General features: G+C 38.7%; 24 protein-coding genes and 2 long non-coding RNA genes across 30 annotated transcripts; 9 read left to right on the top strand and 17 right to left on the bottom strand.

Moving 5' to 3' along the window:
• Positions 1-35,219: 35,219 nt before the first annotated feature.
• LOC121941774 lies at positions 35,220-47,442 on the bottom strand. The gene is made up of 3 exons (XR_006105778.1): positions 47,423-47,442; positions 45,717-45,769; positions 35,220-35,299 (listed from the first exon to the last, which is right to left on the bottom strand). It is a non-coding gene; the product is annotated as an uncharacterized LOC121941774 (long non-coding RNA).
• A 66,161-nt stretch (positions 47,443-113,603) lies between these two features.
• Positions 113,604-131,267, bottom strand: micall2b (mical-like 2b). Its single transcript, XM_042485146.1, is given in 17 exon segments — positions 113,604-115,994; positions 117,962-118,008; positions 118,539-118,653; positions 118,738-118,811; positions 120,664-120,766; positions 120,965-121,088; positions 122,438-122,499; positions 122,662-122,804; positions 123,350-123,404; positions 124,060-124,262; positions 124,357-124,953; positions 124,955-125,074; positions 125,799-125,926; positions 126,129-126,316; positions 126,409-126,550; positions 129,124-129,172; positions 130,907-131,267. Coding segments are annotated over 17 exon segments (2,373 nt in total). The 5' UTR covers positions 131,050-131,267; the 3' UTR covers positions 113,604-115,914.
• A 6,131-nt stretch (positions 131,268-137,398) lies between these two features.
• Positions 137,399-153,399, bottom strand: gaa2 (alpha glucosidase 2). Its single transcript, XM_042485152.1, has 21 exons — positions 153,253-153,399; positions 151,664-151,787; positions 150,385-150,960; positions 150,039-150,184; positions 149,143-149,308; positions 148,755-148,851; positions 148,016-148,135; positions 146,645-146,763; positions 146,421-146,552; positions 145,842-145,952; positions 145,596-145,709; positions 145,419-145,503; positions 145,198-145,315; positions 144,925-145,058; positions 143,671-143,822; positions 143,403-143,551; positions 143,183-143,324; positions 142,404-142,502; positions 141,357-141,521; positions 140,207-140,353; positions 137,399-139,278 (listed from the first exon to the last, which is right to left on the bottom strand). The coding sequence occupies exons 2-21, from the start codon at positions 151,754-151,756 to the stop codon at positions 139,213-139,215; spliced, it is 2,931 nt and encodes a 976-aa protein (XP_042341086.1). The 5' UTR covers positions 151,757-151,787; positions 153,253-153,399; the 3' UTR covers positions 137,399-139,212.
• A 1,342-nt stretch (positions 153,400-154,741) lies between these two features.
• On the bottom strand, positions 154,742-194,213 carry LOC121941653 (zinc finger protein 850-like). The gene is made up of 20 exons (XM_042484481.1): positions 194,110-194,213; positions 191,012-191,186; positions 190,442-190,902; positions 189,316-189,508; positions 188,843-188,895; positions 187,080-187,245; positions 186,898-186,990; positions 186,671-186,745; positions 186,474-186,575; positions 185,673-185,750; positions 184,666-184,908; positions 182,618-183,389; positions 170,226-170,307; positions 166,336-166,543; positions 165,286-165,546; positions 160,669-160,788; positions 158,661-159,613; positions 158,332-158,497; positions 158,090-158,221; positions 154,742-156,304 (listed from the first exon to the last, which is right to left on the bottom strand). The coding sequence occupies exons 1-20, from the start codon at positions 194,116-194,118 to the stop codon at positions 155,607-155,609; spliced, it is 5,040 nt and encodes a 1,679-aa protein (XP_042340415.1). The 5' UTR covers positions 194,119-194,213; the 3' UTR covers positions 154,742-155,606.
• Positions 163,887-169,098, bottom strand: LOC121941752 (zinc finger protein 239-like). The gene is made up of 4 exons (XM_042484618.1): positions 168,650-169,098; positions 166,336-166,543; positions 165,286-165,546; positions 163,887-164,673 (listed from the first exon to the last, which is right to left on the bottom strand). The coding sequence occupies exons 2-4, from the start codon at positions 166,424-166,426 to the stop codon at positions 164,060-164,062; spliced, it is 966 nt and encodes a 321-aa protein (XP_042340552.1). The 5' UTR covers positions 166,427-166,543; positions 168,650-169,098; the 3' UTR covers positions 163,887-164,059.
• Positions 171,293-174,170, top strand: LOC121941751 (E3 ubiquitin-protein ligase TRIM39-like). Its single transcript, XM_042484617.1, has 2 exons — positions 171,293-171,424; positions 172,491-174,170. Exon 2 carries the CDS (start codon positions 172,493-172,495, stop codon positions 174,128-174,130), a length of 1,638 nt encoding a protein of 545 aa, XP_042340551.1. The 5' UTR covers positions 171,293-171,424; positions 172,491-172,492; the 3' UTR covers positions 174,131-174,170.
• LOC121941750 lies at positions 176,677-181,193 on the top strand. 2 transcript variants are annotated; one of them, XM_042484616.1, is made up of 11 exons: positions 176,677-177,314; positions 178,207-178,372; positions 178,543-178,693; positions 178,791-179,064; positions 179,151-179,322; positions 179,411-179,487; positions 179,606-179,786; positions 179,914-180,162; positions 180,274-180,445; positions 180,763-180,869; positions 180,999-181,193. In XM_042484616.1, exons 1-11 carry the CDS (start codon positions 177,039-177,041, stop codon positions 181,124-181,126), a joined length of 1,953 nt encoding a protein of 650 aa, XP_042340550.1. In that variant the 5' UTR covers positions 176,677-177,038; the 3' UTR covers positions 181,127-181,193. The 2 variants fall into 2 exon arrangements, with proteins under 2 accessions (XP_042340550.1, XP_042340549.1); XM_042484615.1 differs by having other exon boundaries at positions 178,204-178,372.
• A 2,879-nt stretch (positions 194,214-197,092) lies between the features above and the next one.
• Positions 197,093-205,534, top strand: LOC121942604 (bifunctional apoptosis regulator-like). Its single transcript, XM_042485858.1, is given in 9 exon segments — positions 197,093-197,339; positions 197,342-197,384; positions 198,645-198,743; positions 199,107-199,200; positions 200,834-201,006; positions 201,355-201,499; positions 202,364-202,543; positions 202,988-203,184; positions 204,116-205,534. Coding segments are annotated over 9 exon segments (1,371 nt in total). The 3' UTR covers positions 204,309-205,534.
• A 1,542-nt stretch (positions 205,535-207,076) lies between these two features.
• On the top strand, positions 207,077-219,309 carry txndc11 (thioredoxin domain containing 11). Its single transcript, XM_042485363.1, has 13 exons — positions 207,077-207,364; positions 208,723-208,819; positions 209,123-209,242; positions 209,780-209,877; positions 210,872-211,001; positions 211,238-211,331; positions 211,537-211,649; positions 211,764-211,967; positions 212,897-213,593; positions 215,160-215,347; positions 215,525-215,637; positions 215,798-215,878; positions 216,854-219,309. Exons 1-13 carry the CDS (start codon positions 207,237-207,239, stop codon positions 217,377-217,379), a joined length of 2,589 nt encoding a protein of 862 aa, XP_042341297.1. The 5' UTR covers positions 207,077-207,236; the 3' UTR covers positions 217,380-219,309.
• A 2,150-nt stretch (positions 219,310-221,459) lies between these two features.
• Positions 221,460-223,326, top strand: LOC121941651 (lipopolysaccharide-induced tumor necrosis factor-alpha factor homolog). The gene is made up of 3 exons (XM_042484478.1): positions 221,460-221,484; positions 221,651-221,783; positions 223,218-223,326. The coding sequence occupies exons 1-3, from the start codon at positions 221,460-221,462 to the stop codon at positions 223,324-223,326; spliced, it is 267 nt and encodes an 88-aa protein (XP_042340412.1).
• Positions 223,327-223,992: 666 nt separating this feature from the next.
• Positions 223,993-231,592, bottom strand: LOC121942304 (mesothelin-like protein). Its single transcript, XM_042485477.1, has 12 exons — positions 231,488-231,592; positions 231,276-231,405; positions 230,934-231,124; positions 230,607-230,697; positions 230,351-230,474; positions 230,084-230,274; positions 227,906-228,067; positions 227,672-227,808; positions 226,565-226,704; positions 226,367-226,461; positions 225,743-226,151; positions 223,993-224,547 (listed from the first exon to the last, which is right to left on the bottom strand). The coding sequence occupies exons 1-12, from the start codon at positions 231,562-231,564 to the stop codon at positions 224,468-224,470; spliced, it is 1,827 nt and encodes a 608-aa protein (XP_042341411.1). The 5' UTR covers positions 231,565-231,592; the 3' UTR covers positions 223,993-224,467.
• Positions 231,593-231,894: 302 nt separating this feature from the next.
• On the bottom strand, positions 231,895-249,020 carry LOC121941647. Its single transcript, XM_042484474.1, has 41 exons — positions 249,012-249,020; positions 248,763-248,906; positions 248,141-248,343; positions 247,931-248,028; positions 246,904-247,022; positions 246,617-246,793; positions 246,494-246,525; positions 243,761-243,858; positions 243,541-243,563; positions 243,382-243,403; positions 243,264-243,288; positions 243,094-243,172; positions 242,698-242,844; positions 241,501-241,706; positions 241,060-241,160; positions 240,853-240,971; positions 240,575-240,751; positions 240,462-240,493; positions 240,268-240,365; positions 239,642-239,664; positions 239,529-239,550; positions 239,402-239,429; positions 239,195-239,279; positions 238,524-238,670; positions 238,239-238,441; positions 237,996-238,099; positions 237,201-237,319; positions 236,940-237,095; positions 236,531-236,745; positions 236,232-236,317; positions 235,146-235,282; positions 234,942-235,067; positions 234,654-234,844; positions 234,476-234,564; positions 234,113-234,240; positions 233,843-233,970; positions 233,160-233,277; positions 232,832-233,050; positions 232,522-232,692; positions 232,057-232,206; positions 231,895-231,963 (listed from the first exon to the last, which is right to left on the bottom strand). Exons 1-41 carry the CDS (start codon positions 249,018-249,020, stop codon positions 231,895-231,897), a joined length of 4,623 nt encoding a protein of 1,540 aa, XP_042340408.1.
• ears2 (glutamyl-tRNA synthetase 2, mitochondrial) lies at positions 244,914-280,952 on the top strand. 2 transcript variants are annotated; one of them, XM_042484613.1, is made up of 11 exons: positions 244,914-245,006; positions 264,532-264,639; positions 271,966-272,121; positions 272,281-272,470; positions 272,576-272,726; positions 273,787-274,108; positions 274,319-274,427; positions 275,988-276,132; positions 277,363-277,493; positions 277,592-277,727; positions 280,646-280,952. In XM_042484613.1, the coding sequence occupies exons 3-11, from the start codon at positions 272,106-272,108 to the stop codon at positions 280,739-280,741; spliced, it is 1,296 nt and encodes a 431-aa protein (XP_042340547.1). In that variant the 5' UTR covers positions 244,914-245,006; positions 264,532-264,639; positions 271,966-272,105; the 3' UTR covers positions 280,742-280,952. The 2 variants fall into 2 exon arrangements, with proteins under 2 accessions (XP_042340547.1, XP_042340546.1); XM_042484612.1 differs by lacking the exons at positions 244,914-245,006; positions 264,532-264,639 and adding an exon at positions 270,263-270,550.
• On the bottom strand, positions 250,638-262,341 carry LOC121941643. Its single transcript, XM_042484470.1, has 9 exons — positions 262,273-262,341; positions 257,252-257,349; positions 256,737-256,755; positions 256,545-256,587; positions 253,939-254,061; positions 252,829-253,028; positions 252,646-252,749; positions 250,981-251,093; positions 250,638-250,814 (listed from the first exon to the last, which is right to left on the bottom strand). The coding sequence occupies exons 2-9, from the start codon at positions 257,301-257,303 to the stop codon at positions 250,638-250,640; spliced, it is 831 nt and encodes a 276-aa protein (XP_042340404.1). The 5' UTR covers positions 257,304-257,349; positions 262,273-262,341.
• LOC121941747 (piggyBac transposable element-derived protein 4-like) lies at positions 265,429-269,129 on the bottom strand. Its single transcript, XM_042484611.1, has 3 exons — positions 268,811-269,129; positions 266,638-267,753; positions 265,429-266,117 (listed from the first exon to the last, which is right to left on the bottom strand). Exons 1-3 carry the CDS (start codon positions 268,987-268,989, stop codon positions 265,685-265,687), a joined length of 1,728 nt encoding a protein of 575 aa, XP_042340545.1. The 5' UTR covers positions 268,990-269,129; the 3' UTR covers positions 265,429-265,684.
• Positions 280,953-282,156: 1,204 nt separating the features above from the next.
• Positions 282,157-292,516, top strand: LOC121941746 (ADP-ribosylation factor-binding protein GGA3-like). The gene is made up of 16 exons (XM_042484610.1): positions 282,157-282,335; positions 283,507-283,591; positions 284,017-284,092; positions 284,719-284,817; positions 285,637-285,760; positions 286,265-286,365; positions 286,443-286,523; positions 286,617-286,754; positions 287,736-287,949; positions 288,072-288,233; positions 288,327-288,394; positions 288,482-288,594; positions 289,375-289,535; positions 289,666-289,835; positions 290,153-290,263; positions 290,947-292,516. Exons 1-16 carry the CDS (start codon positions 282,191-282,193, stop codon positions 291,055-291,057), a joined length of 1,959 nt encoding a protein of 652 aa, XP_042340544.1. The 5' UTR covers positions 282,157-282,190; the 3' UTR covers positions 291,058-292,516.
• Positions 292,517-295,381: 2,865 nt separating this feature from the next.
• On the bottom strand, positions 295,382-317,925 carry LOC121941642 (cAMP-specific 3',5'-cyclic phosphodiesterase 4C-like). Its single transcript, XM_042484469.1, has 15 exons — positions 317,755-317,925; positions 316,077-316,204; positions 315,801-315,983; positions 315,628-315,667; positions 315,314-315,384; positions 314,747-314,909; positions 313,712-313,805; positions 313,445-313,602; positions 311,639-311,737; positions 311,344-311,508; positions 310,184-310,283; positions 309,888-310,042; positions 308,603-308,725; positions 308,269-308,451; positions 295,382-295,684 (listed from the first exon to the last, which is right to left on the bottom strand). Exons 1-15 carry the CDS (start codon positions 317,923-317,925, stop codon positions 295,382-295,384), a joined length of 2,136 nt encoding a protein of 711 aa, XP_042340403.1.
• A 7,261-nt stretch (positions 317,926-325,186) lies between these two features.
• Positions 325,187-331,974, bottom strand: cdc37 (cell division cycle 37 homolog (S. cerevisiae)). 2 transcript variants are annotated; one of them, XM_042485984.1, is made up of 8 exons: positions 331,654-331,974; positions 329,631-329,927; positions 329,447-329,552; positions 328,191-328,306; positions 327,956-328,078; positions 327,653-327,835; positions 326,013-326,084; positions 325,187-325,883 (listed from the first exon to the last, which is right to left on the bottom strand). In XM_042485984.1, the coding sequence occupies exons 1-8, from the start codon at positions 331,768-331,770 to the stop codon at positions 325,803-325,805; spliced, it is 1,095 nt and encodes a 364-aa protein (XP_042341918.1). In that variant the 5' UTR covers positions 331,771-331,974; the 3' UTR covers positions 325,187-325,802. The 2 variants fall into 2 exon arrangements, with proteins under 2 accessions (XP_042341918.1, XP_042341917.1); XM_042485983.1 differs by lacking the exons at positions 325,187-325,883; positions 326,013-326,084 and having other exon boundaries at positions 327,403-327,835; positions 331,605-331,684.
• An 8,145-nt stretch (positions 331,975-340,119) lies between these two features.
• On the bottom strand, positions 340,120-357,165 carry LOC121941641 (neural cell adhesion molecule L1-like). Its single transcript, XM_042484468.1, has 10 exons — positions 357,003-357,165; positions 355,109-355,381; positions 354,675-355,007; positions 352,810-353,067; positions 351,727-351,905; positions 344,514-344,898; positions 342,974-343,243; positions 342,497-342,829; positions 341,251-341,505; positions 340,120-341,025 (listed from the first exon to the last, which is right to left on the bottom strand). The coding sequence occupies exons 1-10, from the start codon at positions 357,073-357,075 to the stop codon at positions 340,853-340,855; spliced, it is 2,532 nt and encodes an 843-aa protein (XP_042340402.1). The 5' UTR covers positions 357,076-357,165; the 3' UTR covers positions 340,120-340,852.
• Positions 357,166-359,924: 2,759 nt separating this feature from the next.
• LOC121942143 (general transcription factor 3C polypeptide 1) lies at positions 359,925-383,614 on the bottom strand. The gene is made up of 40 exons (XM_042485269.1): positions 383,156-383,614; positions 382,529-382,738; positions 382,175-382,351; positions 381,921-382,064; positions 380,326-380,422; positions 380,128-380,251; positions 379,026-379,205; positions 378,527-378,642; positions 377,598-377,650; positions 377,165-377,505; positions 376,317-376,370; positions 376,030-376,163; positions 375,812-375,936; positions 375,564-375,717; positions 374,354-374,457; positions 374,093-374,217; positions 373,528-373,830; positions 373,148-373,293; positions 372,304-372,401; positions 372,070-372,166; positions 370,928-371,111; positions 370,707-370,803; positions 369,303-369,435; positions 368,538-368,625; positions 368,257-368,318; positions 367,252-367,360; positions 366,773-366,915; positions 366,261-366,403; positions 366,099-366,183; positions 365,877-365,992; positions 365,725-365,784; positions 365,547-365,640; positions 364,593-364,765; positions 363,218-363,874; positions 362,816-362,955; positions 362,457-362,561; positions 362,091-362,371; positions 361,355-361,917; positions 361,073-361,259; positions 359,925-360,472 (listed from the first exon to the last, which is right to left on the bottom strand). The coding sequence occupies exons 1-40, from the start codon at positions 383,374-383,376 to the stop codon at positions 360,260-360,262; spliced, it is 6,636 nt and encodes a 2,211-aa protein (XP_042341203.1). The 5' UTR covers positions 383,377-383,614; the 3' UTR covers positions 359,925-360,259.
• A 1,623-nt stretch (positions 383,615-385,237) lies between these two features.
• Positions 385,238-402,172, bottom strand: LOC121941928 (axin-1-like). The gene is made up of 13 exons (XM_042484940.1): positions 402,012-402,172; positions 399,798-400,488; positions 397,154-397,347; positions 396,839-396,994; positions 395,737-395,871; positions 395,492-395,588; positions 394,823-394,960; positions 392,990-393,380; positions 391,310-391,487; positions 391,016-391,192; positions 389,449-389,748; positions 389,189-389,338; positions 385,238-389,051 (listed from the first exon to the last, which is right to left on the bottom strand). The coding sequence occupies exons 2-13, from the start codon at positions 400,416-400,418 to the stop codon at positions 388,925-388,927; spliced, it is 2,664 nt and encodes an 887-aa protein (XP_042340874.1). The 5' UTR covers positions 400,419-400,488; positions 402,012-402,172; the 3' UTR covers positions 385,238-388,924.
• A 16,144-nt stretch (positions 402,173-418,316) lies between these two features.
• Positions 418,317-421,990, bottom strand: thumpd1 (THUMP domain containing 1). The gene is made up of 5 exons (XM_042485478.1): positions 421,498-421,990; positions 420,569-420,731; positions 420,388-420,473; positions 419,794-419,956; positions 418,317-419,129 (listed from the first exon to the last, which is right to left on the bottom strand). The coding sequence occupies exons 1-5, from the start codon at positions 421,702-421,704 to the stop codon at positions 418,798-418,800; spliced, it is 951 nt and encodes a 316-aa protein (XP_042341412.1). The 5' UTR covers positions 421,705-421,990; the 3' UTR covers positions 418,317-418,797.
• A 663-nt stretch (positions 421,991-422,653) lies between these two features.
• Positions 422,654-427,121, bottom strand: eri2 (ERI1 exoribonuclease family member 2). Its single transcript, XM_042485565.1, has 9 exons — positions 426,966-427,121; positions 426,634-426,692; positions 426,447-426,527; positions 426,222-426,349; positions 425,948-426,110; positions 425,498-425,598; positions 424,977-425,058; positions 424,793-424,881; positions 422,654-424,359 (listed from the first exon to the last, which is right to left on the bottom strand). The coding sequence occupies exons 1-9, from the start codon at positions 426,986-426,988 to the stop codon at positions 422,920-422,922; spliced, it is 2,166 nt and encodes a 721-aa protein (XP_042341499.1). The 5' UTR covers positions 426,989-427,121; the 3' UTR covers positions 422,654-422,919.
• A 344-nt stretch (positions 427,122-427,465) lies between these two features.
• LOC121942497 (RNA exonuclease 5-like) lies at positions 427,466-436,868 on the top strand. Of its 2 annotated transcripts, none has more exons than XM_042485714.1 (19): positions 427,466-427,548; positions 428,703-428,990; positions 429,168-429,294; positions 429,733-429,853; positions 430,265-430,372; positions 430,612-430,700; positions 431,325-431,440; positions 431,746-431,884; positions 432,063-432,157; positions 432,256-432,358; positions 432,442-432,530; positions 432,828-432,936; positions 433,878-433,994; positions 434,073-434,210; positions 434,388-434,480; positions 434,599-434,965; positions 435,050-435,249; positions 436,285-436,394; positions 436,470-436,868. In XM_042485714.1, exons 2-19 carry the CDS (start codon positions 428,722-428,724, stop codon positions 436,522-436,524), a joined length of 2,445 nt encoding a protein of 814 aa, XP_042341648.1. In that variant the 5' UTR covers positions 427,466-427,548; positions 428,703-428,721; the 3' UTR covers positions 436,525-436,868. The 2 variants fall into 2 exon arrangements, with proteins under 2 accessions (XP_042341648.1, XP_042341649.1); XM_042485715.1 differs by having other exon boundaries at positions 427,483-427,548; positions 428,706-428,990.
• A 1,436-nt stretch (positions 436,869-438,304) lies between these two features.
• parn (poly(A)-specific ribonuclease (deadenylation nuclease)) lies at positions 438,305-448,234 on the bottom strand. The gene is made up of 26 exons (XM_042485802.1): positions 448,157-448,234; positions 447,830-447,907; positions 447,652-447,731; positions 447,489-447,556; positions 446,130-446,211; positions 445,614-445,674; positions 444,558-444,726; positions 444,265-444,327; positions 444,125-444,163; positions 444,001-444,043; positions 443,832-443,912; positions 443,658-443,714; positions 443,322-443,399; positions 443,177-443,220; positions 443,041-443,083; positions 442,669-442,744; positions 442,472-442,582; positions 442,305-442,374; positions 442,147-442,202; positions 441,202-441,288; positions 441,038-441,112; positions 440,781-440,952; positions 440,521-440,648; positions 439,977-440,043; positions 439,697-439,887; positions 438,305-439,291 (listed from the first exon to the last, which is right to left on the bottom strand). The coding sequence occupies exons 1-26, from the start codon at positions 448,173-448,175 to the stop codon at positions 439,245-439,247; spliced, it is 2,085 nt and encodes a 694-aa protein (XP_042341736.1). The 5' UTR covers positions 448,176-448,234; the 3' UTR covers positions 438,305-439,244.
• A 35,010-nt stretch (positions 448,235-483,244) lies between these two features.
• On the top strand, positions 483,245-545,668 carry LOC121941632. The gene is made up of 3 exons (XR_006105765.1): positions 483,245-483,328; positions 483,495-483,527; positions 545,574-545,668. It is a non-coding gene; the product is annotated as an uncharacterized LOC121941632 (long non-coding RNA).
• The last annotated feature ends 31,048 nt before the right edge of the window (positions 545,669-576,716 follow it).

The following is a 576,716-nucleotide window of genomic DNA, read 5'->3' as shown; positions in this document are numbered from 1 at the left end:
AATGTTTATTGGACCCTTGATAAAAGGCCTAATGAAGTGCAGCCTAATTGTCTTTAGCAGATAACCCCAAACTGCATTTTTATACCAAATTATAGTCGTATTGTGCAAATTTGATACTTATTCTTCTTTAGGACTAGAAAAGATAAAAAGAATGTCCTTGAGCTGCAGTCTGCATGTCAAAACGAGACAAAAATCTTACTTTTTCTGTAAGTTTTGGGAAGAAAAGGCCCCTGTAACTCTATCCTCATGAAACACTGACTCTGAATGAAAGTGGGTGAGTGTGTGTGTGTGTGTGGGTGAGAGAGAGAGAGAGAGAGAGAGAGAGAGAGAGTTGTTTCACCAGCACAAACGACCAATCGATCAAGCCGAGCCTGGACCGGACAGGCCCTCCCGCTGTGTCCGTGCCGCTCATGCATCACACTTTATGAATTCAATTTCAACCGGGAGAAATTTTCAATTTGAACGCGCGATCATTACGGCGTGGGGGGATAGCGTAAATTGTTTTTGCTCTATTATGCATTCGGACGCCATCATTTTTCTTTCTAATTACCGAGGTGTCAGTGCGGCCTGTCACCCGGGCGCTGATTTTCAATTTAACTGATCATCATACATTCATTTTCCCATTTGATAAATCTGCTATCTAGACGCGCCCGCCATGCCCGGAATATTAAGCGGCGCTGGGGCGCAGTAATAGGGGGATGTGTATGCGGCAATGAGCGCGGATCAGCCAGCTAATTTAGCACCTTCCACATTCCCCGTCTCCATCCCCCATTTCCAATTCTCAAGAGGAGGCAAGAGGAGAAAAAAAGCAGGAGAGGAGAGAGTCCAATGCCTGCCTAACCTCCAGGAGTGAAGAAAAAAAAAAAAACCCTGAGGTTGGAAAGAATCAGAAAAATAATGTCAGAGAAGAAGAGAAAGTCCTCCAATCTTACGCAGTTTAGAAGCAGGATTAATTAACGCTAATTAAGTTCTCCAATACGTGTTATTTTTATTTAATAGAAACAAATTTGCACAATTAATTATCAACGTAATTTCAAGAACCTATTATAACCCCCTCCTGCTCCACCACCACCACCCGGTCTCTGACTCTCCATCACCTCCCTCCCTCCTTTTGACACGGAGTAAATTAGCAGCTTTTGTCATTAGGTTTAGGCGTCTTTGATCCGGACTGGATGGGCCTGCAGCCAACATCAGGCAGCAAGGATCCTCTGTTAGAAAGCCAGTGCTCCACTGATATGCTGGGCCTTAACCCCCATACAGACAGCAATGTTCCCTTTAAAAATAAGTAGCCTATTTGTAATTTATTTTTTATTATGACAGGTCTAGGTGCAAATGATCATAGATCAGATGGTATATTCTTATTTGTTGTTCAGAAATATCTACTGACAAGTCGTTTTTACTTAAAACTATCCAGGAAAACAATTGCCTTAAAAATGTAAGTAAACTTAACCATCAGTCTTTATTCATTATTTTTTCTTTACTTAATTTTGTAAAGTTGCTGCAACTTAAAAATGACAAGTTTATTTTAAATCAGCTTTCTAAGTTTTGACAAACCCTACTGTCCTGTGCTCTGTCAGCTGCAAACAAGTCCATGGTATTTGCATGTTAATAAAACAGAACTCGCAGATCTCCTCATTTCATTATTGGCAAAATACTCTTTGTCATGATCAAATTAAATCAGACTGACCTGCTTCACAGAAGCTGCTGGCACTAAAAGGACAAGGTAATTTTACTTGTCATTTTTAAGTTGCAACAATTTCACAAAATGAAGTAAAGCAGCTACATTTCAAGTAAACGTAACTCGTAGATATAAAGTAATCTTAAATTAAGATTTAAAGTTACATTTACTTAACTTTTTCATGACAATTGGTTTCCAAGATTATATAAAGTAAGATCAATATGTCAGATTTACAGTGCAAGGTAGTGGGAAAAAACACCTGAAGTTCCATTTGCATAGTTTTTTTTTTAAATCACTACTGCAAAGCACCTTTTTGAAAGGTGCTGTATAATTAAAGTCATTATTATTAATCATTGTTTCACTGAGCAGAAGATTGTGAGATGTGGATGAAAGTTTTGCTATAGCTTTATTGTGGGAGTCAAATTTCTTTTTCCAAGGTCTTTAAATGATCTTTCACTTTTATAAGGTGACTCGTTTATCAAAAAAAGTGAGCTTTTTTTCCTTCACAATTAAATCATGCATTTATTTTAAATTAGACCTCAGCCAAATTTATTTCTAAAGCAGCTGCACCTGAACTCTTTCAAATCAAGCTACACTTCATTTAAAATAATCTGAATTCTCTCAAAACTAATGAGTGTTATTCAATTAAAGTTAATTAGAGGTATTAGATAACACAAATTAAATACTTTAATAGCCTGTCAGCCAATCTTCAGAGTTTTTTGATTTTCTTTTTCACATCAAAAGGTTTGTAGCTGGTTTATTTTTAAACCCGATGTTCTGTGGTCTCCTGGAGAATATTGAACAGCTCACAAAAAATATTTAACTTTTTATCACTTTGATACTTTATGACTTTTTAATTCTTTGGGAACTGCTTATAAAAAATTATTTTAATCATCAGCCACCTGAAGAAAATGTCATATTACGTCTGTTTGGCATCTCAGAAACAGTTATAAAATGTGGTTTGAACCAATGGATTTTTTTTTTTTTACGTTTTATGATTGGTGTTTACAGTATATTTAACCCTTGCTTACACTCCCAAATAAGTTTGGATTTCTTTTATTGGAGTTTTGTAAGTTTGACATGGATTTACAACTCAGCTTAATTAACCAACAATTAAGTGAAAACACCAAGCAAGGCTTCACAGTAAATAAAAATAACATGTATTTGTATTATGTATAGCCAAAATAGCATATAAAACATTAAATATTTCCTCATTGGGGGTAACAACAATGCTTTATATAAACATTTTTGAATGTTCTGTAAGGATCAGTCTGTGGGAGAGCAAATGAAGGGTCACCACTTAATACTTGTCTACATATTAGGTTTCAATAAGCTGAGAAGAAAATGTTTGATTTTGCATTTATTATTTTTAGCGTTAATTTAACACATAGGCCCTACAGCTTTGAACCCACGAAGAAGCAAAACTAAAGTCAACAAATAGGAGGGTTATTTTGCACTTAATAGTTTTTTTGTTTTTTTTCAATATCTCAAAGCCCCCTAGGTGTGAGATGCTGACTAAGACACACACATCCCAATAAGCACACCTTGTTTAGATGCCAATAAGTACAGTCAGAAGCGTGCGCGCGAGTGTGAGTGTGTGGGTGTGTGTGTGTGTGTGTGTGTGTGTGTGTGTGTGTGTGTGTGTGTGTGTGTGTGTGTTGTAGTGTAATGAACGTTTATGGGCACAAAGCAGCTTTGGTTTTGTCGTGTTCTTTGTTTCATTAGCCCAGTGGTTGTAATAAATGCCAACGAGCCAACGGGATAGATTTTAATTAAGTCAGTGAGAGATGAGTGGAGTGACACAGAAAGCGGAGCAGGGCGGGGAGATGGAAGTGGAGGGGGACAGCTTTTCAATAAATCGGTTCGCTCAGGGGTTAGTCGGTGATTTCCTCGGCAAAGTGTTGGGGCCGAGCAGGACTCGCAGTAATTTGGTTGATAAATCAGCGGCGTTAGGGGCATGAAGCTTGCCGCTCGACCGGTTGGTTCTGCGTGTGATTTATGTGTTACCCGGGGGTCGTACACAAGCCCATGACAGTCCAGGATGAATTAACCAGGAGCCCGCGCGCTCCTAATGAGCGAGTATTATTTCGCTCACACCCCTTCCTTTAAAAAAAGTGTGAAGAACGAGCCTGGCATACGACCCTCCCCTCCTCTTCCTCACCCCCCTCCACTGTGCCATCCCTGAGGTGTCGCATTGATTCAGCATCAGAGTTAAACACACATACACACATACACAAATATATATGTATGGAGAAAGTGTTATTTATCTACAGTGTATGAGACAAATTGTTCAATAGAGGTCTGGCAACAACTGATTAGGGTTAAGTGAAGCATAGAGGAGACAGACACAAGTCCTGACAAAAGATTCAACCACAAAGCAATTTCATTAGATATTGATCATCAATACTAACCGTGTATTTTACATGCAGCCTATAAAAATGCTGCACGTCGGACCTACAATACAGCAATCTGACGGGAGAGGTTTTAAATCCTGTACTTGAGCACCACACTGTAGAAACACTAGTAAAAATGTATGTAGAAATGGGGAAAAAAAAGAGATGTAAGTACAAAAAAAAAAGTCATCAACACAAATGTACTCTGTCAAAATACTAGGTGCAGAAAAATGGGCCACACTGTTGTACATTTTCAACCTGGTCCACTCCCAAAAAATCAAACTCACACACTTGGTCAGTAGTCCTTGGCATCACATACTGATGTACCAAGGCACTCCTCCACAGCAGTATGAGGCATTTTGAAAAGACAAGATGCAAATAATTAGCGAAATTTACACGCCATCCCTGAGCGTGCAAAACTAATGCTAGAGGGGTACACAGAGCATCAAAATTTGGCATGAAGGGCCACTGACCAAGCATTGGTATTCAAGTTAGGAGTCAGAATGTGTTGGTATTTTTTAACTGAGCGCTGGAAGAAGCTCTCAGATCCTTTACTTCACTAAAAACAGTAATACCACAGCGTTTATTATGAGTAAAAGTCCTGCATCAGAAATGCTAACTGGTACAAAATTTGCAGTTTCATCTATGACAGTGTAATCAATTTATTACTGAATTTATTTGTAAAATATTAATTTCAAAAGTAAATATAGCGATAAGAAATGTAGGTGGTCAAAATGTACTCGATAGTGTTTTCCTAAATGAAAACTCTTAAGTTGCGTAGAAGGCACTGTACTTGAGTGACTGTGTGCACGGACTCTGAGGTCAACAAGCCAGAATAAATGTTGGCATTGAATGTTTCTACAAACTACAGATATGTTACATTTTCACATTATTATATAGTGGATATGTTGAAATTTTACATTTCAACCACACTATGAATAACGTGAGATTAAATTTAGGCACAAAAACCACTTATGGTATAGTTTGGAAAAGACCATATTTTGGTTTAAAGCACTGTTTTGGGGGGCACAATCCCAGCAGGAAAAGCTGTGATGTATTGGTGAAAAACGATGGCTTTTTTTCGCATCACCGCCGCTGACAGGTCACTACAAAATACCCATGGTTGGAATCTAAAAGTCATTAAAACACGACCGGTTTCATTATTTTTTTGGTCTCAAATGGTGGTCTGCAGTAGTCTGCAGTTTGGCAGCTGTCTCGTCTATATGCCATCCACCGTTCCCTCCTCTTCCAGAGGACAAAATCAGCTCACATATTACTTCACTTTAGAAATGTTGATATGACACAAATGAAACATGCAAATATAACTCTTTCGTAGTTTCTAAAAACACACAAGGCCAACATTTTCTGCTGGCTACTTGGCTGCCGAGGTGAATAAATAAAATTTATGAATAATGCATTTTAAATTACAATACTGACCTACTTCCTTGACCCTAACATGCTGGGCTCAGCATTAGGACAACACAGCGGTCATATTTGACATAAATGGGTGATTTATTGAACCCCAGTAGAAAGTTTTTAAATGCTTTATTGGCAAGTAATGTATCCTCAGTCGCCAAAAAAGAACATCTAGTAAATCAAAACCCAGCAGTCAATCAGTGCTGACTCAGCTGTTTCAGCTCATATGCTTATTAACCTGTAGCTGAAAGGCCTCCTAACCTGGAAATTGGATTAATAGGGATTGGATGACAAGTATTTACACTGTATAATCACCTTGCTTTAGCTGAGCTGAAGCAATGCAGCAGGGATGCAATGGCTTATATTTTTTAGGTTAATGCTATTTATACAGCAGTATTAAGCCTTTTAATGTTAATGACTTTGGGATTTGAACCTCAAACTGCACAGAAAAAAAGCAACTCTTAAAATGTCTCAACTGATCATTTTCAGGGTGTTATGTTCTGGGTGGTGCATATAGGCAACTGCTGTATTCATGAAGACATTTGTCATGGCAGACAGGGTCATTTGCAATGCCACAAATGGTGGGCCTAGACCTTGAGGTGAGAGATTCAATGTCAAAGTAAGAAAGCAAAAAATAAATATTATGTTTTTTTCTGCAACTTGTGACTAAATAATTTTAGCCCTTTCTCACTCCAAACTCATTAAATAATATCACTTTATCAGTGGACCTCAGAATCAGATATAGACACACAGAGGCACCCAAACACCTGAACTCATCAAATGTTGCCACTTTGTCAGTGAACCTCAGCGTCGGTCACAGATGCATAGAGGCACTGTTTGTGGAAGTATGATACACACCAGACAGCAGCTGTTTCTGATGCAGCACGCGACAACCTTAGTATAAAGGGTGAGAAAGTCTATACTTTCACCTGAATTCTGCTGTTTCCTGTGTAAAACCAAAAGCCAATGCTTATTACAATAACATAGTGTGCTAGTATGTGTACTGATGCTTGTCACATGACGTCACATTTCATTAGTAACAACTGTACTTATTTTAAGCCAAACGATGTTTTTCTAAACCTAACTATGTGTTTTTGTTGCCTAAATTGAAGGAAACAAAACTGAGAAAGGGAGTATTTCCCATACATGGTAAGTTTATTTTTAAAAGAGACTGTATGCACTTAACAAGCAGAAACTGTACATTTCCTGTGAAGACGTAAGTGTATTTTGAAAAGACACAATGCCTGTAACAAGCGTCACCAAGCACACCCTCCCTGACAGTCCAAAACCCAAAGGAGGGTTACCGGTGCATCATATTTTGATGTGTAGGGTTGCAGACAAAGCAGTGGTTGGGGGAGCATGTTGATTATTTTAGTTAACTCAAATAAATGTCTCTGAACATAATCCAGGCAGCGATTATGTTGTCACCATTATGTATTTCTGAATGTAATTCAGTAAAATACAAATGTAATTCCTTGGAGATGACTGTCCTTTCACTGTAAGATAGCTGGTAGTTCACAGTTATAACAAGTCTCAAGTACAGTTGCAATGTCAAACTCATGGTTCTCAATGTTCCCGTCTATAAGAATATGAAACGGCCACAAACAAAACAAATAAATGGTATTGTAAGATTAATTCAAGCAGTGAGCTGATCGGCCCTCCTGTGAGAAATTGATCTTATAGCATGTCACACCTTCTGCTCACTGCTCACAAGGAGAGAGTCTCTCCTGTGGAGCATGACATCTCCTCTAGGATAGTGAAACAGCATCATAAAGACTGAGAACATGTGGATTTTTGGGTCTGCACTGTTTATAGGGTCATAGTCAGCCAAACGCATTATACACGGCAGCCGGTCTTTCTTGTGTGTTGCCAGTTGTACTCACAGAATGATGCTTTCATGTGACCTGAGCTGCAGAAGCAGCTCCATAAACTGTTTGTTCTCACGCATTAATGGTAAAAGCTCAGGACTCCTTAAAGTTGCACAGCAGTTTTTTTTTTGTTCTGTGTGGCAACAGAGTCTAACCACGATCAGCACGTAACAGTGTTCCTAACTCCAATCTGAAATGTTCATCTTCACTTCTCTTTTTAATCCTGACTGGGTGCACAAATCTCACTTATGCCTGTGAAATTCGAGTCAGTTTGTTTACTGTCCCTGCCGCAATTTGATAAAAAAACAATTAAATATATGCCTATGGCTATTTGTACCAAGAAAAAAAAAACTATACTCAAAGATATAGAGATGGATCAAGATATAGAGAAAGATGTAGATGATGACAGTTAAAAACACTTTATACTCGTCAGAGACGACTTGCTCCTTAGTGATTAATGGGGTAAAAACGTCAAAACGTTTTGGTCAGAGCAATACCTTATGGCTTCTGACTGTCCATTGTCAGCGTGTTAAGACAAACACAGTAAAAATAGCATAAGACTGCACTGATGATATTCAGTGACTGACCAGTAAAGCACCTCCATGCTTTTCACAAAACTCTGCAGATGAATCACCAGCAACGTGTGTGGAAAAATATGTTTCATCAATGAAACGTTTAAAAAGGTAAAAGAGTGGGTACATAAAACAGCTTTAGGAAGTTACTGCAAGTGTCAATGTGCATTAAATCACAGAACCCAACATTCATGTTGCCCACACCACTAATTGTGGGCTGAGAACTCAATAATTTAACAATTTAATACTCTGTTCACTTGAACCTGATAGACTTTATTGCACTATTGTCTTCAATAAAATGTATAAGCAGGGACGGAGCCAGATATTGTAAACACCTGGGGCTCAGCCCAAGAGGGCATGCTCCTTTGGGGAGATATTTTTTGGGAGTAATCTACCTGTTTTAAATATTTTGTCAGCCAAGACATTCTGGTTGTGTCTGGTTGCTATGATGTGGAATATCTGCTTAAGTAAAAATGTCAGAGCAAGGTAGAGTACTTGCTCTGAATGAAGGGACGGCTGAGTCATGTATGGAGAGAGGACGAACCTGAAGGTCTATATGGGTTCATGGCAGTAAACATTCATATTTATGCACCATATGAACATATTTCTCCTCCATTATTTTTGTTTAGCACAGTAAGATGTGACAGTTGGTCTTTGTTGTATTTATTCTGCTGGTCGTCCATTGTGATTGGATGACTGGGTACAAATTGGCAGTTATTAGTGTAGCATTTCTGAACATTTTTCAACTCTAAGCGATCAAAAATAAAAGCCAAACATGCAGCACTCAGCTCAGAATGGACGCTTGCCGCCTCATCATGCTGCTCGCCTTTTAAGTGTAGTGTGAATATGCAGCACTCCCATTGCAAAGGACTTAAAAAATACTTTGGCCTCAGGGTAAAATGCTTTGTCGGACATGGCCCTTGTGGTATGTAACAGCAAGGCATGTGGGGCCTTTCACATCTTTACTTAACATCCAAAAATATGCTCACTAGGTTGTATTACAGGCTTTAAAGTTTACAATATTCCACCTGAATCTATGATGTCCTGTCATAAAGGTTACAACAGGTTAAATTATAGAGTGATTGACAGTAATAAGGCATAAAGATCTTGCTTTTATACTTGCCAGGGTGACTGAGAGAAATCTAATTTTAAAGTAATCTATTTTACTATCAGCTTTAATGATTTAAAAGCCAGCATGGCACAGATGTATCCATATTTCCTTATAACCACAATACCGCCATATTCATCCGTTTCTCTGAAGCTGCTAAATCAGTTATGAAGAAACGTATAAATGTTTGAGAACTATCTAAATATCTAAGTTGATATGTAATGGTATGCCTGTCAGATCACGCAGATTATAGTCATGTTTATTCTCCTTATGTCAGCAATGGGGTTAGGAAGGATGGTATATATTATCTCCATTTTTGTTTAACCCCGTATATAGATGACTTGTCCAGGCACAGATTCTACATGTTTTCCATTATTTCCTGACTAATAATTTTATGTATGTATGGTGATTTGGTTTCTCACTGCAGTGCTTGTCTTTAGCGGTATAAAGTCAATACAGAGCTGATTTTGACATCAGATTTAATCCAGAAAAAGAATAATATGATGATATAATAGGTGTGAAAGAGTAAGCCTATTCTTAGAGTTCTGCTTAAGTGGAGATGCTCTTAAAGTAAGCAGTGAGGTTATGGATTAGGGATTATGTTATAGAAGATGTTATAAATGATATTATCGGGGCAACACATCATGCACAATTAATGTTAATGTTGTTACATGCTTTTATGGTCAAAAACCACTTTATTTTCCTCATACTGTCTGTGCTGAAACACCTGCATTCACTCTCTGTTTGAGACGCTTCATTTTAGTGCATCTCTCTTCAAGCATTCATGAAAGAGGTTGTCACATATTGCCACTTTGTCAGTGGACTTTTGCATCTACATATTACGCTCCAGATATCCCGCTGCATCTGCTGTTGACATTCCGGGATGCCGCAACCAACAGAGATGACAACTAAAGCACATGGCAAATACCAGAACTATTTTAAAAACACCAGTTCAGTTCCTGTTTACTATTTTCTATTTAGGCTGGCTTAACATCTTCCTCACACACATTAACAAGCCATTAAACAGCACACTGACAAAGCTCTGAGGTGCAGCTGCTTCTATCTGATTCTGTTAGGAGACATGCAGGAAACTTGAAGTATCTCTTTACATTTAGTGGCTGCTGCAGTCGAACCTGCACTCCACAACAGTGGAGGGGCTAATTTCAGCTGAAAGCCATCATCATACAACTATAATTGGCAAGATGACAAGTGGGCTTTCATTCGCCTTGCTCTACAATTCAAAAGAACAACGTGTACATCTACATCCCACCCGTTACAAGCAAACTGCATTTGTAGATATTTTGTTTTATATTTTGTCGACTGGTTCTTTTACAGTACGTAAATGTATAGTTTTTTTTTTTAAACATTAAAGTAGAAGCTAACTATTTTAAGGAAATGCTATACAATATTTAATGTTGAAACCCTTCTGAGCACAATGAAATGATTCTTGGTAAAATATTCTGAAAATCTGAATCATCTCTAAAGCCTCATATTTTTTATTATCTATATATTGCAATTTTAGTCATTTTGCTTATCGTTTGTATAATGGATGAATGCAATAAACTAACCACACCTTTTGCTGGGTGTATATAAGAGTGTAGTGAACTTTGAAAAGCATTTGATCTGCACTCCTTAAATTGAACCCTCACAGAATCGCACACTGTCTGCTCCCACATTTATCAAGAACACAGTACAAACATTTCCACAATAACACAGGGACAGGTGAGCTGAGTACCTGATGACATGTGATTGTAATTTTTTTTGTCCTTTATTCCTTGCATTTATTTACATTTTCCAGGGCATTTACCAACAAACCCACTTAAAGCTACAGGCCGCTTAATTCTCTAAAGACATGAAATGGGCTACACAGCAAAAGGCAAAGCATAATAAAAAAAAGAGAAAAGAAATTAAAAAGAAAAGAGGAGGTTGATATATGAATCTAGGTTGTGACATCAGGTGACCAAAGTTCAATGTCAGGAAAATGTTTAATGATAACATCAATAATGTTAATGTTTTGCTAGTTTGAAATTGTGTTGTAAAGAAGAATCCAATGTCTTCCCAACATCTTAAGTGAACATCATCTTGACGTAGAATAACAATTTAAAATGTTGTTAATCCGGTTTTCACTTCAACCAAAAGGTCTTTCTGATGTTGACATCTGGTGTCAGCTGGGTAGGGACATTACCCATATGCAATAATGTTAGTCCCCACAAATCTCTAATGGAAGCTATTATTTTGGAGCTCTTCATGATAAGATGATACTTAATCCATGTTAAAACATGGAAGGGTGATGATAACACAGCAAAAGCAGGGAAATTATGAGCCAATAAAGAACATACAGTGTTGATTTTAACAGAAAATTATAAGTTTAAAGGCTTGATTTGATTTCAATTTTAAATGGCATCATACATTTGCTCTTTAGCTCAATGTGCCTGATGTGTTTTCTTTGGAAAATGGGAGAATGGGGGATTAAAAGCTGCTGATATGGTGTTAAAATGCTTAAATTTTCTCTTTTTGCATGACATACAAAATAAATTTTGTCGAGCAGTATTATTTCTGTCACTAAGGTGCAGAACCAGTAAGGCACAAGGTATGGATAGTCATGTACCAAATCCCAGAGGGTGGTAATCCTTGAATTTTAAAAGAGTTTGGAACAGGCAGCTAAAGCCACCCTTAAGTAGAGTCTCCAGATGCTACTGTTTGTAAATCTGCCAGTTGGAAAACATTATGGATGTCTATAGAAATTACAGAAGACTCAAAATCTCATCAACAGAGAGAGCAGGACAAACAGAGAGATTTGCTTACACCATGTGGAAAAGTCTGCATGTGTTAGAGGAGCAAGGGCATTTCCATATTTCCAAAGAGGCGAAAAAATCTATTAAACCAAAGAATTAAATACTTCATCTGCCAGATCCCAGTGCGCACATGCCAGGAGTTTGTATTATAAACGCACCGGTAGTTGAAACTTTTGTTTTACTCATGTGCACTAATCTTCACCCTATCCTGCTCCTACTATAATTTTGTTAGACTTTTTCATATTTATTTAATAAATGCCCACAGTGCAAATTGTAACTTTGTGTGTCGCGAATTAATGGGAAAAGCCCCAACTGTTAAATCGTAAAATTTGAATTAGAAAGTTCCCATGTAATGCATATCAAACATTTATTAAAGCCACGCAGAATAATTGAATTGTTCTGCTGGTCTAGGTCTGATTTGTTTAACTAAATTCTTTGGCTGTCGAAGTGTGATACAAGATTTCCTGCAAATTCCATTAAAGACACAGGTATCTTTTCTGTGTGTTTGTGCATCTCCGACACATATCGAAATTTTTTCATCTTTCCTTTTCCTCTCCTCGCCCTATCTAAGCCCCGGCTCTGTCACTGCTTATCCACATCTTCACTGCTTATCTGCATCGAGCCCCTCAGTGAGATTTCAACCACTGTGACATGTAGTGAAAGCAGAGGCTGTCAGTCAGCTGTGCCAAACAGATTGGAATCAGAGGAGGAAAAAGGGAAGAACAAACCAAGAGAAGGGGAGGAAAAAGGCAAAATTAATATAATTTCTTTTTTGACCCTGTGTGACAAAAAGCAGCCTTGATATACAGACAGCGTATAGAAACTGAATGCATCAAATAAGCTCATGTAAATGTCAGCTCATGTATCCCTGCTAAAGAAAAATACAAACACATCTGGGAGAAGGTCTGCTCTAACTTATTGGGCTGATTATTAAGCATAGCTTATAATGTCAGCCTCCCGTACACACACTATGAAAGCGTGTCTCCCAAACACATGTGCACGCACACGCACAGACACACAGACACACAGACACACACACACACACACAGAGTAGCCTGGGAGGAACTTTGTGTTTTAGTAAGCTAAGTTTCACACATTGACTGGAGGTGTCCTTGCTTTCTACTGGTGTAATTATCACTCTGGGAAAAGTGTTTCATTAGGAAAGCTCCTCTTACAGACACATTACTCACAGAGGGCTGGACACAGACACCCCGGACAACACACACACATGCACACACACACAATTCAGTCCCTACTTCATCACCCCTCATTCTTGTCCTCAGTCCGATCTGTTTTTTTGGACATCTTCGCACCTCTTGTTCTTCCTCCATTGTCACTCTGTGACGTTAACTCCTCTAACTCAAAGATCCTTTTTTTATCCTTATTAAAACTGTCAGTGTTTTAAACTGCCAGCAACCAATTAAATAAGATATATTTTACTAGTCTGGTGAATGGATCACATTTTGGTGTCTAAGCGTGTTAAGTTTTCACTTTAGCTGAGCTCAAGTGCTCAATTTTCCTTGCTTTAAAATTATACTTCAACCCCTCCTCCATCATCTCCCTCTCCTTCCTGTATCCAACTCATCATCCCCCTATCTGTCCCTCCTCCTCCTCCACCGCCACCACTCACTTCCCCCGCTGCCCTCTCTCTTGCTTGGGAGGCCTGCAGGTCTGCAGGTTAATGAGTCGTGAAGTGTGAAAACTTCCTGAGACTCAACCAGAGCTAAATGCTGTTTCCAGATGTGAGTCTACAAATGTCTGGATGTCCGCTTGAAATGAGTTAGAGAGGTTTGGGTGGGGCAGTATGAGGGGAGGGGTGGTGAAAAGGAGAAGTGGCACAGAGTGGTGCTGCATCAGATAGAACAGAGAAATTAAAGAGATCTGAAAATGAGAGGGGGGAAAGACAGAAGTAGAGAAAAAGGTAACATGAAAGAAACAACAACTACAGGATTATTAAACTATTTCACAAAAACACTGCGCTAGTGAGGAACATTGTATCATATACTTGTCAATACCTCTGCAAGTGACTAATAAAAGAAGGTGTGTGCACTCAGCACGATGGTGCTCTTGAGGATTTTATTTCTTTAGCAATGATTAAAATGTCATTTTTCCTTTTTCTGATTTACAGCGTATGACACACATCGTAACCTTTCAAAAACTAAGTGTTTTAACCAAAGTGAAGGGAAGTGAAAACACCATAGGAGCTGCCCACATGTGCATTCTGTCCTTGTATTTCTGAGATTATACCAGTGCATTAAAAACGATAACAATAATGAGATTTTATAATATGGTTATGGCTACATAAGACTTAATTTCAGAACAATAAAGTCAGAGCTGCTGACCTACAGCATCTATAGTATGACTGACAACTGGTTCCCTCGAATGTTAGGTTTATTTTAAACCTATTGCTATAAATATTTTTTTTAAAGGGAACATTTGTTATATATTTCACACCTCAGGGCTAATCTGATGTCAACCTGCGTGTTTCTTGGATGAATAAAGAGAACTGATACAGCAATGAAAGCAGGACCCCCTTCATTGCTCTTAGGGATGTCCTGATTGAATCAGAAGGATCAGTATCGGGTCCAATCAATGCATGTTTTAATCAACTTGAATCAGTTGAGCACGCACCCCACCTCATCCTTTGTTTATATCCCCTTGCTAATATGAATGGGGATGGCAATCATTTAATTTTGCAGTTTCCTGGACTTTCAAAATATTACTGACAGAATGGATCGACTGTTGATAGTGCAATGTGATGCTAAAAAAAGCGAAAAGTATCCACCGATGTACAGATGTTTCTTTCCTAATGTAAGTCAAAGGAAAAAAAAGTTTTTCAGGAGCAGTAGCTCACAAAGTTGTAATTCCACAGTTTGGCCACTGCACAAATTCACTTCAAAGCCCAGCACACTTTATGGGGGCCTGGTGTGTTTTCATACAACAAGACTAAGAGTCTACAGTCATGTTACAGCACTGTGAGGCTGCACATCAACACAGCACACTGCTTTGAGCTAAATGCTAACACCAGTATGCAAACATGCACACAATAACAATGCTAACATGCTAATGTCCGAAGGTGTAATGTTTACCATGTTTTTGATCTTAGTGTGGTATGCTTACAGCTGCTAATCAGCACTAAAAAGAGAGTGCTGCTGAGGCTGACATGAATGTCCTCCATTTTGCAGGTGTACGTCTACACAATGGAGTTTTGACCTGATTATGGAGCACTATGGAAAGTCAAGGCGCCAAATGTCATGGCTATCCATACAAAGAACAAAAAATCAACATAATGGTGGCAGTGGCTGAAACGGCAGTCGGATTCTTCCACAGCAAACCTCAAATGTAAAAACTTTCATGGCAATCTATCCAGTGTTTGTTGAGAGATTTTAGTCTGAACAAACAGACAGACCAACATTAGGCTACCCTCCCTTGTGCCATGACACAAATATGGCCAAAAATGAAGGGAAAACTTAATGAACAAATCTTAATCTGTGAAATTCACCAGTGTGTGAAGTGGACTCAGGGCTCTGCAAATCTATATCTGATGCATATAAAAGCACCTGCCAAATCAAAAGCTGATCATCACCCACTGCACATCTGCAAGCACGTCTGTGTGAATATGTATATGCATGCATGTGTGAGTCTATGTGTGCATGTGTCTATAATCTGGCGTAAATAATGACATCTCCGTCCCCTGTCTTCTCTGGTGCCAACTCCACTAATTATTTATTCTTGGACGCTGCAAGGGTGTCAAACCTCACACTCCTGCTTCTAAAAAACAGCATTTCCCCCTGCCTTACTGGCAGTGAGGAGCAGCATTGTTTGTGTGTTTGTATATAGTGTAACTCTATCATATTTTCTTGTAAACTATCATTACTGGTCATGCTTGGTTTTCCTTACCAATTTCTTTTTTTTTTTGAGAATGTTTTGGTTTAATTTGCTGAGATTTTTTAATCTCTGTCCCAGATAATTCTGCCTCAGAACAGTGGAGGTGTTTGTGGTGCTCAGAGTATCATTTTAAACATTATTGTGTCTGTCCAGAAACAGTGTCCCTGTTACTCTGGACAGTTTTCATTGGGGATTATTTCTCTGCTAGACAAACATTCCAATGGAAATTGTACATAACCAGGCCTGTGGAGTATTCACAAAAACACTGCTGATGTAAACACATGCTGTTGGTGCATTTTTTAAATATAACTTTATCCAGTGTTTTGCTTTATCTCACCAGATAAAGCAAAAATAAATAAATAAATAAAGAACATAGATAATATCTTGTTATTTGGGTGAACCGACCCGACACCTTACAATTGAAAGTAATCATCCATCTCTCTCTCTTTCTCTCTCCATCTGTCTCTCTCCTTCTATCCACTTTCCTTTCAGACTTTATGTATCTAACTTAACAAAAAAGTAACAACAAAGAATGATCTGCCAACTCTATTGCTGAGAATATGTTCTGCAAATTCCCATATTATGTCCATTTCTAACATTTTTAAAAATCTTTCTTTCAATTCAATTCAAATCAATTCCACTTCACTTCAAGTCCATTAACACAAATCACAATTTGCCTCAGTGGGTTTTAGAGCATATGACATCCCTCTTTTCTTGAAAACTCACAGCTACTAAGGAAAAACTCCACAAAAAAATCCTTTTAACAGGGAAGGTAGAAACCTCAGGAGGAGTGACTGAGGAGGGATCCCTCTTCCAGGATGTCAGAACGTTCAATAGATGTAGTAATGAACAGTAAAATTACAGTAGATTACAAAATGATGCATAGAAAAGACAGAGAGAGAAAGGGGGTGGGGAGGGTGAATGTGGGCGTTACATCACTGGCGAATACCATATAGTTAAAGTTAACTCAGGTTTATGTCTGGTTACACTTACAAAACACTTGTTTATAGTTACCGAAACAGAACACAAAATCTGGTCTCTTGTGTGAATATGCCACTGTTGCATCTACCACTCCAACCTCTACTCCCTTATTTTTAGGGCTTACTACATAAAGTGCACACTGCTTCCAGCATTGGCACTGAGCGTCAGCATTGGATGTGAATAGTGAGGTGTTAAGTTGATCGATATAAAAGTAATTCCTATGGATACTGGGCTGTGATTGACATACAGTAAATAAATATCCTGCTGAGATTTGTGCACGGTAGAGCCTTTTAACATCAGACATAAATCAGTATATAAAAGCTGAGACCTGGGAAGCAGTGAAATCAAATGGAAGTGAGGCAAGGAATACAAGTGTTCACAGCATCAGATTTCTTGAATTATTTTAGTGAGTAAAAAGTTTCATAACTGCAGCCGAATCTGCAGAAATACGAGCCAGGTTGTTAAAATAGTGACATATCTTTTAATTGCGGCTTGAGCACCAAATGACATAAGAACCCTGTTTAATCACATTTTTCAGGGGCTAGGGGTGCTGAACAACTCATAAAACTTGGCGCACATATCAGACATGACAAAAGTTTACATCTGATATGGGTCTCTGGCTTGGGTTTAGTTAAAAGGCACAATAGCGTCCCCAAAATTGAACGCTGCTTTTAAATTTAATGTGGCTGAATGAAATTTGGGAGGCATATGTAACATTTCCAAACATAAAACAGAAGTCTCTATGAGGTATACCTGAAACCCTGCAGAAAATCAGCCGTTTTACTGTGCATTTTGTTTGCCATTCATAAGTTCTGTGCTTTAACAAACTTCTCCTTGAGAATTAATCAAATCAACTTCAAATTTGGTCAGGACAATATTAAGAGCTTAACAATGAAAAGTTGTTCTGCTATAAGACAGGAAGTAATTGTGCCACCTACTGGCAACAGGAAGAGGGACATTTGAGACAATCCTGCGATTTATGAAATATCAGCCCTTTCTCAATATGAACTCATCAAATATCTACTCTGTCAGTGCTTTTGGCATAAACATGTCACTGCAAAAGGCACCATGCGCGTCCACATGGAACACCGCTAGACAGCATCAGCTGAGAACGCGGCCAGACAGACCTCGTCGCATTGTTATTATATGCCGCCGGATGGCCGGACGGCACCAGGCGGGTCCACATGATAGTCACACAAACGGCGACACTTGAGAACACAGCCAGATGGAACCGGTCACGTGCGCATGAAACGTGGAAGGACAGCGTCAGGCTGAAACGCTGCCAATAACAATGTATCATAAGAAACGCGAGTGCCCCCATAAGGCCGGTGGGAGGGATAGTGTACAGGTCCCACAGACAAGTGACTTTTATGCGGGAGTCAGGGGTTCGCCTCCCATCTGAGAGTGATGCGGGGTTTTTTCTACACCTTAACATGTTCCTCTTATGCCTAATCCTAACCATCAGCGACTTTGTTGCCTAATCCTAACCATCAGTGCCACCATGTGTTTTTGTTGCCGTTGGTTCCCATGTGCTCATGTTGTCTAAACATAACCATGCGCTGTGCCATCCCACCATGTGCATTTGTTGACATCACAGTAGCACCATCCAGGAGCACAAACAGCTAATGCAGAAGGATAACTAAAAAGTCATAAGTCGACTTGGATGACAAAGCGAATGTGTTGGAAATATATCTTGTGGGTGTGTGACTCGCAACTATGAACACCTGACATACAGTAACATAATGTGTGTTTAGCATGTGTTCTCTTGCACTGCATAATGGACACATGATGCGATACAAAATTTGCATTATGTCATCTCCAGCACCATGCAGAAAATAACATCTAACTCGTGCGCAGCGTTACTGATGGTAGAGAAAATACACAGCACACGTTGACTGACGCTCAGCCAGTAGCCTGGACGTGCGGGAAGGTGCTTTGTGCATCGCTGCCTACAGCTTCAATTTCAAATCCTATCTTTTTTAATTACTGGCCAGACTGAAATGTAAAAACTGAAAAGGAGCAAACGCATGATGTACCTTTCAGCTGATACAAATACCACGGTGTTGGGTTAAATTCAAGCATCTCAAACTTAAAACAATTAAATTTGACTGGAAACAAAGACAATACGTCGCCTCAGTGAGAGCAGCTTTAAAAGGAAATGATTCAAGTCATCAGTGGAAATTTTCCATCATCTGTTTTTCGTTTAGGTCAACAAAATGGCATTTACAACAGCACTGTTGTCTCTCTGCTGGTGTGTTTGCACTTATGAATAAATGTTTGTGTTTGCATGTGGGTGTAATTTAAGAGACTCTTCATGCTCGTCAGTGAGTGTGATTGAGCTCTGAGGGGTTATAGGGAAAATAAGTTGAAAACAGGACAGAATCAATAATGTTTACCCAATAGCCTCGTAGCGTGTGTGTGCACGTGCTGTGTGTGTATTTGCGAGCCCGCCTGTGTGAGTTTACCTGAAGTGTGACTGCATTTAACGTGTCAAGTTGAGGAAAAACAACCAATTGCCTCTTCGCACACGCTTTATTGACCAGTGAAACCCACACACACAAACACAAAGAAACACAGACAAACACACACACACACACACTGCAGGTGTATTGACTGGTTGAAAGGAGAAACAGGTTTAAGGCAATTAGAGTAGTGTACTTTCTGCCAGAAACCCACTATGATCCTTTTCACTGCAGTTAGCCAGCTACCCCTTAAGTGTGACTAATATTACATCAATGGAAGAAAGTAAAACAAGCCACATTGTTGAACACAGCTGCTGTAACATTGTCATTATCACAGAATGTAACATACCAGGAAATTTAAGGTTTACAAACTCTTCCTAGAGATTATGTTAATTACAAAACTAAACAAACAAAACACTAATTTCAGCTAAAATTATTTTCCTTCACTGAGTATGTGAGCATACAGTGTGTGTTAAGTGTGTTGTGTACTCCAGCATAAATTGCTCGGTGGTTAGTGGAGGTACAAGGTTGTGCTTTTGGGAAATCATCTACTGTTATTTTCATCAAAGCCGAACATCATTGTTCTTTAAGTGCAAATTCACTGATGAGTTAAGCCAGTTTACTGTAGAGTGGTGAACCCAATTAGTGGTATGCAAACATGATTTCCAGGAGAAATGGTTTCATCACATTACATCAGAACAGTGTTGTCTTTTTATTTAATTGGGCAGGTAAAAGGTGGCTTGTGATAATTCTTGCTGTACCATTTGGACGGTAGTGCAGATTATCTTGATGAAAATTTAGGCTACATTTCAGTGAATGAGCTACCTCTCATCCAACAGCTCAGCTGCCAGAATAAAATTTTGGCGATGTACGTTTCTGCAAACTATGGACACATTATATTTGTACATTTCATATGTATCATATCAGCATCTCTGAAGTGATGCAGTATGACTTTATACTTGATGGTGGATAGGGTGACTCCTGGGCGTAAAGTTTGACAAGCTGCAGACCACTATTCGAGACTGACAAGCAACAAAATGGTTGTTTTTAGGGAGTCATCGCTGCATCTTCCAGTGGCTTTTTAGCCACCAAACATGGGTGTTTTTTAAACAACCCATTACTGTGTTTTTACCAGGGATAGTGCCATGAAAAGTGTTTTTTTTTTTTTAACAAGACGCTGCTACATTTTCTGCCATGATGTTTCCATGAAAAGTGGTAGATTTTATCTAGATATCACTGTTTTTTCCAGGCAAGATAGTGCCCCAAAACCTGGTTTAAGCCTAAACATGATCTTTTCCTAACCACAACCAACATTAACTCTGGCAATTGGGTTGCATCTAAGTAGTATTACTGTGATTGACAGGGCACTTATTTCAGTAGGCCCGGCTTGAAACAACCAATAACTGATGATAAAACAGAGTTTAATAGAATAAGATTGAAAGTTTTTTCCTACTCGAGTTAAATTAATCATCTCTAGCTCTGTAAAAGAAAATACAGTCATGAGTTTTTATGTTTGATGTAATGTCACCTAAAAGTAAAAGGAGATATGTTTTATTATTGTAACCATATGTTTGGGCTTGTCTAATTATAGTAATATATCAGAAAAACAAAACAAAAACATAATACAAATACACTGAAATGTAAAAATAATAACCCAAAACCTGGTATTTTCAGCATAAAGTGCACATTAAGTTTTACTCTACCCGTCAGATAAAATGTGCAGATGCAACAAAAAGATGGTTTGCAGAAACTATAATGCCAACATTTCTGACAACAGGGATGCAGCACAGTGGTTTATTTACAATGAGTGTGTGGTCATTTCAGTTCAGAGTCTTTCATCAGATCTGGAAGCCCCTTTTTTCTTATTCTTCCTTCAGCAATAGCAGTATACAGTAAAAATGTCATTATTTTATCCTTTGTCAAGTCAACAACGAAAACCTTCTCCATTTCGGTCCCTAACCTCATGTTAACACAACACAATCAACAAGTCACTGCCAGTCTATAATTGCCAATTGATCTGAGCGACTGATGCGCGGAAGGTCAGGGGGTTAACAAGCTTGCTTGCTAGGAAAAGTTTGCTGACAAGTTGGCTGAACATTTAGTATTCAGAAACATTTTGGGCATGAACAGCCAATCAGATTTTCATGCTCTTTTTGTTTCTGTTTTTAATTTTATGATACAATAATTCTGCTCATTCAAATCTAGACATTAAAGGTTTTTTTCTAATTTGAAAAAAATAATAATTCAGAAGTTGATAGATGCGTGCAGTTTTATCACATTTTGTCTGATTACAGCCTGCTAAAGAAAGCTGTATCATTGTGTGAGACTGTACTGCTGCTGTAAAAACACTGAACTACACTTGACCGCTACACTGTTAAAAATCAGAGCCTCTCACGCCGGCTGCAACTGGTCAGAACAGAGCAACCCATCAACCAGGTCGCTGACATTATGAATGTGGGGTAAGGACACAAACTTATCAAAAGGGGGTCCGTGATCAAATACAGAACTATTTGGGGTGCTTGACATAAAATGGTCTGGGAGCTCTTCATGTGGAGTGCTGCGAGTGGTACACAATCATTTCTCCTCCTCTTTCATTTTCATCTCTCCATCTGACAGCGCGTTCGAGTTTCGAGTAGCTTTATATTACTCAATGATGTTCACTGCTCAGTTAGAAACACACACACACACACACACACACACACACAAAGACAGGGAGAGAAGAGGGAGACAGAACAGAAAGGCAACCACAGACAGCTACATACAAATACAAGCGCTTACTGCTGTAATCCTATCAGACAGGGCTTGTTGGCTCCATGCGGCCTGTGAGAGGTCAACATAAACCGTGCAAACATGAAACAGCAAGAGGAGAGACACAGAAAGCTGTACGAATCTGAAAATTTCATCGGAAAAATGTGCACGATATTGTACTAAATGAATCTTGGTTTATAGAAACCAACTCTGTCTCCTCTGTATTGACTGTATTTTTTCCTAAATATGTTTTGGTGACGTGTAATTGCTGCCTAAATTATGCTTAAAGGCAATAATGAAATGTGACATGTACTGTAAGTTTCAGGTGGGTTTCAGGTGGGTGGTCGGGGTTGGTGTACAAACAGTGCACAGGACTCTAATACTTGTGTTTGGGTATGTTTTTTCAGTCGTGCCATAAAAGAGTTTAATAATGCTGTAGTCACTACAAGTAGATATTGTACTGCAAGATAGGATATTTTGATGGAAAGCAACTTAAATACGCTGTCAAGGAACATTTACGCTCCGTATGGTTTGTGAGACTTGTCAGATCAATAATTAACAACATTTCCTTATTATGTTAATAGAAAATGTAATCCAGTTAGCATTATGTTTCATGCAAAACATATTTGCTGTTGCAAATTAGTTGTATATAAACATAATTTCTGGGAGAAAACGTTGATGAAAATACAAACTGGGCTGAGCATAATTTGGAAATGCCCAATACAGCCCTTTACAACACTTGTGTTTTGGTATTGATACCGAAACAACATTTTTTTCAATACCTCAGTTTAAACCATATAAAGGCCAAAAGATGTCACATTGTATTTGCCCCCTCAAACCTATTGTTTTCCATATGGACGCATAGCAGGCACGCTCAAATGCCACAGCGATGCTGTCATGCACCGAAGTGTTCCAGACTGCCTACTTTAACACTAACCCATTGCCTGAGTCAACTTCTGGAACGTAGCAGAACACACCACAGGCAACGAGTACAACCAATCTCAGCAGATATCTATCCTTTCGTCCACAAAATACTGTATCAGTCTGTGATAAATATGGAGATCTATGAAGTGCAGGGCTAACCTGAGCTTTACATCTGTCCTATGGACAGACATAATATTTTACGACAAACGCATACCTAAGAAACAACACCTGGAAGAAGATCGGCTCTGCACTCATGATTTCTGTTAAGAGGACTAAAATACAGTGCTGATTATGGTCACTTATGCAACCTGCCTTGGCACTCTTGAAAGTTGGCACAGAGTAAGCACAATGGTAGCACCCAGTGCCCGACCCCACCTCGTCCAGGCGGTTAAAGACGCAACATGTATTCAGGCCCTAAATGTGCTTTTCTCATAGACTGTATAAAAACTGATGGACATCGCCACCATGACATCATCCACTGTTTTGTGGACTACCGTTTTGAAGCCTCAAGTTTGACATTCTGGCATTCATCACCATCGTATTTTATTTTTTGGAGCCAGAAGTGACCGTATTTGGATAAGACTGAGGAGTTGTGGAGGAGCGAGGGATGAATCCGACTCATAGACTCAAAGCCTCCAGACAGTCAAAGCGGCCCCACTCTTAATTGTGCCTGACTTTGAGCCTTAATAAAATGTAAACCGGTGACTTATATCAAATTCAACACTGTACAGTTGTCATTAATGTTGAATTAGCTTTAGAGACCAAAACTGTAAACATGTTTAGTTCTGCTGTAAAGTTGGGCATTTTCACATGCAGGTCTATGGAGATGTACTCTGTTTAGAGCCAGCTTCAAGTGGCCATTAGAGGAACTACAGTTTTTCTTTTTTGGCACTTAAGAATTGGCTTCATTTTTCAGCCTCTGCCTTTGCAGCTTGATTTTAAGCATACTGTTTGGCGTCTGTTCAACCAAGGTTCATTTATTTGTCATTTTACAACACATAGTTGCACAATGAAATTTTAGTTGTAGCCCCAAAACGCTACACACATAGAACATACAGGTACTTATGTATACATTTACGATGCGATACGATACGATACGATGCGATGCGATGCGATGCGATGCGATGCGATGCGATGCGATGCGATACAATTTGTTGTCCCTGTAGGGATATTTGCCTTGGATTCAGTGCTGCACAAATAATGCCTCCACAGTAACGATTTACACACAAAGAAAGTTAAAGTGTAAGTCAGTGGAATATGAGTATTTTAAATTAAAAGCAAAAAGACAGACTTTGGTCTTGTGGAGGTTTTTTTTATAATAAGTAGTGATAATAACATGACTCTGTTTGCATGGAACCATTTGCTCTATAACTATAATTACATTTAAAAAACAAGTCGAACAGCGTCTTTCAGAATGACAGTCATTTCCCTTCACTCCGTCTTTTCTTTCCTCTCTGCTCGTCTCCTTCTGTGTATAACGTGTGTTCCAGTGGGAGTACTTGGTTCAGTTTGTGTTTTATAAACATTTGAGAACGCCCACAGCTCCCATGTGTAGGCGGATCCCCGTGCCCTCAGCGTGACTCTGTAGACATCTCTATATCAACAACTCCTGAGCACACACACGCACACACACACACACACACTCCAGGATGCATGGCTGTCAGCCCCATCGGAAACTGTGCATGCATGCTCGCATAAACACGTTGTTGTCACACATGCACACACTCACACACACTAACCTGTCAGTCGTCAGGAGGAAAGAACAGCCAACTGAGACTTGGAAGTGCAGGCAAACATTTCATCCTTATTACCCTGTTATTCTCTCTCTCACACACACTCTGTATTTCTGTATTTGGGCATTATCATTCTCACCTTTTCTCATATTTCTTTCTCACGAGGGGTTTCTCCCCGCCTCCCTCCCTCCGCAACTTAATCTCTCTTTCGCTCTCTCTCCCTTTTCTCTTCCTCAGTCTTTTCCCCCCTCAAGGTGTCTAAGCTGTGAGACATTTAATCGCAGCGGTAACGGTTTCATATCTGGAACAGAAATCAAATAATGCCAGATGATTTACTCCCCCTAGCAACCAGGGAGCACAGCCCTAGCAACCGACCCAGCCAGCAGGCCAGACCTAATCAGGTTGAAAATATTTCAATTATTGTGTTGATTCTAGGAGGTGTGTGTGTGTGGACAAGTGTGTGTGAGTAAAGATCGGCCTGCTGCATTTTAATGATGTCAGCCACTATTGATCTGAATGACAGAGGAGAACAGGGCAAATATTAGAAAAGAAAAGAAAGCAAGTGGTGTCATAGAAGAAGTGATCAAATGCTATTAGAAGCGCCGCTGTTATGATGGAGACATTCGAAGGATACAACAACACATGGTCATCCTGGCTTGGATAGTGTAACAGTTGGCATGCTCTGTGTGTGTGTGTGTGTGTGTGTGTGTGTGTGTGTGTGTGTGTGTGTGTGTAAGAAAGAGTTGGCAAGGCAGAAATGACAGAGGATAGCCAAAGAGCGGAGACAGGATCCAAACTCCAGGGTGCCAAAGGACCAAACTGAGCTTTACTCCTCACTCTATCAGACACAGTCGCACTACGCTTGTTTGTGGTTGTGTTGGAGTATTACAGAAAGTGTGTGTGTGTGTGCGCGTGCGCGCGCGTGCATGCGTGTGTGTGGAGGTTAGGCAGCTGCAGGGGGTGGGGGGGCCCACTTTATTGAAGGTTTGCCCAATCAATCAATAAATGTGTGTGTCTATATGTATAAGTGTCTATACATAGACTATTTACGCTCAGTCTCTAGTTTATTGGATAGGTACATCAAGCTATAACTAATGCAGTTTAATGCAACTGTCCTGCAAGAAATCATGGAGGTTTTAATGTTTAGTTTTCATTAAAACAGTTTTAGGGAGATGTTGATTCAACTGCATGGTGACTTTGGAGGCTGCAGTTTATGGTGCTGTTGAACTTTATTATATTATATTGAGAGGTGTCTCTGTTATGTAGCCCACCCTGATTGATATAAATGGGGTGGACAAAATCATAGAAACGCTTTTACACTGTTTAAGTGGGTGATTTACCTTACGCCAGTCTCAGTTGAGGTCAGTGTAGCAAAGAGAACAAGAGTCAAACTAAAAACAGTTCTGTGTTTTAAGAGCCATCCATTACACTGTAATGGATTCAGAAGCTCATTTAGTGAGCGACTCAGGATGCCTCAGTGCTCTTCTGAATGACTCAGAAGGTATTTTTTTCCAGCAGAGGTCAGATTCTTTTAAATGAAAATGTTTAGTTATGGTCTTAGCTGTTGATCATCTCTCAGATGGCTTTTTATGGTGTTATTTTTTGGTTATATTGTGAATTTGTATTTATTGTGTTCAGTGAATGTACTGTGTACATTGTTGTCTATAGCCGCATTTACACTGCCTGTTCATCGTGGGAATATCACTCTGTTATACAGCCTCTTTGTTCTGTATATAATGTCCAGTTGTGAAAAGGGGGGGCAGAGTGGTCTTGCCTCTGAGCCAGATGAGGAGTTAGAAGCAGCTGTTAGCATAGCTGCTAAATCGAAGAAGAAACTGGGAAACTGGGAAAACAATGAGATTCAGGAGCTCCTTACTGTGGACGAGATCAGCTTCCATATAACAGACATGGTAAATAATTGTGATCGACAAATTAATGCCATTGTTATTGTTTAGAAAGTGCTACTGATACATATATATTATGTCACGCTAGAGGCAGATGCTCATGTGTCAAACGTCACGCCCATCATGTCTCCTTTGATTGCGGGATGCCACAATGCAGTCTATAATCACACACTGAGGCAGAATGATGCCGTCGGCGTTTGATTCTGTGTAAACATGGAGGGGCGGTATAAAGGGGGGACTTCGTTGCAGCACTATAGCACACCCTCTGTGTAAAAGTGGCTTATGAGTTTTTCCTGGTGAATAATGAGTTTCCCAATTGGGGATTAATAAAGTTTTGTGATCTAATCTAATCTAATATCCTCAAACATCAGTATGTATGATGGCTACCTTTAGAAAAGAATTATGACTGGGCATTGTCATGTTGCTAAGGCTGCTAAACATAATGTGACAAAATGAGGTGGTGCGACAATGTAAGGTTATGTAACTTAAAATAACTCAACGTCGACTTTTGGTTTCACACAGAACACAGAGGGCGGCCTCCTGCGTCTGAGTCCTGTGTTTGTTTGACCCAACTAAAATCCCAACCACCTCCCTACTCAGACTTTGTCTCTTTTAACCTGACTCCCTCCTCTCCTCCTGTCATATGTCAGAGGACCTGCATTATCACCTGATCCTGAGGTGACAGCAAGTCAGTCACACATATGCAAGTTACGTGTAAGTAAAGGCCAAGTTGCTGTGGTAATAATAGGGCAAGTCACAGGTCAAGCCATACGAAATTCTGATGATATGGTGAACGCCAGGGTTAGCTGGTAAGGTTTGACTAGCCAATAAGATAATAAGTTCACTAAAAAGACACATTCAAGTACTTTTCTTTGTGGGTTTTGTAGTGACAGACGATGTTGTGGTGGCTGTGTCACTGATGTTTGTGCTGCAGTTTTTTTACATACTACAGCCACTGACTACACAATCCTTGAATGCAAATTGAACCTTTTTTGGACAAGCTCCCTCCATTATCATTCTTATGGGTTGCCAGGCTTGCAAGTTGCACTAGAAATTACCAAATCATATTACAAAAACAAAACTTTTCAACATTTAAGAAAATGCAAATATGCAATTAAAAAAAGTCAAGTCCTTTCAAGTCATCTGCCCCAAGTCTCAGTCAAGTCTTGAGTCATGAATACCAAGTCGATGCCAAGTTGAGTCTTTTATCAGTCAAGCAAGTCTCAGGTCCTAAAATTTATAACTCAAGTTTGACCCCAACTCTGACATGAGCCCACAAGCTCACAGTTAGTTCGCTTATCTACAAGCATTACTTTTCGTATAAGCACAAACACTGAATGAGAACAGCCTTAACTGGCAGCTTTATCTACCTTTAATGCAAACTAGTGCTGAAATAAGTTGACAGAAAAACTGAAAAGTTATAGTATTGGTAGTTAATGAATCATTTAGGTCATAATCAAGAAAACATTCTCTGTTTCTTGCTTCTCAAATGTGAGGAATTTCTGCTTTTCACTGTTTTCTTATAATATTAAATGAAATATCTATTGGTTTTAAAAAGAAAAAAACACACATTTAAAGACAAATAAATAAAAACAAATTAATCAAATATAGAGGCAATTGTTACCTGCAGCCCTGAAGCAAATCATTATTTTTCTGTTGCAGATTTTTGTCATTTCAACAAAATTTTTCCTGCACTCTTTATTTTTCTCATTGTTATAGAATTAAAGAAGAAAGAAACAGAAAATTAAAGTGTGCAGATGAACAATGCAAAACGAAGAGGAGAGGGGGAAAAAATGAAACACACGCTCTAATCTAATCTGCCTTTTTCAACCTCTAATTCTCTGATGGTAATTATGCCTGACAATTGGCCTTTAGGGACGAGACACGTCCTCCTTCACTGGCGTTTGCTGTTTGGATGGAGGCAGAGGGGAGAGGACAGACACAAATCACGAGACAGATGCAGAAAAAGACGGAAAAGGCTCAACAGAAGGAGAGAATGAAGGCTGTTTGAATGACAGACAGAAATGGATGTAAAAATGGGTATTTGAGAGATTATGAATTTACATATCTTAATAGAGAAATGCATGCTACAGCTCTCCAACAAAAAAAAAGCTGCACAGCTCATCTTCAGAATTACAGAATGTATGTGCCGTGACTGTGTGTGTCTCTTTGTCCGTGTGTGTGTGTGTGTGTGTGTTTGAGAGAGACATTTTGGGTGGTTTGTGTGAATCATAACAGACCTGTATTTTAAGGGTTGCTCTCCTCTCAAGTTGTTATCTATGATCAAAATTGTTTGAGTGATTTCACACTAAATGTCATTTTTTTTAAAAAGGTTTTGAAGAGCTTTTCACTCAAAACTCACAGGGGCCCCAGTGGAGGTGGGAGACCAGTTCAGCACCAACATCAGCTTGTTTTCACAAAACTGAAGAGTTCTGTCCTGAAATATTACCAATTAACATTTTGAAATGTGACGCAGTTTAAAAAAAAAAAAAGTCAAAATACTTCCTTTTGTACCAGCCACTACTGCACTATTGAACAAAGCCAGCACAAGATGATGCACTTGGCACTTCAAGCTAAGGAGTGAGTAGGTGAGTATGTGTGTGTGTGTGTGTGTGTGTGTGTGTGTGTGTGTGTGTATATAAGGGCACTTTGTCATGAAATTCTTCTTAGGAGTTCTTTTTTTATATACTATTTTATTACTAGATGATACTTGTTCTTACGTATTTGTTTTAATGTCTTTTAAATCTGTATTGTTGTGATGTCTTGTTTTGGATTGCTGAATTTCCCGTCTCCATGACAAAGTTATCCTTGGGTACAAATAAGGAAACCTTGAACCTTGAAACTTGAAGAGAATAGGTACCTGATTCCAGACCTCTCAACAGCCCACATCTCAAATTTTGATATCAGTTCAAAACAGATTTAGTTTGCTGTGGAGAATGGTTGCTGCTACAGACATCTTCACAATTTTTCAACAATTCAGACATGGTGTTGTATTTATTAGCAGTTGTTTTTCATGTTGTAACAACCACAATAATTACAACCTTGGATGACTGAGCGGAAATGTACCTCCGCATATCCTGTGCCAGAGACGTAAAATAGTGACACTAAAAGTGGCAACATTACAAACACAAGTGTTTATAAAACTACTCCTAGAAACTACCACTACAGCAACTTTGGTGTCAACATAAAATTACCCAATAGAAACACAAAGTGAAACTGAATAACGGAGTGTAGCTTAATCACTCTTCAGTCGGATTATTTGGAAATTTTAAAATTGATCAAATTTACTGCTTACTACTGAACTGCCACATATTCCTCATATTTAAGCCTAGTATTTTCTATGAGTGGGAAATGTATGTACTGCAAATAGACAATGGCAAAGAAAGCCTAGCTATCAGGAGTGGAGCTGGACGTGGTTAAGATTCGGGGTTTAGCCCAAACATTTGGAGTTTCCAGGGTCATGCTCCCCTGAGGGACATATTTCCCCATTTAGGGCAACTACATGCACTATTTTTCAAGATAATGGAATGCCTACATCACTTAGGAAAAACATAATAGAGAAAAACCCTCCTGTGGACCAGGCATCCTATTTTATATTTAACCTTTCTCCAACAGTCTACATCATTCTGCATCCATAACACAACAAATGTTGAAGATGACTAACATAACAAACTGCCCAGTGTTCTTCATGGAAAAAATATTACCACAAAAAAGCTCCTATGCCATTTTCAAATATGAAAAAACAGATTTTTTCCCTATTTCTTCATGCTATTAATTTGGCAAATAGTTTAATCTTTGGAGAAAAAAAAGTGGGAACAAGAGGTGAAAAGAAATAGATAAAAGGCCATGAAGAGAGTTGTGTGTCAGAGGTTTTCGTTGGATAATGGCAAGGTCAAAAAGAAGAATAAAATGTTGATGAGGAGACAGAAAAGTCGGAGAAAATACTTTACTGCCAATCGGTGCCGTAATCACACTTTTCCAATTTCCTCTTTACGTCACAAAGACTACCACCCAGCTATAGGTGGGACTGCCTCTGTATTTAAGTGCTCGTGTGTGTGTGTGTGTGTGTGTGAGAGAGAGAGAGAGAGGGAGTGTGTGTGTGTCAGTTGGAAGGGCAGCTAGGCGTAAAATTGAGTCCAGATTCATTAGGTTCTGTGAGCTGAGCTGCAGTTGGTTTAAGTGATACATTTCCTCTGGAAGTGGAGGTGTGGAGGTGTGTGGGTGGATGGCTGTTGTGAGGGGGGTCAGTCGTACGTTACGGGTCTTTCTCTCTGTCTCACACCTGTGCACAGACACACAGTTATGCACAGACACGCGCACGCACACACACACACGAGTATTAGACAGTTTAGAGGCCTTTATTCTATTTTCTCCCTCCTCTGTCTCGGTGGTGACACTGTAAATCTGAGCCAATTTCCTCCTCTAATCATCATTAAAAAGCGCAAATTACTCCACTCTCCATTAAACACTCCCACATGCCTGCTGCTATTACTTGCTCTGCAGCCTTTTCCATACACACCAGACTGAGGCCAGCCTTCTGAGTAGCTTTATTCTAAACCTCACTTTGTTCACGAGATAAGACACCAGCATATGTCATCAAACAAAACAACACGCTGTACTTTATTTTACAGAACAGCGGGACTGAACATTTCATTCTCGTGCCTCTCAATTATTTTTGAACGAGGGCTGTTGTGTCTCTTTTAATGTTGAAACAGTCACTCACAGCAGGTGTAGACTTCACATGATAGGATAGATTTCATAGAAAATGTAAACACACATGCATCTAAAGCTTATCAGTAGACTTCACACAGTAAACTTACAGCCAGTGACCTGGCCCCTAGTAGGGTGCCAGGTGGTGCCCCAACCATTTTCTATTTCACAATAAAGTAAAGTGATTCACACAGGGGTCCAAGCTAAGCTATAATGTCCTCAAATCGTATAAATGTCCTACAATTGGGGAAATGTCCTACAATCCAAGAAATGTCCTAAAATCCTAGAAACATCCAAAAATCTTAGAAATCTTACAAAAGTGGACCCAAAGCAAAGCAGGTTGAGCATCCCTGACCTAACGTAACATAAAATGGATCCTAATTCAAGATGCCAGTATTATAAGAGTGAGTATTTGAAGACTGAGTATTGTTGTTTGGGGTAATGGCAAAACGCCTGTAAACTCATGCCCTTTAAAAAAAGGCCCTTCATAATGCCAGCTATGTCTTTTTATATGATACCAAACAACATAGGCATAATGCCTCTATAATATGTGATTTTAGATTGCATGCCAGCGTTCCTGAAGCAAAAGGGGCGTGGTGAGTGTGACGTGTATACAGCGTCAGCCTCCAGTGTGACATATAACGCACACATTGAGCAGCACTTTCGAAACAATGACAAGGGCACAACATGGCAAGAACAATCATTCATCACCCCATTTATATGGCAGCTGATTTCACCCTCTGCTTGAAGAGGAAGTAGATCCCCGACTGCCTTGTCTTCCCAATGTCTGATTTATTTATTTTTTTTATTTTTTTTTGCTGTTCTTCTTTGTAGTGTAAGCTGCTGACTGATATCAGTTACTTTTAAATCTCTTGGCCATTCATGGCACGCAAAACATTTTGTTAATACATATGATATCTATTTATATATGTATATATACCATATATATATATGATATTTTGCTACACAAATCCACTAGTCATGTAAAGGTTCTGCAGCCATTAGCCACATGTGCACAGGTGTAACAAAGAATCAAACCCTTAAGGCTCCAAAAACTCTTCTCCACATTTTTCATCATCCTTTCTCTCTAAACCACTTCAGACGTTGGTAACAATGGAAAAGTTAGTGTGTTTTCAAAGTGACAAAGTGCAAATTAAATCTGAGTGAACTTCTGACCAACCTGCGGGGAAGATTTTTCACCTCTATGTTTTTGAATTAGTATTTGCCACATGATCAGAGAATACAAATATAAAAAAGCAACAACTATTTCAGAGTAATATGACAACCTCACTTTGGACATTTTTCCGCATCCTATTTGTCAGTGCTCCTATTGCTCTGTAATTATTAGTGTTTATATGATTACTTTTCATTTAAAGTTTCAAAGTAAAGTACAGAAATTAATTTAGCCTTTGCATGCTCTCAATGGCAAACAAAACAAATTATTTAAGTGCTGGTTTAAAATGCTAATCTTGCATCAGACTAATAAGAATATGTCTGTCCCATATTTATGTATTAGATTTGGCCAGTTGCTAATTAGATATTTGACCACTCTCTAGCATAATGCCTACAGTATTCATAACATTTTCCATGACTTGTGTTTTGCCTGTGCTCTGTCTGTAATTTTTATGTCTGCATTCTTTGTGTTCCTTAAAACATTTGATCCCTACAAAACTATCTTGTCACGTATATATAGTAGCAACTTCTGTTGTTTTAGTTCACAGTCGCAGTTTTAGAACACAAGTACTGAAAGTATATGTGCTACTTTTGCAGCACACTGTCATAAAGTATAAATAATGCACACTCTGACCTCACCAAATAAGTGCTGGAAGACGTCACCTCTCTGCAAATCATTTCTTCAACTTCAGGAAGTGTCAGTGGCTGACTGGCATAGTTTTAGGGCAGGCCCGCAGCAGAGGATGATGGGATTTTGTTATTGAATATTGTACGTGTGACAGTCTCATTTCTTGCCTCTGGCCTGAGTACAGCGCAGCAATATTCTTACCCACAAAATTCATTTCATACTGACGTTTTAGCCCCAAATATAGCCCTGGCATTTTATTGGTGAACCCAGACTGAAATATTAATGTCCTAAAGGGTGGATTGTTTTTTATCCACTGACGGAGAAAAAAATATCCGAGTGCATCAGCTCTCTGTTTTACAAACCAACACGTTTGTCTTAATCAACCTCTCTCTTCTGGACAGAGCTGAGGGTTCAGTGTGTCGCTGCAAATGGTTTCCTTGGTCATGCTCTTGTATTGCTGGGAATCTGAATATTTACAGTAGTGCAAGTCATTCAGTGCAGAGCTCTTTAGAAATAACTAACTGCACTTTTCTATACGACTTTTAGATTAAAAATAGGATTAGACATTAAACATGGAAAATATAAGAAACACATATAAATTGATAAAATAGATGAATTATATTCTGTTTTGCAAACATTTTAAAATGCACATTTTAAAGTATTCTGCAAGCAGGTGACAACTGTGCATTTTGCTTGGTGTGGTTTTCCTTCGTTTAGTGCAGGTTTAAGTGTGTACAGCTATGGCCTTCTTCAAAACAGATGGGAGAATTGACCCAGACCTGAGACGTATTGAATGCTGAAGTGTCTCTCACTCTCACTCCCTGACACAACTCCTTAAGGGAAAGTCATAAAAAAGCATTCGACTAATTGAGAGAGCCCTGGTGAGTGGAGCGCAGCTGTCCCGTCATTAGCCTGCGTTTGTTTTCACAGTTTGTTTGTTTGTTTATCGGTGTGTTTTTCCACCTGCGGCGCAGACATGTGGGGTCGTGAGAAAGGCTCAGGGAGAGGAGACGTCATATTGAGAAACTCTCAAGGGAACAGAATTTCTCGGGGGCTGTCCATGAGCTGACCCTCATCATGTGAGCAGATGTTTAGCAGGTGTCATTTTTACCGTGCTCACCATTGTTTAGCGGGTTAAAATGCTAACAACGCAAAGACAGCTGAGGCTGGTAAGAGTACAGTTAGTTGTATTTGGTCATAAACCAAAGTACTGGACTAATTTAAAATTTTGACCTGATGGTGGCGCAACACAGCCTGGGAACCAGACTGATATCCAAGCTCATGTTCTGTTTGCTCTTTCATATATGTTGAGTCCCCCTCACATTCAAACAGATTGCCAGTCGGCCTGTCCCATTCGAGGTCAATGACAACCGATTATCTAAACTGCAAAGCCATTACACTCAGCACAAAATATGTAATGTTGTCAGTTTTGGCTTGCACATCCTTGCACAGGCTGAAAACAACCATGATGGTTGCAGCTGATGTTCAACTTTCTGCTGAAGTACTATTTTCACATTCTGATTGCAAAAATGTCAACAGACGTATAGACACTACACCAGCCCCCGATTGGTTGTAGGTCTGCGTCCAGAAGGATTTGGTCTCCAAACACTGATAACGCAAAAAATGGACCGAGGGTTTCAAGACTGATTCACCTTTGTAAATCTGGTCCGAGGCTCAGCGCTAAGTTGTTACAGTTCACCCTGAGGATCACGTCAATGTCTGAACCAAATTTCCTAACAAACAGTTAAAAAATTAGTGAGACATTTCACTCAAAACCACAAACATGAGCCTCATGGTGGCGCCATGGAAGACGTCAGGGGATCACAATCATTAGGATTCATCCTTTGGTGGGGGGGTAATTTAGTCAGTATGCAGAATTATAACACCTCTCGCGTGCCAAACACATAGGAGAACTATGGTGGCAGACATTAAGATCTAAATGGCCCCATCAAGAGTCAGTGCTTGATTTGTCCATTCTGGGCCACTGTAGAAACCACATGGCGAACTCTTTGGAAGAGGACCCACTCTGTATGCACAAATAAACGGCTAATTCTAAAAAACACAACAATTCTTAGCTTCAGGTAATTGTAAACACAAGAAATCATAGTTATGAATATTATATTCTATTTTTGCCAAAAGATGCCCCGAAATCCTACACATCACACCTTTAAGGCCAGTTGTGATTTGAGCATTTTCACTGGTTATCTACAGTGCAAGCCAACAAGCCAGCAAGCCTACCTGAAAAGTCACTCACTGCCACCTCCCGTCGGTCACGTGATGCCGTGAGTTGCAGGTTGTGGCGGTCCCTCGAGAGTCTCCTGTAAGGAAACAGCACAGTGTGTTTGAGTGTGTGTTTGTGCATGTTTGTGCAACACAAGTAGGGACGAGAAAAGATTAAGAAGTTCTAATCTCCTCTGGGTTGGTGGCAAGGCCCTCTGTGTGTGTGTGTGTGTGTGTGTGTGTGTGTGTGTGTGTGTGTGTGTGTGTGTGTGTGTGTGTGTGTGTGTGCGTTCAGTGCTATGATAACAGCTACCACTAGATAAGCAGTAGCTGGTCCCTCTGGTGTGTCTAGATGGGCTGTGTTAAAACACTGTTGTGGCTCACCACAGTGTGTATGTGTGTGTGTGTGTGTGTGTGTGTGTGTGTGTGTGTGTGTGTGTGTGTACTACAGCAAACAGTAGTCACAACAGTCAGAGTTCAACATCTGAAGAACCACGGGCTGATGATGTTACAGAGACGCAACATGACACACACAACAATAAGTGATGGGAGATGAATGACTTGTTTCTCCCCCCTCTCCCCTGCCTCTCTCTCTCTCTCTCTCTCTCTCTCTCTCTCTCTCACCATCTTACTCTTCATATCCCCTCCCTCTTCGTCCTGTAATCACTCCCCTCTGAATCCTCCGTATATAATTCAGCAGCAATTCTCTTCCTCTATTCCCTCTGTCCCCCCCTCCTCACGGGGAGACACAATGAGATATGACATTTCATTTGAGTTTCTCGCCACCTAGCGCCCTCGCTCTGAGAAATAAATAAATATTTCATTAGGAGGCTGAGAGGGAGACGAAATAAAGATGCGCGCGCACACCCACACATACACACACACACACACATACACACACACACACAGAGCATATACACATGGGTTTTGGAACACAGAGGACCAGCACAAACATGTAGAAAGTGATAATGCAATCTCATGCCTCGAAATAGACAAGATAGATAAGTAATGGAGATAATGTATCTCCCTCTGTAACTCCTATCATCCTGCCTCTCTCGTTAGACCACTTTATCATCTCCCTCTCTTCCTCCCTCCCTCTCTCTCTGTTTCTCTCTCAATCTCTCTATGGTCTTACCTAGAGACCCCCGGCTTTATTGTCTTAATTAAAACAGAGCCTGTTTAATTATTTTAATCCACACTACTGCACAACAGGGACTCCTGAGGAGAGGGAGTGCGGCAAGGAGAAAGGAGAAGGCGGGAGGATGATGGGGGGGTAGCCCTGACATTTCAAATTAAGCTCTTCAAGTTCAAAAGCAAGAGTTCTTATCATTTTTCCTCTCATTCATTTTCCCATTTCTGCCCTCCTCTCCCTCCATCTCTCCACGAGTCTGGCCTCCTTCTCACTGATCTCCTCTTCCACCACCGCTCTCCGCTCTCCATCCTCCTCCTCCTCCTCCTCTCTTTCTTCAATTCCTTGCTCGCCTCTACTCATGTCTTTCTTCCTCCTGCCTCTCCTCCTCTTCACTACCTTTGAGAGATTAGCAGTTTGGAGAACAGCCCTGTTGAGAGCCTATTTCAAGTCCAGGACATCAAAAGAATCTGTGATTATTACAATACCACGTGGAGTCATGTGTGTATCTTTAAAAAAGCTTTTCTTATCTTAATACACACCCACGTGCATACAGATACCTTCACATAGCAAACCATAATTCATACTTGAGGGTGCAATCAGGCCAAGCTTGTTTTGATGGTTTATTTAAGCTTTGGAGTGTTTGTGTGTCTAGTTTGGTTGGTTGGCTGGTGAGAACAATTGCTGCTTGAACTCAGGGTCAAAAAGTTACACTGAGGTTGCGTCTATAGTAATGTAGACAGATTTTGAAAGTGCAAATGTCAGTCTGCTCTAAACTGGCATTCTCTTCTACCAAAAAAAATTTAGACCCACGCATACATTAGGCTGAGGACTATTGTTAAGGAACAATTTTATATCGCAAATTGTCATAATATGATTGTGGTTATCTTATTTTTGTTTAAAATGTCAGATTGAATGACAGTTTTCTATCCATGCACTCCTGACAAGAAAAACACCAACCTGTTTCTGATAGAATATCTTCTTTTTAGAATAAAACACATAAAGAATGAATTTGCAAAACCACTAAGACTAAACAGGCCAAACCACACAGCTGTCTAAAAGGCTAATCTTTTCAACCTCATTAACCAGACGCTGATGTGATGCAAAATATATTTTTTTCTACACAAAAATGAGGTGAAAGAAGACATTTAGCTGTTTTTCTTTTTTTTTCACTATGGACAAAAACTTCTGATCTGTTGATTCAACTGTAATATCATTTGCTATAAATGTTAATATCCTTAAAGTTAGGGATAAATGTATTGCATTTATATACAGCTTTTACACCCTGCCTTGAAGGAGCTGCCATGCAATTTGCTAGCCTAGTGGTGTTTGCGCAGGGATACTTTAAAATTTGTACAGGAGGAGTCAGGGATCAAACCACCAACCCCGTGATTACTGGATGGCCACCCCATAAGGCTCAGGATTGAGGATCTCTGGTTAAATGATGGTTGTTATTAGGGGTAGGTGATACAGACCTAAAATAAAATCACAATATTTCAGGTTATTTTTGCAATAATGATATTCCTGATATGACACAATACTGAACTTTTTTTAAAAAAATATGTTGTATTAATATAAAGAACATACAATGCAACAAAATTTGTGCTATAGTTTAACATGTCAGCGTTAATGTAACAGTTTGCTTTAAATATCCAGTAAAAACTAAACAAAAAATGTCTTTTGTTTGCAATCAACAACAGTAACTGGTAGGAATTTCCCTCCCAGCCATGCTTGTTGTTGCCATGTCTGACGTGATTATGTCAGTTAAAATATCACCATGATTATCACAATATGAATTTTTCCTATCATATTACACCCCCCTAGTTGTTGCTTCTGAAATTTCAAGTAATTTGATAACTAATATGTCTATCTGAAGTTGTCACCAAAAGTTTGATGCAATGCCATTCATGTTCTTTCAATTTCCTTCTTCAGTAGTGCAAACTTTAAACCAAGAATCAACCTTAACACACAAACACAACGATGCAATGTTTCCTTAAAGCTCCGACCAAAGAAGACAAGTGTATCTTTATATGCAACAAATTAGGTTTTGCAGAGTTCTGGCCAGTGCTTCGAACAAATTGACAATATAAGCACACAGACTTAGAAACAAGTGTCATTCTACAAAGCAGAGTTTGTCGGTCTCCATCAGCGGAAGTGGGAGACGGCCTGAAGAGTTCTGCTCCCTGTGGACCACAGAGCGAGGGAGGGAAGGATGAGGAGGACCGGAGACGGATAGAAAATGGCAAGGATGGAGGGGCAAGAGCAGCAAAGAGGATACATTACATAATTTGTGCTCCCTCTTCTGTCTTTTTTCCTATACGCTCGTCTGATTAGTCTGACCTTGATGCAGCCGCAGCTCAGCCTGCTCCTGTTGAACTCTGGGTAATGAAGCCAGGGTTTACAAATAGAGAAATAAACACCTGGCTCCCTGGGAATGGTAATAAGCTCCCTCTCTGTATCTTTATCTCTGCTCCATGCCCATTCACGTTTCCTCTGTCCTCCTCCCTTTGTCATCCTCTATCTCGCTCACTCACTTACTTTTCTCCTCTCCTTCCTCTCCCTCCTCTCCCCTCCTCCTCCTCTATCTGTTTCAGCGGGGAGTCTAAACTCCCCAGATTTCCAGTTTACCTTCTGATTAAGGAGTGAGTTGAGCGTTTCTATTCCCTCTGTCTCCCTCCTCCGTTCCATCCCTCATTCATGTGCTGCCACGGTAACTAGCCTATTATCTGACAGTTCCACTCCACTGACCTGCCCAATAACAGCTTTCACATCCCTATAAATGCCCTGGAGAGCGAGAGAGAGAGAGAGGGGGGAAGACACAGGAAGAAAAAATATAAAAAAAAGAAAGTGTGTGTGTATGTCTGGACGTGCACGTGTGCATGTGCATCAACGTATAAAACCCTGGAGATTGCCCCGTGTTATAAACATTTACGCCAGGCTAACAGATCATCTCCGAGATCCGGGATTGGTCTGACTCCCCCTGTCCCCCCGGCGAATTGAAAGCCCAAGATTAGCGAGATGATAGCTTTTCAGATTGGCGAGGAAACACAGAAATGAGTTTCACCGGGTGAGTTTACGGAGGTTAGATTGGAGCAGTTAAGCGGTGGATAAATTGATGGTTCTCTCATTGTCTCTCCACCAGTATAGTGGCTAAATCTATTAACCGTCAACGACCTGCTTCGGCTGCCACAGAAAGGAGAGGCACCGGGTGAGGAGAGCAAGGGACGATGGGAGGAGAGGTTTAAGCAGAGAAAAAATATTAGAGGAGAGCTGAGGAAGGTGAGAAGAGGACAAGAGGCCTCTGTTACTAAAAGATACCGTTTGGCTTTATTATTTACTGTACTATAGACTGTCAGGTCATAATGCAATTTAAAAAGCACTTAAATTAAATGCATTTATGCGTTAAACAGACTAAAAGTCTACAGTCATCCTGGCAGCTGTGTGAGGTTGAACTTTGGCACAGCAGTGCTCTGAGCTAATGCTACCTTTGGCATGCAAACATGCTCACAAAGATGTGCAAACATGATGTTAAGCGGGTATAAAATTTACCATGTTCAATGTGTTAGGATGTTTACATATGCTAGTTGGCTCAGACAGAAAGTACAGCTAAGGCTGATGGGAATGTTGTTACTTTTGCAAGTATTCTGTCATAAAGCAAAGAAGCCTATTGAAGAAATCAAACTTGATGGTGGTGCCTCAGGAATTACCAAAGTTATTACCGTTCATCCTCAGGGGAACATGAATGCCAGTGCCAAAATTCAATCCATAATAGTCAAAAATCTGCTGATTAAAAATGTCAGCCTCGTGGAAAACAAAGGGGTTGTCAAAGTCTCCTATACCTTCAACCTCTTCTCATTTCTAACTCATAAAATACCATCACTTTGACATTGCCTCTGGCATAAGATCACAGCGCCAGAATTCACCTTTCGCGTCCGTATGAAATGCCGCTGGACAGCATCAGGTGAGAAGGTGAGAATGCAGCCAGACACAACCGGTTGCGGTGTTTTTATACAATGGTGGACAACCAGACGGCACCTGCCACGTACGCATGATACACACACAGACGGCGTCAGGTTGAAATGCTGCCTGTAATGATGTAACACATGGAGTACAAGCACGCCTACAGGGCCAGTGGATCCAGCAAACCACGGACTTTCATGCAGTAGTGTGGTGTTAGCTCCCCGTATGAATGTGATTTTTTTTCCCCTACACCTTACCATGTGACTCCTTCCCCTAATTCTAGCCATCTGTGTCAGCATGCACATTTGTTGACATTCTGGCGTTGGTTACCATGTGCTTATATAACAGACGCAGAGGCGCCCTAGTCATCTAGACTAGAGGTCTAGAGCGCCCTAATGGTCATCTGCTTTAGGCACGCTACTGCAAGTGTTAACATTAGATAGCCTACACTGTTACATTAAGCTACCTGCTAATGTCAGGGAAACATGTAAACTTGGTTGCTGGTTTTGTTAATTTCTCTTTGGTTTTAGATCATATTCCAGCTGAAACATTGTGAAAATTTTGGTTTAGAAGCTTTTATTGGTAAGTTCACATGGTAGAAAATGGCTTTATTCTCAGTTACAATGAGCCACTGGCTGCAATGATGGTGCAGAGACCCTGAAGGAGCAATGAGGAACAATGACCATCAAAGCAGACTGGGCTTTTTAGGCAGGGGGACTTAAAGAGATTGGTGCAAAGGATGGCTACAAGCGCTTCAGCACAGACATAAAACATGTTACCATGCTTTAGACAAACCCAAAATACAAGTATGAACCTGAAAATAGGAAAAATCCCATTTAAGGCCTTTACACACCGGGTAATGACAAATAAACAACATCAACTGTTAAATACTCGTCCGCATCAGAACTATTCATACCAACAGTGGTGCAGATTTGGAACAGTTGCAACAAGTACGCCATTGCCATGATGTTGTGAAATGACATCCCTTCTACACAACATGATTGACTGATTCCTAAATTCTAGTCTAAAAGCTCAGAAAATCAACCTCATCCCCAAAATAATTTACATCACTTTTTCATGATGTAATATTGAGTTCTGGCAAAAACATTGTTAAAAAAAGGAAATAGATGTGCAAATTCATTGGATGCAAAAAAAAGTATCAAGGCCTTTATTTTTGGACTTTATTTGATCAATCATTTAAAAAAAAAAGTATAAAAGAAATTTTCATGCAGTCATCCAAAAATAGAACTGTGGCACATACTTGTGCTCTGTGGATTGTAACATTCAATTTATTAAAGGTTCAGGAAAAAAACCCCACATTAAATAAACTTACAGTTGCACACCAAAGGAACAGCCCCTTTTCACTACAGCACATGACACACACACACACACACACACACACACACACACACACACACACACACACACACACAGTACCACCAGAGACATACAACAAATCTTTCTTGGAGAATTAACTTAATTACAAGTCCTGGTCGCATTAAAAAGTTGATAAATTACATTTGATAAGTGTCTTCAATAGACTGGGTCAGCGCAGTGTGTCTGTGAATGTGTGTCTGTGCAGCGCATCAAAGCCATGGAGTTTAAAGAGAAACACTTTAGAGGAGGAATTTAATGAGTCCATTTAGTAATGATTAAATAGAATGACAGTAAAATGATGAGGACTCCGTTTCAATAAGAGCTGTCTTCCTAATCCCTCAATCTGTAAATATCTGCTCCAGCGGCTTCAGAAGTCCACGCGGGGCTGGATTTAAAGTTTCACAATGATTCTGCAGTGACATGAAAAAAAGAAAAGGCCCTCTCCTCACAACTACATCCAATTCTGCTTGGAAAAATCTTTTTCATGCATAATTTTTCTAGCAGCAGCTATAATGTGAGATGGACCAACTAAAACACACCTCAGAGTCTATAATCTGTGATTAAAATAATGTAGGAGAACTTTGTCCATTGCATTACGTTAAATCCAATTTTGCCTTCGGCATTCTGGCAACACAGTGTAAAAACAGACAATTAATGGCCATGTGATTGTGTGTACAGCGCCAAAAAGGTCATTTAGTGCAGACTGTGTTTTTAGTCTATTTGTAGCTGAAGGAATATTTAGGTCAGGTCTTTATTAAATACAATTTAGTCTTGTTTTATTCAAAGAAAACACATATTTTACTTGACTGTTTTAGACCTTAGTTGTCAATACAACTCCATATACATTTGAGGAATTTGACTCTTTTTTCTCTAAATGCAATCTAAAACCCATCTGCATATGAATGCAAACAAAACTAATAAAAACCTAATTCATCATCAGCAGTGGTGGATGAAGTGCCTGAAAGTCATAGATGGGTAAAAGTTCAGGTCTCTTACCAGAGCATGACTTTGCTATAAGCTGAAGTCACCTATTAGCATAATACTTGAGTAAAAGTCTTAAAATATGTGATATTTACTTTACTTAAGTATCAAAAGCAATTGTATTTTATTAAATGTACTTGAGGATTGAAAGTAAAAGTATAAATAAATGCTGGTACTAAAATAACAAGCAGAATGTTGCAAATTTTGATTACATTTCCTTGTAGCATACACTACCTTAAAAACGGAGCCTTTATATTAGTAGAAAAACACTGAATTTTGGTGTGATATTCCCACCTTCAGCAGCCAGTGCAAATGCAGCTCTTGTCTGGTCACCTGTTCTATGTACAGATAGTAACTCTAAAGCCTCATTCTCCACTGTACAAAAAAACGCTAACATCCGCTAACATCTGGCTTTTTAATGCAATGGGAGTGTGTACAATAGGCATTCAGGGTCAAATGACTGCAGTAGACACAGGTTTTTATCTCCTCTGGCTCCAATCAGTAATTTCAGCTCCTTAAATGGCAAGATGCAATGATGTGCCGATATATTTAGCGGGTGTACCCGTGTTAGAAAAACCTGCGTGCACGCGCTAATTTCAGTGGGAAAGGGGTATAAATGCATTTACACAGAAATAGATATAAAGCTAGAAAGTATAGAAAAGCTGAATAAGGGAATCAAACATTTTACTAGAATGGAGGATGGATGGATGGACGGACAGACAGACAACATAACTAAAGTTGTGAACAGTAATACAGTTGTGCAAAGAGTGCTGGAATAAATATGGAATGATTAATGTCACATTGCTTGTATATACAGTGTATGTAGCCTGCTTCCATTCATGTTCGGCACCGATGATATTCAAATGTTAAAAAAATGCCTCAAGTATAAAATATAATCTTTACAGGTACTGTAGATGTTGAACAGGGACTGTTTTTGACACTGTAAGTTTAAGTCTTCAATAAAGACAAAGACAGTGTAAACATGCATGTGCCAAAATCCCTCCCATTACCACGAGCAGCACCGTGACACTTTCCAATGATGTTTCAGAGCTGTGAAAAAAGAAAGGCTTGACTTGGACGTCTGTGAGAGATTGTGTGTGTGAGGACAGAGAGTGAGAAGAGGAAGAGAAGGAGGGCAGAGAGCACGATGTCTGGGATGTTTTTGAGACGCTCTGAGATGAAAAAGGTGAGAAGGGCCACAGGAATGGTTTCCCATGATCCCGCTTGACCTGACCTGGGCCGGGCTCGACTCGGGTGGTGGTGACGGTGGTGTGTGTGTGCGTGTGTGTGTGTTGGATGGTGTTCGCTCAGTGCTGTAAACAGTGCTTCTTGTGGGCAGAGGTTAGAATCCACCTTAAAAAAAAATCTGGTGTTTTGCCTCACATGTGCACACTATTAAAATAAATCATGTTGGTAATGCCTGATCCACAACACCGCAGTATCACGTCCCAAACAAAAAAAAAACACACACCACCAGTTTAAAATTACCAAATCTAATCTGTGTCTGTGTATGTGAGAGTGCATGTGAGTGTATTAAAGAGGCAGCGATAGCTCAGCGAGCATAATAAACCCTGAACCAATCACATATCAGTTTCATCAGGGGAGTTTCCAACATCCTTCACTCTAATTGGCTATCATGTAATCCGGTGTCCCTGCAGACTCTCACTCCACACCATCTCCTCCCTCAACCCTCCTTCTTCACCTCCTCCTATTTCCTTCTCTTTCATCTCATCTTGTTTTATTCATTTATCTGACTCACTTCTCTTTTCCCACATTTTGAAATCGACACATTTTCCTTTGCAAATGAAAAACTTGACACCCTCCACCTTTTCTTCCTATACATCCCACACTTCTCATGCATTGATCTGCTCTAACCGTCTTCACCTTTCTTTCTCCCCATCTCTTCCCCACTTCTTTTTCTCTGCCCCCCCCCTTCTCTCTCTCTCTCTCTTCAGGGGGAGTCATTGAGTGTGTAATCGCTTGGTTACGGTGTGTCAGTCTGCGTCTGAACCCACCATCTGTCCTCTGGGCTTCCGTCTGGGACTGCAGACACAGACACACACACACACACACACACACACACACACACACACACACACACACACACACACACACACACACACACACACGGCAAATACACAGACTCACACAGTCGAGCCAAGCTCATTCACACCACAATATGATGACAGCTGTATCACCCACCTATTGACATGAGCTGTCAGAGGGGCAGTGACTAACATAACACATTATGACATATCACACACACGCAGGTGGTGACTACAGTGTACATTCATTGTTATGGGTTATAATTGTTCTTCCATTATGGACCTCTCTTTGGTGAATGGTAATAACAGGACTTGTTAAACTTGAGGTTCACTGACAGATATTTGGACTAAATACCTGCCTCATAAGGAGTGAATTCATAAAGGAACATGCTTTATGACATTGCTCACCAATTGTTAGACTTGCACTTTTCTTACCAGAAGAAACTGCGTCATGGGTGGTTCCTAAAACCCTTCCATTTTTCAAACAAGCATCCTCTTGCAAAAAAATGTTTCTCTTCTACAAAGGTTAGCTCAACATTTTCTAAGTCTGTGTTTAAAAAAAGTCACGTGTCTATATCAAAATGTATTGTTTTAACTCAGTTATATTTCCTTCTGAATATTAAAGGAGCTCATGTGAAATGAGCGTAGACATGGTTCTAAACATGGACGTGGCTGAGCCGGCGGCTACCAGCTGACAGTGCGAAACAGCGTTAAAGAACAGACTGAGCTAACAGTGTTAACCAGGACTGAACCAGAGCGCAGGAGCTCTACTTTCGCGATGACGACATTCTGATTTCAGCTGTAATCACCATATGAGCAAAGTGCAAAGCAGGAGCGGTGAGCGCGTGTGGTCGGACACGCTAACCACAAGCAAAGCTCTGATTACATCACAAACAGAGGCACCATGACTTCATTCTCTGCTCAGGACGTCATTACTCCATTATATCTTTACATAGCAAACAGTGGTTTGCTGTTGTATCAGTACTCTGAATGTTAAATATGGAACCTTTAAAACATCTCTACCTTGCATATTTCCACTTCTTGTGATGGAGGACAAAATCCACAGGCCTCATTCTCTGTAAAGAACAAAAAAAGGTGCATGAGGCTTCAGCTGATTTTGGCTTGACTTTAGTTGTCTGACTGAGACTCATAAACTTTTGAAAGTGTTTTTGCTCAGAATGACTGTGGGGTTTAGATCACATCACTTACATTTTAAGAAATGATCTCTGAAAGACAGACTACAGCAGGCAAAACCTGTTTAATCTATGGTTACCATCAACCCTTTAAAACCTGAGCAAATTGGCTTTATATCTTTCACAAACATGGGCAGAAGGCAATGACCAACTAAAAAAGAAATGACCCAGAAATTAACAAAAATCAAAACAAAAAAGTAAAATAGAAAATTACAAGAAAATTACCTAAAAAATAGCACAAAAAGTTTTTTGTTTTTTTTAAGGAAATGACCTGAGAAAGTATTTTAATAATTCTGTAAAATAATTTTAAATATAAAATTCTGATCATTATAATGACAGTTCTTCTATATATATTTCCCCTAGCTTTTTCAAAAAACAATTTTGCAAATCTTTTTTTTTTCCCCCAATTTGCAGAACATTTGTTGTAGAGCTGGTCAATGCCTTTTCCCCCATTTTTTCCAAAGCAAAGCATTGTTTTAAAGGTTTCGCCCTTTCAGATCTGAAGCTGCATCACTTCTCCTTGTGATGCTTTCAGATGCATTTCACAAGCATTTAAATCTTTAAACCCTGAAAACCTGAGCAAATTGGTGGGATTTCTTAAAAAAAAAACATTTGAAAAAAGACAATTAGAAACTTTGTAGTAATACTCCACAATCTGCAAGAAAAAGGTAGATTTAGTAGTAACTTTTTAAAAAATGTTTCAGGAAACAAGAAAAACTGGTGGAAAACTATATTTATAATTATCATCATTACATATTTAAAATGTTACAGAATTATTGGAATATTTTTCAAAGTTTGCCTTGTTTGTTTGTTTGTCTTTCTTTTCTTTTCTATTTATTTATTTACTTTTACTAGTTTTCAGGTATTTTTTTGTACTTTTTTCAAATTTCTTGCTCATTTGGGGGTCATTTCCTCCCATGTTTTTGAAAGATGGTTTTTAAAGGGTTAAGACAGATATAAAAAACTGTGAATTTTCCCCACATCTACCTTCATCTGCATGTCCTAGCATGGGTGTTAGTAGAGTTAGTAAAGGGCTAATCGACAAGCTAGCCTTAAGTGACAACTAGCTCATGAGCAACTGACATTTAGCAGGCCAGCTAGCGTGGTCTCTAGCTGCACTGAAAGTTAAATGTTCTTTCATTCAAGTGATGCATTTGTCCTATCGTCTCAAGTCAACACTGCAGCCACCCAAATAAGCAGATAATAAAATACTCGACTAATTTAATTAACATCATTTGGGTCATTTCTGAAAGCAAAGATAAACGACCTATTTTGTTGTTTATGTATGACTTCTGTCTGCAGCTACACGTCGTGTTTCACAAAAAAAAAAAAACCTGAATTACTGTCATGCTGTGTTTGTGGTAATGCTTGTGCAACATGAGAGAATTTGTCAGTTGCAGCACTTTGCAGCCATGATGGTCAGTCCTCCCCAAAGCAAGAGAGAAATGAGAAGTTGGACCAATGCAACAAGGACATAACAGTAGTCCAGTGTTTAATGCTATGATAAATTCTGCTAGTATCTGTGTATTGACTTACCTTTGCTCCACACCTGCATCCTGGTCTGTGGGCCAAAGCTTCTGCAGAAGATCTCCTGTGTATTTACACTTCCTGGTTGTACCATGTCTGAGGAGCAGCGGGGGTGTGTGTGTCTGTTGTGACAAAAAGTGTTTTTCTGAAGCTGATGGTTACATACATTTTTTAATCTTTACTTGCTTATTAATTTATGAACAAACCTGTATAAATACAGATTATTTTGCAGTTGAACTGTGTCTGTATATGTACTGTGTTTATACAGTGAAATCCCCCACTGGTGGTTTAGGCCACTATAAATATTTAGGATACCTGTATGTAGGTGTTCATTGTTTCTGCAGTTCAAGTTGCTGCACATTATACACATCTAAATGTATGATTTTTATTTAATATATTGTATTTGTTTTTGATTTATTCATTAATTCTGGAAAATATAAACAATTTTCCAAAAACTTTTTACTGAACTTACTTTGGTCTGACAAGAGATATCACATTGTCAGTAAAGACCACAACTACAGCCGATCAGTTCTTTAGATGACAGACATTTGCTTTCCTTCCCTCAAAAAAATAAAAATAAAAAAAATATATATATATTCATGGTTTTTTCATTAGACAAAAGTGGACCCACTCGGCAATTCAAATTGGATCAACAGGATCATTGCTCTGGAGGTACTGAAAATGGATGCAAGGTTTCTTCAGAAAATTTGGGTGAGAAAGTGTCCAGAAAGTGGCTGCATCTGAATCTACAGTGCAGAACTGTTTGAAGCGTCTACCCGCCAGGCCAAACCGCCTGCGTTAGCATCTACCTCACTGAACTGCTGCAGCTTGTACGCGTACATTGTTCACACAGACAGCGTCTCTGCTGCACAGCTGCAGAGCTACCTGCTGTGAGTCCTGTATTTCCACAACTAACAGCCAGTACCCCGGTGCAAGCCACTTCATTGTCACCAACATCGCCCTGCAAATATTTCACAATAAAAAGCCCTGTGTTGACAAATGAAGGGATTCTGTCCACAGAAACATTATCAGATGGTGTTCATTTTAAAAGTAAGTAAGTATTTTTTTAAGCATTTATACTTTTTCAATTCTGTGGCAGATGTAGACATTGAAACTGTAGTAATATTATGTCAATATGAGCCTTGAGCCTTGGACTTAAGTCTGCAGCTCTGGTTTAATATGGGCAATTGTTTTGGGTTGTTCAAGAAGTTCTCAACTAGTACTTTACTGATTCTCAGTGGATGTTAACCACACTGATATCTCCACAGAATCAAATTGAGAGATGTTTAGGGTTAAATTTGACATGGTGAGAAAAAACAGCAAAGGAGAAGTTGAAGTGGCAGAGAAGTAAAAGTGGAAACAATGTGGCACTGCAGGGTACAAGTCAACTCCAACTGTTTAGTGAGGCTTCCCTAAGAAACACTCTCACACAGAAACAGACACCAGCTGAGAGGTGTGAGAGGTGCTGAAAAACATTATGCTAGATCATGACCACTATACAAATTACTCTGGATTTTGTTTTATACATATTAAGTTAAAACTAAGAATTTTTCACCCAGTATCTGTCTACATTTACACTGTGAAATTACCTGCTGGCAGATTAATCGATAGAAACCTGAAGACATCATATCACTGCACATGTGCATGTGTTGACTGTGTGTTTAAGATTAGAAGAGACAGCAGTTGTGCTCCAGCGGACAATCATCGGTGATCGCCCCACTGCAACAACTATTAACCTTTGGTGTGTGTGTGTGTGTGTGTGTGTGTCTGCATGTACAAGTGTGTTTGAAGATATAACAAGAAAGAAGTAGGCCAGCTCTGCTGTTTCAACAACAGTGAAAGTACAAAAGAGAAGAAAAGGCAACAAGAGAAAACACAATAAAATTTTGTCCACTGCACGGTGAGGCAGACTGAGAATATGTGCATAACAAACCAATTATACCTCATCACAGCTGCACGGGAGTAGAAAACCATCAGTGCATGAAATAGTCTATTATGATAAGAATTAAAATAGTCTATCAAGATCAGATCTAGTATAGTGTGGAGTGATAAAAGCTAAACAGTCGGTGAATGTGAATGTGCTACACGAATCACATCCTCTGATATGTCCTCCAGGTTTCACAGCGAGGCCCATTTAAAATAGTTAAAACACAGCTTTGATCACATTAATGCAGAAGAAAGGCATAACTTTTACTGTTTAGTTAGTTTGTGCTATTTTCGCCACACCGTGGAGAGAGACGGGAACAGAAAAAAGTCCTCATAACTAAACTAAGAAGGTTTTTCCAAAAATGATCCACATGGGCATTTGGAGGATTACTTTTTTAAATCATAAATCTGCCTTTTTTTAGTACCAAATTTCTCAAAAATTGTAGGCTCAAAAGGTGAAAGGTTTGCTTCATAACCAAACTTAAACTACACCTGCAACACTTCTCAGCTGTTGACCTCTATGTCCAGTAACTTCAAAACTCTCCTGTATTCACCAACAAATCACTCAGTACAAGGGGACCTTAGGTTTATTTTTCTTCAGTTTTGTTGGCACTGGTATATGTTGGTTCTGGTATAGATTTTATACTGTGACACTGCTGTTATTGGTCTTCTGATCTTTTAAAAGAAAATTATAAACACAGGAATGAAAGAGAGTGTAAGATGCTGTCATGTCAAAGTGAAGAAGTGGAAGAAGAAATGGTTAATAATGCACGTTTGTGTGTGTCTCTCCCACCATATGCACCCCCCCCATGCATAAGTCAGTGCCGCACTTGGGCCACAATAGTCAAAAAAGTCTCAACATCAGAGGCATTTTCACATATGAACTCCGCACATTGTCCAGAGTTTCTCTTTCACACATGCAGCACACAACAGGAGAGATTCTGTCAAAGGTGTTGTAGAAATACTGTTTGGTTTAGGCGAGGAGTGGCGCCTGGGTAGAGCTAGCAGAAGGTAGGACATGATGCAGATTGCTCCGTGGTCACCTCGCAGGTTCACAATGTGGTTATGAACCACAGAGTCTCTTTCCAGTCCTTGAATCAGATGATTTCGGCTTCAGCCTTTATCTGTTCCCGAATCTTGTGGCTTGCTTCTTCATAGAAATGACCCTTGTCCCTTACCTTCAGATGTTTGTTTTCTTCTGGTTTTGCATGAGCCACATTACACAAAACATCCAAAACATGCCCGCTCACTCGCTTTTTTACCTGTTTCATTCACACATGAGATTAATGTGACATTACATGGACTTTGTATGAGGGAGCTGGGAGGATAAATCCATTGAATGTAGGATCCCACCGTTTCAGACATTTATGTTCTCACAAACAGCTCCTCCGGGTAATGTCGAGATAATTTCAGGTTTGGTTTTCATGTGTGAAAGTGGCTCAGGACTGAAATTTCATTGGCTGTAGTTGCCCCTCTGTGTAGCCTCGATGCCTTTATGAAAAATTCTTTGCCCATCAGCCACTGTGGTGGTGCCCTGCTCTCTGTTCATTTTCTCTTTCCCGCTCTGTCTCTCTGCTCTCTCCTGTCAAGACTGTCCTGGCAACATAATGTTAGTGCATGTACCTGATCGGTCAACAGTAATGTATCAACACATGTGGTGTGAATAATGAAAATGCATGCGTGAAAGAGCTTTGATTTAGAAGTTTGCGACAGGATTGGGAGAAGTAACAGAATTCCCGAGAACCCCGAATTGAACATCCCGTTCAATTCTGTGCAGGTACAACTCTCAACACAGATGAGAAGGAAGCATAATGGCTCACTCATTAAAAACGGTTTGTTTAATTCAGAATGTTATTAAGTGTAATATGAAGAATTGACTATCAATCCCATGCATAAATCCGATATATGACAAAATATGTTAATTACAAAGTGTGTATATAGGCTACAGTATATGCTTATAGATTTGATGTAAAGATAAGTCATCATATATCATATACGTATGTCAGAGTGCATCCAAAAGATGTTGAAACTTGTTTTAAATTCTTAATCAAAAACATTCTGAAATAAATTATTATTTTGAATACAATTTGTATTATTCTGTTGGGTTTTTGTTGTTGTTGTGGTTTTTTTTTTTAACCTTTTGCCTCTATGTCCTGGCATGTGGCTTTTGTGCCCCTGTACAAGCCAAGGGGCTACGCCCCTAAAATGTAGAATATCCCGACCTGCTTAACACATCACTGTTTTTCTGACCCTGATTAGCTCGGCTTAGAGTAAACGCGACATCATATCCTATTGAAATGCTAAAAAAATCTGAGACATGAATGCCGATTTAGAAGCCTGAAAACTGATTTAGATCCCCGGACAAAATTAGCTGCTTTCTACAATCAAAAATCCACCCCAGCCTCTTCATTTTGCTTTTGTCTGAACGAAAACCAACGACGGCAGTCTCAAAATGAGGAAAAGAGAAAGAGAGAGGAGCTGCCGGATAATTTACGCTGACATCGTATCCCTGTTATACTGAAAATTTGTGTGAGAGACACGTTAGATATGTGTGTGTGATAGATGGCCTCTCTAGCTCTGACAGATGCTGTAGAATCACTCAGCCATGCCAGCCCGGCTGGTTACCGGGGGCAACCCTGTAAATCTGACATTATGGGCTGTTGACAGGAGAAACGGTTGTTATCATAACCCACAGTGAGTTACAGGAAACACACACATCTCTCAAGTTTTCAGCATGATGGGAATATAGCATTACACACAGAGATAGAGTGAAAGTGAGAGTATGAATGGGGTATTTGGAGATAATTTGGATTTACAGCTTGGCAGCATATAAAGATATGAGAAGTGTGTAATGTAACGTTATGTGTGTATGTTATGGGTCAGAGGGAACAGTGTCTATATGTTTTATATCTCAGTAAGAAGGACATGATAGAGTGAAGTGATGAGTGTGGGAAACCTCGCACTGTGCAGGTCACAGGAAACAAGATATGTTACCTGGCCCTCTCTAATCCTCACCATGAAATGATCCACACACACATTCATGCACCATACACACGCTGCTATGCTTCTATGTCATGATTTTGAAACCAAAATATTCCCTCTTTCTCTCTTAATCTTTCTCATTTTCCTTCTTTCCTTCTCCGTCTGCCGCTCTCCGTCTGGGTGTTCCAGTAGTAATGGTGTGTGCTGTGGGAGCAGCAGGAATGGCCATTACCGTCCACGGATCACTGGCAGAGGCCTGCACACAGTGGACTCAGATGAGAGAGGGAGAGGGAGAAGGAAGGAGCGAGGGGGAGGTCAAAAAGGTACCATTGAGAGGGAGAGAGAAAAAACCCAAGTAGGAGGGAAAGGAGCAGGGAACGAAGAGAAAAGATGGCAGAAAGAGCAGTTTATTATTTCACACCGTTATTATAATGAGGTCATTCCACAGCGTTTGTGATGATGGAGGATTTCTAAGTAGTAGCTACGTTAAACCGCGTGATGGATTCGATGCAAATATAATCACACACACGTGTATACTTGCTGCATTTTTCTAACTGTGACAGGATTTGGATGGAAATGTGCCCTAAACCCACAGAATTATGGGTACTAAAATAGGGAAGGATTCCTGGATATGGCTTTACTGCATTTGGGAATTCAACTTGACTTCAAACATATTGTTTCATATTTTATCTGTTCAGCTTCTGACTGATGAGGCGGATGGATGAAGGAAATATTTAAAACAGCAGGCTTGATGTTAAAAAGTCATTGATAAAGGGTCATGGGTTATTCATTTTATAATAAGCCAACAGAGCTGTAGTGCGGGATGAATAATTAATAAAGGGTTACTCCACCACAATATTTCATCAAGTCTACAGGTGCAAATATTGATAAATGGAAATGGTCTTGATGTTCTGTATCTTTTGCAAAAATGGTGCAGCTGTCTATTGGGCAAAAAGAATATCAGTCCAAAAAAACATGTTCATGTGCAAGTAATTTGCATTACCACATTTATATTTAAGTAGCTGCAAACTGCCAATTGTCAACAAATTTATTTTTTTTTTTTTCTCAAAATATATGCTCTTGGCAACTAAAACCTGATTTAGCTTTTAAAGATTTAGTTTGGGAATTGAAAGTACTTGAGTAATGATGAGGAAATATTGTAGCAGTGGATGACGATAAAGGCTTATCAGATGCTAAAAGGATGCACAGCACTACAACACAACGATTTTACAATGCTGCAAACTTATCACAGTGATTTCATATTTCGTTGCAATGATAAACAGTACCAGTACTCATGTTATAAAGTAAACCACCAGAAATCTGAAATTACATGTGTGTGATTGGCTGGAGCAGCAAAACATGCCAGATGGCGTTACGTTCCAATGCAGAAAACCCTGCGTTTTTTTTGTGTGAGCCCCCCTGCACTGGCATCACTACTGTGTTTTGTATTTTTTTTTTTTTTGATACAGAACATAAGTCACCAGCATTGCAGCAATGCATGAAAAAAAATAATTAATTTCAACAAAGCCTCTACAGATCTAGAAAAAAAAGAAAAGAGGCAGGATTGTACAATAAAGAATTTGAATATGACTCAACTTTAAATGCAAATCAATGCCATCCAGCAAGGCACTGTGTTTGCCAATTGTACTTATTCTTACTCCATTTCCACCAAATATGCGTGTGTACACAGGGTTTTTAAACAAAGGTACATCCACTTAAAATAGGCCATAGACTCATTTTCCATTTCCAGTAGAGCAGGGCCATGTACACAGCTCTGCAGCAGATGAGTGTGCCAAATTTTTTTTTGGTGTGTCACGATCAATGTCACTGACGGGCCGGAAAACACGATGGTTACTTCTCTTTATAATTACTGACTTATTCAGTCTCTCTTCAGATTCGGTGCAGAATAATTTGAATCGATGTTTGAGCGCTACTTAGGTACCGATGGCCGTGGTAAAGGGGCTAAAATGAATGCATTCATCCAGTGTTGTGTTTTGGTTTATTGCCATTTGGAGCCAGAGGCGATAAAAAACCCACAACTACTGCAGAGACATTTGATCCAAATGTGGATGCCGATTTTACATGTTCCCATTGTATCAAAAAAGATACAGATGTTAGCGGGTGTTAGCAAACAGACTACTCATGGCACCATCAATGCAGCCCCGTTCATTTAATTTATTATTATCTTTTCTTCTTTCTTTTTTTTACATTGAATTAATGCATCAGGTTTCACAGTGCAATGGTTTGTTCGCTCCACCATTTATTCACCAAATTAGTTTAAAAAATATTCTGAAGATAAGGATGTAATTTTGATGAATTAAAGAATTTGCTAAAAAGACCAATTTAGTTCTGATAGAAAATATGTACCAGCCAAGTATATGCTTTACAATTTAAGTTATTATTGGTTACTACTGTTAATCTATTGCAGTAATTCATTGTTTATTAAGCATAAATAAACTTATTAGTTAAAGCTTATAAACCTTATAAGAAAGTGATACAGAAATGGGAAAACAAATCAATGCACAAACAAAAGAAGTGATTTTAAACATACCTCTTGAGGACACTGCAGTTGCCAGGGTCTTGTATGCGGCGCTGCAGTATGGCAGGTTGTACCAACGCTGACCTTTCTGTTGTAACAACCCCGGTATAAAGGGAAGTGCCACACAAAGAGCTCTATTAACAGAGAAACCAGATATAATGGGGAAACAAGATGGGCCTTTAATGGGGACAGACAGGGCTGTCAGCATGCATAATGTAACAGTCGTGTTAAAACAACACTGGGCTCTATGTGCTCCCCCTTCTCACACACACACACACACACACACACACTCACACACTCAAACACACACACTGAAACAACCTTATATGAGAGACCCAAGTTATTAATTCACACATTGGTCTTCATCTATGAAATATTCTCCATGCACGGCGCACATTTCTCTTGCAAGGATGGGAATCATTGTTGTGTGTAATTATGAAGACAATGTTCGGAGGGATTATCAAAGAAGTAAGGGGGGAGATAAGAAAGCGGCAGATGAAGAGGGTGCGGGGACAAGAAGAAAGGAAAGTAGAGGGGGATAGCGAGAACGGAGAACAGAGGAGGTGGTGAGAATGAAGGGACGAGGACGGAGAGAGGAGGGGAAAGATTACCCCCTTCTCTCTGTTTGTCGAGCTATCGTTCGCTCTCCCTTCTCCCTCCTCCCCTCGCCCTCCTCCCTCGTTCTTCTTTCTCTGTATTAGCATGATAAAGACGTGGTGGAATAGGGCAGCCGGCAGGTCTTTGGACAAGGAGACAATGCTATCGCCAGAACAGGCGTCTACAGCAGGGGAACAGTCACCGAGGGACTATACGCCAACAACACACACACGGCTGCACACACACATGTACCCACTGATACAACCCCATGTAGACAGACAAACATGTAAACACACACACTGAACTGTGGATTATAATGCTCAGGAGGACTCAAACAATAAGAGGTAACATGCAATCAAAGCCAGCAAAATCTCGAAAACTGCACGACACGAGAGATGGGAACATAGTAAACACATACAGTTGCAATATTCCTTTAATAGTGATCTCAGGTAGGGTTGGGTGAAATGGAGAAAATCAAATATTGCAATGTTTTTGACCAAATACCTCAATATGGTGACAAAGTAGAGTTGACTATTGGTGTGTTCACAAAATGAGATTTTTGATAAATAATCATCAGTAATGTGGATATACGTGATGTCAAAGTGGGTGAAAGACAATAACAGAACAGCTAGAACAGTCTGATGAGTTCAGAAAAGCACATGACTTTATTGTAACGCAGCCTTTAAAACAAGGAAAAAAACAGCACTTACGATGCCACGACATCCAAAATCTAAGATGATAACAAGTCTTGTCTCTCAATATCAGTGCAATATCAATAACCACTTTATGAAGCATGTTCGATCCAAAACTCTCCGAAAGATTTTTTTCAAATGGCTTACTCTAGGTAATTAGTGGCAGACTCTCTGCCCCACATGTTTTTGGTGAGTCTTTATGAGCAAATTTGTTGATGTATTTGAGTTTTAGGGTGCTAACTGAGCAGAATGATGTAACTTCAGACCAAAGAAAATGTCTGAAAACTATTTTTTTGTTAAAAACGTGCTCAACCAATCAGTTTTCACCAATATTTTGAAATAGATAAAATTTCTACTATGCTGTTAACATTGCAAATGAAAATTAATATTCCACTAATATACCTGCCCTACCTTCCACTACCTACCTGCCCAAACATGTTTATCACGCCAAAAGGCTGGCGCTTGAGATATTTTTCTTCTTTGCTTGAAAATAGTTCTTTCAGTGTTTTCCTCTGGTGGCTTTACTTCTTCATTATTTCTACTTTATTACATTTCAGAGCTAAACATTTTACATTTTGCTCAGCTTTATTCAGTAGCTACTTGTCATATTAAGATTTTGCAAGTTAAGTTTAAGAGAATCTTGCAAAATAAAGTAGTAAGAATAAGCTCCACCTGAATCTGCATGATCATATTTCTGGGTATTTGTACATGACCTTTTTTTTGGTTAAGCTTAAAAACAAACAAAAAAAAATTAAATGTAAAGTGTTGGATTTACTGGACATTATACATATTTCTTAACAGTATAAAGAGACTTAAAATGGAAACCTTAATATAGACAAATCTATGCAGTGCTGAACTTTTAGCATTCTTTAGTATTATTAGTCTCTTCATATGTACTCACCATCGAAACAGTTTTATGAAGACTGGAGTCAGCTATAGACACAATCATTCTTTGTTGTTGCCCAAGAATCTACAAAAAAAGTCCTTTGCTTTTGCGTGAAAAAAGTAAAGGATTTGAATGTCTGTTTTTCTCTCCATCTATGGTAGATTACTATAGCGATCCCTCCTCCTTTTCCTCATCTGTCTGTCTGTCTGTTGTCATTAATCAGTACATCAATAAGCACCTAGTAAGGCTATTCACTGAGATGGACACACAAATACATACCTATCCCCTGGGGATGATGCATCTTCAAAGATCTGGAAAGTTCTCCAGGTCAGACCAGCAGCAACACGCCCTGCGGGACACCTGCCCACCCCAACAGTGGACCTCCGAACTGGGACACAACTCTCAGTTAACCCCCCATCATTTTCTAGGAAAAAAAAACATTATGGGTCATGGCGAATATACACACACTCATTTACACTAACACACATACTATACCATGTGTAAACTGTACGCACCAGCATGGATCACAGCCAGCTCATGAGCCTGTGACGGTTGTCCAACCATAACACACACACACACAGACACAGACACACACACACACACACACAGGCCACACGCGACACACACTTTCTGTAAAAACATACAGAACTGTGCAAACACTGCGAACACATGAGCAGGAACGAACACACACGAGAAAATTCCATCTTACGGTTTCAAAGGCCCCATTCAGTGACAGTCATCAGTGATTTTCAGTCTGTAGCTTGACTGGTGTAATGTTTGCAGAATCTAAACACAATGGGAAAAAAATGTTACAAAGTATTGTGTTTGTAAAATATCTGAGGCTACAGAAACAGAAGCTCCAAAAAATAAGGAGAGAAAATACAGAAGATTTGAAGCATTTTATGACCACTGATTGTATTGTTACCATTAATGCAGTATAAAGAATTTTAAGATTTTAAAAACAAACTGATAAAAACAGATAAAGAAGGCCACCATGTTGGTGTAGAATATTACTGACATTATATAATAACACATTTATTATCAGCAAAATATAAGGTTTGCATATTGTCTTACCTGTCCAGCAACCTGTGCAGTGTTTATGATCCTGATTAACACTGCATATGCACAGATATCCTATTAATGCAGCTAAACTAACTTGCATAAAAATTAATCCTGCAACCAAACCAAAGCTGTGGAAAAAATTTCAAATTAGGGCAACGGAGCAGGTAATAGTGAATAATACCCTCTCATTTTCCAAATTCAGTGTTGTGAGACAGGAATGACTCTTCTGTGGTTACACTGTGTGTCTGCCTGGTGTTCCACAGGGCGCTCTAATCGATAGAAACAAAAAAAAAAACTGTGAATCAGCATAAATTCAGCTGAACTGTTTTAAAAAATATGTAATTAAAATGATGAAACAATGACCAGCACCTGATGAGTTACACAGAGATGTCTGCTCAGGACCAAAACATGGAGAGAAAACTGCAAGATCAATCAGTTATGAACAAATATTATTATTAAAATATGTGTTTTATTATTAAAAGTGTTTTTTTTTTCTCTCTTATTTATTGGATTTCTGGTTAATTAAACTGTGATAGTTTCTAAGTTTTATTGAAAAGAATTTAAATTAATTAACTTTTGCTAATGCTCATTTTCCAGGAAAAAACAAAGGTGTAAGGTCAGCAATGCATTACCTAATTTAAATAAGTGTTAGAGATGCAAAGAAATTCAGATGGAATTAAATAGCAGATGCCTTTTATTTTATGCTTAAACACATTATGTAGTTCTGAGTGCAATAAGTGAAAATCCTTCTCTCCTTCTGTCCTGTTGCAAACACTGACCCCAAAGTTTCCCCTTATCTAGTTTATGTATGCATTATATTGAAAAAATTTAAGCCAGCTTGGACAAAAGCATCTGCAAAATGAATTAAATAAAATTTAATGTGATAAACAAAACATAGATAGTTAAGGAATCATTGGAAATCAACTTCTCTACAATTGTATAGCCAAAGAAAATCAAAATTACAAACAGTTGGTTGTCTGTTTGTTTGAAATTAAAGAATAACACAGTTTGGGTTCCAAGAAGCAATTATAAGTTTCTTCTTAAATCTGTTTAGGAGGTCGGATCATTTCTATCTGCAGCGGGAGGGGGATATATTCGTATTTGGAATTTCTCCAAATATGAAAATATATATGAAAGACTAGTCAATTTTGTACTTTGGTTCTTTATATTAAATTAGGTCACGCAATGAAAAAGGCCTATTTTAAGATTTTTTTTCCCCTTAATGTTTTACAAGACATAAATAAATAATAAAAAAAACAGATTTACAGCTGATGTAAAATTGCTCTTTAAGGTGAAACAACATTTTACTGAAAAAATAAATAAAATTGCTCCATGTAATTATATAAACCACATCTGGTTCAGCGCTAACAAGAAAATGACATAGTTGGATAGGGGTGATGCAATAAATCTAATCTAAATTTTAAAACTTGCATTTCAGCATTTTAAGATTTTTTTCACATTATGTAGCCTCTACAGACTCATGTAAAGTCACCCTCTCCGTGTGGGTTTGCATACTTTGAAACGTCTGCTCTTGGAAAAAAAATTAAACTAGGAAACATTCATGTCAAACTTTTACAAGAGACACTGTGTAAATCCTCAATGCACCAGGTCAATTTTGACCCTGACTTTGCGTTATTATTATAGGGGTTATAGGTTATATGATTTTAGTTTTATCTATGTTTGGGCAAAACAATAAAAACACCTGATTTTTTGCTCCTTCCTTGTTCATCTGCTCAGACTTGTCCAGTTATCAAATCTAATGGCACCACACTTTACTTTCACTTCAGTAATAATAAACTGATGAATGATGAGTGATGAATCACTCTCGCGTTGCATGGTCGGTAGGTCAGTTTGAATATGCTGAAAGTTAGTGTGAAGATTGCAGCATTAAATGTGTGGGTTACAACTGACTCTGGGTTAAATTAACAATAAATATTTGGTCCGCACAAACACAGAGGAGCAAATAAATCTGTGTGTGATGGCACACGGCGGACAGTGAACGCACACCTGTCCCTCAGTCAGTCACAGCTGAAGATAAACACAGCTTTCCTAGAGGGCGGTGATGATGACTGACGGACAGAGGATAGTGTCAGTCACCCCACACTCTCCTTTAGATGATGTCATTGTGCTGCCTGGCACCTTGCTGATGCAGCAGATACAGAGCGATCAAAGGAAGGAGAGAGAGGGGGAGAGAGGTAGTGAAAGGCAGCTTCATAAAGAGAGAGGGATGGAAGATCACAGGAACACGGGGAGGGAGGCCGAGAAGATGACTGAATGCTGATGATGTCTGTATGATTATAAGAACAGATTCATGTTTTTATCTGTCCAAATGTTTACATGAGAGTGAAAAGAAATATTTTGATGCTTTAATTACGTAAAAATAGCAAGAAAAATACGAAACCCCACTGTAGAAATACTCTTGTGCTACTCTGTAAGTATTTATCTTAATTCACGACTGACTTAGAATTCATACATGTTTACTTAATTGTGTGAAGTTGTTGTAACTTAAAAATTTCAAGTGAAAACTACTCTGTTCTTTTTAAGTCTTAACAACTTCAGTAAACCAGGTTAGTCTGACTTAATTTGATCGAGACAAACAGGATTTTGCCAGTGATGAAGTGAGGAGATCTGCAAGCTCTGTTTTCTTATAATGTTAAAGAATTTACAAATATAATTGACTAGTTTGCTACCAGCAGAATACAGTAAGACCTAGAAAGAAAAACTTAGAAAGATTGATTTGATTAAACTTGACAATTTTAAGTTGCAACTACAAAATCATCAAATATAACTAAATGTTAAGTAAACCTAACAGTTTAATATAAACATTGAGTTTAATAGTTTACTAAAAAGATCACTGAAAAAACAATCATTTATTCACCACCTTGTCCCTTTTAAACTTCTGTCACATGCCTCCACAGTAACAGAGAATCCCAAAAAAGGTGAACCTTCTTGGTTAATTGATGTAAACGGGGGTACATGTTTAAAAACAGCAGTACGATTTCCAAACACCTGTTTACAAAGTCCAGTGGTATGCTCAGTAATTCCCAAACACATGCATTTTTGCTAAAACCTTACTTTTTAGGGGTGCCCGGTGGCTCAGTGGATAGGGTCGGTGTCCTTGCTGCAGAAGACACAGGTTTGATTCTGGCCTCGGCCCTTTGCTGCATGTCGCCCGCTCCCTCTCTTCCCCTTTTCACACTTCAGCTTTCCTATCAATTAAAGGCATAAAATAATAAATAAATAAATATATAATTAAAAAAAAAACACTTCCACCTAGGAGTATGCACATTGAGCATGCCTGAACATGTGAACGTATATGAGTGCCGCTTCTTTAAAAATCTCCAGTTATCTAATTATGTTCTATAAATAAATTTCACTATATTTTGGTAAGAAGTCTCTCAGTTTTCTTTTCTGTTTCTGTCTGCTTGCTGCAAACTCAACACAAACTCAACATCTGTTTTACTTTAAAGGAGAACTCCAATAATTTAGTTTTACAGTTCCATAAAGTTTGTGGCTTTACAAGAGACAAATTTTAAAAGGAATTGGTCAAAATGGAAACCGCAGAAGTGAATATATCTCCACTTTTAGCAGCTCCAAAAATGATCCTATGATGCAACCCAACAGCACAATTCTTTAGACCTCACTGCCTGCAAACCCCACACCTTCTGTTTCTCATGCAGGATTTCTGCCAAAGTATCAAGCCAAAGTCAAAATAACCCTCATGACATTATCAGTTATATAATAACCTAGAAATCTTGAGGAAGTGTTAAGGGGGAACTCTATTTCTTAAAAAAAAAAAAAGAAAAAAAGAGACACCCTGTAAATGTGTAAAGTGCAATAACCAATAATACACTCAAAGGTGTCCTGAAATTAAAAAAATCATGGAGGAGGTGAGGAACGCTACCAAAGCAGAAAAGTGTTTCCGCCTCCTTAACTCGGTCTATTATTTTCACAGCATCAAGTAAAGCCTCTGTTACTATGGTTACCTACATTAATATATGTATATTTTATAAGATTACAGACACTTAAGCCATGCAAGAAACTGTAATATATTTTCCCCACTTTTTCATGTATTTGGGACCAACCTTTATTTTATGTATTTGACAACTATTTGAGGTCTAGAATTTACAAAAGTCCATTTAATGTAGTTCGGCAATGATAAAAAACCCCCAAAACATACAGACTCTCATTCACACACACACACACACACACACACACACACACACACACACACACACACACAAATCGCTTTCTACATTTTCACTTTTTTCTAAATCGCCCCTCCACTTCACTCTGAGGTGTGTTTATGTGTGAACAGGAAAAAAGGTATTAAAGTGTGATAATTGGAGATCTCATCCCAAACACCTGTCATATCACACAGTGTTCCCCCACCTGACACACACACACACACACACACACACACACACACACACACACAAACAAACACACACACACAAACACACACACACATACACACACACACATTACAGATTATCCCTTTCTGATACGTTCCTGTGTTCACACAAAGAGCAGTTAAAGCATGTCTATCCCAAGTGCATGTCTTGGGCCCTTGAACACACACACTCACTCACGCACACACACACACACACACACACACACACACAAACAGATGCAAACATGCAACTGAAGTCCCAGAGCTGAGTAGATATCAGACAGGCATTACAGCTGTCATTATCACATGTAAAGGGGTTTGCACGCACGCATGCACGCACGCACGCACGCACGCACGCACGCACGCACGCACACACACACACACACACACACACACACACACACACACACACACACACACACACACACACACACAGATAAGTATGTTGGGTAAGAAGGCTTTCTCCTTCTGAGACATGGAGAATGGCAGGTTGCAGGAAAAACACTGTAACAAATACAGTCGCACATCTTTCAGCTTACTGTTCGCACTAAACACATACACATTAAATGCACACATGCAGCACATACAAACAGCTCCTGCCAATCTGAAACACAACCTTAATCCATCTTTTATCCTTCCACCCATCTCCCCCTTTTTCTTCCAACCCCCATCACTTTCCCTCTCTCCCTCTCTCTCTGTCTCCCTGTTCGTTTTGTGTTGATGTATCTATTTCACATGGCTTTCAGAAATGGGATTGTCGCCTCAGTTTGATGTAGTTTGTGTGTGAAGGGAGGCCACCTATTTCATCTGCAGCAGAACCTCGTTAATGCAAAAAAAAAAATCTTCAGCAGAGCAGGACGTTCAGGGGGAATGAATCAAACTGGAATGCACCGAGAGAAGCTTATTGGTAATATAAAATAAATGTGTTTTCAGATGCTCTGTAAAGTCTAATTTCCAGTTTAAATGATATTAGACTTACATTCCAATAATGGATGCAGGAATTTATATTGTAAGGCAACACTTTTTTCATTTATTAAACATTTTCCATTTTCAGAAATGTCTGTCCTAATTAAACTACATTTAGCTCAAGCTTTAACAATAGTAGAGCAGATCTACCTTTGAATTCTCAGTCAGTCTCATATAGAAAAAGCAGGAAAAGGAGTGCAAGAGCTGTGCTTTCTTGCTAAGACGCTGATTTCACAACCAGTTTCAAGTTTCTCATCTAATAACAACCCTTCTCTCTCTCTCTCTCTCTCTCTCTCTTATTCGCGCTCTCTCTCTCTCTCCCTCCCTTGGGACGAGGCCCTCCCGACAACTATTTATCTGACCCCTGAACTTTGGGTTCCTGATCATGAGACCACGTACAATGCTCCAGCAGCAGATGTAGGCACACAAACACAGATGGAAATGGGGGGAAAAAACCAACAACGGCAGCCTGTCATGAAAGTTGAAGAAGAAAGAGGTGATAAAAATGATGAGGGACATACAGTAGCTGCAAAAGAAAAGAGAGAAAAACAGAAAAGAGGAGAAAAAGACAGAGTGAGAGAGGGTGAAAGACAGATTGGTTATGGAGAAAGAAGGAAACAGCTGTTCTTTAGTGTCCCTGTGAGGACATAATCAATTGTTTTCACCTGGGGAGCAATAAGTCAATGTCTCTCAGTAAATGACTGCTTAACACATGAATGAAATACAGAACAATGCAATATGATATGAAAACATATGGGCAAAAGTAAAATATAAAACAGTATGTTTGAGCATGATGCCATGCTGAAAATGTAGTACTTTAGAATTTTTATTGTATGAGTATGATTAAATGTGATTTTATGTGACAAAATATGTCCGACATGATATGGTAAAACACAATACCGTATGAAGACACAAAATAAGACAGTAAAACTTGATACAATAAAACAATATGATGTGACATGCTAGAATTCCTTAAAACATGATGCGACACAACAACATATAACAGTATGAAAACGTATGTGAGTGAAAAGTAATGAAAAGGTGTCCAAATATATATCGAAAAAATGGAAAAGGCTGTGCCGAGTCCATTGGTTTCTAAATCAGCATACATCAGTATCGGGCTTCTCGACGTTACAACGACAACTGTGATCAAATTGTTATCCACAAAGTTAATTTGTAGTCAGATTACTGACAGATTTGTCAGTATCTGGTCAACAGGCACAAGCATTGTTGCTATGGTTTCATATACAGTACTTTGCACACTGATTCAGAGAGAATCACAGTCTGTGGCCATTGCATAGTTCTTTACATTTAAAAAACTAATTTGATGAGGAGGACATGAAAGGATATGATGCAGCACATAACGTTAGCTTGCATTGCTTTGCAACATGTTATGGTACTTGGTTTTAGGTAATGATGCAACAGAGTAAGACATGTTATCACATTTTACATTTCATTGCATTATATATCTCCTCTCACGCAGGCACAGAACGTATGTGCATGTTGGCTGTCGGTTTGGTGTCTTTCAGTGCAACTTTTAGGCTGAGAAATGCAGACGGGAGGCTTCACAGCAGGGGGCTTTTGTTGCCGCTAGTTCTCAGATGTCGTCTTGGTGTCTAGGCCTTTACTACTTTACTACTACACCATCAATAGGCGTGTTTCCATTAACCCTCATATTGTGCAAACTGACATTGCAACTACAAAATACGCCTAATGGAGACATGTTAATTTAGAAAAAACATTTATCGCAAAAAAGTTTTTACGCTCACAAAAGGTGGTATTTCAAGTGATTCAAAAAAGAAATATTTCGCAAAACTGCAATGGAAATACTTTTTTAGCTCATATGATGTGTAACACCAGGTTGCGGTAATGCGTAAACAAAGTTACATGACATTCCACAAAACATGACTCAGTATGTGTGGACAGAGGAAGAGGCTGAGATCTCCTTAAGTCTTATATGAGACAAAGAAATATTAGCGATATTAGATTGGCTTTATTGAATGGCTGCATTAGAAATAAGCCTGCCAATGTTTTCGGTATCCATCGCCATGGTTACTGGAATGTGTCATCATGAGAGGAAAGTCGTGTAACATCACGAAAGTTGCGTAATATCACTTTGTGGAAACGCAGTCATCTCGCAATTGTGTTTTATCAATATTTAGAATACAGTGGTCCCTCGCTATAACGCGGTTCACCTTTCGCGGCCTTGCAGTTTCGCAGATTTTTTTTAGTGCAATTTTGCAAGCTTTTTTTTTTTTTTTACAGCGCATTGTGTTCTGCGTCCTGATTGGCTAAGGGACTGTAGACCATTGTCAATCAATCTCCTCCGTGCCGTGTCTCCTGTACAGTACAGAATGCATTCAGCTTGCCAAATTTACAGCTATAAAACATCTATTATTTAAAAAAAATGAGAATTGTATTATTGTAAAAAATAAAGCTGACTACTTCGCGGATTTCACCTATTGCGGGTTATTTTTAGAACGTAACTCCCGCGATAAACGAGGGACCACTGTATATCACTTAGGTTTCATGCAAATCTGTAATGGAAACCCAGCTACTGTGATCCTGACAGAATCAGCTGGCCACATGTGGCTGTGAGGCTGGTCCAGCATCGTTTTGTTTGTTTTGATACAGATGCTTCTATTCTATATTTCATCCCTTTTAAATACGAACTCACGTAATCTTGCTTGTCGCTCACAGAATAAGTTGCAATTCCATTTTGATACAGTTGCACAGTGTGTATATTGCTGGATTCCTCTTACACACTTCAACATACTGTACTACATGGGGCCGAAAGTTTTTCTTTTTTTCACTAAGCTGCCGCAGCCGGGCAGCAGGGTCTTCCTATTGCTTCCCCCCTTCACTCCTCTGCTTCCCCTCGTCTCTCATCCTCCCCACTGAAGGTGAAAGGTCACCAGGTCTTCGGAAGCATCCTGTTTGGTGACGTTAGAGGGCAACGTTACGCTTTCCCAGCGGGACGACACCACACACACACACACACACACACATCTCTAACGTGACTGGTTGGTCAGTCTTCTTGGGGGAACTAATTGTTTTTAGATGAGGCAACTTGAGGAGAGGCTCCGGAAGGGAGGACAGGAGCAAAAGGACTGAGGGAGAAGAGGAGGAAAGCAGGGGGCTATAAATTAACGATGTGCCGGATATTCAGTTTCCACATGGGTTCTGGTGAGAAAACTGCAGACACTTTATCTCTTTTTTTTCTGTCTCTGGGTGCCTCTTAACTGGGCCACACACACACACACTTCAGTCCAAAATGTATTGTGATGCATTTTCTAAAGTGTCCAGTTGTCCATCTAGGGAAATTTCAATGATACCCACCCCTAAGAGCCACTCTGCAAAACAAACCACTCAATAAGCTGGAGGTAATGGAGACTGCAGGTCAGGCTTTACAGCAATATCATTACCATACACACACTCACACACACGCGCACACAATCCCATTGTCTGGGCAGTACTTATTACTGCCCATGCTAACAGAGTTTGTCCATAAGTGACCTTAATTAAGTGGCTAGCACCATTAGCTGCAGAGCTAAGAGGCTAAGAGCTATCCATCTGCATGTGAATGTGTGTGTTTTTATGATAATGGCTTTGTTGAGGTGTGTACCAGAATACTAACGACAGGCTGCACGCAACCCAAAATGGATAAATAGGCAGTTGAAGTTGAGCGCTGAAGAGGGGATGGTTTAGATAAGTTACTCATTGTGAGAAAGACAAAAATAGGGAGCAATGCTGAGGGCTGCTTTAAATGCAGGTTAGCCCCATTTACAAGCAGAAATGCACTCGCACACGCAGCACTCACCGTTTTAAGCTCCATTCAGATTGCCCTATCATTTTTCATTAGTTATGAAAACAAGGAATCTAATCCCATCAGGTTTTCAGGTACCAAATAATTGTGTCATTGAAATATTAATAATGACAAAATTAGACAAGTTACTGGATGTAATCATTGCTACTGATGGAACAAATCACTGTTGTTGTTGGATTTATCCTTTTATTCTATTATTCATAATCATAATGTAATGTAATTAATCATTTTCATTACCTCTCCTTAAATTACGGAGTTAGAACATAAAGATTGTGGCTTAAATGATATCAGCATCTTCTGCTTCTTCATCATCGCTGTTGTTGACGATGTTGCTGTAGCTAATGGATTCTCGCCCTGCTCGATCGTAAAGCTGCTAAACTGGGGTCACAGGGTCAAAGGTCGCTGATTTTTCTTTGATGTGACCCTGACATCCTGGGAGGAAGAGGAAATGGACAAGGAAGAGGATTCTTCATGGATTATTGCTTAAACACCACACACATTCGTATTTGTGAATGGATGTTTAGGCTTAGCTTCTCAACATGTCTAAATAATCAATCACAGCACTTTCCCTCAATATACACACACACACACACACACACACCATGATATTTAATACAGATTCTCCTATGGTGTAAACTAAACTATTTGTTACATCTTTTAACTGTTTTTTAAGATGTAAAATACAATGCTTACAGTTTTTCTTATAATTTCATCAATATTTTTTATTGCATCTGACATACCAACATGTCCAGCTCGCAAGTAATTACTTGACAACACAAATAAAATCTAAAATAATAAAAACCTGATCCGATACTCTATGTAGCACATAGCGCTGGCTCGTAGCCTACATTTTTTAAATGAAAAAAGAAAGAAAAAATAATTCACATAATTGTCATAATCAATATATATATATATATATATATATATATATATATATATAAATTCCAAATTTTTAAGTCAAAACAGTCACAGGAAACAAGCAAGAGAGCGTGAACTTTCTCTCCGCGGTAGATGAGGGGAGAGAGGTTGAAAGGTGTGCAATGTGTTTTTCTCATCGCAGAGCTCCTCTCAGCTAGAGCTTCTAAACATAGAAACACTGTTGCTTCAACTGCTTAAACTGTCTCTGTGCAGCACTTCACACATGTTCTCGGCTCACCTCTCACCTTCTTCTTAAAACTAATTCAACATATTTAAATTCATTAGTGAAGCAACAGAGAAAAAAATGAGTGCTTTACATTACACAGAAACAGATGCACATGGGTTAACACACACACCCCCTAAAACACACGCACGCACGCACGCACACACACACACGCACACAGGCACTAAGTGGGGCAGATTACATTCTCCCCAGGACTTGACTTGCATTAAAGTTTAAATGTGTTCAATTTGGACGGTCCCAATATTAGAGTGGAGTATCATTACCCACCTTATTGGATGAGTCTGAGCAGAATAGATTTCTACTGATGAGATGAAGAGGCCTCGGGCACACACCACACACACACACACACACACACACACACACACACACACACACACACACTTCGGCACACTCCCTTTCTCTTACACACATACAGATACATGGACACATGGAGGGATGAGCTAAACTTTGTTCTTTGTGGGGTTTTTTAAAATTTTTCTGCACATTGGCGCGATTTTCCAAAAATTTCTGTCATGATTTTAACTTTAAAAAATCCTCACATATGCTGTATATCCAACCCTAATTGAACTAACTGTTATCTATTAATATATAAGTGTAATAATTGTATGTTATTGCAGCAACAGCATATACTTATAACACTTATATATCAATAGATACAGTCAATCAAACAGCACCAACTGTCACTTTTTGAATGGTATAATGTTGCATTCCTGGGGCTTTTTAACACATACGGATGCCTTTTCTATGTGTCAGTGCTTTATAAACATTGATTAATTGCAGGTGCATTTCTAGCTGTTTTACAAAACATATCAAAATGTTCTACCTGTAAGTTATCAATGATTCCTAATCAACAATTTAATCAAAACATCACTTACATGTGTTTCAGATGCATCTATCCGTCTGAACCTTGTTGATTCATATTTTTATTACCAACTATCAATCCTGATGTTAATAATTTAGCTGGATATGGATACATTCATGTAACACATCCAGTACAGTCAGTCTGGTAAGTGATTTGGTTGTCTACATCGACAGTTTTCTATTGCTTGTATAATCTGTCAATAGCCACTTTTACACTGCCTGTTCAAGGTGGGAATACCACGCTATTACACCTCCATGCCATTCTGCGTAAAAGATAAACTGAATTGATAAAATTGCAAAATGGGTGGACTGAGGTGTCTCACCTTTAAGCTGGCAACAGAGGTAGTAAAAGTGCCATGTGTAAAAAGGAAAGCCGGCAGGGTGGGATCATGGTCTGGAAAGGTGTGACATTTTGAAGGCGTGTTTTGTAGGCAGCCCATGGTAGGAGATTTAGCAAGTAGCTAGCAGCAGTTAACCCTAACCCTAACCCTCAAAAAAAGAAAAACCAGTGGCGTCCAGTGGCTTAGTGGATTAAGCGGGCGCCCCGCACAGTGGTCGCGGGTTCGAGTCCGGCTCGCGGCCCTTTGCTGCATGTCATCCCCTCTCTCCCCCCCTTTCACAGTGCTGATCTGTCCTATCTAATAAAGGCAAAAATGCCAAAAATAATCTTTTAAAAAAAAAAAAAAAGAAAAGAAAAACCACCACCAAAAAACTAATTGGGAAAAAATGAGATTAGCGAACTCCCTACTCCAGCAGAAGATGAACTCAACCACTGTAGAACAGTGACGCTAAATGACTATTGTTGACGTGTTATGCCATCGTTATTGTTTAGAAAGTGCTGCGGACGCATTTGTTACATGTCACACTAGCAGCCGGCACTGTTTTACATGTCAAGCTCGTCACATCTCATTTGGTTCCACAATGCCAGCTTGCTATCTAAAATTACACACTGGAGCGCCATTAAGCCGCTGTCATATGGTTCTGTGTAAAAATGCAAAGGTGACACAAAGAAGGGCCTTCGTAGCAGCCCAATCTCTGTGTAAAAAAGGACAACTAAACCAAATAATCGTTTTTATCTTTTGCAATCTGTCACTTCCCACCACTATCTCCTCTTGCTTTGACAACTTTATCCCATTAAACAAGATTTCTTTAGGCCCAAACCTCCAGGCTGTCCTGACCTTAACAGGTGCAGACACAAAAACACAAGTGTAGGCTACAGACGCAGAATATCAAACCATTTATTTTGCGAGAACAGAAAGAGTTTCTGTGTCGCTTCTTGTTGCAGGGGCTCATACTTACACCCCATTATAAGTTTTAGCTCTTCACAGCAGTGAACAAGAATCTGCTCCCTCTTTTTTCCCCAAAATATCACTGTGTTGCCTCTCCAGTTCCTGTCCTTTCCCTTTCACAAATGCAGTATTTGTGGGTTTAATGAGGAGAAGTGTTGCACCATAATGTCAGTGTTTCTGTGGTTGGCGTGTTACTTGTTGTTGCTGCCCCACTAATTAAAAGCACAATTTGAGTTTATTAGAATACCAAAAACTTTGGTCTGATAATAAATTCACCAAAGCTTTCGTGCATATGCTGAGAGACTTGAGTTTTAGACCTTACTGGTCTAATTTGCAAAATTAGGAATATTCTGACTGAAAATCCGAAATTTAAGATGAAGTTTAAAGTTATGTTTGCTAATTAGGATTGGGATAATGGTAAGGATCATCAGTGCAGAAATCTATGATAACCAAATTTGTCAAACATTTAAATCCATGAAATGTACTCTTAAATTTATAGTAAGCTTCTGGTCCTTTTATTGTGAAGCTGTTTACAATAGATGCAGGTGCCATTTATCCAACAACAAACAACTCTGATAGGTGTGAAAGTAGTGACAATTTCACAGCTGCTCCAATGGTCATAAAAATAAAAACACAAGCTCTTCCTCAAAGTCATTCACACCAAAAACCATCAGTGGTTGCACAACCACATAAAGCTCTCACATGACAAACACACTGGACCTTGCGATGGTCAGCTGCTCGTCGTTAAAGTAATAAAACAACACTGTAAACCTGAGTGCAAAGTCAATACGGTGTAATATGCATGTCAAATGCACATCTGTGTGTTTACACCATCTCACAATGTCAGTGCTCTCATGGTTTTGTTGTAAAGGAGTAAACTGTTACTGAAAATGGTTGCACAGGAGCGTCAGTGGTTCAGTGGATAGAGCAGGCACCCTACGTACAGAGGCTGAGCCCTCGCTGCAGCAGTCACGGGTTTGACTCTGGCCTTGGCCCTTTGCTGCAGGTTATCCCCTCTCTCTCTCCCCCTTTGACACCTACTCTCTGTCCTATCCAATAAAGGCCATAAAAGCCCCACAAATATCTAAAAAAAAATTAAAATGCTTGCACCGTTAGTTTTGGAGGAGAGGAGAAAGATCTGAGGAGCTGTGAGAACTGATCTCCCAATTAACACACACATGAATATCACATCTTAGTTAAAACATCAGTTCCAAAAGCTCCAAGATATAAAAAGAACAAGCTGTCCCTTGAAAGTCCGACGCTCGAATCGCTGACTGAGACTGCTTCAAGTCGAGCAGTCATTTTTCTCCTGTACAGTGTACTTCTGGGGACATTTTAGTCCCCAGATTTTGCTGCGGAGTGAGTGTTCTTGACTTTCAGACTACTCTTTGCAGCTGTGGACATGCAGGTAGCGGCACAGAGGGAGAAAGAGATCAAACCGTAAGTCGAAGAGGTGGTGAATTTACAGCTCACAGCAAATTAATACGATACAGTCTCTGCCATTTGTTGATATCTAGTGTCAGCCAAAAATGTTTTTTCACATTTGCAATCTGTTGTTAGCGCCATTTGCCTTTTTACTATCTGACTTGGATGCCATTGTCACACTGAACATCCCACAGAGCCCAATCAGACTTTAAACTTTGCATGGAGAAAAAGACAACAAATTGTCAAATATTCATCTTTACTAGCCAAATCTGATTTGACTGGCATAATTCTGAGTCGGGTACAGCCCTGAAAAGGACGTTTGTTAGGCTTATGGAGGAAGCTGCGGCAGCAACACAATGTTAGCATAACGCATCAGCAGAGTATCGTCTAAGCCAGCATCTCCATTTGCTTCTGTATTTCCAGGCAATCTCTCTTTTTTTTCTTGAGAAGCATGTTCCTGGGGTTTACTTTCCATTATCTAGGAAAAGTTGGCATCTACTACAGCCAATTTTCGAAGTTGAAACCTCTGTGATTTCAACAAATTTAAGTTTTTTTTGTTGTTTGTTTTTTTGGCATACAACAGCTCCTGTGAAAAATTAACAAGCACAGCAGAGTGGAAACTTACATCTATGTGACTGGGATTTGGCAACAGGAAGGTGATCTGAACAGTCAAACAAATCCAAGAGGGCACTGTGGGTGAGCAGGTCAGGAAAAGGAAAAAAACCCAACAGGTTACAGGAGACAGAATCAGGTACAGATGGTTGCAAAGCAAAAGTATACGCAATATTGACAGTCTGGCTTGGAATGAGTGGGTCGGTTATATTTACTTCAGGGCTGATGAGTGGAAACGGGTGAGCAGGTGGACAGGGAAGCATTGGCAGGAGAGTTAGTGAAGTGGCAGGCACAACACAGAGCAGACAGCGGGATGGGCACAAGAAGCTGACAGGAGTTGTGACAATCTGGATGTAATTGCAAACACAAATAACACAACTGACCGCCACCCCTTGTTTCGTCCATGGGCTCGCCTCTGTCTTCTAACCTGCAGACGTGTGGGGCTTATGGGAAATTTGGGATTTTAAAAGCAGTAGTGATCAGAAACATATTGCTTTTTCTTAATACTGTCCTTATCTGAACATATGAGTGACCACTGCAATATCATGTTAAAAATGCAATGAGCGTGAGTAAATGAATTTAAGCAAAAAACACTGATATTATTACCCAAACTTTTTTTTTTTCCTTTCCCCCTTTTTTTTTTTTGCTTTTGACTTCATTTTTGTTTCTTTTCTTGTGAGTGGGGGTGGGATGGGTTTTGGCATCATTACGATAGCTGTTTATTTATTTATTAGGTTATTATCTATTTATTTGGATATGGTCCTTGTTTTTCTGTATTTTTGCTTTGGTGTAAAACTGTTCTAAATAAAGTGATTTAAAAAAGGGACTGGATTTTTAGTTATTTGTATGGTTACAAATATCAGTGTGATTTTATATGATATTTTTCTGCTTCTGCGTCTTCAACTCTCGATACACCTTTATAAATGTTGGCATGGTGGCAGTATTTGATGAGTTGCGAGTGAGATCCGGCGGAATATTTTATAGACACATATACGCACATTTTATATTGTAACGTGTTTGATTTTATTGAAACATTTATTTTCTATCTTTAAATATACTATTCTATATTATTTAAACATACTATTTCATGACTATATGTGATATGAATGTTTACAGATTTATTCCAGACTGTAGCGAGAGAGTCAGTGTCACAAGAAGAGATCACAGTAAAAGAAACACACTGTGGGGGTGACCTCTAGCTCACCTATGACCTATGGCTGAGGCCTCTGCAGCAGCCTGAGTTTGACTATGGACCGTGGCCCTTTGCTGCACGTCATTCCCCCTTCTCTCTCCCACCTCTCCTGTCTATCTAAAACTGTCCTGTCAATAAAGGGAAAATGCCCAAAAAAAACCCCAAAAGAAACACACTGTGACAGATCAGTAGGGACGGGATAATACAGGGAGGAAGTCTTTACTAGGACAGAAAAAATGAACTGTTCTCCACCGTCTCTTTTGCTTTTTATCCACTTAGGATGACAGTGAAGCCTCTTCACCCTCCACCGTTGATTTTGTCCTTCCCTCACCTCCATCGTCTCCTCCACTGTCTCACACTCCACCTTTTGAAATAATACCTCCTTCATTCTCTGTTTCTTCCTCCCTACACTCTCTCCTCCTCCCCCTCACTATTATCTTTTGGTCACCTGTCCCCCCTTCCTCCTCCTCCCTCCCCCTTCTCCTCCGTCTGTCTTTCCTCTTTCATTTGTTCTCCACTCTTTCGTTCCCTCTCCTCACTTTGAGCGAAATAGATTTTCAATTACGTGCTGAGTGCCTGGAAGCTTCTATATTTCCCAACCTGACCCCAATACAGCCGAAGTGACACCCCACGCACCAGAAACACACGCACAGACATATATGCTATATCGACGCAACACACACACGCTCTCACACACACACACACACTTCTGATACATTTCCGCCTCCACTTACAGACTAATGGAGTGGAGGAGAGTCTGGAGAATGTCTTCAGTGTCCTGGACAAACCCGGTTAACTACCTGACACACACAACTCTCCGAGACACACACAAAACTGAAACAATGCAAAGGGAAGTCCTCATTGAGAAGATAAGACAAGATCAGACACTGTAAAGATAAAATATGAAACAATAAGATACAAGTTTATTCACCCTTGAGGATTTTTTAAGAGAAAAAAAAGCCACAAAGCATAAGTCTGAAATAAAGAAAAATTAAAAGTCGAGCAATCTATAAGTTGAGGTTTGCTTGAAACAAACTTGCTCTCATTGTCCAACCAGCAAAAATGTCACACACTCTCACTCTTAGCAATACGTGTATCGCAACTGCATTACGTTTGTTTTGTTTTTGCTTATTTTGTCTACTTATTGTTTCTCAATGGACACAAACAGCAGTCTCCTGAGTTAAAGTCCTGCATTTGTTTGACCATCTGCTACCTCTCTCTCCCACCCTGCACAGACATACTCACTCTTTATACTATTTCATTTCCGCAGATGGGTTAACAATAAACCCAATGTGTCTCATAAAAGGGCGCTGTGTGTCGGTATCATACACCAAGCACTACTGACCAAGCTACCGTATTTGACACCTTGGGGATAATAACAGGTACAAGACGTTTATACCTGTTTCACATGGCCAAATCAGCCCCTTAAGGCTCAACAGTGAGCGGAGAGATGCTGTGAATGGTACAAATAGGGAAAAGGAACAACATTTTTGAACTGTTTCTCCTTCAAGACACTGATGGTGTTGCACACGATTGTTCAAGCAAAAAGCGGCGTAAACAGTCGAGTGAAAAATGAAAGAAGAGGTCTGCAGAGAAAAATTCACATCCTGCTTACTTTGACGCTTTGACGCTTACGCACGCTTGGCCAATCAACATGTGAATGTGTCGGTGTCTGTTTTTCAGAAAGTTACAAAAGTGTCAACCACAGCCCAACTTACTGCAAAGTCCAACAAGCACCACAGCTGAGGCACACGGATACCTTGAGTGTCGACATGAAAATTAATATATTTATGTGAAATTCCGACCACAAGGTCATTCAGGTAGGACCTCAACATATTAATATCACATTTGACACATTTCACTCCTATGAATCACCTTAGTCATATAAAAGATTACAATGATTTTACATATAATAGTTTTCATACAGCAATCAAACCACAGAGACAATAGATTAGAGAAAGACACTGAAGCAGAGGATTTTTGATGTTGTACTATAGAAACGTTAGCGTTTTTTTGTCATTGAAAGTGCACAGTTAAGAGGAGACAAGAACTGTAGGGACAGAGAGGTGACTTGCAACAAAGGTCACCTCCAAAATTAGAGATTTACCTCTTCTTTGCACCAGTTTTGAGATAGCAAGACAGTGACCAGTTTCTCAAATTCAACCTGCGAGCAGCACATCCACCCGGATCACTAATGATTGTCTCTTGCTAACTGCAAATAAATGCTCAGATCCTATAATATGGAAATGATCTCATATTATGAATTGTCTTTTTGCATATATCACAAATAACCTTTTGATTCTGTGTGCCAAATATTACAGATCTATCTGCAATGATCGTGTAATGTTTGTACAGAGCCAGTACAGAGTATGTCTGTCTTTACAATCCAAAAAGCCTTAAACACCAATTGAAAAAACAACAAATATTAAATTTTTTTCTGTTAGAGAGTGGTCTTACAACAGAGCCACAGATTTTGTGCAACAATAAATGCTGCAGTGTGCTGAGAGGCTCAACTGCTGTCAAGTGGCAACAAAACACTGACAGCTGACATTTTTTTCTCCCCATTGTTAAAAAACTTGATTTAATCATCGTCAAACACCTCATTTATTAAAGCTAATTCTGAATGCAAGACAACACTTTAAATACAGCTGCTTCATAAAGCTGGCTCAATTACCACACACACACACACACACACACACACACACACACACAAACTGATTTCATTAAGCAGTTTGCACCTCTTAAACATGGCCTCTCCTGGGTGTTAGTGACCAGTTTTCCGTATTAAACAGAGCTAGAGGTCGAAGGTCAACAGCCTAATGCCTTATCTCTGATGCACCATGGCCAACCTTATTACTGAAGGCTTAGAGAACAAATATACACACACGCACACGCACACACACACACACACACACACACACACACACACACACACACACACACACACACACACACACAAAAGCATAAATGCATATATTGTTCATGCACACAGCAAGCGCTCCACATTAAGAGTGCCGTAGGTGAGATGATGGCCTTGGGGCATGTTAAGCGTGTGGAGCGGCACACGCCAGCCATGTACATAACACACACACACACACACACACACACACACACACACACACACACACACACACACACAGAGTTCCCCCTGTGCTTCATTCTACCAGAGTTTCTCTGTAAAAGCAGGCAGGATAGCGCATAGGTTACCACATAAAAAGCTTCTATTACGGGGAGTTAGAGTCTATTAAAACAGCTTGTTCTCTTTACAGATCTCTGACGTGACCTTTACAACCAGAATGAGAAAAAAGTGGAGATCACATGAAAAAGTGTTCTCTATTTTGTTTTGAGGGTTTTTTTCCCCAATGAGCCAAAAACTAAAAAAATGACTGCAACAGTGAATCTTTATCAATATGAAACAGAATGAAAATCTACAGTAGTACTGATAAAATATAAATGCTCTGAAGATTTTTTTCATGTTGGCATCTAAGCAGGATTTAAAGCAGTAGCATTTCTTGTAAATGCAATGGACTTCTATGCTTGTCAATTAAAACATTTATGCATTTGACATATTTGTGTATTGTTAAGAATAAATGAGAAAACAGAACAGTCACAACATGCACCAGAAGAACCACCCAAAGAGTGGATCACATCAAAATGTTTGAAAATGTTGACAATGTTTTTTCAAATGATTCTCATGTAGGAATTAATCTACAAAGTCAGCACTGACTGGGCTGCACAGTTGTTATAAATGTGTGTGTGTGTGTGTTAGCATAAGTGTGTGTGTGTGTGTGTGTGTGTGTGTGTGCGTGTGGGTAGGCGTGGTGCTGCTTTGTTAAGGCCTGAATGAGTTGTTGATGGGTACAGCAGCTTGGGTCTCTCAGGGGATGAAGGGGGGAGAGGAGGAGGGGGGAGGATGGGTAAGTTGATAATTGCAGGGGAACTTGGACTCAGTCTGTCCATGTGCAACCCACCCAGCCCCTACCCCCTGTCTAAACACACACACATACACACACACACACACACACACACACGCACACACACCAGCGCTCCCTTTGAAGGGGTGGTCCCTTGATTAGGCCACTTAAACACAGTGTCCCCCCTCTCTTTGTCTGTCTGGGTCTCTGTGCGTCTGTCACCCACAGCTCTCCCTCTCCACGTCCAGCTCTCTGACTTCCTCTCTGTCCACTTTCATTTTTTATCTTGCTCTCCTTTCCACCTCATATTTCCTCCTTTCCCTTCAGATTTCTCTATGTGTGTGTGTGTGTGTGTGTGTGTGTTGGGAGGTGGGGCTCCTCTCAGGCCTCAGCTGCCATTGTGTGTGAGGGTGAATTACACGCTGTAGCGAAGTGTTGACAGGAGCAGCTGGACATCAGTGGGCCGTAGCGCTGGCTTTGTACATGTGTGCGCGCGTGTGTGTGTGCACGTGTGTAGCTGCGGACCACTACCCAACACAGAGCTGACACCTTCTGGCCAGCAAGGACAAAAACAGGCTGCAAAGTCTTGTGTTGTTATTTTGTTTTGGATATTTGTCGAAATGGCCACAAAATAATAGTCTCGTTTTAAAATTAACAGTGTTGTGACTTTCTCTTAAAGGCACAGTCAGTCATTACTTTTTGTTAGTTTATTTACTTAAATATCATGATTAACATATATAAAATAATTACACATGCTCAAAATAAAAATATATAAATAAATACAATTTTTAAAAAATGTTTTCAATAAATTACAGAATATATATATGTCACAGGTAAATTCACTAATGTCTGTATTTAAAGTTAAAAAGATGTAATCAGAACTAAAAATAGTTGACCTGATCATATAAAAATATTAATACATCTGTGGGTTTTTTGTTGTTGTTAATTTATTTGCTTTAGTGATTTTATCTTTAGACATTTTTTTCATCATTTTGGACTGTAGTTTGTACCTTTTAAGCTTCAACATCAGCGATTTTTTCCCCAGATACCAGATTAATAATATTTGTATGTCAGCGCTAATATTATTTTGTTGTAGTTGTAGTTGTTGTTGTAGTTATTGTTGTTGTTGTTGTCCTCGTTGTCATGAGAAATTAAGTGCTCTTTTGGATTGATTCAAACATAATCAGAGTAAAATGTGCAAAAAAAGTAGAAAGTAATCTGACAAACAACTTATACTTGATATATATTAAAGTAAGAGTCTCAATTAATACATGATAGAATAAAGAAAATACTGTGATGTTTTGTTTTGATTTTGTTTGTTTTGTTTCTGTCTTAAAGAGGAGGGTGTGATATCATTATGGAAAGGAGAAAAGAAGAAACACAGAGAGGACAGAAACAGAAAGAGGATGTGAGCAGGAAAGGTGGAGGTATGAAGTAATGAGTGTGGAGAAGCGTGCTGGTCTCTGGCTGGTCGTGAGGCCATGAGACAGAGTTTTGTCACTGCAATCTCACACTCTGCTTCTGTAATGACTCGCCTGGAGGCACAAATGATTTCCTCCACTGGTGTTCCTATTGCTAGAGTCACCACAGATTCAAGAGAAAGGTTTCAGCAGGTTGTGGTGGTGTGGGGGGATATTACAACTAAAACAAAATAATGACCTGTCTCCTCATGTATCTATTGTATGAATCTCCAAAATGACTTCACCTAAATTTGAATGTTTTCCTTTTCTTACTGAGCAAATATAGTTTTCGATTCACGTTCTGTTTGTCGACTGGTCTTGCCGTAGCTGTGGTCCAACTGCGCTCAATGTGCCACAATTTTCCATCTACAAACCTTAAAAATAACACCTCATTCCACCTCTCTCTCTCTTTTTCCACCCGCCTCTCATTGGCTCCCTCTCCTCCTTCCCTCCTTTTGCCCAGGGACGTGTCATAAAGACATCATCATCACTGTTTGAGGGCAGAGGAAGAAAAGCAGGAGTGACACGATGATCTATCTGCCAGTCACTTCTCTGTGGAGGAGCTGGTTAGAGGTGAATCAACACAACAGACAAAGCTGTGAAGAATGATGACGCAAAAACTAAACGGTTACCCCCATTTGTAACTTCAACCAACAGGAAATGATGATTTGTGCATTTTATTTATATATCTACATCTTCATATAGATATAAAGATAAATAAATGTATATATTATATTATATTATATATATTATGCACACAACAGAGCTCTTTAAACATCTTGTTGCACTGCATGAAGGACAGTACTGTGGATAATTTATGCATGCTGACATATCTGTGTGTGGTGTGAAACAGTAATGTATCAGAGATAGATTATATAAATGTGCCAGGTTGCTATATAGCCCAATATTATCTCATTTCAGATATATCAGTATCATTATATATGTTGCTTGATGAGTAAAAAAGAAATAGAGGTTACAAAAGTGCCAAAAACACACGCCATACATCGTTTGTCTGCCAGAGAGGCCTGAAAGGTTATAAAGTTATTTTTCAGTTCACATCATGGCCACAATTTAAAAACTAAATATATTTAAGTGATCTTAAGTAATTATTTCTGCTTTAGGTTTATGTAAACAATGAACAACTGATTTTAAAAGCTCATATCGATAAAATCGGCCCCGGTACCACTCAGGCTATATAATGTATACAGTATTATGGTCCCAGTCTCACTCCCAGCTCTTCAAATACTGATGCTTGGTCAGTTGTCACTGACACACAAATGCACTCTTCAGCTCAAGGCAACTATCACAGTATAAACAGTGAGAAAGTCTGCATAGGATGTGTGGCAGGTGAGGTGGATGAGTCAAACAAACGCCACACTTTCACGTGGGGTAACCACGGTTTGCTTCCAGTGTGAAACCAAAAGTCAGTCAAATTATTTTAATGACTAATGCTAGAATGTGTACCCTTGTGGTAAATGTCATGTGACACATGAAATGTTTGTCACGTGACATTACATTATGTTAGTAACAAACTCACTTATTTTAAGCCAAAGCATGATATATTGATATATTGTTAGTGTAGCCAAATCCTGATATATCTTATCTCTCTGTACCATCAAGTTACATTGTTGTCAAAAAACTATAAGAAACACACAAATGCATGTCAGTCAGTCGCACACACACTTTTCTGCTGCTACAAATACTCACTAGAGCACCAAATATGCATTAATCCACACCAAAAAAGTAGTCCCTAACAAATGTAGTATTTACTCCTGTTCGAGAACTGTTTGACTAAAGCTAAAGGGCCCAAATTTTTTTTAAGAGATGAAACTATATGTTTGTGAATTTTTTTTCAAGGGATAAATGACCTAGGGGCTGAGAGCCACCAACATGATAAGGAATTCAGAAAGTATTGCCAGCCTTATAATTTAAAATACTCCAATATATCCCACTTGGTTCTGTGAAGAATTTACCCCAAACAAAATCCTCCATATTAAGGACAAGTACCACTCTGCTGAGAGATCACTGAAGCATGTGGTAAACACAATATGTGATGTCCCACATTTATTCTGGATATTTACTGTCTATAGCTCCAGCATATGATTTGGCAGGTGGGCAGGGAGGGAGGGAGACAGCGAGGGAGGAGTAGGAGGAGGAGGAGGAGGGGGAGAGAAACAGAGAGAGAGCATATACATCACTTCATCCTTAATTAGCTGTCATCAGCTTCTCTCCTCAGAGGAACCAGAGACTAATAATTAATGATCAAACTCTAAAGTAGAGCCACTCTCATCCTCTCCCTCTCTCTCACTTCCTCGATCACAGGAAGAAGAATTAACAAAGAAAAAAGATAACGGCTGATTTGGTTAGAGAGTAATGAAATCTGACTGGAGGAAAAGCGGTGTTTGTCTCTGTGAGCCAACAAGGCCATCTTGTAATTTTAATAGATGACTCATCGAAAACCAACAAAAATGAGGTAAGAAGCATTTCTCTGGGTAACCAGTGCTCCCTGCCCTCAAGATTATTATTGCTTGTTTCATGTAAAAAGAAAAAAAATGTAAAAAGAGCCATGACCATCCTTTTTATTATCCAACAGGATTAATGAGCCCTCCTTATCGTGCAATGATGTGAGGAGGATTCAGTTTTACAAGACGAGAACATGCCAGGAAAGGCATAGCGATGTTTTAACAAAGCCTGTGTGCCTGTGTAGACAAGAGCAGCTAATTAGAGAGGGAACACAGTGTAAGTGGGCATATGTGCACTAGGGGACCAGTCAGCCAACACACGACAGGAAAGCGCCACGGGGAGGGACGCAGGCAGGCAGGCGACTGACCAGCTCCAGAGCCAACACGGAGCCGCCATGGAGGCATGTTATGGTCTCAGCGCCCCGAGCCCCTGGCACGCTTTCCTGAAGCCCTGTTTGTAGTGGCAGGGAGGGGTGGAAACTGCAGGCTTTACAGACCCCACCACAACCTGTCCTCTCTCCAAGACTGGACCCTCTCTGAGACGTGTGTGTGTGTGTGTGTGTGTGTGTGTGTGTGTGTGTGTGTGTGTGTGTGTGTGTGTGTGTGTGTGTGTGTGCGCTTCTTCTTAAGCTCCTCTTAAGTGCTTTAATTGGATTATCCTTAATGAGTAAACAAACAACTACAGCAGCAAAAATAATAAGCAAATGAATAAACGTGTCAGCAAGCACTTCCTCGTTCCTCTCGCTGTCCTGCCCCCTTTTTACTCAACTCTTCGCTCATTTAGTTCCTCCTCTCATGTGTAATTATCCCGATTAAGGATGATTCAAAAACACTGTGTGTATGTGTGTGTGTGTGTGTGTGTGTGTGTGTGTGTGTGTGTGTGTGTGTGTGTCACACTCTAATAAGACAGGCGTTCTTAAGTGGCTGCTTTGAAGTCCGTGATGAGCCTGTGATTAGTCCTGTGATTCATGGAAAAGATGACAAGAGAAAGAAAAGGAGGTGAAAACGGCGGAGAAGTGTGTGCAAGCTCCGGGGGAGATGGGGAGCAAAAATAAACAAATGGAGAATTTTGAAGTGACATCTGTGAATATTATTAGAACATTAATCTGCACTGATGACACAGATGCTTAAGCCATCTCCCTCTGTTATTGCAGGGAAAAGAGGCGAGGAGAGGAGAGGAGAGGGGAGGGGAGGGGAGGAGAGGAGAGGAGAGGAGAGGAGAGGAGAGGAGAGGAGAGGAGAGGAGAGGAGAGGAAATGTAGTTAAAGAGGGGAAGGGAGGAGGAAAAGAAAAATGAGGAGAACAGATGAGAGGTAAGGAGGAGTGGAGGAGTGAACAACGAGAGGAGAGAAGATGAGAAAAAGAGAAATAGAGTAAAGGAGGGGAGGACACAAAGAAGGAGAGGAGACAAGAGGAAAAGAGAGGAGAGGTGGAAGTAGAGTTTGGAAGGAAGGAGAGGTGAGAGGAGGTGAAGGGTGAGATAGGAAAAAAAGGAGGAAAGGTGAAAAAGAGACAATATGGAAAGGAGTGCAGGAAGCCCAGCAAAAGAGAAGAGAAACTCAGGATAGAGTGAAGGATGAGAGGATGCAAAGAAGTAGAAAGGAGACGAGATGGATAGAAAAGACGAGGAGTGAGAGAACACAGATGAGAAAAAAGGAGGACAGGGAGGGAAAAAGAGTCAGGACAGCAAAGGAGGAGAAAAGAAAAGAGGACACAAGTGGAAGAAGGAGAAAGTAAATGAGAGGCAGAGTAGAATAGGAAAGACAAAGGAAAGCAAAACGAGGAGAGAGCAAGAGAGGAAATAAGGCAAACAAAAAAAGGAGAGAAGAACAGAGGAGAGGAGAGGAGAGGAGAGGAGAGGAGAGCAGAGGAGAGGAGAGAGAGGAGAGGAGAGAGGAGAGGAGAGGAGAGGAGGGAGGGAGAGGAGAGGAGAGGAGGGGAGGAGAGGAGAGCAGAGGAGAGGAGAGCAGAGGAGGAGAGGAGAGGAGAGGGGAGGAGAGCAGAGGAGAGGGGGGAGGAGAGCAGAGGAGAGGAGAGGAGAGGGGAGGAGAGCAGAGGGAGGGGAGGAGAGCAGAGGAGAGGAGAGGGGAGGAGAGCAGAGGAGGAGAGAGAGGAGAAGGGAGGGGAGTAGAGAGGAGAGGGGAGGAGAGCAGAGGAGAGGAGAGGAGAGGAGAAGAGAGCAGAGGAGAGGAGGAGGAGAGGGGAGGAGAGCAGAGGAGAGGAGAGGAGAGGGGGAGGAGAGCAGGAGAAAAACAACCAGAGGAGGAGAGGAGAGGAGAGCAGCGGAGAGCAGAGGAGAGGGGAGGAGAGCAGAGGAGAGGGGAGGAGAGCAGAGGAGAGGAGAGCAGAGGAGAGGAGAGGAGAAGGGAGGGGAGGAGAGCAGAGGAGAGGAGAGGAGAGGAAAGGAGAGGAGAGGAGAGGGGAGGAGAGCAGAGGAGAGGAGAGCAGAGGAGAGGCTACAGAACTTTTCCCTTTTAATTCCAGTTTATGGTGCTATAAAAAGGGCCATTTCCTAAAAAAATCTATACAGAAAAATCCAAGCCAAATCATTTCATCACTTTCTCTGGTCTAATTGCAGCCATATGCAATTTTAAAGGCTATTCTACCTTCTAATGGTTCCCCAGAGGAACAAGGGGTTAATTGCTGCAGCTGGTGATGTAGCTCCTCGGTGCTAAGGAGGTGAGGTTTTTCTCTGTCGATCACTCTCTCTGTCTCTCTCTCCTCTGGGAGAAACTGTCCAATACAGTGTTAAGGAGACAGGGTCTGACTTTTTACGGATAGTTTCTGGTTTGTTTGAGTAGTTTTGGCCATTTTTTCTATTTTTTATGATAAACGCAAATCAAATTTAACAGCAAAAATGAGCTGAAAACATCCATCACAGTTTACAGACCAACTTCCTGGTTCAGTCTTAATTTATCACACTGCCTGTAGTTGTGTGCACAGTTTTGTCTCATATAAGGGTGTAAATCAGAAGTTTCACCACAGTACAATATTATATCGATTCTTTGGACAACAATATTATATTTGCTGATATCACAAAGTCTGCTACAATATTTTTTTGTTTCGATTCACTTCAGGGGCCTGTGACGGACACGAGACATTAGTTGGGATTCCACTGCAGATTTGTGCAAAACTAAAGCCATATTTTCAAAATGTCGATTAAACACAGTTGCGAGATGACTATGTTTCCACTGAGTGATGCTTTCCTCGCGATGTTACATGACTTCTCCTCTCGTAATAACACTCCAAGAAGAATGGCGATAGATGTTCAAAACTTCGGCAGGTTTATTTCTATTATAGCCACCGCACTAGTCATCAATATTTCCAATCGAAGGCAAACAGGCGTGTTATGTGAGCGATAATGGAAAGGCAAGCCCCTTATACAAGGAGGCAGCCCCGTATGAGGGATTTCTGGGAGGTGATAGTCCACGATTTCACAGAGGAACTGTGGATTCAAAACTTCCAGATGATCCGCTTAACTTTTGAAGAGTTATGCGATGCAATAACACCTCTTGTAGTGCCTGCTGCATCACGCCTGAGGGAGCCAGTTTCTACCGACAAGCGCATAGCCATAGTGTTCATCGATATAAGGCTTTTTATAATCACCTAAATACCACCTAATGCGAGAGTAAAAAGTTTTTGCAATTAATGGGAGTTTTTTCAAAATTGACATGTTTCCATTAGGTGTATTTTATATTCGCAATTTAAATTTGCACAATTTGAGGGTTATTGGGAGCCCATCTGCTATCAGTAAATATCCTCATTTTCTTTTTCTTGACTGATGCCACTTTCTGAGTGGCGCGAGGCCCCAAGCACTTACTGAATGTTTAGGAAAAAGGTTTACTGGATATGGTGACACAGCCTTTTCAAAATAAAGGTATATCTCAAAGATGGCACAGTATAAATATTTTCACTTTGCTTCAATTATATTGAATTGATGTTACTACATCAATGATCATTGAATCAATACACTGATCCAAATCCATGTATCGTTACACCCCTTATCTCATAAAAACACTAAAGACAGACACTTATGCATCCATATCTGACACTGTGAGCCGCTGCCCAAGCAGCGTTTTTTGATGCAGTGGGAATGGGACCAGGCTAGTTAGGCATGTTGGATGTGTTTCCATTGACATAACAGTGGAGCAATGCTGACAAACCAGCCTCAATTTACAGCCAACTCTCTCTTAGTTGCTATAGACCAGGAAACCACAAGCAGACTTTCCCGCTCTGGTGTTGCATTTGTGCCTACCATAGTGTGACCGACTCGCATGCCACCAGCTTGTTGTGCTAACCTCAGCATATAAATATGTATATACGGTGTACCATGCGATGCAATGCGGTACGGCACGATACAATAGGATACGATTGTCCGCGTAGGGAAATTTGTCTTGGAAACAGAAGCTGCAACCATAAATGCCTTTACAGTTCCAATAAATCAAACTACATATGAACAAAACAGGACTAGTTGTACCAAATCACACCAGTAAATTGCATATAATCTAAATTGCACACACAAATATAGCACATACATTGTATATAACACATATTGCACATACCCCAACATCATCAAACTATTACACAATCCCCGCAGTCTTAAGCAGCATTGTTTCAAAGTTTGATAGAGGTAGGAACAAATGAGCTTTTTTAAATGATTGAGTTTGTAGTGGGGAACTCTGTATAATCTGCCAGTGGGCAAGAGATCCTATCCTGCGTGGCTTACAGAACTTGTGCTATTGAACTTTGGTTCCACATTATTTGCAGCAATCTACTCACTACGTAGTCTGCACTGAACAGAGATCCCTGGTCCGTGACGGTTCTGTACAAAAACAACCCTAATGCTTGCAACAATATTGACTCAGTTATTTTTCCTATTGGGAAACCAACAGTTAATAAGCAAAACAGCAGAACTTTTTAAATGAGTGTAGAAATCTGAGATCATGGTGGGGATTCAGAGGTGTGGAACCAACCTAATCACTTTCAGTTTCACTGCAAAGAAAGTGTCATTGAAAACCTGGCTAAACTTTCGGCTTGTTTACAACTAATCTAATCGCTCAAGTTTCTTGCCTTTGCAGACTTTGTTGTATATCAGTGTTGCATTTTTCTAAATCTCAGCAGCTACTTTGGTGAGCTTGAAATTTTTACAATCGACAGAAACATTGTCCGAAATAACCAAAACCTGAGAAGAGCCTGAGAAGTAAAAAAGCTAAATTAACATTAGAACCAATGAGTGATGAGACATATAATGCAGCAGATTTCACATTTTACACCAAATTAAGGCTAATATGCGTGCATGTGCATAATAAATGGGAGTATTTGATGCAGTGGTCTGAGGTTTGGCCGGATTGATCCAGACAGGTGGGTAGTACAGAGGGGGTGGTGGTGAAAACATAGGAAGTAGGGATAAAGTGAACAGGAGGGGGGAGAAGGCTTGTGAAGGTCAGTGAAAGTCAGGCAGCAGAAAAGACAGGCCGAGGATGGAGAAGCGTTTCAAGGTGGAGGTCTGCGTGCTACGAGGCCAGCCATTCCTGCGACTGATTACAAGACAAACAGAGACAGATGAAGCAGAGGGGCAGCGGCGGCAAGGAGAGACAGCGGCGAAAATAGAGAGCGATTACACGGATAGATGGAGGGAGAACAAAGAGCGGGAAGGAGCAGGAAACACAATGTCAGAGAGAAGGAGAGCGAGACCAAGGGTTGAACCCGACTCAGCTGTGAGGGGCACCTGTTCACGGTGGGACCACCTCCTCCCGCCAGCCTTAATCAAATTTACCACAGAGACAGACTGTGACGACGCCCCCCTCTAACAAGAAACCCACTGCGTGTTACATCCAAATAATCCCCACCTCTAGCCAGGCTCACACTGCGTGCCACTTCCAAAGGTGTCCCACCTCTAACTACACACCCACGCCAGGTTGCACCGAAATAATCCTCCAAACTCTAATTAACTGGCCGATGTTCTCAGGTATTCTTGCATGGGGAGATTTGCACTGTGCGACCATGTGATTACATATCAAGACGCAACCCAACTGCCAGAATTAATATCGGCATTGTACTTTTCTGCAACTCATGGATATGTTACATTTGCACATTTGATATGTAGCGAATATGTTGCAACTTTACATTTACGCACTCTTTAATTAGGAACATACATACATATATTTTGGCTTAAAATATCTGACTGTTATCTCCACTCAGGAAATGCTCCAACCTCAGCTTAAATAATACCCAGCTGTCGCCACAAATACCCCTGAAAATGTTACTACATGTAAATAAAAAAACACGACTCACCTCAAACAGTGGTCTGCAGCTTGGCCAGCGACTCACCGGGGTCACACCATCATCTCCTCATCCTGATGAGAAACATTGATATTATACACAAGAAACATACAAATGTAACATATGTGTGGTTTGAATAAATGTAGAATGCACATTAAAGTTTATATACATTATTTGTAAAGACATTGAACAATGCATCTGCCAGAATAAACTCTTGGTATTGTATGTTTCTGCAAATCACACGCACATTTTATATGTGTCATATATGAGTGTTTTGTAGTGACCTATCGCTGTTTTTCCAGCATGTTTTTAGGCACAAAAAACTGTTACTGTATATCGAGACAAAATCTTTTTCTTTTGGCGTTGTGTTCCAAAAAGCAGTTGTTTTTTTTTTTTTTTACCAGGACATCACTACTTTTTCCTCTTGTGATTGCAGCCCAAAATGTGATTGTTTTTTACAAAGACATCACTTTCCAGACAGAATTGTGCCCCCAAAAAGGGTATTTTAAGCCAGAACATGAGCTTTCCCTCACTTTAACAAAGTGGGGTTTTTTTATTGCATAAACATAACTACGTTAACTACAGTCTGAAACATAAAGTTTCAACATGTCTGCTACATAATAACAGGCGTAACGTGGTTTTAGAAACATCCGGTGCAAACATTTTTTCTGCTGATTGGGTTGCATTTGCAGTTCATGTATCCATCGATGAACTTCGCTGGGTTTACAAAGCTTCAATACTTGTGCAAACCTAAAAGTTTGACTTTGTCCTTTGTTTTCTTTCCTCACCTCTGTTTCTCTTCTCATGCACTGAGCTGAACTGCCAATCAGAGCGATTTCAATCAGCGACACCTCCGCCGCCATTTTAACTTACTGAATCGGCAACTAAAGCCATAGGTGCAGGGAACAGCTGACCGTCAGCCAACCAGTAATAAACTATTTAGTGTGTTTTAGTTCTTTTGGAAGTTCAAAAATGTGTTAAAATTCCCACAAATGTCATAGCCTTTGCAATCTTTTAATTTTTTTCCTTTATTAATTCTGTAGTGATTAGTCACAGAAGGCCTCTCGAATGACACCTGAAACACCAGAGAATTAACCTTTTTTTTAATCTTGTTTCTCTTTCTTTAACAGCCATGATCTGCACCTCTGTGTTCGCTCTCACCCTCCATTTCTCATCCTTATTTCCTACATAACAGATTGACTCTACTCACCGCAGCTGACAAAATGTATTAATAGCATTTTTCTTGTAGATATGATTCAATCCATCATCCCTCTCCCCCTCTCCATCTCCTCTTCTATCTCCGTTTCTCATTCAATCTGTCGCTCCCTCTCCTCCCACTCTCTCTTATACGAGAGAGAGGTGTCAGTTTCAGTGAAACAACTTAATTCTGATGTCAATGAATTAATTAGATGTGTTAATGAGCTAGCGACAGCTAACCCAAATTAAATTAATACCGTAATGGCCTCAGACAGCGAGAATTAGCTCCCATTTCAGTAAACGCTTTCTGGAGTGTACACAGCCGCCAAGGATAGACACACACACACACACACACACTCATACGCACTCGCACTCACACACAGCTCAAACAACATCCATCCCCCCGAGCAGATCATCATCCAGATGTAATTAACTGACTAATTACAGGAGCTCTCACTCGCTCCCCCTCCCCTCTCTGTCTCTCTTCTCTTTCTAACACTTTGACTGTCTGCCTCTCTCCGCTGACTTCCTCCTGCTCTGTTTCTCGACCCCTCCGAGACACAACTTTGTCATATTTCCTTACAGCTTAGTTACTTCCTCTTGTGTTTGTTTTGGTTTGCTTATTCATCACCTGCGTATCGCTCTAAAGAAGCATTAAGTGGTTGTTTAACGTGTTCTTCCTTCCTCTCGCTCCTCTTGTCATCACACTTAAAGTCTCATTACACACAACAGGCCTGACTTGCAGGCTGTTTAGTCTGCCATTAGCTCTAATAGTGACTCCTCCACAGTTGCCACGCTCCAGCAGACCTGCTGATGGGAAGCGCTGCCACCAGACTATTAATCTGATCTCAGAGGCACAAAATGGCTGCTGTCTATGTGTCGGCCGGCCGGGAAGGAAAATGGTGTCACAAGTTAGGGGATTTCAGATTTTGGGTGTTAATGTAACTTTCACTTTAAGTCTTTACTTTTTTTTTTTTTATTACCTCTGAGTAACAACTTCTCTGTCTTTAAGGGGTCTTTAACTTGTAACTAATCATTCTAACCTGATTATTGTAGCAGAAGAAGCGGTTTATTACTGCAGGTCTTGTTGTAAGACTTTCTTGATGACTTACACTGCGTTCACACTGAATCGGACGGTATGGCACAGGACAACAAATAGTCCGACCAAATGGCCGGACGGTTAAATGAAAAATCAACCTGTTCTCATTCTGAACTTGTCAAGTAACGCCGCTCTGTCAGGGCTTTCAGCGTACAAGTACGACGCCATCAGCCACTTTCCACATCCAAATGCAACACGCATGGACGCGTCAAATGATAAAGCAGTTGGATAGAATCAGTGGCGTTGTTATATACGCTGGCAGCTGGATAGCAGCAGGCACGTCCACATGCAACATGCGCGGGCGGTGTCTCTTGACAACATGGCTGGCCGAAAACTGGTTGCGTGCACCTGAAGGGCAGCATCAGGTAATAACGCTGCCAGCAGCCACACAATATAAGGAATGCATGCGCGCTCATAGGGCAGGCAGGTGGGGAGGTGAATGGGTCCCACAAACAGAGTTTCACGCGGGACTTGGGTGTTTGATTCCTGTTTGTGTGTGTGTGTGTGTGTTTTTTTTCTACACCTGAGTATGTGCCTCTTTTGCGCAAAACTAACCAGACGTGACTTTGGTGCCTAATCCCAACCATCGTGACGGCCGCGCAGCTGCGTGGACATAGGGACCGTGCTGCTTCATCCCACTTAACATCACTGTAACAGCATCCCAGAGCGTAAACAGCCTACTCAGATGGATACCTACAACGTTGTAGGTTGACAAGTAAGGTCCTGACAGAGCGACGAGTGGCACAATGTGACGAGTGTGGAGTAAGAGTGTGTTGGAAATATGCATGATAATATGTTGTGATGGTGCAGCATGGGAGGAGACGGTAACATATGCATGAAAGTCAGTTTATCAGAGACTGAAACTGCTTTATACTGATTATTAAAGCAGTAATAGATAATATTCCAGTTATTAATAAAGACATTAGTTGAAACTTATAAACATTTAAGGTGGTCTCCTGTCTTTGTATCTTCTTTTCTTTATAATTTGCTGGGACGGCTGTGGTTCAGGAGGCAGAGTGGGTCGATGATCAGTGGTTCGATCCCTGGCTCCTCAGTCCCCATGTCGAAGTATCCTTGGGTAAGATACTGAACCCCAAAATGCTCCCTATGTTTGAAACTTTGAGCTGATGTGCAGGTGTCACACTGTAGCGTAGCCTCAGACACATCCTTGTGTGTCAGTGGATTAGTGTGTCATGTAGTGTGAACGCGCTTTGAGTGGTTATAAGACTAGAAAGCCACCATGGAAACGCAGGTCCATTTATCATTAACTATGATTACTTACTTAGATATATGTACACCTAATTCTTTGACCTTGCAAGTACATAACTTGTATGTGAACGCTTTCTCAGCCGATAAATGTGATTCTGATTACTTTCTTTCTTGTCTTCCTAATACAACGGGCCATGATTTCTGCTCTGTCTCACCTGGTTGTGCTGTGAATCCACTCAGAGACCTTGCGACAGTGTGTTTGTGCTCCATGCATGTACATTTACAGTTTGTGTGTGTGTGTGTGTGTACAATGTGCCTGTCTGCGTTAGAATGAGCATTTTCCTGGGGTGAGACTCTGCAGGGAGTGAGTTTCTCTCACAAACACCATCTGTCAACAACAGGCTCACCTGCTAGCAAACATTTAGCTCAGGAACCATCTCTCTCTTACACACACACACACACACACACAACAATACAATTCAGTAATGTCAAAGCAGAAGATAATGTAATTTCCCACTTAGACGACTTGACAACCTCACCTGCTTTGCAGCTTCTCCGATCTCTAAAGAATACACACGGATGTGTTTGTATGTGTGACAGACAGAGGGATAGAGAAACACTGAAGGGATTAAAACAGAAGAGCACAAAACAGAACATTTGACACCTTGTTTGAACATGAAAATTGTTGGGCTGGAGAGTAAAAAGCAATATGCAGAGTGGGAAACGTTTGAGGGAGAGCGAAGGTGAGAAAGAGGGAGATGAAGACAGGGGAGGGGGGAGACTATTACCTGAGGTGTCTGACTAAATTAACTTCTCATCATCACTAATTAGCCCCTTGTTCCTCTGTTCCCTCCAGGTAAGTGCTACCTATATTATTGTGTTTGTGCAGGAGGAGTGTGCGTGTGTGTGTGTGTGTGTGTGTGTGTGTGTGTGTGTGTGTGTGTGTGTGTGTGTATGTGTGTCATGTTCATTGTTTGAGTCAGGAATGGCAGCAAAATTGCTCCTTTAATTCTCCCCGTCATTTTGTGGGAGTTGCTCCGATAATCAGTGAGAAATCTACATTTATAATTAGTTTCCAATCCAATTTATTTTTTTAGGTATAAACATGAGTAGCCTATATAATAGTATTAAAAACTATTTCATGGTTGTAGTAGTGGCCATTTCACTGTATTTATAGCTACAAAGCCACTCAATCTGCTCAGCTTGCCTTAATTTTTCATTAAATTAAAGTCAACTTTCTGGTGAATTAATGAAGTTTACTCTCAAGGCAAAGAGGCACAGAAAATGTTGAATTAGGTTTTTGGTTTTTTTTTTCGTTGTTTAAAATGTACATGATGTCATGTTCCGTGTTGATAAAACACACTAAAAAGCTTTATTCAATCAATCAATTTAGGGGAAAACAGATCAGAATTTAGTAATATCCAAATAAGAAGCTAAGTTATTTCTGATGAGACAAAGACAAAGTAGACTCTGTTTTGCTCAAAACCACAAATGTCAACCTTGAAGGTGCTGATAAAGGAAAATTAAGGGGATCACCAAACTCAGCAGGGATTCATACTCTGTCACCATGGACACCTGAACGAAATGCCATAACAATCCATCCAATACTTAATGAGATATTTCAATCTGACCCAAAGTGATGGATTCACTAAAAGATCGACATTAGAGCTACACAGAAAGCCCCAGTATAGACTTTTTTTTTTCAGAATTAGTCAAAGAATAATGAAAATATATAGTGATGTGTATTAATAAAGTGGGAATGCATCTGGGAAGACAAGATCAGAAATCAGCCAAGTCCTCACATGAAATTTCTGTGTAGGAAACCCATCCAGCAGTAAACCCCTTAATTAGTTTGCTACATCTTTAGGTAAAAAAAAAAAGAAAAAGGTTTAAGTATTTCTCATATTACCTTTGGTGTATTAGCGTGCAACGACAAAAGACACATTCCTGCTCTATATTCCTCCTTTCTCACCAGCCACATTTTAAGAATGTAGAATAATCTGATTATTCAAATAGATGTTAATTAGAGCTGTTTCCTCAAAAGATGGCATTATTCAGTTGAATAAAAGCGAGTCATCTCTGAAGATTCCTCTAATGCCGCAAAAGAACCTGCGTGGACATAAAAAGAACGGCTCTGTCGTTTTTTTTTGTTTTTGTTACATTTTTATTTGCCCAATTTTCTTTTGTGCTCTCCCAGTGTTTCTCTGGTGGGACATAATTTCAAGTGGAACAATGGCGCCGGATGAATAACCTGATATAATACATATTCATGGCATTTGAGAAGCAGTTGGGTTGATCCACTTGTTTGAGACACAACAAAGGTAGCTTCCGCTCCTCTGTTATCCTCTCTGCTCCCAATCCCTCCTCCGTGCCTCCTTCAATAGTTTGCCTGTTCGTTCCTCCTTAATTATCTTTTGAAATCCCCCCTCTGTTTAAACCTTTGTCCTTTTCCCATGTGGAACCTATAAACAGACAGTAGCAGCTTTCTGGGGGAAGTAAAAGGAGGAGGGAGAAAGACGACAATATTTCTCAGGTTAATCTTCCTGCTGCTAAAATAGAGAAAGCATCTGTAGCTTTACAGCTCTGTGGCGACACTGTTGGCGTTTTTGACTTTTACCAGCAACATGCAAACAACACTGCAAATTTAACTCAACAAGGTCTCCTGGACACGTAAAACGTGATAGCGTGACTAGCAGAACAAACACGCAAACACTAACCATTATATTAGCCACGCAGTGTAAAATAACAACAGACAAGAATAGCTTCAACAGTCTCATTCATAGAACAATTGTAATTACAATAACATTGTGTGGTAATCCTTCTAAATAGCAGCCAGGAACTAAATCGGTTTGATGACGGTGATGCTCAGCTTAGTTGCCTTTCACCAGTTTTTACGGTAATCCTCATTAACAAAACACTAATCCCCCCCTTCCATGTTGCCGTATTCGGGCACCTCCCCCCTCTCTGACATATAAAACTTCACCAAACTTCTCGCCCCACTTTAACAGATAACACTCCAATCAACCAAGTCCAACCAAAATCCTCTAAACTCCCCATGTGGTGTGTTCAGTCTTTGCGCCGACAGTTTGAGAACATTTGCTCTGTTGTTTACAACAGGCTCACAGATGTCAGAATCCTATCAGCGTCTGTAAATGTTTGTACATTCATGGTAAATTATGAATCATGGCTATTGTGTTCCTATACTCAGTCTATGAAACATGAGTATCTGTGTTGAACAAAGGATTGAGAAAGCTCCTTGCTTGTCACTTGGTTTTCAGCAGTTAAGAAACAAGTTGAATTTAAATGTTTTGTACAGTAATTAGTAAACCAAGCACATATTTTTCTTTTGGTTGCAGCTGTTGGTGGAAAATAATCTGATCTGTAACTAGAAAGTCATATATTCATATTTCTCACTTATGTGCAAATATCAATTGTACGAAAACGTATTGCTGCCACGCAAAAAAAAGAAAAACAGTTTCTTGTTATAAAAAGAAACTTTTCTTTTTCTGACAAGAAACAAGATTGTGAAGATAAGATTGTTCTAACAAGAAAGGTTTCTTGTTAGAACATGAAAATATCTTGTTCTTGTACAAAGACACTTTTCTTATTATAACAAAATACTGATTTGCAATATGCTTCCACCCAATTTAACAGTTTCTTTCCGTCTCTCATTTATTTATTTATTTTAAATCATCTCAGCATGGGCAAGACAGATGTGGTGTTTTGACGATGTGTTATGTCATGACCCACCACAGAGGATCAGCTAGTGGCAGTTAGCAGCTACCTCAAAGAAGAAGAACAGCAGCCATATATTTCAACAAATTGGGAAAACAATGACATTCGGGAGCTCCTTATCCTCCGGGCAGAGGACAGGATCATAAAACGGAGAAGGTAAATAACTTATTAAAATGTTTTTGCTTATAAAACGCTGTCGTCACATGAGAGGCTGATGCTGTTGTGTTAAACGTCACACCTCTTTTGGGTTCACAATGCCAACATGCTACCTAAAATCACACACTGGAGCAGCATGATGCTGCCATTGTTTAGTTCTGTGTAAAAATGCAAAGGAGGCACAAAGAAGGGACTTAGTAAAAAGCCCTACGTCGTGATCTCCACGTAAAAAAGGCTGCAGTCACAGGTCTTGTCAAGGGGTACAAGGGTTTATTTGAAAACATAGCTGTTTCTATGTGTTTTGGCCTTTCGTCCACACGCAAAGCATGTTATTGGTCACTGAAAATAGATGTTTTGTAAAAATCCCTCCAGGGTGAAGATTTTCAAAAACTCCATTTTCCATTTTGCACTGCAACTTTCATTTCTGCACAACTGTACAATTCCACCATTGCACTTTTTCCATTTTTCATTTTATATTTTATATTGCTTCTATATTTTTATCTTATATCTTATTCTATTTAAAGTTACTTTTTTTTATTTTTCCTCTATGTTATTTTTTTTTTTCACCAAAAACACCAAGTCAAATTCCTTGTATGTGTAAATGTACTTGGCATTATAAACAGACTCTGATTCTGATTCAGCATTGATGTGCAGACAGGCTCTAATGTTATTAATATTTGTATTATAAAGTATGTCTAATCTTTATACTAAATCATTCAGTGTCTTATTACATCCACAGAATGCAGAATGCAGATATAAAACTGCAGATATATCTAAATTTGTATTTTTTATGTGTCTTCAAACCACAAACACCTCCATAGTGCAGCCATTCATTTGTCTGAAAGAATCTCCTCTAATAAATTTCCAGGCTACACAAACTGCCTCTGACCCACCTTCAGCTGGAGGCTCCAAGCCCACAATCCTTTGCTTTCTAATTATTCAAATAACAGACAGGGCCGAGAGCTGTGATTCGCCAGCCCTCTTCAATTAGTGTTGTGTTAATTAAAGAGCATCATCAGGTTCTCGTTAGTGATTAAACACCCGAGTGTGATTACTTAACTCAGCAGGACTCCTGACGAATCATCTGCCCCCTGATCCCTCCGATGGGTGTACGTGAGTGAGTGAGAGTGTGTGCACGTGTGTGTGTGTTTGAACATGTTTGTGTATGTGTGTTTGAAATTTAGCGATGCTAAGGCGCTAGCAATGGGAACAGATTCTCCCGCTCACGCTGCATATCAATGCTTCAGTGAACACTGCATATGCAAAGCTGCGAGGACGTGTGTGTGTTTGTGTGTCCGATTAAAGGGGGATTTTTGTTCACTTGCTGATGAGGTGTCTGAAGTAAGTTAATTGCCTATCAAGAGAGCAAGCCAGCTCTGGCTCTTGTGTGTATGTGTGTGTGTGTGTGTGTGTGCACTTGTATTTGTGTATTTGTCAGAGGCTCTGTGCGCATGTCTATGTTACTTCAAGAGCTAATTGCCTATCAGAGGACTGCTCAGGTCCCTGTCCTTTGCCTAGATCAAGTCTGTGTTTTCGTGTGTGTGTCAGCATATGCATGAGCCCATGTGCATAAATAAGAATATTTTATTCAGTGGTAGAAAGTATCGAAGTATGCTCAAACACTGTTTCTTCAAACTAACATTGATGTTATAATTTTTTTAATCATATTTAAAAAATGTCCTTCAAGAGACAAAAACTTGTCATGAATTTATTCATTATTATATTTATTTATTTCGGAAATAGCTCATGTCTCTGTATCACAGTACTCCAGAGTTGTCCTGTTAAACTAATAAACTACATAAAGACATTGTCCAATGTAGTTTTAGTTGAGATGTAACTTCATTGCGATAAACACCGTTACTGTCATTCCTCTGACACAACTTCCCGGCTGCTTTTTCAAACTTTTGAGAGGTCAGTGTTGGGAAGACATCATGCTCGGATGTTCATTTACATTCTTTTGCTATCAGTCTTTGTTCAAACTCTCAAAAGCTATTTATGTTTGTGCCTCCCTGACAAGCAACCTCTTGTGTAAGGGACATAGATTACTGTCCTAATGAGTATAAAGGTCAAATAGTGACATCATTATCCTGTCACAAGCTGGACTCGTGCTTTATGACAGTGCATGGAAACATTGTAGAGAAGGATGTTATGGGTAACCTGACACAAGCACCTGCCAAATTCTCAGCTGTGCATTATTGTGGATACAGATTGGTTGATCCAACTAGTTGGTGGTGGTCTGTGCAGTCTGTATAGTATATTATATTTTAATTTAGCAGGAAATATTGTCCGTTTTACTCTCCTATTTCTATTCCGGTTCATATGATATCCAACGTCCCACAGATGGCGACATCATGTTATGTACTTTATGTAAAGTTACATACATAACGTAAAGTTATATAGGTTGGGTTTAGGAAAAAGAGCATGGTTGGACATCATGATGTTATGTATTTAACGTAAAAGTACATAGATTATGTTTAAGCAAGTTACATAGCTATGATTTAGTAAAAAAAAACATAGTTGGCATCATCATGTTATGTTTTCAAGTAATATACTGTGTGTAAAGTTACCTAGGATAGGTTTTGGTAAGTAAAGTTTCTTCAGTTAGGTTTAGAAAAGTAAAGTTACTTTGGTTAGGTTTAGAAAACTAAAGTTATGGAGGTTAGGTTTAGAAAAGTAAAATTATGTTGGTCAGGTTAAGGAAAAGAAACATGGTGACAATGTATCCCAAAACAACTCAGTGTTCACCTGGTTTCACACAGGACAGAAACGCCAGTCTCCTTGAGGAAAGTCCTATGTTTGTTTGACCTGTTCCCTACACGCAAATGCCTCCTCATGTTAAGTTTTGCTTGTTACACACTTCCTTGATCGATCAGTGCATTGGTCAAGTGATTACATGGGCTATATACAAATTGGTTCATTACTTTTCATAGGTATACATACAAACAGTGCATGAGAACAGCCTGATATATTTGACAACTATGTTTTCTTGTGACTTTGTAGTTTTATATTTGTTATACAAAATACATTATAAAACATCTCAGAAAATCTTATACATGTGTATCATATAACTCATATGACTTATTGAATGTAGAATATTAATTTTTATTGAATTTATCAAGGCTTAAGGTTATGCATATTTTAAAAAATAGCCGAAAATCCACGATGGCAGTAACCAAAATGCCAAGCTCAAGGTTTCAAAAAGGAGAGTCCACAAACCAATGGGTGACATCACAGTGGCTACACCCATTATTTATGATGGGTCTATGGTGTTATTCCAATGATACATGATAGAATATGACTAGAAAAGACTGACCATTCTGCATATTTTAATACTTTAGTAAACTGTGTTAATACTGCTCGTGTGTGTGCATGTGTGCTCCCAGTAGTACTGTTTACCTCCAGAGGCCCAAGATGCTAATTAAGATGAATCCACCTCCAGTCCCTCCTGCATGCATGTGTGCGTGCATGCGCATGTGCATGTGCATGTGCAAAATCACATCTCAGGCCACACAGATCATAGCTACCACCATTCCATCTGACTCATAGTAATATATAGCATTTAATAACACTATGTGTGTACACACACACACATACACACACAAAGGGAAAAATCAATATCCATGATTTAATAATGCAATGTACTGATCCAACTTGTTTCGTGGGCCTTATTCATGGCCACAAGAGCATTGCCACGACAACAGGAACCAGAAAAACAGATCCACTACTAACGTGCTAATTGAATGCCTGTACGTGTGTGTATGTGTGCATCTGTGTGTGTGTGTGTGCACATGCAAGGAAGAAACGGGCAGCACATTCTTCATCTTTGGAGTGATGAAGTAGGATTTAATAAACTAGCAAAAACACACTCATAAACTCACACACACGCAGATACCCTCAGCAGGTGAGCGAAGCTGAGTTGACACTTTGTCAGCACAGTGTAATTTGACATAATGAATGCAAGCATCGTTACTGCTGTTAATTGGCCAGACTAATTATACTCCGAGGACGTCATTAGAGAGAACCTGCCGCTCCAACTGTGTGTGTGTTTGTGTGTCAGATTTGGGCAGACAGTGGGAAAAGTGCAGGAGACTGGAGGAGACCGGAGGTGGGTTTGAGCTCACACTGCAAAAACTGCCGATCTAACCAAGTGTAATAATCTTATATTTAGATTAAAAAATCTAGTTAGTCTTGTTTTAAGTATAAATGGATTATCTAGTGCACACAGTTTTACTGGTTTTAAGACATCTTAACAAGCAAAATTTGCTTACTGCACTGGCAGCCAAATTTGCTTCTTTTAAGTGCAAGTATGCTTAAATCTAGGGTGTTTGGCCTTAAATTTGACAGGCCATTTTTGCAGTGAAAGGGAGCAGGGATGAGGAGGAGCGATGCAGGTGGTGAGGGCGGACAGAGGGGGAGGAGACAGGAGTGGAAAGGTGAGGAAGGGTCTAGTTTAGGGTGAGACAGTGGATGGGGTGATTTTACTTTGCCAAAAAGAGGTGAAAATGAAGGCAGGAGGTTTGAGGAGTGAGAGCAGGATGAGGACAAGCTTGAAAGGTTCATGCTGTCAGAAAAAAGTTTGTTGATGTTTTCTGCCAAAGTCAGGGCTGCAAATACCTTACACAGAGATGCTGTGTAAAATTAATTACTTTTTTGTAGTGGAGGTCTAGCAACAAAGGTTGAGTGAACATGAGCACTTTTACTTATGATTACTTTAATCAAGGGATGCAGAGTATTAAAATCTATGCTCACAAATATTTGTGCATGCATTCTGACCCATACAAAGTTTAACATTTATTCAGTGTAATACCTGTCTGTGTCTGCAAGAACATTTGTTCTTGCATTTTGTTTCTACAGCAACCATAAACTTGTAACCAGTAACTTGTTAAAACTTGTTATTGTAACTTGCTATAATTAGTAACTTTTATTAAAAAAAAAAACTTTTTGTGATATTTGTTTAAACTGTCTAGTATATTCACACATTAATACATGACACATACAGTATAGTCTGTGAAAAAAAGACTTTTCTATTCTTTCGTTTTCAGTAAAATTTCTGAAACTTTGGTCTGCCGTCAAGTTCTTGCTCAGTTGAAGCAGAACCACCAATTGAATCCTAACCATCAGCGCCTTTTTCTTCACAGCGTCTGCACAAAGTGGCAAACAGAGCATCTGAAAGTGCTTTGGCAACATTGTGGACCAAAAATTGGGGGCCAGGTTGGTCCCCTTAATGTTTTCTCCTCCACTTATCACGACCCACATGAACAAGAGGCACATTGGCAATGAGGGCCCATACACATGTCGTGTTTTTTGTGCTCTCAAACCCATCGTTGTCAATGCAGACATGCAGAAGGTGAGCTGTGAAGCAAGACAGGCGCGCGAGCGTACCCAAGCACCAGTTTTTCAGGGTACAATGGCTGCCCTTTACATTAAACAAAGGTCAGTTTTTAGAATATGGCAACATGTGTTGCATGTCATGTGATCAAAATCACAGCCGGCAGATATTTTTCCCTTTTCTTCTGTAAATATCAGTCTGTGGAGAAGAAGTTAATCATCTTAGTGTATGGCTGCCCAGAGCTTTACATCTGTCCAGCAGACAATATTTTAGGCCTAATTCATACTAGAAGACAATCAGCAGATTTCTGGTAAGTAGCTATGATACAGTGGTTATGGTTACCCCATACACAACCTCACGTTTTTCAGGCAGTAAAAGAAACTGATGTGTCCTGACCCAAACGTGTTATTCTGAACCATACTTGTTAAAATTTACAAACATTACCAAATAAACTCGAACCTGCTTTGGAACTTTCAAACTGTTAATAACCAGATCAGTCTACAGCAGCCAACCAGTCATTTTATTTTGGATTTTGCACGTACAGCGTGAGCACTCAGGTCATGGCATGATGATGGGAGTGTGAGCACATAACTCATGAGCTTTGGCTTTTACATTGCAGATGATTTATCTGTACAGTAGGAGTTGCAATTTAACAATACTTCTAAAATCATATAGTGCATGCCCAGCTTAGGTTAGGACAGTTCTAAATTAGATAAATTCTTGTCCTAAGAAAAGATTTTTTTTTCTAACTGCATTCATGTTTCTGTAACACAAAAACTTCCTAACTGTTATCCTAAACTGAGATAAAATGGGATTTCAGACTTCGGCAGTTTCTGTAATGAAGCCTAAATGCTTTCTGCACTTCAAAACAATTTACTATATGATATCCATTCAAATAAAACCCTCACTGCTAACAGATTGTGTCCAATACTATTTATAATGACATTTTTACAACAGAGAAAACTCCAATGCCCAAACAATCTCCTGCTGATGGTGAACACACTGATGTCTCTTAACGGAAACAACATCAGTGGAGTATTTACTTAGTCAACCATTACAGCCCAGCAATTTGAGCAAATTCTGAGAAACAATATCGGCTCGCAGTCCGCCGGCAGAGAGGGGGGGGGTGCAACACTGCGATGGGTAAAGCATGTAATTTCCTAATTCTGATCAAGACAATCCCTCCTTATCAGTGTCTGATTCCCACATTGGAGGAAAAGTAGACAGAGAAGCTGCAGGCCATCACACACACACACACACACACACACTCAGAAGACAGAGGCATGAAATTACATAAAGGAAAGGGATACAGATAGAACGACTGAGAGACTAGTGCGAGAACAAACAGGCCTATCAGGACGACCACAGACCCAGATAACAAGATAAGGCCTAATCAATCAATCCTTGCACACTGAGAGAGATTGCGCTAAGTGGCTCATGAGTCCTGCTGAAAATTAAATCTGCACACTCCTTCAAGTAAGACAGAATGTGGGGAGCGAGAGTTGGAGGGAAAAGGAGAAGAGAGAGGGGGGATAATAGAGGGTAATTTCATCAGCGTGGCCCGTGATGAAGCTTTTACACGGTGGTTTGAGAGGCCAAACTAAAAGGCTGGAGGTTTGGTGATATTGAATATGAGTGGTGTGTCATGATTCGATTTGTAAGACGATAGCCAGGAATGAGATTAAAGCGTCTAATGCGGATATCTGAAAGGGTGTCAGATCTTAAGGGTGTGTGTGTGTGTGTGCGTGCATGTGTGTGTGTGTGTGTGTGTGTGTCTTGAAATTTTCTTCCTGTGCAGAGGAAGCCTAACACACTGGGATTCACTTTAATTCACTCTCTCCAGCCTCATCCATCCTCATCACCGCTGTGCGTCTCTAATGTGTGTGTGTGTGTGTGTGTGTGTGTGTGTGTGTGTGTGTGTGTTGTTTTAACTTATTTAGACTAACCATTACCAGGCTGCTAAAACAAAAAATACTTTGGATTTAAAAAAAAAAGCAAAGCAGCAGCAAAGATGGAGGCCAAATAAAAGGAAATGATTTCAAATCTTGCGTTTGGTGAAACAGAAGTGCCAGTGTTCCACCAGATGATAAATCATTTTCTTGGTTTTCTGTTTTGAAGCTGCAGCACCAAAGTTTGTGTTTCATTTGGCTTACCGTAATATTTCAAACGATGGAAAAACTTCTTCATAAGGCAATATTTAAGACTATTCAAATGTTTACTCTGACGACTGCTCTATTTGTGCAAGTGCGTGCATCAGCCAACTCCAGCTCTGTGTTTATCCAGGGAAAATGGCGAGTCAGCGTAACACGGTACCAAACATTAGCGGAGACTGATCGTCCCGATGATGGACACATCGAGCCCAAGTGTGTCTCGTCTTGTCCTACCACATTGTACGCAGTGAAAAAAAAGAGGGCTCTACAGAGATCCTGTTTTGCTTCAGTCTCACTGCTCTCGTTGTTTTCTAGCTGTGGCCGACTCTTCGAGAGTTCAGCAGCAGCAAAAGGACAAAAGGATAACTCAACCGTCATTATACCAGCTAAGGCACGCTAACCACTAGCTGACATTAGTATGTTACAAAAAGTTTACCTTTAACGAAAAGCCAGAAAAAAAGTTTTTTCACCAAATGAATTTGAAATGACTTTTAAAGATAATGTTCCTACACAACTACTGACCCCGTGTCTCTGAAAAACACACCGAATCACTGGACGGATTACTGAACAGGCCTACCACACACAAACCAGGAGCCTAAAGTGTAAGAGGGCACCCTGGCCCTTAAATGCAAAATGTAACATACTGACCAGGAAGAAATTCAAAAAAGCGTCACTGAGATTCAAAGGAACTGCAAAGAGATACAAAATAACTACAAAAAGGGACAAAACAACCACAGAGAGACACAGACTGACCAAAAAATACAAGGAGATGCAATGATGCGATGCAATATGTGTGTCTTGCTCCAGAGTAGGAGAGGTGGGAGGGCTTTTTGCATATATTTTCCCAGGAGCCCATTGTCTCATAATCCGCCCCTGTCCACCTTATGATGACAAAATCTGCTCATACACTACATCACATTTGAAATACTGAAAGGTATTTATGAAACATACAAATGTGACGTGTCGTTGGTTTGTGGGACATTTTCTCCTGACGAGTGAGCTGGAAAACATGACCTCTTTAATGGAATTAATGATCATCTTAATGACCAGAAATTACAGGAACCGGATCGGCGCAGTCAAGTAAAGGCTACAATATTTTGCTTTGAGATCGAGCAGAAATAGAAAGTAGCCTATAGTTCCAAAAACCTTAAAAATTCCCTGTGACGCACAGTACAACATGACCCCATACACACAACATACACAAACACAACCAACAAATCTGAATCATAAAAAAGGGAACAGTGACGCAGAGCAAAGGCATCATAACCAAGATGGATTGGTACACACACACACACACACACACACACACACACACACACACACACACTAATAAAGTTGTCTGAGTGTTGTTTGGCAGGGAGGGCGGGTGAGAGATTCATGAGTTTTAATATGCAGAGCAACTGCAAAGTGGAAAACCAGACACACTCACACACACTAACACACCTAATCTGAGACATCAGTTTCAGAGCTACATATACACACACACACACACACACACACACACACACACACACACACACACACGCTCACACACTTCACATGAACTATGAAGATGTTTTTTCTATGCGTATGGTGACAGACAGCAGCTAACACACAACAGATCGCTCCCAGCAGAAAACACAGAGACCTCACATCATTAACACCTCCTGCTGGTACCGCTGGGCTTCAACTGTCTGGGGACACAAAGCCAAGAGAGGGAAGAAACAAGAGACGAACACTTAGGACACGGACAAAAAGGTGCTATAAATGTGTGTATTTATGTCTGTGTGTGTGTGTGTGTGTGTGTGTGTGTTTGCTCTTTCTATCTCCCAAATGCCTCGACTCATCTGCTAATTAGTCAGGAGCAATTAAGTACGCTTAAACTAACCACACACAGATGCAGCCCAAACACACATCCAGGTAAACAAATAATCACAGAGAATGACTCACTTTAACTGTATCAGTTGGAAAAAAAAACAAAAATCAAAAGGAGTCCTCAAATAGAAACAAAAGACAGGAATAATTGTCTGAGAAGAGGAGTGGAAAGAGAGAGAAAGGCAGATATGGAGGAGGAAAGAAGTAATAAGGAGTGAAGCAAAAAGAGATAATCATAAGTCCCAATGGACAGATTGAAGCAGAGTGGATTCTATCTCATGCTATCTCTCATTTATATGCTAATTCACACTATTAAGAGAGAGAAAAAGAGGGAAGACAGTCTAATAAATAGCGACTGATTGCTGTTTGTTCATTAGTTAGTGGTTTTTTAAAGAAATGTTGTAGTGAGCAACCAGCCAGCTGTTTCCTTTATGAGACGAACTGTGTCTCAGACTGTCTCGAGTAACAACAACGTGGAAAGTGAATGTTTGAAATGAAATGGGGGGGGAAAAAAATTATAATAAATATATATATATATATATATATATTATATATATATATAAAATAAAGCCAGAAAGAAAGATGTTATCAATGTAATTCAATTTGGATTAACGCTGCAAATCATCTCCTTTCATCCCTTCTCCCCTCCTTCACTTTTGTTCCTTTGTGATACTGATAGCCACTTGAGTGCTTCTCTCATTTTCTGCTTTAAGCTTTTTGCTGCCGCTGATCTCAATTCAGCTCAATTAACTATAAATATGAGCTCACATGTGCACACATACACACAGTGCTGGTGTTCTTCACTGACCTTCAGCTGTACAAGAGGTAGGAGATCATGTCAAGGTGCCACAATGAATACACTCAGGTACAGGGAAAGTTGTTTTTTTTATGGTTTATGTAATTATTATAGCCTTTCTATTTTTTAAGATTAAAATAAAAGTCGTTAAACATTTGGGTCATGTTTGGTTGCATAAAATTACATGTTATGTCACAGGTCTTTCAAAACAAAAGCACATTTTAAATTAAAAAAGTCATTTCACATGTTTATCCTAAGTTGAACATCTTTTCAAAAGAGGAAAATTAACACACAGAATTATGTTTTCATAACATTTCACATGTGAAAGATAATTTTTATATCCCAAAGGATGTGCATTAATATGTGCTTCCCTCTTTATTTTTATTACAGTAAGGAGGATACATGGTTTCTCTTGGCTCTTTATTTAATCTTTTTTTCATGTATGTAAAGTTCCAGCATCGGCAATAACACTGCAAAGCACCTATAAACAGAAGATGACCTTAAAAAAAGAGTCTATGGACATACCCCTGATGGATTAAGTAAACATGATACCTTCCTCCTAAAGATCTTGCTGGCAGCAAGTAAAAAAGCCATAAGAAAATACCAGCTGGGAGAAAAACGGAGGGAAAAGGATTTTTCTATTTAGCGAATGAGACAGATGTCTCATAAATACTGTATGTATCAGGTGTAATAATCTACCTAAAATTAGGAAAATTTGCTTTGACTCATCAAACATCCCATGATGTCATATTTATGTTTGATTTTTTTCTGTGTTCTGCTTTATCTGTTTTTGTTTTCCTGCTTGTCTTGTCTTTATAAAGTAAAAAAAAAAAATCTGAAATAAAAATTTTCACAAAAAATGTAAAAGAGAATTTAAAAGAGAGTCTGACAATAAATGAAATAAAAGATGTCAATAGCCTTTCAGAGATGGAGACAAAATGTTGCTAATAGTTTAGTCTTCTGCTAACTGTTGCCGAAGGATTACAGCTGTGGCTAATTCAAGTTTATGCGCGTGTCGCTAGCGATAGAGCCTCGAATCACAGTGTGCCTTCCGCCTCACTCTCCGCTGCTACAGACCGCTTCAGAAGGAAGAGAACAACCCAAATCCAGCAGCAGCGGGGACAGAGCGGATGGGTCTGATCAGTAAACTTTCTGTTGCTGCTGTTACACAGGTTAGCCCAGTGCTGCCACTGGCCACCAGCCTGCCGTGACTCCTGGCACTGGGGTTTGCGCTGGTCGAATTTAGGCAACTACACGACTGACTGAAGGTCCATATCTCCTGAGCTGCTGTCCACCTTCCCTCTGGTGCATCGGTGCACAGTGGTGGGACGTGACAGCTAATTTTATCTTGCCCTCTTTGTGGTCTGATAAACAGAGAGAGAGGAGCAAGGAAGGGCAGATCACAGCTCTACAATCAAATAAGATAAGAAAAAAAAAATCAATGCATGTGAAACACTGTTTTACTGTATGAAGCGTGTGCATATGCAGGTGGGCGTCTGGTGGGAGGGGCTTAGGACAGAGCTGCAGGAAGAACTCTGAGGAATTCAAATTCTGTTCATTTTTTTGTTGCCTTTTACAGAATACTGCCCACCCCATCTATAAAATGAGCAGATAACACTCTTACGATGCTATTAGAAATTACGGAGACAGTTTTTTGGACACTGCAGACTAAACAAGAAAGATGTGACTGTAAGAAATGAAACACCTCCCATGTGAGAACAAAAATCCTCATGTAGGACAGCAAAGCATGTGATAAATTCATGTATTATTGGCACATGTGGTTAGGATATTACGGTACATGTTTTTTTTTTTTAAGCTTTAATTATACTTGTGCTTTAAGGGAGTTCTAGTGTGTTCCTAAACTTGTTTTTGTGTTTTTGCTTTTTGTTTATTTTTTTATACAGCACTGTGGTCAGTTTTTGTTGTTTTCAACATAAATAACATGAAACATAATGAATTCTTCATAAATAAAGTGATTTAACTGGACATTTGTATTTTTAGGTAGAGTTGAAAAGCCAAAAATCTTGTACAAAAATTAAATTCAGCGCTTTTCAACCCTTTTTAGGACCACACTCTTTTCTTTAACCATTTAATCAAACTATATTTGATTTTCTTAAAAGCTAAAAAATGTTAGTGTAAATATTCCCCCTGATAGATGGTGTTTGCAATTCATTGAGCACAGATCCTCTCTGTCTTTTACATTACTCATTCAGACAAACACACGTTTCCATCAGCGGAGGAGCTTAATCTGTGTGCACACAAAGCACACACACACACACACAGACAGACACACAGACACAGACACAGACACACACACACACACACACACACACACTGATCATTACCCTCCTGCCTTGTCACAGACACTTAGAGAAACACAAAGAGGGACCAAAATCCTGAGATGATTTTGCCGCCTGTCACCACCGCTAAGGTGTGTGTGTGTGTGTGCGTGTGTGTGTGTAAGTAGAGACCACATGCCAAGGGTTTTCACGGGCGACATCCAGAGGTTTTTGAGGGGGGTCTCTGGGCTGTGATCGCTTTTCCAGTGCTGTCATCACAAAGACACACTTATAGTCAAATAGCACTCTTTCTCAAAACTCAGTGACCAAGGCTCACACACCAAAATAACAAAAACAACAATTCAATTCCAACCATTTTGTTCCACCCTGGGTGCGCATGCACGCAGCGATGCATCATACCAACACCAAAAATCACTTTGCTATGGATTCTACACACATCAACCTGCTCCTCCTTCATGCAAAAATCTGTCTTCACTGTAAAATCTGTCATCACTTTTACACCTGATTCTCACTGTTCCGCCGAAGCACAAGATATTTCACTGAAATTTATCCAAGCACAGACTAAATATAAAAACACTAGGGTTTTTTAACAAAGCCGCCTACAAAATAAGGTTATAGCACTTTAAATTTCTTTATGGTGTCCAGTTTATGACCTCTTGCTGGTTCATAAGAAACTCAGGAAATCAAAACACACTGAGTGCGAGAAAGTCACTCTGCCTCATAATCACACACACACAAAAATAAAACATTACAGGCCATAAAATTTCACACAAACTGAAATACAGAAACAGATCATTACTTAAGTAAGATCAGTGGTTTCCAACCTTTTGCTGAGGGACCACTTTTCTGTTATTGAGTAAACTGATGACCCCTAATTAACTGACATATTTTATGGAGTTTTCACATTACAGTCAATGCATAACTATAGAAATGCAGAACATTTAATAAACTGTACAATTAACCAAGAGAGTGAACGAAATAACCACTGAAAGTTTGTGCAATCTGGGTGAATTTTGAGCAGATTGTTTCCTGTAAATATTGCCTTATAGATGGATTTTTAGATAGATTTTCCTGATATTTTAGGAACTTTTTATCTTTATATCTGAAATAATATCTAAACTTTAATAATAACAATTCTATTGAGTCATATAAACACAACTAATGAAATGCAGATATTTAGGCCTTGTGTTTTGTTTCTTTAATAAATAAAAGATTTTCTTACAAAAAGGCCCGGTGACCCCCCGTAACATTTTGGTGACCCCTAGTGGAGGTTGGGACCCCCTGGTTGGAAACCCATACATTAAAGTCCCCCAGTGTAGCTTAGTATAATATTTAACTTTGTTCTTATGTATGCAATTCCAGTGAAGTACTTTGCCATATTAATACAACAGCTGAAGAGGTAGTCTACTCAGATCCTTTAACTAGGTCAAAGTAGTTATTTGGTTGAATTTAGGTTGTGACGTTACTTGAACAAAATTCAATGTCATCTATCTCTATCGATCTACGAGGACAGGGGGGAATATCTTAAGTTTTATGTTTTATGTGATTTAAAACAAGGGGTTTTTATGTGTCCTGTTGGAAAATAACTCACCCAAACACAAATTTCTTTATGGTATGCCACATGACTACAGGCTGACACGCAAACATCACACTCATGTGTGTTCAACATTTCACTTAGATGACAGTTAATCTGCTGCGTCAGCATCCTCCACTCTTCTGGTTTTACTCTTTCCACAAAGTGTCGGCCCCCGGCTGCAGGGATTTGCTCCCATTCAGCTACAAGAGCTTTGGTGAGGCCGGACACTGATGTAGGGCAATAAGACTCGGCTCACAGTCGCTGTCACTGTTCATCCAAAAAGTGTTAAGTGGGGCTAGGGGCAGGCCAGTTATGTTGTCCCACACCAAACTGGGAAACGCATTTCAGCCTATAGCCCAATATACAACAAACAACCCCTGCATAAACACACAAAACCTCTGAGGAATGAGGTTACATATGGCTGATAAGTTTACATTTTCTATATTTTAAAACTGCAGTTATCAATGTGCTTAAACTAACCATGTGTTTTAGTTTTGGTTAAGTCTCAGCACTCTCATATACCTTATCTGCAGCCGTTTGTGTCTGGTGAACATGGTGCAGCCTTCAGCAGCTGGAGACCAAAATGGGGCCAAAAGGAGAGGCTTAAGCACTTAAGGCATGCTTTGCATTATAATGTTTAAACACATTTTAAAAGAGTAAAAGAAAGACAGGAAAGGATTGCGTCCTCCTCATAGTCACATCATTATCTTGTGTTAGCTTACCTCAGGTGCGGTGCAAACGCGGTATTTCCCCGGAAATATTTCGTGAATGGCAGCGGGAGGTCGTTGTTTGCGTATTCCTGTATGCATGGATCGATAATAAAAACCATAACAGCAAGAACATTCATTCTTTTTGTTGTATAAAGTCGGGATTTCCGTCTTCCGTTTCATCGCGTTGTACGCTTATAATGACATCATTACGCTGCGGTATCTGCACGTGCAAAAGCGCACGGTGGCGGCGGGTGGCGACAGAGGACACAATTAATGAGTCCATTACAATGCCATTTTACTTGGGCCATAAAAAAGAGCATACCTTAAAAAACTGAAGAATCCAAGTGTTTCAAATAACTTACAGAGTGTTGAGAAATAGTTTGTTTATGTTTCTACATTCAAAAATATTTTGGATCAATACCTTTTTGTTTATTTATTTTGTAAAAATCCAATAACAAAGCATGTCACATTTTTGTATTTCATTTTTAATGACAAAATTCCAATGCTTTTATTAATTATGATGGTTTGTTGACTTACACAACCTTTTAGCTTAGGTTGTAAAGATTTTAGGACATAAAGCATTTGAAAATGCTCCGAGAAATAACATCACAATAAGCAAAAATAACAATGCTGGTCAATGCTCCAGTTTGTTATTTAGGGGGACAAATTGGCAGAAATGGAAGATAATTTATTAAGTATGTTTTATTTAGTTTATCATCACCTGAAAATGACAGTGGTTGTGAGTATGTTACCTTAGAATGAGGCGTTTATATCTAGGCCTACAAAGAGATCACCATGTTGCACCATTTCTACAGTATCCCAGAACGGACAAACCAACACTGGCTTTAGAAAAGGTCATTTTGGCCACCACAGTTAGCAGCTCCTCTGCAAACGGAGCGCTTTAAAAACAAAGGGTTTTTGTTCTTTTTTTAACATGAAACTGCCTTACTCAGTGTTTTACGGGTTTAAATTACCTGGTCTGTTCGGCTCCTGATAAAAACCTCCTCAACAATGAACACTGAATAACTTGCATCCATGGGAAGTTTCAGCTAATTGCAATCTGCAACACTCACCACAAGACGCCACTAAATCTCCCTAAATCTTACACAGTGTTCTTTTAACTGTAACAGATGGACACCAACACAACTCCCAAAAAAATATTTATGGTCCTCCTCATCTGCTGTGTGTGTAAATACTCACTAAAAAATTTACTTTATCAACTTTATATGATGATAATTTTGTGTTTTGAGGAACGAAAGGAGGAGGAAAATTCAATACTTAATGCACGTTTAACATCATAGTAAGAGGATGGAAATGTTAGACAACTAAAGTGATGAATAAAAACAGGAAGTCAACTTGAGTTGACTCCAAGACTCCATAAAATCTGCAAGGTGAGTGTGAAAAGAGCGAGTTGAACACTGGTAAAGGGATAAAGAGAAATGGTGAGGAGTGTGCAGTGTGTCAAATTATGAACACAGCTTCCTTTTAAACCCTAAAGCAGCGAGGAAAAGAACATAAAGGCGCATGAAACAACAATACCAACAGGTTGAGTGTGTACTAATGTCAACTTTATACTATTTTAACATGGATTGAACAGATATGAGCTGTGAATGGTTAAATCACATTATGGCAGAAGAGCAGAGTCAAGCCCAAAAACTCACTCAACTGTTTAAAAGTCTGTGTGAATAAAATGTGAGGGCCCATTGTGTTATGTAAATGAACCACCTCAAAGGTATATTTACAGTCCGCACTGAAACCGTGCTCCCCCACGTTATAAATGTACCTCACAGAGTCGACTTAAAGGCACGCTTTACCCCAAAGATAAACATGTTCCAAAGTTAAGCGGAGACGTGATTGATTCAGACACACAGCGGTGCGGTGATGGAACATTTTATCATGGTTTTAGGAAGGAATCAACAAACACTTTCACACATAACAACAGGAACAGATGTTGCCTTTAGAGAGGAGACGATTACACAGTTTTGTATTTTCACACCAAAAGATATAAAAAACAACAACTTAGAGCTGAAAGTCAATTTCCCTGCTCTTTTATTCTTTTATTGTATTATTCCTCTCTTTTCCTCTTTGCTACTGTGAATAGATATTTTAGAGACAGAAACTGTTGTTCTGTTTGCATGTGTGTATTTTAAATTGGCACTCAGAGCTCTGTGTTTCTGTGGTTTTGTTGCAGATTAGGAGCTGTTTTTACAGAACTGTCTTTTCCTGCATGTGTACCCATTTGTCACCTTTTTACAGGTAATATGATAAAGATAGTGGACTGCTCAGTTTTGGTTAAAAAAAAATGTAAAAAATGTAAAATAACATATATTTTTCACTGCTAAGGACCAATCGGCAATGCCTAGATTTGTATGGTGAAGGTTTGGGGTGATTGTAGGGACCCACGGCTGCAGTGGTAGGTAGTAGTAAGATTGTTATTATAAAACAAGGAGGATCAGTATTTTTTACCTACTGGCTGTTCTTGTCAATCTATACTTTCCTACTTCGGTATACTAACCTCTATATTCTTGTGGGAATATAAAAACTTGTCCTTTGGCCAACAGGTGTTATTGATGTGTTACTTTTGAAAAACAAACAAAATAAAGCCTAAAAGAGAATGGAGGTGTCATCTATGTACAGATTTTAAAGCCCCTTGAGGCAAATTTGTTTGTTGTAATTTCAAGCTATACCAATAAAATTGACCTGGTTTGACTTGAAACTGGCCTACAACTTCTGAAAGCTGTTAACTTGGTCATTAAACTTGCATTTATATCCTCCCTACTCTGTTATTTAAGAGTTTAATGTATTTGTAATGCAGAAAACAAAAATGCTCTGCAGCACCAACTTTGCAGAAGGAAATTGTTACCGACTGTTGATGATAATCTAATTCTGTGTTTTATTTCAGTTTTCACCTTTTACCTGATACGAGCAAAATAAATTTGCATTGCAATGCGTATTATGTAATAGTTTCACTGGATAAGTGATAACTGGGTGGGAGATTGAAGCTGGCGGGACTTTCTGCAGGACTGAGAATAAAAGAGAAATCTATACCTAAAAAATGAATTTCTTTTGCAATATACATAAAAAAAGAGAGATCTTTTTTTTCTATATCCACACTGTTAGTGTATTTGTCAGCTCTACAGACCAAAAGATACAAAGAGATTTACGCTCTGGGAGCCTCAGTGACATGGAAAGTCTCATGCTGCCTCCTGGTGTTTTCACAGAGAAAATGCATCATCACTGCAGCTGTTAAACAGTGTTAAAAGAACAACGATAAGTCCTGCTCAGGCCAAATACGATCAAAACATAACAGCACCTCAATAAAACAACCAAATTAAAATCCCAAATTCAAAGTCTAACAAATTTATGTAAATTATATGAAAGCAAAATAATAGGAAAAAACAACAACCACCACCGCTCAACAGGAGCTACTGACAGGTGAACTACATTAAAATAAGGTGGTATGACATTAATTACATTCACCAATTAAGTCATGTACTACTCTATTTCCAAGTGAGTAAATATCAGAATATCAGAGAACCAAAATCAATTAATGACTTTGAGTTTTTATTAAAATTTTAGTACATTTATTACAGTAATCTGTTTAAAATCCAAGCCAGTTTCACCATTTAATGATCTGACTGCTGTAACTTTGTACAACATATACAGCTGAGTTAAAGGAGAATAAAGAGGAGAAGAACATTAACATATATACAAAGTTGGATTTTGTGTACTACCACGGTTGTTAAAATTAAGCATTTTGGTCACAACACAGAGATTATAAAATGACTTCAGTGTCGCTAGAGTAATAGATTACAACACACACACAAACTGAATAGTTTATCCAGAAACAAAAAATGTACAAATCCAGATCCAATATGGACCAGTTCTTATATTTCTAAGATTCACACACATCCAGTTAACTCTTGCTTGTAGTTTGAGTAATTAATCTGTCTATTTGAATCACATGACACAAGCCCGATTCATCCTTTTCCTTGAGTCAACCGTAAAAATATAAACTGCACATTCAAGTACAATAAAACATGATTAGAGAGGACAATTATACAAAGCATGACATCCAGCCACTTCCTTGCAGCTATGTTTGAGCATCAGATATGCTTTAACTCATTAAAAACATAAACTGAAGAGAAAATCTAAGATCAAAGGTGCACTTACTAATAATTCAGAGCTTTTCACTTCATTCTTGAAGAACTGAGTTAGCTGATTAAAAACCCAAAGCTATAAATTGGTGCGTGAATATTCCCTTTCTAGAACAGTGGATTCCAACTTTTTTTCTGCTTTTAACTGCTTAAAACAAGGCTCTGCCTAAAGGCTCATACAAGATCAAATAAAGAGAGATTAGACAAAGCTAAGAGTTGTTGACTCGAGTCACATAATTGATTACTTTAGATTCGACTAGAGAAATCAAAGACTTGCAACCGGACTTGGATTTGACACCAATGACTCGTATCTTCAGTTGGACTTGTGCCTTTTGACTTCAAAGTACCTGATGCCTTCCTAAATGCCCAAAGATTCAAAAGTATATTGTGTAAAAAGTGTGCCACAAATCAATTCCTCTCCCTTCATTTACTGAATTAACTAACGTAACACTACTTATTCCCAGCAAGTTGACACTTAATGCCAGACATCCACTTTGTTTTAACCAATCCAGCAGCATCTAATCAAGTTAAAGGAGAGAACCATGAAGAAATAACGTTATGGAACTGAGTGTCAGTTGGAAAAGATGATACCAAACATAATTTCATTTATGCACAAAAACTATGTGATGTTAACAAAACTGACTTGCTATGTGCAAAACGTGGTTTAAAAATTAAAGACCGAAACACAACCTCCAACAAACTTTTTTTAACAAAAAAACCCCACATTTTTACAAAAAGCCCTCATGACTTTTATACGTTTAATATATTATTGCTCTGTTTTTTGTAGAATAATTGTAGAACTCAAATTCTAGGGATTTTAGTGCAAAGACTTTACACTTATTTTTGACTTGCAAAATGATTACTTGTTACCACCTCTGCTACGTGAACACATTATTCGCAAGAAAAAAAAACGAATCTGAGGTTGGAAACCACTAGTCTAGAAGATGCAATTCTATAAACAAAGGGTTTAAAACTTCAAAAAAAAAAAAAAAAGCCTGTCCTTATCAAAGGGAAATGAGTAAAAACTTGTTGTCCGGGAAAAAATAGAGAGATAGAGAGAGATCTTTCAAAATTAAATGCAGTTCAACATGTAATCGACGGCAACAGAGACAGACAGACTGAGTCATGAGCAGAGAGCGAGAAGCATCCATCTGACCTCTGTTCCTCAACCCGTATTAGCATCTGTAATATTACTGTATACAACCAACATTTCAATAAGTTGCACATATAAGAAGATGTAAGGGAAAAATGTGTGTGTGTGTGTGTGTGTGTGTGTGTGTGTGTTTGACAGTATTAAGTAGACAGATTAAGACTAGAAGGGTATTAAAACTAACAACTGGAGCACTGAACCCAATCACATCACGGCTGGTGAGTCATTAACCCTGCAACATCAGCCTTCTCTGTGTGTGTGTGTGTGTGTGTGTGTGTGTGTGTGTGTGTGTGTGTGTGTGAGTGTGTGTGTGCGTGCGTGCGCCAGCAGGCAGGAGTAATGTCAGATCTTGAGTGATGCAGTCGACAGAGGGAAGGGCATTTTTCTAAAAGCGCTTAGAATGACAGATCACACACACAAACACACACACACAGACGATCAGTGTTATCCCATGAATCACAGGCTGAGCACACTGACGTTAAGACTACAACAAGAGCGACAAAAAAAAAAAAAAAAACATCAAAGAGAGTAGCAGGCGCTGTGTTTTGCAGAGCATCATCCCTCCTTCTTGTTCCCCCAACCGCCGAACAGTTTGGACATTGGAGACTTTTTCTTTGGTTTGTCTTTCTTTATGTCTGAAGGAGAGAAGCATGAGGGAAGGTTAGTCAAGAGATGAAAGAGGAATAAACAACAGGTGAGATTGGTAATAGTAATTCTATAACATCAAAAACAACAATCTCAAATCAGTTTTACTATTTAAAAAATGGGAAAATCAGATTTTAGGTTCTGTTTGCAACACAAACGAACACTTAATGTTTTGTAATAGTTTGTCAACATCTCAACTTTATAAGCTTATCATTTCCCACAGATGTGTGGATTTATGTTTTGTTGCAAGTTTGAACCAAAGTGGCAAAAAAATGCCTTTAAATATGGGAACCACCCTCACTGCAGTAGTGCTAGACATGCAAGCCAAGTTAGCAATAACATTACAAGATTTCCTTATTTCTTTCTTACTATTATTTTTCATTTTTTTATTGACACTAGTGGTTTATAATCTATATAACATTTAACGTGTGATTGGACATTCAGAGTCTCTTCCTTATCTGTGACGCTGCACCATGCCCGTGGCTGCTTGTAACAGGGAGTAGCATTAAAGTCAAGGATGCTCTCTCTGCAGCAAAATCTGGGGACCAAAACCCCCACAAGCTCACTGCACTACACACTGACAAGCAAAAAAAAAAAAAAAGACTGCTTGACTTGAAGAATCTCAGTCGACTTGGCTGTCTGCAACTGATGATTCAAATCTCTGACATTCAAGGAGCAGCCATATGCAAAACTTTGTTCAATTAGTCATAAAACTTGTCAGTTTTAGCAAACTGTCACCAAACCAACCACCACTTCCTGCATTAATGACCTGGTTTTTGTCGGGGACGCAATAAGATGCATTAACGTTGACACTACAAAAGATGCGCAGTCAAACACATCTTGGACCACCTCACAACTGGCTTGAGTGATCAGACCACAATGTGCCTTGGTGGTTGTTTACACTCAGCGGTATGTCAAATTTTAACTTATGACCCAAGACGCATATAGTGCCAGGTTTAATGAGCTCATTGAGGGTTTAATTCTTTGAAAGTGTGAAAATTGAGATTGAATACAAAAAAGTACATTCTGAAATATGAATATGTAATATTTCATATTATGTTTATACAACAGCAATTTATCACAAGCGAAAAAAGAAAAGCCGTGTCCAAAAGTTGTGTTTAAAAGTTAAGAAACAGCTCAGTCTGTTTCACCAGTGAGGGTTCACATAGCAGAGGCGCCGTTGCCATGGTTACACGCAGTTAAATGTAATTAGCGGACTGATTCAGAACGTCAGTTAACCTTTGTTTGAGGCGTCTAGTTACAAGATTAAAAAAAAACACCTGCCAGAAAATGAAAAAGTGGTATTTTCTGTGGTATAAAGCAGCATTTATCTTGTGTGATATAACATGTGTGTGAACGATCACATGACTGCACTCAGAGTGGGACTGAACTGTGAAACTTTGGCATTAACTTTATGAATACATTAAAATGAAATGGCTAGTCTTTAGCCCACGGTCGGCATTCACTCGCTGCAACATAACGACCTTTCACTGAAGTTCAATAAATCTCCTCAATTTTCAGCCCTGCTTTCCCAGTCATGAATTGCAAATGAAGGCGGCTTTAACTCTATTCTATCAGAGGGTCAAATTAACCAGCTACATTATCCATTTGTCTAATAGGAAACGCCGCTGACAAAAAGAGGGGGAGCATTTTGTTTGATGCTTTTTCCATTAGCAGTCATTAGATCAAATGAGATGAAAACATCGCCCGGTGGCACCCTTAAAAAATGCAGCGCACTCACGCACACACACGGACACACACATACACACACACTTCCATAAACCACAATGAGAATTCTATCTACTTCAATTAGAGGCACCCATGATGGAAATCCTCAATTGGATAATTTATAAGCCAACTAAGTTGCAGTGACATCGAGGTTGTGATAACTAATGAACAGAGAGGGGGGGGGAGGGGGGGGGGGCAGACGGCCTGTGGAGGTGTAGCAGATACTCACTGAAATTCATCATCATCTTGTTTAGCTGCTCGTCCTCCTCTTCCTCCCTAAGAAAACACACAAAAAATGAACAAATTAACAGCAGTTCACACCTGTATGAGCATATACTGTATTTACACACACAATAGAATATGTAAGCACTGTTGACATGTTTTGTTGTTTTGGCTCTGCACTCGAGTACGCTGAATTTAAAATCAAACAATGACCAAGAATTGATCATTTCTTCTTTATCAGTTCATTTGTTTCTTTGGTTTATTATTTGCCATTTGGTGTTTAAAATGTAAAATGGTATCTCCTCTGCAGCAGTTGCTAGCTTCTTTAAAAGAAATATTAACGTCTGCTGACTAAGAGAAAGTGACGACAACAGTGCTTGACAAATAGCCAATCAAATTGCAGCAAGGCAACAGGCAATCAGCTCCACATAGCATCCAGTCTGCTTTCATTGCCAAAGGCTTCGGGCAAGCACATTTCTGTTTTTGCACAATCAAGCCCCTAACCAGAACATCTTCAACTTGATGTTACAAGTGTGGGCTATCTGAAGAATTAAAAACTGTTTCAGAAGATTTTGTTTACACACCTGAGTCTGTCCTCATCCAGACCTTCTACTATAGCGTTTCTGTCATTGACGATCTCCATCAGTTTGGCCATCAGCTGCTCTTCTCTCTTGCGGTCCCATGCTGTTTTCAGATGTTCTGCTCAAACAGAAAACACATTTCAATCTCAGATCTGTTTCAGTTGGTGTTTTGTACTGAGTGTGTTTTTCCCTAAGCCCTCACCTGGTTTCTCCATCAGTCTCCTGAGCTCCTGCTCAACACTGGGCTGCTCTTCTTCCAAGTCCTGAGTTCTTCCACTACACATACAAAAATATACAAACATACATTTAAATTGTTTAACACATTTGCTATGATTGTATAGAATTGTGAGTCTTTAGTCTGGTTGTTTGACAAATTTACTTCTGAATCAGTTCCTCCAATAAGAATCTATGGGCGATGGGCGATATTGTAATGATATATTATACTGCCTGAAAACATTTTCCATAATATTGTCTTGAAAGCTCTAGCTAAATCCAATAGTTAACCTACTTTAAGTACATGAAGGACATAGAATAAAGATAACTTTGCTTAACTGCTATACCAAGGGTCAAAAATGGCCTTTCATGCACAACTTCTCCTGCCATTTTTTTGTCAAAAAAGTACAAATTTTAAAAATTCTCTTTAACCTTCAATTTGGTGCACAACATGATTGAAAAACAGCACATATGCATTTGTTTGTGATGTAGCCATTACATTTTTGTGTAACAGTTGGCCAAATTGTTTTAGGTTTGGCCTATTTGACTGAAATGACAGATTTATATATATTTTTTAAAAACATACAATGCACAAAATGAATTAATTGATACTATTTTACTGAATTCTACCTATAAATGGTAAAAGGACTTCATTTTTAATACTGTGGTGCTTTTCTACATTAACTCACTAAGGTGCATTACAATCTGTCTCTTCTTGACTCGTGCAAGAGCACTTCAGAATGTACTTTCATCTATATTTATTACTCCTGAGCAACATGTACAGGTGGTACAACAGTGCCACGTGTGATTTATTTATGCCTACATTTTGGCCACTTGGGGGCAGCAGAAACAAACCGTAAACTCACCACTGGTGTATTATTACTTTGTAAAACTGATATGATGCACTATGTTCACCATTGCCAGGCTAGAGTTTGGTGCAGGGTAGGTAGTGTACCAAGGGTTAATAAGACTGGATGTAATACTGATGGGAGCAGTGAAAGTGAACCAAAACAAGATTACTTTAGACTCGACCATACAAAATCTAAAAAGACTTGCACACTGACTTGGACTTTAACACCAATGACTAATGGCTTTACTTGGACTTGAACTGTGAAAACTTGAAAATACCTGATACCTTCCCCTAAGCATCAAGACAAGTATGTTATTTTAAAACTACGTCAATCCTTAATTTTTCCTTAATTCTCCAAATCAATCAACATTAACACTACTCATTTCCAGCATCCAACTTGCAGTACCATGCAGAACCATAAAGTACTAACATTACATTACTGAATGAAAGGAAAAAAGTATACCAAAAATAATTGTGTGTGTATGTACCAAAACTACATGAAAGTCCACAAAAAAATGAATTGCATTATACAAAACACATAGGTCACTTGTTTTAGCAAATAAAACTTGTTTTAGCAAATAAATACACGTTCTAAAAAACTTTCATGACTTCTGCAAATCTATACATTATTACTCTGTTGTGAAAATGGGATTACATTTGTTAAAGAGTGCATTATGACTTATTTAGGACAACTCGAAGTTTAGGACTTGGGATTGGTTTCTAACACTGTATTTTAATGCAAATGGAAAATAAAATGCAGAAAATGTTAAAGATTTTAATTATACATAAAAAAAATATGAGATTATGGCCTTGTTAGAGGATTAAGATGAATTCATGAAAAGAATAAACGCGGCGCATGTGTGCTGTTAAGCTGCATCCTGCTTCACACTGCAGCCTGTGGGGCGCTGAGCGGTCGTGTTCCAGGATGCCCTGCTGTGGGACGGAGGAGGGAGGACACTGGGAATTCAAACTGTCAACCTTCTGGCCACAAGTCTGTTTCACTAATCGCTAAATAGTGGCATGCCCCTTTTCTAAGTGTGCTGGTGTGTATGTGTGTGTACTCACATGTAGACCAGCTCAGACTCCCGGCGCATGGCCACCTGCTTGTTCCTGATCAAGTTGAACCACTCGACCATGAGCTCATCCATGAGAGAGTCATCTACGCCCTCTGACACACACACACACACACACACACACACACACACACACACACACACACACACACACACACACACACACACACACACACACACACACACACACACACACCACACACACACACACACACACACACACACACACAGAGTTTAGTGCACTCCTTTCTCTAAATCCTAGGACGCTCATAACGTGTGTGTTTTTATCTTACCTTCCTCACAGCTGCGGAGCCTCACCTCCAGCTCCACTCCCCTCTTCTCCCACTCATTCAAACTGTCGTCAATCTCCTTAAGTTCCTTCAAGATAGCATCTTTGTGGATGTAGTCTGGCTTAGACTAAAGGTGTAAAACACACATACATGAAAAAAATTAAACGGAAGATGTGAAATCAACGTATATCAAGATACAGACGAACATATCTTAGTGATCCCGCTGACATTATTATATGACGTCATTAAGGACACACCAAACTTACATCAAGTAACTAGTGGTGAAGCATTAATCACCAGTTAGCACATTACAGTGTTCCCACACATTTCTCACAAAATTTCCAAACTTTCCCATCACTTTCAAGGACCCATAAAATGGAAATACATTTACATACATCCATGACTGTGGGAAAAAGCAAATTTAATGTGAAGCGGAGAACAACAACACAAAAGATTCTGAACAAATTCTGCTCAAGAGCTCAATGACTGAAAAAATAATACCTAAATAATAATACCTAATATAATAAGTTTGTTTCAATCACAGCTTTTGAGTTTAAGCTCCTTCTTTACTTCCTTCACTTCCATTTCTCTTCCTGTGAACTGACTCCACTGGGTCAGATAATGATTCAACATGCTGAATCGGCTAAAAACCGAAAAAAAAAGGCCGACTAGTTCAAACAATGTGGGACATGTTTGATTTCCTTATTTTTGTGTCTGTGAGGAAACAGTTGCACTGAGTTTAACAGCCAGTCACTGTGATTTTATTCAGCGATGGGCTCCATAGCGTCCAACAGACAAAAATAAATGACAAGGGCCGAGGAGGGTTGACTTGTGCCAATGGTGTGAGACACACCACAAAAAAGCTAATCGATGGCCCGACACACCGATGGCCCGATGATATTAAGTTTTCCTATCCTCAAATCAGCTGGTTAAAAGAGAAAAGTCTTTTTTTTCCTTTAACACAAATCTGTAGATTAAATAAACTAAACTTTATTTATTTTTAGTATATATACCTATATATATCGTTCTCCGGCTCATTTTATTTATCTGCTACTTAGTTTTCCTAATTATTGCTTTTGACAGACATTTAGCCAATTATAAATAGCTACCTCAAAGAGAATACATTTAAAATTATCTGACATTAGATAAAGCAAATGTTTATTTCAGCTAGGAATAAATTAAACTTAATTTACTTTGCTGCTCAATATATCTTTCACTAGCTCATTTTATGTATCAACTGCAGTTATCCTATTATTTTGGTTTTGGTAACATTACACATTTAATCACTTCTAATGAATTTAAATAAATATGTTAGCATTAGCTCGCAGACTAAAATGCTTAAGCAGCTACTGTTACACAAGTTTTTACAGTGGAGCTACGGCTCATTTGACTGAACAAAAAATAACTAAAAGGGATTCGATTTAAAATGACATTTAAGCTGAAGTAAACTCTTTTTTTCCACCTAGGGTTCGGTACCTTGGTGATCTTTGACTCTGGCTTGGTATTAGCAGTTGAGTCTTCCTGACCATTCACAAGTCCTGAAAAACAAATAATAAAATGTTAAAAGTTTATGTAAAGTCATCGAGAACAAAGACAAAAGAGTGAGGAACCCTGAGAAGTCTGATATATATTTAGCCAATATTAAGGAAGTCCACGTATATTGTCCACCATATTTAAACAGACCATAACGCAGGTGTTACCCTTTGATGCAGGTGGAGTGACAGAAATGCTCGGTGTGGAGAGATGAGAGGAGGGAGAAGGCCCGACAGACGGCTCAGAAGTCTGAGTCTTTCCAGCTCCATTAGCCCAGGGTTTTTGAGAGGGCTGTGAAGGAACAGGCGGTCTGTGGATGGATCGGGGACGAGCAGGAAAGAGAAAAAACGAGAGAGACACAGAATTTAATTAATGGCAATTTATCTGCTCCTACAAGGAGCCCCCTTTTCTGCAGTCCTCCGCTTTGATTCATGAGTGTGGAAGGAAAGGTCATCTGGGGGAAAAGAACTGAGCACTGAGCATATGTTGCACCACGGAGGACTCTACTCAGTCTTGACACCATTTGGGGCTCACATGCATGTGGCGGAAGAGGAGAGACTGAAAGCTCCGACTACAAATGATGGCCGAGCCATTTGGAGGAGCAGCAGGTACAGGCTTCCTGTGGGAGGCAAGGTTGGATAGATGGATGAAAGATGGGATCAAAGGGATGGATGGGTGGACAGGACATCAGGAGAGAAAAGAGACTTTGATACGCTGTGAAGCCCACCCACGTACAGATACTCTCTGCTGGAGGTATGACATGAGGAATCGAGCCAAAAAGAGCAAGAAATTAAGCAGAAATATAGAAATAGGAGGCAACACAGAGCAAGTTAACGTCAATAAAATGAGTCTTACTTGGAAACGGGTTTGAGCTTCGACCTCCAGTCCGCAGGTGACTCATTTTCTGATGCTAATGAAAAAAAAAAAGAAATGAAACAAAATATAAGTGTTTTTCACTTTCAGGTTCAGTTCCTGCATCACACTAAAGTCCTCCACTACTCCGTCAGATCCTGATTTTGATGGTTTTGTTATAGAGACACCTGCTGTCTGAATTAAATGACTCAGTGCGAGCTGAAGTATTTATTTAACACATGACGAGTTTCCTGCCATGTAATTCAACACAGCTCACTGCTTTGAAACTCAGTTTCACAGCTTTATATGTAATTTTGCCTACATTTGCCAAATCATACTATCAATATCAACTCATAATTTTGAATGAACTGAAATAGAAAGGAAACTATGTACTGCTATATTTTTTTTTACAATAATTTTCATTTTATTCTCCCAAATTATCAATATTATTGTTGATGTGCCGTTGTTACTTTATTTTTTCTATTATTTATTTGTTAATTATTCTGTTAGGGTTAGGGGTAACGCACACACATTTTGTTAAATCTTAATGTGTATGTTAATGTGTTACAATGTGTTAATGTGTTACATTCATTAAAAAAGAGGGGAAAACACAGATCAGGATTTCCAACGCGCTCTTCAACCACATCCCTCCACAAACATGCATCTAAACAGCTAAACTACTCTGTACAGTTATCAAAGTGTGTGAGTTTAACCTGAGGTGCTCGGTGATGCGCTGCGGGGCTTTGGGACGCCTCTTTCTGGAGTTCTGGATCTGAGTCCAGTCCTGCCAGTCGGACTCGGAGTCCGCCTGTCTGCCGGAATCTGCAGGTCAGCGAGGAGAGATGGGTCTGCTTTCAGCTTCACTCTCCCTCTGACTCCCTCCGTCTCCCTTTTTGGAGTCTCGACATCGGAAGGTCTGATTAGAGGTGAAAATCTATTAAATGCTGCGGTTCACCAATAGAGGTCAAGCTGCAACAAGATTATCGAGTGAGTGTGGTTACGTCACTTACTTGTCAGTTTTCTTCAGTACTACATTTGCCCACGATGGCTTACTGTTGTTATTATTGTTCTCCTCTGCCAGTTTTTTGGAGAGGAAGGCTACTGCCGATGCTTTCGTCTTTGAATCTCCACCTGCTGCTTTAGCTTTCTCCCCACCTGTGTTCAAGCTCACATTTGTGTCCTTTTTGCCAAAATCACCAACATTCACAACCACAGTGACGGCCTGCCCTGCTGTGGCCTCCTGCACCTTACCGGTCACATTTGTCCCTTTGTTTATGTCAATCTTGGTGGTTGTAGTCTTTTTGTCATCATTGTTAGCTGTGTTATCTGACTGGAAGAACTTGAGCTTGGACTGCAGTGTCTTTGCCGCCGTGGTGGAGGTACGAGGAGCAGCGATGGGCCTGGTGGTGATAGATGCGGTTGTTGTGGTGAAGGTAGATTCACAAGTAGTCTGTGGAGCTGTTGGTTTGGAGACAGCAGTTGTCTTAGTGTCTTTAGCAGCAGAGGAGAGACTCGAAGCCGGCCGGGAAGGAGACGGAGTAGAGAAAGTAGTGGAGAAGCTGGGAGGGGCGCTGGGTTTCTCTGTCAGCCATATTGGTCTGGAGGTGTGTGTGAGTGGTAGTGGTTGTGTTTGATTTAGGGGAGTCTTGTAGAGGAGTAAATTTGGAAACAGAGGTGTTTGTGGGTAAATCTCTGAGAGGTGTGGATGTGTTTGGAGGCGACAGTAACCTGAAAGACAAAAAGTACAAGACATACAATTGTAGATGCAAGAGAGTCTATAATTCTTGGGTTTTCATAGTCTGTGAAGGACAAAACAGGCAACTTTCCCTGCAGTTGATCCTGATTTTTTTATTCCTTCATATGTCCCAGATCAGTGCAAACATGATGTTGTCTTGTACTTTGGGGATATAATGTTTTACACAGATTGATCGGGGGGGGGGGTCCTTATCCAAAGTATGTGATATTGGGCTACATGACTAAATTAATAAAACTGAATTGAGTTGACAACACAATCACCATTTTTTTAATTAATTGTATTTCTTTTTAACATCTTTTTGTCTTGTCTACCAGACAGAAAATTGGTTATTGAGATGTCTGTCTTCTATCAAATGTAATGTAACCTGATGAAACTCAGCTTGCAGTGCTCAAAGCACCAAAAAATACATTTGAAAACCTCAACAGAAATATCTCTTTCCAGAAAATAATTTGGTTACTCAAGATAAAAAAAAATACCATTGTGACTCAAAGATTGCTATAGGAGTGAATCCTTGAATGCAAAATTTAAATGCAAATTGTGAATGAATCCTTTTAAAACTGCTTTTTTTTAGATTTATCAACTAACCTTTTTTTAACTTTGATTTTATTTGAGAACCAAAAACGTCTCTAATCGTTGATGTGGCACAGTCTAGACTCTAGAGATTATAAGGATCTGCTGTAATTAAATTCTCCTCACCTTGCACAGTTCCTGTGATAAAGCTTCCCGTCCACTAGATGTCGCTGCACCAGGTGAACATGCTTGTTGCAGGACACACATTTGTTACTCAGGGTGCCTGTTTGATGAGGTTTCTCAACCACAACATCCTAAAAGAGGGGAAGAGAGGGTGAGAATGTGTGGGTGAGTAGTACCATACTTGCTGTAACTGATCTGAGGCAACTTGGGATTTTTGTTTGTTTGGTAACAGCAGTTTGGTCAGACACAACAGAACTTTAGGTATTTGGCTTATCTTAAAATGATTTCACTTTACAAATGTTAGTGTAAAATATTCAGGAGGCCAAAATTTACCTTTGTGGCATTTCTGGTTTGTCTTGGGGAGGGAGAGGGCCTTGTGATGTTGGAGGAGGGGGGAGGGCTGTTCTCTCTGGCAGGTGTGGAAGACGGAAACACTTTTGCCGTCACCGGCTGGTTCTTCTTCCCAGACGGCTCTTCTGTGGGACCATCAGCTGGGCGCTTTATACCTCCCATACCACCAACTGCAGCAAACACAAATATAAACAAAGAGAAACATGAGACAAGACGAAGGGGACAAAGGCGGGCATGGATACTGCAAGACATTAATACTCACTCGGGGAACGTCCATGGAAGTAGTTGTAGTACTGTGAGACGTATGTCAGGATACTGAGGCGGTCAGGAACTTTAAGAGCCACCATGTCTTCTGCATCCAGCAGTGCTGGAATTCCCAACTCCTCCTCCGCAACCTTGAACGCCTGCAAATAAAATCAAACATTATACAACAAAACAGAAGCAGCTCAGGGTGGATTTTTAGCATCTAGACCGAGTGCCAAAGATGGAAATGGAGCAATAAATCACACAAAATTCAGATGTGACTTTCTGAGACCTTAAAGAGACTTTCTGTACCTAAACACACTTTATACAAGACATTTGCTGCTTAATGCTAGTTTTCAGGTGCATGTTTGGGACTCTGATGTGGGTTTACCATCACCTCTTCTGTGTCCCAGTCTACGTTTTCTGTCAAAAAGCAATAGGTAAGCTTTACTTTACAAGGGTATTCTCTCTTTCTATGATGTGTTGGTGAGTTTTAGCCAAAATCAGTGTGTTTTGACAGTTGGGAAACCAAGATTGCAAATACATGTTTGCAAAGGTTCATTAGTATTACATGCGTTTTATGTTTATTGTCTTTTTTAAAAGCCTGGCATTTGATTTTAGATGCCCATCTTTAATGTGTGTGTGTTTACTATCATCCATGTCTTGTTTTTTAGGTGTTACATAAATAAAATTCAGTTTCACTGATTTTTGTGGTAAAATTCTGACCACCAACTGATTCTACAGTTTATGTGTTCAGAGAGAAAGTGAGTCAGGAATTTCCAAACTAGATTCACATTCAACGATTTCATTTAAGCAGAAAAAAAACAACAAGTAGAGGCAGGCCGACGAGCACAAGAGGCAAAACTTCAGTAATCAGATGATCAAGAGAGCCATAAAAGCAGTTTACTTTGCTGCACCCTTTATATCTCTCACTGCTTGATGTTTCAAACCAATCTGTTCTTTCAGCTTTGTTTCAGTTAAGATCCTGAACAGTGTCTAATACTGGTTAATAATTTAAGCTTTTATTGTATTTCACTTTAAAGCGTGAAAGTGATGTTTATCTTTTGTCAGTTCAAGAGCTCAGAGTCCAACAATGAAGAGTCAGGAAGAAAGTGAAAATAAGGAGAGTAGTAAAGCAGCCAAGTGCCCAGACTGAAACACTCTGCATTTGGCAATGACTTTTCCCCTTAGCTATGTTTGAACACTGATGTTTCTGAAATTTCCCAGTTACCTAACATCAAGTGCTCTGATGCAATATCCAGAAAACAACACACACATAGAAACAATTTATGGCTGCAAGGTACATTTACTTTTACTAGCATTCAAGTTATTTTTGGCTTGATTTAAAGGTCTAGTATGTAGGCTTTAGTGGCATTTAGCAGTCAGAACTGAAACTTCTCCAAATGTGCAAAGCGTGTATGACAGCTACAGTGGCCGATGCTAAAACACTTATGGCCCCATCTGTTTATCTGCCAGTGTTTGGTTTGTCCGTTCTGGTCTACTGTAGAAATAACATGGCGGACTCCATGGAAGAGGACCTGCTCTGTTGTAGATAAAAACGGCTCAATCTACGTTAACAAAAACTCAATGATTCTTATTTTTGGGTGTTTAAAAAATAATAAAGACATAGCTATGAATATTATATACCTTTCCTATCAATAGCTACCCCTAGATCTCCCTAAAAGTATTTTATATCTGGCATTGTTTACATCCATGTCTGCTTGCTTGTGGGATTCTTATAACGCCTTTGTTTGCACACTGCAGCATATCTTAACATTTTACTGCAATGTTGATCAGTGGAATAATGTAAAACCAAAGTGCCACCCAAGACAAACAAAATAGGGACTCATTCATAGACAAACAGCTCCATATTTCTACTGGATGTCTGAAACACCACAGGGAACCTTTAAAGGAATACTTCACCCCCAAATTATCATTTTTATATCAGTTACTCACATGTTATGTTGAATTTAGGAGGAAAACTTTGCTTTTCTCACCTGCCTCCACAGTGAACGAAGACTCCAAAAACAGAGAAAACTCTAATGAATTGAAGTCATAGAGGTCCACAACTACATCCTAATATCTGTTTATGAATATGAAATGAAAGCAAAATCTTTATAGTCCACAATGTGGAAATTTTCCTTTGCTTTCAAAATAACACATGCCAAAAGGACATACATAAAAATGTGCATTCACGACAGCAACCCCAATTAAAAATATCCATAAGACAACATAAGAACTACTTAAAACAAACTCAAACTCTTACAAACTCTAAAATATCTCCTGCAGCATAATCCAAGTTTCATTTATCCAGTCTTATGATCAGTACTTGCCAAACACATGCAGCTGGATGAATGAGAATTGGATTACACTACATGAGTTGTGTGAGAGTTTAAAACGGATGTTTTAATGTAGTTTTGCTAATGTTAAACACGGACCCCTATGACTGAAATTCATCAGGACTTCTCTCTTTTTTTGGATTCTTCATTCAGTGTGGTGGAATAAAAGGAAAGTTTTCTTTCCAAATTCATCATAACACAGAGTGAGTAATAAATATACAAATCATCATTTGAGGAGGAAAGTATTACTTTAAGTCAGTAGGATACATCGTCTACGGAACATGAATTTCTGCAGATCTGCTTTACCAAAACCCTGTGTGTATTCAGGAGACATGAGTTTGAAGAAAAAAACAAAACACTCAGGGGTCAAAATGCAGAATGTAAACATGTCCTACCAGTTTGTTGTTCTCATAGACATCTTCCTTCTTCAGTGAATCAAAATTTCTGCAACAGAGGAAGGAAAAAAATTAGTAACAAAATACATGTGATCCAACTTCCCTTCCTCATACATTTGTTTACCAGAAGTCTAGACCAAAACATGTGCTATTTAGTCATACCCAGCCCCTCACATCAACACAAATCATGACACTGACAGTGTGACATATTGATTCATTACACAGCCGCTGTGGCGTCATATGATCTCATGTCAGTTTGTCATACAGCTGAAACTTAAGCTCAGCCTGCTTTCATAAAAGCATTAAAGTGTCTATGTTCAGTAAACCGGAGCAAAGCCTTTAACCAATGTTAAATGCTTCAGCCCATGTAAACATAAAATGTGCCGCCACGCTGGTCTGGCTGCAGGGAAAAGCTGGAATGGGAAGCACTGGAACAGCTGTGTCTCTTCTTAAAATGAAACTACTGTCTGTCTTCCATAATGGCCTCTCTGGAACAAAACCAGGCGTCTCTGTGTGAAATTGGCCAAAACCCAACAAGAGATGGTGAGTCAAGTCTTTGGAATATATCAACCAAAGCCTAATGTGAACAGACCTTATTTGGAACATCTTGTGCCAAAATACTTAACAGCTGTCAAGAACAAAATACTAACCAATATTCTCCAGGTGGAATTTCCCTGGTAGTTATCAGGAAGTGCTGGGAAAGGAGATGTCCATTTTAGTTCTCAGACTGAGGAGGATGTTTAAGAAAATAAAAAACTGCAAGAGATCTAAAGTAACTTTGAATTTCAGCTGTATGTACACCCACTTCCTTCTAAGTAATAAGTAACAGGGGCCACAGAGCCAGGAAGAGCTGAAACGATTAGTCGATTAAAAGATTTGTCAATAGAGATGAAGTTAGTCAACAACATTTTTGAAAATCACTGACACATTTATCTAGCAAAAGCTCAAAACATACACATAGGAATTGCTTTTTTCCAATTCATATTGTTGTTACCAAACTGAATGAGAAACTAGAGAAAGCAGAGGTTTGTGCAACTTTGATTTACACATACAAGAATGCACGCCAAAAAAAAAACAGTTTCGCGTTTCAAAAAACTGGTGTTTTTCCAACATTCTCATTGTATAGGGGCTGCAATCGATGATGGATGACACAAAAACATGAATAGTCCCATCTAAAGCCAGTGATATTAGGTTGTCTGTTCTGGGCTACTGAAGACACATGACAGTGCAACAATTACATGGATGAGAAACAGCTCCCTATGTAAATATAAAGTTCATTCTGAGGAAACAAAAACACAACAAATTTTATTTTCAGATGTCATACATTAAAGAAAACACACTTATATATTATATTCCCTTTCTGCCAATATATCTCCCTAAATCCAAAACACTAGACCTTTAAGTAAAGAGCTATAAACTGTATAACACTAAAAGAAGTGATTTACCAGGTAAGATAATAAAATGAAATCCTAGCATTAAAACAGGCACACTTCATCACCACTACATGGGGGTCCTCTTTGAGGACCTCCTAGGGGCCAGTAGTTGCATTTTGGCCCCCTTTGGTCACTGAGCTCCACAGTTAAGCTCCTGTTCCTGTTTTTCCAGCAGACCCACAAACCTTAAGTTTGCTCCCTTTCATTAAAGAACCGCTTTAACCCACTATAAAGCGTAAAACCAACCTCTTCCCTAAACAGCCAGGATACAAATAGCACTGACTGACTTGAGTTTCACCAAACTGGAAGAGTCCCTGTGTGTTCTCCAGTCCTCTGCTCTCAGTACTCACATGAGATCGGGTCTGTGTTTGTGGATGAGCGCGCAGAAAGCCAGGCCGTCTCTGAAAGACGTGGTCATGTTGGTGATGTTAACATCCCGGTAGCCCTCACACCGGACTTTGCACCACTGCTGCAGCGCCTTGACGGCCGCCATCCCCGGAGCTCAGAGCCCAACTGATCCGTGAGAGAGCAGCAGCGCCGCTGTGGACTCCCGGAGCTCCCCCTCCTGCTCCCTCCAACACCAAACTTCACAAAGTTTCCACGACACTGTGGATCCAGGAAGCGTCAGACAGCAAGACTCTGTGTGAATGTGTGTGTGTGTGTGTGTGTTAGTGTGTGTGTTTGTGGGAAACACCTTCTCTCTCACTGAGAACATGGAATCAAAGTGGATGTGACACCTGTGAAAGGTCGATAGTGACGCGGTATGGGTGGAGTTCAGTCCGCCTTTGTGTTTCTTTTAACCCTTTCAGTGTGTGTGTGTGTGTGTGTGTGTGTGTGTGTGTGTGTGTGTGTGTGTGTGTGTGTAAACAATTGTTTGCTAACACAAAAGTAGTTACAAGGAATATGTAAACAGAATTAAAAACGGAAATGTTTTAGAATAAACTACATATCTATTATTATTATTATTATTATTATTATTATTATTATTTATTATTATTATTATTATTATTATTAAACAGGCTAAAGTTAACATGTCTTAACTCATGGCAGACAATATGATATCTACAATTCTCATCTTTTACACCAGGGTAGTTTATTCTAAAACATTTCCGTTTTTAATTCTGTTTACATATTCCTTGTAACTACTTTTGTGTTAGCAAACAATTGTTTACACACACACACACACACACACACACACACACATATCCTCATTACAACTTTGAACTTACAACTCTGAATAACAGATCTATGATGGCCTAAGATTTTTGCACAGTACTGTATTGTTTCATTCTTGTCTTGTCTTTTTATCTGCCTAAATGATGATCTAACTGCTGCTCCACACTCCATTATATTCTCCAGTCTGCCAGGAATACCCTTAAATCCTGTTGGAAACTCTTCTATTTTCTCTTTCCTTTTCGTACATCCGTGATGCCACAGTCAGCAGCCTTTAAAACCCCCATTATGTGTAATTATGTCATTTAAACTGCTTTTCCAAAACCCACCCAGAAACTAAATTAAAGGTCATGTCCTCCACGCCACTGCTTTATCACCCGCCAACTATAAAACTTACTATAGCAATTTATGCTATAGGATCATGTAATATTTAAGGGTTATAACATGGATCTGTAAATGAAGTTTAAACTGTGAAACCAGTTAACCAGGAGTGGTTGTTGCTTGTGTAAGTCAGCCTGTCCCGTCCTGTCTGCTGGGTGTGTTGAAGGAAGCGGGCGGTATCTGTTCACTTAAGTTACCTGACACCTGCACACATGCTTTGCTCACAAAGCAGCAGGCCGACAGCAGAGCAGCGTTGTTTTGCTGATTCAGACTTGCCAATGCTGAACTTTGCTTCACATTCTTCACTGCAGTCTTGTGTTTGTTTCTGGTCTTATTGCCTGTTTCTAATCAGAATGATCAGCAAATTTCAAACAAACCACGTGGTTTATTTGAAATTTGCTGATCATTTTTGCTGAAGTAAGGTCACAGAAAAAAGAAACAAGTTATTGTTATTGATGCTGATAGCACCACCGTGTGTCTATTTAAAAAAAACAACAAACATGTAGGCCTGTCTGTGTCATGTGCAAAAAAACAACAAACATTTTGATTTATTCAAATGTTGGGTAAATCTGATCAATATTTCAATATCCACTCAGATGTTTTTCATTTATTTTTTATTATCTGTATCTTGTTCCTATAATTGGCTAATTGCCTAATTACTGTAGATTTTGCCTATTTAATTATTCTTAAACAGCAATACTAGTTTGCTACTTCTGCCTATGGATGGGGCTAAAGTAATGCAATACATGTAAATTGTCATGACTCTGTTCACTTTAAAGCTGCACCAATCACAATTTCACATTGATAGTAAATCAAATTACTCTGAGCAGGTGGAAATGGTAACTCATACTTGTAAACTCACAGAAAATCATTACCCAATTTCCCCAAAACTTAACAGAGCTTTTTAGTGTCTTTCAGCTTTGTAGGATACATTTCTAAGGAGTTTATTAAAGCAGAGCTAAAAGGAGAGTGCATGTCAGATTGTCTTGCTAAAGTTGGTTCATGTCTAAATGTCAACAACTGTTTGTCAACACATTCCCCATATCAACTTAAAGGTGATCTTTTACAGCTATGTTTGCTGCTCCCAAGTGGCCAAATAAGTCAACTAACGCTGCTTTAAAAGTATTCACTTAAAAATGCGCATTGAGTGGTTGAAATTGGCACGTCTCTGCAGTAATGTGGAAATGCACTCCTTGTTGTGGTCAGTACACTGTGACATCACTGTTGGGTGCGGCCAAACCTTCCACCAAAGGTCAGTTCAGAATCAGTTTCTCTTTAATACTAAAAGGGCCAGAATTTCATACTTCATACTTTCATACGCCAGATTCCTACTCTATAATTTGTCATGATAAATACCCAATATAGATAGCAATACATTTACAAAAAAATCACCAAAATGCATGTTTTGACAAGTTTAATTAGACTTTTTTTTGTTTGTTTTGGTTTGGGTTTTTTGTATTTGCCATCAAGTCATATTATTTTATGTATAATGTGTTCTATAGCCTTACTTTTGAAAAAATTTGCATTATTTAGGTGGCGGATCCAAATAAGCCCATTGGGTCTCCCTGCACAGCATGTCTTTGTCATTTTTGTGTATTTTTTTTTTTAACTGTGAAAAAAAAGTTGTAAATATTCGTTTTTAATGAAGCCTCAGACAAAGAACTTGGTGTCAGCTCATAAAAACCCTGAAAGGATTCAGGTTGTCTGCTGCCATCAGCTGTTGTGCAACTGTCCATACTGTGTGTGTTTTTTATGCTGAAATTAGATGCAAATTGAAACTTGTATATACTTCATTAAAATAAAACAGAGGACTGTGCAACCTCTGAGAAAACATATGCATTTTTTTTCTAGTTAAAGTTAGCAGAGGTCTTTTAATCACAGTTTCCATGAACTTGCTCCTAAATGTGTTGACAGTGACGTGTTTAAATCACGTTACTCATCATGTTACGGCCTATCGCTTCGCTTTATCTGTCAGGGGTCAAACTAGTTGCTCTATATTTGCCGTCGTCAAATGACCCTCATGTTACATGTCTGCCGGAAACTACATTTTGGCCTTAAACCATTAATAATGTATGAAACCGTCAGACCATCAAAATAATCTGGCAGTAAAGGGAAAGTTACTGGACTGATCATGACAATGATTAAGAGGTTTTGTTTGCAAAGCAGACAGACACACGCATGCACACACTGCTTCAGATGATAGAAAGGGAAGAGAGCAAATAAAAAGGAAAAGTAAGAAAAGCATATCTGATAAGAGGGCAAGTATTTGGCTGGTTGTTTATGTCATGGAGCAAAAGACCTCACCACACCTCTGCTGAGGAGGAGGGTGTGGAGGCCAAATACAGAATAGTGAGTGTAACTGAACAACCTGCAGAATACTTGGAAAGACCTTTTGAGTGTTTTCTGACATGCACCGTTTTGACGATACCCATGTATGACATTTCTTCACTTATTCTTTACCAAAATGTAACCCTAATCACAAATCTCATCCTAAATGATCCTTAAAGTAGTGAGGATTCACCAAAAATAACTTCGCAAAACTGGTGTCCTGTTGGAATCAATACAAGTGAATGATAAGGACCACACACATACACACATCTGTGAGTGTGGATTTCAGGGGGGACACAGGAGACACATCCCCGTCATTATTTCAAACATGTGAATTTGCCCCCCCAATGAAAATATTAATATAGCTGAGGACTTTAAACATAATTAAAGCCATTCACAACATATGTTACCGCAGAAAAGGCACAAATTGGTTGTTAAATATTCAACACAATGCAGGAAATTAAGATTTGATGTTGAAAAAATGTTCTGGTGAGAGAAATCCCCCATTTCTCACGCTTCTGCCTCAACATGGTAACATAACCAAGGCCTTTGTAAATTAAAACAGCTGTAGTTTGTGTTTGAGAATCACTCATGTTAAAAAAAGAAACCCCCTTAGAAAAGAAGTAACAATGAAGCTGCATTTAGCTTTTTTATGACCCCCAAGACTCTCTTGCACAATAAACCTTGCTAAAAACTATTAAAATAAAACGGAATACATTTCTTTTTACAACAATATGTAGCATAATTTGTTTTGGTTTGTTTTTCTGACGCATACTATGAAGCTTTTAGTATGACATTTCATACTGGCAACAATGGAGAGGACACTAAATCACTTTTTGCTTTTTTTATGTTCCCATTCCTCCCACATTATGCATTAGGAACACAGTCACTCAGATCAAACATGCAGAGAATCCCCTAACAGTCCTGTGAAGTCCTGTACTTTGTCCCTCTCTCCACATGCCGACCATACAAACACCCCCCACACACAAATACTTAATCCTCCCAAATCCAGACAGGAAATGCCCTCGTCAGTAGAGCAGAATGCTTTTGACAGACCCCCGTTGCTCTCTCTCTGCTCTCTCCTCCCCCTTCCTCTGAATGATATATGTGCCCTCCACAAACTGCCATCTGGAAACAGTTAGCCTGTGAATGTTTGCACAGAGCCAATAAAAACACGTCTATCTATCGCGAGTCTATCGGCAGTGGAGGATAATTCAACCCTGCTATCAGAGGTGGAATACAGGACATGTTGTTTGCTTTCACTTACTGGAGCTGAAGTGTGTGTGTGTGTGTGTGTGTGTGTGTGTGTGTTTGGGACAATCAAATGCTTGTTTGGTGTCATGACTCATGAGATCCAGTCAAACTCTTGGCCTAGCGTCAGCGCTTTCAAAGTTCACAGCTTGTTTTCTGGTTAGTTTCTATGGAAAGCAGCACATACTGAACATTAATTATGCAATGTTTGAGAGACAACATGATTTAGTTCATTCCTCAGATAGCCTGCATATCTTAAAATGACAAACATCCTGAGACTCCTCTATCTACTTAACCGTTGGGTTTTATGCAGTGGAGAAGGAAAACAGAGAGGCGGCAGAGGGATGGAGAGATGATTAAAGGGAAACACTGAAAGAAGGTAGAGAAAGAAGAAAAAGATGTGGCGGAAGAGAGCAGGCATCACTGATGCTGTTAAGACAACAGGAGGGAGATGTGATGCTTTAAAAATGTATTAAAATTAGGCATGTGTCTGTTCATGTGAGCCAACTCAACAAGAACTTTAACCTTAGTAACTACAGTAAAACAGATAAGGTAAACGCCGACAACATAGCTCACGTTTGTAATTCACTCTAGAACAATAGGTATTAAAAGATAAGACGGCCATATTGTAATATTATAATAAAACTGTCCGTTGTTAAACCCCATGTTCTTGGTTACGGAGTACTTTGGACCTGTTGTGGAATAAATACCTCGTTCAAGAATGCTACGATTTGAGTTGTAGAGACAGAAACAAGAATTTGTTCTGAAAAATCAGCAGCAAAAAAAATCTTCTTATCAGCAATTGAAACTGACAATAATACAAAATATGGCATCACATTTTGCAGCCTTTGGGGAAACAACAGTATCTGTGATTGAGAAATTGTGTCCTCTAGTGGTGCATGCGCACCAGCACCTCAGGTTCAAATCTGAATTCAGGTAAGATAAGAATAAAATGTACTTAAATACAATCTTTTGATTAAAAAAAGGCTCAAAATGACACATTTTAATGGAAAAAACAAAAACTTGAGATCTCCGTGCCTTGAATCTTTGAAGATATGCTATGCAGGATTTCTCTAAAAAACAACGTATAGACTCAAACAGTAATCCCCCCTCAATCATCACTTATGACCCACTAGAAGTGTGTGGTAGTGTATTTTTCTGCAAAGACTGCCTTTATTTTCTTCTTATTTTCTGTGTTCACTTGTGGGCATGTGCCCCCACAGCTCTCAGGTGAGGTCGGGGCTCAGGTTGCTGTAAAATATATATGAAAGTTATCGGTTATCATACCGGATACATTTACTTATCTACGACTTTGAAAAAAAAAAGTAACTGGGCAGAGAATCTTTTCTTAAATTTAGATATTTTCAAAAAGGAGACTTTTTATACATATTCCATAAAACAGTGGGTTTAAGTTTAAATTGCAGTAATCAAATGGTTGTTCAACCAAATCTAACCCTTCTTTTTTTTATTCCTTTAAGGGTCAAAAAACACAAATACTGCACAGCCACCAAACAACACCAAACAAGCGTGAATCTGTGGTTGGCTTTTATCCTCACTTTCAAGCAAACAGTAACTGACAATCCTGCACAGAATACCTTAAAAGTGGAAATACACTGAGGTCAAGACAATTCAATTTCTTTCTTTTTCACCTGTTGTTGCCCCAAAAGTTGTCTGTCATAAAATACAAAAAAGATCCATTAGAACTCCAGTAGTTTTCATATTGTTCATTTAATTAGATTTAAGCAATTACACAAATATTTCAACACAAGGCTTCATGATAAAAATATGCATTTTCTTTAGTCACAATTTTAGTTACTTTAACACAAGTACAGTAAAATATACTCTCTATTGACATGCTGACAAATATTTGGATGGTTTGCTTTGCAGCACACATGCATCGACGATTTGCTTTGAAAAGGTGCCAGCTTTTCACAGTTAACGTTCTGTGAAAAATACGATAACTTCAAATCAAAGTTTTTCACAGCATCAAGGTCAAATTTAAGCAGAGTAAACTTTGCTGATCTTTAAACTTCCCTCAACCAGCTCCAGAAATGTATCAGGCATTAGGTTTTCATAGCATTCCTGCCATCAGAGGTGTGAGAAACTTCACAGTAAAATAATTACAGAACATGTATAGCTGGTCTAGTATGCTGTAGTTATGCATTAAAGTAATCATCGTGCATAGCAGTACTATGGTCATCTGGACTGAAAGCAGGCTTACAATATAAAGCTGAACAAAGGATCACCTGGAACAAACCCAGAGACGCTCACAAACCCACTAACAGGAATCATAAGGCACCTGTATCTACCTTTACGATACTGCAGCACTAATTAGTGCAAAAATAGACTGTAAACAGCATTCAAGCACACACAACCTATTACATCATAAACCACGTTCAGACTCACGTTTAGAAAGGTAGACCATCCCCTCTTTCACTTATTGCACAGAATCTTTCGGATGATGCTAATTTAAAAAATGCAGATTTGATCTATGAGCTAAACTGAAGATGAAACTGCCGAGCTTTTTGTTTGAATCAGATGACAGCGCAGTTATCAGCCATTAAATAATATGTTCCACACAGATATTTAAAGCAGTGTCCAGACTACTGTAGGTCAGTGTTTACGAGGTGTTGTCTAATAAGCCTTCATGGGGATTTTTTGGCCATTTTTTTTAAACACAGAACTAAAAATATGATTAGCACAAACTTGAGCTCACTCACCCCAGAGTACCTGCTTATCTGGTCATCATTTTGGACAGACGGACAGAATGTTTTGACTCTGTACTGCAGCGCATGAGATATGATGTGAAACAGTGACTTTAGTGCTGACTCTAAGCTTTAATTAGATGGTGTTTGTAGCCACATCGGGTGAACTATTTAGAATTGCAGCCTTTCTTTGTGCAAAAGGCAAAAAGGTATAAAAATTGCAACACCAGTGGCAATACCAGTACCCTTAAAATGATACAGATACCCATAGACTATTTCTACTTTTTATGCATTTATTTTTTTTAAATCTGACGCCACAGGTGTGTAGTATAGCCATATTTTTGAACACTTGGGTGGTGTTTCAGCATACTGAACTGCCAACTTGGTCAAATACACTGCACTGGACTTCACCACGCTGCAGACTGTCTGGGTTGGTTACTGTGGTAGCGGCCCAATCACATCTTTCATTAAATCAAAGAAAGCTTTCGGTGATTGTCAGAGAGCAAAATCATACAAATAGTCTTTTTTTTTTCTAGATCTGGGTACAAAGAGGATCGAATGCAGGGTATTGTTTGACTGGAGAAGTTTTGATACTACTTGGAACTGGGTTATTTCAGTCAATATCAAATATGAATACTCAGCTGTACTGTTCACCCCATATTAATGTGAAATTTAGCACTTAAACCTCAGTCATTATTATTCCCATTAACGTTAAATGTTCTGCAGTATGGAGCCAAAACTTAACTGTCCTAAAACTTATAGACTGCACTATGTGCCAGCCAATAGAAAATAAAACCAATGATTGAAGAGCATCTAATTCAATACATCCAGCTGATGGTGAAGTTCTGACTGAGGTTGAGACCGAGATCTGCAACTGTTAACACCTGCAGAGAGAAAACACATCATTATAGCACCCAAAGTTTCCTCATTCTGATAAAACCAAAACATCCTGATCTAACAATTACACAACTCATGTACTGCAGAAGATGCTCTATAACACTAGAGCTGCTTTTAGTTTAAACAATACATTTGCTGAGACCTGCCTACTGTTGCTATAGTGGGATTCAACTCTGTATTGAAACTCCCACCAAGACCATTTCTGTCACACAGTGGTGCAAAGTAATTTAGTACATTTACCAAAGTATTATACTTAAGTATGATTCTGGCATACTTGTACTTCACTTTTTGTAACCCCATTTTATGCTTTTTTATTTTTAACTATATTTCAGAGAGAAATGTTGTACTTTTTACTCCACTACATCTATTTCACACTTTAAATTACTTCTTAAAATAAGATTCTTACAACTAAAAACATGGAGTCATTATACAATATGTTGCACTGTTGCACCAAAAAAGATGTCATAATTACAATGTTTAAGTATTGCTAACATATGTAAACAACAATGTTCCAATAATGTAATGATAAAGTGCAGCACTGACACGGGCCATACTACATAATGAGTACTTTTACATTTCATACTTTAAGTACACTTTGTTGCTACCATCATGCACTTCAACTTCAGTAAAATTTTGAGTGCAGGAGTTTTACAGTTAATGAAGCATTCTTATAGCGTTTGATTGTAACTTTTTTAAGATAATGATGATAATACTTCTTCAAGCACTGCTGATGTATAAATATACACTAAAAACGCTGGCTTTATCTCATGCTGAATCAGTCACAGGACTAGATTATTTTAGAGGCTAAATCCATCTACAGGTTGCCGTCTACATTATGCCGAAGTGACTCATCATGAACATTAAGCACAACAGTCGTTTCCCATTTTCTGTCTGTACGTTCACCTGTGATCTCACCTGGTTGATTCTGTAGGTGAACACTGCATCTTGTGAGTTCACCAGCACTTTGCTTGGCTTCTGCTTCACACCGTAGAAGGAAGCTGTCTCCACGGTGATATAGGTGGCCTCCACGTTGTTATGGAGCACCTGTGATGTCATCACGTTCTACAAAATAAGCAGGTGGATGGGTGTAAGTTACATCACAACACGTTTTAATGATTATTGCCTCAAAACTAGACATTAATGCTTCACCAATCAATATTTGAGTATTGCAAAAATGACGATGTGTAAGGTGAAAGGGGCCACTCATTGATGAAACTACAGAAAATTATTCCCCTTAGCTCTGTTAAGCATTTTAGCGTCTTTCAGGTCATTGTTTTGATTTACATCCGATAATTATACTGTTTTTATTCACTCTTACTACTCTCATCAACCTCATTGCAGCTCTTTTGATTTAAAAAAGTCCTTATAAACCCACTGTACACTACCTGCCCTGCACCAAACAGCAGACAGACAACTTAAGCAACAAAGTTAGCAACTAGCTGATGAACAATTAGTTGTTAAGGGACCTTATATTTCCTTCAGGAGTTAAGTGGAGACCAGATCAGAGCTAAAAAGTAAGTAAAAATTGAATCTGGTTGAAGATGTTAACATCTTCTGGTTGCAGATGATAAGATACAGTACAGGTTTGGTTTGCAGCTTGCTCAACTGTCCCAAAACAAATCAAATTAACATCTTCACTACTACTGTTTTAAAATTCCTGCCCTGCCTTGTGTGTCATTTCTTATACTGCTGTTGACAAAGTATACACAATTAAATTACTCAGTGAAACTATGTACACAAAAATGCTGTTTTAAAGATAAACTTTTTTTCAGTTTTTCTAACATCAAATTAAAGGGGTATTAACGGACCCCACTCTAGAGGATAAGACCTCGGCCTCAGCAGACCAGGGTGCTTCGCTACAACAAAGTTTGTTTTGGCATCTACACACATAATCATACACTTAATCACACAAGTTCAGACACAGTTTGTGGAGGTTTTCAACAGGCACAGAAATGTGGGTAAACACAAACTAAATCAGATAATACAGACTGGACTGAGGCAGTGGAAGTGATACTGCGGGTGGATTTTGTTTTCTTTTAAAGTAAAACTAGTTGAGTATGAGCACCTGAGAAACGTTGAAGATGATGTAGGCGTACAGATTGCTCTCGTAGGTGTCAATGGTCTCTCCGTCATCCCAGAACAGATCTCCACTGGCTGAACCATCGTCAGAGAGAGCGGAGACCAAATGGAGAGGCTGACCGCTGCTCACCCACAGGGTGAGGTTGGGCGCCTGGAGAGACAAATGTAGAGGAAGTAAAAAAAAGTAACATTAGACTGCTGATTGTACAGTGTGCATATGTCAGATCCACCAAACTGTCAGATATGACAAATATTCACTTAACCCCCTGAAAACAGTTTGTATCATCAAGACTGTTTTTTTAAGGCTTAGGTAAAAGGGTGAGTTCACCCACATCAATAAAAGAAATGTCTTTTGTGCTGCAGACAAGAGATAAACATGCTGTTTGAAAAATTTGATGTGTCTTTCCAAAAAAGTGCCCCTGATGATCCACAGACCTCACTGTAAACAATTTTCACTGGAACTACTTTCTACCGAATAAATGGTCCCAATTAAGATGCTGATTAGATACTTATGTGGAGTTCATCTGAAAGTATTTTTGTCAGTGGCATTTTCAGTGTTTGTCAAACTGAAGGAAAAACACTTCACATCAACTATTTTGTGGAGGCAACAGAAGTTTATCACATAACTTTTGCACAAGAAATCAAAACAACAGTGCATGCATCATTACATGCTCCAAGGTAGTAAAGGGACCTAAAATAGATCCTCTGTTTTGCTTGCTGGTGTCACTACTTTTCTCTCTTGTCAAGTTAAGACAACTAGAGACAATCTTAAAACTGTTGGTCCCAATCTGTGTCAGACTGCTAATCAGTATGTTGGATGGAGTGACGAGTGCCTGATGAATCACAATGTCACCATGTAAATAAAGAGAGACAGATGCAAGCAGACACATGGCCATGGTGTCGGCATCTAAACAGATTCTGGACAAAGGGATTAATGCAGAAATCGTACAGTGTAAAAGAGCATGTAGGCGGGGAAATTTAAAATCATTACATAAAAAAAACCAATATAATTTGAGCCAAATATCCGTTTTACCTGAGTGGGTATAACAGAGCCCTCACGCAAATGCAGGTTGATCTTATCCAGAGGAGCCTGGAGTTGAAGGTCTTCACCTTTACTGCGCAGAGAGTCACCCTGAGAAGTAGAGAGCCATATGTGGCCATAAGTTTACTGTTTACGCCACGTTGTTCCCAGCTCATACAGCACTGTGTACTCTGTCAGTCCTTTTCCACCAAACTAGCTCTGGTTCTTGAATCAGTGCCATTCTTGTTGCATATGCATTATGTCTTTTCAAAATACACTCCTGTTTTCACTGGAAATGCACAGTTTCTGCATGTTACATGCGTACAGTCTTTTTCAAAATAAACTTACAATATATGCAAGTTGTTTTCCTTAGGTTTAAGCAACTTAAGTCTGTGGATAGGTTTAGAAAAAACATCATGGTTTGACTTTAAATTCACATGGGAAACAAAAAGCGGGCTCCCAGGTGAGAGTCTGGAGTTTGTTTGAAACCTCCACCTCTCCTCCTGCCCTTCCTACACAGCCTTCCTCACTTTTTATATTGCAGTAGTTGCACGTGTGTGTATCATACCACTGGGAAAAGTTGCCTCTTTGCGCTGGAGTCTGATGCAAAAATCACTGACAAAGTGGCGATATTTGACAAGTTGAGAATGAGTTTGGGCTGTTTATTTTGGTCAAAATACTTCTGTTTTTAAAATAAGGTGTCTGAACTGGAACAGAAGTGGTTCCATGTTGGTGAAAAAGTGGTTTGTGTGTATTGAGCTGAATATCGGTTGTGGGAGTGTGTGTCTTACCGTGTAATAGTCATACCACAGACCCTCTGGAAAGTAACCGTCCACATAGTCGACTCCAGGATCCAGTACTGGTGTCACTAATAAACTCTTCCCCCACATGAACTGTTTGTCGATACCATAGGTTTTTACATCTTTTGGAAACCTTTGAATGACACACAGGATAGAAACAGTAAGGCAAGGATCCTCCTAATCCAGACAAAATAACAAAATGAACACTTACTCAAACATTATCGGCCGTGCGACAGTGTGTCCGTGTACATGTGCATGATGAAAGAGAGTGTAGAGGACGGGGAAAAGAGAATAACGCAGCAGCAGGGCCTGCTTCATCGCCGTACGAGCCAGAGGGCTGAACGCTATTGGGTCTTGAGGCTTGAGAAAAACAATTAAAGACAAAAATGACATTTCTAAAAAGGAGGGAAGAATAGAGTAGCTCCTTAGCATTTCTTTTACTTTTGATTTCTGTTTGGAGCAGTGAATTAGGAGGTTACCTTCATGTCGATGGCATTGTGGTTGCGCATGAAGGGATAGAAAGCTCCCAGCTGCGTCCAGCGGACACAGAGTTCCTCCTGCGGCTCCTCGCTGAAGCCACAGATATCTGCTCCCACCAACGGGATGCCCAGAAGGTTAAAGGTCAACATACCTGAAGGAGACAGGTGGGAAGCATCAGGAGGACATGGAAAGGAGACACTTGAAAAGGTCAACATCAAGAGACATTGAAATGACAGAGAACCAATTTCCAAATATTAAATAAACAATTTTATACACAAGTCTAGGAGATCTAAAAATAGTAATACACTGGTGTGGGCGTTACTCCTCCTCCTCTCTGTACTGCAGTTGACAGAATAAGTACAGAGTAGTGTGTGCAATAAAACATGTTTAACTGCCACCATAATGCAGATGTTTAAAACCTCACAACCTTCAAATTAGCACTTACACAACAACACAAGCAAGTCATAAAATCCTATAAATATATTCCAAATTGCTGACTAGCATTTGTTAAACAACATGGCAATGCCATGGCTATCATATGAAGCTGATTTCTTTTATTTTAGCAACTTTTGCTTACATGTTAGCAAACAATAGTTTGTTTACACAAATACACACACTGTCAAGGAGAAACATTAGCATTTATCTAAAGTCCTGTTTTGGTCCTGTGACTCTTATCAACTTCCCAGAAAATATCTCTCTTTAGCTTCTGCTTTACTCACCAGTTAGTTGCTAACTTTGTCTGTAAGGTGTTTGGTGGTGAGCAGTTTGTAAAAAAGTAGGTTTGCAAGAACATTTTCACTGAAAACAGCTGCATGCTGTTACTGGGAACAAAGCTAGAGAGGTTGAAAGAAGATAGAAAATTTACTTGTGGATTCGTCACTATAAACAACCTTCCACATAACAAACAGTGATTTAATTTGTTAATATACAAAACTTTATAAATAGAGCTGCAGGAAAAAAAAGAAACTTTCTAAGTTGTGGTACTACAGATGAAGGAGCCCTTTTGTTGGTTTCAAACTGATTTTTAAATGCCTGAATAAGCTGAAAAACTAATGTTACTCTCAGTATGAAACAGAAAAAAAAGTGTATGAGTCCATGTGTTTATGCTTTTTTATGCTTTGATAATCATTTTGTCCTATCAACTGACAGAGGCAATATAATATGTTTTTTTTCTGCACCATCAGGCTTCTGTTTAGTCAAGAGATTGATAAAAAGTTGATTTTGCTGAAATAAAAGTAATACATGTGTCTGACCTGCTATAGAAGTGTACAGGTCTTTCCACTGGCTCCTGTTGTCTCCCAGCCAGTGACCAGAATACATCCCCTGACTGGGGAAGGTGGAGCGAGAGATGACAAAAGGTCTTTTGGCCAAGATTCGCTTAAGAGCGCTGGACAAGAGGAAAAAAAATAAGTAAAGAAAGTGGACAGGCAGATTTAAAGAGAGGACACAAATTGTCCTTAGTGGAAAAAGTCTGTCTCTGTGACTGTGTGTGCGTGTGTGTGTGTGTGTGTGTTATAGGTCTTGACCTTGCAGATGCCTTGGCTTCCATAAGTCCATAGAGGCTGTGCATATTATAGTGTATGGACTGTTTTTGCTGTGCAGTGGCACACACAGTTTTGGCTCTCAGCAAACCTCCTAGTACTCCTGAAAAGGAAAAAGACACACATTTACATTTTGACAATCACATGTACTCTGTTATTGTGTATTTGGTATGCTTGTTGTGTGACTTGTGCTTGAGATTTCCCACCGGGTGTGTAAGGAGGATTTTCAAGACTGTTTGATGGACAGCCATTGGTAGACCCATCCAGGAAATTTGACGGCTCGTTCATGTCCTAAAAAAATGAATATGACAAAAGTCAAGGAGAAGATATCATGACCTGTCAAGAGCCAGTTTTACAATGGTATCTTCCATATCTATACTTACAATCCATAATCCATCAAATGGCACCTTCTCATGGAACCTCTGAAGGTTGTCGTACCACCATTCATGGGTCACATCATCAGAGAAATCAGGATATGCAGTCAGACCGGGCCACACCTGGAGGAAGAGATGGACAATTTCATTACTAACGCACCCTCAATGTTTCCTTTTGACAGCAGAGGACAGGGAGGAGAAAGTAATTGTGTCTTGGGATAATCACTTTTGTGAAACATCATTACAGGGTCTCACCTTCCCAATAAGTGTTTTTCCTTCAGCGTCTTTAATAAAAACGTCCCTCCTCAGCCCTTCATCGTATGGCCAGTATGAACCCTCAGGCTGCGTGCTGCTGATACCTGGGTCCTGCAGGTTGAGACACAAACATCATAAAAACAAGCCAAATCAAACACAACACTGACTCCTAAAACTGTCAGTGGCTGCAACTCTCAGGAAACATCATTCCTCAAACCTGTGCTCTTTTAAAGTTTTTGCTCCATCATCTTAGTGTCAGCTAAAGAGTCACCTTAAACTAGACTTTATTATAAGCCTGGGGGATTTTAAAAACAGAATTAAGGACTTTTTGACCACTGAATTCACTTGTCTGGCTACTGAACGCTGCTAATTTGTTTTAAATTAGCTGATTGTTTGCTTCTGTTTATAAAAAACTTTTTGCTGATTGTTTTAAACTTTTTTGCTGTTGTGTTTTTAGGCTGGTGTTCTTTTAAGTGAAATTTTCCATGTTGTCTTGCCCAAGACTCTGGTTAAATAGAGATTGAATACAATTATACAACACACACACGCATTCGAGAGCGAATACAAACTCCTGTATACCACGATCATGACGTAGCGCTGGTCATGAGCGTGCAGGTCCTTGACCATATCGGGCAGTGTGCCGAACTTTGTTGAGTCAAAAGTGAAGTCCATAAACTGGTCCATGTAGTCAATATCATTCCACTGGACGTCCTTTGAACAAATCAACACACAAAACATGTAAGAAAAAAGAACAAAGAAAGAAAAGTACTGGCGGACACACAACCAAATAGGGTCAACTTTACATGGGGTATCCCATAATTCCTCAGGCTTTTGACAACCTCCCAGGCAGAGTCACTGGTGTTGTAACCCCAGCGACAGAGGTGGTACCCTAAAGCCCAGTAGATGGGCATCGCTGGGTAGCCTGTGAAAACATGGAGGGACACAAAGAGAGACGGGAGTGAGGAAATCATCAATAACAGGAGCAGGAGGTGAGGGAGACAGAAACAGGGAGACAGAAACAAACTGAGGTTTCTCACACCGGACAGAACCACAAAGCAACAGAACAAGGAGACAAACCGAAACAGAAAGTCTGTGGAGTGTTTTCACTGCTCTTCTCTGTGGATCAGACTGTCATACTTGATACAGATGCAGGACGTACAGAGATTTTTCACTCGGAACTAAAACATGAAATCACAAATCTTCTGTAAAGTTTGCTGAATCTTTCCTGTTCATGCACTGTCATGAAATGTATCTCATGTTTTTCTTGAGTTATTTACAAAGTGTTATGGTTATAAGTGGTGAGCAACCTCTGCTTAAAAAGAAAGGAGGAAAGTAGCTACTTGATAGGGATGCCATGGTGAGGGAATCATCCCATCAGTCAATAAACTCATGAAAACACCACTTACTATAACACCGAACATTTTAGATGAAAGGCACTGGTAATGCAAAGCTAACATTCCCCACTGCTACAGGTTGACTTTTATTATTAAGTAGTCACAGAAAAAGTGTTATTAGCATTTACATAACGGGACAAAATTTCGACAGAAGATCAGTTTGAAATATTGCAGTAAGAAATAAAACAAGAAGCAGCCACAGTGAGCTGTTAGATGTGGAGCTGCGATGGAAAAATTCCTTTTTCCTCATTACTGTTATCAACTTCTACCCATTAGCATTGTGTTTGAATCCAAAATAATGCCAAATGTTTAACTTTTCGCTTTGACATATAATCCTCCACCACTGTCTTTGATGTAAACTCTCCTTATGTTCATGCTGGTTCATGCTGCTACCATGCGCTGCGACTCTACTGCTGCTGTACAAAGCAGACACTTTCGGTTTATAATAGCAGCATCTGTCATCCAAATAAGTTAAGTAATTGATTAAAAAAGCAAAACAAAGGTGGAGGCAATAGGCAAGAAATGTCATCAGCGTATGCCCAAAAAACATGCAACACCTGTAACAACGACTACCATGGCAAGCCTACAGAGAGGCATTCACACTTTCACAACCTGAAGCTATTAAGTATGTCTGTTAACACTGAAGTATGTCTGTTAATGGCCATTTTTTTTCATCCAGGTATGATATAAAGTCTATAGGTGGATTGTTGCTACAGTCGTAAAGTGTAACTTTACAATCCTTTCACAGTCTGTAAAACAGGGATATGTTAACCTACTGACCTATGACTTCCATATATTGTCCAATCACTGACGCAGGATCAGGACCAAGGAAAACGTAAAAGTCAAGGATTCCACCAATAGTGCGCCAGGTGAGTGCTGGAGCGGGCTGAAGGATCACATCTGAAGAAACAGAAAAACTAAGGATGAAACATTTGGTATTTAAAATAAATTCCTTCTAGGTAAGATACAATTAGGAACCACTGGGAGCAGGTCTATAAAGCTAGAGAGCAGATAAAAAACTAAAGTGCGGGGGATATAATCAGTGGCTAAGAATACATCTAGAGCTAAACAACTATATTTAAAAAGAAGCACTGATTATCTCTGCTCATTAACACATTTTGTTTGTGAAACAAAAAATAAGATCTGAATTATAACATTAAACGCTGATCTTTGATAACCCTTATTATGATGGCAAAGGGAAAACAATGACATTGCAGTCTGACTAAGTTTGAAACTTATTAACCCTTTCAGTCAGAAACACTCCGTATCTGCATTAGAAAATATGACATGAACTCAGAATGACCTCTTTATGCAACACTGAAAAGTTGATATTTACTGACACTGCAGTCACGCTTCTGTGACACTCCACAAAAGTCCATTTAGGGACTTCTGTTTTTTTATAACGTTGCTTAATGGTGTCATATGAACAGCTGTGACACTGTAAGAATCAGCTACTAGTGAGTAAGATTGCACGTAGTGAAACCTGAAGTGGAAGTATCAGGGTGACTAACTGACTGACCCATTGCATTGCTGTTCAGCAGGAAGAATCCGTGTGCGTTCCCACCGTCCTCCATTGCCAGATAAAACGGATGAGCTCCGTATAGGTTTGTCTGTTCCTATATTGCAGAGAGAGAAACAAAATGAATTTCATCTTATTTGTATAAAGGTGAACTGCACATTCAGTCAAGCTGTAATCCCAAAAAGCCATATCCTAAAATTATTTATATTGGCCCTTTTCCACAGAGGACATTTTGACATGCCACAGGAGGGAAAAAAAAGTTTACATAATTTAATTAACTTTTGATTTTCCTGCTAACAGTTAAATATCTGTAATAAGTTTGGACATCTGTGTCTGTGGCTAAAATGTTGTGATTATAAACAGAAGACAAAAGCAGGTGTTTTCATACCATAGGAGGCACATCTCTGGCCCACATGGTGAGTGTGTTCCAGTGGACATCATGCAGGAAGGTGGAGCGGTGCTCGCCCAGCCCGTAAATGAACTGACTTGGCAGGGAGGTGGATAACTGGAGAAACTGATCCGCATAGAAGAGAGGAGCCACGGTGGTGTTCAGACTAACAGGAGAGCGTTGAAAGAAGAAACAGTGTTATATTGTTAATTATTATTTCATAACAAACAGTATTTTTTTCACAACTGAATGTGCCTTAAAGGGATAGTCCAGGTCTTTAAAGTGGTACTTGTCCAAAGTGAGTGCATAACATACAATAGATGTCAGTGACACAGAAGCTACTGTAAGCAATGTACTTCTGTGGAGGGGCTGGCAACAAAATGTATTTTAGCCACCTAAAAAGTCCCACCTAAAAGAATCAATATGAGTTTAACTGTACGCTGTATTCTAAATATTTTCACTACTTTACCTAGACGCAGACAGCTATTTTTGATGGGAAAAACAGTGATTTTACATTGCTGAAAACAGGAGCTGTCTGACGGACAGGTTAAGGGGTGAAAATATTCTAAATACAGCGTACACTTTAACTGTTACAGATTTTTTTGGTTGAGATTAGTTGAGGTGGTTAACACATGTTTTGCCGCTGCCCCATCCACAGCAGTACAATGCTTAGCTTCAGCGTCTGCACCCCTGCTAATTTTCCAAACTGGGGGTGTGCCAACAGACATCTACTGTAGCTTACACACTTACTGTGGATAAGTACAACATACACCCACACTTTAAAAAAATCCAAACAATCTCTTTAAGCGAGTTTATCTAGTATACAGTACAAGTCTGATTGTAACCGTCACCCTTTCTTAACCCAACTCAAAGTGGTCTATTCCAGTCAGACTTACAGCACTGCTCCTGTCGAGCTTCTCTTCACGATGAGACCAAACGGCTCCTTTGAAAGCTCTATGATGTAGTCTGGACTTTCTGCCTTCGTGGTGGCAGCGGGAACAGAGATTGGAACCTCAAACCGTGAACTTGAGGGATCTGTTATCTAGATCGAGAAACACGAGGAAAAACAAACAGTTTGTAATTACCAGAGAATTATCAGAGGTGTGTAATGAAACTTTATCAGCTGACCTATAAGCACTTCATGACTGCTTTACACTGACCTGGTTCAATCAAAGGATTGGCACAGATCTTATTAGCCTATAAATTTGTTGTTTGCTCACTTTAATAATGGAGGTCACTCACCCTAACACGAAGCCGTGTGTCTGTCTCGTGACGAATCTCCACTTCTAGAGAGAGGATGTCTGCTGGGTAGTAGGTCTTCACCTCCCTTACGAGCGTGCCTTTCTGTCCTAGCGCTGTGTCGTTTACAGACACAAGAGAGTAGGAGGGAAAATCCTGAGGGTAGAAACACCAAGGGATTCCATTTCTCCCTGATGGGCGAGTGGCAGAGGAGGAGGGAGAGGACGCGGGGATAAAGCAACAGTTCCGTGCCTCACACATCTCTCTGGTCACAACCATCCCTCTTTCAGGGTAGCAGTCAAACCTCCACGCCTCAGGGATTAAACTGCAAGCCTCACGGCGGAAAGCAGCTGCAGTGTCGTTTACTCCTGTTTCTACTTTAGAGTCTGGTGTTTGTGCAGGGGCCGGTGACGGGGGTCTATGCGGCTGTTGGGTGGACGGACGGTGCAGCCAGAACATGGTGCCTAGTAACCAGCCCCCACAGAGGAGCAGCAGCAGGCAGCCAATCACCAGGAGACCTGTGGTGACGGAGCATGGCGGCCTCCGTGGAAGCAAAGAGGCTTCCTCAGGCTCCGGCACCTTAAATCACAACAAAGACATCAAATAAGAAATACATTATAGGAGTAGTCCTTTTTTCACTGTAATAAAACAGCTGAACCTTTCCAACATTTGTAGCCATCAAAGCGACAAAGATATTTTTTTTAACCAGGAAAGCCTCAATAATATTAAAAATGTCTTGATTAAGAGTATCCAAATCAGGCAGCAATAACAAAGTGTTACAGAATTAAAACAGAAAACAGGTAACACAAACAATTCCTACAACAATCTAAAGTGGCATCTTGAAAACAATCTGCAAAAACAAAAAGGAAATTGACGAGGGCTGCAACTCACTAATGGTTTCATTATCACTGATTATATTGTTAATGAACTGATTCATAGTTTGGTCAAATGTTTTGTTTTGTTCAACCAACAGTCTATATTCAACATTTGGTTCCCTATCACACGAGTCAAAGAAAAGGCAAAAAATCCTCACAACTGAGAAGCGAAGGCTAATAAATTACTGTTCATTTGATCTCCTAAGAAGAACAAACTATTATTATAGATCAATAAAATAATGAGACTAACATATCTAGATTCTAAATCATCCCAAAACATTTACAGTCCGAAGAAAGAGCACTGTTTTTCTGCAGAAATGAGAAGAAACCAACACTTTGCACTTTTAAAACAAGACTGCAGAAAGTTCGAGGCAGCGAAAGCAGTCTACGTTAACATATGAACTCACTGGAACTTCTTCATGGACAGGACGAGGCTCTTCTGACAAAACTGCATTGGAAAACTGGACATCTTCAGGGTTCAGCCGCTTGTATGACACCATCCTGATAGTGTATGTTTGTCAAAGTGAGTGGCTGAACACATGAGAGACAGGAACAGAGACAAAAGAACAAAGTTCAGTGAAATGGAAAATCTCATTTCCTGCTTTTAGGAGTTGATGGGAGAAATTTGTATAACAACTGGTGAAGTGAAAATGATCTGGCAGTTATTTTTGATTATTTAATTTTAATACTATAAAAGAGGAATAATGTAGTCTAACAGAAAGCAGTTGATTTGCATAAAGCAAAAATTATAGGGAGCACACCGCAGTGATGGAATTTTACTAAATACAATGACTAAAATACTGTACTATGAGTGCAATTTTGAGGCACTTGTACTACTTCTGACCATTTCCATTTTCTGCCACTGTATACTTCTACTAGGTACAAGTTATTTTTCGAATTCAGAATAATACAAAATATTATCAACAAAGAAATTATGATTAAATTAAGTTGTTGTGGATTGTAATAAAAACTATAATGGTCCCTTTGTGTAATGTATAATCACCAGTGGTAAATAAATAGTAAAAAAAAAAAAATTAAGTAAAAAATTTTTTTTTTTGCAATCTGCAACATTAAAGTAGTGCATATTTTGGTGCATCAATGATTATTATGCAAAATCATAATCTGTATAATTCTGAAATAGGCCATTCTGCAAAATGAGTGCTTTCACTTTGTTTTGGCTTTTTTTTTTTAAATAAAGTATATTTCGATGTTAATGCTTTTGTACTTTTACTTAAGTAAAATTTTGAATGCAGGACTATTTCATCTAACAGAGTATTTCTACACTGTGGTATTACTATTTTTACTTAAGTAAAAGATCTTAATACTACATCAATAACTGCTATAGTTGTATTAAAAAGTTAGGGATTAAAGACGAGCATTTCTGTAGGTTCATTACAGTTAACACTCACACACACACACACACACACACAGACAGACACACAGCAATGAACATTTAAGGACAAATCAAGTAGAAAAATAGCAAACATTTATGTGCAATTACACCGTCATTATCTACTTGGTATGTATAAGGATCATGAGTAGATGGTAAAGTCATGCTGCGTCTTTAACTGCGGCAAGTTTACCTTCATCTTGAGGTCACACATGGATAAATAGCTGTTGCTATTATTTTTAATAAAAACCGAACAATGCATTGGTGTGTGTCTGAAGGTCGAGGCCCGTGCTGATGTGACATGTTGCTCATTTTGTTGAACGAGCATTATGTTGTTGTTAGCTAACTTTAGCTAGCCCCTTCAAAGAAAATCATTTGAATGTCAAAGTTCACTCAGGCTACATTTGACTCATTGATATGTAGTTTTAACGAGCACGACGTTAACGTGCTAGTAATGAAAAAAAAACATACATAACTCCCCTGAGACCGACCGTCGTTATTGCACCGTTATAACGTTTATTAATGTTAGCTAACTTTAACAGTGTAACTTGTAGCTAACGCGAGCTAACGTTCGCTGACAAGGACGTTAACATCAACATCGCTTACCTAGATATCCTTTGATTCTTGCAGACAGAAAAACACACAGCTTACACAGCAGTTTTTCATTTAAATAAATCTATCGTTAGCTAAATAATCAGTAACGCTGATAACGTTAAACATCTGCATCGTGTGCGTCTGTTTATCTTCGTGTCGCGTTCACTGTACCTCGTTATTTCAAATACTTCCGTTTTAATGCGATCTGTAAACTTAACTCCAGATTATATCTACACATGTTATCGCTTATGTCAGCAGCGGTATGATATATAAAGATTACTCAATTTTAAATTATTATGTTGTCTACTCTTTCTTTAAAAAAAAACAGGGTTCAGGGGGAGTGTTTCCACGGTGCTGCGTTCAGGATCAGCTCAGGGTGTTGTAAAATCTTTAAACAATAAGCCCTGCAGCAATATAGCGTCAACAAAAGAGGGCTAGGATCTCTCAAAAAAGTTTTTCTGAACTGACTCCCAGAAAATATGGTTTAAATGGAAAATAGATCTTCCTTTTCTTTGTGAAAGTAGAATACAAAACCAGAGGTATAAATATTAAAAGAGTATAAAATATAAATGAGCACTTCATTTTTATTTCTGGTAGCATTTAATAGTTACATTGGTGATCAAATGCCTCAGTGATTCAAGATACTGAATTGAGGTTGCTATATTGGTTTAAAATGTCTCCTGTAGACTAGCAGAATGTACTGCACATATTGCTTGCCAGTGTTGGGGAGCAACTAGTTACATGCAATTACAAAATAAATAGAATTGTAATCACCTGGAGATACTGAGAAGAAATATGTAATGCAAATACAGTGACTAATGAAAATAGCGGTGATTACAAAGAGGTTACTGTGGGTTTATATGTAGATTATAACATCTATTCTGTTGCTTTGCATTTTTTCGCCATGCAAGAATACCTTCTTTTGCCATAGCCTATTTCTGTGCATTTTTTAAGCTTTATCGCCCAGTTAAAAACATGTTTAAATAGTTGTCTCAGTGTGTTTTGATTCTTCTTTTCTACACGTTCGAGCAGGTTTTGGGCAATCATACTGTTAGTACAATGGGATCAAACACATGTAGGGTTGCATGCCAACCCAAGATGGGTAAATTATTTTTAGAGATGACTTCTGCTTGCTCCAAAACATCTGGCATGCATGGTAACCCTCAGGCGGGATTGATTTAAAGTGAGAATAATTAGATCTTTTAAACTGACTTAAGTTGAAAACCTACTAAAATACTATTTGGTTTAATATCAGTGCTAATACCATCTTGATTTTCGATATATCAGAACCTTTTTGGTCACGTGTCTAAAGTTGATGCCTTTTAACAGTGTAAAAAAAAGTACAAATACAGTATATAAATACATTAATAAATACATAAATGCATCAATAATTTATATGTTAAATATTCATTACTTTTTGTACATATATTTGTACCCAGACTAACCCTCATAAATTAACTCTACAGTAAGAAACCCCCAAAATACAACCAACATTAGGGTTTTTACTTTTATTGTTCAGTATGACATGTCTCATACAATTAGACAGAGGCAGCACTGGGCAAAATTTACCATCTACATGGCTTCAAATATTTGCCTTTTGTATCACAGCCTTATAGGATGACCTTTATTCACAATGGTTACTTGGCCTTGAAGAGCTGTCTAAACCAGGTGAACGTTATTCATGATTTGGTTTTAATAACATAAACTGAGATAAAGACTGATCACCACTAAGGCAAAATTGTTTTGGCAAAAATAAATCAGTCCCATTTCTTCATTACTGGCCAAAATATTTCGGATAGTCACTTAAACCCAAAAGAATGACTTTCAGTTTCACCTGATTCGACTGCTCACTGGCCATCGTAGCATCTGATACAAAAACATTATTACTCTTCCATCCAATTTCCACATACACGATTAGTTTGAATGACAAATACTGCATGGAAAAGTGTGAAATCACAGACCTTAAATGAGTCATTTGTACTACAATAAATACTCTAAATGTGAGGGCAATACTTTGATGCAACTAACGTAGGTAAGAGTGGTAAAAGAGAGTAAATATGACCTCTAAAATTTACCATCTAAACAGTTTCCAAAATCTTGAAAAAAGAAGTGTTTGGTCATTTTGTGTAAAACCGTGTTGTTAGTTGCTGAACATCACCTAACACTTATCTGTGTGTTAATTTCAGGGAGTTAAATATTTTAGCTTTAATACTTTTTCGTGAACCACCACATAAAATTTGAATGACGGTCTATTCACAGAGGTAGTCCTTTACTTTCTCCTGTCTCAGTTCATGTTTTACTGCCTAAAATCTTTTGTCGTTATACTACTACTGATAGATATCTCAACGGTTTATATAAATACATTATCAGCCATTTTTGTCTGTTATACACATATTAATTGGAGAGTTATCGTCACTCTGTAATAAATCATCGTTCCTCACACTGAATACAGACACCTCCTCAGTGAGAATCTGCTCGTGTTTCCGCTTGTGGAGCCTCAGGCTCTGTGAGCGGCTGAAGCCTCTCCCGCAGATGTCGCAGCCATACGGCCGCTCTCCCGTGTGAAGCCTGAAATGGTTCTTGAGACTTGAAGCTCGTGTAAAACTCTTTTCACACTCGGGACAGTCAAACTTCTCCCCAAAGTGGATTTTCTCATGTTCCCTCAAGCGGCCAGACTGGTTGAAGCTCCTGTCGCACACAGAGCAGTGGTAGGGCCTCTCTCCTGTGTGTGTGAGCCGGTGTCTGTTCATGGCCCCCGAGTGGGCGAAACTCTTCCCGCAGTCCGGGCAGGAGAACGGCTTCTCTCCTGTGTGGACTTTCTGATGACCTTTGAGTTGACCTTTCTGCGTGAACTGCTTCCCACACAGAGTGCACTGGTAAGGTTTCTCTCCCGAGTGAATTCGCATGTGGATCTGAAGAGCTGACATCTTGTGACAGTCTCTCCCACAGAGCCCACAGCAATAAGAGCTCTTTGTCAGATTTTCGTTACACTGTTCCCGCCCTGGTGACGCCGGAGGACTGGTTTTATCACTGTTGGAGACATGATCAGGATCCTCTCCAGACACTGTGGAAACATAAATGAAAAGTTGAAATATGCCTCTTTGTGACACAGAAGACAAAAAAACTTCAACAATTCTGCCATATGCACAAGACATAGACGGGAGTGAAATGCCGTTTCTCCCAGACCCCCGTGTAAACAGACAAGTACACAAAAAAAGAACGGAAAAAGTATAAAAACTAGGTAAGTACTAAATAAAAGTAATACAATTTCAGTTAAAACTTCAAGTATAGAGTAGTAATGTCAAGTATAAATTGGGATTGGCAAGTTATTTCTATTATGCAGTTAATGATTATTGTGCAAATGGGATGAATATTGCAAATATAATTCATGATTAAGATGTAATGAATAGTGTATTAACCTTATTCCATTACTACCGTGCTGTATTAACCCTTCTGATTGTGAAGTCACTGCTCACTGTGGTATCTAACATTATAAAAGACTGAAAGGATATCAAATAAGACAAAAACAAACGATCCGATGATCAGCCTTCATATCGTTTTTGTGCTGTGTGAGCGTCCAGTTCAGGAGTTAAGTGTGTGTGATTATCTTAAGCAAGTACAATAAAATGTCTCACACACAATGTCCCACTAAAGTATGGACATGCACTTGTCCCACCTTAAAAAAAAAAGTCCACAGTAGCAATGTTCATTTTACTGCTACCTCTAAAAGCTCATGTTCAGTGCCTGATGCAAAGCACAAAGGAAGTGACATGTTCATATGTCGGTTTTTATTTTAGGACCATGATCATCTCACTGAAATAGATACATCAAAGTGCATTTACAGAAAATGCAATATGACACAGTTTGCTAATAATTCCCTAAAAGAATCTTTTTTTTGTAACTGTCAAACTAATCATGGATTATTCTATAAACCATGTGACTTATATATATTTCTAAGTAGCTTAAAGAAGAAACACAAAATCACCACAAACCACAAATGCAAGGTTCCCATTTTCAAACCAGTGAACCAGACACACCAAAGAGTCAGAGTGAAATGAAAAAAGACACAGTCCACTTTCTATCATTTAGAATATCAATATAATAGAGAGTGATGGCTGTTTCTCTAAGAAACCACTTTGGGTTGTTAGACAATCACCACACACAAAGGCAGCTTTTAAAGAGCACATTAACCAGACATTAATGAAATCTGCCAATGACAGTTATCATTTTCCACACTACACGCTACACTTTTTCCACTGAATTTTAAATGAGGGAAAACTCGCAAAAAACACTGTCAGCTGACCGACGCTGTGTACACGTCTCTGCAGTAGATGAGTATGCCCTTCTTGTTTCTGTTGTGTCATGTTCAACACCACGAGCGACCCCTAAGACAGGTTATTATACAGTATGAAGCTGATTATTATGATTTCACATGTCTTCTCAGAGAGGAAAACATCTTTCTGTTGCTTCTACCTTTGTGATGGAAAAAAAAATATATAGCCATGTTTCTGTTCAGGGGTTTCAGTGTGGAAAGACATTTATAAAAAAAACAAAAAACTATGTGTTCACACACAAACGCTGTTTTTACAATTGCCCTGCTTAGTGCGGGTATACCAGAAAAAAACAAGGGAGTAAAACAATTAAGGAGTGAACAAAAAGGACGCTGAGCTTTTTTCTTTTGAATTTTACAAGGTAAATAAAGAGAAAAGAGTAGAATGAAATTACTGAGGAAAAACGTGTTAATCAAGTTGTTAAATGAAGCTAGGTCTCAGTTAATAACTGTAGTAAAAGTGAGCGATAGTAACATTATATCTAATGTATTTGCATGCATGTAAAATCATTTCCTTACTGTTCACAAGTTCCTCTTCTTCCTCCTTCACTGTAATCCTAATTTCTGTGTGGCTTTCCTGATGCTGCTCTTTAGTTTCCTCCTGCATGGTGCAATCCTCACTGCCAGACACCCGGTCAGGAGCTTCCTCTACTGGGGGACACACAACAACCTCTAAATGTTAAAATCATCATCAATGGCATTCACACTTCTTTAATTACATTTAAAAAAAAAAGGAAATCTGAAATCTCATGTGTCTGTACCACACAAAGGTTCCTCTTCTTCCTCCTCCTTCACTATTACATTCATATGTGGACTGGACGCGACGTCCTCTAGCCTGTCGTCTGGCTCGTGCGCTGCTTTGTCACAGTTAAGACCGTCTGAGGAATGAGGCTCAAATGGACTGAGCAAACTCTGGCTGTCACACACCTAAAAGAACAGTTTAACAAGAACAAATGGAGGCACCAGTTTTGTTAGAAGGTTGTAAAGAACTTTATCTATACATGTAACAGGAAAAAAAATGAACGTCGCAATATAACTACCACAAAAAAACACTACGACATTCTTTAAAATTGCTGTTTGTTGTTTCTACCTCAGAGCTGATGTTGTTGACCAGGTCTTGCTGGGATGATTCACCCACTGCAGCCTGGACTGGGTCTGAGAGGACACCTGTAACGGATCCATTCTTGCTCTGTGTGCACGACCTTTTGTGGTTTCTGAGAGTTCCTGCCAGGGAGAAATGCCTCCCACAGTCCTTGCAAGTGTACGGCTTTTCTCCTGTGTGAATCCTGGTGTGCCTCCGGAGCTCTCCTGGAGCTACAAAAGACTTATCGCACTGTGTGCAGCTGTAGGGTTTTTCTCCCGTGTGAGTCCGCATGTGTGTTGTCAGAGTCCACTGCTGTGCAAATGTCTTACCACAGTCGGAGCAGTGGTAGGGTGTAATGCCGGTGTGGAGACGCTCATGTCTCACAAGTGTGCCAGACAGGGCAAATCTTTTTTCACAGAAAGAGCACTGATAAGGCCTCTCTCCGGTGTGAGTCCTCTGATGATCTCTCAACTCAGCTGCTGAGTTACAGCTCTTTTCACAGTCCGAACACGGAAACTTCTTCCTTGTAAAGCCTGCAACAACCTCAGAGTGCATCGCCTCTAAGTGAGTTTTCAGATGCCAATGACGGGAAAAGCTCTTCAGGCAGATGGAGCAGTGATACGGCCTCTCGCCAGTGTGTGTTCGCCGGTGCAACCTGAGCTCACCCTGACTGGCAAATCTTTTCTCACAGAAAGTGCATGGGAATGGCTTTTCCCCGGTGTGGACCCTTTCATGGATCATGAGCAGCCCCTTTTCTGGAAATCTCTTCTCACACATGGAGCAGGGGAAGGGCCTCTCTCCTGAGTGAGTACGTAGGTGCCGCTGAAGTTTAGAGGCGTAAGGGAAGTCTTTCCCACATACTGAGCAGCTGTGAAGAGATGGTGGTTTTTCATTCTCGCTTTGATCAAATGTCTTTGAGGGAGCCTCTGCATGTACAAGGCCAGGGATAGCGCCCTCTCCTGTGTGAACAGAAAGATGGGAAAACATTTCAATAAGGGGGGAAAAAAAAGACGAACGGCGATGTTGATGGTGATCAGACATGTAGAACAATACCATACACTGTAGGTCAGTATGACATTGAGACCTTAGCCAATACCCTGATCATGGTATTAGAATCGTAATTGGGAGAGAAAAAGTGAAATCATAGCATCTTTACTCTGTGTGCGAGATGTCAAACCTGGTGCATTCAGGTACCTTCATGCATTCACATCTCAGTCTAACACAGACCTATCATGCTTTGCAGGGCATGCATAAAGGTGCCACTGGTTGTTTATGCTGACTTGGTATAATACATTCATAGAACAAATACTGCACTGCAACAGTAGCTCTGAGTCTTTTTTTTTTACTTTAGACTTAATATACATTTATTAACAATTTAGAGTATCTCCTAAACCATGCAACTAAAACTTTTGGTGAGTAGTCCATCAAGTAATTGCAAATATTCTTTAATCCATGGCAAAAATCAAACCTCCACAGCTGATATTTTTATTATTTCTATTTATAGTTTTCCCACTTGGGTAAGATGAATATACTATCGTTGTATTTATGTCAATTGGTGTTGGTCAGGTATAGAAGTTCTGAACAAAATTATAATTTTTACCAACTTAAGTTCAACATTACCATGTTGGTTTAGATGTGATGTGGCCACAGTTACAGGATGTTGCACTGAGGTCACTGCCAATGCAGTTTTAGGTCTTTAAAGTTAAGTTAAAGTCTGTGTGAACTCCCTGGTTAATGATCATATTTACAGACAATTGCACCCAGGTGTTACAGGGGCTGAAAATAAAAATGGAAAATCCATTTGTTGCAATAAAACAGCCCCACATCACATATCACCTCATTAAAAGTTAAGTTTTAAAACTACTCCTTCAGCTGTTTATACAATGATAACTTCAAGTCAAAATATTCAGTTTTGCAAAATTTCAGGACTATCATATTGAATTGCATTAAAATGTAAAGGGGGCTCTATTTTGCAAATCAATTTTCATTTTAATGTTACAATTTATTTGCTTACTGAGATCTGAAAAATCCACTTCTTCTCCATCTGAATTGATCAGGCCTCCAATTTCCTGCTGATCTTCCTCAGCGAGGATCACAGCTGGCCCAAAGTCCTCTGGGTTTTCAGAGCCCATCTCTCAAATATACAACCTTGAACAGGTGAAAAATAGAGAGTAAGTACACAGACATTCAAATACCAAGTTATAGCAATGGACTGAAGAGTTAAACACGGTCAAACGTTTCACAGCTGTGACAGACATTTGAGCAAACACTTCTGTTGCTGACTCTGTAGACTCTGTATTGGTGTATCATAAGTATAAAACTAATCTAACATTGGATATGCTTGAAATAATGCTAATCAATCTACACAAGTCTATTTATTATATGTTAGCTTTAAAAATAAAGAAAAACACATACCACCCAGCGTTTGACTTAGCTGAGGTGCTGGAGCTATAAAACTATCAAAATGAATTTTTAAAAAAACATCCACACACTCTAATCTGTGTTAAATGATAGACAGTGACTTTAATCAAACCAACTGAGTCAAACCCGAGTGTGAGACTTCCTGCTTATTTCAGCCTTCATTTTCTAGATTGTGTTCTGTAGTTCATTACGGAAATATGAGGCTGGCCTAATTACAAGATGGCAAAATCATTACATAGAAAAATTATTTACAAGACTTCAATATTAAGGTCCTAATCACGACTGTGCAAAAAGTGACCCAACTTTCTAAATTATGTGTCATTATTCATATGCATGCAGGATGTTAAAGAATGATGTACATGTCATTCATCGTCCTAATACTTCTAGGTTGTTATACATAATAATAAACCATTTCAATGTTAGCAGCAAGCCTGCCTTGCTAGACAAATCTGATATTCAAATCAATACAATTTCACTTAATGAATTTGTTAATCTATCCCAGATATCATATTCAGAGTTCTTTTAACACAGACTGTTGCTGATGGTGGTGTGGTTTACATTTTACACAATATTTAGGGGCTGCACTTTATTATCAGAGTAGGGGGTGACTGGGGTGTGACTTCATTTTATATACACACACATTATGTGTGTGTGTATGTACAAAATGACACTCCCTGGAGCTGCATATACTTTTCCTTGAGCCTCCCCAAGTGACAGTAAAAATGCATGACCCTCCCTCCACCATAAATAGAAATATAGTTTCTGGCTATGAGAAATGGTGTGATTTTGAAGATTTTTAAAGAAAACATGCCTTTCAAACCCACTTGTGATTTGGTGGTTCTGAGCTGACTTGAACCTCCCCCATTTCTGCACCACCCCTTCCCTTCTCTGTGACAAACAGTATTTTATTTGATTAACTTTCAACCCAGGTGTGATATGCTGTGATTGCTGTGATCAGTTATGAAAATTATCCCCAAATGATTCATGCAGTGGCTGTTATTTTTATTCCATTCTGGCTTAAGATTTTCAGCCTCTGAATCACTTGGGGGATATTCTTGTCATTTGTCCCCCTTAACAGGAATCAGCTACACAACAGTACCTCCACTCTGAAAGACATCCATTGTCCTGCTCAAGGACACTTCAGCAGGGCGGATGCTTTGTTGTGACAGGGGTTTGAACCTGTCTGGGCCTGATGGACAGTCGAAAAGGAGTTGTCCTGCAAATTTACTATATAACAAACTATGCAGCAACACCACTGCCTATGCACCTGATGTGTGTGTACACTATAAAAACACTTTGTGTTGAAGTGGTTTGAATGTCAGGGGAATACCTCTTTTCGTGCATCTGCACTGAGTAGCCCAGTTAGCCCAGTAGCATTAGCTTGATGGGACTCATTTTTGCTCCATCCCTGTCTCACATTAATTGTGATTTAAGTTAGGCAGCAACCTAACTGACAAACCTGTTGGTATCTATAGTGACATAACCAAACCCATCATGTCAGCAGCACCCTGCAGCACAGACCCCAGTGTTTGACCTCTGAATAAGATGTCTGGGTCGTCGGTGACCAGCGCTTTGGTCAACGACCACCTCTGCCTTAGAGGAAACTGTTATTAGCCAGCTAGCCACTGACATGGCGTTACCTAGCCTCACTGATATTAGCAATTAGCTCGCGATTCCCCCTTTAAGCCACAGACGCTGATCAGCAACATCAAAAAAACGGTCCTGATAGCTTAACAATCAAGTCCAATGTGAAAATAACACCTTACATCTGCTGCAAATTTGACCGCTTGTGTAACACTTGCTAATTCAGCTAGCTAACAACAGACAATAGACATTTTGACCAACCTCAGCATTGATTTTTCCCTCAGGTAAAAAGTAGTCGCTCGACAGAAGTTTATTGAGACGACTTGGCAATATTTCTATTTCTCTGTCATTTTCATGCTCTGTACGCTCAAACAATGTGTCAAATTAATGCCACCTAACGGATAAATTCAGGTAAATATGCGTTTGGATTTGATGATAACCTTTCTAGCTTTAGCTGCTAACCACTTACAGTAGCGTCGGGACTTCCGGTCGACTTTTTTTTATCACCACAATAAAAGCCGCACTAATATAATATAATATATTTTCTGCAGCTTTCTGAAATCATGGGTAAATATCCAGTTCAGTTATACTTTTACGTTTACTCTTACACTTTAATTAAAAATAATAATAATAAAAAACAAACATTCTTAATAATATACAAATAGGAGTAATAAAGTGTATAAGGTGTGGTGTAATAACTACATCAGCTATTATACTTGATACATGTGGTGGAGTGTAACTATGTATATTTACTCAAGTACTGTAATGTCACTTATGCATGCTTTGCCCATGCTTGTACTTCACTTGAGTATTTGCATTTTACACTAGTTATGATTCTACTCCACATCATTTCATAAATATATATTTCTCACTCCACTAAATCTGACACTGTCATAAACCTTTTAACATTAAAAATAAATATATGCTTATGTCACAGTATACAAAGTATACCATTATCCTGTTGAATGGTCATGATGCTTCAATGCATTCATTATCTTATATGTATGTATTAAACAAAAAAGAAGAAACAAGCACATATTTCACAGTTCAACCTTTTGTTTTTGCTTAGTTCTTTTTTGCCAAAAATGCAGTAAAACCTTTTTCCCCGTTTAAACAAACAGCGATATAAACTGTGATCTGTGGAGTTATATTATTGGATAAAAACTCAATGGTCAAGGTCAGGTGAATGACAAATAGAAATGCACATAATGAAATATAATGAACAATGTCATGACTTTATTGAATGCTGTATAGCGCATACATGTACATGTACATGTGATTAGTAATCATCACTTCAATTAGTTGAAAGTTATTTTATTCCACATTGTAATATACATTCATTTTTTCCTTTGTTATCTTCTCAGACTATTTTATTATGAATTCCCGGTCATCATTATTGATTACTTGCCTCCAACGGCTTCTTGTTTTGGTCTCCCCAATGGTTTTGTTTGAGGTTTCGGCTTCTTGTCATGAATCTTCAGATGCGCTCGATAACCTTGCGTGTAATAGAAGCACTTACCACATTTGTCACAAGTATACGGTTTCTCTCCGGTGTGAACTCTCAAGTGAACTTTCAGAACAGACGCTTTGGAGTAACTTTTCCCGCAGATTGAGCAGAGGTGAGGCCGCTCTCCTGTGTGGGTCTTGATGTGTACCTTGAGGTGGGAGGATTGTGAAAAAGCCTTCCCACACTGATCACAGTGGAAATTCTTCTCCCCAGTGTGCGTCACTTGGTGTTTTTTCAGAGAATCCGCTGTGGCACAAAACTTTCCACACTCTGAACATTGGAAAGGTGAATCTCCTGAGTGAACGCGCATATGTATTTTGAAGTAATATTCAGTTTTGAATGTCTTGCTACAGTCGGGACATGCGTAAGGCTTTTTGTGACTCTGGCGGTGTTCCTCCAGCTGTTGCCTCTGAGGGAAGTCCATGCCACACTCTCCACATACATAAACTGTTACATGAGATTGTTTTGGGCGACTCTCTTGGACTAATGTCCAATTTGGTAGCTCTCCTGTAAGAAAAACAAAGAAATTCATATTTATTAATTTTCATACAGTTCTGCATTGGTAAGGCATTGTCACATCAGCATTTATGACGTTCATATTTCACTGCAAAATCAACTTAAATCGATGAAATCACTCCAGTGGATTTTCTGGCACAGACCTTTTATTTTGAAGAGCCGTTTGTGTTTATTTTTGCAGTGTGTTTTACTTCTTTGTGTTCTCAGCCAACATATTGTTTACATTTTGTAAAATTAAACTGAATATGTTGTGATTTATTATGTGGTAGGTGAACTAATTACTAAATCTAGACCCTGTGATTGGACCAGCTGGGAACCACTGCTTTAGAGCATAGCTTACACAAGTTCTCCAACATCAAACGATTATAATTTCGACAAATAAATCCAAAACAACACTTTATAGCATAGCAAGACTTTAGAAGGAAGCACAAGATCAGATGGATGTAAAAAACCCAATTAGGATACAAGTTAAGATAAGTAAATTATGATTTCACTGAAAAACACATGACAAAAGCTTTCCACATGCATCTACTTTTGGAAGAAAAAAAAAAGAAAACAAAAAACGTTGAATTAAAGACAAAGGAGCTTCTTGTTGCCTCTGACCTCTGTGAACTTTCATGTGCGTTTTGAGGTTTCCACTCTGCGTGAATCCTCTCCCACATATGAAGCACTTGTAAGGTCTTTTCCCAGCGTGAATGACGAGGTGTCGTTTCAGAGCGGTGTTGTCGGAGAAAGCTCTCCCGCAGGTCGGACAGTCATACTTCTTGAGTCTGCGACGCTCCTGGCATTGCCCCTCAGACGGCTTTTCCTGAGGCTGTTCATGGGAGCTGCCGTGTTCAGGTTCTGGTGGTATTAAGGTTTCCTCTGAAAGAAAAAAAACATATATAAGACATAACATTTCCTAGAGAAAATGTAGTAAGCTGCTCCAATATTAGCAGGTCTGATTTATCATCTCATGGCAAAAGAAACAAACTGTAAACGCGACGCCTGCAAGTTAATATGGCGAACAAAGTGGTTAGCAAACGGTTGCTTATTTAAAAATCCAGCAGACACAGAGAAACATCAGGATTCATTCAGAGTCGTGTTTCTGCATACCTGCCTGAGAAAGGTAAGTTAAGTAAAACTCACTCTCCGTGTAACTCTGTTTTGGTCTCCATCAACTCTTAAAGGAAATATCTTTTCCCTCAGAAACTAAAGAGCTTTTTTGTTGAAACCAGCAGACAGTAAACTCTCTGCTCTGTGGGTTCATCACAATGAGCAACAATATAACGCACATGAAATTTTATGCAGTGCTAATAAAAAATATTGATTGGTGCAGCTTTATGGAGTGAGTTTGTTTTTATTGCCTTCTCTCAAATAAAACTGCACCACAAAGTTGATCTGTATTGAAATAAAATTACGTTATTTGAGTTTATTTGTTTGTCTCTTCATTATGTCACTAAATGATGAAGACATGTTTTGTTTCAGGCTTACTGCTGGTGAATTTCTTGCTGGACTATAAATACCTTTGAAACTAAGACAATATTTTAGTTCAAAGCTCAAACTGAGTTTCATGTGGAATCTGTACAGCAAGAAAGAATAGATCATTTCAATCAAATCTGTAAAAGTTGACTGTATTTACACACAAAAAAACACCACTCCAGTAATACTCACCTGTGCGTTCTGTTACGTGATCCCGGTCCTGTGTTTCCGGTTTGTCTTCTTCGTGGTGATTTATCTCTGCACCCATCTCGTTCAGGTGCATTTTCTCTGGTGTGATGTGATGTGGGAGGCCGAGCTCAGAGGGTGGCGACACAGACGAAGTCCCAGAAGACCAGGAGGGCTGCTCCACTCGACAGCTCTGTTTAAAGTGCTCCCGACCCTGAGATCACAGGAGGTTATAATCAATCAATCAATCAAGTTCTTTTTTTTAAGACTTGAATGCAGTTGCCATTTCTTTCTTTAACAGAATGATTACAGAGGGACATCACTTAATAAACAATACTTAAATTATTAGACTATTATTTTTCAGGTATTTTCAAAAGGCACTCAACATATAAAGATCACAACGGATATCGTCTTATAAAAACAAATCTGCCTCAAAACATAAGTACTGTATATCAATTATGCAACTGAATCATAACATATCAAATATAAAATTAATCTGCAGTGCTCACAGTGGTGCCCCCAAGGGGGGGCCGTGGGGGACCGTGGTCTCCCTTAAGGCAACATTATTTTGGCTGACTGTGCTGCACTCATTTTCGTAGCTAGCATGAAGGAAGTGGTATCTTGTGAAGCTAAACAGCCTAAGGTCTTCACCATGTCAGCATCGCTTGTTTAGATGGGGGCAAAATAACACTCCAAAGTTAGACTACAAATTGGTGAGGGAATATCTGGCCATTTAAAAAAGGGATCCCTTGAACTCTCACCTTAAGATATTTGAATGAAAATGGGTTCTACGTGTAGCCAAGAGTCTGCCCTAAACTCGAGAAGGCTTGTTTTCACTGAATAAGGTACAATGTACCAGGTAGATTAATTAAAAAAATTAAAATTTGTCCTTGAATCTGCTAGCTCTGAGTTAAAGATGATTTTTCGGTCCTTACAATCAATGTGCTCCTTTAAAGAAAGCTGTATGTTTGTCCTTTTGAGGAAAAGAAAAACCAGTCTATAAGAAAAAGGGATCTCCTAACATGTATACGTACAACACATTAAAACAAGATTGTAGAGGAACTCAAAAAGGTAACTGTATTACTTTATGCACATCAGATAATAAGTAATATTAACTGTAAAATAAGAAACCAAAGTACATCAGTTATGATTCCTTAAATCTCCACACTGACAGTTTTCAACCAGCTTGTATACTTATAGAGCATAGAGGATTTACTAAAATGCAGTTTTGGCTTATGGTTCTGGTGAACCACTGCCTGATTTTCAGTGTCCCATCTGGCCAACCCTGTAAAAAAATTCAGGGGGCGTCCCTGGATTTGTCGCTGCAAAATGTGAGCAAACTGTTCAACATATGTCCATTTTTGAACCTCGATGAAGGCCAAAATGTGGCCTGCAAGAAATTGGCTTAGGTTTGCGTTTAGCTGAGTTAATTGCATGAAGAAATGTGCACCCACTACCAGCCAGATCATCGATCGTAAATGTGCAGAAATATTAGTCTGATTGGCCCAGTAGTTTGACAGATATACACAAGTGTTTCACCTATATGTATTTAGCAGCGTTGCTTTGTCTCTCACTAAAATTTGTATGATCCCGTTTGAATTTTGCCATAAATGCACGTATGATCTTTGTCAAATCAAATGATCATTTTACAAGTCAAGAAAGTCAGTTTGTCGAAGTACCAACCTTTTTTATATGACACTGCAAACAAAACATATGAAAAACAGAAAGACAAAACAAAAAGAATCATGCAGGACAAACTACATACAACTATTTACATATGTACATATATCAACAAAAATCTAAACCAAAAATGTTAAACAAATTACAAATGTCCAGCGCTTTCTCAGCTTTGCTGTCTTTCAGTCTTTCAGTTTGTGTAATATTTGATTGTTGTTTTCTACTGTTACTATGGATTCTTGTATTTTGAGTCAATTTACATTTGTGATTGTAATATTAACCACAAAAAAATAATAAAAAATCTGTCTATCAAGTGCATTTTAATAAAACAAAAATATTACGTCTTTTCTCTAACTGAACCCTTGACTCAGTCAAAGTTTTATAGACTATTTCCATCCAAAATAATTTAACGCAAATACATTCATAAAACAAATGAAATATCATTTTGATGTCGTTATTACAAAAGATAGATTTTTTTTAAAAAAAAATCCAAATCTATGAATTAAGCGATTACCTGATGAAAGGAGAAATTAAATGTATGAAAATACCAATCGTCTCGCACAAAACACGTCACCAACAACAACTAGCTAGCTAGCTGGCTAGCTGGGTAACTGTCCCACACACAAATGTGACATTTACTCACCTGATGTTTTTTATCCAGCGACTAACCCTTATATCGGCTGGGAAGCGAAAAGTACCAGCAAAACACGTTGCAAGTAGGCTATGAGTAACGTTATCGTTACACAGCCGCTAACGCTAACCAACAATAACAAATAACGGCGCCGACAGCTTCACAGTGTAGTCTAACTTCTAAACAATATGATCATCGGCTGCAAATAAAACCTTTACTTGTATAACACCCGTTAACCTTTGCTAACAAAACATTTCGACAAACCTCAGCTCTGTTGCTTTACCATCAGGTAAAAAGTAACGTAAATTAGTCGATCGACTGAAGTATACTGAAACGACATGGCATTATTTAAGCTTCTTTCTCATTTCCATGCTCTTTCTATTCAAACAATATGTTACATTAATGTCACCTAAATGATAAGTTAAGTTAAGTATGCGTTTGGATGTGATGATAACGTCTCTAGCTTTAGCTGTTCACCGCGTAAAGTACTGTCGGAAGTTCCGGTTAGCTTCCTACCACCACAATAAAAGCCCCGCTTTAAATGTAAAAATAGTTATTTGCCTACTTTTATCGAAATTAGACAAAACTTGGCCAGTATGTTCATATAACAGGACCAGATGTGTCCTCGAAGTTTAATCAAGATTGCTAAAGGAACAGTTGAGTTATGGCCCATTTCCTGCTAAGCCCCGCCCATGGCGAGGTAGTTTCATTCATGGCGGCCATGTTTTTTGACCGATCTAGCTCACTGATGATAGAAAGTTTTATATCCACCTAAAGATGCTGTATACTACGTTTTGTGTTGCTCAACTCTAAATTCATCGAGTTCTATTCATTTAAGTATTTTTTAAAACAATTCAAAACGGCAGGAAATCTAACGGGTGAACCTTTGTGGTTCAAGAGGTATTTTTGTCGAGCACACTGAGTTGGACTTTTGTGCCAAATTTAAAATCTTTTGTTGTCAAGTTTTCTTTGAGTTTTTGTGTTTTTTACTCTGCATGTCGAATTCCACTGTTTTGATTCCCATCAAACTTTTTGGTAAATTACACACAGTCTCATTTGCATTCATGCCATGAATGAAATCTTGGTTAAATAGCCAATTTTGGTTGAATTTGCACTTTCGTAGGTCATCCAGGGTATGGTGATAGCTAACTAGCAGACAGTGGATCTTTTTGGGTTCCCTTAGCCTGATCTGTGTCACATTAATGCGAGAGGATAGTCAGTCAGTTATTTAAAAAAATAGATGTTACATTGTTACATTGAGATGTTACATTATTTTGAGATTTTACAGTGGGACATCAGGAAAAAAAGATTCTTACATTTTCTCTTCCCATGTCTTAGCATTTTAAGTATTTTCTGGAAAAAAAAAAAAGTTTGATTAATGTCTTATTTTTAGATTAACGAATTCAATGCCTTTAAAACCTTCCAAGGATCTGTGGGAGCCCTGATTGTTTATGAAACTGATATACAATGTACAGCACAATCAACCCTGAGAATGAAGATGTTTGGTACAAAAGACACAAGTGAAGTGAAGCCGAGAATGACTGTACCTTATTGTCTGCTTTATCTGGGAGGTCAAGGTATCACTTACCGCCGTGATCCTGAGCTGGGCGCTGACATTAATTCTTGCTTCTGCTGGAGCACCAAAAGCTTGGTGGCCCTCTGCTGAGCTCCTGTGAGATACATCTGGGTTTTGGTCCCACAGGTTTAATGGTGAATAATGACTCAAGTTCCACACAGACGTCTGAAAAAATATACAGCAACAATGAAAGTGATGCGAGCTGTGAGGCAGCTAAGATTATTTTAACGTCTCTGCGGGATGAATCTTCTCTCACCTGGCCGTGGTTCTCTGCAGCATGATTTTTTGGTTGCCAAAGTGATGAGACCTATTTCCTGTACAAACAAATTCTATTCATTTTATTATAGCAATTGGTCAAGAGACAATATTTTAGTAATATGTAAAGCTTGTAACTTTTATTTGAAAACTTACAGAGATGATCTCGAGTAAATATTTAAACAGTCAGCATGTGTCTTGAATTATATTGTAGTTTATAATTTAAAAAAAGTATTCAACAAACAGTGTTTACTGAGGACATATGTTTTTATATTCTTATGCTGACAGGTAATTGCACAACTATACAACTACACTGATTTGAATAATTCTCACTTCATCTCTCAACACAGATTATTAAATGTCATACAAAGCCACTTTTCATTTTGGAATAAGTGCTTTAGTTTAACATAATCCACCTGTTCTGACCTGTTAAGACATATAATCGTTAAATTTAGCACAGTCTCAATATTTATGGCACTGAGAAATGGCTGCACCATGAAAATTGGACTGTGGGGACTTTAAGAGGTGTGATCTTCATGTAGAGCAGAAAAATCAATCATAGGATCTGTCTATGGTATGTAATATAAAGTACAGTATAGGGAGGAAACGAAACCTAAAAAACATTCTAGTGTCGAATAGAGTGGAAGTTGGATCAAAATAATATCTGGCAAAGTAGAAAACAAAATAAATCTGCACACTAAGCAACTACTGTTACGGTAGTTGCTTAGTGTGCAGACTTTGCCCAGAAACGAAACCTAACCAACAGAGCTGGATCAAGAGGTGGAGCAGCACTGGAAAAACAGTCTCAGCATCAAACACCAGAACTGAAAGTTAACTTTGTCAGAGTGGCAGAAACACTGCAGTCGAAACAAATCTGTTTCTCCCTGAAAAAAACCTCAACAGCTGAGTTCATCAAGGCTTTTTCAACAACACAGCAGAGTCTCCACCAAACACTGGTGAGTACTGCTGACAATGTTAACAGTTTTAACAACCAGGACTGACACAAAACTGCAGCTCTATTCAGGCAGGAAGTTTCCACTCTTTTCATGTCAATCTGGCGTAATTGGTCACAATATGATTATGGCTTTATGAGAACAGGCCTACTACACAGTAACAAACTCTAATAACTTTAAACTGTCTCTCTGTGTCAGTTCTCGGGACTATCTTGTAAAAAAAATTTCTCCCCTAATTCCCTGCTATTACAACTGTTGAGTAAGCAGTAATGTGTGTAGGAAGCGATCAGTAAACTGTTTACTGATCACTTCCTATTTCCATACAACTTACTTTATTTCCTCAAGCTTTTTCACAACGAAAGCTTTCCAGCAGAGAACGAGAGGGAGGCTTGTAGTGTGAAATCAGCTAGAGGAAATGCAATGTGTTTGTCATTGTGACAGTGCTTTTCTTTAAAAAAAAAAAAGTTTCCATAACATCATGTTGACCTATTCAGTGCTTTTTTTTGCCAGAGTAGCAAGCCCTAGTTTGTCAGAATGATTTGAAGCAACATTATACAACTTTTTCTTTCTTTCTTTTTTTTTTTTTTACCATGAAGTAAAATCTTCAACATCATTGTCAAAGTTCACTGACTTGTTTTGGGAAGAACGGTGCGTCTGTCATTCCTACACCGGGTTCTGTACTTTGTAACTTGAGTACGTGTTCAGGCTTTATGGCACAAGCTAGCTCGGCTGTTTGGCACTGCTTATCAGCTTTTCATTTTGTTTTCTCAATGCTTAATTTGAATGCGACTGATTCTAATGTTTTCTCTCGATGGTGACAGTTTGAAGTAAAGATTATGCTCAAAGGACTGGGACAAAGAGACCAAAATGGACGTTTTTTTGGGGGGGGGGGTTGCCCACAGTTCGGCTTGGTGGAAAACACAGCAGTTATTACTCAAAATTAGCCTTTAACAAATATCGTGTTATACTTAAAAGACCCCAAATCACACTTCTTTCTTTCAAAACAAAAAATTGAAACATTTTTTATAAAACTTAAATTTTTTTCTTTTCTTTGACACTATGTGTGTAGATATGGCTACTGCAAGCTATTTGCCATCTGAAGATCAGTTTCTGTGCTCCATCTGTCTGAAAGTGTTCACTGATCCTGTCAGCACATCATGTGGACACAACTTCTGCAAAAACTGCATCGACGCACACTGGAATTCTGACGACCAGTATCTGTGTCCGATGTGTAAAAAGGTTTTCAACACAAGACCTGAGCTGCACGTCAACACTTTCATCTCTGAGATGGTTGTTCAGTTCAGACAGTCAGCTAAAACAAAAGCCAGCAGCAGCGACAGCTCAGAGCAACAAGTGCCCAAACCAGGAGAAGTTCCCTGTGACGTCTGCACTGGAACCAAACTGAAGGCCCTGAAGTCCTGCCTGGTGTGTCTGGCCTCCTACTGTGAGACTCACTTGGAGCCTCATCTGACAGCGTCACGTCTACAAAGACATCAGCTGATCGACCCTGTGCAGAACCTGGAAGGCAGGATGTGTACGAAGCACGATAAGCCTCTGGAGCTGTTCTGTACGACGGATCAGACAGGTGTCTGCATGCTCTGCACTGTTTTAGACCACAAGGCACATAATGTTCGTCCTCTAAAAGACGAATATGATGAAAAGAAGGCCCAGCTGGAAGCTGAAATTCAGCGGATGATCCAGGAGAGACGACTGAAAATTCAGGGGCTCAAACTCTCAGTTGACCTCAGTGATAAAAATGCAGACAAAGAGACAGCAGAAGGTGTTCAGGTCTTCAATTCTCTGAAGGAGTCTTTTGAGAAACACCTGAGTGAACTCCTCAAAACTATAGAAGAGAAGCAGACAAAGACACAGAAACAGGCTGAAGCTTTCATCAAGGAGCTGGAGCAGGAAATCTCTGAGCTGATGAAGAGAAGCGCTGAGCTGGAGCAGCTCTCACTTTCTGAAGACCACCTCCATCTTCTCCAGAGTGTCCAGTCCCTAAACACCAACCATCCACCACCCACCAAGGACTGGACAGAGGTCAGCATCCGTCCATCATATGAGGGGACTGTGGTGAGAGCTGTGGCTCAGCTGGAGGAGGCACTCAGGGAAAAGATGAAGAAGGTGTTTGAGGCTGAGCTGAAGAGGGTCCAGCAGTACGCAGTGGATGTGACTCTTGATCCAGATACGGCACATGCTCAAGTCATCGTGTCTGATGATGGTAAACAAGTACGGCCCAGCAAGGTTGATAGATATCTCCCAGACAATCCAGAAAGATTTTCTTTCAATCCCTGTGTCATAGCAAAACAGAATTTCTCTTCAGGAAAATTTTACTATGAGGTTCAAGTTAAAAGAAAGACTGAATGGGACTTTGGAGTGGCCAAAGAGTCGATCAACAAGAAGAGCCTCATCAAACTGAGCCCTGAGGAGGGTTTCTGGACTGTATGTTTGAGGGATGGAAATGAGTACAAAGCTCCCGCCGGCCCTTCAGTCTTACTCTCTCTGAAGTCTCGACCTCAGAGGGTTGGGGTGTTTGTGGATTATGATGAGGGTGTGGTCTCCTTTCATGATATAGATGCTGCAGCTCTTATCTACACCTTTACAGGCTGTTCCTTCACTGAGAAACTCTTCCCATACTTCAGTCCTGGTCTGAGTTACGGTAATAGGAACTCTGCACCTCTGATCATCTCTCCTGTCAAAGAAAACTGATCACTTTACTTATCTCATGTATTTATTGATTTATAGTCAAGGAACAAATTTACATATTTACTGAGAAAACCATATAGTTTACTTTTTCCTGCAGAATCCGTTGACTGTGGTAATTGTGAGATTTTATAAAATTATCATAATTAATATTATTATATGCATTTCTGCTGTTGGCATGTTGGTTTTTTGGAGCAAGAAGTGACCATATTTTTGGACAGTAGACTGGAGCTGTGGAGGAACAAGACTGTAGCAACGCCTCACAGACAGCTTGTCATTAAAATGGATCACTTTTCTTATTTCATATATTGATTTATTTGTATGTAAGGGAACAAATCTACATATTTAGTGAGAATACCATACAGTTAAAAGTGTTTTTTTTTCAACAGAATGTATCGACAATGGCAATTTTGAGGTTTTTTTTCATTATATGCATTTCTGCCGTAGTCATGTTGGACTGTAGACGCCTCAGACAAATTGTCACTAAAACAGATCACTTTTATTATTTCTTCAATTGATTTATTTTTATTCAAAGGAACAAATCCACATATTTAGTGAGAATACCATATAGTTTACTCCCCCCCCCCCACAAAATCCATTTACTATGGTAATGTGTGAGATTTTTTTATTTTTATTTTATGCATTTCTACTGGCGCCATGCTGGTTTTTTGGAGCCAGAAGTGACCATGGTTGGACAAAAGACTGGAGCACACATTTTATGTCGAGAATATCTTTTTAAACCCTTTTAAAACCCAAAGACTAGATTTAAAGATTTATTTCCTCTTTTGAAAAAAAAAATCTGGAAATTATCTAGATCAGAAAACATATTACTAAATATTTAATTGTGCCATTGTTATACCAGACATAAAAAGTTAATGAACAAATCCAAAAATCAGGGGCCCCAAAAGAAATGCCAGGGTGCAGATGAAAACAAGAAAATGAAAGGATCAGAGCTGGAGGTGAGGTTTTGGTGCAAAACAGGGGGGGTGCTTCAGATCATTTTTTAAACACTGGGTTGGCAGATCCGTTTTTTGATTTGGCTTAGAGGAGGGACATCAACTTTAAGAGACTGCATTTTATATTCAAAACTTGCAACAGAGTTTTTTAGGCAAGTTTGCTTTAGAAATTTACAAGAATTTATCATGGCCCAAAACTGTGAACTGTGGTAACTGATAATGACGGGAGGGTCATACATTTTGCCCCAGCCATCCCATTATTCTGATAAAGAAAGTACAGCTCCGTACCACAGTGTAGTTACAGTACAGTGTAGTTGTTAATATTTCTGTGGACGGGGGTCCCTATACAGTCTTGGCATTGCGTAAGTGGGTGTGGATGAGGGGCTCGCTTTGGGAAACTTTGTGCCCCTGTCCAAAATCCCCAATGGATGGCCTGTGTGTGAGAGCTCCTGGCTGTCTGTGGTATGGAAGACATTGAATGGCAGATGACCGGTGGGACGGTGGGGGATAACATAGTGGACACAAACATAATGAGGCTGCTGAACAAGAGAGGCATCCACCATACACAGAAACAGATAAACAAAATAAAGGCATGACCAGGGATTAACCTGTGTTGGATGGTTTGGTTTAAATTGATAAAAGAAGAGGTGAACATGGGTAAGATAACTGGGGCGTGACCCTGGTCACTGGTCTTAAAGAGGTATCACTGTGTCTAATAAAATGAAATAAACTCTTCTCTGTAAGTTAAGGCACCTGAAAGTGGCAACTCACGTTTAAGGTCAGATGCCTTCTGTGAATAAGGGGAACAGAAAAATGTAAGAGAGGAATTTGATGAAGAACTGAAAAATAGCTCATCTCGTTTGTGTAAAATAGGGGTGGGTGATATGGCCCTTAAAGAATATCATGATATTTCATTTTTTAAAATTTTATTTTCAATTTTGTGATAATGATACGATATGCAAAATACTGAAAAATATATAGAAAATATGGGTTTTTTTAAAATTCATTTCAAGAGCATAAAACTGCCGCACAGTTTTTCTTTTGTATGTCAGCAATGTAACAGTTTGCCTTAAAATATATAGTGAAAGGTAAGGTATTTCATGTCTTTGTACAAACTGTGATACCACAGTTAGCATGACACGCTAAAAGAGACGGAGGTTAGCTGGGTTCAGAATTGCCAGGTCGGAGGACAGAAATAAGCAATTAAAACTGTCAAAAATAGTCACAGTGACCAAAAACAAAAAAATGTGAAAAATATTCTACTACAACAATAGCCCAACATGAGGTGTGTTTTTTCATGTTTACCTTCTCTTCGCTTCTTATATATATGTATGTATGTATGTATGTATACACACACACACACACACATATGAAATCTGGTTCCCATTCAAAAAAGTTAAAAACAAAAGAAAAATTAAAAAAAACTGAGCATGAACCAAAGTAATTTATCATATGTGTGTATGTATATATGTGCATGTGTTATTTAGGCGTGCATGTACTCTGTATGTATATACACACAAGGATAGTGGCATATATGTGTGTGTGTTTGTCTCTTTTTGTTGTTTGTTTGTTTCTTTGTTTAATTCTTTCTCAGCCTAACTATTGGGTTGCCAATGCTTGAGTGGGAGGTTGGGGAGGATGGTGGAATTGTATTATTCATTGTTAAAATTATACTTTAATTTAATTGTACGCACACTGACAGTTGATTACAAAAAAAAAAAAGATTTGGACACCCCTGCTCTTATCGGTTTGTGATGTGAGGCAGGTTAAATCCAGTAGGTGGCGGTATATAATACATTATAATATGATACCAACCACCAAAGAAGAAGAGGAAGAAGCAGCAGAAGAAAAAGAAGTAGAAACAGAGGAAACAGAAGAAGAAACAGTTGTTATTGTTGTCTTTTATGAACAGAAATCATTGATAAACCTTTGAATTGAAGAAGTAGACGAGTTTCACCATGTCGAGAAGACGCTGTATTCTTCACTGCGACCGCAAATTCCCTCTGAATGGCCTCCCAAAGGAGGAAGAAGTGAGGAATCAGTGGTTAAAATTCATTTTTAACACCATCCCTCAGCAGTATAACCCCAACCTGCTCCTGTGCTCCATCCATTTCACTGAGGACTGCTTCACCAACCTGGAGCAGTTCAACTCCGGATACTCGAAGCGGTTACGCCTGAAGGATGGCGCAGTTCCCACTAAGTTGGACACATCTGGAGAGCCAGGGTCACAACCTGTGAGCAGACTTGATCAGTTTCTCATTTGTAATGTTTTAAAACAGAGTAGCTACTAAAGGCAGTGTAGTATGAAGTTGTTTATTATAGCTAAGTTGTTAGATTGCAAGATAGTTCATCAGCTGCAGACCGATTTTACCCCCCACCCCCATTTCTTTAAAGTTTATTGACACATTCAAAACATATACATACTATGGATGTATTATAGGAAGTGATGTCTTAAGCAAAAATGCAAATCCTCCTTAAGAATGATGGACTTAAGAAAACCATGTTTTTTTTCTGTTTTCACAGTTCCAGGCAATAAGAAATGGTGTGATTTTGCTGATTTTTAAAGAAAAGATGCATTTCAAACCTGCCAGTGGGATTTTGGTTTCAGATATTATTTAAATAAATACAAAATACTACCATGAAAAATTGCATTTTCCTCATTCAAACAAAAATAAAATACTCAAGTCCCTCACTAGTAGTTAAGTTAACCCCCAACCCCCCCCCCCCCCCACAAAACAGACCCCAACCCTAAGCCCTGGGGGTCACAAGTCCTTTTTTCAAATTTGTGTCTTGTGCCTTCCTTAGCACTACAGACAAAAGGTCGGCAAGACTCATCCCAGCAAAAGTTTGCTAACTTAGATGTTCAACGTGCCTTTTTCTTGGAGCTTCGTTACATGGAGGCTGTTCACTATACCCACCAGTGTAGCTGGCCCCGAGTTGGACAGCCGGGGCTGTGTTAGTATGCAATAAAAGGATATTATGTGGGTTTGTGTATACGTGTGTACGTGAGAGTGTGTGGTCAGGTCTGCTGATTTTACAGGGGACAAGACTTTTTAGCATTTTAGATGTTGACTGTTTTCATATGTTGTAAAATTCATCACAATTACTTAATTTGCCTCACAGCAGGATGTCTGTGCCAAACGCCTCGCCGCTTTTAAAATCCATCATGTAGGATGCCAAACGAGCTCTCCACAAGCCGTCTCAGTGGGCACGCAGTTCATGGTATCTCAAAAGATGGTCGGCACACAGTTGTCCTGGGGTACGCTGACAGAGCGTCATGTGAGAAGCAAAGGTATATAACAGGCATGACGTGTGTTTTTTGTATTTGAGATTTGCAGCGCGCTTGAAAGTTTACTAAAAACTTCAGGATTTAATATTTCAGGGTTACATTTTTATATGCCTTTGATGATTTTATGAAGTTAGAGCAAAAAAATATTATTTTTTCCCCCCTTTCATTCAAAGGCACGCAGACAGACTTCCAACCATCTTCTACTTCTGCACGGGTCGAAGGTGTCAGACTAAGCAAGAGACCTCGTCTTGAGTTGGAGGAGCGAGACGGAGACGCAACGTTTAACCCCAGTGGCTCCGTTGTTACAGAAGAATCAAAAACATGGTGGGTTTCAGATTTGTTACTGAGATAACAGCAGAGTTGAAAAAATGTTGGAAAGCTGAACCCAAAATGTATTGTCGTTTATGTTTTGCTATGTCAGGTTTGAGCAGAGGTCCGCGTATGGCGATACAAAATACATTGTTTTTGAAAGCTGCCTCAGTGAGCTCTTTGACACCTGTCCAGTGTGCAAGACAAAGTGTGATGTCCAGCGACGACGAATGGGTACTTTTGTGGCATTCTCTCAGCTGTGCCAAAACTGTGATTACTCCAGACAGTGGCAGAGCCAGCCTGTTGTCGGAAGTACGCCTGTTGGTAACCTTCAGCTGTCAGCAGCAACATATTTCACAGGTGCCTCGTTCTTCCAGCTGGAAAAGGTATTACTATTACCATTCACAGCATGTGAAAGTTGCAATCAGCGGACTTTTTCTACAATATTTCCTTTTTTTTCATGTATTTATAGATATGCAAGGCCATGCAGCTTCAGATTTTCCAGTATGATACCTTCAGGAGGTATGCTACGAGTTTCCTGGAGCCTGCTATTATCCACAAATGGAAGACAGATCAGCAGAGTTTTTTTAAGCAGCTACCCCTAAAGGTCGCAGTTGGTGGAGATATGCAAGTAGACTCGCCAGGTAAGCCAAAACTCTGACACGAAAGATCAAGTTTATACCTTATATTTATGTTGCAAAGTGTGCCTCCTCCTCTGGTATGTTTTCTTAGGACATTTAGCAAAGTATGGCAGCTACAGTCTGATGCACCTCGAGAGCAACACCATAATGGACCTTCAGCTTGTTCAGGTGTGTTATACTTTTTGGGATTTTTTTTTTTTTTTTTGGTTTGCAACATTTTCTAACATGCTTCAGTATATTTATGCCTCTTTTCTATATCTTTGCAATTTTGTCTAACCGCCACCAGAGCAATGAAGTAGGCGGTAGTTTTCACATAGAGAAAGAGGGACTGAAACGAAGCCTAGATCTTCTGGAGTCCAATGATTTGAGCGTGGACTACATTGTTACCGACCGTCGTCCAGAGATTCAGGAGTTTCTGAGTGAACGCAATATCACACAGTTCTATGATATGTGGCGCTTTGAGAAAGGTAAATGTTCATCCCTGTATTGAATTGACATCTTTGGTAAATGTTGTCACCGTAACAGGTCATTGTCAAACTATGTCTTGAATATTGATAATGAATATTGATTTATTGCATATGTACTTTCTGTTAGGTTTATCCAAGAAACTAGACAAACTTGCGCAAAACAAGGACTGTGAGGTGTTGAAGAAGTGGCTGCACAGCATAAAAAACCACTTGTACTGGACTGCGACCTCTTCAACATCAGGGCCTGAGAAAGTAGCCAAGTGGACGTCACTGGTCAACCATATTCAAAATATACATGTGCATGAAGACCCCATCTTCCCCAAGTGTGAACATACCGACAGAGTGTCAAGGGATCCAAAGAAATGGTTCCAACCAGGTATGGAAACAAAATGTGCCTGCAAAACATCTTCAACTTCTTCTCCTGTCATAATAACAAAATCCCCAAATGGGCTGCTATTTGACAAAATGTTTTGTTGTGTTACTCAAGGGTCAGAGGCACTCAACAAAGTGAAAAAAATCCTGAACAATGAGGGAGTTCTCAGAGACGTGGAGAAGCTGAGTCACCACCATCAGAAATCATCACTGGAGGCCTTCCACAGCTTGATCCAGCGTTTCACACCCAAGAATGCAGTTTACTCTTTCACGGAAAGGCTGTGCAGGTAATAGACTTTATAATGGATTTTGTAAGTCTGGGATGATGTACAGCGAGCGGGTCATTATTGCAAAATTAATACCAACAAGGTGATGAATCATCCTGAAGGGCTTCATTTTGCAATAATGACCCATGCGCTGTACATGATTTTGCCTATTACAGAAATCAATCATTTAACACAAAATATTGATTTAAAAATGATTTCATTACCTCAGCTAAGTGTCTTTGATCAGTTTTAATCATAGACAATAATCGGTAACCAAGTTACTGACTGGTGGGAATAAGTCTAAAGACTCATCCGCTTTTGCATTACTATTATTACAGGTTGTACCTTGCCGTCATGCATTACAATGAAAATGTTGAATGCAAGCAGGCATCTGCAGGACATGCTGAATGCACCACAAAGCCTGTAAAAAGAGACCCTGCATACAGTAAGCTGTGAAATATGTTTAAATATAATACAATTATAACAGATTTAAATGATTATAGCCACACTTTAGATATGTTAAAGAAATGTGGATTCAGAAAAGTCCTTACACCTTTAACGCAATATTTTACAGATTATGTGGATGACCTGATGAAGCTCGTCTTTGATGAGGTGCTTGACGATCCAACACCATTTGTTGAGGAGTTAAAGAAAATCCCCATCCCCGAAGACCTGCCATCCCAGTATGTGACATGCCGATGACACCTGTATTTCTTTTTTGTAAATTTGCAAAAAATAGTTCTAAAAAAAATAAATCCTCATTTCTTCATTAGTATTTGTGTGCTTTATGTACCATCGCAGTTAGGTTTGTGCTGGTATTAGTGTTTCCAGGTAGTTAGCTACATAATGTAGTAATAAATTATACTGTTAAGGACCTTCTTTATTTCTTTGCAGTATACATTTTCAACTTTGCTGGGCATTCTGGTGCAGTTTCCACAATTTCACCTAAGAAAATTAAAAAAATACACATATTATTCAGTCAATGGACATACAGTTTTTTCAATGATGTAGAATAATTACACAGGAAAAATAAAAAAATAATAAAAACTTACCACTGTAAAACATCTTGCTCCAGACTTGGTTGTGAAGGTGGTTCAGCTCCATCGGCTTGTTCTTCCAGAGTTTCAGCAAGGAAACAATATATAACTCTTACATATACTGAAGGTTTATTCAAATCAAACTGTCAGTTTCAACCTAAATGTGACCATGATTTACAAAATGAACATCATGTTCTATTGAGGAAGACTTCAAACTAGCGATGGTGACCATAAACTCATTAAGAAAATGTTTACTGGAGTAATATGGTGAGTCAGCAATAGGGCCATAGACTTCTGCACAAACTAACTTTTTTTATGTGACCAGTGGAGCCCCCCCTGCTGGCCATTAGAAAGAATGCAGGTTTATGGCACCTTCATGTTGCCTTTACTGTTCAGATCCAGAGACTGTGTTCACCGCTCTTTTGAATGAGCCATATTTTGACATTAGTATGAGAATTTTACAAACTATACTGTGCATTCTCCAACAAAGAAGCTGATTCTGCTGCAGGACTGGTTCAAGTTAGCCACAGCTGCTGCAACAACTTTTAACAGCCTATCTTTCAAGACTTACGGGGTTAAGGATATGATGCCAACAATATTTTGGTATTGGGCATTAATCTGTTATTGGTGGAGTTTTAATGCAGTATGCTGTACAATTACAATACCAAATTTTAAAGGTGGGTCACTGCTCATTGGGGAGTGTATGTCTTACTACAAATGCAATAATGTGTGGCTAGATTATTTATATATGGAAAAAACCCCAGACACATTTCTGAAAAATTTCTGTATTCCATCGACATGGATTTTAAAATAACAAGGATATTGTGCATATTTTTTAACATTAAGTATTAGTATTTGGCATGCAGGATACAAAGGCACTCAAATTGTACAGATGGGCTACTAGAGAGGAGTAAACAGAAAAACATGGGTACAAAACATGATTACGAGAAAGACAACACAGTAAGCTTCCACATTATTCTTGGCAACCCACACTGACTCTGTAGCATATATTTTCTGAAACGGTAATCGTCTCTGCTGTGGGTGGGAGGAATGGAAGGAAGAAGATCAGGAAAGAAGCGCAATTTACTGTAATATCTTCAAACACCAGGTAACAACAAAAAAAATGCGTCAATAGATCAACTGTTAGATGTCCAGCCTGGCCTGTTGCTTCGGTCTACCGAGCTGTCTGGTTGGCCCGATGCGTCTTCCAGCATGTGTGCGCTGATGCTGCCGCAGACCCTGGCGGTAAATGAAGCTCTTCCCGCACTCTCCACACTGGTAGGGTCTCTCTCCGGTGTGGAGCCTGTGGTGCACCTTCAGTTCCTCAGCTCTGGAGTAGCCTTTCCCACAGACACTACAAATGAAAGGTCTGTCTTTAATGTGGGTCTGGTAATGTGCTGTTAGGTACGAATTTATCCGAAACGTCTTTCCGCAGATGGAGCACGCGAACGGCCTCTCCCCAGAGTGCTGCATCTCATGCAGCTTGAGAGAGGAAGCCGTGTGGAAACCTCTGCCGCACTGAGAGCAGAGAAACGGTTTCTCCCCAGTATGGATGCGTTGATGAACTTGGATGTAGCTCTCATTGATGAACCTCTTGCCACAGTCGGGACAGGAGTAGGGTTTCTCCTTGATGTGGGTTTTCATATGTTCTTCGAGCTTTTCTTTTTCGTTGAACTGAATGCCGCAGCGGCGGCAGAAGAGAAGCTCTGATACGGCGTTTTCCACCACGTCCGGTTGGCCGGCTGTTCCCGTGTGTGTGGTAATGTGGTGTGCTTGTAAAGCTGAGTGACTCTCACACTCTTTTCCACACTCCAGGCAGCGGAGGGACGATCTGATCCTGGACTCCCCTGGCAGAGACTTCAAGTATTCAGACAGCTCTGACGCTATGGGATTCACCTCATCGTCAAAATCCATAGCGCCCTTACGGCCTTCACAAAAGAACAAATGGAGGCAAAAATCATGTTTTACTCTTCAAGAATAACAATTGTCGCATTGTTTAGGACTTCAGTTTTACTTCACTTATGGTTTACATTGAGCTTGGTGTATATTACTGTGCCAAAATCAATTTAGTTTTTCCCAGTTTTGGGCTGATTCTTCAAATAAAATAATTTGCATCGTGTTGCCTCATTTTCAATCATCCTTTGGGCCCTGACACACCAAGCCGACAGTCAGCTGTTTGTCAATGTCGGGCTGTCGGTGAGCATCTTATGCCATAGTTTTTACAGTGTGTCACAAACTGTTGGCACTAGTTGACCCTTGTCTGCTTTTTTCTGGCTGATTCAGCATGTCGAAACAGCGTCGGAGATGTCAAAACACATCCGTGAATGAAATCTCTGGCAGTCCAGTGCATGTGAAGAGAAATGAAAGTGAGGAATGCAAACAAAAGGCTGAAGTCAAGAGCGAGTTAGATCAAAACAAACATGTTACATTTGGTAAGACTGCTTTTGTTTTAGCCATTTAGCAGAAATGGTTTGTAATTGTTTGTGTTATTGTTTGCCAACTAGGGTCATGAAAGACTTTCGGTTGGCCTTTTTGAATGATGAATACAGACGACTGCCGCCTGCTAGTATGGAGAGATATTATCTCTCATATGAGCCAGAATGTAGGTACTAGTTTGCTGTTGGCCGTAGTCTTTGTGGTTTGTTTATGCACAACTTTATCAGCCAAAACAGGCGACGTGAGGCGAAGCAACAGTTGGCTTTCGTCACCACTAGTTTTTGATGTCTGTTTGGTCTGTAAGGGCTGTAACAGTTAGATAATTTGAAGACAAGACTATACTGAAAAGATTTGTAGACTGCTGTTGTGATTTCCCTGTATTTCCTCTGTGTACAATGATTCAGCTGGAAAAATGTCAATATTCAACTGACAACATGAGGTTTGATTTAGGGTCTCAAAGACTGACTGAATCACTGATATTTTTGGGGATCTTTATAGAACATTTTGTCTGTTCTTGTCATAAATGTTTGAATCTAGGCACTCAAAGATACAATACAACACAGGCCATCCATACATCCAAAACTCTAAATAACTTGTTTGCCATTTGTCACAAAATATTTTGTGATGTTGTTAATCAAGTAAAAAAATCAGTTTTTTTGTGTGATAGTTGTATAACACATAGACCTAAACAAAAACACAAGTGCAAATATTCTAGTAGATAATTGTAAATCATTAAGAGTGATTTAGTTTCAGTATAACAGCTCTCACCTAAGTGGACTTTGTAGTGCGTTTTGAGATTCCCCTTCTGGTTGAAACCGCGACCACAGATGGAGCAGCAGTAAGGTTTCTCTCCTGTGTGAATCAGCTCGTGCCTCTCTAGTTTGTAGGCATGAGGGAATTCTTTTCCACAAACCGAGCAGTGGTACTCCATCTTCTCTTTGGGTTTCTTCAGGAGCTCAGGAGGTATGTCTATGGGAACACGAATCATCTTTCTGCCAGGGCGCTTCTTCCCTGTGTGGGAATGTAAAGCTGTTGAATGCTTACAAAATTAACTTGCAGGCATATCAAAATCAAAATGCAGACCAACCAGATTCTTTCTTATTAGTCTTAATTGCTTGTTGCAATTACTTGCAACTTGCTCTGCTCTGTTAGGTGCTGAACACTTCATGAAACTGGCTTGTAATTAAAGTGCAACCTCAGACTTACTCCTCCTGTTGAAATGATACCAGACAGAAGAAAATGTACACAGTGATTTAAAGTCTCTTTAACCATGCAAGTCTATAGGAAAAGGTCTTTTTGGGGCCTTGATGGTTTGGCAATAATGTCAAAAAGGCTTAAAAGCCCTGTTACTGTAAGTTATGATTCGAATTACAATGATTATATGATCTAACCAAGAGGGATATTTCACTTTTCCTGCCTGTAGATGGTACACATCAGCATGTCTCCATGACTGCTGCTGCTGCTGCTTTTAGGTGTAACAAGTTGGACAGGAACTACTGTTGCTCTAGTAGTTTCTGCAAACAGTGTATGTACCGTTCTAAATCACTGCAGCAGCTTTACTTAACTACAGGCTGCAATGGCAGAGGAGGTCCGGTACAGCTGTACTCCTACATAACCAGTTAACAGTGAAACATGGCATAAAACAACTTAGGACATTTCAAACACAGCCACCTTTCTTTCCTTTGGTAATCCAATAATCATGGCAAAGGGTCTGCTGAGCTTTAGCTGCACTACCACACTGGTTATACACTGCTGACCATTTCCGGTGCTCTTACCAGCAGAAACACCTGTGTTTTCTCCTCCTCCTTCAGCAGATTGTTTGGTATCTTTCCTTCTTCTGTAAGATCGCTTTGCTGATAAAAGAAAAAAAGATCGTACTGCTTTAGTCTGACACATAAAACTGATATTATGTGAATATGGGATAGTGATATAGAAAGAGTTCAAAATAGAGATTCAAAATAAGGGTATACTTTTTAATTCTTCTCAATCATCACTTATGACCCACTAGACGTACTATGTGTTGTCATGTTTTTCCGCAGATTTGCCCTCTGTCTGTTTTTTTCCTATTTTCTCCCTTTTCCTCTGTTTGAGATGTTTATGGGCCTGTACCCCTGCAACGTAAATGGCACCTATCAAAGAGACACAGCGTCCAAAAAAAACGGAACTATAACAACGCCAGACAAGAGTGACTCTGCGTTTGGCTTTTACTTCACTTTCCTTAGTGAGCATATTTACAAACAGTAACAGACAATCCTGCTCGGTGTACATTCAAGAATATACATTATATATTAAACATTATATACATTAAGGAACAGATGTTTTTTTAAGAAGACCGGAAAAGCATGGAAAAACTGTCACATGTACGTCCACTCTCATCAGCTGTTTTTTTTTTTTTTTTTTTCCTGACTGCCCAATATTTAGAAGGGATCCATTAATAAAAACCCTAACCCTAACCCCACATATATACACATTTATGTAGATCTGTTTATGTGTTCTTGCTCTAAAAATAATCAATAAACCAAAATATATTATCATAACTGGATTCAGAGTAAACTCAAACTGATACCCAACCGTACTTTTTCTCGTCTCACTGGCAGCACGGCGGACAGTTTTGGAGTTGAATTCCTCTGATTCAGCCATGCTGGGAAAATTTCTCTTCCTTCGGGTGCGCCTTGATACTATAAGATACAAAGACTCATAAGAAAACAATAGCAGGCAAAATGAATATTTCAGAAGCATACACACACAATCAAGAGCTGTTAAAATCACTTACTTCCTGGCTCTGCCTCTAGATCTTCAGCAGACACCAGTGGAACTTCTGAAGTCTTTCTTTTGCTTCTTCTTTTGACTTTGTGACAGAAAAAACAGCAGAACTTATTACCTTATGCTATGAAAGTTATTATAATGATGCTGAATTCTGAATACCAGGTAACAATTAAACCACCCGTCTAACTCTTATTATAACTCCTCTACATTACATTCTTATGAAAATCTTCTCACCGGGCTTTGCAGGAACTTCTTTCTCTGGGTCTGAGACGTCCAGTGACACCACTGTTATCTCTGGGACCTTCTTCTTTCTTCTGTGTCTCTTTCCTGGTAACATTGTGAGCAAAACATTAACTGAGTCATAACTATCATTTACAATCTGTACACTTTTCATCTTTCCTTTGACTTGTGTTTACCGCGATATAAAGGCGGGACGGCTGCCATCTTTACTGCTCTCTCTTTGTCCTCCCCTTCCTCCCTTTCTTCATCTTCCCCCACAGACACAACTTCCATGATGAGCGTTGGACTACTACTGTCTCTCTGGTTTTGGCCTTGCAGCTGAGGCTGGGACAGGACGACACCCTGTGATCACAAGTATTAAAAACCATCAGGAACATAAACCCCAAATCCTCCCTAAGTAACAGTATTTCTCGGGTAACTTTGGTATTTTTCAACCTGCACCCTATTTTCTTGTGTTTTTGTATCAAAGTGACTAATGGGAACAATGTTTTTTTGGAATTGCTCCAGTGTTGAGAGAGAGTGCTGCAGCTTGCAGTGGCAAAAACAGCTGCAATGTAACCACTTGAGCCATGTTTGGGCCATTAATGTCCTTTCACTAAAAGTGCTTGTTTTTGCCACTGACAGACTACAGATTATAAATGTAAGTGCAACATTATGGAAAACGACTTAATCAGAAACAGCCCTGAAATCGCCTCAATTTCAAGTTATTTTATCATTGTAAAACAAACTTCATTTAAAGTCGACAGAAACAAAATAAAAATCAGAAAACCTTTCATCTTTCCACTGTTCCAACAATCACCAACTCTGGTTTGGTTGAAATAAAAACTTACTCACCAAGTCAGATGTGAAAACATGCTGGCTCTATATGCTACATTTCACCACTGCTCCTCTGATGTACAACCTCCCTCTGGCTCCTCTCCTGATATTTTCACATCTATCTGGGTGAATTAAAGGCTGTCAGACAGAATAATAATATGAATCTGTTAGTGGCAAAAACACACTTTTAGCGGATGTACATTGACCGTGTCAACATGCCCTGAGTGGTACATTGCAGCCTGTTTCTCAGCTGCCAGCTGCAGCCCTCTCGCTCAATACTGCACTAATTTAAAAAACATTTGTTCCCATTAGTCACTGAGACACAAAAACAAGGGAAAATAGGGTCCAGGTTAAAGAAAAATACCAAAGCAAACAGAGCAGAGATAAATGTTTCATTATAGTAATAATCCAAACTATTCTGTGGGTTGTTTTTCTTATCTGTGTGGAGTAGGAGGCGGCACAGGATGCTGCAATTAGCAATCCTTCCTATTTGTCTACCCTGCAGTGAGACCGAAAGCTGCGCCTATGGTAACTACGTTTTAGTTCATTGTTGCATTCTGATGTTGAACTTTGAAGGTGGAATTTACCATATAGCATAAGTTAAACTCCAATTCAAATACATTTCACTATTAAAATGTATTAAAACTCTCATTCAAATACATTTGAATAGTGAAATCAGCTTCCTTAGAACTCAGACAGCTATTATGTGTAACGGTTTCGATTCTATTTCAACCTGAAACAAAGCACTAACTTAAAGAGGAACGCTGTGCATGGACGTCAGTCAAAGATACAATTTTGGAGGGCTGTAGGAACATCTATGACAATTCTTTCAACAACTAGATCACAGCTCTGATGTACAATAAAAGCATTGGTTTCAAGACATTTCCATGTAGTCATTTTTTAGCTTTTTACTTTATCCAACTGGAAAGAATAGCTGCCAAATTCCATTTTTGCTGGTTTTGCAGGACATACGTTGATTAAACTATTATTGTCATTCTAGAGGGTCTATATGTGGGGGTGTTGATTTGTATTGCAGTGTAATTCTATGCCATACAAGCAAAAAGACTTGCAGGGGACAGCCTTATCTAAGCCTTTGTATCGCATAACTTAAAAAATATGTTACCTTGCTATGCTGAGGACTGTCTGTGCAATCAGAGCCTCGGTCAGGACTGTCTCCTGTAAAAATCAAGACAGTTGGCTCAGGTTCAAGAGATACCTGACATGCCAACTGACACTCATCATCTTCAACATTAATTTAAAACTGCAGATTATGCAATAAGGTCTCACATAAAAGGCTGCATTCATATACCTGTTTACATACGTGGCAAATAAAGTCAATACTAATTTGAATTACAACCAACAATTAAACTGTGGATATTAAAAACGATAACAGAAAACAAAAGAGGCCTTGTTTCCATGAGTTAAAAAAGGTCGTTTTGGAAATACATGTTTGCCATTTCCCAGGAAATTTCTTCTATTTTTTTTTTTTAAACTGGTGCTTAAATATGCCGTACCAAAAACCTCTTAAAACTCATAATGGAAACTTAAACAAAAAGTCATGGCTGTGCAATAAGGTAGCTATTATGAAGCACTCACTGGCATTCCATTCAACCACTTCTCCATCAGAGTTGATTAAACCACCAATTTCTTCATCTTGTTCCTCTTCTTCTTCCTCCTCCTCCTCCTCTCCAGCCTGCAGTCTGACAGTCAAATGGAGTGTCTGGTCCTCTAAGTTTGCAGATGCCATCTTGAGTCCATGTGACACCAGGGGCTTGTGTTCAGGAGAATCCTAAATATAGAACACATTGCGAAAAGGCATTTTCTGCAGAGAAACAGTGACACCACATTTAGACATTTCCCTCATTTGGCTGAAATGCAAAGTGATAAAACTTCTCTAATCCCACTCTGTTTGATCCTAAACTAAAAATAGCTGTTTTATTACTTCTGAAACAGTCCCTCAGCCCAATCATGTGAAAACATTTCTGTACTCCTTTCCTAAACCTCTCGTACTTTTCACTTTGAGGATTGTAAAAAAAAAAAAAAATCACGCTCTCCTGTTGTTATACGTTAAAAAAAATCATCCTTTTCAGTAATCTACGCACCACCCACCAGCTGGAGCAAATTTTCTGATTTTACAGATAAACAGTACACTAAAATATGTTTCTGAAAACTGAAACTTTGAGGCAAAAAATAAGCAAAGCAGACAGACTCTTGATTCATATTTGATCAGCGCTGCCTGGTTTGACCGCAGTTCACAAGCAGTGACGACATGATTGGCAACTGTGTTAGAGACTGCAGTAGATTCAAGTTACTGTTACTTTAATATTATATTATTATTGTAGTTAATGCATCAGAAGCACTACTAGGAGAAGGGACATGTTTTTTGGGGGAGGGGGGTTACAGAATAGTTGTCTTGTGTAATACTGTGTGAATATAGTGACAGTTTCAGCAAATATGAAAAAAATATCTTCAGAAAGTTAGAAATTGTAGCTTTAAAAAATATGTTCAAACCAGTGATTACTGTATGAGGCTAAGTGACCAATAATTATTCAAATGCATCTACAATAAAATAAGCGAGAATCCTCAGACTACTTAATATTCAGATGTTGACTATATGAAATCACTTCAAAATATCTACTTGCGAGCGATTTGTCTTTTCTTATGACTGATCTGTGCATTATGTTACATAATGAATTTCTACGAAAAAAAGTATTTTACATACTGTTTGGCAAGGTGCTGATCTTTTGGTCTCTTCTGCTTCTGTCGATGTGCTTTGTTTGACGTCCAGGCTCTGCTCTTCAGCGTGACACTCGTCCCCTGCATGTGCTCTCTGATGGGATTTTGTGTTCCTTATCTGACTGGGGGTCGACTCATGTAATGAGCAGGAGAGAGGTTTCTCTCCTGTGTTATTGCACTGTTGCACAGTCACATTTCCCGGCACTTTTCCTCGTATACAGGAAATCTTAGGTTTCTCATCAGAGTCCATAAGCATGTGTCTCTGCTGCTCCTCTCTGGCAGAGGAGCTCTGCCCGTAGAGAGCGGGGCCTCTGGACTCCTCGGAGCATTTCTCCACCAAGTATACTCCCTGCTGGGTCTTTACTTCGTATGAAATGGAGCTCTCCTTTACGTATGCTTTGAGGTCGTGCGTGTCCTCTTTTTCTCCTTCTGACCCGAAGGTCTCATCTGTGTGTAACATTACAAGAAAGAACAAACATTCGAAAAATCACAAGCAAGTCATTTTTGTGTGTGTCATCTATTAAGGTGACGCTAGGATTTAAGAGTTTCTACTCACGATTTTCACTCACAGTCCAGCCTTCCTCCTCCTCTTTGATGATGACTCGAATCTCTGGTGTCTCACAATTATAGTCAGGGCTGGATGGTGCTTTTTTCGAATCATGACGCGGCGAATTCTGGTCATCATAGCTTTCATTTAGACTCAGTGACAACGAATCTTGGAGTTCAGGATCCTATTAAGAAATAAAGATGGAGACACTCATGCTTAGTAATTAAAACTCTGAAGGCCTACAGTGAAAAAAACACCTCAGAGGCCTTTGGTAGTGTGGGCACCACAAGTTTATGGCACTCACAATGAAAAACGCTATATAAAAATACATCTGGCAGAAATAATACTACTTTCCTTTTTTTTTTTTTAAAGATTATTTTTGGGGGGCATTTCCCTTTATTTATAGGACAGTTTGAGAAAGACAGGAAAGGTGGGACAGAAAAGGGGGAATGACACGAAGCAAAGGGCCACAGGCTGGACTCACACACACACACGCTGCTGCAGAAGCTTAAGGCATCGCTCTACCCGGTGAGGAAGAGGTCGCCCCAATAATACTATTTTCTAAATACTTGATATGTAAAAAGAAAAATAGTTCGCAAAAAAATCCCATCATCATAATTTTAATTTTTCTTCACAATTGCAACATCTGTCAAACTAATCCCAATATGATGTTGTTGCATATACAGGCCTAATACGCGGGAGGTCTCCCTTTATAGCTTGATATGTTGACTTTGGCTTAATAAAGTGTCGGGTTACACCTATGAGTTATACAAGCAACAACACATTTATGACGGCGGAAGAAGACAACATCCCATTGTCACAGCTTGGTGCGTTCATACATCATTCCAAAAATGTGACCTGCATTGCCAGCCCGGCAGTCTTAAATTTATTGTCTAGTTAAATATTGTCTAATGCACACCTGGTAGACCGGTGCACAGGGGATTGAAATAATGCAAAAGAAGGTAGTTAATTCCTGCAAAATATCAGCACGGTGTAATCATGAGACTAATGTTGGTTAAAGGACTTTGTGAGAAATTAAATTCAAAACATGAAGCAATTATATTGTACAGATGTTAGTTTTTTTGCACTGAAAGGTGTCAACTATGACAGTGTATTGGTGCCACCATGACAATTAAAAATATTTGCTCACTTTCTTGTTATAATGACAAACTTTTCTTATTACAACATTCCTGTTATTTTCATATTATGACATATTTTCTTGTTATTACTAGATAGCAAACTATTCAATTTTATGGATAAGCTTAACTTATAATAACAACAACTTATCTTTTTATCTTGTATCACAAAACATTTTTGACATTTCACAAAACCCACATATCTCATCTAAACCAACTTTTATTGTTATGGGTGCCATGTGGTTTGTATGTTTGATGTTGCATGCTATGACTAAAAACTGAACTGTTTTACTCTTTTCTGACATTTTATTAACAAATCAATTAATCAATAAAATGAGAGATTTGAAGATGAATTAATAATAGTCAGTTAAATCCCTATTTGAGAACAACTTTTTTAAAAACTCAAAATCAAAAACCAAGACATCATCCTTCTTTGTTGTTAAAATGAAATTAACTTTTAATTACACTGTCTTTCTCAATGTTCCAAACTTAGGACCTACTGGATCACTATTTTTTAAACTAACATCTAAACAATCTTCATTTATTTTTTATTTTCTTTAAACTTTTACCATGTTATTTTGTTTTACTGTGTTTGTACATGTATGCATGTGACTGCTGTGCATTTGTATGTATATATGTTTAATGTATTCTTAGAAGTGTTGCAAATCTCAAGCACTTTAATTAATCAATTATTCATAAAATTAACGATTGAATAATCGATAAATTGGTTTCTGAGAAAAAAATAAAAACTTTGCTTATTTCAAACATTAAACGAAAAAGCATCATATTACATATACTTTGACAGCATTGCACAGCCTACTGATTAATCAATGACATTTCAAGTGTTTGATTAAATTCCCAATGACCAATTAGTTGATCGTCGATTCATATTATCATCCTTATTTCTTAGTTATTACTGTGAAGTATACTTGTGTTCAAAGAGAATGGAAAGGAGCATACTGTGATCCGACTGCATGTATATTATGTATCCATACACAGCACTTGCTCGTTTATTTGGTGATATGTCAACATGCTCAGATAAAACACGTTTGAAATAACATTAAGTTAATGTTCTATAGTGTAGCTGTTACCTTAAAGCCCAGTATTACTACATACCTGTGTAACAACTGTTTCTATTTCCATTTATGCAAACTCAGAAATCCTTGTATATAGTGTATCATGAATGCATATTAGAGTTAGAGGTCTAGCTCAGCTTCTATTCTAATTCATTTTATTTCTATTTAGTGTGCATCATTTAAGATCTACTTTATTAAAACTGTCGTTTTTCTTACCTACCAATTAAGTGTCTACTATCTATCCATCCATTCATCCACCCATTGGACAGAAAATCAACATTTGTTATGCTTGAAAAAGCAAATAAGCAAATGCAATGTCATCATACATAATGCTCAGAAAAAAACAGGTTTTTTTTTTCTGCACCCCTTTAATGAATGCAAAGGCGAGAGAGATTTGGTGACACCCATCTCAAATGTATGACAGCAATAATGTTACTGTAGGCTGCAAGCTTAAAAAAAACAATTATGTTTTGTGACGCTAGCTTGCATTACTCAATCATTACGCTATCTGTCTGACATTTTCTTCACCCACACTTGGACACAAATGAAGCCCTCCTGAGAGTCGGGCAAAGTGAATTAATCATTTCACATTTTCCTGAAAGCAACCCTCATTAGTTTAATAACAAACGTCACTAGCGAACTTGCTAGCAGTTAAGCTATTCTGACAACATTAGAGCTGTTGTTTAATGTAGGGACGAGAGTGGTTAATATTTAAACCACCGTCACCCCAGCTGACCCGACAACTCTCCTCATTAATCTGCATACCACTTTAACCAGCTGCAGCCACACAGCTAGTTAACTATAACAGTTTAGCTTCATCCAAAATCCCAGAAAACGACAGTTAACGCTAGCGGTGCAAAAACAGCCGAGATAGCAGCTAAAATGTTTACGTTACCTCAAACATGTTGAGATGTGGTCGCCGGGTTTGAAGGATGTCATAAGAAAAGCAGGTGAAGAGTGGATGAGGCTAAATTGTGGCGTTATTGTGGATGACAGCAGCCCGTCATGAACTAGCCCCACTGTCTCTGCTAGCTAACTGTTTTCTTTTTTTTTCCTTTTTTTTTTTTTTTTTTTTTTGCAGCGGTTACCATCTGTGATGGCAGGTTAGCATACCGCCACCTGCCGGACAGCACAGGACACGCCATGTAAATACCGAATCCTTATTTTACAGAATCAGAGTCAGAAATATTGTATTGATCCCTGATGACTTCTCTGTAATACATTTATGATTGATCATCCGGGGAAGTTGAGGTAACAATTAGTACAGTATTTAAAAATGTAAATATTTAAAACAAAGCAATATGCTGAGTATGTAAGTGTGTAAAAAAGTAAATGTAAGAAATACAGTAATAGATAATAGCACTAATATGTGAATATTTTAAATTATAATATGGATGATGTGCTTAGTGTGAAAAGTGTGTAAAATATAAACTGTGCCTAATGCTACAAATGCCATGCATAAAACTAGTATGTAAATTAAAACATAAATAAGTATGCAAAGCTACGAAAACGAATTTCAAGATGTGCATAAGTAAGAATAACAAAAAGAATATATGCAATATGTACAATGAATAACATGTTAGAACTGCACAGAGGAATGCTGAAGTTGAAATATTGCACCAAATATTGCAGTTAAGGCAGTGATAAAAATAATTATCGCACCTTAAAAAATGTTATTGCACAAGTAATAAACATATTGTGTAATTTTAAGTACACACACACACACACTCACACACACGCACACACACACACACACACACACACACACACACACACACACACATAAATATATATATATATAAAAATTTCTTTCAATAGAAAAAACAATTGCAAAACAATTAATTTTTCAATACATAATTACATACATATATACTGGTGCATGAGCTGCATCACATTTGTAATTCATCTTGCTTTTCCAAACGTTTTTTGTGAACACTGATAGAAATCAAAAACAATGAGCCTTTAGCAATATGACCGGAAACATGCATGAGAGAGAGATTTTGACTCTTCGCCATGTATATATAATATATATATAATTATCTGGATACACACACACACACACACACACACACACACATATATATATGCATATCCAGATAATTTTAAGTTTGTTGTGTTATAATTGTATTTATATTTATTATCGGAATCTGCACTAAAATTCTAAGTAATGTGTAACAGAGTAAGTACTGATTTCCAAATTGCAGTGGAATAGAAATACTCAATGAATTTGTAACTTCCCATCACTGGAAATAACTCATATAGTATATAGTATAAATCACAGTGCGGTAAATGCATGCCGAGCCAACGTGGACAGTTAATAGGTAACTGTTTTGATATTATCGCGGTCGGGGTGAGAACTACACTGCAGCTTCAGCCGAGAGAATCTGATCTGAACTTTGAACTGAAGCAGCTTTAAAAAGCCACATGGCTGAAATCAGCTGGCATTACGACATCACTGAGGAAGACAACCGACAACGGCGTCCTCTGTCCTCTTCCTGTCCAGCTGCAGGGCAGACACACCTCGGTGGGCTGGAGGACTGCACTGATAGGTGAGCCTGTGATCGATGACGAGTGTTGTCAGCTAGCCGCGTGACACGCCGACGTGCGCGTGAGTGTGCGCGTGGGGCTTTCCAACCAGCAGCACGGAGCCATGGCGACATCTATTCCAGCAGAAATATGTATCTATACCATGGACGGTTGATTCAGGCTTAACTTACGATAAACAACAGTAAGTTATTTTAACCAGGTGGTTATGTCATCCTCCAACTGGTCACCTGTCAAATACCGATCCTGAGGCGAGGTAAAAATGACAGTTTATTGAATAACGTTGAGTAAGTTAGCAGCACTCACACTTAACGTTAGCTATCATTTGCTGGCTAACTAGCATACTAGTCTAAAAGCTAACGATAGTAGGCATTGGTATCTGTATTGACAGTGTTATTTTCTGTTTTACACAGCGGTAACGTTACATGTTTTTGTTTCTGATCTAGTTTGTAGTTTACGATTAGCTAGCTTGTTAAAGAGTACAGCTACCACCCTGATAAGGATGTGATAGCTAAGTTAGCTGCTATCAAAGCAGTTTTGCTATATAAGATGTCTGAAAAAATACTCATCGCTTTCTTCCAGTTCTTCTCTTTTCTGTCAGTTTGTGTAGTGTGTGTGCAGTAGTTCCCTCTTTGACCTCATGCTATCATGACCCGAGTCCCGGTATATGTAACACTTGAGTCAAATGAAAAATTACAGTCATTTGGTAATGAAATTATTCTTGTCCATACACATCATTCATATAAGTGTGTTAACGTCATGACGTTACTTGAATTTCAGAATAATATCCCGTAGCAGTTAACATAACACTGTGATAAAGGACCATACTTGTGTTTTTAAGGTTCTTTCTAGTTCCTTAACCAGAAATTATGTATACTTTCATTTATGCTGACAACTTTTATGGGCTTGCCATGTATTTTTAGATTATCAAATTGCATAAGTGCTGCATTAATGAGCCATTGATTGTTTCATTTTTATTAGAGCTAAAAAAAAAAAAAGAAATTATACAGACTTGATGTTTACTGTGATGGAGTTATACAACAAAAGAGTTTGCTAATATTGTTTTTACTTTTAGGAAATGGTGGAAAGCCAATGCATTTCTGAAAAAATACATGGTTAGTTGTAATGTTAAATACATGTGAACTGTAGTAAAAAGGATTTGCCTGGTAACAACTGGAACCAGACAAAAATAAGGATAAAACAGTCAATAATAATAATAATAATAAAAGGACAGTAGGACTGGTGGTTGTCTTGAGACTTTGAACTGTTATCACTCTCTCTTGCTTTAGTTCTTCTTTTGTAACTTTGTTTCTCCTTTCCACTCAGACTTGGATATGTTTCAGCAGATGGAGTGGGATTCCTCAGATGACGCTTGTGGAGCTTTCATGGACAATCCCTCTCACTTATCTGAATCTCTGCAGCCGAAGACCTCCACCACCAGCCTCTCAGAACATGAATTCTTGTGCCACTGTTGCTACGACATATTAGTAAACCCAACCACCTTGACCTGCGGCCATAACTTTTGCCGCCACTGTCTGGCTCTGTGGTGGGAGTCCTCTCATAAGAATGAGTGCCCAGAGTGCGGGAGAGGTGGGAAGGCTTTCCTAAAATCAACATCCTGCTGAGGTATGCTGTTCACAGCCAGATCATATCAGGGAATGAATGTTTGGTTTTCTGACCAGAAGTATTCACATTTTTCTCTCACGCACAGTAGAGAACAGAAACCTACTGTACTGACAACTTCTAAAGACAAATCCATGTTTGTGTGTGCATGTTTGTGTGTTGTATGTGTGCAAGTGACAGGATGGTTTAAGTACACCTCCATGAACTGAGGGCTGGGTGCCATTTGCTTTATTTAGAAGTCTGTTTGCCTGGTGCGGCATGGTTTCACTTCCACACTATTCCTAAACAAGTAAAACTAGTTTTATAAACAAAGTCACACACTTATGGAATGTCTTTTTTTTCAGTGGTCAGGAATTTAGTGAGTAAAAGCAACAAAAGAAACCTGTGAAAGTTCGTCCATACTGATTTCCATTTCTATGGTAATAAGTAAGAGGAAGGAAGCGGTTGCCATTACACATCAGAAGTTAGACAAGTGATGAACGCAGATATGCAGAAGGCCTCGCTTCATATAGGAACAAAACGCAGACTTTGCTGTGGTTTTGCAATCTCTTTGTAGATTTTAGTGTCTCCTTGAGACAATGTTGTATCTTTTTTGCGCTAATTTTGCATCTGTTTTGGTTGTTTTGTGTCTCTTACTGATCAGTGAGAATAATAATAATAATAATAATAATAATAATAAATAATATTTTAAAAGTCATATACTTTCTTTTGTAAGTTGTCTTGTTTTCTGTTTTTATTTGTTTGCTATATATTTTATATTATTATTATATATATTATTTATTGCCATTGTGTATGATTAGAGCTGTTGCCTTTAAAGATATACATCAGTATGACAGTTATCTTTGTACACACAGTGTTTTAGTCTGGTAAAGAAAAGACTTGATCACTCGCCCCAGTAAGTTCTATCAAAGTGGGCCATTTTTCAGATGTTAAAGAGTTTCATTTAATGCACAAAGCAGACTCCTCTGGCTAATGGTTGACCAACACGATTGGGTCAAGTTCAACACATAAATCATTACAGTGTCTGCACTGAGACCTGACTTGACATTGTGGTGTATTCAACATAAAGACTTGTGTTGACTGTTGACTAGAAATATAAGGGGCAAAATGTTAAGGAGAAGCTTTATCACAATTGCTACAGATTTTCCTGAACATGGCTGTAAAGCATAATCATACCTTCACTACCTCCTTTGTTTTGTTGTCTTGTACATTTCACTTTGACCTACTAATTGCGCTTGTTAATTTTAATGCTCCTCTCTCTAGGGATGCAACTGACAAGCTGTTCACTGAGGTGGTTCAGCGGAGGAGAGCAGAGATCCAGGCTGACTCCAAAGTCTCCCGGAGCTTGCTGGCCTTCCAGAGGTAGTACAGTATAATCTATGATACAAGCCTTTTAGGTGTAAAGCTTTGTGTGAGCTTAGTTTACACTGAAAAAACATGCCACTGATTTAGCAATACACTCTAAAATGGTCAGATTCATGAAGTTTTAAACAAAAAGGATAAAAATGGATGCAGCAGAACCAGAGATATCTTCTTTTTTTTATTCCATGCATACTTCTACCTTGTCAAAACTGGGTTTATACACTACCCACAATACAACTGGAATGGAGATCCTTTTGGTGTTGATGTTATTCCCATGAATTTGCCCTGTGCTTGTCTAATCTGTTCGCTTGTATTTGATACCTTTTGTGGTCTGAAGCCTCCACTAATATTTACATGTTTTAGGTATGGTGACAACTTGGGTAGATCCAGAACAAACCAGCACAAAGGAGCAGGCTTCTTCTTTTCTGGAGTCCTGACTGCGCTCTCATGTGTAGCTGTAAGTACACAACAACATTAAAAAGACCTCACCCTTTATGTTTATCATGTTATAGTGTGCACTCTGAATGATAGTTGGACTAAAACTGATGCTGCGGTACCTAGCTAACTTCTTACCTGCCCATCGGGTATCATTTACACATTTACAGTGTGTCTGTTGCTGTGGCGACAGCGGTTTTTGAGCTTTATGCAGATATATCAGGTTTTGAGGGTGATGTATTGATTTATTGATATGGTACACAATCATCCAATGGATGACATGTTAAAGTAAAAATACTTCAGGACTAACCTAACCTCATTTGAACACAATTTTTTTTGTTATCTTTTTACAGTAAATAGTCAGATTGCAGTTTTCCTTTCTTAATGGAAAACGTATATTATGCTGTAAAGCCTTCTTTAAAAACTATGTCACAGAAGCTTGTTTATCTCTTACAGTCACTGTAAGTTGTTATGGAAACGAATTAGAAATACTCACGATGTTAATGATTAGTTTAATCAGTTTGCACCACTGAATTGATAAATAAGATTCATTTTCTGTAAGACACACCATGCAGTCTGGGGTTTGAACTCATTATCAGTATCCAGTTGGTACATTATCACTTTGCAATGGTGCATTGCCAATCAGTGTTATTTTGTAATGCAGAATGTCTCGCCAAAGAGTCTTTTTTGTTCCCTGTGCCTGCTGTTCTGCTCCATGATATAGTCAAATGTGCCTTTGCAGGAAATTGTTGTAAACCTAAAATGTTATAGATTGGTCAGTGACTATATTTTGAGGTTATTTTTTCTTTTAACCACAGTGGTGGGTGATATTTAAAGGCTATCAGTAGTAGATGAAGAGGTCAGTTTTTCACATTTTTCATGTAGACAGACCATGTTTATTTTGTCCATGTGGCACCGTCACTGTGTGTCTTGCTACGTGGCAGTAAATTTGTGTGTGTGTGTGTGTGCGTGCGTGCGTGCACACACGGTGCTGGGTGCATGTAAATAGAACAGAGCATGGTCCTGTTTTTGACCCCAGTTCATTAATGAATATCACTGTTCAATCAGGCCTTTTTTGGATACGGGGGCCTGTATGTGTAAAGCATCAATTTGTTTTGGATGCTTTTGACTTAATGTGTTTCATGGCTGAAGTGAACAGCACTGGAAAATAATATTCCCTGGAAACTGGGATTTGTATATTTCCATCATTAAGTATTGCATGAATCTTGATTTATTATAATATGTCATGCAAATAGGATAATAATCAGACGCTATATACATATTCCAGTAGCGCTCCAAAAGAACGGTCCAGCTCCAAAGAACTATATGTATATTGTTAGTCATACTTTAATAAATCTTGCAGTCAAACACATATATATTGATCGCTAGTGGTTACAGTTGCTTAGTGCAGGACACAGTGACTTGACGGACTGTGGGCTAAACCAGGGCTGTGTGAGCAGTTGGCACCAGTCTGGCCTATGAGGGATTCCAGCCACCAAGCAAACCTGTTAATCCCCTACTACTCACTTACAGCAGTTTTGTGAACTAAATCTTTTCTTTGTATCTAAATATATGATGTGTCCTGGTGGGGTATAAGTAGGATATAAATGAGTGTTCATATCCATCTTTGTTAATATGTATCTGTGCGTCTCCAGGTGATGGTGCTGGTGTATCATTGGAGCAGTGGTATAGTGGAGCAGCATGATATGTTGATCAGTAAACCTGTGTCTCACTGGACACCAGAGGATGTCGTGTCCTGGCTGGAGCTCTTGGGGCCCTGGGCCCAGCTATACCGGGAACCCTTCCAGCAAGAGAACGTCAATGGGAGGTAAATAAATAACACAGGATTTTATTTTAGTGTTGTTGTTTGCTTTCTTTCCTTCCTTGCTTCCTTTGTTGAGCCGTATTTATTCAACATATTGTCACTTTTTTTTTTTTTAGGTATTAGATAGTTTTAGGGCGGTTTTGCCTTTAATTGATAGGACAGCACATATGTGAAAGGCGGAGAGAGAGGGGGGCGACATGCAGCCAAGGTCCGAGGCCAGAATCAACCTGCGGCCACTGCAGCGAGGACACAGCCTTGCACAGACCACCCTAACGTTGCAGAGCACAATACAGAAGCTCATATTGTGCATCATAGTGTTCATGCTTTGGGGTGTTGTTTTTTTTACCTTAGGCTCCTGTTGATGCTGGGAGACGAAGAATTGTTAAAACCTCCTTACAGCATCGAGAACCAGGCTCACCGACGGGCTGTTCTGGCTGAACTGGACAGAGTTAAAGCCCTGGGGGTCAAACCTCCACAGAACCTCTGGGAATACAAGGTAAAGAGTCTTTTTATTATACCACAAAAAAACTCATCATTAGCTTTTTCAGTGTGCTATATGTTGCATCTCCAGTTAACTTCTAATGCTAGTAGTGTTAAAATGCTTCTTTGCATCTTTAGATTAGTACATATGAAGTTTAAACCGTGTATTGGATGTAACAGTACCTCTTAGTAAAAATAGAAACACAAAAAGACAAAAACACAATATGTAACACACACTTCACTCATCCAGACAGCTCTGTACTGGGTGATAGTGTGTGAGCAGGTGAGGTGTGTGTTTTTGTATCTGCAGGGCTCCATGTTGCCACTATTAAGTTGCATTTTGTGACCAGTGTGAATTGCAAATATTATTCATACATGAACTGGAGCTATTTGTTTACCACTCACATGAATACATTACCCGCCCTTTAACAACGCAGCTGTAACAGATTAACTTTAAGCTAAGTATTACCGGAAGCTTCAAGTTCACAGCAAAGACAGAAACATTTCAACCTGAGACAAGCTGGTTGCTTCAAAATAAAAGCACCAATGGTTCTGCTTTGATTTATTTAATGATAAAGGTACTTTATTTAAATTTATTATAACATAACTGTATTTAAATCTAGGACTCAGGACTTTATTTAATTTATCTGTAGAAGTACAGTTTTTTTTAATATTTAACAATTTTGATAGTCTGAAGTAGTTCAGAGATTTAAAAATACCAAGATATATAATTACATACATGTATCAGGATGTAGCCTAAAAATATTGCAATAATATTTATAGTCCATATTGTATCTCCAAATTCTGTGTTTGCCATATGGCTTACACCAACCACTGTCCTCTTACTGGGTATACTTGTCTTTCTCTCAATTTCTGCCAGGCTACCAATGCAGGGAAGTCACTGTTCTTGCTCTACGCACTGAAACGCTCCCCTCGTCTCACACTCTTCTACTTGTATTTGTTCGACTACTCGGAAACCTTCCTGCCCTTCCTGCACACCTGTTGTCCAGCCATCACACAAATCGGCCAGTCAATGGAGAGCAGCTTCCTTAACGCACAGGTAGCACGTTGCAAACTGCCAGCTAATACAGTATCATGAAAACTGTTATTAAAGGTAAAAAATACAGTAGGTACATTCATATGCATGTGATGTTGTATGTTACAGAGGAATAAGATATACACAGGCAATACTTGTTAGTGGGATCATTTTTTGTTTCTTGTCGTAGGAGCTATCCGCTAATTACACACACACACACACACACACACACACACACACACACACACAGACAGAATTTAATAGCACTGTCTCAGTGTTGCACACACTAACATAAAAGAATAAATTAGAATATATCACAACTAAAACCATTGTAATTACACCTGATTGTTAATGTGCTTGCAGATATACTGTAAGTTTTCTGTCCTACTTTTGTATGTGTTTTTAATTGTTGAAAAGCACTTCTCAACCATCATCTTTTGTTTTCTATGATGTTCCCGTGTCTGTTAGCTGGAGCCCAGTTGGCGACAGTGGGCAGAGTTTCTTGTGAAGTACCTCCTGCTTCCATACCAGCTCATAGCAGAGTTTGCTTGGGACTGGCTGGCCGTCCACTACTGGACATCTCGCTTCATTATTGTAAACGCCATGCTGCTGTCTGTGCTGGAAGGCTGCGCCCTGTGGAGACTCTGGACAAGAGCCAGTATCAGGTATACACACAAGGAAGACCCAGTGCTTCCTTAGCAGCATGTAGGATTTAGGGAAAGGGTTATGATATAATAAGTATATTTTCTTTGGTGTATAATCACCTGAAAATAAGAGTCGTGTTTTTGCTGTTTTTATCTACATAGGGAGTGGATCCTCATTTATGGAGATTGACATGTTCACCACCATGTTTCTTCAGTAGTCCAGAACGAACAAACCAAACACTGGTTCTAGATAGGACTATTCAGGTTTTCACATCGGCGCTGTCGTTAGAAGCCCGTCTGTGACGAGTAATGCCGGAAAAACATCGATTTGTTACATGAAACTACTTTATTTGCTGATTTTACTGGTTTAAATCAGCTGCCTTGTTTGTTTTGGGGAGGAAAAGACCTGATAATTCAGCTTCCATAGATAAAAAACTCTTAAATGTCTAGATCTTAAGTAATCAGAGAAAAGAAGTGAGCTCACGTTAGCATGTGGTGGGCAAGCCACACATCTTCGACATGCCAAACAGCGTTGAAAAAACACTACCTTTTAAAATGAAACTGCTTTATTTAGTCTTTTTACCCATTTTAACCACCTGGTCCGTTTGTTTTGGAGAGGAAGAGACCTCTGCAGATATTTCGGCCTCTGGTAAAAAAAAACCTCCTGAACAATGAACACTGAAGGAATTCTAACTGGGAGAAGTATCAGCTGGTTGCAATATGCAGTCCTCACCGCTGTACTCCACTAAATCCTGCCAAATCTTACACACTGAACCTTTAATTGAAGAAACGTGTCACTCCTAGAAAGGGTGCATGTATTTAGAAATTCTTGCACTGCTTGAATATCACTTTGAAATGTAATTGAGTAGTTAAGCTACGTGTGAAGTTACAGGCCAGTTCCTGTGCTAGAGGAAGGATGCATATGCTAACTTGTATCTTCCACTTTCTTCAGGTCTCTGCCACGCAAGATGTGGAACCACTTGTGGAAGATGTTATCTCAGGGGTTTGCCTTTGCCCTCCTGTGGCCTTTTGTCCCTCAGTTTGTGTGCAACTGCCTCTTCTACTGGGCTCTCTACTTCAGTCCCATCATTAACATAGACCTGGTGGTGCAGCAGCTAATGCACCCAGAAACACAGGCGCTGTAACACACTGCATGCAGTCAGTGCCCAACTAATCCCGTACAGTTCACAGCAAATAAAACAGCCAGAACTCCAGTAGTTGAAGAGAGCTGTTTGTTTTCAGCAGTTTACTCACATTAGAGTGGCTTATGTGCTGTTGGAGGGGAAGTTTTTCCGCTTCCAGTCTTGTGTCTCTGCTGGATGGTTGCCATGCAGAACATGAGAGCCATTGAACTGCTGTAGGAGACACAAAACCAACAAGACGAGGAGCAGTGAAGTATCCGTGATGTAACTGATTAGGAAAGATTACCGCAGGGATCTCTCTCTGCGTGCACAGTGCATTCACAAACCACATTGCCTACATGGTGAAGAAGGCAGTTATGCAAATAGAAAGTCATGTTCAGACACTGCTGGTAGTGAAGACTCGCCTCATGAGGAACTTTCTGATGGCTTTGTAGTACTTAGATTGCTTTGGTCCGATTGAAGGTGAACGTTTTTATGCACAAACAGAGTGAAGGTGGATAAATTCATTTTTCACTTCTTTTATTAAGTGTCTTTATGGCATGGTATCCACAGCCAATTAAACGAACAACTCCTGCTTTAAAATTATTGGTTTTAATAAGCAGTATTGTAGGTGTATATAAATCCTTATTCTGCATGAATTTCAGTGCATTCTTTATATCTTCAGTGCCGTTCTGGCGTTGACTGCGATCTTGGCGCCACAGAGCTGTCTGAAAATCCAATCTACGAGGTTTAGTAACATGATTGTGAAATGTGTCAAATGTTGAGGTTTGTGTTTCTGCAGCCTGATGGGAACCTCAGGCTTTTCAGTTGATTCAAAGGAAAACAAAACCGCAGTCTTTGTGAACAAACAATGAAGATTGTTCCAGGAATTCCAGGCATTCATTTCATGTGGCACTTAGATTTGAAATAAAACACGTTCTTAAAAAAAATAAATAAATAAAAAATTGAGATGCAGACAAAACATCTTTTTTAATTATTATGATTTCAAGGAGAAAGCGTTTGTGGCAGATTTTATTTGCTGGTATTGCTGACAAATATTGTGTTGCACATTTTTCTCATTCCTCAAAAACGATGTTCTCAGTATGCGTTTCCATGTGACAGGTGGTTAGAGCTAATCGAAGACTTTTTATTTTTTACATTGTTCATTTGCACTTAAAAGTTTACACTGTGATTTTGTTTTTCAATGTTCTATAATGACAAAGAAAAAAAATAAAGATTTTTTAATAATACTACACTTTTTTGAGTATTTGTTTTACTTATAACAAAGTAAGTTACTGGTAGACAATGAAATGTTGTCAGGATAATTATGTTTATAAAAACTGTTAAAGCCAGAGTCTGGATGTGATTATCTAAACTTCAGAAATGGAACCATCTCTTACAGAAAATGTTTGTCTCCTCATTTACTTGTTTATTAACTGCCCACACAGTTACACATAAGATTTGATTGATGCCTACAGAGGAAATTCACATCAAAGAAACGGCTAAAGAGGTAGATAGCAGATAAAAGACTATTTAAATTAAATTGTACGGACAAAATAAAAAATAACATAAAGCTACTATATACATTATAAACAACAGAATACCAGGCCCAATAAAACATCACAAATACATGTTTCCTATTTAACTCACTGTCTCTTACTGTTATGCTAAAACTTTAACAAAACGTCATAGATCAGATCAAGGTCAGATAATCTATAAATACTAATAACTTTCAAAGGTCCTCTGGGCTACTGGGTTCCTCAGGTTTAAGTATATCCTTTAAGCTATAGGCTAATAACATACTTTTAAATTATGTATACTATATATTTTATATAGAATCTATGTGATATGTGACATATTTTGTTTATTTATTTGTTGCTATAAAGATGACAATAAAACAAACCTGGGATAAAATCTAACCTGGAAAAAAAAGAAAAACATTGCTTTTAATTAAAATATTTGATGGCCATGACTGAATGCCATTTTAATATTATCCTTTTGTGTTATGTTTTTTCCCGTTATAATAATTCAACTTTTACTATTTCTAATTTGTGTGCATTCGTCTCCATCTCTTTTTCATAGACAGTTGATACTGCTAAAGACTGTTGCCATTGAATATTTAACAGAACCTATAATATAACACTGTAGATGGTTATGTTGACGGTCTGAAAAGTGAAAAAGAAAAAAACAGACTGTATTAAAGTTTAACAACAAACAGATGATTCAGTAATAAAATAGATGTGATCATTAATTAATAAATATATAATTTCACGTGAGAAGTCTATGAGTGAGCAGTCATTTACAAGGATGGTTTTACTGTATAAATGTGTTTGTTCTTATTATGGACGTGTCTGTCCTTTGTTAAGTAGTCACACTCTGTACAATTTAAATAAATCAATGTTTTACGGTCAAAAGTAGCTTAAATTGTGATAACCGTTAGTTTGATTGAAAAACTGTAGAGCGACAGCCCTCTAGTGACCCATAGTCGTCATGACAGCAACGGTTGTCGCCATAACAACATAGGGACTGTCTCAAAATAGCACGTGAGACTCGACACGCAAAGTAACTGCAAACGCAATTAACACAGAGTAACTAAAACTCGATAATTGTTAAAAACGTGTTAACGTAAATCTATCAAATCGTGAATAATATTATATTCTAATGATTTTTGTCTATTTTACCTAGGTTACCGTAACAGTGTTTTTACGTACCACGACCGACAGCACTTTACGGCCTCTCCCTTACGTCGTTGTTGCGGAAGTGAAAAGTCTACGTGGGGAAGAAAGGTTGGTCTGACCGTGTTTGAGCACCACCAGCACCGATGTCCAATCCAGGTTAGCTCCGTCCTCCCCTGTCGAAGCAGTCCTCCTCCCCGCCCCCGGTTAGGCAAATGGACGCGTTGAGCAGCGGCTGGGGCGTATAAATGGGACGGAGAGCCGACGACAGCCTGTAATGCTGCGCCGGGTGCGGCAGTCTCTCCGCCGGCAGGTGCTGTTTCTGATGGCCCGGAGACCGGTTCTCCTCTGCGGGGCTGTGGTACTCGGCGTCCTGCTCATACTGGCCGTCAAGTTCACATGCAGGTAACAGCCAGCAGCGTCAACAAGCACTGCTGCTCTTATTAATGTGTTTTAGTAACCAGGTTAACATGATGCAGTTATTAATGAACATTACTTTGTTAGTGGTATATCGGTAATTAGCTATTCCCAGCTGTAATGTAGCTACTTGTAACTAATCAGGGTCTTCAATATGTTGTGCAGCTGATTTGTAACTAACGTGTGCTGTGGGACAAGAGGATTAACTCATGCTTTAAATAGTTTAAACAGTGTACTCCCCTAGCGTGTATCATTGCTTCATGTGTCAGGGATTTATTCAAGTTTTGGCGTCTGTGTTTGTAAATGACCCCACAGACACCTGCGTAACAACCACAGCTTAGCTGTAAACAACACGCACTCATGTTCCAGCGAAACCAGCAGCTGTTTAGATTTTAGATGCTTAGACTGGAAATTAAAGCAAATGGCAACAAATGAGCTGAGACACATCCTGCTTCTTATCCGGTTGTGGTTGAAAGAGTAGTGGTATGTTTTTAATTGAGTAAAACTAGCAATGCTATTATAAAAATACTCCATTATATGCAAAAGTACTTCATTCAAGATATTATTTTTATAGAATCACATAAGTATTACTTGCTAAATCTGTAGAGCTGAAACAATTAGTTAATTGAGCAGTTGAAGGGCAGCACATTTATTGTCAACTTTTTGGATAAGTTAATTATACATATGGCTTTTTTTTTTATAGCCAAACAATACTGCCAAACATTCACTAGTTCCAGCTTGTCAAATCAGAGGATTTTTTTCTGTGTTTTTCATTGTCAATCATCACGGTACAATGAATGAATATGTATAATTATGATGATTGTTTGACAAATTAATCATTTTGAAGACATCTTTGGAAACTGTAATGGTCAGTTTTCACTATTATTTACATTTCATAGACAAAATGATAAACTAGATAAATTACTGGCAGTTTAATCAATAATGAAAATAATTACACCCACAAACCAATCGAGGTCTTCTTTATGTTATGTGCCTGATCATAAAGGGGTACTCCAAAACCTATATGGATTCATTATACAACAACAAGAAAAACAGCAAAGCTGAGAATTTCTGGCATTTTGTAGCATAAAATGTTTGGTGATTAATTTTCTGTTGATCGCCTAATCAAGAAATTGACAGTGTATGAGCCCTAAACAACACAGTTTTATCTTCCAATGATCCCAGCTGCAGAGATTTCACCTGGGAAAGGTTGTAGCTTAAGAAAGTCATAGACAAATGATCTCGGGCGCATTCTGCCGCTGCAACAATCCCAGAGTGGAAGTTCCTCGCTTGATGGCAGAAAACATTGTTTTGGTGTTTCATTGAAATATTTTTGTTTTTTGTAGCCGTGCTAAGAATGTTGTGGCAGCAGCTCGACCTCCGGTGCGATTCTTCTCTGCCGAGGCCCCGGTAGTGGACCTTTACTTGGGCCAGCTAGACCAGGTGAGAGTAAATGACGCTGATAACTGATGCTAATGATTTAGTTGTGCGTCAGGTGCAACTGGAATTTCCCTTATTAAATATTGTAAAATCTGTTTAGTGCATTGCTCATATGTTTGGGATTATGTCCTAAATAGCCAAGTTTCTGGACTTCTCTCACTCTAGTATTAACATAGGTTTCTCAGAGCATTTTATCTACAAGTGTTTGTCCCTGTAAGTAAAATACTATCTTTAAAACACAAACAGAATTACACGCTCTTTGGTGAAGTCTATAACATGTCAATAAAATTAACATTTTCCCATCAGGTGGAGCGTCTCCGGAGTGTGGCGGAGGTCTCTCTCATATTTTTCTACGCACCCTGGTGTGCTCACTCGATGGCGGCCCGACAGGAAGTCCAGCAGGTGGCGAAGAAGCTTGCCAAACAGGTACAGGACACCTGAGACAATAAGCAGTCTGTAAGAGTGTTTAAATACCAAATAGCAACCTTAAGTGATACACTATCAGATGACCACTGACAAGGCTTGTTGTTATAGTAACATACATGTCAAATTGCTGACAAGTAATACCAAAATTTACATATCTATAAGATAAATATATCCAAGAGAGTTAAAAAAGCCTCTGGGACTCCATAAAATAGGGGCTAAGAGAAAATCGTATTTGTCACCTGAATGTAGAGTAATCATTGAAAGAGCCACCCATTTAATGCTGAGATTATACAAATTTCTGTTGGAAATATAAAATCCTCCATTAATTTCACAGAGTAGAAGTTATAAACTAGACTTTATCTGACTGTTTTGGGTAACTTGTCAGGCACAGATGATACAGATTATTGATTGTAGCTAATAAAGCCTCACCTCGCACACGACTGACAGTGTTACAACACATCACCCTGTATCTGCTCTCGAAATAGTTTTGGTTGTTGAACTTGTTTCTTTCTCTTTCTTACAAACACAAACACATAGGTGCAGTTTGTGGCTGTTAACTGCTGGTGGAGTCATGGAAAATGCAGAAAGCATAACCGCTTCTATCAGTACCCGATCATCCATCTGTTTTATAGACGGTAAGACGCTCATCCTTTCAGTGTTGTTTGTATTTAACTGAAATTGTAGTTTGTGAATAATAGGCGTGCAAAAAATGTGTCAGAAAAGCACAACTCGGACTTTGACATTCTTGCCACAATGGATCAAAATGCCGTGTTTTACTGATCTCTTGTTAGCAAGTCGTCCACTTTTAAATTAGCCAGAATTTAGGGACTATTGTGAGTTTTAGGTTGCTGACAGCGAATCACAACTTCCTCTGCTCTTATCTGACCAGGAACCTTGGTTGTATGCTGTTCCCCTCATTTCCTAAATTCAAATGATGGCTTAAAATGCCCCCAAAACATTTCTGTGTTAAATGTATATGGCAGAGCAGGTGCATTCACTGTTAACATACTGTATATCCAGTTAGCCCTGCATTGTTTTTTGCTGGCTTTGACTGCTTATATCTGTTTTTCTGATTTAATGATGATGTGCATTCATGTGTTATGTAAACAGTATTTTACCGAGGACAGTAATTAAGCTGGTCTCCTGTAGCTTACTTTGTTATTTACAGACTTAATATATTTTCTAGGAGTTTATTTGTTGTTTTCAAGTCTATGTCTGAGCAGTAAAATAACAGAAATCCAAAACTGTTAATCCTTACATGGACAGACATTATTAGGAATATCCAATGTCTCCATGCAAGCGCCTCAAGTAAAACTGTAACCGAACGATAGAGGTGTTTGTATTGTTTTCTTGATTAATCATTTTGTATATAACTGAGCAATAGATTCAGCAACACACTGACTTACCTTCCATTCATTTCCTAAAGCCCAACTTGACATCTTCAAAGTGTTGGTTGATGATTTCAGTTGATGTGTCCACCTTTTCCCCCAAGACTTTGTTTAGTAGAGTTTTTAAATCCTGATGCATCACGTCTTGTGATCAATTTAAGTCACGACCTAAACAATTGTCCTTTGTGAGATCACCTAATTGATCGATTACGTTGTTTGTCTTGGTATTTCTGTGCTGCAGATTTGGGCCTATAGAGTACAAGGGTCCATTTGTGGCTCCATATGTGGAAAGTTTCATCCTCAGAGTCATCACACCGCTCACTTACCTCCCATCAAGAGCCACACTTGAAGAGTTTCTTTCCTGTCATGAGGTATTGTTTGGCTTCAAGCCATCTGGCTTCTTTTCTGGCAGAAAATCAGTTTGTTCCCTGCTGTATATGCTTGTCGAAAGAGTTACAGTTATACAAGTTGCTAATGTTAGCTCTGTGTAAGGAACAGCAGTTTTACTGATGTTGAATAATCTGTGTCTTTACATAGGTCCATTCTTTGACTGATGCTATAATCCCACATGATATATTCTCATGGTCTGTCTCTTGTGTATTTCCAGCCTCGAGTGGTGGGTTTCTTCCAGTTTAATTCCTCTCCTCAGCCGCCAGGGTACATCACATATCTGTCCTCTGCCTTGCAGGCCTTAAAAAGGGGTAAGCAATGATCATACAGCACTGAAGCCTATTCTTTCGATTTTGTGAATGTTTTTAATCATGTTCAATTTGTAAGAGTAGAGAGGAAATAACACTGTAACAGTGAAGGTAGCAGTGAGTAGATTAAAAATATGAAAAGTGCAAATATTGGCAAAACGTGGTTAAGGTCTATATTTTCAGCCCTGAGTCTGTGTTTCTGGTGCAGATTTCCGTGGTGTTGTACGTTTCGGGGTTGTAACCAGCAAACAAGTGGCAGAGGCCATCTCACTAAAGGAAGATGAAACAGTTTACCTTTACAGAAGATTTAACTCCTCTTTGGTAAGCAATACTTAGCCACAAAACTGTAGTTTAAATAAAGATTAACTATAATTTTGGATGTACAATACACTAAGGCATTCCAAGGCCATTTCACTGTTTGTTTTTCCTTGTCAGATTTTCCCTCGAAACGAACGTAACTTCACACCAGAGGCTATCTGTAGCTGGGTGTTTGAACACCACGAAACCGTCCTCCAGTGGCTACAGCCTCCAGGAACAAAGTCCCGTCTCCTGGAACATGAACTCACTAAAGGTCCAGCACTACTGCTCTTCCTGCCACACAATCCTCTCGGGTCCAAGCCTAGCCCTCTACTACAGCAGGTGAGCAAGGATGGAAAAAAATCACAAAGGAGGTATTGCTGGTAATGCTTAATCCTCTACTACTGATCTTGTTTGTGGTGTGCCACAGGGCTCTGTTTTAGGTCCACTCTGTTTTCTGTGGACATACCTTTCCCTTGGACAACATTACAAATATAATAATAAGTGAATATTTTATACACTGCATACTGTATATGAAACCAACTCCCAGAAAATTACGCACATATAATGTGATATAATTCCTTAAAATCATACCATACTGTTACCACTTAATATGTTCATATGCTTGTTTCTGATTTGCCGAAGTCTATTTTACACTGCTATTATATTACAGTTGACAGATTATTTTATTGGTATTTATCACAGATAGTATTCAATCCGTAAAATTAATTTCAGTTTGATCTGTCCAAAAACTAACTAGAGCGATTTGTATGTCTCCTTAATATAGTTCTGGATTATAATGTTAAAATCCACTGCATCAAGTTTAAAAAACAGAGAAATAACCGAGTGATAAAATAGCCTAAATAGATAGCTTATTTTAACTTGTGCATTCACTATACGTCGTTTTCTGCCAGCTCTTGCACGAATTAAAGCAACAGTGTTGCTTTGTGCTGTAGTACTTTTAAATATTCTTCAAAGGTGGAAGTAGGCGGCAAGTGGTCGATCATTTGGAAGGGTTAAATGGCGCTGAGCACATCATTTGTCTTGTTTTCTGTGAATGCGCTCTGAGTCTGAAGCACAAGGTCTGAGTTCACAGAGACAGTTAATAACCACCTTCGTGGTACCGTTAGCTTCCACTGAGGCTTTAGGGTTTGTCGAGCCACCTCAGTCAAAGAGAGCCTGGCTTCATGGTTCAGCCCTCTGGAGAATGGTATCCATACATTTATGTATTTTGTTTTAATTAATACATTGTTGTTGCTTTTGTCTTTCAGGTTGCAGACATTGCTGTACGTTATCATTCCTGTGACAACAATAACCACTCCAGTTTGGACAAAAGTTTCACCTCCCACTCACCATGCTGCCAGTCAGTTCTTCTCCCAGAGTCTAGTACAAATGTGTGTGAGGTGTGCCTCAGTTTATCACAATCAAGCCTGACCAGCTCCCCTGCGCACTGCTCTTTCTCTTTCACGACTCAAGGAGGTGACGTGTTGCAGTTTTATCTAAGACACTGCTGCCTACACCGATTACCTGCTGTGTCCATAAAAACCACAACCTCAATGGGCTGTAGTAACTTTCTGAACAGCTACAGCCCCTTCAGTCAATACAGTGCCTGCTGCAGAAAAGTGGAACCTCAGTTCAATGAATCACAAGCCAAAGAGGAGCCAGACATGCAAAGAGTTCCCCTTACACCTCCTCCTTCACCTCCATCGTCTGCCCCTCAGCCGCGAGGAGACGGCATCACAGGGCTCCGCTGTCAGACTAACAGGACGCTCAGGTTTTATGTGCTGGACGTTGCTCTGAACTGGCCTCTGGCAGTGAGGCTCGGAGCGACAGGCAACAGAAGTGCTTCTCTTCACCAGGAGGCTGGTGCACAAAGTGATGGATCGTTCGCAGCTATTGTGAACCTGAAGGATGAGGTTCATTATGTTCTCCACCGCAGCCCAGCAACCACGCTGACAGAGTCTCTCGGTAAGACCATACTTTATTTACATCATATGGTTTTATTTGGTGTATAACTCTCAGATATGGGATATGATTCAAACAGCATAACCAGATCGTGTCTAAAAGTAAAAGTTTATGGCTGTCTATAGCCTGCTGTCATAGAGAGATGAGACACAATAATCATTTTGGATTAACAGCACACAGTTGTCCCTCAATGAAGGCTTTCATAGTGTTGCCTTCAGCTGTACTCAGGAAAAGTGACAGAGATAATGGTGTGAAGAATGATACAGGAGAGCATGAGGGAAATGTACAAGTTTTGCCCCCTAACTTACCTTTAAAACACCTTGGGGGAGGGGTTTGGAGATGCTATTAAATGATCCCATAAGCACTTTGCTAGCACTCAACCACATTACAGTCTCTAAAATTTCTAAAATCAGAATATGATGACAAATCACAACATGGCTGTTGCATCTATCCTGAATCCAAAAAATCAAAGTGCAAAAGTATTGATTAATGCATTTAATATCCACGATTCTTTAGGTGTTTTTATTACACAGGAGAGTCAAACTCATCCTCACAGAGGCATTCATCTGTGTCTGTTGAAAAATACCTGATGTATTAAGGGCTATCAGCATTTTAATCAGGCTCCTGGACTATGTGTGCTGAATTTCTCTGTGTTGAATGCAGCCCTGATTTAGAGACACATTTCAAAGCTTTGTGTTGCTTCCTGTTGAAGGAGGAGTCAAATTAGTGCATTGATACCATGTCTGTTTCGATTCAGTGTGCAAAGGTCAAATTTAAAACATCATCAAACAAACGAGTCTCAAGCAAACAACAGATTTTCCATATTATGCAAATGATGGTCTTTTACATACTGTACATGTACAGATGTTTTCAGAGAACAGTCACTACAGAGAGGTTTGAAATGTGACCTTTAAACTTCATTGTGATGACTTTTTTATTCTATATCTTTATTCTATATCTAAATCTTTTATCAGTGTTGTTTTTGGCTCCCATTAGATCTTTAATTACATCATGATTATCTGAATTTAAACATATATGATGAACAAAAAAATATTTAACCATTCTACATATGCCACTTGATTCACTGTGATCTGCAAACACCAGGCGGCATCCCCTTGTTTATTGCTTAAAACATCAACAGATTGCAGTTGTGACATCTGGACTCTTGCTCAGGATGCCATTGTTTTTCAGGTTACTACAAAGACATCTAAAAGGGATAAAATTTTGAGTGTCAAGTCTGTTGTTTCATTAGGAGCAGCAATGCAGTGAGAGGGACAATGGGAAGTAATAACTGAAAGTAATGAATAATATGAAAAAAATATGAAAAATAATAATAATACTTAAAAGAAGAGGAAGGATAATAATAGGCTTGGACGGTATCTACTTTTCCATACCTTCCAGAAATTTCACCGGGGTTTAAGGTACACTAACGCTAAAGACCCTTGTCAATGGCACCACAACAGTCTTATAGGTGTCTGTTACGCTGCCTTTGCATCAGTTGGTGACATACTTGGATATAATCCTGTAATTCTCTGTTTTCATCGAGTGTGTCTCTGTGTCTTCCTAAAGAGGCCTTCATCAGGAACTTCAGTGCTCCGTACAGCCTCTTGCAGAGACACTTGGTGGGAGAAGAAGAAAAGAAAGGAGGGGAGGAGGAAACCAGACATCCAGATAGACACCAGCAATCGCCTCCCCGCCTCCTCATCACAGAACTGACCACCTCCTCCTTCCTGCCCTCCGTCATGGACCTCCAAAAGGTGAGAAGACCTTAAACCCTCGACGTATTCACCCTACATCCATTTGTGTTAACAGATTTAGCTTTTGTCCATTCAGTCTGTGCACTTGTGGAGGAAAATATCAATTTCTATGTGTGTGTGTGTGTGTGTGTGTGTGTGTGTGTGTGTGTGTGTGTGTGTGTGTGTGTGCTCCTGTAGGATGTGCTACTGTTTTACTACACTCAGTGGTGTGGATTTTGCTCCGTTCTCAACCACATCATCATCCAGCTGGCCAGATTATTACAGGGAAACAGCAGCATCACAGTTGCCAGGTACAGTGTGTTAAAGGATTTATGTTTGACTGTTGATGCAGGTATTATGGCGGTACTGTGTTTCTTTTTGATGAATCATAGCTTTGATTTTAGTGATAAATACACAGTTTTCCTTTTTAAAGAAAAAATGAAAATAATATAACCACATTTCTCTGCGTAGGGTGAATGTTGCACGCAATGATCTCCCATGGGAGTTCATGGTGGATCATGTTCCCTCTATTCTTCTCTTTCCCAAATACAGGTAAGAAGCACACACACACACACACACACACACACACACACACACACACACACACGAAGATTGCTTTTTTTAAAGGACTAGTTTACTCTTTAAAGTCCAGCCACACCAGTCCAACATCAAAGACCATCAAAGACCTAGTGACAACGAAGGCAGACTGTTGTGTCGCCTCATGTCACCGGTGTCTCAACCAACAGGTCTCACCTGAACACACCACAAAGACTGCAGCCAACGGCAAACTAGCATGTACATTCTGCGCCTGCGTGAGAGGCAATAACTCTGTACAAATGCAGCAGTTTCATCTTTCACTGAAAATGTAATCAATTTTACAGCATTCCTGAAAGCAGCGTTCCTCACTGTCCACTTTACACATCTATGCTGTGGCCATGTCTGCTACATGGCAGGAAATGTCTGCTGCCAAGCAACCATTCAGTTTGCTAGTTTACTGTCTGTTTATGAAAACGCATTAGTTCCTGCTTGATGCATGTCTAGGAGCTGTATTTACAGTCCTTCAGTTGTGAGCTGAAGGGAAAAAATGCAAAGTGATCATGCTTGACCAGAGCATATTTTGAAAGTCAAGCCAAGGGCCGATTAAAAATGGTCCAAGGGCCACGATTGGCCCTAGGGTTGGACTTTGGACATGCCTGGTCTAGTCTGAAAGTTAACCAGACATTTTCGTTTGTGCATCATTGGTCAGACAAAACAAACGATTTGCCATTTCCATGGGTTTCATGATATTGTGATGGGCATCATTTCTGTTTTCTGATATTTCATAGACCAAACAATCAGTTAGTCAAGATAATAATTACCAGAATACTTGATAATAAAGATGCAATGATGTGTCCTAGATGAATTGATAAATGTAATAAACCCCAAAGGGAAACTAATTTGCTGATTTGGAGCACCAAAAAGTATTTCACCACACTCGCACACACACATGCACTTTCATTCCTCTTTTCTTTGTTTCTTCACCTCAAGAAAACATTTTAGTGTGAAGTTTCCCGACAACCTGCCCATCACGTTACCCAACCTCCTTCGCTTTATCCTGCAACACTCTGGCTCAGAGCAACATGCAGACAAACCAGTGCCAGCTTCCAGCGAGGCGGAGGGTACAGGACCCACTGCCGTCCTCCGTGCAGAATTTCTTGCGCTCCAGCAAGAGGTTCAAGCGCTGCGTCATGCCCGCAAACGTCTCTCCCAACAGCTGGCGCAGCTGTGGCGCGACAACCGCCGACTGACATTTGACACTCTGAGCTTAGAAGCACAGAACATAGAGCTGCAGAGAGAAAGGCAAAGCTTAGAGGAGCAGTACCGCGAGAAAAGCCGGCAGCTCGGGGAGGCGGTGAAACGGCTGCAGGAGCTTGCGGACACTGCTGAAAACCTCCTGAATGAGAACACACTGCTCAGGGTCCTGCTTAGGGCGCTGAAGGACAGGACGGAGGCTCAGGAGCAGGTAGAGGTGGAGAAAAAAGACGCAGAACAGAAAAGCCACATGGCCTCCTGACCACAAGTCTGTAGGGAATCCTGACAGTAACTCAGATTAGAAGAAAAGATGTGATTAGACCTGAAACGTGCTGAAGCAGGATGGATTTCTGAGCAAAATGAAGCCCAAATGACGAGGCCGAGCAAAACCCAATGAGCAACATGACCTGATGATTTTTGTCATGGTAGAGACAAAATGAGGCTAAAATGACAGCTGTGGTCTGTCAGCAGAAAAACTAAGACTGCTGCTAAGTCGGGACAGAAGAAGGAAACACTTGAGGTGGATGAGTAGTGAGAGAACCATCAGTGTTTGTTAGAGACAGAATACTCTAAGGTGCTGTCGTAATAGTGGGTTTGTCCACTTTGAGGAACACACTATCGTGGTGAGTGCCAACTGTGCTTACAAAATTGTCACTTCTGTTGAAGGGTGAAGACGTAACCTGAGTTAAACATACGACACCGACCCTGCAGCCCAATTCTTTACCTTCCCTGAATTGTCGTTATTCTCATAAAGAAAGAGGATTTTCAAATGATGGTATATTGATTGATAGCCAGATGAATGGTCAGCACACACAAGGAAAAGATGAACAAATCAAAAAACAGAGGAAGCTGAAGTTTCCCATAGCTTTACTTCCACAGATAAATCCAGTATAATACACGAATTGCATCAGTGCAACAACAGTATTGGGTTATAGCCACAACTCTTTTGCTCTGTTTCTCTGTTTTTCACAGAAATCATGTTTTCATGCTCCAGTTAATCAATGAAATCTTTCCTTCCTGTATTCCTGAAAGTGAAACATGTATCACTTCCTGATGTTTCTCTGCATTAAAGGCCCTCCTATTTAAAGGAAGTATACTGGAGAGGCTTTCATTCATGGCAGCTTGATATGGTTCGGGGTCGGGGAGGTAAAGTGACACCTGACATGAATCTGGCTGTAGGCTTTGGCAGTATCTATTTTTTCTATATGACAGTACACCATTAAGCCTCTCCAGTTGAATAAATAAACAACATAAAGACACAACATGTCAAGAAAGTTAATATTTTTACACCGTTTTTGTTAAAAAAATACAGAGAAATACAACAGCCCATCTGCTGAATCCAAGTTTTTCTTTCGCAGGACCAAGAGTAGCTTAACTGCCGTGCTAACGAATCACACGTCATTTAAATTTGACAGAAACAAAATAAAACTCACCAAAACTATCTCGATTAGTCTTGTTTACTCAGTCACCTAGTTTGTTAGTGTACTGTTCCAACAATCACCAACTCTGGTCTGATCAAAGTAAGCCCTTATTTCACCAAGTTAGATGTGAAAATATGCCATTCTTTTTTTTCTGCTGTTGCCGTCTGACTGTTAACAGTATTTGAATTTTTAAATATCCCACCGTACCGTTAAACAGTTATACCGCCCAAGCCTATCTGGCCGGACTGATATAATGTGAACATCATGCTGAATTTATCAGGAGAAGGTTAACGGGGAGAATATTAGGAGTAAAGCCCTGGTAAATATAAATGCCATTATTCTGCACTCAGCTGCTGCTACAAGCTGCCAGACGATGATGCTTTTCTCCCAACGGTCCTTTGTACCCTAATAAAGTGATCTTCAGCAGTAGGTAGTGCATGACTTCAGGTTAGTGACGTAGAATTTGGCTGCAGGGAGAGAGGGCTACTAATGAAGCTGAGACTTATTTAATACTGAAGAAGTGGCACCTGCTCACTGATCTGTAGGTGAGCTTAAGAGCACTTGAAATAATTTGCAAAAAGTTTCTTTTCTTTGTTGTTTTTTTTTAAGGGGATATTGTTCTTTTGTTAAACTGATCTATTTTTACAGGAATCAATGAGTCACTAAGAAATTATTTCTATGTAACTATTCAGGTATTAAGAATGAGATGCTGCAATTGTTTACATGTGAAATATTGCACCTGTTTTTACTGATTAAAAATCTTCCATCTTATTGGCCTTCTGTGTTGTAGTTTGGTTGACGCTGATTCTGGATTTGGGTGAAACTTTTGTGATAAATGAAAATATATAAAGTCAGTGCAATCAATACAAATTTGACCTCTAATCACATAACCCCACCTCCACCCTGAATTTCTCTCCTAACCAATGAAAGGCGCCACATCTACTCTCAAAACATGTATTGTATGCTCAAGCTAAAGTGCAGCATTTCTTTAACTTCTCCTTGAGCACCACTTCTGCAACACAGCTGATTCAAATGATCAGCTCGTTCCTAACAACTGGTCATTTCAATCAGCCGTGTTGGAGCAGCTAGAGATCTAACACATGCAGGAAAAAGGGGACTTGAAGCGAAGTTTGGAAAATGCCGCTTTAGTGAATTGTGACATTTATTCCACCATGACTGTTATAGGGTAAATCAATCTAATCTTTTGTCACTGGATAATAGTGATGTGTGTATTTATATTAAGTTGTACATAAAAAGTTTTTGATACATACAGTATATGTGTTTATGTGATGATGGAAAAGTCAAGTTGTGAAAATAATCTCAATATAGCATACACTTAAATTGACAGATTTTTTAGGTGAGACGCTTTTTAGGTGACTAAACTATATTTTGTTGCTGGCCCCATCCACAGCTTATGCATTGGACTCCAGCTTCCTTCCCCAAAATATGGGCATTTTGACAGACATCTACTGAATGTGATACATTGACTATGGATAAGTACCCCATACAACCTCACCTCGAAAAATCCAAACTATGCCTTTTAAAGGGGGCATCATTTTCCGATCATACCCTATTAATCCATATCTGTAGCTAACTACTGTTTGACAGTGTCTGCAAAAAAACTAGTGTGCTCGACTGTTTTACAAAATCACACATCAATTTTTCTAGATAAATGTAACTTTATATTTGTGCTCTAGTTTAAAATGTTTATGTTTCCATACAAACCAGTGGGCTTGGTGCTGAAGTAAACCACCGTATCACTATGTTCAGCAAAGGGCTAAATGCCAGATTTAATTTAGAGCAGCAGGAATCATGTGCAGTTCATTTCAGTCTGAAGGGAGGCTTATTCGTATTTAGTTATTTTTGTAAGGCACAAGTCTCTCAGCCACAGAGATGTTTTATATATTGACCATATATTTTTGTGTCTTTGCTGAAGTTTTTTTTAAAACACTAAAATCTGCATATTTCTCCTTAGTCCGTCAGTTATATCTAAAAACTGATCCTATGTTTTTGGTTTTTTTTATTTTGAAGCATGTTAAATAGTTTTACTGCTATCACATTTATGTAAATCTTTGTAAATAAATTCAATAACAAAATACAGTAAGACAACAAATTTTTTTCTCTACAGGCCATCGTGCACAAAGAGTTTAAGAAGAAACAAATCATAACTGATGAAACCATAATGCTGTGTTAAAGGTTAGATTGTATTTAGGAGAAAATCCAAATGACAGTACACAGATCTTGGGAATAGGAGGTCTACTGTTGTAGAAGGTTATTATAAAATGCGTTCCTCGCTCAGTAGGTTTGTAGCAGGGTTGGGCCAGTGATCTTATGACTTCTCGGGAAAAAACAAGGTTGGCAGGGAAGGTGTAGCCCACACTGAAAAACCGTCCTCTCTGCAGTCAAAGCATCCACTACACATACTGTAAGTACTCTGCTTTTTTTTAAACTAATGTCAGTATATATAGGATTTCAGTGGGTTATCTGTTAGTTGTGATTGTTACGTTTTGATCTTGTTTCCCCTACTAAAAAATGCTGGAATCCCTATACATTAGATCTGTCTTGATACTATAGTGACAAATGCATGTTTACACAATTTACATATCCCTATCAATTTGTAAATAAATTATGGACAAATAATTATTATAATAATATAAGTTTTCCTGTACACAAAGTCTGATGTATCCCAATAACGATAATTGATTCTCCATAAATACTTTGTAGTAAATGACAACATTTCTTACTTATTTTTTAAAATTTTTATTATTTTAAGATAGACACAGCTAATAACAGAATAAAAAGATTGTGATTCATCATTTATTTACAGATATAATTCACATTTAAATCTTTTTTTTGTAATTTGTTTGCTTTTATCAGCCTGTATTAACCAACAGCTTTGATATGAATTGTTTACAGGAACAATGGCAAATGGACAAGTGCCTGTTGGTGAGTTGTAGCTGTCTGGGACTCAAAGGAGGCCCCTAACAACATTACGCAAATTGGTTGATCCATGCATTTTCACTTTAATGTCCTATAACTTTGTTGTAAACCTAATTCTATTTACCACTTAGATGTCCCTTTTTTTTCTCTTCTCCCTCCTCATTTTGCCCAGTGACAGTCGGCCCGTTGGGAGACAGTCCAGTTCAGGTTGCCTGTCCTAAGTGCAATCAGGTGGTGCTCTCCAAGGTGGACTACACCGCTGGTTTGCTCACTTACCTTTTCTGTGGAGGACTCTTCTTCTGTGGGTAAGAAGGATTATAAACACATTTACGCATCATTTAATATTCATTAAGACAAAAAGTCTACAGCCATGCTTAAGGCCCGGTGAGGCTATAAACTCACAAAATTTTAGGCTGGCTGAAAAAAACTCTGTTCATAGAGAGAATGGGGCAAAACCTGTAAGGTTTGGCGTGAGGTGGTTTGGGAGGTACATAAAGTGGTTACATAAAGAAATTGTTTGACATTTTGGGTAATACACTTACTTTATGAGAGTTGGAATAAAAGATTAATACCACATGCCTCTGTGAATTAAGTAGAGAGCTATGAGCAAGAGTAGCAGTTAGCTTAGCATAGCATAAAGACTGACAGCCAGTGTTGACAGATGTACGATAACTATTGTATTTCTACCATAATTTTGACCTCTGTTTGATGTACGATCAATAAATCCAAAATTGCTGTAAAGTATGATATTTTGACCATTGCAATACTTATAATAAGCACCTAATTTAAACGTCCCATTTTAACTCATTCCCTCGCCCCTACATCTGTGTTTTTTCGCGTCACTTCTCACATGAGATCCTTACAGCCAAGAGCGTTTGGTGTAGGCCATGATGACACGGGTCACATTCATCGAGCACGAACCGCAGTTGTCTGTTTGCGTAATCACTGGGCGGTCGCTGAGGTTCTCTCTAAGGCAGTGGGTATGGGTAGATTTGTAGTGTCAAAAAGTTGTTTAAATACTTGTATACTAAAGTCATAAATTTAAAAATCTAAAATTCATAAATCTATTTGTTCTCGTGATTGTGACCGAGATATGATAATTTTTCTCAAAATGCAATAATTTTGAGCCTCCGGTACAATAGTTTAACACTTCCAATATGGCAACACTGCCAAGCCCTGTTCTAAATAAAAAGAAATATCCAAAGTTTATATTTAGCCTATTTAATCTGTACACAGATGCAACTTAAAAAACAACAGTTTGTGTTTTTAAGGGGGTTATGTATGCTGTTACCATTCCTTGGGAAAGAAACTATTATTCAAATCTATGTGTAGCCTACAGAAGTGGATCCATTTGTCAAGAAATGCGTTGTTTTACATCAGTGTTTGCATACGAAATAAACTCAAGAGAAAAGCTTTCTTTATTTCTATTTTGCAAAGCCGACAGGCTAGTTCCCCTGCCTTCCAGTCTTTGTTCCAAGCTCAGCAAGGCTAGTTGCTTCTTGGCTCAATAGTAGGGTTATTTGGCAGAGTGCTTAACTATTTCGTTAACTCAAAATAGTTGCGTACACTAGCTGTACTTGGGCTCATCTTCGATGTTAATGCTAATCCTGCCATGTAAACATTAGCAGGTTACTTTGGACTTGAGGAATGCATGAAAACTTTACCCATCTTATGATAAAATTATATGTGCATATCTCATATATTGTGTGAATCTTGACATAAGCTGCTGTCCTCTCCAGCTTTGTTTTAGGCTGCTGTCTCATCCCGTTCTGTGTGGACCGACTGAGAGATGCAAAGCACACCTGTCCTACCTGCAAGACTGAACTTGGCGTGTATAAACGCTTATAACTGAAATCTGCAAAAATAAGTCAATTTATTGATTAGCTGATCAACAGAAATTTTTTGGGAAATCAGCCTATTTTGGTAATTGAACAATTATTTTCATCTTTTGTTTTTAGCAAAACATTTGCTCGTTTGATGCTCTTAAATGTGAGAATTTAATGCTTGTCTTTGTCGTACATGATAGTAAACTGAACTTCAGGCTCTTTTTTAAATGCTTTAAAAAAAAACCCAAAACAAAACAAAACTTTTTTCTGACATTTTATCGTCAAAATTAACTGATTAATTACAAAGAAAAAAGGCAGATTCATTGATAACAAGAATAATTGTTTGGTGAAGCCAAAACATGACATGGTGTCCATCTAAGGGTTAAACCTTTAACACATCCATCAGTACACCAGACAGCAGTTTCCTTCTGAATGAAGCTCTGTTGAATTCAGAAAATGTAATTATACTCTGTTATTTGCTGCCTTGAGAGTTTTACAGAGTTAGACTGGAGAAACAGATGGTGGTCACTTACTTACCACGCAGACTTGCTTTATATATATTCATGAAGAAACTGTAACTACATTTTTTTTTGTTGTTTTTACTGCACAGATGAAATATGTGACCTGTCGTAACAACTTATCTTTTTGAATAATATGAATATTAATAAACTGGGACAAAGCAAGCGACAACTTTTGCTGATTGTTTAATGATATACAATTTGCATTAATTATAAATCTCATACAGCTCGAGGCATTTAATTAATTTCCAAGGAAAGCCTGCCAAAATAAGTGCTATCTCAAAGTTACACAGGATTACAGCAACACAGATACAGTAGAAACTGTCACCTTCATTTTTTTTGATCGACCTTATATCAAACAACTTAACCACTACAGGAAAAAAACACAAACTAAAGTTTGTGTTAGTAAAGTATGTGTAAAGTATTTAGTTTGTATCAGTAAAGTAAAAAAATGTTTCAGAACATGTATTTTATCTAAAGAAAAGTCAATTAATAAAGAACACATTATTTACACCTGCTGTTACATTGTTATTGCACATGAAATATTTTCTTCATAGTAAGCAATGCAACGTAGCATGTAGCTACAGTATTTCCCTCTATAAGTAGATATTTATTTATCAGTTACCAAAATCGGTCAGGAGTGTCTTATACAAGAGAAGTGATGAGGAGTGTGAGGAGAGCGAGGAATGACAAGCAGGCGTCTGGACGGATTCGGGCGCCATTACCTAAAACAGACACACAAACTCAATTTAGAATTCATTAACACACTAATGATATATCCAGTTTTCAATATAATGATCTTACGTTACATTAAGATCAGTAATTAGCCTCATTGTCATTGCATGATTATACAAGAGTGTTCTTCTGAAGCTCTCGCATGAAAGCAGCGTCCCACTTTATATGGAAAATTTTCCTCCAGTCTATCAACGCCTGTTAACTGACTGTTTGCTAAACCCCATTCCTCCTTAGTTACTGTGGTTATCCCTGTCAAACTCTTTGTTCTTATAATAGACTGTGTAATAAAGATGGACGACATGACAGCTCCCGAAAGTGAAGCCGAAACCTCTCGATTGCTCCCTGGTTGTTGGCTGCAGTATGGGTCATAAACCCCGCCCCCTCCATGTTAGTGGATGGGACACGGGCCAAATTAAAAGATCATAACAGTACATATCAATTAAATTTTACCAAGGATGTTTTCTGTCATTTTAGGTAGTTCTTATCACACTGATGTTTTATTCTGATCAGTTTGGTTTTATTTAGTTATTTGATGCCATAAATAGAATCACCGTTTTGCGGTTGTCCACCAACCAAGTTCTGACCAAATGGCTGCCCTTCTGTACCTGATTCATCAGGTTGAATATTGACCAGAAAAGTGTTTCTTGTAGAACATTGTTACATCACAGTGAAGTTGACTTTTGATCTTTTGAATATAAAAAGTCATCACTTCATCATTTTATCCTATTAGACATTGTTGGGAAATTTTGATTTCAAATTTGAATTTTGAGTTATGGCCAGAAAACATGTCTTTTGAGGTCACAGTGATCTTGACCTTTGACCACCAAAATCAAATCAGTTCATCATTAAGTTTAAGTCAACATCTGAGCCAAATTTTTAAATTCCCTTAAGTCGTTCTTGAGGCATCGACTTCACAAGTACAGTACAGACAGGTAGGTTACACATGGCCATGAAAGGGGTGGGGTTCGGGTGGGCGGCTGTAACGTCATGACTGACAACTATGTGTGCAGTAGCAATTCATATATCCATATCCATATAGCAGAGATCACTGCTGCACAGACTCTGACTCCAAATTACGTCACGAGCTCAAGGTTTCCCTGACAGGTTCCCAGACAATGAGTCAGCGTCCTCAGCAGTTGCTGATCCATGTTGAAGACATGCAGATGAATCTTTTTCAGTACTTACCTGTGGTGTTGGTTGTTGTTAATGAGCTGGCGATGGTGGGGGTCAGAGAGTTAATGGTGGTTGGAGAGCCAGTGGTGGTCATTGAGTTGGAGGTGGTTGGAGAGCCAGTGGTAGTGGTCATGGAGTTGGAGGTCGTTGGAGAGCCAGTGGTAGTGGTAACGGAGCTGGAGGTGGTTGGAGAGCCAGTGGCGGTGGTAATAGAGTTGGAGGTTGTGGGAGAACCGGTGGTCGTAGGGCTGGTGGAGGATGTGGGGTCAACCCTGCCTCCCATAAGCCCTATGCCCAGTTTGTCAAGGTCTTCCTGGGACTGCCTGCTGGTCCAGTTCTGTATCACAGCCTCATTTTCATAGGATTTTAAATCTGCCAGGTTTGTGCCAAGAAGACTTTGGACTTGATCAACATTCAGGTTCTAGGGAGAACAGAGCAGAGACATGTTTTATTTTTTGCAAAAAAACACACCATAGCATTCAGTTCAAGTGTAGCAACTGCCAACAACTGTGGAAACAAAGTATTTTACAAGTACTCCCCCCTATTTCCTTGGCATCACTGCCAACTGAACTAAAACACAGCTTATAACACACGTGCGCACGCACACACACACACACACACACACACCCAACTGACCAGTAAGACGTCCTCATCCAAACTGGTAAAAGTAGACAAGTCCATGTTGATATTGGAGTTTACCAGATTTTGGATATAATCTGAATCTGCACCCCCTGCAGGCCAGGAAATAATTACACAGCATCAGTCATTTTTGTTCAAATTAACTTTTTCTGCATGCAGTGTGATGTGTGTGGATGTGTGGGTCTGATTTCCCACCGAGGAAAGGTTGCATGAGTCGATAGGTGTCAGCAGAGATAGCTGAGCGGGTCCTTGTGCTAAATGCTTGTCTGGCAATGTTGAACAGTTCTTTCTTTTTTTCTGTGGTGCAGACAGACACATTCAGGGTACTGGCTTCTCTGCAGGAGACACAAACACACAGAGTAAGAGACAATAAATCAACAATATAATAGACAAGTACCCACACACTGGAGTTCATTCAGTTTATTAACTTAAAAATTAAAAACCATATTAAAGATTTTTTGTTATCGGTCAGATCATCCCTGTTAAATTTTGCCTGCGTATGTTGGTTTGAAACGTTGCTAAAAATTGACGGAAGCTCTGATTGTGGGTACTTTTCTATTGTTTTCAATGAAGGTCAAGAAACTGCACACTCCAGCCAGCGAGTGAAAACTTTAAGTTTTGAAAATTAAAAATTTATATTTATCTTAAAATCTTCAAAATCCATTTTATTACTATCTAGAAATTTCATAAATTCTCAGCTATGCTCAAAAGAAAGTGACTCATTTCTGATTTTTTTTCATATAAAACTTTTTTCTTCAAAAACATGTAACATCCTATTTAAGAATGTAGATTTGTGATTATCGTGATTATGCACATTCAGACAACTGTACATTGCTTTTTTTTACACTTTTTTTTAGCGCCATTCTAATACAATAAACTTTAAATTTGAACAGCAAAAAAGACTGCAACATAACTATTATTTTAATCTTCCTCATACTCTATAATATGCAAACAGTTTTTTCTTTTTGGGGAAGATTTCTTTTTTTAGGCAGACTGTTTTAAGATGCAAATATATTTCAACCAGCTGTGATTCTTTTATTACATTAACAATACTGCAATAAATGTATGTATAAATGCACAATAAGCCTTTTCACCAAATTTCTGTTTTGCTGTATGGATAGAAATGCAGGTTATAGCATTTACAAAGTTGCAGGGTTTTTTTAAGGTCCCTCAACCTTAAACTATGGTTGAAACCAAACCTACACCTTTGCACTTTCCATATATGAACTAATGGTAAACACTTTTTGGACTTATGATACTAGTGTAACAATCCTCCAAACACATGCGGTTTTGACTTTTTACTTGAGGCTTTGTTGGGAAATGGTCTTCAAAACATCGGCATCCAGGGAGCACAGGTTGATTCCCGTGATGGCATTGATCTCAGGACTGCCAAGTGTGTTTCCGTTGTTACTGAGATACTTAGAAATGATGGCTTTAGCCTGGATGAAGAGCAGAAACATACATTAATGAGAACAAGCAAATATCGTACACACACACACACACACAAAAAAGATGTATGTTTCCTTGTGTGCTCACCAGGCTCGAGTTCCACTCCCCATTCGATGAATCCATCAAATCAGAGAGTGTGTCGATCTCAGTGATACTCCACATGTTGATGTCATCTATGGTGGCCACACGGGACGCTGGGCCTAAAAGCTGAACCTGATCCTCTGGGATAATAGAGGTGTCAGCATAAGCCTAAAAATAAGCAAGAATCACAATCAGTTAATTTCTTTTAGGTTCGCTGTGTAGTTTCAACGTAAATAGACACATGAAGCAGGGAGAAAAATTGAGTTAAAAATGTTTTTTTTATTACAGAGTGTTAGGACTCATATATTTTCTTAAAATGATTTTCACCCAGATTCCTGTATGTATAGCAGCTTTATTCTGACCGTCTTGCTCTGCTGTCAGTTATGAGTTGCGTTTATTTATAACTGGCGACTGTAAATTGTGGTTGTATGGGCACAGTAGTAGACTGACCCCCATTGAGTTGGACTGGGTGGCTGGAACTTACATAATGCACCTTAAATACAAGCACAGTCATTTAAAATTTAAAACAGTAAACAAACATGTATGTTATAGATGTCTGGTTATACTGTACAGTTAAGAGTTATATGAATTATTATTATAGGCATTATATGAATTTAACAGCAAACTTAACTATTGTTTCTAATCAGTTTAGGCTCTTACTTTCTTCTAAAGATGTGACTGTTCACACACTGTTGGCTTTATTTATTTATTATTTTCACAAAACTAACAAGCCTGAACTTTTTCTTCTACGACCATTTTCAAAATTCACACATTATTCCTGTGGTCTCAGACAGTCCAAAACTATAGGAATGATCATGACATGATCAACACTCCTCCTAATACGAAATATGCCCCACTCTGATGTGCTTCACCTGTGTCCAATTATCTCCCTGATGTATTTAAACTGTGTACTCCTTGTTCCGAGTGCCGGTTCCTCCCCATTTGGTTAGCACTAATTGAATTGTTTGACTGCCTGCTTGCATACCAAACTTTTTTTGTGAAGACGTTTGATTTCCCAATTGAACTGTCTCCTTAGTCCATAACTTTTGTGAACCAATCTTGTCACATTTGGGTATAAAAAAGAAAAACAATCTGTGTGTCCTCAAAACCAGGGTCCAACTCATGAGGCTTGAGAAAACGGTGACAAAAAGCTACGATCAAGTCAGACAGTTTTCAGCGTATCCAGCAGCCTTCAGTCTGTGCAGGAGTTTACAGAAACACTCACATCTGATTTATGAAAATCTTATCAGATCTGTATATCAGCTTGATTGCGCTCTGCAATAGTAATTTTGATTCAGTAAACCTATTTTCACATTTGAATAAATCAGCTGAGTACCCCCCCCCCCCCCGAAATATATAAATCAAAAACACCAACATCTAATAGTCAAACACACAACAGCTTTCACTGCAGATCAGTCAGGGCTTCACATCTGTACAGATGTTGTTTTAAGGATCATTATCTCCCTCTTAGGCTTATTACCACAAGTTTTTGTATCATGAAATAGTCTTACTTAAAATAATAAAAACAGTCCAGTGTTAATATACAATAGAGTAGTTTGATGAATATGATGTAGTATGATGAATGTGTTTAGTATCTGACTGCAAAACGTAATCAGCCACCACATGTATAACAAACCTTCAAATCAGACAAATAAAATCCAAATCTCTGAAATTTAACAAAGATAAAAATTCTATTTGAAATGTCAGTTGATATTTAAACCAATCAGCTATTCTATCAGCGGAGAACCAGGGGTTTCCCATCATGCTTTGGGTCTTGCAGTAGGTGGAGAGAAACTGCAGTTCCAGACTCTAAAAATTGTGGCCACCTTGATCTCTCCAGATTAATGTCGTCCACTTTTGCATGACGTCAGAGCAAGTTGGACAGAAGTCTAATCAGCATGCATTGTGCGGCGATCGCTGGTGATCACTGGTGATCACTGGTGATCGGGACTGGGTAATCTCGAATGAGCCTTTTGTGTATTAAGCAGCTCCAGGCTTTATACATGATGACTTTACAAGATTGAGACTTCCTTCTCTGGTTTCTGGCTTTGACGGAGAGCAGCTCATGTTGACAAATATTGATTGAAGTATGAAATATTAGAAATATTGGATTGGAATTCTTAATTTAGGTAGTGTTTCCCTTTAAGATTCATTTACAAATCAATCACATCTTCCATCACCTACCTCTCCCAACTTGCTGAGAACAATCTTGAGGTTATCCTCCTGGTCCACCTTCTCGGTGATGGCATCCAAGTTGTCTCTAACAGTCGAGGCGCTGAGGCAGCGGTCGAACTGGGTTATGTCGTCATAGTCGAAGGGGAACGTTTCGTCACTGATAGTCACCTGGGTTATCATTCCTACAGTGCACTCATTTTCTGAAACACAGGAAAATAAAAGACTTAAAAAGGAATTTCATGAAGAGAAAATATTCAATTTTAGAGGAAGACTTACGGATAGATCTCTTTGACCTCCTAGACTTTTTTATTTCTGCCTTCAGACTCTTCCTCTTCTGTCTGCTCACTCTGTTGCTCCTGAGAACCTTTAAGAAGTACTTCAGGAATCTCTTCTTTGTTTTCTGGTCGCAAAACACAAAAGTAAACATCACAACCTCAGTCCAGCACCAAACAGGTAATGTAATGCCACACACTAAACAAAATGCAGTCACCTTTTCTGTTAAATGTATTTTTTTTTACTGTTTGTTACTCACTTTGTCAAAGTTATCATAGAAGGTTGAAGTCAAATGCAGCGGTAACATCCCGAGGTCCTTCAGTGTCTGTTCGTTCCATGTTGAAGGAGCTCTGGTTATTTAAAGATAAAGGGTGTAAAAAAGGAAATTCATATTTATTTATTTTTTTATTATTTTAAATTTCTTTTCTGTTTTGAGCTTTTTCTGTATAGAAACAGACAATAGGCGATATTTTAAGGCTAATTGTAAGCACATAAATATGTCTGCTGATACTACATGGCACAATAAAGAGGTTTTAGGATGTTTTAAAAAAAAATGAAAATAGAAGATTTGCTGCTGTTCACATACCCGTGCTTTGTTTTCCCGCTCTGCAGCACAGCTTCAACAGCAGCTACTTGGTTGCTAGTGAGGTCCTGGCAGTTTCCGAGTTTTTCCAAGATGGACGGGTCAGAGTTCTCGATGTAGGAACCATTCAGAATGCAGCACATGTTTCCCAACACTGATATATTATCCTCAGTCAAACTTGTGTTTGTTACACCCTTAGAAGAAAAAAAAAAACGATTAAGAACAGAAATTAAATACAGATTGGATTATAAAAGAACAAAAGTAAAATGCATTTTACTGGGTACTTGTAGTATAGGACACTGTAACATTTGAGATGGATGTGTTATACGTTGTTCAGGGACTCACCAGGCAGCTCCTGGCATTAGCAAACAGTTCAGTGCTTTTGTAGCTGAGAGCTGCGGAAAACACAAAGAAGTCTGCTTCTGCCAACTGTTCAAAATAGGACCTGCATCTGGCCTGTGGCACCAGAGAGTAACTGCAAGACACAGAGAGACAATCACTATCAAACTGTCCTGATATTATTTTAACGCCTGCTTTTAACTGAAGTCCACACTTACTCATAGTACAGCAACATATCATGAGGATAGAGCTCGAAGTTGATGGCATCTGGCTCTCCTTTAATGTGGTTGTACATGCAGGTCAACTGTTGGTGAGAAGCTGTTATAAATTTTGTGGAACGCATCTAATTTATTGTTCCAACAAACTGTGATTTTTGGTTAAAAGATGTTCGAGTAGAAAGTCAAATGTCAAAGCCATACAGTATAACACAGACACAGACTGTTGTTTTGACTGCATGTCAGTTACTTTATTGGAAAAAAATGAAGTGATGAGCCACACACACACACACACACACACACACACACACACACACACACACACACACACACACACACACACACACACACACAATCACACTTACTGGACACATCTGTATTTTGTGTAAACTTGCTTTATTCCTCCAAACCTACTTGTTTGGACCTCCTAGCACTGCCGTCGCAGATTCTGTGGCTAGTACTTCAAAGAACAACTCAACCTAAAAACAAGAAATACACAGTGTGTAAAGAAATACTGTCCACCAGGTATGTTCAGTACAGAAGTGTGTGTTTCAGTGTTGCATCCCTTTTACCTGCTGCCTTTTCCATCTCTTTTTGTTGAGTGCAGTGATAATGTTGGTGTTATTTAAGAGGCCCAGCAGCAACGCACGAGGAATCTGAGAGGCCATTTCATCTGGAATGTTCTGTATGATCACCTCACTGTTGCTGTCCACTGATATGATCTGGGTGAGGATGCGAGAGGCAGGTTAAATGTACGTTTTACTGTATGGTTAGAAAGTCTTTATCCATGCAGAAAGATGAGGTTAATCCTTTGAAACCTGAGCAAATTGGCTTGATTTCTTTCAAAAACAAGGGAAGAAGTTACAAGTTGCAAGTTACAAGGAAATTTCCTGAAATATGGCAACAACAAAAAAATAAAAAATAAATATATAAACAAAATACTTAATAATAATGATGATGATGTTAATACTACTACTACTACTACTACTAATAATAATAATAAAAGTCCTCTAACATAAAAAATGAAGCCGTCATACCTTAGCAACAAAACTCTGCTGGACGACCTCTGGTGCTGTTGTTATGTGTCCTAGAAATGAAGGGTCTTTGGATGCAGTAATCAACTGGGAGCCGCTGATGTTGCTGAATGTTTTCGCGGGAATACCCACAACAAGAGAGCCCAGCATTAACAAGGATGACGTGCCGTTGATCTGGTAAGATGGAAAAGGTTGGCAGACACGGGTGAGACAGCTTTATTCTGACCAGTGTGCTCACAGACAAATCTTATATCAAATCTGAATTCAAATTAACATACAGTAACTGACAGACGTCAGTTACTGTTTCAGCTACCTTCAAAACCCCTGAGGACACCAGAGACCTGATGATGGCCTTGGCCTGACCTCCATTCCAGCCCATCACACTGCTGAGAATGCTGAGGGCAGCAAACAGGTCCTTAGGCTTTATCGTCTTGATCTGACCAGTAGACAAGCCGGTGCTTTCGTTTCCAAGGGCAGAAATGGCTGTTGCATCGATCTTGTCACCAAGGTTACCTGCCAAAGCTGCAGAAATCTGCAGAAGAAAAAGTAAAAACTTCTGTCAGTGTCTGTTTGTAAAAAGTGTATGCCTCAGGGGAAAACTGTACTTTACTAATGTGTGTGGTGTTGTGTGGTTTTATTACCTGTGGGTCGAGATCTGCACAGAGAGTTGTCAGGTTGTGCAGAACTATCATACTTTCTTCAGTAGTCAGCTGGCTGAACGCTGGACCAGGAGCCACACACCGCATCACCAGAGGAAGTCTGCAGAGAAAGAGAGAAGAATCCGCTCACACACAGACAGCAGTGTCACTTACATGCAGCGCCACCGCTATGTACATCATAATCATAATGATCAACTATCTGAAGTGCAGTGAATGATGAAGCACAACAACAATATGTACGATTAGAACATTATAGAAAAAACAGTTCATATAGTTGCTCAAAATAATTAAATGAATTATGCGCCAGGGTCATTAAGTCAAACCAAGGAAAATGATATTGTTTTATCCGTCTTTTTGCGTATGCCATGCAGCTTTCTCTTTTTTTTGTACTTTTGATGTAAATATGCTGTCAGAGTGCATTAAAAATGCATCAAAATAGAGCCTTTTCTAATCAAATAAGTGTGCCCCTGTGTCCACCATTCCTATTTGGGCTGTTGCAATTGCCCCCCCGGCCTCCCATCATCTTACATCATACAGAATAAACAGTTATTGTGTATTTATCTTTTTGTCACATTTATGATGAAAATACATGTATCTGGGTGCCGAGCAGTAGCACTGCCAGTATATATTTGATGTGCCAGGAGTTAGTGTCTGTTTTGACTCACAGTAAGGGGTTGAAGTTGCCATCCTGTAGATAAATGAGCTCGGTGAGGTAGTCTGTGAGGTTGAGAGGTAAGTCTGTATCGTTGACGAGGGCGATGTTCAGAGGGTTCACTGTGAACACCTGGATAACCTGCAGAGAGGAAAAAGAGGTGGTTTAAATACTAAAAAGGTGTTCTGAACATTATTAATTCATCTATCATCAACTTAGTTTAAATCACATTGGACAAAACCTGAGCTGCAGTTTCAAAATAAACATAAATTCAGTTCAGTACCTGCGTGGATCCTAATAGCTCAAGATCCTCCAGAGTGAGGAAAGACATGAATGGGCCGATGTACTCAACAAACCAGGCTGTGGAGTTTAGCTCTGGGTCGCTGGGGTTGTAACACCTTGGTTCCGTCTCTAAAACGACAAATTACACATATTAACATGAGGGATTTTACCGAGCGATAAATAGAGAATAAAAAAAATGAAATGTAATGAAACTGGAATTCTGTTCAGCACGGACCATTTTGTTCTCCTGACACAATGACTTAAAGGTCCAGTGTGTAGGATTAACAGAAAAACATTAAAGCGGGAAGGTTGCTTGGTTGGCTACAGTGTCAGATACTAGCTCTGTGTTATACTGGAGACTGACCTGAGGTGAGGTACGCCTTGACGGTGTTGAACACATCTTGCCTCATAAAGTCTGCAACAGTGTAGTCGTATTCACCAAGAACGGAAACGCTGAAACCAAACACATTATTTGAACACATTGAAACATGACATAAAAACTATCATTAAATGAGAGTAAATAGTTGTAAAACCACACATACAACTTTTGGAAGGCCAGGCAGGAGGCGTTGTGTGTGAAACTGGTGCTGATCAGATTCTTTGTGAGGAACTCCAAGTAACTGTGGAGGCGTCGATCAAACCAGGCGTCGACCTCTGATCTCTCGGAGCTGCTGAGCGCCATGGGCCAGACGCAAGGCAGTGTGGGCCGCCGCACCACCGCTGGGAGAGACTCCTGTAATCAATATGCACAGTAACATTTTAAGATCATGAAAATGTGCTTGCATTTTTTAGTGTTTGTGTGTTTTTGTGTGTGTTAGAGTGGTACGTACACTCTCCAGGAACATTGGTGTCTGGATGAAGTTGTTGTAGATCACACAGAGCTCTGCATCGTCGTCAATAACGTTATGGCGTCTGAGAAAATCTCCAAGATCTGATGGAGGCATGGAGTTCACCAACTAGAGGAATCACACAATAAGTCCAAAGCACTCAAACTTACATTCTGTTAATACTGTGTGTTTTCCTTGGACACACACCTGATGCATCCTGTCGTGAGGCATGAGGGACAGGAAGGTGGTCAGGTTGGGGAACTGGAATCCCAGGAATGAGTTTTCCAGGAAAGTGTAGAAGCTGTGGTTGTTGTTGTCCCCATAGCAGTGGAGAGGTATCTGTCCTGTAATGGAGGAAATGTAAAGATGTCAGTGTTGAACGGATGTTTGTAATAGTTAATAGCTATTAAATAATTTTCTGTCAATTTTCTGGATTCTCTGGATTCTGGTGTTGGATAGTTTATTTATTATATTTATATTTTATGAACTTTCTTTTGCTTTTTATGCCAAAATCCTAATTTGTAACCAGTAACTTAAGCTTTGAGATACATTTAGTGAAGTATAATGCACAGTAGCATGTTGGGGATATGTGGGTGGGGTTTTTCCCAGCATGCATAAAGACAGTGTGTTTTTCAGTGTTTTTGGGACATGTTTAGAGTCACCTGGGCATTGCCTTTCATGTGTTGTTGCTATTTTGTCGTGAGACACTTTTTGCAACAAGATTTAAGTTGGTAATACTGTTGGAGACATCTATATCTATCTGTTAGATTCTCTGAGGGATTTTTCCTTGTGTTCAGATTTCACCAGCGTCTACTGCTTGTAACTGCACTCCCCTACAACCAGTTCTGAGAGGACTCGGAAAGAAAAACCTACTCTGCCTGCTCAGTCTGCCTGCATATCTGCCACACAAAACACACTGTGTATGTATTTCCTTCCCCATAATACATCTGCAAAGCCATTTTTTTTAATGTGCATTGTTTACATTCATGCTTGATAACTTGTGGTCTTAATGTTCGACCTGGCGCCCAGTGGAGCATCATGAAACCACTGGCAGCATACAACAGTGTGCTTGTGCAAATGCAAAAATATAATCAAAACAGTAGCCCACACACAACAACATAATGCTGCTAGTGGTCAAAATATACACCAAATATTTTTAAACATTGGTTTCTCTGTTAGATCTGATAAAGCAATGAATTCAGTACACCAAATACTTACTTTAATTGTCATCTTTTTTGTGATGTGTTACCACCTTAAACTCTTACTAGTATCTTTTTGGTGTGCTTCCTTTACCTTTGAGAGACTGAATAATGTGGTTGTGGATTTCTTTCTGGGTTTCTTCACTTAGAGAGGAGATTGTTGAATTCAGGTCTCCAACTCTGACATAAAAAAAAAAGATTAAAGATGAATGCAATCATTTTTTTTTTGCCTCTGCTGTTTGGCCACATTCATTTTGTGTAATCACACAGAGGCAACTATATCGATGAGGTACAATAATTACATTTCCTGACATCAAACAATCAGATTTCAAAAATAAACTTGATTCCTGTAAAATTAGTTCATCAGTTCAGTTCTTTTGACACTAAATTTACCCCTGCTGCTGGATGCTGCATTTTCTTCCCACCAGCATATCAAAGAACAGTGCAACGTGCTGCGGCGACAGGTTGACCAGCAGGGGGCGCAGCCGTTTTTGGAGCCACATAGACACAACTGAATCTCCAACCGAGTGAGTGGAGAGGTTTGCACGGTCAAACACAACTTGCAACATGGCCGACCTAACTGGAGAGGGGAACATGCTTTCGTGACCCTGCAGGAAACAAGAGAAACAACCAAATAAGAATTATGAACAAAATAAACCTTTTTTGGGGGAGCAAACAAACAACAAAGAGCAGCTTTTAGAAATATCATCTAGGTGCACCTTCCTCTACATTTCTGTGAGAATTAAAAAAATATTGTTTCCTGTTACCAATGAAGGGACAAGATATTGATATGAAAACTCACCACGATAGCAGGTGAGAAGTCATCAAAGAAGGCAGAGAGGTATTTGTCAGGGATGTGTCTCGTCAACATCATAACCTGGTTAGGAGAGTTGAGCTGTCCAGGTGTGGAGGAAACCTCTGCCAGCTGCCTGACTGTAAGCTGCGGTAAGGTTTCCATCTGCACGTGCACAAAGCCAAATATATGTTAAACAAGGAATGGTTAAAACACAGAAAACAACAATAAAATAAACAATAACAGGAAGAACAGCACAACATGAAGTACCGCTGAAAAGTTGGAGTAGAGCATCTGCAGGTCCTGGAAGGACGCAAGGACAGAGAATCCTCCCAAGTTCTTCTGCAGCCATTCTCTGCTGTTGTTAACATTTGAGCTGCAGCTGGAGTCTGAACCAGAAAAAACACACAACAAATGTAACTCTACTGGATGCCTCATGTTTGCATCATGTGCAAGAAACCATAGTTTATTTCTAATGTGGTGGACTGGACAATGATGGCTCTGCTGGTATCTGAAAAAAAGATGCACATTACAACAATGACGCCTTTGATTATAGGTTATGATGTTTGTTCATAGTGGCCAGATGATGAATCCTGCTGACTTTGACGTTGCCCTGACCTTTCCTCTACTCCCACCCACTAAAACACCAACTACCAACAGTGTGATGTAACAAAGTAATAATACGTTATTAGATTACGGAAGTATTTTGGGGGGATATCTGTACTTTACTTGAGTTTTTTATTTCTTTCAACTTTTGGGATTAAAGACCCATGTACAACTGAAAAAAAGTGGTTTGGGGTTTAGTTACTCTTTAAACTCTGTTATGCAAAAAGTTGTTTTATTTGAAATGCTGTCTTTTCTTCAATGCTGGTATGGTATACAGTGACAGCCTCATGAGCCACGATAAACTGTTATTTTTATACTTTAACTGTAGCACAAAAATGTTATGAAACCTTTGTTAACTTTCTTTAAAGTGTCTCCAGACAATTTGTAATTTTTGTCCCAAATCGAATTAATTACTTATAGATTCTGACACTTCATCTTTACAGAAAAGTGAGAACCTACCTGTGGTGTTATCCCTAGTCAAGAAAACCTTGATGAAGTGTGTGTAGACAGAAATCTGCCTGGCAAGTTTCATGTGTGGCTGGAGATGGCTCAGAATCTGCACTCTGAGTTTAGAAAATAAACAGTGAGTCATGTGGTTAACACAGAGTGTGACACACAAAAACAGAATCAGATCTCAGTGAAACCAGAGCATGTCGATTTGAAGGTGACAGTAAATGCAAGAAAAGGCTCTCTGCTGCTCACATGTGCTGGTAGCTGCTGCAGGTCAGTCTCTTTGTGGTGAGACATGAGAGGAACTCCGGGGAAACAGCTGGCAGGAGTGGACGAAGCCTGCGTTTGAACCACAGCTGGATGACAGCGGGATTGTTGAGGCTGAACGTGTCCAGTCGGATTTCTCGTATAGAGTCCAAAACCATTGACAGTGCAGGATTCCTGGGGTCCAGAGTCTAAAACAAACAAACAAACAAAAAACAGTGTCTAGTTCTGATCAGGAAAAAGGGTGAAGCAAGGGGTATTGCTGATTGGTACCATGTTGGAGAGAAGATCCAGAGCCTCATCCAGTATATGTGAGGCTTTGGAGAGGAGAAGCTTCCACACAGGCCTTGAGACGCTGGAGTTGGAGGAGTGATTACACGCCAGGATTGCCACTAGATCTTCTGCTTTCAATGCTGAAAGCTGTTTGATGAAAGAACCACATGACAACAAGTGAATAATGGAAGAAGATCACAAAACATTGCGGGGATCATCCTAAAACAATTTTACACAGCAGGAGTTTTTTGACAGCTTTTGATCTGAGATGTTCAGACTCAGATCTTTTACTGAAGTAAAAGTGGAAATGTTATATTATTATAGATTATCATATTAGTCTGTTTATATCACTAACATTCAACATGGAGCTAATTTAAGATATGCTGCATACTACTGGATAGAGACAGTATAATACTGCGTCATATCATATAAGCATTTTATGGGCTTTTTTATGTAAAAACTAATGAGTAACTACAAGTGTCAAATAAATGCAATGCAATAAAAAGAACAATAATTCCTTCTGAAATGTTGTGGAGAATAGGTGTAAATTAGCATAAAATGGAAATAATTGAGAACGGTATAAGTACCTCCAAACTGCACATAAGTGCAGCACTTGAGTAAATGTATATACTCAGTTACATTCCATCACTGGAGATGCTTTTGTGTCTTACCGAGGCACAAGCAAATTCCTCAACAGCAAAGTCACAGACTTGTCCGTTTATCTTTCCACTGTCGATGTGGAGCTGTAACGTTGTGCTAAAAGTTCAAAATAAAAAGAACATACAACATTTATTGAAGGTATATTGATACAAAGTGTTTAAACAAGCTCAACGTTATATATGTATGTAGAGAGAGAGAGAGTGGTTTATGAATCCCACCTGTTCACTCCAACACAAATGTCTGTCTCTGTGGAAAAAAAAGCAGTGAATGAATTAATGGTGATTAATGACATTTAAATAGCAAGTTATTGTATATACAAACTCTTTAAGATGTGAGACAACTTACCGTTTGTCATGGTAACAATGCACTTGAGGGAGAAAAAGATTAAACTGGTTATGAGTCTTCTATCTTGCAACAAGTATGAGGTATTCAGGGAAAACAAAATCACATTCAGTTACCTCTCCGCTGTATATGATGCAACCTATAACAAAATTAAAGGCAAATTAGTTATTGGTATGTATTAGAAATTTTATAAAATGCTCATTTCAATGACAAATTGACATTACGACAACATAGTAACTAGGTAAATAAAGACATGTTAATGTTCATGTTCAAGTACAAATAAAAAAAAACATTATAGATGCTTTAAGGAATTCCATCTTTGTTGTTTATCTCGACGTATTCAATCAACAGGATGGAGCTTGTTAGTTTTATTCCAACAAAATAATGTTTTAATTGTACTTTTTAAATGTAAAGCCAGCAATAAACTAATAATGTGTCACTGTTACTTTATATCTGCCCTTGCCAGTGAAGGACCACAAAAAACAAAGGAGATTATTGTTGATATTATCTTTATGTTTGCAAAAATACCAAATATATTGAGGTGTATTTTTGAGAAATGTTTCTAAAACAATGCTAAAGGTACTCAGAATATTTCCATTTGATTGAATGATGCAGCCACAAAATCAAATCTTAGATTTTTTTTAATTTCATATGATTTTTCCAATTTAAAGCTACTCAAGGTAAAAGTCTTATACCATTGTTAAATCATAAAAGAAGTGAATAACATTTTTCAGATTCTTGCCTGGTGGGATGTACTTGGATAACTCCATCTTGGCATACGTGATGGATGACGCTGTATGAAGAGAAACTGTCCACATGATCAAGTCCAATCTGGTAAACCTAGAACAGCAACATGTGGGATTAACATCACAATTTTATGAGTCAAACAATTATTTATAAATTATCAATAAAAAACATGAATATATATGAACTTACAGTGCTCTGTATGATGAGCAGGAAAGGTTTCCCTTCAAATAAAAAAAAAAAAAATTACTTTCATCGAGCAGTGCAAAGATTTCATTTTAGATTAAGAAGAATTATCTTTTTACCTGGTAATGAAATATACTGAGGTAGATCAGGAACTCCTGAAGGCCTGTCTTGTCAGGAGTCTCAGTCAGGTGATCAAGAATTGCGTTTATGATGGCGTCTTTGTCGAGAGAAGTAGGAAGAATCACCACAAGCAGCTCTGCACTCTGTTGTGGTGTCAGGAGTTGTAGGACCTCCAGCTGCGTAGAAAGGAGGGAACAGAAAATATATTTACTGCTGCTGAAAACAGCATGGTGATAATAACAGCAAATCTTTAATGTGTGCAGAAATTTAATCTTACAGGGTTGAAGTAGGGATTGAGATTAAGCAGTTGTTGGATGGAAAAAAAACGCGAAAACGGACCCAGATTCTTCATCAGCCACTCTGCACTGCTGTTAGAGAAAGTCACACAGCCTGGACCTGGTCATGAGGATAAAGAGATATCTGTGACTTCCAAAATATTTTTGGACTTTTTATTTTACAATCATTTAGATCATGCAGAGAGTACCTGAGTGTGACTGTGATAGGAAATGGTAGATAAAATTCCTCAGAACCACAAAGTGTTGATTGTAGGTCATGTTATCAAAGTGGTAGACAAATTCCTGCAGTCTGCCAAAAAACACAGACACAAAGAAAAATATTTTTTTCATTGGACAATAAAAGATGTCTTAAAATCATGAGGCGCTCATTACACACAAAAGGAAACAAAGTTGTTGAATGGATGAAAAACACAACCCTGCTCAATATAACCAATGAAATAAATATTTTTTTTCCCTCAGAGTAAAACGAGACAAGTGGCTATAACCTAAATCAAATGGGCTCAGTTACCCAATTACCATTTACATCTTCAGCCAAGACCTCTTCAGTCAAAAATAGCAAACTAGATATATTTTTATATATAGCCCTAACAGTAACATGCATGTTGTAATGAAAAAGGAAAATCACTTACATTTGCTGGTATGAATGACAGCCGAGGTTCCTGTTGCTCAGACAGCGCAGAAACCTTCCTGATGCAAACGGCAGGAACCTACTCAGATGGCCGGAGAACCACTCTCTGATGACGCTGCTGTCCATCAGTTCCTCGTCAGTCAGCATGGACACTCTGATCTCTCCAATCACATCCAAAACCTCAGACGCCGAAGGACCAACCATGGACTGTGGGAGAGATCAATTGATTGATTGAATTATTATAAATGATCATTATATACTTCTTAAATGAATGGAAAACATATTAAACATCTACCTTACCTGTCCAAAAGAACACAGTGTGTTTCCTCAGTAATATCACATCAATATTTTCTGATGTGAAATATGGGGCACCTCAGGGCTCTGTTCTTAGCACCTATTTCAACCAGCCAAATTGTACAAGTCATGGAATTAATGTCCTACTTCTACGCAGATGATACTCAGCTGTATGCCTGTAAATGCGTATGATCATTCCCAAATTATTCGAGGCGGGCTTGTCTGCTGTGAAAGGCTGGATGTCAAGTTATCTCTTGCTCTTAAATTCAGATAAAACTAAGGTGCTGGACATTGGCCCAACATAGACAGAGTAACACTAACTCTAGACACCTGTGCGATACAAGGGAAGATAAAAAATAATAATGGCCCCAACTCAATTGCAAGCTGATTTTTTTCTCACTTGTTAACATTTGGTGCCCATATTTCTGTATGGATCGTCTTGAGATTAATCTAAAAAAACTAGTTTTTTTCAGAAATTTCAGTCCCGCAGCAAAGTTCAACATGACCACTGCTCTTGAGGTTCATCAGAAGCAAAGAACTGTCATAGAGTTCCTTGTTGCAGAGGGAGAAACCCCTTATAAACACCCAAAAAAAGACTGGAAAATGTGGACAGGGATACGGACAACCATTCACCCTCACCTCACATTCACAAATACATGCAATTTAAATTCACCAAGTACCCTAACCTGCATGTCTTTGGACTGTAGGAGAAAACCAACACTGATATGCAAACACAGAAAGGCCCCATCTGGCCGATGGGTTCATACCATATTTACAGTCTATGGTTCATACCCAGAACCCTCTTGCTGTCTAATTTGTACTTTTTGGATTGTTACATACTGGCTTTGATAGTCTGGAAAAGAAGCTGAGGATGTTCATCAGAGGATTAAAAAGGGTTACTGACCATGTTAGCCAAAATTTCCAGAGCTGGGTCCAAGATGAAGGAAAGCTCCGTCAGCAGCATCTTCCACAATGCTTTGGAGTGCCGGCTGTATTCTGGCAGGTTGCACTTCAGAAGAGACGCCAGCTGATTAGCTGTGAAGTTCTCCAGCTGTATGTGTGAGACAGGAAGTGGTCATTTATCTATTCTCAGGAATAAACTTGGATTTTGTGGAGATCCATTTTGTTTGTGTATGCTTTTTTTTTTTATGTATCTATTGTATTTATTTTATCGGTACAAAGACCATTGTCTGTTTTTATGTAGTATGCTAGTGACCTTTTTCTGGGTTCTTATTAGAGTCATTATTATTATTATTATTATTTTTATTTTTTTCAAATTTCACTCATACAAATTACTCACCTGTGCACATGCATATGTCTCCAAGGGAAAACTGCAGGAAACTTCCATAGATGTGCTCAAGTAAGAGTGAAGAGCAGAGCTGTAAATACAAAAGGCAAATACATATCAGCAGAGAGAATATTGGAAAGAGTTTTTGTAATTATTGATACAAATCTTAACAAATGGGATACCTGTTGACACCGCTGCAGATGTTACCTGTCAAACAGCAAAGAGAAAACAATCTCAAATGATTTGGCTCTGAAGGCACATAAAGTGAGACTTAAAATTGTTATGTTAGAGAGCTCTTACCATTGTACTGGGTTACTGGGCACTATGAATGACAGATAAAATAAAAACAAAACAAAACAAAACACAACACAACTTTAAAATAAGCCACAGATAAAATAGATTATTTTGTAAATATAAGTATAAATAACTGGGTATATAGCAAAGTTAAAGAAATCTTACTGTTAAGTTCTTCGGCACACAGTCTGTATAAATTAAAACGTAAAACATATGCAGTCAACTATGACGGTTGTTAAACACATAAATTGCAAATGTACAATCTAAAAAGAAATAAAAATATGGCCCTATTTTGGCTCTTAAGCAGAAAGTATAAGGGAGATAACATTGACTTTGTGTTTATGGTCACTGTGTATGTTTTTCTATGTGTGAGAAAGAGACTGACCAACTGGTGCCACATATATCAGGTCATCAATGCGAGCCCAGACATCTGGTTCCATGTCTGGCGGCAGAATTGGTATGGCTTTGTACAATCTCTCAAAACTGGCAAACAAAAAGGAGGAAAAAAACCCATTAAACATTGAACAAAAAAGCATTTAGAGAACTCTCACAACAACTACGGCATCATAAATTAATTAAAATATGAAAAATAGAAAAGTATTTCTGAAAATTTGGATCAACGTTTCAGATCTCCATCACCATGAAAATATTGTAGGGCTAATAGATGATCATTTTATACAATTTCTCATACAGATATGTGCTCTTGGTCAAAAGAGGAAGTGAAATAGATGTTTTCGCTTGTATTGCACTTTTTGTTGGTCACTTGTTCTGTGCTATGTTTCCGGGTCACTCACAAAAACATCACTCGTAAAACTGTCTAAGTGGTTCAAAAACGTTCTATCATTACCCAGTTTGAAAAGTCAATCATTATTTTTCTTGATTCAATCATATAAAATAATCAGTTTGTTACACTAACCAAAACAAACACTTGTATATTTTTATTTAATCTTGTGAAGGGCCCATTGCATGGATGAAGTGAATTCTCAGTCTAAGAATAAAGAGTATAAAGTATTTCAAGGCACACTGTAGGATTTGTGGAAAAATGTAATGCCTTTATTTTACATGCTTATTTATTATTAATTAAAAATACCAATGTGTTGCAACCATATACTATAAATAGAAATCTTTATCTGCAGTCTATGGTTGCAACGCACAGATTTTCATCAGGGTCGTTGTCTGCTATGACACCTATACAGGGGCATAATTACTTACAGTGCAAAACTTCCTGATAAATTTCCCCAAATAATTTTTTGGGTCTCTAGTTGCAATAAAAACCCCTTGACCTGCCATTCTATCGTTATCATGTTTTAAAAAATAAATAGCAAATTGCAACAAAATTGTCATCTTATTCTGCACATTCTATAAAAATATCAATAAAACATTAAAATTCCATTCAATCAAATAAATACTTTCTTTCTTTATTTGGTATTTATTTCACATTCACCTTATTCCCAGCCCCCATGATGCCTTGCGCGAAATACGGGCGTGACTTCCAGTCCTGAACCGGAAGTCGGCGTTTGGATTCTTTTCCAGCAGCAGTGCTAGCATAGCATGGATGTATTGTTGTGATAGTAAGTCTGTGGTGCCAGCTCACAGACAAGCCCCTCCACTGCACTCAGTACATGTAGCAGGTAAGCTAGATAACAAGCTTGATAACGCTGGTCTAATTAATTGTAAGGTTTGGCCATTGTGCAAATTTTAATGTTATATGTAGGCTAAGTTGTAGCATGCTAATATATTAATGTCTCTAAGCTAACTGAGAGCCAAGTAGATGCTAGCTGTTTGCAGCTTTAGATAACTGTTATATTTCCATATTTTTGCTTGCGCTGCATTCCAACAGGTGAGTACAAGTGCCTTTTAAGGGGATTTGGGGTATCTGTTGGGCCGCCATGCCCCTGTTTTCAAAGCTTGATATTATTTGGGAGTCAGGTTGCCACTGAGCACCTGTGTTATTGTGTGTGTACTGTTGTGGTTTAACTATGTGCCTGTTGCTGTAGCTGGCCAGTTTTCAGGACATGGTGTTTTTTGTTGTGAAGACAAGCAGATCTCTTGTCTGTTATTTACTATTATCTCCTGCCATTCCTCTATGTAGGAATGTAGTTGTCTTGGGGTTGTTGTACAAAAAATGACTGAAAAATGCTGCAGTCAGTTCAGCAATTAGTAAAATGAACAGAACTTTGACTGTCACAGCACTATAAATGCTTCTGATCACTTTCCCTGTGACCTCTCTGCAAATACAATAGCCTGGGTAACACATTCCCACTGTAAAAGTCCAACACATGGTTGATATTATATATATATATATATGTGTGTGTGTCTGTGTGTGTGTGTGTATAAAATGGCGGTGCACAGCAGTGCAACGTCTTCTCTAGCTCTTGCTGTCAGGAAAATACTTCTGTTATTTTATTGATGTACCGAGTCCTGAGTACTGAATTTCGTTCGTCATGTTTACATGGCCAGAACGACAATAAAGTTTCCTTGAATCCCAAGAAACTTCCTCCCGACTGTGTGTGCAAATCCTACAGTGTTGTCTGTTACATTTGCACTCTTCCAACTTTGTATTGCAACTTCTGCAATTTCCCTCAGGATTAATACTTTTTTTTTTTTTTCAAAATTTACCATATCTATTAGGGCATATTGCATTTACTTGAGAAATAAAATTCCTCTTTTTTGTAAAGTAACAATATTATTATGTCAGAATCATTAGTTAAGTTTTTTAAAAAGATATTTTATGGCATTTTTATGCTTCATTGAGATAATAAAAGACAAACGTTTGAAAAGGTGAGAGAGGGGAGGACCTGCAGCAAAGGGCCTAAGGCTGGACATCCTTAATGGTACTGAACTGTAACCTAAAAATACGTTTGCATGAAAAAATGTCTTTTAGTGAATGAATACGTTTATGAGATTATCATTGTGTTAATTCAGAAAAACAAGAGCAGAATTATTATTCCCAAGTGAATGCATTATGCTTTCATACGTATCTAACTCTCTAGTGATGATTCATTTCTAATAATTACATTGTGCGATGCAACAATTAGTTACACTTGTGTTTGACACCTCAAAAGGAAAGTAATTAATCACCACACGCTTAGTTGTAAAAGCAATTGAAAGTACTCACATTTGTATGTAGATACTGCAGTTCGGATTGACCTGACAAATTAAGTATTTTACAATTAATCCTCTAGGACAGTTAAAAGTTTTACAAAAGCAATACAGTTGGGTATCATTACAAAGCTTTTACCTTATAGGTGAGATAGATCAGGTTTTGCAGGACCTCCAGAAGTCTCCTCTCTCTGGGGGACTCCAGGAGAAAGTCAAATACTTCGTCAATAACAACTTCTTTCTCGGGTGGAGTAGGAAGAGGCAGCAGGAGCATCTCTGCTCTCTGTTTTGGAGACAAGAGGTGAAGAACTTCCAGCTGGATAGGAGACAAAAGAAAAGAGAAGAAATTATAAACAACAGAGTGAAGCCATCAGTTAAATGGGTTTTAGATGATGCTTTTGAGACTGTCAGGTTTTTCAGACTTACTCCAGAGAAGTTTGGGTTGAGCTTGTAGAAGTCAGTGACGGAGGGGATTGTCGAGAAGACGCCAAAGTTTTCTGTCAGCCATTCTGCACTGTCATTGGCTGAGAAGATGCACTGTGGGTCTGAATTAGACAGGCAACAATTAATGCATATTCATTAGATTAAGGTGCATTAAAAGTATTGTACTCAAGCACAAATTTGGGTTACTTTGCTTGAGTATTTCTATTTGATGCTAATTTATACTTCACCACAGTTCACATGGAAATATTAAACATGTTATACCACTACCTTATGATTTGTTTGACACTTATGATTACTAGTTACTTTGCTAAAGATTTTAAAACTATGATCCAGTGCTGTAGAATAAATAACATTTAGAAGCTAAAATTGACTTCACATTAGTGAACTAGACGTGAATTCTGAATAAACATAAATGCATCAGTGATAATAATTTAATAATAATTAAATGCATAAAATAATAAAGAAAGCATTTTGTATCATTTTTCCATTCAATGCTACTTTAAACTTTTACATTACTACTTTAATTGACATCCAAGGTTATTAGTTACTTTATGAATAACAATTTGACATGAAAAATAAATGATCAGCGTATAAAACAATTACCATTGGCTCCTCCTCCACCAAATTAAAATGTAAATGCACATCACTGATAATCTAATAATGTTAGTTACACACCCAAAGTAGCCATTTTTCATCATTTAATCCTTTTCGTTTTGATTCCTTAAGCACAGTTTGCTGATAATACTTATTTAACTTAAGTAGTATGCAGGACTTTTTTTGTGACAGAATGTTTATTTGTATGACTAAATTTACTTAATAAATGAACTGAATACTCCCTCCACTGCGGCAGAAAAAGGACTTCTCTGTCATATTAGTAGTGGCTTTTTTTTTTTTTTACTGTCCTTCTGTTATTTATCAAAATGTCATATTTAAGATTTTGATGTAGTTGCAGGACATAATTGATATTCTTGTTTATTATAAGCAAAAAAGGCTGTTAACAGCTACTTACCAGACGTGTTGTGATGCAGCAGGAAGGGATAGATGAAGTGCGCATAGATGTCATAATTAGGATACCCATAGCGTGTGTGATTGCTGAGTGCTTCCACACTGCACATACCAAAAAAGAAGAGATAGAAATAAAATACAGCATACAGTGTGTGTGTGTGTGTGTGTGTGTGTGTGTGTGTACATATACATCCTCCCACACCGGTGAACTCACATGGTTTGGTAAACTGGGCAGGAGAAGTTGTTGGTGCTGAGGCAGGACAGGAGGTCTTTGGGGGGGTAGGGCAGGAGGGGCATCAGCTTGGCCTGAAACCAGAGCTTGATAAACTCCGGGTCGTCCAGGTGTCCCTGAGTCAGAGCAGGCGAGTCTGCTTCGCCAAAGATCTGCTGAAAGTCGGATGCTAACTCTTTCAAGTTCTACAGGAGGAAGGGGAAGCATCCAGTTAGAATTCATAAAACGTGATTTTTATGGTGGCCGTGTTTGTTGTTAATTATCTATGAGTGCTAAAGCATTCATAATCAGCTTTAAAAAGCTGATTATGAATTTTGACTGACTGGTTATTCTCATAGGTACAGTTTGTGAAATAAATCAAACAGAAGAACATTTCCACCACCAAATTTAGATTCAGAAAAAGGAAGACTGTAATTCACTATCCTAAAATTGTCTGACACTTCTTTTACAGTAATGCTGGCAAAACCAATCAACGTGTTTATTTCTGCTGATGCTGTAAAATGTTTGTTTACATCAGTTATGTCAGTAAACATTGGGGTGTAAAATAAAAGTGAAAACTTTGTACGCATTACAATATTTTTTTAGGTTGATATAGGCTACTCACTGTTGTGGACAACTCTCTGATGAGTGACTCCAGACGCTTTGTCAGCTCTACAATCAATCTTATGATCGTCTCCTCGGACATTTCTAGGTGGCTTTGAGCAGCACAGTGCATAACGCTCGCCACATTTTCCACCACATCAATCAGCTGGTAGGATGAAAAAAAGACGAGAAGCTCTTTAAGCTGACAGCAGACTTTTGGAAACTAGGATATTTCAATTTCAGTTAAAATCAAAATTCTACAGATTCAAACCTGATTCATCATTATGAAATTTGAATAATAAAACGAAGCCTCACGCGCAAGGTCTTTTATCAAGAGTGATGCTGCAGACGTCCTCGATGTCAGAAGTTTCATTGTCCATACCATTGTCCAGTTGGCTGCACACAAACATGGCAAAACGTTCAAAAATCATTTTAAATACATTACCTTACAATGTAAAAACATAACAACTGACATGATGGTGGCCAATGTTGATATTTGGCCACTACACCAGCGTACAGGCAAACTTCACAACAAGCTGACAAATCCACAACTACAGTAAACAGATTAGCATATTCACACATCTTAAAGATATGAAGACACAAAAGCATTGATTAACAACCATGTTAATGGACGCCTGACAAATCTAAATCCAATACATTCACTTTCCTTTTAGGTCTTTTTTGTCTCCATCAACTCCTGAGAAAAATATTAGGACCTTTAGCTGCTCTTTCTTCACTAGCTGGCTGCTAAATTTGTCTTTGTGCAGTTTGGTGCTTGGCTTGAAGTGTACATTTGGGTTCATCAGAGCTTTTTTGCTCCCTGCTAAACAGTACAGTAAAAGTGAAACAATGCGCTAGAATAGGCTCAAAGATAGTGCCACAGTTGGTTAATTGGTTAATAACTCTTAAGTAAAAGCAAATGCCTCAGTCCCTTTTCTCTTTTTTCTTTGGTCATGAAGCACCAATTTCAAAATTTTGTCTTTCTGTTGCATAGACAGCCTTGTTTTATGAACAGATCATTTATAAAGCAATGATATAATTGAAATTGTGTATTTCAGTCATTTAATGCTTTTGTTTTCCCCACATAGTTCTATCTTTACTGACACACATGGGGAAAAAATAAATGAAAACTCAAGGACGTCTAACCTGAAATGTTAGTTTGACTTACAACACATGGTGGAAGGCCAGGGTGATGTTGTGATTCAGCAGAGCCCCGTTGTTTGGCAGGAACCTCCGTAACACCGGCATCACCACATGCTGGTACCAATCCTCCAAATTGGTGATGTCAAACTTTGGTCTATGTGGAACTATAGATGTCTCCGGTGGCCGGTACATGTCTGCCACTTCAGACAGAGTCCAGTTTAGCAGGAACTGGGTCAGAGTGGTACTTCTCATTTTTGACACTTCCCTCTGGAGGAACACAGCAAGTCAGGAGTCGTTTCACTTTGGAGGTGTAATGTGTACATTCGTCTGCATGGCAAATTATGTAGGTGTGTGTGTGTGTGTGTGTATGTGTGTGTGACAGAGAGAGCTTGTACCTCTTGTGTGAAGGACACAAACTCATGAACAAATCTGCCAAGGGGTCTGAAAGCTGTCATAAACCCATTCACAACCTGTAAGTGACAAAAGGGCAGATATAGTCTAGGTGCAAGGCTGGAAATTATAAATAATGAAAATAACTACAGGCTATATATTAACTTCTTAATTGTTTGGCTTTTGCCCACAGGGGCTGCTAATACAGAGAGCCCAGAATTTGGTGCTACGCCCGTGCGTAGTCTCCATAAATCAATGCTACCTGACGTTACCTGTTTTAGGTTGCTGTGTGGAGATGGTGGTTCATATGGGTCATAGTGGTGGTCCCCTCCAGGGATCATAGAGGGGTGGACACCCCCAGGGGTCATGGTAGGGGTCGTGGTGTGCGCCCTCCAGGGCTGCCAGTTGGGAGAGGGCCAGTGCCGTCTGTCAACAAACTGTGGAAGACCAGGCTTAAAGTGCCATTATCTAAACCTGCAACCTCTGGCCTCAGCAGCAGCTCAGCCTTCTGTGTTGGAGACAGCAGGTGAAGAACCTCCAACTATGGGGGAGAAAAAAAACAGAGGGGAGGAGGATAAAATGTAGGTGGGATCATGAAAATTGAGTCACTTGCACTTAAAATGAACTCTGTCTCTGTCGCTCTGAGGTGAACTGCTGTTGTAAATAAAAAAAAAAGAAAACAATTAGAAAACTCAAGGTGAACTCACTCCACTGAAGACCATGTTGAGTGTTGAAAAGTCCTTCATTCGGGCCATGACTCTGAAGGCACCAAAGTTCTTCATCAACCACTCCTCGCTGCCCTCGTGTGGGTTTACACAACCTATATAGAGATTACACACACTGAGTGAACACATACAGTATGTACACATACACAATTTAGAAGAGGTAAACAAACTTGTATGTTAACAAAATCTAAACGTGTCAGTTTAAAGGTGTATATGTTGTGCTGCATATAGGCTCCTGGGATCTTCAGTCTACCAGGGAGGATTTGGTTATTTTTGGTTATATTTTGATCATTTGTTTATATGGAAAGAAAATATGTCAAAAAGCTGTAAAAGATAGTGCCACTGTTCCTTTTGGCCTGTAACTCCTAAACTTTGTTTTTTGACATTTCATACCAGTTTCTTATATATTTTGCCATTTTTTGCAGGTGCAGTAACTTTACATAAATCTCTACAACTTTTAAATGCACAATCACAGTGTTTCTCAAGTTACTAACAGGGTTACTTTGAAGTACTGCAGGAGTATGTAAGATTACAAAAAAAATGCTAATTTGAAAAAATATAAGTCATGCATAATATCCAAAATATGTTAAATAAAAAATGTTGACACAAGTTTGATAAACCACATTGTATGTTCCTGTTGGTACGGCGCTGTGTAAATAATTGACGAAGCAACTGTGACATCCCCCATTGCTTTGTGATCTGCCGTTTTTGAAGCCTCCAGTTCGAGGCTGTTGGCTGAGTAGCTGTTGCCATCTTGGTTTTTGGAGTCAAACGTGACCAAGTTTGGACAAGAGGGTGGAGTGGTTGGAGTTTTATATATATATATATATATATATATACGTATATATGTGTGTAACACTCTTCATACAGTTGTAATGAATGTGCTGTTTTTGGTGTAAGGCTGAAAACATGTTTCTGCTGTGAAGTTTGACTTTTTTCCCACGGGGTTCATGGGAATGAACTCTGTTTTGGAGTCACCCCCAAGTGGCCATTTTAAGAAATGCAGTTTTTTGCAGTTTTGTTTCCACATTGGCTTCATTTCTCCTCCATGGAGGGTGCCGCTTTATTGTTGTATGATCACTTCTCTGTCCACTTAAAATGTTTTGAATTTGATTCACGGGAAATTCTACACTCTTAGCCTATCTTGCTTGCATTCACCCAAGATTATTCTCCATCACTACCCTTATTTTGATGCAGATGCAGGACCATGTAGGAGGAGTACATTGGTTGATTTGCAGCTTTGAAGAGAGCAATGTTTTTGACACCAAAGTGATTTTGAATATTGGGATTCTTGTAAAAAGGATATAATTCAGCTGGAGAACTTTCATTTCTTGTTATTATTAGAAAAAATATTAGAAAAAGTTGGTATTTCTGCTACTTCACCTACTTTAAAGGTGTATGTAGAAGTGAAAGAGTCTGAAGAGAGGACACAGTGTTAAGGTCAACTTTAGTATGAGGCTGGCATTTTTTTGTCTTGCAACCCTTATTGTAATGCAAATATCTCACTAAAAAGATGTTCATACTACAAAAGTTGCTGAAGCTATTACATAAAAAACAAATTCAGAGAAATGCTCAGCTTTAGTGGAGGCATGTGCTATTTAAGTCATTTCTACTTCATTGTAAAGTTGAATCAAACAAAAGTTTTACCAGCCACTCTGTCTTCAGACAGAAACGGGTACATAAAGAATGTGTAGATCCACTTTTGTCTGGCTGGATTCATCTCAGAATAATGGTAGCTCAGCTGCCGCACGCTGCAGGAAGATATAGGAAGGTGAGATAACATTTTGTAACAAAGGCAACAGAGACACATAGTCAGAGACACAGACGTACACAGTCTGGTAGGTGGAGCAGCTGAATTTCTTGGTGCTGAGGCAGGCCAAGAAATTTTTGGTGATGGATTTCAGCAGCGGTTTTATCTTGACTTCCATCCACATCTGAACGAAGGCTTCATTCTGGAAAGGGTCAGCTCTGGGCTTTAATGCTAGCTCCCCCTGCAGGCTGAGTAGCGGCTCTCCTGCCATGCCGTACTTCTGTTGTTGGAGTGATGGAGGGGAGTACAAAAAAAGTCAATAAGTAGGAAAGATAATCTGTTGAAATGTATTTATCTCTATGTAGGTGTGTTTCCCTGAAATGCTTATAGTCAGTTCTTCTACAATCATCCACAATATTAATAATAATAATAATAATAATGATAATTGTCTTCAATATAACTAAAACAAATGGGAAATTAGCACAATTTAACAACTAATCTAACAAACAGTGGTAATAATAACAAAAAACACAGCAATAAAATAATACTGCATGTGCAAATTTGCTTATTTTGTCTTCCTTTCCCCCCTTTTTTTTTGTACTGTACGCTGGAGGGCTTTGCCTTTTTCGTTTCTCCCTACTCTAATGCACTCTATTGTTTACATACTACTGTTAAATTGAAGTATAAGGCAAATATTTTAATTTAATATTTTGCCTACTAATGCACATGTTTTATAATGTTTATATATTTTTTAATTTATATCTTTACTTAATTCAATATAATATTTTTACTAAATTCTTATTTTATACTTAAATACTCTTATTTCTAATTCCATAATTCTGGGTCAATTTTGATTCTGATCATATCCCGTATATTACATTTTTTGAATGTTAAAGCTTTATTTTTTGGTGTAGGTGCTGTGGGCTGGAATTTTGGCACAGGAAGATCAGCCACTGCTAATAATAAAAGTAGGCAAAAATATGCCATGAGAAACATTCAATCAAGGGATAGTCGTAACAAAAGTCACTGCATTGCTTATCTGTCATCGTTAAAGAAGTCTGAATGTTGCCTCATGAAAGAAGACAAAAACAGCATCTCGGCACCAACTGGTCCAGCTGGTATTTTGACAGCATTCCTGACTTTGGGTGTCTGTGGAAAATTCCTGTCCTGTTGTTAATTGTCAGCCATACCATGAAGCTGTACACATCCATTGTCGCCTCAAGCATTTCTTTCAGCCTCCGCATGTGGTCCTTCCCTGTGTCTTTTGATGGCAATCCCACACACTGGAGGAAGTGAGAGGTCGGATCTGGCCCCTTAGAATTAAAGACGAAAAAAGGAAAACTTGAGCAAAAAGGGAAAGTGGAAGGAACTAGAAAGCGTCTTTCCAGAGAAATCAGGGCTCACAAATTCTGAAACTGATATCATGAATTCATGACATTTAAACATGTAATATGATATTTTGTAGCAGCAAGTTCCCATGAAGCTGAGCGAATTATGCTCGTGGCTATGTTCGAGCACTGGGTGTGAGCCGTCTCTGGCTGACACGTGACAAATCATTGAATCAGTAATCTGGCAAACAGTCCTGCTGACTATGACCAAACCTAAATTCTCAGAGGGATACTTTTCTAATTTACCAGCTTTGATCATAATAATGTGGGCAGTAAGTGCAACTGAACTGTGGTAAACTTCATAATCTTATCAGTGCTCAGATCTTCCTGCTCATCTCTCAGAGGAAATCCACCAAATTTTACTTTATCCAGCAGATTTTAATTAGAATAAGAGCTGTTGCTCAAACTGCAAATTTTGCCTCCTCATGTTCGTATTATTTTTTAGTATATTTCAGTGCACTGTTTGGCTGTAATTAGAAAAATTGTGAACAAGAAAAGGGCATCCTGCAGTGCCTTGTTCTCATCTAGTATGTCCTCAGGACCATATTTTTGATTTCCATTTGACTGTAATATGATATTGTTTGATAATAGCCGGCCGCTATTTCTGTGTCAAAACAGAAAAGCTGACATTACGTCACCCACCAGCGGGAGTGCTCACCTGTCTGTTGCAGTGCATGCTGGTAGTTGCAGGTTTTACACCTCATTAGCAAAAGTGAATGCCACAGCTCTTTTCCTCTGTTTTCTCTGGTCATGTAGCATCAGTTTGAAACTAATATGCATCTCCTTTCTGCATAGATATCCCAGTTTTATGAAGAAAAAAAAATCATCTTTCCAGCAGTGAAACACATTGTTTGTGTTTCTTGCTTGTAGTGTATAGAGGGTTTACAATTTGACATGTAAAAAACAAAGACTGAATTAATAATATAATTAAAGCTGCCGTCCATTTAGCTTTACCTATTTCAGGGCACTACTTTTTACATTCAGGCTCATTGATATGACTTTGACTATAATAGAACGGAGTCATCGTCAGTGGTATTAGTTTCACCAGTGGTTTTTCTTCCTTGCTTTGAAGTAAAAGTATCTGCTTTGAAAAAGGCCTTTAAGCAATCAAGTCTCTTTGTTCCTCTGTATTGTAAGTTCACATACTGTACAGGATGTTGCATTGAAGACATTTTTAGAATATCTAGCACCACACCACTTATTGCCAGATTGCACCCTATGATAATGGTGTTCACTGCAGGCAAGTTTCTTGTTTTCTATTTCTGTGAAGCAGTCCACACCAGGTGTTATGATAGACTTTTTGCAGGAGCCCAATTGGATAACTGTCAGCAATATGAAACATGATTAAGATCCTGTTGGCGTGTGATTTGGGTAGTTTTTAGACAATCCTCAGACACTGGCAGTGAAGCTGCAAGGAAATTGTGACTTTAAAGATGACACAGGAGCTTTGTTTTTTTCCCACATCACATCACTCAATCGAATACCAATATTAGAAACCCCTTGGTATTATTTCACTCAACCACAGACTTTGAAGTTGCTGCCTTCTCTTCTTGTGAATTTTCCCACAGAGACCAATACATTATAACGTCAAATATTCTGCTGTGACACATCCTCAAGCTGCTGTGCCAACACTGAGAGAAGACAAAATTTAGTCTAATTTAATTTTTTTGCATAATTTATCATTATAAAGAAAGCGTTGATTGTACAGTGTAATGGTTATAGTATAATGACGCCATAGGCATTTAGGTTGGTTTCTCATTAAGCCTCGCTGTCAGTATAATTCTGTCTGCCGCTGGGTCTCATCTCCCAGGAAAATAAAGGCTTTACAGCACAAATGAAGTGCATCAACAACTGTGCAACCAAAACAGGAAGAGTATAGTGTAGTTTTTGCAGTTACAATCCTGACTAGTGGAAATTGGGAATGGAGGAACAACTGTGAAAACAGTGGTAGTTTCTTGGCTTTGAGGGAAACTGAAAGCAATCTGGTTGTCTTTGAAAGCAACAACAATGCCACTAAGAAATGCAAAGAGTGGAAAAGTTGACATGTTTACTGTTTCCACTACTTTTTCCTCTTTTGTGGATGCTGCTCATGTTTTGTTATAGTGGTGAAGGTCTTTCCTTCTCAGGTGTAGGAATGACGCATAGTTGAATTTGGGAGGGTTTAAAAGTTGTCTGTTTCCACATTAGTATTTCACACCATATCCACACTGAAGCAGTCTCTTGTTATGACTTCTTCAAAGCAGTCTTATCATTTAGAAAACAATCTAAGAATTTGTCCTCACGCAACAGATAAAATCAGGATATGACGTTTGAACTTGCGACTTTAAACAGGATTTGATTATGATAAAAAAGCCTTTTCAACTGTAGGTATAAGTACATGCAGTTCAGCATGTGATAACCTCACTCACCTGACCACATTTTTGGCTTGAAGTGCAAGTTGCATCTCTGTTTCTATGAGTTAAGAAACAAGATAAGAGTTTAGAGACAAGAGATGACATACTGTAGTTCATTATAACGTGAAGGCACAGTGAAGTCTTAACAAGCGGAAAAGAACATTTAATGCTACACTGGCTTTTTCCATTTTGTCTTTCTGATCTTACCTTTCTGCGTTTGATGCCCCTGTTGGCAGAAGACAGTTCATTGTTAGAGATGACACTACAATTTGAAGGACTTACAATAGATCTGGACATATTTAGGACATTTCTATCATGAGACATTTTATTATGGGAGGATAATTGATTATGCTTCTAACTTTACAGCTTTCTGTTATGCTGCTGCATCCATTGTCCAGCCTTATACCTAGTTTGGTATAGAAAAAAATAGTTCCTATATGAAACTCCTCACAACAAGGTCTGTGGATTATTTTGAGTAATTGGATCATGATTTCTGGAAAGAGACACTGCACTTTTTGTGCATTGCGCACTACAAACCCAGTGCCATCTGGTTCCATTATACAGTAAATATCTCCAATACTCAGCAACTCGCAACAAAACAATCTAGATAGGTAACTACCACTAAAAAACATGTATTTTTGTAAGTAACGGGCCCTTTAGGGGATGATTTGTCCTTAGACTGTATCCTGATATTAGACAAAAGATATGAAATATGCTCTTACCAAAGCAGCTCCACAGTAAGTAAACCAGTAGGAACAGGTAGCGTGATTTCATGATGTGACGAGTCTCATGGGATGAGAGGGCTTTGTGGTGAAACTCACTGGGGAGGGAATCAGAGAAAACAGGTGACACAGTCAGTCAGCACACCAACAAGCACTACAAGACCAAATGATGGATCAGAAGTCTGAATTGTGAATGTTAATTCTAAATTGAAAATCACACAGTTCTTTTTCTTTAAACCCTTTGAGACCTGAGCAAACTGCCTTATGTCTCTCAAAAATATTGAAAGAACACAATGTGCAAGAAATGACCCAAAATTACTAAAACTTAAACTAAAAAGTGCCAAAAAGTCTCTATTTTTTAACTTTTAACTTATTTATAATTTTAAGGTAATTTTCTTGTCACCTTCTGATTTTATTGATATATTTATCTATTTATTGCAATTTGCAGGACATTCCTTGTCAGTTGCTCATTGCCTTTATTGTCATGTTTCCAGGTTTCAGAGGTTTAAATGCTTGTGAAAGGCGTATTAACGTACCTGTTATGAATCATTATCAAAGAGGCTGACCTCCTTTTGCTCCTTAGAAATCATGGCTAAGCTGTGAAAGCTTAATACTGTATGTTACATTTTAATCAGACCATTGTCAGTCATTGGTGTCATTGGTGTGTGCACTTTGTAGAAATTGAGCATGGAGGTTTTGTGGTGCCAGTAAAGAAACAGGGAGTGGCTGTCAGATATTTTACAGACAGAGTGACCTTTAACTTTAAAGTACAAAGATGGAGAAACAAAACATGTATCAGTGAAAAGAATGCTGAAACGCAACACCCCATTCACGCCCAAACAATGGACACAAAGACGACGAGCACATGATCCTGTTCAAAAAATATATTCTGTAAAATGTTACTAGAAAAAAGAATTTACCCCTTTTTTGTCCTTTTTTTTCTTTTTACAATGATACTTACAGTATCATACAGCAGTTGTTATGTATAGGTGGATTGTCGATCATGATGCACATTTGTTTTTGACACTTAGAATGACATTACATTAACTTCCATTTCTTTTTATCCTAGCCTTGACCAAGACTCTCAGGCTTAAGATTTAAAGCTGTATTAATTGATTTTATGGTCTCTCGTGGGCTGCACAGCAAACTGCAAACACAAAATAGACAAATTATGTCCTCGTAAAGGTGAACAGGTTAGCAAACATTTGCCCATTTAATCACGATGCAAACACAGAGTAACATCAGTGTGACACAGTTTGCACCACGTGTGATTCCACTTGCCATAATTAAGGGTAATATATGAGGCTGAGAAACTTTACAAAGTCATGAGAGATAAACCTGAGCGAGGTTGTTTGTAGCTTGGTACACCACAAAACACCAGTCCCTCCAGGATTTCATGGCATGGTTTTGCGATTGTTACGGTCTGAACAGCTTGTTCTCGCTTGGAATTTGTCAAATAGCGTCGCTCTGTCAGTGCTTTTGGCATATGAACCTGACGCCAAAAGCCACCTTCTGCATTCAAGTGGAATGTGACTGGGTGGCGGCAGAGGAAAATGCAGTGGGACAGAACCGGTGGCGTTATTATTGCGCGCTGGTGGACAGCCAGGAGGCACTGGCCGCTTCCACATGCAATGTGCACTGGCGCCATCAAATCACGCTTCCTGTGTCAATGTGTGTGGGTTTTTTTTCTTCACTTAACCATGTGCCTCTTTGCCTAAACCTAACCGTCTATGACTTTGTTACTATTGCGACAGTGCAAACATAAGGATTATACTGCTTTCTGCATGCTATGACATCACGGTAACGGGCTGCGTCATCCCACCATGTGCATTTATTGACATCACCGTAAAGCCATCCCCAAACGTAAAAGGCTGATGCAGAAAGATACCCACAATGTCTTAGGTAGATGTGGAAGGTCCTGACACCATGTGATGAGTTCTGGGTGAGATCATGTTGGCCTGAAATGCCTGATCTATGGACAGCTTGTCTACACCAAAATGACTCAGCTCTGTTTTAAAACACATTACTTAACATTAGGCAACATTACCCGTGTGACTCTAACAATTAGCCCTGTCATTCTCTTCTGAGTGAGTCACTCTCTTATAGTGGAAATCTCATGTTAAAAAGAGAAACAGAGAATTTGAATTTGATTCAATATGCTGCACACAGCTCTACAATGTAATGAAACTGTACCCATTTTAAAAAGTCAATTTTTTTTGGACAAAATTGCAAGGTCGTGCATTGGGGATTGACTGAATTTGCACTGATGTGGTTGCAACATCCTGAGGGGACTGAGAAATGTAACAAATTAATATTAGTTCTCCTGTATGAACATGTTTTGACTTTTTGTAATTACAATAAAAATATGTGGATGTGATCAATTTTTTTTAGCTAAATTCGTTGTACTAGTCCATACCCGGGGATATGTGTGCTGCAACTACATGCAGACTTCAGGGGAAATGCCCACCCTATAGACCTGTATATTGGTGCAGACTTTGGATGAGAGGATAATGGTGACAGAAACAGATCTGTCGTCATTTTATTGCACAGTTTAACTTCTGGGGAACATTAACAGTTTGCATCGTTTGGCTACGTGACAACAACATAGTTTCTTAACCACTGTTAAAGACTTTTATAAAAGGATGAATTATTCAAGCTTCAGTTGCGGTTTTTCCTCTTTTGTTATGCGTCCCATATTCAGCTGCACATCGAACTAGGCTGTGTTGATGAGACTCTTAGGTGTTTTTTAGACTCAGTGCCCAAGAGTGCTTGATTTTCTGAAAATCAGCCTCTGTTAATGCCTGGTGGTGGGATGTTTTGTCACAACCTTTTCTGTGAAGATTGCTGTGGATTGTTTTTCAATCCAACGGCAAGTGGACCACATGGTCTGTTTAACAGTACCAACTTAATTTATTAACTATTCTAGCTCTTTAATTTGGCTTACCCACACTTAACTCACCCAGTAAATCAAAATGCTCTACAAAATCTGACTTTTGAAAGAGTGGCTAATTGGCTCAGCAATACTATTGTTATGTGATCGCAGCTGTGTGCATATGGAGTATTTTACAGTGGCTTCAAATGTGGCTCAACCAATCAGAAACAAGGACTGACACCAATTAGTGCAGCTTTAATGGTTAACCTTAGGAGCCCAGCTTCAAATGAGAGATAAGTTCCTTCAATGTTACTGTGTGAACACAGCGTCATTCATACAAGAAACACACGCAAAGTCACATGTTCCCGCTCAACACTTGAACCCATTAATTCTTGTTTCACAGCCATATATTGCAACATACATCCCCGTGTTAGAAGAAAGAGTTGGTTAAAGGTTTGTTTAGGATAACTTCTCCTCCACTCCCCTCATTTGTAGCTCTGGCAGGGCAGATGAAAAAGAAACACTATTTGAATTATTTATGACTGATTTACTATTTTCAAAGCTGGAACTCCACAGAAGAGCTGTGAAAATATTTGAAAATGTCCAGCATAGCTGGTTAAATGACCTCACATATCGACACACAAACATATGCCGTTCTTTCATTTTACTTTTCCTTTTTTATCCATACAATGTATTATGGAGAATTAAGTAAAATCAGATCAATTTAAACAACAAAATGTAATGCAGTTTTACAGTTTCAACATTAAAACACTTAAAATGTTTATAAACTCTACATTACAATTTTCTGTTGTTTATGCAGGTTATCGTTGATGTTAATTTACCTGTGATGGACTAAAACTGCTTTTTTTTCTCCTGAAAAGAAGTAGTGCTGGGGGATATGGAGAAAAACAATTGCCACTATATTTTGTGTTATTTACACAGTGACATTTTTGATAAATAATTATCAGTAATGTGGATTTAATGACAAATGTGGGTAAAAAAAAATACAGTGAACAATCTGCTCAGTTCAGAAAATTACATCACTTTACTGTAATGCAGCATGTAAAAGCAGGAAGGACAACACTAACGACAGAATGATATTCACATTTTAACATATCTAGTCTCATATCATTATTGATATATATAAATATATTGCCCAACCCTATATAAATGTATGATTGTGCTTACTTTTACTTTGGTTTAAGTACAAAAATGTTAAAGAAATAACACAAAAAAGTTCTGAGTGTGAAGACAGCAACAATGCAAAAACTCAAGTGGCATAATTTACTGTATTTTTAAAGAATTAAAACTGTTATAGTGACAAAGACAATTCAAGTATTGCACTTTAGTATACATTTTAAGGCTCTTTGTTTTATTTCCCTGTTTAGTTATCCTATAAACGATAATCAAACGCTATGGAATAACTAACACACGACTACAGTATTATAATGTATATTATGATATCAAACTGACCAAAAGGAGTCTCCATAAAGAGGACTTTTACTTTTATTACTTTTTGATACTATTAGCACGTATTGTGGATAAAAGCTCTGTCATTTTAGTTTAAAATTTCGATTGTCCAACTTTTACTGGGTAATGGGCTTTACTACTCTGACTTAATTAAACGGCCCAAATGCTTTTTTATACACTTTTTTTTCCCTCTCTGAAAACAATTCATTTAATCTTCTGCAGTTACAATGCAGTCAATTTATCAGCTCAATTTCCTGTAATGCATTTGCCATTCTTTATCCTAAAGGTTATTGAGAAAGCCACCTTTTCATTAGACTCATACAGGTTTGAGCACACCCTAACCCACGTTAATGAGGCGGAACTTATAATCCCCACTGCTGAAATCCCCAGACAGCACGTTGTTAGCAGAGACACACACTCACAACAAAAAGGAACCAGATTATGGTGATTACTTCACTGATTTTCAACCTTACCTGTTCATCAGCCTGCCAGTGTATACCGTAATTATAGTGAGAGCCTATTACTTTATATGTATTGTTAAATAACAACAAATATTAGTCAATAGGAACAGATCCTTCTGTGACAAGTAAGTACAGAGGTACGATTGATGATGGGATCCTTTAGGTTACAGCAACAGACAAATGACATAATGACGTGAAATCAAAGCTGAATCACTTACCAAATCTTGTTTGTAGCCGGAGTCCTTCAGGTGCTGTAAAGTGCCGGCGTTTAACTCTCTCACTCTCTCCTGACACCTGAGACACAGGTGCACCAGAAAACTGCTGAGGGGTGTGTTGTCGTGTGACGTCGACACAGGAAATAATGGTCGACTCCTTCGTGCTGCAAAAGCGGGCTGAGCAGTGTTTGCCTATCTGATTGTACTGTAATTGTTTTTTTTTTTTTTTTATGTTTGTGTGTGTACATTTACACTCAACTTTTCTGTATGTGAACCCATGTGTGTGAAAGAGAGACAGAAAATAAATAGACTGGTGGTATAAAGTTACGTCTGACTCATGTTCAGCAGGTTTTACCTCCCTGGTATTTGTATTTGCATATAAATGCTTAGCTTTGTCTACAAAAAAAGCATTACATACAAGCAGTTATGTAATGTTTAACATAGAGAGCAGCCCACAGAAATGGTACTGATAAATAACACATGGATTTATTTTGAGTTTTAAACAGCTTGGAAATAAAACCATTTTTTACTTGTCTGTGGTGACAAAAAAGAGATCTCTTTTAAGGCATTAAAGCTGATACATTTCCTTTATATGATTTATTTCAGGATTGTCTGTCAGTTGGCTTAAATGCTTAAAGTAAGAAATAAACAAATCATGAAGTCATAATGTGGACTGTAAACATCAAATTCTGAAAACAAGCTGCTTTAGAACTGGTATTTCTGTTTATGTGCACACACACGTACACACATACACACACGCCATGGTATGCACTCACACAGATCAAGATAAACTGGTTTGTAACACACATAAAGCACCAAACAGAATTTGGTTTGGAAGGAAGTGATTCATTCAGAATAAACGGTAAAAGTCAACAATAGTTTATAAAACAGGAAACTGATAAAAGGATGTAGTTAAAGTAGTTCACAACCACCACAGATACTATGATGATGATGTAGTTCACAGGTAACAGTCACAATACTTCAGTCAGAGGCCATCTGATTAAGAAAACTTTGTTGGGTAACACTTTGTGGAGTGTTTAACATTTCATCATCTCATTAGTTTAGTTTGAACAAATAAAGAAAAAAATCAGAAAAATCAGTGGTATTTCCGTATGTTGTTGAGGTATGACTTTCACTTTGCATGGAGGAGTCTTAAATCGCATTTGTACGTGCAGTGCAGTGCCACATTGTGTTTACCAACAATGGTTTCCCCAGTGTTCCCGAGCTAATTTAGTAATATCCTTTTTACAATCATGCTGATTTTTTTAATGTAGTGCAGCCTGAAGGGTTAAAGGTCACAGGTGTTCGATATTGGTTTTCAGTCTGCCTCTTGGGCAGAGACTTCTCTGGGTTTTCTGTATCTTTTGATGACATTATTGATTGATGGTAAAATCCTACATTTATTGCAATTGAAAATTGTGCGTTAAAAACACATTGTTCTTATACTGTTGTAATATTTGCCCGCGTGCATTCTCACAAAGTGGGGAACCTCGAACTGCCCTTTCTTGTTAATCACTGAGCCTTTCAGGGATGCCCCTTTCTTAATTATGATACTTAAATTTGTTACAAATAAACTTTCTGACATGTGGAATGTCTCAGGTGTTTTTGAGCATTTCGCAATTTTCCTAGTCTGTTGTCACCCAGACATTTTGGGAAACATTTTGCAGGCATCAGGTAGAATTTATGTTTCCCAAAACAAAGAAGTTTATCAGTTTTAACATCGAACATCATGTCTTTGTCCTGTAGTAAATTTGATATATATCAAAACCCTTTGGAAATCATTGCAGTCTGTATTTAGTTATTTTTTTGGAATCCAGGTTGTAGATCAAACCATCAGTTTACAAACTTACTGACTCGAACAGTATAATCTCATTTATCCAGTCATGTGACACTTCTGCATTAACGGTCAGGCGCATGGACTAGAGGCGCGCCTGGGTTTCCTGTGTGTTCAACATTGGTCAGAGGAATGCTCATGCAGAGTTCAAGTGCATACGTTTATTTTGATCCTGTATTTCTGTTTTTATTTTGTCTGCATCACCCCTGGTTACTGTGGTCAATCGGTACTGGTGTGAGCTTGAGTCCTTAAGCAACATGATGGTTATGATGGAACTGTTTCATTATTGGTGACTCTCCTCCTGGATGTGTTTGTCTGTCTGGGTCTGTGTGTGATTGTACTTTTAATTTTTTGGTCTTGATTTATGTGGTTTATGTCGTCATAATTTTTCAATAAAAACATTTTAAAATATACTTTTTTTCCCTCAGAGTTTCCTGCATCCTCGCGATAATTCCCTGGCTGCCTCTCATCTCTCCAGTCATCAGACTCAATAATCACTTAAAGTGATGCCTCCTGCCAACTATTGTCAAATTAAGGTATGTTATTTTACTTACCATCAGTATGGATAATATGTCTCGTTTTGCTCCTTAGTTGCCGCTTTATCTGATCCTTACGGTTTCCTCCTATATAAATATTTTTTTTAAGGAATATATTTTCTAAAATATAATTTTAAATACTATTTAAGTTGTTTGGTATTTCATTTGTCGGTTTAGCCAACAAAACCTAAATCATTTTGTTATGTCCCTAAATGAGATAAGATAATCCTTTATTAGTCCCGCAGAAATGACATTTGCAAATATCTGCAAGTGCTTGTTCATTAAATGTATAATATATATTACTAAAGCAAAATATAAAATTACATTGAGGTGATAAGAGGATTTTATCCAATTGTAATTAAAAACCTCTTCAAATTTCTGTAAATTTGGCCAAAAGTACCAATCCAGTACACACACAAAGTAGGTTAAACCCTGTTTTGAACCATTTTGAGTACATGTATTATTTTGATCTCTTTTTAAAGGAAACACTTTAAAGTTTTGCCATCAACAGTCATTGTCACTGAAAGTGCTTTTGGTGTTAAGTGATACAAGTTTGAAAACACTAAAGTAGGTTTTATTGAGGTTTTTTTTAGGGTTTTTGCAAATATGTCTGCAGATGTGATATATAAGTGGGACTTATTGGCTGAAAAACAGAATGGAAACACAACATGAAGCCTCATCTCCAAGTTTAAGTTTGACTCCACAGAAAATAGACATTTTATGTTTTTTTTTTGTATTTTTTGTTTATTTATGCCAAAGTACATTTGAACACTTCAAAGGATCCTTGAATGCTTGAATATGCCATCATAATTTTGAGCTCTTGAGAAAGGCGACGGTTCGAGGTATCATATTGCATATCCAGATCCACTGTCAGCTGCTGACAGAGAGTAACTGAAGCCTAAACACACTGTATGTTTTCCCTTCTTGAGACAAAACTTTGTGCATGTGAAAAATTCAAAACAAGCGTCATAGTAAACAATTGTAAAAAAAAAAAAAAAAAAGTGAAAAAGTGTAACAGAGCCAACTATTTCTGCATACACATCTTTTACAGGTTTTTCTCAGCATGCCATTCATTATAGCAGTCACGGCCAGGAATAAAGCACAAAGGCATATCACAGGAGGAGCACTTCAGAGGTGTCTTTAAGTGGCAGTGCCTGCACTTCAGGCGGCCATCGGTGCTGCTCCCACTGATGTGCACTGGCCTGTGATGGGCTCCAGTCGGAGCAGGAGGAGGTGCGGGTTTGGCTATGGGGGCAGACCCCACCTTTGCCAGCTGCTCTGCAAGGGTCTCTCTGAACTCCTTCTGACTGATGAGCTTCTCTCCTTTACTCTTTGCAATGTCTTTCTGGAGAAGGAAGGCGTTCCCAATTGCGATGTCTATGAAATGATAGAAGAACGTCTTATACCACCTCTGGGTCTTGTGGTGGACTTTTTGGTACCCTGTCATAGTGTCAGAGAGATCCACTCCATTCGAAAACCTGGATAGACAGAAAAAACAACATCAGCTCTCCATTAATGCTGGGAAATCTGAACTTTTAAGCTTCTTACCTAAAAGTACTCCAAAGATGTAGCAGGATCAAGGACAAATTGTCATTTGATTTTTAAAACTTTATTTATTGGTCATTTTTTAAACTTTACCAATGAAAAAAAAGACCAATAAATCTGCCTTGTACCTTGAAATTTCACCTGGAAGGCCCCTAAAAGCCTGATCCTCAACTTACTATGCGAGGGGCAAACTGGAACTGGAACACTGGAACTTTTTGTACTTTTACATTAAAAAGGTGCCAGAGTGCATAAAAATGTCCCCGTGGAGGATCTCCCGACAGAGGTCCGGGCTAAGTTACGAATGTCCCCAAATCCTAGAAACACCCCTCCCCACACCGGGTGCAGGGTGGCTGCAACTGGCCCCGGGCTTTCTGTCATTCTGCAAAAATGGCCCCCTGATAAAGTAAGTTGAGTCTCCCTGGCATAAAATATAGTTGAATATATCGTACATACCGGTTGTACTCCTTCACTACTGGAGGGACTGGCACATCCTTCGAGGTCCACTGCCCATCTGCACCTTTGACCCTCCGTGGCACCGTGTTCTTTGCATGGGCCGTGTGGAAGGTTGAACACAAAGTGACGTCCCTCGTGTCTCGCCACTGCACATAGAGGATGGAGTCCTTCCTGATCCAGCGTATGCTGCCACAGGGAGATTTAGAGTCCAGACTGTTAACTTTTGTCTTTGGGAAGCCAATTTTGTTTGGACGGATGGTCCCGCACGCCCAGATCCGCTTCTTGAGGAGGTCGCGGAAAAGGATGGGGCTTGTGAAAAAATCATCAACAAAGAGCTTGTATCCAGTGCCCAGCATCCGGATGTTCAGTAGCTCCATCACCGACTCATAACCAAGCCCCTTACCGCTGTTTCCGTTGAGCTTTCCCTCATAGACAAAAAAGTCCCATGTATAACCACTGGTGGAGTCCGCCAAAACAAAGAGCTTGTGTCCCCAGCGAGTAGGTTTATTTTTCATATGTTGCTTGAGCTGACTGTGGGCTTTGGAGGCAACCATTCGCTCATTGATGGTAATTTCCTGGGCAGGGTGGTAGTTTCTTCTGCAGGCATCCCTAATCTTATCGTAGAGTGGCTTTATTTTGCAGAGACGATCGAAGGCTGGCGTGCCTCTCTTTTTCTCGTTAGCAGCATCGCTCGCAGAGCTACTGAGGTGAATGGACTGGCTGATTTTGAGGAACTTCTTACCAGTTATTACCTGTTTAGGAAATGGCAGGCCGTAGAGTTTGCCCCCTCGCCAGTAATCCTTAAATGAGGATAATTTTACTACACCCATGTAGACAACCATGGACAAGTATGAAAACATGTCCTTCAGTGTCAGATCAGTCCATGGTCCGGAGGGGCTTGCCTTAGCAGAGCCAAATTCATTAGTGTTTCTGACAATTGTCTGTAAAATGGAATTAGTAAAGAAAAGTTGGAACAGCTGCAGGGCTGTGTACGTAGTTGTGCGTATGAGCTGAGGTCCTGGTGAGCATGCGGGTTTGAAGTTGGGCAGCAGTGGTTTGATGTCTGGATCATTAACATCATTCCAGCTCTCTCCCTTCTGCAGGTCAGCAGGCTCACTGCGGAAAACACATAAAGAAAGGTCATCGATAAAGTGCGTTTTAACCCTCTGTGGTAGGAATTATAATGCCAGGTGGTAAAAAATGTTTGTAATATTTGTTTTTTTGTCATAAAATAGACTGAGTGCACATAATATAAAACGATTTTATGTATTTTCTTGTATTTTTGTTATACACTTTTGGGTACATTACCTTAAAGCAACACTGTACCATAATGGTATTTTTTAAAAAAAGAAAGAAAAAGGAGGGTTATTATTTCCTGATGTACTGTATGTTGCCACCATTTGCACTGTTGCTGCTGGGTTGCTATCAGCTTGTTGTTTTCCAAACTTATAAATTCTGATGCATCTAATGAATTTGCCCTTTTCTTCTTTAAAAAGTCATAGTCCTGCTGTAAATGGAAGAAAAATGTTTGCAAAAGATAAGCATACAGTATGCTTCACACCGAAGACACACAAAGTGCACTGTTACAGGAGACTATAGTGTCACAGCTTTAACTTTAATTAAAACTAACATTATTAAACCTGTCTAGGTTCATTTGAAGAGTTAAAAAGAAAATTATGGTGACTGTTATGCATCTGAACAGTATATAACCCTAAATACACAATATAAAAAATGGTGGGATTCCATAATGGTACAATGTTGCTTCAAGGCAACATTTGTATTTTAGCAATATTAAATCACCTTATTATTAAATAAAGTACATTAAAAAATGAAAACTAATCTTCACACATCTACTACTGTAAATCATTTTTTTTAATTGAAAAATTACAAAAAAAGACGCTTTAAGACCAGTTTTGGTCTATCCGAGGAAGTCTCCGAAAAGGGGACTCAACATGGCCTCCAGAAAGTCATAATACAATGTAAACAATGGCGTAAGTTTCCTGAGAGCCTTGGCTCTCTTTAAAAGTATTACATATATACTGTGTGAGTGTACTGAGACTAAAATAGGTAGGTGTTGTTACTAAGAGGCTGTGCCATAGACGGTTAATCTAAAGCTCATTTAAAATTAGAAATAAACAGTAGTGCATGGCCGATGATGTGCAAACATGCTTACATGTGGACGGTGGAGTCGTCCTCCTCATCCATGTCCTCCTCATCCATGTCCTCTGCCTCGGACAAATCGCTCCAATTGTCCGATGTGTCCTGCTCAGACTCCTCGCTTTCGGGCTCATTGTTTTCATCCTCCACCGTTTCTTGAGGCTTATTTTCGACTTTATCAAGACGCTTCGGCATTACTCTATCTGCAGAGTGCCCCCAGATCTGAAAACACTACTTTATACGCACGGAAGCAGGCTAAAAGGTACCTCACTTTACTTGTTTTCCTTTGCTGCAGCAGCATGAACTACAATCCCCTGCGTGGGTTGCTGGTGCCCGTCTTCTTCTTCATGGATCATCTCCTTCTTCTTTGGTTTTACTGGCGGGTTACAAACACGCAGCGTTAAAGGGGCATGCCGCCCGCTGCTGCCACCTATTGCACCGGAGCGTGCACCAGCTGCCGTTTTAAGTAAAAAAAAAAATCCAACAATAATGGCCTCAAATAAAACGTTTAAAACAAAACAAACCCCAAAAAACTCTGTTTTTGTTTAGCTAAATCAGTGTCTCTCAGGGACTGTTCATTATTTATGGGTCTGGGCAGAGCGGTGAGCTCAGTCAGGTTGTCATTGTTGGTGCAGTTTCTTGAATTTATTTTTATTTGAACTTGCATAATGAAGTGTTGTGTATTAGGGGTCGGCAGATTATCCACCTGGCTGATTAACGGGGCGATATTTGGTATTTTGCCAATTCTATGTAGCTGGGTTTTATTTTAATAATCGCTGATAAAATTAAGTACTGAAAAAAATGTGCATGTTACACTCAACCAACACTAGGGAAAGCAGTCTGCAATACATGGAAAGAAAGTGTCAGCAAGGGAGGAACTTTTACTTTGTAAAACCTCAGGGAGCTATTTTTATTAGGTGAGTTTTAATTAAATCTTCACAGAACTTTATGAAAAAAAGTTGCAGGAGCTTGTATATGATGTTGAAAGCTTCAGTTTCAGTTTCAACAGAAATATTTTCATTTTTATTGTAAAAGCATATCGGCTCCAAATATCGGTTAGTGGTCTCATTAAGCACTACTAATCGGCATCGGTATCCACCCTGAAAAAACAGTATCATTAGTTGTGTAAGCTGTGCTTTTAATCGTATTTACTGTGACTATTGTCTGTTATTATGTAGCCTAGTTATGGACTTTTTTCTGTGTCCTTAATAAAGTTGTCACTATTAAGGACACAGAAAAAAGTCCATAACTAGGCTACATAATAACAGACAATAGTCACAGTAAATACGATTAAAAGCACAGCTTACACTAGTAACAGTAGTAAAAGTGTTAGTAATATTATTATTAAATTATATGTTTCACCGCTGGGTGGCAGTAATCGATTTGGCGATACTCGATTCGTCTTCCGGTCATCTTTGGGCGAAGAAGAAAACGCTCATGTTTATGGACTAAACCAAACGCCTTTGGAGACATGTGTGGGAGTATCAGGACGGCTCGTGTTGTTGCCTTACCGTCGCCTTTCGAAATGCATTTACAGTAACGTCGTGTACATTTATGAAGCGAGGCTGCTAATGTTACGTAGCTAGCATTAGCTCGGTGAATGTGACGCTGAATATGCAGCTGACTCACAGATGTTTTCAGTGTCTGGCGGCGGTCAGAAGCCACCAGGTTAAACTCCGGCTGAAAACAGCCGCCACAAGAAGCTGCTGCACGGTTCAGGGTGAAGTGAGGGTCAGGTTTGCCCCCAGTCCGACAGGTAAAGGTCCTCAACCTAATATTACATGCTGTTAACCCCTTAAACTTGGCACGACATCAGTTTTCTTGCGCACTGTTGACATGCCCTTTACAAGCTATATAACTCTTAAAACCTGAGCAATTTGGATTGAAAACACGAGGATAAATGCAATGAGCAACTCGACAAGAAATTTCCGAAAGAAATTAATAAAGGTGACAAGAAAATGGCCGGAAAATTAGTTATAAAAAAAGAGGAAAAATTCAAGGGAAAATGTCCAGAAACACATACATGTTACTATTATAATCGTGTATTTGATATTAAGTTACTTATATTTATACTTTTTTTCCATTTTCAAAGGATTAAAAAAAACCTCTTGTTTTTGTGTGTTTTACTTTTATTTTTTTTTTCTTTTTTTTATTTTCATGTTTTTTTTTTTTTTAGTTTTTTTTATTACTAATTTCCAGCTAATTTTTGGCCAATGTGTTGTTAAATTTCTCATTATTTTCTACACATGTTTTTGAAAGAAGTCAAGCCAATTTGCTTAGGTTGTAAAGTAAAATTATCAAGAGGGACAGCTAGGAACCTTAGGCTCTTTCTCTCTCTTTTTTTTTATCACAACTCCATTTTTATATAAAGATCAACAAATCAAACACATCTTGTTTTCATTTTGGCGTTCTGATCAATAACTTTAATTTAAGCCCCTGGTTTTTTTAAATATGGGGTTTGGGTGCTGATATGTGTAGCATGCAGTGATCCAGTTTATACTTTACAAAGTCATTTTTCAAGCATGATTACATATTTTATACATATTACACATTTGACTGTCACCAACAAACCTAATCAGTTTGTTGCCTGTCATTCACACAGGCTAACATAAGATGACCACAAAGTGGTTTGGTTTGTCGCAGCAAAATATTGAATATACGAGAGTAGAGGTGAGGGGAAAGGTATTTCTAGAATAGATATAGATTTATTTTGTTGCGATAAAATGACTTAAATGTGATGAACATACTGAAAACTTTATTTTAGTAGGTAAAAAAGATGTTGAATGAATGTTTTAGTTTACACTCAAGTATTCAGAGAGCCATGCTCCACAGGCAGCTCTTGAAATCGAAGTACCTGTATTGTACAGTGCATGAGTGTGAATGCTATTGCAGATTTTAATCTGAAGAAGGCTCAGGAGAGCAACATACTAAAAGCATTTTTTATGAAAGACATTTTGACTTGTCAGTGTAAGAAAAGTACAGGTGTAAATGATAACATTCATTATGTTACACCTTGTTTTTTTCCTATTATGGCAAATCAAAATGTTTGTCAGGATAAAAGCTTGTTTAATTTGTGTCAAAGTTGTCCTCTGGATCAATATTTTGTCTGTCCTGCACCCGAATGGTTTTTGTCAGTCTGATGTCCTAACAACAAATTATTCCGTGTTGCAGGTTTCTTACATCTTGGTGGCCTCCGAACTGCTCTCTACAATTACATCTTTGCCAAGAAGTATGGAGGCTCATTTGTCCTGCGACTGGAGGACACTGATCAGAGCAGGCTGGTACCAGGAGCTGCAGAGTCCATAGAGGACATGCTGGAGTGGGCAGGTAGGAGACACTGGACTAAAGTCATGTGATCTATCACAGTTATTGGGTTAAAGGATTAATCTTATTAGTACATTTAGAGCAAAATCACTGAATTATATCTTATCTTCTCATTTTATAGAAATACTTAGTATTTTACTTGAAGCTCACTTTCACCTCCAGGTGTACCTCCAGATGAGAGTCCTCGTCGTGGTGGGTCGTTGGGTCCATATCTGCAGTCTCAGAGACTGCACCTCTACAGTCAGACGGCCCAGCAGCTTGTTGAGAGTGGTCACGCCTACTACTGTTTCTGCAGCTCTCAGAGACTCGACCTGCTCAAAAAAGAGGCATTACGGACCGGACAGACGCCCAGGTAGCTAAATTACATGCATGTACACATAATATGCACCAAATCATATTCTCACAGGCACGAAGTAAACATGCAGCCAGACTTCAGTATGTTTCCCTCTCATCCCAGGTATGATAACCGGTGTCGTCACCTTCGGGCCGAGCAGGTCCAGGAAAAACTGGATCAGGGAGTTCCACACGTGATCAGGTTTCGCCTAGAGGCAGGTGTCGAGCCTTTTCAGGATCTGATCTTTGGACGGTATCATCATGATGTGGCCCAGGTCAGTCTGTGTTTCAGTGGGGTTTACACTAAATTATGTAGAATAATGTCACACATCATTTTAGGTGTAATGACCATCAATTCTCCCATTTTCAGCAAGCCCAAGATTTTTTTATGCTTTCATTTTTGCCTTTAAATTTGCTCATTTGATTTGAATCCAGGATCCCAGATATTGCAAACATTGGTCAATGTGGCTAAAAAACACTAAAACTCAAATGTCTGAGGGGATTGACGGAGTAACTTTTGCAAGGCAAGGCAGTTTTATGTGTATAGTACAACAGAGCACTTTAAAGTGCTTTACAGAGCAATACAATATTAAAAATATAATAAAGGACACATTTACAATAAAAAAATTAAGAGATAAGATATAAATGGTAAAATTTATTACTAGATGATTTAAAAAAAAAAAAAGAAGTGAGTGACATGAGGTGTGTAGTGACCATGATGTCCTGTTGTGTCGGTCTCTCTGGGCTGACTGAGATTTCTTAGACACTTGTGGTTGCTTGAGAAAAAAATAAATGTCCAGAAGTGATTCAAAAGGAAAAAAAATGTTTGTTTATTTTCCACTTGTTTTGTGCTGATTTCAAAATAAAACAAAAATAAAAAATGCAAAATGATAGGCAAACAAGGAGAAAACGACAGGCTGCACAAAGTCTAAAGACTGTATGCTTCCCAGCCAGCCACATCATCAGCAAGCAGCGCCTTTTATATATCTCATTTTGAGATGTGCAGGGTTAACACAGACTCATTAATACACACCACACACAGTAAAAATGTAAATATGAATCAGAATAAATCGAACTGAGGAATTGGCTCCTGCATTAGTGGGTGGAGTACGCAGTGTAAAAAAAGAACGTTTTTAGCGTTGACTTAAATGTGGTCAGAATCTGGGTTTGTCCAACATCATCTGGGAGATTATTCCAGGTTTGTGCTGCATGATAACAAATCGCTGCTTCACCAGGTTCGTATGTCACAAGCATGTCAGAGTTGTCTTTTCGCGCTTAGCCACAGAGTGATTTACGGACAAGCAGCTATGCTTACTTTCTGCTCTATTTTTATAGGTGGAGGGAGATCCTGTAGTAATGAAAGCAGATGGGTTCCCCACCTATCACCTCGCCAACATAGTCGATGACCATTACATGAGGATCAGCCACGTGCTGCGAGGGTCTGAGTGGCTCATCTCCACCCCCAAACATCTCCTCATGTACGATGCGCTCGGATGGCAGCCGCCCACTTTTGGACATCTGCCTCTTCTGATGAACAAAGACGGCAGTAAACTGTCCAAGAGGCAGGGGGATATATTCATTCAAAGCTTCCAGAGAGACGGAGTCCTGCCGGAGGCTCTGCTGGACATCACAACCAACTGTGGGTCTGGATTCAACAGTGAGTGATAGAGGAGATATCACAGAAGTTTGTTGAAAGTAAACCAAGTGACGTAAAGAAACTGCTTGCACACATATGTTGAATATAAAAGGACATCTTGAAACACAGATTTGCAAATGAGAAAAAGAAAAAAGTCACGTGCTGTTGAGCAGCTCTGAAGGGTTTAATACAATGGTGACATGTTTCTAAATTACTTATGTTGATTTACAGCCAATCGAATTGGGCGGAGGATAGATGAACTGATCTCTGAGTTTAATCCTTCAAAGATCACAACACATTCTGCTCTGTTAGACCTGGAAAAACTACCAGAGTTCAACAGGTAAGTCAGAGCTCTTTGTCATTGTTGTTCTGTGTTCCCATGTTTCTTATAATAACAGGACACATACTGCTCCACTTTTCTGAGCATATCTGTGGCTTTTAATCGATATGTTGGATTTTCAGTGACACCAGCTGTGTTTCGTGGATATGGTGACGTCTGGTGGTCCAGCAGTGAAATATCCTGGCTGGTTATTTTTAATAAATCACAATTACAGACATTTATTCTCAGAGGATGAGCTGTTACGACTGATCACCATCAGGTCAAATTTCCAGTAAATCTTAGATCTACACTGAACTAAAAAGGAACAATTTGGTAAATAGGCTGATTCTTGCTGAAAGTTAGATGTAAGGTAAAGACGTGCACATTCATCTGCCCACGCAGCCTTTGCAGGACCTCTCTTTTTTTTGTTTCTTTCTCTCTTTTTTCGTTTCCTCTTAACTGTGTACCCTTCTTGCTCAGCTTGTGCTGTATTCCTTTTTGTTTCTTGAAATCTGTTTGTGTTCCCTTTATTTTTATCATCTGTCTAGTTCTTATATTATGTAATCTCTTTTGGCTGTCCTTTTCACCCATCTGTTCTTGTTCTGTAATCACTTTATTGCGCAGTAAAAAAAAGAGGAAAGATGTAAGGGTAGAAGTGCTACAGCTAGCACACAGTTAGCTCAGGGTTCCTGCGACTCCTTATAAAGTCTTAAAGGGCATGGATTTCATTAATCTAAAAAAATAAGGCCCAATCGCTGTTAAAATGACTTCATTTAATCTTTCAAAAGTTTTCAGACATGAGAAGTAGGATATTATGTTTTTTTTTTGACGCACTGTAAAATCTCAAAATAATTTGTAACATATTCCCACTTCGTTTGCTAAACCAAATAGATAATTTTATGATAACATATTATGCTCATTGTCTTCCATTTTATTTAACATTTGCTATAGGTAATACAGCCTTTTCACTGGACAAAGAAAATGTCACAAATTTAAATTGTCCTTCAACATTGGTTATTAGAAACGTGGTCCTAAACTTGAGCTGCAGGAACCCTGGGTTAATTTAGTTCTGTAGAAAGAATAAGGACGGGGACACAACTAGCTTGGCTCTGTCCAAAGGTAACAAAATCTGCCTGTCAGCACCTCTAAAACTCCCTTCTTTACACATCACATGTTGTTTGTGATATCTGCACAAAAACAGCATGCTGCGGATTCTTGTCTGCCTGATAATCTCTTGTAGGCTGTCAGGCCACCGACAGAGACTTCAGGAAGTCACTCACTGCACCGGCACACAACCCCCTAAACCAAACACAATGTCATTTTTAAACTTTGATTTGTGAGAGACCCAGGCTCGGCGTTTTCTCCTGTTTAAGCTTATCAAATAAATGCATTTTCCAAACTGTTGAACGTAAACGTATCAACATATTCGTCCTTTGCTGCCACCCCTTGGCCAAACTTTGCATTCTCTTCATGCCATCTGACAGTGTTTTTGTTCTGATATGAAATGCATAACCTTACAGGGTGTATATATATATATATATATAACAGTTCATATATCAGGTGTCCCTTTGATTGTTGCAGAATTCACCTGCAGCGCCGTGTTGAAGATGTGGATCAGTGCAATTTGCTGATAAGAGATCTGCAGGGACAGATTCAGCAGGCAGAGATCCAGGATAAAGAAGTACTACATGAGGATTACATCAGACGGGTGCTTCACCATCGTAAGGTAACCAAAACAATATACTAACAATTGTGTATTCAAATAGCGTTACCATGTGCTCATACCATGTTATCAACATGCTATGTTAGATGCTTAAGGTTTGTTATTGGTTTCCATATATTTGATAACTAACAGTATTGTGAGCTTAAGAGCAGCTGAGGCTAATAAAACAAAACGCAGACTGAAAGTGGCAAAACAACAGTGTCTTTGAGCACTCAGCCAGAAATCTCTGATAATAAAGATTCAGTAAATAGTTTTATATTTGAGTTTCAATAAGCTCTTATCAAGTCCAGTTCCCCACAGTCTAGCACTTATAATCACCATGACCTGGATGGCTGCGAATCATTAACAACATACAGTAAATGGGGTTTTGAGGCGACATGGCATTTTTAGTCACACCTGATGAAAAGTAATGTAATTAGTATTGCCATCATTTAAAACGCAGTAAATAGTTAAATATTTCTTTGTTTCATATGGACTTGCTGCATTAAACACTGCTTTGTTTGTAGAATTTTTTAATGAAATAAACATTAATTTCCCCCCTTAATGCAATTAACTACCATTTGTGTCCTTATGTGATATGAATGTCCTGTAGTGTTACAAATATCTAAAAAATAACCTTTATTATTGCTGTATTTATGCCTTCATTTAAAAGGGACTATGTACAGCTTAAAACATAAATGTTACCATTTGATGCACTGTACCAGATATAGCTTAGAGCTAATTTGCATCAGCAGTCCCTTGGCAGGTCAGAACAAAGACAGAGCACAACAACATGATGATATAAAGACGTACAAGAAAAAGAGGACAGGAAAAAACAACAGCATACACAAGACATACAGTATACTCAGTAGTGCATGATATAACATGATGCAAAGAAGACAGACAGACAGACAGTGCAACATAAAAATACACAAAAAGCACATCACACGAAAAACAGAATAAAAAGCTGTGCACAATAGTGCCTCAGAATATCCAATATAATTTCCAAAAGTTTTGAAAGGATGACAGCAAATTCCAAGTTCAAGCCCAATTCAAGGGTAAAAATAGTTAAAATATTCATTCATAACTTCATACTAAATAAATACAATATATTGAAATGCGTCTAACAAAAAAATTTAATCTTTGGTATGCTATTTATGACTTAAATGCCTTTCTTTTTTTTTTGAATTACACCATTTATTAGGGATTTCAGTGAAAACAAAGAAAAAAACTACTCTCTTCCCCTCTCTACAGGGCCACATAACCTTCCTGAAGGAGATTTTGAGCCCTGCATATTCGTACCTGTGGGTGCGTCCTTCCTTTTCCAGCCAGCAGGTGGCAGCATTGACCACAGAGGCCCAGCACATTGCTTCATCAGTGCTGAAGTATGAGGCATCAGTAATGCTCCACCCGCATTTTTCATTGCATCTTACAAGTACACTTTTTTAACAGGGTTATGAACATTTCTTCATGTGAATTGCAGATTAATAGCTGAGCAAGATGAAGAGCTGACTGTGGAACGACTCAGCAAAGATTTAAAGACTTTGGCCAAGCAGAGTAAAGCGACCAAGTACAGAGAAGTGATGAAGCTGTTACGTCTGGCTCTCAGTGGTCTGCAGGTACCTCAACACATCACGTTCATTTTTATGAGTAACATTAACAAATACACTAATACACAACTACACTGGGTTAACAGAGGTACTTACTATCTCTTACCCAGAGCTTCACCAGCAGCTCTGTTTCTGTGTTGAGTCATTCCTCACTCATCCTCATATGTATGTGACAGATATTATGTTTCAATTTTCTGATCACAAGTAACTCAGAAGGTTTTTTTTCTACATTGCAACAGCTAACTTTGATTTTCTTCAAAATAAGCAACTATATGATGTATAAACCTGCTGAGCTACATCTGAGGAATGATGGTGGCATTTCTCCTTTTAAAAAGTCTTAAAAGGCGTTCAATTCATTTATCTAGAAATAGGGTCTTAATTCACATTAAACGATATGAAATCAGTCTTTCAAAAGTTGATGAGACATTAAAATAGTCTTATAAATCACTTTTTCTGATGTTGTATTTTAAAATCTCAAAATAATTTATGATCAGTTGTCTTCTTAAACTGAAAAAAAAGGTCATGCATTATGTTACAGTGCACACATGGGTGAAATTGTCCTTAATCCTGAGTCTTAATTGTAATTTTGAGTGCTATTAAAAAGTCTAAAAAAAAGTCTTAAATATAATTTGCCTTAAGCTGTAGGACCCAAGTGATGATCCTACCACTGACCTCATTCACACATAAAATAGTGCCTCTGCCACCACTAGCATAACACACTGGACCATCCAAATCATCTGTCAGTGGTTGCATTGTGGGTAATGCAGGCATTAAGTAGAGACAATGAAAAAGAATTTGTGGAATGAAAAAGACAGTATTTCTGGTTCTACTGCATAGCTTTTACATATGTTTTGATATGTTTTTCCTCCGTGAATGTTTTAGGAGTGCAATGCGAAATTGGCGAAGTACTTCTTATAACAGTGTATAGATTCATTTTGATCTGAAGGCGAGTGCAGACTACTAATTTCCAAATGTCAGAATCACTGCATTGATCCCACTGCAAGATGTTTTTATTTCACAGTATTGTCATGTTTATGTATTGATACCCTCAACTCATGCAGCTGACCTCAGACAATATTAACAGTTGGAGACACACATGTATGTGTCCATTACTTCCCTGTCCATGCTTCATTTTCTTTGTGCTCTTAGTAAGTGTTTCTCATCTCAGACTTGTCTCCGAGGTGCTCCAAACACAAGCGTGTCTTGTTTTCGGCTTCTGAAGAGTCTTATAGTTTGTATATGTGGAATTATAGTATATATAGAGCATGCTTTGAAAAATGTGGTGTCAGTGACAGTTTACAAAATAGTCAAGACGCGTCTCTAAAGTGTGCAGAAGAGATGACCCTTTGAGGCAAGAAAAAGTGCGGATTCTGTGCTAACACGGGGAGTTTTACACGGGGAAAGATTTACAGGATAGATAGTCTTCGCAAAAGTCAGAGTCTGGACTAGAGTTAAGCAGACGCGGGCTTTAATTCAGTCTTTTCTGCTTCTGAAATAAACAGCTGCAGGAAACTCTACTCCAACTGTATTTCAATCATTTTTATCGCATCTCTAAACCACAGGTGTTTCCAAGTGGTATACTGGAGCTGCTGTCACAAAGACAACCAGATCACTCTCTGTGACAGTTACTTCACTTGTTCCACCATAAAAAAATCAAATCCTCGACCGGTTTTTGTTGTGCAATCGTTGACACACTTTCTTCATTTTCCAGGGAGATCGTACCCGGTGGCAGACAGAATAGCATAGTGAAAGCAAGGCATATAGGAAACTAATCTAAACGCAGATGGTGTCATTTTTCTACAGCCATTACAGTGTGCAGTTAACATTTCTGTTATTATGATAAGTGAAAGCAAAATACTTGTCTATTTCATTAGGGTTCTGTCTGCCTATACGTATGGTTCCTCTTAGTTTTACCTGTTTGAATTAGGTTAATTCGCTTCTTAACATTTTATTTACTCATTAGGGAATTACATTTTTAAACTTGCACCCTCATATGTTTTTGCACTCATTATTTACTTATGTTTTAATTTGTGTTTTAATGTTCTTAGGGGGCAGGGGTGTTTTTATTCTGTAAACCTTTTTATTTGGGAATAACTTTGTGCTTAAGCTTGGAAAATGCTCTATAGATAAAGATTAGTATCCTTTTCTCTTTAGATTGCTTTAGTCTGCATATTAACCCTTTGAAACCTGTGAAAATTGTTTGGGTTTTTTTTGTTTTTTTAAAACATGAATGAGGCAATGAGCTACTTCAAAAGAAATGGACAAAATATGCAAGAAATTAGAAAAAAGTTACTTCACAGTTATTGTGACACAAGCAACAAAAAACGCTGTTAGGATCTGCGTCAAATCACACTCCAAAAAAATAAAAATCCAGCCTTTCAGTCTGCAGACTGAACTCTGAGTTAACAAATGAAACAAAGATTAACGTGGGTTTTTCTGAGCCTGTGTCTGCACTATTTTGTCTACCTCAAGAGCAACACCTGCACTGTAATATTTTAAGATCATGTAGACTCTCAGAGGAACCAATAGCGTCCTTCAGTCATTTTTTTTACAACCCATTTGCAATTTTCATTTCTGCAATTGTATTTGTCAATCTCCAACTCAGCAAATTCAATCATGTTTTCAGCTGTAATAATGAAAAAAAAAAACAACCTTTGCTGCAGTGCTAGAATTGCACATCCTTTTTTTAAATTTCTGTCCATGGCATGACTGAGCTAAATTCTAAAATAGCACATATAATGATAGTAATGACTAAAGCCCCAGAAATCCTAGTGACTCATTCAGCACGGTAACGCTGCGGAGGAAATATGGAAAGAGGAACTCGTGTCTGATTGCTTTTTACAGAGGTTACTGTCTGTTTTTTAACTGTGTAGTTTGATTGTGTTACTTCACTGACCCCTGACCTTCTGTTCTGCTCCGACCTGCAGCAAGGGCCCAGTGTAGCGGAGATGATGGTGTGTTTGGGGCGTGCAGAGATCAGCCATCGATTCCAGAAACTTCTGCTGCTTTCAGAGACTGATTAGAGACTGGACAGCCTGTCACCACACAGACTGGCAGAGCACGATGAAGACAAGTTGCTGTTTGGGACACGGCCCGTATATTTACAGTTACATAAAGGCACAGGCTGAGTGTGCCAAAACAAACTGGGACACAGTTTAAATGAACTGCAGTTCACTGGTATAACTTAACAGTACTTGAATTACTATAAATATTTTATAAAAGAGATGAAAACTATTTTTTCTTGCATCTTAATCTTTTTTTGTTTTAATCTGTACTGTTAGAATTTACAGGACCAGATTATACTGGATGGGAAGTACCGTGGTAATTTTTATGCAAATGTTTTTTTTACTTTCTCCTGCAACTTTTTTTTAAACCAACTGTCACAGACAGATGTGTTGGACGTTCACCAGAAAAACCTTTGAAGGAGGTTATGAATACCAAATGTTTTTGTTCAAGTTTAAGTAAGTTATGCTAACAAAGCAATTTAAAATAATTTCATCAGCTAGCAGTGGATGTATATCAGAAATCATGAATTACTTTCATAAGTAGCAACATCTCTTTTTTAAATTAACTGTGTTGGATGAAGTACTCAGATCTTATATATTTTTACTTAAGTAAAAGTACAAATGTATTGGCATCAAAATACACATCAGCACCTAAAGAAAAAGTAGTGCATGAATGGACCATTTCAAAATAATGTATATCATTGACTAATAATTACTGATATACAGCACTTTCATGTAGAGGCTAGTTAAACATGCAGTTTCCATCTGTAATCCAGTACACTTTGCATCAGCCAAATAGCCAATGTCTCTTCACGGTCTGCTAGCTATCCATTCTGTGTGCATGCTGAAAAAACATTTAAAAAATCTGATATTTATACACAGCCCTGGATCTGTTAATGGGAAACAAACTGGTCTGGAACGAGCCACACAACATAATGCCGGCTACTCCCCCTTTTCCATGCCCTCACCCACAAGGAACGGAGCTACAAGCTGATGGTTATGAAATGTGAATAACATAAAAATTGTTAACAGAGCTTCTGAAGGAGCACTGACAGGAGGGCAGTATATGTTTGGGTGCTGAATTTAAATAACAGCCTTTCTACAGAATCACAGACTCCACCTTTAAGGTGGAAAAAAACAACAACAAAAAAACAACCATAGACAAATATATTGCATAATAATGCAACTATTTGTTGATTAGACTTATTGATATGAATCTGCAAAGTGACAATCATTAGTGGAAGAAGTACTTCACAATACTACTTTGTAAAAAAAATACCCTGTTACAAGTAAAAGTCCTGCAGTCTAGGTTTATTTTATTTATTTTGATTTTTACAGGGACAGTGCACATTGGCTGGTGTGTTTTGTGGTGTTGGTGCACAGAGTAAAGTGAGGGGCTGTGTGTGTGTGTGTGCAGCATATTGTGGTGGTTAGTGTGTCAGGAGTGTGACTGGGCGTGAGTGTCACATGCGCTGCAGACAGGCGGTAGTTAAACACCTCGGCTTCCCCCAGAGAAACGCACACAAATCGGCTGCAGATCACCTCTGGAGCTACAGGGGACGGACGGCAATGGCAAGCGGTGACAGCCAGGCAACTTTTGAGTCATGGCTCAGTAAGTAAACGGGGAATAAAAAATGAGTTTGCTTGTCATTTTAGCCGCTTGTTTTTGCTTCCTTTCACAACGCTAGCTAACTTATCTCATCATGACATTTGACTAAGTGACGCTGCTGTTTGCTAACGTCCTGCTAACGGTCTGCTCGTGCAGTCAGACGGACTTTATTGTTGTATTAACGCATTATATCTGCGACTAAATTCAGATCGTGTCGACTTATTTAACTGTAGTAAAATAAGTTTTATATTGTGCATAAAGTTTAAACAGGAAGTTGTTGGGATGACCGTGCGCGTGCCTGGCGAGCGCTCGAGCAGTGTGTTGTGTCTCCGGTCCTGCTGTGCGCGCGCACGACGGTTTCCGTCACCTGGATGAAGTTTGTCATTATTTATTTGAGTAAAAGTAGCAACACCACAGTGGAGAAATATACAGTGATAAACTAAAGACCTGCATGTTTTTATATACACTGATAAGCAAAGTGTGAGCTGTAAAATGTACATATTGGCCTATGTAAAAGTACTGTGAATAATACTGGTATTTTTTACACTACCAGTGCTAGTTATCAACTCTCCTATAAAACTCTAATATTCAATATTTTGTCAGGTTTTTTTTTCAGATGAGTTTAAGTGTTGTAATCCATGGATGAAAATAATCATCATCCACCACCTTTTTTATACTCTAGATGTCAAATGCTTGTTTTCGAGGGCACTGTTGTCACCATAACAGACACAAATTTCTTATAAACCCCCAAACAGCAGTATTTAATAAATTTATCATCTTCTGAGCAATGTCTGAATTTTCAATGTCACATGGAGAAAAGTGTACGGTTAGCCCAAAAGGTTAAGGGTCTTTAAATAGCTGTAAAAGTATACTATTATGGTGCTTAAGTGATTTGTTGATTAATTAGTGAGTCAAGCTATTGATATAGTTTTGCTGTTAAACATGGTCCCCAGTCAATTAATAGGAGACGTGAGAAAAAAGAAGGTTTCTTCACGAATTCAAGTTAATGCAGCGTGACTAATAGATTTATAAATGGTTGATTTGCGGTTGAAATATGTGGTTTCCTTCAGTTTGTATATTTTTTTTGCATATCTCTGCTTGATTTGATCTTATTGTGGCACATGGTGAAAATATTGTGAATGTTTAACCTGTTTCTCTGCTGTAACTGTTTCAGACCAGGCCACAGACTCAAACAATCAGGGGGACAGATGGGACTGCATCCAAGGCTTCTACCAGCTCGTCAACCAAGAGACAGATGGGTAAGATGAACACTGTGCGCCTTATCATAGCCTTTTATTAATTTTATTTAGTAAATGTGCAGGCGAGTCTTGGTGTTTCAAGAAGTTACTTAAATGCAATCGTTGTGTTGCTTCATATCCATGTTGCGATCAACTTCTCATTTACAACATCATGCAACAGGAAGAAATAACTCTACAGCACCATTTTCTCCTTTGATGCTTATTTTCAGTATTATCGTAGTTTAGTGTCAAAATGTAATGAAATGTAATTCAAAGCAAGCATGGATGTAGCAGTACAAGTTTTTCAGGTTTTAATCCGTTTGTGTTACCCAAGCATGGCTATGGGGAGAAGCTTTTTAAACAGCGCTTCTATTATATGTTGGCATAACATGTTCTTTGCTCTCAGGCATTTTAATGTGATTTAAGTCTTAATTTTCTGCTTTCAGTCCACAGGTAGCTGTTCGTCTTCTTGCCCATAAAATCCAGTCACCACAGGAGAAAGAGGCTCTGCAAGCTCTCACTGTAAGTAATCACTTTCTTGTCTATATTTTTCATCCGTGATGTTCCCTGAAGCAACAACAAAGGTAATGCTCTACTTTTTAAAATGTTTTTTCTTAATCCATTAACTAGTCGGTTGTTAAATAAGTAATATCTATTTAGTTTCATATCTCTGCAGACATACAGTATACATCTGTTCTTATTAAATGCAGTTTATTAGGGGTTATGCATCAGAGTAATTTAAAAGGTAAAGACCTTTTCTTGATAAACAAATGTCTTTGTTTCAATCTTGGGGGAGGGTGCCCCTGTAAAAAAATATGCGACTAACATTCATCACATGACCCTAGTGGCATGAGGGATTCAACCCACTTTTTGAATCTACTGTGACAGCACATGTGGTTTGTCATCCATACGTTAAAGAAAGCAGCAGTGTATTACTATAACATGTCATTTAGGGAAGCTTCTCCAGGTTCATGTGCCTTGTGTCATGTGACATTTGAAGGTGGTTAACCACAAAACATGCCATGACAAATCTGTTTTCTGTCTCTTTTGTGCTGTGCAAGAAAAAAAAAGTATTTCTTTTTCTTTCAGTTTCCCTTGTTGAAAAAGCCTCTGTTAATAACGATTTATTCTGACTTGGTGTTTTCCAGGTTCTCGAGGCATGTATGAACAACTGTGGAAAAAGGTTTCATAAGGAGGCCGCAAAGTTTCGCTTTCTCAATGAGCTCATCAAACTCTTAACACCAAAGGTAATCAGAGAGACAGGTGTCCTTAGTTTACTTTAGACCTTTTCCCTGGAGTGTTATCACAAGGCAACAGCAAGGTATGTGTTTACTTCCTGTCAGCTGATGTCATCCACAGATATTGCAAAATGTTCAAAGGGAAATATGCAGGGACCCATTTTAAATGTTTATGTTGTCACATTTGAAATGGTCTATATGTGCACGCACTGACCCCATTTCATTACTGTGCTTATAAAATCTAAAATTAAAAGGCTGTGAATTTTGTCTGCTCTAAGCAATAATAGTACATATGTTTAAGTAGTTTATGTTTAGTTATAATAATGTAATAGTTCTAATGTTTTAACAGGGTAGATTTTATCAGGCCAAATTTATGCAAATGATCTATTTTTGTGTTTCACACTTCAGACTTGTTTGTGAATGTCTATGGTTTTTAAAAAAACGCAAATTACAAAACCCGTTTGGCCTACCAAGATACATTTTATGATATTATGAGAAATGTTGCTAGAAGTATGAATAAAAAAACAGCAAAGCGGGTCCAAAACTCTCCAAGAATCTGACATTTAAAACCAGAATAATCCCAGTTTATAGAATCAAAATGATATTAAGTGAGAAGTGTTTGAATTTTATAAAGAATTTATTAGAAAGGAACTAATTTTACAAAGTACACACTGATGTAAAAATATGAACATGATAGACTGCAGACAAGGACATTATTTAAATCTGTTGTATCATCAGAGTTTAAAGAATAATAAAGTGATGTAAAAGTTGCTTTTTTTTTGAAGGAATAACTTGAAATGACTAACCTAGTTGATCTTTTCTGAGCAGTACTTTGGCGCGTGGACCCCACAGAAAGTTAAAGACAGGGTGACGGAGGTCCTCTACGGCTGGACTCTTTGGCTGAAAGATGAGCCCAAGATTCAGGAAGCCTACAGCATGCTCAAGAAACAAGGTCTGGATGCAACATATACTCATAGGCAGACAGACAGATCGGGTGCATACAAATCCCAGACAGATAAGTCAGACAGAATGCAAATCACAAATTCATAAAACATTGAAAGCAGACAGGAGATACAAAAATGGATTTGTGTATGACACACCACATACTAAAATTCTATAACAAAAAGGGGGAGTTTCTTATTAAGAGCTCGTATGGTAGTGGGAACAAAGCTCTTGCTGAAACAGGTTTTTCTTTCCGTCTCTCAAGAATAAAACCCCCTGGATGTTTTTTTTGTTGTTTTATGGTGTAGTCTGTCTAATTTGGTTTGATTTTATTTTTTATTTTTATTTTATTTTTTATTTTTTCCTGTGTCTGACTGTGGATCCTTTTATATATAATTTATATTTGTGTATAAAGTCTTATAGTCAGTATATTTGAATGCTGTCAAAATAAATACAAATTTGAATAACAAAAAAAAAAAAAAAAACCCTCCACCCTTATTTTTTGTTATTTCAGGGATTGTGAAGAAGGATCCCAAACTACCAAACACACTTATAATGGCGCCTCCAACACAAAGGACCACAGACTCTGTTTTTGACCAGGAGGATAAGGCCAAGGTGAGTGTGTGTTTATATCTAATATTTGCTAATGTAACTTTTAGTTTCATTCTGCTAAAACTGTGTTTATGAATCAGCTTTTAGCCAGATTATTGAAAAGCGCTCATCCTGAAGACCTGGAAACTGCCAACAGACTCATTAAAAGCACCATCAAAGAGGTGAGGAGTGCTGGTGATCATCTTTGCAAGCATTCGTTAGTTACTGTACTGATTTGACATTTGTGTCTGTGTGTTTCTTTTGGGGGGGTTTAGGAGCAAGAAAAGGCAGAAAAATTGTCAAGGCGTGAATCTACTCTGAAGGAGGTTGAAAGCAGCACCAAACAGCTCAGAGAGCTGCTGGACCAGCACACTATCACTGGGACCTCGTTACAGCCGAGTGATGACGTGAAGGTATGTTGGACATGATGCAAACGGACAAACAGTCAACCAGCTGTCCAGGGCTGACCACAAAAAGCTAGATGGTTTTTCAGACCAATGCAGTAGTTCTGTAATTGTTATTCTTCTATCGCCCCCTGCTGGCCAATTTATTTCTCCCAACATATGCCTTCTCTGTAAAAAATACAGCAGGCCTGGATGAATAAAATAATGTTCCAAAGTCAGATCGTTTTCATTACACTGAGTACAGACTCATTATCATCTGTGTGTATCTGATGGAGCACAACATATTGCTTCTCTTTAAGTACAACTCATCCATGCTGTCCTCTCTCTTTCATGAAGAGAACATTGCTGCAAAATAGAGAGAGAGAGAGAGACACTGTTGTTTTCTGTTTCATATCCGCCTTTTATGCATCCATGCCAGCGATAGCCGAGGCTGGAGGCATTATGTGTTCAGGTTGTTCAATTCTTGAGAATGCAGTATCTCAAAAAAGCCTTAATGGGATTTCTTTAAATTTGGCACAAATTAACTTTTGGACTCAGCGATGAACTGATTAAATTTTGGTCGTCAAGGTCACTGTGAGCTTAGACCCCTCTCATTCTCGTGAATGTAATATTTCCAGAAAGCACTGAGGGAATTTCTTCAAATTTAAAACAAACATCCACAGGGACTCAAGAATGAACTGATATGAATTTGGTGGCCAAAGGTCACTGTCCTCACAAAACATGTTTTCGGCTATAACTCAAGAGTCCATATGCTTATGAAGCATCAATGTTTTTACAGACCTGGATGTAAACTGTAAGCGCAGCTACAGTGGTGTGTGGAGGCATACGAGGCAGTAATTCTAGTTTAACAGATGTTCACAAAACCAGAGCTCAAAGTTCAAGGCAAGAAAGGGATATTTGAGCCCAATAAACTTACAGATATGTTCTCAGAGGAGTGTGTCCCATAATGTGTGAAAGGGTAATGCAACATTTGATCATACCCCGCTGCAGGCCGTGTTCGAGCGCTGTGATCGGCTTAGGCCCAGCTTGTTCCGCCTGGCCAGTGACACGATGGAGGACGATGCGGCCCTGGCACAGATCCTGGCGGCTAACGATGAGCTAACATTTGTCGTAAACACCTACAAAGAGCAAGTTGGGAAGAGAGAGTGTAACGGTGGAAGAGAGAGAAGTAGGAGTGAGGAAGAAATGGATGGTAAAAACAAAGGTAGGTCTCATTTTGTACACCTTTTTTTTCTGTTGGTGGTCTCTGTGGAAAACACCTTGACCTTGTGTTTGGCTCCTTTCTGCTCTGTTTGTGTTTGATCCTGTTTCCTTTTGTTCCTTCAGCTCCAAAGAGTCCCACAGAGATTAAAAGCTACCACCTCATCGACCTGTCAGCACTGGACTCTCCACAGACACACAGAAAAGCTGATTCACCACCTTCCTTTGAATCCTCTCTTCTGGAAAGTACCTTCCACTCGGTGGCTGAACAGGACTTAAATGAATTGGGTAGGCTTGCACTTGAACCTATTAATAGTTTGTTCTCTCTAAAAGTGCCGAGCATGTTTCATAATGTAATGATGCTCTGTCCTGTGAATACAGACTTGGATAATCCCGTCTCAAAACCAACTGAAGAGACGTCAAGGTCATATTTTGAAGATCTACTGCAGGTGAGGCATGGATGTGAAGTTATAGTTAAAGGTCTAAAGCTGATTTTATTTTGATGATTGTTTAACATGCTTTATTCTTTCTGTCAGCTTCACGGAGAAGTTCAGATGAAGAACGCTGAGCAGAATGGAGGGAGCGGTCTTGTGTTGAGAGCCCGTGGATGTGGGGGTAGCAGTACTACATCTAATGGGACTAATATTTGGTAAAGATGAGGAAAAGAAAGAAACCACTGTAGGCAATGCTTTGAATGTGGCGTATAGGGCTTTACCCGACTCTGAAATATATCAGTCGAAGCGAATTTGGCACAAATACTTGTAGTTGACTGTTCATTCCTTTTTTTTGTCATATAGACAAGCAACACTTAATAAATTGCCAGATTTTTGAACAGGCAGGATCGGCAAGATTTCCAGCGTGACAACGTTGTGCATTAAAATACTAAACTATCCAAATTAGCACTCTTAGCTAATGCTGGCTTACTGTGCCAACAACCTACTGGACAACACTAGATATCAAAGAAAAGCCAGAGACTGTAGTGTAACCCTGGCTCTGGGTCGGTACCGGCCCAGGCATCTTCACTGAGCAGATGGGTCAACTTGACGTAATGTAATAATTTCAGCAAGGAGGGAAATGTCCCCAATTTTACACTGCATACTTACTAACAAAGCACATTGACATTTCATTATGTTGGATTAAATATCTTTAAATTGTTTTTTAATTAAAAAAAAAATCACCCTTTTCAGTATGTTTACTGTTCAAGATTTATTGGTAATTATCTTAATTTTTTTTGTTGACTGTAAATACTCAGATATATCTTTGTTAGTGTTCTGCTTTATATAATAATACTGAATATAGTAAAAGATTATGTCAGTCTTAAGTTATTTACAAATGAAAGACATTTTTGTAAGATATACAATTTACTTTGCTCATGAATTTTATGTTCTCAGGCTTTAAGTGACTTTTTGATGTCCTTTTCTTCTATCAGGTCACTCCCTCATGATGGACAGTTTACAGAGTCGGGATTGTTGTCTGAAACACAGAAACAACACAATGAAGTGTTGGGATCTCCAGTTAAATTAGAGGAGAGCTCATGTCCCCCACTACTACTGAAAAACATCTTTGTTCCAGTGGAGACCATCAAATCCAGTATGTTCATATGGAGAAACAGCTGGGATAACTTTGGGTTCCATAGTACTTTTTTGCGTCCTCTGTTGTGTGTTTATAGCCCACTGGATGTCTTATCTTAATGTCTGTGTTTTTTGTTTGTTTGTGGTAGGTAATCTTGAACCGATCACTTTATACGATCAGTGCGGCGTCCACGTCTCCCTCCATTTTGCCAAAGACTCCCCGCAGGGTCATCCAGATGTCGCTGTGGTCGTCATCTCTACAGTAAACACATCTGCTCTCGGCATTAGCGACTTCCTCTTTCAAGCTGCTGTTCCAAAGGTAAGAAACCCCAAACACACAATACTCATTTATTATGAAATGTATATAAGGAAAACATTTTTTCCATTTTTTTCCAGTTTCAATCCTGTGTCCCTGTGTTAAATGATCCTTTATATGTTGCTATGTGTCAAATGTATGTCAAAAATCAGTATTTTTACATTTGCTAGACTCTTTCTGTATGCTCTTTCTTTTTGACATTTTATGCACATTTCCATCATCAACTATTCTGCTACTGGAGCTATATGTAATGCGCTGACTTGTTTTACAGTATTTACCTGAATGTCCAGTCAAGTGTCAGTTTATTATCTCTCCTGCAGACCATGTTAGTGAAACTTCAGCCATCCTCGGGGACACACCTACCTCCTTACAACCCTCTCCTGCCTCCGCCTGCCATCTCCCAGGTTGTCCTATTGGCTAACCCTCAGAAAGTGAGTTTGAGGAGCGTTGCTGATCAGGTTTTTGTGTGTTTTTTCCTGGTGTGGCAGCATGATGGTAATAATTAACATATGAAGTAAAGTTTACAATATACATTTGGTTATGGGTCTTGAAAATCATGGAAAAATTTGAGTGATATAAAATCTGTAAAAAAAATGCTGTAACTTGAATATTTTTACATTTTTACACGTTTTACTTCTTGGTCCTGACACATTAATTAATACAATGGAATTGAAATGTTATAAAGTCAAAATGAAAGATGCAGATTAACAGCTTAGTCTGAAATGGATTTTAAAATACTGTCCAAAATGGAGTTAATTGCAGAGGAAGTGGATTTTGACCTAAAATAGGAGGCAGTTGGGGCGTCTGGTGGCTCAGTGGATAGAGCAGCCCCCCATGTACAGAGGCTGTGTCCTCGCTGCAGCGGCCGTGGATTCGAATCCAGCCTCGGCCCTTTGCTGCATGTAACCCCCTTTCTCTCTCCACCTTTCACGCTCACACTGTCCTGTCAATTAAAGGCAATAAAAGCCCATAAAATGATCTTTAAAAAAAAAAAAAAAAAGAGGCAGTTGAGATAAATTACCTATACAACGTGGCAAGTATTCATTTGCATTTCATTATTTATTTATCGACTGTCTCCATTTTAGTAAGTCTGATCTCTGTCTCTTTCCTATAGCGGAAGCTGCGTCTACGTTTCAAGTTGACAATGAAACACGGAGACCGACAGCTGAACAAGACTGGAGAAATTGACAACTTTCCTGACTGGACATCTTTGATCGGCCACTGAAAAAAAACCTTCAGAGACTCGGATTTAGAAAAGAAAAAGAAACTCAACCTAATGTCTAGATTCTGAAAGCAGGGAAGACAAAGTCATCAAAAAGGTGGACAACGAGGTAATCAAACAAACACAACAAATACCAAGTCTGCATTTTCATCAATATTTTGTGTTTCAAATATTGTAGCAACCGTGAATCAATAATGATGACATCTTAGAAATATTTATGTTGCTCTGAAAGAGCTGGGTAAAACTATTAGACAAATAAAAATGTTACTAGTTCAGGTGGGTTTGGGTACATCCCTGATTGTACCTGGATCAGGTATTCACTTTTCTGCTGTCTGTTTCTGCGACTGCTGCCTGCCGTCAAAGCCAGTTTGACAATACAGTTTGTTCACTGTGTATGCTGACATGTAGCTGGTTACAACATGTCAGCATATGAAAATTGCTATTTATTTGCTGTTGTGTATTTGTAACATTGAATATTCCCAAAGTGCCTTAGGACATGGTGTTTTTTAAGAGTTAGGTTGTCTTAAAGAATGAATGTGTGGAAAATCTTCAAAGATTTGCATTTGTGGATAATTTGCTGTGCTCCCTTTTTTGAAAATCTTTATGTTGCCATTACTCTGACGTCACATTTTACACAACTTGAAGATTACTGTAACAACTTACTTCATAACACACAATAAAATTAAAAGATTTATCGAAAAATGAAGGACAAATCTTCACCACAATGAGGAAACAAGGGCAGCATTTAGAAAAAAAAAAGAAAAACAAATTACAGTGGAAACAGAAAACATGTATTGGGAGGAAGTGGGGGCTTTTATTGTGAAATAAAAAAACAGGAAGTTTTGTTGCACATGAAGCATGTAGTGAACAAAGTGCCTACTTTATCACCAATAAAGTAGATGCTGAAAAAGTTTAATAGGTTTTTCCAATTGCCAACAACCTCCTCCTCCCAGTACATGAGGTCATGTGAACACTCATACAAGTTATTTGGCCAACCTAAATTCATGCAGCCAGCGTAAAATTTTATTTTAATGTTAACATATTAATTTGCTTGTTATATTTCTGTTTTGCACGTTTTTTTTCTATATCTGTAGTCTTTATGTTAGCCGTGAAGACCAGTTCTTAATCTACTTGTTTTCCTGCGCTCTGAGCCGCTGCAGTGCTGAGAATCGTTAAATCTTTTATGTTTTATATTAGCATGCCCCAATCAGCGGTTTTATATTTTTAAAGCTTTATCATTTGAGCCCAGAGCAACAAATTCAGGTCAACATAGCCTGCTTATTCATCTGTTACTGTCAGATTTTACAAGATCAAAACAGGCTGCTAACAAAGTTTGTCAGAGAATTTTTGGACACCTTAAAGCCAGTGTGAACGTTTTTTTGAATGCTCATCTGCCTACCTTCCAAGCCTGTTCCTCTGCCGCATGTCATCAATAAATACAAATACAGTGTGAAACAGTGTACAACAAAGCTCAAATTTTGTCTCCAAATAGCCCAAATCTGGGGGGAAAGGTTTTTTACGTTAATATAAAGTTTCACTGTGGTTCATTAGTAGTGCAAGATGCAGTTCAGTATATAGCTACATTTGGTTTCTCCTCTGATTTCATGTGAGCATACTATGTCTGAGCGTCATTAGGCAGTCTATTGTTCTACAGAGGGCGCCACAAATCCAAAAAGTTTATCTGTATTTATTCTCATAATCAGCTACAGGGATTCAGATTCAGATTTTTTTTCTTCCAATTTTTCAACAAGCTATAATATGCCTTATTTTCGGCTTTTTTTCCCACATACTGTACTTTCCTTTTTCCATTTTTATAAATAATATACAATGACTTTTTCTTCATTTTTTTGACATACTGTACAATGACATCTTTTCAGTTTTTACATGCTATACTATGACTTTTTTCAAAACTTTTTTCAAAATACTATAATATGACTTTTTTCCAATTTTTTGACATGTTGTTCTATGACATTTTTCTTGAAGTTTTCTTGAAATGCAGTACTATGGCTTTTGTTTTTCAACAGCTACATTATGACATTTATTTCAGTTTTTTTGACATACTATACTTATGACACTTTCACATAGTAACACGATTAGTGTATAAATTAATAAATGCAGGATGCAGATCTTGAATTATATAAAAATTTGATACAACTGTCATGTGAGGGATGTGAAGGTTTGTGAAAGTAGATTTATATCCATCAAAAGAGCATTTAAAAGAACATCAAGAGTTACGCTTTTTGACAATTAAAAAGTAATAAGCATACAAATGCTTGCAATCTGCTTGGACACCAATAAATGCCAAGTAAAATAAGACTATAACATGAAAGAAAAACGGTATTCTGATTATTAATTGATTATTTCAGCTTGGCCTTATAAAAAATGTGTAAGATTATTATAAAATTACTGGATTACAAAACAATAGTAAACAAAAGTACTATGGATCTTGGTGAATAAATCCTGTCCAGTCTTATTCAGGACAGAAAGACATCAGACACCTGCAACTGAAAACACCAATCCATCAACTTCATTGATCATATTTATTATATGACATCAGCAGATTAAAATACATGTTTATTATGTACATATATGTAACAGGGGTGTTAGATAAAGTGCCAAATACCATTTTTACAAAAAACAAAGAAAAAAAGGGATTTGTGGAAGACCATCACACCCGTTACCCTGGTCCCACAGTTCATTGCTTCACGGTCAAGTTAGCCTCCTTGTTTGGAGGACGGCTGAATTGCTCAGTGCTGGTCGTGTATCAGTTTGGCACGAATCACCCGGGATTCAAACTCACAGTCTGGGAGTGGTGAAACTGTCGTGACGGGATGAATACTGGGTGTGTTTTGTTTTTGTCTTTTTTTTTTTAAAACATGAACTGACATCGACAAGTACGACAGGTCGGCCTTTTGAGCTGGACTGTGGATGTTTTCACCTTGACAAAAATGGTCCAGATGTTATTCAGGAATCCAGCATTGTTGCTTTAAGGTTAGTACGTGAAGAGGTTAAACTGTTCCAGAGCCCAACGCTGTTCTTAGCATCCTGTTCACAAGCGGGAAGTTTTGTAGTAAATATAAGACGACGGACACTTTCCAGACTTTTTTTTCTCTTTTCTGACAAACAGAGGAAGTTGACATTCTTTTAACAGTTGTTGGTCGCTGTGTGTGTGTGTGTGTGTGTGTGTGTTTGTGTTTGTGTGTGTGTGTGTGGTAGTATCTTCCTCAGAAACAAGACAAGATGATAGATAGTAGTCCATGAGATTGGGAAAACAGGCACGCACTTATTTGCATGTATGCATTTCAGGATTTTTTTTTTTTAAGGAGCTACAAAAGATTGATAAAACAGGTTGACCCCTTTAACTATCCCCCGTTTTATTCCCTACGGCAGTGATGGATGTACAGATACTCGGTGATGAAGACGTAAAGTCTTTCTATCACTACCAGTTGATCAGGACGCTGCAACAATCTGGCTGTTCGGGAAGGCGTATACTCCGGCGGAGGTTGTTGTTCTTGTGTCCGATGCTGTCCGTCTGTGAGCTGTGGAGTCTGAGACGTCGGTGGTCGAGTTAGAGCACGTTAATCTGTAGAGAAGTGTGTTTTCAGCTCTTAATCCGTCCGCGACAGTTTTACTGCTATCTGTCGAAGCCTTTCCGGCTCCGTTCATGACTTCCTTATCTCTCTCTAACCTTTCTTCACTGACCCTGTTAATTTGTATTTTTACGTCCAACTAACTTTCTTCTTCTTCCTCTACCTCCTCTTCCCCAGCTTCGTCCTCAACTGGCGCCTCCTCCTCCTCAGCTTCTGCTTCTTCGACCTCCTCTTCAGCTTTGTCCTCAATTTCTGCCTCTTCCTCCACTGTCTCTTCTGCCTCACCCTCCTCCTGTTCTACATTTTCTTCCATCTCTGCTGGTTCTTTCTCTTCAGTCTCTTCCTCCTCTTTTTCGTCCACTTCTGTCTCATTTTCCATTTCCTCTCCCCCCTCACCTCCATTTTCTCCTTCCAATTCCCCCTCAGCCTCTTCCATTTCCAAAGCGTCCTCGCCTTCTCCTTCCTCCGTCTTCGCCTCCCCATTTTCTCCACCAGCCTCCCTTTCCTCCTCTTCTTCCTCCTCCTGATGCTGCTCAGTGTCTTCCTCCTCTTTTTTCATCTCGTCATCCTCCACTGCATCTTCCTCCGCTTGATCCTCTCCATGTTCCTCTTCTGCTGCATTCTCCTTCACCTCTTCCTCCCCTCCTGTCTCCTCCTCCTCCTCCTCCTCCTCCTCATCTCGGACTCCATTGTGTTCACTGTTGTGATTCTGCTTGTCTTCTTTCTCAGTTTCTACATCATCCTGGCGTTCGGTCTGTATCATCGTCGTCACAGACGTCTTTCTGACCACTCCTCCCGCCGTTGCTCCTCAGGTGAATGTGGTTGTGGTTGTTGTGCTCCAGGTCCTCCAGGGTGAGTTCAAACTGGAAGCGGTCATGCTGCAGGTGTCTGTCCGGGGGAGGTGAGGGAGACTGGGGCATTGTGTTCAGATACCACTCCCTGTTCTCCTCCAGCGTGTCCAGCAGCTCCTGGGCGTCTGGGTGCACCAGGTCGGCCCATGTCTCCCACAGCGGGTGGACAATGTAGTCGATGAAACCCACCTGGAAATGAAAAAGAGTCAAACCTCAGTCCTTGATAATATTTTGGAAAAAATACTCATTCGCTTTTTTGCGGAGAGTTGGATGAGACAGTTGATGTGATTCTTATTGACATGGGGGTAGTATCAGTCCTCTAACTGACCACACTGCAAGATAGCGCAATGGCAGTTTTTGAGATGTGAAATTTTGACATTTTTGCCATACTATATCCTTGCTTTTTTGGTCAATTTTTTTGACATGCTATATATTATGGTGTTTTGACCATAATTTGCACTTTTTAATGTGATGGCATGTCTCAGCACGCTATGTTATTCTTTTTTGAGGTGTTTTCAGCTGTTTTTGGGACATATAAAATTTTGACAATTTTGCCATACTATAGCCTTGCTTTTTTGAACAATTTCTTGACAAGCTAAATTATGATGTTTTGGGCCGGTTTCTCATGTTTCAATGCGATGGAGTGTCTCAGCACGCTAAATTTATGCTGTTTTTTGACATTTTGACAATTTTGACAATTTTGCCATACTATAGCCTTGCTTTTTTGATCAATTTTTGAACATGCTAAATTATCATGTTTTGGTCCAGTTTGTCACGGTTTAATGCTATGGTGTATATCAGCACGCTAATTTATGCTGTTTTGAGGTGTTTTCAGCTGTTTTTGGGACATGTCATATTTTGACATTTTTGCCATACTATAGCCTTGCTTTTTTGGTCAATTTTTTGACATGCAAAATTATCTTGTTTTTGACCATATTTGCACGTTTTAATGCTATGACGTGTCTTAGCACGCTATTTTATGCTGATATGAGGTGTTTTCAGCTGTTTTTGGGACATGTCAAATTTTGACAATTTTGCCATACTATAGCCTTGCTTTTTTTGGTCATTTTTGGTCATGCTATATTATGGTGTTTTATGACCATAATTGCACGTTTTAATTCTATGAAGTATGTCAGCATGCTAATTCATGCTATTTTGAGGTTTTTTCAGCTATTTCTGCGACATGTCAAATTTTGACAATTTTGCCATACTATAGCCTTGCTTTTTTGATCAATTTTTTGACATGCTAAATTATCATGTTTTGGTCCAGTTTGTCACGGTTTAATGCTATGGTGTGTTTCAGCACGCTAATTTATGCTGTTTTGAGGTGTTTTCAGCTATTTCTGTGACATGTCAAATTTTGACAATTTTGCCATACTATAGCCTTGCTTTTTTTGGTCAGTTTTTGGTCATCCTTTATTATGGTATTTTTGACCATATTTGCAAGTTTTAATGCTATGGTGTGTCTCAGCACGCTAATTTATGCTGTTTTGTGGTGTTTTCAGCTATTTCTGGGACATGTCAAATTTTGACAATTTTGCCATACTATAGCCTTGCTTTTTTGGTCAATTTTTTGACATGCAAAATTATCTTGTTTTTGACCATATTTGCACGTTTTAATGCTATGACGTGTCTTAGCACGCTATTTTATGCTGATATGAGGTGTTTTCAGCTGTTTTTGGGACATGTCAAATTTTGACAATTTTGCCATACTATAGCCTTGCTTTTTTTTGTCATTTTTGGTCATGCTATATTATGGTGTTTTATGACCATAATTGCACGTTTTAATGCTATGACGTGTCTTAGCACGCTATTTTATGCTGATATGAGGTGTTTTCAGCTGTTTTTGGGACATGTCAAATTTTGACAATTTTGCCATACTATAGCCTTGCTTTTTTGGTCAATTTTTTGACATGCAAAATTATCTTGTTTTTGACCATATTTGCGCGTTTTAATGCTATGGTGTGTCTCAGCACGCTAATTTATGCTGTTTTGTGGTGTTTTCAGCTATTTCTGGGACATGTCAAATTTTGACAATTTTGCCATACTATAGCCTTGCTTTTTTGGTCAATTTTTTGACATGCAAAATTATCTTGTTTTTGACCATATTTGCACGTTTTAATGCTATGACGTGTCTTAGCACGCTATTTTATGCTGATATGAGGTGTTTTCAGCTGTTTTTGGGACATGTCAAATTTTGACAATTTTGCCATACTATAGCCTTGCTTTTTTGGTCAATTTTTTGACATGCTAAATTATCTTGTTTTTGACCATATTTGCACGTTTTAATGCTATGACGTGTCTTAGCACGCTATTTTATGCTGATATGAGGTGTTTTCAGCTGTTTTTGAGACATGTCAAATTTTGACAATTTTGCCATACTATAGCCTTGCTTTTTTGATCAATTTTTTGACATGCTAAATTATCATGTTTTTTGGGCCGGTTTTTCACGTTTTAATGCTATGGAGTGTCTTAGCACGCTATTTTATGCTGATTTGAGGTGTTTTCAGCTGTTTTTGGGACATGTCAAATTTTGACAAGTTTGCCATACTATAGCCTTTCTTTTTTGGTCATTTTTGGTCATGCTATATTATGGTGTTTTATGACCATAATCGCACGTCTTAATGCTATAATGTGTCTTAGCACGCTATTTTATGCTGATTTGTGGTGTTTTCAGCTATTTCTGGGACATGTCAAATTTTGACAATTTTGCCATACTATAGCCTTGCTTTTGTTGGTCAATTTTTTGACATGCTAAATTATCTTGTTTTTGACCATATTTGCACGTTTTGATTCTATGACGTGTCTCAGTATGCTTTTTTTTATGCTGATTTGAGGTGTTTTCAGCTGTTTTTGGGACATGTTAAATTTTGACAAGTTTGCCATACTATAGCCTTGCTTTTTTGGTAGATTTTTTAATGTACTAAATTATCTTGTTTTTGGCCATTTTTGAATGTTTTAATGGTATGGCGTGTCTCAGCATAATATTTTATGCTGTTTTGAGGTGTTTTCAGCTGTGTTTGGGACATGTCAAATTTCGACAATTTTGCCATACTATAGCCTTGCTTTTTGGTCATTTTTGCCCATGCTATATTATGGTGTTTTTGACCATATTTGCATGTTTTAATGCTATAGAATGTGTCAGCATACTATTTTATTCTGTTTTCAGGTATTTTTGGCTTTTTTGGGGACATGTCAAATTTTGACAGTTTTGCCATACTATAGCCTTGCTTTTTTGGTTAGTTTTTGGACATGCTAAATTATCATGTTTTGGGTCGGTTTTTCACGTTTTAGTGCTATGGTGTGTCTAAGCATGCTATTTTATGCTGATTTGAGGTGTTTTCAGCTGTTTTTGGGACATGTCAAATTTTGACAATTTTGCCATACTATAGCCTTGATTTTTTGATAAATTTTTTGACATGCCAAATTATCTTGTTTTTGACCATATTTGCACGTTTTAATTCTATGACGTGTCTCAGCATGCTATTTTATGCTGTTTTGAGGTGTTTTCAGATATTTCTGGGACATGTCATATTTTGACAATTTTGCCATACTATAGCCTTGCTTTTTTGGTCATTTTTTGACATGCTATTGTTATAGTGTTTTTGACGATATTTGCACGTTTTAATGCTTTGGCGTGTGTCAGCATGCAATTTTTCTGCTGTTTTCAGGTATTTTTGGCTACTTCTGGGACATGTCAAAACTTGACAATTTTGCCATACTATAGCCTTGCTTTTTTTTGGTCAGTTTTTTGACCTGCTAAATTATCTTGTTTTTGACCATATTTGCACGTTTTAATTCTATGACCTGTCTCAGCATGCTATTTTATGCTGATTTGAGGTGTTTTCAGCTGTTTTTGGGACATGTCAAATTTTGACATTTTTGCCTTGCTTTTTTGGTCATTTTTTCAACATACTATATTATGGTGTTTTTGACGATATTTGCACGTTTTTATGCTATGGCGTGTCTCACCATGCTATTTTATGCTGTTTTGTTCACAGAGCCACCTCTATCATTAAGGACCCCCACCACCCATCTCACGCCATGTTCAACTTTCTGCCTCCTGGGAAGAAGTTCAGGAGCATCTGCTGCAGATACAGCATGATGCTGAACAGCTTCTCCCCAAAAGCTGTAAGGATTGTTCACAGACTGTGTTCACTCCCTTCTCATACACTTGTGCTCACATACAACTCCCCTCCAGCAATACAGAATCATCAGCTTGACGGCTAGTCACCTGTCAAAGTGAACCATCAATGGAAACAGAACACTTTTTCTCTACTGAATATGCCACTTACTTTTTTGTTGCTGTGTGTGTTTTTTTTATGTTTGTTGGCTAGTGTAATAGTGTGTCTGAAATGTCTGGTTGCTTTGGGATCTGATATTGTTTGTCTCTATTGCATTGAGGTTGTTTTTAGCATATTTGTGTTCTTTTTAGTATATTTCTTACTGTTTAAATTTGCAAAGACTTCAAATGCAATGCAATGAGCTGGTGAGAAATGGCATTTAATTTCATTCTGTGAAAGCAATAAAATAAATCTTGAATGTTGAATCTAGATTGTCGTCAATGATCATTAAATCATCATCATATAGGATGTCGTCAACAATAGCACAAAAGTCATACTATAGTATGTCATCCGAAGTTGCACAAAAACGTCATGCCATACAATGTTGTCTAAAATTGCGAAATAAACGTCATAGTATAGTATATTGTCCACAATAGCATTAAAAAAGTCATAGATAGGTATGTTGTACACAACTGCACAAAAATGTCATACAAAGTAAATATTTCACGTTGTTCAACATGCTTTACTATGTTGTTGTCAGCCATTTTTAAGACATGCTATATTACATCATTTTTGGCTGTTTTTTCAACATGGTCTGCTAGAAAGAGTCTCTTGAAACTATAATATTGTTGTTTTCAGACATTCTTTAAACATTAGTTTAAAGTCAAATTTTGACATTTTTGCCATACTATAGCCTTGCTCTTTTGATCAATTTTTTGACATGCTAAATTATCTTGTTTTCGTCCATATTTGCACGTTTTAATGCTATGGCGTGTGTCAGCATACTATTTTATGCTGTTTTTTTAGATATTTTTGGCTGTTTTTTGGGACATGTCAAATTTTGACAATTTTGCCATACTATAGCCTTGCTTTTTTGATCAATTTTTTGACATGCTAAATTATCTTGTTTTGGGCCATTTTTGAACGTTTTAATTCTATGACGTATCTCAGCACGCTTTTTTATGCTGATTTGAGTTATTTTCAGCTGTTTTTGGGACATGTCAAATTTTGACAATTTTGCCATACTATAGCCTTGCTTTTTTGGTCAGTTTTTTGACATGCTAAATTATCATGTTTGAGGACGGTTTTTTAAGTTTTAATGCTATGGTGTGTCTCAGCACGCTAATTTATGCTGTTTTGAGGTGTTTTAAGCTATTTTTGGGACATGTCAAATTTTGACAATTTTGCCATACTATAGCCTTGCTTTTTTAGTCATTTTTTTGACATGCTAAATTATCATGTTTTGGGCCGTTTTTTGCACATTTTAATGCTATGGTGTGTCTTAGCACGCTATTTTATGCTGATTTGAGGTGTTTTTCAGCTGTTTTTGGGACATGCAAATTTTGACAATTTTGCCATACTATAGCCTTGCCCTTTTTTTGATCATTTTTTGACATGCTAAATTATCGTGTTTTGGCACGTTTTTTTGCACATTTTAATGCTATGGTGTGTCTCAGCACGCTAATTTATGCTGTTTTGAGGTGTTTTCAGCAATTTTTGGGACATGTTTTCACATTTTGACAATTTTGCCATACTATAGCCTTGCTTTTTTGTCAGTTTTTTGACATGCTAAATTATCTTGTTTTTGACATTTTTTTTGTTTTTAATGCTATGGTGTGTCTCAGCACGCTATTTTATGCTGATTTGAGGTGTTTTCAGCTGTTTTTGGGACATGGCAAATTTTGACAATTTTGCCATACTATAGCCTTGCTTTTTTTGGTCATTTTTGGTCATGCTATATTATGGTGTTTTATGACCATAGTTGCACATTTTAATGCTTTGGCGTGTCTCAGCATAGTATTTTATGCTGTTTTCAGGCATTTTTGGCTGTTTTTGGTACATGGCAAACTTTGACAATTTTGCCATACTATAGCCTTGCTTTTTTGATCAATTTTTTGACATGCTAAATTATCATGTTTTGGACGTTTTTTTTAAGTTTTAATGCTATGGTGTGTCTTAGCACGCTATTTTATGCTGATTTGAGGTGTTTTCAGCTGTTTTTGGGACATGTCAAATTTTGACAATTTTGCCATACTATAGCCTTGCTTTTTTGATCAATTTTTTGACATGCTAAATTATCATGTTTTGGGACGGTTTTTGCACGTTTTAATGCTATGGTGTGTCTTAGCACGCTATTTTATGCTGATTTGAGGTGTTTTTCAGCTGTTTTTGGGACATGTCAAATTTTGACAATTTTGCCATACTATAGCCTTGCTTTTTTGATCAATTTTTTGACATGCTAAATTATCATGTTTTTGAGGACGTTTTTTTAAGTTTTAATGCTATGGTGTGTCTCAGCACGCTATTTTATGCTGATTTGAGGTGTTTTCAGCTGTTTTTGGGACATGTCAAATTTTGACAATTTTGCCATACTATAGCCTTGCTTTTTTTGATCATTTTTTGACATGCTAAATTATCATGTTTTGGGACCATTTTTTCACGTTTTAATGCTATGGTGTGTCTCAGCACGCTAGTATTTTATGCTGATTTCAGGTGTTTTCAGCTGTTTTTGGGACATGTCAAATTTTGACAATTTTGCCATACTATAGCCTTGCTTTTTTGATCAATTTTTTGACATGCTAAATTATCATGTTTTTGGCATGGTTTTTTTTAGTTTTAATGCTATGGTGTGTCTCAGCACGCTAATTTTATGCTGTTTTGAGGTGTTTTCAGCTGTTTTTGGGACATGTCAAATTTTGACAATTTTGCCATACTATAGCCTTGCTTTTTTGATCAATTTTTTGACATGCTAAATTATCATGTTTTGGGCCGTTTTTTGAACGTTTTAATGCTATGGTGTGTCTCAGCACGCTTTTTATGCTGATTTGAGGTGTTTTCAGCTGTTTTTGGGACATGTCAAATTTTGACAATTTTGCCATACTATAGCCTTGCTTTTTTGATCATTTTTTGACATGCTAAATTATGGTGTTTTGGGCCGGTTTTTTAATTTTAATGCTTTGGTGTGTCTTCAGCACGCTATTTTATGCTGATTTGAGGTGTTTTCAGCTGTTTTTGGGACATGTCAAATTTTGACAATTTTGCCATACTATAGCCTTGCTTTTTTTGATCAATTTTTTGACATGCTAAATTATGGTGTTTTGGGACCATTTTGCATGTTTTAATGCTATGGCGTGTCTCAGCACGCTATTTTATGCTGATTTGAGGTGTTTTCAGCTGTTTTTGGGACATGGCAAATTTTGACAATTTTGCCATACTATAGCCTTGCTTTTTTGATCAATTTTTGACATGCTAAATTATCATGTTTTTGGGCCGGTTTTTCAAGTTTTAATGCTATGGTGTGTCTTAGCACGCTATTTTATGCTGATTTGAGGTGTTTTCAGCTGTTTTTGGGACATGTCAAATTTTGACAATTTTGCCATACTATAGCCTTGCTTTTTTGGTCATTTTTTGTCATGCTAATATTATGGTGTTTTTGACCATATTTGCACATTTTAATGCTTTGGTGTGTCTCAGCACGTATTTTATGCTGTTTTGAGGTATTTTCAGCTGTTTTTGGGACATGTCAAATTTTGACAATTTTGCCATACTATAGCCTTGCTTTTTTGGTCAATTTTTTGACATGCTAAATTATCTTGTTTTTGGGCCATTTTTGCACGTTTTAATGCTATGGTGTGTCTCAGCATGCTTTTTATGCTGATTTGAGGTGTTTTCAGCTGTTTTTGGGACATGTCAAATTTTGACAATTTTGCCATACTATAGCCTTGCTTTTTTGATCAATTTTTTGACATGCTAAATTATCATGTTTTTGGGACCGTTTTTTCACATTTTAATGCTATGGTGTGTCTCAGCACGCTATTTTGTGCTGATTTGAGGTGTTTTCAGCTGTTTTTGGGACATGTCAAATTTTGACAATTTTGCCATACTATAGCCTTGCTTTTTTGGTCATTTTTTGTCATGCTAAATTATGGTGTTTTTTGGCCATTTTTGCACGTTTTAATGCTATGGTGTGTCTCAGCATAGCTATTTTTATGCTGTTTTGAGTGTATTTTAAGCTGTTTTTTGGGACATGTCAAATTTTGACAATTTTGCCATACTATAGCCTTGCTTTTTTGATCAATTTTTTGACATGCTAAATTATCATGTTTTGGCGCGTTTTTTCACGTTTTAATGCTATGGTGTGTCTCAGCACGCTATTTTATGCTGATTTGAGGTGTTTTCAGCTGTTTTTTTGGGACATGTCAAATTTTGACAATTTTGCCATACTATAGCCTTGCTTTTGCCATAGCATTAAAACGTGCAATTATGGTCATAAAACAACATAATATAGCATGTTTTAATGCTATGGCATGTCTCAGCATACTATTTTATGCTGTTTTCAGGTATTTTTGGCTGTTTTTGGGACATGTCAAATTTTGACAATTTTGCCATACTATAGCCTTGCTTTTTTGATCAATTTTTTGACATGCTAAATTATCATGTTTGAGGACGTTTTTTCACGGTTTAAATGCTATGGTGTGTCTTAGCACGCTATTTTATGCTGATTTGAGGTGTTTTCAGCTGTTTTTGGGACATGTCAAATTTTGACAATTTTGCCATACTATAGCCTTGGTTTTTTGATCAATTTTTTGACATGCTAAATTATCATGTTTTGGGCTGGCTTTTCACGGTTTAAATGCTATGGTGTGTCTCAGCACGCTAATTTATGCTGTTTTGAGGTGTTTTAAGCTATTTCTGCGACATGTCAAATTTTGACAAATTTGCCATACTATAGCCTTGCTTTTTTTTGGTCATTTTTGGTCATGCTATATTATGGTGTTTTATGACCATAATTGCACGTTTTAATTCTATGGCGTGTCTCAGCATACTATTTTATGCTGTTTTCAGGTATTTTTGGCTGTTTTTGGGACATGTCAAATTTTGACAATTTTGCCATACTATAGCCTTGCTTTTTTGATCAATTTTTTGACATGCTAAATTATCATGTTTTGGGCTGGTTTTTCACGGTTTAATGCTATGGTGTGTCTCAGTATGCTAATTTATGCTGTTTTGAGGTGTTTTCAGCTGCTTGTGGCACATGTCAAATTTTGACAAATTTGCCATACTATAGCTTAGCTTTTCTTTCAATTTTTTGACATAATATGTAATGTTGTTTTGGGCTGGTTTTGCACGCTTTAATGCTTTGGCATATCTCAGTAGGCTATTTTATGCTATTTTAAGGCGTTTTTAGCTGTTTTGCCATACTATAGCCCTGCTTTTTTTGTCATTTGTTCAACATGTTATATTAGGGTGTTTTTGACCATATTTGCACGTTTCAATGCCATGGCGTGTCTACGCATGCTATTCTGTGCTGTTTTCAGGTAGTTTTAGCTGTTTTTGGGACATGTCATATTTTGACAATTTTGCCATACTATAGCCTTGTTTTTTTGGTCAGTTTTTTGACATGCCATGTTATGCTCTTGTTGATATTTACATGTTTTAATACTATGGCAAGTCTCAGCATGCTATTTTATGCTGTTTTGAGGTGTTTTCAGCTTTTTTTCGGATATGTCAATTTTTGACATTTTTGCCATACTATAGCCTTTTTTCTTTGGTTATTTTTTTGACATGCTATGTTATGTTGTTATTGTATGTTTTTGCATGTTTTAATGTCATGGCTTTGTACAGTGTGACGAATCTCTATAAGTTATAATATGCTGTTTTCAGCCATTTTTCATCAAAATTTGACATTTCTTTGACATACTATTGTCTACTACTGACTCCTGATTGACTAGTGACTACTATGGTATTTTTAAGTATTTTTTTCGACATTCAAAATGATGACATTTTGGCATTTCCTGACTTTTATTTTCTTTTTCTTTACTTTGACTTGACTCTGCAAAGTAAAATAGGTTGTTTTCAGCCATCTTTATGACATGTCAAAATGTGTCATTTTTTCCACATACTATACTAAGCTGTTTTTGGTCATGTTTACAAAATGCTAAATTATGATGTTTTTGGCTTTTTTTGGCTTTTATTCCCACTTTGTATTCTATGACTCGATTCTACAAGGTGTAATAGGTCGTTATCAGCCATTTTTATAACATGTTAAAATTCTAAATTTTTGGACATACTATACTATGGCTCTTTCGGACATTTTTTTCGACATGCCAGATTATGATGTTTTTGGACTTTTATTCCACTTTGTGTGCTATGACGCGTCTCTGCAAGTTATAATATGCCGTTCTCAGGCATTTTTCTGACATGTTAAAATTTGACATTTTTCGACAAACTATACTTCTGGGTTTTCGGCCATTTTTCCGACATGCCAAATTATTACAATTGGCCTTTTTTTTTTCCAATTTGTATATTTTGACACATCTCTACAAGTCATAATATGTCATTTTCAGGCATTTTTTGGTCATGTCAAAATTTGTCATTTTTTAACAAACTATACTATGGTGTTTTGGGCGATTTTTTTGGACATGCCAAATTGTGGCATTTTTCCACTTTGTAATCTATGACGTCTTTCTACAAGCAATAACGTGGTTTTCAGGCTTTTTTCTGACATGTCAAAACCTGACATTTTTTTACATACTATACTATGTCATTTTCAGAAATTCTGTCAACATGCTATATTTTAACATTTTTGCCCATTTTTTCAACATGGTATACAATGACATGACTGTACAAGCTAAAATAAGTCGTTCTCAGCCATTCTTTTTCGACATTTCAAAATTGGGCATTTTTCAACAGACTATACTGTGGCATTTTCGTCCATTTTTTAGGCCTTTTTTTGACATTTTATACTATTAAGTGTGTATGACGTCAAAAACGTGACTGATAAATGAGTCAGGCCGTTATTCCTTGATTTCGACAGACGCATCTGCCAATTTGGATGACATACTATAGTATGCATTTTTCTGCATATTTTGGATGACATACTAGTGTATAACTTTTTTTTGCTATCTTGGAAGATATATTATGGCATAAGATTTTGGCATATATTGGACAACATACTATACTATGACTTTTATGGCACATTTTGAACGACACACTATAGTATGACTTTTTTGGCATATTTTTGACAACATAGTATACTATGACTTTTTTGCATATTTTGAACGATGTATTATCTTTATTCTTTACTTTTTATGCTATTTTGAAAGACATACTATAGCATAATGTTTTTGCCATATTTTTGAGGACATATACTATGCTATGACTTTTTAAAAAAAATATATATATATTTTTGACATCATACTATAGTATGAGTTTTTTGGTATATTTTGTAAGACATGCTGTATTAAGATTAAAATTAAGATTTCTTTTTTTTCATGTTTTGCCTTTTTTATGCTATTTTTGATGACATAGTTTAGCATGATTTTGTTTTATATTTCAGACACTATATACTAAAGTATGACTTTTTGGCATATTTTGAACAACATAGGATAGTATGACTTTTTTGGCATATTTTGAATGACGTATTATTTTATGAATTTTTTATGTTATTTCCGAAGACATACTTGAGTATGTAATTTCTGGCATATATTGGTAACATTATATAGTATGTCTTTTCTGGCATATTTTTGATGACGTACCATAGTATGACATTTAGTAGTACATACTATAGTATGTCTTTTAAATGCAGTTTTGGACGACATACTATGGCATACATTTTTGGCATATGTTGGACAACATAATATAATTTTTTTCATATTTTGGAAGACATAAATTAGTATGACTTTTTATGTTATTTTTAAAATCATACTATATTATGACTTTTTGCAGTCTTGGACAACATGCCATAGTATGTTTATGCACACCATTTTGCATGACATACTGTACTTTGCCGTTTTTGTCCCATTTTGGACTACATACTATACTATGACTTTTTTGGATTCTTCATTCACTTTGGAGGCAAGCAAGAATTTTTCTTTAGAAATTCAGTGTAACACATGGTAAGTATTGATTAGAAATTATTATTTTGTGGTTAAAATATTCCTTTGAGGGCGTCTTATATCAATGACCATATAAAAAAGCAGTAAATTGATGTTTTACATGTGTGTACAAATATTAATTATGTAAACAAATAACTGAAAAATATTCATAATCAGTTAGTGTCTACTATCTGGAGATTAATTTGGAAAAAGAAAAACCCAGTGACTCACTTCATGTTTATATAGGCCACCGAAGGATGTGATTAAACTCAAATGGTCATTTTTAAAGATGCAGTTTGTGGCATTTTTGGCAAATGTATCCGTTAAGAGTCTCTCAGTAAATACAGGATCAATATGTTCCTGTTCCTCTTTGCTTATTCAGTCTTTCTGTTATTTTGTTACCATTAAATTTCCCCCCACACTGCAACATTACAAAACATTGTAGTGTTTGTGGATGACACCAAGAATGGCTTCGAAAAATGTCCATTCCCACTTGTGAAAGTCTCATCATAAACTGAGGGGTTTAAGTTTGAGTTTCAAATTCATAAATCCCAAATAACTATATTAACCATGTCAGATTTAAAGTGGGTGAGAGAGAGCAATTGAGTGTTACCTGACTCTTCTCCACAGAAGCCGTGTGCTTGTCACACATGGCGCTGATCTCCATCCCTCTCTCTCGCTCCTTGTCACCCTGTCGAAAGAACTCCTCCATAATCCTCTCCGTCCACTGTCTGTATAGTGGCAATGTTTTGGTGGGGTTGCTCAGGTCTGCACAGTGCACCATGTTCCTCAGCACCTAAACACAAACACACACACACACACACACACACACACACATACTGTATCACACATCATCTACATATCTGCACAGTGCAATAGATGTGTGCAGATTTTACACAAGACATTTTTGCAGTAGTGACCACAGTCGGTATAAGCAGATGAGTTACCTGTATCCGTTCTGTGTAGTGGTCCAGGAGCAGCACACCAGAGCTGGTCACCTTCTTGGTCTCCACCATGGTCTTCAGGTCAGCCAGAAGGGTCATGTGTTTGGACATGTCTGTGGCCAGCACCTGCAGACAGAGACAGTGAGACAAAACTAAAAAACAAAAAAAAATACACAAAGAGTCACCTACTCTCTATCCTCATCTGTCAAATCAAACCAAAGATAGTGGAAACAAAACAGGCTTTTAATTATGGGATGTGGATAAGATAACTTTTAGCTAAAAAAAAAGGAACTCCCAGACAAAGAGCAACTTTTTAAGGTCTAGTGGAATCTAGCGGTGAAGTTGCAGATTGCAACAAGTGAAATGTCTGCTGTGTGCAAAGCCTGAGGGAGAGCTATAATGGCTATTGCCCTATCTAGAGCCAGAGTTTGGTGTGTCCGTTGTGGGCCACTGTAGCAACAACGTGACTGACTCTGTAGAAGAAGACCTGCTCTGTATGTAGATATAAAGAGCTTATTCTACAACAACAAAAACACTTGTTTTCAAGTGATTATAAACTAATGAAATTGTAGCGATAAATATTATATACCATTTCTGACAATATATCCGAATACCTCCTATACACTGGATCTTTAAGGGCCCTGACACAGTTGACCATTGGTCAGTTTAGGGCTGTCACCCTAGTTTTTTGTCCTGCACTGTTAGCTCGTTGTATTTGGCCGATTCAGCATGTTGAATTGGCACCTGACCTGGTGGAGCCCATTGGTGAATGTAAACATTAAGTGGTATTTTTTATCTAGCAGTTTTGGGTTTTTTTTAAATCCAGTTCTTAAACTTACTGGGAATCCATAGGACACTTAAAGCTGAGACATTTGTCTGTGATTGACATTTGATTTTGGTTTTAACTTAAATTTGCCCCATTGAGATCAAACACCTCTTTAAAATTGTCCTGGTCAGGTTGGGCAGCAACGATGAATTATAGGAAAACCGCATAAAAAAAGATGACGAAATTTTATCTTATGAACAAGATCAGATCTAAACAAGATGAACTTGAACTGTCTAAAATAAATACAATTGCCAATAAAAATCGAAAAAACAAGAACTCTAGAAAACATCACATCCCAGAAACAACACAAAGTGGCACCTTAAATACAAAGTGAGAGCCGCCTAAAACAATAAATATCAAATAAATGAGACAAATCTAAAACTATCAAATGATAGTTGAAGGGAAATTATTTTTCTATAATTCAAATGGGACAGTGTGAGATTTGGCAGAAAATGTCCTGACCATATCGATGACAAGCTTGCGAAGGCTCTGGCGCTGGCGCTTGGTGAGGTTCTGGAAGATGTCACAGTTTTCCTGGTGCAGAAGCTTGAAGCCCACAGCGAGATGGTGGTTCTCCAAAACTGACTCATCATTATACATGAGGGCCAGCTCCGAGTCTGAGCACAGTGGAAAGAGATGGAGGAGGAAGAGGAGGAGGAGGTGTGGAAACAGTTTGTGTGAATAGATCAACTTTTTTGACATATTTTTCTTTTTGTGTGTGCGTGTGTGTGTGCGTGCACATGTGTGTATGCACTCACTGGTGTTGATGAGGAACTGATTGGAAACTCCAGGATGGTCGACATCGTGGATAGCTGCAGCAAACAGAGCGGCGAGGATCTCTAGGTCAGTAAAGACAGCCTAAAAAGGACAAGAAGGGCAGGAGACAGAAGACAAAGTTCAGAGAAAGAGATATTTCCACAAGTTTTTATCAAAAGAAAATCTGTGAGTTTGTCTGTTTATGTAGAATATAAAAAATATGGGGAAAAACACATTTTTTAAAAATATAATGTCCAATACGGTCCCTCTGTAGATGAATCATGATTTTGCTTTCTTAGAAGGACTTTGATCCAAAATCAGCAGCTCATTGTCCTTCTGACTAAAATCATTATAGTGGTTAGCTTTTTATCTATAGGATTTTGAATTATGGCAGAAAATAAGGTGTGCGGCTCACAAACAATTATGCTACTAATACGTTTTGTTCAGTGAGATAAAGCCTGAATACAACAGCCACAAGTTAAAAACCAATTGTAGGCTATAAACAAACGACACTACACTCACATGACTTCAACATCCCTCCCGCAGCGGGGATGTGAAGACACATTCATCATGAGGATGTTCTGTAGCTCATTTAGCCACCTGGTAGCAATTGCTTGCTTTAAGCCACACAAAGAGAAGTTTCAAAATTCACGAGTGAGGTATTTACTGTCGTATTTTATGTTGGAGAACAAAACATGTTAGCTTCTTAAGCTTGTGTTTACCAGAGACCTTGATTTAGGGATCTAACCGAAAACCCATTCAAAAAACCCACTAACTTAAAGAAGAGTGCTGGAATGCTAATGCATCATTGGGATTGGGACTCGTTCCTGGGGCACGCTATGGACAAAACATATACTGCAAAAAACTCATTCTAACAGGCACAGACTACCAGTGATGCACAGACTGATTTTTAGGGTCTGAGCATTTATATTTATTCATAAAAATAAGGCTTGTCACGTTGTGCCATGGGTTAGGCTGTGATCATTTTTCAGCTTTTCAGCATTCATAATAAAGTCATAGTGTGCTGCATTTACTTGCGTTCTAAAAAGAAATGTATTTTTGTCAAAAAAGACAGAATAAGGAGAACTTTTCTGTGACAAACCCAAACTGTCCACTTTCAAAAACAACCAACAGGTGTGTGTTTATGTGATTGTCAACATACATCAAGAGCAGGTGTGGACAGGAGGACATGTGTGGACTGCGTGACATCTGCAGCATGGAGGCTGTTGTGGTACGCTACGTTTCCATGGTAATGGTCCTCCAGGGTCATCACGTAAGTGACAAAAGTGTCAACTGGGATACGAAATGTCTTCAACAGCTCCCGCTCCTGAGAAGGAAGGACAGGAGCCACAACTTCACACACAGGCACCCACATTATGTACATCAGCAAAAAACAGGAAAATAATTTACGAGGAACATGATTTCACAGAAAACACGTTCACACTCGTGTTGTTTACCTGGAAGATGGCATACATGATGCAGCTGAGAGGTCTGTTGTTGGAGAATTCTGCTACTCTGAATATGTTAAAACTCCATTTATCCAGATCCTCTAACTCCTGTTCAAACACACACACACACACACACACACACACACACACAGAAATATAGAGTCCGACATTTATCAACATTTTCAAATGTAAACTTTTCTGTTATTTTAAAGCGTAACAAACAGAGAAGTAGCTCAGAGGTTGTCAAGACCCCGTTTACATGTGCGGTAGAATTTAACATAGGACTAGACAATGAACCAAATTTCCAAAACTAAATGTCCAAATTACAGGCTGAGCTGTGCAACTTCAACCGATGACCTCTATTCGTAAATCAAACCAGCCAATCAATAATTACGATAGAGCTAAAGTGATAAGTCGATTTTTTTGACTGAGAAAACAAAAATAAAAGACCCTTGTTCCAGCTTCTCAGTGTATTTCACAGCCCTAAATTACTTTAGACAAACATTAGAAATGATTCAACATAAGTAAGGAATTATAAAGCATTGCTGTATTTAATGTCATATCATCAAGCCCTGGTTAAACACTCTCTGGTGTCTGATGCCTACCAGCAGACTTCCCTTTCATGTTACTCAAAATAACACTGATCCCTCAGTCTATGTGTTAGCGTGTTCAGTGATATTCTGGAAATATCTGCAACCCACTGGACTGACCGACTAGTCAGTCTAGTTTGGATGGATAGAGATGTCAGTGGAATGCCGTGGAATCTGTTGAAGACATTCATGTCCTCCCCCAGGATTCATTTCTATCACTTCCTAAACTTTTCATTCAGGTCAAAATCAGCCTGCAGAAAATGGCAGCATGGTCGTTCACTCTTAGTGTTGCCATTTGTATTGAGCATAGCTACATCTGATTTATGTACTAGGGGCAGTTTCCATCCCATTTTGGGCTTTCCAAATGTTTGGTTCTACAGACTGGATAAAACTGAAGAATGAGGCACCAAGCTTAAAAAAAGCAGACGAAGGGAATATCAAAAGATTACATCTTCAGGCGAAACAGACAGGAACTGACATTTCAGTACAGTGAGACCATCAACCCTGAAGTGGTTGTCAATAAAAAGTCTTTAAATACTAAATCAGCTTGTTTAATTTCTTTGCTTGTAACTCATTTAGTATGTTGTTACATTTTATTGTGTTTGTTTGGTTTTTTTTATCAAACTCATATCCCACAGGAAATCTCTGTCTTCAGTCTACATGTGACACCAAAAGAGCCTCAGCAGGAAATCCCTAAAAGCAGAAAAATGCAGGGCACACACACACTTTCTCTACATACTTCTGGAAGGAACAAATAAGCCTAAAAAGATGTACAAGAAAAGGTTAAAATCTGCAAAAGACCTGAAACATAAAATGTTATTTTTCTGGATGCACCAAGGTTATTATAGTTAACCAAAACTAAAATAAAAACTAAACCTTAGTAAGAAAAAAAACATTTTGTTAACTGAAATAAAAATAAAAACTAGATTTTAAGGAAAAAAACTGACTGAAACTAATAAAGCTTAACTAAAACTGAAGTTTTTAAACAATGAAAACTACTCTGAAATGAGTGAGTCCAGTCTGGAAACCAACTGAAACTAAAAGAAATTGACAACAAAAAAATAAAAAGTAAAAATACAATCTAATAGGACATACAAAACTATAATACCTCTGGTAGACATAAGATAAAAAATATTATCATTGTTCACAGTCCCAGCCTGAACAGGGATTGATTTGTGCAACTTGTTTTGAAGTGAGTCATAGAAAGAAAAACAGACAACCAGACCTTGGCAAGCTCATCCTCGTGGTCTGTGTTGACACCGAAGCGAGGCATGGAAGTGCTGGAGAGGCTGGAGCTGTGAGACAGTTTCCTCACTCCGCTGATGTGACTCATAGGTTTGTCTTTTAGGGTAGGAGACGGGATTTCCACCTCATTCTGCTTGTCTACAGATTGATGGACAAAAACAATCACACATTAAGAAATGTATTGGTTTTGTGAGACAAAGGTCTTAAACCGTGATGCAGACAGAAGTCAGACTCTGGTCCCACTCACCCATGAAGGTGCTGGAGATGTATTCAGACACCTGGTTACCAGAGCGACTCATCTCTGACAGGTGGGACAGCTCTCTGTTCAGCATCCTCTTAAACTGTGGCAGAACAGGAGCAAAGCAGAGTCTATGATATGCTGGTTCTTTAAATCTTAAAGCTGGAGTGTGGGGCCTTTATACATAAATGATCATCTGCTACATTTACACCCGTGCCAGACAAGTTCACGCCATGCTGATAAAGCCTCTTGCTGCCAGGGGTTTTCTGCTGAAACCAAAAAGTAACAGGTTTTCTTTGACCTGAAGTGTGAACTTTGACCACATCAGTGGAAGGCAACTATGGAGAGGTCAAGTGAGAAATCATCTGACAAAAAAGAGCGTGCATTTATCGTTAGTTCAGGGTTGTTTTGGGGGGTAAAAACAAATAATAACAAATCAAAAGTTTGCAGGCAAAAAATGTAATCCTCAGTTTTGTTATTGCTGTTTATTTCAGTTGTGCATTGTGCAATGCCTTCTGTTGATGATACAACCTTGATTACAGCGGTTCCACTATAAACTGGTGGAAATGCAGGCATGTTTGCTGGATAGCAACACGGTTACAAGAATCCTGAATGAACTGGTTGAAGAACCAGAGCTAATTTAATGAAAAAAAGGAAATTTGTGGATTTGGTGGACGTAATTAAGACTTGAGGTTTAAGATTGCAGTAACTTGACAGAAACAAAACATTGTTCTGCTGAAAAGCGTTGCATTTCCCTGTTTAACATGAATTAGTTTTCAGTCACAGTACAGTTCAGCATAGAGGCATTTATCAATACACAGCATGAAAAACAATACCTCAGAGTTTATTTGCTGAGACAACGATATGTACTGTGGCATGATATTTATAGTTGAACACGGAACATTGCGTAAAGATACATAAAATTCAGCACGCAAAAACTGTTGATAACCTCTATTTGCAACATAAAATGTACATGGTTAGTAATATATTTGTTAACCTGCTGATGTGTTGGTTGGACTGGTTGGTTCAGTGATGTTCACATACCTTGTTGGAGGCCATTTCGCTGACAGAGCGGTGTGTCTGAATGGTCTCAAGCTGGTCCAAGCACCAGTCCAGCTCCTCCAGTGTGTCCAGGGCGAGCTGCTGATACTGCTGGTCTGATAGTGACGCCCTGGGACTGACGCACACACCACCAAGCGGAGACCTCCTGATGATGCAACAGGTAGTTAGACCTACCAACAACTGCAGGTAGCAGCAAGTTAGCATCAGTCTCCTCCTCTTTTGCATCTTTTTGAATTGTTTCCTTTTAAATGTAATTGTAGCTATTCATTATCACTGTCACATGTAGTTTTAAGCTCATACCTGTGGGTTGTGTTTAGCTTTGTGATCAGTGTTTTACTTTCTAGTTCAATCTAAAGATACTGTTACTACAGTCACAAAATGTGTGAATGAATGTGACTTAAAATGCATCCCTATGCATACCGTTTCTTAGGTCCGATATACGGCAGTAAATTCAATTATTTTAGTCGGATTTGTAAAGTCTGAACTACCTCTCTGACTGATTACATACATGACAACATACTATCATAAGAAGAATGAGTTGGTACTGACTTGACTGGTGGTGTGGAGACGTTTGCAAGAATGGTGAAGTTGCTCCGTACCGATCGTAGACTGGCAAGTACCTAAGTAATCACATGTGCCACAGAATATATATACAGAATAATATCAGAGAAATGTCTTAATGGGAGGTTTAAGACAGGAATGAAGTGTTGAAACCTCCAATATTTTACAACAGATCAAAAATGGTGTAAATAGGTCTCTATTTGGGGGAGACCTGAATCATTATGAAGCATTTTACACAATATTTGGTAAAATTATTAATAATTCACTGAAGGGAAATTATTTATCTATTGAGTGAGACTCACTTGAGCAAAAGGTGTGACAATAAAGTCCTCTCCTGTGTGCCTGAGAGTGAGAGAGTTGAAAGTAAGAGAGGAAGCAGAAATGACTAATATTTCTTCTGAAAACATTTGAGTACACACATGCATGTTCTCTCCCCCTTTCACTCATTCATTTTGTCTTTCTCCATGACTCTCACCCTTCACTGGCGAGGGAGGAGTTACGTGAGACCGTCTTGGGCGACATGTCGTAGTCTGAGTCTGAACGGTAGAGGAAGGACTCTCGTCTCTGGCCCTGGAGAAAGGAGGTGTGTAGGGTGAGGCTTGGACTCTGTGAACCCAGCGGGGTGTGACCTGGTGACACACCATTTTCTGCTTCATAACTGCAGCACGAGGAGAGGAGAAAAAGTTTGACAATCAGAGAGAAAACATCCTGCAAAGCCTCTGGCAAGATGTAAAGAAGTTAAATTGTGTACTTGTCAGCGTCTGCTTGTGTGATGGAGATGCGTGGTGGGATGCGGAGAGGAAGAGTTGTTGGACGCGATACGTTACTCAGGACCTCAGGTGAACGAGTCCGGTCTCGAGGGCGGAGCCAGCAGGGTACCTGTAGAGTTAGAAGGGAGGGTTTGCAGATTATAAGAGTCACCAGTTGTTTTGCAGGCCGATAATACACAATACTGCCTCAGGGTCCCAGATACACAGGGGCCCCGAAAGCCCAAGATTCACAAGCTTTTTTCAAAACCGTTCCCTATCACAGAAATAGTACACTATTATGTTTGCAATTTTGTCGCATAGTGTTCGAATTCTCAGTGGTTTATTTCATCTACTATATAGTGCACTATTAAATACCCACAATGCACAGCAGATTTGAGTGTACATACGATATACACTACATTTTACTCCCATATACCGCAATGCAATGTGGTTGTGTTTTTCCAGGGAAAGAAAATTCCAGCATAGTTTCCGAAATCTTGTTAGGTTATTCCCTATACAGTTCGCCATTTAATACACACAACACAGAGAAAAGTGAGTAAGTAGTTTTGTGACGACGATCCATTCAAAACCTTTCAATACAACTTTTGACTATAAAACTATTTGGCTGAGCAAGTTAAATGCATGCAGCGAAGTATTTATTTGTATTTGTATGTATTTTTCCTGCCATTCCACCCCGCCATTGGTTTTTATTAAATTATGTGCAGTATGAAATTCAGTTAACTCAATAACTGAGATCGTTTTGACATTTAGAGGCAACAAACGGTACAAACTGTAAACACACTAAAATCACTGATATCTTCTTTTAAGTTGATATGGAAAACTTGTAAAAACAATAGTTGCCCACTTACACATCCAGCAGACACAGCGGAACATAAACATTTATTTGGAGCTGTGTTATGTCCACCTGGTGAATGCAAGCCCAGTAATTCCACTTAAAGCCCTGTTTTGCTCATCACTGTCTCCTGGGAAATCTAAATGAGTTTTTAGATGCTAAATGCTCCACTGTGTTCCCCAGATATTTACTATGTTTGTCTGCTGTTTGGTGCTAGTGCTTACGATGGGCTTATCAGAGTATTACTATATTACAGTATATATGGTATATCCCTTAACACACTTGCATGCTGCATCTAAACTGTAAAGCTGTAGGCTTCAAAACCACAACAATAAGACAAGGAGTTGGAAAATAATTCTCTCTTCCCCTTTCACATCACACATAGCAAACTGATCTATTGACTAATATAAACATTGATTATTTCAACGTAATTCTATCACAGTGAGCATCAAGTGAGCACATAGTGTTCTCAGTATTATTGTTGCATAGTGAAGCATTTTAAGCACAGACTGATTTGGAAAGTCAGCAATACAACACCTCATAATGACAGAGTAATGCCCAAGCTAATCTTCACTTTGTACAGAAATGAATGGAAGACAGGACAACACAATGAATATTGTGAAACAGCATTGTGGCTTGTGAAATGGCTAGCTTGTTTATAATTTGCTATATAATAGAAAAAATAATTGCCACACAAAAAAATGCCAAATCAAATGGCATGGTCCTTAAATAATATGTTGACATGAGGGAAGGTTAATGGAAGCCCAGAGCTCATTTTTACCCCAGCGTCCCAAGCAGGTTAAAGCACCAGTGCTTCTTTTATATACCTGGAGACTAGACGAGAGTCTTCTGCTCCTCCCTCTGCGTAGCTCAGCCCCCAGTGTGGCCCCGGACGTATAAGAGCGGCTGTAGCGAGATGACTCCGCCTTCTCCCCAGCACCTGTTATATCTGTGTTGTTACCCTGTGAGACAGGCGGGACAGCAGGGGATGGAGACATTAGGCAAGAGAGACATGTTCAAAAGATAACACCTTTTTTCTCCTTGTCATATAAAAATATGAACTGTGTACTTAACAATAACAATTCAGAGTAAGTCATAAAAATAAAAGAACTTGGTCCATGCACCAAACCATGTTGGTTTTAGATATTCAGATCATGATAAGTGAAGAAATGGCACAAAAACACATACCATAAATCATCAGTGTATGTGTGTTTGCATGTTTGTGTTACTGTGTGTGTGTGTTCGGCTGCATGCATGCGCATGTGGCTGTGTGAGTGTGTTTGGGATAAGGCCTCTACAGACCGAGCTCTTAGAGGCTGATCTGCACTGCAGTACCGTAGCAACAAAACACTGGGGGAATGGTAGCAGTTGCTAGGCAACAGTGCCGTGTTGCTTCCATGCTGCGTTTGATGTTGTCCAGACCCAGATGTGGAAAGATGCTCACATCCACACACACATACAGTACACATATACACACATGTATGGGCACCTGCTCCTCACCATAATCAATAAAACAGCACTTGAATAATGCATGGTATTATGTCCGTCAGCCAAGATGTTATTTTTAAAAGAAAATAGCTCATTTACATAGAGCACTCATTTAGCTGGGGCTCATTTACATACAAGACTAAGACTGACTGAGTGGTTCACACTGTGTGAGTGGAGGCTCGGAGGACAATCTGTCCACTCTAACTCTTGCGCGCGTCCTCAGACCTTGACGACAAGAACAAAGGGAGCCTTGGATGTGTGAAAGTCACAAGGTTTGTGTGTCATGGTAAGCATTCAAGAAAACACACACATAAGCACAGTCCAGTGTGACAGTCTGTTCTATCTACTCTCATGGAAACAAGCGACAGAGTTAGTTGATATTCTCAAGTGTATCCCTGATTGTTTATATTCTCACCTCTTCTCCAGTCACAGACAGCACGCTGCGGCTCTTCTTCATCCTGATTGGCTCGTTCTGGGCCCCAGGGCGGAGCGTTCCGGAACCCAGGCAACAGAGCAGGTGGAGAGCCAGGACCGGAGAGGTCAAGGGTCACTGCAAGGTCAAACCGAGGTCAGACCGGGTCACAACCGGCCCCCATTGGAGCTGACTCAGCCAGCCAACCACCTCACTCACACTCTGTCCTCCACACCTCAGTCTTTTGAGGGCTGAAACTGGGTGTCCAACCTGCCGATAGATGCTAAAGGTGCATTTAAGTGCCCCTGATAGGCTACAGGTTCAGTGCGAGGTGGATGACCTTTGTTCTGATGTGTTGTATTTTTCAACAAGCCAAAGGTGGAAGACAGAAAAAAATCTAAATTCTCACTCCATTTTAGTGTAGGCTGCTAGTTTCTGTGAAAAAATAGGTCCACCTACATGTTGTCTTGCTTTGGCCAGACAGGCCAATTGGATATCCAAAACAGAGCTCATGATGTCACTACTGAAGAAAACCTTTTTCCAAGTTTTCGAAAATGTTCATCCAACTTGGAGTATTGTTCGCATGACATTTCCCAGCGATCCAACATGAATGCAACAATCAATAATCCAAATCCAGCTTGTGGGAGACTTTGCACCAAGCGTTTCCTGTCTCAGATCACTTTTCCTTTGTCTGATCGGCTAGTTGAATCCAAATCCTGCATAGGGAGAAGTGTGAGATACAACTGGCCCATTGGTGAAATCAAGAAGTCAAAATTCCAGGTTTGATAATGTACGATCCATCCTTGAATCTGTCCCTGCGTGTCCTCTTCTTTGAAGAATCCCCCCTGTGAGAAAACAGAGATACAGAGTTAGTACAGGCGCCTAGTTCTGTTTTTGAGTCATCATCCTTCTTTTAGAACTCTCTGTCCTGCTTGCATTCAATAAATGCATCTGATGCATCATCAGATATGTCTTTTAAAAAATCCTCTTCCACATATACTAACTGCATATATACATATATGGGAACAAATGCCTATTGTTTTGTGTAAACACAAGGACACAATAATGAAAAACTGATTGAAAAAAATCACAATTTGTTGGGTAATATCGAGACAAATGATTGTTCGGGCAGCCCTAACAAAATATTTTGGGCATTGCAGGAGCTGTACCTACAGTGTGGCTAATTCTGAGCAGCTACTGCAACACCAAAGCTCTGTGATGTTATATAATTACTCTGAGCAGTCCGAGATGACCTAATTCCATTGGATAGGACAGATTCGGCATATCAGAGTGTTTCTGACTGAGCTGGTGCACAGACAGATAGTGGTGGAGACGACTTTTACCAGGGGTCATCAAGAACACACCCACTCAATGAAAGCACTCTCACACCACTGATTCACAGAGTGGCAGAAAAAAAGAGCTCTGCACGGAGAAATCAACAAATGCATGGTGACACAGTGACATATATATGCACAGACAATGAGAAATTTTGAGCACATACATCCACGCACCATGGCTGTCATCAGTACCACCTCCACCACAGATAAAGCAGCTTATAAAACCATACAGCAATGCATCAATATGCAGCTCAACTACCAGCCTGCTCTTCAATTACAAAACACCCATATATATATATATATATATATATATATATATAAAGACATACTGAAACCATGCATACATGAGGACAGCCCTGCCGTGTCTGCACACGCACTGCAAGACATATGTGGCAGACGGACACATGTACACACACACACACACACACACACAGTCAATCTGCAGCATGTTAGAATGGAAAACAGACTCACCTTGATCGCCTCAAAGATCAATGGCAAGATGGGCTGGGCCTCGTCTTGCTTTCGCTCGTCTCCTTCTCCTTCTCTCTTCCAGCTCCCTCCGTCTCTCCGCAGACTAGCAGTGTGTGTCACCACGGCGAGAGAAAAAACACTTGGCGTCTTCATGAATATCCGCGGCTTCACCAGCCTCCCTCCCTCCCTGCCTCTCCCCTGCCACAGTGGTCTCCCCAGCCACCCCCCACCACCTCCACCACAGCCTCCGTGGAGAAGCCCCCGCCCCCCCCCCCCCCCCCTCCTTCTGCACAGTGTGTCCATTAATCCCATACAACAGCCTCCGCGCCTCCTCTCTCCATCGGTACCCCCACCTTTTTTTGTACCCTGGTAATGCCTTTTTTTCCTCTTAATAGCAGCCACACGCCGATTCTCTGCTTCAATAGCCAGGCGTCATTCTCTTCATTACACACACACACACACACACACACACACACACACACACACACACACACACACACACACACACACACACACACACACACACACACACACCACACACACACACAGTGATGCTCATATCATGAAAAGAAAATCCCAATAAAGGATCCATGCATCCTGTTACTCTCCCTTTGTCCCCTCATGTCCTTTTACAGTCATCCAAGGACATGCAGTACATCTACCAATTTTAAACCTCAAAACTGGAATCATTCTTTCTTTTTGTTTCATCTTGAACATTTTGAAATAAAGACTACTAAGAAGCTGAGCTTCCCAAAGCTGGAAAGAGCAACAAGCTTTTTGTGTTCAAGCAACATTTTATGAATGTACCCACTTGATGACAAACAAAGCAGTAAGGCTACGGCAGTTTATTTTCTCAATTATTTCTTTGAAGGGTCTATAAAATGTCAGAAAATATATATTTTTTTAAAAGTCCATCATAAGTTTCAAAAGCCCCAAACTCCTATTTTTTTCCCAGCCAACAGTCCCAAGCCAAATGATATTCAGTTTACTATAATGTTATAATGTAAGAAAAGCAAAGGTAGCAAATCCTCATATTTAAAAAGCTAGAACTGGAGACGTTTTGACATCTTTGCTTAATAAAAAGGCCTCAAGTGAGACATTATGAAAATAGTTATAGGTTACTTTTCAGTCCATCGATTGTGTTTTATTTCAACTGTGCTCTGTAAGACACTGACCAAATGTGAGAAGAGCCTCTAATGATCACAGTTAATATTCAGAAACTAAACTTGCTGACTTGTGCCTTTCCAACGCCTTCTCAAAATCAGAGCAAACTCAAACATCCAGAGGACCTGACTGTGACAATAACAACCACACATTGACATGAATATACAAATAAACACACCCAAGCAGTTCTGCATGAAGCTGTGACGCTATTCTGTTTCTCTCCCATCGGCTTTTACGGGCATTATCTAGATTTGATTTATTCCCCGGGCCTGCGCTGATTGTTTTCTATTTACAAAAGTGACTGCACAAAGAAGCTTTGCCTCAAAAAATCCTGCACAGACCACTAAATCAAACCCACCAATTAATTATGAGGGAGAGAGAGGGAGAGGGACACAGCAATTAATTATGCAAGCGAGAGAAAGAGAGAGATGGAGGGAGAAGTATGGCAGAAAATGAGACGGGACACACGGCAACTAGTGTAGAAGTTAATAAACACAAACCATGTCAAAACAACAAAAACTGAGCATGGTTTATTGTACAAGTTCTACGCCACAATTTAAAAACAGTGTCACAACTTCAAAGGTAAATACAACACAAAATGTACTGCTTGTAAAATATACTGACAAGTATACAAAAATGATAATGCATTTGGAGAGTTTAAATAACAAATCAGCAATGAAAAATATATTTTATTTGGACTTGTACTCAGCTGGAAAGACTTAGGGTATTCAGTTATTCATTTCAGTCATTCTTCATCCAAAAAATGTCAATCACGCTCTCACTCTCTGGCTGCTCAGACATTTTGCTGCTTTTCTCTGACTTGCATCACTGCGCATTTTTAGGATATTTCATAAATGCCAAGCCTAATTCAAAAATATAATCGTCAGATTAAAGGTCCAGTAAGTAGCCTTTAGGGGCATCTATTGGCATAAACTGAATATTTTAATAATAACTATGCTTTCAATAGTTTATAATAGGGGTCGACCAGTATATAGTACTTAACGAGATCGATTATTTCTATTCGGAGATATATATATATTTACATTAAAAATGAAAATATTTCTGTCAATATTTAGAATTTGGACTATAAAAATCTACAACACAAAACTTTGTTTAAATGCCCTTCGCAAATGCTGAAAACTTTTGACATCATATACAGCCAGTTCCCAACAACATGTTTTTAAAAAGTTCAGTGAAAATATTAATTAAAAAGCTGAATAAATAAAAATAGCTCCCTGAGGTTTGACTAAGTAAAAGTTTCTGCCATGATTACACTTTCTGCGCATGTATTACAGACCTTCCCTGGTGTTGGTTGAGTGTAATACGCACACTTTTTCATTCTTTTTATCGGTGATCATTAAAATAAAACGCAGATACAGATAATCTGCAAAATGCCAAATATCAGCCTTGATAATCTGCCAGGCCGATAATCTGTTTATAATCTAGTTTATAATCCCCTAAAATTTAAGTATAGTTGTGTTTTTGTTACGTTACAATTAGCCATATGTATATCTGCATATGGAGGAAATGCTTTCCCACTGAGTCCGCCATATTGTTCCACGGTAGCCCAGAATGGACAAACTGAACACTGACTCTGGCTAGTTTCAATTCTGCAAGATGCCACTAAATCCTACACACTAGACCTCTAACAGAGTTTTGAGAGATTTACTCTGAGAGGTCTGGAGTTCCCGCTACAGCCTGATCCCACACTGGATTTTTGAGGATCATACCGATATTAATTTTTGAGTTAGAAAAACCTCATAATGACATATCAGCTAGCATTTTTATATGCATACATTTGCAAACTATCTCAAAACATGTTTTGTCATTTCTTTACATCAATTTTTTGTTACGCATTACCTGACCCTAAACAGTGATACCTATGTAACTGTAATAACCAAATATCAGTTTATATATAGTTTCTATCCTGCCAGTTTGGCAGCCTAGCAGTAGTTCCTTTCATGGCAAAGAAGCGCACTAAAAACAACAATAGACAAAAAAAATCAATGTCATTTTAGTTAAATAACCTCCTTTGCTTTGATTTCAGATCATTTACTTAAAGTTCTAGTATAAAGGATTTGGTGGCAACTGGCGGTTAGGCTGCAGATTGCACAAACTGAAACTTTTCCCTAGTAACAAGCGTGTAGGAGAGCCATGGGACTGACACAAACACATGAATGGCCCTCTCCAGAGCCGGTGTTTGATTTGTTGGCTCCTGGCTGCTGTAGAAACAACATGGTGGACTCATAGAAGAGGACTCGCTTCATTAGTAAATACAAACAGCTCGATTTAAGGTAACAACAATAACAATTGTAGGTCTTGGAATTACAGTATAATCAAGAAAATGTATTTGTACTACTTTCAGTGTAAGTATTGGGAGAAAATTACTACATGCAATAAAATGCCCTTTGTGACTAATTCACTGTTATATACTATATCATTACATATATATTATTGTATTGTTGTAAAATCAGGATTTTAGCGTAGTAATTGGTTGTGGTGGAGCTCATCTTAAACTGTTTACTAATGATTATTTTCATGTTCTATTATTATTTTATCATTAACTGACAGACTAATACAAAATAATAATGATAAAAATTGTGAGAATGGAGGAAAATGCCATAAAAATTGACCAAAACCCAAAGTGACAACTATCATTTTTGTCTTGTCTGACAGTCAAAACTTCAATATTATTACAATGAATTTAAATTAGCAAAATTAAAAGCAATCCTGAATGTTCTTACAAGTAAAATTACTCAAATGATCTAAATAGTTAATTTTTGGTGAATCAACTAATCAACTGAGTACTTGTTTCGGCTGTACTTGTATTTTCCTTCCATCTTTAATAACAAAATGTCATACTTTATAAGCTCTTTGTATGTGTTGTGTGCAAAAATTCTGGGGTAACTAAAGCTGTCAAATAAATGTAGTGAAGTAAAAAAACACTATATTTCTCTCTGAGATGTGGTGGAGCAGCAGCAAAGTACAAATACATCAAAGTAAAGTACAAATACTTCAAATGTGTACATGAGTACAGCACTACACTGAATTATGGTAAAAAAACAAACATATAATCTAAATTCAACTTATCCATGTTTTTGCAGAAGTACTGTCTTTTTTTGTAGGATGTTAATTATTTTGTGCACCAAACAGCAGCTGCAGCTGTTACAGTCAGAATCTTTTGTACTGGAGAGAAACTAGCCTGAAAAAAAGGACATTTTTCAAGTCTGAGTAATTGATATTAGCTGTTACTGACTATAAATTACATTATTATTGCATTGCATTATTAAAATTGACAGAAATCGTGAATGAGATAACTTTAATTTATGTTTACCATATACAGGCTTCTCGTTTTATAGACGGTCTATCCTGAAACTGAGAGGGCGCTGTTGACCGCAGTAAAACAACAGATGCCGTTAGATAGTTTGATCTGTAAATGGTAGGTGCCTGCGATGGTATACTAAACTTTTTTCAAATTAAATATGACATTCAAATGACTTTTTAGATGTATCTGAGTTTCATGTGTCAGAGGTATAAGCAAATGTCTCTGATTTTAGCAGCTTCCCCTCCGTCTGTCGTGTTATTCTCATAAAACCAGATGGCTTGGTGGCTGTTTTCTCAACTGATCAGTCAAGCTGCTCTCTTTAAGCACAAAAGCTGTTCAAAATTTCAGGAGCAAGGACACAGCAGCAAACTATATGGCAAATAACAATATGTGTTGAGTAACGGCTGAAATCTAAAACTAATAAAATATTAATATCTAACTGTTAAGGTGGCATTATCAAAAACACCAGCTACATCAAAAGAAAGTCAGAAGCAGCAGGTTATCCGAGGTCTCGTTATCAAAAACTTGCAGCTTCTGTTTTTGGATATTGCACTTGTCAGAACAGTGCTAATCCAGTACTCTACATATGCACATTATCTTGAATATACGAGGCAGTATTTTCACACTGTTGGACTTTCATTCTGTGTCAGTTAACAAGGAATATTTCTCCCCCTCCTATTAATCTGATTCCTCACCCTCCTCTGAGTCAGGGACCCACAGTCCAGAGTCAATACATTTCCTCAGGATTTGTTTTCCTTCCTGTCAGGAGAAACACAGTGAACAGTTCAAGACAGAATCAATGCAATTAACAGACATTTTTTGCCAAACAAAGACACCTTCTTGCTTTAAATGACTGAAGATTCCTATTTTAGGTAGTTACAAACTCACCTCCAGACCCAGCTTGCTGATAGCTTCCTGCAGCATTTGAATGTTCTTCTCGTCAAAGCTTTTTTGTATTTCCTATAATACAAAACCAAAAAAAACGGCTAACATGGTCAAATAAACACAATGCACTAAACTGAGCACTGATGTCTCAGCACTGAAACTGAGTTAGTTTAGTGAGGGAAATACTTTCATAGTCACATTTGAAAATGTTTACTTCTACAATAATCCTGAAATCCATACCTTCACATGCATGTTCCAGTACTCAGTTTTTTACAGTTCTACGGATTTAGGACTTCATTTTACTTTCTTGTATAATAGTAATATTTTTCATGTGACTAAGGAGAAACAGAAACACTACATGTGTAATCATACTGAAAGTAGATAATGCTGTTTACCTCACACACAGCTCATGACTGGCTGACTGGTGGTGTCCACTCCGCTGAGCTGTGTATTGACTTCTCTGATTATCCAAATGGCAACACGCTTCATATCGATAGAATTTGCAAACAATGACTTCAAAGTCTACAAACAGTTTTCAAATCTGTGGAAAAAATGTAGTCTCTTGCACCGACTACACGGCCATGACAGTGAAATGATACTTTCACATAGCTCATGTTAGGAGCTATTAACTGGATGTGAATTATTTATGGAAGAAAAACATATGAATAAATATATACAAATAAAATAAAAATAAAACCAATGTAGAAAACAATAGCGGGCAAGGAGGAGGGGTGGCATGAATCTCAATTCCTTTCTTCTCCTGCTCAGTATAAACAGCATACTTACCACTATGCACACTATTTTATATTAAAAACAAGGTCAAAATAATGTATTTTTCTAACACCCCTAAGTATTAACAATGAACAACATATTAATTTGTGGCCATAACGCTCGGCTTGTACAGGCTGATCTGCAGCAACAAATTTTGGCTTGTAGCTTCAGCTGCTACAGCAAAACAAGACGGCCATTGATGCGGTGTGTAAAGTGGACGAAATGGGAGATGCTCTAACAGGCCTGCTGTTTTCTCTCACAGCCCCGGGGGATGCAAAGCAGGGCAACAACCACTTTTTTAGATGCACTGTAAGGTTATATCAGATATCGCATTGAAAACATCTCAAATGACAGTAAGCATGGAAACCTCCTATTTTCTAAACAGACTTTGTTGGATCTCCAGTCAGGAGTAACTAATTGGGTTGTTTAGAGACCCTTTATTGAATGAACATGATCACTTGGCATCACTGTCACATACTGAAGCAGAGCAATTCGCTCAGTTCTGATAATTTTCTGAAATTCATTCCTAAAACTGATTTCTAAATACTGTCAAAATTAAGCACCAGATATTTAATGCAAATTTATCAAGAGGAAACACAGTGGTAGGAATACCAGGGGCACAGCAAGCAGCAACTATAAAACTGAATGTCATAAAACCTAATTGGAACAATCAGCCTCTCCCATAAAAGGCTCTTAAATGTGCAACCGAAATAAAATTAAAACAGGATATTAGGATTTTTAACAAAAGTGTTAAAAGTTTAAAATAGTCAGTTATTCCACAAGTAAACAAACATTTGCTGATCATCATGATGACTTTCTCCCTGAAATACCCAGGACTTGTGTATGCTTGCATGTGTGTGTGAATGCTTTACCTTTGGCAGTGATTCATAGACCTCTACAGGGTCTAAACCACCTGGGCCCAGTCTCTTCTGCCTGTCTTCTTCCTCTAGTTCCTTCATAGTGCTCTCAATACGCATCTGCGCACAGCTGCGGATCCGCTCCTTCAGCAACTCCAGCTCATGGTCGAACGCATCTTGGTATGGCTTGTCTGCAGTCTGACATGGAGACAAAAAAATTTAAATGGCCAAATCCCCACAAGTACACCAACACAAATAACTTTCCCTGTGGAAAGTGCTTATATAGATGCAAGAGAGCATGTTTTTTTAACTACGCACCTTGATCTTCGAAAAGAATTGTCTGAAACAGCCTCTTGGGTCGACCTGAAGCGTCCGAGCCAAATCCAGGATGAACTGCATGACGATGGCCTGGTGGGCCACCTGCTCCATCAGCGCATGTTTCTACAAATACAAGGAGAATTTGCAAGGCTTTACCTGGCTTTTTTTTAAAAAAATTATTGTTGTTATTTCTTAAACCCAGAACATGCATGCACACTTTACTCACAGCACTCACCTCATCAATCTCAAAGTCAATACAGATGACAACCAGGCAGTTAGCCGTCTCTTCACACACCAGGTGTGGGTTGTCTGACAAATACTTCTGACTGTCGTCCCAACGCCGCAACATACCTGGTGCACATACAAACAAGTCCAGTAAAAAGTATAAGGTGTATTTTTGGCATAACATGGATGCTTTACACACATCTTCATACTGGCAACACAGAAGAACTATACAGTCAAAACAAGTTTTACCAGTTAGTGTCACCAAGTCCATACCTGATCAAACGTCTCCCATTCTGTTTCTGAGTTATGGCACATTATTATGGAACAGTAAAGTTGACCTTTGACCTTCTGGATATAAAATGTTCTCACTTCATCATATTATGCTATTACACATTTGTGGTAAATCTAGTCAGTTCATCATTGACACCAGGTTGTAAATTGTACCAAATATGAAAAAAAATCCCAGAGATATCAGAGAGAAATCTTGTCCATGACAATGGAACATACATACAGACAGACGGAGAACCCGAAAAACATCATGAAGATTGCAGGTTTCATGTACCACTTCTTAACAATCTTGGTGGTCCATCATTTTTGGAGTTCTACCCATACTAGAGACTTAAAGTCACAGAATGTTACCGGCTAATATGAAAGTAAATTTTTTTTTTTTTGTTTTTTTTTAAATCTGTCTCTTTTGAATCCCCAACAAAATCGGAGCACACCACTCAGTTGCCAGAGTAATCCTTTAAAAACATCAGCATACACCACAACTTATTCATTTGTAGCTGTCAGACTAACAAAGCCATAAATATCCCACCATATAGTAAACTTGAACTCCACTTGAAAAAATACACAATAGACATGTTGAACTCATTTGACCCCTACATTCTTGTGTCCAAAACTGTTGGGTCGTGATCACTGTGATTCACGTCCAATCCTCAGTATATAGTGTGACTGAAGAATCCCACAGTTTCACCTAAAAGCAGTATACAATTTATGAACACTAACCAAGAGCTACTTTCCACTATAAGTTAAATACACAAACAAAAAAGGGAATTTGAATGACTAGAATGGCCAAAGTACTGACCAAAATATTTTTTTCTGATTTTGCCATTTGGCCCCATCAGCATTGAATTATCTGTATAATGAGGGTGGAACAGTGAATGAGCAAGAGCCCACGAGGTGTTTGGTGGCTTTAAAACAATGTGAGGGAGCAGAAAGGCAAAGACAACAAATGCAGTCAGTCACATAAATACTTAAGCATACCAAAGTGTTTGATTTCCTTTGCGTACTTCTCCACAAATGTCTTGTGCTTCTCCACCTTTTCCTCTTGTGTTTCCTCCTTTGTTTCTAGTTTTACGTTGAGTACACTCTATAAAACAAGATAAACAGATAAATCAGGATACAGACAAGTCACCCTGAATCTAGCGTCCTTGATGCCACGCTTTACCTTGCTGAATCCTTCTTTGCTGATAGTGTCGACATTCCAGGCCCGTCTCTTTCCTTCTCGCCGGTGTTCTTCGATCATTTTCTCAAACTCTTTTTCATCTTTCTTCAGTTTTCTCACCTCAGCCCGGACTTTCTTTAGCTCAGCCTCTTTCTCCTCATCCCGCTGTCCATCGTTTATTCCTTCTTCCAACTCTTTGACTCGTCCCCGGGCTTCCTCTAATAGCGTCTTGCATTCTGCTAAGTTACACTCCAGATCTTCTCCTCTCTGCTGAAACTCAGCCATTTTCTCCAGCCGGTTCTGTCATGGCAGGCCAGAGTGAATAAGAGTTAAAAGATGAATGAAAAAGAAACATAAGACACAGATAGGGGGAGTTGAGGAGAGAGTGAAAGGGATAAAGTAAGAAGAAAAAGCTCACAAGTAAAATGAGAAGAAAACTTTGAGACAGAAGTGTAAACAAACATGCATGAGGGAAAGAAAATGCACATGCACATGCCTAATTACCACGGAGCTACATTTTTCCGATCTTTTATTTTAAAACAATGATGAACCAGTCCTAGATGTGGGAGAAGGGTCTGAACTCTGGGTCTGGAAAATATTGGCTGAAACCACTAAACCTATTGCCGTTGGGAAATGTAACACATTAAGGGCATAAATCAGAATGATTTCTCCAGTTTCATCTTAACTAAAACATAAGTGGCCAAATCTGAGGTTAAATTAGTATCAAAATACCAAAGTACCAACCCATAACAGTTCAAACACATTAACCAGAGCTATAACTGCAACTCTCCCACACCTTAGCGAGTTCTGATTCCCTACAGATGTCAGATTCAAAAAATACTGGCAGTGATAACAGACAAGGTAAGCCAGGGGGATGCTAGAGACAAAAGTCACTGACATTAACTAGTTATGTGACAACTCCAGGCACCAGCTAAGCTCATTACTTACATAAATCCAGAGCCATACAAACGGAGTTTGACTAATGCAACTGGGAGCCAGACTAGTTTAGTAATTCCTTTAATTTCAAGTGACTTGGGATTTTACACCTTACAGTTTGATGTTTATCTGTGGCAGTTGGGTTGGGAACCCTCTAAGGGCTTGCGAGATAAATCTGTGGGGTCGTAAGATGATTAACAGAATGGGAAAAAAGAAAGAAAATGTATGCAAGTGTGGACAGCTCAAAGAGGTCACGAGCCAAAAAGGTTGGGAAAGAACGATCTATGGTGACGTGAATGCTGTTAGTTAATGTTATTTCTAGAGCTTAATTAATACTTAATTTTTGACACTCAATATTTCAGACTTTTTAAAGAAATCTGACATGATATTTCAACCAATATTTATTTTAACTAAACTTCTAGTAAATATTTTATATGGATCCTTTAGGCTTGGTTGTTGTGACTCGGAAATGTACTGACAGGAAGATTTTACTCTTAAAAAACAAACTTGTCAGTGCCGTCTGATGCACAAAGCGTGACGGCAACACAGAACACTTTGACAAAATAATCTCAGCTAAATGTCCACTTATTAGCTTTATCCACAATTTCCATCTGCACTTATGCATTTTCATCAACAGACACCAACAGGAGGATATTTATGTCTTAGAGATGTGGTGGAAAACTCTAGAAAAGGCCCCGCTGATCATGTGATGCGGCTGTGCGTTCTGGAAAGAGCTGGTAAGTGCTTAAATCATTTATTTTTCTTGTGTTTTCCTTGGCATCCCTTCGATTTTACACCTATAGAGATGTCACTTGCACGTGTATTTTGTCTCCGCCATCTTCCTCCCGTTTCTTTTCTTAAACCTGTAAATCCTCTTGTTATCTTTGTTTTCAGGGAGATCTGCACGCTACACATGAAATGTTTCAAATTTCTTTAGTTAGCACATCATTTGTCACGAAATCTGAGGGGCCACAGTAACACCTGTTGGTCTCCTCTGGTTGTTGGTTGTGAACTAAAGTGACTTCTACTAGTAAAACTAACCAGGTACACGACTCCAAACGTCACGGCTACCACAAGTTTCACTGCTGACCCGGTGCCTCATCCTGAACAAGCTCGGTGTGTCGACAAACGGACTGGTAACATCTTCATCGTCCGACACGTAGATGTGATCCCAGACGCTGTAGTCGATGCCGGATCTGGTACTCATATCTGCGGCTCTTTCTGTCTCCAAACTGTGGGTTTTCCGTTTCAGGTGCAGAAGACGGACGCAGCAGATTAAGGAGGGGCACTTCACCGAGAGTGCGGCAGCAAACAAGACAGAAACTGACAGTTGACAATCCTCTTAATCGAGCAGCCACAGCCACAAGCTGTTTACACATGTCCCTGTCAAGTATCTGATCCGTTTCCATGGCTTCGCCTCTACCCGATCTGTTGTGCGCATGCGTAGGCAGTCATTTTGGACAGGTACCTACGGCAGCCTCACTTGGACAAACAGCATTTTTATCATGTTTTATACATGGATGTAGACCCTGCGGGATCCGATCTACGCATGCGTGGTCGAACTACCTACTTCAGCAGAGACAGAGGAAAAACCATCAGACCCTTGGCTTGTTTAAACGTTGTAGTATCCTTTTGAACATTTTGCATGAATTTTGAAAAAAAAAAAACCTAATTGTTAGTTGCAGACACAGAGACAAATGAGACTGAAATATCGTAGGAACTTCTTGCATTGTTCTATTCATGTGTTTATAAATATAGTGCAATTTATAACTGAGTTGAGGTTGTTTCAGTTATTTCAAATAGCCTTCATAATACAGAGTAAGCTACCTGCGTAACGCAGCCAGAATATGCAGACTTCTGGTTTAAAACATAAATTTGGAAAATATCAGAAATGGATTCAGCATCTACAATAACCTCCAAAAGCACCCAAAAATGTCAAAATTGGTCAAGCAGTTGCTGATGTACTGTCAATATATGATATATAAATTCGTATATAATTCGTGTTTTTTTTTATATATATATATATGATAATAATATTATATATTTTATTTAATTCTTTTATATACTTGTGTTACTTGTTTTGTTTTGCACTATATTTTTATATTTTTATATTTGTATGTGTATATATATAATATATATTCTGATATATATATATATATATATATATATATATATATATATATATATTGCTTGTCTGCTTGTTTGTATATATCATTTTTATATATATTTTCTTTCACATACATAAATACATATTAAACACATAATAATAATATGCACTGTGGAATGCAGTGGAGTAAATTTATTTAAATTATTGTTATATTATTATTTATATATATATATATATATATTATATATATATATATATATATATATATATATATATATATATTGCCTTCTTGTATTCATCTGTTTTTTTCTTTCATTTTGTGCTATTTTTTAATACCCAAATTCTACTCTACTATACAATCACTATTTCAGAGAGAAATATTTACTCCACCACATTTATTTAATAGTTTTCCTTAAAATAAACAAAAAGAGAACTACAAAGCACTATTTACCTAATATTTATTAACATAATTTATTGCTTTGTCTTGAACAGTTTTTAATCTGATAATCTGTAGAATGATGAACATTTAGGACTATATCTTTAAGAAATCAAATTTAGATTTAGGCAACAATTCTCCACACAAGATGGATGTGTGATGAATAATATTGTTTATTCAGTTTTTAATGGGTACTTAAACACACTGTTATTATGTCACAGCCGGAGTTTATTTGGCCGACTTTTCACATCCAGTTGCCTGTGTGTTGAGGAGCTCTAGAAAAAAAATTCATTGAGTGTAAAGTATACAAAAGACATCAAGCGTATGAAACATCACATTTTCAAAAGTCTGCACTTGTGCAATTGCAAACATGGAAACCATAAACACTGAATTCTGGGCAAGAGCTCCGGACCAGTGTGCACAGGTGTTTCCTCTGGAAGCATTTTCGGTTTGAGGGGATTGTGATCATGTTGTAAATATGCCAACAAAAAATCTATGCTGCCATTCATTTTCACTTGGGTTGTTATACACATGAATGTAGGGCACTAGTAGACTAAGTATGGGCCTTCTTTTTTGGCCTATAAGCAAAATGCATGCTGTGAAATGAGAAAAATATGCAAAATCCATTAATGCTCATAGTGTGTAGCCTACATGAATAATAACAGAGCAGGTATGATAATGCAGGATGTGTTTTGACCAACCCAGTCTGGTATTTGACGAGTGCAGAGCGAGAATGTGTTGCTTGATCAGTTATGCCAAGGGTACTTCATCAGCCGTTTTTTCAAAGATAAAGATTTTCATTTCCTCCTCATCCTCTTCTTATCTCCTCCAAGTTTCTTTTTCCGTAAGAGAGGAGAAGAGCGGTATGTAAAGGAGGAAAAGAGTGAAACTTTCTGGGATGCATTTACTCACTCTGCCCTAAACAGAATCTTTGCTGTGGAGTTTCTCGTAAAAGCCTCAGAGATCAAAAAGCCTCCAGAGTTCAGAAGGGGATCATGCTAACTCAGCCATAAGGAATCTTATAAACAGGAAATCGACAATTACATTTTTTTAGTTCTTTCAGTACTTTTCAGTAAAGTACAGCAATTTCTTGTCTTTGCCATTTAGTCAAACTTCTATTGAGCTCCTCTGACAGTCCTTACCATATAAAATGAGACAGATTCTTCCACTGGATAACTGGAATGCAGGCCAATCTGTGATTGTAGTACTTCAACATAATTATGAACTATAAAGCTGATAATGTAGTAAAATAAGAGGAAAACTTTTGGCCAAAAAAAAAAAAAAAATGGCACAAAAAAATCCAAGTCCAGGCACTCAAGTGGGTTTGAAAAATGTAAAAGGCCTTTAATTTAATGGGCTACATTCATTAAAATTACACCAACGCGTATCGGCTTGCGCCGAGTGAATACAAGACAGGAAGTACAAACATGAGATCCTCCCATATGCAACATTTTTTCTCTCTAGCCTCTAGAGGCACCAAACAGAAAACACATAGAGAGAAATATGAAAAAAATAAATATAAGAACAAGATCCCTGTAACAACACAAACCCTGTTAGGGATGGTGTAGGTAAAGGAGGATAAAATCCACACTAGGAATTAAACATTAAAGTACAGCATTTAGCATTAGTGAAGACATTATGGCAGAGATAATGAAAAGTTGCAAAAGTAGTAAAACTGAGGAAACCGCTTCGTAGCACATTTAGAAAAAATGTTGAGAATATCTAATCCTTAAAGGAAAAAGCACATCTATACAATAGGACTGAGGCAATGACTACAAGAAAGATGTGAGATCAAAGTCTTCATTGAGGCCAGGGTAACTGGTGCCTTTAAGGGCATAAATCCAGTATGCCTCCCTTTGTTTAAGGCGTTTGATTTTGTCCCCACCCCTGGCATCAAAGCTGATGGCCTCAATACCTGACACTCTTAGGGTTGCATCACTTCCATGTTTGGCCTCCTTGTAGTGTTTAGCCATTGGATAATTCATGTTTCCACTGCGAATAGCATACCTGTGTTCAGCCACTCTGTCCCTCAGCCTCCTTTTGGTGAGGCCTACATAGAAGCAGCCACAAGTACACTCAAGTCGGTACACAACATGGGCGGTATTACAGTTTATGAAATTAGTGATCGGATAGGTTTTGTTACTGAACACATCTCTAAAGGTGTCTGTTTTCATCATGTTTTCACAGTAGTTGCAATTACCACAGCAGAAATTTCCTTTGGGTCGACGAAGCCATGTGTCCAGTGTAGGAGCAGGGAGATAGCTCCTAACCAGTTTATCCTTAATTGTTGGGGCCCTTCTAAAACTGACCCCCGGGGGTTCAGTGAATATCTCCTGTAAAGAATGATCACTCTCAATGATGTCCCAATTTCTCTTTATGATGTGCTTGATCTGAAGAGCCTCTCTGCTATAGTGTGTAACAAAGTAAGGTTTGTGAGTTTGCTCTTGTTTTGATTTAGGACTGAGCAGTTCCCTCCTTTCAAGTGACAGAGCTCTACTATGAGCCCGAGTGAGAGTCTGGGGTTTGTACCCTCTCTGTTTAAAAAAACGTTGCTGCATATCCATGGATTGAATGTGGAAATCCTGATCAGAATCACATATGCGTCTAGTCTCTGAAACTGTCCATAAGGGATATTCTCAATAAGCCATGGAGGATGAAAGCTGTCTGCATGTAATAAGGTATTACGGTCAGTTGCTTTTCTGAAGATGGAGGTATGTAAATATCCCTGGTCATCCTTTGAGATACGTAAGTCCAGAAAATTAATAACTTGTTGATCATATTCCAAACTCAACTTAAGATTTTCATTTAGACTGTTTAAATAGACATGAAAGTCCAAAAGCTCTTTTTCTGTTCCTGAAAAAAACAAAATGATATCATCAATGTATCTGCCCCACCAAACAATTTTTCTTTTAAATGGGTTGTTATCTGAAAAAATATGTTGTTCCTCCCATAGCCCTAAAAACAGATTTGCATCATTAGGGGCAAAACATGCACCCATAGCTGTCCCTTTTTCTTGCTTATACAAATTGCCCTGAAATAGGAGGACATTGTTTTTGAGAGTCCACTCTGTAAGTTGCACAATAAAGTCACTGGGAGGCATAAGGTCATCAGATCTTGACCCCAAATAGTGTCTCAAGGCCTCCAGGCCTTCATCATGTATAATGTTGCTGTATAGGGACTCAACATCCATAGTGGCCATGATGCAAGAACCAATGTTCTGTATTTGTGTTATCTTCTTTAGGACCTGGGTGCTGTCCTGAATGTAAGAAGGTAATTTTTCAACAAAGGATTTAATGTGATAATCAACAAATTTGGAAGTAGGTTCTGTGATGGAATCATTCCCACTGATGATCGGTCTGCCTGGTGGATTTTCCAGGTTTTTGTGGACTTTTGGGAGCATGTAAAAAGAGGGAAAGCGTGGGTGTTGGCATAGTAAATAGTCATATTCTTTCTTAGAGATCCAGTCATTGTTTTTTGACATGTTGAGTAGCATTTCAAGTTCCTTTTTCATAGAATCCGAAGGATTTGATAGGGGCATAGAGTAGTACTGGGAATTTTCTAATTGGCGCAAAGCCTGTGATATATATTTCTCTTTGCCCCATACACAAACTGCACCCCCTTTATCAGCACTTTTTATGATGATATCATCTCTGTCCGATAGCCATTTGAGTGCTGCAGATTCTTTTTTTGTTAAATTATATTGTCTGATCTTTTTTTGTTTATCAAACAACTTATCTACCTCATAAGACACCTTTTTGGTAAAAGTAGTGAGTGCGGAATTTGTATTAGGGGGTAGAAAGGTGGACTTAAGCCGAAAATGGGAGTTATGGCTTGTGGAGGCAGAGCGAGCAACTGTATTGTGGGTGTTTTGATGATACCAGACCTTTAGATGCAGACTTCTGTAAAACCGAAACAGGTCCACCTTAGTGTCAAAGTCTTTGGCTGAATAGGTGGGAGAGAATGAAAGCCCCCTGGAGAGTACAGAGATGCAGTCATCTGAAAGGGGGAGGTCTGAGATGTTAATCACTGCCGATGTTTTGAATGGCTCCTCGTGGACGGGCGCGGAAAAGGACGTCCGTCCTCTCCTGCCCCTCCGCGTTTTCCTCTTCCTCTTCTGTGAGGTTGATTGTACTGCCTGGGATGGGATTCCAAAAAATCTATTTATGGGTGCATGTTTTGCCCCTAATGATGCAAATCTGTTTTTAGGGCTATGGGAGGAACAACATATATTTTTTCAGATAACAACCCATTTAAAAGAAAAATTGTTTGGTGGGGCAGATACATTGATGATATCATTTTGTTTTTTTCAGGATCAGAAAAAGAGCTTTTGGACTTTCATGTCTATTTGAACAGTCTAAATGAAAATCTTAAGTTGAGTTTGGAATATGATCAACGAGTTATTAATTTTCTGGACTTACGTATCTCAAAGGATGACCAGGGATATTTACATACCTCCATCTTCAGAAAAGCAACTGACCGTAATACCTTATTACATGCAGACAGCTTTCATCCTCCATGGCTTATTGAGAATATCCCTTATGGACAGTTTCAGAGACTAGACGCATATGTGATTCTGATCAGGATTTCCACATTCAATCCATGGATATGCAGCAATGTTTTAAACAGAGAGGGTACAAACCCCAGACTCTCACTCGGGCTCATAGTAGAGCTCTGTCACTTGAAAGGAGGGAACTGCTCAGTCCTAAATCAAAACAAGAGCAAACTCACAAACCTTACTTTGTTACACACTATAGCAGAGAGGCTCTTCAGATCAAGCACATCATAAAGAGAAATTGGGACATCATTGAGAGTGATCATTCTTTACAGGAGATATTCACTGAACCCCCGGGGCTCAGTTTTAGAAGGGCCCCAACAATTAAGGATAAACTGGTTAGGAGCTATCTCCCTGCTCCTAAACTGGACACATGGCTTCGTCGACCCAAAGGAAATTTCTGCTGTGGTAATTGCAACTACTGTGAAAACATGATGAAAACAGACACCTTTAGAGATGTGTTCAGTAACAAAACCTATCCGATCACTAGTTTCATAAACTGTAATACCGCCCATGTTGTGTACCGACTTGAGTGTACTTGTGGCTGCTTCTATGTAGGCCTCACCAAAAGGAGGCTGAGGGACAGAGTGGCTGAACACAGGTATGCTATTCGCAGTGGAAACATGAATTATCCAATGGCTAAACACTACAAGGAGGCCAAACATGGAAGTGATGCAACCCTAAGAGTGTCAGGTATTGAGGCCATCAGCTTTGATGCCAGGGGTGGGGACAAAATCAAACGCCTTAAACAAAGGGAGGCATACTGGATTTATGCCCTTAAAGGCACCAGTTACCCTGGCCTCAATGAAGACTTTGATCTCACATCTTTCTTGTAGTCACTGCCTCAGTCCTATTGTATAGATGTGCTTTTTCCTTTAAGGATTAGATATTCTCAACATTTTTTCTAAATGTGCTACGAAGTGGTTTCCTCAGTTTTACTACTTTTGCAACTTTTCATTATCTCTGCCATAATGTCTTCACTAATGCTAAATGCTGTACTTTAATGTTTAATTCCTAGTGTGGATTTTATCCTCCTTTGCCTACACCATCCCTAACAGGGTTTGTGTTGTTTCAGGGATCTTGTTCTTATATTTATTTTTTTCATATTTCTTTCTATGTGTTTGCTGTTTGGTGCCTCTAGAGGCTAGAGAGAAAAAATGTTGCATATGGGAGGATCTCATGTTTGTACTTCCTGTCTTGTATTCACTCGGCGCAAGCCGATACGCGTTGGTGTAATTTTAATGAATGTAGCCCATTAAATTAAAGGCCTTTTACATTTTTCAAACCCACTTGAGTGCCTGGACTTGGATTTTTTGTGCCATTTTTTTTTTTTTTTTTTTTTTTGGCAAAACCTTTCCCTTTTTTTTGGGACTTTTTCCCTTCCATGAGCACCGGTGGTTTGAGGGACACCAGCAGCGCTCCAGTCTCCTCTCTCTCTGATAATGTAGTATTTTAACATACTTGTACATTGTGGTGTTTTAACAGTCTCCATTTAATTGACACTACCTTGTTCCATTTATTTGCAACTACTTTAAAATGCAGCAAAAATATCTATGAAAGAGACATAGATGCATCACATTTTATATACAAAGTGATAATTTATTCACATTTTTAAAATAACGGTGGTCAAAGCATTTTCTTCATTAAAGTTCGAATGAGCAGTTCATTTTTATAGTTTTGCTTAAAAATTTTATTTTCAGTGTCACTAAGTTACCATATCAATAGAACACACACACACACACACACAAACACACACACACACACACACACACACACACACACCGACATACACACACAGACATACACACACAGACATACAGTTTATACGCAGATGTACATGACAAATACATGCACACAGAATAAAACAGTAAGTAGCTGTGCGTCAGAACAAAGTCAGGCTCAAACTTTCAGTGGTTTAACACTCTGCTGTGAAGTTCGTTGTAAGCATTTTCACATAATACTAAGTTTTATATATACACAGCACATCTCTAAATGAAGCTATAAAGTCATCTGCAGTAAGACAGACTAAAATACAAAAGAGGCAAACAGTAAAACACTATTATCAACAGCTATACTGGATGTTTCAACCCAGCACCCAAAATAAGCACCTCATTATACTGACTTATTAACATGTATTTAGTTTCTCATTTCCCTTGGCAAATGACAAAATATAAAATTGTTTCTTTTTTTTAAATTTGATTGCTCTAAATTACTATTTTACTTTTGTAAGTAAGAAAGACTTTCTTGCTTATGAACTACTCTCACTTTTTGGTCTTGCATAAATCATTTTACAATATTGTCTGTATACATTTAATATAAATTCATATCCAAATATTAAACAATCAGTATGGAAAATACAATTTTGTCTGATAACCCTTAACACCCATAACCACTAGACTATAATTCTGCAGAAGATTGCCGCTGCACTACAATTGACAACATATTTACAGTGACTGTGACATTTTATATTTGAATATTTGTGTATTTTAGGACTGCACACGTTAATTAACATTTCTGTAAATGTGCCAGAGTTTACAAGGCAGCCAGTTTTCAATTGCAGTCCTTTGTCAAGATGATTTAAAAAAACAATTCAGTAAAAGTTTAAGAAATGCAAGCAGAGCACAGTGAGACACTGAACTGACAACAATAGCAACAAAATGAATTTGCATGGCAATTATTCTTTGTGTATATCTGGTAAGTTACAAATTTGTTGCATGAAATGTAACAGAAAAGCACAATTACAAAACTAAAGTAGTCCACAGGGTGGCTTACACCCTTTACCAATACTACAAACTATGAAAAAACTTTCAAGAGCTGTACACATGTATCCTGATATAGTGCAGCACTGTGTAAGTCAAATAATGTTTATATCAAATACAAAAAATGCAACTAAAATAGTTTCTGTAAGCTATTATGACATGATCTTAGTTTTTGTACAAAACCAGTATTTAACAGCAATTTACTGTAAATGAAGTTTCTACCAGAGCAGTTAGGTGAAAGAGCGAAAGTGACTTGCTCCTTTCAGTATTAAACACACACAAATTAAAACGTGACTTTAACTCCCTTTTTTAAAAAAAAAAAAAAAGTATAATTTGTGGTGTTTTATGTAATTTTAGTGTCAGCAGGGAGACAACAGGAAATGAGGCAGAGAGATGTAACAGGGGTCCGTACACATTGTATGTCCTCCGGCAGACTTACTCTGCAGTGGGCACCGTGGAGTGTCGTGTGTGCAGACGGAAAACATCCTTCAGGTTGTACTGTCCCATTCGACTAGGCTTGTAAAAATAGAAGTATCCAAGTAGACCCAAGATGAACAGAACAGAAACAGCAACTGCAAATGTCAGCATTAGAATTTTTCCAATGTCAACTGCAGGGAGTGGGGTGAGAGGTAAAAAAAAAAAAAAGAGCAGAGAATATGAGACGTCAGACCAAATACAAAAACAGCCACATAAAATTCCTTGCCAAAGTCAAGTGTGTTAGAATCAATTCTCAAATGCTGTGAGAAAACAACACTGAAAGCAAGGTTGTGGTTGCACTCACATTCCTAAAAAAAGTCACAACCATGAAGACTGGACAATTCTTAAAAACTCACCTTGGACATCTACGACAAACTTCCGTATATCATTCCCTCTGTTGTTATGGACAGAGCAGGTGTACGTCCCTTCATCCCCAAAAGTTACGGAGTTGATAGTGAGAATGCTGCCATTGAAGGGGGAAGGGTGATCTGATGGGAGTTCCCAGGTGTAGGACGGGCTGGGGTTTCCTACAGCTGAGCAGTTCAGTTGTAGAGGGTTTCCTTCTGTGACAAATATCGTACTTTGTTGTGCTGATTGTATCTGAGGTGAATCTGTATGTTGATTGAGGAAGAAATACAACACATTATTACAGTAACATGGGAAATTTTTGAAATTTAAACAGATTATTCATTCATGTGAACATACAACACGTTGTAAAAGAGAAGAGGTGGAAAGCACCTAACTATTTTCACCACAGTATTGTCCCTAAAAGGCTGACTGTTTCACTTTCAGTTTCTGCTAATATGCACTTCTACTTTAAAACATCAGTGAAACTATTTCATCTTTTAATCCACTATCTTAACGTGCAGGAACAACTGAAGTTATGATAATAATAAAGTTTGTTGCAGATTTATGCCTTAAACTTAAATGTATAGTAAAAATACTAATGAGCTGGGAAATTTTAAAAAACATTGTTATTACTCTCACTGTGTTCAGATAAGTTACACTCACTGAGGCTGTATGTAGGCACAGCGGTGCTTTGAGTTAAATGTAAACATCATTATGCTAACATGGTCACAAGCATATAAATTAATACATAGATTTTAAGGAAATGGGTTACCAAGAAAATTGGGCAAAAGCCACACAAGACAGATTCAGCACAGTGACACATGAAGAGTTCCTGGTCAAAAAAGAAAAACCTCCACAAAACAATAATCTTAGGTGCTCTTTAAAATATTCAGCCCTGGGTAAAGATTTTGAAATGATTATAAAACATTGGCACATTTTGAGCACCAATCCACTTCTCAAAAATAAATAAAGGATCAACCCAAACAACGTTCACCACCAAGTTGGAAACTTTGTTTGTTCTTTGGTGCTGAGCAGGTAGTGAACAGTGAGATTTTTAAGATTTTTTAATGAAAGCGGGCCAAAGAAAGCGATGACACCATGCATGACCCCTCTCAGCGACAAGTAGTCATGTGATATATTACAGATACAAAAATATTCATTAGCTTTAAGTAAAAGATGAAATTACTTCTTCCATCACTGCAAAACTTGACTCAGCTTGACTCAATGCAAATTCAAGGTGTGTATCACACTCACAGTACACAGTGGCAGGGATTTTTTTTGACATCACCACTGGAGGGGACTGTGGTCCCTCAGGTCCCAGTTCCAGCTTTGCTTCACACCAGTACTGCACTCCATCATCTTCCTTACTGGACGTTATGTTGAAAAGGAAGTCCTCAGTCACTGGTTTGTACTCTTCGTTGTCTTTGGGCTTAAGGCTACCCAGTGTTGTCTGTCCTTTGTAGAGGGTCACAATGAGGTTTTCAACAGGAGCGACATCCTCGACTTTACACTGCAGAGTGTACCGATGACCCTCAACCATCGGCCCACTGTGATTAACAAAGCTGATGGACACATTATTAGGAGGCTCTGTGGAGACACGGAAGACGATTAGGACAAGCTTGGAGAGGCACACACAACTAAGCAGGTTGTCAACAATTGTTTGTGACTCAGTTGCTTTAATTAGCAGTCGATCTGATTATAAATGATGAACCAAAGAGAACATTTACTTACGGTAGACAGTGATAGGCAGTTTGGTACAACACTGATAATTAGTAGCATTGCTATAAAAGCACGTGGGTAATAGGCGCCATTCAGTCAGGCTGTCAACAGTCCATGAAATTGTGGTTCCATTTCTGACCAACTTTCCCACAGGGCTTTCCACGTCAAATTTGCTGCCTATGGAAGCCTGCTGACTCACAGAGCAGGTGGCGAGGATTGGGTCACGATATTTCACTACCAGTCTGGATGGAGTGAACTCAGGTTTATCTGCACAGTTTGGATCTGTAACACAATGACAAAAAAGTCAGATTTCCATGTCTTTTGTTTTTTTAATATAAAGGAGGTATCGGTGCTATATTAATACCATGAAAGACAGAAGGTGAATACAGGTATATTCAGGCAAACAGCATGAGTAAAATAATGTGTTTTTTGGAACATTAAACCATGTAAAGAAGTTTTGATAGGAACCCATAATATAAATATGAACCTGAATATGAGCATAATATATGAAATAATATTGGACCTTCAAAAGTTGTGATTTTAATTAGCCCAATGCCATCAGGTACAGTTTTAAGTATCTAAAACTGTCATTTATAACACAATGCCAAACCAAAAGTTAATAAGTGCCAAGTTTCTTATAACAGTGCTTTCATGTGCCAATTCAATATATTCTTTTCTCTTTTTTTTAATCTAAATACAAAAACTCTGTCTCACTGTCTCTCCTTAGTTACTGGTCTGTACACATAACATTTATTTCGGCTCATACACTTACAATTTCGTAATTTTTATCATATATATTTGCACATCTACATTTCTAGCCAGTCACTAAATAAATCAATATGGTTAAAGTGTATGAGACTAAATGGTAAAAATCTACACTGTGAGTAAATCAAGTTTGGCTTCTCGAAATTCATATTTACTTTATCGGCATGGCCATAATTATGCACACAACAAACATGATTGTCCCATTTTACCTGAACATGTCATTGGAGTGAGATAGGGGTTCTCATTGTGTTTGAAAGTCTAAAGTTTCTAAATTATTTTACTTGGCAACATATTTTCTTTGTACAAATAAAGCAGAGATGTATAACATGCTCTAAATGTAACACTTAAGACATTAAGAGTATTAGGTGGTTTTCTTGCACCCCGCCCCAAGGCAGAGGGGCCCATACAAAGGTCTTTGCTCCACTGGTGGTGCTGCAGTGGGTGTGATGGGACCAGATTTAGAAAATATGGCCCCCCTGTCAATAGTTTCTATTGGCTGACCACTATCACAGCGTGTGTGTATCACTATCCACTATACAACAGAGGCTATAAGACATACGCCTTTTCTATTACAACTATATTACGATAATACTCTAAACAATAATGAAAGAGGAAAAAATAAGTTTGAGCGAATCTGGGGGTTATTACTGGAGCAATAACTGTCTTTATTTAACGAAGCTGTATCTGATGGCGCATAAATCCCACTAACGATAAAAGTCCTCAACTCAGGGAAGGAGCATAAACCCGCCCATAAAATCACAGACAGAAAAACATGCGGAAAACTCACCACAACCGGACACATGGAAGTCCCGCAGAAAGTTCATCAAAGACACAACCAACACTATGTAAGAGATAGACATGGTCTCCGGTGGGTCTTGACAGCAAACCGAGTTTTCCGGTAATAAAAACGGTTGAGTCGAAAGATGGGCAGAGAAAATACGACCGAAATTAAAAGTACAGCGCAGATAAGCCCGTGTCCACCCTCCTGTTTTCCCTGGGAGAGAGTGAGAGCGGTGGCAGAGACAGCCCGTTTCACGTGGGCTGCTGACGGTTTCCAGTGACTTCATCAGACTGATACCGAAATCGAAAGTTTCGGGAAGGATTTCTGAGGCAGTTTTGGTAAATTCCGTTACTATGTTAATAGAGGATGACTGATGCTCTGTGACCGTGAGTCAACACTAAATGATTCAGCCGCACAACAGCCAGCCATGAAGTTAAGATACCCAACATATACACAAAAACATAAACAGGTAGGCTTCACATAAACAACAGAGCTGCACGATTTGTGTGTGTGTGTGTGTGTGTGTGTGTGTGTGTGTGTGTGTGTGTGAGGAATGTGCTCATGAATCAGTCCTCCCTAATCTCCTTCCTGTAAACCCTTTCTCTCTTTAGAAGGGGAAAGTCATGCTGAAGAATCTCCCTTCAAATGCACAGCATGCAGAATTACTGATCACCTTTACTATCACACGTTTCTATTTCCTCACCCCGCCCTCCCTTCCAGATTTCTATTGAATTTCAATGTTTTGTTTTTTATTCCTTTGTCTCCAGTTATTTTTCATTTCTGCAAACCTCTCTAATGCTCCCACCCACTTCCGCTTGTACATTTTTTAGCAGGAGGGAGGCAGGAGTTCATATCAGAGGGCCAGATATTTTAATGGCACTTGTTGAGGTGTGAGGTAAAGAGCAGCAGAAATACAGCTGCAGTGGTGAAAGATATTTTACTCAAGTAGAAGAAGCAATACAACAGCAGAGAAATACTTTGTTAAAAGTAAAAGTCCCGCATTCAAACTTTTACTTCAGGAAGAAAGTAAAAATATATAAGCATTAATTATACTCAAATATACTCAAAGAACAAAAAGTAAAAGTAGTCCTCATTCTGAATAGCCCATTTCAGAATATTTCATAGGCCAATGGATTTTAACTATTGGTACAGTAAATGGTAACTGGACTTGTATTTTCAAATACTGGTGGCCGAGGCTACCATTCAAGATGCCACCAGCTACTACTTTTTGAACCATTCACGTGCACATACACATCAAGAAATTTCAGCAGTTTGGGGTTCAGTATCTTGCCCAGGAATACTTCAACATGCACACTGGAGGAGCAGGGGATCAAACTACCAACTGACCGATTAGTGGACAGCCAGCTCTACCTCCTGGGCCTCAGTCGTCTCAGGGTACTGTAGATGAATTAATATGAACATGACTGTAATTTTGCAGCTGGTAAAGGTGGGGCAAATTTTTTAGTATATATACTACTGGTTTACTTTTAAATTTCACCCAGGGAATCAATAACATTTTATCGTTATCCATATAGTACATCATAATTTGTCTGTTGATTCTAGTTTTTTTTAAAATAAATAATCAGAATCTGCAAAGTGACTAAGTACAATACTGGCATCCAAAATGTAGTTGAGTAAAACTATAAAGTATCAAAAAAAAACATCAAATAAAGTGGAGTTATCTCAAAGTTGTACTTAAGTACAGTACTTGAGTAAGTGTGCTTAGTTACTGGAATAGAAAACCACTGCAGAACTGTATTATACTGCATGGCAGCGAACTGAACCCCCACATTTTCATCGACAAAATTTCAAAAAATTTCTCCATGACGTTAAAGATCCCACACTATTTTTATTTTTAGTTTTGATTTGATTTGATTTTAGTTTATTTTTTGCTATACTTGCCTAGTGTTTTTCAGATATATTAGATTCACTCTCTATTCAGACATAACTTCAGCTAGCAGGCTCACATGGAAGGAGAGACAGAGCGTGGGGAGAAGATGAAGAAATGAGCTACATGCATAGACAGCTTCAGAAAATACATTTGCTGATATGTAACATTACATGGAGGTTATCCACAGAAGATTACTGTAGAAATGTCATTACTCACTCAAAAAGAGACAAAAACTTTATCTGATTTTTACTAATTCCATGATGCCTGAAAATTGAATTGAATTTTCATACTGTGGAAATCCTGTTTACAAAAGATTATTGAATAGTTGTGCTTTATAGGTCAGTTATAAGCCATTAATAATTATCTGGGTGTGAAAAATGCCTTTCATTTGTTTGGATTCATTTCTAAAATTAGAAAACACACAAATTCATACTGTAAATAAGCTGTGGTCTTAATAAAGTAGGACTACCGTACAACAGGCAGTTGCTACACAAAACTCCATTGCCAACCTCAGTTTTTGTTATTTCATTGCTAACTGACTTAATTTAGCTTGTCTCAGCATGTCTTTGAAAAGCTAACTGGCTGATGTTTTGGGCAAGTTCCAGTGAACAGTGATGACATAGTCTGAGACAGGGAGCTATAACAGTATGACGCATAACAGACGGAGACGGGCTAAACCTGGACCTGCCCTATGTATGTCTGACTCCATTATCGTCACAATTCTTGTGAATTATACTTCTCTGTGTAATGGCAGTGTTGAATTTGATATAATTGACCTTAACTTTAGTCCTCACAGCGACATAACCGTGTTTATAGATGTCATTTGATATAAAACACACCAAAAATGAATAAATCCACTTGAGATGTATCTACACCACCTCATTCCCTTATGACGTCCACTCTTTATCATAAAAAACCCTGAGCTTATTTAAAGCAAATGTTCCATTCTGCAAAGATGAAGTGAAACACAGAAGTATATCAGCTGAGGTTTACTGAGAGGAAGTTGACCTTAGATATCCCAAAAGGGGAGTTCATAAGAAGTGTTACTAAACTTCATTGTCTGAACTTGACAGGAAAGCAACATCATTCATTGATGTCATATACTTTAGTCATTAGTGTTGCATTTCAAAGCTATACACAGAATCAGTATGTTGAAATTTAATGGGAGTATACAAATACTTTTGTACTATCAGCTCAGTTAGCTTGTTTTTATAAAGCCAGCTGAAAACTCGTTTTCCTGATAGCATTTTAATCTCCAGCTAATGTGGCAATGTACATCTTCTCATGGCTTTTTTAAAGAAATAAACAATGAATGACAGTTTACATGAAGTACTCAGGTTACATGATTTTTAATATGATTTGCACTGTGACCATATTGACCTTACCTGAGCACATTTTAGCTGGCGAATCCTCACTACTGCTTTTAGTATGTCTGCCTGCCCACGCACTGTTTTTGCTCAGCATCACAATTTATTGATTATACTCAAGTTTTGGTCCCTCTGGACCTTGACTGAGAGTGTTCAACACAATTCTTTACAACACTGATCTAAACTAGATATGCCCATTTCATGTCCACGGGTGTGTTTGTCAGTGATTAATAATGACAGCAGCATATGTACCATCTTTCACCTTAAATTCCACACATAATAAAGGAGAAAATAAAATAGAAAATGAAAAAACAGCACTGTGCTCCAAAATGACCATTACCAAATGTAATTGTATTGTTATTACTACTAGTATTACAGTGTACCGCAGTTCTACATGTGGTTTGGGCAAGTGGCGTTACCGTACCGAAGCAAAAGTCATTGTGCCAAAGACTGTACTGTTTCTATTTCATTACTATCAAATTTATTAAAATGTGGACAACTGGAATGTGATATTTGTGTTATGCAGCCTATATCACTTATAATTTGTTATAGATTTTGTAATCAACCAAAGGGTCATGAAAAACTCAGGTTGAGGTCACGGTTTATTTTTCTATCAAATGCTTTAAAATGGTCAATTTAGCTGTTAACTTTCCAAAAAAATATTGTCAGTTCCACATCTAGTTTTAAAGGTTATAGCCTTTTGAATGCTTTGAGTTTTGAGATTAACAGTATTTTTCTCTCTTACCTTTCTACTGTTTGTGTAGCTGTTGATCTGAGTGGTGACCTACTGCATACAATTGCCTTTACAAGTCATGACTGGTCAACACTGGCAGTTAAGGGAGGAGGACTCAAACGCAAGTGGGATAAAAGGAACATGTTTTCATGTTGCCAACATTATGAAAGTACAAACAAATCTAGGAGCGCCACCATAACTGAGCAGGTTGGGAAAGTAAAACAGGAACAGACAACAAAAGAAACAGATCAGGTAAAGGGATGGGTTCAGATGGAGGAAAAACAAAGGCATAAGCATAATGAATTTTTCTTTTACATTTATTCTCTCTCATTTTTCTCTCATGTAACACTATAGTAAAGCATGAAATTGACAATTCGGTCTCAAATCAAAAAGACATATTTTTCTTTTCACCTGTAGGGCTTATCAAGCTAGATTTGTTTTGGTGTGAGTTGCTGAGTGTTGGAGATAGAGATGCCTGCCTTCTCTCCAATATAATAGAACAAGATGACACTTGGCTGTTGGTGCTCAAAGCAAAAACCAAACAAACAAAAAAAGTGTGAAATGCAAACTTTGTGGAAAAAGAAGTTGGTGTTGATTTTTTAAATGTATCTTGCATGTAAATGTATCTGGCACCACAAATCGAGTACAGTCCAGTTCTATTATAATTGGAGCAAAGGCAAATATCTCTACAGCTGATACCTCTATCAGTCTAGATTGTTTTGATGTAAGTTGCCAAGTGTTAAACAGCACTGCAGCTAAGAGCAGAAATATGCATTTTTGATTTGGGTGTGGACTATTTTCTTTAAAAGTATCTGCACTGCATTTCACTTCATGTAATGCATGTGTATGTAAGAAATAAAACTTTTGAATCCATGAATCATTACATAGCTTATTAATCACTGACTTTATTTTGTGTCAGTCAAGTTTACACAGCTGAGAACTGTGTTACAGGTAAGAGGAGTAAAGTCTGTGCTATTTGCAATCTGCCCATTTTGCATTTTACACTAAATTCACACAGACGTTAATGTCATATGATATTCAAATATGAGGCTAATATTGTTCCAGGCTTTGATATCAAGTCATTTAAGTATCGAACTTGTCAGAAGTTTTTACTTTTTAATAAAAAATGATTTAGTGAGGGAAAGACTCCTTAAAATTAAAAATGTAATTTACAAGTATAGCACACCTCCTTTATTCCTTACTGAAGACATCAGAAAACTGGTAAGTGCGACGCCTCCCAGTGGTTGTCTGAATGAAGACACTGTGACAGACTGCTCTCTGCTGTTTGTGGGGAGGAAGTTATGATATGAACGATGTGTTTACTGATAAACGAATTAAACAGTATGTGCATTAAACTGTGGAACAAGCACAAAATCCTGTTCATTCTCTGTCAAGCCTGTGAATAGTTCAACCTTTCAATGGGAGGAAATTTGCTCGGAGAATTGTGTGACTGCACACAAGTTAGGCCTATGCTTTGCCGGAAATCTTGACTCAAGAGCGGAGATTCATTCACATATAATTCATATTAGCAGTTGATTTACATAAGTGGTTCTTTAACTTTATCTGTCGTGCCCCCTTCAGAATTGTTAAACATTAACAATAATTGGCAGAAATAAATCAATAAAAAGGAATCTGTGTAGAATTTTACTTGAATAAAAGTCATTGGTATATAGCAAACACTTGTTTATTTATTTTTCCTACATAAATTATATTTATTACATTTTCTTTCACTCCATAGTGTCCCTCTGGTTATCCACCCAAATATAATGTATTAAAAATATTGTTGTAATGTATTGAAATACTGTAAAAAACTAGAAAAAAAAAACAAATATGGCAATGATCTATATCCTTTTGTTTACCTAGTTTACTTTAAATTATTTATCCACAAATGTTCTTTCTCAATACAAATGTCTAAATTGTGTTTTTAACATTCTCACTACCGACTGAAATATCTGTTCCAACAAGTATCACAAACAGAATCATATAGATAGTGTATGTCAATAGAGTGATCTTGAATTAAGATTAATATAAATTAAAAGCTTTATTCCAATGAATTATTGAAGTGCATGAGCACAAAATGATCCAAGGGAAAGAAACTGTAATGAAAGCCAGTATGCCAGTGTTTTATGTGATTGTAGCATCTTTCAAATTATTGTTAAGGCATAGGTCTTTATTAGTAAAAAAAAAAATTCAAAAAAGAAAAAGAAAAAAAAGCCATTTGTATTTCAATTAAACTACTGGGAGATGCCAAAGCGTAAAATTTACTGCATTAAACTTATTTACAACTTTTTAACAACATTATTTTGCCAGGTTAGCTATGTTGCTTGAGAAATGTTAATCTGTTGTTCGGTTCACCACTTTGGTCACTTTGGACAGAAAATCTCAACTTTTGTATGAACTGCTATGAAATTTGGTACAGACAGATGAATCCTAATCATACTGTGACTTTTCTTTTATATCTAGACATCGATTGGCAAAAAAAATACACACAACCAAAAAAAAAAAAAACATACATAATGTCTCCCCCAGAATTGATTGTAGGACTGATTACTTTGGTGAGCCCGTTACTTTTTATCTACCTGCTACATTACAAGGGTCCGTTTCTAGAGTTATCATCAAGTTAAAATTTGCCAGAAAGCCCTTCTTGTTTAGGTTTGGAGAAAAAGATCATGGTTTGGGTTTAACTTTCTGCCCAAATACCTGCAAAAGTAATGACAGTCCTATCAACTTCAATTTTACTTTGTGTCTATTGTTAATTATTATTCTAACACACTAAACTAAGACAATAAACACAGTGAACATCTCTACAACTAAACATTAGCATCTTAACATTGTCACTGTGAGCATGTTAGCATCTAGCTCAAAGCACCACCTGTGCCCAGGTAGCCACATGCAGACTAGCTTACTGGTTTTATTCCATGTCATTAAAACATAGCAACTTTAACTGATCAATTATGAACCTATAATATATTCTGCTTATGCAGAAAAGCAGTAATCATTCAAACACTGCATTTAATCACTTGTCTTCAAGTGGTTAAATATAAGTTGTGCTCTCACACAACAGGCTGCCTTGTCAATGCATTAAGAGAAATGATTGTATTCATGAGCTATAGAGGACATGGGATAAAATACCTTTAATTGCTCATTTATATTCTTTTATGGCAAAGCTATTGCAGGCTACTGTTTTAGAAACAAACCCCTTTTTACGTTCTCTGAATGAGCTCAAACCAAAGTAGAGAATAAAAGCATGAGAGACATCATGAACCCGTGAAGCAGCGTGCTGCTGCTGGTGGCGGCACTGTTTGGGGTGGTTGCTGTCTTGGCCGTTGTTGTGGTTGTAGTTGTGATTGTAGTTGTGGTCGTTTTGCTGGGAGTGGGTGTTGGCAGCAGTTGGGTTGAGGTTAATACTACAGAAAATAGACAGTTGTTTAGATATTCTGTCAATTAACATTTTAATATAAGAAACTGACATCAGCCTCTTTTTTTTTTTTTTTTAGATTGTTTGCTTCTGATTGGTCAGTATCCCACTGATGGAATATCTAAGACACATACATATTTACACTTTTTCAGCTGGTTGAAAAAAAAAAACAAGACCTTTTTTCATTGAATGCCTTACGCCAAATCAATTAGGCTAATAACATTTTTTAAAAATAGAACTTTATGTACTATTCCATCTTTACAGATAGTTAATCATCTATCTGATCAGCACATCTAGGTTTCCTAATCACATCTCTTTCTTTTTTTTTATCAGTCCCCGTTTTTCACATACACAGAAACGTTCATTTTATTATCCTTAAAAATTAGAAATCTGGGGAAGTGGGGAAAATTGGAAATACATAAAAGACACACATACAAAAATGTAAAAATAAAATCTCAAAAGTTAGTATTCGAAAGGTAAAACGAGACAGTGAGAGAAAAATCGTCGAAATCAGTTTTATCTCATGCTATTTTTTTGCATTACTCCATAAAATTATCTAACTAACAGTATTGTTTATTGGTGTATTATATTTTTGAGTCATGTGGTAATTTTTTACTACCTTTTGTCAACTTTGGTGCTCAATATATGTTCCATATATTGCAAATAAAATCTAAATTCTGAAAGAACTACAGTATTATAACTTAATAATTTAAACAACAAGCAAAAGTTAGCTTTTAGTCTGACTATGACATATGAAGAATATTGCATTTGCATATGGTGATGATGAAGATGAAGATGATGATGATGGTAAAATAAGCATTAAGTTGACTGCAAAAAGAGTCATAGCAGAATTTTCGGTCAAGCAAGAATTAACAGTTTAAGTCTGAACTCACCTTGTACACGCACAATAAACACCACAGTGTCAGTCCCCATGTTGTTGCTGACAGAACAGGTGTACGATCCTTCATCCGCAGAAGCGGCAGAGCTGACAAAGAGAACGCTGCTGTTGGAGGTTGAAGAGCTTCGTGATGGGAGCGTCCAGTTGTACGAGGGGCTGGGGTTTCCTACAGCTGAGCAGTTCAGTTGTAGAGGTTCTCCCTCTGTGACGGTGATTGTAACTGGATGGGGTGGCTCTTTTATCTGAGGCTTATCTGTGTGATAATTGAGCAAGCAAGAGAGAAATAGGCAACAAACAATTAACAACAACAAAAAACAAACAAGAAATTTTTAATATCTTCATCACACAAATTAGAAATATCATACTGATGCATTGTGTTTGATAATTTAGAGTCTATATCACATAACATTTGCTCAAACCATCCTAAGTGCCATCGGACCCTGTCTGTGTGTTACTTAAGCATTATAATATGTAACTAGGAACCAGTGACATTACACGCAGGACAGAAATGTAATACATCAGTTATCAGTGTTGCAGGACAGCTGCACCCTAGGAGGCAAATTTAGAGAAAGTGCCCTCCTTAGTGTCAGCTGCTGAAACAATTGTTGACAGTCTGAAGGACAGTGATAAGAAATGACCTATTGGGGAAAAACAGCTGAAGAAAGATAAAATCAGCCCTGCAGAAATGTGTAAAAAGCTGCTGGAAGAATGAGACGTGGCTTCCACAGCAGGCATTGTAGTAAAACTGAGGCGGACACTCTTTAACTGTGGGCCTTTTGCTGCTAAACGTCCCACCACAGTCATTAAAAAATACTTTGGCGGGTGTTGAAATGTGCTTACTTGCTTTCTTTCTTATTGTGAAATAAGAGACAAGCAAGCTGTTTCTCCAATTCCAGTCTTTATGTTAATCTAAGATGCCAGCTGCTTGCTGTGAACATGAATATGAGTCTCATATTTACTTTTAGACATGAGTTGGTATGGGGTTTCTCTTTTAACTCTTGGAAAGAAACCAAATGAGCATATTTCCCTAAATGTTTGACTTATCCTTTAATGTGGGTGTTGTAGCGTTTAAGGCCTGGATCTTCAACAGACGGTCCTCAGAGTTTCTGCAGGGGGTTACAAATTTATCTAATAAGTTGGGGTTTTTTTTTCTTCAAAAATTAGAATGTTTCTTAAAGTCTTAAAGTTTCTAGTCCAGGGTTCCTACACATTTTTAGCAATACATTTTAATAATTTCAAAACTTTCCTCGCAGTTTCATGACTGTGGGAAGCCTGCTATTCACTTAAAAAACAAAATAAAACTGTTACCCATAAATCCTTGTGTTATCATGTGAACTGACTAACCATTATGCAGCACTTACCAATAACGGTGAGGTGGACTAATTATATTTATTCACTATTGAAACTATTTGACCAATTGGTTGTATTATTATTCAAAGTATACACACATGCTTGTGAGCCACAATAGATCATTTTGTAACTGTTACAGCAACAGACTTTGACATACTGTCTAACTCAGAAACCACCAACAAAAGTGCAGAAGGTGAAGCTAACACACCTGGCCATGCAATGACTGCCCCTAACTACGCAGCTACAAGGAAGCCCAAATGATATAAGACATGAAAATATTCAGAGAATTATCTCAAGTGCTTCTTAGTTTTATGCAGTAGCGGGTCCCTCTTTCAGCTAAGTGGTCCTTGGTCTTGGTGTTTAAGACCCCTGGTATCAGCAAACAAGGTGACCAAAGATCAACAGTTTGACACTAATGTTTTACTGCGTTTTTTTTTTTTTTTTTTTTCAAACAACAGCAAGATTTCTGCACTTGACTTAATGCAAATTCAAGGTGTGTATCACACTCACAGTACACAGTGGCAGGGATTTTTTGTGACATCACCACTGGAGGGGGCTGTGGTCCTTCACGTCCCAGTTCCAGCTTTGCTTCACACCAGTACTGCACTCCATCATCTTCCTTACTGGGCGTGATGTCGAAAAGGAAGTCCTCAGTCACTGGTTTGTACTCTTCGTTCTCTTTGGGCTTAAGGCTACCCAGTGTTGTCTGTCCTTTGTAGAAGGTCACAGTGAGGTTTTCAACAGGAGCGACATCCTCGACTTTACACTGCAGAGTGTACCGATGACCCTCAACCATCGGCCGACTGTGATTAACAAAGCTGATGGACACATTATTAGGAGGCTCTGTGGAGAAAAACAGACACATTTAGTAACAACATAAGAGAATCTTAACCACCTAAATGAACCATGTTGTTGATTACAAATGATTTTCTTTGTTTACTTACCGTAGACAGTGATAGGCAGTTTGGTACAACACTGATAATTAGTAGCATTGCGATAAAAGCACGTGGGAGATAGGCGCCATTCAGTCAGGCTGTCAACAGTCCATGAAACCACGGTTTCATTTTTGACCAACTTCCATCCCACAGGGCTTTCCACGTCAAATGTTTTGCCTATGCAAGCCTGCTGACACACAGAGCAGGTGGCGAGGATTGGGTCACCATATTTCACTACCAGTCTGGATGGAGTGAACTCAGGTTTATCTGCACAGTTTGGATCTGTAACACAGACATTAAACGTTATGAATTTAAACAGCTTGATCTAAAATTAGCAAAGCACCTAAATCTACCATAAACCTTTCGTACTACTATTACATACATACTATTACATGCTGTAGTTATGCTGAGTACATTTGTATTTGTACAAGACATCTTCTTGTTTTTTATCAAATAAATAATAACACTTATAATGATGATCAGGGTTGTAAAGTAATGTACTATTTGGGATAAAAAATCCTCTCTCTGGGTAGTTGCATTCGATGTTTACACACACTGTTTACTTTTCCAGTAATGACACTATATTTCATCAGTGTTATGTGTGAAGTAGGTTTATTGTGAGTCTTCAAAGGTTACAAACAAAAATACCTACATCTGCTTTTATGCTATTCACATACTCAGCCCATCTGTCGTCACAACCTCTGATAAATACTCCCTACTTCTGCCACATTCTGCTGCTCAGAACACACTGTTTATGTAAACCTGTTCCTGGCACCAATGTTTCTCAATTTCTGAGCATGATATCTATCTCTGAGTGCAGATGCAGACACACACACTGACTTGAGTACAGTCCATGAAGGCATATACCATTATTTTTTAGTGCTCATCAAGAGTAACAAAAAATATATGATTAACACTGATTATCTATTTATTAATTCTGCTAATTAATTTTATTGATATATTAAATTAAGTAAAACATGGGTGAATATTTCCCACAACTACATGTTATTAGTAGGAGTTTAATGACATTTTGCAGTACGTCGCCAGTAGTTCACCTACATTAAAATTTACATAATTATTCAAGTAGATTTTTTTTTTTAGTTAACTATTAAAACGTGTATTTTTTTTTATCAATGCTTCTCTACTGTAGTGGAACCCCTTTCAAATACAATTAGTCATAAACATTGATTATTGCTATTTATAACAGGGTTCTTACAGTTAAGGCAAGTTAGAATTACAACTTTTTAAGACTTTTTAATGACAGTGAGAATGAACTTTGGGGACTAAAAACATCAACCAAAAACCTAGGGTTATGTACAATTTTGCCCAAATCTTTATTGTTATACAAAACATGACTCTTTTGGCTGAGAAAAAAAACATGATCTTCTAGAAATGCTGAAAAAAGATCCTTTTTTTTTTTTAAAGTTTAGTAGGAGTTTACACTGTTTTTTTAAAAGTAGCATTAGTTAACCAAACTAGATTTCTTTTGAGGGTATCTTTGCTGTAGTTAAACCTCTTTCACTGTTCAGTAATTTGTAGCTTGAACTGCTATGCTTTTAAAGTAACTCCCCCAACACTGATAATGATAATAGTCATAACAACCTCATCTGTTCTGCGTTGGACAAGAACAAAATGAACAAGTACTTATCAAAAGTCAAATATGCTTTAGAAATAAAGGCACTGGGCAGTAAATGTAAAACATAATAAAACACCAGAAAACCCTTTCATATTTAACTACGTTCTGAAATATAAGGGTGCTTCGGAGTTTGTAACATAAGGATTTGCAGAGTTCAACAGTAAAGTAAATTGCTATGAAACAACCAGTACAGCAATCATAATCATAACATATTCAGGGAATAGTCTGATGACAGTAAATTCCTTTTTTGGAAAACTCTTCACTCACCACAAGTGGATACAAGGAAGTCACGCATAAAACTCATCAAGGACACAGCCAGAAGAATAAAATGGAAAAACATTATTCCAAGCTTTTTGTGAGATCAGTAATAAAAACTGTTGAACATAAAACCCAAAGGTGGTCAGTAGGCAAGTGAGTCCATTGTGTCGGAGTCTTTGGGTTTTCAACAGTCAACAATGTTGGAAGTTCAGCCTGTTTTGACACCTCACATCCTCTCTAAATTTTCCAGCCATCCTGTCAGACTTTAAAGTGAAAGTGTGGGATTGCACAGTCAACGGTCTTCAGGGGTGGTCCAGGTTTTATACAGCCCCCCTCCCTACAACACCCTAGATTCATTTCAAAGGGAATTTACATTATCCAAGTGATTCATCTATTGTAATTATTGACTGCTCTGACTCATCTCTTATTCAAGCCTATTACAAAAATAAAATGTATCTAAAATGAGCCCTTTACTTAGCTCATATTAGTTACGCATCAGTAATAAATTGGCAGCGCAACCCGGAAAAACAGGGTAACGGCCGTAGAATAAAACGTCATTACACACATTGGAGAAAGAATCCACAGCATGCAAATCTATATCTACAACTACTACTTCAACTCTATATTTAGAGTCAAATAAAGAAAGCATATGGTTTTAATTGTGAGTAAGTAAAACTCCATTCACCTTCATTATAGCCTGTTGAGGAGACAGCAAAAATCTGGAAAAAATTGTGTATTTAAATTTGGAAAACAGACCCTTAAAGCCAAAGTTTTAAAGGGATAGATCATTTTTGTTAAAGTGAGGTTTTATGGGGTTCTGGTACATCATCAGCATAATACATAGATTACGCATCACTTGACACGCCCCCAGTTTGGAGAAGCGGGCTTAACTCCAACACGGAAGCTAAGCAATGCATTGATGTGGAATGAGGTCAGCAATAAAACATGTTTTTGCCACCTAAAAAAAAACAATATCAGTGTAAACGTATCCTATTCTGAGAGTATTTCCACTGCCTAACTTGCGGTCAGATAGCTCGCTCCAACAGCAAATCCCTTAACAGCTTTAGTTCCCCATCTATGCTCTCGTTAAAGCCACCAGACTCCACTGAAAAAAACTGTAACTTTAGCTCGCTGATCACTGAATCTGCTGGTGTACTACTACTTTAATCACTTAGGTACTTTAGTGTTATTGTGTGCCCTTGGTGAAACCAAACTAACCCATTTAAACACTAAAGTCACACATTCACACAATCAAACAGTTTGAAGCAAGGGTAGACCAGCAGCTTCCATGTTCAGCGATGGTAAATTTTTCTTAATAGAGCCTGCCTTTGAGGAAAGCAATATAACAGCTTCAACCATTGAAACCATTGTCTGAAAGCAAGGTAAAGTGCAAATATTTTTAATGATGCGTGCAGTTATACTGATATTGATTATTTTTTAGGAGAGACTTTTTTGGTTGGATACAATTCGTCCTGCTGCTGGCCTTGCCCACAGCAGTACAATACATAGCTGTCCTGTCGGACTCCAGCCTGCTTCTCCAAACTGGGTGCGAGCCGTCTGACATACTGTATATATTATACAATGTATGGATAAGTAACATATGGAATCCCACTTCAAAATATCTGAACTTCCCCTTTAATTTGTTTCAGTAACCCTTCATGCTTTTTTTCTAAGGAGGGTGGAGAGCACAAAAGCAATCTGCAACACCCTTCCGCACTTTTCACTACGGGTAATTGTGAAACTTAGGACCATTGTCTGAGTTAGTAACTAAATCCCACATGTACAGACATGTTGATCTTCACACGTAATATTTGTAGGCCTTACCATGAGGAACAAAACTCGATGTTTACAACTTCAAACAGGCTAGAGGAAGTCTTGTACTCACAGTTCATTTGGAGACAGTCTTGAAAGCAGAACTGGAAGTAAACATTCCTCTACTTCCTGATGATCTTATCACCCAGTTTTCCTGAAAACACTGCCACAATATTAGGGCCTGTTCAAGTACCGCTCTACAGGTCTCTCATTTACACTTTATTAGTGGTAATACACTATCAACTGCATTATTTTATTGTTTTTTTAAAAAAAATTTTTATCCCTGTTCTCTGTGTTCTTCCCAATGCAGAACCCCACATCACAGGAACAAATTTGGAGACATTTAGGTGTGAGTCCTTGAAAAGAGTAGCAGAGCAACACAATTGAAACAATAAGACGTGTCATACAGAGTCTGACTACAACTAAGTTAATAAGTCATCAGGGAATTGGAGGATATTGCTGTGTGTCTGTGATTACAAAGGCAACCTGGCTATGAAAACAAGCTCTGCAGACATTAACAACCAAACATCCTTTTTCCCTTTTACACACAAAGGGAATTGATTTATAAAACACAACTCATGCTATGCAATTTTAGCTCTTCCTTTGGCCAAATTTGGCCCTGCTCCTTTTACCAAGTCACTGTATATGTAAACCGATTAGCGAAACAACTGTTTAAAGTTTAAATGTGTTTAACCCTCTTTCCTTGTGCATAAAGTAGCAAATATATTACCAAGACTAAATTTGGAGCCAGAAGTGACCATTTTGCGGATGAGAGGGTGGAGCTAAACCTAACACCAGCTGCTAGCATGATTAGCACGGTGTTTTTACAGCTATGGTTAACTGTGATAATGCTAAGCCTGATTTTTTTTGTGAAATAAAGGTGTCGAACCATTAAAACGAAATGCAGTTACTCGAAAAACTGAACATCTGACTCTTTAGAGGGTGTTTTGGTTCAACCAGTGGAAACAATGCACCTATGCATGAGCTAATGGGAGGCCATTCATTTCCTAAATGTGTCAGCAATTTGGGTGCAATATTTACTAATACATGACGCTGCTCTTGAATCTGAAGTGGAACAATCAGGCAGAGATTCCTTTCTGGCACACTGACAACTGTTTTAATACCTTAATGCCGTTCTTCTCACTGTAGTTAATTTTTTTACCAAACATGCCCACTGATCTGCAAGACAAATATAAGCCAGTAATTTAAAACATATTTTATTAATTTTAGCATAGAGAAAGGTACAACAAAACTACATTTCGTGCAAAGACAAAAAAAAAAAAACATGAGGAAAACACGTACAGAGAAATCCCTGTACTATAAAAAAAATCAAAAGGGAAATCTGTCAAAGAATATCATTGCAACAACTTTTTAGGCTAAAACTTAAATAGCCTTATTATGTACCTGATGTGATACCAGGTCAGGTCAGGCCAGGTAAGCTCTGCGATCATTTTTCAAGGTAGGCAACAGTTCCAGTGACGTTCGTTGGGTAACATCTGACAGAGCCGAAGGCAGCAGCTGATGGTGGGCTCATAATACACCGCATCCGGTTCCTCAGTCTTCACTTTTGTCTCACTGCTTGTCTGATGCACAGAGCGGCCAAAAAGTGAGGGTTTAGGAGTTTTAACCAAAGTCTTCTTTGTGACACAGCCAATGTCAATGAGTGCCTGTGGACGAGAGAGAGAGAAAGAGAGAATCATGGTAATAAATCAGCTGCAAAAAAAAAAAAGAAATCTTAAAACCTACCTTTAAATTACACACTATTATACTGCATTAATTGCCTTTATTTATTGCCTTTAAATAAATAAATAAATGATGGCTATGCAGCTCCATCAGTCCCCACAGGAGCTAAAGAGGGGAGGATTGTGTTAAATGATCAGCAGGTATGGCTGCGGAGAAAGCAGGTCCCCTCTGCTGTGTGACTGTGCCTACGTGTTATGCTCTTCATTTCAACATGTATTTACATACATTTTTGGACTGTACCACAAAAACATGGCAAAGTACGTTGACTGTGTACATGCCACCACTTTAAGTTTAAAATAATTAAAAACCTTTCAAACATGGCCCAGCCATATTCTTGGTTTTGACCTAACCTTGTTTTAATTCATGTAGTAGTCTATGGGCCCATAGTTGAGTACAGTCTCACTGGTGTGAGTTTATCAACTAATAAAAGACCACCCAATGAGCCAGCTTTTTCTTTTTCTGTACGGTCATTTGTCTGGCATCATTGCATGAATTGCATTTTGCATTTCCCATTTTCTGTTTACCTGCACCAGGTCCAGCACGGCCATTGGCTGCAGCACATCTTTGTAATGCTCCACCAGCGACTGCTGAGTGAGTCCGGGTCTGAACATGATGTGGTACAGAATGGCTTCCAACATGCCTTTACACACTTGCCGGTTCAGATTGCCATCAACCATGCGCCACGGCCGGCTGATGAAACTCACATTTTCACTGTGAGGATTAGAGGTTGGAACAGAAAGAAGACAGAGATGATGAACAAGAAAAGGAAATTCATAATTACCTGCAGAACGAGAGTCAGTACTTACTCATTATCAAATGCAACTGGTGTTGGAGAGTGTGCTTCTTTATCTCTTTCATTGTCTCTAATGTCTGCTCTAGCTTCATTATCTTTCTTTTCTTCCTGTCTTTTACCACTTTCCAACTTCTCCTGTCCTGCCTCTTCCTCTCTTCCCTCTTCAGGGTGTTTCTGCTTTCCTCCCTCCTCTTCCATGTTCAAGAATTTGTCTCCACTTCCCTCATCTGCGCTCTCTCTCTGCCTTTCCATCTGTTCCTTCCCATGCTGTTTCTCTCTCATTACATCACTCGATGACTCCTCCATGTCCTGTCCGTCCACACTCTCTTGTCTGTCCAGAGCCTGTTTTTTTGCTGCCGGTTCCTCCGGGTCCCGTCTGTGCTCTCGTCTGGTTCTTATGCGCATGAAGGGGATTTTGTGCTGTTTCTCCAAAAAGGGGAGTTTGTTAGATGTGAGCCTTGACTGGGACCACTGCTTGGAGTTCACAGTCAGCAGCCACGGATCAGCGTGCTGCATGAGCACCAAACGGGCGCCCATACTCCCAACTCGTAACACCTGGCCTTCTTCTTGTAACTCCTGGGGCGAAAAAGAAAAATTAAACATCAGATAGAAACAGAAGAAGATCAAACTAGAATAAGAGAACCGATTGCCAAATAGCAAATGTACAACCATTGATTATAACTGTAACTGGGTTTTGCCGGGCTTCAAACTCTCAAGCACTGACCGACATGTAACAGCTTCTGTTTTACCTTTATGTACTGCATTAGGCTCCTGGTGCGTCCGGACTGTGGCTCCTCCAGCTGTGTGTGAGTCTGACGGAGATCATGTACATCCAAGCCGCTCTCACCAGCTGCATCTAAGCTCCGCCTGAGCTGAGCACAAGCTTCGATGTCCTGAGGAGTGTAACCTCTCTGCTCAATCAAACGGCTGTCACACTCATTCACACTGTTTGGAGAGGAGCTGATGGAGTAGGTGAGGATGGAGGGCAGCAGGGACGGACCACATTTAGTCAAGTCCAGTGGTGGAGTGTCTAAATATTGACAAAAAAAGGAAATGACTATCTGTAGATGAAGCTGAAGTGTGTGTGTGTGTGTCTTATTTAAGCTGATACTTACTCTCAATGCTGAACACGTGGTGAGCAGGTGTGTTGCGCAGCTGCAAACTCATTATACACGACTCCACCACGATGTTATCATTGGTGTTCAGGTTACGTACTTTTACTAGAAACAAAAGAAAAATCATTTTACAAATCTGTATCGGGCTGCAGCTAATTATCATTTTCATTACGGATGAAACTTCATTTTATCAAATAATTAATTGTCTGATTAATAGTCCTAAAAACAGAGATTACATCTATAATAACATAAAAGAGAGACAAGCATTGATAAATGACGGTTGACTAATTAATTCATATCTAATTAATTTGCTATTTGTTTGAAAAAAGTATGTAAGTAAAAAAAAAATCTGACTCTACCTATGCCAGGAGAGCAGTATCCTCGCATCATCAGGTAGTTGGTGTGAGACGCTTGACTTGCCTTCACCTCCAGTCTTTTTCTCCCCTCACACTCCTCACCGTCATCATCGTCGTCGTCCTCTTCTTCCAAAGCTGCCATACTGAAAAGTCACAGTTTACCTCAACATTATCATAGCATAAAATTATCAACTAAAGCACTATACTTGAGTACAATTTTGATGTACTCCTATTAACTTCTGTATTTCCATTTTAATTTTATTTATATATTCAATATTGTACTTTGTTGGGTTTGATTCTGGCCTCGGCCCATTGCTGCGTGCCTGATAATCTGTCGACCCCTACTTTGGCTGACCTCCTCTACACAGTGGACACAATGACATGTGGTGATGTGTGTACACTCACCTCTTGACAACATCGTTGTCCACCAGGGTGCTGTCCACCACCACCATCTGTTTAGGTATGGAGATGTAAACACTCAGCAGTCCCAGAGACATCAGGCTGAGAGAGACGACACAGGCTCCACCAGGAGAGTTCATAGTGAACCGCATCATGTCCGACGCATCTGGAGGCTCCTCTGAAGCTTGAGGTGTTGCGTTTGAGTTCGCGGCCACACCTGATGTCTCTTCTTTGAGCAGATGATTGTCTGTCTGCGCTCTGCTGGACAGATCTTCACTGGAACCAGCTGTGAGACAGTCTTCTGGGTTTTTCTGTTCATTTGCTTTGTTTGTCGCCTCAGTTTTGTCGTTGCTCACCTCCATCGACAACTCTTCTCCTTCCTTTTGACTTTGTTCGATCTCTCCTTCCTTTGCAGAGGCACAGTGTGCTTTCTCTGGTTCACTCACTGCTCTTCCTCCATCTTCCTTACTTTCGCCTTGCCTCTTTTTCCTCTCTGATCCCGTTCTTTTTACTGTCATTTCCTCCCCGTTCTCTGACCTGTTCTCGGTTTCATGGTGGAATGCAGTCATGGGTCTGTCGTCACTCGTCCCGTTATTGATTAGACCCCTCAAGAAGCGGAAGGAATCGGTGCACAGCGAGTGAGGAAAACGCCATGAAAAACACCTGTCAGGAGAGGCGTGGTTAAAAACAATCTAACAGTAACAGTGAGGAAACAAATAAAACACAGGCTACTAACAACAGACCAAAGATTTTGACTAAATATTCCCATGAATAAAACTCATGTTTGTGTTTACATCTCATCTTTGCATGCAAAGACAAAACAATATAATGGCAAGGCTGGGAGGCTTGAATCAATATTATAAAGCAGAGAGTTGCAACAAGAGTTTGAAAATACCAGGAAGGCATGTAGCACACTTCAAAAACAAGAAAGATCTATGTGTCTTTGGTTTACTTGGTATTCTTCTTCTTTCATACATCTGTTTGAAAAGTTGGCTACATAAACTAATGTTTGAAAAATAAACAGCCCTAAAATAAACTCCCATCCCTAGTCCTTATAATACTACAAGAAAAATCTGGTACTTCGCAGTTTGAATGTATAGACCAGTGAGCAGTGAGCAATGACTGAATAGTATGTGATCAGTTCTGCTAATGGACTGTAAATTTAAAGTAGATCTAATCTACAGTAACTCTGGCACAACACACCTTCAATATAAATTATAATAGCCCAAATACAAATTTCTAAAAACAATTATTAGTACAGCAGTCTTTTGAAAGCTACAGTGATACATTTCGGCAAGGCATGCTCTGTAAATATGATCATGTATGAATACATAAAATAATAAAATATATGTAATCTGAGTATTCAAAGTAGTCGGTGTACCTGTAGTAGGACTGGGACAGCTGGTAGGACATGGGCAGGATGGGCAGCGCTCGGTTCTTCTTCGGCCCAAATGGCTGATTGATACGACGGCGGTTGACCAGACCCCTCTTCCTGCACTGTATGAACACTTGGCACAGCAGCTCCTGGTTATACTTACTGTACATGTGGAAGGTCTGAGAAAGAGGACAGGTGGACAATCAAGAAATGTTTGCGTCTTCTGTATCTGTGAACGTCATTTTGTACAAAAGGCACTGTGTAGACACCTTTACAAAGTAGCTCGAGACCCTGCTGTTTAGACTTGCTTTTGTGTTATTTTTATTGGTTTATACTTTATGGTGTTTTTACACTTGTATTTTCATGTCTGCTGTCTTTTTTAAAAATTATTATTGTGACACTTTGTGAGGTTCTGTTCATGAATGTGTATACAAATTCATTTAATATACAAAAGGAAGTAAATTAAAGCTCAGATAGGCAGTTTTCTGGCAAAGGCTAACTAAATAAATAAATAAGTAAACAAACTTGAGGAATTTTAGAATACAGCCTTCCTCTCTCTACCCTCTACATGCTTCATACAGTGACCCAAACAAGTAATTACTTTAAATCATCATGAGCATGATTTAGATCCTGATGTTTTTATGTAGCGACAATGTTAGGAGATGTACCGCCTGTCTCCATTTTTTGAATTATTCTGCAGTGCAGGACTCTCCACCATCAAATCAGGCGCACGTGTGCATTCGTAGAACAGCCAATAGGAACGCCCTCTCTCTGAAATACCCTTTAATTTGCCAAAGTTACTTGTAACAAATACATTTTCTAGAGACTTAAAACAGAGCTAAGGTGTAGAAATCTTGTGCTCCCCCCGACCATTTGAATTACAATAAGTTTAAAGTTATTTTATGGTATTGTTGCCAGGGAAAATAAAGCAGACTACCCCAGCTTTAACGACAGCCATACCTGAAAGGATCTGGATGACTTCATCTGATTGTTGGTCATGGCCAGAGTGCTTTGGATCAAGTTATGTAACACTATGGCATGAATATCATCAGTGCTGTAATGGACATAAACAAACAGTTAACTGCTACCGTAAAAACTGTAAGTTATTCAATAGATGAAAACCTAACTGAAGCCTCACCAGCTGAGAGCGTCTCTCAGTGACAGCTGCCTGGCATTCTCTATTGCCGAGACCTTAAACCTGTAACACACACATACAGAGTCATTTTAAAGTCTGCACTCAGCCATCACTGCTTGCTTTAGCCAGCACCTCAAATATCTTTCTTTTGTTACCGTGAGAACAGCTGCTGTTTTGTGTCAGGAATGATCGCTTCATGAGTGCTCAGGAGAACAGTGCTGAACTTCTGTCTGAGCAGCCTGGCGTACTCCGAGAATGATTTACCACAATCCTAAAACAACACAGGCAAATAAATAAGAAATGATAATAAGTCAACTTCAGCCTTTCATAACAAAAAAAGAGCAAAAATAACACAACAACAAAAAACAAAAACAAACCTCTGCATTGTCTGGATCAGCAGGTTTCTTCTCCTCCAGCAGCTTCATCAGAGGTTTGTCCTGGTACACCTCGGCCAGACAGATCCTGCAACACACCGCTGATGATTAAAACTGCAGCTTTGTGTTTGATAAAATGTGTGCGTTTTCATCATTTATACCCACCTGTAGTTCAGAAGTGTCTGAGGATTTTTGAGGATGTATCGTGTACGACGCCCGACGGCGACAGATGTTTTATCCATCGAGATCTCAAACTCTGCCTGGAGCAGGTCTCTTACCACACAGTAAGGTACGAACGGTCTTTTTAACTGCAACAAATCAACAACACAGTGAGTATGTTTACATAAACTAAAAATTCTAGTTTTTGCCCTTATTCCAGATAATAAGATAATGCTCCTTCTTCGCTGTTCATCTCCATACAAACAAAACTTAAAAAGGATTCAATGTCTACTACTGATCCCTTGTCTCAGGTTATGCTTTCATCTGGACATGACTTTACAGAATGTTTCATTTTGAACGATTTTCAGAGGCCTGAAAAGATAAAATTATCCAGTATTTCATTTTTTTAAAAACTGTTAAAAAATAAGAAAAGTACAAGTACACAGACACACATTTGTGAAGCATAAATCTGTATATATTTCTTTCCAATTCGTTTGTGATCGCTCAGATGTACGTACCTTGCTGTTGAGCAGGTGTGCGGCTACACTGCAGAGCATCATCAGCGAATCTTCCTGTATAGACCAGTAGACTCTCTGTCGGGTCATTCTCTTCAGAGCTCGGTGGTCTGCCTCGTCGTGGGCAGGGGTGCGTTTTTTTGGCTCTTTTAAGAAGCAATTGCCAGAACTTTAGTTTAAAACATTCAAAAATTACCCTACATTAATTACAAGAACTTACAATTTTGACATTATGTCATTTGCAATGTGTTGCAGAGAAGAAGAAGAAGCATCAGAACCCTATGATTAATTAAGGAACTAAATACAATCCCTTTGCGCCTTACTCTGTGCCCAGATTATGCGTCATTCAACTAGCAAAAGTGGAATTGGACAGGCACTAAATACACTTGTGCCATGCCTTTAGACCATGCTACAGATCTTTTCACTGTCATCCATTTTTTTTTAACATCAGACACGTGCATGAATTTAAACTCATGTAGTACCTTTCTTTTTCTTGCGTGGGGCCTTGACAACCTCCTTTTTGCCTCTCTTCCTCTTCTGTCTCTTTCCGCCAACCACCTGCATGTTTCTGGAAGCAGACTCAACACCCACCTGGTTACAAACATACACCAAAAGGAAACTTTGTTTGGAGCTGAACTCTTTGCTCTCAGCAGAAATGTTGACCACAACATCACAAACACCTGAGTCTAAACTAGATTTAAGAATCAGTGAAGTGTATCATGCAAGCAACGTTTTATACTGATCGATGGGACAATCAGCTGTGCTTGTTACTGTGCGGTACTGATCGTAATGCAGATATGAGGTGATTGTGTCAGATGTTTGACTGAAAGAAGCATTTTGACAATCATATCAAAAGCTCCAATGACATCATCAGTGTGAGGGATGTAAATCACAAGTTTCATTACAAAATGATGTTAGATAAACTATTTGTACAACATTTGCTTTCAGTTTGATATATGATCAATATGAGTTGTTAGCAGTAAATATCCTCATTGTTTTTTCTAGGTGATTGTCTGCCTGACACTATGCCGCTAACAGTAGTAGTAGTTAAAGAATGAGGTGTGCTTAGATGGAAATGGCGACACAAACGTGCCATAGGAATTTCAAAAACACCTACTGCTGACAGTAGGCATTGGGTATTTTCACTTTGCATCAATGATACTGGATTATTGATTACTGAATAAGATATATTGATCCAGATCGATGTAACATCACACCACTAGTCGTTGTTTAATTAATATAAATAATATAATATAAATATCTAATACAAATGTATTAGGTGCTAAAGCTTGTGCAGTCTAATACAGGTGTTTCTATTATTTTGTCCAGCCCATTTACATCAGTGAGGGTAGGCTAAGTAACAACCAACATCTCTATGTGAAACAGCATCACAAACCACATCCTCTAAATGATCACGCATTGAATCAAACATCATAACTTGTATATCGTGTATATAAAGACAATAAAATAAAAAGAAATGGACACACCTCAACAGTTTCTACTGTCAGTGGTCGCTTTGACGTCAGGTAATGAGGTTTAGTAGTTGCACCTGTTACACACAGATATAAAGTTTATGTTAATTCTGGAGGAAACAGAAGGTAGTCAGGCCCTAAAAGCTACAACATATGTCAAAACTGACAGCAACTACATCACAGGGACTCATATAATATACCCATATCCTTTCACTTGTTTGAAAGGGATTGTTAATACTGAACAAAAACAAGAAAAATAAATAAATAAATGTATTTTGTTCCAAGCAGCAGCTCACCAGCTTTAAATGCAATCCTAAGAGCATTTTTACTCAGCAGGCTATTCAGCCTGATTTTGTTCTCCTTTGCTTCTAAACCACTTGGGACCTAAAAAAGACAACAACATCACAGACACAAACATTAAGCCACATTTTATATCAACACACAGAAAAAAGGAGCACACTCTAAACCGCAACTGAAAAACTTTTTCAGGTGCATGACTCAAAAAGCAATGTACGAAAAAACCTGTGTCATATGTTGTGTTGGAAAAACAAAGAGATTTGAAAATTTGTATTTCTGAGCACAAAAGCAGCATTAGAAATAAGGATGAAAAATCATCAGTAGCGAGGCATTTTAATGCTAAGGGACACAAAGTTTTCTCAACATAAGTCCTAAAGGACCTAATGAGGAGCTACTATTGGAGTTATGTTTTGCGAGTAACTTTTTTCATGATGTATTTATTCTGATATATTTTTGCGTTTTATTGAATTTTTTACTAATGGTGTATATTTTTTGGTATTTATTTGTATTGAATGTATGGTCTATCTGGTCGGAACCCCCACCTTGCGAGACGTTTTTGAAATGGTGTTGAATGTTAAATGTGTTTTATTTTGAAAGAACACTTCCAGTATGTAAGGGGGTCGTTTCTGCCTGTTACGACGCTGAAGAAGACTGTTGGTTGAGACGCATTCATCGTGTTGCTGTCACAGGCCCAGAATTAAAAGCGTCTAAAAGTCACATTTTTTATCATCCTTAATTTAATGCACTTACATGCTGTTACATACCGTTTTGACAGAAAGAAGGTGACTGGTCCACAACCAGTTGCGTTTAAGATGAGCAAAGAACTCAGAGTCCAGCCCTCCTGCTCCTTTACCGTCTCCTGGTATCTTCCCATCATCACACACTTCTCGACTGCCCCTGTGTGTGTGAGCATATAAATATACATGTGTGCTATTTTAACACATTCATGAATTGCTTTTATGTTTTCCTAGTCTGTTTTTTTCCCCGTTTTGGTAAAAGCTTATATTTTTATTTGATTTTCTCCTAATAAAATGAGAAGGAGAAGAAGAAGAACAGGCAGAGAGAGGTAAATGTGTTCATGTTGTTTACAGCTAATGATGGGCGAAAATAAAAAATCAGACTCGAGTCAAGACCACCAGCCGAGGCCTCTGATCCTCCTCTGATGTTTGTTATTCTGACAAACATCATTTCATTTCATTTCAACACATTTTCCAGTTGTAGGTGGAAACAATACAGATGCTACAAAGAATATGACTTGTTTTTAAATTGCTCTAAGTGTTTAAACAACATGTTGATGACAAAAAGCAAAATAAATAAATAAATAAATAAACCATCAGGAGAGCCATGAATTATGACTGTTTCTTCAGATTATTTCAACACCACACCAATGCAGCATAAGGCTGCAGAGATAACCGGGACATCTGCTTCCTGCCTCTCAAAAAATGACTTATTGTTGGTCAGAGACATTTCTTTAACACCATGTTGAGCTTCCATAGCACAGACAAATTAAATGCTGAATCAATGCATCAAAAAATTATATTTTGAGGGTTGAAAACCACAGGAGTGTAAGCAACATTTTGGGCAAAAATGAGTTATAAATCAAATGAAGGTACTTGAGAAGCTCTTTCTAATGCCAAAATGGTACTTGTAAATTATAAACCAATCCAAAATGACTGACCAAAAACCAAAGGACTAAAAACCTAACTTTTTGGGGCCAAAAAAGGGTATTAGTAAACTTTTACAATCAATAAATGTTGAAATATTGTTTAATAAGTATATGCCATCTAGCAAGATGTTGAAACATCTTGCAAACAAACACAAAAACAAAAGCAAAAAAGTATTTAAAAAGGTATATTGTCATCTACATGTTCATGAAGTTCAAATATTAAAGACTAAAATCGGCCAAAATTGGCCAGCACGTACTATTTGTTCATACATCTTGTGCTGCAGCTGCACTGTAAATTTTTATTCTATTTCTGTATTTGTCTTTTTTTTTATTTGAGCATATTTTTATGTTAGTTTAAAGCCTATTTATGAGTGCCTTTTTATACTGGCTTGTGTTTGTTTTATGACTTTCTGTCTTGCTAAAGAACTCTGAATTGCTTCATTATAAATGTCCTGTACAAATTAACCTGCTTTGTCGTACAGAGAAATCATACTCCACTTACTTTAGCAGGTATGACAGTCCTGCAAACACGTAGCGTTCTTGCACAAAGGGAGGAGCATTTTCCTCGTCTGAGACATTTCTCTTATTGCGGATTACACCTAAAAAATGAAACCAAAAAGAGACAGCACCTTTAATAAAAAGTATGAACTATACTTTTTCATATGATTGCCTGTGCAGTGAGTTATTCTGCTTTTATGAGTGTGTTTGTGTGTGAGTGTGTACCCAGCGGTGTATTGAGGCAGACACACATAAGGTCAAACCAGTAGTTTTCTACGTCTTCAGCAGTGTTAAATGTGTACTGGCGTCGATCAAATGGTTTGTCGGGTGACTCTGAGACCAGCCAGTAGTGAGGCTCAGCGCTGGTGGTGTCAACAATTGTGGCATTGTGCCTCAGGAACACAAACACCTGGATCAGTGCAAATATGGAGAGGAAATATGAGATATGAAAAACAAATGTATTCATTTTTAACCTTTGTTTCCTGGTATGACATTCATGCTTTATGGAAAACTCATTCATAGCTACATTGAAAAGGGACCGCCTCGTCTACTCCCCCTACTCATTTGTTGTTGTTTTTTTTAACCTGTAAGGCACCATTTTTTATTTGCAATTTTGCTTCTAGGTGGATTTATTTTATTCGGTCTGAAACTTTGCTTAACTCCATGCCGCTTGTTTGTCTATGTTTACTAACAAAAGGGGAAAAACATATAACACATGATCTGTACCATGGCATTATAGGTGTGTAAAAAGAAAGTCTGGCCTGTGGGGTGTTACATAGTCAACCCATCTTTCCCAGCGTGAAATGAATAATTCCAAGTTATTATTAACATGCGCTGTGCTCTTCTCCATTTTATAAATCCATATATTTAAGGTTGGGCTCTCCTACAATAGCCATTTCCTTGTAAGGGCCTTTTTACTTGCTACAAGCAATATATTAAATAAGTATTTGTCTCTTTTTGCCCATTTTTGAGGCATGAGTCCAAAAAAAAAAAAGAGTTTTACTCTCCAGGGTTAGTTGACATCTGAAAATATCTTGTATTGCATTATGTATCTCTTCCCACATTTTCTTAATAACAGGGCAATCCCACAGAACATGACAGTGATCTGCATTTAGGTTTCCACATTTTTTCCAGCAGGCTGTTGAGTCATTGTTTCAGTGGAATTGCTGGGATGGTGTAATGAAAAACCTTGTCAGACATTTCCAACTAAACTCCCTCCTCCTTACCCTCTTTTAAACACACACACACACACACACACACACACACACACACACACACACACACACACACACATAGCCCCACACACACACACAGAGAGTTTATTGAGGTCACTGGCACTGACAGACTTGACTGTGGTTACTGTGTACCTGGTCTTTCTCCTTGAATTTCTCCACAGGACCAAACTGCAGCACACCCATATAGACCAACCTCTGCAGGTTCTCATGAAACGAGAAGATATATCTCCTGATAATAAAGCACACATAAACACTTCATTTAGTATAACATGTACAAGGAGACAGAGAGAGAGAGAGAGAGAGAGAGAGAGAGAGAGAGAGAGAGAGAGAGGAGAGAGAGAGAGAGAGAGAGAGAGAGAGAATCACCGTTTAAAAAGCAGCTGTCGTCTCATTTTGGCAGGCAGCGCTCTGATGAGGTGATGCTGTTTCACAGGGTCGTTTAGATATTCCTCCAGTCCGTCCACCTGTGGACACAAAAAACACTTAAGTGTTTTTTTTATGCACAACATGTGTCTTTATTTGTGTTTTACAAGTTGAGCTGTAAGAAACAGGACATCAACAAGATCTCACAAATGTCCACATGTACCAGTAATGAGACATCATGGAATCTACGTTCTGTTGGCAGCTTATCAGCTCCACCTAAAGTCAGGGCTCCCACACATTTTTACTGCGCTCATTCAAAGACTAGTTGTTTTTTTTGTCGATGTGAGTATCTTTATTTTATCAAATATGTATATTTGATTGGATCACCGGGTATTGTAGGTTTATTGCTGTCTGTAAATAAACTCACCTGTCAATGGCCAACTGTTACATCTTGACTGATATTTAGTGTAAGATGACATTCTGATGCTGTTTTACTGTATGGTTGTACTGCTGCAGCTTCCTACTGTTAGCTTTCTGTCAGTAGTAATTCTCACCAGCATAATTTAGAGATTAACCACACTGACATATATTATGCTCTTTATGCTTCACATCTCAATGTGAAAGCCTCAGTCAACTAGTGATGTTTCAATGGCCATGCAGTGAAGAAATAAGTTACTAGATCAGTGATTCTGGAGGTGTATTTCATGTTAAACACATCTGTGATTTTTCTGAACATTATAAACAACAGCCAGAAATAAAGGTATATTCAAAATTTAAGTTAACAACACCACATTGCACAGAAGGATGGACTGCATTAATCCTTTTATACAAAACTCTGTTTTCTCACCTTATAATTGATCTGTATGACCTGAATGAAGATAGAGAGGGGCAGGCAGAGGAGCAGGTCGCCGACCATCGCCCAGCCACTGCCGAACTCCTTGCGCACACGGACAGGAGGCATAAACCTCCTCCACGACTCCTCGTCAGCATACACTATCAGAGACAGGCAGAAGATAAGAGAAATATACCGTAAATGTGGTTAGTTGGGAAACTGTTTATAGAACCTTCCCTGAAGGAGCAATCTCATCCCTATAATTAAACAACAACAATACGCATACCTATATTCACTAACAGCATGCAGAAATCATGCACGCATTTTGGCACAAACAAGTCAACTAATTAAGAAAAAAAACATGCACAGATGACACACACACGATGCTTTCTCACCTTTAAAGTCAGACTGAGAGTGGCCAGGCGTTGATTTATCCTTCAGCCCCTCCTCCTCTTCATCACCTGACGACGATGTCGCATCCAAGTTAGTCAAAGCAGAATCTGCAGTTTGAGGATCCGCAGAGTCTTTAGGATTAGTATTAGCACTGTTCAGGTCTGCTGGTGTTTGACTGGCCAGGTGAGAGTCGGGGCAGTTGTTTCGGAGCGGATGCCCGTACATCAGGTACCAGAGGAAGTTATGAACAAGACGGAGACGATGCATCTTGGGCTGGAAGCCAAAAGTCTTCCCCAATCCTCGAACTGTAAAGACAGAAATAGAGAAAGGACAAAGAGCGAAACAAGGAAAAGTGGACAAAGATTCAGAGAAGAACCAAGTCTGATCTTGAGGATATCAATACAGAGCATAAACTGTTACTTAAATAGAGCAGCAGGGGGCAAAGTTGCACAATCAGAAAGCATTTTTCCAACTGTGAATTCAAACTCAAGAGCGCTCTTTTTAACTGGCAACAGTTTGGTGTTATATCCCATTCTGCTGCTTTTCTAATATTCAGTGAAACTGAACCTGGTGTGGGCTTAAACTCGGTGGCGTCACTGCCCATTCTCCTCTTGTCCTTCCTTGGAAATATGCCGGTCATCTCCTCCCACTCTGTTCCTTGTTCTCTGGCTTTCTCTTCAGCAAGCTGCAAACTGAGAGACATTGGGGGAAGACCAAAGTGCCAGAAGGAAAGACAAAAGATGTATAAAAACATACTGTAAGGTCACCAGATGTGTCAGAGCGATCTAATGAATTGAATCCAACAGTAAGTATTTGGTTTGCTCTCACCGTACAGCCGTGTAAGAGCTGGAGATTCTGAAGCGGACCTGTTCAATGACTCGGCTCACTATGTCATCGTTGGGCTGAACGGACGGATGAACGACCATCTCAACCTGCATGAACAAGAACATCAGAAAGAGAGAGAGAGGTAAGTAATAGTGTGGGGGTATCAAAAATGAACAAACATTTGTATCTTTATTTTCCAGTTTGTCCACTTGTTTTCCTTAAGCCTAAAAAAAACCCTATTTGATCAGTGTTTCTGGGTCTTCTGTTTCTCTGCGTCTCTTTGCAGCTGAGAAATGACTGCAGCAGATAGTAGCAGCACTTTTTCCCATGAAAAATCGGGAATGAAATCTTCCAACACACTGGACATGTTTTGGTAGTAATATCCAAAATCAAAGAGAAATTTACAACACCAGCAACCAAGTTTACATGTGTTCCTGATATTGGCATGTAACTACATGTAGCAGTGTAGGCTACATAATGTGAACACTTGAAGTAATGTATCTGGAGAACCCCAGTAATGAGTCCTAAAATCCAGAATTCAGTTAGCGTTTCAGCACCTCTGGTTCCCTGTCTCAAAGTCAATGTTTTTTTTTTAATAGATTTTTGGTTAAACTCCTGAAGTAACATCTATGGTTAACACAGGCTTAAGAGACTTTTATGTTTGCTCTCTACGACATAAAATATGTCAGTAAAATAAGTCAGAGAACTTTAAAGCTTTTACGTGTCTTAAAAAAAGCAGCTGCTAACAAGTGGCTAATGAGACTAAAGAGTATTATCACGCCACTTAGCACCAAACACGGCTTTACAGCCTTGTTGTGGGGGTAACGTTAAGTTGTGCGACTGTGGTTTAGTTAGTTTATAGCCAAATGTTAGCTTTTTACTTTTAGCCATTACATTTAGGCTTCAAAAATCCTGAAAGTGGTGTTAATTTATGAAGAAAAGATGTAAGTAACATAAGCGTTTGTTTGCCACAGAGTTTATTTTTTGCAGTGATTCTAAACCCAATGGAAAAATCCCATAGACCTTTTGACCACACATTATTTTGAAACTGCCAAAAGCATAATAGGTCCACTTCATATATTTGAACAAGACTATATGGGGGCTTCCCTATAAAATATCAAACAGTTCATTATGTGTGGTAAGTAGTTTTATCTAAGCAGTGGATGAAATGAGGCTTGAAAACAAGCATCAGGGTGTGATGTGTGTCACTTACATTCTTGGTGATCCCATCCTGTACGACGGTGGTCCTGTAAAGCTTCAGTAAGCCTTCTCTGGACAGACTGTCGACGAGACGTAAAATAGTCTTCCTGCAACACTTTGAGCTGCTTCCGTCCTGCTTCTCCTCATCATTGATGATCTTTTGTAGCCTGGAGAAACACAGCGTGTTGACCTCATTGTTACCTCTCTTACTGTGCAATAAAATGCTTTGAAATTAATGAATGACATCCGTGACAAACTGACGGGAAAAGACCCTCAATGATTTTTAAGCTTTGGACCGCCTCTACGATCAGGTTCTTCCTCCTCAGCAGGCGGTATGTCTCATGAGACCTCTCCGAAGCCCTTTGCGATTTTTTACGAGGTGGGCCCTGAAAATGGTGGATTGTGTTACCTTCGATAATCTCGAATAGCTGGAAAAACACAGTGAAAAAAAAACCCTAAAACCAACTTCTTAGACTGACCTGCAGTTTGCAAACCTCTTCAACAACCACAATGTTGTTGTCCACTGGCTTACTGGCTGCATTGAATGACTCACTCTGAGGCAGAGTGCTCGCAGGATTTGAGTTTGAGTCCCCCTCCTGAACTCGAGCTTGTTCTGATAGAAGAGATTTTGGACAGAATAAAGGGTGGGAATCTCTAGGCATCTCACAATTGGATAATACAATACAATACAATACTGAGGGATATGATGTGATTATAAAATGAGCGTACTGTGGACAGCATGAGAGAAAACAAAATGCAAACTTACCTGCTCTGGCAGTGGACACACTGGTCATGGATTTACTGCAGGTTGGGGTTTCACCTGACGCAAGATCACAACAAATATTGCAAATTCAGCCAGTGAATTCTGCATGTCCTTACAATTTCTTCCAGTATTCACTATTTAAAACAAGCAAAATCTCACTGCATAATAGAGCTGCATGCAGTGAAAGGATTGTTAACTGTTGCTAACTGGGCAGAGGAAGCAGGAGGAGAGCGGCTAATAGAGGTGGTCCTTATGCGCTATATCGAATGGCAGCAACTGTTGATTGACTCTGATAATCTGTTAAGAATCTGAAGAAATATCACAACTATTACTGCATTTTGACTCCCCCCTTCCCCCAATTTTATTGCAAAAGAAATCCACGTATAAACACTGCAACATGCATCCCAATGTCTTACAAAAGCTGCCATGAAATCAGCCATTTCAGGCTGCAACAGTGACAAAACAGCCAGCGAAATTCTGGGGGACAGCCTATTAAACCAATACAGTTGCACGCACACAGTCCGTTGAACACTATATGGCACTGTCCAGTGGCCCAACACTAGTTAAGAATGTTCATTTTGGTTATTTTCAAACATGAGAAGATATGGAAAAAAATGTAAAACTACAAAAATGTTATCTTTTAACCTTACTCCCATTATACTTTTTTTGTAAATGAAAAACTTAACAAAAATCACATCTACTTGACCTGGATACACACGATCCCTATGAGCAGTTTCCGCTGTATTTTAGTTATCAAATGTCACAGTTGGGATGTGAATTTTAGCTTCTTTTTTTTGGCTGTTTTAAGTAATGTCTGTTGTGAAATGTGCAAAGTTTTAATAAGTACTCACTTTTTGCTGGTGTGGGTTGTACGACGGGGACATCAGGCTGTATCTGATTAGTTTCCACACAGCTTTTCTTCCTTGCTGTTATTCTTTTTACTCCATCTTCTGCATCTACTTTTCCATCACCACACGTCTGCCCAGCCTTCTCTGCATCTTTGTTTCCTCCTCCACCTGCTTTCCGAACCTTTGTTGCTGCAGGAGTTGTGGTGTTTTCTTTGGCTGTCTGTGTTGAGGTTGATGGTGTTGTGATGTCTGCATCTGATGTCTGAGGTGCAGAGGAGAAAAGAATCTTCTGCCGTTCCTGCTCCTTAGCAAACAGCTGGAGCTGATCACTCACACCAACACACCTGAGCAGAGACGCAAGCAGAGTTATGGGATTTGTTATGATAAGGTATTTTAGTAAGAATTTAGAAAGCTACACTTCTTTAAAAATACATACTTATGGCTTATATATTTTGTAGTCCTCTGTCGCCCCTCGTCCTCCATAAATCCCTGCAGGGTGGAAGACATCACGCATATTAAACTATTGGACAGAAAAATAGAAAATACCTTTCCAAAGCAACATAATATTCTATAAAATGACCATGAATCTAGATATCTTTATATACTTTAATCATCCAAATTTGGCTGGGTGGTTGATAAAATATTTTTTCTGTCCAGTGATTAACTCAGAATATATATTTATTTTGTATTACTCGGAAAGAACATCTGGTTAGTCAGTATGTTAGCATCAGCAGCCTTAATGAAGATTAAAATGTTACTGTTGCATGTGTGTTGCCCAAACTTCACCACAAAAAAACAACAATACAATTTTCCACAAAAAAAAAAACATATCCATATCCATATCATATCATCATCATCTCTGGTCATCACAGCCTTTCAAAGAGGAAATGTTTTCTTTGTTGTTGCTGACCTCTGCTGGAGGTTATGTGGGTGGGAGGCCAAAACATATCCGACAATTGAGAATGTTCTGCTGAGGTAACTGCATTCACAATACAACATCCCATTATGTAAGACAATTTTCCAAACTCTCTAATTGCACATTAATGATTCAAACAGACTTCACTGGATTAAATTTAATTGCATTTTCAAACAGGATTTGAAAGGAAGAGGTAATACTAGGGATGCATCGTCTTAAAATTCAACAACTGGATTTCTTCAAGGTAACATCTGAACACGTCGTTATAAAATTATTATGTACCTTATATTAATACTCATTTTTTACAAAACAGTTTGTATGGCCAATAAATCTGTGCATTCCTAAGTAATAACTACAAAAAAAGTATTTTTGGTCGGGAGGAAATTTATGTTGCTGGCAAAACAAATGTCTCTATTTGGGAAATGTTGAATCTAGAGTGTAAGTCTTACCTTTATTGCGCCATCCCTCTCAAGCCTTCGGCAAAGCATACGTGCCTCCAGCTTACCGACGTTCATCCTGGATGCGATACCACGCTGAGGGATTCCCTTTGTGCCAGCAGATAACACTGCATAACGACAAAAAGACACAGGCAAAAAAAAAAAAAATGTAAGTGAGAAAATCTCCTATCAGGTAGTTAGAGTGCAGTCAACAACTTCTCAGACTTTTTTTTGTCGTCTGTGTCCTCCAAATCACTGGATCTAAACAGCAGGAATATATATATAAACAAAAACATCAGACTTTACAGAATTCACTAAGACACTTCACACACTGTAGGATAAAAACAGGCAGTAAACGCTTTAATAAAGACTGAGAAAGGAGCTCTCTGGACTGCAGTGGAGTGCTACAAACTTATTTCAATATCTTTATACAAAAACAGCTAAATTTATCCATGTTATTAACCTGACACACAAAATCTATGAAATCTGTTTGGACAGTGATGAAACGTACCAAGGTGATAGGCTTGTGTAAGGACATCGGTCTCCATGATTCGCCCCTCCGGAGGGAGAGCTCTTCCTCTCGCTCCAGTGTCATCTTCATCGTCATCATCGTCATCGTCATCATCCTCAGTGACACCTTTCTTTGTGTACGGCTTTAATAGTTTCAGACAGCGCACCATCACTTTCTTTCCTGGAGGACAAAGTGAAACGATGAAGTGCAGCTGTTGGGCGTGCGACTAATACAGAGTTGAATATCTTCACCACAACATTAAAACATACAGCAGCTAAATGTGATTTTTGCAATGACAAAAACATCTTTTGAATACGTCACTTAATATCTGTTTTAAGAAGCTTTTAGCCACTTTGTGGAATTTGGACTGTGAGTTGAAAGCTCTGGAGAAAGCTAGGAAGTGGTCATTGAAATAATACTTTTTTTTGTCAAGATACTATTTTCATGTCAATTCATGTCATGTCATGTTATGTTATGTCATGTCAAATTTTCAACAGTTCATTGGACAAAACAAACTATTCAAAGATGCAATATTGGGCTCTGTGAAATTGTGAAAGGCAATATGGACAATTTCATAGTCTGTTTTTAAACAATTAATCAAGAAAACAATGAGCAGAGTAATCAGTAATTTAAAAAAAAGGGTCCATGTTTATGTTCAAGTAAATTATAACATGATAATAAGATGATGAATTTTATAAATAATCACTTTTGTTTTTGGTATTTTACCAAATTTTCTGACTAAAATATTAACAAACTTTTTAAAAATAGTTTTAATATACTCTTTATTTAAGATGTTCGGTCAGTAGTTTCATTTAGCAATTGAGATGAAACATTAGAGCTAAACTAATACATCAAATTATTTAAGCAGCAGGAACTTGGTAAATGTAAAACAAAAAATGCTTACTATAACAATCACTAATACTGTTAATAAAACCAGAAAATAAATGCATTGTTATATATCATTTCAATTAAATTCTGATACTGTAATGACATACTGTTCTAATACCATATTGTTATTTGGACATATCATATTTATGTGTGTAATGTACACATTTACTTTCATGTTGTGTATATATGTGCTGAAACTTACGTGGCACATTACCTTTTTTGTTGATGCAGGGACCAGCGTCAGGATCCAAGTCCTCCAGAGGAAACTGGCAAAACTCAACCAGCTTGGCAGATCTCATGTATTGAAAAACCCGTTTTCCAGTACCGTCATCCACATTCTGCAAGAAAACCCACATTGAAAACAACAAACGGGTAGACAAACACTGATGAACACTCACAGAGAGATACTCACAAGGTGGTCTCTGATTGTGGCCAAAGTGGCAAACTGACCAGGTGACTGCTGGAGGAGGTTGGACACGTACTCCATCAATATGTCATACTTAGTCCTCCTGAGAGACCAGGACAGGTTAAAGAGGAATTTCTCCAACAGAGAGACAAAGACAGAGAGTGACAGAGGCTACAGACTAAAGATGCTCCTGCATCTTTAGATTTGTAAAATCACAAACATTGTCTGTGTTCCTCAAAAAATAAATAGAAATAATATCCTAAAAATATAAAAAGATTATGCTGAGTGGAGTAGCATGTTTATGATAGAGAAAAGACACCTTAAACTGAAAACTTAACTAAAAGTTGTCGTCAGCATTTTCACACAGTGCTAACTGGATATTTATTATGTTCACCAACTCTGTATATCAAAAATACTTTAATGATGCCTTGAGGGAATTGGGATAAGTATAGGATAGTATAGCACAGTACAGTACAGTACAGTATAGTATAGTATAGTATAGAGGTAGAACCAGGGCATTGTTTTGCCAGTCACTTGTAAGTGTCAAGTCTTTTTAGACTCAAGTCCTAAACTTTGAGTTTCCGGTTCTAAACAAGTCAAAATGAACTTTTCATGAAATGTAGTGCCATTTCAACAATAGAGTAATAATATTTTTTTCAAAAAAAAAAAAAAAAAAGATGGGTGCTTTTTAACATTTGTATTTTTTGTTAAAACAAGTTTGCTGGAAGTTTTTGCATCTCTGTTTTTACAACCTGCATTTTTTTCCATACTGCAGGTTGTTTTTTTATGCAAACAAAAACATCTTTGGTATAATTTATTTTTCCTGTAACATCATGTTATTTCTTAATGTTTCTTTCCTGCAACTTTACTGGATGCTGATGGACTGGTTCAAACAAAAGTGGATCTGCAGAACTAAATATGGACTTGCTGGGAATATTAGTTGCCTCAGGAAATGAAGAGACAGGAATTGATTTGTAGCACATTAATCTTTGGGCTTGAGGAAAGGTATCAAGTATTTACTCTATAAAAGGCTCAAATCCTAGTGAAATCTCACGTCACTGTTGTTAAACTCCTAGTCAAGTTACGAGCTACTTTTAAGTCTAAAGTCATCATATTTGTGACTGGAGTCTTATTTAAGTCTACATCATGTGACTCGAATCCGCACCTTTAAAGTATATGTGTAGTGTATAGCATGTATAGCATGTAAGCTTGCTGACATCTTCTTATCAACTCTAAACACGAAGTACAGCTTAAGATGATGCTATTAGTTTTGCAGGCACTTAGTCATAAACCAAAGTATTAGGTAATTTTAAGTTTTGACTTGATGGCAGTAAATTAAGAGTTAAGGGATCAACAAAGTCAGAATAAAATACGTCCTCTGGACACTATAGATCTGAACCAAATTTCATGGCTATCCATTCTATAGTTTTGAGATACCCGTATGTCACTGAAAACCACAAATGTCAACCCCATGGTGGAAAAGTCTAGGAATCATCATTAGGCTTCATCCTGTGGGAACCATAATGCAAACCATCTAATATCTGTTGAGGTGTTGCAGTCTGGATCAAAGTTGTGGAGTGACAGACAGATCGCACACAGACCTGTTTACATGGAAGCGATTGAGCATCAGGAGAATGGAGTGTTGCTGTTGTCCTGACTTCATTCGCATGCAATGGGACTGCATGCTGACGAGTCCATGTCTGACAAGAGCCTTCCTCATGTAGTGCAACTTTCGGGCATCGGTCCTGTTAAAGCACAGCAATGACTGTCACACAGTGAACATCTTAAGTGCAGCTTGTGACATAGTTAACACAGAGCAGCAACAGTACTGTGCTAAATGAACATGTATGCATACTTGAAAGAGCTGCCATGCAGATCTCTTTGTAGCTCTCCTTGCCATCGTGCTCGGCCCACTCGTTCCAACACACAGTAAGAGTCGTCATTCAGTTTCAAATCAGGGTCACTCTCAATACCAATCAGGGTTCTGAATCGCAGCACCTGAGATGCCACGACAACAAGCTTTCGGCCATACCTGAACAGATTCGGGTAAAGAAGGGGGAAAATTATACAAATGTAGAGCTGCACTAAAATCTTCTAAAATAAAGTCGAATCACTTTTGTGATTCAAGCACAAATATTCGTTTTAGTTTTGAAGTGAAAAACACAGCAGATATGTGTTGAATAAATAGTATCAAACAGACTTTACGCACCTTTCAAGAGCCTCCTGCAGGTTGAGTAATGGAGTGAGGGTCTTGGAGCGGACATGTTCAGTGATGTCTTTCCTCTCTTTGAAGAACACACATGAGCCTTGTATACCATTCTTGTTTTCTAGAATAATATGGACCGGATAGATGTCTTTCCGTGTGTCAGTAAACTTCTGTGTTTTTTCAATGCCCGTGTCTGGGTCGATATCTTTAAATCTGAAAACACAGACATGCACAGACACTTAAAATCTACACCACGGCATCAAAACTCTAAAATAAGAGACACGTGTGTTGGAAGTTCCTTTATTTCTTATGTTGCAATTTGGAACATAAGAAATACTCGACAAAGTCCTCATTGACCCTCCTTAACTTGAACTCTCAAATCAAGAAAAGGTGCAATTCAAGAGCGGCACACACTGCAAAATCAAAACTTTTATTGAGGTATGTTTTATTGCAGGTTTGTTTATCAGACTGCAATAATTTTAGCTGAATGATCCTTGTACATGCCTTTTATTAACGCGTAGAGCCCCTTAGTGGTTAGGGTTACGGGTTTAACGGGGTCTTCGACATCACATTTTTGTATGCATACACACTTTCACAGCTACTTCACGATAAGCAGCGGGATGGACGCACCTGTCAAACAGCACAACATCTTCTCTCTCCTTCGGGAGTTCATAGACTCTCAGCTCTGTGTTGTTGATAATTGACCTCCAGATGAGCTCCTTGGTGCAGTCGTCGAGCTTGAGGGGAAACTTGGGCTTTCTACTTTCTAGTCGTATCCACAGAGAGGGAATAGTTATTCCGTCCAGTCCCTCCAAAGCCACTTCATCCGCGACTATACTCAGCGGATCCATATCATGTCTCAAACTGGGCTAACGCTCCCAGCTAGCTCACATGCTAACTTAACAACAACCGGCTAACCTAGCAAATAGTGTGTGGTTGTTCCGGGTCATGAATTTACCGAATACAAAAAAATGTTGTTCGCGTACTAAAGCTCTTTGGGATAAGATAAAGGTATTACTTGACCAATTGAGGAAATTAAGACAAACTTGTTGACAAAATGCTTTCTCCAAATATGTTTTTGCAACTAGCGTGTCCTGTATACGTGCTTACGTCATATCTCTACTTTGACCTCACGGCGTGGTTACGTTTATTCACCAAAAAAACCACAAGGTGGAGTCCCGGTACAGTTTCTGAATTAAATTCGTATATTAAACCTTTGAAATCTGAGCAAATTTGCCTGTTTTCTTTCAAAACCATGGGAGTAGGGCAATGACCAACGAAAAAGGAAATTAGTAAGAAATTACTTAAACAAAAAACAAACAAAAAAAAACCCAAAACAAAGTATTTAAAAATGCAAACGACTAGAAATGTGCTTTTACAACGTGATAATAATTCTGGAAAATAATTTCAAGTATGTAATTACAGTAAATTTAACTATTACTTTTTCCCTAGACATTTTCTGTTGAATTTTTTCATCTTTTCCATCTTCTGTTTAAAAATACTTTTCTAAATCTAATAATTTCTTGGAATTTGTGAAACATTTCTTACCAATTGGCTCATAATTTCCATGTTTTTGAATGAAATTGCACTAATTTGCTCAGGGTTCAAAGGTTTAAATACTTTTAATTGGATCTATGCAGATTTAATGTAGTAAATGTTTGGGATCAACATTTGTTTGTTTGTTTTGTATTTAAACAGTATTTTTTCTTTTTGTTTGCTTGTTTGTTTAGTTTAGTTAAGTTTAATTTAGTTTAGTTAAGTTTTGTTTCTGATGTTTTGTTATTGTTTGGGCTCCCTCTCACAAGATTTAGTTAGCTTTTTTTGGGTGTCCCTTTCACATGTTTATTCTATTGTATTTTATTTTGAGTCACCATTTTTTTGACGTGAATAAAATGATGATAATGATGATAATAAAAGGCGCCTAAAGCAGCATAAGAAAAGTGACTTCAGTCCAGATTTCAAAAGGTTAAAATAGATCATTTTGTTGGTTTGAATAAACATGGAAGTATTGAAAGTAAAGTAAATACTCAACTAAAAGGCAAAAGTAAAAACATATAAACCTATTGTTAAATGACATTCAGATCTACATCTGTAAGTATGCATCCTGGCCAGTGGTAGAAAGTACTAATATCCCTTACTTAAGTAAAAGTAGTAATACTACAATTTCAAAATAGTTCAAGTAACTATGAGTCCTGCCTTCAAAATTTGACTTAACTAAAAGTATAGAAGTATTAACAGCAAAATGTGCTGGAAAAGTTTGTTTTCTGCTGCCCTTTGCATGTGGAATGGCACAAATGATTGTTTAGTAACCTAAAAAACAAATATAAATGAAATATAAACATATTTCGAACATATGGATGATGCAGATTAAGGTGGTACAAAACGTTTAGATCAGCTCATTATCTGGAGAAAGCTTGCGAGATGAGAAAATAAGCTCTCTGTCTCAAGATAAACCGTAGATTTGTAAAATAATTTTTTCCCAGATCAATCTAAAAGAATAAAAAGAATATTGGTTATTTGTAACACCTGTGTTATTCCAACAACGAAAAGTCAAAATGTCTGCTGAGACCTATGGTGTTTTAAACCGTCTTAATTTACAGCAAACAGAGAGGGTTAAAAGACGCGCAGTATTATATGTATGAGTGAGTATGTGAATAAGGAAAATTAGGTGAACACATGAAATTGAGCCTTAATAATAAAAGAGAGTGAAGATTTATTCAACATCTTTATTATGAAGTACCTTTTTAAAAGAAATGTACAAGTGGAACCAGCACAGTGACATCTTGGCGTTTACCTTTGAAAAACAGAAACACCATGGACGTGGTGCGGGTCTGAAGACACATATGAAATGATAATGTACATATTTACAGCAGAGGATCTATCAGAACAGAAGTGAGCAAGCATGACTGCAGCTAAAAATACAACGGGACTGACTTAAAATAAAATCTTACATTAAAAGCATGGATTGGTTCAATAAAGATATTTCCAAAGATAACATGATAAAGGCACTGTGTTTCACACAAATTGACAACACAACAGACGCAAGTTGTTTGTTTTGTCCATTGAATCACAATCACAAGAAACAACTCATTCAACTGTCCCTGGGCGATCTTTCTAACAAAACAGATAAAATATGTCAGAGGGCCGTAGCAGTTCGCACATAACATTAAAACAAAATAGATAATTCAACTCATCAGGAAAACATTCCTTATAAAGAACATGCTTGGTGATTATTAAAATTACATTTTTTTTAATAAACAAATACATATCTAAATTTAAAATTTCATACTGAAGGCATAATGGGTTGAAGTGAGGACAAATGTTTCAGGATCCTATGTTTCCCTTGCTGGGCAGAAACCCAGGACAAATTGTATTTGACATTCCTGCGAAACATACGGAAGGACCTCTTTTTTGATGAACACATTCAATTAACTACCAGCATAGATAACACACAACAGTCAGGCCAACAGCTTGAGATCAATACTGAAGACAGACTTGATGACAGGAGCAATGAAGGGATTCCCATAGTGGGTAAAAAGGTAAAAAAGTCAAATTACATTCAGCTTACATAGCTGGTGTGTGGTCAGTGCACTGTCTGCACGCTGCTTTATGATATTCTGGCCTCAAGGCCTTACTGCAGTACTGTACTGTTGATATGAAGTCTGAAGGAATAGTTTGACATTTGGGAAAATATGCTCATTTCACACTGATTTACACTGATACAACTCTGATGTTTGAAGTGACAGCCAGTTAGCTTAGCATAAAGACTGGAAACAGAGCCAAACAGCTAGCCTGGTTCTGTCCAAAATTAACAAATCCCACAAACCAGCACCTTGAAGGCTCAACTTTCACATTTAGTGTGTTTTATAGCTGAAAGTTAAATCAGCTTCTTAGAAAATTTCAAGGCTTGACAATAAGGTTACGTGATTGATTGGGTCAGGTCAAATTCCACGTCAGATCAGGAAATCTAGCATCTCGCTCGCCCGATTGGGTAGTGTAAAATAATAAATGAAACACTTTGTTTTGTCTGGAGCTGATGGTGGAAGTAGACAAGAAGTGAGTCTTCTCACTTACTTTTTGTCTCTGTTGAGAGTTACACATGCCCAGTACCAATCAGGCACCTGCGCAAAAATAGCAAGGTAAAGACAAAGTTTTTGACCTCAAGCGCAAGCGAGCGTTTCAATTTTCCTGTAAACAGAAGTTTGAGTAGCATTAGAGGATGTGAGTAAAACTAAAACCTATTATGTATTGCACACTTATCCCTAAATTTGAGAGCAACGCCGATTTAACAGGGCCATTTTTCTTGACAATTAACTTACATTTTTGTTATCTGATAACTGCAAATATATTTAAAAAATATGTAAGGGCAAGTAAAAGTGGCTTTGGGTGAGTAGATTTCTGATCTATGACTAGGCAAGCGAAAATAAAAACATTAACGCGGAACCCTAAATTGACAAAAAAAACCCAACTTGTAACAATTTTGGTTATTAACTATTTTTCAAACAGAAATGGCAAATATTCTCCAGTTCCAGTTTCTGAATTGTGCAGACATTGCTGCTTTTTTAAAATTATTTTTAAAGTAAAGCAAATATCTGCCTTTTTAACTGCTGTTTGGACAATGCAAGCAATTTATAGAAATCTCAGATTATAATTTATATACCAATAAATTAGTTGTGTTAATTGGCAGATTAATAAATAGAAATAAACCGTCGTTGCAGCTTTAGTTTGTTTAGTCTGTATAAAAAGGCAGGCTAACATTTTCTCTTTTCTTTATGCTAAGCTTAGATAACCAAGTGCTGGCTGCAGCTTTATATTTACTGTAAAGACATAAGAAATGCATCAATGTTGTCACCTAACTTTTGGCAAAGATAGGAAACAATTCCCAAAATGTCATACTATTCTCTGAAGGTAAACTGCAGATTTTGAACTCAGTGTTAAGCTACAATGTATAGAGTTTGGGAATCTGCAAGAGGAAGAAGATTCCCTTCTGCTTGTGATGAAAAAAAAGTACATTTCATGCTTGTGGACTCGGACAGCACAGACACACGCGTGTAGGCATACGGGACGCACGATATGCTCTTTGGCTGAGTTCAGGCGTACATGACACAGGCTTTCACGCTCACCAACGCGCTTCAGAATAAGCATTGTAGATAGTAATAATGGCACTGGCCGGGCAGGCAGGCACCTAGACTGAGTTCTCAGTGTAGCAGAAAAATATGACGTTACGTGAGGTGTGACCTGTTAAAAACAACAGATACTGTGGTCAAAGACCTTTAGTGTGCACTGCGCCTTTTCATGATCATTTCTGAGGATGGGGGGAAAAAAAAAAGCCTGTAATTACAATGCATGGCGCAGAATAACAGAACTACACACTCAAAGGTAAACAGTACAGAACTGAGGTGCAGGGATGCATTATGGGAGGAGGGGGGGGGGGGGGGGGGAGACAAACGAAAAGGCTGCCCTGAAATGACTAATGAACTAGCTTCAAAACATACACAATAATACAACATTAAGTTGAGATATAACGAAATTAGGCTGCATTAATAAGTAATAGTACCTGCCTTGTACATACACAATTCAAATAAAATGAAACAAGTAGCTAGGATACTTGTCTTATCAAAAATATGTAGCTTTGGTAAACAAGTTATGTAGAGAACTGTCTTCTGAACATGTTGATGTGAGAGATCACTACATGACATCTAGGAATCAACGGGTGAGAAAGTTTCTGTTTTGAGGCTATGAAGTCAACGAGAGGAGAAGCAGGCTAAAGTTCCACTCCCCCAAATCCTCTGTCCTCTCCCCTTGTCACCAGCTGATGAGGAACAGAGACAGCAAAAGGCAGCGAGACTCCCGAATGGAACAAAACTGCTTTCTTTAATGTCCCGAGCACCGATTGAAGAGTTTCCGTGGTAATGTAGCAGCATCGTAATGGTCTGCGGAGGACAGACTCCTCCAGAGCAGAAGTGGAAGACTACTTTGTCCTCTCTCCTTCCAGCAGTCCCCCCTCACCCTTTTCCATCCATCGCAGTGGAAGTGGAAGACTGGTCAGACATCAGATTTTAACAGCGCTCCTCGAATATCCACAGTGGAGACAAGACAGGTGAAATAATTTATGTTCCTTTCCTCCGCGCTGGCCAAGCTTCTTCGCTTTATGTGGGTTTGATCCTGGCATGACGCCGACATCCAGGTAGTCCATAAAAACAACCACCTCCGTAATACTCGACCTTCTGCCATGCAGCGCAACCTCCCTTCTGTCACACATCGCTCCTTCCATCTTTCCACTTTCTTTTGTTCGTTTTCCCGCAGCTGAATTTCTATCCAACCCCAATGTTCTCTTCCTCCTTGTTCAAATGATCTTTTTTTCCCCCCAATTCTGTGTCGTCTTCCTGTTCCCAAATTTCAGTCAACCTTCTCCACCTTCCCGATGATCTTCTCCTCAAAGATGGGCAAGATGGCGTCATCGTCACGAACCTCTTCGAACACTACACCACAGTCAAACTCGTCGCTCACTTTCTTAAAGTAGAACCTGTACACACCAAAAAAAACCCCAAAACCCAAAAACAGACATGCTGGATTACTTAATCAAAGACAGAAAAAGGTTTCTTTAAAAATGGGACTTTCTCACTCTCATATATTTTAAGCACATGCATCAGATGATCTCACCTGTAATGGCCCTTTTTGGTAAGCAGCTCCTTGAACTGGCCCAAAGTCACCACGCGGCCTTTAACCGATGTTCGGTATGGGATTGGTTCTCCACAAAAGTAGTAAGCGACCGTCATGTTCTCACACGCTTGGCGCTTACCGGACTTGTGCCTTCCAGAGAGTAAGATTTGTGTCATGACACTTCAATAGGAACACATGTAAACACAGACACAAGCCAAAGTGTGATTCTGGTTACACAAAAAAGATGACTCGACACCTACCTCTGCTTGGCCTGCTGTAGTGCGTTCCTCCTTCTCTCCTCCTCCAGTCTCCTCCTAGCCTCCTCTAGCTGGGTGAGGGGGTTGGGAGCTGGGTTTGGAGGCATAGCTGGGTCCTGGATGAAAGGGTGCGAGGGCTGGACCTGGGTGGACGACGAGCAGGGGATGGCGGGGGACACTGAGGAGGGGTTGTTCCGCAGCTGGGCAGAGACCCAGGGGTGCACGGCTCCGGGCCGCTCCACTGATGTAGGACGCGGTGACTCGCTGCTGGTTCCCGTCCTCCTGGAGCTACTGGTGCTGCCGCTGGGGAGGAAAAAAAACAGAGAGGGAGACAAGATGAATGTCAAAGGACTGAAAATACACAAATTAGATTGTTGTTACCATTGAGACTGATGGCCAATTTACAGCTCTACAACAGTCAAATAACCAAAGTGGGACTAACATGATTCCAATCAGTCCTCCTTCCTGATGGAAATGTAACTAGTAAAATGGTAGAAACAGCAAGGTGCAGTAAGAATATCTACATGGAGAAAATGATTTTATGAGCAGCCTCATGTGAAGGTGTGGTGTAAGTGTGTGTAGAGTTTCTAGAGGAGACTGCATTCTGGTCTGAAAACATTTAAAATACAACATTTTATTAGTTATAATTGATATTTTTACATTTACTATGGGTGTGCGGTGCGGTTGGAGGTCACAATAAACCTAGAGAAAATTATCATCTCACTCATGATACACGTATAGCTTCTTTCAAGTTCATTGCTTTGGGTTTCCGGCCTGCAACCTGACTGTTGTGGTTTTCACTCTCAGCGCTCTTAATGTTCCAGTGAAGGGGAAGTTATGGCATCTTTAGCTCCTGCACTGTGACATACCACTTTCAGCAGTGTGCAGTTACAAAAGAAAAATAAATGAAATTCTTAGCACTTGACTGAAAACATATAAAGTGGGCGGGCAGAGTTTACCCTGCTTTTTTTTTTGTTTGTTTTTTTACCAGATTACACAGGAAGAGAAAAGATGGTGATTTATTTTTACAAAGATTTCACTGATAAACATTTATGTATTTGACATATAACAAGAGATAATAAACCGGAGATCAATAAACACAGGACTTAAACTGAGTGAATGTATTTTTCATTTCATTGTGTCTTTAAAGCACTATTTTCTTGGCAAAAGTCTCTAAAAAATCTGTAAAAAAATCCACTGTGCACTACCTGTCCAGAACCAAACAGCAGACAGTGAAATTTGGCATCTAGCTAGTAAACACTGTGGAACATTAAGTAGCTAAAGAGACAGATATTTGGGAGGTGCCACCAAGTGCAACAAAATATCACTGATGTCAATTTTACGTTACATAATTTTTATAGATTTATTGATCTAGTGAAGCCTTTATCGTTCTGCATGCAACTGCTGATTGTGATAGTGTGATACAAGTTTTCATAATCTTAGACTTTAAGCCTGGTACAGCAGTTTGGACTGGCCAATCATCACGACCATAATAAAACATTTCAAATATTTTAGCAAGTAAAAGCATCTCAAGGTATAAATCATGAGTAATACATGTAATATTACTCACCCATGTGAGGTCTTTCTTTGTCTGTCTCCCTCCATCATCCACTGTAGGATCTTCTGGTTTCTCTCCAGATCCTCCAGTGGTACCTGGCCCTCCACGCCACGCCCACTCTCATCCCCTTTGCCTGACGTCTCTGATGTCTTCTTACACCCTCGCCGTGATAGCGTGCTACCTTTACTACTGCAGAAAAACAGAGAACACACACGCTAATCAGCAGAGGTCATCTGAACAAAAGGCAGCACATACAGTTTGCCGTGCACTGCGCGAACGTCACACACATTCACCCAACCGGCCTACCTGTAACCCATGCCCTCAAGTGTGCTGGCTCCAGCCCCGTCGGCGTAGTTACGACTTCTCCCTGCGTACTGGTTTGCCGGGTCTCCGTTCCACATGAAGTTGGCCTGAGACCTAGAGCCCACCTCCTCCTGCCCTTCTCTTCCTCGGTGGTGATACAGCTGCTTGTGGTGATGCATACCTGAGACAGACGTCACACAGCGAGACTAATTAGAGCCTTCAATACATCATACACACAAAAACACACTCCATTTGAAAAATGCCCGAACAGAATTTGAATGGTAAATGGACTGCAATTGTATAGCGTCTAGTCTTCTAACCACTCAAGGCGCTTTTAGACCACACTTCACACATGCATTCACACACTGGTTGCCAAGGTTACTGTACAAGGTGCTACCTGCTACTCAGTTTTACCATCCACACACACACACACACTCACACACCGCTGGCACAGCCGCGTATTAATAGGAAACAGTGCCCTAGATTTAGGACTATTTAAATTATATTCTGTCACATAATATAAAAGCCAATCTTTCCAGCTATGGCTCGCCATTTTTTAAAAATACTAATAAGAGGGGACTTTTTCACTAAATGCTGGTGATAGTCAATCATTTCCTCACAGTCAATAAATCCCACAAAAAGACCAAAACCTACAATAAATTGATATCAGAGAAACATGTCCTGCTGTTGTTAACATTCACTACTGCACCAAATATGTATTAATCCATTGCTGGAAACAGTCCCCAACAAGCACAAGTCCTCTTGTTTGACTAACACTTGCCAAAATCTAGTGTCTAGCAGTTTTAGGAGCTCAGCTATAATGAGACTTAAAAAAAAACGGTGTATTTGTCACCTGTTTTTAAGAAGATTTTTTAAATCTTCAAAAGAAACCAATGGCCTTGGGATTAAATACCACAGGCAGGCAATGGATAGGGGTTGACAGATTAGTGGCCTGGTCAATTATCAGAGCCAATATTTGGCATTTTGCCGATTATCTTGGCATTTTATTTGAACAAGGACAGATAAAATTAATAAATAAAAAAGTGTGTATTACACTCAACCAACACCAGGCAAGGCAGTCTGCAATGCATGCAAATAAAGTGTCAGCATGGTAGGAACTTATAACCTGTAAAACCTCAGGGAGCTGTGTTTATTCATTTTTCATAAAAATTATCAAAAATTATCACATTAGTTTATAAAAATAAAGTTGCAGGGAACTATATACTATAACTATAACTTTCTATATATGATGTTGAAAGAGTTTTTGATTAAACAAGGCATTAAACAAAGTTTTGTGTTGGGTTATATGGGTTATCAGTCTTATTAAGTACTAATAATTGGTATCGGTATTGGCCTTGAAAAAACAATATTGGTTGACCTTAGTAACAGAAGTCAGAAAATAAGATAAAGATGGAGGAATAATGCATTATTGGTTTGAGTGTTTTCATGGGATAACATCACAATAAGAAAAATATTGATACTTTGTGACAGCTGCATAATCACGGAAGATTATGTGGTATCATCTGACGAGATACGGCGAGATATCAGAACGAGTTACGATGCAAAAGACGGGATGTGCCACGCTGTAGATCAAATCTTTGGAAAAATCATTTGCAGCAGGTTGGTTTACACAGAAAATAACACCCTTTTTGCGAGTTCTTCTTCCCCTCCATAGGCTCTTACCTTTGACCCCCGCAGGAGGAAGACTGTGACCTCCCCCTCGGTGTGGGGGGTAGTGAGGCGGTCCAATCCCCCCGTCAGGTGAACGTGATGATTTGGGAGGAGTGTGTCGACCCCCTCCTCCTAAGGTGCTGTTGGTTGCCCCTGGCGATTGGCAGCCTGGCGTTTTCATCACGCGCTGTACGTGCTCATCCAAAATAGATTCCGGGTCGTCGTCATGGGAATCCTCCATGGCAACCAGGCCACCGTAAGTGGCGACTGTTGCCGTGTTAGCAGTGGTCTCTGAATAGCGGGCGCCGTAAAGAGGTGGAAACGATGAGGGGAGGGGGAGTGGTATGCTATGAGAAGACATGGAGGTTGTCACGGAGATATCAGCATCATCACCCTCTTCTTCCTGTTGGGAGAAGAAGAAAAATATTAAATCCCTCACTAGACATTGAATAGATACACACATCGACAAGCATTGCACTGCATTAAATTAGATAAGTGCCCTTATTAAACTTGTATGTGCAAGTAAATTTCAGAAATATAATGTAAAATTTATTTGATAATGATGTTGTCATTTTAACTTTTGTTTTACTGCACAGTTCAGAGCATGAGCAATGGTGGCATCTCAGGACGTGCGGTGTCAAGTAGACCAAACTGGCTCAAACAAATCAAGTCAGGCAGCAACTTTTTTGCTGCTTGATACAAAAGGAAAAGTCATTATTTTCTCGTTTTCCATGACTAATGTTACTGGCCAAACCTTCCCATTTAAGACAGGTTTCGTGTGCATGTGATGTGGTCTGGAGGCGTTTTGTTATAGGAAATGTGACTCTCTTGCACATGTGTGAAAAAGTCCAGAAACTGGGGTGGCAAGTGCCACAGACACAGTGAAGCGCATGCTTTTTCATAGCTAGAGTACTCAGCAAAAAAAGCCTCGATAAGCATCTGTTTAATGCAACATTATCACAACATTTCCCAGCCAATCTCTATTGAACTGTAAGAGCTAGTTTCCTATGAGCCAGGCTAAAGGTGACTGAGTCAGCCTGATACCAGAGGTCTACCAACTATATTTATGTCTATGCGTTATGTTTATGCATCAATATGACATGACATGCTAGATCTGACTTTAGCCTGGATTGATAGAGCATATTAAATGAAAACAACAGTGTCATGGTGAGTCAACCGCTGTATTAAACTGCCTAATGTCCTCCTCCTACCCCCCAGAAAGGTCATCAGAGCAAAAGGCATTTTTCAACTTTGATTATAATTTGCTTTCTATAAAGATGCACTCCCCTACAAAAATCACACCTATAATGTTAAAGTGAATAATTATTTCAGGGTAGAGCTATTCAGCTCATCTGGTGAAAATTCCTGTATTTTTTCATATTGCGAAACATACGTTGCAGAGAGAAATATAATTTCTATAAAAGTTATATAATATAATATATGTCAGTTTTTCTGTTTTTTGCAATATTGTACAGCTCTGTTTTGAATATGACTGTTTTTTTGTCATGTTCTTGTGTTCCCTGTTATTTCAATACACTTGTCTTTAATAATAATCTGTGATTTAGAAACATCAGATTTCTCGCTGTCAGGGAAAATAAAAAGTGTGCATCCTTGATGTTGTTCAGTTATAAAATCCTAGCACAGCATTGGTGCCGCTCCTGTGACAATTCGCTGACTGCACCACAGTTTCTCATTAATAAATATAAATGTCTCAGTTTACAGTGAATTTCACTCATAATTAAAGAGAATTTTGAAGAAAAGACAACCTCACCACTGAATAACTAATGATCTTAATTCAGTGTCAGAACCACAACAGGATGAGCACAAACACAGTAATACACTCACCAGTCGTACTCTCTTCAGCCTCTCTTCGAGTCTTTCCTGAGCCTCTCTCTCTCTGAGAACTGTCTCCAGCCTGCTGATTAGCTCCGCTGCAAACCTCTCAGGTTCTACGTGGATGTCCTTTGGCATGCGGTACGTGCGCTGTATATAAACACAAACATTACATGCCGCAATTCCTGGTTAACATCTGCAGCTAAAATTCATATGACATTTAAGTAAATTAGCATGTAAATTATTAATTCATTTATTCAGGAAAAGTAATAAAGAAATGGCACAAAAGCAGAGAGGGAAACTGAGAAGAAACACATCGACAAAAGAAACAAAGAAAATAACTATGAAAGCTTATAATTGTTGTCAGTCTCAGTATCTGCACATCAGTATAACACATAATTGTTTGACAAAGTAACTCACCTCAGTTTTTTTTTGTTGTTTGCTACAGTAATGATTTACAATACAATAGCCATGTTGATAAACAAAATTCTTGCTGATATATAAATTAGATCACCAGGGTTCATGTTACTGTTAATGAACACAGCTAAAACTTTGTCTGTTGTGACAGAAAATCGTCTTAGATGTGGCTCAGCGTACAACATACAATGCAAAACATGCTCAGACAATAAACAAATAAGGCTTAAAACTTGAGGCTTAAAGAGAGGCGTTCATATAACTCACAGGTATATGAGGTAGGGGCACGCGTCCATTGGCTTTGGCACTTTCATGCATCTCCTTACGATGCTGCTTCCGATATCTGTATGGAGGAATACCATCTCTGCACACACAAACACAGAAAGAAGAATCAAACACAGATCTGAGCAACTCATCCATTCTGAAAACCAGCGCTGTCATTAAACGCGTTTAAATTCAGGAACTGAATTAATAATCGTCTGCAGAGATTCTGTGTTCATCTGTGTACTTACACACTGCTGTCGGTCAGTGACAGTGTGTCTGCATCGCTCGACATGCTCTGTTGCTCACTGTCATTGGCACTGGTTGCTGGAGCACGAGCGTAGCCCATGTTTGCGTAGTATGGGTTTACCGGCTCCCTCCATGGCCTGAGGAGGAGTACAGAGATTATGATGCAGTGAGTTCACATTCAAATGTTGATACATGTGCATATTTATGCACACACAGTCAACGGTCAGTATGATGTATGCCAATGTGGACATGTCTCACATGTCTCGGTTTTAACTTTCTAATTAGGACTTAATCTTTATTTTTTAACAATATTCAGATAGTATTTATGTCATTTTACGCAATCATTTATAAAACGCAACATTTTATTCATATAAAAGCTTAGGTGCAAAGAGTCAACTATTGTTCAAGTTGATAAAAGATGAGATTAATGTTGCCATGAAATGAACGAAACATTTATTTTCCCAGTTATAATCCTGTGTCACTGTTAACTGATCATTTATCTCTTGTTAAATGTCAGATTTCTGTCAAAAACTGTGTGAGAGCATTTTAACACCGAAATCATTTTCTTGTCTTTCCAATATTTGATCAATCATCCTGCACTCAGGGGCGTTCACAGATGTTTCTTCAATCAAATGCAGAAGAAGAGAGAGAGAGAGAGTGAAGAAGAGATATGTGCTTGGATATAAGTGGGCAAAACCTACGTTTTCTTTTCCAAAGCAATGTGAGGAAGGTCTAATTCAGTCATCACTCCTTCATCCTCCTCATAATATAATGATGATGGAGAGGTGTGCAGCGTCAAAAGTCCACTGAATCACACTTAACTCCTAGTCTGTCAGTTTCTTTGTGGTCCAATCAAATGTGAAGGATTTGACTTTAGTCTCTCGTTTTGTGATCAAATGTTTCTTTTACTGACATTCGTTGTACAGTATAAAGCGATAGAAAAGAACATTCTCAGTACACTGGTATCATCACCCATCTGTGATGTTAAAAAAAAAGCCAATATCCCAGATCAGGATAGAAAATAACAAACTAAGACATTATCTTCTTAATGTATCTAGGAACCTTGAGACAGACACACACACACACACACACACACACACACACCTGTACTCCCTGCTATCCGGCCTCCTCCTGCTGGCCGAGGATCTCTGCGGTGCTGTCTGCATCAGCAGGCTGTGAGTCAGCCTACCAGCTGGTGTGTCTCCACACTCCTCCTCATCCTTCTCTTCCTCTACCTCCCTCACTCCTCCTCCTCCACACCTAAGATCAATTTAAATTAGATCTGTTAGTCAAACATCAGATACATTCATTATTTCGACTTAGCAACTCAGAGAAGTCAGTGAAATTCATTGTTGAATTATTCTAGATGACAACTGTGGATCCTGTGAGATGTAAGACAATAATTCTGCATCATCTCACCTCCACTCCTCATCCTCAGCGAGTGTGGGTAAGTACCCAGGCACAGGTTTGGCTGGCCCCGATGAAGGGCTCTGATCACTGGGGTTAGGCTTGGGGCTCTCTCCACCTGTCCGCGTGTACTCCAGGTACAGATCTGACTTCAGGAACAAAGGGTATGTGTTCTCCTCCATCATGCCCTGGATCTCTGTCTGGGCCTGGAAGACACAAACACAGCAGTCACATTTCTGCAAACAATATCGCCACAAAATGTATTTAAGTACATAAAAAGACACACCTACAAAAACAATAAATAATGGTGCTATGCTGTATTTGGATTTTTTTCACTGTTGTGTGTTACACATTAAATGATTAAGGCAATGGAAGACAAGCAACACTTAAAATAAAAAAGTAGAAATACTGCTTTTGTCAATGTCTGTGGTCTCAAAGATAACTGCATCAGTTGCAGATTTTTTTTTTATAGGTGGGCCTCTGCTTAGGTGACTAAAAAACTAACCAATTGAGGAAGCTTTTCTTCAGCGCTGTCTCATTTTATGTGTCTGGCATGAAGGTTTTCTAAGTGGAAGTAATTGTAAACAAACACTGTGAAACCAGTACCGACTCCAGACCAGCAAAGTAACACAGGGTAAACCCACATTTATATAACTGACTACCTAGATAGTCAGGCTTTATCCAGACTGACACAGAGTGGTGTATTATGCCCTCAGGGAGATCAATCTCAGTCATTTGATGTGATTTTGTGTCAGCTCTCCCGTCTTCCTAAAGGCTGGTACAGACAAGAGGATTTTCAAATCTCAACTGATTTTTTAAACGTGGGAGACCACACACATAACGACAGATTTTAAACGATTTCGTCAGAACGCACACACTAGATGATTCGGCCAGATCGTGAGACCACACACTTGCTGTTTGTAGTTAAAATGTCACAGTGGCGATCCCACAGACTTGGGATCTCATAAAATCGTGTGTGATTAAATGTGACATCAGAAGAAAACAAATATGGAGGAGGTTCGCCGTCATCAGCTGACTTCACTTGCGGGTGTCTTGTTTTGCAGCGAAAAACGTTTGCAGCGGCCTCCTCGCTCTCATTGGCTATTGTGGTTTTTCCGCTCAGTATTCCATTACAGACGATCGTAAATATCAAACATGTTTGATATTTACACTTCGAGATCGGAGAGGCTCCGACACAATTGGTTAAATCGAGATTATTTAGATAACCCCTCATAATTACAGATTATTTGGGGAGATAATCGTTCCGACCAGCCCCGACTGTAATGTGTACCAGCCTTAACCTCCTAAAAGTCTGAATGTAAGTTGCACACACAGTGCTCGGCTTTTGTGAACCAGCATTTTCATTAGGACTGGAAATGTATTTACTGATGTTTTTAACAACATTCAGCTGATAGAAAAGAAAGTAGGGAGAGTGTGCGGGAAAACAGTCTCAGCAGAGAAAACCAAAACTGAAACTACCCTCATTTGGTTTATCACGGTAATTATGTCATTTCATTCTGTGTAATTTGGTTGTTTAGCAGTACAGTCACAGACTTGTCATGTGTGTGGTCAGATGCACATCCAATAAAAAAATACTGATAAAGACATTAAGAATGAAGGAGATCAAGGGTCGAGAGTGGACAGCGGTGGGCAAGTGAGCAAAAAACTAACCTGAAACTATAACTTAACTTGATTTCATCTTTTGTTGTGATTTACTTACTTGAGTAAAAATAATAATAACAACAAAAATAAATATATATAGAGAGAGAGTGTGTGTGTGTGTGTGTGAAACTATAGGTATACATTTTAAAATGCTATAATGTTATTGAAGTTTTACCTCAAGGCTGTAAAAGCTCATACTAACCACAAAACTTGTTTAGGGAAACCCAAGAACCTTTTGAGGTAATCAGGGTCTTACAACTGCATTCTCACTGCAAGACCCAGGACCAGTTTTAGTTCCTGTCCCCTAAATGTCTTTTGAGTGGAGCAGGAGTGAAATGTGGCTGACAGATTCATCTCAGCCCTAAAACCTGCAACAACTGCAATCATCTCCCCATCCATGTGATTTATCTTTCAAAACTATCTATTCAAAACATACACAAAACTACTCTTTAAACTGCAAGAGAAATACAATTTGGCATTTTCTTAACTGAATATACCCGTCACAACTTCTGGCCTGTTCAAAGGCCGGCTGCAAGCTATGATGGAAGCAGACCTGGCTGTCAAGTTCCTCAAATCTAGATGTAAACATTGACATACGCCTAAGATGGCTTCACAGGCATAGGCCAAAAACAGCTGGCCATTTACTGTGTACCAGGACAATGTGATTAAAAGATAAAGTTCTCAGCACCAGTGTGCAGACAGCACTGCAATCAAAGCTAACTGTGGTATTTTTTTGGGTGTCGCACATTATCTTGGTGTATACTGTCAGCCTGCACAGAATTGCTGGTTTACAGACAAATGCTGTTTTCTATTAGCCAATTCCCAAACAGCCTAAAATCTAATTCCCTTAGTTTGCCTTAACCATTTCAAATAACTGAGATGGACAAAACACAGCCTGTGAGCCATTACCAACATCTTCCACTGACCCGTGCACCCAACCTGTCTCGCTCTTCTTAGAAACCATGACAAAAATTAAAATAAGTGTTTTAATTACCTGTTCAAACATTGCAGGGTCTGGATGCGGCCTCCCAACACAGTCTCTGATGAAGCTCTTGGTGGCTGTTTTGATCTGCCTGGAGACAATCCCACTTCCGTCTACAATGTACTTCCTGTAGATGGCCTTGGCCAGCTTTGCCCTCTTCTCCTGGCTGGTCTTCCTGAACCCCGAGCAAGCAAACCAGAAGTCGAGAAGGTCTGCACACCCTTCCTGGCACAGGAAGTTGCGGAACAGCTGGATGCCTTCTTGGTCGTCTAAGAGAGAGTGAAGCGACTCTGCCCACTTCAGGTAAGGTGGAGTTGGTGAAGCTGAGCCCTCAGGTTCATACCCCAGGTCCAGATCTGGCCGCCGTGGGGTTGCAGATGACGAGGAGGGTGTGTAGCTTGATGGATCCCCCATTTTAGATGACGAAGATGACGGGGGATAGCCGAGGGTTTGGGAAAGGGTGTTTGGACGGGTGTTGGCTGACTGGACAGGGTGGTCCACATCAGATCCCTCCTCACCAGGAACTGGGGGTCGTGGAGCATCCTCTGTAAAGTGGGTAGGGCCGCTCAGAGAGGCCACAACCCCACCACCGCCCCTGTACCCAATCCCATGTAATTCTCTGACAACACTCATGTCTCTGATTGCACAAAGCAGAGGTCAGATCTTCCCCTCTGGCAATGATTTTGCTGGCAAACAATTCACCCTACGATGAAAAAAAGAACAGAAAAGCAGTTAGTTGAAACAGTCGGAGATGACACAAAGGAACATTATCAGCAGTTAAGATGATAAAGAGGACAGACTCATCTCTCACTGCCTTCAATTTGTCAGACCCCACACAAACATGCATGCATTACACTGTGCTATCATCTTATGACCTTAAACTTTGTTATTTTAGCAAGGTTATAATGATCATACATATTTCTCAGTAATCGCTTTACAATAGTACAACCAGAACATACAGGAAATATATACGCAGTATTAGAAATGCAAATATTTCAGAATAAAACAACTTCAACAGGCTCAACTTTCAAGTATTTAGTGTGACCTCCCTTTCCACTTATCATGTGTTGAACTCTCTTGGGTAGACAATATGAGATTTACAACACTTATCTTCTGGTGTATTTACACCAGGTTGCAATCAACACATGTCCAAGCTCAATACTGACTGACAATTAATGAAAAGCATCTCCAATGCTTTTGATATGGTTGTAAAGTTCCATGTTTCACTCCAAATACTGACTTTAGTATGAAGAAGCTATTCGTTCTCACTTGTTTAGGTGTTTTAATGTGTTGTACGTGTTCTCTGTATTCTTTCGTTTGATTATATCTTGTGCTATATATATATATACACACATAGTGAGAGAGATAGCCTCATTACAACTTTGCTAAAACAACAAATGTATGGCGGCCTAAGACGTTTGAACAGTACTATATGTAGCAATATAAACAAGCTAGAAAATGAGATGATGAGCAAAAATACATAAAAACATAACAGAGCAGATTATAAACAAGTGTGCGTAAGAATGAGGAGAATTTAACACAAAAAAGTAACACTCCTTGAATGCTAACATGGCATGAAAGCTTGCTAACCAATAAATGTTAGTCTACGGTGCTAATACTTGCATTACAAGCTACTATAAGTCAGTCTCATCAACAGCCATGTAGTGTAGTGAGCGTAAAATTTCAAGCTGAAGTTCACCATTAAGTTTCTGTCCTCAGTTTAACAGCTAGCTTGAATGCTAACGCCAACAGTTGTCAAAACAAAGCTAACACTTCGTGTAACTAGATATAATTTTCTAAATAACCAACTACTGTTAACAAGCTAAGACAGCTAGCTAGCCTTGTAGCAATGCCACCACCAATGCCAGTGCTTTGAAGTGAGAATCTCATTCATCTTGGCCTGCAAAGACGGTGGGGGATGGGTACAGAAACAAACTCTACAACCACACAAGACGGGCCTGCGTGCAAAAACACTCCAACACCAGCGTACTTAATCATTTCATTCTTGTCAAGCAAACTCCTACAGAAGTACCTACAACTTTCCCAATGATTATCGCCAACAAATCAACCGATCTAAGATCAAACAAAACAAGAAAGCGAGGGCACGTTTTCCACTCTACTGGCTGCAGCGCCAGCTAGCTTGGTATGTTAGCTAGTTTTGGTTAGCTTGTTAGCTTAGCTAGCTACGTTAACGTCCCGTGTTTTCCACCAAAGTGTCCGTCCTACCGTCTCTGAAAGCCCGATCCCCGTAATCCGCTGCATTGGGGATACTGGCGCGAACTGTGTGCTCCAAAACGCAGCATATGGAAAGCTTTCTGATATTAAATATTAACGAAAATGACCCGTCGACTGCCCCCTTAACTCCCCATGGTGGCTGGTTTCTGAGCAATAATACAGAGCGAGAGAATACGTGCGTGCACGCAGACGCCGTGTAGTACGTTTGTAGAACTGCAACGAGCAGAAGCGACACACAGCGCGCCATAAGTTTAGTAGAAGGAAAAGAAGTATTTACATTAGTTACTTCAGTTAAATTAGAAATACAACGATGTGCAAATACTCAGTTGAGAGTATATCAATATCACCCTGTACTCAAATTAAGAATAAATATCATCAAAATGTACTTAAGTAAGACAGTAAATTACTCTATGTGCAGGCAGTACCTACACAGCATGGATATTAAATATTACATTATTGGATAATTGTTACTGATGCATTATACTGTAACAAGTTGCTTCAAAAATACAGCCTCATTCTAACAGTAATACACCGCTTTTCTTCAAAATACAGTAAAACACTGTAAATCCGGGTGCTTTTTGCTGCTAATACTACACTGTAAATGTCATATTCTACTGTAAAATACTGTAATAAATTTAACAGCAATATAATATAAAGTAATTTACGGTATTGGTATTGTAAAATAACGGAAGAATGCTGGCAACTACAGTTTCAAGTAGTTCATGGTAATTTTACAGGGAAATGTGTTACAATGTATGTCAACAGTATTTGAATGTTGTATCTAGTTGAAGGGGAGCTGAATGCAACCAACGTACTTTATTTTTTAGGGTTGTTTTAATTTACTGTGAAACAAAGCAGTGTATTTTAGAGGCTCATTATATATTTTTAAAAACTCAGTCTGCAAAGTAACTATTTGGGTTGCAATTTGTTTCCATTATTGATTAATCTAGCCATTATTCTCTTGTTTAATTGTTTTGTCAATAAAATATCAGAAAATAGTGAAACCTGCCCTGTGTAATTTCCCAGAGCCCAAGGGGACATTGTCAAGTGGTATCTTTCTCAACCAAAATGTGAAGATTTACTGAGTTTTTTAAAATTTTGTATAAATTTACACACACTTAAAAAGCATGAAACCAGATAATGTTTGGCTTTTTTGCTTAAAAAAAATCACTAAAATTTTTATTTGATTATCAGCATAGTTGCCAAATAATATTCTGTCAATTGACTAATCAAGTAATCAAAGTAAGCGTTGGGATTCTATTAACTCTAGCTGTTACATAAATTTAATGTAGTAAAAAGTACAACGTTTACCTTGAAATGTAGTGCAGTAGAAATGGCACAATATTGAAATAACAAAATGCAAGAACTGCAGACCTGTTACAGTAGTAAGTAAATGTATGCATCACTGCGGTTTACTGAGCTCAGACATTTTGATGACAGTAAAATGGTAAAATACAGTGACTGCGGGAACAGTGGCGTATAGTGTTAATGGTAAATATAAAGGTTGCAGTATTCAGATTATTATTAAAAATAATGCAAACTATGTCCTGAGACTTTTTTTTTTTTTTAATTTCAGACACTATGAATCCTGTGCTACATAATCTTAAAACAACTGTGTCCTTCCACTGATACGTATTTAATGGTATGTATGTATTTGATATATAATTATTACTGATATCTGATGCATCACTAGATAAGATTTGTGTTTTTGGTAAATGTAAAATTTTACACAATCATTTTAAAAATATTTTGTGTTTAAATCTTTGAAGCAATTTATGAAAGCTATGCATCGTATCTCAGAACGTTCAAGTCAAGTAAAAGAACCTCATAATCGTGCAGCAATTAAGCAAACGCACTTACTTTCCACCTCTGACATTGCATTATATAAATTGCAGCAAATATCTCATAGATCATAATGGTTCTAACTGCCGCAGTTCTATGCCAGAGTAGCGAAATTACGCCCAACAGCGCCCCCGCCGACACAACAGGTCATCACACAAATCCACAACATAATATTAATTGCAATACAAACGCTCACCGTCTAATAGGCTCTAATTAGGAGTTATTGTAGGACTTATGATAAGTTGTTTTTTTTTTTTTTTTTACCACAAATTTCCATTTACATTATTAAAAGGCAGAATGCATTGAAACTGTAAAAAAAAAAAAACAAAAAAAAAAAAAACAGAGCCAGACACGGGAACAGCACCACAGACAATATAAGCAGGTACAGCTTAGGCTACTTTGCTCTGGGCAATCAGCCGGTCCTCTATGCGAGACAAATCTAAGACACCCCACATACAGCTGAGAAACACTGACAATCGACAGCTAAGCACGGATTTTGTTACCTCTGGACAGGTGTTCAGTTAACGGAGTCCACCTCCTCTGGAAGGGAGACTGACAGGACCGAGAGCACACCGCCGCCACCTGAGCATCCTGCTTGTCACTCGCCTCCGCCGGGCTGTCAGTCAGGAGCACCGAGCTGCCACCGGTATATGTGTGTGTATGTGTGTGTGTGTGTGTGTGTGTGTGTGTGTGTGTGTGTGTGTGTGTGAGTGTGAGAGAGAGAGAGAGAGAGAGAGAGAGAGAGAGAGAGAGAGAGAGAAAGAGAGATTAAACCACTGTTAACAGTCATTCATTTCCTCATAATGTTACCAATAGCTGAATACCCCTCACCCCTAAAAAAATCACATTTTGAATAGGCTATTTAGTGAAATTACAACCCAGTCCGAGTATTAACTGTGAAACTGATGGGTTTTTTTTGTTTGTTTATTTCTTTTTTTTTAACAGAAGATGCTTCACATTTTGCATGATAAATATCTGAAAATCATATGAGCTCAAACATGATTTTATGAGTGGTTTAATGTAACCAAGTACATTTACTTGAGTACTGTACGTAGTATTGTGACATGTAACATGTCCATTTTATGCCACTTTATACTTACATGCTATTTTTCAGAGGTAAATATTACACTTTTTAATCCACTTCATTTGTTTTAACACAAAAACCTATGCCTTAATGTTTAAATGATGTGTTGTAGTTATTCACTTACTACTTATTTTAAAACACTTACATATCTTCATTAGTGATAAAATAATATATTTGATATATAACATATTGAAAGGAACCATTATGCATAATTAATATGTTTACTTCTGATTTGATTTGAGTGTATTTTGCTGATAATACTTCTGAATACAGGACTTTTACATGTAATGGAGTATCTTAAGGCCATGGTATGCCTTCTTTTACTGTATATAAATAAGAGCTCTGATTACCTCTTCCAAAACTGGGTTTTATCACATGAAATGGTCTCTTCCATATGACGTGATGAATATGTAATAAATTCTCTTTTGTAAAAGATCACTTTTGTGGCTGTTGTGAGGCTTTTCATCGCATCATGTGACCATCATCAGCAGATTGTGTTCGCCTCAGTTGTCATGGCTGTTCACTATCTCTTTACAAGGTGAGATTTGCTCAAGGTCAAGAATGATCTCTGAACCTCAGCTAATAACAATACTTATAGAAATGAATATGACTCATTTTCTTTAATAATAACAATAGTAATTTCTCTAGAAAAATCAATAATAGCAGCACAAGTTAAAGGTAAAACCAAACCAAGCAGTCTTCAACTTCCCATTTAAACTGAGCTGTACAACATTATAGACAAAAAATACAAAAAAAGACTTTATTTTCTGTTTTGAATGAATGAAGAAGACGTCGTGGTTAACAAAGTTATTTACCATGCCTCCTGTAAGCCTTGCAGGCTAGCTGTCCCATGTGGAGAGGGTAGGGTCAGGTGGCTCAGGCGAGGTCCAGACACCTGTCCTCATCTCTGTCCACTCCTGGGCGGACAGTTCTTTCATAGTAATCTGAACCTGGGCAACAGAAAAAAACAAACAAACTGAGCTCTAGACATCTTTTCATATCCATGCTGTAGCTCTATCAAGTTTTGTAACATTTCTGTTACATTTGAAATCAGCCTCAGAAAAGATCAGGTGTACAATAAGATAAGTGCACGATAAGAATAGACATTTCTGAGATTTAGGTCTTCTTAATAACATAGTTTTAAAATGTAAAAGACCAATTAGGGCTAAAGCCATGCATTATTCTGGGGCGCTTGAATTGTTACACTTGATTGATATGAACAACTGTTGCCTTTATTTGGTCATATCCACGTTATAAGTTCTTTAGGATTTTCTTTTGTGTTAATATCTTGGCGAGTGCCTGTGTTCACCGCAAAACTTTGATGTTTTGCATAGAGGTATTGAGGATGTCAATACAGTATTTTGGTTTTTTTTAGTATTTCCCACACATGACACATAGCCTGGAAACAGCATTAGTGCCTTTGAACAGATATTCAGTGACATTGTTCAGTAAGAGATCTGGAGAAGCCTTGCAGCGGGCACTTATGAAGACAGCCAGAGTTGTTTGAGAAAATTATGATGAAATGTGTATTGGTGTGTTTGATTGGCAGGCTTTACATGCCAAGCTAAACACGCTTCATTATGGAAATGTATTCATATCACTTTGGCTTATATCCTCACCAGTCAACAAATGCACACACACACACACTCTCTCTCTCTCTCACACACACACACACACATGCATGCACAGGTTCCTGCTGCAACAGGCTGGTGTTGTTATGGCTGCTTCAGTGCCCCCTGAGACAATGAGGAGAGAGGGAGGGGAGACAAAGACAGAATACTGAGGAAGATGAACTTGACCTTTATGATGTCTTGGTGAGGAGGGGTTGGGGGCATGTTGGTACTTATGAATCTATAATGAATCTCAACTATGTATGTGTGTGTGTGTGTGTGTGCATGTATAGTAGAGGTCTTAACTCTAGCTGAAGAAAGGTCATCCCACAGGGGGGCCTCTAATACACCTGGCTGCATGCTCCCCTCCCTTACTCTGTCTTTCTATCTAACTATCTATGAATCTGTTAGAGCTTGGCGATGTGTTGAAATACGGTCATTTGCTTTCTTGCCAAGAGTTAAAAGAGAGTGTCAATGCCACTTATACCATCATCAAATGCTCAGGGCATTATCATATTAGTCATGATTGATTTGTACCGTGCCTGAGTATGATTGCTCCCCCTCCCTCCACTTACCCGCTGCTCAGCTTTCACATCAGTGATGTTCTGTACCCAAATACACTTGTGTCAGCATCTATGTGAAATCTGTCTACAACAATGTAGAAAAGTGATACCTTCTTATGCTGTGTTCTCCCTACAAGCAACAATAGAGCAGCACAACCACCTACATTATTTCCAAGTCGCTGTTTAAGTGTTGCTTAAGCGCTCATTAATGTAGTTATGCCGTCACGGACTTGTGTGTGGCTGCTACTTGCAATAAAGCACCTCCAATGAAGGTCAAGTTATAATTTTGTCAAAAAAATATATATGGTTTTCATCAGTGTCTGTGCCCCATTTTAACATCACATTTTGCCGCCCAATTGCATCCTCGTGTGCACCATAATTCACATTATACTCGCCTAATGTCAGCTAAGCTAAATAACAAAGCTATAAACAAACTCATATGATTGGTTGATGCTTCACTGTTTCATCGTAGCCTTAGAAAATGTTGAGGCAAGCCTAACTGTGATTTATAATGTGTCCTGCATGTCCGTAGCCTCAAGTGTGACCATAGCAATGGCTTAGCATGAAGACTAGATGCAGGGAGCCAGCTAGCCTAGCTCTGTCCAAGCGAAAGTAACAAAATCCACCTAGCAGCAAATCCAAAGCTTACTTATTAAAATGCTATATCTCATTTAATCCATACAAAAATTGAAGAGTAAAACCAGCTTGATGACAGGACCCTAAAGCTGAAGCAGTTAAATGGAATTCAACCAGAATTATTATTTATTATTCTGCTTTTTATTATTATTATTATTATTATTATTCACTGTATGCTTCCAACTGTGACATATCAAAATTCCTTTTGTTCAATAGCCTATTAGAAGGTAGAAGGTAGATTTATTGGCAAATCAATGAATGGGACTGCTTTGAGTCCATATTGGACTTCTAAAAAAACTTTGCATCAGTGTACATAATGAATTACTTTGATCATATTATTCAGTTTCTCAACTGAATTTCCAGAGAATGTATAATATCAAAAACATATACATTGATATCGCGCTACAAGAAGTCATATACTGTGGTAATAGATTTGATCCATATCATCCACTCTTCCATATTTCAAGGTTTTATTAATTTGGACTGCTACTAATATAAATAATAATAATACACAGGACTGCACAATGAAAGGTTGCTCTTAGTATTACTTTCTGCGCCTTGCGACACATTCTAGGCGACTGACTGCTTTGGCTAATAAATCCGTGTAGCAGAAAATGGAAATTAAGCAGCACAATGCAACTGGCACTGATTAATTAAAATGTCAATGATGAATGATCTATATCCATCAGCTAATGACCCTTGCTACCTAGTTTTAATTATTTGCACAGTCTCAATAACAAGACAAAGAGTCCCATGAATTACTCTCCAAATATTGTCAAGTAAGTGATGAAAACAACCATCTCCAGTGAAGATAAAAGTGGATTATTAATTCTTAAATTGAGGCAGCCCCCTTGGACTAGTGAGATGGAGCTTTTTGTCAGTGTGTTGGTCCAGCTCAGGGGTCCCTTTGTTCCAGCTGCCACAGCAGATTTGGGCGTCTGTACGGAGGCCTGTCAGAAACAGGCTTATCTCTTGGGGGCCTCCCAGCACAAAGACCCATTTAGATGCTCATGGAGAGTGAAATCTTCATTATATACCTCTTGAAAGAGAAACAGACCTCTGCTCTTTAAGAAAATTAATTGGAGACAAGTATTTTGTTTGGCTGCTATGATTTCACCAAAACAAGGGATAAGGAGAAAGTAGTACAGTAAACCCTTTTATTACGTTGGACATAAAGTGTGTTAGGAGATATTGATGTTTCAGGTCTGTTTGTGTTCATATTTACTTTAAATTTAGACACAGTCACAGAGCTATCAAGGACACTGACAGTCGAAGCTTATGTCCATCACCTGTATTTTTGTCTCAGTCCTACAGTTTTCCGAAAATAATCAAAATTACACTAGAGGACTGGACAATATGTGAAATAAAGAATGCACAGCATCATTATCGAGGTTTTCCACCCATCCATGCAACGGTCTATTCACGTATCTCTATATCATCCATCCTTCCATCCACCTATCCATCCATCTGCTGGCCTTTCCCAGCCATGCCTGTAGTAAGAGTGTCAGTATATCTGCCATGGCGTCCTGCTGATGTGTATTGTGATGGGGCTGAATACTCCAGCTACCAATATGGCCTGCACCAATACTGGATTAGCCACAGTGGATTAGCTGCCTGCCCTCCTGCTGCTTATTCAAATATTGTTTCACGTATTGTCATCATTGGGGCAGAGCTCTGGCCCAGTAGCCTGCAAGCTACAGAATATTCTCAAAGAAAAACAGAAAAAAATGTCTTTGCTTTCCCCCTATTTCCCCACAAAAGCATCTGATTTCATTTTTCAGCGAACGTGGAATTTGGACCACTTAGGGTTTGGGAGGAAACGGCGATGGGTTCGGAGAGCATCTGTAGCCCTAAAATGGGGAGAAAAAGGAGGATGGAAAGATGATGGAAAGGAAAACCCAACCAGGGCCAAAATCAGGCATGAAAGCGTGCCTTGATCTTTGATACATGGTGTTCTTCTTTTTTTCTCCTCTCTCCCTTTCTCTCTTTCACCCTCACACATACACTTGGGAGTCAAGGCAATTGATGTGCTGCCTTTGATGGCAAAGAGAGGCCTATATTAACAGCCAAAAGACCATGATGAAAGGGGCTGAGAAAAAGGAAGAAAATGGGTAGAAAATGTGATATTAGAAAGAATGGCAACTCATGATAAATACTTGGGATGAAGTGATGGTAACCAGACATCGGTGCGTTGTGGGCTTGATGGTTTAATGGCAGCGGAGGAGAGGCTAAGGTAGACGGAAAGCTTACCGTGCTAGCCTGGCGGTAGTGGTGGCTGAGGTTGGCTTGGTGGTTCCAGTATGTCATGCTGGTGGTCATCCTGTTAGAATAAGGGAAGTGAATGCACTTGCCGCACAGCCAGGGTTCCTCCTGGGGATTCGGAGGTCTGGACGCCAGTGGACGTCCCATAGTAGAAGCAGTCGCCATCTTTGTCCCGTTGTTGTCTTGGTTATCCTCTCCTGCGTCTTCATCCCTCCCTCTCTCCTTTGATCATGCCTCCCTCCCTTGCTCTCTGCCGTATGACATCATCACGCAGCGGTATCGACAAGCATCAAAGAACCTCTGGGCAGGACTGTGTATCTGTCGGTCTGTGCATTTGAAAGGGGTGTAAATATGGAGCATAAAGAGTCCTGTAACCCCCCCACCCGCTCCCCGCATCCACTGTTCTCCTTTCCCTGCAGATGGATGGTTTATTGGACCAATACAAAACTATACACACACATGCACACACCCACACCACCCATCTCTCAGACGGCTGTATCCCGAGGCCCCCTGCTGTGCCTGTAGCGTTTGATGATGTGTTGAACGGCTTCATTCATCCCAAAGCTTGTTCCTTTTGCCCAACATTGTTTTCACCCTCCTTATCCATCTCTCCAAGCTGTTGCGGCAAACACAAACGTGTCCTTTAGTCAACTTTGTAGCTAAATGACAGTTAATTCCTTCTCAAACTGATCTAGCAAAACTCCTCCTTGAGTCGCCACCCCTCCTTCCTCCCACTTTGACTCTCATCCCCTGCTCTTTCTCTCTTACCTCTTAAAGCTGGTCGGTACCATTTCCAATCCTGTTAAAGTTGTATGTCCTCTGGAGGAGCCCTTCTGTCTGTCTGTCATCTGCCTGAAAATCACATATACATGTTTCACTGTCACACTCTCAATCCTGTGCGGCAGCTGTTATCCAATCCAGTGAGATCTTATCCCCCCAAAACACACGCAATTAGCAACAGAATGGGAAGCATTTGACCAAACATTCATGTACCAGCAAACAGAGTAAAGCCAATCAACTCTTTGACATACATTGCATTCAAACAACAGTTAACAAACAGTATCTGACCTACAAAGAGAAAAGTACATAAGTAGTGCCGCTGAGGAAAAATTGTTTTAAGTTTTCAGGCTGGCTGACAAAATGTGTAGCAGAAAGGTTTTAATGCATCATTACAGGTATTTTAAGGCTGAAAAGCTCAACCACATCACACAAAAATACAAGACTCCATGCTTACAAGAAGTAAGCATGGCACTTACTGCTTTTAGCTACATCTGGTTGGTTATCTTTTAGCCAAACTAATTCAATTTTTATTTCTTGATCATGACTAGATTTAGCAACATTAACTTCATTAAGTTACGTGGAATAAAATCTGAATTATGGAGATGTCAGTTTATCAAATTTGACATTTCTCAATGACAAAGATAGCTTTGGGGGGAAAAAAGTAAATTTAGATTTAGCTAAGACTCGTGTCGGCTATGTCCCCAGCCTGCTAGCACTTGATATAGTTAGCTATCTTTTTTAGCTGTCTTGTTAGCCAGTTTCTTATTTAGCTTTATTTTGTAGTTACTAAACCGTTGTTTCAACGTCTATACATTGTTTCATGGTAAAACCATGCTAAAAAATCTGCTAATAATTCAATTTTAACCAAAAAGATATGCTAACTTTATTTGACTTTGCAATGCAGTAGTTCAAACTTAACATTTAGGTCTAGGCAAATATCTTAGTTATGTAATTAAATATAGCCAAACAAATGTACTCTCTTTACCATTTTTAATTAACATTATCTTTCTAATTGCATTCTTGTTGCTCATTTTTTCCAGACTAGTTAAATCCAATAACGTCATTGCCTACTGTGCTTATTTTTGCTGGCTAACACAAGGTAGCAATTATTTACACCCAACCCAACAATAACTAATAATACTGCAGCTAAAATGTTATACTATGTAATTACAACCAAATAATTCCTGCACATGCTTGAGAGGTTTTGAAAAAATGCATAGCCCACAGGAGTTGTTTCACAGGCTCGTGTTTACGATATGGGAAGTCTTGAAGCCATGAAGCTGGAGCTCTCAGAATATTTCCAATTACCAGATTGTCAATACCAAAACATATGTTCATATGAACTCAGCTCTTACTCAAACACGGTAAACACAACACTTTTTGAACACAGCAACATTTCAGTTTCTAATGCATCACATATGAAAAGCTGATGTACTTGCAAAGTAGCCTAAAGTGTTTAACTAAGAGGATGGGCTTGCAAGATCAAATTCAGTGACCACCTTAGTAGGTAGGCTACAATGCAGATAAATAGGACAGTAATACCATACATTCTGCCTTTACAAAGTTTGTAATGTTCAGTTTTTGGTAAAATTAACATAAATGTGTGAATGAAATTAGCCTATACATTATATTCTGCCTCTTTAATGTATGTAAATGTTAAGGAAAAACGATTATGAAAATCTCCTGTGCAACACCATCTATTTAACTATGACCTACATAATAAAGACAGAATTGAACTCAACTCACACATTTACAACAATGTCACCAAAAAACTGACTGATATACATTTTGTGAATGTAGAATTTATGGCAGGGCTTTTGTATAAGACTGAATTACACTGTAAAGGTGTACCTAATAAAGTGGTCACTGAGTTTACATTGCCTGTCTAAACAACTATATTGACTTCATGGTGCCATTCAAATGCTGAGTTCTTTCTTTGTTCTTTGTCTATTCATACATCCAAGTCTCATTACTAAAATAGGGCTTTGATCCACTTCTTCTTAGCACTTATCAGTGGAAAATTAAAAGAATAAAAAGTAATTAAAGCTTTCTAAAGTCACGCGGCTAGTGTACCAGTTCCACCTCCTTTCCATAGCCTCCTGTTTTTCTATTTTCCCCAGCTTTTCATTCACGTCTTTACTCTGCGCGCTGCCCTGCTGCCACTGTGCCCCCACGTCCCCTCCTGTCTAACTAATTGTCAAGGTTCTTGTTAGCATTATGCTAAAATGCGTCTCTCGGCAGCAAAAGCCACCCAGTGATATGGAAAGCACCCTCAGCAAGGATTATACAGCTGATGAGAATGAGCGAGTCAATGTGAGTGTGTGTGGACAGGAATAACACATGGTCTGTCCTCTCTCCATCTTAGCTCCACTAACTGTTTCTCAGCTCTCCTAAAAATCAAGCCTTCTTCCTCTCGTCCACCTTCCAATCACATAAACAGTGATTTACATTCAAACAGCAACGTCATCCCAGGTATTAAGAAAACTAATTTCACAACATTAATAGAGCCCCTTAAAAATGCCCACTTATTTCCTGCACAAATTACTTCCCATAATCCTAATCAACTAAATCCGTCTGCTGATTGCTCCCGTCCTGTGGGGACAAATAGGAATGTTTGGAATCAATATGAGCACTCTTGGCCTACCTGTAGGATTGTTGGGGTAACGGCTAATAGCAGTGAGCTGACAGGCTGTAGAGGGTTGATAAGCATTTCTCATTATTGAACCCCATTCACATAGCTGGCTGCCACACACATATAACACATACACACACAGAATCTCTCAGAGAAATAGATGTCCTCCAAACCATATTCCCATCACAACAATAGATATAAATAAATAAATCATTGGTGTGTGCATCTATTGACTATGCATGTGTTTGACAAAAGAGAGAGCATCTGGAAAGCTACAAACTGACACCTAGGAAAGGAAAGAAATAACAGAAAAACCACCATATACAATAGCTCTGCGGTAAATACCAGTTTGACAAACCTCGTAATAGCTTTTTTGTTGTGGTTGTCAGACATTGGGGTTCAACTCAGTGGTCATTTTCCATAATTTATTATTAAACAAAGACCACATTCAACGTCCATCTGTTGTTGCAGTGTCCCTGTTGGTCGACTTGTGACAACTTTGTGAGTTGCCATAAGTGAACGTAGCTTTGCTTCTTCGTGATTTTGAGACTTGTTCCTTTGCTAAATATTTGCAGTTTTTCTGCTTGATGCACCAGAAAGTTATGCAGTCTAATGTAAATCACAACTGCAAATGCAAACACGTACAAGTTTCTCAGCTTCAGGAGGCCTGCAATCTTGTATTTGGCAATTTTTTTGGTATTTTCAGACTACGGGAGAACAAGTAGCTCTGGTTTATCTAGCCCAGTCTCCAGAAGTAAATGTTGCCATTGTACTTTTCTGCAAAATACACAACAATTCCAAATTTCATACATATGATATCAACGTTTCTAAAGTGAGTTGCGACCTGGCCCTTATGTTTTACCTAGTGGAGATGCCTGCCACGGTGCAGACCACTGTTCCAGAGTAATAAACAACAAAACAGATTGTAACATAGCGAGTCATTGCTTTGTTTCCAGCTGTTTTTAGGCACCAGACACGCATGCATTTTAGCGACATGTAACCGTGTTCCCAGCAGCATCTTAGGCTCCACACATGATGTTTTGTAGTGACCCCTCCCTGTTTTTTCAGTGGGGATAGTGTCATGAAAAGCAGTTGTTTGTTACATCGAAGCTTTTCCAGGGGGAACTGTGCAGCCAAAAAACAGGTATTTTAAGCCAAAAAAATGACCTTCTCCTCACCATAGCTACATGGTTTTTGTGGCTAAATCATCACACATTGACTCAAGCCATGATAAAACATAAAGTTTCCGTGTACCCCCTAAATAATAACATGCAAATGTAAGGTATCCATGGTTTTCAGAACAATACCAACATTTTTTTCTGGCAGTTGGGTTGTTCTCCTCTAACATAAGTCATGATGTTGGCTGATAAGAGTGTCAGCATAGCTACAGGGTGTGAAAAAATCTGTATTTATCACTGTGAGGAACTAGCCGGGTCCCAGACCTCTAAATCACAGCTCACATCTCTAAAATCTAAACTGAAACTAAATCTAAATGGAATTCAGCCATCACTAATGTTAGAATTTACACCTGTGCTTTTCCCACTGTGACATGTCAAAATACATCAATGAAAAAGGCCTTTAAAGGACTTGTGCTTGAGCGATTCTTGTAAGGTCAGTAAAGGTAATTGTACGGTAATATACAGTGAAAAAGTACACATTAACTGAAAGTGGGAATAATAAAACACCAACCTAAGTTGGAACAGTTTTAGTTATTCAACATGACAGCTTTCTGGATTTGTGTTTTTGATTATGCTCTTCGATCTGGTTTGCAGTGAGAGGGGCTCTGCTAGAAAGGGTAATACCATGTGCACCAATCACATTTAGGCAACATCTGGATCAAAATGTGATGACAGTTGTGGGGTTGTTTGCTTGTGTTGTAAGGCCACTGACAATCAAATGAAATGAAACCACACAGATACAATTCTGATGAAGCCGAGACTTTAAGCAATAAACTCATAATAAGTAACAATTAAAGATGTTTTTTTCAGTCTTTTTAATTATCATTATTAGCCTATTTAGTCATAAACATGGAAGATTATAATGTGACGCTTAAACTAAAATTTCTGGGGCTTTAACTGTTATTTTAACCACATTTAAGTAAGTGAAAGTAGTCCTTGAAAATCCCCGAAGCTCAACAATTGTTGAGAAATGTTCTTTCTGCACTGCTTGAGAGAAGGCTTCAGTTGTGAGGGGGCTGAGACCGTTGTTCGGGTAAAGTGAGACAAATGAGACCCTGGAGAGTACTACTTAGCCACTCATAAAGGTCAGATATGGAGCCACACCAATGGATGCTAATCCTGACCCCGGGGACTGTGTGCACATGCGCCTGTGGATTCAATTGTTTCACAGGCCTGTGACATTTAAACCTGAATGAGCATACAATCCTGGGTGACAGAACGGTGTGTACGTGCTTTTGTGCTTATTTGGCTGGAAAGCAGTGGGCTTTAGTGCCAACTGAGGTTTAATTAGAAATGGCCTTGGGGGCAATTAAAACATCAGAGGCTATATTCTCATGTAGCTGTTAGTGCTGTAAATATTTGCTTCATTTGATTATGTTGTTAAACATTTAAATCTGTCAGAATGCTTTTTATGCATTGAATAAATCATTTCAATTACCTTAATTTGCTATACATTTTTCTAAAAACCTTTAAGCAATCATAACAACAATCTTGGCATCTGTAGAAATTATGCTTTTATTACTATTAAGATTTCACCCGACAGCAGAGGTATCATTAAAATGCCTCCACTGTGATATCATTATGAGGCATCACTGTATGTTTGCCATTATGTAGGCTAGTCACACAGTCTAATTGGTATTGCACTAATAACACACTGGCAGGCTGAAAACATCCAGTCCTTTCCCCTTGTGTCGGAGCTATAAGCTTGTCAGCAGGTCACACTGATTGGGGCACCTGAGAGCCAGTGAAAACACAATTTGTGAGTTTAAGCTGGATGTTGTTGAGATAACGACTGACAGGTCACAGCAAGAGTTCAGCTCAAGTGTAATGAGCAGAGAGAAATTCACAGTTCTGTTAATGCATGTGTGTGTGTTATGTCTGTGTGAAAAAGATAGAAAACAGCAGAAGTCCTTAATTGTGATTAATGTCCATCACTGAATGCAAGCACTGTATACGCGCTGCTGGTTACAGTGTGCCAGATTTGATTAAGAGAATATTTTTAAGTTTCTCTTAAATTTAGATTTAAAGATTTAAATTTTAATTTTGATTTGTCTACCCTCAAAGCTACAAAAATCTCCTGGTAATATATTCAAAAGACAAACGATGAAACTGGTTATGACCTTTGCAGAAAGGCTCACAGGACACAGAGGAGAGACCCAGGACGATTCTACAGAAATATGAGCACACAAAATCTGTAAAGCAAATAGTTTTGAAACTCATGCAAGAGTCACAGTTGCAAGACCTCTGCAAACAAACAAACAAAAAAAAAAATGAAAGCTGCTTTTATACTTAATCATTTTTACCTCTTTGGTAAAAGACTAAAATATTGCAATAACTATTTGATCGATTGCCATAAAATTTTGTATTGGCAGTCTTGATCTCCAGAGGATAAATCCAGCAGAATTATTGGATGAATTATCATAACATTTGCTTACCAACATGCATGTTTACTTTAGAAAGAACTGTAATAACGTGATAGTGATCCCCTGACTTTTCTTCCTGCACTGACAACTTGTTAGATAGTAGAGCTAAACAGTACATGTACAGAATGCTAAGAGGCTAAAACTAAAATAGTGAGCCTGGTAATTCTGCTATACTTACAATGGCTGAAAGTGACTATGTCAGTTTACCTCTGTTTAAATACAATTTATTTCAGTATTTCCATTTTAGGCTACGATTTATTTCTACTTCACTACAATTCATATTTCATCACATTCAATATTGCACTATTTATTCCACATTTATTTGACTGCTTTACTTTGCAGATTCAGATTAATATTTCAGAATGAAATTAACTCATATGTTATCTTTCAATACAGGTTAAGCTTCCCAGCAGTATTTAGATTAATTAAAATGAGCCCCACCTTTAACAACTGCAACATAAACAATATAAGTGATAAACACATTAATGCATCAATAATAACAATCCATGAATCTATACTTTAGTACATTTTTATGCCAGTACTTTTGTAGCCTACTTTTACTTAAGTTAAATTTTGACTGCAGGACTTTTACTTGTGACAGAGTATTTTTACTGTTATTTTAGGACTTTTAATTGAGTAGAAGATCTGAATACTTCTTCCATCATTGGCATGTTAGCATGTAGTCATTAGGACAAAGCATCAGTATGTAGTCTTGTCACTTTTTTGATACGTTCTCATTTCATTTTGAGAGTGATTATCCTGGACGTTTCTCACAAAAATCTTTGATGAATGATAAAATATAACAAATTGTGAGGTGTGTTGTGAGATTATAGTGGTTACTGATCCAGATAATTACTTTTCTGCTCTCAAATACATGTAAATTCACATAAGTACAGACACCTGCAAGACTTTTAGAAAATAACTGAAAACTGATATTTACAGCAGAAGGTGATGCAGCAAAGAATATTAGTAGATCGTATCACAGATTTTGATAAATTATAGATCCTTGAGCAAAAATCACATTATACCTGTCACACAGATGACCATGTCTCTACAAATGAGGGATTAACTCCATCTTGTGGTGCAGAGAATAAGTGCCAGTTCAGTGACGGTGTAAACATTACACAATGTCAAACGCTTAACTGCATGTGAACGGACATCTTTCAGATGCAAATTACTTATTTCATTATGTTCATTTTGATGCCTCTTACCTCTCATCTACTTTCACCCCCTATAGTGTCAATCACAGAAGCATTATGTACCATAAAATGAGGATATGCAGCAAAAACAGTCAAACACGGGTAATTTTATTTTAGGAACTGCTTCAGATAATAACAGTTACAAAAACCAGAGATTACTAAATGTAACATATAAGTTAACCTGAATAAAACCCATTTCTTTCAGTAAAAATGGCAAAAAATAATGAAAAATCAAATTCAGCATTAAAAAGTGAGCTGATGGCAGTTTTGCTGCAGAATGGTGATATGTATGGTTAATTCAGAATCATTTACTTAAAAATGGACATCTCAATGAAGCTGGTACCAACGTATCATAGTTATGTTTATGAATACTGAAAATGACATTAAATTATTCTTACAAATCTTTGTCAAATCATAAAATCCATCATGAAAAATAAAACTGACTTCGCTGTGAACCTTTAATTTCAAACAAAAAGCACTACAATATAACAGAACTTGAGATGTTTTCTTTTTTTTCCTTTTTTTAGAAATTTAAAATCTGACAATCAGCCTCTCTAAATGTGAGCTCCTACTCCCCGCCACCGTCTCTCTTATCAGCCTCCTTGTTGTCTTGTGGCACACTGTCGTCATTGTCTTCGACGCCTTTCTTCTCGTCTTTGTTCGTGTCCCCTGCGTCCTGTTTCTCCTTCTGCTCAGCTGCATTAGTCTCTGTTTTTGCTGCTGTCACATCAGGCTTTGGTGTGTCCTCTTTCACTACCTCCTGAACATTGTACTTTCTATACAGTGTATAGTCTTTTACCACACTGATGCAGCACACTGCTTTGATGACCTCCACAATGATTGTCAGTTCTGGGTTGGTCAAATCAACCTTGTTCTTGGGGTTCAGCTTCCCCACGAGACCTGCAAATAAAAAAACATTCATGGTCAATCAAAAAGGTGAAATTCACTTTTGATTTCCTTTGTTTCTCTGTCTGTTCACAGACTCTCATACTGGTTGGTTTTTATATATAAGAGTCTACTTGGGCTGGCTGCTTCTTATTTGTGTAAATATACAGTATGTTTAAACACAAAAATCAATATGGGCTGCACTCTCACAGTATTGTCTTGATGTTGGTCCCCAAAGTTCGCACAGAACTTGGCAAAAAACGTTTAAATATGCCGCCCCCTCTACTTGGAATAACTTACAGAAGGACCTGAAACTATCTGATCTAATCACTATCGAGGAATTTGAGTCATTTTTAAAAGATCAAGAAAATAGCACTTTTGGTCAGTGTGTCTGCTACTCTAATATTCACCGAATAGAAAATTGCACATATTAATGTATTTGATTGTTTTGTGTTGCATTTTAACTGAAGGTTGTGCTCAGTCTTTGAAATGTGTGATAGCTGTATTTGTTTGTATTTATTGTTGTAACAATGTTTAAAGCTGCCCTCTTGGCCAGGTTGCTCTTAGAAAAGACATTTTAAATCTCAGTGAGTCTTTTGCCTGGTTAAATAAAGAATATAGAGGTTTTTTTTTCACTTAACAATATCATCAGGCTCTAATAGCTTGATTCCATAACTACCTGCGATTGACTTGATGATGTCATCTCTCTTGTTGTGGCTGCTGTTGCGAGCCTTGAAGGCGATCTGGTAGGTGCCACAGTTTGGAGTTTTGAACCAAGGCTCCAGGAAAGTAGTCAGGTACTTCACCATGTCATCCTGGAAGGCCTTGCATGTTCCAGTTACCTGGATGCGGAAAAAAACAAGGATAAAGGCACTGCAGAAGACAGCAGGAAGCTGTAAACTGTTTGTGTTGATTTATACTCTAACATTACATTTGAGTGTTATGACAGATGATTAAACAATGACAATTCATTTCAACAAACTCTATACTATTCTTGCATTTATATATCAAACATCTTGTAAAATTATACACATATTTGTACATATTTCTTATTTTTATATGGAGATACTGTGTTATAGGTTGTCACATAATGCACTTTTTTAAAATATATTTTTACATACTCCTTATTTTCTTATAATCCTCTATGCTTACACATAGGAGCAACTGTAACAAACGATAATTTAATGAATGAAATAACTCTGTTTCTGAACATCTCTTCATGCTGCATCTATTATATAACGAATGTTGACGAATGTAAATTTTAGCTTCTCACCGGTAGCATCCGAAGAATCACACGTGACTTTTTCTTCTTGGTGGTGTAGAGATCAGACAGGATGTGATGCACCAACTTGTCAGACTCTAGAGGAGGAAAAACAAAAAAACAAAAATTGCGACAACAATACTTATAAATGGCTGCAAATCGCATTAATGACTTGTTCAGTAAAGTGACTTACCCAGATTGTGAGTTTTGATGAAGATGACATTGTTTGCTCCGCTGTCCAAAGCCTGGAAGCGCCCCTCCTGTTTCGCTCCAGATGCTTTCAACTGTGCCACTTCTTTCTTCAGCGCTTCATCAACATCTTCTTCTTCACTGCTGCTTTCATTATTTTCCTGCAACTGTGATCACGAGAGCAGCTTTTTCTTCAAGCAACTTCAATGAATTAATTAGTCCATAGTTAAGTACTAAAAAATGCCTCATACACTTTGAATGCAATTTGATGTAATTTAAATTACTTTTTTGTCAAAATAAATAAATAAATACAATACAATTACAATAATTCAGGGCTGGCCGATATGGAGAAAATCAATTATTGTTTGGACAACAATTTGGACCAAAAGACCTCAATACTGATAGAGGCCTTTTTGATAATCATCAATAATGCGGATATAATGTCTGGTAAGTTCAGAAATTTAGATCACTTTACTTTAATATCAGGGAAAGACAGCACTCATATTAATTTGCTATTACAGCAATTCCTCACATTTGGTAAGTTGGAATTCATCTAGACACTTTTGTTGGAAAAATAACTTAAACAATTCAAACATTACTCAAACTTGTCGATGAGTTGTTTAAGCATTATATCAGGTTTTGGGTATTTCGAAACCCCTGGCTAAGAAACACTTGTCAAAACCAACTTGACCAGTTTAATTCAAGTCCATAATAAAGGGAAAGTGTAAACTTAGAAGCTTTTACTCTGGCTACCTTTATGCACTACACAGGAGCGATATGCAATTAAGAATAGTATTAAACATGGTTAAATATGCACTTTAGTCTGCACTTGTTCCAACTTGCACAGTGATTTAAATGTGTAAAATGCTAAGTAAATAACTAACAAATACAGAGATGTATTGTTTTTCACAAATTAAAGTGAGCCGGACTGACCTTCTCGGGCCCATAGAGCTCGTCTGCGTATTCATTGAGCAGATTTAAGGCCTCCAAAGTGCACTTCCTCTCGTTCATGTTGCATGTGATGAGGATCCCCTGCATGCCCACCTCCAGCTCCCGGGAGCCCTTCCACCGCTTGTTGTGGTGTCCGGCCGCATACCGCTTCTTGCTTCGTTTCCTCGAGTCGTTGGACACGGCCGACATGTTAGCAGATGAGCTTTCGTACTAACAGAAACCTGCGTTTAAACTCAACACCAGCGGGCTACCGTGTTGTTTTGGTTACTCCCCCTCAGCGTTATTAGCCGTTAGCTTAACAGTTATGGCTAAGTTTTCAGGGATTTTAAAGCTGCAGCGACTACAATGTAAGATGCATAAGCAGTTTAAAAGACGACACCGTCTGCCCGCCTAAACGTGTGTTAAAGTCGAGACTGTAGATGTTTCACGGAGCAATGTCTCATTCAGTCACAACATAGCACGTTTTTGCTTGCCCTGTACGGTGCGTCAGGAGGGACAAACGTCCTCAGATGTTTTCGCGAAACATTGTGCACCTTTGGATAATTTGCAATGATTGCTGTAAGGTTATACACAAGCATAAGGGACATATAAAACGGGGGTTTTATGCTGTTTTATTAAACCCCTTCATTTTCTGGTGAATCTCTTCCTGCACTAATTTTCCGCATTGATTAATGTGCATAATGAGTACTTTTACTTCTGGTATTGTAACAATATTTTAATGCACATACTTTTGCATACTTATGATTTTGAATGCAAAGTGGTATTGCTAAGATATGAAAACCTCCACAACCGCAAATAAAAACCGTATAGCCAGAGAGCGAAATCAAAAGATGAATACATGAAATAAAGTCAGGATTAAAACAGTCTTGTATTATTTATGTAACATTTCATTTGATCTCGAATGCACTTTTCCAATATAGTATAATTACTGTATAAAACATAGAAAATTTAATTTAGTATCAGTGCTCATTATTGGTTGATTAAAAATATCCACATCGCTATTTAACATGCAATTATTTTTTTTACTCATTTCATTAGTTGTATTACTTTTATGTCCTACAAAATAAGTTTAACATTCAAAAATATTTACTTTCCAATCAGGTGAAATCCAAAAATAAATGAAATTGATTTATGGGGGCTTTTTACATGATAAAAGAAAATTAATTGTCCAGACTGGTATTAGTAAATCAAATTGACCACTCACTAAGTCAATAAACACGACGGCTTTGATTTGTACTGCTGTAGGAAGCTGATAAAAGGAGATCGACTTGGTGGTTGTTGGTTTGACTGAAACAAATTAACAAACAAACTACATTGAGGATCTTTTGGAGAAAACTTTTCACAGTGAGTCGTCTATGTGACTGAGACATAACACTCCCGGCTTTACTTTTCCTCCACAGTGAGTCAGCAGCTCTTTCTCAGTGCTGACCTCTGTGACGGCCGACAGCTCTGGTTCATCTGACAGAGCGAGACAGAGGAGCCGACAGCAGGCGAGCCGCTCTGCATCAGAGCAGACTCCCACTGAAAGAACTCACAGCCCCTCTGGATCCTGCCCCCGCCGCCAGACCGGCGGACCGGACAGCAGTAAAACCCTCGCCCGTGGTTTGGCCCACCATTGGATACGACCTGACGCTTTGCACGACGTCCACATGAACACAGTGGGGATGTGACCCTCTGTCCTCCTTTCGTCGTCATAGAAACGGAGGAGCGGCTCATGAACGAGGAGAGCGTGTTGGTGGACAGGGAGTTAAGGACGCTGTTGGAAAAAGAGCCACATGAGGAGGGACGGGGGGGTTTTGCTGGGTCAGTGTAGATGGTAAAGGAAGATTTTGGAGTCTCTTTAAGCTTTGTGTGCTGTGTGATGACTGCTTTGGGTCTGGTAAATGAGTTATTAGGGGTGGAGGTCTTTTCTGGGATGAAGGGTTTGTGCCTGAACAGAAAGGGTGTGTTTGTTTCAGAGTTTTTACAAGGCCCGTCTGACTTGAGTCCTGTTTTGCGCTGATTTGATTTGCAATCCCGAGTTACAGTTTTAGGCACAGCAAAACAATTTTTGGGCTCTGAAACTGTTGAATGCTGCCTGTTATTATTTAAGTGATTATACACATTAACTTGGGATCTCATCTTTGTAGGCAGAGACGTCATTGATGATCCCCCAGTTATCTTTTGAGTTTTAAAGTGGTTTTCAACGCTCACTGTTGCTCTTATATCATCCCGATCGCCTGTTAAATGTGTACCATTAGGCTCCTTCCACACATGACATCCACCGTCAAAATCTGACGCATAATCAACAGCAAATTCTCTTTCTGTTTCACTGATCACATCATCATCACCCATCAGCACCACATCATCGTATGATCCACACCTTTCCTCTGTTTCCACGAAAATTTCAGCATCCTCTTCTTCTTCCACACCCTTTACTGTTGCTCCTGAGTTGGAGGGCTGGTTCGGCGGAGGCTGATTTAAAATGCAACCCACAGTCGTTGAACACAGAACAAGGCTGCTGCTGCTGTTGTTGTTATTGGAAGCTGAAGAATGATTTAACAGGACTGAAGAGGACATATTAGCGACAGCAGCTGCTGACCTCTTGCTGCGTCCCCAGGGTGGTGTAGTTGTACCATTCAGCACAGTCTTTGGTGCAATCAGGCTTTGACAGATTTGAACAGAACTTGAGTTCTCCTTTGTGTCTAAATCCCTTGTGATTTTCTCTGAACATGATTTAGGGGGATTCTTGAATGATGCGGGTTTATTTGTGGTAAGTGTGTTTTCCTCTTTATTGTCATTGGATTTTTCTTTTTTGCTGTCTGCAGCTGTATTTCCAAACATGGGTCTGACCATTGACGGGGTCTACGAGAAGATAAGATTAGAGTTATAATCAGGGATTCATGAAATATCACTCATCTCTGATTATTCTTGAACCTCAATTAAATTCTGTCAGCAGTCACTGGTGCTACACGTTGTGTTCATTTATCTTGCTCCTTTTTTTCTCTTGTGAGAAGTTCAAACACAACTGTCTAAAAGCTAATCATGTAAAGGTCATGAATATCAGCATTTATGATTTGCAGCTCAGTTATGTATTTATGTATTTATTTATTAATCAAAAAAAAGTCTCTCTACAATCATAAATATTACATGTTGGATCTTTTTGAACTAAACAAGCTCCATCCTTAAAAATTTCCATTTGGCCATCATCCAAGACAGTTTGTGCCCGGGGAGATAGAAGGGGGGGGGCTCATGGGATTTAGGTGTTGGGATGCATCGTTGGACGACGGCCACTCACCCTCTCTAGACTTCTAGTTATCTTCATCACACACCCATCCGACATCATTCTCGCTGCCAAATGAGCTGTGTTTCGGGAGTCATCCAAACCTGAGAAAAGAGGAAAGACAAAACACAAAGGATTAGACTGAGTATTAACTACGTTGATATACAGCATTTTGATGAAATAACTTGCTTTTTTATACCAGAATGTTCTCTCCCTGAAAACTGTATTCCCAGATCTTGTAGCGCTCCGTTTAGACCTTTGGGTTTCCTGTCATAAAACAGCTGAAAAATACACAAAAAATGGGGGTTAATCTCAGCATGAGTAGCGCCGAGACAATTAGGTCTAGCCCAAGTACTTAGTTAATTTATTTGAAGTTTTATCAGTAAATATTAAGTTACAAGTACTTTTTTCTAGTCACAGTTTATTAAACGTAAACATTTGCTGCTTTTCCTGGTTACTTGTCAATATTATTTGAATACCTTTCAGTTTTTGGACTGGCAGGCAGACCAAACAAGCAAATCAAATACTTTACTTTGGTAACTTACAATGGGAATTTGCCCTAACTATAAAATGCATTTCATTTTAAAGACCAAACAATCCTAAAAATGTTTGGCACACATTACAATTGCTAAAACATTGGTTAGGTGCAGCCATAAGCACAAGAAAGAAAAAGCAACAGAAAGAGAGATTTAAAGATGAAGCAGCTGAGCTTCTGCTTACCCTGTAGGTGCTTCTCAGGTCTATCCAGCTGTTGAGCACATCAGGTTTGTGGAGCTGCTTGCGTTTACATTCGTACTGCAAACAAACTCCAAGATCCCAGTCTGATACGCAACGCAGGTGGAGGCACGTTCAAATTAATCATTTGTGTTTTTGTCAAAATTCATTACTTCATTTGAAAATAAATAAAAAAATCCAACACAGTAAAAATAGAACACTATTGTGGTAAGGCAGCTTTTTTTCACAGCACATAATGCAACAGAGCCACAGAGCCAGATGAGTCAGTGCTCTTATTCAAGATTTGTAGTGTTTGAAGATAAAAAAAATTGCACTCTAATTGATATTTAGTGTGCGCTTGTCTTCAGTCCAAGTAACATTATCACTAACTAGGCAGAGACCGACGGTGATGAGTTTTTAGTAACAGAGTTGTAGAGAAATGTAACTGACTTTTACCTGACCATGTGAGGAAAGTACACAGCTTTTGAGAAGGTGAAGGTGTAGAAGATCTCTGTTGTCTGTTGGGAAAGACCACACCCTTCTCGAGCTGCAGGTTTTGCAGCCAGCGGCTGAACCGAGAAAGACAGATCTGAAGGGGGATCCCTGCCTCAACTTGCATCTGTGAGACAGAACAATGAAACTGTTAGATGTTGTGTAAAAGAATAGTCAGTATACTGCAGCAGAAGTGTACTGGTTTGTTTGAGCAGTGTATTTACGCCTGCACAGTCACCTGTGTAATCCCGGTCAGCTCAGTGCAGAACCCGGACAGAATGGGATGCTCTTGAGGTTGTACATAATTATGAAACTCGGACTCGACCTCCCCTGTGGACGTGTTCAGCAGAACAGCAGGAAACTCAACTGTGCAGAGGGAAGAAAGAGGGACATGTATGTTATCAGCAATAAAGGTGAAAAAGAACAAATCACACTGCATGTAACATATTAAATTACTACTTACTTATTTCCTGGCTGTAGTTGTTTTTTTCTCTCCAGCAAGTGGACTCAAAATCAATCACAATCAGATATGAAAATATTTGACCTGAAAGAAATCAGACAGTGTTGTAAAGCCACAGGTGCAATAGTGTAAAAATGTACAGACAGGGGGGTCGAGATAACACAACATTAACTAAAAGAATTCTACTTACTTGATAATAATGATTTCTTTGACCCATTAGAGGACCGCTGCCTCAATAATCCCAATTCTCTGTGGAGGCAGGAAGGATTCAAGAGCCTCTGTTAGAAACGCAGTAATGTTACTCGCCTACTACCAGCGTTACCTAAATGAAATGTGTATGGGCTAATACTGTTAATCCGTTTCAAAACAGATGTTAGTTTTTCATGTTTAAGTTATATTAAGCACTCAGTTTAACACAAATTTAGAACCTAGCTAACGCTGGTTGTTAAAAACTTTCAATAGCTCGCGTTTCTTTGTGCTCCTAGTAGCTAACGCTAAACACAAACGGAAACAGTTACTTACTTGGCCAGTTTCTTTGTAGACATAACGTTGGCTTTGACTTCAGTTAACTCCGCAAAAACAGTTAAACTAAAGAAAGGGTCTAAGTTAGAAAACGCAGCAAAAGTCGCGCTGTTTTTTAAAAGCTCATCCTTCCGTCTAGGCTTGATTAATTACGGCTGCTAAGTCAGTGAAATCGCACGCGGAAACATGTAATCGATCACAGAAAAATCGGAAAGTTGGAATGTTGCGCATTTCCGGTTTTACTGTTTTTCCATCAAAACAAAAGCATTAATTTCTTTAGACAACATTACACGAACCGAATTCAACTTTTTTTATGCCGATACAGCGTCCGTGTGATTCTGTTATGTAGAAATTATAATACATATGTCAAAATATACGCAGTTTTAACTACACTTACAGACGTAAAGACACTACAACAGGCTATACATTACTTTATTTTTAAAGCCACAAACCAGAAGTAGCGCTTTTATTATTTGTTTCTTTATATCAGTATTGTAACCGTAGGGTTTCTGCTCTTTAGCCATGTGTTTATACCGGTGGTAGAAAAACATTTACGTGGAGTCCGCAGTACGAATAACATCTGGTATATACATTTTTTTCTAATTACTTATATCCAACTAATATATCATCTCAAATTATAATTTTATACGTGCAAATGTGTATTTTTAATGTATTAGCTAGCAAGTAAGTCTGTAGTGTTTCCTGTGTAACTGTTACTCTTATTTCTGACTTAAGTTCTTTGTGCATCTGTAACATGTCATATTCCCTGTATGTGGATTGTAACAGACACTGCAATGAGTTCACTTGCGTCTGCAGATATATAGCTGAAACTTACTTTATTTACCTGGAAATTTCAGCACAAATAAAACAAGCCACTTATGTAGTAAGTAGATGTGCTTTTAATGCAAATATCCCTCTCATAATAGGATAAAATACGACAAAGACAACAATATATAATCTACTTATCCTGATAACCACTCTGTTAACAGCTAGTATAATCTAGTAAGTAGCTCAATCAGCATTATGATCTATTCTATAATTTCTAAAAGATATTCAGTCTCACCAGGTGAAGGATGAAGTTGTTCCAGAATATCAGTTATCCAAATAATTGCCAATTGGGGTAGCCTATCTTTTGAAAAGTTTAAATATTGATGCCAATATGATACTTATACTAAAACACATCTTGTCTCAGTGCCTCATACTGTCAAGATGTGTTTCTACAAACCCATTTCTCTTTTTCGTCTCAGACATGATGATGTATGATGGCGTTTACCGGCAGAATTACTACATTAAATCAATTGTAGTTTCCTGAAACGGGAGTTCGAAAGACATAAGAGAGATGTTTTTTTTTTTTTTTTTAATTAATGAAAGCATGAAACTATTTTCATAATTTATTTTGTCTTTGCACAATGCAGCTGCACTCTAAAATACAGTCGAAAATTATGATTTAAATTAGGGAATATCTGATCAGAGAATACAACACTTACAGCATGACTGGCAGTATTTGACATTCAAAGTTACAAACACGCAAACCCTATTGAGCTTTAACATCCAGCTCTAGTTGACTAAACACAGTTAACTCCCCTGTTCTACCTTCACAAATAAAAAACAAGGCACATTTCAAGAGGAATATGTGTAGATCTTAGACATAGATAACCTTTTGCTGAAATGATACAATTTCTTAAGTTGATTGCCATGAGACAATGTCATTTCAAATAACTTAAAAAAATCTCCCAGTAGGAACATCAGCTTAAACATGGAGCCTTCGTCATCATCATCAGCAGCAGCAGGAGCAACATGCAACAGAAAGAAAAGAAAGAACAACTCCCCCACAGCACACGAGGATGCCAAAAGATTAAAAACTGGTCAGGAAAGTGAGGAGACACTGGAGTGTGGACCTTCCTCCTGCTCACCGAGGATCTCTGTGCTGCTCGACCGCCTTCGACAACCCATTACACAGAATGAGCTGACAGAGCTGCTGCATTATGCAGCTCTCGGGAAAACAGGTGGCATTAAACAGCCCAGGTAATGACTATGGCAATAAGATGTGATCTACTTCATCAGCTCTCATCAAATAACTCTCTGTAATGCACTTTTAGTGTGTCCCTGTGCTCTCACAATAATCTAAATGATCCCTTAATAGTCTGCACCACTTATACTCTTCAAGTCATCTCATCTTTGTCCCCCCTGTGTCTCTTGTAGTTGGTGTCGTCTCCACCATCAGAAGAGCATTAAAGCTGTAAATGTGGTGATCATTGAGGGCCTGACCCAGGGCCACTTTTACAAACATTACCTCACCCTGCGACACCTCAGGACCAACTACACCACTGTAAGTAACCAGAGGTGATGGAAATGTACTGGCAGAATAGGAACGTGTAAGGAATGAGGTCATTTTGGGGCCGGTTGCCTGTCCTCTGTGTCTATGTTGGTTGGTGTTTGCCCTTAACTAAACTCTGATCATGTGACCTGTTACATTTTAAACTTTGCAATAAATCTTACATAAAGAGCACTTAATTTCTAAAATGTTTTAAGGGTGGTATATTTGAGAAACATTTTCAACATTTTACCCCTTTATCCTCTTATCTATTACATTTTTAATCACTTATAATGACTGTATAAACTCAAAAAATCATGAATTTATGACAGAAACATATAGGCTAAACATGTCAATGAAACATGCCAATGAAACGTGTCTCTGACACGGTCACAGCAGTGTCAATGTCTTGGGTAAACACAGGTTTTCTTGTAATTTTTCTGTCTTGATTAGAGGATGACTTTTACTCCATCATCTACTGATGTGGTGTCAGGAATTTTCGGCAGTGAAGTTCCTAAATCAGATGGTCTGTTTCATTCCCAAAGACACAGTGAAAGCAGTGAATTGCACAAAGGTGAGTATTATGTGTAGACCTGAGCAATATATGAATGCATCATCGGTATGACATGATTCTACATATTATCTTAGACTGTAAATTTCACCTGTGCCCTGTTTTAAATGGGTGCTATAGAGTTAAATGTTCGGATATGCTCTGAAATTAATGAATTGTTATAGGTATTAAGATAAACAATGAATGTCTCATATCCACATTACATTTGAATGTCAAAATAATCATCTTGTGTGCAATGAATTATCCTCTGAATGCTCTAATATTCATCCAAACACATTTTTTCATTCGGACATTTTTTCATTCGGGCATCTAGTCAAAAATACTGCACTGTTTAGTTACTGGCTCTGTTTTCAATGTAGTTTTTGTGTGTGTGTGTGTGTGTGCGTGTGTGTGTGTTATTGCATACTGTTTCAGCACTGACAATTCATCCAATAATCACCAAGTTTGGGACAAAGAGGAGAGGACTGACTGCTTATGTTCTTACCCAGGAGGAGATGATCAAGAGACACTACCCTGTCAAAGGTGAGTCTCTCTCTCTGTTTACATCCATACTAAATTTTTTTGTGTCACAGCTTTTCCTCAGAGCCACTCTGCTCCAGACTAAATCTTAGCAGGCATACTGTATGTTACAGACCAGTGATTTTCGATTTTTCTTAAGCTCGGTTTTTGGGCGTGAAAACTTCAGCTGGGTTAGCGTGGTCTCAAACTCTGTGGGTTGCTGTCTCTTTCACCGTTCTCACTTTTCGTTTCTGTTGACTCAGGAATGCCAGGCTTTGAGGACTTTGCGTGCACAGAGAGTGTTGACTGCGTGACCGACAGCAGCCCTCTGTATGGGCTCGACTGTGAAATGGTGAGATGCTCTCAGTTATATACTTCATTACCAGTTATGTATTTTCAAAAAATCAATGCTGCAGAACATTTTGACAAATCCATATCAACGACGTACATCTCTGAAAGACAGGTGCCGTTATTGTGACAGTTTCTCGAGCTACGATACACCAATTTTACACATTTATTTTTAGCAATATGATATAAATACACTTGCTGAATTTTGGTTATTCTAGATACGATTTTATAATATGTTGTCTTTTATATTAAATGTGACACTATAATACTGTAAGAACTATAAATATGCTTTAGTTTAAAAAATGTGTTTGCCGTTTTTATAAGGTAAGAACAACCAGTTGCAGTTCACAGAATGCTATTTTAATTTTAAGCATATTTATGTTAGTCGCGGTCCAGTTTGACAGATATTTACCACCTGACATATTGTGCTACATCACATCACTACATCACAATATTTTATTTATCATTTGGTTTCTGCTCTCTAGCGCCATCTCGTCTATTCAGCATCTCTCCACCCCATGTAATGGTGATATTATCACTTTTGTGGGCAAGATGTTGATAGAATTTTGTGTCGTAAATTATTCTAAGGTTTCCAGCAGTTAATCAGTGTGTTCTTGTTGTGTTTCAGTGTCTAACAAAGACGGGAAATGAGTTGGCTCGTGTCTCTCTGGTGGACAGTGATGGGAACTGTGTGATGGATGAGCTGGTCAAACCTCAGAACCGAATCCTCAACTACCTCACCAGGTACACAAATATGCATAATTTAACTCAAATGTTATTTGTGAAAATATTTTTCGCATGGTATAACTAGCGTTAATGGAGGCTAATAATGCTATAATTAATGCTTTAGATCACCTGTAAAGTGGAGCAATACATGCATAGTTAAAAGTCCCAGTGATGTATTCACCATCAGCACTCATCCGGTGCCTCTTGTCCAATCAAATTACTTGAATTACAAAACTAGAACTAGTTTTGGATAACCATCAATCACAGTATTAAAATAATAAAACACATTTTTGTTCCCTGTGTTGCTGGCTGCCCTCTGATAGGTTCTCTGGTATAACTGCAGCAATGTTGCGACCAATCACAACCACCCTGCGGGACGTTCAGGTGAAGCTCAGGACGCTGTTGCCGAAGGATGCGGTTCTAGTGGGGCATTCACTTGACAATGACCTCATGGCTCTGAAAGTGAGTTAATACTGTCTGAAAAAAGTGATTTTCTTCATGCCAGCTATTATTTTGAAGTTACATTTTTCAGATATAGATAGATATTTTAAGTTTGCAGTGTCTCTCTCAAATACAGAACCGTTTTTCTTATAAGAAGTTTGAAGTTGTGACCTGTATTGTGTTTGCGTCCTCCCTGCAGCTGATCCACCAGCATGTCATCGACACCTCGCTGCTGTATAGGAGAGAGTTCGGACAGAGGTTTAAGCTGAAGGTCCTGGCTGAGACAGTGCTGAAGTGAGTTGTCGCTCTTTCTCTCTGTCTCCCTGCCTCCCTGTCTCTCTGTCTCTGTCACCTACCACAGCTTATAATTAAATTTCCCACTTGTGTCCCAGGAGGCAAATACAAACTGAAGAAAAGAGTGGACATAATCCCATTGAGGATGCTGTGGCAGCACTGGAGCTGGCTCAGTACTTTATTAGAACAGGACCTCGTCAGGTAACACGTCGCTTTTTTAACACACGCACTAATACACACACGCACAAATTTATCTAACATTTTCTGTGTATGCTCACTGTCAGGTTGTAGAACTTCATCTGGAGGAGCTATGGGGATATACGATCACAGAGGAGTGCACTGATTGTGCACCTGCACCCACACCGAGTCACAGGTGCAATATGTTATACAATCTGCAAACCTCTCTCTATTCTTTACATCTGACTACAGCTGCTTATACCATGTCCATGCCTGGTTGGGTAAACCTTATCGTTCCTATAGGTATTTTGCTTCTATGATAAATTATAGACTTGTTGGAAAAATATTTCTTCTATCTCTAATGAAAATATTAAAAACCTATCAATACGTCTATAGAAGAATTCTGTTCTTCATTGACAAAGTGAAACCCATCTCAGCGCACAGTCTGCTGAAGCAAAATCTCACAGACTCTCTGTCTTTGTCTCTTGTTCAGGTTTTCCGACATCCTACAGACACTTGGCCGGTCTGTAGCCTTTATAGGAAAACGCTCTGAAATCACCCTGGATCTGTCCAATCAGCTGTGGTACAACTCTGATAAAGAGGTGAGACATTAGGGGTGCTGGAGCTGGAAGTACAGCTGCTGCTCATTCGTGTCCAAATGGGCCAGTTGAGGTGGTTTGGGCATCTGATAAGGACGTCTCCTGGGTGCCTCCCATTAGAGTTTTTCCTGGCATGTCCCAACTGGAAGGAGGCTCTGGGGTGGACCCATAACATGCTGGAGGGATTATATATCTCTCAGGCCTGGGAACACCTGAGCATCCCTTAGGAGGAGCTAGAAAAGGTTTCTGGGGAGAGGGATGTCTGGAATGCTTTGCTCAGCCTTCTGTTATCGTGACCCGGCCCCAAAAAAGCAGAAGATGAAAAACCTGTTATTGACTGCTGATTCCTCACTCCTCTTACTAGCTTGTAGGGGCCATATATGATCAACAAAAGCACCTAGCAAAAGGCATTTTTGGAAATCAGCGAGGTGAAAAACAAGCCCTCAGGCCTCATTTTAGCCTTTGTGATGGCTCAAAAACTGATGTTAATAGAGGAGTTTTGTTTTATTTTGAACTTGAGCATACAGTATGAGAATACTGTCATACCTGATATGTTATGATCCACAAATGTTTGGTAAGATACAAGATTAATAAATTCACGTTCCCCCTATGAGAGGGGACATCATGTTCAAAGTTTGTCTCCATACAGCCTGTCACTGACACTGGTTACACCTTGATAATGTAAACTGGATATTGTCTCCTGTCACGGTGCTGTCATGTATAAATGCTGGACACACAGCCTGCCCTGCGGTCCCTGTCCCCTGCCCACTTCCCCCCAAACACATCTGTTACTATGTTCTAGGTCAATATACGTGTATTGTAGCCCTTATCCTCTTTTACCTCCACTCACTATAAAACCTGTGTCTTTCTTTTTTTCCTTTCCTTTCCTTTAACTCCCCCTTTTCCTTTTCTCTGCCTCTGTTACTTTATCTCGTCTCCTTCAGGTGATGGCCTCTTTCAGAAGACAGTCCAAGTGTCCGTTCCTCTCAGTGCTCCAGTTTTCCTCCCTCTCAGACCATCTTAAAAAGTGCCTCCCTTATCAGGAGCAGCAGAACCACAGGGTGAGGCATTTATTCAGAAGTTTTAAGTGTCTAAGCGTGGTTTAAATGCAATATTTGATGTTTTTGTTTATCCTGCAGGTGTGTGCAAACCTTCGAGATATGTGTGTAGTGTTTGCCGGCCCGTTCCCTGCAGGTTTCTCGGAGAGAGAAGTGAGGCGGCTGTTTTGTTGCTGTGGACCGGTTCGGAAAACCAAAATACTTAACACAGCTGTCAGGGTATATTTCACCTTTACTTTGCATTTATTAAACTTCTCTTTGTGTTTTTGTTACAGATTAACACAACAACTGAATACCTCTGAAGACATGGTGATAATTACTGCTGTAAATGCTGTTTTTCCTCCTTTTGGATGTACTTTATCTCAACTATATTTTCTGACAATGTTTGGTCACCAGGTTCATGCAGAGGTAGAGTTTGAGCTGCTTGAGGGAGCTATGCTGGCTTTAAAAATTCTGAATGGAGTTAATGTGCAAGGACAGTCTATCAAAGTATGTCTTTTCCCCTTTTTCTATCACTTATTCCCTTTACATTACAGTTAAAGTTATTCCAAAACTTTTGTAGACTGCTGTATCTCCAGCCTGTTTCTCTTGTGTGTACCTTTTTTAGGTCCAGAGGCCTGTTTACGAGTCAATGCTGGACTTGGATCTGACTCTTGATGCTTTGATGGATGACAGTTTTAACGCCAGTCAACTCTATGCAGTCAAAGTAAAGCCCAGTATGCTTGAGAGGATGCACATTCCTGCGAGGGTCAATGGACACACGTCAGATGGAAAATGCTCAGGCGTTACTTCTGTTACAACAGTGGACAGTTTTCCCTCAGCTCAAGTAAACGGTCAACAGTTGCAGCCCGCGACTACCACAAAGTCCAAACTGTCTGAGGAGACGGTCAGAGAGACATTCTGTCACTTTGGTACGGTGGAGAGAGTCGTCCTCCCTGCCGAGCATGGAAAACATGCAAAACATGCATACATAAGTGAGTTACAAATGATTAGTTATCCCTTGTTGGACTGTATGTGTGGAGTTCAAAGCTTCTAACACAAGTGTCTGTGGTTGACAGAGTTTGAGAGCTCAGAGGGCAAACACATGGCCCTCAGCTCCTCTAAGAGTCTTCTTAAGGAAAAATACCTCATCTGTCCATCTCTAACTCCAACCCATTTACCCTCATGGGTTGCCATGACAACACCAATGAAAACAGTGGATCCTGACGAGGAAGCAGCAGAGGATGAAGACAGGACCCACATGCATACCAGTTCTCAGGTAAAGACAGTGTGACAGTTCAGTGTATTGACTCCAGGTGGTTGTCACACAGTCCTAAAGTCACTGCTTAGAAAAAGGATTTCATGTCTGTGAAAATGGAAGTTGTATCCGTCTGCCAGTGTCTTTTCTTTGTTAGAATGCCAACATGTTTCACTATAGCGGAGCCTTACAAAGTACAGCTTTGACTGGTGAAAGTTGAGCAAAGTCTGACTAAATCGCCCTTTACCTGACAGACTGGCAAATGGTAAATGGACCTGCATGTGTAACACTTTCACACTACAAATCACATTTACCCATTCACACACACACACACACATTCACACACTGGTGGCTACCACACAAGGTGCCACCTGCTACTCAGTTTTTAACCATTCATACACATTTACACACCAATGGAACAGCCATCGGGAGAAATTTGGGGTTCAGTATCTTGCCCAAGGATACATAGACATGTTGACTGGGATCAAACCCCCAACCTTGCAATTAAAGGATGACCCACTCTGCCACCTGAGCCACAGCTCAGTTGTCAAAGTTTTTCTTTTGCCCCATTAGCGTCATGGATGCTCTTAAGAATAATTGTCTCTCTATTTTCATCCATTCAGAAATGTTGTTTTTGGCGTGAGCATTACAGCTAAGTCAGGGTACAAGTGTAGCTATAGTCTTGTATACTTACTTCTACACGGCTGCTTGAACATCAGTTCTCTGATTATTCTGCCTTTCAGCTTGCAGGCTCAGTCAATCCTCAGTAGATACTTTCTAGACTAAAATCTCAGAGAGAAAACTAAGCTTTTGATGTGAAGGCTGGCTTTGTGTGTCTAATGTTGACATGTCTCACTTCTTTGATGAAAACATTTCAATCTGAAAGTTAATCCAGCTGACTGCATACAGACAGCACAGTGAATATGCTTTTGGACTCATTGGACTCAGACACAACGCAAAAAAACTGTAAAGTACACATGAGACATTAGTATGTTTGTGATTTCAGATCTGTACAGTTTATAATTTACTGAACACATCAATTTTTGATCCATGCAGGACCACGAAATGGGTCTCATGATGGGGAAGTTGGACCGCCGCCTGCGGACGCTCTTTAGATCTCTCCCAGACGGCACCTTGTCTGTGGTCGTGCTGCTCGGACACACCAGGTGAGGACTCTGACAGTCCGAGAAAAGTCTGCCTCAAAATGAAGTATTATTAACCTTAATTTTTCTCTTACGCAGTGCTCACAGCCAACTTCCTGGTTTGTGCCTTATGGAGGTCAAGCAAAGCAGCTGAGGACAGAGAGCTGGTCCTCTGTGAATGGCTGCTGCCTAGTTTGGCAGTAATTTACAAGCAGTGATTGACATGATTGACAGCTGCTTTTAGAGACTCCTCAGTTCAGATTGAATGTTTTCCTTCAGCTATGTGGATTCTTTTTTTACAGATTATATCAATGTGTGGATATTGATTGTTCGGATATAGTGACAGTTTCAGCAAATATGACAAAAGATCATTTTGATAAAAGTACCCAACTGTACCTTTTATGATGGCTCTGTAGTTTTCTGCTCTGAAGTAGCTGTCCCAGTAAGCCAGCATGGACAACAGAACGGTGAAGTAATGATTCCAAAATACGGAAGTTCGTTAGCGTTTTAGCACTTCCGGTTCCCTCGTCTTAAATTCGAAGGGGTATTTGAATGGGTTTTCGGTAAAATGCCTTAAATAAGGTCTGTGGTTAACACTGGCTAAAGATATTAGATGTTTTGTTCTATAACATAAAATACGTCCGCTTAAACCCGATTTTCGAACTTTTGAGATTTTACTTGTCTTAAAAAAGGCAGTTGCTAACAAATGGCTTAATGGGACTACAATGTTTGTCGGGGACGTTAGCCGTCATCACAACAGACACAGAAACTCATTAAACCCACTTATCCACCTTTACAGCTTCACAGAGTCGCAATCAAGCTTGTAGATTTATCTGTTTATGATATTTTTCGATTGTGTTTTAAAGTGTTTTTACAGTGTTTATAGTTGTGACGTTGAAGTTGCGCAAACGGTAGCTTTTTACTTCTGGTAATTTCATTCCCGCTTCAAAACACACAAAAGTATTGTTCATCTATGAAGATTATTATGCTGAAGAAAGCATGTAAGTCTCAGAAACTCGTGTTCGTCACAGAGCTTATTTTTGGCGATAATCAAAAATCCCCTAAGGTTTTTGACGAGGGAACCAGCGCGATGCTAACTTCCTGGTTGGCCTACAAAAATATGTCAAACCTTCACCACTATACCAGGATACTGAAGTTGAAGCAGCCATATGGAATCAACCACATTTAGTTTTAATTTTTTTAATGCCTATGGTATTTTTTTAACATGGAATTCTGACTGTTAAGACTAATTTGGGGACCTATTAGGTTTACTGAAATATATCCATAATTACTTAAAATACTTAATTCAATTTTATTTCATGATTTCAACAGGAATTCGGTTTCATACTGTGCTCCAGGAAACCCTGGTCACTTATTTTAAAAAAAAGAACAATTTAGAAATTACAAATATTTTGAGAAAAAATGTCATCAAACTGAGATCAAATGTTCTGTGTTAAATGTCTGTTGTGTAGGATTTAGCGGCATCTAACAGGTGAGGTCTCAGATGTCAACCAACTGAAACTTCTCCCATGTGCTAATGGTGAAGTAGTGAACCATGCTGGTCGACGCAAAATTGCAAATGGCACTATCTACAACCAGTGTTTGGTTTGTCTGTTGTGGGCTACTTTAGAAACAACATAGCGGGCTCTGTGGAAGAGAACCTGCTCCGTATGTGGATATAAACAGCTCATTCTAAGGTAATGAAAACACAATTCTTATTTTCAGATCTAAAGAAAACACTTATATTTCATTTGTGCAAATATATCCCCCTAAATCTGACACACTGGACCTTTAACAGGACCTGTAAATACTGTAAGGGCATTTGATGCGCAGGTCTTAATATTTTTGTCTGTAACATTTGTGTTCTAAAGTGACATGTACTGTGCAATTACTGACGTTTGGTGAGCTTGAGAACAGGGAAGACAAGACACAAATACTAAGAAACATTCTTTAATTTTTTCCCCTGTTCCAAGGAAATATTTAAGTATTTTTAAACTATCTCATACAAAAATGTATACGTCTTCTTAACGTTTACACCTTTTGCATTAGAACATACTTTGACATTGTTGCAGGTTGACACAGTTACAAAACATTAAACACAAAAAAGGTAAAGAAATCAATTCTGTACAAAAAGAAAACAAGCACCTCTCATGAAGGATCAAAATGCCACCAATAATAAACATCACATTATCATTGATAAGCTTATATATGTTTGATAAAACTGGGGAAGTTGACAGAACTTATACATTAATTTAAAATGGGAAAAATATTTGACTGCATTAAAATACTAAATCAGCCAGACATTGTAAACTACAGGACCTGTCTGGTGGTATTTTATCTCTCACAAATTATTAAACAGATTCACAGGGATACAAAGACCGGAGAAAATGAACATCTCCCTCACATGCACAAACTCGCACACAACTCACACTCACAAAATATAAGACTAATTGGAGGTGATGGTGTCCTTAAAAATGATGAATGGTTTCAAAGTGACAGCATGGCTGTGGTGGCAGATTCCAGTCTTAACAACACATCAGAAAATAAATGAACATTTCTGGAGTTTAGCTTTTAAGATTCTAGTGAAGAGTGTGTCTGTGTGTTTACCCGGAAGAGTTGCCTGCTCCTCTGATATAAGATCAAAATATGGCAGCTGTCGTTATGGCTTGTGTTCTCTCTTTCAATAGTCAAGTCAAATAGCTTGGCTGGTAGCTTTGGACACGGTATCCACAGCTGTTGAGTGAACGCATGAATTTAGGGCGAGCACCACTCCCAGTGAAGTACGACCCTACAGGAGAGCGTCCCTAGTGCTTAAAGAAGAGACTGAGCAGGAGCTCATTGTGGGACAGTGGCCTCTCCACCCCTCACCTCTCGCTACCAAACTTCTGGGACCTCAAACAGTGATGTTGTGGATTCAGCACCTGCAAGAGAGAGGGACAGACATGCAAAGATAAGAGCAAGAACCACACCTTAGCTATCACACTGAAATCTCATTGGGTACATTTTAGTGTTTGAACTCTAAGCTTTTTGGATAAGTTGGCCTACTCAGAAAGGGTTTCCGCTACCAGGGTTTCATTGACAAAATTTCCAAACTTTTCCATGACTTTTCAAGGACCCAAAATAAAATGTAATAACTATTCATAGCACATATAACAAAGCTGTATTGTAAACTGAGAACCAAAGTGACTTGCTGCCACACCAGAACCACCTGAAGTTACAAGGAGCATTTCATGTACAATTTCTCAGACATCGACCCTGTTATTTACCATTTGAACGGTGCTGAGCTGATTCAAAGTGCTATCAAGCTCTCGCACTGACAAACACACCTTCAGACTTCTTTTTCTTGTTCTTTTGACTTTTCCTCCCCCGGACTGTCGGGGCTTGTTGCCAGGTGACCGTCCCCTCAGCATCATTGCCTTCAGGACTCTGCTTCTCATCATCATCATCATCATCATCATCATCATCACAATCATCGTCATCAGGAAGTGGACTTGACCCTGCTGAATCTGATGCATCTCTGCAGGGAACAGCGACCGTTGAGAGACTTACATCACAGCAAACAGAATAACAGTGACAGCATAAATGACAATCTCCGTTTTTACTTACGCTGTCTTCAACCATCCTTCTGAGGTCTTGCTCTCGATAGCTTCTGCATTTGCCTGTCCACTTTTGTCTAGTAAACAAAATGACAACCAGTGCATTAGAGCTTGAATTAGACTTCTTAGTACAGCTTTATACTTTAACTAAATTAGGACGGATACATTTGATGTCTACCACCAAGCATAAGAAGGCTTGGGCTGGCAAAGAAACTTTAAAACCAACACATATGGTTTTATATAAATATAAAAAACAATTCTGGAAGAAAACTATAAATATTACGATGATTTAAGATGCATGACTACATCAGAGTAGAGCTACAAATGACCCCATCAAATGTATTGAATGGATGACATTGTAACTATTGTTCCTGTTTAATGATGCACAATTCTTACCTACGAGAAAAAGATATGTGCATATTTTTAAATACTTTTTCTAGTTTTCTCTCTGCTTCCTCACTTGAAATGCTTTACTTTACATGGGAAAAAAAAAACACTTAATGTTACAACACACTGCAGCAGGAGAGCACCTCTGCATGCATGCGTTTACACACCATCAGTTTTCATCTTCTTGCTGCCTGTGCTATCCGGGTATGAGTAGTGACTCCAGCCGTCAGTAGCTGGAGCGTCTCTGCCCCCCTGCTCTCCATGAACAGGACTGATGCTGCGTTTCCTCAAACCCCTTGGACAAAAATAAAAAATACATGCATCACTATAATTAGATGCAGTGCGTACCTGCAGAAAACTCTCAAACTGAGACGTAACTATATTGAATGTCAAGTTAAAAATGCAGTGTGTGTTAGCTCAGGTGTACCTGGGATATCCAAAACCAGCAGAAGCAGAGGTGTAGTGAGGTTTCACCCAGTCGTCCTCTCCCCAAGATTTGGGCGTCTGGCCGAGCTTCTCCTTGTCCTGCTGCTTACCCTGGATGTACTCTGCATATGTCTGGATCCTGTAACTCTCTGCATAGCGGCTGGTGTTCATAGCTGCATGAGCAGACAAAGACATTATAATGTAGCATCAAAATGATTTTGTCCTGTCTGGTGTATTCAGTGAGGATCTGAAACTCACCTATCTGCACCTGGTCTGTCTGACTTAGGGACACAAATGCTGACGTGTCGTCTATCCATGAAACCTGGATGTTTCCTGAGTGGACAGAGGAGGTAGAAAGTGAGTGATAAACAATGGGTCATACCTATGTGGAGGCAAAATTATCAGGCAAGATCACATCTTACCAAAGGCACTAAAGAGCTGGTAGAGGTCACTCGTCTTCCATTCTTTTGGGAAGGTGACATACAGGACATGGTCTCTTTTAGGTTGCACTGAGAGAAAAGAGGGAAAAACAGCAACAGGTGAGGTGAAGGAGTAGTGACAGTTTTTAATTTAAAGCTAAGGTTAACAAGTGGCTGGTTGATAAATTCAAGCACATGGCAGGGACAGAAACACAGTTACGTTGATTGTATATTAGGCCTGTGATTTTGTTTTGGTGTTGTCCTGTCCCTTAGGGGTCAAAAATCATTTGATGCAGCTTAAAAAAAAAAAAAAAGGTTCCCTGTGGAGCTCTCTTCTAAACAAACCAATTTGTGTTTACGTTTTATAATTTACATTTACATTAGTCATTAGTTGATTTGATCATTTAAAACAACTTTATATCAGGATTTAGTGGCATTTAGCAGTAAGATAGCAGAGCTGAAACCTCGCCCGCATGCCAAGTGTGTACAAATACTACAGTAGCAGACGCAAATTGCCCCTTCTAGAGGCAATATATGTTTTGTCCATTTTTGGTTACTGTAGAACACGGTGGACTCAATGGAAGAGGAGCCGCTGTATGTAGATCAAAACTGCTCTTTTTAAGGTAACAAATACATGACTCTTAGTTTTAGGTGATAGTTGTGAATATTACTTTCTATTTCTGCTCAAAAATCCCCCTAAATGCTATGCACTGGACCTTTAATGTGCATTAACGCCACCAACTGTCATTCAGCTCAACAGCACAGATGCGGCAGCAAGAATGCATATCGTGTGCACAACACAAACAAGACAGACCTTGCAAAAACACTGCACCATGGTGCTACTAGTGTTCAAAAACTCCACAGGGTACCTTAAAATTTGCGGAAAAACTTCTTAGTATGTAGTTAATGCATCAGTTCTGACATATAGGCATCCGTCATCTTACTCACAATCTGGTCCTGTGATGTTGAGGTAGGGAATGTCTATTATCCTCATCAGGAAAAGCCTTGAGAATAAGAGAATAAGCATTACATATTAAAAACCCCAAACCTTTATAGCAGTTAATAAAAGGAGCAGCAAATACAATACATTTAAGTCCATCTCTTACTTGTTGAAGAAAGGCTCAATTAGTTTGGAGCGAGCAGAGATGTACGCTTTGGGTGGAGTCAAAAAAGAGCCTGTAATGAGAGTGTTGAGCAGACCAAGTCAGACCACATGTATTTAGAGTTTTTATTTTACATTTGCACACAGTATCGGTTTGATTGTGTGTATTACCCAGGTAGTTGGCCATGGAGATGAAACAGAGGCCAGTGATGTAGGCGTCGTACCCCGCCTCGTGGAGCTGTTCCTGGGCTGTGTCATAACTGTGGAAGCCCTCTGCCGTTTCTGAAAGGAACGGTGAAAAGAACAAAAGAAAGTGTTGGCAGGATTTTTTAAAAGTGGTTCAGGAAAATGTTAGTGTATATACTTACCAACTTGTGGTGACTTGAAGGGGCTTTCCTTCAGCTGTTTCTCCAACTCTGCCAGAGAGGTGTTTGTTATCATCTCCTGAAACACAAAGGTAAAATAAAACTCATCTGCTTTAGATTTTCGTAATAGATCTCAGGAGACACAAAATCTTTAACAGTATTCTGGGGGTACTTTAGAGCTACTTGTTTGCTTGGTGCTCTGATCAGTGATGCAACTTGACCAAAGATTCTGCCGCTGCTTTTGGGGTTATCTTATCAAAAAGCCCTAACCAGTTTCCACCTTAAAATGGTTGAGTACCTTTGCATTTTAACTATAACAATGTCCAAATCAGTTAACCTGTAAAGTTTTTTTTTTTTAAACTGAAGATCATTTACCTTAAAAGGTTGAGTTGAAGCCATCAACTTTGTGTCCAGAAGTCTGCAAGTGGATGGATGATCAATAACATGTTGAATAATGAGCAGAAAAGCATCTTTTGTATAAACAAATTTAGCAAAGTAAAGTAATAAATACCTTGGGAAGACACACATTGTGACCTCTTTAAAGTCTTGCAGATCCTGAAGAAAAGAGCATTGACAGAAATAATTCATACATCACATTACTTACTAGCAATAAACTACAATTTCATGAAGCTCAAAATACTCATGTTAGGTATTACCTCTGGCAGAGGGCAGTAGAATTGGTGGATGGTGTGCATCACATCCAACAGCATGTTGTGGCCGACCACAAGTTTACCCTGTGTGACAGATGAAACGGGTTAACGGTACAAGTCAGATTTTTCAAAGCCAAATTATTATAACATAAAAACATGAATTAGCATCAGAGGGGTGCAATGTTAATGCAGGCATGTCCAGTAATGAAGCAATGAAACCTGCGTAATGCAGTCCAACTGCTAATTAACTGATTTGAAGTATAATTCTAAGGATTATAATGACATTTAACATTTGAAACTTCGAGAAGATTTACAGTTTGAACTAAATTTAAGGAAACTCACAGATTTAGAGATGGCGTGGATAACCCTGGAGAAGCCAACAGCATCATTTAACTCCTCCTGTTTAGGGCAAGAATATTAGAGTAAAAAAACATAGCATCCTTATAGGGAAACGTTGCTGATTTTCAACCATTTTTTTTAAATGAATGTCCATCTTGATCTGATTTTGAAACTCACCTGCTCTCTCTCTTGTTTCTGCTGCTCCCTCTTCTTCCTCTCCTCTTCATCTACTTTGCTGACCTGGATGTAGCGCTCCTTCTGCACACGCAGAGAACTTGTATCAATATTGAACATGTTTCACAGAAAAACAAAGGGCAAAATTGGTTGACATAAAATGTGTTTGTACCTTCTCTGTTTCCACAGTTTCCACATGAAGCCCCTTGGGAAACCTGCGAAAACAAGACAAATGTTAATCTTCTTCAATCCAACACAAAAGAACAACAGCAGCAAATGTGTTGCAGGACACTTACTTCCAGTTCAGTGTCTGGTATATTAGCTTTCTCTGAAACCTGGTGAGGAAATATAAGTAGAGATTTAGGAAAAAAAAAAAAAATCAAAAAGTACATGATAAATACACATTCTGTGTATTTTGAGAGAGGCGGAAGCTTACCCAGTACATGGCTCCAAGTCCAAAGTCTTATCTGAGTTAGTGAAGAGGGCCTCAACTTTCTCTCTGTGGGGAAACAAAAATGATCAAAACATATAAGGGCACACACTTATGATACCGTCTCCTTCCAGTTTGCACAGAAAACAAGGCTGCCGCCACCATACACAGTCCTAATACACAGCCCTGTCACAACCCACAACTCTTCATACCATCACGGTCTGAAACAAGACCCACAGTACTGCCTTTAGTTTACATGCTTTACACAAAAAGTACTCCTCATGTACTGTAGCACTCACATCACCCTGTTGATGAAGTCTTTATGTTCGTCAGGTACGTGTGCAGGTCCTTTGGAGGAGGATGGGGAGACGTAGGATGGCGTCCCTACACCGTTGGCGTGTTGATTTCTCCTCTCCTCCGTCTGTTCCCTCAGCTGGGCTTCCTCCTCTTGATTTAGGTAAGGGATTCCTTCAAAAACAGTCTCTATGTTATGTCCATGTATTGACCTGAAGATATATGGCAACTCTACACATTCACTGACCTAGATAACTGTTTCATAGTTAATTGCATTAAGTTAGTCCATCACATTAAACTTTGTCATATTTTAAGTCCTCGCTCTGACAAACTACTGAAGATTACAGCAAGACAAGAAAAAAAAATGTTGAGCAGCAGTTAAAGCAATCTGCATTTTTTTATAACACAAACATTACCAGCATAAGGAAAAGGTTGAGAGCGACCCGCAACCGTTTCAGCTCTTGCAGGTTCTGCTAAACCTGCATAACCTTTATGTGTACTGTTATGTGGAGGGGTATATGCAAGCAACATCATAACCCTCTACCTACAGCAGACACTGCCATGTTGAAAATAAAGACTGCCAAAGTGTAAAAGTCACATACGTTTCTATAAAGACTAGCCTAATAATCAGACTAAATCACCATTTCATGGGCAGCAATTCAGAAGTCTGGACCCAAGCGAACAAAGACCCACTATCACGAGTCTGAGGGAAGAGCGAGCGGCCCGGAGCCAGCTGTTCGAGTATGACAGGTGATGACAGCTTTCCTAAACCCAACACTGAGGGTGAGGGACTCTTCACAAGTTTGAGATTCTGGTGCCAAAATGAATCTGTACTGAATTAAAGATGTTTTTTGTACAAAAACAAGTAAAAGTTCAAGTGTTTAATATTATCCTAAGAACATATTCATGCACTGCCTAAATTAACTACAGCATGTAATTAATCAAAGGATATACTAAATAACTGACCATTCACAACAGACTTTCCATAGGTTGAAGTTTGATATGTGGTGCTATGCTATACATCATAAGACAAAAAGTATATTTCACTGTAGTGTACTCACCATGGCAGAACACCTTGTTGAAGTCAAATCCCTGACTAGCCAGGAAGTCAATACTCGAACTCTGAAATTACAAAGATGTTCTTGCATTTTCACAACTTTCAAACAAAAAGCCAACAGACGCATCAACTTTTTACACATGCACAGGTATTTTGAGGAACAATCATCTTTAAACCATCTCATTTCCTGACTGATTGTCAACACTGAAAATGAAATTTCTGTAAATCTTGCCCCTGGACAGAATTTTACAAAGATCTGTTTTCAGAAACTTAAGACACAGACTGTGTGTGTGTGTGTGTGTGTGTGTATATATTGTATATATATATATATATATATATATATATATATATATATATAGAGTGTGTGTGTGTGTGTGTGTGTGTGTGTGTGTGTGTGTGTGTGGGTGTGTGTGTGTGTGTGTGTGTGTGTGAGAATAAGGTCTTGTCGCCACTAAAAACTCATTTTTCCTCAGTCCACACTGAAGCAATCCGATGACCCCAAGAAGCAACACTGACTTACTTGACAGATGAATTTTACGTCTGGTGATGTCCTGTTGAACGGTTTCGGGAATATGTAAAAATTAAAAGGCTTTGTGATATACCTGAAGAGAGGGGAAAGCAAGAAAGGAGGATTAGTGAAATCACTGCAGCCGCAGGGAATTTATTTTATATAACCTGCTTGCAAGTCATACAAAAGCTAGATCACTTCTGTTAGTTGACAAATGTTTTTGCATCCGACAAAGTTATGCAGGAAGTCTATACAAGCTGTTGCATGTTTGGAACATTTTAAAATGAAATTAAAATATATGTTGTTTCCCATCAAGACATAAATAGGCTGGATTAACCTGATTACTACCTGGCCCTAGTTTATTGTGGGGTACTTGATTAAACCCACAATTTAAGTATAAATCTGGACAAACAATAGCGCAAGGCTAGAGTTTGATGAGGACGGGGCCTCAAATTCTGCTAATAACACAGAGCCCTCCTTTAGGCCTTTAATATGTCAGTTGTGTAATGTGATTGAGTATTGAATGTTTTTATTTAATTAATTAAAATTAGTTACTCCAGGGCTGTTGTATTGCCTATCTGGTAATTCAGCCCTGCTTAAGTCAGGGCATAGTACTTAAAACTAGCACTTTTGATTTGTCAGTGTGAAAGCACATTTATTTTGTCCAGATGCTGAGTCCAAAAACTGTCTCCCAAAGAAATCACAAAAAGTTAGATTCCCTCTGTCCCTGACAATGAACTAAAAATGTCTCAAATGTTACCTTCTTTATATAATAAAGACACCACCTTCATGTGATTACACTCATACTGTACCTGCATCATTTGCCATTTTGATTGTATCCACTAATGTTGTTTATTTGTGTTATGCTTTATTTGTACATGTTTAACTGTACTATATGTATTTTTGCCACAGCGCTGCATTTTTTTAAGCATTGTACATGCTGTAATATTTTATATTTCAGGGTGCCTATTTACATCAGGCAAAGGGACTTCTGGTGAAAACTAGCTCATCAGCTGAGTCTGGTGCATTTTCATTTGTCTAAAAGTGGATTAATGTACATCCCTTCTTAAAAAAAATAAATGAATAAATATGAGCAATGAAGGTGTTGGGAGTCCTTTGGGGGATGATGCGAAAAAGGAAGTCAGGTGAAGAAAGGTTGGCCATTTGTATGTGTATCTACAGCAGCTTCTGTTATTAGTTAAAAAAAGGTGCAGGTATAAAGAGTTTTTCTTCTTCCTGCTTCTGTTTGTTCATGGAATGTGTGTTAGTATTATGAGAAAAAAAGTTGTTTTTGTTACCGTTTTGGAAATTACAAACTGAAATCAGCACATAAACCAAAGATGAATATGTATTTGTTTCTCAGATACTCACTTTGACTTTGTCTGGTCGTACTTGAATGTGCATAATCCAAACTGGAACAGCAGAAAGTCCATGGAGTGCTGGTGGACACAGAGATTAAATGAGACAAACAGGAAAGTGGGCTATGGAGGGAAAGCATGGTGCACTGGTGCAGTAATCCATCTATTCTGCTGACCTTTTTTAGCTTCGTGTATCGCTCCTCAGGTGTGTCCAGTCCGTTGGTGAGTGCACTGACATTAGGACCATCGCTTATCCCTAAAAAAAACCCCCAAAAAAACACGTAACGCCTGCCACAATAAACTCGCAACGTTTATTATTTCAACATCAATTCCTGTTAAAACCCTCAACGTTACCTGAAAATTCTCCGTCGATGGCAAGGAAGTCAGCCTCCTCTATTGCGCTGTACACCGTGTTTAAACTGTCTTTATAATCTGAAGAAGAAAGGTAAAGTGTGTTAACATCAGCGTTAGCGTGATGAGAGACGCGTGCTAGCCAGCGGAGGAGCACATAAACCCGCAGCCCTGCAGCTACCTAGCTAGCTACATAGCAACACCAAAAGCAGAGGAACCGGAGAGGCTAGTCCGTTTTAAATACATCTCAGGTCTCTGCTCTGTTGGGCGTTATTAAGATGCTCACAGCGAGATAAAAATAAAGTGAGTAAAATGTAGCTGGCTACTTACTCTGGCGTGTCACCTCCATCCCTGCACAATGACTGAACCCGGCTGACAGCTAACGTTAGCTAGCATACGTCAACTGGCTTTTAACCGTTTTACAAACACTTCCGGTGCCAAAAGACACGAGTGTTTTTGTACAAGCTTTGGCGTTTTAATTGAGATATTTTATATTTATTATTAAAAGTAGCATCCCTTAAAACAAGTATATTAGGTTATTTATTATATTACGCGTTGACTGCGATGTTTGAGAGAGAGAAAGCTGATTTTGAGGTATGTTTTACTTCTCTTCCTTTTGTTGTACTTGATATTTTTGGTTGAAAGTTTGGGTCTAAGTTGCCAAAAATTTATATAAAACCACTCATTCAACTACGCTCACAGAAAAGTTCACCTACAGTAAGAACATGAAAATAAATAAGAAATAAAAAATATACCTTTTCCCGTTTAAATACTGGTTCATATCAATTAATGTCATAAAAGTCATCAAATTATGGAGAACAAACATTTGTGGAAAAAACTGTATTCCTCCTTTCAGTGGCGAAGGAAGTATTTAGGTCCTTTAATCAGGTAAAAGTACTAATATCACAGTGTGAAAATACTCTGTTACAAGTTAAAGTCCTGCATTGTAAAAGTGACTCAAGTAAAAGTAAGTTTATTTGGGAAATTGTACGTTAAGTATTAAAAGTACAAAGTCTGAAAGCAGAAAATCTAAAATAAATAAACAAATAAAAACACCCCCCCTCCAAAAAAAAAACCCCATAAAAATTATTCATTCTTTATCAAAATAGTTGCCAGTTAATTTTCTTTCAATAAACTCATTGATTAATCAACTAATTGTTTCAGCTGTACTTATATAAACTGTTTGGAAGTTTCATTTATAACACAGTATCATTTTTTATAGGCTTCTTCCTGCGTTTTTTCATGCAAAAACCTTAATCCACAAAATAACCAGTGACTAAAGCTTTCAGATAAATGTAGTGAATTAAAAAGCACAATATATCCATCTGAAATGCAATAGAGTAAAAGTGTAAAGTGGCATGAGAAGAAAAGACTCAAGTAAAGTATATGTAGCTCAAATTTGTTCTTAAGCACAGTTGTTATGTTGTAAATGAACGTACTTTTAAAAAAAATGTATTTGTTTTTTACTTGTCTCAGTTGTCTTATGATTTATTGTACTTGGCTGCTGCAAGTTTCCTTTGGACATCAGTGGTAGATGAAGCGGTCTACCGAGATAGGCTATACAGCAAAACTATATCAAAAAATCCATTTACAAACTCTCACACAGCACATGCAGTATAAACCAAGTCTTATTTATCCAGTTGTTTGTTAAGTACTTCCCAAACACATTAACTTTCACTAAAACTGTACAAGCTGATAAAAAAACAGAAATGAAAGCAAAGTGTACCTATACTCTTATCAAAGCCAGATGCTAAATGATTTTTGTGTGGGTTTTTTTCCTCTTTCTTTTCTCTTCGTTTTTTTTTTTTTGCAAAAATGCAGGTTTGGGATGTACAGAAGATTTACAAATGGTCATTTTGTGGGTGAAGTATTCCCCTACGTAAAAGTAGAATTGCCACAAATACTTCATTGCAACTAAAAGGTAGTTATCAAAAATAAAAGTAATTATTGTGCAAATGTCTCCTTAAATTGTTGGAATATTACAGCATAGTATATTATTCTGCTTTTATCACTGTCAAATATGCCTACATGTTAGAGTATTTTAATGTTGTAGTTTGTCAATGTGGAGACAACTTAAGATACTTTGTATACTACTAGCTAGTTTTATGGGCTAGCAGGCTGTAGCACGGCATCTTATCATAAGCACCATGCTTTTTATGTAAAAAAAAAAAAAAGTAGCTCTTAACTATAAGTGTGAAATAAATGCCGTGGAGTAAGAAGTGCAATATTAACCTTTAAAATGTAGTGGAGTCTATACAGTTATTAGTAGAAGTATCAAGTATAAAATAGAAATAGTACACCAAAACTGTACCCTACAGTACTCAAGTAAATCTGTTTCGTTAAAGTCTATCCAAACTCACTCTGTCTAAGTGTTACGTGCTCTTGTTTTGTGTCATACTTTAATAGCTACATCAAGGCTGAGCAAAACTGAGGAAACATGATGTTTTTAAATGCAAATGTACTGTGACCTCATGCAGGGACAAGAGCTTAAATTTTTAGTCACAAGGGGTAATCTAGAGAAAGAAGGCTACATCAAGAGACCCAGCACATTGATCCTTATACTTCCCATATACACATAATAAAACACATTTATTAATTAATGGTCTCTGCTTTTTATATTCAGGGTCAGAGGAGGCCAGAACCATCAAATCTGAGACGAAACCAATGAAACAAGGAACAGACGGACAAAATCCATCACAGTCTACCACAATGTAATGTACCTCCACAAACACCATCTTACATATGAGCAGGATTTTTGGCTCTTCCTGCGGATCATGGTTGGATCTGTTGCATTTATGAGTTTAAGTTCTGATGTAATTTAAGGCAGTGTTTCTAAAGTCAGGCTGGCAATCCAGCTGCCACTGAGCAGCAGAGCAGTCCCCGCTATTATTATCTACAGTTTGTATGCTCAGATGAACATAAAAAAGTATTTTTCATTAGAGGATGTCTTCACTGTAATGCAGGGGCGAGACGTTCCCTCCACCAAAATGCAGAGATCGAATTTTAAAAAAGGAGGGACAGGAGGGCTTTTTCTTTTCTTTAATGAAGGGAAACAAGAAAAGCCTTCAGATTTTATGTCTGACGTTTTCTCCTGGGGTGTAATTTTGTAGAATTATATGTTATTTTTTTGACAGTATTTTTACGAATATACAATATAAATTCTTTTCTATAGCCCTCAGATTTACTGTATGTCAATTATAGTGCAACGAACTGCATTCAGTATGCCTTTGTTTTTCATTACTTTGATTATTATTTATTAGTTTATTATCTTGTGGGCTTGGATGTAGACAGGATATGCGCTCCCCCTAGATTATTATGATTATACTCTTTTATGATGACAGGAAGCAGAGAAGAATATAATTACAAAATCTACATCTGAGATCAAAATCATTCCATAAAAGCATCTCACTTTAGAACAGTTTTAGAAAAAAAAAGAAAAAAAAATGACGAGAGAGGAAACAAACATCAGGATGACAAAAATATGAGTGACATGGAAAAAAATAGATTATAGCAGAGCACAATGTGGTGACAAACGCTTACATAAGTGATAAATGACGAGGCAAATTAAACAGATTTAATTAAATACGGCTGATGAGTGGAAGTGAGAGTGGGAGGCAGCATTTGTGTGTGTGTGCGTGTGTGTGTTTATATGTGTGTATGTGCTGAACTTTAACAGAGGGCACTTGAATCACAATTGATCCATGGGATGCCTTTATTTTTGAATGACCTTTAGGGTGTCGTTTCACATTTACTGCTGTTGTGGGGTTTTTTTCAGCCCACACACTCGGCGCCACAATCTCAGATGTGTTGCTGAAAACCTGCAAACATATTTAGACAACTTCCTCCTGCTTGTGGTTTTGAGGTCTGTTACACATGTGAACGGACATTTCGTAAGCTGAGCTAAACCTGAATGAGTTTATAATTTTTGTGAAAAGCACATCCCCTAAAAGGTTTCCGGCTCTTTTCACCATCAGACATCAGTGTGCTCTTCTTGCGAGTGAGTCAGAGATGAGACACTCACTCTTCCGTGACTCCACATATCCACTATCAGTCTCAGAAAATCAATTTCCCTGTCTGACTTGGGCTCTTTGTTGAGTAGTGTAATTTATATTAACTGAAAAAACTTTAAAACTTTTTAAAGATAGGTGCATTTTATGCCTTTAATGGAGAGGTTCACCTGATTTTGAAGTCTGTCTTAAAGGTCTAGTGTGTAGGATTTAGTGGCATCTAGTGTAAAGGTTGCATAACTGAAACTTTTGCCAAGCGTGTAAGAAAACAGTGGTCAGTGCAAAATACAAACGGCCCATTCTTGAGCCATTTTGTGGTTGTCTGTTCTCCGTTAATGTAGAACAACACTGCACAGTCTGTGGAAGAAGACCGGTCCCAATCCCTTCTTCAGACATGTCTGAAGAAAACCTCACACGTGTGGAGGCAATGAATGTTCATGGGAGCCTTCTCTAATGTGCAGACTTTATCTGTTCTTTTGCATCTATTTTGGTTCTGTCCAGCACCTTGTTTTTACGGCTTTTGGATGTGCGCGCTGCTAGAACGTTTTTCAGCAAGATAATCTTCCCAAATCAACATCGCTTTTGAATTTTTAGAGGCCTAAATTCAAATGCCAGAAGTAAAAAGCTAATGAAGAGCAACCAACACCACGGTCATATGAGTTTGTGCCACCAGCGTGTGATGACGTTCTGTAGTCTCATTTAGCCACTCGTTCACATCCGCCGTTTTACGACCCACAAAAGCGTCAAACTCTGTGAGTTGGCATTTTTTGTCGTTGAACAACAACAACATGAAAGTCTCCTAAACGTGTGTTAACCGCAGATGTTACTTCAGGCATTTAACCAAAAAAAACATTTAAAAAACCCACTGACTTCGAGAAGAGGGAACCTGGGAGTGCTAAAATGCTAACTCATTGTGAGTTTTCTTTGATTCTTCTGTCACTGATTTTTGCCTAATGTCCATTGTGGATGCATAGCGGTTTCAATTTAAGCATTGGGGTTCAAAATCCAAAGTCTTTATTCTGTGTACAATATATCTTATCATAACTGTTTGTCTGCTGCATTTTAGCAAGGAATCACTGTCTGTGGAAACACAATTTCTTTTTGCACAGAACGCGGACAATAGCTTTTGTCCCCGTCATTTAAATTGAATTTGCTTTAGGAAGGGATCTCTTTGCTGCCAGTATGGACAGCAGGATTCATTACAGCAACCAAAAACGATTTTAACACACATATGGTCATGTCGGTGTAATTTGAAGACAGACTAAAGGATGTGAATCTATCTTTTAATGGACAGTGACAGTGGAGCGATGACAGGAAGTGAGAGCAGAGAGAGAGATGAGGAATGACATTTGAACAAAGGTCCCCAGCTGGACACGAACTAATGCTATCAAAAACACTTTGGCACTAGGAATTAACGTCAGTGTTGTATAGTTAGCACCGTAATATGTGTATATATAGTTTGGTAATATGATGTGCTTTATATAGTTACAACCATTTACCAACCTAGCTCTCATCCAGATTAACCCGCGATGGCTTCGGGGCAAAATGAGCTGTGTGTATGTAGTCATTCCTGTTACAGCTGTCAATCAAGTTCTGTGCACACACCTCATATGACAGTGTCATTATATTTAGCCTGGAGTCCCAACCTGTCCTGCCATGTTGAAATTTAATTGGCCACAGGTTTGTGGTGTTCCTCAAATTATTTTGTGGTGATTTTTATTGCAAACAAATGCATTTAAGAATATGCATTAGGCTTCAAACTGAATTAACATTTTGTTACCTTTGATTATTCAGTCTTACAAAGTGCTCCTGTGAGCCATTTTCTGTCAACCCTAACCTAATCAGTTGTGATGACACCAACTATTCCTCCTACACTTGTAGGCCACACTAAAGTTGTGGTAGCAATTATTATGAGCAATTCTTATCTTATATGTCAGTGAAACAAACATGCTAATTTAAGATTTGCTATTTCTATATCTCTCAAATCTCATCCACATTTTTGAGAAACATTAGCAAATACTGTTGTGTTGTACATATTTTAAATACTTAAGGCAAATTTTAACATCAGACATACTGTCGCTCACCATCATCAAGCATGTATCCCCCTGCTGCCTGGTTTTATTTGCTGTAACACCAGTGTTGGGAAGGTTACTTTTGAAATGTAGTAGACAGATTACCATGTTAAAAATGTAACATGGATACAAGTTATTTAAATATTTTAATTACTTCATCAAAATAATGTAACTCATTTCATTTGAATACTAAGTGATCACTTTTATAACATTTAAAAAACAAAACAAAACATGGTAATAAGAGTGAAAAATAAATAGGAAATAGGCCAAAAAAAAATTCCTTCACAGTAAGAAGATACAAAGCAACAGAATGACTGTTATGTTCAACGTATTACATGTTCTTACAATAGGAATATATTTGTAAGTAACTTTGTAATCACCAACATTTTCATTAGTAACTGGTATTTAATTGCATATTTTTTCTCAGTTACTGTAACTGATTACATTAAAAAAAATTGTAATTTAATTACATGTAAGTTACTCCCCGACACTGTGTGACACAATGCACCATAAACTTTGTTTATTGTGTGTGTTTTTTTAAAATAAGTCATACAGAACTATATGATACGTTCGATATTTAAAGTGCAGTATAGTATATTATGTACTATAAAAACAAGAAAAACAGAACATGGTGATTAAGAAAAAACATATAATAATAAAATAAAGAAACCCCCCCAGTAATAAAAAATACATAAAAAACAAAAATAGCATGGTATCAGATAAATGTTTGTAAACACTTAAAAAGACAATTTGCTGGGCAGGGAGAGCTGTATTAAGTGAACATGTCTTATTTTGACTTTTCCTTTTTACGGAACAATGGGCAACTGGATTTTCTCTTTAATGTGATTTTAAAAAGGATTATGTACTTTATAAAAGGTCTTAGGGGAGCTTCTTAATGAGTATTTTATTTTCTCCAATTTGTGAGAGCTGAGTACATCTTTGATCTAGTGAGCAAACGTAGGTGGGTATGCATCTTTCCATTTAAGTAGAGTTCGGTGCCTAATTTGAATGTCACATTGCACCTTTTGAACAAAGCATGTAGCTATGGCATTACAAAATCAGGGTAAGAACCACACAATTTCTAGAACATCATGTTCTTCACACACCCCTTTGTGGAGTTTGGAGTGTGGAGTTTTAATGCAAGAAATTTACACCTGAAGATGATATTAACATACAATTATACATCTGTCCATGTGAATACTGAAGTTTAAAAAACTAAATAAATAAAAAAGCAAAACTTCGTAAAGTGTCCATCAGAGTTGAAAATAATCTTTGGTTTAAACATGAATAGCCACCACATGAGGGCGCTTCACGCCACAATTTCTCCATGAGTTGTTATCTGGCTTTTAGACAGCCCCTCCCCTCTCCCCTTTAATAGACACACACACACACACACACACACACACACACTCACCCACACACAAAATGCACACATGCGGATGCTTGGGCTCACTTAAAAGGCCCCTCTGCCCCCTCTTTTTTTTTCCTTTTTCATCAAAGCACCTCATAGCTTTTACACTCAAAAGTAGCACAATGGGGAAGTCACACACAGGGCCGAGTCAGGAAGTGAATGAAAGAATAAAATTCAGTCAGGGTGAGAGATGAGTGGTGGGATAGAAAGCCAGTAGGTGTGGAGAGGAAAAGGGGGAGCTGCAGTTTATGGTAAGAGCAGACTGGCAGACTGAGGGGAAAACCATTATAAGAGAGTGCTCATGTGTGTGTTTGTTTACCGATCTAACAAGTGGGCATATCTGCAATCAGCCTTTTTTTCGAGCACAAAAACATTTTGAAGAGAGGCCACAGGGGGATAGATTTAGTAAAGAAGGAAAACATGTAAGTAAAAAAAGGCAATCAGGAAGGTTGGATGAAGGTCAAAGGGGGCGAGAGGTTTAGAGGCTTATTATGCAGCAGGTGTTTTCAAAAAAAGGACACTTAAAACTGAAGTAGCACGAGTGGAAAAAAGCAAGGAGTGTGGTTGTAATGTGACAGTTAGTGGTTCAATAAACATTTTCTAGGCTGTCACACACATAAAAGCATAGACATACACACACTGAGAGGGGAGCTCACATTTTTTGTTACCAGACAGTCGTGTTATTGCTCTCCTAATCATGCGTGAGATTAGGTGGCAGCACACAAGCAAAAACCTGCTGTTGACACGTCGTATTCCATTTCATCACACACATGCGCACACACGCTCTCTGTTTTAACTGGTCCTCAAGTGAATAGAAACTGATTTGCTTTCGGGCCAAATAGAGGAATGAATAAGTGTAGTTTATCACTCTATAATTGTGGGGTGGGGATGGGAAAGGAACAGAGACGTGGCGGTGAACAGGATAAAAGTTTTTCAGAGTTGTGGAAGTGCAACAGATAAGTAAGAACAAAGAATAAATTGATGGCAATTTAGGAAGAGGAGCTTTGCTGGCTGCCTCTCTCTGGTCTGGTTCTTTGTTTAAAAAGAACTTGTGGGAGGATGAGGGGTTTGACTTGGATGAAAGGGAAGCTGGAGTGAATCTCAGCTGTAGAGACAAGGAGGAGGAAGTCTCTCTCTCAGAGGTGAGGCTCATAGAATGTGTGCCCACCATTTTCCGTCACTAGTGTACAGAAATGGCTTTGCTTTATACTTCTGGGACTCTAAATTTATCTCACATGATCAGAGAAGTGCTGCTAATTCTGAAAATGACTCTTCATCTTCCAGCTATTTCTGGGTTCCCCGTTGTTTGCTGCAGATGCAATTGAGATCTCAAGCCAAACACATATGTGCAGATCCAGAGTCCACGTTTAACTTGGCGAGTTTGGTGCACAGCTCACAGGCACACAAGGATAACAGAGACTCAGCATTAAGTACAAAGGCAGAACACAGGGTGCACAAGAGAGAGCAGACAGTTTATATCACCTCATATAAACTATATACACACAATAAAAAAAATACAAAATGTGCATCTGAGTTAAAAGGATGAACAAAAAAAATGCAGACTTGAAAAAATACAGGAATATAGATTAAGTAAGATTAATTAAGTAGCAGGTCTGTATGTGACAGTCAGAGCAGTGGCCCTGTAAAGCCTGGAGCGACATCACTTTTCTTGTGCTGCTTTCAGACACCTTGCATAAGCATTTAACCCTTTGAACCTTGACCAAATTGGTGCAATTTCTTTTTAAAACATGGGGAAATTATTAGAATTATTTTTAAAAGTCAGAAAAAATAAGGTAGGAAAAAACAATAATTCTAGTTATTATAATTACATTTAAAATTTTGTTACAAATTTACTATAATTTTTAAGCTTTTTTTCCAGGTCATTTCTCAGCTAGCTGCCAGCTCAGCTACCTCCAGAGAACCATGTTGAGAACTGTGTCCACACAACTTATAAACTCTGAACTTCACATACAGCCCCTTTTACAAATAGTTAAATATCAATGTTTAATACAACAGGAGTTTCACGTATTGGTGAACCTTCAGACAATTAACACCTGACTCTGTAGTTCCCTTCAGCTCTACATAGCATTTTAGCAGCCTTCAGCTCATTGGTTTGGTTTTATGGCCCGCATCTTTACTGCTTTGGTTCAGTCTCATCAACGCTGTATCCAGGTGCAGCGGTTTACAGTGAATGATCTCTGAAAACTCAAAAAAAAAACCCACTAGGTAGTACCCCGGACAGATGTCTGGACTACACCCCTAATGTCCTTGGATCCTAGAAACACCCTGCATACATCAGAACTGTGCTGAGCTGTGAATGGATTTTTACTGGAGCCCCCTGACCGTTAGTTATTTTGCAAAAGTGTATATATATATATATATATTTGAGTTCTGGCAGTGCGACTTCAGTGTCAAGTCTCAAGTCATTCGAGACCTACAATGTGGTGTTAAACCCTAAAATTATTCACAGTCTGGCTTCATTGCGAGAAAGACCCACAGTGACATAACAGGGCCACAGGAGAATTTGACTGCAATATCAAAGCCAAATTAAGAGCCTCACAACTATCTTCAGAAGCAATAGATGTGGCTGGATAACATTTTCTACTGAGCTGTTAAATGCAACATATCAGCTATGGACCACTAAAGCTGCGGTTGTGATGTGTTATGATGCCATATGAGAATAAAGTTTGTTGCCTTTCTGGCATTTAGGTTTTAGCAGTTGTTCTCTCCCTGTGCTACATATGAAACAGACGTCGACATGGGGATTTTATTGACTATAACTTCTAATAGAACACATACACAGATGAGCATTTGCACACACACACACACACAGACACACACACACACATACACGCACAGACCGAGCTGAGCATTGGGTGATGATAATCTCAGCCTGTGATGGCACTCACTGCCACAGTAATTTTATGAATCACTTCCAATTTCCCAGGCCTCTGACTCTGCAAGATAGGAGGCAGTTACCATACAGTTTTCTTAAAAATTGCCTGTGTTATCCTCAATATAATGTCCAATACTATCTCTAGCTGCAAGATACTGTGGGTAGATAAATAGACAGATAGATAGATAGATAGATAGATAGATAGATAGAAAATGAAGCCCATACCCCTTTCAAACAGTGACGTATTGCTGTTACACTGTCTTTCATCATTCAGCTGAGACAGAAGGAATGCACTCATGGTTGCTGTCTCTCTTTCACACTTTTTGTATCTTGCACGTACAGGTACACTCACACTGATGCACAGGGTTGGGGAGTAACGGTGTACAAGTAACTAAGTTACATATTTAAAATACAAAAATAGAGTCAGTTTCATTGCACTGTTTTCTTTTGGAATGTTCCAACGAGTCACCATTCTGAGTTTTGAGACTTTTGTTGGACGCCCTATTTCTATTTATTCCTGTCACTTGCTTTGAGAGTACTGTGTCAGGATGTGGAACAAATGATACATGAAGTTGAAATGAGGAGTTTTCTTAACAATACCTCCTAATTCAACCACAGAAAAACCTAAATACGGTGGCAACTGGCTGGAGGGAGATTGGAAGGAAGCTGAAAGTGTCTCTAAATGACCGTCGCTAATAATAGGCTACCTGCTGTTGGCTATATTATATGACAATTCCAGTAAATATCACCATATAAAACATGTGTTTTCTGTTTAAAAAATCCAAATGTAGAGAGACAGAAAGTATGCCCCCTCCTTTTAAGTTGACATGTCTCCAGTTGAGCACACAGCTGACTTGTGGTTTACAATTTTTTTGTTTACGCGACATAACAAAGGTGTGTGTTTAATGGATTCAGTGTGGACAGAGAGCATCACTCACTTGCTGTGATTTCTGTGAAGAACACATTTCCCTTGAACAGATTTATAAAAATCATCACATGACTGGCAGAAGGGATTTAGCCAGGACACTGCTGTGTGTTTTTCGCATGGAAATATAAGACCCAAACAAATGAGCTCAGCATGTTGATTTTGAAGCATCCCAAATGAAACCCAAAGTATTTAGAATATATTAGTTACTTTGAGTAATCTAATGGAATATGTTACAAATGACATTTTAGGGCATATATTCAATAGTCTGTAATGAAATACATTGACCCCCCTCTGTCCTGCAGAGTCCTCTAACTGTTAAATCTCCACTACCGATTCTATCTCGTGTAAAAACAAAAAGATTATCTGAAGTGATTTCAACAAAAACTGGTTGGATAATTCTTTTATTAAAGATAAAATTAATATTGAAAATCGAAACTTAACACAGCCTAATAAAGAACTCGAATCAGCCCAACATGTCAGTCTTTACTGGACTGGATTCTTGTCAGTCATCCTGACAGACGCATTAAAGCTGGTGTTTTGTCAGACTGCTTCAGTAACTACTCAGTTATATGTACTGTGTCTGGAAGATGAAAATTACGAAGTCGTCACCAAAGTTAATTAAAATTAGACAGCCTAAGAAAATGACCTTAGATCTATTTATATATAATTTAATTTCTATCAGTGGGATATGTACCAATTAATACCCTATGTTTAGGATTCCTGGGACTTTTTACTTTATGAATTCACTTGGGTTATTGACAAACATGCTCCCTGGAAAATTTCAAAGGTCAAGGATAGACACCTACACTGGATAAATGCTGAGCTTGTAATACTCTTTAGGCAGAGGAAGCACGCTTGGGCTGAATTCCAGTGTACAAGGGAAAATGCTGATTGGGAAACCTACAGGAAATTAAGAAACATCTCCAAGACCATTAATAACCAGTAATGCTAAATGTGATTAAGACGGTTGAAATATAGACTGTGAAGCTACGATGCATGTGTGCTTTGGACTGAGATACAAGAGCAGTGGGCCTTGCTTGTTCTTTCACTTCCCTGTTGAGAAAAAGACCAGGAGTCACTAGCTAGCTGCTGTTGGTGACATATATCGTTCAAGATGAGAAATACAGTTCACTGAGAGATTTCACTCAAGACTAAATATTACTATGACAAACTGTGACTTTCTTGACTCGTAAAATTATCGTGTGATTCATGGCACAATTCTCGCTGTTGACTACCGTATTTTTTTCCCCCTAAAATAAGGTCCCACGGCAGGAAACTGAGAGGCCCTTACTTCACATCTCTATAAAATCCATAACATTCAGGTGTTGTAATCTTGAGACAACAAACAATAACAGCAAACAAACAAACAATATTTTAGCACTCAGGGGAGGCAGTGATATTTTAAATATATCAGTCCAGCAGTTTTCAAAAGAGTGTGTGGTTTAAAACTGTTGATAAAATTATTACAGTTACACCCTCTGCTTCTGACTCTGCAGCCAAGATTCAAAGTTTAAATGGAGAGCTTTTTTAAGACTATTTCCACTGAGATGAAGTAAAAAAAAGTGTTGCCACTTCATTTAACTGAAAAATGGCTTTCAGGCACCGCTGGATTTAGATTTCTTTCTTGTTCTGACTGGATAGACTTGATGAATTAATCAATTTTTCATCCAAACACAACATTTGAGACAAATTGTAAAATGTAAAAGAACTCCTTTTTTTTAAGCTCATCTCCAGTGATCCATGTTTGTTTAAAAAACAACAGACCCTTTTTTATTTTTCTGAATGAACATATGTATGTGCCACATATATCAGTTCATTTGTATGAATATGTGCAATGATATGTCTGCATTCAGTTTGAATTAATATCTCTAGAAGATATAAGATGCACATTCAAGGAAGTATTAAATGTAGTCTGCGTAGGTTTTGGGGGGGTTCCAATGGACACATTCCCCTAAATATTCAGAACGCGAGCAGATTTAGAGCAGATTTGATTGGCTGACGAGCTTCACAAGAGATGCATGAAACTGATCTGTGAGTTTGCACTAGTGTTTAACAGGTTTTTAAATAGAAACACTCCTTCAAAATGTAATAATTCTCAATAATTAATGTGTTAATCTGCCTGGGTCCAGACTCAGGGGGATAGAGTGAAGTTGTAGTGCTAACGCTAGGTTTATACTGGACGCTAAACAGCCAATTTTCCATGGAGCACTGGCTGCTTGCCTTAGGCACCCATGTTGAGCAGTCAGACCATTAACACTGGACACGCCTTGGCCCCGAGCTCCACGGCAGGCTTACGATGTGCAGAGATAGTTTCGGCGCACACTCAGACACACAACCAGAGACACCCAAGCAAGTAGGGACAGAGACACAGGGACACAGCTCTTTGTGTGTTTAGAAAGGAGCAGAGAAGGAGAATCGATTGCTGTCCAGTGCAGAGGAATGTGCTCCCGGTGTGAACGGCCAGGCAACTGCTAACATTAACATACTGGGGCACTTTCACATCCAGTGTGAACCCAGTGTAAGAAAGGGGATGCTATTTAGTCATTTTGCTAACAAAGGAGATGGTATCCCCCACAAATATGTGAACCAGTTAAAATAGCTCTTTAAGCTATCTGGCTCACTTACATAGCTAGATAGCTTTCTTAACAATAGGGCACTACGTTGACACACTTTATTAAGAGGATGTTGACTCCTTCCCTCAAAGGTCATCCCTGTCATAAGAGAGTGGCACAGAAGCTCAAAAAAGAACTGATTAAGAACATGACAAATCCAGATTTTTTTTGTAAGTTATCTGTTGCATTAGATTGCAAAGGTTACCAACTTTTCCTGCAGTTGTGGGCCCAGTAACATCCCTTATCCATTTACTACACTTTACCATAAAAAGTCTGACTCCAAATACTCAGCATAAAAGCTTGGACAAATCCCACAGACTGGGAACAACTGGAAACTAACAGTTACTGACTGTATTTACTTTCATGCTCTTCCCATGGCTATATATGAAAGTTGATTCATGCACAGTCGCAGCTCATGCATCATCAAGCTACTGGATATCTGTATGTGATGTAAAATGCCATAAAACTGCTATGAGTCATAGTTTGATAAAGGTACATTCATGTCTAAAGTGCCCCTCAATAATGAGATTCACATCTTTAATTCAAGCCTATGACCTTATTTGGGTTAAGCTAACTTGACCCAGACATTTCCATTGCAGTTTCCTACTCAGAGTATGTTGTTTAATTGGGTAAATGTCAGAATATTGCTTCAAACATCATCACTTTGTCCATTATATGTTCACATTGTGGGGGAGGAAAGTAACCAACTAATCAAGGTGGGTGGGTTTGTGTATGTGTTTGTCAAGAAAAGAGTGACTACACTTTAATGAGTGTATTTGAGCGGTGGTTTAATGAAGCTGGTGTGTACTGACACTCATAAATGTAGAAGTGTACCTTGTGTATGCGATGTTGCTCAATTATCTTCAGCAAGTGCGTGGGCAAAGCATGGGAGTGACACTGACATGAAAACACAGTGCATTATTTATAAAGAACCAGTTGTTGCAGGGAGCTGTATATGAACACACACACATGCTCACACAAGTATGGATGAGTACCTTCCCACACAGTGCATTAGTTGGCCCTCAGGTCTGATACCAGTCAGTCCATCAGTCAGTCACTCAGTTAAAGAGTCACTTTGATGTCAGTCGCTGTCTCAGTTAGCAGTCATACTCACTCGAATGCTTATTTTTTAGCCATCCACGGCTCAAGGGATGGCAGTGTCAGTTGGTCAGCTTGTTGGTCCAGACTCATATCTTAAAAACTAATGGGTGAATTGCTATGAAATTTGGCAAACAGGTGCATGGTCCCAAGAGGATGAATCTTAACAACTTCTGTGATTTCCCTGACTTTAACTCTAGAGCCACCAGCAGGTCAAAGTTTCCATGTATCTTGTGAAATAGCTTACCATCCACATCATGCATTAGAACAAAAAAATTGAAGAGACAAATCATGTTCGTGATCCCCAGAAGATGAATCCTTACAACTTTAGTAAATCCCTGACTTTGCCTCTGACTTTGTCTCTTGCTCTGACTTGTGGTTTCGACTAAAATGACTCAGCTATTTATGGACTGCCATGATATTTTGTGCAGACATTTAAATATTCCTCAGGATGAAATGTAATCACTTTGGTGATCTTTAAACTTGTTCCCTGGCATCATCATTAAAAAAAGTGTTTAGTACATGCCCTACATTCATGCGGTGTAAGAAAAACCAGAAAAACATATTTTCTGACAAGGAAAATTCACGTGAATGTCCCAGTTTGGAAAAACTACTTGTAAGGGTGGCAAAAAATGTATTACAATAGTCATCTTTTATTTAGAAACACGGCAGAACCTAATGCATGGTTGGTTAGATGTAATAAACTTGTTATTAATTTTCATATTGCATGTCAAAATTTTGATTACATGTAACTTGTAATATGGTATTAGATTACAACTGTTAGTTGCTGTCCATGAAGAGTGACCTAGATTAGTTAAATGAGCTACTTATTAGCGTTAGTCAGGTCAAAAAAAATATTGTATACATTTTAGAGAATGAACTGGTGCAGTAATGTAATATAATGCTTGAAACTGTTGTTTAAATGCCCTTAGCAATAAAATACACACATCTTCACACAAAACAAATCTTCTTTGTAGCTACCATGTTGTTTGTTGTGTCGTGTAATGACATGCCAAAGTCGAAAGAACAACCTCCAAACTTTGGAAAAGGGGCTATATGAAGAGCATGTGAATGCAGCATTGATACATGAAAAACAAATGATATTCCTATCATCCTCAATTGTAGTTTGTTTGGTGCTAACTGGCAAATTGTAGCATTCAACATAGAAAATGTGTTAGCACCAAGCACCACTGTGCCGACATGGCCTGAAGGCACACATTTTTGTGCTTGGAAATTACACAACACCACCGAAAATTGTTGTCAATAAGAGGAAACAGACCAAAAGAGAAACTCAAACCTGCAGTATTAAATGTACTGTGTGAATGCTAAGTCATCTGTAATAAGTGCAGGAAAGAAACACCAAAGCAGTGATTACTTATCATACTTATCATGAGGTAGGAATTAAATAATAATGTGCAACATTACTAGATCACAGAGTACTCATAAATTTGTCAAGTACCATGTGAGACACAGTGATTTAAAAATTCTCGGGTCTTATTACTCCACTTGCAGTTCATGTTTTCTTCACCTCCTCTGCTTCTTTCTCTTCCTCTCTTGCTTTGTCCTCACTCGTGTTGTCAACTTCTCTTGTATCAATCACAGTCCACCTTTTCACGTTGTCTTTTAACTCCAAATCGGTCTGAGTTAGCATCCTCAACTGTCCCCGTGCAAACAGCTTAAACAGCAGTTAAAGCCTGAATCATATGTCTGCATCATGATCATGGTGTATGCTGGTCCCATAGTGAAAATGCATTCTTATAAAGCGAAGGAATTTACATTCTTTCACTTTATGAAAGATAGAGAGTGTGATATAGAGTGGTAATCAGTGTAAGCAGGGGGCTTGCTGTAGAAATGGTCTTGGTCTTCAACTTGCTTGATGAAACTTGACATTTTTCATTTTGATCAAAGAAATACACTGATCAAAGAGTTTTTATTTTTGTAAATCCATTTACAAAAACCTTTGTGGATCTCATCCACGCTTGTCAACATTTTGCATGTAGCTAGGTATATGTATGAAGACAACACCCCCATTTATAATCCCATCTATTCAGCTCTGATTGGTGAATTGTTTCTTCAGCCATAAAAATAAGAGGTCTGGAACCATATAAGCAGTCAGTAACACTTTTGATGAACTTCAAAACAATCAGCAAACATATGCTGCTTTGTGCCATATTCAGCAGTTTGTGCCATATTTATCTCTAATCATTATAAAACGAAATCCTGTATTGTACTATGATTTCATGATGCACTTTTCAGTATGCAATAGATTAGAAGAGGCATTTCTTAAGTGCCCTATTGTTCAAGGGGTAGATCACCCTCAAACTCAGATACATATTTTTCCTCTTACCTGTAGTGCTGTTTATCAGTCTACATTGTTTTAGTGTGAGTTGTGGGTGTTGGAGATAGAGATGTCTGCCTCCTTAAATATAATGGAACTATATGGCACTCGGCTTGTGGAGCTTAAAGTGGCGATAAATACGTTTGAGCAATGTCTCTTTCCAGAAATCATGACGTGGTTACTCAAGATAATTCACAGACCTTTTTGTGAGCAGTTTAATGTACGACCTATTTTCTATCTACGAAACTTCATCTGCCAACCATATCACTGCGCAAAAAGGAAAGGTGCATCGACTAATTGCTCACATAGCACCACTGAGCTAGCTAACGTTACAGCTCAGTCAAGGATGTTTACATCCCGTGCTGTCACATGCACAAGCCTCTCACCCGTGATGAGATGCACGCTTCCTTTTACACTGTGATATGTAATGGAGTTGAAATAGATCATTTCCTTTTCATGGTTCTTTAATTGATATTGTCAGCAAGTAAAATAAGCAAAGAATAAAAGCCAGTGATTAACTGTGGTGTGTTTTCTGTCTCATGGTGGTGTCATCGTGAGCCATCATTGTACCAGTCTGTAAACACCGTGTGTGTCCCTGCATGCATGCACTGTATGCATTCAACCATCATCTCTAGATTGGGCAATAAAAATGTGGTTGACTGGATTATTGCCATTGTCCATCACTTAACACAACCAAGACTACAAGAGCTACAGATACGGTTGGCAGGTGTAGTTTGATAGAAAAAAAATGTTCCTACATGAAACTGCCTAAAACAAGGTCTGTGGATTATCTTAAGTAACAGGGTCATGATTTCTGGAAAGAGACATTGCTGTTGGGTTTTTCAAATGTATTTTTTAAGCACTTTTAGCACCACAAGCCAAGGGCCATCTCGTTCGATTATATTTGAGAGAAGGCAGATATAGAGTCCTGCATTAGTTCCGGTACCTGCAGGTACCTAACAGGTGATTTGGTATTTTGTCTATTTTTCATTCAGGGCCAGTTCTGTGTGGGAGAAAAATAACATTTGGGTGATAAGTATTGATATATATATGAGAATAAGAATAATTTGATGTTTAATGTTTTATTTCTCTGACTGCTGACTTCATGTGTCAGCTCTGTATCCTGTGACACCAGAAATATGAGAGCTGCTGCAATTGGGTGTGTTATGGTCACATTAACTGTTGGGATGTGCTGCTCAGTATTATAAAAACAAGCAAAGATATTCATTTAAATGATATGTCCTAAATCACCTCTCTTTTGAAATACATTATTTTAGTTTCACATGTATGAAATGTACAAATCCCACAATAACAATGCAAATCCTATAATCTTATAAAAACAGTGCATTGTTATTGTGTTTTGCAGTTTTGGGTAGGGCTCCAGATATTGTAGAACAAATTGGTCATACGTGCGGGTGAAAGGGCAGGGTGTGGGATTGCAGGTCGGGGTTACAGTTTGGGAGCAGGTCTTGAAGATCAGACCCATGGCAAACATCTTTACAGCTGATATTTCCAACAGCAGCAGCGCACACCAGAACGATTTGGACTGATGAACAGTAGGTAAGAGGGAATTTTTTATTATTTTGTTTTGCAGTGAATTGTTCCTTTAAGTTAAAGCCATGCATTGTACAACACTGAAGTATGATAAAGGCTTAAATCCAAGTACTCTTTGTGCCATGCCTCTGCTGCTTTGTATGGCCATAATTCATCTTGCTCTGTGATGCTGTGTTATGAGTTAGGACAAGCATTCAATAGAAACAATACACAACTGTTTAATGGTGGCAATCAAAAACAGAGGGACATAAAATCTTGCCAAAAATTTAAAAAGAGGAAAAAAATGAATCATTCACACACACACATAAACACACACACAATCACACACACACACAACCACACGCACACACACACACACACACACACACACACACACACACACACACACACACACTCTTTATCATTTTTAACCACCTTTGAGATAAAAGCCCTTTTGTCAGTATAGAGTAAGCTATATGGAAATAAGATCATCTATCTATCTGTATTTAAACTGAGTGAGAGAAGAGAGAGGAGAGAATTTATGGTAAACCTCACACACACACAGACACACACACACACACACACAGAGTTAATCTTATGCGGCCTTGTGTTGAGGGAGGATTCAGAGGTAGCTTCAGCCTTGAAGGGAAAGAGAAGGGACGATGAGAGAAAAAAAGGAGGGAAGAAATAAGAAATAATGAGAGGGGGATCATGTGAGGGTTTGGGGCTGTTCTCAGTTTCTAATTTGACAAAAGCAGACACACACAAACACACGCTTAAATCGACGCACACACAAATTTATGTCTTCTTTTTCATCAGATATGCACAAACTAGACATAAAACTTTAATTTCTCCTCGGTGGTTGGTTTATATTTTATTGCAGATTTGCTCTGTGTTTATGCATGTGTGTATATTTAAATGATTGGTGTGTAAATGTGTGATCACTCACGTAAAAGAGTTTGCCACACACACATAGTCAAAGGAAGGATTGATTATGTGCTGTAAACTGACACCCAACACATCGTGGCCTTGACATGCAGCCCGCAGACAAGCAGGAAATGAGATTGTGTTTTACTGGCGTGTCACACAGATGCACACATACAGTATATACACAGTTAACACACACATGCACAGGGGAGGAAAGAATCTAATTTGTATCTGAGAGCTGAAATTCAACATTTGCTCATTAAAACCACTGTCAGAAATTTAATACGATATATAGTGCTAAATTTGTCATCTCACGCACCGTGTAAAAGGGAGAAAATTATCTTGTGCCGATAAATGTGTGTGTGTGTGTGTGTGTGTGTGTGTGTGTGTGTGTGTGTGTTCCTCGTTCTGTGTGGGCTTGGACTGCAACTTCTATAACACAAGATTGTCTTATTTGTTGGCTTCGTGTCACATTGTATTTCAATTTTTAGTGAATGCAACAACATTTTTGTGAGTTTAATGTGAGCTTGCTGTTTCTTTCAAAGCTATCTCTTTATCTCACGCAGTCAATTTTTTACATGTCCCCTGCTGCCTAGAACGTTTTACACCAATTTCACTCATGTGAAGGTCTATAAAATGAATCTTTTTGCAGCTAACCATTTTAGAAGGAAATGAAATTAAATGAAATATCCACTTTAGTGAGGATTTCTCTGCTCTGTAGAGATGTTTTCACTAATTCAGGGACAATCAAGATGATGTGTTAAATGACAGAACAGGATTGCATTTTATATCTTCAAAACTAACATCTTTTTCAAACCAAAGATAATTTGGAATCTTTGCATTAAATATATGACTGCAGATTTGCTGTTAAGTTGGAGGAACAATTTATTTATATTTTACACTTTATTTGCTTAACTGTTACAGTAACAAAGGTGACATTAGGTTACCTACTAAGCCTCCCAGTACAGCAAATTGAAAAAAACGGACTTTGTCCCAATAAAATAATTCCCCAAATGGCAATCATTGTCAAACAATTTTGATTTATACCTTCATGTTAACAACAATGACACAATAAAAGGTAGTTTCTAACACTGACATCCCCCATACGTTTTCCATCTCTTTAAATAACACACTTAAACTTAAACTGGCTTTTCTACCTGTTGTTCTTCACAAAACTGGTAGCCTATTTGGTGACATGTTCTCCCATTTAGAGCACCGGTAATCCAGATTTGGAAATCTTAAAAGTTTAAATTGGGATCAGGTTGATCCAAATTTACACAAATTTACCATGTATTAGCTGATAGCAAATATGAGATTTCCTAATCAGGATCATTCTGATACAGGTTACATTTGAATAAGTCCACCATGAGAAGCAAAATGTGGCTCATGCTCAGATTACTTGATACAGATTCGTGGATGCACAACTGCAGGCCTATTAATCAAACTGATGCTGTTGTATGCCTGCGGAAAAACATCTCAATCATAAAATTTGTTTGAGTAGGATTTAATAAAGAGGTTTACAAGATGATTGATTTTGATGGTACACCTGTTAATAATGATGCAAAAATGATGACTTAGAAGAGTTTCATGGACAGGACTGCAAAAGTTTTATTTCTTTCAGATTTAAGGCTAGTCTGTGGTATAACTATGAGACCTTAGTTTTACCACATACTTAGTTAAAAATGGTCCTAAAGGGCCAGAAATATAGTCCAGGGTTGTGACATTTTCTGTTAAGCGTAAAGGTTTGTCCCTGACAACAACAACAAGAAAGAGAAATCTCAATTTAAGGTCTGCTTTAGCTTTTTCCAGAACTGTTAACTGCATCTTACCTCTACTTCTATCTTGCAAATTGGTTAGAGCTGTGTTTAAGTACATTTGCAGCATAACACAGCTTAAACTAGCCTGATATCAGACACAACTGTCAACCTATTACACTTATTACATGTACCTCTCTGAATCCAACATTATTGTTAACATATGTGTAGCAATGCCATCATACTTGGCATACATGCCCGTGCTCATTGTTCATTTGTAACTGAAAAACCGCTGTTTCATTTCACAGTTAACTCGGGGAAGTGAGCTGATTCCAGACTGGACTCAGATTACTTGTACATGTACGCATACTTGGCCAACACAGCTGACTCTGATTCTTCTCCATTGTATAGAATTTTCTTAGTTATCATGGAAATTACTCAGCTGTTGTGATAACTCTATGAAAACTGAGTATGCTCAAGACACAAGATGAAACTGAAAGATATAGGAAAAGCTATATAGTGGACGTTGAGTTGAGTTTTTTTTTTGTCAGATTTTAAATTCTAATCTGAGGCTAAACTGGAGTCATTTCTGCAAATGTTTTTTTTTTTTTAAGTCTGGCAGCAGAGCTTCCATTAAGCCGAAGGTAGTTTAATTGAAAACTGACATATGGAAAAGTATAATAGTAAGCTATAAATGAAATTGTTGCACTGCTCAATAATGTAATGAATGGACTTTATATTATCACTTCAAGGTACAATTTCAGTTAAAGAACACCAGTTCTCATAAACATGAGGACAATTACAGAGAAAAGATCGCAGCAATGCAGAAATTGAAATACAACACAGCACTGTCAAAGAACAAGAGGCCGAGCTTGCTTGGTTACCAGTTTGCAGCGAAGCATTACATCATCAAAAATGATTATAAATGGAAAAAAAGCACAAGACAGACGATTGTTATTACATCCTTGATATCTGCATAGAATGACAAAGATATTAAAAGGAAATATGTTTATTTTAATGCTTTTCATTAAATTGAAGCTAAAATAAAGTCCAGATAATGAAGATGGGTGACAACTGATGGTGTGTAAGAAATCTACAAACTAGAGTTCCTTAAATCCTAATTTTGCAAACAACCGTTTAAATGAATGAATCACAAAAAAGTGAAATGATTATTTGTCTCCCAGCCGATTAAATCACTTCTTATTCTAGTCCACTGGGTACAGACATAACTCACAGCTTGAACCAATAATAGACACACTGACCGGGGCTGGAGGCCCAGGCCTCTCTTAATTATTACACTACTCATGCCTGCGCAGAGCTGGCTGATCTGTAGCCTGTGAGAAAACACACAAATACACACTCAGAGTGCCAGTTTTTAATTCCCCACACACAGTGCAATCCTTGTTCATAAGAGTGGAAGGTGAGCTATACACTATGGGTTCACATGTCCCAGAGTGAGCTGTTTTTCATCCCAGATGAGATGCACAATCCCGGGCATCTCTTCCTCCAGCAGCCCCTCCTCCCATTACCCTCAGAAAACTAGTCCATATATCCTCCTCCTGACATTTATAGCATGAGCTGTAGCACCTTTGTGTACTATCTGGACATATATGTTCTTCATGTTTCTCTCTCCCACATATGCACATACTATACATTCACAGAATCACATTTACAGAGATCTATAAATGATCTCAGGTCAGCAGTAGGTCATGAGCATGAAGATGAAATCCTGCTTGTGGTGTTTCCTATTTGAGATTATTCCTTGCAAATCTATTCATGACCTCCCCATGTGATATTATCTTGTTATCTTTTAGGACCTTCTGTGTGTTTGCTGTTGTAGCCTTGGCACTTATCCATCTAATGAAACAGATCAGACTGTTCTCTTTAACAGCAGGGAATCCAGTTGGGGACAGCAGTCTATAGATTAAAAAATGATTTAAACACCTGTAATATTTTCTAAGGGAGGAAATTGAAGGAAATAATGAATATTTGACTTTTTTGTGCTCAGCTTTTGTCAAATACTCATGCCTTTCTCACATGCTATTTTGGTTTCCTTTTGCCCACAGACTAGCCACAGTAGCTGCTGCCCACCCTCAGAGCAGCCGTCGTAGCAGTTTGTGAACTGGAGCGTGTGCGGCACCACATGTGAGGCTGAGTAGCAGGGTATGAATCTAAAAAAACCTTGAATTTATGTAAATTGTCGAGCACAGAAAGAGATGTGAGTGCTACCTCATGAGCAGATATGCAAATGTGGTGCTTTTGAGTGTCAAATGTGTCAAAGGAAGTCCCAGTCAGTATAGAGAAATGGAATAGGAATGAAATTGTTGGAGGTCTTTAAAGCCGGGCTGCAATAACGAACTGTGCAGCTGCTTAATACACCAGTCCATGTGCAGTGGAGCCAAAGAAAAACTTTAGAAAGCTACACTGGAAAATGAAATTATCATAGCCTATTTTCGATTGGGAGTACGGGTACAGTAATAGCATGTGTTGCACTTTATGAAATCCATTTGAGCAACAGCTGCAAATGTCAAATTGTTATAGCACAATGCAAAGGGCAGATGCATTATCACAGAATGCACATGCAAAAGGCATCAATTTACTCAGAACCAGAACTTTTTCTTCATGTGTTATGTAGTCCTGCCTTTCTGATAGATACAGAGAGACATTAACATACATTTAGAGTCCTGATTCTGGTCACTTGACAAATGTAAGTCCAACATTTGTTTCATCCTTTCTTTCATTTATTGTTTGTTTAATGGCGACCAATACTACTATAATAATTTTAGTATTACTAGAGCTGTCATCACTATCTTTTCTATTTGTTGTATTTATTACTAACAAGAACAAGAGCTTATGAGAAATCAACACAAATGAACAACATAGCTGATAATAATAATAATAATAATTTGCAAATTTGTCTTCTTTCTGTTTTCGTTTTCCTTTTGTCTTTTCGTTTTCCTTTCACTTTAATACTCTCCACATGCACTAAGGGGGGTCTATGTCACCTATTGGAGGATCTGCCACTGCCTCAGTCTTTACGTAAGCTTAAGCATCCAGTAGTTATCATGCACAGATAGGGTACATTGATCATTGAATGTAATCTGGAGTTTAGCAGAATCAAGAGTATCAGTATCCTGTCTGACAATACTGTTGAGTCATGCAGGTGGTTTCAATTTTATTTAATGGGGTTTGGAGATCTCTTTCTCTGCTGCCAACCTAATGGAGGTGAATGGATTTCTGTTTGTGCTCGTTGAAACACTGAAAAAAAATCAATTTAAAAAAAGTCACTTTCCTTGGTAGAAACTAGAAAGTATTTCCAATAAAAACTGCTCACAGTGGCATCTGTGGTTTAAGATATTGTTTCAGGAAAGATGTTGCTGTTGATTTTTTTTAATACTTTGAGAGACACAAAGGAAAATCCAGTTTCTCCACTGTACTGGATGTGTAGGCTGACATCTGAGAGATATTATTTTAAAGGCTGAGAAAATCAAACTATCTGCGTGACAGCGTACCAGTAGTGGTAAGTAAGAAAATATTCTGTTTCTGAGACTTGGGTGGAACAAATGGTAAATAAATATTTTTTCAAACTAGTATGTAACTACTTAATGCTGCTCTGGAAAGAGCTGAAATTGTTGGAGGAATAATTTAGTAAATTTTAGACTCTTGGGATTCCTTCATCGTGGCAGCAAGGCAAAGATCACTGATATCTCTGAAAGATTCTTGGATATTACAATCACAGGACATCTGCTGCTACTAATGCTCTCCCTGAGGAGTTACGCGGACTGCATATTAAGAAATGAGTGATCATGGTGTAGATTATGAAAACACTGAGTTTATATTTAATCATATTCATATCTGTACTAATATTCTGAAGCCTAACATTTAGGTTTGCTGAGACGTTTGTGTTAATAATAGAAAAACATCCATCCACCAAAAACACATTCACAAACAAAGCCATAAAACAGTGACCTTCACCCAAATTCATTCTTGGGATCATGCAGTTTGATTTTATGGTTGAACAATGACCTTTAACCCATCAACCCTCCATGCAAAAGCCTACAATCTCAGAAAGAGCCTCTGCACAGCAATAGGAAACTATAAAATAAATAAATTCCTGTGTGTTTTTTATGTTTCTTCACTGTTAAAATGTTAGTAAAACAGCCTGTAGCTGAGTGTTTCATATCCGCTGCCATGCCATTGTATCCAGAACTCAATCCATCTTAATTTTCTCTCTCTCTGTGTGTGTGTGTGTGTGTGTGTGTGTGTGTGTGTGTGTGCGCACCAAGGTTTATTGCAATTAGACCAAAAATGTGGTTATACTGGGGCTCCAAGCTAAATTTCACGCAGCTAATAGTTTTATTTTCTCACAATTCCTGTTAGACAAAGGCTCCTTGCAGTTTTGTGTGTGTGTGTGTGTGTGTGTGTGCACGCGTGTGTGTGTGTGTGTGTTTGTGTGTGTGTGTGTGTGTGCGTGTGTGTGAATGTGTTTGCAAGTACTGTACGGTATGTATGTACGCATTGTTAAGTACAAATCAATAGACAGACATTAATTGATGAGTCCAAGTTGCTAACAATGCATCACTCAAGACACACAAACAATACTCAAAAGACAACAACACATTACAGAACAAGATCATTGATTATTATCTATAGATTTGCACTTTTAGATGCGCAGACATATGCAATATTTGCACACATACAAAAGCACAAACAGAATGGGAGGGCTGATGCTCGACATCCCTTTGAGTGCATGTAATTTTAGTAAAAATACACGCAGCTCCATACAGCATAAGCCTCTTACAACATAATTAACAAACAGCACTCCAGAATAGAATATGATGATACGGCACATTTCTCGAATGTTCCCTCCAAAACACAAAAACAACCGTGTACCATTTAAATAAGCCTAATAAAATGAATAAACACAGAGCGCTGATAAACAGATTTTTGTAACAGAATGCAAAACAATTCCTGTGATCATCGCTGAAGTGTGCTGTAAAGGAAATAGTGTAATCTGAAAAGGAGCTTTTCTTGTGTAGCTTCGGGCTATAATGCATATCCTCTGTGTTTATAGGGCAAGCACACTAATACAACATGACTCCCAGACTGAGGTAGAAGGTGGTTTATATGGCTTTCTGCCTGATCAACCCAAAGTCATAAGGACTTTTCTCTTATTATGTTTCTCCTCTTTTTATTGTCCACAGCGGAAGACTATTGTTGTGATTACTCTGCTGCACTTTAATGTGTTTTCTTTGGGTTTTATTATTTTTTCTTCACTGTGGATTAACATCAGCCTCAGCTCTCCGAAGCGGCATTTTGAAGCTTGAGCTGTGTTCCAGTCGAGCAAGAGGTTTCCGCTGAGGTCCCCACTCAGCGTCTCAGGGCATAGCAAAAAAAAAAGTCAGTATTATGTGATCGCTGTTTCAGTATACCTTCAGTACATTCCTGCAGTGTTACCTGCTTGGTATCCCTATTTCAGGGGAAATAGAGAGAATTTCTTCCTATTAATGCATTGCAACTCGATAAAATCAAAGCTGATAAGAAAGTCAAATTTACTTATGAGGCACAATGCATACATTGAGTCAGTTTCCAAAGTGCTTTACAGAAAGGAAATTATTTATTTTTAAATTACAGTCACAAAATATTTATAGATTCATAGCCTATGGGAAGGTTAGAGGGTAAATGCATTTATACAATACAATATGATACATTAAAAAAATATTTAATGCTGTGGTTGGTAACTTCTATTAAAAAAATTCTATGAAAAAAAATGCTGAAACTGTCACTATATTCACACATTTACACAGCTATAAATAAGACAGATAATCAATAATTGCTCTATTGCCTTGTAACGCTTCTGATGGCCTTATTGCAAATGAACAAAAACAACCAATTAGAACCCAGTATTCTCAAACACAGCTGTCAATCATGCCGATTACTGCCCATGAACTGCTGTCAAATTAGGCAGCATTATTAAATTATGAATCAAGATTCTGTGACTTCATTGCCTCCTCCTCGCCTCAAATGTTTTCAGAAACATATTTTAGTGTACTGTTTAGCTGTAAAATGAGAGAGCTTGTGACCAGACAGCCATGTTGGAAACAGTCAAGTTAAACCAAAACACCACTCACTGTCCGGTTCACAAACTTTCTCGTTTTACAGCTAAACTGAAATATGTCTCAAAAAAACTTTGAGGTGAAAAACAGGCAATGCCAAAACGTTCTCAAGTCGTCACATATTGCCATGGACTTCTGCGTCTAAATATTATATTTTAGGTGTCCTTCTGCTTTTGCTGTTGATGCTCAAGGATGCCGCCACTGTGATGTCAGTAAATGCACATGGTAGGATGGAGCAGCATGTGGCAACAACAGCACATGGCAACGATATGTCAACAACAGCACATGGCAACGATACGTCAACAAACGCACACTCTGGCAGAGATGGTTAGGGTTAGGCGACACTGTCACGGATGGATAGGATTAGGGCAAGGAGGCACATGGTAAGATGTTGAAAAAAACATTACATACAAACTGGGAGCAAACACCGAACTCCTGCATGAAAGTCTGGAGTTTGTTGGACCTATGCACCACCCCTCCTGCCCACCCTATAGGTAGCCTCGCGCTCCTTATATTACATCATTCCCGGCAGCATTTCAACCTGAAGCCCTCCTGTCACGTTCCATGTGCGTGCGACAGGTTCCGTCCAGCCGTGATCTCAAGTGATGCCACCCATGTATGTATGTATGTAACACATGGCGGACACGGCAGGTGCTGTCCGACCATCTGCGGGCATGTAATAACACCGTGACCAGTTCTGTCCATCTGTCTCATGTCCTTCTGGAATATAGTGACAGTTCTCAGGAAATAATAGACGATGTTATTTTTATAGAAGTTATCAAACGATTATACAAAACTCACTGATAAAGGGATCATACCATGAAACACTAATTGAATCTATATAGTGAACTGATTTTAAGATAAAAGTAAAGCCTGCGATGACATAGCTTGTCATCATTTTCTGAAAGATCGTAGACATCATGTTGTCACGATACTGTGAGTCTAGAACTTAAGTTGAAGAATGAGTGACAAGAACCCTTCTGCATTTCTGTCCAACAAACATAAAAGTATCTGCCACTGAAGCTTGTTGATAATGCTGAGTTAAATAATGTCTTTTTCTACAGATGTCTTCTAATGGACAGTAAGAATCAAACTGGATTTTTATTTAATCCTGACATCTGCAATGTGAATAAGAACATGATCCTTTTGTAAGTGACTGACTGTAAGCTGTGTCCCAGAATTACTGCACATTAAACTTAACAGTATATTCCTTTGGCAGATAGTATTGAAATAAATTATGTTACCAGATGTGCGTAGACAGGCTGGGACGTTGGAAAGCTTAAAACTTAGTTAGTTTTTCATTTTTCTGCAGCTGTCTCACACTTTTCACATATATAGATTATTGTAATGTTGTCCAGCTGTGAACAGCTTTGTCATCAACTTCATCTTCAGTTTTCACTTGAACTCTGTTATTATCAGTGGAAATTTGGTCACAGGAAAAGTCAAATGACAACTACAATCAATAGTCAAGGACATAAAAGCAGTATAAAATATACATTAAAAATGATTTTGAGAAGTGAAAAGATTAAGACCAAATACATTTATAGATTCAGTCTTTATAGCCTTGTGTGTCGATATTTCTCTATATTTTGGGCATGCCTAAAGGAAGGAGATTAAACCTTTTTTTCAGACAAAAGTTGTATAATCCAACATGACAGTCAAAAATCAAGAAAATTTCCTACGCATACTTGCATGTTTGAGAATATTTGATTTGTTCCAGTTGCAGTGTCAACATAAATCTGAGTTGAAAGAGTATGAAATATTGAATTAGGACACTGCTTTTCTTAAATATTGTTTCGGCCACTTTGCCTTTATTAGATTGACATACAGCTCACAGGCAATATGGGTAGAGTGGGTCTCCAGTTGTATTACATGGCCAGTTACTTGAACCCCAAGGCCACTGGGCCACCATGAAGGAGGACTTTCTGTAGCCTTGGTGATATCAAGAACCAACCTGCTGTGAAAACACAAATATTAACAGTGTTTAAAGAGAGTTTGGGTAAGCCTGCAAACATTGGCAAATAATAGAAGATCTTTGGAACATTCATACATAGCTGTGATGGTTCCTGCCTCAACTAAACATTTAGTAACCTGTAGGTGTAACTGCCCTCTAGAGAGAGGTGTGTATGTGTGTGGTTTTTGATTTACAGTATTTATATTCACAGAGGAAAAGGTGGGAGCCAAGTCTTTCCAAATATTGCTTTATGAGATTCTGTGTTTTTCTGTGTGGTTGTGTGTGTGGGTGTATGAGGGTAGCCGCAGGTAAACCTCAGGGGAGGGGTTATGCATAGCTAAAAAGCCACTGTAAGCTGAAAGAAAAGTTTCCCTAAATGCTGGTAAAATGCTTAGCCAGGAGTTTGACTGGAGAAAATTATTCACAAAGAAGCCAGTAAGGAGAAATCAAGATACTGGGACAGAACAATTAAAATAACATGAACAGACACAAGAAATTCAAACACAGCGCAGGTGAAAAAGCTTTCCAGATTCAGTCTCATGGCAACATAGATTTTCCTTGTAAGCTAATGCTGCGTACCTTTTACCTCGGAAGTTGGAAGTCACACCGTAATCTATTGTACTTGTAAAAAAGACAAGGTCTGCGACAAAAAAGTGTAATGTTACGATCATCCAAGTCAAATGGTACTTCGGAAATTTGAGTTCGCTGACACAGCTGATGTACTTTGTGTTGTATTTTAGGCAGATTTTGATGTCAGGGTTGGTGAGGTTCCTCTGACTTTCAGATTCAGAAATCTGACTTTAGAGGGTGTTCCAGTTAAAATGTCCAACTGGGAACTCAGAAAATGACTTCCCAGTTTATATTAAGCATACAACAAAATTCAGAGTTCATTCTTTATTTTAGCAATCAGTGTTAAAAAAAGCAATCTTACCACATAGTCCATTTAGTGGCTGTTCTGAGGCCCTTTAATACAGTGGTACCCACCTTGCGGGTTGTGGGTCTAATCTGAATGAGTTTGTAAAAAAAAAAAACAGACTTTTGAATTTCTGGCTCAGGGCTTTTAATTTGAAGTGCCCTGTTTGTGGTATTACATGGTCTATTACCATGCTGGGACTTTGCAGCATTGTTATATCACTGATCTTGATGCAAAAATATGCACTTTTTTTGGCTGCAGTCTATATATTTACTAAGTTTTAAGTTATTTCACTTTATTCTTCCAATATGTAGTTTTTCATTGCTCTAAACCTACATGTTTACATTTTTGTGAAATTAAATTTAACATGGTAATTTTCTTATGACTAATGACAAAATCTGGACTCCATGGTCAGACCAGTTGGGAACCACTGCTTTAATATAAATACTGAGTATCACTTGTTTGCTGCCACAACGTGTGAAGAAATCCCTCCTTTGTTACAGTTGCTAAGACTTGAAAATCACTGCAGGGGTTGGGGCTCATTTGTGAACATTCAATTAAGACAGTAGCAGTTTGAGTATGAGGCTATTTTATTTGTTTTTAATTAATTGCAATACTGTATAATTTCTCCACAACATCAACACAATCCCACACACCAAGTCTGAGTTATGTCTGTTCTTGTATTCCTTGTTTCGTAGTTATATTAAAAAAGTAGTCACTATTGTTATATCAATTGGTGATGCTTAGCATATACAGAGAGTGATGTTTGAGAGATTAAAGGACAGACTATATTATATTCAAACACTTCCATCAGACAAGTCACAGCCTACAAGCACCCAAATTAGACAAACATAAATTTTGAGCAGAGGAGGTTTCAGATTGTGTTGATTGCCGCTGGGAAGGATTTATTAAGGGCGGAGAACGATGACAGTCTATCGTTGTCCCCCGAAGAAAGGAGCGTTTGGACAGGCTGGATGGGGATTTGCCTGAGGCCCTACTAAGAGACAGAAGGAACAGCTGTCCTTGACACATACACTGCACACAAATATCCGTGCAGCATGCAGACAAAGAGACGTACATGGACACATACATGCACATACACACATGCACAGACTCCAACTTATCCTGTCTATTGTTGCCTAAGGGCATGTTTTATCAGAGAGGGAAGCTTTTCCACAGGACAGGCATAGGAGAAGCCCACAAGGCCGACACACTCATATTACAACCTTACATCTCCTGCACAGCATGACAGGTGAAAAGACCTCATTTGAGTGTCAAATTATGCATGCTTTTCATGAATGCCTTTGTTTGAACGTAACAACTTCAAACTTGTAACATTTTGAAGAGCAAGCCTTTCTTTTCTTTGTCCTCTTGCATGAACTTTCTATAACACTCAGTTCTCTCTCTCTACCTTTCTCTGTTTATTTTATATCTCTATTTAAATAACTCCATAGCTAGAGAATCCTGCAGGACTTGTTAACATAGCAGGTCATTAAATGGACTCATTTAAAACAGACACTGCTTAAATTGTCTGCGAACTGATAAATCAATGTCTCACGCACATGTGTGTGATTGCAAACACACACACACACACACACACACACACACACACACACACACACACACACACAGATACAGGGTCGTGGTGCTGGTGAGTTATAGCAACCATTAGGTTCTCACATTTCCTGCATATTGGCTCCTGTTGTTTCCCCTGAAACTGTTAATTTGTTTCCTCTATCAGTGTTTATACTTACAGTTAAAAACCAAGGCAGATTCAGTTTTTTGTAGCTGGGTGGCTTTTAAGCACGTCAGTGCTGTGCTCGAAAGTTTAAGACATCATAGAGCGAATCTTCACATAACTAGCAGCGTCAGACAAGATTCTGGCACCATGAAAGACAAAGCACACTACAAAAAATATAATCATCTACATTCCAGATGTAACATCCCATACAGTTTGATTCAAATCATCAAAGCCATTTAAGTGACTGAGCTGAAATCTTCAACATTTTAAAAGCCTTCATGAAGTTAGAAACCTGCTGAGGCAGATGTAAGAAATAACTTTATCAGGCATTGCAATATTTGTCAGCATCTGAAAGCAGATCATTAGGAGCTAGTTGGAAAGATTCCAGTCTGAAGGCACAGATCCAGTATAACAGAGACCCAGCCATGAAGCCAAGAGAGTAATCAATTCCTGTTGGTGAAGTGGAATACTTCACCTAATGGGTCCTGATACAAACACAGTTGTTTGTTTCTGGAAAAGGAAGTAGTGACCTTTAAGCACACCAGGGCTCAGCATCCACTGACTGACCTGAACTAACTGACAGAAGAATGAAACCAAACTTTAAATTGTTCTCCTAACTGCACGTCCACAAAGATGTTCAGCTGCCTTGACTTTAAGAGCATTTTTTTCAAAATATGGGGGGTCATGACCCACACAAGAAGTTGTGAGATTAATTGGAGAGCACACAAGTTTAGAAAACATGAAAAACAATTGCTACACAAAATTATGTTTGTCTGACTTTAATAGAGACTGCTGCCCCAGAAATTGACACCATAGGTTGTTTGTACAAGCATCTGATGAGGACCTCTATTGACCTTAAAAGAAGACGATGCCCTCTTGTGGCTTATGATGGGAGCAAAGGAGGAAGTCAGATGGCGTATTATAAACATCAAAAAAGTCCACATAGAGCAACACATTCCCATGCCCAACTTGTCCAATACCGATGGTCAGTTGTCCTACATGTCAAACTATGATGCTCTAGGTACCCCTCCAGCGTCAGTTTTGGATGCTCAAGGGTGGCGTATAAATTTACAGCTGTTAACATGCATGGTGTCTTTTCAAAATAAATAGACATGAACAAGTTACCCCCACCCTCCCTATGTGGACTTTCTTGCTCGTCACACTACCGCAGTTGAAGCATCAAAAAAATGCTGCCGTCCAGTGTGTCTCATACCACCACAAAAGCATGCATAACTGCATCACAGTCTGATGCCGAGGGCCACTGACCAAGTGTCAGTATTTGATGGATTGAAAGTGAGAGTGAAACTCAGAGCTCAAATACATTTTTCACATTTGTGTCCCGTGTGAAACCAAAAGTCAGTGTGGAGTTATTATAAGCTATGTACATACATAGCATAGAATTACGTACTTAATGTCAAATCATCACATCACTTCATCATGTTACGTTGATGCCTAACTGCTGCGTGTGTTCTCTCCGGGGTCTCCGGCTTCCTCCCACACTCCAAAGACATGCAGGTCAGGTTGATTCGTGACTCTAAATTGCCCTTAAGTGTGACTGTGTGCGTGGAAGGTTGTCTGTTTGGGCCCTGCGATAGTCTTGCGACTTGTCCAGGGTGTACCCCACCATATGCCAATGACAACTGGGATTGTCTCCCCTGCCCCCACGACCCTTGCGAGGACAAGTGGTTATGGAAAATGAATGAATGAATAAATGAATGAATGAATGAATGAATGAAACACCTCTGTGGTTCATACTGTATCTAGAGGGTAGGAACAAACAATGTATGTGGTCATCTTGGAGGACTTGTTGCTTTAATTTAATCTTTTCTTTTTTCTTGCAAGATACTATGTAGTTTTTGCTCTTCAGACCACTAAAAAATTATCAGAATAAAACAGGCTGTAATGTGATTTAAACTGCAGATATTTACACTACTTTGTATCAAGGGATCAAGTAAAATACAGTGTGGAACCACTGCTCTAGAAAGCCCTAACTGTACTTTTACTTACTTCTGTGCAGTTGGAGAATCCACTGGTGCAGCACCTGAGGATTTAAAAACTGAAGAGTCGGCAAAGTTCTTGGAAAGATTTACTTCCAGATGCTCCTGCTGATGTTGTTTGTAATTAAAAAAAGCTTCAAGCTGATGTGGAAGAATTTATAAAATTACAACTTTCCTCTGACAACCGAGGAATTGTAAGTCCCAGAGTACTAAATATAAATTCACATTTAATCTCGCCAGACCCTAGAAATGTTCTTATCTTGCAGTTCAACAGCTTGAATCACTAAATTACCAAGTTACCCCAAAATATAGTGATCGGGATATGAAAACTGTCTGCAGCATTAAACTCTTCTATAATGCTGACCACCTGGAAAACTTGTGATTGTGTTTTAATAATCTGACAAACTCTTCAATTTGTCAGATTAATAAAACACAATGCACCACTATGTAGGGCAGGGATACTCAACCTGCTTTGCTTGGGGGCCAATCGCAACAGCCTCATATTTCTAGGATTTTAGGAAGTTTCTAGGATTTTGTGATGTTTATAGGATTTATGGACTTTTCTAGGAATTTAGTACGTTTCTAGGATCTTAGAAAATTGCTAGGATTTTAAGATATAGCTGGATTTTAGAATGTTTCTTAGATTTTAGGATGTTTCAAGGATTTTAGGACAGTAGGGGCTTAGCTAGGACCTCTGTTGGGGGGTGCAGTGGATCCTCCATTGACATTTTTTAATAAACAAGCTCTATTTTAATGCTGTTTTCTGCACTCTGTGATCTTATGTATAATAAAAGTACACTAACAGTTCCTAGTGTGAATCACCTAGTTTCATTGTGATTTAGAAAACGGTTGGGGGCCACCCATGCAGATTTTGGCCAGATTAAGTGTGTTAATCATCACTAATGTAGGGTTCTATGAAGAAGGAAAGTGTTGCAGAAAGGAGGTAATAGTGAAAAAAAAAAAAGACAGATTAGTCCTTTAAATGAAAGTAAGGCGATAAATGGGTGTCACCTGTGCGAGTGGGCGGGGTCAAACTGCACCAAACAAACCCGAAAGAAGGGAGCAGAGAAGAGGGAAGAGAGGAGTATTAAATAAAGAAGATATTTACCATCATATCTAGTTTCTGAATGCTGAACCATCACCCGGAAAGGAGGGCAGAGAGAAATCACACAAGAATGTCAAAGAAAAAGTACATTTGGATGAACGTGAGTGCCAGTTTGTATGCAGAAGCGGCTGGATTTCCCACCTGGGCGGCCATGCGCTGCCAGGCAGAGCACTGATCCCCGGAGTTGCTATGATTGATTCTTTTTTGTGAAATCTTCACCTTTTTCTGCTTGGATTTAACCCGTAACTTTTCCCTTCACTTTGCAGGATATTCTCATTTGCTCAGAGGACTCATTCAAAGTAAGTCTCTGCTTTACTGGTCTCTCCTTTGGCTTCTGGACACAGTTTGGCCTTATACACACTGACCTGTTTTCAGTCAGACAGTTTGTGAACACAGGAAAGCCTGTTGGCTGCTTGGATTATTTTTTGATTATATTTCACATGATTCCAATATGATTTAACTTTTAATGCATCAGTTTTGGATCTGTCCATTTGCCATACCTATATGTCGCTGTGTACTGAGGGAAAATAGTGGACTGCATAAAACTTTTTTTTGGGGGGGGGGGGCAGTGATTATTTTGTATTTTTGAAGAAACACGGAGTAGTTTTTTAAAATGTCCGTCTTTCTTAATGTTGTTATTGTTAAAATAATGCCTTTAATTTTACGTCACTTAATTGCCTGCGTACTGGTGAATTTTCATGCACCAGTTTATACCTTCTGTGCATCATTTTATGCTGTTAATGCTTTTTAATTTTGTCAAAATCAAACTCCTCTGCTAAGTTAATGTTTTATTTTATGTACATGTTCTAAATTTTGAGAGAGACATGTCCCCTATGTCCCATCACAAGGCTAATGTGTCCCACAAGCAGAGAATACATGTGACTCTTTTTGGATATTTGTAATCAGTTGTTATTGTAAACTTTATCAGCAGTCAGTCCCATGTTTACATGCATGAATTATAAAGAATGAAGTGAAATGGATCAAGTCCATTATATAATATGAGTTCAGCATCACATGTTGCCAACATGTGTTATTCCATTAATATATTAAGAGTTAAATTAGTCTACACCATCTTAAATTCCTCATGCTCTGCTTCTCTGAATTATTGATGGTAAAACGAGTCGTACTGATATTTTGAGATATTGGGGTGGGAGGCTGTTGCAGTTTTTTTTTTTTTTTTTGCAAGTCAAGGGAAGTGTTTAAAGGAAAATAATGCTGGGGATGTTCTCTCTTTTTTAAAAAGTGTAACATAAGGTTCAGCTGTTGCTCCCAACCCAATCATTTTTGTGGAGGCCTTAGCGGGTTGGTTTGTCTTTTGAATTTGGGACAGAATTGTCCCAGAACTCTTCTATCTTGTGTGCAAACTTTACTTTGAATATTTATTTAATATTTAATATCTGCACACATGAAACATATGTATGCGTGATTATAAGACGGTGGGCCCCAGGTGGACAGCTATTCCAAAGGCTTCACCATCTTTCCCACATAGTAGCAATACAAGCAGACTTTGTGGTGGCTTTGCATCTCTTTGTTGTTGTCATGCATGTTTTTATGATTTTGTTTTATTTGTGGTAATTTTATGTACCCTTGTGGTTTTCTCCTTGTGGTCTCTTTGTAGTCATTTTGTGTGTCTTTAAGGTCATTTTGTGTTTTTTTTTAAATTAAAGTTATGTCCTTCTTGGTTGTTTTGTGACTTTCTATATATTTCCTTATTGCCTTTCACATTTCTTTGTAGTTGCTTTGCATCTCTGGGGTAATTATGTGTGTCTTAAAGATCATTTTGTCTCTTTGGGCTACATTTGTTTGGTTTTTGGACATTTGTGACTAGTCAGAGTTTAACTAGTAGTAATGTTGTTTATTTTTGTAGTTTGCATCTCTTTAAGGACATTTTGTGTCTTTTTGGAGTAATTTTGTTTCTCTTTAAGATACTTTTCTGTCTTTTTGTAGTTTCTTTGCATCTCTTTGTGGTAATTTTGTGTCTCTTTAAGGTAATTTTGTGTCTGAGGTATAACTGTGTCTTTGGTGGTCGTTTGTGTCTCTTTGTAGTTCATGTGCATCGCTTTGTGGTTGTTTTGCATCAGTTTGTGGTCATTGTGAGTCTCCTCCTGGTCAATAAATGTTCTGGGCCTGGCCCCGTTGGACATTCAGTAATCCATCCATTCACATAAGTCCACAAGCTACACGCATCCACATGTTGCCTGTTCCTGACTTGCAGGCAGGCAAAATTTAGTTGCATGCATAAATAATATTATGTAGACTTCATTGGTTAATGTGGTCAGATTCATTTTAAAGAGGAGGAAGTTAGATAACTGATTAGTGAAGTTGCAAATGAGCCGGCCTCATTCAAACACACATGCAAACACACACACATACACACACACACACACATGAACACGGACATGCACTCGCACGCACATCCTCTGGTGAATATGGATGAGAGTTGATGCTTCCTAGTGGGATGACAGACTGTGTTCAACCCCCTTTGATCTGTATGGCTGCTCCTGTATCCCCCCACTTCACACACAAACAAACACACTGTCCCTTTGAACCCCAGCCAAGATGGTGGGTCAGGAGCACACAGTGTCCAAATCAGGACAGGAAATGGATCTGGTCCATGTAGAAAACAGCATCAGCAAACTCTTGTTTACATGTTAGAGAGAGAGACGGGGGGAAGAGATGGACACTGAGAGGCAGAGACATGGAGGGGAGGACAAGAGGGGAAAACTAACGGCTGAGGAGAGTGTGATATCTGTCAAGCTTTTCTAGTACTGTTACAGAGATTCTTTGTTGAGGGTTGACAGTAAATGCAGCTAAGTATATTTTGCGCGTATGCACAGCTTGTGTGTGTTTGGGCTGCACTCGTGTGTGCACTGCTGCAAGTGTTTGTGTGTACTTTTCACTCGTGCATCTGTATGTGTCTGTCTGTTGAATAGGCTTCTTGTCATTGACCTAAAAACAGTGTGAGAGCCTGCCAGTGTCGCTTAAATCCTCTTTTCTTCTCCATTCCCCCGGTCTCTGTCTTCTAGTCGGCGCACACACTCGTCTGTGTGTGTGAGCGTTTCCGAGAGTGGTGTGTGTGCGCACGCGTCAGTTGCTGTCTCTATTTAAACATCATACAGACTCACAAATGGCGTTCCTGCCAACAGAGATGAGAGCATACTGTTCACAAAGAGTCTTACTCTCCCACTCTTTCTCTCTCCCACTCTCCTTCTTCAGTCCCTCCTTTATACTTTGAGGTACCCATGGGATATCATTAGTGTTATTACCGTATTGAGATAAATGAGAGCATGCACGTCTCCGTGTGTGTGTGTGTGTGCAAGTTATGTGTGTGTGTGAAGTGCATGATGGAGGTGCTGAGATGCCGCATGTCCAAACCAACCCCAAAGGGTTAGGTGTAATTACAGAGTAAGAGCGATTACAAAAGCGGCTTTCAAGATTTCAAGTGTTTTTTTTCCTGCATCCTTCATTCTCTCTTCCATCAATGTGTGTATAACCGTCTGTGAATGTGTGTGTGTGTGAGTGTGTGTTTCTTTAGCCTTGCTAAAGTTAGAGCGAGGTGCTAGTGTTTTGTCAGCCCCATGAAGGCAGAGTGAGGTTGCATCACCAAATCTCTCCTTAAGGGGTGAGGGTTAAGCATAATTACGGCTGCAGCTTTCATGTTTTCTCTTGCCTCGGCTAGTCTTCGCTGCCACCGCTGGCCTTTCGTTCCGTATCAAAGGAGACTTTGGTCCTCTGGGGGCTGCAGACCCAGACACACATGACACAGATTAACACACACACTCTTCTCACACATACACATTCATCGTGATTTTATTCGGTGATTTGCGTCACTTTGTTTTATTTAATGTTGTAATTAAAATCTTACATGCACACATCAGGATTTCATTTACATTTTAATAAGGTTTTTTTTTTTTATTCATTTTGAGTTGTGTTCACTTTGGCTTTGGATAAACTCTAATGTAGCTCCAACTGATTTCTATATTTAGGTTCATATATTTTTTTCAGGATCAACTCTATGAGAATATGGAGTGTATCTCATAAACTGTAGATCCTATAATGCAATTATGCTACTGTACAAATTCACATAGCCTGTAATAGCTGTGAATATAGGCTGTGACGGTTTGCTACAGAACGCTAAGCTATGTTTTTGAAGCTTTCCATCCTCGCAAGGCTCATACCAGTATGCAGGTTACAATGATAACGGTAGCAGATCCACCACAAGAAATTCATAGTAATTTTTTAAACAATGGGGTCCTTTATTTCAGGCGGCTTTTTATCCCTTGCCAGCAACTGTTGATTTCCAAGAGCTTGACAGATTTTCTGTGCCTAGTAATGGTTGCTAAGCTGTGATTGGACAGTTGCTGGTCAGGGGAGGGGTTTAGCAAATGGTCATTTATTAATTTGTATATTTTTCTCATGTCTTGCATTTTGGATTTGACCAAACAACAAAACTGTACAGAGCTGCTTTTCTTTACAGCTTTGTAAACAACAACACATTGTACACAAATGAGGGTGACATTCTAACAGCTGCATGCAGACAGAGGTCAAAAATGACCCAACAATGCCTGACAGGCCTCCCTCTCACCTTCATCTTCCTCTTCTCCCGAGCTGTCAATCATCTTAAACCCTGCACCTGTTAGAATTTCTTTCCGTTTGTCCGTCTGCCGGCCGGCTCGCTCAGCCTGTCCGTCTGTTTCTCAGTCTGTCTCTGTTGGCAAGACGATACTGACTGCAGTGTTGTATTTGTGTGCATGTTGTCTGTATCTTACAGAGAAGAAATACAGTATAGAGTATGACCACCTATGTGTAGACATGTATAGTATCATAACATCAATTGTATAACAATAGAGGAAAACATAAATGTTCATATTTTCAGTGACAATATAGGGCTATTTTTGTCTATATTGACATACAGCATTCATGTGTCCTTTTGGGTCATATAGCATATGTATGTAATTCATGACAACATATGGTATATATTCATATACAAGGGTAGCATTGTAATGGCTGTGTGTGTGTATATATATATTTTAAAGATTTGTTTTAGTTTTTGGCATTTTGCCTTTTTATTAGATAGGACAGAAGATCAACAGCGTGAAAGGGGGAGAGAGAGGGGATGACATGCAGGAAAGGGCAGCAAGCTAAAGTCCACCGAGCCAACGGACACCCCATGGCTGTATATTTTGAAATACAGAAATACTTTGTGCAGAAAAAAATGTATTCGTGCCAATCTCTGTACTCGCAATAGGTGGAGTTCGAACCAGAAATTGTTTTGGATTAAACTGGAAAAGGGGGGCGAATGAGATGTAGTTAAACTTGATATTGATATGGCTTGATCTGAAGCGGCTATATATTATTTATTAAAAAAAACTAGGCCCACCTTTACCAGCTGCAACATCTCAGTGATGTACAAATTTGTGCACCAACTGTAATAACATATACCTAATATATATTATTCTGAGGTGGACATGCATAATGAGTACTTTTACTTTTGGCACTTTAGGTATAGATTGTGATGCACTTCTTTTACTAAGATCCTTTTAACTGAGTACCTTGACACTGTATTATTTCTACTTTTACTTTAACCAAAATACCTGGATTCTTTTTCCACCACTACTGGGCAATAAATATATTTGGTTAGGACTTCATAAGTCAGCATAAAGAATACTTTAATGCAGAAAATAATTTTTGATGCTTGCATTTATGTACATGAATAATACATATGAGTACATGTAGGTATTATTTGTGTAAATCCACGGAGATTTGGTGCATAAAAGTTACATACGGTACATGTATGACACATACATTATGTAACACTGGATGTTTAAATCCCCTAGACGTATACATGTAAAATTGTCATAAGCACATATGATAATATTACTTCTATACAGGTGCACAGATTTGTTTACTGGCTATGTTCGCTTGACTGTTTTAGTTCAGTTTGTTATTCAGATGACACCTCACTCATAATCAAATCAGTCTGTTAACATGATAGGGTAACCCCTTCAGTATTCCCACATGGTAAGGTCCATAAGATCATGTTTAATTGAGGATACAAGCACATACAATGGCTAAGTCAGAGTCGCAGAACCGTTACAGCATTCTTCATTCTTGAAAGTAACTAAATACATTGACTCAAGGCCTGTAATTAAATACAGTTTTGTGGTACTTTAAATTTATTTGAGAATTTCCATTTTATGCTGCTTTACACTCCTGCTTAACTACATTTATTCAACAGCTGTAATTACTGGTAACATTTTACAAATTTAGATGAATACAATATCAAACTGATATTTAACAACAATCAACTAATAAAACAAAAATTGCTATATGTATAAACATATGTGGTAGTATTTAAAGTTAAAACTAGACCCATATTTACCAGCTGCAACATTAAAGTGATTTACACATTATTGTGTCTTTGGTTATAATTCAGTAAATGTAACGCATATATAATTCAAAACTGTCTAATGAATACTTTTACTGTCAGTATTTTAAGTATATTTTGATGCTAATGTACTTTTAATCAAGTGAAATTTTGAATTCAGGACTGTTTGAAACAGAGTATTTCTACATGTTGCTAGTTTTACTTTAAAGATCTGAACACTTCTTCAGCCAGTGGCCAGTACATTTTCTACAAGATACAGGAGACATCCACCCTAAAACATTTAACAGCATTTGCCAAAGTGAGTGGAGCATTTGTTGTTTCTTATTTCCATAGAAAAATGGCCAAGGGTAGTTTAGTATCTTGATGTGATGTGACATAAATGTGTTTCCTATTTAGGCCTATAGCTGCAGAGAATCTGAAAGTATGACATTTTGTACCAATCTGAGACATCAACAGTAACCATTAGGACTCTACATGGCATTGACATTCACCCATTACAGCGACAAAATCCATTCTATACAAGGAAGAGATACCATTTATAGCCACAGCAGACGGCAATACAGAACACAAACAAGACATGACACATCCTGACTAATGGGGCATCACTCTTACTTTTAAAACACCTGGTCTGGTATCACTATCACACAGGTTTATAGTCCTGTCTACATGTATGACTCACCGCTGATGGCAAAAACTTAGTTTTCCAGGTGCTGTTGAAAGTCATTCTGTAAGGTTTAAAAAACCTGAATGATAGAGGCAGATGAGGCAGAGTGAGAAAAGAGCTAAAACAGACTGTTACATTAACGCCAGCTGGTGCAAATCACTGTTGTCACAGAGAATACATTTGATGATGCATCTTGACAATTTGATTTAAGATTGTACATTGTTTTCCTTCCTTTTGATTAAAAAAAAAATTCAATTCAGAGAGAATTAGCTGTGTATTCCCATCCCATCTCACAGTGCTCCTCAGTGGATGAAATTTGCTCAGTTGTCATCAGGTGATCTAAGCATGGAATTTGGGGAATTTAGTTGCATGTTTTTATTGTTTAGAAAATGTCAGAATCATATTAAAGCAACTTTAAAATAAAAACACCCACAAAAACAAACAAACAATAACAAAAATCCTGCAAGTTCCAAATATTTTCCAATGTTATCTTGTACGGTGGTGACTGCAGTAATGCGGCCATGAGCGGATTTTGTGACAATGGGCCCCCTGGGCACAGATATGCAAAAGGTCTCAACACCCATAGGAGCAAGACAGACTTTATGGCGGTTTTGCATCTTTATGTGGTTCAGTTGGTGGTAGTTTTGTGTGTCCTTGTAGTTGTTTCATGTCTCTTTGTTGTTCCTTTGCATGTCTTTTTGGTCTTTATGAGTCTTCACCTTGGTTGGCACATGTTAATTTGAGTAACATTATGCAAATTAAGGCATCAACACAGTCACACATTCTGCCAGAGGCACCATTTTCGGCAGCTATATGCATTTCTTTTAAAGCCATTTGAGGTAGTTCAATTGATCATATTGATTATTGGTAAAACATGAACCATTTTAATTGATTGATTTGGCAGATCCTGTGTTAAGTTAGTATAGAGCACAGACAATGCATTTAAACATTACACTTCTGTTTAATGTATATTTAATGTGTATGACTACAAATTAAGTGTTACGATGCACTAAACATTACAGAAAATGTAATCATATTGAATCAGAAGTACTTGAATCAGCTTGTCTTTAACTGTAGAAACCTCCTCCAGGTTGCCTTTAGTCAACTTAAGACTTATGCTGTGGTTGATTTGGTGACAACAGCAGTTTAGTACTACAGGTCACATAGTTCTTTGAGCAGCAAACACTCGTTGAGCAGCTACTTTGTCAGAAATACAACAGAACAGCAATCTGTTCCCAGCGCAGCCAAACAAACTCATGTTTTAATAAAGAAGTCAGACACTAATTGGCCTTTTCCCATCATGTCATGAGCCACCGTGATCTGATTTCATGCTGCGCAGTTTCCCACACAACAGCAGGACACACTAACAGGAGTTGGTGAGGAACTGGAGGTGTGTGCCCTGTCGCCTGCAGCTCATCCTCTAACAGCTTACCGTGGCTGCTCCGTCTCGTCCCATTACTCTCTGCAACATTTTAAACTGATCCCTTGTCAAAAAACAAAAATAAATGCTGAAATCAGCGTCGTCCCGTTTTGTAGACCCATTTTTAATGAATGGCTTGTGGTTATAGTGCTAACCTCATTGATAAATTCGAATTTGATTTTGACTGTTCCACAGTAAAAGTCACTGCTGTGTTTCACCAGTTGTAATGTCATGCAGCTGTAGGAAATATTGGGCTTACAGTAGTAGCAGTAACTTAATATAGCGTAAAGAAAAGTGAACAGGAAACAGAGGCTGATTTCGATTAGATACAGAACATTAACTTTACATGCAAGCATTGTTTTCTGTGAAACGGGGGGGTTGAGGCCTATTCCAGCTGACACTGGGTGTGAGTGAGGTACATCCTGGACAGGTCTCCAGAATATCACAGGGCTGACACACACAGACAGACTACCATTCATGCTCACATTACATGCAATCTAGAGTTTCTGTATGTGTTAAGAAAATTCTCCTACTTGTTACGAAAAATAACTTAATAATTTAAAAACCCTCTTGAATCAGCTGCAAGATACATTGTCACAGAGATAAAAACAGCTGTTATTCTGACACCATGGCAAGTTGAATTCTTGGAGATACATGGTTCTCACGGGACAGTATTGCTACAAACATAATAATCTTGAGTATGATGCATTACTATTGAACAAACTACCCATCGGTGTGTAAAGGAGTTAAAATTAGTACAACCTTAAACATTTGCAGCAGAAATATGCAACGTACACATTAATGCAACAATAATTCAGAACCCTCATATAGAATAGCAAAACCCTGACAGGGAATATTTTACCTTAGAATTAATGCTTTTACTTTCATATTTATTGGTAATACTCACATACTTTTACTTAAGTCCAGCATTAAGGATTTAGGGACATGTGTTGACAGATGTAATATTCAAAGCTATGTTTTTATTAAAGCAATATCACACGAGAGGGAATGCTGTTGTGCTGTATATCATCATGGCTGTGATTCAGTCATAGGCCTACGACAAAATCACAGCAGTGATGATATATAGTATAACAGCACATCCTTTAGTGCAATATTGCTTTTATACAACAGTTCTACAAGCGCCATTTATTTGTTGACAGTAATAAGCGACAACAGATTATGATTTGTTTGTTTATTTAATGATTTTTTTGGCTCCACCGACACAATTTGCTCTGCAACTGCTGGAAAGGACAGCTGTTGCCAGCCAACATATAAACATTTTCCAACACACCAGTTTGCTAATTGGTGAAAACTCAGTCTTCATGTTATGCTCAGAAGCTGCTTTGTATCATTTACTTGTATCTGTGCATTTCTAGTGAAAAAAGAGTCTGTTAACAGACACTTTGGCGGCCTGTGTGATTCAGATGAGTTTGTTTGATCAGACAATACATCGCTCCAGCGTATGTCCACTCACTGCCATGATCTCCGTCACCTTGAGTCCCGTATTAGACTTTTTCTGTATGGCGGTAGCTCTCAGCTATGGTTGGTGTCAGATGAGTGTGTTCCTGCCTCACTGCACATCCTTGTAACATCTGTGACAGCTGGTTTACTCTCAGTGAACGGCGGTATACCAGAATCCGTTGGTCACAGCTGCTCCCCTCCTGGGCTGCAGGTCAAGGGCTTTTGCGTTAGGCAGAATTTTGCTCAGGTAGTTTTTAAATTATGATACCAGTCAGATGGGATTTCCTCGCTCTTCCAACACTGATACAATCTACGGTAACACTAGATAACTACCAAACAGTGATGTTTATCTAATAAACGATCTACAAAACCTGTAAAGTGGAGTGATACATGCATAATGAAAAAGTCCCAGTGCTGTTGTACTGTATATCAGCACTCATGGAATTACTCTGCACTGATGAAACTGCTTGGTCGGAACTAACTGTTGTATAATAGTGTATAATCACAGGAAATTAACTATTTTGTTACCTTAAGATGAAGCCTTTATATCTACATACAGAGGGAATTCTCGCCCATGAAATCTGCCATGTTGTTTCTGGGCAAACCAATGAAAAGTTGAATTTTTAGAGTTCATGGTTCTCACAGGACAACCATGCTACAGACATATGAGGAGTTTATAGGATACAATGCATTGCTGTAGATTAAAATACCCATCAGTATATAAAGGGGGTTAAAATGAGCACAGTCTTAAACATCTACAGCGGTAAAATGCAACACACACATTAATTCAGCAATAATTTTTAATCCAGAAACTGACGGGCAATATTTTACTGTATAATTTTCATACTTAAAGTACATTTTACTGAGAATACTAGCATACTTTTACAGATTAAGGCTTTAAATTTAGGACTTTTACTTATAGTTGAGTATTTTCATAATTTGGTATTAGTACTTTTACTTAAGTAAAAGATCTGAACACTTCTTCTACCACTTCTGAATATCAATATATTGAACGGCTATCTTTCTGGAAAAAATACTGACTAGGGATTCACGATATTGGATTTTTTGTCAATATCTGACATCGCCATATATAACAACACGTTTGACTGATTACCGATACAGATATTGATATATCAACTTTTTTCTCACCTAATTTTAGTGATGTTTACGTCTCTTAGAATTAACATCATTTTATGCATATTCTTGTCGTGAAAGCCCACCAGTAGATGGAGACATAAAACACAATGCTTTTTTGTTATATTCATTAATTGAACAAAGTAAGAAAAATACTTCAACTTAGGGTTGACGTTTTGTATATGTTCACTGTGACAGTAAAAAAAATATAAAATTGTATTGTGACATTTAAAGCCAATAACTGCCGATACCCATGATGTGCCAGTATCATTATGCATCCCTAATGCTGACCATGATTTGTATAAAAAATACAAAAAAATTCAGAGAACATGATGTTTTCTCAATCTGGCTGTTTTGACGCAACGCTACCTCCAACAGAACTATGGCATCATGCATATTAGAAAATGGACTGTATTCTAATCGACCTTTTTATCCAGTCAATATTGATCTAATGCTGCATTTATCCCCTGTGGAGAAATTATCCAACAGGTCAGAGGCCAGGTCAAAGGTCATATACTTGCAGCGTCCCTGGAGCAGATCCAAATTATTTAGTATGTCAGTCATGGACACCTCAGGGTTGTCTATTCTATTCTATTCTATTCTATTCCACTCTCTCCAGACAGGAGGAGGGATTTCTGTTCATTTATGATGTCCTTGTTATGTTTCTTTTCTTTTTCTCCCTCACTGACTTCCTTGCCTCTCATCTTCCTCATTCCTTATTCCTCAATCATACAATATGAGGGTCATGAGGGCGCAGTTCACTCCAATGTCAGCCATCACCTACAGCCTTTTAGCGTCAGATTACCGGGTTTAGCCTATATTTAGTCTCCATATCCACTAATGCGACATATGATGTAAGCTGTGAACATACAACCGTGGATTTATGCTATCTGTGGAAAAAAAGGGCAGTTAATTTGAGACTTTGAACAAGAGCCTTTTTTTCTAGATGACAGTACATGAGCATGTTAATATGTGTATTCATCCTTTCATTTCTCTTTCAAGTCATTTATATATCTGCCTCCATGCCTGCGTGAGCGCACGTGTGCACGTGTGTGCCTGTACTAAAGAGGCAGTTAATCTGACCATGTCTGCTGGCAGGACATCAGGTCGCCCCATAGTGCATTTAGGCAAACAGCCAACCTCAAATAACATTGGACTGCTCATTCTGGTGGGACTACAGCACAGCTTTGCCTCCAGGAGGACCTGATGCATCCACCAGCAGCAGCAGCAGCTGGAGTGCAGAGAAACACCCAGAAATGTGGGTTCCCATCACTCCCAAAAAAAAAAAAAAACAAGAAAAAATCACAGTGTTTCTCTAATGCTTCCCTATGACTGTTTCATTCTCCGGCAGCCTGGATTTCATACCATTTCATCAAGAACTTTCCCAGTTTGGGTTTGATAGTACAGTACTTATCAGGCTATCTCGCTTTCCAAATGGGAAAGCATCTAATCTAAATGACTGTCTGCGGTGCTTCAAGTGCCATGCAACCCTCTCTCCTCTACCGGAACAGCTGGCTGGCGGTCGCTTCAGTTCAGAGGAAGGGGCGACGGATTGAGGGTGATTGAGGCACATATAGAAAGAGAGAGGGGGAGAGAGAAACTGAATTCCAGCGAATTAATCACCGTCTGTTCCACTGTGTGAGTGAGAGAGAGTCAAAGACAGTCAAACAGAGAGAGAGAGAGAGAGAGGAGGGGGGAGTGGAGCCTGACGCAGTGTGAGAGGCAGAAACTGAGAGGAGAGAGACGGAGAACGAGGGAGACAGCGGCGAGGAGGCAGCACATCACACCAGGCGCCGTTTTGCATCCCAAAAAATCTTGACGCCACACTGGCTGCTTGCTGCCGCTGAGCTCTTTCCCCGGTCACCGCAGAGGAGACACGTGCAAGCTGGGACCAAATCAGTGACAGACAAAGACTAAAAAAAAAAAAAAAATTAAAAAAATCCAACATCAACACAGCCACACATACTGCCAGAGGCACCGAGCGGACCGTTTTGCTGAGGAAGACCTGCGAGGCGCCTTCCTCCACATCTGGATCAGGTAAAGTGAAAAGCAGACGCGAACATCTTCAGATTGCGCAGGAAGGGCTTCATTTCATGTGCATTTTGCCTTGTGATGGCTGGACTCGCGGTGCGTAGGCAACTTTGAAATAGCAGCAAATACCAGCAGCTCTGGCATTCCTGCGGTTCTGAAATCACCGACTCCAAACCCATCTGTGTGCGTGCGCGTGTGCGTTTGGTGTGTGCATAGTCGTGATGAATGACGGGAATTTGCTGGTTGGCTATTCCCGGGCAGCCTTGCTTGTCTTATCTCCATCCCGCTGTGTCCATTGATAATGCGGGCGCAGATAGATCCACATTTACATTATCAGCTGCTGAATGTGTGCGGTGCCTGAACGTCCCGTGCTCCGGTCTGTGCAGCCTGTAACTGGGCAACTTTGATCCCAGCCTGTTCAGCATTATGAACATGTCTTAGACGCGTTATAATTTGCGCATATTACGGCTGATCACCTGGTATTAATTGAGTTTTTGTCCCGGGACGGGCTGCAGTGACAAAGACCGGCACGGTTTCACCCTTACACCCGCACCGCAGTCCAGCGGGCTGATCGTTCAGCACCCTGGACAGCGGCTCTGCACACTTCAGGCTGCAGGCAGTGAAACAACTTTTTTTTTCATCTGAGATGTCTTTGAAATGATGTTTTCATCTGTCTGTTCTTGTCAACATGTTTCTTATTTTTGATCTGAGAAGTCTGTGGTAGAAAATACTGTAATACATCAGGCTTAAAACTATACTTCATATTCTAAGCTGCCATGAAAAAAAGATGTGTTTCTCTGGAAGATTTCGGTGAAACTGTGCACAGGTTTTTCTGTGTTAGTCTAAACATGCAGATCCACATACTGCAGAACATCCCACCACAAGTGCTTGTGCATGCAAAAGATTGAGCCTGTACAGGCAGGGGACACATTAAAGGGATACTCCAGTGATTTAGTGTTGTATTTCCATAAAGTTGTCTGACACACATGAATAGATTTTAAAAAAGTAGACAGCTGGGGTTGTGATATCCTGACTCTAAATCCCTGACACTATGTTTCCTGTGATGTGACTGTTTAGCGTCTTTAATTAGACATTATCAGGGTTGTTTTTCAAACTGTGGAAAGCTTCCAAACAGCCAACTGTTTTTTTCACACCCTGTTTAGCACTCCTATTGATGAGTGTACTGAACTTCCTGTGTAAAATAGATGTATTGCTCCTTTAAAGGCCCAGTGTGCAAGATTTAAGGGGATATACTGGCATAAATTGAAAATAAGTATGTTATCTTTAGTGTATAATCACCTGAAAATAAGAATTGTTGTGCTTTCCTTATATCTAAATAGGGAGTGGGTCAAAATTGTGGTGTCCATAAACAAGGACCGTCATGTGTCTAGCCCAGAATGGACAAACCAACCCCAGATAGGTCCATTCACTTTTTTGCGTTGGCCTCTGTAGTTCGAAGATCATATGCGACAAGCAGCATTAGAAAACCACTGATTTGTAACATGAAACTGCCTTTTTCATTGTTTTACTGGTTTAAATCACCAGGTCTGTTTGTGTTGAAGATGCAGAGACCTGCAGAAAATTCGACTCCAGCTTAAAACCTCCTGAACCATAAACACTGAAGGAATACTAACTGGGAGAAGTTTCAGCGGATCATAATCTGCAATCCTCATTGCTAGACACCACTAAGTCCCCCTAAATCTTATACACTTCAGCTTTAAAGAAAAAAAAAAACTGAATAGATCAGTGAAGAAACATAATGAATGCAGATGTTTCCATAAAGGGCATGAGGGGGTCACTGAATGGCTTAATGGGCACTGAAATTATGTGAATCCAATGCCCTCACAGTCATCAAATGTCAACCTTACTGAACACCTATGGGAGGTTTTGAAGTCATGTGCTGGATAGAGCCCTCCAAAACCTCCGTCAAAACACCCAAAGGAGGAATATCATTTGGAGGGCTGATGCTCCAGTGGAGCAGAGACTTGTCAAATACATGCCAAGTTGCATGTGGTTGTGGCCAAACTTTATCTTCACCCATTTGTAGGTTTATTATCACTTTTGAATGAAAGTATAAGCCAGTTAAAAATATGGCCATGCAGCAAACGTGCAGTTTTGATGTGCAGTTAAAGCACAGTAGCCCACTGAGTGCACGTGTGTGCCACAGAGTGGCTCAGCCAGTTAAATTTTGGCCACTGTGCCTTCTGCCTCCTGCCTTTTGCCCCACTATCTGTTGTAACGGATGTTGTTGCCACTTTGTCCCATAGGGCATGGACTACTAACAGAGTTTTTCCACTGACTGACTCCAATTGTTGGCTGAGTGCCACAGTGGGAGAGAGGGAAAGAAAATGAAGACAGAAGGATTGATAGAAAGAGAAAGAGAGAGAGAGAGAGAGAGAGAGAGAGAGAGAGAGAAAGAGAGAGAGAGGAGCAGGGTCCCACTCCTCTCACACCATGAATAGACATGAGGTAGTCCCACTAAAACAGAACAGCTTCAGTGACTCATTTTCGGGACATTATGCGTTTGGGCGTGAGAAATGGTTGGCTGGCTCTTTTCAAGGCCAGAGATCCTCAGTCACAGCGAAGTCTTTAGTTGTCCTGGGAATTCATTGATAACTATCTCAGAGGTCGCTCATCTTGCTTTCATCCTGCATTAGTACTGCAGTGCTTGCTGCAGCACACTTTTCCCAGTCTCAAGAGTTGTAAGAGCAGAACAAAGGGGCCTCTAAACCTGCGGTTACTAAACTGCTCTGTTTGATTCTTGAGAGCTAACAACTTATAAAACTAAACAAAATCTCTGTACAAGCAGCAGTGAAAGCTTTTTGTGCTGCCACAGCAGAAATGTCAAACATGGCTGGGCTCTAATAGTTACGTCTGTAATAAGGCAGGTGGCAACATTAAAAATCAGCAGTAATGAAAAGTGACAACTTTAGTATAGAGGAACTGCCAGAATGTCTGCAGGTACAAAATGAATGAAAGGGATGGGTTTAATGTCTGTGGTGTCTTGTCGTTGCACCCGGTTGTTGCTCTGACTTCACCTGAAGTTGTAAAGGTTTTCTTTCCTCCGTGTATCGTTTACCGCAGACCCAGGAGTGAGCTATCCATCCATGGTACAGTCTCAGTACCTAGAGGCATAACTGTGGGGCAAGTTCTCCAGGAATACTAAAGAAACACTGCTGTGTAAAGGGAGATCCCTCCTCGCTCTCCAAGCCATTTAGTGCATTTTTCGCTCCTTTAGCTGCCACTGCGAGGGAGCGACATGAAGCGCCTATCTGTTTAAATCCCAGGCTAAATTTCAAAATCAACTCTCATCAGTTATTATTTGTCAAAGCCAACAGAAAGTAGCTCCCCATATTAGGCACGTTGATGCACAGAGAACCGGCAGTATCTCTTGTCACAATGTTGATCTTTGTTGAGAGGGAATACCCCATGGTGTGGAAGCAAATCTGCATGCAGAGTTAACATGGCACCTCCCTGCTGACTGGGTCTGAATGTGAAGACATTTTTCTTTTTTACTCTGCTATTGTTGCAAAATCGACTACTGTTACATTTATTCATTTTCTGTTTTGTTATTGAAATACGATCAGAATACAAATAAGTTGTAAACAAATCTTAGATTAGGTTGCTTGTCATGAGTAATGTAGGCATACACACTCTCACACGCACGCACACACGCACACACGCACGCATGCACATTTAAATTCGGTATAAACATTTTAACACAAGGCAATGCTTGATATCAACACGCACAGCAGCACATACACACATATGTGAACTGAGCTTCTTTACAGGAGGGCGTGAGGGATGTGTAGCAGACATGTGCATGCGCAAAAGTCAGCACATGTGTGCGCTGCAGACACACACTTCCGAGCACAGGATACACACGCTCAAGCGAGCACATGGATTAATAATGTACCATATTCCCTGTAGGAGGCTAGTTAGCATTTCAGGAAGATTGCACTAACACTGGGGAACTGTAATTAGGAAGTTATTGTTGCAACTCACACACACAGATGCACACAACACACATGCGCACACACAGTATGCAAATAGTAAAGGGTTGGGGTGGAGGGTGGGGGCTGCAATTTGTATTTGTGTTTATTAGGATCTCCGTTAGTTGATGCAGATACATCAGCCACTCTTCCTGGGGTCCACACATAAACATAAATAATAACAAGAAGGCATGAGCACATGAAAAAAACAAACCTCCCCCTTACCTGAAAGACACAGGGTGAAAGTACAAATATAGAGGTTGTGTATTTTCACTTCATAATACTTTTTACTTATACTTTACTGCATTTCAGTTGGTTTGCAACTAAATTTACCAAGAGTTTAATATTTTGCTAACTTTGTTAATGTTACTTAAAGGTCTAGTGTTTAGCATTTATGAGCATCTATAGACATAACTGATATATAATATTTACAATTTTTTTTTCCTTTGTTTATAACTGCCTGAAATATTTTTGTTGCCTTAGAATGAGCTGTTTATATCTACATATGGATTGTTCCTCTTCCACAGAGTCCATCATGTTGTTTCTACAGTAGCCCAAAATGGACATAATCAAACACTGGCTCTTGATAGGGCCATTTGCGTTTTTTCATTTTTTTCATTTTTGTATCCGCAAACGTACTTCAATTTTATGCTTTCACGCGTCTGCAATTTCACTGCGAGATGCCAGAAATCCTACACACTGGACCACGCCTTTTAGTAATATTTTATTGTTATTATTATAGAAAACTATGTTTGAGCATAGACTATAACATACAGTATACGTAGAAATGGCATAATATATACCAAATTTGAATTCCTGTATTTGAATATTTTGAATACAGAAAATGAGATCTAGAAACAGAATAATAGAGCACCATAAACCCAGAAAAAATCTCAAATATATGAAATAACATGGACTGACCTCGGTGAGAATAGTCACATTACAGCTTTGGCATTAGCATGCGTTATTATGGATCCCACTGCAAACTGTAAATGGCAGGCGTCAGGGCAAAGAGGTCATAGTTAGGGCTAGAAACAGCCAATCTTGGATATTCTCTGAGATTTAAGTGTCAAATATGAGAGAAAAAATTGCCAAAAGTACTGCTTATTATTTATTTTGCCCATTATTATTTTTCTTATTTGCTTATTAATATTTTTCCTCAGTCGAAATATTATTTTCAGTTTTTGTATAAAGCTGTTGAATGCACGCTGTATAGATGATTTAACCAGAATAGCTGAATAGACCTGTTTGTGTTAATGTCTTATTTCAACGTTTCTAGGACGGCCAAGAATGCACACCAGGGTGTAAATAGCCCCGTTTGTGATTCCACCTCGGGTGCCAATATCATCCTCTTGATAAAAGTTAAAATAACATAAAAATAATTGTTATTTTGTCTGCACTAAATCAATATCTAGTGCACACAAGAGTGATCAGCTATCTTATTTGTGCAAGATAAAAAAGAGAAAAAAAATTAATCCAATGGATTATCTAACCATGTGTCTCTAAGATTTGTGTCCCTACCCCAATATAACAGAGTTGAATGGAAAATAGTTTGTGCTGCTCACAGAGTTGAAAAATTTCATTTTAAAAATTTAACAGTAACATCTGTCATATTCCGAGACGGCACTCCCCCTCAGTAGAAAGCATAAATGAATTTTCATTGTATTAAAGGGGAAGCAGTAATCATGACATCTCAAAACCTGTGCATGACTGGATCCCACTTAATCAGGGTGAACTGTCCCTTTAATATAGTGGGCAGCTTGTGGGCGCAGGTTCATGCTCTCATAACCCTGAGTAAAACCTCATTCTCTGTGCTGAAATGGGGCCTAAACTTCTTTGGCCCAGGGCTCATCAAAATTGGATGGTTTTTTCGTCTGGGAATCCTGGAACCTAAAATCATTCATAGTCTCAAGTTGTAGTTTAACAGTTCCCGAGAACCGGTTTCGTTAACCGAAGCGTTACAGTTTGAAACAATGAGACAAGCGAGCAGTGACCTCATACCTCGTGTTCATAGCGTGAATGATGAATGAGCTTCTTAATGTATGCTGACGCATGTCTTTGCTGATGCCAGTACGCCAGAACCAGCACTAATCCCAACCTAAACTCAGCAAAGGTCTCACACCTTCTCTTTCTCTTTCTATCTCCCTTTCCCAAACACCTTTTCCCTCCTCCCCTCTTTTTCCTCTCATCTCTCGCCATCTTTCTATACTGTCCACAATGCACACACCCTATTCACAGAGCCTGTGTGTGTGTGTGTGTGTGTGTGTGTGTGTGTGTATTGAGTCAGCTAGTTTGTATGCCGGCTGCTGCTATACCAGCCTCTCTCTGGAAATCAAGGAGAGATCGTGGTGTGTATGCTGAGAGAGGAAGAGGAAAAAAGAGCAGGGGGAGGAGAGGAGGCGAAGAGGGCTAGAGGTGATAGAGGCAGAAAGATAGATAGAGAGAGGGATAGGGATGCCACAGGGTGAAATGAAAAGGCAGAGGAAAAAAATAACAAAAGGGTGGGAAAGATGGAGAAAGCGTTCAATGGATGTGCTTTCCTCCCAGCCTCCTCGTCTCTATTCTGTTTCATTACCTCTGCCCTCTGTTCTGCAGACAGCACTGCCTCTGTGGCAGAGGCAGTTTGGAGACACTGTGGCCTGGCTTGAAAAACCCTCTGATGTCCTGCTCTGAGGTGCTCTTCAGGGCTAAGAGGAGAAATCTCTCTGGCTGTCCCATTAACTACTAGAGACTGGACTATTGAAATCGTATTACCTCCCCTGGCTGAGCAGCACATCGGCACTTCCTCCATTTCCCGACAAAGATCTGTCGTTCAAACCCCCAGATACCAGCAACAGGGAGATTGTTTTTTGATTTGTCGCTTGTCTCTTATCTATCAGGCATCTCTCTCTGTTCTCTCCTTTTTGGTGACAAATTTCTCTAGGGTTTGGGCGTCATTTGTATCCCCTTCCTGTTGCTTGAAATATCCTGAGAGCAGCCCTGACAGAGACAATGACAGAGAAGAAGGGCGAGGATAATTCGCTCTGTTAGCCAACAGATAACTTTCATATTTTAGGGACAGTTTGAATCCCGAAACATTTTTGCTCCCTGTTCGAAAATCCATTAGTATTTTAATTTAATTTCCAGAAACTCATTTTACAAGCAGTTGACAATGTAATGCTCTGCCCTGTGTACGCGTTTTTGGAAATTTTCCTTCTCTGTTCAGAAAAAAAAAAAAAAAAAATCACAAAACATCTGTGCCATATCATATCTTCCCCCGATAATACTGGTATAATTTTCAATATGATAAGAAAAAGTCATATTATGACAATGGAAATATTTTGACTTGTTGACAAAATGAAACTATGCTGTTAAATTCAATACAATACTACTTCAAATGCTCTCTAGACCAGTAGGTAATTTGGAGCCAGAGTCTGTGCAGTAGCTATCTCCACGGTATCAAGTTCCCACCCGTACACCTGTCCAACCAATCACAAGCAGCTATATTAATTGGAAGCACGCTGATTGGCACACACAGCTGTGATGTTAAACTCACGTTTTATCGCAATTAAATAACAAATCGAAACCAAACTGAGAAAAATAAACACTTGAACAAACATTAGCGTGATAACAACTAGATGGACTGAGAAAAACAAATTGAATTCACTATACGGCTGAAGGCTACCAGCAGTTACCAGCAACTTTTTAAGATGGAATGTTTTTTTGCATGTAACTCTCTTTGACCATTCCATTTAGTTTTTTCTCTTTTGTTTGATATACTAGGCTTTATTGATGATTGGATCTCAAAGTACTTGAAAATGAAAATGCAGTATAATCAAACAGATTATGCAAATATTCTTTTTCCTCAATTGGAGAATAAAAGTGGTGAAAAGTCTCTCCGGTGTTCTCTGGCAGCAATACACCTCTGGTTATTCCTTAAAAGCCTTGTTAAAAGTGGTAAAACATATTATTTGAAAATAGGAACAATAAAGCATAAATCTAATCTTTGTCTTGCTAAAATATGCCAAGCAGCTAAACAGGGTCATGTTAGCTTTAAGTAAGTTAGATGTCACATTTGTCCTTATCAATTTTAAAACACTAGGACTAATGACACTGCATGTGTGAACATCCGGCGACGGCAACCTCTCTGAGCTGCTGCGGCTCACACACTTGCAGTGTTCACATTAACAGCATTGTTGCTGCAGCGCTGCTGTAGAGTTGCCTGCTGTTGTAGAGCTGCCTCCTGCTGTAACTATTGTATTTCCACAATTAACCCTTGATTCACTGCTCATTTATGAATCCATGCAGACTATTGCATTGTCAATAAAATGGTCCTTCAAATGTTTCCCAATGAAGGGTTAAGTAAAACAGATACTTCTCTGTCTCTGTAACAGATACAGATGAATTGTAGTAAAAGGTGATATTATGCCAGTATAATCATCAAAACACCATTTTCACAGTCTTCTTTTGCTGACAACTTTGTGGCGTCCAACAGAAACAATCAAGACACTTCATTTCTTAAGATGTGCTGCGGTTGATCAGCAGCCGTTTCACGCCTGAGTAGTGCTGCTCACACCGGCAGTGTGGCTGCTTCAACTTTTTAACATGGGCACCGAAATACATAACAACTGGTTTCGTGACACATATACACTGCCTAATGCAGGCAGTGTGGTCCGCCCATTACTACTTTTACACTTTTAGCCTCAGTCTTTGATATCATGCATGTAACCATCATGTGCATTTTTAAGACCCTTTGGTGTTCTCTTTTTATAACAAGTTACTCTAAAACATTAAAAGGTCATTCAGAGATTGTTTTCAAGTGACTCATGGAGCTAAATTTTGGCTTATTTGACTAGCTAACTGGTAAAACTCTCAATGTTAGTTGTTATTTCATCGGACAAAATCCACAGTCACAGTCAGAAATGTGAAAAGTTCTTTTTTTTGTTCTTTTTAAACATTTTGAGTGGTAAATCTGCCAGCGTTATTGCTTTAAACTGCAAATGCTGGCGTGCAAGAACAGAAAACTTGACATGGCAACAGTAACTATGGGGGGCAACCAGTTAATAATGGTCAGTTATATAGGAAACTGCAGTATGAGGACAGCATTAAAACCTTGAATCTCTGAGAACACTTTCCCTTTGTCTCTTTCTTTGTGTGTTACATAGACAATCAAAATGAATCTCTCTGGGGCTGAAGCTGCTTTATGTGTCTTTGAGTTACATGTGTGAGCTGGGCAACTACAAAGAGACAAATCGTATTTCTTGTGGTTTCACTCTGTGGAGTCATGTCAAGTTTGTTTATATAGCCCAATATCCTATTCAGTGTCTCAATGGGTTCTCCAGGCCCACAACAGCTCTGAATCCGAGCTTTCTAAAAAGATGAGAGGAAAACCCCAAATTTTACCACATGAAAAATGGAACAAACTTTGAGAGGAAATTTAAGGAGAGATTCTCCCTCTGCCGCAGTATGTATGTCAGCAGCAGAAAAAAAGCTTCAGATGTGTGTGCAGAATGGAGATGTTGTCCGTAAGTTGGATGTTTTTACTTTGTATAAGAGAGTGAAGCAGCTTGTGTAGCCCAGTTTGAATGGAGCTCAGGCAAGAGTTGAGGAAGGGTCAACTTTGCGTTGTTTCAAACTGCACCACCACAGTGGTATAAATAAAGGAATTGCTTTTTGTTCCATGATGAAGCGCTGCTTTTTGGATGATGGCAGCCAAAGTTTAGAAGTGTTGTTCACGAAACAGTTTTTAAGGATTTATCAACTAATCAGATGAGATGAAGGGCTGTTTATGAATCAGATTATAAAGCCTTTAAAACACGTTGAGTTACAGCTCCAGTTTTTAAGCTAATACTAAATTATGTGCCATACAAGGGACAAAATCTACATTTTGCCAAGTATTTTTTATTTCTTATGTAGCCTCCTTTTCTTACATGACAATCTACCAGTACAGTAAAATAATATCAAATATTTTCCATTTATTTCAAGAAATAACAAAAAAAAAAAAAAATGGTGGAGTATCTTAAAAGACACCAATATTAGGGCTGGCTAAAATGGCTGTAAAACAATCTCACAATATTTTACTACTATATCGCGATACATGATACATATCTTGATTTTTTGGAATCTCCTCTAAACTACAGTAAATTACTAAAATACAAAATGAACTACAGTTACAAATAAAGTAGCTACCGCCATAAAATAAAGTTACATAAACTACTATTAAAATAAAGTTAAATAAAATACTGTTATAATGTCAAATTAAGTAAAGTATGAAGTAATGTTATGCTAAAGTCAGACAAAGTATTTTTATAATCAAATAAATCAAGGTTGAACCCATGGTTCTTTTATTTTGAAGGACCCAGATTTTCTCGGCCGGATGTGTTGATGTTTTTGCTTGAGGACTTGAAGCTTCCGTTTGCGTTAACAGAAAGTTGAACTAAAACCTGCAAGTTAACAAACAAACTAACATATTTATTTCTGCTGTTAATATGTTTATTTCTGCTGTAAAGTTGGGCATTTTAGCATGGGGGACTTTGGGGATTGAATCAGTTTTGGAGCCAGCCTCAAGTGGCCATTAGAGGAACTGCAGTTTGTGGCACTTCCCTGATGGCTGCATTTTGCTACAGACACAACCAACGTACCCAGCGATGAGGAATATTACAAGGAGAATTCATTAAGTGGAGGGCTGATACAGCTTCTGAATTGTCAACAAGCTCTTTCTGAGGGTTAAAACAGTTACAGTTTGATAATTATAAGCACAATTTAGGAATGTACAGCATGAACTGTGAAAATTTTTGAAGCTTTTGACTTGTGTTGAATACTGTATGAAATATCTGCACTACACTTAATATTATTCACTTGCTTTGAGAAGCTGATCGTTGATTAATGACTGATAAGACAGAGATGCAGTGTGTGCATACTAAAACAAAAACACTGCCTGCAGTCTATAAACTTAATGATGTAAGCTGATGCATACTGACATTTAATGGTAGAGGTGACATTGACTGATTTTTACTGCTGCCTGTTATTTTTTTTTTTAAAATGCATTGACCAAACAAGGAAGGTTTCCACTTCATTGATGTTTCTGTTGCGTTGTTTTTGTAGCATGTTTTTATGTTTTCTTTTTTGTTTTTTTAATTTAGCACTCCAGTTATTCACAAGCTTTGTGAAATCAGCCAATTGGCAATCACAGCAGGGGCTAAACCACACAAACCTTTTGTCAATTAGCACTCTGTAACACCAGGGGAAAATATCAGTGTTCGGTAGCCAAGTTTGCATGTGTGTATGTATGCGTCTGTGCGTGTGTGTGTGTATGTGTGCGTGTGAATCATTAAATGACAGAGTGTATTAGTGGGAGAAGGCTTCTTTTTTCTATGTGAGTGAAGTCATAGGTCATGTGTGTATGTTTATATCTATTTAGGTAAACTATATATCCTTTGAGTGTGTGTGTGTGTGTGTGTGTGTGTGTGTGTGTGTGTGTGTGTGTGTGTGTGGGCAGGAAGTAATGTCGAAAGGTGTTGGTGTGTGTGTATGTGTCAGGACAAACTAAATATCCCTCCTCGTATTATTTAATTTCCCAGAGCGCTGTCCATTTTATCCAGTTTCTAAGCCAAGTCATACTGGAGTGTGTGTGTGTTCGTGTGTATATATCTATATCTATATATATATCTATATATCTATATATATCTATATATATGTATACTGTATGAGAGAGAGCACACAGCATACAGTATGTCCTTGTGTCAGAGTTGAACCAGAGAAAAGAAAAATAAATGAAAGAGAAACAGCCATTCTGTCAGCTGTTGGCAGTATGTACTCTAGGTGTTGGAAGTGTGGCACGCTCTATATCTGTGTGTGTGTGTGTGTGTGTGTGTGTGTGTGTGTGTGTGTGTGTGTGTGTGTGTGTGTGTGTGTTGAGGCATATGCTGGGTGTTAAATTTGTGAGTGAAAGCAATATTAGGTGTATTCGATTTTTATAATGGCTGTCTGTAGTCAGCCTATCATTTTCTCCCTTTGTCACTGTCACTTTTCTGTCTCTCAGGCATTGTGTTGTATTGTGATGTGGCATGTTGTCTTCAGATTGGCTTTGTTTGGAGAGCTTTACTCAAAACCTTAAGAATTTACTCCTTAATTTCAGCTTGTCTGAGGAGGTAAAAACACGCTGTTCAGAGCTGTGTGAAGACTACAGCTATCCAATCCAGGGCTGTAACCAAGGATTTTATTCCTCATCAATTAATTTTTCAGTTTTTTTCTTTATTGATCCTGTTGATAAATGACTGATTTATAAAACATTTTTTCCTGCCCTTCTCATTCTGCCAGCATTGAATACATGATCAGATAAGTTGGTCTCCTTTGGATGGAGCCAGGCTTGTTTTCTGCACTGTTTTGCAGTCTTTGTGTTAAACTAAGTTTACCAGCTGCTGGCGTACATGACAATGGTATCAGTCTCCTCATCTAACTGTTGGCTATGGGTTTGTTTGAAAATACTGTGTTTGCCGGCACGCAGTCTGGCACAAACTGGACAGTTCATTAATTTGGAGCTCTGTTGAATGTATCATTAAGTTATTCGGTTTGGTTCTTGGAGCAGCAAAGCGTACTCTGGGCGCTCTAAGCAGCAGAGCATGAGGCAAAGTGAACGTGTGGTTAACTTAATGGTTATTTAATTCATGAAGAAATACAATTATGTGTAAGTACGAAGCCAAAATTTCAGTTAATTAAATCAGTGAACATTTTACCATCAAAAAAAAAGAAAAGAGAAATAATACGCAGATTTTAACACACTTAACAGTTTCATTACTTGTAGAATTAATTTTAAATTGACAATATAACTGAAGTTTGTTAAATTTTTGAAAAAGGGTAAACATTTTAAATTACAGCTAAGACAGACATATAGCAGTGGTGGATGATTACTTCGTAAATTTACTTGAGTACTGTACTTTAACTACAAGTTTGAGGTAATATACTTACTGTGAGTATTTCTATTTCATGCTAGTTTATACTTTTGGTCAACTGCACTTCAGAGCAAAGTGTTTTACTTTCGCTCCACTACAACTAAATGACAGCTGTAGTAACTAGTTTCAGATTAGTAATACAAAATATAAATGGCGCATGAATCATTTTTCATTGTGGATTAGGACTTATGGCGCTGTATAAATTTGTTAGAACTAGCCCCACCTTTACCAGTGATTCTTACACATAAATGCATACGTAAGTAGAATCTAGTAATATAATTATTCTATATAATTATCCTATGCCATTTAGCATAATAAGCACTTATACTTTTGATACTCTAAGCTATATACCGGTATGACATTTTGAGTCTGGGCCGGGCTTGCCCGCACACCGCCCTCTCCCCTGATGTCACATGCAAACTTGGGTGCCAGGAATCAGGAGGAATCAGGGGCGTTAAGCTTCTGCAATGACGCCATTCTACCACCATGGGTCATACAACATTATCAGCAGTAACTTTTGTTAAAGCGCAGTGTAGAGCAGTTGCGATTTGTGAGACATGAAGGGAGGAACTCACATGTAACAGGCACACCAGGTTGGCCCAGCTTTACAAAAACAAAGAACAGAGAAGCTCTGACTACAACACCCATACAGAGGGAGTGTGACTTTATTCTCTGTTCACGACCGACTACCAGCCCAAGATCTACAACATTTGATGAATTGCGAATGACACTCAGCCATCAACTTTCATTCTCCAGAATTGCATACTGAACCTCTAAGACTGCAGAACCCAAAGCACAGTTTACACAACGTCTCCAAGAAGTGAGGACAAAATAATAAAGTAGAGATGTACTCCCATTCTTATTTCTCTATCCCCCTAAGATCTCCACAGACAGTCATTACCATGACAACCCAGAGACTCCTGGGTAATGACAAACAAGCAGCGCTGTCAACCGCTCAGGACTTGTTCCTGTATACCACAGCTACAGCAAGCATGGCTTTGCTCTGATACAGAGAAACTCAACCAAGACCCTCTTATTTAAAAAAGAACAAGCCAGATTAAATTACAAACTGAAAGCATCAAAAAAATACAATAAGCATGTGTTGGATTGCACGATATTGTAATGTGTCAGTGTTATTTTTTCCAGAAATGCTGTTCCAGTGCCACCTTTTATGTGCAGCAGAGGAAGCAGTGTATTTGTCACATCAGCTCCAAAACTTTCTAAATTATGTGAACCAGATGGGTTGGAGAGGAGGACCATCTCCTTCCAGTATATGATAAATAGCTATTTCTGCAAAATTAAGCCCACAAATCGTTGAAACAGGAACCTGATCTGGAATCACGTTATTCCAGAATCGCAAATATATCCAATCCTGTTCAGATTTATTTATAAAGCAAATTTAAAACAGACAACAGTTAACCAAAGTGCTGTTCAATCAAAAGCGAAATCAAAAAAAGCTAAATAAAAAACAATGCAGGAGAACATGGACAGTATAAAATAAATTAAAATATATCATCTTGCATGCTGTGCTAAACATCTGACCACCAAGTAATTGTTGAAAAAATGTCACATAGTTTAGTTTGTAGTCGGCATGGCGAGAAAGTTTCATTTACATAGCCCATTTTAATACAAGTAAGCACAATTTGCTTTGAATTACATTTCAGACAGAAACAATAAGTAGCATTTTAAAACAGAATTTCATCAATACATACGAAAAAAACGAACCATCTATCCAACTACAGTGAAGAACACCCACATGTACCAAACAGGCAGGAACATACACAGAAACACATGCAGTAACAAGTCACATGAGTAAGGATATTTTTATGTGCGACCAACTTAGAAGGCTAAATACATAATCTAAACAACTTTAAGTGTCACATAAACAAAATGCACATAATAAGTTGTTGCTAGGCCACACTTGCCACTAAACCACAATATACAGTGCCATTTAACACCACAGGCCTGCAGCTGAACCAGAGGAATGAAACAACAACCGGAGGTGAACGGAAAGTTGGCCACCTGTTACAAAATGAAGATGAATGAAGTCTTTTGCTAAGAACTACAATAAAATTGTTGGGCCTATTTATTAGATGTTCTGTCCAGTAAATGTAGCATCTTACTTGAATATAAATTATTTATAGAAAAGTAATTTTCTGAATTCAAGGGAGCCGTAGACTATCACATTTTCGTCAAATCTGGGCCTTTATATTATGCTCTGAGAATATGAAATGCATAGTTAATATCACCATGTTTGTCAATCACTACCTAACCTTTCATTCTGCCTTCATACCTCCTCTGTTGATGCTGCCTTTCTTATAAATATTGCGAACATGAAAAGGAGGTCAGGCTTGTTTATAAGATATTAAACCCAGCCATTCTGCAGAGATGGTTTTATTTCTAAAAGCCTTCAAACATACAAATTGAGGAGCACAAAGAATAAGTTTAGAGAGCGAAAATAATACTTAGATCTTATCTCCACCACAAAAATAGAGAGATGCAATTTTAGCTGAACTTCCAGATAAAATCACAGTCGCATATCATGAAGAAAACACACGCGCGCACGCACACACACACACACACACACACACACACACACACACACACACACACACACACACACACACAAACACACACCACCACACTCTGCAGTAGCATGATGATGTCAGGACCAAAGTCACATCATCTTGGAGAGAAAACAGGCCAGAATCTCATCACTGCATCCTGAAATGAGATTACCACCCCAGCCTTGCTTTTATATAGAAGTCAATATATCATTCATCCTGCCTCTGCCTCCTTCCCCTGCAAATTGTATTAAATCCCAGATATGTCCCTTAGAATAAAGACCGGCTTGCTGGGTGGGGATGGTGGGATGAGAGACAGAGGGAGAAAGAAAGGAGAGAGAGAGAAATGCGAGTGTTTGGGACTTCACAGAGCACACAGCTTCTTTCTGCGTCACTCAGAGCAAGCGTAGTCAAGGACACATTGAGACGTGTAAACTCATAATATCACACATGGGAGTTCGTATCAGTTGTGTGTCTTTGTCTGTATGCATGTCACATAAAGTCGGGTGCAGCGTTACGTCTTTGTACCACACGCATACACACTTGAATGCACACTGCGAACAAAGCAGATGCTCTTAAATCACTGCACTCACACTGTGTGGACAAAAGTATCTGGACAGATCCTCAGATACTAAGAACACAAGACATAAACCACATTAAATACTTGTCAAGGCAGATCGAAGACAACATCCTTTCCACTATAGATTTTATATAATTTATGAGAAAAGGGCTGCACTAAACTGTCTACAGAATGTGCATAATCTAAACCAAAACACATGGAGATGTATAATGAGCACATAGATACATAGTTGTGCATATTCCCACATTTGATTAAAAAAAAGAAAAAAAAAGTTGATGAAGTAAACTTTCACTTTCTGCATTCTCCATTTTTTTCTGGCTGCTCGTTGTATTGAATAAATAATATCCAACTAAATAGTAAGTAACCGGTGTTTTGGGGAAAACATGCACGGGCTCTTGCAGCTAACAGCAAACTGCTTTTTTGCTCCAGCCAGTCCTGTGAGAAGAACTCTTTTCTGTAAGCTTCCCCAATTAAAGAGAAAGTCTTTATTTAAGAATAGTGTATTTTGGTGAAAAATAATTAACACTTTAAAATACAGTACACAGAAATGTTTGTAGTTACTAAGGAGCAAATCAAGAACAACCTGACAATAATATATTGCTAATGAGTGGTTCCTGAATTCCTTTGATTCACATACTAGTAGATACCCAGTACCCAGTTTTGGGGGCACAATCCTGCCTTAAAATACCGATGGCTCGGTCAAAAACAACCTCGTTTCATCACACTATCCTGGCAAGAAATGCAATGTTGACTTGATAAAAAACAATTGCTTTTTAATGTCGTATCCCGGCAGGAAACTCTACGATGGCTGGGTAAAAAGCAACTGCTTTTCACTGCTTTGTCACGGCATGTGTTGGTAGAAATAAACTGCCTTCATGGCACTGTCCCTGTAGAAAATGCAATGATGGTTGGAAAAAAAAAAAAAATACTGCTTTTTGTCACTTTATCTTGGCAAGAAATGCAGCAATGTCTCTGTGCAAAAACTTAAAAAGCCAAAACATTTTCATGGCACAGATCTGGCAGAAAATGCAATGGTGGCTCTGTAAAAAATAACCACTTTTCGTCATGCTATACGGCAGGAAATACAGCGATGTCTCTGTAAAAAACTGCCTCTTTTCATGGCACTATCCTGGCAGAAAATGAGATGTGGCTTGGTAAAAAAACAAAGCAAAAAAAACCCAACAGTTTTTCGATGCGCAGCGCAACAGGTAGCTAAAAAGTCGCTTGTAAAATGGCAATGGGTCACTAATACACAATTGACTTTGGTGTTTGTTGGTCTCAATGATCTGCAGCTTTGCAGGCTACTGGCTTTGATGAGAACCCATCCACCATCCCCTCCACCTCCCAATGACTTAGTGAGCTCCTATATTATGTTACTTCAAAAATTTTGATATATGTATGAAAAGTGCTAATGTACCATATTTATGGTTTGCAGAAAAGTACAGTTTCTTCCGGTGACTGGGTTGCAATCACCTTATTAATTAATTGACTAATTGTTGCATCTCCAGCTTAGTCTCAGCCTATGATACTTCTCATTTTCGTGAGAGCTAGGGATGATAACAATTAACTGATGATGCCCGTTAAGGATTTAATAGAACATGTGAAATTTAACCAGGATAAAATTTGGTATTGTTTAAAATAAGCAAAGTTCTGTTTTTTTTTTTTTTTTTTTAATCAGATGACGATTAATCAATTAATTGATCATTTATTTGATCAATAATTGATGAGGGAAGGTGCTTATGATTTGTAACTCTAGTGAGAGCCCTTTGTTGTTTCGACATGACGTCCTCATGCACGAACAAGGTCCGTAATGGTTTTCAGTTTGGTGAGATAGACATACCTTCACAAAGCCCTGACCTCAACCCCCATCCAACACCTTTGTGATAAGGTAGAATACTAGCTGTATGCCAGACCTTATGTCGTGTTCATACAGACGACAGCAATGTTGGGGAAAAAAATGCAGTCCTCTCATCCACCCCTGCTGAGCCAGTGCAGAGAGCTTCTGCAAATAAACACAGGGTCGTCCTGCAGAAAAGTTAAAAAGTAGGCTCAACTTTTGCCGCAGCACGATGCAGCGCGATCCAGCAAGGTGCTGAGTTGAGCAATCAAATATGTGCAAGTGCTCATTCTTATGTTGTAACGTGAACAAGTATTTATACCGTTGTCACCGTCGTTTATAGACAACAGAAACGTCACAAAACAAAATACAGTAGAAAATAGCAAAGACAAAAGACCAGACTATGCAGACACACAGCTCAGAGCTCCTAGCCACAGAGAACATTATCCCCACAGGAAGAAACAGAAAAAGTCTACTGTCCTTACACTGTACCTCATCACACAGCAGTGTGACTCACCCACCCTTGTCTTCCCTCTCTGGTCTACAGTTGCCAACTCAGCTATTTAGCTCACGTCTGCCCTCTCTGACCATGCATGGCCTCACCCCTCCTTTCTTCCCCCCCGCTCTCCTCTGTTCTCCTCTTCTCTCCCTTATTCTCTCTCTGTTGGCTTCTGCTGCTCAGTAACTCTTGACAAAACCACTCACGTGCACAGACACATACGTGCACACACATGCATTTAAGGGCACTTTATGTACTTAAGATGCAAATGCAACATAAAAGAGTGTCCTGATCAGCAAAAGGTCCTGAAGCCAATCACTGTAATGAGGTCCTGTGGGATGTGCGCATGTCTGGATTGCATATGATTGAGCTCATGTGCTCTGTGTGTATGTGTGTGTGCGTGAGTGTGTATGCGTGTGTGAATGGAGCTCACTATGATGGCTGAACAGTTGACTACTGTCCGTCCGTCTGTCCACATTTTCCACAATTAGAACTGAGTGACTGTCGGAATATTTGGCTCTTCTCCTTCTTCCACCCTCGCAGCCCTTTGATGTGTGCAGCCAGCAGCTGTGTTTCAACGGGCCGAGAGCCAATCAGAAGCCAACTAGGGCTCCTTATACTTTGGCCCAAAAGCGCAAAACACTGGACTCTTTGATTTGAGTGACATGATCATTTTGTGTTCAGTTGATGATAAAGTGGAGCAGAAAGTGAGGTCTGCTGAGGATTTGAGTGTTTTTGATGAGTCTGTGTTAATAGTGCATCCACCATGTTTGTAGCCTACATCTGGCCACTGGAGCCTCTCTGTATATGCATATGAAGTAGACCCATTTATGCATACTATTACCCCGAGTTTCTATGCTTTAATTAGTATCTGGAGAGACTTCACAAATGACTAAAATAGGAAATCTAAATGAACCACAGGGGTGCTGCAATAACCTGGCAAGGCTACAAGAGGCGAGTCCAGAAAACATCCAAGAATCGATTGAGTCAGATAATGTACAAGCTGGACAAATGAATGAACTATAGGGGTTGTTTAGGCTATGATTTGACTCACAGTCCTTCAGAAAATATGTAACACAATTGTTCGACTCTGTGGTTTTTATCACTCCTCAGCTCGATGGTGGACATTTTGGAAAAACAGTGCTTCAAAACCAGTATTTTTCTATTTTAAACATCAACAGCAAAGACCAGTGACTTAATGTTTTCTGAGTGAATGAGAAAACTACGTTTTTGCCTTTAGATTCACAAAAGCATCCTGGACAGCTTTTTTGATAGCTCCATGTTTCAACTAGGTCGTAAGTCAGACGTTTCTTTTGCGGATGATTTGGACTTATGTGTTTTTTTGTGGAATTCTTTCCTCTCATCAAAATGATTGTCCGAACAGTATGAAAGAAGCTAAGCGTGAAAACGGTTGAATTCCATTTTCTCCAGTGTTGTATGTATTGAGTTAAAGGAGAAATGTGCTACCAGCTGAAACTTCCCCTGGTTAGAATTCCTTCAGTGTTCAGGAGGTTTTAACCAGGAGCTGAATTATCTGCAGAGTTCTCTCTCTCTCTACAAAACAAACAGCTGATCAACAGCTGACCAGTAAAAACACTGAAATAAGCAGTGTTACAAATAAGTGTTTCTCCTATTCTGTTTGGCATGCCAGAATGGGCTGCTAGCCCAGCACCTGCTAATCTGTGCTTACCTTTCTTACCTTTCTCTGATAACTTAAGATCCAGACGTTCAGGGGGATTTTACCAGGAGACGCTTTATAAGCAAATGTCTCTGAATGAAGAATAAAGCAGTTTCATGTTAAAAAATCTGTATTTTGCAAATGCTCTTATTGCAGATGTGGCTGCTGACTATAGTGCCTGTGGCAGTGGCAAAAGTGCAGCTGGCCCTATCTAGATTCAGTGTTTGGCTTGTCCATTCTGGGCTACTATAGAATATCTGCCAATTTTTCCCCTAAATCCTACACACTGGACCTTTAACTTAACCGACTCTACCAGTCAGTGTTGCATTAGCTCATAGTAAAAATATTTAAATATATTTTCTTTTTAATAATACACATGTGTGAATAAAACTCATGTGCTTTGTATTCATATTTGACATCTTGTCTTCTTGGCTCAAAGACCTGATGCTCCCAAAAGCTGGAAACGCACAATAATATCTGAGTTAATTGTTGAACCTGAGGCTCTGTGGTGAATAATGATGTTAGCGGGTCGCAATAAGCTACTGAGGCGTTTAGCTTCTCTCTGAGGGACCTGAAAAAAGGTTATTTAGTTAGTTAAGCTGCTGATGCAGACGCATGTACATAATACAGAGATACATGCATTATGACTTAATGTGCATGACTCTTACAATAGGCTTGTTGCGGCGCTGTTAGTAATTAGGCATTCAAGTCTGGTTCTTTGATCATCAGTTCTTTTAATCAAAATACTTTAAGTAATTAAACAATAATCAAGAGTTTATTTAAGATATTGATTTAGATTCAGCAAATAAATGATGACATGACATCATTGCTGCAAGCTCTGTGTCGTCTCATGATGACACGCTTATGTATGCACACAAAGCTGTTACCAAAACACTTGAATAATGTATGAATAAGAAAACCCCTTTGTCAGGTACATGATAATAATAAGAATAAACAATGTGAAGCAAATCCTGCTTCAGTTGGTTAATTTTTATCTACCTACAAAAAAGGCCACCTGAAAAAATAATTTTAATCTAAGTGCACGCTATATTTAGAATATTTTCACGGCTTTACCTTGCTGTCAGACAGCCTTTTTGGACGTGAAACTGATTATCTCAAAGCCACCAGACTCCTTTGACAAAAACAGTAATTTAACTCCTCAGGACATGGAAGTTGCTGCTCGGCCTCCATCAGTAAGTGTGTCAGGTAAAGTGGAGACTATATTCCAAATATAGCGTACACTTAAACTGATAATGATTTTTTAAAAATTTACTAAGCTGTTAAATGTATAAAAAACTATCATATGGAAGTACTCAAGTAAAACATATTTACCTCAAACCTCTAGTAGGTACTCTACCAGTGTAAATATACTTTGTTACATTCCAACACTGTCTTGGTCTCTGAGGATACGCTGCTGGTAGAAATCGAGTGTAAATGCTCATCTTTTACACATCAGTTTGTTGGTGCACCACAATGAAAAGGTGGGACATTTTTACTGTAAATTGGCCTGTTTTCTCACCTCTTAAGGCCACACTCGATCGGTCCTCTAATATCTCCCCTCGTGACGAGTTTTCAGGAGCACATATCCACTGATCGGGTCATCCTGGGCCATCTGCTGCATGTCAGCGACTGATTACTGTGCTTGTCTTCCTCCTTTGTCTGTCACCTGGTTGCTAGAGAAACAGCATGACATGACCATGAACATCCAGTCTGCTGAATTGTCCTTGAGCCAGAAACTGACTCCTTACCAGCTCTAAATAAGGCTACTGCTCTGTAGCTGGAGGGCAACCGAAAAGAGATCTCCCTAGAGGGATAAACAGAGTATCACATTATTGCTAATTATTATCAGTGGCCCTGATGTGCCGATGATGAACACCTGATTTAATTATCATTGAGGAGGCTTTTTCTTATCAGCCTTATCGCAGGGCCGAGGTGTTAAAAGTGCAGCAAAATGAGGAAGTAGACTTTGGAAGTGCTATTTCCCCTGAACAGTCTGGTCTCTTAACCTGGAATAATCATCCTTTAAAGGGACCTTGTTGCATATTGCACGATGGCCCAGTGAATACAAATCACCAAATGTGCAGATCTAATAAATGTCAAGGAAATTCCTGCCAATCCGTGTCCGTATGTGTGCATAATTAATGAAGTAGCGGTACTCTGAAAAGAAAGGACATAGGTCGAGCTTAGAGAGACTGGCATTGCCATAGGAACCAGCTGCACCCACGCATTCATGGAGGGAAGGCAGGCAGAGTCTCAGAGACGGGGAGAACAAGAGAGAGTGAAAAAGAGAAAGAGGGAGATGTGAGAGTGATGTCTTTGATGTGACTAGCAGCCTCGGGTCTCTAATCTCTTCCTTCTAAATATTTTTCTGCTTATGCGATGAGATTTACCCTAAAAAAAAAAAAAAAAAAAGGAAAAAAATCCCCCCCATTTACATGTTCTTTGCATCTATGACAGATGTCCTTGGGCAGAGTGAACATGGAGATGAGAGTTAAATCAGAGATATGAAACAGAGAGCATGCTTTAGAACAGGAAATGATGTCAGCCAGTCCACCTCTGTGTGCTGCTATGTGGAGAGGGGGGGTGGTGATGATACCTGCAGGGTGCCTGGAACTGGAAGAAGCCCTCAGGGGAAGCAGAAACGCACTGTAGGATTTCATATGCGTTAGACATGTGGGGGCCCATGTGTCACATCTTATCAGGCCACCCAGAGTATCTTAGCAGCCGCCCCGAGTCTGCTGCGTGATAGCTCTGTCTGTCACATACTGTAGCTGTACTGAAAATACTGCGGTGTCATTTTGTTTGGCTGAGCATTGATCTCTCTCATCTTGCTCACAGCAAGCCCATCAAATATTCCTTTTATCAAATCTGAGCTTACATCAATTACTAACTAGGCTTGGGCACAGAACTTTGTTTTTTCTGTTGGATTTATCAACTTGTTTCCATACAGTAGAGACAACAGTTATGTTTTAGCTGTAACAGGGTGTGTTCATAAAAACCCAGTGGGCAATATTTTATTCTGTTAGATGGGCAACATGCTGTGAAATGAGACTATGGAATGATTTTCGAGAGATATCATTTCTGTGCAATATGTAGCACAGGGAAGACTTGTCTATTGAGCCTCAGTAACATGTATCCGTAGCAACAAATTTTAAAAAGTCAAGTACTCATACGTGGCATTGAGCGTCTGGTCAGATTTGTAATCGTGATTTACTCATTCTTTTTCAAGTCTTCATATTTCATATTTCATTTTCGTGCAGTTCTCATGTCTACATTATAGTGTATGTCATCCATTCTCTTTCATCTTATTTCTGTATTTATCTCATTTGGGAAATTCTGCTGTCTCATCCTTTTCATCTTATTTCTTTATCTTATCTCATTTTGTGTGATCTAAATCATAATATTTTCTACAGTCAAATTTATCTAATTTATTTCATGTTTTGTATCTTGGTTATTTTTGTCCCCCCCTCATTTAGATTATCTAATTTCTTTAACCCTCGTGATGTCCTCCTGATTGCCATATACCTTTTGTGATATACCTTTTGCCATATGCCTTTTGTTATCTTTTCTTATATCTAATTTCATTACCTTATCTCATTTCTTTCTCCTTATTCTCATTACATCTCTTTTATTTGTTCTATTTAAACTTTTTGATCTAATCTCGTCATTTCTTCTCAATTAATCTAATTTCTTTAATTTTATTGTCTTCCAAAATGTAATTTTCAGTTTAATTTATTTTACCTCATTTCAGCATCTCATGTTATTTATCTGTTTTCTCAATTTATTTAATTCATTTAATTTCACTTCATTGTTATTATCTCATCTAATTTCTGTCTCATTCTTTTTATCTCATCTTTTTTTAATCTGATCTATTTCATCTCCTTAATCTAATCTCTTTTAATTTTTAAATCTAATTTCTCAATTTGTATAATTTTATTTGATTTTATATCTTTAATTTTATCAATTGAATCAATCAACTTTCTCTTATCTTATTTCTTTAATAGCTCTCAATTCTTGTTTTTAATTTCCATATATAACTAATAAACTTAATCTAATTTTTCCTCTAATCTCATGTTTGAAATCTTAATCTTTCTTTGTCATCACATTTCTGATATCTCTTTTCTCGATGTCATCTCTTCATGACATTTTTTTTTCAATCTCAATTCACTCTTATCTGTTTCCTTTCATATTATTTCTGTAATTTTCTCTATGTAATGTCTTCATTCAGATCTCTTTCATCTCTTCTTGTCTATTTTTAATCTCAAATCAGTATCTAATTTTCATGACTTAATTTCTTGTCTTATCTCATTTCTCTCTTTTTCATTATCTCATTGATCATTTTTTATTCAAGCAACTCATAAATAGTGTGAGCTAAACGTAGAGCTGTATTTCAATCCCATAAAAAATTGGCGCTTTTGAGATGCAACCTGTTCATGCGGCGCAGTGACAGGCTGTGGAAACTGGGAAAGAAAGTGCAGGATGATAAGGAGGCTAAGAGAGGTCAGTGGGAATGATAAAGAGGAAGTTCGATGTCGTCTTGATGCCCGTGCTGATGGGACCATCTGTCAAACGCACCTATCGTCCGGCTCGCCTGCAGTCACCTCACTCATTATCATCACTACAGCCTGATGGATGGACTTGTGTGGTGGTATGTGTCAAGTCTGAGTCAACCACCACAGTGACTGCGTGATGTGTCGGGCGAGAAGCGAGGGCTGGAGCGCTTCCAGCGGGTTTTGTCATAAGATAATTGTGTGTATGTTGTTGGCTGAAAACAACATGTATGCTTCAGGGCAGCCCAGGCTATCGTTCCCCTCACTCTCACTCTTCCTGTCCCTCAAGATGGAAAGTCTTTGCTCTTTCCTTTCCTGATCTGTCCTTTCCTTTTATTTCCTGTCCTTATTTGCCCTGTCTTGTCTGTTTCCGTTTTGTCTCTCCCTTTCTTTTTCCTTTTCTGTCTTGAACATCTTACTTCTTTTCCTGGCCCTGTCATGTTTGGTGAATTCAATTAAAAATGGATGTTGAACTTTTTCAGTGATAAACTTCTCTACACAAGCTTCACTGCTTAGTGATTAAACTTGTGTCTGACAGTAGCTTTTTGAAACCCTTCTCCCCCGAGGCTGAGAAAATGACAAAAACAAATATTAGGAAAAAGATTTGGGTCGTTCGCTTGTCACAGAAGAACTTCCTTGTTGTCTTTGTTTGCCAAGATAAGATCTGGGTTGAAAATGTAATATTTGACCACCTGAGCCGGATGTCCTGTCATGTGCTATGAGCTCTCCAGTAGTTTAACAAAACCTGCTGCCACTGCGGCTTGTTTGAATCCCAGTGAAGACCACAAGATCGAATTGTTCTCACTCATTAATGCTCCTTCTTATTCTCTTTGAGTCCTCCCTCCCCACTGTTTTACTTTTATCAAAATACAGTATTTCTGCTGCTCCTCTTTCTGCTCTCTCCCTCTCGCTCTCTCACACACTTTCTGCGTCTAACCCTACCTCCTTAAAAGTGATCTATACCACCAGAGGGGTAATTTGCTTTAGCTCAAATCCTAGATGAAAGCCATTTTTCACCCAACAGAGTCAGGGCGGCTACATATTCAAGTGCTAAGAGCAATGTATTTCACAGAATGGAGGTGGGGAACGGGAGGAATAGTAAAGGCTGATGGGGGAAGGGTTCGGAAAACTCAGAATGTAGTTCATAGTATCGAGGACATTCTGCGCCACTTTCTTGTCTTTCGTAACATCCAACAAAATAGATGGCATTGTTTTTGTGGGGTTTTCTGGTGATGAGAATGTGTTAATTAACCAAGGAATGCCTTTGCAATCATTCGTGCAGGGAGAATAATGAGGAGGAGAAACACTTACTCATGCATTATTCATGTGGGGAACCATTTTATTTTGTACTCATTTCTAAAGTCTAGAAAATAAAGCATCTTTGGGTGTTTTGCTCCTATGAGCCAGTCAGGTTACCTTTTTGTGACTGGCAAAAAAAAAGGTATTGTCGATGGGACTTCTGTGTACATATTGGCTTTTATTTCACACTCTACTTTAGTAATGTATGGGCGGTCACAGTAAGGTCCAAATCATCCTGCAGCCCAGGGAGCGGCTGCTTTTACTGCTGTGGCTAGAAAGAGTTATTATAGCCCTCTCTCTTCCTGCTCCAGTATTGGCACTCTAGAGTGATGTTGGGCCAAATGACTTTACATATTTAATGTATTGCCACAGGCTGGAAGGCAACAGGCATCCACTCCTCGCATTGTGCACTACTTGTCCCTTATGCCTTCTAACAGCAGACGTAAATGATGCTGCTGGAGGGATTCTCAGCTCTGCCCTGGGCTTGTCCACATGCCATTTTAAAGACTGTGCTGTGGTTTCAGGTTTGAATTTGAAAAGAACCTTAGCAGATGTGCATGTTCTCCGGCTGAGTGAAATCAAAGTGTTTTGCTCCTCAAGGAGTCTCACGACTGAACTGTAAGGCATGTGCTGCTCGATTGGCTTTGTGCTCGCTCTGATAAGAGAGTAAACTGCCTGTGAGATTTTCATACCGCGACTTGATTAAATCAAATGTTGTTTGGTTCATTTTGTCATCCGAGCTCGGGTTAAATTTCTGGTATATACCGTTCTGCTCATGACGTGAAATGTTAGCATATGAAGAGTATCATAAACACAGGGGAGGGTTGAGGTTGGGGTGTTATTAGTTTCTGCTTCTCTTATCTCTGCACAGAAGGTGAATATTACATTGCTGTCTCTCTGAAGATTGTGTGTGTGTGTGTGCAGTTATGAGTCTATGCAAAAAGTAAACTGTGTGTTACTCTCATCAGACCAGTGGCCCTTGATACACAGACACACACCCACATATACTCATTTGTACTTATGCTTGTATACTATTGAGGACCACATGGACATAATGAATTTCCTGAGCCTCCAGCTCCTAATTTTAGCATTAACCTTGAAATCAATGGGGATAGTGACTGTACTAAGCCTGTTGCAAGTTACAGTCAACACAATGTCTCAATTTTATTTTCATTCCCTCTTCCCATTTCTTACAACGCTTAACAGAGATGTCTTAAAATGTTTAATTCATGAGCCCAAACATGCAATTTCCAGCAGTGGGCTTTTCATGCATTTTACATGTGCAAAAAGTAAATAATGACAAAGGCAATTTGACTTTTAGCAACTAAAGAAGAGACACATATCCTTTGCAATATCCCCCAAAGTGTAACAGTCAAGCAAAGTGAAGACCTACTTAATTTCCAAAAATGCTTTCTCGAGGCCTTAAAACCCTAGCTGTCCTCAAAAAAGCAGATTCATTTCTGTACCTGCAAGAATCCTCATAAGAATCCTCATAATCATCCTCACTATCCCTACCCTAAAGTTCTTTTTCTCTGGATTTGCGTTCTGGTTATAATCCTTAAAATTTTGGCCATTGCATATTGCAACAGTAACAGGGTTATCAATGAGGGTGTTTTTATTTTACAGATCCCAGAGCTGGTTCTAAATGACTAAAAGTAAAGTAACAAGTATTTACCACAGGTTGCAGCAAACACAACCTGAGCTCTTCTGTCAGAACTGCAACAGAAGAAGAAAAACTCATGTATCTGTTGCAGCACAGCCAAACAAACTGTGGGCTCAATCTTTACATCACATCTGATCAAATGTTGTTTTACCCATTGTGCAAAGTGTGCGCATGCTATTAGGGGTGTGAATCTTTCAGTGTCTCACGATTTGATTCAATTTTGATTCTTGAGGTCACGATTCGATTCAGAATCGATTCTCGATTCAAAACAATTTCTGATTCAAAATCGATTCCCAATTCAAAATATAGGTGGTGTAATTTCAGGATCTACTCCAGTCTGTTTTGCCAGTGGCATATTATGTCATGTAAGCAAAGTGTGTATGAAATTATGGAGGTTTTATTGTGTAGCTCTTTTGTTGTAGAAAACCTTTCTCCCAAGTGTTGGGAATCAGAAAGTGAAAAAATAAACATTGTAGTTATTATAGTTCAAAAAATGGACACACTTTTCCAAAAAAAGCCCCATAGTTTTTTTGCAGGTGTTTGTGTATCCCATTATCTGTGCCATTCTGCAAAGCAGCTCCTATCTGTGATGCTGCAGAGGGCCACATCACACTCCTGACACTTCAGAGAGGGCCCTGATTCTCCTGCCTGCTCTGCCTGCAGTCAACACAGAGTTTACATCCACATGAGGCCCTGCTGCTTGTTAGACTGTCTCCTGATTTACCCTTGTCTCATTATTATGATAGGGGCTACCAGAGTTTATTCTAATGCATGAGGCGCTACCAATAACACAGAGCGAAAGATACTGTAGGATTAGACCAATCACAGTGCAGTTTGCTTCAGTTGATGTGTGGCATACGTAAGCGGATACAAAGCATCGGACCGTCTTCCAATTGGTGGACAAGACCGAAACAAACCTCTGACCTCTCCAAAGGAACTATGGGAAACCAATATGGCATTCAGCATTGATGCTAATGTACTCTTAGAAATATGGATAAAATATGGACGGAAGACACCCATTATCAGATCTATTATTATGTATTTATTGAACAACTTCCCGTAAAAACAACCAAATTTCCAGGCTGGATACTCAGGCTTCTAAAAGAGCTATGATGCATCGGAGTCATCCCTCTGAACGGCACAGCCGTCAGCTTTCACTTGCAAAGAAAGTAAGACAATCCAACAAACGGTCTCAAAATTATAAAGACTTTTATAAATGATAAACATTTTAGAGGGTTAGGAATAGACTATATTTAGTAAAGTCGTCTATAATTGATGTTTAGGATTTTTGAATTGATTCTGAATTGTTAAAAATAAGAATCGAGATTCTTATGTGAATCGATTTTTTTCCGCCAATCCTACATGATATGGCTTTTATCTTCCACATCAAGTCCATTATGTATTCACTATGTATTAATTTATCCAGTGAATCCCTTGTGTTCATAGTCAGAAAAGGTGAACTAGTAACTACAAAACTTACAGTAATAATTTACAGAGTATACATATTAAATATTTATTGCCTAAACATTCTGGACAAAAATAAAGTATGATGTAGTGTAAACTTAAGTATTACAACTTTGACCTGATTCTCCACTAAATACTAAAACCAGGTCACAGTTGTCCACAAGTTGTGAATTTTTAAAGTGGGGCTGTATGAGACACTTATGTATAGTTGGTGTATTATATACAATGGCTGGCGGTGGGCATGCTCCTGGTTCGCAGAAACAGATGGCGCGCAACCCACAGGGGTTGATATTAAAAGGCATGTTCGCCTAAAAAAAAGGCCTACCTAAAAAATAAATAACAGTCTTTGTGGACACTGTATTTAAAGTATTTTCACTGCTTTACCCCACTGTCACACAGCTAGATATAATATCACATACAGCCCCATTTCAAAAATCCCAAACTATCCCTTTAAAACAAACCTCTTTACCACAAGAAATACAATCTGCAGTGGCCAAATTGGAGGGAGTCTATGTTTGTCTGTCCTTCAATTATTTTCGACAACTGTTCATCCCATCGACTTTACACTTGGCAGGTGTATCGCTGAGGACCCAAGGAAGTACAGTGTTGAGTGCCAGCTTTTGAGATCTATGGGACATATATTTAAGCAGTGCCTCATTACTGGGTTGCATCAACTGGTCTTTACTAAGCTACACTGTGTGTATTGAGAAGGGACCCCTATTAATATGGAACAGCATGCTGGAAAGCATCACTGTCACTTGCTATACAGTACAATTCTGTTCAAAACCAAATGAAGAAAAAGAGATCAGAGGTGTTACGTTGTAGCAAACTCAAACATTTCAAGCATCAGCTATATAACTCCCCTGAATAAATGTTTTAGTTCTCACAAATAGCTGGGCTTTGGCAATTAAATGCTTGTGTCAGCCTTTGCACTTAAGTGATGCATACAATTTTAATTTATTTACTTGATAGTTACAATACAACTTAAAGCCCCTCCAAAATAGAGAGCATGAAACTGATGTGCTGAGACTGTACAGCCATTCCTAATTTTCATTCCAAATTTTCTACAGTGTAGCTGAAATACACAGCTTTCAGTATCATAAAACCACAATATACTATAACTATGGAAATGCAGTAAAGTACACGGCACAAAATGCACATACACCTGCTGTAGGCTAGCACTGTTTGGTGACATTGCTATGTCATGGTATTGGTTAAGACCCAAGGACACATAGTGTGAAGTTGTTTGGATGAGCGGCTCTTAAGAAAGCTGCAGGCGGCAGTTCCAGAGGCTAAGCAGTCCTTTAAAAACAGGCACATTTTAAACGGGCACTGCACTTGCATATACAAATTGTGATAGCATCTTTGTTGCACTAGTAGTTTTTACATAAAGTTTTAATGTGCTTATGAATCCTAAATTAGACTCACGATGAGCCTTCTGTACCAAGGGAAAGTGTGTGAGTGTGTGTGTGTGCATGTGCAGGTCTAAAAGACAGACTGAGTGCAATCTGAAGGACAGAAAGCAGAGAAAAATGTATATATAAAAAATCAGACTGCATCTTCTGTTGTGATGGTTCTTTGCACAATGGAAAAGGCAAGTGTGGCATTAAAGAGAAATTCACCCTCAGAGACTGTTGCATCATTTTCAGCCATTAAGCTCTGATATTTCGAGCATTCCAAGAATTATTATGCGATAAAGTGCTGTAATTTACTTGCCTCTGCATACCCTCATGTACTTTTAGTTCAGTTAGCAATTTCCTCTTGAGACACCAGTATGAGTCAGTGTCATTCAGCTGTGATTATAGAGTACTTTGTGTCCCATGTTTGAGATTTTCTGGTCAAGATAAACGTGAGAGCCACACTGTTCACAGATGAATAAAATGTGCCCTGTGGCTGCATAATGTTTTGGTTGGTCAAGGATGCTTTTGCAGGAGAAGCTTGTTTGATTTCCTCTTTTTGTAATGGATTGTTGAACCTTAGCTAATAAGGAAGAATGGGAAAAAAGAAGCCCTTATATTTCTGGATAAAAAAAACCAAACAAACAAAAAAAAAACCCCAAACAAACTGATGCTGATGTGTTAGATAGATAAAATACTTAAGCTATATTTAAGACTTTTTTTTCCTTTGAAATGTAGTGCTAGCTTTTAATACCCTCCACTGTATGATTGTGAAATCTCCATTTCTTTTGAGCTCCTGTGATTTAGACAAAAAAAAAGAGTCAGCCTAATAGACTTCCTCCTGCCTTGGAGTTAAATGTATGGCTGCTAAAATTCTTCTACACATGGATGATTGCTTGAGTCTACTTCGAATGCATTTTGGGTTAAATTGACCCTGTTATATTACTTCTGCACTAATCTGCTATCTTTTTTTCAGTTTTATTGTGGTGCCTACAGTCGGATTGAATTTTCGTCCTTTTTATCTGGATTTTGAGAAGCTGCTGAACGTCTCCTCACTGTCACTTGTCCGCCCAGAGCAGAGCATTATGGTAGCACTTATATCAGAGTTGGAAAAGTAACGCACAGTCACTGCAATGTGTAATGCATTGGTGACTTATATCAAAATTGTATTTAAGTTTTAAGTATACTTTCTTAATGTGACATATTTTTTGGGGCACTGTCCTGAAATTGCTATTACCGAATACACATATTTCAGTTTTTAGTAGAAAATCCAATTTAAAAGTTCATGTCTTGGTCAGGTCGATTTAATGGATTCTCTCAGTCATTGAATGGTAAAAAGATGGAAATTAAAAATGGTGAAAATCGATTCATAGATGTACTAGTTATTCAAAATAATGTCTGAATAGGTGATTTCATGGTGAAAATTGTATGAAAACAAAACATGCTGAGAATATGACGCCATGAAATGCAAATTCTGTACTGAAACGGCACAGAGTTTACAGTGCCATTCAAGACTATTTCTTTTAGATTATGCAAGAAAAGACTTACCCCAAATCAAGATTTTGTGCAGATGACACTTATATCTCAAGAAAAACAACTAATTTCTGCATGACTTTTTTCTGTGTCTATGCTTTATCTTAATAATCTCATTATATGAATTAGTGACTTCTGGTTTAATCTGTTTTTGAGAAAAGAAAAATCTCAAATGGAATTTAAAGAATAATACAAACCTCACAACTGCATTCAAATTCAATGCAAGTGGTAGCTGTGACTGAATATTTTGAATATTAGCTAACTGATGTAACTTATTTTAATTTATTAAATGTAATTTAGCATGGCTCTCGAGATGATGATTTATCTGTTGGTCTACCGGGCCGTCCGCTACTTCTGTTCTGACTGATATACCTCAAAAACTATTTCATGGATTATAATGAATTTGGTATAGATATTCCAGGTTTCCTAAGGATGACTCCTGAAAACAGTTTATAAACCTCTGAGTGTAGCACTATCATGAGCAGTGTTTCTAACCTGATGACTTTTTTTACTGGATTTAGCAAACTGTCAGACCCTCTTTGCGACTTTATTAGGCTTCTAAAAATGACTAGCATCAAATTTAGCGACTTATTGAGACCATCAGATAAAAAAATATTACATTTTACTTAATTCCTGTGCATGCTGCCTAGAGTAATGACAGTCGATGGCTCTTCTGCCACCACCATGGGGTATCTTTTCCTCTCCCCTCTCTCCTCTCTTCAGCAGAGGAGATGCTGTTCATGGTGGGAACCAGTTTTATTGAGTTTCTATGGTTACATTAATGCTTTGCTCTCTCAGAAGAGTGAGAAAGTGGTGCACTATAATGTGAGCATCACTGTCATGCTATTTAAATGTTTCGTTTAGGATTTTTCTATTTAATCTAATTCAGCAAAGTTTCAATGCTTCCATCAAATCTGTGATGATGTCACCAATATGCAAATGAGCGTTGGCATCATCTGGCGACTTTGTAGCAATTTTTGTAGCTAGTGCTATTTTCATTGGAAAAGAGATGGTAACACTGATTATGAAGAATACACAACTAATGACAGTAAGCCTCAGCCACCATTACACCCCGGGGATAAATAAAGTATTTCTGATTCTGATTCTAATAGTCTACTGCGTGTTTAGTGCTTTTGAACACATTTCAGAACATGCTAAACTGCTGTGGTGAAGATGATAAACAGACAACTACCTGATAAAGATCAGCATGTTAGCATAGCCATTGTCAGCATGCTAGTACACTAATCTAATCTTTCAAATACTACTGTTTCTACAGTGTTTACCATTTCAAAAAACTGTGTGTCTGTAGACTTAACTTTATTGTTACTACTCAACACATAGCACAGCAACACACAGGCAGAGGGAATGGTTTTGTCAACTAACAAGTATGAAGAATATGACTTAAGGTAGTTCAGCCTTTCTGTTTTAATTGAAGCTGTCTCCATGATGTTACTGTAGTCATTTTCTTTACTATTAAAAGCTTATTATAAATAAGTAACTTTTATAATATCTGTTATGGGATACAGAGTCAAATAAAAATCCAAAATCAACTCCTTTTGAGCCTTTAGCTATTAATGCAGGACCCTTGGGCAGCCCTGGACTGTCTATTGAGCCCTGACTGATGTAGTTTTAAAGTGAAACGAGGGTAAACTTTTCCAATCATCTTTTTTTGATTTGTTTTTGGATGTTCTCCATTGTGAAGCACCCCTATGATGGCTGCATTTGGCCCGCAGTGCGCCGTCTTCACACAATCTCTGAGTCTTCTGTGACCGCTTAAAGAGATTTGCCATCCACAAAAACACAGCACTCACCTCGGGCTGGTTGTGTTTGGACAGTAGTGTCATCATTCTCCTAAATGTCCCTGTTAGCATGTTTCTCCCTGTGCACGTTGCTGTGTGATATGCCAGTTAATTAGTTCCTCTGAATTATGTGTTGTGACAAGAGTCTTTCTGCAGCTGATTCAGGATGCTGAAAAATAAATGATTACCAACGGGGAAAAGGATCACCACTGAATGCACAATTAGGTGAAATAAAATAACAATGTGCCACGAGATGGTGTTATGCCTATGCAGGTCAGTATTAAGATGTCACTCCAGTGCATCAGAGTGAAACAGTTTGAAGGTAAAGGCTGACTTGTGTCCCCTAAAGCTAAAAATGACGGTGAAAAGGTTGTCCTGCTTCCCAGACAGTGACGTCTCTCTGATGTTTGTCTCTGTAGAGGCTTTCAGAGGATTGGAAAAATGACATTCACAGGGCAAGAGTTACATGCTGAGTTACACATTCAATACCACTTAAATGGCTTGAAAACCATTTGAATGAGGAAAGGAGTCTCACCAATTAGTCCTCTGATCTCAGAATGACGTCCGAGAGTGATGTGACTCTGTATGGATCTACTAGATTAAAACCTCTTCAGCTCATAAAAATGGAGAGAGATGTTCACTTAATTTTACACAGGAAACAACATCAGGTTACAGTGAAAGGTTTTATCAAATCGTGTAAAAATGTGCATTGATTTCATCGGTTAGAAATCAGTTCGTCATATCGTATTTAGTGGACCAGATCACTCTAGTGTACTTTAGAAAGCACACCTTTTTAAGGATTCTTAATATTCTTTTTTTACTTACTCAAGAAAACTTGACAATAAGTACTCAGTTAATGGATGATTCGATCAACAGAAAACAGTCAAGAACAATTTGATAGTTTAAGTCATTTATGTAGCAAACTCTCAAAATGGTTTCAGCCTCTCATATTGAAGGATTTGCTTCTTTTCTGTTTTATGTCATTGTAAGTCAGCCTGCTACTCGTCAAAATACCCCTGCTTTGTCAGTGATGGTGGTGTCAGACACTGATGCACAGAGACACCTTTCAGTGGTGATTCGCACCTGTAGCGTTAGTTTTAGAGGCAGTAGGCAACAACCCAACTCATCCAATACCGCCTCTTTGTCAGCGGTAGCACAAAGGCACCTTTTGTGGGGATATGATCTGGACTGAGTTTATAATGCTGTTGGTAACAACTGAAATATAAAGAGTGAGAAAGACTGTATAGGGTGGGCAGAAGGGGCTTGGAAATGGATTTTAAACTAATGATGTTCAGGATTTTTTCTCCCCGTGACTGCATGGGTTCTCTCCAGGTTCTCCGGCTTCCTCCCACATTCCAAAGACGTGCAGGTTAGGTTAATTGGTGACTCTAAATTGCCCGTAGGTGTGACTGTGAGCGTGAATGGCTGTCTGTCTATATGTGTCAGCCCTGCAATAGTTTGACGACCTGTCAAGGGTGTACCCCGCCTCTCACCCAATGACAGCTGGGATTGGCTCCAACCCCCCTGCAACCCTTATGAGGACAAGCGGTTACATGGATGAATGTTCGGAAATTTAAATGAATAAATAAATAAAAAGTGAAGATGGGCTATGGTAAATTACAATCATCATTTCTTCTTTTTTGCTATTGTATGAATTTCTATTTACGAAACAGTTTAGAAAAATCTACACATGTATCCATAACAAAAAATAATAATCTGTTCCAGCTCAATTATGAACGTATTATAGACATTTGGCCTGTTAACCGCTATTAAACAGCCTTTGCACTTTGCTTGAATGTGTGTTTAAATGTGAAATGTGCAGCTTCTCAGTCATCTGCTTTTTAATTTCATGAGCTGGTCTCGTTGACCGGATGAACAGCATTATGTAAATTCTAAATTTGAGTGGTAGGCACCTTTTAACACAGCTACACCCCATATGGCCCGAGTACTGCCTGTGCTCAGCTCTATCCCAAAATATTCAGCTCTCAAGTCCCCGTGGAAACCAGGCACACCACAAGATCCACAACACTGTGTGTGCTTCTTTTTCAGTGTGTGTGTGTGCACAAGTTAAGATTTTTGATTATGTATCCTACATCTTTCATAAATTCATCGTAAATTAAGAGCGGACAGAACAAGCAGAAATGGCTTCACAATATGATGCAACCTGATGTAACAACATGACAAAAAGACTCAACAGGTTAATCAACTCCAACACAGCCTGAACAAGAGCTGTGAGCATTTTGAGCTCTGCTGATAATGTATATTTGCAGTCATACTCTTCTTTAACACAAGCAGACATAGAAAACTCAACAATGTGGTTTATCAGGCAGTCAGCCTCCAGTTTTGAGTATTTTACTAACCATCAATCTATAGAGCACACAACACTTATCTGACCCGACAGAACGCTTATTGTGTTCAGTCACAGCTCTCTTGACCATCAGTGCCAGTGTTGTTGCTACTGTGCAGGCAGTTACAATACAGACAATATAAGGGAATGATTGTGATAATTAAAAAAGAACACAGGTTAATGTATGATTTGGGTTAAGCAACTAAAACACCAAGGTTGAAAAAACATTGCAGTTACATTTTTTCTTTTTTTCTTTTTAAAGCAATATTAATTGCAGGGATGTATTGGTACACTGCATGCTTTACACATATAAAAAAAAAAAACCTGACCTCCACACTGTCACCTCCCTCCTTTCCATATAAACGGTAAACAACGTTCTGCTCTGGCGCCAGATATAAAATGTCCTGTATGACCTACGTCCAACATGAATGCTTACCCGTAGCCAGGTATGAGAACACAACATGTAAATTAGACAGCTTTAGATTTGCTTGAGGGCATTTTCTTTTTCACCTGAGGCTAACCTCCTGCAGACCCTTTAGCTAACATATTTCTGAATCAGTCTTTCCACAGAGACAGAATAAATCTCAACCTTCTTATCTTAACTCCTGGTGAAACTGCTCTACTTTAATTAGCATCTCAGATATTTTGAGGAGTCCTTCACCCACAAAATGACCATTTGTATGTAAGTTTATTTTCTGGGCATCTTTTAAAGCCCTTTGTGCCCCTTTCTGTCATCTCTCTATAAATTTGGATATTTTTGCAGGTCTGAGAACACAGCATTTCAGGCAGAGCTCTCCATTAGTTCTTTTTTCCCCTCAGCAGCAGTTTGTCACTCGCAGCGTGGATAATTGATCTGCTGATCTGTTCACAGCTGATCAGATCAAATGGATGGATGAGAGGAGGAGTTTGTAAGTGAAAGTGAACTTTTAAACTCAGCAGAATGAATGGTTAAGTTTCACTTTCAATGCACCAGTCTTTCTGCTGTGCCGTCTCTGCCCCAATAACCACTCCAGTTCCAAAAATGCATTTGTGTTGGTGGATAATTTAGTTGTGGCAGCTTGCCATAAATAATCAAATGTGTGAGAAACCCTGGCTCTACTACTTAATTACTGATAATCCAAAAAGGCGAATATTCTTCCTGAATTGAAGTAAACAGGGACTGTGATTACCAGCACCAAACTAATATCAAAACATCAGTTTCCAAACTCTCACAGTTTGTGCAGTATACTTTGATCCTCATTTATCTAGTCAAATGCTTCCCAAACACATGTATTTTCGCTTAAAAATTTTGATTTAAAACACTAAAACAGTCTCATGTATGGCCGAGTAGGTGCCTTGGCAAGCACGTGCATTTGTTCAAGTGGAGCTCATACCCACGCATGTGCTCTGGCACACTTAGGGCTCGGTACTCATAGGCTGAAGTGCTTTATACTGTATTGTATGGTTTTAGAGAAAATACATGCGTTTAGGAAGTACTGACCATACGACTGGATAACTGAGGCTCACATTATATTGTGTGAGTTGTGTTAGAGTTTGTTTTTGGAGGTTTTAATATGTTTTTGCTGTTGTTAAATGCAGACTACATATTTTTTGTATTCACCAAAAATGTTGGCCGTTTGTGGATTACCTGTTCAATGTGGAGGTATGCCTGAAAAACACTTTTCTCCACAAATTCAACGTGATGTGGCGAGTAATTGAAATACAAATGGGCATTTTGACATGAGCCATTCTGCATTATGAATACTTTAACTTTTGTGCTTTAAGTATATTTTGATGCTAATACCAAAACAGAGGTAAAATCTAGAATGCAGGACTTCTATTTGGAAAAGAGTCTTTCTACACTGTGATATTGCTATTTTTACTTATATAAAATATCTGACTGCTTCTTCCACCACTGGATTTAACTACGGAATTTCAAATGATTACTCCTGTCACTGATAAAAGTAATCACATTACTGTAACATTACTGCCTAATGCCTTATAATGCTTCTTCTTGACTGTCTTGTCTCACTATTTGCTTTCTGCCCTCTTGTTCACACACAGCCTTGAGACTTATTTCTCCTCTTCTCCTCTGCAGCCTCTCATCTCTCACTGCGCTTGAAGTGTCTGCTTCAACAGTAGCAGTACTTTCATCTCTTATATCTCTCATAATTGGAAGTTTGATATTCAGATTTTACAGAATGTAATACACACAATCTATAGTCTCTTTGTCACTGGGGTTTTTGTCCTTGCAGCTTTGCGTCCTGAGGAAAGAGTCTCTCTCAGAAATACACAACACACTTTCACAAGTGAAGTCAGTAAAGCGAACCAGTTTCAAAGCAGGGGGCAAGAATCTGATGCCCTGATAGCTTCTGATCACCAGTTGTCTCCATCTTCTGAGTGCCGCTACACTCCTGCATGCCCCAGACACCACTACCTCTAGACTGGAGTGTGACTGAGGCAACAGCACAACTTCAACCAATTTCGCACTCAAACACTTTTTGTGTTTTGAACTGATCCTCTCTCTTCCAGCCTGGCCCTCTTTTTCCTTCTGTCTTCCTCTCTCCTTTCCTTCCCCTCCTGTATCTTTTTCTTTCTTTCTTTTGACATAACAGCTTATCTGCCCCCAACTCAAGACCATTCAAAGGGATTTGTATGTCCTGTTTCCTGCAGAGAGCGAAACTGAGAAATCAGGAGATAGAAAGAAGTTGTTCAGATTGTTTGATTGAAGTGAGCCCTCGCTTCTCTTACCTTATAGTCTCTCTAGTGATGAGGAGGAGATGAGAGATAGATGAGGGAAGGTGAGAGAGGGGGAGGAGAGTATGGAGGTAAGAAAAGGAGCGCTGATTGTGACCAATAGTGGAAGTGAAGTGGGTCTTTCTAAGTGCTGCATACTGATGAAGCGAGGAAGTGATTGGATTGAATATGTATAATATCCGTTACATGGTGTGAGGGCTATTTTGGGATGCAGTGCAGTTTTTTGTGTCATTAAAGATTTCAGTGAAGTTGGTTCTTACGAGAATAAACCTGGTGAGGAATGCATGCCTTGAAAAATATTCAGAACTCCACAAACTACAAAACACATTCTCCTCGCAAGAAAATGACAGCGTGTTTGATGTACACGATCCTGACAAACGACCTCTTGTGAACATTTTCTTCCACACTCTCTCCTTTTTCCTCCCGTCTCTGTACATTTACGAAGCAGTCCGCCAATTTGTCCTGCCCAAGGCCAATTCGTGTCTAATCATGTCTTTCCATTGACTTTGTGTGCGATTGTGCTTTCTTTAAAATTCACTTCATGTTCTCTCTAAAAACACAGTTAGAGAGGAGGTTGGGGTGGACGGTTAGGCCAACAAAGTGTGTGACCCTTGACGAAGAAGACAGTTATCTGCAACCCGACTCGGACAAACAGTCAGTGTTTGTTTCTTTAACCGTGGGCACAATCTTTTTCTCATCCTAACCAAGTAATTTCAGTGGCCTAAACTCAATCAAACTTTAACCACAGAGGTGGCAGAGCAGTAAACGCTTACTAAATGAATGTTTTTGTTATAGTCATTTGTAATAGTTTGGCCCTGACAAACAAGGCAATTTGTAATTTAGGTTGGAGGACTCCATTTTGAAATAGTTGAGGGTGGGGATAAAAGTTTCTTGAGGGCAAAGTGTTGGACAGATGCTCCTCAGAATCTAAATGTTCATAGTTGTAAAGATACAACACCTCCTCAATGTATCCGCGCAAGTGTTTCTGTGATACCTTAAGAAAATGCGCATATAACAAACTAGCACGTAATGTAAAGTTATATAGGTTAGGTTGAGACAAGTTAAGTTACTTTGGTTAGGTTTAGGGAAAGAAAAATTTGACTGCATACATTAAAGCAACTCAACATTTACTTGGTTTCACAGGGCACACAAACACTATTCTCCAGGGGGAAAGTCCTGTTCCTCTTTGACCACCCTGATCTGCCTCTTAATGCAAACTTTCAGTCTGAATTCTTTACTCCTGTCAGTGCATTGGTCATGTAATTGCAGCCTTTACAATAACATGGTAGTACTTGAATACTGGCTCATGAAGGTTAAAACGAATCGAGGTGCATTACATTCTGTATACGTTCAAACAGTGCATGAGAATGACGTGAACTTCTTGTTGAAACTCCCACTAAAATCTGCAGATTATGATGATGGAAGAAGCAGAGGTTTGTGCAAGACTCAGACTTGGGTATAAACATTTAAAGCTGGAATAGAACATGAGAAGACAGATAATTGGTCATGAAATTGAAAACTGTAACTGAGAGAAGGCAGTGTGAGAAAGTGGAAATAATGAATGTGTCAGTGAGGATTGTAAAAACTCCCAATGGAGGAGTATGAGAGAGAGGAGATTTTCCTTAATCAACTTTTTAAATCAAAATCATCAAAAGAATGATTGATTAATCCTGGAATACTAGTCATTAAACTGTATATTGTGATTTAAAACAGCCTCAAAGTGAATATAGCTGTGGGCGGATTATAAAACAATGGGCCCCGAGGCACAGATATGCAAAAGCCCCATCACCTCTCCTACAGAGGAGCTAGACACAAAGAGTTCCTGGTGGTTTTGCCTCATTTTTTTCCCCTGTTTTGACTGTCTTTCCATTCATTATGCAATCTTTTGTGGTTTTGTGTCTTTTTGAGGAGGTTTTGTATCTTTTATGGTTTTTTTTGCCCTTATTAATAGTGTTTTGTCTCTTTCCAGTTCCTCTCTATCTCTTTCTGGTCATTTTGAATCTCATCCTGGTTGGTGCATGCTAATTGGAGCGACATTTTGCAGATAACGGCAAGGAGAACCCCTGATAGTTTGGGCCCCTGTGCCTGTGCTCAGTGGGCCCCCTCAGTCATCCATTATCTAGTACATCCATATCTGCACAAGACTAGTATTACCCCGTGACCTCATGTTTAAATAAATATCAGTGTTTTGTGCAGTACCTTTCCACAGAAAAAGTTTCTATTTTACTTGAATTTACTGATATTATTTCTGGATATGATGTGCTGAGTCATTTATAATGTCATTCTACAAAACACAGAAACATGACACAGCAGTGCTAGAGGTGATGTACAGCGTCAACCTCCTTTTTCCTATAAACGTGGGTTAAACAAGCAGAACTGATTCTGCCACACATTATCACATGACTGCCATCTTGTCATCTATCTTTTCGATTTTGCTGTTGTGATGGATTTGAGTTTGCTCTTATGAGAATTGGTGTCCATTCTGTGTAGAGAGATGAGACTCCTGCACCCAAAATGCTGTGATAACTTTCATTTGTGATTGCCAACACTGCCTTCATAATTCTTTACTGGGAAGGAGGCAAAAAAGAGGCATAGAGAAAACCATAAAACCTAAATACGACCTCAAATCAGATGCTGATTAATGGGACCATTATTATCACATGTCGTCTGCGGCAGAATATTGGAGGTAATCTGTGGTAAAATTTTAACTTAACCTCCACAATTATAAAAAATTACCAAAGGTATGCAGGTCAATCCAGCTATTAATCTTGTGCATATATGTAGGGCTATTATGTGCAAAAAAGAGAGAGATAAAACAGGCAAAAATAAAAATAATCCAGTTTAAAATCAGTTTACCAAATGCACAAACACATGTGGGCAGTTGCCTACTTAAACACGCTCTCAAACACACACGCACACACACACACACACACACACACACACACACACACACACGGTAGAAAGTGCAGAGTGTGCAGGGCGGGCTAATTTATGCTTGAGTGCGGTTCAATTAAGGCAGATGTAAAGAACTGTTCCTCAGTCTCAGCATGTGCTACCCCGTTAAAACGCAATGCAGGGCACACATATCCTCTCTCTCTCCGTGTCACACACGCACGCACGCACGTGTACAGACACACACGCACAGAGTGGTGCACACGGTACACACAATACAGAGGGTGGTAGAAAAATACCTGGACTTACATAATGAAGTCGGGGTTGTTCACTGAGCCATAGCATGTGTACAAACACAAGAACACCATGGCAACACAGACAACTGGATGCCTTAGTGCTGGAATTCAACTGAACTAGATTGTTACTTGTGTCAGGAATGCTGGTGTAAAGTTTTTACGCAAAAAATAGAAAAGGATAGCTACAATTTTTTCGTTCATACACTGTGTACAAAAAGAACAAAACACCATCGTCAATTTAATGAGAGTAGAAGAGCAAATTAGTGGCAACAACATACCAAACAGGAATTCTAGGGTAATTATAGTTACAAGGTTTCTCAGATGTGATTGTATTATGCCACACAGTAAGCACCTGATGACTGTATTGTTTTGTTTTTTTGCTTGTTATAACTCTTACCGGCCCTGGTTATTGCCTGGAGTAGTTGGTGTGTTTTTCGCTTCTGCAAAGGTCATGTAGTGTATCTGCTTGAAGTCCACCTCCAGACACATTTTAAAATAATGTAAACATCCAAATTAATTTATTAGTATTTTGTTTAACATGATTTACCCATAAAAAAGTAAAAACTAACAAAACAACTGTGAAAAGGGGCTGGAAGCAGATCAGCTCTCTTTTCTTCATTGAGAAATTCTGGATTTCCCTCTATGTTGCCCACCACTGCTGCTTTCAAAACACATTATTTATGTACCACACTGGATTTGTGTACTGTTAACGTTAAGGAAAGATCAGGATTTTAGTCAGTTAGTAATAAAAAAATGTAATAACACAAAAACAATACTGCAGGCACTACGAGTGGATAGTGTATATAACAAGATTACCTATTTTGATGGAGAACAAATGAAATACGTTGTCAGCAAACATTTCGTGTACATTTGGTATCGACATTTTGCAGCTTGCCAGGTACATTAATTAACAACATCCTCACTATCTCTGAATTATGTTTCCCCTGAAAACACATTTGGTGTTTCAATTTAGTTGTGTATAACCATGATTTCAAGGGGACACAGCTAATATATTATTATTATCAACAAATCCCATGCCTGCGTTTTCATGATTTGTTTATTTGTAGTCAGTGTCACATAGACCACTTTACTCCTATAATTACTTAATACAGCACCAAATGCTTATTAATCTGCAGCAGAAAATAGTCCCCAACAAATGCACTACATTTGCCAAAAGCTACAGTAACCATCCGTTTGTGGAAAATAAAAGTATAAATTTGTTTTTAAAGATTACTGTCTTAAGTAGGAGTGAATGGGCCGCTGATGCCAGGCCAAGGAATTCGGAAAGTATATGACTGTTGCATTGTTCTGTATTGGTCATTTCGTGAGTCTTTTCCTTTAACTTCTCCCCAGTCTTTCTCTGCAGTTAAATTGTTGCCTTCATAACTTCTGCCAAATTCTCTTGGAAGTTCAATTTAGCTGAACTATGGCTGTAAAATCTGGCAGAAAACCAGTGCAGTGTGCCACTATGTTTTGCACAGCTGCATCGACTGCTTCCTTCATTTTAAAAATAAAGCCGTGCTTTGCGCGATGTCACACTCAAAGATAGATTTCTCGTATTGGCTCTAGTCAACTAGTCAATTTGTTTTTTCTCTTTCGATTGACCTGAGTCAGCATTAAAGTTCAAAGGTGAGCTGAGGAGGCAATGTTAAAATCACTAAACATGGTCTTCTCTATGACAAACAAAAGCAACAGACAAAAGAATTCAATACTGAAAATCAATTAAGATCCATAATGAAACAGCAATGGATGTCTTTTCTTATAGCAGCCGATTGTATACAAATAACATCCCACTCTCTTCTTTCTCTCTCTCTTTTTTCTTTTTTTGTACATACATAAATAAGTGCTATACTTAACATATGAACACTTTCCTGCTTCAACCACCAATTTCTTCCTCCATCAACAATCTGTGTACTCGTGTGTCCTTGTTCTTGTACAGTTTTAGTTTCTCTAGCTCTTATTTAATTCCCTGCCTCTTGCTCTCCTTCGTCTATCTCTTCCACCGCTCCCTCCCACATCTTATTGCTCAGAGCAAACAATTACTTGCCTTGTTTGAGATACTCTGGACTAAAATAAATCTGAATAAATGTAGGGATCTCAGTCGCTACAGAAATGTAATGCGGGTGAAGGAGGAACAGATGAGGAAAGGCAATAAGAGGTATACAAAGATGTCAATGCTGCTGTGCGTCAGAATGGTCCCCCTTTGTCTTCTTCTGCCTTGTAAACATACATGAAAACATGCAGTTATATATGTCCACATATTTCTGAACCTCAGCAATTACACACTTAAAGGCAGAGAGAAAATGAAAAAAAATATACAATCCTGTGAGACCTGAGGGCTTTATATTATTACAAGGGAAATTTTCTTTTGTTTTGTTGTTTTTTTGCTTCTTCCTGCTTATCTACCCCTGCATATACATGTTGGTTTTACTGTAAATTACTAGTGGATCCCTTGCATTCATCTGTCCTGGTCCTTCATTTAATGTGACCTCTATTTGCGCCCTTTTCCCAACTGCAACTCTAGGATCTTGGAAGTGACTCAAAGAAGCTAGAAGGATTTCAATTGCAAATAAGACTCTACAGGGCTCTTGAGGATGCGCATGCATTATTATTTAAAACATTTATGGTGTTTTTTACTTTTAATTTACAGAGCACAGTAGGAGATGAATGAAGAGAGAGATATTCATGATACAGTAATGAACTGGACTAACCCTTTAATGTTCTTACCCGGGAAAAGAAATGCAAAAAATATCCTTTACAACATCTATTTGCAGTAAAAATACACTCTCAATAATCTGCCTTATTTTTTCTCCGTTCAAGTGAAGTGAAAGACATTTGTCAGTTACACATCTCTTTTTATCAACAGGGTAGTGTGTTAAATTGAGAAATACAATATAACATTAATGTCATTTTCTTTAAAAGACAAATAAAAAATAATTATAATCATATCAAACAATAACAAGCAAATATGCAGTTCAGTTTATTTTCCACAAAGCATTACTGACTTATTTTTTACTATCACTAAACACTATCAACAATATCATTAGTATCATTCTGGATTTACCTCTTCAGTGACTCTATTTTAATTGAAAACATCTAAAAATTCATGCAAATTTAAAAACACCAACAGATACAGGCTACAGTAAAGACAATATTAGATATATTTCACTGACAACTTTTTCATTAGTATATTAGGAAACCTTGTATTTTATGGCATTAGTATGTCAAATTGGTCATAGTTAGTGTCCGGGCTGCCTTTAAAGATCAGTTGAGGTACGTTTTGTAATGATTCTAACTTATCTACTCAAATCCAGTCAACTAAAAAAAACCTTTTTAAAATTATCGTTTTTTTTTTTAACTGTGTGTAGTTATATTGCATTTGTAGGCAGCCCTGAGATGATGCTTATGTATAAAGTCATGAATTAAAATATATAGTACAACACAGTTGTGTTAATATAAAAATATGTGTGTATAGGAAAAGTTATACTTGACAAATATTGTAAAAACACCTAAAATGTTCTTAAAGCTGCATTCAACTACACTATAGTATGGCATAAAGCCTATATCGAATGGTTGTGTGTTGCTTTTAAATACTAAATAGAGGATCTTAAAGTAAAGTCTTACAGAATATGGTGAGCAATATTCTACCATTGATTGATTTTCCACCCATTGGTAGAGTCTTCAGTCTTTCAGGGGATGATAATCTAAATTATTCCTTCAAAAATAAACTAAATAAAAAAAATATGTTTAAAATTAATAAAGAAAATGTAACATGCAAAGAGTGATTCTTTAGCTGATAACTTCCTTAAAGGAAGCCACTTGAAAAAAATTTGGCTGAAAACTGCAGTGCACCTTGTGAAATTTATGTGGCCTGTCATACTTCAACAGCAAATTTTTCAACACAGCTTGAAATATGCTCTACTAAAGGTTTAAAACCTACAATATGAAACTGTGTGAGTAGTATCACCTCAAGCCACCAGGAGAGGTTTTATTATTAATAATATTTCATCCTTTCAAACGACCTCCATTCATTAGAAGTTGAATAAACAAAGCGAGACAACTCTATGGACTCTACACCTCATAATAAACTGACAAGTAATTAATTAAACAGCAAATTTCTAATCTCTTTCTTTGCTCTGGAACCATCTGTGAGAAGATATAACATAATACTTACTTCTTGGCATATAAGTAATTTGGTATAAGATCTCTGGAAAGATATAACATAATGCAGCATTTCTGCAATTCCAGCGTGGTGGTGTACGTGTGTCTGTATGTTTGTGTGTGTGTGTGTGTGCGTGATTTTGTGCCGATAATAGAATCTTAATTGGTTGATTAGGGAGGATTAAGGTCATTGATTGGATAGAGCTCAGGGCTCACCTGCTGTTCCCTACATCTAATTGGTTGGCTAAATAACATTTCAATGAAAGGCTGGGAGCTGCAGCAGGTGAGCGTTCACACGCGCGCTCACACACACACACACACACACACACACACACACACACACACACACACACACATACACACAGCTGAGAGGGAAGGACGAAGGCAGATAAGAAGAGGAACAGGGGATGAGGGATGGAGGGAGAAAGAGAGAAGGAGAGAACATCCTTTGACACCCAAGTGTCTCAGCCTCTCTGGATGACAAAATTATGGTCTGTCAATCACAAACCAGGGTGAATGTCTCTTGGTATGTGCATGCGTGTATGTGTGTGTGTGTGTGTGTGTGTGAGGGGGGATGCTCAGAGCACACAAGGTGCAGGTGTTCAGAACAGACCGCTAATAACCTGTGTCAGCACACACACAGTCAGAGAGTCACACACGGCGCTGTGTGTGAAGTGTGATAGCTACAGCGAGGGTGACAGGCTGTGGAAGATGAGACTAATAATTGATTGACACTGGTGTCCTTGCAGCTGTATCTGTGTTTGTATGTGTACTGATAGATTTTCTAAATGTGTGTAGTTGCTTCTGTGTGATTTGAATGTTAAATTTCACACATTTAAAGGGAACAGAATATAGATACGTGCAAATGTGCTTTTTTGTGCAGTTGCATGCTGCGTCTGAATCTGCAGGCTTTCATATGGTGGCACATGTTTAGTAGCTTGTTATCAATGTGTTTTCATGGAACGTGGACTCATAGAATTTCACCTGGTTTATGAAAGCACAGGTACCGCAGGCGGTTAGAGGATTACTGAGATGTCTGCTTGGTAGCTACTGCCTGTATCATTATTATGGGAGACCTTAATGATGGTGAATTATCATTACTGCAGAAAATGCTCCCCTGCACAGTAGGAAGTAGGCACATAAACAAAATACTCACACTCACAGGAGGTTGTAAATCCCACTCCAGATATTTTTAATGTGCTGTGTAGTGAGGTACTGGAATGAACAGCAGTGCATAAGCAAAGCTGACTGCAGAAATGTTTCTGTGTTGCAGAAAGGAGGCAGTACCTTTAAATAACAAACAGAAATAGATGTGTGGTCCTTTTCCACATGCTATTAAAGGTTATGACTTTAGGATATCTTTGTTAGTGACAACTCTCTCTGAGGCTGTTATGTTACCTGCAGCAGCATCCTCTGTAGCCATGAGTAAACACCTGCATCGACCATAATAGTGACAAACGAGAGACCAACAGTGATTGACCAGAATCATGTTGATAGAATAGTGTAAAATTATTTACAATCATATTTAGAAAAGCATCTCTATCTGTGTGTTCTTTTAATTCATTTGGACTGTTGGCTCCATGACACTAAGAGGCTTGCTGTTTGCTAATGACTTTACAGCTGATATTACAAAGCAACCATCAGATTTATGCAGGGCAGCTTTACAGCTAGCAAACACAAGAAAAAGTAGGGCTGCCCTTTGAAAGTCAGAAATATTCATTAGTCGGAGAACCCTTAGTCGACTAAGATTGCTTCAAGTTGAGCAGTTTTTTTTCTTATTTGCTGGCTGTGTGCTGTGCAGTGTACTTCTAGGGATGTTTTGGTCCCCAGATTTTGCTACAAGTAAGTGGTCATGACTTTGACACTACTCTTTGGTACAGGTAGTAGCAGACATGCAGGCAAAGACACAGATGAAGAGAAACTCTGCACTGTAAGTGGAAGAAGAGGTGAAGAGGCTCACAGCAACTTTATGCCGTCTCTGGCTTTTGTTTGATAGCTAGTGTTGGCAAAAAATGTTGTGTGTTTGCAATCTGTTGTAAGCACAGTCATGAGCAATTGTATGAATGTATGCGTCATCCATGGTCATATTTCAGAGGCCTCAGAGTCCTTCCCTGTCTGCATGCAGGCATTTGATGAGTCTCCATGGTGTCTGAATGCTAAGATACTGCAAGAGCAAGGACTTATAGATGTTTAGACTACACTGATAGGCACAGCTGCGTGACGTGTGAAATATACTATTTAAAGCTGAATGATTCTTCTGTTACTTTAAGTTTTTAGTATGTCTCTGTCCATGCAGGTGTTGTGCCAAAAGCTTTTCTGATCAGATTTGTGTATATTAAAGTAAGAACAACTGAGACTTACTGAGTTTTTTTAAATCATTCATCAAGTTTTTGTTAATATTCATCAAATTTACTTCATCATTCATCAAGAGTACAAGATTTTCTATAACACTATATTACATGAATGCCACTGTCACACTGAATGTCTCACTGAGCCCCATTCAAACTTTAAAACGTCACATGGAAAAACAAAGAAAAATCGTTGAATATTCATACTGAACTGCTGAATCTGATTATACTGGCATAATTATGAGTCGGGTGCAGCCCTTAAATAAAAAAGCCTAACAGCTTTGATTTTACATCTGTTACTTAGCTAAACTGCATGAATCTGGCATTGGTTGCTTTGTAGCTGATAAAGTAGCCTGATTTGTAAACCAGCTGCGGGAGTCTAGATATATTAGCTGATGTTATCCACTCAAGAAAGTATTTTGCAAATTGGCAACATTTGCTAGCTTGCAGGTCTTCGGCATTAGAAAGCGAGACAACTTTAGCTTATAGTAGCCAGCTAAAACCACAGTTTCATTATATATTTTACATGTCAATGTTTCATCTGGGATTTTTTTTCAGCACTTGAGAAACTAAAATTATGATATGGGGCACTGAATTTGATGAAGTTACAGTTTTTTTCAGACAACAAATGAGACAAGAATTATCTAACGCAGCCGCTGTCCTTCTACTTTGCCTCCCACAGCTCAGAGATTACTTCGCTGGAGGAACCTGGACAACAGCTCCGGAGACGGACCTTCAGTCAGCAGCTGTAACAGCTCGAACTCAGCCAGTGCAAACCTCAGCGGTAAGTGAATGTCTGTTTCTGGGCTGCCACTGCAAAATGTATATGATATAAACACAGCATGTGTGAACTTTGTGTGGGTGCCGGTCAATTGTTGACGTGAGCAGACCCCACTTCTTAACTAACGTTAGCCACTGTTGCACACTGTAGCAGCGCTGAAGAGAGATGTAGGACACTGTCAGGAGAAGTTAGCCTTGACGGCTTTCTGCCAGAAAAGTATTTTGTAGTTAGGTTTCATGACATCCTTTGGATTTTTCTGGAAGTTTCGGGTCGTGCCCTGGGCATAGAAGTCAGTCCAATGGCTGTTACAGGCCACCAAGGAAGTTGGAAAAGGGGTCAGTTTTTTAAGATACTTTACAGTCATTTCTACTATTGGCAATACAAACAGTTAATATTAAAAGTTACATACAGTACCTTTAAATTATCAACAGAAGAAATTACCAGAATGTTTACTTATTGCAATATTGCAATATTGGAATATTGCATACCAGTTGAATATAAAGGAAACATGTCTCCTCTCACTTCTTTCTCTCTCTCTGTCTCATTTACTCACACACACACACACACACACACACACACAGATACAGATACAGATAATACAGGCCTTGACCTTTTGGCCAATGGTGCTGTCATAGTAAGTAGGGTGAGAGCACAAACCTGACTAAGCTCTTTAACTGTGGCTGTTTAGACACACTCACACACACACTGTACACATCACGTGTGTCTGTGTGTTTGTGTGTTTGTGTGTCTGTGCTTGTGTGTATGGTGAGGAGGAGTCACTAGAATAGCTGGCTCTACTTCCTCATTTGCCATATTGTTCAGAAGAAGGTACTTAAAACCAGATGGATCTCTCGTTGGCTCACACACACACAAATGCATACACACACTCGTACAAATTTAGAATGCATATTTATGAGATGAATTGCTTAATTATTGAAAGGTTTGAAATGGAGCCAGTCAAGGTGCAGCGGTATGCATATGTGTATGTTTTGAAAAGGAAAATCATGACATGCATACCTCTGCAGGTATTGATGGCTTTACCAAGTACATGTGCATGGACACACAGATAATCGACAGATCTACGGTTACACGTGCACACTGGACGCCTAAAAACTGTCTCCACTGCGTGGGAACCAGTGATTCATTGTTTTTTAAATACTTCAGTTGAACTTTTTAACAATTTATATTTTTCTCGACTCACATGCTCAGAGGCCATGTTCATGAAGTGTAGCGCTCACTGGAAAAACTTGTCTGATCGGAAATCAGCTTGTCCTCCGTTGAGCTCGGGGAAACCCCTCTTGTCCTACTAGTGAGTAAAGATAATGATAATTTTACTTAAGCCCATTATTGTATAGATTGTGAGATTTAAATCTGATCAATCTAACATCATTGATCAGCCTTAAATGATCAGTTCACCTCAAAATGAAAAAAAATGCATATTTTTCCTCTTTTCTGTAGTGCTAATTAGCCTTTTATCATTCTAAATTGTTTTGGTGAGTTCCCAAGTGTTGGAGATATCAGGTGTAGTTTGGTAGAGAGAAAGTAGTTCATACATAAAACTTCTAGCAACAAGGACTGTGGATTATCTGGAGAGGGACATTGCTGTTGAGTTTTTCAGTTTTGTTTTTTTTTTTTGGTGATTTGAGCACCACAAGCAGAGTGATTTTCTAGTTACATTATTAATGTATGTAAATGACATACTGATTTATTTCCTTACACTGTTTTTCTTATTCAAATCCTGGTTGCTCTTTAAAGTTTATCATAAAGATTCAGGGATCCTTTCACTTTAACATTTAGTTTGAAATAATTTTCAGTAGTTGAGTGCAGAAGAAACGTGCTTTTTTTCCTGAAGGAATCAAAGTGAGCTTGACTAGGTGCTTCAAGGTTACTGTTCAGCTTGTTAAGGACGTTTTCAATTCCTCCAAATTAAGTGATATTTTAATTTGTTGGTAACTACCCTGTGGCTAAAACACGTTTTGATATCAACCCCTCTATAATTCAAATTTATTTATAAAGTCTATTGTCATAAAACACAGTTTGCCTCAGAGGGCTTTACAGTGTATGACATCCCTCTGCTCTTAGACCCTCACGTCTAAGAAAAAAACTCCCCCCAAAAAACCCTGTAACACATAGATATGCGGGGGTGGGTGGGGGCGGTGGGGGTTGTAGAAACCTCAGGAAGAGCAACTGAGGAGGGATCCCTCTCCAGGTGAGACAGATATGCAATAGATGTTGTAAATAACAATTAAATTACAGTAATGACAAAAAGGAAAGAGAACGAGTGAAAGAAAAAGAGAGAGGGAGAGAGAGGGAGAGAGAGGGAGAGAGAAGCGCAGTAATAATACAGCGTGGTAATGCTGAGCTGTGGGGTTGTGCCTTGTCTATTTCTGCAAAAGTGGTAGTGCACTGACCGCCAGCTGCTGTATGTAATACATGGACTACATATATGCACCTCATACAGCCCCACATCAAAAATCCTGAACTATCCCTTTGAAGAGTTTGAAGACTCACTGCCCAGTGGTTTACTTTTAAGCAGATGTCACAACTCTACAAAGTATTTTATCCTCTGTGTTGACACTTGTAATATAAATGGTAGAATTACCCTGTGCACAGTCCATAGTAGCCTGGCAGGAATGGGTACTTGTACATGTTGGATTGGCCAACACAGTTCCCAGATGATGTTGCATTACTTTACAGCAAAAGTTGGGCCAGGTTCAACTTTTTGCAGGGCAATGAAATCATTAAAATGACTGATCAGGCTGCATAATGGTGCTAATGCCTGTGCTCTGCTTTGAATTCTAAGTACAGTACTTATCTATGGTGCTTGTCTTTGGTGGATGTGTGTGTTCATCTTGAAGAAAAAAGAAGGAATGCTGAAGGCAGGGACTCGGAACAAACTTCACTCTTTTAATAAAGTATAATGGTTAATAGGAGACTACTTCAAAACATAAGTGCTGATTTTTCCTTTTGCAGTTATTAGGAAGTATAAATGGTCACATGACCTGACCAGCCACCCCAGACCAGCCATCCTATTCTTAGAATTTTAATGAATACAACCCAGTTTCATATCTTCATATGAATCATCCAGCGCTCAGACTCTTTTTCACTATTAACACTTTGCGGTAGTCACTCTGTGTTAACTTGAGAGCGTACAAAAATACGAGTTACTCATTTAAATGCTTGTGACAACAAACCGCATCAATCCAATTTACATGTTCAGATGACAGACGTTTGCAAATTTTAGCCTCTGAAGACTGGGAGCTGCACAGTTGTGTACACTCGCAGTTATGAGACACTGCAGCTTGTACATTTTGATGAAAAATGAACTGAATTCAGAGTCATTAGTACAGTATGTGGGCTGCTACAAAATCCACATACTGTATGATATTTTAGCCCGCGGCTTATATTAAAGCCCTCTTTACACTGGTAATCACACTCAAAAGGCCGGCGCAGAACAAGGCCATATTTTTTCCTGATCTCCTTTGTCTTCTTCCATCATCTGTGCAACATATCATCTCTCCCCTGAGAGGAACACTGTTTGTGTTTTTCCAAGAAAAGCACTTACATACAAAGTAAATGAAGCTTCAGTGGTTGCCATGACATTTGTCACATTCTGCAACTGAACTGAGCACTTAGGATTTTCTCTGTTATAAGTTTAGTACAAAAGCTACAGCAGGATCCAAGGCTTAGATCTCTGAGAGGTTACTGATGGTTCAAAAAGGAGGAAACCACATTTGTGTAGGTTAAAAGGCTAAAAGTAAAGACAGACTAGGGAAGTATTCTTTCAGTTGTTTTTTTTATTTAGTTTTGATGGTTTATTTAATTTATTTGACCTTTTATTGAGTTTCACTAATTTATTCGATTGCAACTAAACACTTGACATTTAACATTAACATGATGTCAATTTGATAGTTAACATTTCTTTTATAATTACCAGTCACTGAGCCATTTAGTTTTTATGTTTCCTTATTCTCATGTTTTAAGCTTTTTCGACCATTTTGCTTGATATTTTATTGATTAAGCTTTCAACTACATTTACATTGATTTATTTTTTTCCGTTTTCTTGCCATTAAATAAATTAGATATATGATAAAATCCTCTCTTCACTAAAACGGTCTCTTTAAAAAAAAAATCAAACTAATTGATTCAACGTCATTCATTGAGCAGTGTTAACTCGAGTGATGGAAATTCACAGATATGTGCAAAAGTATTCTTACACATTATAATTTCCATCATCTACTACCACAGTTAAATCAGCAGAGATGCCTCTGCTAAACAAAGAATTCAAACACTGAATAAACAGTCATATGCTCCGTACTTGCCAAAGAGACAGCCCTGTCCTATGTGGAACTGGACAGGAAGGGAAATATATTGATGGTCTCTTCAAAGCCAGACTTCATTAATAAAAACAGTAATTTACTTGCTGAACATTGGAGCTACTTGTCTACCACTGCCTCATTTACTTAGTTTGATTGTGTTATTGTGTGATTTTGATGAACCTAAACTAACCCTTCAAAACACCAAAATTACACAATAACACTAACTAACTGTTTAAGGCAGTGATAGACCAGCAAGGTCAAATTAGCTGTTTCTGTCAGTAGAGCCTGGCTTTGAAAAAAGCATACTTTTAGGTTGGAGGGCTGAACTTGACCTCTGAAGAGGTTTTCTGATATCTGCTTGAAGGACATGTTAATTTATTTATTAACTTAAAAAAGTCTATCATTTGCATTTTGCATCAAAAATCTATGAGACGAGCTGTTACAGAATACAAGGAGTGGTAACCCCCAACTGTACTGTACTGCACTAAACATATTTGCATTGTTGCATCAGTAATTATCACCCCTGACTCTTGGAGATACAGTTCTTCTTCAGAAGGTTTACTCCTGAGAACGGCAATGTTGATAAACCAGCTTTAGCTTGCATGCCCACATTACAGATGAGAGCCATAAAGCTACAAATGTTTCATAACCTTGCAGTGAGTTGTGACTGACAGGCTGTTTGGAAAGTCGCAGAGTTGAAGGTTGAATGAAAGAAACCTTGAAGCTGAAACCTTTTCAGAGCAGACATTTTAACTTGTCATGGCAGGAAAAGCACAGGTGTTACAAGTAACACTGAAGACGGCTCAGTTCTATTCAAGTGTCCCATTAAACTCTGACAGTGTGACAGTGAGACGGCTAGAACAATACCAGGACCCTGAGGCACCTGAATAGAATTCATGGACATCATTCATTTTAGTATTTACACTAGAGGACTGCACGGGGATTGAGATTCTGCATGTCCTGCTGGACCCAACGCAAATCTCCTGGGAACAGGCGGCCAAAAATTAAATTGCAGGATTTTTGCGGGGTGAAAACTGTAGAAATTAGTTCCTTTAAGTGTACATTAGTGATCAAACTGTCCTGAAATACATGCTGGTTTATTCAGAAATCAAAACCGTGTGAACAGATTAAGCAATTTGTACAAGACTGTGAACTACACTGAACCCGAGCAAGTTCTTTGGCATTACCGTGGATACTCTTACAAGGTATGATGGCTCGTAATGACCAAACAGGATAATCATTTAACCTCATGATCTACAAAAATCAGAACATAGAGCATATTTACTATGTTAAAAATATGTTTTGCAGGTAGATGTCTTGGTTAGCAGGTAGTCTGGGATGCACACATTGAGGGAGCGGGAGAAATGGGTCAGAAATCCAGACTTAAGGAAACCGTTTCGCGCAATGGTCTAAGAGCCTGTTTACACTTGGTATTAACATTTATCTCAGGTGATCCAATCACATGTGGACAGTGCTAAATACAAGTGTAAACGACCACCAAGATGCATTGTGGTGTGATCACTCCAACTATTTGCAGAGATGGTTTGGGATACAGTTGACCACATATCTCTTGTAGCGTAAATCCTTATGTTTCCTGATGCCTCCCCAACAAGGACTACATCATCAGTGCAGGATGTGGTGGCTGCTTTGGTGACAGTGCACTAACACTCTTGTACTTACCCAATTTATGCAGAGTTAGAGGAAATGTTCTGTGACCATCATAGACTGTAAAAATAATGGATGCAGCAACGGTGACATTACCCATTGTTTTCTGGACACCATCTGCATTTTGGCATCGCCATCTTGGTTTTTTGGAGCCAGAAGTGACCATATTTGGAGCTTTGGAGGAGCAAAGGTTGGATATGACTGAGAGGCCAAGGACACTATAGGCAGATAGCCTGTCACTCAGAGAAGCCCGCCCTAAATTATACGTTGACAAAATATAAATGGGTGAGTTATATAATAATTCACTCCCTGTACAGTTGTCATGAATTAGCAAAATCCAAACCTTTTTTTGCATCAGGCTATAAACATGTAAATTTCTGCTTTAGGGTTTGGCATTTTAATTTTTTTGGGGTGTATGGGGATTGACTTGATACTAAGGCCAGCCTCAAGTGGCCATTCAAAGAACTGCAGCATTCGACCCTTTCTTGTTGGCTTCATTTTTCAGCCCTGGAGGTTGCTGTTTGGTGACCATCCACCATTTTAGCCCATAAAAGACTTGCTGAATTCTGCTTATAGTGATATCTTCATCTGCACTGATACAACTGCTGACGTGACCAGCGAGCAAGCTAGTGAGAGTGTGGATGTAATAACTGTGCATGTGGCTTTTTGACCGTCCAGTGAAAGTGATAGGCAGTAAGGAAATCTGAACACAAGTGGTCTGAAGTGGTCAACTGGAGGAGACTAATAGAATGGCGATATGTCTTGGTTGTCCACTTGTACACTTGTCCACTGATCACCAAAATGCATATTATTACCTGTTGGGAACAGACTCCTTTGTTTTTTCTACTGTGACAAATCAACACGTTTCCTGTGGGAAAAAACAGCTTGTTTCAGGCTTGACTTTTAAATAAAAACATCATGTAAAGTTGTTAGTTCCAGCTCCCTGGATGCTTTGAATCGACTTTATTAGCACTGTCAACCAGAACAGGCAGCTGTTTAGTGTGTTTTATGATAGAAGCTTATTCACAAATGTTCCCAGCTGAGTTATTTGTTATTATCTCTGCTCGGATGTCTTGCTCGCCTCCACTTTCCTTCACTTGATGTTTAGAGGAGCATTATGTAATTTATGACCATTATCAACAATGACCAGCTGCTAGCCAAGTACAGCAGCATCCACAGGTCTGTGAGAAATAAAACAGGTTGTTTGCTTTTTATGGCTTCAGAATGAACTGTGATGTAATGCTTGGGACTCGCATTTTACACCCACCATTCTCCATCTTTAAAAAGTTTTCTGAGGATTTATGTGTAGGCTATTTGTGTATCTGAAACTTTGACAAAAGTGTCTCAATCTCATCTCAGCATCTCAGCATGCAAAGAAATCATTAAGCCATTGGTATCGATTGAAACCCCTGCAGATATATTAGGGTGATTTTATGGGACAATAAAATCTTGCTCAGTGCTCCTTCAACAACTACATACATTTTAGAGTCATATTGCAGCAGACAGAAATGAAAATCCATGGCACTAATATCAGAGATCCCATATTGATTGGGATTGTTTTTTTGTTTCTCAGCTTCTTGCACTTTCCGAGCAGTGCCTACTAAATGAATCCCGCTGTTTTTATGTGTGGAAACAAACTCTGAAATATTAGTAAGATAATGCGAGTCGACAGATCCGGGAGAGACGTGAGCAGAGATCAGCATGAGGAACCAAGAAACAGTCTATAAACACTTTGGGGAATGAAGCCCTGGCTGTCTGTTCTGGATAAGTGAGAGCCTTGTTCCAAGTTCAGACTAAAGTGATCAAAGAGTAACAGGTGGAGTCTTAAATTGAAATCGGCCCTTTTGATAAGCAGCTGAATAACAACGAGGGCCAAACAGCTTAGCACATCTTGTATGCCTCCCTGTTGAGGCGACTTTATCATTTGATCATTTGAACTCTCGGTTATTGTTGTGACTAAAGTGTTCAGAATACAAAACTAGACAGACAATTTTTAATGTGTCCTTAGAAGTAATGCTTAAAACTGTGTAAGAATTTTTTTGTAGATGAATGTGTTTTCTACCATGGTGTGGAGTGGTACATGTATTCAGATCTTTGAATGAAGTAAATACCACAATATAACAACACCAAATTACTAGTCAACGTCACATTTAAAACTCTGTTAAACCTGCAATAACTGATTTTTTTGGCCACTTTAGGGCAGCAGAAACAAGTAGTGAACACAACACTGACACATCATCACCATGTAAGTTGGTCTGGTGAACTTGTTAGCAAGCATCACCTAGCAGTAATTGAGCCACAGTCATATTTGTGTTTGTCCGATGAATATATATATCCGATATTTGCTCTCTTATAGCTCTGTTATTTAGTCTCTACCTCTTGAAGGAAATATCTGTCTTTTTAGCTGCTTAATGCCCCGTTATGTTTACCAGCAAAACGCTGACTCTTTCTGTCCGCTATTTCCCAGCGTGCACCAGATGTAAATATGTGACATCAGAAAGACGTTGGACTTCATGGAGTCCTGCATCTATCTTGTTTGGATAATCTTGTTTGGATTGGATGTCAACAATTTTTTAGTTGTATAACTGCATTAATTTCACTTTGTGTGGATGGAAATGTCAAATTAAAGTTGGCATTAGACATTGCCCTGATATTGAATTTTGGTCAACTGACATCTGTATTCTGTATTCAACCAAATATCAACATCTTACAATGCTTGCGGTCAGCTTGGTTGGTGCTGAGGAGTACAGTGTGTTTGTAGAGCTTTTTTGATATATAGCAGAGAAACTGAACTGAAACAGCAGAGTTTCAGGGGGATCTTTGGCATTTTCCTGCCTGGAGTTTGTCTTCCTATATGTTTCTGTGTGCTGGCATCTGATGGGAGCAACAGATTCTGTTATTCTTTTATAAACAAATAGCTAAAACTCATTATAAAGCTTAGTAAAGCTGTGGGGAGCTGCAAAATCAGGTGACAATTCTCTTTAGGTTCATCAGTATGAACAACTCTCACTGTCATGTGATGCATTGCAACAATGTAACATTTGCAGTGACATAAAACTATTAAAGTAATAAATAAAAACAATGATAATTCCCTTTTAAATAGGGTGGAGCAGAGGTTTTACATAGTAGAAAGTACTTAAGTAGTACCTAAAGATAGTGCTTAAGCACAAACGTTGAATTACTTTCCAAATTAGAAATGACGTGTTATTAGTAAATGTTCATAAAACTGTTGGTCCAGGCTAAATAAGCCGAGAACTTTCAGTACAAGCATTTTGAACAGCTGAAAACTAGATCACAAAAATTAAATTTGTGTATAAAATTAATGCAAACAAAAACAATCACAGCTCAAGTGTTTATCTCTTCAGATGATCAAACAAAACTGTCAAAAAACTAACAAACAAAAACGTCACACTTTTCTCCTTACGCACAGGTGTTAATGCAGCTCCTGCAAACATAAAATAGAACAGCAATCAAAGGCTCAGCCTAACAGGTGCCTGAATTAAATGTAACAATGGGGCAGCTGTAGCACAGTAGGTCGAGTGGGTTTGACTACTGAATGCAAAAATGCCTCCCTGAGTGCTTCCTGTCTAAGTGTCCTTGAGCAAACAGTGAACCCCAACGGCTCCCTGTTTATGTGTTTATATTAAGAAAACTGAAGTTATTTTAGCCACAATTATAGTAACAATAAAGTGTAATTTTGATTCTTTTCAATGGGATTCTTTCCACCTAGCCTGTATTAAATGTCTTTTAGATGTCTTGGTTTCAATAACAATAACAATACTGTCTAAACTGCATGAAAACGAGACATCTAAAAGGTACTTTTCAGCCACGTTTATAATAATTTGAACCTACACGTCTAGACATCTTTTGACCTACAAGTCAGTTAATCTCTTCTGCACCCAGAGTGCTTATTAGCTGTACAAGTGGCACATTTGTCTGGACAGGAGTTGATGAACGTGAAGATGATTGAGGATTGAAATAATTTACAGACAAGAAGATATTTAGATATCATCAACAACTTGTTCAGTCACCTCTGTGTCTAGAATTATCTCCTTTCATGTGAGAAACAATATTCAGATTCTGTAATTGTTGTGGTTCATATTCTTTTTTCATTTTTATTTTTTACTGTAGACTTTTGGAAACTCATTTACTTAAGTACTGGAGTCCTCGCTAGAACAGAGTGTGTTGCTGTGCAGCTGCATATTAACTGCGGGGGGACATGAAGGCAGAGAGCAGGTGGTGTTTAAATGCTTTGTATTTACAAAATGAGGATATCTGGCGTGATATCGAGCCAGAGTGCAAATGTGTACTTGAAATAGAAAAAAAAAAAAAACAAAGCAGGCATTACTGGACCTGAAGATATTTACATTTTTTTATACAGTAAGGGACAATACGAAAAATATTTGGCTGGGTGAATCTTACATTTTGGTTTTTAAAATGTTTGGAATAAATGTCCTAAACAGAGGCAAAGCATAAATAATTTGAGTTGGTCGAATATAATATAAACCATAACATATTAGTGTAATCATTTTCACAGTAGCCACCAAAATGCACATTAGAAGTGGGATTTTCATATTTTTGGCAAATATTACAATATTATGAACACAAGACACTAAATAAAAGGCTTAACTTGAATTATGATGTAAGCCTACTTTATGAGACAATTTTAAATTTTTAAAACTTCCTGGAGACACTGAAGAAAAACAACAGTATCAATCATTTTAGCAAGTGCTCCAAATTATGTTCAAGTGACAAAGTCCTCCGGTAGCAATCGTGATAATTAGAAAGAAGGAAATCAGGCGACGGTATTATGGAGCAACAAAGTGCGTGTAGGGGGAAGATTGGTGTGGATGGAATCGTCAACAAAACATCAGACTTAAGCACACTGTTTCTTTCCTATTTACAACTGACAACCAAGGTTGTACACAGTGTTTCCCTAGCCTTAACAAAGTACTTATTTTACCCAGAATCATGATGTTTCCCAAAACTTTACTGAGTCTTTTTGTACCTAAACCTAACCAAACCTTAACTTCAGAATTTTCATATCATAAAAGCGGATTCATTTTTCTATAGTGGTTTGTGATTGTTTGGGAAGCACTGAAGAATGATGTTGTCTTGCTGATGTGAGGCATAAAAAACATGTTGTACGAGAGGGTACCGACAAATGACAGATTTTGTTGTTTAATTTGAAGGACTTTTTGAATTTCTGTTGCTGCTGGAGGAAATAACTTTCAGTCTCTGACTAGTTAACTGTAAAGGGGAAAGATTTATCCCTGAAATAGTGACAAGAGTATTGTACTATGGTTATGATGAAACGCAGCCACTGAGCACACTAAACTCACCATTTGCAACTATTTTATTCTTTTTTTCCCCCCTTAAAAAATCATGATGCAAAGGAGGGCAAAAATAAGAATTTAGGATGAGTAAAAATTCAAATCCCCTCTTCTGCTTACCCTAAAAAAGTCAGAATACAAAATGCAAAAATTAAAAATACATTACTCTCTGTCTTTTCCGACCTCTCTTGCCCCTCGCAATAATTTTTGTAGAGTCCCTAAGAGGGAAGATACTCTGTGAGAACAAAAAGCGAAGAGACAGAGAAGCTGGAATACCAGATTGACTTTTTTTTTGCTTGTATGCCTTTGAACTTTGTAGATTTGTACATATCCATACTAAAAAAAACAAAACAAAAAACAAGGCAATATTCACGCTTTATACCACTTATGTGTCAAAACATGATCATCCACAACAGCATAAATAATGACAAAACTGTATTTGTGTTCCCAGGATCTGATGTTCCACAGCTCAATATCCTCTTTATATGATTCATTGATGAGACCTTTCAAAGGCTTTTGTGTTCTCATCAGTGTATTTCCTCAGGTTAGATGTACGTTTCCCTGGCTCAATATGTAGAAATCAGCAACCTACAGCTTAGAGTCTACTGATGTTACCTACGCCGGTAAATTTGTGGCCAAGACTGTTTAGTTTACTTTAGATATTGAAATCTCCACAGGGCTGAAGAGATTTCTACCATTGAAACTGCTGTTGAAACAGTAGGGGCCACGTCCACCTCAGTAGTTACAACATGTGCATTTGTACCCACCAATAAAAACCATCAGAGTAGTAGTGGAATTTTATTTTGACAAAATTCAAGACATTTGCACCAAATATTGATGCAGGAAAGGCACAATTGTTCCATAAAAAATATCTGCAGTATACCTCTGCAGTATGCTCTTGATTATACGGGATATGTATGAATTTGGGAGCATAACTTTTAGTAGGAAAACAGTTTATGAGAACAACCTGCAAGGTAATGTCATGGTATACCTGAGAATCTCATGATGACTTTGAAGAAAAATAATCCTTCAAAAAATAATTAAACAATTGTATAGTTTGATGTTCTGTTCCAGATTTATATATACATATCAGGTATTTATTATTTTGAGTTTGATATTTAGTGATCCAGATTTATTTATTTAGGTATCTATACTGTGACTTGCTCAGTTTAGTTGTTATAGTTGTAATAGTTTCCTATAGGGATGAGCCCACAGTCACTTACAGACCAACAGCTGGCCAGTAAAGATTCCCCACAGAGGCTTTTAAGATGTGTTCAAGGACATCTGTGTAACAGTTTCTGAGATGTTTCTGCAAAGTGAGATGGAAGAAAAAATTCTCTAAGGTACATCTCCGCCTTGCTCACCCTCTCCTCTCTCTGTCCTCTGTCATGTTCCCACCAGTGCTACAAAGCATTACAGCCATGCAGTGTTTCTATTATGTTCGTCTATTAAATAAGTGAAGAGTGTGTGTCTGTCTTTCACATCTAATCGTCCACCAGCCCACTTCCTCCATCAGGAGATACAGTATGTCAAAGCCTCCGGGTATCTGTTTGTGGATCTGTGTGTGTATGTGTGTGTGTTTGTGTGTTGTGCTGTTAAGAGTTTAGCCTCGAGTCCTGTCAAAACCTTGAGTTAACACACACAGAAGCTCATTTGCAGAGGACGCTCAACAACGAACAAGACAAGACAAACAAGGCGTGGAACAGAAGAAGACATTTTTCAGTACAACTGTTCAGTGTGTGTGTGTGTGTGTGTGTGTGTGTGTGTGTGTGTGTGTGTGTGTGTGTGTGTGTGAGAATCATTTGTGTTTGTGTGAATCCTCTGTGTTCTGGCCTTATTTAGGCTCATTTACAGTAAACAGATGAGTTAGAAATTCAGTTTATCTGGTGTCGGGGGGGTGGCGGGGATAGTTGGAGACGTGGGAAAGACGGAGAAAAGAGTCGGAGCCGCTCCATGCATACAATGATCTATTTATCAATTCCCCATCCTGTTTCTCTCCTCTCCACCCATTCTCTCCTCTCCTCCTCCTATTTCTCCTCCTCTCTTGACTGGCCTACTTGCTTATCCTCTTCAGAGCACTTTAAATTCAACTTAACAACACTTTTTTTTGGCTGCTGCATTCGTTCCTCTCCTCTTTTCCCTTCATTTAATTTCTGTTCGATTCCTCATCCTCCCTGGTACAAATAAGATACAGTAGAGACAATTGGCTGCCTCTATCTCATTCCCGTTATTACTCCATCCGAAGTTGTGTGCAAATGTGTTTGTGTGTGCAGTTTGTTTCAGAGAGAAGGAAAGAAAGGAGCAACGAGGACAATACAGAGGGCCATAATAACTGTGGCGTTGTTGTTCTCGACAGTACACTGCAGCAATGCTTTAATTAATGTCTAAATATAGAGTCTTAAATAAACGCTTAGAGGCTGATTTGAAGAAATACATGCCAATTTCCTGTAGGCATATTGCTTAATTAAAAATGTTATTTTCTGAATTTAAGATTATGTCACTCTGTAAAATGGAACCAGAAAAAACCAAGCAAGAGAGAAAGTGAGGAAGGTGAGGAGAGAGGAAGAGGAGGGCGTCTCAGTTTAAGTCTGAACTTTAGGAAATGTGTTTAAACAAAACTAAGAGTCTACAGCCAGCTTTGTGAGGCCGTACTTAAAGCTGAATGCAAACATCTGCTCACTAACTCTTAAGAGTCCTGCATGCGTCTGATTTTCAAGAGCCAATCGCGAACCAACACCACAACATGCAGGATCACACCAGCCCAACCAAATGTACTTGTAACCAATTAGTCTCGCAACTCGACCCGACCCACAGATATGACATCCATAGTTCGATCCAAAACTGCAAAATGATAATGTTCAGATGACTCAGTAAGGCAGCATATTTAAAATGATTGACATTTAATAAATGTGAAATTAAGATATTATATTTTTAAAAGAAAATAATACAGGAAATAACATTTAATTCATTTGTTGCTCATTCTTATAATATTCAGCAGCACATTTTAGCGTCTTAGTAACACACCTGACTGAAGACGTTCTCATATTACTGGAGGCGCAGAAGTCAGAGGACAAAAAGCAGTCTGCAGTCAGAGAACAGAGATGTTAAAACCTTTAATTACATTATTATTATTCTCATTTAATTTTAATATAATTATAATCCAACACCTGCAGTCTGACCCCGCATGTTCTGGTTTTCACCCTGAACTGAACCTGAAAATAAAATTAAGACAAAATACCACCCCATCACCTATTTTGCAGCACTCTCACTGAGACAGCTGAGACTGATGGTGTTGTTAGTTTTGCAGGTGTTTGGTTATAAAGTATTATACAAATTATTTTTTTTTAAATTCAACCAGAGGAGGGAATGGCAATGCATCAAAAAGCTTTCAAGACATTTAACTTGAACCCGGAAATGTTAATCTGTTGAAGACTGATTTGGAAAGTCAGGGGATCATCAAAATTGATTGGATTTGTCCTCTAAATACTAAAATCTCAGTACAAATTTTCATTGCAATCCATTCAATAGTTACTGATAAAAAAGAAAAGAAAAAATGAAGCAAAAGTAAAAATTTAAGTCTGGACCAACCCAAAGAGTGACAAATCCTGTGAAAAGATAAAATCCAACAAAGATATGTCTATCAACACTTTACAAGTTCCCTACCTTGATTGTTGCACTCACCCCCAAGCTTTCTTTCTGTTGAAGATGTAAATATATAACACATCTGTTGATTTTTTTTTATAAAAGGCTTAGTCATTTCCTAAGACAGCTGCATTTGTTTGGGACTATTTTCTGATGTGGATTAATGCACATTTGGTTTGCTTGTGAGTATTTGCAGCAGGATGGTGTATGGTAGCCTGATAATGGAAAAAATAGCCATGTCAGTTCACTTCATTCATATATATAAATATTCATAAAAATATACTATTTATAATATATTTTATATATATTTACATAAGTAACAAATAAAAAACGAAGCACAGGTTGCTAACTTCTTAATATTTCTTAATATTTGTTATTTATTCATTTAAAAAACAAAAAACAAAAAACAGCCTGAGCCGGACCTGGCCCATATTTTGTCCCTGTTGGGACCCATCGGGCTGTGGTTTAGATAAAGAACTCCAGGGTGGATAATGGTATTTTGTTTTGTCTGTTTCCTCAACCAATCGGTTGTGAGTGATGTTTCCATCCTACCAGCACCATTTCATTTTGTGTCTACATGGAACTTGCAGAAGTTGCTACCAGCAGTGTTTCATGATAATGTATATTTCAGTTGATTTCAGACTCTTCTGTTGCCATTTTGGTGTCCCTATTTTTTGCCGATGTAGCTCTGTAGCTTTCAAATTATGCAAGAAGACGACATCAACATTCGTAATCCTGCCAACAAAGCTCTGATTTCATTGATTCTTCCTCCAACTGGAGGAAACAACAGTCAATGGGGCACACCACCAGACCTACTGTGTGTAAAAATGCTGAGATATGGGCAGCCATATCAGAGGTCTGGTATTAGGCTATGTGTGTGTAGTATCGTGCGGTGGTTCATATGAAGGCACATGTCATCTGGTGCAACAGTGTGACTCACTGATTTGTTTTTAGCAGTTTTGGGGGCAACAATGGATTTCTGTGGCTCAGGGAAGTAAAATATATATGGCTTTGGGATAAACAGACAAAACTTGTTTGTAGGGTCAAGTCTTTATTGGTTTTGGTGTTTTTGTGGGATTTTGTTGACAAAAAGAAATATAGGATATCACTAGAAATATCCTTTAATGAGAGACAGAAGAGGGACGAGGAGAGTGTTTCTTGTGTCTGTCTGTTGTGATGATTCGTAGAGTTTTTCTGATCACCATTTGATCCTCTTGCATCAGTGTGTGTAAGTGTGTGTAAGTATGTGTGCGTGTGTTTGTGAGAGAGAGAGAAAGAGAGAGAGAGAGAGAGAGAGAGAGAGAGAGACATATATGACCAATCTGTATCTCCTCATTTTCTGCCAGAATTGTACATCCTTCCCACAGTGGGTTTTGTTTTTGTGGGTACAAACACTAATCAGAGCAGGAAAACCCAGTGGGGGGCAGGTAGAGAGAGGGACAGAGAGAGTGGGTGGATGAAAGTCATTACTGTGTGTGTGTGCTATTTGTGTTTTTCAGAGCGAGAGAGAAGGAGAGAAAGAGAGAGGGAGAGAGGTATGAGGGAGGGGGGGGGGGGAGGGAGGAGGAGATTACACTGAGGGGATAACTCAAAGCTGATTGAAGGCCGTGGCGGGCCGGAGCATGTGACTGGCTCATGTTGATATTCTGGTGTCATCAAGATCATAGTTCGTTTCTCTCTAACACCCTTCAATCAGCAAAGCTGCTAAAAACCCATGTGTTCAAGTGTATATTTAGCCACCCTGCACTGCTGCCTTCAGCCTGCATTTGCACCGACATTTCAAATTCTCAGTGCAGGAGAATAAAAAAATGGTGGATTTAGGCACTTTAAGTGATATGTCTAATCTTTTCATCATCATCATCATTAGAAAGCTCTTTACGGCAGAAAGCGCTTAATTCTAACCAAAATCCAATTTTTTTCCTGCAAACTTTCACCAAGAAATCCCTTTCTGGCAGAAAGCCCTGAAGGCAAACTTCTCCCAACAGCATTTTAAAATGTACCTTTGTCTGATTGGTGTTTCACCTCGCACAGCAACACAGGAATATAAGATAAAAAGAAAATACAAGCTGAGGAGAGGGTCTCTTAAGATAAATACACCACCACATACCTCTAGCATGTATGAGTCCATACATTGTTTTTTTCAGGAAAATCCTGCATAGTACACCTTTAAACCAAATATACTGTACAATTCTCAGGTTGGTGTTGGCTGCTTTGATCAGTTATAGAAGACAGGCAAAGAGTGAGCAGCTGCGTTTTGGTATTAAGAAGCCAGCAAATATTGTAGAGTTCGTTGCTTAATGTTAATAACAGTACATTTTTGCATGCATTATATTTGTCCATGCCCCCTCATTGCATGTTTTATACAGTGTTGATGCTACATTGGATCTTAGTTCAATAACACAGCAAATCTCAGCTGCTGTCGGTGAGGTGCACAGTGAATACCAGTGGAGCCTAAAGGTACAATCACTCCAGCACCAGTCTCTGCAAAAATAAGCTTTTCCATTTGATGCAACCAAAGCTTCTACGACGGACGAATACAAGATTTCCTGTCTTGTGCAATTTCCTGGCAGACTCAGAGGCTCACCTTTGTTCAACCCCCCACAGTTTTTCAAAGTCAGCCAATGCAAAACACTGATGCACCAGTGTTTGGGAATGTAGAAAAACGCATCATGCACTCACAGTTTGTGATTACTGTGATCAGAATTTATTTGTTATCAAATCAAAATCATTGATATCACACTCATTATGGGCCTTTTGAGCAATTTTGCAGGTGCAATTTTGTTGGACATAGAAGTGTATAGAGACATCTCTATCTGTACCTGTTCACCCAACTAAATTATCTGTCTCTGTATCTATATTCCGCTAGAAGACAAGAAGCTGGCATAGTTAATACCAGACATCTCAGCTGTTGTAATTTTTTAAAATAATTTTTAACCTTTTATTTAGTTGGCATTGTTGTTGTCAATTAATGTTGCCAGCAATTGTGCCTTTAAAACCTCAACTTGATATAGTAATGGCATATAATTAATTATGACATTTCCACTTTCAGATGCTATACTTTTTTACCCGTCTCTCTCTCTCTCTGTCTGTCTTCTCTGTCTCATTTTTATTTTTAACTTCACAGAGTTGTTACTGTTTTTGACCCATCTCTACAGAAAAAAAAGGAATATATATATATATATATATATATATATATATATATATATATAATATATATATATATATATATACATCATTGAAGCTCAATAAACAGTTTTTTTTAATGTTTGTCAGAGGACTACCTTTATATATTGTATTAGTATTTATTCTGTTTTATGAGTAATTTTTATTACGTAATGCCGCAATTATTTTGCAGTTGTTTTTATTTATATATATTTAAATAAGCAGATTCTTCATAGGATGTTGGTGGACACTAAGTCAAAATTTCACCAAAACTATGGTTGATGCATACATTATATCACATCTTCAGTTGTTGAATAATTACTGAAATACAAGGTAAATTGTCTAGTTTTTTTCATAATTTGGGCAGGGTTTTTTGAAACAGAGGAAATAAAAAACATACATAATACATACACAAAAAAATTTTACTTTCTAAGCTTCATCTTTATATATAATTTGCGGAAGTTTAAATGAAAATCCAGCTGTCACATCAGTCTTTGGTCCCACTTTACTCCAAGACATGATATGAGGGCGATAGCTGGGAAAGCTTTCAGCTTTGAGCCGGTTGCCTGCTGTGCGCTGACTTGATGGGTGACAGAATATAGAAATCACTTTTCAATAATGTGTCGTAAATTAAATCAAAGTCCTACCTTTGCAAACAAAATTGGCATTTTTATCTTTTGGCAATCCATGATATTGTTATACGGTTATTGCTTAACATCTAGATTAGTTCAAGTTTTCTATTTTGTTCCAACTGCAAACATTACTTTTTATTTGTAATGTGGCTGTTAAGATCACGGCGATTAATGTTGATTATTGTCGTTTTTGTGCTGGTTTATAGTTTTAGTTTGATTTCTTTTGCATTTCTTGGCACCAACTCTTGTCTCCTTTCTTGAATGTCATTACAGGGTCGACATTGCAGAAAGCTGCTTTCTGTAATTCCCTCTGTGTTGCTTGACGCTATATGAATTAATCTGAGGAAACATACATACCAATAAGGCTTTTTTTTCTCCCCCTGAATAATAATGGCCAACTTCAGACAGAATAAGCATTCTATTTACATTGTATTATCTGTACTTTCAGGAATAACATATTCCATAGCTACTCCATCCATAGCTGGACAAAGGGCATGTGAGCAATACCTTAACGTAAAATAAAAAAGTTTTTAGGCTATTGAAAATATAATCTCAATCAGCCACTCAGATTTGCAGTTTTTTTGACAGAGATATTTGGATGGATATACTTACTATAATTTTTGCCTTTTAAACAATGTTGTTTAGCCTTCAACATCCCATAAACATATGTTTAATACACACATTTATTTTAAATATTGTGTTCTGTTAATATGTGTACAACAGTTATTAATTTTGAGAGTGTGGCTCGTTACCATAGCTTCATACTCTAAACACATACAACTTAAACACATTTTCTTTTTGGAAATCAGTCCTTAGCAGAGCATGGAAAGTTCTGAAAGTTGGCATTATTATAGAATTTTTTACCACCGAAATAATAATTTTTATAGCAATTTCTCACCCCATGTAACATTCAATTTTGTGAAGAAAACAGTAAAACTTTATAAAAACAGCAGTTTGCAAACTATCACAAAACTCTGCTTGTGCATTCCACTGAGCAAAGTTCAAACACACACTCTTGTCCAGGCGTGCATGTTCATGTGTCTTAAATAGTAAGGTTTAGTAATAATTTAGTATTTTGGACGCACGGAGCAGCGACTACATAAATGAGACTTCGAAATACTTTATGAGTTGTGTGAGAGTTTTGTAACAGATGATCTGATATAGTTTTGCTGTAGTTAAATGTGGACCCCATTTACTTCAATTCATCAAGAATTGTCTCTGTTTCTGGATTCTTCATTCAACAAAGCAGGCTTGCAAGACAAACAAAGTTTTCTTTATGAATTCATCGTTACGTGGCGAGAACAGTAGATACACAAATTATCATTCGGGTGTGATGTGGGCCTTTAAATGACCTTTTTTTAACTTATGCAGTGATTAGATAGTTTCTTACATACATCAAAATGTGTTGCTTATTTTTGCAAAGTCCTTGTAACTGTTTTTTGTTTAGACATTTAAAAACTCCAGAGCATAAATTTGTATTTTTCCCTTGAGACTTACCAAGCTCTGAAAATCATAAATAAACAATGTCAATAAATAATCCTGACATGATGACACCTGAAATAAATCCTTCGAGAGGAGGAGGGAGACTTAGTGCTGAAATAACCTGGGAAAAGGGTGAATGTGACACACCAAAAACAGTTTATTTATGGCGTGTGCACGTGTGTGTGTATGTGTGTGTTTGGGAAGGTCCCAACAGTATGAGCTACTGCAGCTATAAGGTACCCTGTTTTGTAGAGGAGGGGGTTAAAGATAGGGAGAAAAATAGAGAAGGGGGAGCGGGGTGACAGAGGGAGAGGTTGGTGTGTTTTCAGCTGATCCACTTCCTCCCTGATGTTGGCTCTCATTTGTCTTGGCTGGAAACTGAGTACAAGGCTGGAATACTGATGACTGTTAGTCCGCAACCCCCCCCCTCCTTCATCTCCTCCTCTCTTTCTACCTCTCTCTCATCTTCACCCCCCTCCATTTATCCTCTCTACACAACTCTACATTCTGTCTGCTCAACTGATTTCCTGCCTCCTGTCTCTCTCCCCTTTTTACCCTCCTCATCTCGGCTCTCTCCCCGTTGCAGCTGCACTTCGTCGACCCAAATTTTCCCTTCCACCCCTCCTCTCTTCTCCTTCTATCCATCTCTCTATCTGACTCGCTCTACCTCTCCCGCTGCTCAGTCTATCACTTACCGGCTACAGTTATCCAGCTCCATTCCTCCTCCCTCTTGCCTTTTTTTCTACCCTGCGTTCCTACCCAATTCCTCCTCTCATCTCGCCTTCGGCGTCCCCCCCCACCACCACCTCCTGCTTCTTGCTTGTCTTTTCTGCTTTGGCTTTTGCTTTCTCTCATTTAGCGTCAGCCTCCTGTCCTCCTCGTTCGGTCTGCCTCCCCGTCACCTTTCTGCTCCCCTTTCTTTCTCTCTGTCTCTTTCTGGCTTGTGTGAATTAGTTCCTGGTCTATGTGGGTCATGGGGGTGATGAGTCGTGAAATCAGAGGTGTGTATATGTGTGTGTTCCTGTGACTGAGAGTGAGGGAGAATGGCCGAGGGAAACAGGAAACAAGAGTTATGGGGAACGAGACAAAAAAAAAGACTCTGTAAAGGTGAAGTCCAGTCAGGTCTTGAGAAATGTAGTGAAATGTGTATGAGTGTGTCTTCAAATAGAAAACATGCTCCCTGGACAAATTGTACACTTCCATCCTTCTATACCTGTACTTCAAACATTGTACTTTGGTATTGAAAGTATTAGTGTGAGCAGCAGGGCATAAAGTAACTGATTTGGCCTTTTAATATGCTTGTCACTTATTTAACATAATGCACAAATAGCCTAACTGGTACATTTACTGGTATTTGTAGGAACTTCTTTTCCAGAAAAAAAAAAAATTGTTTATTCTAATGCCCCAAAAGTTGACATTAATGCATGTGTGCTGGAACATGAGGCATGATTTTTATAACCATAACCAAGTGATTCTGGTGCCACAGAGTTTCAACATATCCTCCAACTTATTTCACATCTCCTCCATCATTAGCTGCTATAAAACTCTATCCCGCTAGATATTTTGTGGATCTACAAAGCAACTCCAAAACTGTCGTAGCAATTTTCTGGACTTTCTCAGCCTGTCTGTGCTATTGATTAGCTCCTGCTAACACAAATCTCTCCTCAACTTTAGCTGGCCTATAAAATGACTATAATCCTTGCGCTTTGACCCGATGTGATGGCAGTGTCGCGTCACATCGGAAACATTTTTTGTTTCATATATATATATATATATATATATAATATATATATATATTTAGAGTCATCATAAAATGTCAATAAAGTGTTAGTACCACACGGTTTACTTAAATACCATATTTGAGAAAATGTTCTTAATTACATTTCATTACTTAATATCCAAACTCACATTACAAAAAACATACATACAAAATCCTCACTGTAATTTCCCAGGACACACAAAACAAAAGATATTTATGGAGGGCAGTGGGGTCGGCTTTAGAGGCCTTACCCATATTTATGTGAGCAAGCCAGAGGCATGAATATCACAGGCGCATTTAGGGCAAATACATGTACTTGAAGTTATATAAGCTGTGCTCAGTGACAAGACACAGAGGTCAACTGTTCAAACATGTAAAACGACCAATATCTATGCTCATTGGTGCAGAAGGAAATAGCATGATAAAATTCTATCTTATGCAGTAGTTTCTTTTAAACATGACAACGGTCTTTCCCCAACCAAAACCAAGATGGTATTGATGAGTTTGCATTCTGCAAAAGTGCCATATGAGCTGTTCCAGGAGGCACTAAAAACGACCTATGTTGCCATTTAGATGGTATGAAGACTTGTTGTATTATCAGCCTTATGGTAGGAAAATGTAGTCCTCCCCAATGTGTTAGTCAAATCATGAACTCCTGAGTATGAGATGAGTCCAAGTCTGAGTCACCGAAGAGGAGTCTGAGTCGAGTCATTTACCTGAGTCCAAGCCCCTTGTCCAAGTCATCAAGGTTGAGTCAAGTTCCAAGGTTACCTCCAGTCCTCCACGTTCGCACCTTCAAAGCGCTGATACAGAAGTAAAAGAAACAGTCTACATTAACAAATATGACACCACTGTCACCGCTCCAAAAGGAGTTAATTTACCAATTTTGATATATAAAAAAAGAAATGCATTCCCCACTTTTTTAAATTCTTCTCTCGCTCTTCAGGAGGCGGTGGCCACTGGTTACCTCATAATACTTGCTTGTGTTGGATTATGGTCACTGAAAACAAAGTATAAGGATGATAATAATGAATACTTCACTCTGAATAAGTAAATACAGTTTGAATTATAAAGAAATTAGAAACCATAACCTCTTTATGTTAATGTGGAAATAGACTTGTTTTTGCTTTAACTTATTATTATGAAGTAAATGTTGATTAATGACACCAACAGCATTTATATTGGTTCCCTTCAAACCTAACTTCGCACTGGGTACAATCTCCCAGGAAAACAAAGACTTGATTTACAGCACAAATGAAAGACATCAACCATTACACAACTGAAACAGGAAGAGGATTTGTTTTCCCTGGTAGCTATCAGTAGTCATTCTCAGTTACTAAAGAGTATCAATTTAAGTTCTTGGCAGTTACTTTCCCCATTAGTGGAAATGTCAGACAGTGGAGCGACCAAAGTAACTGTGGAAACTGTGGTGGTTATGGAAAACAATCCGGGCGTCTTTGGGGTTTAAAAAGTTTTCCCTTCCAACTGTGATTACAGACTACGTCCAATTAAACTTCTGTTCATAGATGCCTTTTGAGGCACATAACAGTGTAAAACATAATAGCATTATTTTTCTAGTCAAAGTACTTAAAAAGATGCCATATCTTTCTACAAAGTGAGCTGTTCCTCTCCACCATTACCACAAAGTTTCTTCTGAATTGAAAAGGATGTGAAGTGCACAGTGCATATATTGAAATTTCTTAAAAATCTGTCTCTGTGGACATTTCATATTGAGGACAATGGGAAGTAAAATGCATTTCATCCTCAATGTCACCTAAATTGCCTCCTTTCCACAGTCTGTGCTCTCTCAGTGACCAGATCTTTTGAATGGCTCTCTCTTTCTCTCTCTCTCTCTCTGCTCAATAAAAAACGACATGATTTATGAAATATGTCATCAGTGTTAGCACAAAGGTACAGAGGAGCAGAGCATCTCGCCCCACACCGAGTGACTTCAATTTATCACATGATGACCAGGGAACTGTGGCGTTGGACCATAAAAGGAGCATTGTTTGTTGTTTGTTTCTATTCATTTGAGCTTTTGTTGCGTGAACTGATTTGATTGATTCCTTCATGGACTGATTGATTGACTGACTCGGCTGCCAGCTTCTCTTTTTCACACACACCCTGTCACCAGGAGGCTGTTTGTGTGAAGCAAACTCAACAAAACAAAATAAAGTTTGCCTTCAACATGACGTTAACTATCCGAAGAGAGCTTTTCACTTTGCCCAGGATGATCTGTTGTCGCTCTGATGAGGTTTGTCAGCAAGCTGTCTCTCAGCCTCTCTCTCTCTCTTGAATCGTCTTCTCTTCTCATTTCTCTGCACCATCGTGAGGCAAAGAGCAGCCATAAGGTTGTCTCTCTCAGAGCTCATTTTTACAATCTCTGAATTTAATGAGCATCTGCAGCGGCGCAGTCGATGGTTTGCTGATGAGCAAGAACTCGTTTGTTTTGATCATTTGCTATCTGGAGGACTTCAAAGTTGGATGCCTCAATAGATTTTCTATGGGATGGAGTGGCAGGAGATCTTCACATTAAAGATGAAGAAGGACACATCCTGAAATGTCAAATCAAAGTGATAGTCAGAGAAAGTACCACCCTAATTTAGTATGAATGAAGTAAAATGGAAGGAGGAACTCAGAAAGGCCAAAAGGTCATGACGAATCCATTGATGTTTGATAAACTGGCTCCAGTTTTTGAATCATGCAACAAAGTTTGTCGCTGTGAATGAAACTTTTGTTTTTCTTTTTGTATTCAACGTGCACATTTTTAAAAATAGTTTAAAAAAAATGGGCTAAAGAAGGCTCTCTTCTTATGATAAAAATCTTTATTATCAAGGGTAGTTTATGGTGGAACAGATAAAATCATGCCAACATGTTTCAGCCACACAGGGCCTTCATCAGGGCATGGCGAAGAAAGAGGTGTTTGTCATGCCCTGAGTAGTTTAGTTTCAGTGAAAAAAAAAAAAAAAAGATCAGGTTCCTCCTCCCACTTGTCGTGTTTCTAATGGCATTCGCTACAATCTACCGCTGCTCACAGAAACAACCAGTCAGAGTGGAGGAGTCTCTCATGAGGCTGTCAATCATGTCAGTCATTGCTCGTGATGTGAGGTCAAACTGTCAAACTAGGCAGCGCAGATCAAATAAAAATCAAGATTCTGTTACTGTAATGCTTATTTCTCACCTCAGATGTTTTCAGAAACATATTTTAGTGTACTGTAAAGTGAGAAAATTCACAGGCCATGATTGACATGACTGACAGCTGCATTAGACACTTCTCCACATTTTTTTTTTTATTTACTTGCTGTAAGGCCATTAGAAGTGCTACAAGGCAATAGAGTTGGCAGAATATATAGTGGATATACTGTCGGTTTCAGCTATTATGACAAAAAGTTGATTTTATAAAAGTTAACAACTACAGCTTTCAGGCGCCCCCCATGTGGCCATCTCCCAGAGCTCCCCGCCCATCAAAGCTGGCTGAAATTTGGGTACGTTTTCTTTTAAGACACTACACTTTATGTTGTGGTCTTGTGGGATATGTTAAATACAAGCATTACTGTTGTTTGATTATTTTCATTATTTCCAGTTTAACTATCCAAATTTGACCTTTTAGTTCTACTTCATATTTGTGCATTTTTTAAACAGTTTTTATTTTATTGAACTTTTTCAGCCGTTAAGCCTTTTGGAGTGTGTTTGTAGTGTTCTAAATAATCATTTAGTTTGCTGTTTGTCAGTTAGTCAAATTAATTTGCAAGAGTCTCAGTCCTCCGCCAGGACAGAAAAGAATCATAAAGACAACAGACATAAAATGAATCAGACCTCTTCTATGTTTTTCAGATGATTTCAATCAGCGAAAGTGAACAATTTATTTTCAATTTAGCTTTCATCTTGTTTGATACACGTTCATTTTTGGTTCAGTTAAGTCATATTCATCTTTATTCCAAGGTGAGACTTTTCCTGAATTTGGTTAAAGCTACTTTTCTGTAAAAAATACACTAAAACACAATTTTCCTTTTACCTTGAGTGCTATCTATGAATCCCAATAGCTTTTTTTGTGATGCACTGACATTCAGAGACAGACTGTAGCTCTGTGGCATCTGAGGACACTCAAAGCAGCTCAAAGTTACATTTGAAAGGCTCAACACCAACGTCTGTTTCAAAGATAAAAACACTGATAATCATGATAGGCTGTGTTTGAAACAGTTCCTTATTTCTGCAAAGACAATGTTGTTTCCAAATATGTTTGGCGTATGTTGTTTTGGGTGAACTATGCCTTTAACTAATGATGTTGGCCTGTACATAATGTAGCTGCCGAGCTTTGTGTCTTTATAAATAACAATGCTCTGTAGTGTCATTCATCTACATCCACTCATCAATTCTCTTTGAGATCTAACGACTACTTTTCTTTCCCCCCCCACACACACACACACACACGCACACATGCACACACTAACCCACTTCCCTCCCTCTCCTCCCTCAGCTCCCATCTCTGTAATTCAGATTATTTTAATTCATATTTCATCCCTCGCTGTTTTATTCCAACTTGATCTATTATTCACAGCCTGCCTTAAAAATGTAACAGTGCGAAGGTCACTGATCCGTGTTCGGTCCTTACTGGCTCATACTAGATACCAGGTGCACACACACACGCGCACAAACACATACATACATACACATACATACACAAATACACTAATGCACATGGAAACACACAGAAATTATGCATGAGGCATGAGACTGAGGTTTTTTCAGAGAAGATACAGAGAAGGAAAGAAAGGAAAAAAGAAAAAAGAAATTGAGGAAAAATGCTGAATGTTTCTCTGAACTTTTTCCACAAAAACTCAATTCTGTTGAGCCCTTTAGACAATGCCAAGTAGCAGATTACCTGGGCACTGCAGGCCACCAGAAACACAAACTAAATATAGACCAAATGACCACAACTTGGCCACTGAGACTAGTGGGCAAAGACAAACCTGGCAACTCAGAGGCAGCAAACAAGTCAGGTCTGCTGGATACTGGACAAAGCTCCACTTTCTGTTTCATTATAGCCTGCATACAGGCATAGGTACCAAGTTCTTCACTGAAATAAAACTCAAATTCCAAGAAAGACCAAAACAAAATTCAGTATTTATTACTTAGGGAACAATATGACAAAGTATGTTAGAGAACAACACATGAAACTGTAAACTATTTTTATTTTTAATTTTTTAGCTTCTTGATTTTCATTTTATTTCTTTTTCTTTTTGGTCCTCACTATAATTTTTTTTTTCGAGTTTTCTTATTTATTTGAAATTGTTTGTTTTTCCTTCCATCATAGCATAGTGTTGTTATATAGACTTTTTTCTTTTACGTTCAGAATTATTTGTCCAGCAATTCCTTTTTTTTAAATTACAAATAATAAGAACTTTTTGCCCCTTTTGCAGCACAATGCAATGACAAGCCACCACAAATCCAAGCAGCACTTGAACATTGTTTAAAGTTAGTTGGCACCGACTTTGTAAGAAAATCTGAATAAGAGATTTTTTTTAAAAACAACCTGTAATATTTTTACTGGCCTCCATGCTGCTTTCTGCTATTTACTGACCTGTTTTCTGTCGCATCATGACATTAAACATTACACACCAGAAAATCAAACAAACAGACAACTGATCTACTGGCAATGGGAAAGGAGTCTATTGCCTAGTTTTTCCCCACATTTAAAAAAACTGAATATATGCCAAAATTGTGGTGAAAGGGGGAGATGAAGAGATGATAAAAAATATCCCTTACAGAATCAAATAACAAAAGAAGGCAACCACGCACACATACAGTATATCATATTACTTCAAATGTGCATTCTCCATAAAGTGTATTAAAAGGGCCTAAGAGTAATTGTTTCCTTTTAATAATGAAAGTAACCTTTTGCATAGGTGTTGACAAGGGTCAACAGGATCTAAAGAAGGATCTAAAGCAGCGATAACTGTCTCCCCTAAGTTGTATTTTTCAGGGTATAGTCCTGAGTTATTACTGCACACTTTGTAAAACCTGTTAAATGTGCTTTGTCCATACTGCACTTGACTATGGTCATGTCAATAAAGCAAATTTGAATTTTGGAGAGAGAATTTGAGATTATTGAACACTAAAGGCAACAGACAGGAAGACAGACCAAATTTTCAGACATAAGACAGGAAATGAAAATAAGATGGAGGGAAATGTGGGAAAGGGGTTGGACAGATGCTGCAAACTGAACCAGCAGATGGTGAAGTTAGAAGGAAGAAGGTAAATGAGGGAAATAAAGAAACATAGAAAGAGACAGAAGGAGAGACAGAGTCCTCAACATAGAGTGAAAAGTGGGGATGAGGAAAAGAAAGAGAGCAGAGCGAGGGATGGAAGTTTTAGAAAACTAAAGGAGCTGAGAGGAAGAGCGGGAGCTACACTGCGCGCAAACTAACATGCTTAAACACTCTTACACACTCACTGAGTAGCAGATCACGGAGCAGTTAAACAGGATCATCAGAATTAATAATTTAAAGCAGTGAGTGACATGGTTGCGGTCTCCCGATGTGCGTTTCACTTTGAAGCGCACACTCTCACACAAAATGTACAGAAAGCCCAAGTCTCTCCCTCTCCCTCTCTGATGTGCATCTATGCACTGAATTCTAATTGCCTCCTTTACCAGCCAATTAAATGGCAGTATCTGTCACCATGACAGCTCATTAGTAAATCAGCATTCAGCTTTCAGGCAGTGTGTTTCCAGGCGTGTGTGTGTCGATGTGTTTGTGTGTTATTCTGTGGGACATGTGCAGCAGTAATGCCTCATAACTTTGCCCGGTATGCAACAGCCGATCGCTGACCAGACCACGTGTGTGTGGGACTGTGTGTCTGGGAGTGCTGCTATTAGCAGGAAATGGAATTTTTTTTTCCCCCGTGACTGTGCATGCAGATAGACGAGAGAAATGTGAGCTCTGATTTGTGGCATTTTTGTATCTGCAGTTGCTTCTGAATCCATTTTCATTTGTTTGGAGGAAAGATTAGCTCCACGCCTGGCAAAACATCATCAGGCGACGCAGGGAAACGGGTTTGACACCCTGCCAGACAGGGTAGGTCCCAGCAGAGTGTGCTGGGAGTAATGACTAAGAACAATGGCGTTTTGCTTCATAACTGAGGGAGTTCAATTATGATCCCTGCTGCAGCAGCTCTGACTGTACTTTATATTAATGTCCAACAGATATTAAATTTGCCATTTACTTTTATAGCGTAAAGATCTCTTTTGTAAATTTCATTACACAAAATCAGCACTCAAATGAAAGAGATTAATATTTTAGGTTTTCTGGTTTCATAATTGTGCTTGATTGCATTTTGGCAGTCAAAACATTTCTGCGTAGAGCAATATTGATTTTTTATCAGTGACTGACAGTGACACTAACAGCTGCAACACAAACAGCCACAAACTTTGCACTTAAACTCACATTAGCTTTTAGTTAATATGTTTTTTTATTTACAAGCATGAAAACATTTGCTGTCCTGCACCATGGCTTTAGGAATCTGTTGCCAAACAAACATAGAAAAGTTCACTACCAGCGTCATTTTGCAGTCAAAATGAGAGACAGCTGTAACAATATCATAAAAACCTTTTTGGTTAGTTTTGATATGGACTGGTCCTTTTTTCCTTCCACAGAGTATTTGTGGTGAGAGAAGCAGCCGTCTGCAGAAGTATGTTTTAACACTGTAAGTCCTGTCTTGAGATGTTTTTCAAATGAGTTCCTCAAAATTCCTGTTACGGGCGCTGGCGTTGTTTTTGGTTATTTTGTGTCTGAGGCTTGTGGCAGTCTGAGGTGGCAGCCTGACAGGGGATGGTGACATCATCTGAGGTTCGCCACGTCATTGGGGATTCCTTCCTCCGAAACCCTGGGGTGTTCCTCCGCCTGTGGCTCGTTTCTCTTCCTCCTGCTGCACGCCTTCCTGCCAACCAATCGGGTGGTGCCAGTGGTCCCACCTTCCTCCCTTCCGACGACTGCTCGCTTCAATCATGTGTTTTTCTGTTGTCTATTTAAGTCCAATGTACCTTTGCCAATGCGCGGCTTTGCTTACTCATGAGCAGTTCGCCTCAGGTATTGTGCTGGCATGATTGATGTAAACTTATGATTGTTAACTCGGTACTTCATGTAAACTCGTGTGCGAGGAAGCTGGGCTCTAGATTAGCTTTTGTTGTATTAATGTTTAATACATTCGGTCATCGCACCACACCTTAAGAAATTATTTGTTTAACACACTAGGCCTTAGGGGTGGTTCTGCTATTTTGTGTTTTGGGAAACAGGTAAAGTTGTAGCTGTGGAATGGGTTTGGTAGGCATAAGGTGTTTTATTTGGTTTATTGATTTGCCACCACCCGCTGCCCTCTACCTTTGTTTTCGTTTGTCTGTGTGTGTGTGTGTGTGTGTGTGTGTGTGTGTGCTGACCGCTTGATGCTGGGCCAGTTCATTCATTCATACTTGTGTTTAACAATGAATGGCTTTCCTGCCTGTTTAACACCTCGGCGTGTTGCTTCCCTTTGTCCCGAGACTTAACATCTGTGGGTTGTAACAATTCCTCAACATAGAAACACAGAGTTTTATGGATAATTTAACAATACGATTTAACATCTCATCCTACTATATTTCTGAAGAATCCACAAGTGAACTGATTTAAAATGATTTGACAAAACTTTTAGCTTTAGTGTGCAGCTAGCAGCACATGTAATTCAGGTTTTTCCTACTGAGATGCTCTGGAGAATCATAGGTGACCTTTCTGCTTTTATGTACACAAGCTTAAAGTGTGCATGTGACTTCTAAATAAACCAGCTAAATTCACAATAGGTGCAACCACGTATGTGCATGCATCCATGCATTGCCTCCTCTTGCCAGTTGGCATTAACAGTCATCCAGCTGTTCTTTGTCTCATGACCAATCTTTCCACAAAATCTTGTGTAAATCTGGGAATCCATTTGAAAGTTATGCGCCATTTGTGATAGGCATTGCCATACCTAATTTTAGTCAAGTGGCATGAACACAAATGCACACATGCACACCAGTGCTG

The sequence above is a fragment of the Plectropomus leopardus genome, chromosome 4 (assembly GCF_008729295.1).
Source record: "Plectropomus leopardus isolate mb chromosome 4, YSFRI_Pleo_2.0, whole genome shotgun sequence".
Taxonomy (NCBI): Eukaryota; Metazoa; Chordata; class Actinopteri; order Perciformes; family Serranidae; genus Plectropomus; species Plectropomus leopardus.
The sequence above is the reverse complement of the archived record's forward strand: the minus strand, read 5'-3'. Positions and strand labels throughout refer to the sequence as shown.

Bases quoted from the DNA above. Each gene is read 5' to 3' on its own strand.
- LOC121942497 (XM_042485714.1), top strand. From the start codon at position 428,722: ATGGAGCCTTCGTCATCATCATCAGCAGCAGCAGGAGCAACATGCAAC. The intron at 431,441-431,745 runs GTACACAAATAT...GCCCTCTGATAG, and splicing joins ATCCTCAACTACCTCACCAG to GTTCTCTGGTATAACTGCAG. The intron at 434,211-434,387 runs GTATATTTCACC...TTTGGTCACCAG, and splicing joins TACTTAACACAGCTGTCAGG to GTTCATGCAGAGGTAGAGTT.
- LOC121941653 (XM_042484481.1), bottom strand. The intron at 170,308-182,617 runs GCTGGACATCTA...TGTATCTCACAG, and splicing joins AGACCGAAGCAACAGGCCAG to GAGCTCAGCAGAGGGCCACC. The intron at 158,222-158,331 runs GTACAGACACAT...TGTGTCCCCCAG, and splicing joins AGAAGAGGAACCTTTGTGTG to TAGAGGAAGCTCCTGACCGG.
- cdc37 (XM_042485984.1), bottom strand. From the start codon at position 331,770: ATGAGTACCAGATCCGGCATCGACTACAGCGTCTGGGATCACATCTAC. The intron at 328,079-328,190 runs GTGAGTGCTGTG...TTGTATTTGTAG, and splicing joins TTGACTTTGAGATTGATGAG to AAACATGCGCTGATGGAGCA. The intron at 326,085-327,652 runs GTAAAGCATTCA...TTTGTATTATAG, and splicing joins TCTATGAATCACTGCCAAAG to GAAATACAAAAAAGCTTTGA.
- txndc11 (XM_042485363.1), top strand. From the start codon at position 207,237: ATGCTGCGCCGGGTGCGGCAGTCTCTCCGCCGGCAGGTGCTGTTTCTG. The intron at 211,332-211,536 runs GTAAGCAATGAT...TTTCTGGTGCAG, and splicing joins CTTGCAGGCCTTAAAAAGGG to ATTTCCGTGGTGTTGTACGT. The intron at 211,650-211,763 runs GTAAGCAATACT...TTTCCTTGTCAG, and splicing joins GAAGATTTAACTCCTCTTTG to ATTTTCCCTCGAAACGAACG.
- LOC121941643 (XM_042484470.1), bottom strand. From the start codon at position 257,303: ATGAAATCACGCTACCTGTTCCTACTGGTTTACTTACTGTGGAGCTGC. The intron at 253,029-253,938 runs GTATGGCTGACA...CTCCAACAACAG, and splicing joins TGGATGTGTACAGCTTCATG to AAGTACGGCATGGCAGGAGA. The intron at 252,750-252,828 runs GTACGTCTGTGT...ATCTTCCTGCAG, and splicing joins TGCTCCACCTACCAGACTGT to CGTGCGGCAGCTGAGCTACC.
- LOC121941647 (XM_042484474.1), bottom strand. The intron at 235,068-235,145 runs GTGTGTGTCCAA...TGATTCCTCTAG, and splicing joins CTCACGACAGGATGCATCAG to TTGGTGAACTCCATGCCTCC. The intron at 232,207-232,521 runs GTATGACGGCTT...ATCCTCACCCAG, and splicing joins AGCAGAGTTTTGTTGCTAAG to ATCATATCAGTGGACAGCAA.
- LOC121941752 (XM_042484618.1), bottom strand. From the start codon at position 166,426: ATGCACCTGAACGAGATGGGTGCAGAGATAAATCACCACGAAGAAGAC. The intron at 165,547-166,335 runs GTGAGTATTACT...TTTTTCTTTCAG, and splicing joins TCACGTAACAGAACGCACAG to AGGAAACCTTAATACCACCA. The intron at 164,674-165,285 runs GTCAGAGGCAAC...TTTTTCTTACAG, and splicing joins GCACATGAAAGTTCACAGAG to GAGAGCTACCAAATTGGACA.
- parn (XM_042485802.1), bottom strand. The intron at 442,745-443,040 runs GTAAATGATCTT...TTTGTGTTTCAG, and splicing joins CTTCAACTCAACCTTTTAAG to GAGATGATAACAAACACCTC. The intron at 439,888-439,976 runs GTAAGTAAAAAC...TGTTCCCTGCAG, and splicing joins GAAGGATGGTTGAAGACAGC to AGATGCATCAGATTCAGCAG.
- eri2 (XM_042485565.1), bottom strand. From the start codon at position 426,988: ATGTCTACAAAGAAACTGGCCAA. The intron at 426,350-426,446 runs GTAAGTAGTAAT...CCCTCTGCACAG, and splicing joins CAACTACAGCCAGGAAATAA to TTGAGTTTCCTGCTGTTCTG. The intron at 425,599-425,947 runs GTAAAAGTCAGT...GTTGCGTATCAG, and splicing joins TACTTTCCTCACATGGTCAG to ACTGGGATCTTGGAGTTTGT.
- LOC121941928 (XM_042484940.1), bottom strand. From the start codon at position 400,418: ATGAGTGTTGTCAGAGAATTACATGGGATTGGGTACAGGGGCGGTGGT. The intron at 395,589-395,736 runs GTAAGTACACAG...TTGTGTGTGCAG, and splicing joins TCACTGACCGACAGCAGTGT to AGATGGTATTCCTCCATACA. The intron at 389,052-389,188 runs GTGAGATCATCT...TGGTGTGTACAG, and splicing joins ACCAAAAAGGGCCATTACAG to GTTCTACTTTAAGAAAGTGA.
- LOC121942143 (XM_042485269.1), bottom strand. From the start codon at position 383,376: ATGGATCCGCTGAGTATAGTCGCGGATGAAGTGGCTTTGGAGGGACTG. The intron at 365,785-365,876 runs GTAACAAAAGAA...TGTGTGTTACAG, and splicing joins AAACAGCAGCTGTTCTCACG to GTTTAAGGTCTCGGCAATAG. The intron at 361,260-361,354 runs GTAAGTACTGAC...TAATCCTCACAG, and splicing joins CCAGTTGCATTTGATAATGA to TGAAAATGTGAGTTTCATCA.
- LOC121941746 (XM_042484610.1), top strand. From the start codon at position 282,191: ATGCGCTGCAGACAGGCGGTAGTTAAACACCTCGGCTTCCCCCAGAGA. The intron at 283,592-284,016 runs GTAAGATGAACA...TTCTGCTTTCAG, and splicing joins GTCAACCAAGAGACAGATGG to TCCACAGGTAGCTGTTCGTC. The intron at 286,366-286,442 runs GTGAGTGTGTGT...TTTATGAATCAG, and splicing joins ACCAGGAGGATAAGGCCAAG to CTTTTAGCCAGATTATTGAA.
- ears2 (XM_042484612.1), top strand. From the start codon at position 270,409: ATGCAGCTGACTCACAGATGTTTTCAGTGTCTGGCGGCGGTCAGAAGC. The intron at 274,109-274,318 runs GTGAGTGATAGA...GTTGATTTACAG, and splicing joins CTGTGGGTCTGGATTCAACA to CCAATCGAATTGGGCGGAGG. The intron at 277,494-277,591 runs GTATGAGGCATC...TGTGAATTGCAG, and splicing joins ATTGCTTCATCAGTGCTGAA to ATTAATAGCTGAGCAAGATG.
- LOC121941751 (XM_042484617.1), top strand. From the start codon at position 172,493: ATGGCTACTGCAAGCTATTTGCCATCTGAAGATCAGTTTCTGTGCTCC.
- gaa2 (XM_042485152.1), bottom strand. From the start codon at position 151,756: ATGGTGTCATACAAGCGGCTGAACCCTGAAGATGTCCAGTTTTCCAAT. The intron at 148,136-148,754 runs GTCAGTCAGTTA...CTGTTTCTTCAG, and splicing joins GCTGAACAGCAATGCAATGG to ATGTGATCCTTCAGCCCGCT. The intron at 142,503-143,182 runs GTAAGACACACA...TCTACTTCTCAG, and splicing joins TGTGGTATGACTATTACACG to GGTGACTCTCTGCGCAGTAA.
- LOC121941750 (XM_042484615.1), top strand. From the start codon at position 177,039: ATGTCGAGAAGACGCTGTATTCTTCACTGCGACCGCAAATTCCCTCTG. The intron at 177,315-178,203 runs GTGAGCAGACTT...TTTGCCTCACAG, and splicing joins GAGAGCCAGGGTCACAACCT to CAGGATGTCTGTGCCAAACG. The intron at 178,694-178,790 runs GTGGGTTTCAGA...TTGCTATGTCAG, and splicing joins ACAGAAGAATCAAAAACATG to GTTTGAGCAGAGGTCCGCGT.
- LOC121942304 (XM_042485477.1), bottom strand. From the start codon at position 231,564: ATGTACAACCACATTAAAGGAGAGCCAGATGCCATCAACTTCGAGCTC. The intron at 227,809-227,905 runs GTGAGCACACAA...CTCTTCATCCAG, and splicing joins GGGAGTGGAACTCGAGCCTG to GCTAAAGCCATCATTTCTAA. The intron at 226,705-227,671 runs GTAAAAAGTCAA...TGTCTCCTGCAG, and splicing joins ATTTCCCAACAAAGCCTCAA to AGAAGCCAGTACCCTGAATG.
- LOC121941651 (XM_042484478.1), top strand. From the start codon at position 221,460: ATGGCAAATGGACAAGTGCCTGTTG. The intron at 221,485-221,650 runs GTGAGTTGTAGC...CATTTTGCCCAG, and splicing joins AAATGGACAAGTGCCTGTTG to TGACAGTCGGCCCGTTGGGA. The intron at 221,784-223,217 runs GTAAGAAGGATT...TGTCCTCTCCAG, and splicing joins GGAGGACTCTTCTTCTGTGG to CTTTGTTTTAGGCTGCTGTC.
- LOC121941747 (XM_042484611.1), bottom strand. From the start codon at position 268,989: ATGCCGAAGCGTCTTGATAAAGTCGAAAATAAGCCTCAAGAAACGGTG. The intron at 267,754-268,810 runs GTAAGCATGTTT...TGTTTTCCGCAG, and splicing joins GACGACTCCACCGTCCACAT to TGAGCCTGCTGACCTGCAGA. The intron at 266,118-266,637 runs GTATGTACGATA...CTGTCTATCCAG, and splicing joins GTAGTGAAGGAGTACAACCG to GTTTTCGAATGGAGTGGATC.
- thumpd1 (XM_042485478.1), bottom strand. From the start codon at position 421,704: ATGTCGGCCGTGTCCAACGACTCGAGGAAACGAAGCAAGAAGCGGTAT. The intron at 420,732-421,497 runs GTCAGTCCGGCT...TCGTGATCACAG, and splicing joins AGCTCTATGGGCCCGAGAAG to TTGCAGGAAAATAATGAAAG. The intron at 419,130-419,793 runs GTAGTTATGGAA...TTTTATTTGCAG, and splicing joins CATCATCAAGTCAATCGCAG to GTCTCGTGGGGAAGCTGAAC.
- LOC121941641 (XM_042484468.1), bottom strand. From the start codon at position 357,075: ATGTTTTTCCATTTTATTCTTCTGGCTGTGTCCTTGATGAGTTTTATG. The intron at 351,906-352,809 runs GTGAGTTCAGAC...TATTTTCTGTAG, and splicing joins GTTTATTGTGCGTGTACAAG to TATTAACCTCAACCCAACTG. The intron at 342,830-342,973 runs GTAAGTAAATGT...GTGTCTCCACAG, and splicing joins ACTGCCTATCACTGTCTACC to AGCCTCCTAATAATGTGTCC.
- LOC121941642 (XM_042484469.1), bottom strand. From the start codon at position 317,925: ATGTCTCCATCCCCTGCTGTCCCGCCTGTCTCACAGGGTAACAACACA. The intron at 314,910-315,313 runs GTCAGTACCAAC...TTGCATCATCAG, and splicing joins GTCTCCACACCACCAGTCAA to GAGGTCTCCGCTTGGTGGTG. The intron at 308,452-308,602 runs GTAACTCATCTG...GTTTGTGTTTAG, and splicing joins ACTACACAGAACGGATACAG to GTGCTGAGGAACATGGTGCA.